This window comes from Puma concolor, chromosome B4 (genome assembly GCF_028749965.1).
Source record: "Puma concolor isolate L17-30 chromosome B4, mPumCon1.1.hap2, whole genome shotgun sequence".
NCBI classification, from domain to species: Eukaryota; Metazoa; Chordata; class Mammalia; order Carnivora; family Felidae; genus Puma; species Puma concolor.
The window spans coordinates 114,564,646-115,039,748 of record NC_141673.1 but is presented as its reverse complement, the minus strand read 5'-3'; the positions used below and the strand labels follow the sequence as shown (position 1 = coordinate 115,039,748).

The following is a 475,103-nucleotide window of genomic DNA, read 5'->3' as shown; positions in this document are numbered from 1 at the left end:
TTGAGAGTTCTTTTGAATTGATGCCTTTTTGCTAAAGACTTCCTGTTTAAACCAGATATTCTTATTTCTGCATACACTTTAGAAATAAATGGTATATATGCAAATTCGAGAGTCATAAATGAAAGGCACTGAGGCCTTTCCACCTGAAGTCTCAAAAATATTCAAGAGATAAGGGGATCTAATGCAGTATTGGAGTCTGAGATAACAGAGAAGCATGGGAATTCAGGAAGGACTGAAGTGGCCAAGTACTTACGTGTTTAGTTCAAATCTCTGTTCTACCACTGAACATCTGTGACTTCGGATGGGGTATTTTGTCTCTCCAAGCATTGGTTTCTTCGACTGTGTAATGGGGATGATAGTTCTTTCCTTGCTGGGACAGGATCGTGGTGGTGAGGGCCAAGCACATTTATCCTGCAGGCTCTTGAGTCTCATTGCCTAGCTTTCAATGTTGGCTTCACCACGTAACCGCCTCACAATGACCTTCATTCACCACATACCACTTCACATTGGCCTTTCTGTGCCTCAGTTTCCTTTCCTGCAGAATAAGCATGATAAAGGTATTCATTTTTAAGGGGGTGAATTGAGGGTTGAACGAGTTAATATCACTGAAATGCTTAGAAGATTACTTGGCACGTAGCATTAAACCAACACTGGCTACTCATTTGTTCAATATTATCATGATCTTTAAATTAACTAACGTGTATAAAGAAAATAAGTGTTCAGGGGCGCCTGGGTGGCGCAGTCGGTTAAGCGTCCGACTTCAGCCAGGTCACGATCTCGCAGTCCGTGAGTTCGAGCCCCGCGTCAGGCTCTGGGCTGATGGCTCAGAGCCTGGAGCCTGTTTCCGATTCTGTGTCTCCCTCTCTCTCTGCCCCTCCCCCGTTCATGCTCTGTCTCTCTCTGTCCCAAAAATAAATAAAAACGTTAAAAAAAAAATTTTTTTTAAAGAAAATAAGTGTTCAGTAAATGTGATAGAAGGGATTTAATCTGAATATGTTTTGTAGCAAGAGGTATATTCTACATGAACACCAGCTAAACTTTTCTGATTTGATATCATCATTAAGGGCAAATGACTCACATCACATGACAAGGTAACTAAGGCCTTATATGTGAAATATTGACAGACAGATGTCCATCTAAGTTCATATCATTTCTTTTTCAAGGAATAGAAAATAACCCCTTAGCATGATGGATCACACTGACAACACCAAAAACAAAATAGTCACTAAGAAACAGGCTTTAGTAAGGTAAGCCCTCCTCTCCAAGAAAAACAAGGAAAGAAAGAAGGAGGGAGAGAGAAAGAATGACAGCGAACAAATAGGACATAAAAATAAAATAAAAACAGTTTCATAAAAATATGATCACTATGTAGCTCAGACACTGAAGTCTAGATGGTATGCCAATTGAACTTAGAAACGAGTCAACATAGACTCAGTGCTGCCTAGGATAAAAGGTATTTTAGAACACCATCTCATTTCCAGGCAAATGACCATCTAAGTTTTCCTTTTGATAATTTCAAGAAATAAAGTAAGGACTTTCAATCCATTTACAAAGATAATATAGACACATTGAAAGTCAGTGTTGAAATGTGTCTTCAAGGTAATGATAACAATACAGTGGTTTCTGCTCTAATGTGTTATGTGTTTCCTTACAAAACTATGCTGTGCAAAATGGTGTACTGAAGTAACTGAGTTCCTGAAGAAATCAGGCTGGAGCAGGCCACTCCAAATTATGCGATTTTGTAACCAGAGCAGAATAAAAACAAAAATTGGTACTTGGAACAATAGCCCCTGGAGCCCAGTTGGGCAGCTCTGGGGGAGTCTAGAAAATGCCACATGGAGCAAGAGAGCCAGTACTGGGAACATTTCCATTAGAACAGAGCTGGCTGGGCAGCCACAGAGCAGGTGGGCAGGGGTTGTGGGCCGCCAAAAGGGGTATGCAAAGCACTTCTACCTCCCCCAAAGTGATAGCCACACGGGTGGGTCTTCACTTCTCTGGGAAGGGTGCCCCGGAGACCAGCCATGTTTATCTTCCTAAAAATACAGTTTATAGGTTCCTAGTGCTGGTGTGGCAGTCAAGCTGTTTTGTTTTTCCTCTTCTGGTGAAGGTTATCATTCTGTTGCTGCTATAGCAGTACCCCTTGCCCAGACAAAGATCATGAACCAACGCAATTTCCTGGTCCTGCTATTTCCTATTGTTCAGTTGCACGGAAGTCAATTTGCATGGTAGCTTATCCAATGTGACCAAAATGGTGTTAAGAAATCTTACGCGGGGCGCCTGGGTGGCTCAGTCGGTTAAGCGTCCGACTTCAGCTCAGGTCATGATCCTGCAGTAGTCCGTGGGTTCGAGCCCCACATCAGGCTATGTGCTGACAGCTTGGAGCCTGGAACCTGCTTTGGATTCTGTGTCTCCCTCTGTCTCTGCCCCTACCCTGCTTGCACTCTGTCGCTCTCTCTCTCCCTCTCTCTCCCCAAAATAAATAAACTTAAAAAAAATAAAAAATATTTAAAAAGCATGGAGGGCAGGGCGCCTGGGTGGCTCAGTCGGTTGAGCGTTCGGCTTCGGCTCAGGTCATGATCTTTCAGTCTGTGAGTTCCAGCCCCGCATCGGGGCTCTGTGCTGACAGGTCAAAGCCTGGAGCCTGCTTCGGATTTGTGTCCCCCTCTCACTCTGCTCCTCCCCCCACTCACACTCTCTGTCTCTCTCCCTCTCTCTCTCTCTCAAAAATAAACATTAAAAAAAAAAGAAGAAGAAGAAAGAAAGAAATTTTATGCATTTCCGGGCTCCTGAGTGGCTCAGTTGGTTAAATGCCTGACTCTTGATTTCGGCTCAGGACATGAGCCCACATTTCCATGAGTTTGAGCCCCACATCAGGCTCTGTGCTCACAGTGCAGAACCTGCTTGGGATTCTCTCTCTCTCTTTCTCTCTCTCTCTCTGTCTCTCTCTCCCTCTCCTTCTGCCTCTCTGTCTTTGTCTCTCTCTCAAAATAAATAAATAAACTTAACTAAAAAAAGAAATTGTATCCAGTTTTAGAAAAATTACAAAGCAATTACTAAGAAATATGTTGCTTTTGACCATCTGAAAGAGCCTGGGGATGAGTTTGAATTCAAGTGTTGGGGATCCTTTGGAGGACTGAGACATAAGCACAGCAGCGAGGTAGATAGTGGCAAAATGATAATAGTAAGGCTTTCTGCTTAGACAATGTCTAACATATTCTGGCATGTTCTGAACGCTTTTTGTGGATTAAGCCACCTAATCCACAGTTTTTACTACCTCACTTCTACAGATGAGGAAACCAAGGCACAGAAACGTTAAAATACCTGCCTACCGTCACGTAAGTGGTAAATTGGGATTTGAACCCAGGCCTTCCCCTCTGGAACCTGCACAGCCTTTCCAAAGGCTGCCCTTGCTTCTGCTATGGCTACCTCTGGAGCTGGGGCTTCTGCCTGAGGGCTTGTGGTGAACCCTGAATCAGGCAGGCCGAACTCTCCCGGGCGTGGGCACGAATCAAGCAGGAGCGGCTGTGAGGAAGTTTTTGTTACCTGAAGTATGAAGGAAGGAGGGGCACGCTGGACAAACACCAAAGCTTCCCAGCCCCCTACACTCAAGCGCTGTCACTCCGGCCACTTCTGCCCCTTACAGATGCCAGCCCCAAAACTCCTGTGTTTTTCCTGCTTTCATACCAGCCTTGGCTCCTGAGAGGAAGAGAATATAGCCTTATTATTATTATTATTTTATTTTTACTTTTTTTTAGTAGATCCTGGAAAAACAGTCTGACAGTTTTTCTAAAACATGAAGGATCTTTCTGAGGTTCTTTGGGAATCCTGAAATCTATCATAGGCATTGTCCCAATGTCCTTCTCTCCTGGAGAGGTGGGACAGGGGCGGGGCATGAAATGAATAAATAAACTGGAATAGGAAGAGGGACCGTTGAACAGAGAGACCAGCAGTGCTGAGGACCATCAGCCTTGGGACTGGAGCCGAAGGGGGTGGGGAGGGCCTCCCTTCCCCAGTGAACGAGGAACGTGCAGGTTAACATCAGGGCCTCAGCTCCAGTGATGTGCCGAGAAGCCTGATGGAGAAAAGTGCCCTGGGACGCTTTGGACTTAATATCCATGGGTCTCTGTTTGCCCTTTTTACCCTCAGCCTGTTTCCAGCTGTTTCCAACTTCAAAAGGATTAAAGGATTGTGGCTTACTTCAGGAGTTGGAGAGTAGGAGGGTATTTATGGCTGATCCCAAGGCTTAGGAGCCAGAGGAGGAAGGAAACCTTGATCCCAAGAAACAGGTGGGTACAGTGGAAATCAAAGCCATAGGACAAACCCAAGAATTCTTGGGGAAAAAAGAATTAATTGACCCAAGGCAAAGAAACAGCCCAGGGAATAGCCATCTGGAAGCTGAGCCCCTACAAGCAACCCCATTCCCATCCCTGGGAAGTCCCTTCTCCTAGAACCACTCACTAGGTACTAGGAGTGAGAGATCCCTGTCCCCACCATGTAGGAAGTGGGGGAAGACTAAAGGAGCCCCTAGAGCCTTTGCTCAGAGCTGGAGGGCACTTTCCTGAAGAAATATTAGGGTGTAGAAACACAGATAATGTAACAAAGTAGGAACATGGAGGTTGCCAATTTCGGCTCAATACAGTTAAATGATGAGGCAAATGAAAAAGACAAAGGATGTAACAGGAAAGACTGGGACTCAGATTTATTGGAGGTGATTCTTGAGTCACCAGGGATGATGTTTGGCTGTGACCCGGGGTTGGTGCCCAGAAAGTCTGAGCTTCTGGTGGTGAGGCCTAGGAATCTGCATTTTAGCAAACACTGTAAAACTTTAATATTCTTCTGCATGTCAATATTGGAGAACTACTGGTTTAGGTTTTATTATCTAGAAATTCAGGCACCTGGATAGTAAATGAGAACAAGGATCCAATTGTTTTCCAGAACTATGAAGTCTGAGCCTCCATGAACAGGCCATAGTGTTGTAATTGAAAAAAAAACAAAAAAACAAAAAAAACCTCACATGCAATGTCCCTAACACACATAATCATTACTTTACTGCAGGATGATTAGGCATAAATGTGAATCTGTTTACCATGTTACTTTAAAACATTTCAACTCAGGAGTGCCTGGGTGGCTCAGTCAGTGAAGCATCTAACTATTGATTTCAGCTCAGGTCATGATCTCACCATTCATGGGACAGAGCCTCATGTCAGGCTTCGTGCTGAGCATGGAGCCTGCTTGGGATCCTCTCTCTCCCTCTCTGACCCTCTCCCACTTGCGCTCTCTTTCTCTAAAACTAAAAAATAAAAAAATAAAAATTTAAAAACATTTCAGCCCAGCACTTCTGCAGTCAGTGGGAGACAGGCATGAGCTGGAACGGTGTTACACAGTGGAAGAACACCAACTCCTACTAGAATGGGATCTGGGTGGTTAGGTGGGCTCTTTCCTACAGTTGAGGTACCAGAGAAATGAGAAGTCATAACTAATCTCTTCCTTTCCTGGATAGGAGGCAGCACCGGTCACAATCTTGACTTTCCTGTTCCATGTGAATGTCCTCTTAACGTCCCTGCTCCCTGATTCCTTCCCAGAGGCTCAGCACACCCGTCACTGAACTTCCCAGGGCCCTGATTTTTCCTTCCCGTGGCTTGTCTGGACTGGGAAAGGTAGTGGGGCAGCCATCACGGGCAGTACATGAGAGAAGATATGGGCAGGAACTAGCAAATGTTCTTATGCACCGTGGCCAAGGGGAGCAAAATTAAATTCCAACATTGCCTGTGGTAACTTTGAAAGGCTGAGGTAATGTAGTTTGGAAGTGAAGCAGGTTTCTGGGGACAGACGTGACAACACTCAATCCAGCCCAGTTCAATTTCTTTGCGCTGAGGTAATTGGCAAGGCCTGGGAACTTCCTGGGACATTAGACTCCACCCCTGCCCATAAAGACCGTGTTTTTCAGAGAAGTCTGTAGGCCGTAGGGGAGCATCCTCAAATCTCTCAAAATCTTTATACTTAAGAAGAGCCATGCCCCCTAAACGCCTGGTGGAGAAGTTTGGAGAAAAAAAAATAATCTAAGTCCTTGTTCCTTCTCCACCCAGTTGTCAAGGAGCATAGGAGACCAGGAGGGCATAGGCTTTCAAAAGGCACACCTGTTTCTCTGTAGGTGGCCTTTGTTTTAGTGGGACTAAGTGGACGTGAAGATGTCATTTGAAGCAGGTCCTTTGCAGGGGTTTACGCACAGCCTGAAAAACTCCCAGAGACATCACATGAGTATGCTTAGCTCCTGTCGAGTGATACTCTATTGCTCTACAGGGGAAAAGAAAGGCCTTCAAGTACCCGTGGTTTCTAGCCAAGTACGAGCAATTTGGCAAGTTTACCGGGGCAGGCTGCTAGATAATTCTTCTGAAAGTTGTCCTGGAATGGTGACAGCTTTGACTCTAATGGCCTTATCCAAGAAATCCCCAGAAGTCCCACACCATTGTGAACTCCACATTCCTCTTTTTGGAGCAGATAAATGATCCTGTCAAGAATAGACCCCATGGCTGCAAGGAGAAGAGAACACAATTTTTAGTAGAAATTCAGTCATCACTTCACTCCTCTGCAAGAATGAAGGGGGGAAAAGGTGTTAGTGGCAAATAACCAAATATAATAGCTTCAGCTAGGTGAAACTCTTTATACATCTTGGAATTTTTGAAGCTAAGCTGTCTATGCCAAGATACACTTGGGCAATACAACCTGAGAAAACAAAGTTTTAAATAAAGCGTTCTGACATCTTTTTCTAATGACACATGCAATTTTGTAATATACCAAGCTTACGTCTTTCCTTCCAGCTTGGGAGAGTGCAACACCATATGTGTCTGGCCCCAAACCAGGAAGAAAGTTGGGCTTGGCCTCACCCTTAGATTCCCTGTAGCAGCTGATCCAGGAAGGCTGGATGCAGAGAGTTAATACATCACCCTCTTAAGCTGAGAGGTTTGAGGGACCGGGTCCCATTCCCTTGGTCTCTAAATTAGATACGACTTAGGCTGGAAATGGGCAATGCTGTTGCAAAGTCACTCTGGACTCGAATGAAGGTGGGATGAGTGATCCTTCATGCTTCAGAAGTTACTCAGGAAACCCAAAGTCACCTTTCGGTAGGGCGATCACAGCAAGATCTCCATTTTCTAGCTATGAGAGCCAAACTCAAAAGTTAATATGATTTTCTACAGTTTAAACATTCTAATTAAATACCTGAATTTCTTTTTTGGCAAAAAGAAAGCAGAACATTTATTTCAGTCATAGAAATAACCATATCTTTGGCTCGTATTAAAGACTGTTGGTCTCCCAAGCTCTGTTTGAAATTCACAACATGGGAATTTACAGAATTTTCATAAAAGCAATCGAAATTACAGCGTCTCCATGAACTCCCAGGGTGTACTTCTATTAACAAAAGATGTTTTGCTTTACTCACACCTGCTCAGTTCTCCGTGGGGGCTCAAGCGATACACATTCCAATCGAGCAGCGTCAATAAAATCAAATAAAAATTAAGTTCCAAGGAACGGAATGGAGATATGCGATATTACCACACAAAGTGCATTTGAAAAGAAGCTGAGCTATTGGAACTGGCTTTTTAAGTAGAAAATTGTTACAGGAAAATAGATTTTTCAACCATAAATCTTACAATTTTGACTGCGTTAAATTCTCTGACAACTTTAACACACCTTTCCTCTGTTTCTGCGTGTGCGTGTATATGGGGGGGGGCAGGGAAGGACACAGGGGCAGGGGAGGCTGGGAAGAGGTCAGAGAAAAGGATAAAAGAGCTAACAAAATAGGAATTTTGTATTCCTCTTTGCATGTGACTGGACAGAATTGGGGAACTTTGACAAAGCCTGACTAAATTAATGTGTTTATACTCATTAGATTAAGGTCTTATGAAAAGGAAACTCATGTTCTCTTTACACTAAGTCCATAACACCCCACTTCTCTTAAGAGGCCTTCTGTGTACTGGAAAATAAGGTGGGAACTTAATTCCCTCTAATTGCCAACACGCTCATGTTTTTACACAGTATCGATATCCCTAAGGTGGCGGTGGTGGTGTTCTGAGAGCCACAAAGCTCTCATGAAAGAACCCTCCATGTGCAGAGTATGACAGTAATAGTCACCCTCCCCTAACACCCTCCCCCCATGGACCACTAGAATTACAAGTAAAAGGCACTGTCCCTTGCCTGTAAAGAGATTACTCCTCTGGGGGAACAGAAACATGACAAATACACAACAGGAAAATGTTAGTTGTTGCGTGGGGAGTGTTTTGTCCTTTACAATTTTCTGGCTGCTTTTGAAAGATGGAGGCCCCTTCGAGGGGGCCCTTTGCAGAGCGAAGTGGTGGGTGTGGGGGTGGAGGAGCAGGAAAGAGCTGTGTTAGATGGTGGGGAGAAGAGGGGAATAGAGGGGACTCCTAGAAGCAGGAAAGGCTGGCTCCAATCTTTGAAGGGGAAGGAAGGAGAGCAGGCTGAGGTCCCCTGTGGCTGAAGAGAAGAGCTGGGAGGGGAACAGAGATGTGCAATGGGAACTTCAGTGATTTTTCATTCATCAGTGAATTCACTTGTTCCAACATCTTTCCCGAGCACTTGCTGTGGGCCAGGCTTTGTGCTACATGGTGGAGATGAAGCAGACCCAACCCTCGGGAAGCTTCAGTGAAGTATCTCACTTTTCACTGATCCCTTATGGAGCAAACTTTTCCCCTGGGGGAGGTAGGGAAGTGCTCTGAGACGTCGCCAAGACTGGCTCAGCATAAGGCCATGGGAAGCTGCTAGCGAGGACTGCCACACCGGCCTTACTCATATTTTTGGGGGGTGGAGGAAGGGTGTCCAAAAAGGAAAAAGCCAATGTGTTCCCTCTTACTTGTCATAACCGCCTTGGGAACCAAGAATTGTAAGCATCTAAGTGTAGGAGGAACACGCACAGCTATTCAGGAACGTGGAGGGAAGGGATAATTTGCCTTGGACTGGGTTATAGTCACGTCGCGATGTGTTAAGGTGGTTAGCTTGTTCTTTCACCTTGGTCTGGAGCAGACTTTGGAGTTGAAACCTCCACGGCAGCTGTTCTCAGTGGAGGTGCCCCGACAGCCTGGTATGTTGGAATGAGTTGTGAGAAGTGCAATAATTTCTTACTACTAATAAAGTTCCAAAAGTATGCAAAGGAAGCCACAAGAATTTTTTAAGTGAATATTATGAAAACTTGCATACTTAAAAACAGCCCCACCCCACCAAAACTCTCAATCTTCTCCATTGCTGTGACACATGTGACAGTTTGTTTTTACAGGCATGACCTATGCGTATGCCCCACTTGGTAGCTGGAGTCTACTCCTTTCTTTCCCATTCAAGAAGGAAATACAAGGGAAGGAGAGAGATATTATTATAGGCATTATTGTTTCTTTTTTAAAAAAAATATTCTGAGAGAGAGAGAGAGAGAGAGAGCGCACGTGGGTGGGGAGGGGCAGAGAGAGAGAGACAGAGAGAATCCCAAGCAGGCTTCGCACTGTCAGCACAGAGCCGACCTTGGGGCTTGATCCCATGAACCATGAGATCATGACCTGAGCAGAGATCAAGAGGTGAACGTTTAACCAACTGAGCCACCCAGGTGCCCCCTAGGCATTATTATTTCTTAAGGCTAATTCTGGGCTCAGTGGAAAGAGTACTGTGACTGATCGATGTTGTCAGCTGTGGATCTGGGAAAAGGGTGCAGCAGGACATTGGCAGGGAATTGCCATTTCTGAGTGAGAATATTTCTCTGAACCCCATGGTGTTTCAATTGATTAATTTGCCTTATGTTGTGGTCACCTATGTTGTCATCATGTGTACGGTTACATCTTACATAGTTTTGATTCACTCATATCATCCAGCTCAGCCAGGTCTTACACTACTGGGGACTCAAGATGCTGTTAGAATTCAGTTGACCTTGGGGCGCCTGGGTGGCGCAGTCGGTTAAGCGTCCGACTTCAGCCAGGTCACGATCTCGCGGTCCGTGAGTTCGAGCCCCGCGTCGGGCTCTGGGCTGATGGCTCAGAGCCTGGAGCCTGTTTCCGATTCTGTGTCTCCCTCTCTCTGCCCCTCCCCCGTTCATGCTCTGTCTCTCTCTCTGTCCCAAAAATAAATAAACGTTGAAAAAAAAAAAATTTAGAATTCAGTTGACCTTATACACCATTTAGCTGAGTGCCCCTAACCTGTGTTATTAAACAGCTTCACAAAGGTGACACGTGCACCTGTGTCCGTATAACACTCAATATAAAGTACACAGAATATTTTTCTCTTCAATTGTATTGATAAAATAAAATAAATTGTGACCAATACTAAAGATTGTATTCAACCAGAAATTCAGGGAACACATTATCAACTCTTTTTCAGAACCAATGCTTTTTCAGAACCATCAAGCCTTCATGTCTGCTTTATTGACTTGGTAAACATGGTCCAAAGGACAAAATGGAAGCTGGGGGAGCATCTCATGGTCCTCATGCTAAAGATCATTTGGATGGAGGAGACTGGGCCAAATTATATAAACTCAAGGCAGCCACTAAAAGTTGCTCTAAAAATAAATAAGTAAACAAACAAACAAATAAACAGCCTGCTCAGAGTATTTTGTTGATAGTGACGTCTTTGTGAAAAGACCAGGTAAAGAAAAAAAAAATCCAGTAATTGAAGGTTCTGGTAAGCCAGGGACAGATAATTCTAGGTTTTTCTATATCTAGCTGCCCAAACATGGGTAAGAGGTTAGAACTCTGAACCATCAAATATTTGGCATAATGTCCTTAGCTTGCAAATACTCAGCCTGCCTTAATTCACTCCCTTGCATTTCTGGCTCCTTAATGTTTCATTCTTCTAGCATTTGAAAACAGTCAGTCACTGCTTTGAATAAGGCAGCACCACCTGTCCAGCAAACTCACACCCACCTTGTAGAATCACATAAAGCAAGCAAATCAATAAAAATAATTACTATTACAAGATGTTTGAATGAAATTTTTTTTTGAGAGGTAACATAATGTAGGGGTTGGAAGCATGAAATCTGGAGCCAGATTATCTAGGTTCAAATTCCAACTCCAACATTTACAAACCGTGACCTTGGGCAAGCATTGAACCTCTGTGCTTCACCATTCTCATCTGTAAAAGCGGACAGGTTCAGAAAAGACCACATATGCTGGGATGTGGACAGGGTGTCTGGAAAGTAATTACAAGGCCTGGCTGGAACACCATGTCACCTGATAGAAAGTCATTAAAATCATCTTTATGTTGCCCTTTTCTAATCAATCAATTACAATTATTTTCTCTCTGAATATTGGGTTGACTCCCGTACATGCAAAGCTCTACTATGTATTGCTGTTCTCTAATTACACATGAGCGAGGTCTGGTGCTCACCATGTGCACACCTAGAGAAAATCAATTCTCAGGCACACGCGGCCTTTCTAGCTACATGATGCACATTTAGCTTTTCAGTGATGACCAAATTCTAAAGTCTTCATGGCAGCCCGTTCTTTCAAGGGGCTCAAAACTAATTTCTCACAGGATAAGAGGAGATGTGGGTCTGGGGTCTGTTGCTGAAGGCAGAGTGACCCTGGGGGCCAGGCACTCTGGCATGAGAGCACCTACCAGGGAGAGGGTGAAGCCTGGCTCAGAGCAGCCGTGAAGCCCTGTGAGAAAGGGACAAAAGAAAAATGGATCGAAGGAAGGAAGCCAGGGGTCGGCCTGATGGAAGCAGTGTGGGACCACAGGTCAAAGGAGCAGGAAACAGGTCTAGGGCCGTGACCTGGGACAATCAGGACCAGCTGGGGAGGGGAAGGGGTCAGCAAGATGGACTGAGGCAGAACCTTTAGGATGCAGTCCGGGAGCACATAGGAGATGCCGGGTGCCTTGGGAATCGGTGCCTACCTGCGATGTGGGAATGGGCCTGCTAGCTTAAAAGTTTGCAAATGACGTGAAGGTCCTCCGAGGTGCAGTATTTACGCCACGAATAGCCTAAAATTCCATTTCTTCAGAAACCTCACAGACCTTTTGAAGTTTGAGACTGAAGTGAGCAGGCCCAGGAGTTAAACTCTGACACCTTATCTTCTCCAGGCCTCATGCCTCAGTTGAGGATGCCTCTGGGGCAAAACTCTTTTAAAGTGAAATTATGTTCGGAGCACCTGGGTGGCTCATTTGGTTAAGTGTCCAACTCGGTTTCGGCTCAGGTCACGATATCACGGTTTGTGGGTTCGAGCCCCGCGTCAGGCTCTGCACTGACAGCTTGGAGCCTGCTTGGTGTTCTCTCCTTCTCTCCGCCCCTCCACCCCTCTCAACATAAATAAATAAACTTAAAAAAAAGAAATGAAATGAAATTATGTTCAGGAGATACATGAGCAACATTGGTGGGCATCACAGAGCTGAATGACCAAAGTTGAGTTTATAGCCAAGGATGCAGTTGTACAAAGCTGAAGTTGCACAGACCAGCCTCATGCCAATCCGGTGCCTTTATTCCTTTCCTCCCCCTTTTCCTCTTCTTGTGGCCAGCGCCATCCTGCCTTCCAAACCACTCACCGTATGAATAATAATAGCAACAGCTGCACCTATGTATGTATGGAATTGTAGCCTGTGCTGGCTCCTTTACACATAATAGATGATTTAATCCTTGCAGCAATCCCAAGAGTGTTATTGTTGTCCCCATCTTATGGATGAGGAAACTGAGACTCATGAAGATTAAGCAACATGCACAAGGTCACTTAACAGGCAATTGGCAGTTATGGGAATTAAATCCAAGTCTTTTTTTTTTTTTTTTAAAGTTTATTTCGGGGCGCTTGGGTGGCGCAGTTGGTTAAGCGTCCGGCTTCAGCCAGGTCACGATCTCGCGGTCCGTGAGTTCGAGCCCCGCGTCAGGCTCTGGGCTGATGGCTCAGAGCCTGGAGCCTGTTTCAGATTCTGTGTCTCCCTCCCTCTCTGCCCCTCCCCCGTTCATGCTCTGTCTCTCTCTGTCCCAAAAATAAATAAACGTTGAAAAAAAAATCTTTAAAAAAAATAAAGTTTATTTATATATTTTGAGAGAGAGAGAGAGAAAATGAGGTGAGGGTAGAGAGAGAAAGAGAGAGAATCCCAAGCAGGCTCCACACTGTCCGTGCGGAGCCCGCTATCGGGCTCCATCTCATGAACTGTGAGATCATGACCTGAGCCAAAATCAAGGGCAGGCTGCTTAACCAACTGAGCCACCCAGGCACTCCTGCAAGTCTGACACCAAAGCCCAAGCTTTTTACCACTCTTCTGAGGTTCCAATAAGAATGGATTACAGCTAAGGGCACCTGGGTGATTCAGTCAATTGACTGTCCAACTTCGGCTGACTTCATGATTTCATGGTTTGTGAATTTGAGCCCCATGTTGGGGAGCCTGCTTTGAATCCTCTGTCCCCCTCTCTGTGCCTCTCCTCTGCTTGTGCTCTCTCTGTCTCTCAAAAATAAATAAACATTAAAAAAAAAAGGAATGGATTACAGCTACTGATGGATTCATTACACCCAGTGAACATAAGTTTCAGGCAAGATGCTACTACTCTCAGGATTCACATGTGAAGATGTTTTATCTTCAACTGTAGAACAAAAGTTTGTGTCCCAAGTTAAAAGGAGGGAGGCGGCAGGAAGAAGGGGCTGGGTGATAGAACGGATGGAACTGTAGAAGGCCAGTTGGATCGATTATCTTTTTAGCATTGACTGGAGTAGGTGATCTGAAAAGATCCGCAGGCTCTGACCCACTTCTTCCAGAGATCCGGGCAGAGGACCAGCTCAGGGCTGCCCGGGCCCACTGCCAAAACTATTTTCAGAACTTGCACATATTTGGCCAACTTTCTTATCAACTTACCCTGTGGCCTGGAACCCCATGAGACCTAAGACAGATGCGTACTTGGACGCTTTTCCTCCCGCTGTCCATCCTCTGTCCTCCCTCTGAACCCTTCCCCTTCCTCCGGCCTTTTCCTCAACTGGCCCATGTGACGCTGCTGCTAACAATAACAGCAAACACTTCCATTACATTTACTATCCAAACACTCAACACATCTCAACTCCTTCGATTCTATTTTCCTAAGCGTTGTAGATTTTTCTTTTCCTTAATAATCCTCTCTTTGCTGTCATCCCAAAGTGCATTCTTAGGTTCCTTATGTCATTTCTTACTTCTGATGACAATGTTTTTGACAACAAAGCATGTCACTAGAATGAGTCCTTTGTCAACAGAGGAACGGTGTTAACCTCTCTCCCAAATTCTTCTGTCACCCCTGCTTTGCCCCTCCGCCCTCCCACTCACCTCTCAGGCACCCTGCTTTTACATGTGTCACATTTTCCAGGCCTTTCCAGGTGCTTGCCTGTGAATTAGCTTCTATTTTCTCCCACTACCTGCTTTTCCTCTCAACCACGTATTTGCAATATTGGGACCGTCCTTCAAAATTAGCTCCAAATGTGGCTCCTCCTATTTATTTATCTTTCAGGGATAAGGTCAGCAGCCCTGAAACCTGATGCTGGCCACAAACATGGTCTCCTCTCCCCACTCTCTGGCTCTGCTGTTGTCTAACATGTAAATTGGGAACGACCATAAGGCAGTCACAGTTGTACCCCACACCCTGCAACACCTCACACGGAGGAAGGTCCACGGGCCACATTGAGGCTGCTGCCTGTCTTCTCCACTTCCCTTCCACACCTTTGAGAGAAAAGAAAAGCACCCAACAGACTTCCACGGACCTTGCAGGGCCCAGGGATGAAACAAAGACAATACCTTTACCGCACACCGTAAGTCACTGTGAGATATGTGCCATCATTTTCCTGGTTTTGATAAGTAGGAGGTGCGCTGAAATTAGGGGTCATAAATTTGGGCGCTGAGAGGAGATGACTTAGATTTAATAGAACAAACTGCTACATGAAATCTGTCTTATTAAAGTTAATTAAAGGAAGTGGAAATGGTCATCTATTACCAGAATCTAGCTCTCTGAGGAAGAGCTTGTGAATACAAATTTACAAATGAATGTACAGATTTGGTTGTAGGTACACTACAATATGTGTGTAGATATACAGCGTGTGTCTGTATTTGTATACAAGGTCTTCTGATTCAAAACAATGAGACCCAAAAACATTTTTTTTGACTTGTTAATTTATTCCAAGAATATTATAAAGGTATAGAATCAAATAACACGTCATTGTGTCGTCAACGTATACTATTATTGTAAAGACTCAAAATGCTTTGGAAAAGGTAAAGTGGCTTTTGCGTATAGTCTGTCATGAGTTTTGTATTTACATCAAGCTCTTTATTTTTTGTCTTCAGGACTCACCAACTGAATGGATCCCGGCTTTCACTGCTTACTCCCACGGCTTTCAGAGAGATGGGGCCAAGACGTGGGTAGGACTCCTCCTAATAGTTTCTGCTCTTATAGAGGGCTAAGCTCCTGGGGTGCAGGAGCTCAAAAAAACAATTAAAGGTGAAGAGAGAAGGAAGAAAGGAGCTTCTTCAACCGAGTTGCCTAAACCAAAAATGTAGCCTTTGAGCCATACCGAAAAGTTTGCATATCAAATCACTATATATTCTAGCTTAGAATGTTAGCAAAAGGGTTGACATGGATCTTAATTGCTATGAGCTACATGAGAAAGCGTTTGTTTATTTGTTCATAAAATCAGGAGCGAAGGCGATGTCTTGAATGGAATGAGGGCACCGTCTGTGGATGTGGTAGGCGATAGCCATTTGTACCGCTACTTGTATTTTTACATTCTGGAGGTAGCAGCACAAACTGAGACGACCGGCTTGAAAAGCATTTTGCCAATGTGCCTTAGAGTCATAACGCTTTTATCCTGTCCTTTGACACAGAGTATTAGTCTTTTGAGAACTTATCCTAAGAGAATGGAAAACCAAATGCACGATTTCCATTGCATCTTTACTTTCGAAAGCAAAATCTTGGCCATAAACTAGAATGTTCAGGAATAAGGAAATGATTAAGTAAATGAGGTACAACCACCGTGTGAAAGACGGTGCAACCATTTAACATATAGGCTGTGTAGTCACACCCAAAATAAAGCTTTGAAGGTATGGGTTCCTTACTAAGCTACTGTCTCCTATCTGGGAACCCACTTTGCTCCGTGGTGCTGGGAGACGGAACTTTACAAACCCATTTCTGCTATGCCTGCTGGCTCCCTATTGGATCCCAATAGGGGGCCCTAGAGGGAGCATGAAGGCAAGAGTGGGGAGAAGGGCAGGAGGCTTCCCTAGTGCTTCCTGTCTCATCAGTTACCCCACCAGTGGCCCTGCACTCTGGACAGTGGCAGTTGATTTCACCAGTAGTTGGCTCTAGTTTCTGTTTGCCCACGCCCCATCATCCCTCCCTTCAGAACTATGAGCGGAGCCCTTGTGGGGTGCCCTCCCTGAGGTTTGTGTCCCAATTCTGCTGCCCCTCCCCCAAGCTTCTAGGTTCTGATTACCTTGACCCCTTCTCTTTGTTCCTCCAGCCCTAGGGGTAGTAGCTGCTTCTTGCACTGACCATGTCTGTTTTATTTCAGAGTCTCCTTTATGTGTCTTCAGTGCTCCAATACCTGTTTACCTAGTTTCTTATATTAATCCTTTGGGCTAAGTCATTAGTGTTGTTTCGACTTTCCTGACCAGTTAGAAAAGTCAGGAAATATAGTTGTATGTATACTGAATGAAACCATATGAAATTATGTAAAAACAAACATATAGGGAACATTATTGGAAATTTACCAAAATCCTAATGGTGGTTGTATTAGAGAGTTAGTCTTAGGAGTGATTTTTTTTTTTCTCCCTTCATCCCTGTTTTCTGGATTTCTTGGTAATGTAGTTACATTACTTTCATAGTAAAAGTATACATTTATATGTAAAAGAGGATTTCATTCCCAGTGAAAGAAAATGTAGCCTGAAGAGAGCTTGGCCTATAAAACCAGATGAATTATAATCTGAGTAATGGAAAGTGATTGCAAATGTGACCCCGATTCCACTGGGGTATCTTTTGAAAAAGAGGAGCAGTACGGGAAGACTAGAGTGAAGTCAGTGATATCACAGCTGTCTGAGAAGGGACAATGGTATATAATTCCTAAATAACAAAATGAGAAGGTTGATGTGACTCTCTAGCAAATTCTACAGCAGCCTACCACACAGAGGACTCAACACTGGGAGGAAGCCTGGATTTACAGAGATCAGATGATGCCAAATTCACTTCATTCCCTTCTTTGTTGATCCTGTATTTATTTATTTAGCTATTCATTCATTTGTAAACATTTATTACATACCTACTATGTTCTAGGAACTGTCTTGGCAATGAAGAGAGAAAGATTACCTACTAGAGAGACAGACAGGTATGTGACATTTAGATGCTGTTGACATATAGCCTAGGAAACAGATCAGTCTAATTTAAGCTTTTAATTTTGTCCAATAACATGCAAAACAGACATCTGTACTTCATACCTGAGCCTCACGCAGCCCTTTCTCCCACCCCCACTTCTGCAGGGGGGATTAGGTTACAGGGACTGGGGATGACTAGGGAGAGCGGTTGGGATACGGCAGAGATTGGCATGGGTGGGAGTAAGGGAAGGTTCAGGGGTGGGGTAGGGTTAGGCACCATCTGGCAGGCAAAACACATAAAACCAGGCGGCATATGTTTTTCACACTTGCTCATCACAGCAGGGGCCATCAATCATTCTAAATAAGATGTCTGCTCGTTCTCTTGATTTCACATGAATCTTGAATGGTCCACATATCAGATTCTCTTAATTCTCCCTTAAAGTTGCAGTGGTCAAATTCATTTACTCTCCAGTAATTAACAGATTTTGCTGTTTAGTAATGGGACTCACTCCACTTTCAATAAGGACATTCTTGCCTTTTTGGTTTTCTTTCTGATTTGGTTGTCCTCGTTGATTTAGTGTACATAGGACCTCAGAGTAGGGGGATATTTTGTCCATACTATGATCCTCTATTCTCAGCTCTACACTAAAAAATTACTAGCTTTTTTTTTTTTTTGTACTCTCTGTTGTATGCATACATCTTAGCTAATACTCTAAAACTCCATTATAATGATGGTTGAGAGGGAAAGGTTAAAACTTCTTAGAGGATAAGCCATATACAGAATTTCATCTCTCTTTATTATTTTTCCCTCCAATGATAAAAAAATCATACCCATAAAAATTACAAGCCATACGGAAATGAATGAAGTGGATGGTGAATGTTTCCCACCATTAGCAGTAGAGGGTGTGGGAGAGGGAATAAGGCAGAAAGTTTGGCTGAGCATGACACTTGGTAATTCATAGTGATTTTACTTTTTTGCAATGGCTAAATTGATAGGGCTACATCAAAATACTCTTCTCTAAGGCAGGCAAGATTCCCAAGCAAATCTTGGTAATAAAATGTGGTAGACTCCAGTGGAAGATCAAGAAGAAAGCGGTGAGCATCAGGGCAGAGTGACAGAGGAGAATGGGGTGGGTGTAAAGCTGAAGGTTGAGGCTAAATCATGGCTCCTTAGCATTAAACAACAAAACAACAACTAATTCACTTATACCCACACTGTATTTCAAAACATATAATGTGACCTATTAAAATGTGTGCAGTACAAGAAGAGAATGTAAAAATGAGTAAGTTGTGAGCATGGGGCAAAAGGATTAGGGTAGGTAGGAAAAATAAGATTAACCCATGAGTAACGTTGATCCAAAACAAATATGTGTTCAAGTAATATACATAAATATTTATAGGCGTTCCTGTGCATTTGCCAAAAAATAGACTACAAGTCCAGTTCCAAGTTTCAGGCACACATTTACAAAAACAGAGAACTCAGATCACATCATCAATTACTTAATTAATTTTCTTAATTATTTAATTAGTTAAATACACAAACCAATTGCCCAAGTAAAGCACAACTCCTCCCGGGATTGATACTTGAGGGAATTTTTTCCCCCATGGGTCTTCAAAAAGAAGGCCCTGAGTAATATGTGATAAGTCTCCCACTGCCTTTGAAAGTGAAAAAGGCAATGAGTGTTGTGAAGATGTTTCTTCTATCAGCTGTCAAGAGGGCTGCATCCACCCTTCTGGTCCCACAACCACGTTCACACCAAGACTGTCACCCCTTGAGCTGCTACCAATGCCAGTCAGTGACTGAGCACAGCAGAGAGGGGAGTTACTGTGATAGCCAGGGATCCTGCTCGCATGGAGTTTCCATTGTAGTGGCAAAAGGCAGTCTATAAACAAGAGGACAAACATGTAACTGAAGTGGTTTTCATATGGTAATTAATACTCTGAAGGAAACAAAACAGAGCGAGGTGATGAAGAAGAATGAGGGAAGACTACTTTAGATCAAGCAGTCAAGGGTGGCCTCATTTATTAAGCATGTAGCTAAATGTTGGAGGCCCGTGTGACGGAGTCATGGGGGACAAGGGGTTGGGTGTTCAAGGACTGAACGGGTTCGTGTGTGCCTACTGGAGAGAGCTCAGAACAGTTGGAAGGGCTCACATCAGCACTGTAGGCAGGGGTGAGGCAGGGGTTTCTGGGAAGGAGCTCAGATTTTATGCTAAGTGTGACAGGTAAATTAAAGGACTATTTCTAATTTTAGGGGCCTTACAGACCTCCTAAAACATATACATAGGATATAAAATCAAATTTTAAATGGAAATGCCTATGTGTTAGGCAATTTTCCATAAATATCATCCCTCTTTTTAACAAATAAAGTTTACTACTTTTGAAAACATGCAACATCTTTACTGCAAATAAAAGCGTTAAATATACAGAAAAATACAAAGAAGGTAAAATCATCTTAAATTGCACTACTTAGAAGAGACTATTGATAATATTGGATAAACATCCTCATGTTATTATTTAACATCCCTCAAGTTAATTTCATATTAATATAAATACATGTACGTGTATACTTGTATATATACTACATACATTTATCGCTAGACATTTTGTCACTCCTCAACATGTTTTGGACATATAAGATATTTAATTGATTCTAAAATGCCTTATTTTTATTAATTCTTTTTAATGTTTATTTATTTTTGAGAGACAGAGAGAGAGACAGAGTGCAAGTGGGAGAAGGGTAGAGAGAGAGGGAGACATAGAATCTGAAGCAGGCTCCAGGTTCTGAGCTGTCAGCACACAGCCCAACAAGGGGCTCGAATTCACAAACTGTGAGATCATGACCTGAGCCAAAGTCAGACACTTAACCAGCTGAGCCGCCCAGGCACCCCTCTTAAACACTTTTTTTAAAAAACAATTTGCACCCCTGGAATGGGGCTGCATCTGAACAAATCGTGATGCCTGGCCAGGCAGCCGTTGTAGACACATTCACAAAACCATCAAAACATTCGGAATGGGTGTTAATGGATTAGGAGAAAATTCATGAGCAAGAGGTGAGTTTTCTTTTAACTGTTGGGAGCAACATCATTGAGGGAGGAGTGTGGGAGTTTTGTTGGAAGTAAATATGAAGTGGTTTATCAATATTCCTCAAGCTCAAGTCCAAAATTGGCCAATTCTATGTAACTGCAAAGCCAACTGAGGACCCCAATGCCTTTCTCTCTTTCGTGCATTCTTAAGAAACTCAGCATCCAGACAGTCTTGATGGCTTCAAAACATACATGGACATTGACACGTCTGAGTTAATAAGCATTGAGAAGAGTTGGACTCTAAATATGAAGATGTTCCAGAAACATATTAATTTATCATGCTTATATATTTTTTTCAGGAATGCATTAAGAGTAATGTATAAAAATACGCCAAAGTGTAAAGGAGCTAATAAGTATAAAGTAAAAATTCTAGATAACAGGAGAGCACTGTCTTTTAATTGACAGCACTTATTTTTCTTAGTATCATAAAATAATGATGCATTTTGAAAATGATGGTATCTCAGATTTGATGAAATACAGTAGACTCTCCTTCTTCCATTTTAAGGTTGTTTCCTATTCCGCTGGGTGTTATATTCCATAATTGATGGGACCAGCCCTCTATTAATGGACATTTGGGTCACTCCAATTTTTCACCATGATAAACAATGCTGCAGCAAATATTCTTGTGCATACATCTTTCACACTTGCATGATTTTCTCTTTAGGGCAATAAACCAAAATTTTGATAAGTGTCAAGTAGCAGGGATATTAAAATGATACACCCTGACTGGTTGTGCCTGAGGTGCCAGGGAAGAGCAGACCCAGAACCTGAAGAGTCAGCGAGCTGTGGCAGGGGGCGGTTATCGCTTGTGAAAACCCAGGATGTGGACCAGGGCTTGCCCTGCCTGGAAGCCAGTCCGCTTCTTTTTGGAGCAGACTAGAGGGGGAAACTGCGGGCAGGAAAAAACTGCCTGGCCATTCATTCATTGCTACTCTGTGCCAGCTATTGTGACAAATGCTAAGTGACGAGACAGAAATGTTCCCTGCCCTGTGAGAGATGACTATACCGTGTAAGCCATGCTAAGAACTTTGAATTTGATCCTCCAAAGTATTTTGTTTGTTTGTTTGTTTTTAATCCCCAAATCCTTAAAAGACTTGAGGAAGAGAAATGTCACAATCAGATTGATTTAGTTTCTCTGAATCAAAATGCTTGACATTTGATATAGTTGAACAGGTGGCAGGAACGGGAGCCCACCATTGGGACCCATCTGTCTGAAGGCAGGGAATCTTCCTGGAGCTTTTGAACCAACTGTACTATATGGGGAAATGTTGCTGAGAACTTCAGAAAACAGAGGTGGGAGGTGAGGAGCTCCTTCTCTTTCACAATCCATCACGTTTGAGTGCAGCTGATCTGGATTTGGAAAGCTTGAAAAAGAAGCCTTCCAGATGGCACGCAGGACTGAGCCGCCGTGGCATTCCTTATATGTACTCCTTGGTTAACTTGGCCCTACCACCTCTTGTCCCTGCCTCTGTCTACACTGTTCTTCTTACTTGGGCAACTCTTCTTCCTCTTGGTCTGGCTAACTCAGGCTGATCTTGGAGTCTCAGGTATAATGCCATTTACTCCAAGAAACCACCTCCTAGGCTAGGCCAGGGGCTGGTACTATGTCTCTCTTGGCACAGTATGACCTCTATCACTGTTTACATAGCACACTTTAGAAAACTTGCCTCGAGGGCTGCCACCTCTGTAGTTGGACAGGTCATGCCTTGCAGTGGGGCACCCTTTATACTGTACTCTATGTGACAAATGTCCCCTGAAGTTGTCCAGTGCATACTCTGTGTGGCTGTACGTGTCTGCCCTGATTGCTTATTTTACTATAAGTCTTCCCCATTAGATTGTCAACTCCGGAAAGTCCTGGACCATGTCTTCTTGCTCGTGATTTTATTCCCCCCCCCCCCCCCCCAGCTAGTAACTATTAGTACTTAAGGTTTTCTTTTTTTTTCTTTTTTCTTTCTTTCTTTCTTTTGAGGGGGGAGAGAAGAGAGGAAGAGAGAAAGAGGAAGAGAGAGAAACCCAAGCAGGCTCCACACTGTCAGCGCACATCTTGATGCAGGGCTTGATCCCATGAACTGTGAGATCATGACCTGAGCTGAAATCAAGAGTCATGTGCTTAACCAACTGAGCCACTCAGGAGCCCCTATTTATTTATTTATTTATTTATTTGAGAGAGAGAGAGAGAGAAAGAGAGACAGAATCTTAAGCAGGCTCCACGCTCAGCACAAAGCCAGATACAGTTCAATCCCATGACCGTGGGATCATGACCTGAGCCAAAACCAAGAGTCTGACGCTCAACTGACTGAGCCACCCATGTGCCCCAGTACTTAATGTTTTCTAATGAAAATAACAAATCTATCCTTGTTAATGCATACAACCTTCCCATTTGGATTTATCATACCTAATTTTTTCCAAGGCATTGTGTTTGTAATTAGACCTAAATTGGTAAGATCCTCACCGGTGTCTTTCCATTTTTGTTTTATATCCTGCTTGCATTAACATGATCAGAATGTTTCCTTCCCTATTACTTAATAACTTTTATCAAAATACTCACTGGAAGGGCAAGGCTCACAATTGCACAAACATGAGCTAAGACCAGTTTTAAGGACTCAGCAATCCACTGAGAGAGGGTGAAAGGAGAAACTTCTCCCATAAGGGAGCTGACAGCCAGTCTAATGGAAAAAGTTCCACCCAACAACATAGGCCTCCCCCTCAGTGGCCCCCTGCCCTCCCCACCTACAAGAGAGTCTGGCAAATGAAATCTTTCTTTGGGCACGTTGCTGGTGATAAGCAAGAATAGACACTGAACAGGCAACCAGCGCTCATGACACAAACTCTAAAAGAAGTTTCTGTCAAATGCTGAAATTAAGGCAATTAAACACTTTCTACTCATCCAGCTCAGAATACCTACCTATAAAATAAAAGCTAGTCTGAGGGCTGGGTATCTATTGTGCTGGCCACTAGGGTTGAATAAAAGCAAATCATGCCTACACCTATTTTCCCAGAGGTCCGGCATATACATAATTTTGGAGAAAATTTCCATCTTGGTGAACACAACTATCTTGGAAACAGTGACACCAAAGGAGAAACTCCCCACTTCCCTCGTTGCTTCAGGAAGGACCCAGTTCCAGCTTTAGCAGTTATTCCCCAGAGATCCTTAAAGGCAAATGATATATGGGAACAGAAAAGATAATGTGCCCCGTTAAAAGGACAAGGTAAGAATTCAGAAAAATCCTGTCCTGCTTCCTCCTGTAACTCAAGCAAGCTACTTTCATAGTTAAAGCAAACTCCACTGTCACTCTCTTCCCCACTAAAAAAGTCCTGTATATGGAACACCCAGGAAGAGAAGGAGAAGAAGATGTGTTAAAAGAAACTTCCAAACATTGGTTTGGAGAAAGTGGCAAGATGCTCAATGGGTTAGATGGCACCTGGAAATATGGAACTATGATTTGCTGACTGAAAATGGATTTGTTGGCTAACAGCTAGAGGAGGAGTACGGAAACACAACAAATTCTTGGAGGGTTTCTTTCATGACTGGTCACTTTCCTGGCTATATAAAATAAACAGAATCAAACCCTTTGTAGTCAACCCATGTCTTCAAGAACTCAATCAATGAATAATGAAAAGTGTCTATACATTTGAAAGGTAAGAGGAATAATATGCAACTAAGAAACACACAACGAAAATGATCTGAAATGATAAATCTTTGGCAGAAAACATGCTAAAGAAGTGTGTAAAGGGGCGCCTGGGTGGCTCAGTCGGTTAAGCGGCCGACTTCGGCTCAGGTCATGATCTCGCGGTCCGTGAGTTCGAGCCCCGCGTCGGGCTCTGTGCTGACAGCTCAGAGCCTGGAGCCTATTGCAGATTCTGTGTCTCCCTCTCTCTCTGACCCTCCCCCGTTCATGCTCTATCTTTCTCTGTCTCAAAAATAAATAAACGTTAAAAAAAAAATTAAAAAAAAAAGAAGTGTGTAAATATGTCATTATTTGCCGTATAATTGAGGAATGTTTTCTTCTATCTGAAATTAAATTTTGCAATTTAAAACGATCTGATGAAAAGGCTATTTATTCAATAAGAAAGCTATTTCTTTACAACATTAATCATCTTAAACTCATGGTCTCTCCAGGGGGATAACCCCACTTTGCTTTTCCATTGATATTACCTTTAATAGGAAATAAATGACTATGCTAGAGTTGTATCCTCACTGATACTGTTAGATGGAACTTAGGAATATGACAGACTTTATGACTTCCCCATGGGCGTCATAATCACCAAACAATGGCATTTTCTTTGAGTGCGATGAAAACTACATTAATGAAAATAATCAGGCTGCAGTGTACCTCAGTGCTGATGGAATTCAAGGAAAAAGACTCATTTGTGAGTTGCTTACATAATTGGAAGATTCTGACTGATAGTCACTACCATAATGATGACAGACTTAATTTCCAGAATTTCACATAACAATTGTAACATGTTGAGAAAAATGAATAATCCTTACTCTTTTAGACACCCAGATATGCATTAAGTATTTTTAATAATACTCTGAAATCTAACACTATTTGAAGTTATCGATTGAGTCTTTGCTCTGGCAAAAACTGTGTCATCAGAGGAATTCTTTATGCATCTTTGCGCATAGTGAAATACACATTTGCTACATATTTCAGTATTTTCCCTTTCCTCCCATGACAGAGATGGCACACAGATGGCACCAGGACCTTGTCCTTCCATGGCAGACATCACTAATCCATCTCGCACACACGTTTGCTGAGCCCAGACCAGCTTACTCAGGATGCCACTTCTGTGAACTGCCCAGTTCGTGCTCGGATGAAACCCATTTGTGATTCCTATCCCAGAAAGTAGCTCTACATACCTGGTGTAAAAAACTAGCTAAGTTCCATATATGCAACTCTATACGAAATCCTTTTTTATTACTATCAAGAATAGGTTTCTCCACAGGCTATTGTGAAATCAGATGTGATGTAGACATAACTAAAACACCATCAATCTTTTAGGTTCACACATGTAGAAGATAAAAGATGATTAAAGCAACAGTCAGTCTACTAATTTAAAGTCTGGGTGATACTTTTTATAAATATATTTTTATATGACGGGGCAAACCTGTAAGTACAATAAGTTATTGATCAGTAAAATATTATTATCTGGGAGACTGATTACACTTCAACACTGCCCTTTTGCCACAGTGGTAGCTACCACAGCATCCAACACCTTCAAAGATTACCTAGGAAGTTTTCTTTATGTTCACACAAAACGTGAAATGATTTTGTTAATAAGGTAAGTCCAATCAGCAAAAACAGCTTCCGGTGCCATGCTTTGTAACGCCTTTGTCCTCAAGTCCATTCTCAAGCAGTCTTCCCCTGAAAGGGTAAGGTCCAGCTCTTAACATCCATCAGCCACAGTTGCCATGATCGTTATTTCTTTCCATCAAAATAGTTGAATCGAAAGACCAAGGTTACTGAAAGCTTACTCAGGCGGCAGGGAAATAAACCCAAATATGACAGGAAGATTTCTCAGCTGCTTCTCCCATCCTTCACCTGGGGGCCATTTGCTTCTCGTGATGTGAAAGAAGCTGGCAGGCAGGAGCCCTGCACAGCTGCCTGCTCCACCCGGCCTGCCAGGGGCAACCTGCCGTCTACCGTCCCACTGTGTCTTTTTCTCCTCACGATCTCTTCTCTCTTGAATCCCAGGAAGCAACGACATGGACAAGGGAGACATGTGTAAGCTTCAGAAAAGGACTTGTGTAAAACAGAAAGGCAAAAATCTATCATATCTATTGTACATGCTGGATATAAGCCGGCTCTTTAAGGTGAAAACAAAACACAAGACACCTGGGTAGCTCAGTTGGTTAAGCTTCCGACTCTTGATATCGGCTCCGGTCTTGATCTCACGGTTCTTGAGTTGGAGCCTTTCATGGGGCTCTGCGCTGACAGTGTGGAGCCTGCTTGGGAGTCTCTCTTTCTCTCCTTCTCTCTCTGCCCCTCTCTTGTTCGCTCTCTCTGTCTCTCAAAATAAATAAGTGAACTAAAGAAAAAACATTTAATTTAAAAAAAAGGTGAAAACAAAACACAAAGCTTCTTTCCAATTGCAGTCAAGTTGGGAGCTAATTCAAGTCGCTGAATTCTCTGCCTTTTCTACTACAGGAGCATAAAATCAACTCAGGGCAGAGGACCCTCCCTGCCCGCTGTCCCAGGTGTGTCACAAAACCAGCTGTCAGGCCAAGCTGATGGGAGGGTCAGCCCACCCACTCGCACTGGTGGGGGATTTAGCAGGATGTGGCATGCTTTCATACCTGTGAGATGGAGTGACAATGCTCTCACTGCTGGCCTCAAAGCACTAAGAGAGAGAAGAGGGAAAAGAAATGACCTAATGGATGTGTTAGTGCTGTGTCATTCTGAAGAGTCCCCAAGGAGCTTCAGCAGCATTGATATTTTTTATTATTGTCATCCTCATCATCTTGTGTTTGGTAGACGTCAGAAAAGGCAGTTCTCTGGATTCAAACAATATGAAAGAGACTTAGATAAGGTGCAATATTGTCAAATTCACCTTTTAGTTAATTTCCAACTATCGCCTACCCCTGGTTTTCAATGTTGGCTCAGCATTCAGAATCAATTGTAGGCTTGGGTGTGTTAAAAACATACATTAAAAAAAAAACAAACAAAAAAACAAAAACAAAAATGATGTCATGCACGAGCTTTATCCCAGGACTGGATGGGACCCAGTTGTTTTCTATTTTTAAAAATTCTCCCAGTAATTCTGATGCCTAGCCAAATGTGACAACCACATGCACATGCACATGGTGATCCAGGGCGACTGTAGCCCCTCACATTCCCCTGAGGCCCCAAATTTCTTCCAAGCACAAGTCTGGGTAGGATGGGCAGTGATGCCATAAGATTCCATTGGCAGAGAATTTTCTTCTTCTTTTTTTTATTTTTATTTTTTTAATGTATTTATTTTTGAGAGAGAGATTCAGAGACAGAGTGCAAACAGGGGCGGGGCAGAGAGAGAGAGAGAGAGAGAGAGAGAGAATCCAAAGCAGGCTCCAGGCTCTGAGCTGTCAGCACAGAGCCTGATGCAGGGCGTGAACTCACGATGGTGAGATCGTGACCTGAGCCGAAGTCGGATGCTAAACTGCACTGAGCCACCCAGGCGCCCCTCTTCTTCTTCTTTTTTAAAGTTTACTTATTTATTTTGAGAGAGAGCGGGAGAGAGAGACTCACAAGCAGCCTCTGCACTGCCAGCGTGGAGCCCCATGTAGGGCTCGAACTCATGAACCGCAAGATCATGACCTGAGTGGAAATTAAGAGTCAGACACTTAACCGACTGAGCCACCCAGGCATCCCAACAGAGACTTTCCTTCTGCCTTGGCCTCTCTCTCCTTCCATTCCTCACCTTCCCAGGAAAAAACGGTGAGCTGACTAATCCAAACATTTCTCCTGCTCCCCATCCCACCTCCTCTTTCTTTAATTAATTCTGATGATGAGTTGGAACAGGAGCCACCTGAAGTGAGATGTTGGCTCCATTTCTCAGCATCTAATATCTGACATAATCACAATGTATAGTGTAATGGCTAATGAAACCCTGAACAAAATTTATTATACTAAAAGATAGAAGCGTGCATTTAAAATAAGTGCCCGAGATTACATTTTGCTGAATTCCAATTTTAAACTCAGCATTGAATTTATGTGGGGTTTTTTTTTCCCCCAGGTAATGACTGCATTAGCAAAGGACGGATACTTTGATTCCTACTAATCCATTTCTCTTGGGTTAAAATACTTTATTTTAAATTGTTTCTCTCAAACTTACCCAGTCAGTGGCGTGTGTAATTGTGACAAGGTTAATTCTAATCAGCTCGATCCTAGACAAAGATTTTTGTGATTCTGTAAACACTTGCTTTTTTTTTTTTTTTATCTAAGAACTCAGTTTAAATTAAATTAATCTTTACAAACTTTTGCTATTAAAATCCTCTCAGGTTGGTACAGGTAAGACCATCAAACTGATTGCTGACATCTAGAATGTTGTTGTTCTTTTCATTTCCCTTAAGTTTTTCAGCACGTTCATACAGTAATATTTCCCAGCTGGTAAGGGACCCAGCTTCTGGAAGAGGAAAAAGCAAGAAACACAGCCTAGCTCCCCAGCTGCATGTGATTACGTTATTCCCAATTCACAGGAAATGAACAATCATTTAGTCTTGACAGGTACATCCAGAAACTCCTGTCTTCCTTTTCAACCTGAAAAAAAAAATAAATAAATAAAAATCAGGGTCTACAGAAGTTAAGCATTAGCCTTTAAAGTATGCTTCATATTTTTTGCCAATGTTATGAGGATATCTTGTGAAAGCTTTTGAAAACACTCTGGGAAAATGCTGCCAACAGCCTTAGAAACCTGGGAGGAAGAAAATAATCATCCAAAATACTTTCTGTTCATGAAGATATGTAACTTAGCGGTCCCTTGTGAGCTGGTGAAGTTTAGACATATGTGATGGTAATTGGGGTGCGACCCAAATGGCCTTTTTAGTAGACTATTAGACTTAACACAAAAGCAAAGATGTCAGCGGTAAATGGCCCTCTGAATCAGTTCTAGGATGAACTAAAAGCAATTACAAATAGGAAGGGTTTTTTCCCCCTTTATCCTGATGGATTTGTCCCTCAATTGAAAATATTTCCATTTTCTGAACACAGTTTTCCAATGGAGAAATGCAATCAACACGGCATAATACTCCCATTCGTCTTGCAGTTTAAAATTCACCAAGCACTTCCAGGGCCATTACTTACTCCTCCCCGCTGTCGCGTAATGGAGGCCGGCCTCCATTTTACAGATGACCAAGCAGAGACACCAGGGAGGCTCCGCAGGCTGCCTGGAGTCACATTTCCCCGGTGGGAGCCTCGGGACAGACAGCTGGGTCTTTTGGCTCCTAGGCCAATACTGTTTAGTCTATCTAGCTGAGGATTTTAAAACATTTACTTCAGCTTAACTCACTTTGCCCCCTATTATGGTCCATTTGTGTATGTCAGTCTTTATCTCTGGACCTGAGTCAAACTTCACCCCTTCTCCCACCTCCTCTTGTTTCAGAAGGAAAAAAAAAAAAAAAATCAAAGCCTAAATATGGAACACATGTGCTTCTCATCTGGGCTGTTTAGAGGGATTGGGGAAATGAGAACTGTCGTTGGCTCTTTGTCCTGATGTTTTGGCATGCCCTCACACCTGGGTCCCCCTGGCACCGCTACTGGCCCCAGTCTGAGCTGACCGCGCTCGGGATCAACGTCCGCGGTGCGCCTTTACTCAACTCTCAACATTTTGGCTTCTCTGTGTTTTGGAGGCTCGCTCTCCTGGTCCGTGAAAAACCTACTCTGGTCTCTATTTATGGTAGATTTGGAGGTGCGCGGTGCAAGGATAGTAGATGCCTTTCGCGTAAAGGCCTGGAATCCGCCGCCACCTCTCTGACTGGACTGCAGTGGGCAGCCATGACTCATGGTGAGGTCATGCATTCCCAGGCAAAGTTTATAGTAACCAGGAGGCTTAGCTATTTGCAGGTGCCCTACATACTGAGCATACTAATTCTAACTCACCTCCATGTTGCACTGGCATCTTTTGAAGTAGAACTTCATGGGGTGAACAGGAAGACTACAACATTTTTATTATAGTTGGCTTCCTTTGCTGAATTAGCGTTTATATTTTCCCAGTAGAAATCCCCAAATTGAAAATATAGAGGTGTCAGCTAACACCACTTTAGTTAAGGTTGTGTCAACATTTCCTATAAACCTTGTTTTTCTAGGGTTTATAACTAGACCATAAAAATTTGCTCAGCTCTGAAACTTGGCATAGAGAGTAAACCTGGGAGTGAATTTTGCAGAATCTGAAGAAGGAAAAATAAGTTCAGCTGTTTGGAACATGTGCCTGTTCTAAAATGGAACTGATTTTTAGATGCATTTTCTTTTTTGTGTGACTCAAATGGAACTTCGGTTTAAAAAAAAAAAAGAACTCAAGATTATTTCATTAATATGGGCTAATTGCACTTGTTAGTTTTGAGAGAAAAAGTTAATGATTGAGGTATTTAACTCAAACCCACTGACTGCATCTGCAGGTACAAGTTTTTGCAAAGCAGTTAGCTGTGCATAATAATGTGATGTGGCAAATCGTCTGCACACCTTTTAGTGCAGGAAGTGACCAATGCGCTTCGAAGGAAAGAATCCTTCTGATAAGAGGTTAATGGGCCATTTCAAAATGCTTACTCACTCAGGAGAGCATCCCTTTATTCATCTTTACTTAGTCTGTAGTTCACGTTTATCGGATGCCCCCAAAAAGCAGTTCATGTACCATTTGCATCAGGGAAAGAAACATCCAATCCCTCTGAACACCTAGTTTTTCCTGAAAGCGGAGCTGATACTCTGCATCCCTAGCAGCTCACTGCCCTTTTGCTGCCAGGATATCGGTAATTGGAGACCATTAGTCAACGTGTTGCTATATGCTTGTGATGCCCTGGGCTGCATTTGTCTGTCTGTCTCAGGCCATGAGCTCTGGAAAGATGGCCGCCACCACCCGTGACAGAAGCATCGTGGAGGAAAGGACAAAAGCGTTAGACTCAAAGCTAGCAGAACTGAGTTCTCGTGCCCCCTCTGGGCCCTTACTGACTCTGTGGACTCAGACTAGTCAGTCTGCCTGTCTGCCGATAACAACACCCTGCTAACCTAGTAGGCTTATTGAGAGAGTCCACTGAAAGCATTATATATATAGAAGCAGGTTTTAGACTGTAAAGGGCCATCCAAATGTGAGGGGATGGCACCTACCTCAGCATCTGATATCCAAGGAAGTCTACTTAAATATTGTTAGTAATGAGACTTGAAGCTGATTCATGTGGAAAGGCCCTGGGCTTCCCAGCATAAAAAGCCACAACATCATGACTCAACCTCGGCTTTATTCCTTCTAATTGCTCTTTTCTTTCTTTTTCTTTTTCTTTTTTTTAATTTTTCAATGTTTATTTTTGAGAGAGAGAGAGAGAGAGCGTGCGTATGCACAAGTTGGGGAGGGGCAGAGAGAGAGGGGACAGAGGATCTGAAGCAGATTCTGTGCCGACAGCAGAAAGCTCAACACGGGGCTCGAACCCACGTGCCGTGAGATCATGACCTGAGCCGAAGTCAGGCGCTTCACCCACTGAGCCACTCAGGTGCCCCGTTCTTTTTTTTACCTACCTGTCACTGATCACTGACCACTTTTCTGAATGGAGAATGTTCCAGAGTCTTGGCTAGGCATTTCACATGGACATCAACCCAGTCTGGCCCAACACCACCTTTGATGTCACCTCATTCTGCCACTGCTCATCCCACCCCCACCCTGCAAACGCAACGGCAGATCCTTTCGTTAGTGGCGCAGAAACAATTTTTGGTACCTTCATCCACTCCACCCGAGGGCTCCTTCCTCAAGGAGAAACATGCTACACGTCTCAGACACAAGTGATTTACGTTTGTTGTGGAGTTTTCTGGCAGGAGGATCCATGAAATGTCATTAGCACTGTCAGTCCTCAGAAGGGCCCACTTGGTTTAATGCTCTGTGGCCAGCATCTTAAAATTCTTAATCCATTTTATTTTTTTAAATTATTTTTATTTTTGCTAATCAAAACCTTTGTAGAAAATATCAGGAGGCTATCTTCTGAAGGCTCTTGGGCCTCAGAACTTAGGAAGCAGGGCCCCTACGCCCATGATCCGTTAAGAAAGGACTACAGCAAAGTTCCATGGCCAGGCCATCCTCTGCTTCTCGGATGCTATGCCGAGTTGCAGGTCCTGTGCTCATGTTTCTAGGTTGAGGCCTGGCCTGTGGACTCACAGGCAAGGTCTGCAGGCTCCAAGCTTGGCCTTCAGAGGTGGCCTCATGGGGCAAGTCTATTTTTTTTTTTTTAATGTTTATTTATTTTTGAGAGAGAGCATGAGTGGGAGAAGGCAGAGAGAGAAGGAGACACAGAATCCAAAGCAGGCTCCAGATGTGGGGCTCGAACTCATGAACCGTGAGCTCATGACCTGAGCCAAAGTCAGATGCCTAGCTCACTGAGCCACCTGTTACAGAATTTATAGGGACAAGTCCAAAATGAAGATGTGGGGACACTTGTTTAAAATGCATTACAGGGGCGCCTGGGTGGCGCAGTCGGTTAAGCGTCCGACTTCAGCCGGGTCACGATCTCGCGGTCCGTGAGTTCGAGCCCCGCATCAGGCTCTGGGCTGATGGCTCAGAGCCTGGAGCCTGTTTCTGATTCTGTGTCTCCCTCTCTCTCTGCCCCTCCCCCGTTCGTGCTCTGTCTCTCTCTGTCCCAAAAATAAAAATAAACGTTGAAAAAAAAAATAAAATGCATTACAAAGTTAGGGGCACCTGGATGGCTCAGTTGGTTAAGCATCCCACTTCAGCCTAGGTCACGATCTCATCGTTCCTGAGTTCGAGCCCCGCATCAGGCTCTGTGCTGCCGGCTCGGAGCCTGGAGCCTGTTTCAGACTCTGTGTCTCCCTCTCTCTCTCTGCCCCTCCCCGACTCATGCCCTGACCATTTCCCATCTAGCCCTACAAGCCTCAACCTGGAACAAGCCTAGGGCTGAAAGTTTTGAGGTCACCTTTTTCAGGCAGTGGAGGGGTTTAGAGTGAGTCTTGCTGTCCCCAACCGAGGCTGGAGGTTGGCCGTCTCCTGCCCTAGAGCCCCCCACCACACCCCATGCCTACAGCCTGTAGGACTAGGTTTCTGCTGCAGGTCTTGGCTGAAACGAGAACCCTCTCAGCTGTCTTGGCAGGAGCCAGACTCCCTGCCTAGCATTTACAGCTCCTCTTCCAGAAGCCTGGATGCTGATGTGGGCATTTGTAGTTTCCAGCACGAAAGGGGTGCTGGGTACCTTGGCGCAGCCACAGTCTGTAACCGAGGATGATCACTTCTGCATCCGTTTACCCAACCAAGCATAACCAGGCACTACGTGGGCACTGGGGACATGTCAGTAAGATAAAGATGTTCCTGCCCCCAGGGACGTTCACATTCTAGCGGGAGAAGTCAGACAGTGAACATAATCAATGATTATATTTGTGGGTTGAAAAATGAATGGTGCTCTGGAAAAGTAGGCAGCAGGGTCCGTTAAGGAAATGGGGGGTGGGGGTGGGGAGGACAGTTTGCATTAGGAAGGGAAAGTCTGATGCAAGATTTGAAGGGGTGGTGGATGTTAATTTCCGGGGGACAAGCATGCTGGGCACAGGGTGCAGCTAGTGCAAAAGGGGGGTGAGCATGGCTGAAGAGGGGGAGGCAGGAGGCCTTGTGGCTGGAGCCCTTGAGACGAGAGAGGTAGGAGGTGAGGCCAGGAGGGGAGACAGTGCCAAGGGCTGGGGTGTTGTCAAACCAGCTGGGAGCAGCAGAGTGACCAGATCTGTTCCAAAGGAATCTCCCTGGCTGCTGTTCCAGGGCAGACCATGGAAGGGCGAGTGTGGAAGCATTAAGACCTGTGCTCCTTTGAACATTGTAATTTGGGCTTGATACCCCCCCCCCTCCCCCCGCCTCTTCCCGCTCAGGGGGCCTTAGGGCTGGTTCTGCCCTGGCTCCACAGGGCTGCAGCCTCATCCCTTCCAGCTTCTTCCACACAGTCTGGTGGGGTGGAGCCCTCAGCTGCATCTGTAGGGAAAACCACCCAAAAAAGAGGAGACCCAGGGCCTGGCAGGGCATCCCCTCTGACTACAGATTTTAAAAAAAGAAAAGGTTAGCTCTTCTCCCGGGGACCGCCTACCTCCACCACCGTGGAGGCATGCAAGCTTCGTGCCACTGTGGACCCTGCAGGCCTGCAGTGCCTTCCCAGCCCTGTTTCCAGCAGCCCCACCCCTGCTCTCGGGCTCACCCAGAAGCTTGCTTTCAAGTGAGTCTCCGTGGACATTAAGTCAGTAAAACACCTTTGCAGCCAGTACGTGAGGCACCCTCTGAGGTCAGAAAGCTCGCCTGGCAACACAGGGAAGTGGATGGTGCCTAATGGGCAGAGGGAGCGGCACCCACGGGGCACACCTGGCCGGCAGGTCACTGGTAAGCGGGGACGGAGGTGGCATAAAGAAGTCCTGCCTGTCTCCTTTTGGTTCATCTCCCATCATCTTGGGTGTTTTTCCCCCAGTATGTTACTGCACATGTTAACGAAGATGAAACCTTTCACACACATCCCGGACTGGAATCAAGTAAACAAAGCGTCAACGTGAAAGCACTCTCCAAAAATCAGGTAGCATCATTATCGGGGAAAAGCAGACTCCAGCGGTCTCCCTTAGTGTTGGGAAATGTGCTGACTACCTTCCAAACAATTAAATCCCATCAAGCTGTTCAACTTATCCTGATCTAATAATCTGCCCAGACTCTCAAAGCACCACCTCGAGGGGGCTGCTAGGACTCGGGCTCAGCTACACGTAACACTTTCTCCAGGGAGACGGGGCTGGGTGGTGGAGCAGGCTGGACACTGGGCCAAAAGTCCGAGCACTCGCTGTGTTCTGTAACCAGGGACGAGTCACTTAACCTCTCACAGGCTCAGTTTCCTTACCTGTAAAATGTCCTACCTACCTCACAGGGTTTGGGTAGGGTCGTATGAAATAACGCATCCAAAAGTCCTGTATAGATGGGACAGTACAAGGCCATGCTGGTCAGACCCTTTAAAGACTAACCCACCTGCACGTGGAACCATAACTTTATGCTCATCAGCATCTTGTTCCCTCCAATTCCAAGATCCAAAGGCAGATTGAGTATCGATATTTTAGGGACTTCCCTGCCTTACCTCCTTTTGTTCTGTTTTTCGGGTGGTTTGTACGGTTAGAAAACAAAGAGGCCAGGTTGCTGGGTCATAGTGTGCATCGAGGCCTTTGAGTAACTTTAAATGTGAAACACCACGTCACAGGTCACTGCAGACCCACGCAGTAATGAACAGAGGCTACTGTGTCCCATAGATCAGCAGCAAGTGAGGAAAAGGAGAAAAAAACTCCAAGTTAAAACCTGAATCAATGGTGTTAGACAAGGGCTGCTCTGGGAGGTGATATGGGGTTCAATCATATAATAAGGGCTAGCCCACTAATTAGGGTTTAAAAACATTTTGCAGAGTAGCTTGTCCCCCACCCCCACCAGTTATGAGGTGTTTTCAGGGGCTGGGGATGTGGAGAATTGACACATGGTAGCATCTTGGGATAGTTCTTCCTCGTCGGCGATTGCCTTATCTACAAGCCCACCAGTATGGCATCACAGAACCGCTGGAGGTGGGAGTCTCTCAGGGGGGTGCTGGCCACCTTGCTGGCTGAGGGGAGCACCCTGTAAAAATACCGCACTCTGAAGGGCTCAACTCTTGTGAGCAGGTTAGGAGGACTTCAACGCTCTCAGAATATGCAGATGAGGAACAGAGAGGCATATTAGAAAGCATTTGCCGTGGAGCCCCATTGCCCTGGCTCCAGCCCTGATTCCAGCACATACTATAAAATTCTCGTGTTGAGGCACCTGGGGGGCTCAGTGGGTTAAGCGTTCAACTTCAGCTCAGGTCATGATCTCACGGTTTTTGAGTTCGAGCCCCATGTCGGGCTCTGTGCTGACAGCTCAGAGCCTGGAGCCTGCTTCGGATTCTGTGTCTCCAGCTCTCTCTGCCCCCTCCCCTGCTCTTGCTCTGTCTCTCTCTCTCTCTCTCTCTCAAGTTAAATAAACATTAGAAAAGAAAAAAAAAATCCTGTGTGATTGCTCAGGTTCCCCGATTCCTCACCTGTGAATAGGGCCTCAGCAGTGGGGTCCGGTGAGCTTTGAGAGGACATCGGGTGCAGGAGCTTCTGGCATAGGCACAGCCAACATATCTTGAGTGCTTCCCTTGTGCCAAGTACCGTGCTAATCACCTTCACATGGGTTATTTTATTCCGTTCTCCAATCACTCTGTGAGCTAGGTGCCAATCCTACCTTCATTCGTCAGAAGAACCTACTTTTAGAGTAGCCTAAATTGTCCCCGCTCTACATCTTTGGCCTACCGAAGTCCTGTTTTGGTTAATAAAAATCTTTCCTTTCAGTTAAGAATGCCCAAATGGAAATGTCTCTGTCTTCCTCGGCGTCCACGTGGCCATAAAAGGATATCCCCTGGATACAGAATTCAGGAGGGATTCCTCTCTTGGGTGTGTGATGTTATGTTCTGGCTCTGGAAACGAAGGAATGTTCACTTAGCTAATAAGTAACATAAGGTAAGTGCTTTACAGGTATTATACATAGATCATCAAAAACAACTTTCAAGACAGGCTGTTACCCACCATCTCCAATTACAGACGAGGAGACCAGGGCGCTGGAAGGTTAAAGTGATATGCCCAAAGTCACACAGCCGATTAATGGCAGAAATGGGGCTCAGGCCCAGGCAACTCTTCCTCACTGCCATTACCTGCCACCCTGGAGGGCACTCGACAGAGCATTTGCACTCCTTCCATCCCGCCTACCCTCCTAAGTGCCTGGGCCCCTGGCTACACTGGTACTAAGAGGCCCCAGAAAATGTGTCACGTACATGCATCAGAACCGCAGGCCAGATCCAAAATGCATGGGGCCTGCGTTATGGGGAACAGAGCAAAGAAAATTGAAAAAGGTGAACTTCCTACTTGTGACTTTTAACACAGGAGCAAAACCTGATTTGAAAATATTTTATTTTCCTAATACTTTGCTAGAAGTAGCCTATCTCTGAAGGCGGGGTTATATATATATATATACACACATATATATATATATATATATGTGTATATATATATATGTATATGTATATATATAATATAATATATTATATAATATATATAATATATAACATATTATATATAATATATTTGCAAGTATAATATATACTTGTATAATATATATACAAGTAATATATATATATATATATTACTTTGGGTTATAATAAAGAATATCTTGACTACAAATTTGGTCTTGAGACATCCTTTATTTATTTATTTATTTCTTATTTATTTTTGGGACAGAGAGAGACAGAGCATGAACGGGGGAGGGGCAGAGAGAGAGGGAGACACAGAATCGGAAACAGGCTCCAGGCTCCGAGCCATCAGCCCAGAGCCTGACGCGGGGCTCGAACTCACGGACCGCGAGATCGTGACCTGGCTGAAGTCGGACGCTTAACCGACTGCGCCACCCAGGCGCCCCTGAGACATCCTTTAAAATGAATGTCTGCTCAGATATCCAGAATCAAGACTTTAGTTTCTGGTAGAAAACTGGACACTCAGCTTCCCCTACTAAATTGACATCCTTTGTGCCAGCCTTTTAACACTCTCTGAGGGTCTAGTGGCCTAATAAAATCATCACTGTGATGATGTACTACATACTAATGGAAATCAAGGTGATTTTATTAAGAGACATTTTGCTTTATATAAGGAGTTAGATGGTACAAGTAATTTAAGATAACAAAGGTCTTCATTTTGTTGCAGAATTGGCTCGCACTGCTGATTCAGCTTTGGAACAGGTACATGTTGAACACGGAAGGCAGGCAGAGGGCATTTGAACGTCACCTAGAGCCCAGGTCCCTCTGAAGTCAATGGGAGTCCTGTCTGCCCCATCATTATGGTGTTAATGGCATTATTTTCTTTGGCCATTAGCGTGTGCTGCCCGTCACTGCAAAATGCTAATAACTGCAGCTCTCTGGGGTTCCCCTGAGTAAGGGGTCTGGGAAAATTTATCTCCAGTTTCCAAATCAGACTGTCCCAGGCCCCCTGTAGCAACTGTGTTTTTCCCGATGTTCTCTTACATGTCACAAGGTTCTCAGAAAAAGCATTGATTCCCAGGGCACTGAAGCAAAGGGAGGGTTTGCCTTCTGGAAAGATCCTGCTTGCTTGTGGAAAAGTCGTCCTCAGGCTATGACCAAGCCAGCGCTCGAGACTGTGTCAAACCAGAAGCCACGGGGAGTGTGGGGATGTGGGACGGGGATACCAGGCCTGGGAGAAGCAGCCAAGAGAACGAGGTTCACAGTTTACTGAGGTCTGATCCAGAAAGGGTCAGGCAGATGTGGAGGGAGCAGCGGCCAGTTTTCAGAGAGCAGGCCAGCAGTGGGTCATAGATCAGGGACTCACTGATGGCCACAGGATTTTATAGAGGGAGTCTGCTCACTGATCCTGCTGTTCACCCTTTTGTTATGTATCCTGCTTGGGGAGGGGAGGGGTGGGGGTGGGAAGCTGCCTTCTCCCAGGTACCACAGGGCTTGTGATATGTCCCCTCCTCTTGGGGGTGGGTCCTTACTCAGGGAGGCACTGATCACTGTGGCCTTTAGAAAACTACCTTTCACAGCTCTTATAGCCCTGGCACGAGGATCCCAGGCCTGGAAAGAATCTGGAGGGAAGATGGACACTTCCCTCTCTTCCTCTCGAGGTAAGAGCTAACCTTAGGACAGAACAGTCTTGAGAGGCCAGACAGGTAGATAAGTCAGGCCTGTCAGGAAGACAGCCCTCCTTTCCCAAACTTTACACATCAAGGGCTCCCAAGGCTCTGGGTTTTCAAGCTCAGGCCCTTGTCCCTCCTGTCCCTTCTGACCAGGTTCAAGAGGAACCCCAGAACCTAGTAAGTGGGGCTAGAGTTGGTTTTGCTGCCATAGCCAAGTAGCGTGAGCCGTCCTTGGCTTCCACGGACTTAGTCAAAATGGATTTCCATGCCTTGAACGTTCTGTGTAGCATTCCAAGTCACAGCCTCGGATCTGCCTTCTGGTTCAGTGACGTGCGCCTCAGCCACGTAGCAAATATTGTTTTACGAGTCCGTAATTAACGGCTGTCATTCTTATTTCTGTAGTTCCCTGTGTGGTGCTTTTACAAACCTTTGCAATTGCCTTTTTTAATGTATTCTTTCCTAATGGTTTCTACATCCTATCCTGTATTTTTAAAATGTTTATTTTATAGTCCCTTCCAAGTGTTCGATCTGTGTAGTTTTTGTTTCTCCCATACTGATCTGGCTCTGCGTGCAGGTGAGGTTTTCTGGTACAAGCTCATCTTCAGTAGAGGGCATCGTTCTGTGGGGGCCAGCCAATGTGCCACGGGCTGTGAGGTGTCTGCCCTAGTTCTGTGCAGGCATCCACGGAACATCAAGCACTCTTCAGTTTGGAGCATTTTGTCCCTCGGTCAGGGAGTCCCAATCCATGTGTATAACGTAAATTCAGATCCTACCCCAGAGCATGAAGTAAAAGGTTGGCTTTTAATTTTTTTCTTTTAATGTTTATTCATTTTTGAGAGATAAAGTGTGAGGGGGAGAGGCAGAGAGACACAGAGAGAGAGACAGACACACAGACAGAATCTGAAGCAGGCTCCAGGCCCCGAGCCGCCAGCACAGAGCCCGACGCGGGGCTCAAACCCATGAATTGTGAGACCATGACCTGAGCCAAAGTTGGACGCCCAACCGACTGAGCCACTCAGGCACCCCAAAGGGTGGCTTTTAATTTTATTCACTGTAGACATTTTCTCCAGCCTGGAGCCCTAGGTCTGGCAGAAAGCTTCCCGAATACCCATCTGGACCATGGGATGGAGTTTTCTTGACCCCGTCTCACAAACCAACAGCTCTTCAAGAGTTCTGGCTTTAGGCTAAAACCTCTCTTCTCACTCCTCTCCTTGATCGGACTCGAGGCCACGCTTCTTATCCATGCATGGGAATGAAAAGTCTAGCCTTTCACCTCCTGGGTCACTGTCGGTTCGGCTGAAGCTGGCCATTCTGATTTTAGTTCACTCGTTGCTTCGGTCATGCGAGAGTTTCCATTTCTTTCTTCTGAATTCAACTTGCATTAAAAAATGACAACGACACAGTTTTGTTTGTTTGTTTTTTCCATTCTATTAACTCTAGGATCACTCTGTGTCTCTAGAAGAAGGGCTGGCCGAGTTAACTCAGTCCAGCGTGTTGCCAGAAGTGAAGCCTCTGGGAGTTGAATTTCATCTCAGGTACCCAGTCGCTGAGTCTTGCTCTGAGCCGGCTAACACCCTGAAACTGCATTGATGCTGCCCATCGACGTCGAGCATCACTGCCTCTCACCCTCTGATGCTGAAATTGTCTCACAGATTAGATCTGTATCTCTGTAACCAAACCATGCCTACTTTTCCCTTCCCCTATGGACCCTTCTGGTGGCCAGCTAACTACCCTCTGGAGTGCCAGCCCCAGAGGATACATGTGAGGAAGGGACTTACTTGGTTGGCCAAAAGTTCTTCATTCCCTCTTCAGACAGACTGTTTGAGCAGCCTGACTAGACAAGAATCTTCCATCATGTGAAATCCTGTAACTTTGCAGGGCTCACAAAATCCCTCTAGGGATCTGAAGAAAACTGTGTATCTTGGGGCACCTGGGTGGTTCGATCGGTTGAGCGTCCAGTTCTTGATCTCGGCTCAGGTCATGATCTCACGGGTTCGTGAGTTCAAGTCTCACCTTTGGGCTCTGCGCTGACAGAGGGGATCCCTCCTTGGGATTCTGTCTCTCCCTCTCTCTGCTCCCTCCCCTCTTGCGCACTCTCTCTCTCTCTCAAAATAAATAAATAAGCTTAAAAAAAGGAATAAAAGAAAGAAAAAGAAAGAAAGAAAAAAGGAAGAAAGAAAGAAAGAAAGAAAAAAGGAAGAAAGAAAGAAAGAAAGAAAGAAAGAAAGAAAGAAAGAAAGAAAGAAAAAAGGAAGAAAGAAAGAAAGAAAGAAAGAAAGAAAGAAAGAAAGATGTTTATCTTGTCCCGAGGGACAAAAGTGCATCCACAGAAACTTCTGTATGAATTTCAGGGAGTCCTTAATCCCCCGATTCATGGTAAGAACTTCTGCTCTGGGGGCTGATTGTTCTTTGGCAAATTGGAAACCCTAGTTTGCTAGTTTTATTCAAATCAACTCTAGTGAAAAACATTGTTAAAACGAGACCCTATGACATAACAACAATCTTTCAATTTGTCACTCCCCTGATGCCATCTTTAAACAAAACACCGGCACTGAGAGTAATGTCGATAATTAGTGACAATCTCCTATAAAATCACTTCCTCAAAGTGCTTTTTATTAAATAAGTGAATTGTTACTGGAGCATAATTTCCTCAAACGCTGCTGACTCAAACCTCTGTCATCTGCAGGGCAGAAGCGGCTTCTTGAAATGAGACAGAACTAATGTGTCATGGTAGAAATAAAGCCGGAATCTAGATTTAATTTCCAGGTTTGGGGTCTGGCTTTGCCACTAACCATCAAGTGACTCTGGAGAATTCCCAGTCTTCTCAGCTTCCTTTTCCCTTATCTGTAAAGTGAGCAAGTTGGACTAGATCAGGGGCTGACAAGCTAAAACCCACCACTCGAATCTTGCCTGTTACCTGTTTTTGTAAATCAAAAGCTGTGTTAGAACAGACACACTCTTTTACTTCGGTATCATCTACAGCTGTTTTCATGCTACAGCGGCAGTTGAATAGTCATGACAGAGGCCACATGGCCCACAAAGCCTGAAATAGTTACTATCTGGCCCTTTACAGAAAAGTTTGCCCTTGGCCTAGATGATCTCTCTATTCCCCTCCACCTCAGGATGATCAGTGATTCTTGGAGCTAAAGAGAGTATCACCCAGGGCAATCTAAGGTTACATGCAGAATAAATCGCTTCTATTATTTTGTTGAAGCAGCTCCCTCAACAACTGTTACTTAGGGAAGCCTATTGGTCAAGTGGAACTACTTAAAACAATCAAACTTCACGTGTGCTTCTAACAGTTTCATAATCCAGACATTCAGTGATTCAGAAAGACTTTTCTCCAATGTATGCAAATCAGTGAGACTGTTAAAAATTACTCCCTCTGATAATACCCATTAATAAACACGATGAAGTTGGGGAAATACCTGACAATGATAGCCTCTCTAGGCTCCCTAGGGTAAAAGCCTCCCTTTTACCCAATTCAAAGCCTGTTTTGAACTGAGTGAGAGCATCAAAAACCAACTGAGAAACGTGCCCCTTCCACAAGTATGGTGCTAACGTGAGCATGAACTTGCAGGCTGGACATTCAGGAGAGTGATATATTTTTGTGATCTGTGTTGTCCAAGCCACGCTTTCCAAACATCACGGACCTGAGAAGTTACGGTGCCACAAGGACATGGCTGGTGTGGCAGCAGACTTCCCAGAGGTGAGGGTTTCCCACCAAGTCAGACTTCCAACAATCTCATTAGATTGGAATGAATGTATATTTTACGTTGACTTTTTTTATTCCTCTTCACTTAAGTCATCCAGGAAAAGATTATTTGAACTAAGTAGCAAGAAATGTTTTTTCTGAAATTAACATATTTGAAAGTGTTAAGCCTCTATATTAAGGGCTGAAAAATGATACTGGAGCCCAAATTCCAAGTCTAGAGAAGCAGGGAAAGTCTCCTACCATTGACGTAACTTAATTTATGCTCTCAGTCTACTCCAACCATTAGACTGCGAGTTCTCTTCCTAAAGCATCTTTGCACACAACCACTTTTTTGTTTGGGCGCAGTGAAAATAACATAGTGTGGGCTTTTTTGTAACTGACTTGGAAACGCACTTTCCAAACAGCTTTGAAAAACATCATCTGCCATTTTGTTCCAGTGGTGGCAATTGGAACAAATTGCCCCAAATGACAGGACACGTGTGATGACAAAAACCACGGTGTGTGAATCCCTCTCTACCTTCTCAAAAGCACAGGGGGTTTGGTCCCCAACCCAGCTGGTGTGGTTCCTTGGAGTCACAGCTACAGTTGGACATGTAAACACAAGATTCTCCAGAGGCGCCCAGACTGGATTGTGAGAACAGAAAGTCAAATTATTCCTGAGGAGCTTGACAAGCACTGGAGACTTCCCTGCACCTTGGGTATTAGGTGAACCAGGCACAAACTCCCAATTTTGGCAGTCTGGAGAGTTCTTGGTCAGCCCCATGATTGCTGATCTTGCTTGGGAACTTACCTTCTGCTTCCTGCTTGGTACCACAAGACATTTGATCTCACCACATACATCTTTCATTTGTGGTGTTTTTTTTTTTTTTTTTTTTTTTTTCTGGAAGATTCCAAGCATCATTTCATGCATCTTACACAGCACTCTTCTGCCTTCCTCCTGGCCCACTACTTTAATTCCTTTTCCCAGGAATCATAGTTCCCTCTCTCTCTCTCTCTTTCTCTTTTCCAAAAAGATCCTTGACCCTGACAATCTCTTAAACTGATTCCTGTTCTTCCTCATGGGTCGTGGCTCCATCTTTGCTCCCCTCCCCACATCCCACCTTGCCCTCGTTCTCACTGAAAAAAAAAATTCTCTCTCTTGCTATTTGGGAGCAAAAACAATTGGGGAATTGTCTAGAATGAGAGCTTTTGTTGCTCACAGATTTTTGGGGGGTGAGGCAAGCAGCTAGGCTGTGGGTCACAGAAGTGGAGTGGGATGGACACGTGACTTTGTGATAGCTTAGACTGTTCAGGACTTATTAGCTTTTAGAGTCAATCCAGGCAGGGACAAAAGAACAGAAAATGTGAGCAATCAGCATCAGGGTCCCGTTGCTTTGCCGCTTTTAAATTTCTTTACTTTCTCTAGTAAAGAAATTTTTGCATTGCCTTGTTTGGCGCTGAAACATCGGTCTTGCTCATAGCTCTGCTATGAAGTTCTTAGTTCCAACATCTATCTCTGTTCAAATCTTGGTTCTATATTTTGCTTTACTGTTTATGTTTTTGTATTCAACTTCCTGGTCTAAACTCCGTCAAGTTCACCTTCTGCCTAGTACAGTTGTAATACTTTCTAAATTAAGTGCTGGCAGTTCTCAGAATACAAACACCAAATTTATGAATGTCCCTTACATAAAAGAGCCTGCTCCCTCTTCCTTCTGTGTGGCATCATCCGAACTGTTGAAGGGAATTCTCCCTTCTCTGTGAAGTTCTGGCAGCAGGATGAGAGTTTCTCACATCCAGCTTTTTGAGTGGGGACTGATTTCCCCCAGGCACCATTGCACATGGTGGTCTACCTCCTAGATCAGCCCACAAAAGCCCCTTTAATCCATCATATAGCGGAGGAAGCCGGAGAAAAGACAACTGCTACAAAATGTTTTTTGCTGATGTGTAACATTTCACTGTCATTAGGGGTTAAATTTTCATAGCCACATGTATTACAATGTTTTTATGGGAAATGTTTGTTCCAGGTTCCCAAAACTGATTTACAAACAAACTCTTGGAAGAAAAATCCGATCTAAATTTAGCGCTCCCTAGATTAGTTTTCAGCACATATTCTTCCTTTTGTTTGCACAAGTCACCTGGGGACAGGTTTACTGAGGCCACCTCTGCAGGCAAACCAAAGCCGTGAGGTTGGCACCTGTCTAGTGTAAGCCACCCAGGTGTACAGGGGCCAAGGGAAAGGAGCCTCTGTAGCCAGAGAAAAGAGTTTCGGTTTCAACTTGGACTGAATTTTCTGGTCTACTATTACATCACTCTGCCTGTGTAGAACAAACATCAGACAGATTTTGTAAGTAAATTCTCCCCTCACACCTTCTCAACTGTTGGATTCGTTGTCAATGAGTCTTCCTTAAAAAAAAAAAATAGTATAGGGGCGCCTGGGTGGCTCAGTGAGTGTCCAACTTCGGCTCAGGTCATGTTCTCACAGTTCGTGAGTTTAAGACCTGCACTGCACTCGCTGCTGTCCGTGTAGAGCCCGCTTGGGACCCTCTGTCCCTCCTCTCTCTCTCTGCCCCTCCCCGGCTCACGCTCTCCCTCTCAAACATGAATAAACATTAAAAACAAAACCCAAATAGTATAAAACCTACACTTCCAAAATGGTACATCAGAGGGTTGTCCTTCACAATATGATGGAATTAACGCACGCTGGACTTACCCAGAACCCTTTGCTCTGGCAATATTCCTACAGCAGCCGTTTGACCGCATGAGAACATGGGTTTGGGGCCTTCCTTCTGGTTTCACCTGAAGGACGGAGCTGTTTCTTGCGTCTAATTAACCATAACTGAAAAGGCTTCCTTGTGAATGCTGTTCTCGGGACACAAGCCTGGCTTCTGGGCCAGGTGCTCTGGGGTCCTTCACTCATTGCCAAATCACCACAATAGTCAAGGTATGCCTTAAACAGACACTGTAGCTCTTTTGTTCACAAGGCTTGTAAGTGGCATTTTATTTAAGCAATAATGACTGGTAGAGAGGGCATTTCCTGATACTTAATGACCAACTGCAGGAATCGTGGGCCTGAGGCAATGCATATAATATGCTATTAAACTCTAAAATTTAAAAATGTAAAGAAAAAATAATTACCTTCTTATGCATGTTACCATGGATACTGAGTGTTGTTTATAGTTTTAGTCTTTTCCTAGAGGTTAAAGTCCAGTTGAGCAACCAATAAGAGAGGAGAACTTCAGTCTCAATTTTCACTCACTTTATAATGTTTGACATTACCTAGTTAGCACATGTTTCTTTAAGAAGGTGCACTCCACCCCTGAAATAGGATATGTAACATGTGATATGGATTGCCGTAATAAGTATTCATATTTTATTGAACAGTTTGGCAATCAGTATTTAAAATCAGCTAACGTTGTAGATAATCACGTTCTGTTTCCCTGGAGTGGCAGTAACTTTCAGACCATTCTTCATCCACCCCCAAAGAATGTGCCATTTTTCAGCCTTCAAACTGCATGCACATATTTTATGCATTAGTGCCAGAAACACTTTTTCAGTTGGATCTATTATTACAGTGCATAACTCAGAGATTAACATTTAATCATGAAGGAGAAAATACTCAGAGAAGCACCTAATACTCCATAATTTACATGGTAACTATTTGTTCTATGATTTTTTCCACTCTTAGAATACTTTTCTAACTCTTAGGGAAAGACAGGACTTAATTAAATCAATTTCCCGACTCTGCAGAAATACTGCTGCAAATGAATGCAACTAACTCATCAGTATCTATTCTAGGAATAAAAGAACTCTTAGGAAAATTTAGAGACTTAATTTCATCTACAACTCCAAACCTTCTCCCACAAATAAGTTTTCCACAGTTATTAGATTTATCTGCTTTTAGTTTTCTTTATTCTATCACAATCGAAGGGTAATATAACAAGCCTTTATCACATACTTAATACGGAAATAACAGTCATTTATATATTTATCCGTTCATTCATTTACTTACTTATCTATGAGGTATTTTTAGTGTACTGACCTTTATCATGAGCCAGATCATAGAAGCATGCGATTGAAAAAGCTCAGCTCCCCACTCTTTTATTTTTTTAGTTTATTTATTTTGAGAGAGAAGGCACGTGAGAGAGAGTGAGGAAGGTGCAGAGAGAGAGGGAGAGAGAGAGAATCCCAAGCAAGCTCCACGCTGTCAGCACAGAGCCTGATGTGGGGCTTGATCCCACAAACCATGAGATCATGACCTGAGCTGAAACCAACAGTCAGACGATTAGCCGACCGAGCCACACAGGCGCCCCTAAGCTCCCCACTCTCGATAAAATCTATCTGCTAAGGAGTCAGGCACGTAACATAAGTCACGGTGCTTGGCCAAGGGTGCCACACTTAGAGGTTTGACAAGAGGTGTTGGAGCACAAAGAAAGGTGAGGGCAACTTCTCAGATGAGGTGACATTTACTTTAGATGTGAACTGTAAAGCGCTATGCACAATTATAAAGTTATTATTATAATTTTATTTCCTTAACTACTCTCCTATAGGAATACAAAGATGGAAAATTCCTAAAGAATCTATAACTCAGCTGGGAGTCGAATATAAAAATTTGGTAGTGGGGAGCCTGTGTGGCTCAGTCAGTTAAGAGTCCGACTTTGGCTCAGGTCATGATCCCACAGCTTGTGAGTTCAAGCCCCGAATCGGGCTCTGTGCTGACAGCTCGGAGCCTGGAGCCTGCTTTGGATTCTGTGTCTCCCTCTCTCTCTCTGCCCCTCCCCTGCTCACACTGTCTCTCTCTCTCAAAAAATAAATAAACATTAAAAATTTTTTAAAAAATTTGATAGTGGTTATAAAGCCCATTTTAACACATTTCTTCTCCAGATTTCTCCCCAAATATCCCTATCTATAAACAGTGCTAGATTTACACAGAGAACTATGTTTTGACAGTAGAGGACCAGGAGTTTCTGGGCAACGGAGGTGGGTACCTTCTGCTGTGCTGACTTCCACACGGAAATGCAATGCACCGGGTGCTGCATTTCCTGCTTTGATAAAAGGATGAGGAAAATCCTGGCACTATTCTTTGGGTGATTTTTATCTACAGACATCCAAATCATGCTCAGTGCCAGTGTGGTTTATCTGCATTCTTAGAATCAGACTGTACAAGCTAAAAGCTTAAGCTGTGAGTAAGAGGGAAATAAAGGAATCAGAAGAGAATTCATTAGGGAAGGCTGCCCTAGACCCCTTGGGTTTGAGCAGGACCTTTCAGGATGTAATGAACATGCATTCACAGAGAAAGGCTAGCATGGACGAAAGGGGCCAGACAGCATCCAGCCAGTCCTTGGGGGTTACAGAAAGCAGATTAGTTCCCTGGAACAGAAGGGCTGGCAGCCTGGGGAGTAAAGAGAACTTAGATTAAAAAGATAAGGGCAGGAAGGGGAGCAGATGGTAAATGGTCCCGTCGTTAGCTTAAGGAGTATAGGTGGACTGGTAAATTCCTACTGTCCTCAGGACTCTGCACAGACCTCATCTCTGGATTGCTTTCTCTGATCTCCACCCCTCACCTCACAACACATACAATGTTGCACTGAAATGTTGTTTAAACATCAGTTTCTTCGCTTTCTCCACATCCCCAGCTCTTGCCTGTGAGGCAAGAGGCACTCGTTCTGTCTACTGTTTGCTCAGAGCCTACCACGGTGCCTGTCGGTGAGTGCTGGCCACGCCTGAGGCAGGATTCGCTTAGCCAGCAAAGACTGAGGGTAGGCCCTGAACCCACACTGTTCTAGCAGTCAAGGAAACGGTGGTGATAAAGAAAGACCGTGTCCCTGATCATGTGGCGCTTACACACAGTAGGCATCATTCTACACACACATTCTACACACAGTAGGATCCATTCTAGATTCTTACTGCCGAGCATACCTGAAGAAACTGAGGAAGATTCTTTTGGATCGAGTATGGGGAGGAGCCTGGAGTTCCAGTCAGAAACTTCATCAGGGGGACGCCACCTTATTGCACGTGTGAACGTATGAGGAGCTAGATCTGGAATGATGAGAGGGAGAAGCCCTGGGGAAAGATGGCCCTTCAGATGGCCAACTAGGGCCGAACACGTTGCCAATACTAGAAAATTTACCATTATTTTCAACAGCAGCTTTTTCAGTGGAAAAGTCAGGGGAAAGTGCAAATGTGTTCGAAAGGAAGAGGAAAAGTACCGCTCCAAGTGTTTTGAGATCAAAATGCACATTGATGAGGCAAACAGGAGGGCTAGGCTCAGTATTCTCATAATCCAGCTCCCCTGGTGCTGGCTAAATCAATCGGGAAGTCCACGGGAGGGAGACGACCTAACCTAATTGAGAAAGCACACAGACCCAAAAGATGTGAGCTCTGAATCACTCACCCCAACTGTCCTGCTCCCCTTGTCCCCTCACTGCTCCCACCCTCAGCAGTCCCCTGGACCCCGCGGGCCCTAGCTTCAAAGCTGGGAAGCATGAGGAGACTTGTGCTTACACTCCTTTTAACCAGGGACTTTTAGAGCTGATGGGATCATCCAGACCATGAAGGGAAGAGCTGGGGATGGCAGGAAGGAGGGCAGGAAAGGGGGATACAGGGCCCACCGCTTGCAATGACCTCACATGATGAATTAGCCTGTATGAGAAGCATGACAACCAATAGGAAAGCTAGTTCACTCGCCTCCTAAGAATCATACAAAAAGGGGAAAACATTGTCAGCTCTTTACTTAAGTCAAAAGAAGAGGCACATGTGTCCAACTTCCACGGCGTTGTTTATTGGAAAAATCTGCTTGTGAACATGGCCATTCAGGCTCATTATTACATGAGGAGTGTCAGCAAATGATCGTGTGTGTATTTTCTTTTCTTCTCTTTTTTCTCAAAGTTTTTTTTTTTTTTTTTAGTTTATTTATTTTGAGAGAGAGAGTGTGCATGCACGTGAGCAGGGGAGGGGCAGAGAGAGAGAGGGAGAGAGAATCCTAAGCAGGCTCCACGCTGTCAGTGCAGAACCCGATGTGGGGGCTTGAACTCAGGAATTGTGAGATCACGACCTGAGCCGAAATCAAGAGTCAGATGCTTAACTGACTGAGCCGCCCGGGGGCCCCACGTGCATTTTCTTTATACCTGTCCCCTTCCTGACACTCAATACATAGACTGTACAGAAGTTTCCGGGGAAGAGGGTATGTGGGCTTATCCTACTTGGCACAGTTAGAGTTCTAAGTTGGGTAAACTTGTTGAAGAGGCTTTCTGAACTACTTCCTCAGGTCAATAACTCTTGGTCATGAAAACACTCAGAGGAAGCACCTTGCTCTTTTCCCCGAGTTTAGCAAGATGTGACAAGACCTGCACTTAAAGTGGCAAAGAAGATAATAAACTCACTTCGATCACTTGTCCAGGCGTTAAATGAACACAGGAGCAAACAGGCAGGAGCTGGAGACACACTGCAAAACCTCCGCAGGGTGTAGAGAGCTGCTATTGGGTGAATCTAAACTCCTAATTCAGGAAAAGACTCACAGAGTTTCGTAAAAATGAATCATGTTTTTAAGTTTCTACAGTTGCCCCTGGAATGCGTACCTCAGCAGATATCTGAATTATTAAACGTTTGCTTTATCAGTGTGGTTTAGTTGCAAGAGCTGATTAGGCTGAAAAACAAACCATGCGTGCAAAGGAGGCACAGAACCTTAGGAGTCTAGAAATGAATCTATGAATCCACAAGTTCTCCTGAAATTTCTGTCCATGTATCAAAACTCTGAGGAATGTCTGCAACTACTTACTTTGTGGAAATGCATTCTCTCTTACAAAATGGCTAAAATCCCAACAGAGGACTGAAATCAGAGTTGGAAATCTGGCCTCTGAAGTGAGATATGCCCAGATTGAGCATACTTAGGAATTCTCACAAAAAGAGTTCAGTTTGCTACATATATGTGTATTTGATTCAAATCAATTGGCAACCAGCAAAAGAGACTCATAATTGTAGTCTGGCATTAATAAAATCAACTAGTTCGTATAACCAAAGTGTTTTCTCACCAGCCTTTGAATACAAATTATTTCATCTGGTAATAACCCAAGTTTTAATGGCTGTTATAGGTCGTGTTCCCAGGAAGCAGTTTATTGAGTGCTCTTGGGATCACCTGGGAAGCGGGAGGGGCAAAGTCAGATTAACAGAGGGAGAAGTTGAGACGTAACGCAGTCTTGGTGAAAGCATCAGCCAACCCACGTGAGGTAGCCTTTGAGAGCTGACCCAAGTTAGGGCAAGAGGTCATTCAGTGAAGGTTGTCCCTGGAAGACAGTGTGACCTTCAGATGACCAGAAAGTCTTCTTTACATGAGGCAAAACCCACAGGCTAACAGGTAAGGACCACCTTCTCAAAGAACTCCCCGCAGCTGGAGAATAAGACCTTCATTCCTGAATAGGAATCTATACAGTGCATCAAAGCATCACTACAGTCCACCTTTTACAACACTTGGATCTTCTTCTTCATATAGGTTCCAAGAAAAGCTCCTCTAAGATACCAGTGGGCTTCTGTTCCTAAGGGGACCTTAATGGAGGAAGGTTAGTGGAATAAATTATAGATTTGGTGCTATAGCTGATTTCAGGGTGCCTACTAACACTCATCTTCTCCTACCTGTTAGCCACTAAAGATGTTCCTCACTGTCAAACAGGCATGTCTGCTGATCTTGGGGCCTTTCCTAGTGTTGAGACCAATCCCTCATTCCTGAAGGGTCTGAGCTCCTAACCATTATGCCTATCTCAAGCTGTGGTAGATTTTCTTCCAAAGTTGGAGTAGGGAAACCATGAGGTACCTAAGCGGATCACCTAGGTTCTACATTATTCTTCCCTTCCCTGCACATAACAATATCTCCCTATCTCTTCCTTGTGATCAGGTTCAATGATCCCTTCCAAGACAGTGACTTCTCATATTTCCTGTTGGTTCCTTGGTGCAAGGAGCTAGAATTGCCCATGGATCAGCCATACTTAAAGTTCAAAGAGGCAACCACTGTGTCTCCTGTCAGAAGTATCCCCCCTTTAGGAACCAGGATCTCAAAATTCACAGGGCTCCATTTTGTGAGGATAAAAAGGCAAAATTCTTCAAGTAGGACACTGGGAGTGATGGTCAGAAGGACTGCTTCCACTTCGAATCCTTGGTTCCTGGACTCATGCGTTCTACCCATTGCGAACACAGTGCCATTTAAAGGTCTTTGATTTAAGGTCTACTCTGAATCCTGAAGAATGGTACTCCATCCTAAGAAGTATCACCTTTGAGCTGGCACATCAGTTAAGCTTTCAACAGGTCTGTCTATGCTATGCTCTCACTGGCTGGCAGCTTCTAGATGTATAGCATGAGATAGAACCAGTGGAGTCATGCTAAAAAATGTGTTCTTTGGTCTGATGTGATATTATATCGGATTCCATGACAGTAGATTTAACACTGTTTAAGTCTTGGATAGTGGTACTAGCTGAGGCCCTGAGAGCAGGAAAATATAAACCCATATCCAGTATATGTGTCCATTCATGTTCAAAGGAATTGCCATTTCTTCCAGGTTGGAAGATGTCCCATGTAGGCAGTCTGCCAGAGTGTCAGTTTGGTCCCCTTAAGGGACGGGGCTATATTGGGAGCTCAGCATCACTCTCTGCTACTGGAATGTTAGCCATTTGGCAGCAGCATTAGCTGGAAAAACTTTGGTAATTGGGAGTCCAGGCTAGTGGGCCCAGGCATAGGCTCTACCCCTGCCACCATGGCTCTTCTGTTCATGTGTCTATGGTGCCAATACTAGAAGTGGCTGATGACAGAGGCTGGGTGCCATTAACTGGTCAGTCATTTCATCTTCTTGTAGGCTTAGTGCCTCCCTCTTGGAGTTCCAACATGCAGTACAAAGATTCTCCCACAGTATGCCCTCTCAGGTCCATCCACATGTCTGCTCCAGACGTCCTGGTTGCCAGTCTGCCCATTTTCTCCTTCTAGGCCCTTGTCCATCTGGTCAAGCCATTTGCTATAGCCCATGAGTCTAACCTCAGGCCACTTCTCTTTCGACACAAAGCAAATGACCAGGGACACCACCTGAAGCTCTCCATCACCACTGTTGTTCAAGACTACCCTTGACTGGGGCTAGAGTGCAGTCACTGTCTTCACCTTGCACCCACAGACAGAGCTGGTCCACCCATGCAGCAAGCTTAAGCTCCTTCCTCTTCAGTCTACTGATCATAAAGGATCCTCCATATGGCCATAGGTGTGAACTGATGGGAAGGCGCTGGTCCAGTAACAGTGGGTGACATGAAACCCTCATGTCAGCTGGGCTGTGTGCCCTGGTCCTGCTTGTGCTTAATTCCAGAGGTACCAGTCCGGCCTTACACTGGATTGTTCCTTGGCCTACCCCATGACATGATGTGGTCGTTCTGACAGAGCCCAGTTGTGATGGGCTCGTTTGGCCATATGGTCAGGGGGTGTCCCATGGCTAGGAGCTCTGTCTCTACTGGGTCCCCACAGCATGTAAGAACTATTGTGAGAAAGTATAGAATTCCCTGCTGCCAACGGTACAGCCATCCTCCAGAAGCCTGGAGGTCTGCATTGTGATTTTCCCATTGGGGCTTGCCAATAACTCCACATGGCATTTCTTCCCAGCACTGATGCCTCTAACACCAGAAGCCCGAGTGGGAGGACTGCTTGCACCACAACCCAGACCCAATGCAGAACTCTTTCCTTTTCTGGTCCTTCCTCAAAGCTGTTGACCTCTGGATGGTATTCTGGTTGGAGCAGTTTTCCCAAGGGTGGAAAATGCTGCTTCCAGAACTCGAATGCACACTTCAGGTTTTACACTTCCATCTTATGGTGGAGAAGCAAGATGGAAAACCTGGTGTCTTACTTCGGATGTGATGTCCTGGCATGCCCCTGACCACTGCACCCATAAAAGCTGTACCACTATGGCAGGTGCCCAGCAGGATGCAGACATGAATCCAGAGGCTTATTATTAGTGATGAAACAAATTCAATAAATGGTCTCCAAATGGAGACAATAAAGTTTTTCCACTGCTACTTTCAAAAAGCTTTGTCACATGGTAAGGGTATTATATGTGCCTCTGGGCCATTTGAGCCCTGTGATTTTTTTTTTTTTTAAGTCCTACTCACGCTAATCTTTGCTTATTTTTACTCCTCAAATCCATAAATAGAGCAAGATAAAATGAACAAATAAAAAACTTAGGATGAAGTTAAAAATACAGATTGGAAAAATTAAACAGAGCCAGGTTAAAGTTAGCCGACGAAAGCACGGGGCCAAAGCTGCCGACCAGCTGCCAGATGCAGACGGCAAACTTCACCCTGGGTCCTGCTGTGCTGAAGTAAAGGCAGCCAGGATTCCTCACTCTCACTAAGTCCCACCGTATCCAAAGGAAGGAGAGAGGTAACCCCTTTAACCATCTCACAAAATAACTGGACGGAGATGCTCACAGTGAGAAGAGGGATGGGGTGGGATGAGAGGGCGTGAAGACCAGTGTAAACACTATCACTTCCTTTGGTAAAAAAACAAACAAACAAACAAACAAACAAAAAACCCCAAAAAACATAATGTCAAAATGACTTAGCCCGGGTCTCAGACGGCAGATCCTGAGACAATGGCTTAAGTGAAAATACTTGATTGTAGAGTGTGATCCAGAGAGTTGGAGTAAGGGACATGAAGAATGAAGCAGAAAAGGATGGAAAACCAATGCAAAGACGAGTCACAGCTCCTGGCAAACGGTTGCTGGCTCTGTGTGTCCTGCCTGAGTTGCAGGAAAGACATCTCGGGACGGTCCATCTTGGGGGAAGAAAGGAAAGCATTTATCCATTAGGGCTTCTGCTTCGTAGGTTTGCCCTGAAAACTTATGCCACTGTGTTTCGGGCTTAAGTCAGCACATGCGCCCCGAGTGGCTCAGAGCACCTCCGGGGCCAGTGGCAAATGTCCAGCAGAGGTGTGAGGCTGGGCAAGAGGCAAGGCCCTGTCAGGCTGCACCTACAGGAAGCTGCTCAGAGCCTGAATCAACAGCTGGAATAAAGGGCAGGGGGTGCCCAAAGGTGAGAAGTGGTACCCAAGAGGTGCACAGGGCACACTTCACGTCTAAAACTAGATGTTGCTTTTAAAGCTTCTTTTTAGAGAGAATCTTTTGATGTTCAGCACATTTCTGATCCCTCAGCAGTGACCCCCTGTAAGATTTAAGTGATATCAGCATATTTGGTCCAAGTACCATTCTGGGCATGGAGATTCGATCCACGAATAGAGGCAACCTTTAAGAAGTATGTCCTGGGATGCCTGGGATGGCTCAGTTGGCCGACTCTTGATTTTGGCTCAGGTCATAATCCTGACGTTCGTGAGACTGAGTCCTGAATCAGGCTCTGGGCCGAAAGTGCAGAGCCTGCTTGGGATTCTCTCTTTCCCTCTCTCTCTGCCCCTCCTCTGCTCACGCTTTTGCTCTCAAAATAAATAAATACGCATTTTAAGAAGTATGTCCTTTGTTACCTGCTTCAAAGTATAAAGCTTTCATGAATGCGTCAAAGATTATATCTGAAAACAGATTCACTCCAAACATCTAGTCTAGCAAACTCTACCCAAGTCAATGTTCTACACAGAAAATAAAGACTTGGAGTAAAACTGTCGATATTATACATACAGGTAAGAAATCATTTCTACGTTCGCTTTCAGAGTACCTTTGAATTTCCAGAAGCAGCTTTCTTTTATGCCGGGAAAGCATGAAAGTGCAATGTTTAACATTAAGCGCAATGTTAAAACAATGTGAATTTTCACACTGTGGTCTAACATACAGGCCCTGAAAATTTTTCCTCTCTGAGACGCCAATATCGATTTTTTCCGTGGTCAAAGTAAGCTCCAACAAACAAGACAGGAACGCATTCACTCTTTCATTGTAAGCAGATTTCTATTCAAAATAATATGGACTTCTGGATCACAATCCTGTTGCTGAGGAACTTAACGCTTGGCTATGAAGTCAGTCCTGGAAAATTGAAAGTAGGCAAAACTTTTGAATTTTGATGTACAGCTGCTACACTCCTCTCTGAGAATACAATATAATGAAATCACAACTTAAGTTTACTTAGAGGGAGAGCTCAGCAAATGCTGTTAAAGAACTGTAATCCTTCTGGCTGGAAAAGTAACGATGAACACCCAGAATGCCTCACTTGAGCTAAGAAGGCAGCGAGCAGAGAAAAATTCCTCCCTTAGGCCATAGTCCTCTGTGATCCTGCTCCACTAACAGGAGACTTAATTAGTTAAATTAACCTAGTAAAGGTTAGATATTTAATTTTTAATTTATTAATTATCAGCAGTTAAATAAAATTTATATCCATCAGGAAAAGTCTAAATGCGTATGAGAGCTTTTAAAACCTTAACAACATTGTAAATTAGGTACCACTATTTCTGGTCACAAACGGAAGTGTCTGAGGTACAGAGAGGCAAGAGACTGCCTCAAAATCACACAGCTACGATGTCATAGGGCTGCACTGTAGCTCAGACAGTCCTATGTCACCAATGCCTCTCCATCTCCGCCCTTGTTCTCTCGATAAGGTCAAAACACAAGGAACAAGTTTGTCCAAGGTGTAACAAAGGAACCAGTCGGAAGGAGACAGCCTTCATGCTGGCAAATCAATCTTGGTTAGCTCTCCCCACAGCAGCTCCTTCTACCTTCCAGGGCCTGGGAGAAGTCGGGGAAAATGGTGCAGCAAAGTTACCATTACCCTTCATCCACATCAGCCAGCTTCTAAACGTTACTAGACGCTCCTTGAAAACCAGCAATCTGGGTCAGGACGCTGTGCAGGAGCTCCTTAAAGGCTCTATGCAACCCTGTCTTCCCCAGACTTGCTTCATGATGGTATCTCTCTTGGGGCGGGGGGGCAGCAACCTCACACTGATTCTGTAGAAGAGAGTTTTGAAATCACTGCACTGCAGGGATACCACAAAATAATAAATTCTAAAAGGTCATTCTGTTTCCATGTTGTACCCGTGGGACTCAGAGTGGAGGAGGGCCCACAGTTTGCCCTCACCTCCAAAATAGAAAATGCATGAATGCTTTGTCCGTAACTTAAAAAAGCCTGATTACTCATGGGTTCACCAAATACTTAGGGAACGTGGTGGGGGCAGGCACTGTGTTGGATATGTATGTAGACTGTACCCATGAACAGGCCAGTTTCAGCCTCAAGAAGCTCACAGTTGGAAAGAGACGATAAACTTTGTCCAGCTGTGCATGTCTTGAGAAGTGCGACATGCCACAGGATCGCTTAATAGGACAACCTTATGTTGGTTGTACAGGCACCAAGGAAGTGACATTTCACCTGAGGCCTGAAGAATGGGCAGGAGGTAAACAGGGTTAGGGGGAAATCCACGCAGAGGGACTTGTGTGGATAAAGGGCCCTTCTCCTAGGAAGCTTCTGCTCACCCTTCCAGACTCAACTTAGACCTCCTTCTCTCTCTGGAGGCTCGATCGAGGAACCCAACTATTGCACTTAACACCCAGAGTCCTGGTTAGCTGTTTCCTTGCACCCGGCCCGCCTCACAGAGCGGCCACATCTGAGGACCCCCGGGTCTTGTTTCTTCATATCCCCAGCCGGTTGCCTGCTATCCCGCAATACAGAGGCACAATAAGACGCTTGTCAAAGAATGAAAGGGAAGAAAAGAGGAAAGTAATTCACTAATAATAACCTAGCTGTATGCACAGGTTCATTCTCCACCAAGTCTCGTTTTTTGTCATACACAAAGAGAAACCGTTATACTCAGGGCTCACAGGTCCACCTCCACTTCACACGTTAATTTAGTCTCCAAACATTTGTGTTAGGACCTGCAGCCACAATAACGCAGAAGATGCAGTGTCTGTGTTCCAGGAGCTTATGATTTAGTGGTGGAAACTCAGAAATGCAGGGCTTGCTTTCTTTCACCCACTGTGAAGCACAAAAGGCAGGACGAGTTCCGATGTCAACTGTCCACGCAGGATCTGGGCCTTGCCCACTGAAGGCTGGCTTTAAAGCTGCCAGCCCAGAGTCCTGCCCACGGAAGGGCTGAGCTGGATTTCTCACTCTAGTTGCAGTAAACTTTCCTGCCCCTTCACGTGTTCCTCCCAGCAAGGCTGAGACGACCCAAACTCCGGCTGCCCGAGGAGAGGGACCCCGGGGCCGCCCGACTCTTCGTCACCGAGCGGGATCGCCGCCCTCCAGGCCGCCCACCTCCAATGCTCCGGGCGGCGCAGCCCGCGCCTCTGCAGACCCGGGACGAAAGCGGGCGTCGGGCGCTCAGGGGGAGCAGCGCGCGCCTATCCGCCGGCCCGCCCCCACCCCCGCACGACGTCACCCGGATCACGTGAGTGACCGCCCCCCGCCCCCCGCCCCCGCCGGCTCAGCTGCTCTGCCCGGGAGCGGGGGGGGGGGGGGGAGTCGGGGACGGGCGGTGCGTCTGCTCGGCCCCTCCCCGACCCCTCCCCCGGAGCCGAGGCGAGGCGTTAAGCAGGGGGCTCCGGTGAAATTGGAACCAGTGTTCTAAATTAAGGGGAGCAGATGTCCCTGTTTTGCTCGGGAGGCCTGGGTGGCCTGCTGTTCAGACAGAAATCGTTGAGGCACTGACCTTCCGGGGCCGCTGTCAATCTCCGCGTGCAGATGGCCAGCCCGAAGCCCTGCCCGCTCCTCTGCATTGGAAATGCGGCAGCAGGGGGATCCGGGCAGCTTGAGAGAAAAGTCTGCGTGGGGGGGCGGGGGAGGAGGCCCGGGGGAGACAGAGGGCAGGAGAAAAAGGCCTGCTCCGCGCACAATGGAGCCCCCGTGGCGGCCCCTCGGAGGACAATGCGGTCCCCCGGGACCCGCGGTTGGCTGCGCCAGGCCGGCCGGCCCGCGCTCCAGCTGCCTCTTCAGAACAAGGCCGTGCAAATGTGCCCACTTGATTCTAAATCCTCTTAGGCGCTATCCATGTGAACGAGGGAAGGGGTGGCCTTAACAATCCTTTACAATCGGAGGCCTGGGAACCCCGGTGCTCGGCAAAATGTCTGCACCACGCATGCAAATGGAGTCCATCGCTTGGAGAGATCGGCAGAAAATCTCTCTGCCCGGTAGTCGGTGAACAAAACCAACCGCCTGCAGTAAACACTCATACATCTGCCCCTTCGATGTCACGCAGGGTCCTGAAAATTTTTCAGGGTGTTTCCCCCAGAAGAGACTTAAATGTTCAGAAAAGCCAGCTAAGCTGCGCAAAGTCATTAGTCACCCAGGTATTTACACTGTTTTTCCTATTTCCTTTCTCTCTTGGCCTCTGTGGTCAGTAGTATAAAATTCCTAGGAACTCCCACCTAAACACCAGCTTCCTGTTTATGCTCTCAGTGGCTTTAATGTTTAGCTGTTAAAAGCAGTTGACCAAAGCTCTATGCAAAGATCAGCAAAGGTTTGCAGGTGAATGGGGGGGGGGGGGGGGGGGAAGAAACCCCAAAGGAGTAGGTCAAAGGTCCAGGTTCATTTTTAATCACTCGTGTCAGAATCACAGGAGAAAAAAAGATAAAATTAAAGTGTAACTTAATGCCTACGATCTTGGTTCATTTCATTTGGCCCCTGTGTCTACAGCATGAACCTATAAAATATGATACGCTAGTCTAAAGGATGAACATTTTCATTTCTAGCCGTCAAAAAAGCCTTTTTTTCAATGTGGCATGAAATTCTTTTGTTTCAGAAGGTTACAGTTCACACATAGACACAATCTGTGTGCGCCTGTATGTGCCTTACACGTCGCCATGGCTGTTCTTGATGTTGCTGTGCAAAATGCTGCACTTAGGTAGCTATTTGAATTACAGCCTCCCTGACCTGGGAAAGAACCCTAGAGGGCACCTCACCTAGCTCTTGCCTGTTACAGAATTCCGTGCACAATTCCCAGGGAGTGATTAGCTATTTTGTGATAGAATCTCTGTAGAACTCCCTTCCTTAGAAGATAGCATCTCTCGGGGGCGCCTCTTGGGTGGCTCAGTCGGTTGGGCGTCTTAGGCTCAGGTCATGATCTCACTGTTCGTGAGTTTGAGCCCGGCATCAGGCTCCGTGCGGACAACTCGGAGCCTGGAGCCTGCTTCGGATTCTGTGTCTCCCTCTCTGTCTGCTCCCCCCTGCTTGCGCTCTGTCTCTCTTGTCTCTCAAAAATAAATAAAGATTAAAAACATTAAAAAAAAAAAAAAGAATATAGCATCTTTCCTTGACAACTTTTTTTTTTTTAATAAACTTTTCCCATATATAAAACTGGAGTCTGTCTTCATGGAGACTAACAGAGTCACGCAGAATCAATCTAGTCTCTCTTCCACATGATGCTACCCTTCAAATATTTGGAGGCAAGGCTCATGTCCCCTCAATCTTCTCCCAGAGAAAACATCTCCAGATCCTTTAGTAGTTTCCCCTGTGGGTCTGAGTCTCCTGCACTGTCTGTTTCAAGTTATCTAGTGACGCTCCGGTTAATCTAAGTCCCTTTGAAGCTGAAGATAGGGCTTCAATTCATGCTGCGAGTCGGCGCATGGGAGGAGTATGGCTCAAAACCCAACAGGGAGAATCGGTCCGACCGTGTCCCAAGTTGTTCCAACAAAAATAAACTTTGGTTTTCCACGTTAGTCTTTTTTGACTGTGTGTCAGTAATGCCAGACTCCGTGATGAAGCCGAGGCACAAAGGAGAAAGCCGTATTGTGTGCCAGCACTGGGCCCTACACGTTCTGCATCTTACCTTCACGAAAACACTCTGAGTAAGTACTACCGTCACTCCTCTTTTACAGAATCAGGGCTGAAATCATCCGCCCAAGATCACACAGCTAATAAATAGTAGAGTGAGGTCTCTGACCTGTGACTTGTGGACAAAGCTGCTGCCCTAGGGTCTTGTGGTCAAAACTGAGATCCTGCGTGTTTTCTTCAGCATGCTCTTAGGACATACAGCTTTAAGTCAAGGCCAGTTTGTATGCATCATCTTTATACAGCTACAAAAAATTCTGAGATACAAGAACTTTAGGCGGGAAAAAAAGGTTCTTTCTGGAAGCAAATGAAACAGAAATTCCAAGGTAATGCCCAAAGTCATCCCAAACATGCTTTTATTCCAGCGGTATTACTTAACGGCAAAGTGTTATATTACCCTTGAATTTCCTGCCTTAGGCTAAGAGTAGGCCAAGCCCTTGGCTAAATTGTTCCCTGTATTTGGACTATAGCACAACCAATGCCATTGCCCCTTACTCACGCCTGCTCTCCAGCATGTCAGTTGGTCAAGAAAGAGGGAAGAATATGTTTCCCGTGCACACACTGTAATTTTTTTCCAGGGTGGCTCAGCCTGCCAGAACAAAAGTAAAACCACAGAGAGAAGATTTAGATCAGCCTCTTGATCTGATCGCCCTGCTGCTATTTTACAGTTTTAGGAGGGGTTGAACATCAAGCACTTGAAACTGTCATCTACACATTCCTTCTCAGAATAAAGCAGCATTAGCATGTACACTGCCGAATTATTTTCTACCCCCAAATTTCGGAAACGCTTTCTCTCCGGGAAAATACTCTACAGAAGGCTCACTGAATTAACAGAGTTATTTCTAAGGAAGGCTCTTAACAGTCTGCAGTGAACTGTCATGTGCTGACATCCGGCCAGGTGGACTCTGAGCCTTAGCAGACATGTTGCTTAGCCGTTTAAATGTTTCTAATTTGTTTTTGATTATAAATAGTGCTTGAGACACCTTTTCCTTACTGCCTCATCTGAAGGACGCTCCACCATCACTGTCACATGAATCTGTGTCTTTTCCTCATAGTATTTACAGCAATCTAATGCTGTTCTTGCTTACATGTTTGTTACTGTTCTACCTTATCTAGATCACACTGTGCATAAGACAAGTACCTTCGTCTGTCTTGTTTATTACCAAGCATATATTTTTTTGAATAAATACGTCTTCGGGGTGCCTGGGTGGCTCCGTCCGTTAGGCATCCGACTTTGGCTCAGGTCATGATCTCGCCATTCATGAGTTCGAGCCCCGCATCGGGCTCTGGGCTGAGAGCCTGGAGCCTGCTTCAGGTTTTGTTTTCTTCTCTCTCTACCCCTCCCCCACTCACCATCTGTCTGTCTCTCTCTCAAAAATAAGTAAATATTAAAAAATTTTTTTAGGGGCGCCTGGGTGGCTTGATCGGTTAAGCGTCCGACTTCGCCTCAGGTCGTGATCTCACGGTCCGTGAGTTCAAGCCCCGCGTCGGGCTCTGTGCTGACAGCTCAGAGCCTGAAGCCTATTTCAGATTCTGTGTCTCCCTCTCTCTCTGCCCCTCCCCTGTTCATGCTCTGTCTCTCTCTGTCTCAAAAATAAATAAACGTTAAAAAAAATTTTTTTTTAATTTTTTTTAAATAAATACATTGTGTGTGTGTGTGTGTGTGTGTGTGTGTGTGTGTGTGTGTGTGTGTGTAGTTCTTGTACAATTCTTTTCTTAAATCCTTGGAGTAGTCAAATTCCTACCGACAGAAAGTAGATCATAGTTGCCAAGGGCAGGGGCAGGGAGAATGGAGAGTTAGTGTTTAATGGATACAGAGTTTCAATTGGGGAAGACAAAAAAATTTGCAGAGGATGTACAACAATGTGAATGTACTTAATGCCACTGAACTGTGCACTTAGAAATGGTTAAAATCATAAATATTAGAATGCGTATCTTTAAAAAAATTTTTTTGATGTTTATTCATTTTTGAAAGAGAGAGAGCACAAGCAGGGGTGGGACAGAGAGAGACGGGGACACAGAATCTGAAGCACGCTCCAGGCTCTGAGCTGTCAGTACAGAGCCCGACGCCAGGCTTGAACTCATGAACCATGAGATCATGACCTGAGCCGAAGTCAGAAACTCAACCGACTGAACCACCCAGGCGCCCCTAGAATGCATATCTTTTAACACAATAAAAATAGATTCTTTGAATTGGAAATCTTGGGCTAAGAGTGAGTATATATATTTTATAAGTTTTTAATGTTTATTTTTGAGAGAGAGAGAGCACGAACAAGGAAGGGGCAGAGAAAGAGGGAGACACAGAATCTGAAGCAGGCTCCAGGCTCAGAGCTGTCAGTATAGAGCCCGACATTGGGCTCTAACCCACAGCTGTGAGATCATTACGTGAGCTTAAGTCGGACGCTTAACCGACTGAGCCACCCAGGCGCCACATTAGTGTATATATTTTAAACTGGGGTATGTATTACTAAACTCCTCTCCAGAAATTATGCCAATTTTCATTCCGACCACTAGTGCTTAAGAATAGTCATTTCTCAGCACATGACCAATGCTGTTTTCTTTTTATTCTTTGTATTTGATGAGTACACACACACACACACACACACACACACACACTTTATTATTGTTTTATTTGTGTAACCATACTTATTATTAAGGGTTTAGTATATTTTCATACATTTGGTATTTCTTCTTTTGTGAAAAGCCTATGTGTATCCTTTCTCATTTTTACTGGGCTGTTTCCTTTGATTTATAGGAGTTCCTGTACAGTAAAGATAATAACTCTTAGTCTGTTATACAGTTTGCGATTAATTTTTCCCAGTTTACTCTTTCTCTGTAAATGTTATTTGTGAATTTTTGGTACGTGAAATTTAAAATTATATGCTGAATCAATATCATCTTGGGGTGAAAAAAAAACCCTTCCTCAGTCCAAGGATATAAAAATATCCATCCGTGTTTTTATGCCATACATTTGTGGCTTCGTTTTTTATACTTAGATATTTGCTGCATCCATGTGTTGATGGCAAGAGGCAAGATAAAGATCCGGCAAAATTGTTATTTAACTCATCAGTTATTTTATCATCATTTATTACATAATCCATGTTTTCTCTCAGTAATTTCAAATGACTTCTTTCTGTTGTAACAAATAACCGTAGTCTTAGATCTGTTTCATTGCTCTGCCTGTTTCACAGACCACGCTTTTTTATTTACAGTAAGTTACCAGTATATTTAGACGGTACCTATTGCCATGAATCCTAGATTAGGGACCAACCTCTATGTTTGGCAATTAATCCATTACTGGAAAAATTTTAAATTATGTCTAAATATGAATTGGAATGGTACAGTCTGATAGAGAATTTCCTCTGCTGGGAGTCAGCAAGGAAGAGAGAGTGTGCTCTCAGCAGACACTTAGAAGAACCAGTGATAGGAAGGAAAAGGCTTGGCTGGGATGCTTGGCACAGAGCCAGGGTCTGCCCTTACATCCCACTCATGTTCCCCAGCTAGATTAACTTACTTACCCGTGTGGCAGACAGAAAGCTGGTGGGCTTTGCCCTCTTGCTGTTGAGTCCTATCTCTGCCACTTCCTAGGTCTGTGGTCTTAGAGAAATTCCCTAAATGGTTTGTTTATTCCAAGGCTAACGCTAGTTACCTAACATGATAGGTAGAAAGCTTGAGCAATACACTTCAATGCACTCTAGAAGTGATAGCCTCTACGTATTTATTACCATTATTATTATTGCTACTACTACTACTACTACTACAGGGGAGGGATACTTTCATTCCACGCCTTCATGCTTCTCCCTATCCACCTGAATCCTGGCCTCGTTCCTTCCTCGCGAGACATCCTTCTCATCTTCACAAGAGCTGCTAATAGAACTCAGGCCGCCATCATCTGAAGATGCGCACTCAGGCCGTCTCTCTTCCGCTTGACCTCACTGCTGGCGTCATCAGTTAGGTCAGGGTGTGCTCTACAGACATTCTTAATTTGCTAGTCCCGCGATTCATTTTTTTGGTGGGGATTGGGGTGGTTAAGAGGTCTGTTTGGCCTGAAGTCTAAACCACAGATCCTACTTAACCAGTGAGCACTCTGCTGGGGGCAGTTGGGAGATAACCGTCAAGTGGTATTTTGATTGCCATTCTGTCATTATTCCTCGTGTGCTGTTACACACTTACCCCTTGTGTGTCATTACACACCCACCTCGTGGGACGAGGAGAGGCTGACAGAGACCTGGGGGCATTCCTAGTTCTCCAGCGACAATATGACCTTGGTCATCAAAGCTTCACCTTTCTGACCTCTAACCCCTGACAATTACCGGTCCCTTGTATGGGTCAATCACTCCCATGAGGAGGATACTCTGCACGGTACACATAGTTAGAGCTCAGGAAACATTAGTTATTATCACTGCTATTACTGTCAGTGGTGTCTCTATGGAAGGCAGGTACATGGCATCTTCTGTGAAACAAGGTACCTCCACGTCCAGTCTCCTTCTTCATACCCTTGGCCTTTGCTCACCTCTAGACCCTCTGTGCTCTGGGCCTGGGACTCCTTACCTGGCTCTCTCTTCACTGTCGACTCTCTGGATCCAGCCTACCCTCCACCTCAGCCCCTGCCTTTCCTTCTCAGGTTTGCCTGTGCCCTTCACATTCTGTCTCCATTTCTCAGGGTGGTGTTTTACCAGGCAACCTGCCAATGTGGACAAAAGAAAGCCTAGTGAGGCTTTAAGCGTCCTGGAGCAGAGCAGGAGGGAAGATGAGAGCTGCAAGATCAGCAGAGCATTCTGGGAAGGACAAGCAGGCTGTCAACCATGGGCCAGGGAGCCCTGGCCACCGTACAGCCTTCTCTTGTTACAGGAAGGTGGGGGCAAGATCATCCTCCAGTGTCCATTCATTCATTTGAGGACTGTTTGTCCAATGCCTGTGCCACATGCTGGGAATCAGGTGGGCAAAACGGACATGATTCTTATCCTCGAGGAACTTCCAGTCCAATGTGGGGGACAGACTATAAAACAAGTGACTAGAACCACCCAGTGTGGCAGGTGCTGTCCAGGCACAACAGGGCACTGAGATCAATGCTAAGGGCTGGTGTGGAGGTCCCTGCGGACCTGACTCAGGGAAGGCCTCTCTGAATCCCTAACGCAACTTTCAGCATGAACTTATTTTCTCATCCCAGAAGTATTTGGAAAGATTTCTACCAGCTCTTCCATTTGCGAGTATTCTAGTGACGAAAGGAAAAAAAAAAAAATCACAAGGTAGTGAGCTAGGGAAACCTAAAAAGTAGGATGCCAGTGTTCCCAGTCATTTCCCCCTCTTTGTGTGCCCTTTGACACCTTTTACTTGATTGCTTTTAGGCCTGGATTAATTTTTTCTGGCCAGAGGCCCATGCTAATTTGCATGGCTATTCTATATACGGGTCAGATCCGCAAAGACAGCAGGCCAGCCTGAATTCACAAACAGAGTCACATCCATCAAGTGGCCCAGAGCTCAATATAGTCACCATAGAAGAATGGAGGGTAATGAGAAATCCTACCACAGCCTGAAATCGTGACTCACCAGGGTTGCCCTGTGGTCAAGCTCATGGGTAAACCACTCCATCATCCTTATGTTCTGCTTGTCAAACACTTGTGGGATTCCATTTTGGGCTTTAGACATGTAATTACGGTTCCCATTGTTTCCAAAGCCAGAATTAAGCCTCAGATTATATAATTAATCGTAAGTTAGGTGGAGTGCCTACTTTCATTTTAGACTCTCATCTATGATGTTAATACAAATCCTTGTTTTGTTCAGTAAGACCATATATGCCTGAGCCATGCTAGTCGATAAAATACACATTAGTGTTGTCATATTTAGCTGTTCTTAAGAATAGGTAACTGGAAGGCTTACTTACAACTGGAGTTAAAATCCATTATGGGAAACTCCGTTCTTTCTCTGTCTTTGTTGACAGAATCAACAATTCTTTCGGTAACCAGAAGTGTGTGTTCATTTCTTCCCATATTCATTCATTCGATCAGTCAACACATACTATTTTAGGTCTATTATGAGGGAGGGAGCTGTGCTAAGTACAAAGTAAGAGGATAAGGTCTCTGGCCCCAAGATTGGACAACTGAGGTGGTGCCCACCTTGGGGTGAGCAGTGGCAGGTTGTATCTGAGTCTATTGTCGTCTGAGCCTGCCCACCCCACCCGAGACGCATCTGAGATTCTGATTTGCTAGGTCCTGAGTGAGGTCCTGGCATGCGGAGTTTGACAAAACTTCTAGGGTAATTCTGATTACACCCTTGGATTATGAAGCGTGGCTGCAGTGATCTCCCCAGAATCCGATAGAACTCCCCTCCTTTTGTGTTCTTCACCCAAACCAGAGAGTTATCCAAAGGCGGCCAGTGCCTGACTTGGACCACAAGAAAATCATGCCCGTGGCTGTGAGAATCTGCCGATTCCTGAAGGGTTGTTTCCAGTCACAGGGGCAGGCCTACTCTGGCCCCCAACCAACTCTGGCCATACGCCTCTCTGCTGTACTTGATCCTGGGCTGTTTTGGGCCCCCTGTGCTGAACTTTCCTGGGCACCCGACCTCTATACTTGGCTGTAAAATCCTGTCTTCTGGTGCTGACTTTGCAGTTACACCTCTCATGCCTGTCCAATTGCCCTCATTAGTCAAATGGAGACCCAGGGCACCCAGGCCACGGAGGGCAGACTCTTGGGCACCTGGACCGAGCAATTGCTTTCCTGGGGGCTGAGGTGTATGGAGCTGACCAAGCAGTCAGAAAAGAAGCCCTCAGGAAAGTGTTAAATCCCAAAGGGGCAGTTGGGCAGGAGGACTCAGCCACACAGAGGCTAGACAGGGAGGAAGAACTCAGCATGACACCCCCCAAGAAAAAGCGGGCTCTGGCAACAGGCAGAGCTCGAATGTGGGTGGGGTGGGAGGGGACACGTTCTTTTTATCAAGTGCCCACAGGTGTGGGAGGGGTGTGAGAGGACAGATAGAGGCCTGACCGGAAAGCAGGCCTCAGAAAGGACACAGCCCCACCTGCCACTGCAGAGGAGAGGCTTCCTCTCCTCCCCGGCTGCCTTCTTCCCCCTGCTCCCAGCCCAGGCCCCTCCTGCTCTGCCTATCCAGGACTAAGCAGGACTAAGCTCTGGTGACCCATAGACAGCCACAGACATCACAAAAATACTGTCTTTGAGTGATGGGCAATAGAGTTTATCAGGCAAAGGCCATTGCCAGCTGGTGAATTCTGGTTTGTCTTAATCTCTGTTGTCATGTCTGATCTGATATGGATATGACATTCTGCCTTGTGGGGCTGACATTGGGGACAAGTCGGAGACAGTATATTCCATGCACTGTAATTACGTTTAAATTTTGCACGTGGAACATTTGGCCCAACCCACCCTGGTTCAGGCGCCCTAAATCTCTTGAACTGATAAATAGAGTCAATTCATAACGCCTCACTTAAACTAATGAGCTTTGTAAGTACCGACAAAACCAAGAACATGAATTTGCTAGTTTTATTTTTCCTAGTTGTGGCTCTTTACTATATCTTGACTTTAACTTTTTGTTGTGTATCATGTGTTTGTTCATTCAGCTTTTAGCAAAGCCCTGTTAATGTGGGACCACCTGGCCCCAAACTACACCTCCTGTTCCATTTCCCATGCATCCCTGTCATGTCCCCCACCCCACCGCTCACACCCGCCGTCTTGCACACTCGACGTGTAAGCAAACAGACACAGTCTCTGTCCATGGCGTTGCTCAGTCAGGTGAGGGTGACAGCTATGCATCAATTGTCCCAAGGTGATGAAGGCTTTAGTAGCATTTGGCCCGGGTCTTGAAGGACACAGAGCAGGTCATCAAGGACGGTTCTGCAGAGGCAACAGGTGCCAAGGGACCAGGGAATGGTGTGGTCTGGAGAGGGTATGCCCCCACGACAGGGAGTACGCGGTAAGAGGGCAGCTGGAGAGGAGTGCTTTGGGCTGGTCCTGATCAGGACATTCTTGCCATTCTGCCTGCCAGATTAATGGGACCAGATTTCCAGTTCACATGTGTCCAGCCACCCTCATGGCTTACTGCTAAAATAGAAAACTCCGACCGTTGTTCTTGGGAGACAGGGAGGGAGTTGGTTTAGGGTGTTTATTTCTCTTCCTTTTGACGTTAAAGCAAACCACATTTAACTGCTGCCCGGGTCCCTGTTCAGGTGCGCGGCAGTCCTGGCAGCACCTGGGTCCCATCCCTGGCGTGGCCCGGCCACGACAGAGACTGATGGCGGAGGCCTCAGGAAGCTCTGCAGCCCAGGGCTAAAAATAGGTGAGCAAAGAAGCACAGACTCAGGGATAAATGCTCTTACCAGGCCCCAGGAAAGCCAGCTGTATCAAGTTCAGGCTTCCTCCTGGCCAAGCCACAGGGTCGTGAGAGACTTCCCATCTTGGCTTCTGGAGCTGGGAAAGGGGAGGAGGAAGTGGAGAGGCAGGATGTGGTGGTGGGGCTGTGCTGCCTGGAGAGTCAGAGCTCAGAGCAGAAATCCTCCTAAGGACTCTCTGAATGGTGCTAGTCAGTTTAAACACACACACACACACACACACACAAGCACAAATGCACAAAGCCCCCCCCCCCCCCCCAATCTCTTTGCTTTAGTCCCTTGTGGAAACTGGGATTTGGGATAGTTCTTATGTGGGTGGCCAGCTCATGGTTTTCAAGGTCTTCTGAGTATGTGTAGCCACCAGCAAAACCATGAAAAACATGATATTTGTCCTGATAAGGCCAGATGTGCCTCACGTTTATGGTCATGAATGAGGGACAAAACTCTGAGCAACAACTTATCAGGGGTGACTCGCAAAGAACCCGGCTGAATCAGGATGTGTGACTATAGCATGAGTCCCTTTTCTGACCCTTCATGCCAACCTGTCTGCTGAAGGTTGGGACAGTTTCCTTTCAGGGGACTTGGGTCTGAGGGGTTGGGAATGTGATAGGTTTCAATCCTGATTCAACATGTTCTAGGACAGAAAAAATACTTCCTCTTCGTTTTCGACGTCGTTCCAGAAGAAAATAGGAAAAAAAACACGCCCAGGAAGATGTAACATCACTGTCACCAGTAGATCCCCAGGGAACCACTTTAGTGGGCTTCCATTAGCAGGTGGATGCACTGTTTTCCATGTGTATTAAACACGAGAAGATTTGAGCACATTTCTGGTGAGTCACACTGAGGGGGATGACTATTTTTTTTAGACTCTGACAAAGATCGTGACCAAAATATCTAATGCAGCTATCATCAACATTTTGGGACTGGCACATTTAGAAATATTGAAAGGCTCTACCCTTTACCTTTTTATTTTTATTTTTTAAATTTACCTTAAGCAATGCACTTTATTTTCTTTTTTATCCTAGCTTTTTTGAGATGTAATTGACAAACTTCTACCCATTTAAATCCTCCTGCAATTTAGGGAAAAAAAAAAAGATCCTCTCAAAGAGGCTGCTCCCTAACTCTTTCCTGACTCTCAGAAGAGTCTTTCTTGAAAATATATTTTCCTGGGGTGCCCGGGCGGCTCAGTCAGTTAAGTGTCTGACTCTCGATTTCCTCTCAGGCCATGATCTCATGATTTATGAGTTCGATCCCTGCGTCGCGCTCTGCATCGGCAGTGTGGAGCCTGCTTGAGATTCTCTCTCTCTCTCTCTCTCTCTCTCTCTCTCTCCCTTCCCCTGCTCTCTCTCTCTAAAAATAAATAAGTAAACATTTAAAAAAAGAAAATATATCCTCCTTTATGTCTGTAAGATAGGATTGACACAAGAAAGGATGCATGAGGGCATTAGTATTTCCTGAGTGATTACTGGATTCCAGGTCAATGAATGGCCAGTGAATCAGAATTCTAAATGGGCAGGGCTCCTCCATCAGACTAGCACAGGAAGCCTGGAGGCAGGGTAGCATATGGTTAAGACTGTCACCTGAAGCCACACTGCCCAGGTTCACATTCTCGTTCTGCCTCCTCCAGGCAATGTGAATTTGGGCAGTTTTCTAAGTTCTTTGCAACTCAGTTTCTTCTTCTCTAACATGGAGGAAGTGAGTTTCTACTCTGCGAGTTTGTGTGGATTTAATGAGCTGACGTACAAGCACTTGGCACAGTGTCTGGCATACAGTAAGTGCTCAATACATGCTCCTTCTCCTCCAGTGATTATCATTTGCCACTGATAGATCTGAAATCACCTTTTATTAGCTGAACAGTGACTCATTTGGAAAGATTAGCCTGGCACAGGATGGTAACTGCTGCACAAGAACTATGACTTCTTTCAACACACACACACACACACACACACACACACACACACACACACACATACATTTGTTGTTGTTGTTGTTGTCAAGGCACAAAATACCCAATATAACTAGTAGCTTGCCTTTTGGTATCATAGAAACGTGTTTCTCCCGGCACTGTTGCATTTGCAGAGCTAAAGCCTCCCAAGTAGGAAAAAACCTCCACTCCCAGAGGGTAGTTAACTCACCATTTGGATCAGGCCATTACTTGATCCTTCTCCCTTTTATTTCAAAGACACTTTTTGCAGTTACTCAATTTACTTCTAAAGACCTGAAGTGTTATGGAATAAATTTGCTTACGGTGATGGATGGGCATTTTGACAACCCACAGCGTTGCTTCTAAAGCATTTTTATTACCACTTGATAGCACCAAACAGTGAAATAGCACAGGACACCAATCAACGAGGTGTATGTTCCTCCCTGCTTGCAGACAGATCAGGTGACCTGTTTAAAACGGCCCGGCAAACTGGTGACAGGCAAATTGGGATGCCACGGAGCCACACTCTTTTACACGGAGTTAAAATGAGGGAGCTGGTCATCTTCTGCCCATATGTCTTTAATTAGAAACAAAGGAAGTCAGGACTTTTTATCCACTTGAGAAAAACAGTGAAACTTTACAGCTAAATCGAAAATCCCTGTCAGCAAAAGTCTGTGCGATTGAGCTGCTGGAGGGTCCACACAGGGGTAAACATTTGCAACCTGGCTGTCCTGTCCAGTAAGGAGTAACAGTCACCAGAGAACATGAAGGGTAAGGAGTAATAACATGGCCCTGAAGCACTCGGGACAGTCATTGTCCTTTGGCTCTGTTCTCCTGAGGAGAAAATGACACCGCATGTTTTTTCCAATCCGGATGCAAAACCAAAACCTTGAGCGCAAATGTTCCCAGTCAAATGAAAACGTTCTGAGACCTCAGAAATGCTCACTCACCAAAGACCATTTTCCTGACTCGTAATTTGGTCAGTGACCACTGGTTTTAGAAAGGTTCCGGGTGGTCCAGTTTCCTCTGGGAACTCTGTAGGTTTCATGGTTTCAGTTTCCGGAGTTTTCTGCTTGCCTTGGAGTTCCACGGAAACCGACCTTGCTGAGGAAGTGAGTGCCAGCAATTCAGCTACAGAAGGTGGTTCAATGCTGAGGAAAAGAAAACCTAATTAGGATTCCTCCCCCTTTCTTGATACCCTTGGCTGGCCTGAGCATGGCCTGCGTGGTGCAGGTGGAGACTTTAAAGTTTTGACCCCTAGTACACTTGCAGAAGGAAGATGCTCAGCTTAAAATTTCAGAACATTTTATAATGATCTATACATTTTTACAAGTGCCTGTAGATCTCCTTCCACTTCTTTGGGGTGTCAGAACCGCTAAGCCTCAAGCATGGCCCTCCCTAAGGGCCGGAGGCCGTTGTGACTGGGGCTGTGTGAGTCTCTGATTCCCGTGTACTTTCATGCAGACCTCTAATTTGAAGTATGCAAACTAGGTTTTCCCCTTTCGGAACCATCCCATACAGTTTAGTTGAGGAGTGTGCACGTTTCACAGCAGGAGGAATAGGGGCCGTCCAAAAGGGATGGAAATCACTCAGATGAACAACTTGCATTTACTCTCCTCCTGGGGGAAAGTCAATGAAGAAACATCTGTTGTGAAAGTTCGAGCACCATCCAACTTTCTTAGTCCTCCTCCAACTTTCTTAGTCCTTGTTTTGTATAGCAAAGCACTAACTGAAGGCAAGGTGGGGTTGTTGTTTGTTGTTGTTGCTGTTGCTGTTGTGGTTGTTTAATGAACACCCAAGAGAGTCTAATATACAAAAAAAAAAAAAAAAAAAAAAAAAAAAAAAAGGCCCAGGGCACCGTTGTGGAGACAGAATATGAAAAGCAGGTCATTCGGCTTGTAGAAAGAGTCAGAGGAGGGTCCCTCTGACAGCAGACTTGGTTGGGGCTGGTCCGCAAGCTCTGCCCGCTGAGAGCTTACTCTGTAAGAACAAACAGAAAGCAATGGCCAGTTCTTTAAAGAGGCAGGACACTTCCCACACTTACCCACCTCTGTCAGATATCTCTCCTTCCAAAGGTGGGAAGATCATGTGTTTCTCGAAGCTAATCAAGAAGGGGACGGTTTGAGATGCCAAGTGGAGAGTCACCTCTCTAAGGTTCAGTCTTCACCGTCTGTTTGGCAGGGGGAGCCCACATGGATATCAGATGGGAATTTCTCCCTCCCCACTGCACGGCTATTGTGGGAAGATCAGGCAAGGCCAGATCCAGAGCTCTGTATCCAATTAGGGCAGATAGTTCATCAAATGCCAAACTACAAGTTGGTTTTCTTCTTTCCCTTCAGAGCTGCTTTTTCTAAATTCATTATGTCCCTAAGTTTGACATCAAGACCAATTAGAAGAGAATAAAGATAATTCCCTGGAGTGTGTGGGGCTAAACAGATAAAAACTGTCGCTCATAGATCACAGTAGAACTCTCTGGCCCGGGCAAGTCTCCTGCATCAGAACCACTTGGAGCTTATCTGTAGGATGCTTTGGCCTTCCAGCGCAGCTGAAAGAGCCTGCTGCAGTCTGTTTTGCAAAGGTTCCCAAAGTTTTGCACCTTGACTTGTCTCTTCTTGTCTCTTTAACCAGGCTGCTCCCAGAGTATAGTTTGGTTCCATGGGCCAAAGATGTTAGAAGCCCAGGCTGCTCAGATCTGTCACTCAGTCCTGCCTCCTTGCTTCTCAGGATGGAGGAATTCTGTACAAAGGGCTTATCTCTGCTGATCTTGGCACACTCTGATATCCTGTATGTGTGGGCCCCAGATGAGCCCCAACCATGGCCAGCTGGATGGATGTCACCAGGGAAACTTCTCATCACAGCAGGTCATTTCCTTTCTCAGGCCACAGTCACAAGAGCTATGTCGATTGAGGCTAGGGCTTTCCTTAGGCTAAACCTGAACTGGCTAGAGAGGGAAATCGTGCAGTTTATTGGAGATGTCTGTGATCCACAATGAGATAGATACCTCATATCTGTTGAGGGTGACCTTGGAATTATCTCTGCCTGTCTTCTGTTTCTGAAGGTCATGTACTGTGGTCCAAACCATGTGATTTACCCAAATTAGCACAGTTGAACTGTTCACATACAAATGTCTTTTCTAAAAATCAGCCTAATTCTCTCTCTCTCTTTCTCTCTCTCTCTCTCTCTCTCTCTCTCTCTCTCTCTCTCTCTCTAAGTAGGCTTCACACACCCAGTATGGAGCCCAATGCAGGGCGTGAACTCACAACCCTGAGATCAAGACCTGGGCTGAGATCGAGAGTCAGAGGCTTAACTGACTGAGCCACCCAGACACTCTAGAATCCGTCTATTTCTATCTTGTGCCTCTAAATATTGCCTGTTATGTGTGCCCAGGGTGTGGATACAGTCAGGCCAAACTTGAGTTTCCATCTGCATGAAGAGATGTTCCTCATATGCCCCCCTATGCCAGTTTGCTGCCTGAAATCCTTGAACAGGAAACTAAATCCTTAATTCTACCATCTGAGCTAAAGACTCTATGCCAATATGACAGCAGAAGATGCTCGCTGAAAATTTCCCACTAAGATTTCAATGACTCATACAGATTCTTACATGAGGGTCAGCTTTTTAGGCCATCAGTAGAGGGGATAGAAGGATGGTTGGGAGCAAACGGTCCTTAGGACCCTGAAAAAGGAAGAGGGCATCTGGAGGTGCATGAGAAGGGACAAAGGAGAAAATGAAGCCAATCTCACTGATTCCACAGCCTGCCTGTCTGTCAGTTGAAGATTCTCCTGTCATCAGCGAGCAGGCCTGTGTGCTAGGCCTTTCCAGAGGAGGAACGCTGCCTTTCTCTTGGATGCCAAGGCCAATAGCACATGAAGATGGGCTTTGTTCAATTCACCCTGAACTACACTGACACTCTCCCCCCACCCCCCACCCCCAGCAGCGTGGGAAGTGGCTGACTTGGTCTGAGGTCCAATTCTTACTCACCTGGTTGTAGCACAGGGACACAGTGCTCTGGTTTCCAAGCCTTGGCTCATGATGTGTCATCAAGGGCAGGCAGGAATCCATAGGCCCATGGCCAATGCGGGTCTCCAAATGGGGAGAACTGATATTAAAACAGACTCAAATATTTGGGCCATTCCAGCAGGTTTTACAAAAGGCTGAACTAACCTTAACACAGTCCATCCAGGAAGAGGAACTTCTTAGGAGAAGGAGCGCCGCAAGAAGACCAGTCTGACCCCCTTCCTCATCCCCTTCCCCATGATGCTTACTGTCCTTGCGTGACTTAACCAGGCAAGCTCTTTCACCAGTCTGTGCTTTGATGGCACCAGTGGGAAGGACACACGGAGGACCCACGTCTAACTTTTACTTATAATCATTTCTTAACCATTTTTGCCAGAAAGTCCTGGAATCACCAGTCGTATTCAAAATGTCGCACGTATTGCAGCATGGGGAATAAAGTCAATGGCCATTATAGCATGGTGCAGGTGGCAGATGGCAGCTATGTTTGTGGTGAGCGTAGCATGACGCAGAGAGATGTTCAAATCACCGCATTGTTCCTCTGAAACTCATGCAACCGCGTGTGTCCACTCTGCTTCAATGAAAAATAAGTAATTAATTACTTAACAAATGATTGTGCATATATACTCATATGATGAGTGCTGTCTGGTTTCACATCAGTGATTGCCTCACCGAATTGAAGCCACTTCCTCCCTTTAAAGAACTGGCAGACTTAAATCCACAATTACGATCCAAGTCCAAGAGTGTCTTCTTTTACTCTTTATCTTTTAAGAAAAATCATACAACATATGAAAAGTAAATGGAGAGATTACTCAATTGACTGGAATCATGTTTGAAACCATTCTGAACGTGTTTCTTAACATTTCCTGATTGATTGCCTGGGAAATAAATAACCCCAAGTGGTAGCTTTGTATTTATGTTTTGAAGTCAGCATATTTCCCTCGGTTGCTCTGTTTCTAACATAAATTCCCCAGAAAGTGCATCAAACATCAAAACAGCGTTTCCAGTATCTGCCCAACAACATTTGCATCTCAGCAAGAAAGTGTGTAACTAGTGGGTAAACTGCCTCTTTGTCAAACACAAATGTGGCAAATTCTAAGGTGGCTCCTTTTCGACTAAATTGTCTCAGCATGCAGAGCAGCGGGGAGAATGTGTGCTACAGGACACGGGCAAAAAAAAAAAAAAAAAAAAAAAATCTTAATATGATTTTTCCAGGAAGGCATTATATTAAGTTCCAGGGAGAAATGATGAGATGTTGGGGGTGAAATGGCACATTTTCTTTCAGAATCACCTACTCCATTTAAATGTGCGGGACTCTTCAGGACGTGTCCCCGACTTCCACTGAGCCGCATGCAGAGTCCGTCCCCCAGCCTCCCGTCCCTGCTCTTCCTGCCGAGGGCGGCAGGATGGTAATGAATTCTGCAACACGACTCGCTGCCCCGGATTTCCACCAGGCCTGACCTCCCCTAGGCTTACCCGGACTCCGCGTACATGCTTTTCAAGAGGCACAATTTTGTCTTGTCTGGAGCGCAATGTAATTAGAAAGCAATTTGGCCCACACACGCAGCTTCCATGGTCACTTGGCACGGCCTCAACCCGCCCCTGGCGGGACTGGTTTTGCTCTGCGTTGGCTGTCCTCCGAGATGTCTAGCAGCGCAGGGATCCTGGGCCTCGTTTGCTGGCCCCAGGGAGGGTGGGGTGCCGCCTGCCCCACGTGGGCTCCGGCGTGTTCCCAGGAGGCCCGGTCGCCTGCCACCAGCTGCCCACCCACTCCTGTCCGTGGACTTGTCCGCGGAGGGCACAGACCACCCGGTGGTGCATTCAAACCCCAAGTCCCCCTCAGTAAGTGGCTCTAACTCCCAGTTGCGCCCGCTCCAAATCGGGGGCCACTTTTAATTGGGCTCTCTCCGTCTCTCCCGCCCACTGGGTAGCCGTGCCCTCTACGTCTGACCTTCTTTCTGCTCTCAGTACCCTAACTCCGGCCTCTGACCCCAAACGCTGGACCAGCCTCCCGGCGGTTCATGTCCACACTCTATTCCACTTCCTCCAATCCTGGCATTACCCCCCTGGCCAGATTACTTTTCCAAATGCACAGCTTTGGTGGTGTTGTAATGTTATCCTCCTGCTCACAGACCTTCAATGGCTCCTTGAGGCCCACAGCTTCCTTAGCTGGGCGTTCTGGCTCACTGCCTGTTTATGTAAATAAAGTTTTATTGGAACACAGCCATACCCATTTGTTTACATAGTGTTTATGGCTGCAGTTATGCTGCAGTGGTAGAGCTGAAGCACTGTGACAGACACCACATGGCTAGCGCAACCTAAAACACTACTTGGCCCTTTAGAGAAAATGTTTGCTGATCCCCCCACTCTAAAATATGGGCCCAAATTTCTTTTCCAGTTTCATTTTCCTTGAGGTCCGGGCTTTCCTGCCTTAGTGCCCTGACTTATGCTAGTCTACTATGCTCGGGAAAATTTACCTCATCTCAAGTGGGCCCTACTTACAGACGCATTCCTGACTTCCGTTTCAATGTGATGTGTCCCTGCTTTGCTGTCCCCATCACACTTTGTCAGGGCACTTTGCACGTCTGACTTTTATTGTAAATATTAATGTGCACATATTCTTGCTTCCCCTCCCACCCCAGCTGAGTCTCCAAGCTCCCAAGAACAGGAACCATGTCTTAGCTATCTGGGGTACTTAGCCTGACTCCCCGCACACATTCAGTAGATATTTGGAAAACTTACTTGACTCAAAAACCAGGAGTTTTTCCTTCTAATGGGTTACAGAATAATAATCAACATCTCCCCCATCCCCAACTGGGGAAAGACAAGGTGGGAAAATGAGGCGGGAGCAGGTACAACCTATTCTTCCCCAGGAAGGTAAGATTTGTAGAGGAGGAGGTTGTAAGAGGTTTTTTTGTTTTGTTTGTCAGAAGTGATTGAGGAAGTACCCAGCCCCTGTAGGAGAGACTCCATAGGAAAGGGATAGAGTCAAATCAGAGGAATGCACCAAAGGAAGAGAGGCTTTGTCTCCTCACCCGTTAGGGAACCATTTCAAGGATGTCTTGGCCACTGGGCTGGCCAAAGGGCGTGGGTCAGCGGGTACATGGACTTTCACAGAGGGCCTTCAAGTCCCTGTGGGTGAAAGAATGTGGGGAAGGAGGCAAGACGAATTGGGTGGAGGGTCTTCACGAAAGGGGGTCTTGTGACCAGAATATTGGGACCAGAAGTGATGGGAATGGGGGAAGTTGGTTCTTTTAGAATGGACTTTGGGTTCGGAGGTGTAGTCATTTCCTGCGGCTACTGTAACAACTTGTCATAAACTAGGTGGCTTAACACAACACACATCTCTTCTCTCACAGCTCTGGAGGCCACAAGTCCAAAATCAGTTTCACTGGGCTCAAGCCAAGGCGTCCCTCCAGAGGCTCCATCTAGAAGAGCACGTTTCCCTGCCTCTTTCACCTTCTGGCGGCTGCTGGCATTCCTTGGCTCAAGGCAGCATCGTGCCAATATCTGCCTCTGTGGTCACCTCCCCTCTCCTCTTCTGTGTGTGTCACATCTCTCTCTCCCCTCTCTTGTCAGAACACTTAAGGCCCCCCTGGGACAATCCAGGTTAACCTCCCATCCCGAGCTCTTTAATTTAACCCCATTGCAAAACCCTGCTTTGCCTCAGAAGGTCACACTCACAGTTCCAGGGATTAGGATCTAGGTATCTCTGGGGCCAATATTTAGCCCATCATGGAAGGCTGCTAAAGAAAAGTAAGCGGCAGGAACTCACAGGGGGCAGGGGTGAGGGCAGGGATGCGAGTGCAGCAGGGAGGGGAGGGGGCTTCAGAAGTAGGAAGCACTGGGCTGGTTCAATGCGGAATGAGGGGAGTAAGAGGAATGGAGGTTACTGAATGTTTATGTTGTGCCCAGCAATGTTCTTAGGACAGGGACCCTGACATGCCTGAGAAGCACAGAAAAGACACTGGCTTTGAATGGAGGTGAGTCACTGGGAGCAAAACATGATGTCTTGTGGGGCAGAGACAGGTCCGAGTCTTGTGGGGATTGTAGCTTAGACGATCTTGAAAAGATTATTTTCTAAGAAAAAGGAATCCCAAGTTACAAATACCAAATTTTTTAGGGCAGTGAACTCTTATTTCGAATGAGAAAGCACAAGTCCACCTCGTGAAAAAGCCTGACAAATGCCACAAGCGGTCCAGGATCCAGGCAGTAACGGATTTTTGTGAGCTCTCCGGTGCCACTCTATGACACTTCCCTCCCCTCCCCCACAAAATTTTGCGGTCTGTGTACTTTTCCAACACCTCTTTATAAAACAACAATTTTGTGACATTTTCTACAGAGAGGAGAGAAAGAGAATTCCGTGGTTTCTTCCAGCATCGTTGATCGCAATGTGGTTTTCATAATTGATAGGTTAGAAAACTTCCTTTCATCTTCTCAACCATTACTGCTGATACAATTCCCCCTTTTTTGGATTGTCATCACACTTGGAAAAACCTCTTTCAAGTCTCTCCCACATACGAATCGTTAGAAACATATTCCCTCCCTGTGTATAGCACCATGATGGTCTCCCTGTAACTACAGGGATTTTGATCATTTCTATTTGGTGAAATTTTTGTTAAAAAGGAACAAAGTGACTCGGGCTCTCATAATTGTATATGCTGCATTATTGAGTATAAATCCTAACAGAAGAGGCCTTCGTGTTGGTTCGGCATTGATGAAAAGCAAAATTTCCACTTGCAATTTTACACATTTGATGTTTGAAAGAGTTTACCACAGGGGCGCCTGGGTGGCTCAGTCGGTTAAGCGTCCGGCTTCAGCTCAGGTCACGATCTCACGGTTTTGTGAGTTCGAGCCCCGCGTCGGGCTCTGTGCCGGCAGCTCGAAGCCTGGAGCCTGCTTTGGATTCTGTGTCTCCCTCTCTCTCTGCCTCTCCCCGCCCCTTCAAAATTAAATAAACATTTAAAAAATTTTTAAAAAGAATGTACCACAGACTAGTTTCTGGCTCTGTACATTTCAAACCTTTTTTCTTCTGCTAGGGAGTACAGGACCCTTTCATATGTCCTCTGGGTCATCATGTTGCTGAGTTTCCACCGTGGAGGGTAGGAATATTCCCAGAAAGATTTCCATACTGGGGTGACTAGTAGTAACTTAGCTATGTGCAAAAGAAACCACAATCAACATAAATAGAACCCTCTAAACCAATATTAAACATATCCCCAACTCAACTTCCCCCTAGCCAGCTCCCCAGAATGTTCATGGGCCCTCCAATGCCACCCAACACAGGGAAGGGATGTAGAATGGAAGTCGCAGGTTTTAGTTAAAATGTCTTACTTTCACAAATTAGAAAAAATGACCATGAGGTAAGGGTCCTTCCCGGGGCCTTCCAAGGAGTTGGTGCAAGCGAGTGGCTTTGAAGCTTCGTTAGCTTTCTTAGCTTCACGGCCAATTCACCTGTGGATCTAAGAGTCATTCGAGCAGGAGTCCTTTAGTGAGACTGCTCAGGAGAAAGGTCTAGGGACTGGGAGACGTACCTTGTGTTAATGAGGTCTCCAGATCTACCCGGTCCTCCAACCACTCAGGCATTCCCATGACATAACACAAGCCTGCTTCTACATTTTTTCTTTACTCTGGGTTTTAAAAAATCTTGCGGGTTCACTATGGAAAGCAATTTGGCAGTTTCTCGAAAAGCTAAACATAGAGTTACCATGTGACCCAGACATTCCACCCCTAGGTACATACCCGAAGGAATTGAAAGGAAAAACTCAAACAGATACTTGTGCATCACAGCATTATTCGCAAGATCTCAAAGATGGAAGGAACCCAGGGTCCGTCAGCAGATGAAGGGATAAACAAAATGTGGTGTGTGCATACAGCACATGGTTATGCAGCCACGGAAAGGGGTGACATTCTGGCACTCGCTGCAACACAGATAGACTCTGAAAACATTATGCCAAGTGAAATAAGCTGGACGGGAGGACAAATATCGTGCGATTCCACTTACACAATATATCTAGAATGTAGTGAGGCATAGGACAGATTAGAGTTTACTGGGGGAAGGGGGCATGAGGAATTACTGCTTAATGCTTAATGGGGAATTAATCACTTAAATCGTCCATTTGAGATGATGAAAACATTTTGGAAATGGTGACGATGGTTGCACAACATGGTGAATGTTATTAATGTCACTAAATCGCACACTTAAAAGTTATCAAAATGGTAAAGTTGTGCTATCTATAGTTTGCCACAAAATACCAAAAAATCGAAGTAATATGCGAGCATCAGAAAGGAATTCGTTCAGATCAGGTTATCCATGCATAAAAATGGCAGAATATTTTTACATGAAAATATTTACCTAAACTGGTTGCAATCTGGAACAAGAATTCTATAGCATTCACTTCACATTAAATACATTATATAAAAAAAATCTTGCAGGTTAATGAAAAACTGATATTCACCTGGTATATAGTCACCAACCCTCACTACACTTGTCAACAATCAACTACGGATCAATTCAGGGGCAGCGACCATGCAGGCTGCCAGAGGTGGTGGGGGTCCCGTTACGACTATTGTCTTCTAAAAAAAGAAAAACGTACTTGGGGGTGACTGGCCTGGGCTAGTTTCTTTCAGGCCCTGAAATCCCCAAGGTCTCTTTAAGCTGCCTCTTCGGCTATCTGTATAGACACTGACAGCCGGCTGGAGGTGAGAGACAACCAGACGACCTCCCGGAGCGTGAAAGCATTGATAAGGGGGGGATCATTAAGCGAACAGATGTATTACTAGCCGGGTGTGGTGTAAGTCACCTCTCCCAAAGCATTTACCATCCCCATCCCAGGCTCTGTTACCCACTCAGTTGTTTTAACCAGGATCTACACAGAGCCTGTATTAGGTAGCGTAAGGAAAGCTTGCTGTTGCAACAAACTCCAGAGTGGTTTGGTCCAGAAAGAGTTATATATTCTATTCAGGCGGAATCTGATGTGACTATTCCTACTTGGCAGGACAGGTGCCCCCTCCATCTCTTGGCCCAGCCATCAGCTAGCACTTTGGGGCTGTCCGCTAGATCCCGTCCGCTTGATTAGTAAATAGGGGAGGGAAACTGTGGAGCACAGCTGAGGGGCGTTTTTGTGGGCCAAGCCTGGAAGTGAGCGCGTCACTTCCGCCCACACTCCATTGGCCAGAACTCAGTCCTCTGGCCCCGCCTCACTGAAAAGCGGCCTGGGTTTGAGGAGTACGGGGCACTGTGTGTGCCACAGGGACTTTAAAAGCCACGTGATCAGATGCCTCTTCCCATCACTTCTACTATGTCATCTTCATTCTACCCTAAGACAGGAATAGTCTCACCCAAGGGGAGGGAATGGAAACACAGGAACCTTGAACTGAAGGCTCCAGCCTAGAAAAAGAAGCATTGCCTCTGGTCTGCACCCAGGAGCAGGCCCTTCCACCTTCCTAGCTGGATGCATGGGTACCTTCTCTCTTGACCTGCTCTGAGCTCCGGGGAAGACTAGGACAGCCACTTCTCAGAGGGAGACCCACTTGGAACATCTGGGATCCAGATGCTGCTGGCTTCTTTAATGGCTCTGAGTGCAGCGGAAGGTTTTTGTCTCTGAGACATCTTTTCTCCCCTTTTGCACTCTGAGGGCTGAATTCAATGGAGCCAGCCTTCTTTGACAGCTAACAGGGAATTCTCAGCGGAGGACAGTTGATTTTGGAACAATTCCTGCTGTCAGTCCTGTAAAGCCCAGGTTTCCGGATCTATAGGGCATGATGACAAACCCATCTGTTCTTACTGTTCGTCATTTGAGGGGCTTAATTGTAAAAAGTTTGTCTAAAGCTGAGATGGTGCCAGTAAAGGATGCATTTATTTGGCTAATCATCCTATTCCCTGCCCTCTTGTGTGACTTTGTGCACGGGCCCAAGCAATGCACGTTGCCCTGCAACGTGTGATATCGTGTGATATCAAGACACAGTCAGCGAGGAATACTTTTTGCTGGCACTCTGTGCAGACCTCCAGCCGTTCATCTGTCTTGGCGTTTTCTTTCTTATGAAAGTGATAATAGAGATGAGGTTTGCCTCTACTATGCGATCTCTTAATCCATAATGAAGGGCAATATTAAGAGTTGAGTAGATTCATAAGTGGTCAGCTCATACTGGGTTTTGAGGGAAAATGAAAGTGCATTGGGTGCAACTTGAGCTTTCCAAGGTCAAGCTCAGGAACTACCACACCTTTGAATTTTCTTCCCAACATGTTCTTTAGTCACACAGAGCCCTGAGCTGGATGGAATATGTGCTGACCCTAGCAGGAGGGTTTTTTTTTTTTTTTCTTTTTACATTTGTACAGAGCTCTATTACTAAATGTTCTTTATAAATAATTGTGAGAAGAGTACATATTTGTTATATTAACACAGTACATAAGAACAGTGAGGCTCAAAAATACATTTGCTTTAAGATTAGGGAATATAGCTCCCATGTGCTCAGGTGAGAGGGATAAGAAGACCTGTGTTCCGTTTTTTTGTTTCACTATTTCTGAACATTTGCCTATTCAGGTTTGCTTTCTCTGTACCACAATGGAGAAGGAAGGGATGTGCTTTGGGGGGATACTTTCAGATGCAAGAATAGTATGGGTGACCAGGGTGCCTGGCTGGCTCAGTCAGTTAAGCGTCCGACTTCAGCTCAGGTCATGATCTTGCAGTCCGTGAGTTGGAGCCCTGCGTCAGGCCCTGCGCTGACAGCTCAGAGCCTGGAACCTGCTTCGGATTCTGTGTCTCTGTCCCTCCTCCACTCATGCTCTGTCTCTCTCTCTGTCAAAAATAAACATTAAAAAAAAATGACTTAAAAGAGTAGTATAGGTGACCAAAAGTGGAGTTTACTTACTCACACAGCCAGCCAGACATCCTATAGGAAGAGTGGTGCTGAGGTTAGTTAATTTGATGGCACAAGGACATCTTTTTGCTTTGTAGTCCTCAGGTGTGCCCCCTCATAGCTACAAGATGGCTGCTGCAGCTCCAGACATCACATGCTCACACAAGTATGGCCAAATGCTACAATATCTTCTTTGAAGAAAGAAAGACCTTTCTTAGAATCCCCAGCAGACTTCACTTGTATCTCATTGGCCTAAAGGGAGTCAATTCTTATGCTTAATATAATCATTGGCAAAGGAGAATGGAATTACCGTAATTGATTTAGTCGAGTGGTACTCAAACTTTAGCACAAATCAGAATCTCCTGGGGGCCTGGTTAAAATACAGAGTGCTGGGGGCACCTGGGTGGCTCATTTGGTTAAGGATCTGACTTCGGCTCAGGTCATGATCTCACGGGTTTGTGAGTTTGAGCCCCACATCGGGGGGCTCTGTGCTGATAGCTCAGAACCTGGAGCCTGCTTCAGATTCTGTGTCTCCCTCTCCCTCTGCCCCTCCCCCACTTGCTCTCCCTCTCTCTCTCTCTCTCTCCCAAAAATAAACAAACATTAAAAAAAATACAGATTGCTCTGTTCCACCCCTTGAGTTTCTGATTTAATATATTGGGGATGGAGCCTAATGAACTGCATTTCTAAGTTGTCAGTTGTTCTCCTGTTGCTTGGCTAAGGATCACATTTGAGGACTACTGGTTTAGATGGATATATTTTTTTAATTTTTTTAATGTTTATTTATTTTTGAGAGAATTGGGGGGGGGGGGGTAGAGAGAGAGGGAGATGCAGAATCTGAAGCAGGCTCCAGGCTCTGAGCTGTCAGCACAGAGCCCAACGTGGGGCCCTAACCCACGAACTGGGAGATAATGACCTGAGCTGAAGTCAGACGCTTAACTGAGTTTGGATAGATCTTAATTCACTTTCTGGGGCTGGGGAAAAGTCACCTTCTCTGAATGGAGTGGAGGTGGGGGTAAATAGGACAAAACCTCAGGACAAAGTCCACAGGAGAAAGCGTGTTAGGTAGGCACCCAGCTCTGTCCACCTCATGTTTTCCTGTATTTACCCCTCCGTTTTCTGAGTACATACTTAGACTCTTTGGCTTTGGGGGGTGGGTATTGCAGATTGGATGACTTTATCCAAATATTTTCATTAGTTGAATTCCCATGGCAGAATTCCCCTTTGAGACTAACATAAATTCCAAGTCCATCAGTGCGAGCTGCTTACATTATGTAGAACTGACATTATTTTTTTCAGTATCTATTACCTTTTGCCCTTCCCTGTAAAACGTTATCAGTCTTCATGTTTGTTCAGTCATCCAAGTTATTAGATCCATCGTAAGTTCCTCACAACCCTTCTTAGCTCTTACCAACCTAAACACTCGAAATCATCAGCACATTTCCCACACTGCCATTCACTTCACCCTCTAGGTCATTAACAAGTATATTGAGCTAAATCACTGGAACTATTAACTTGAACTTCAGGCATTCACAGCATCCGAAATGACTATGTACCAAGCCTTAGATCAGTACATCAGTTTGCTATGTTAGAAGAGAGAAAACCAAGGGTGCCTGGGTGGCTCAGTTGGTTAAGTGTTACAACTTCGGCTCAGGTCATGATCTCACGGTTTGTGACTTTGAGCCCCGCATCGGGGGGGCTCTGTGCTGACAGCTCAGAACCTGGAGCCTGCTTCAGATTCTGTGTCTCCCTCTTTCTCTGCCCCTTGCCTACTTGTGCTCACTCTCTCTCTCTCTCAGAAATAAATAAAACATTAAAAACATTTTATTTTTTAATTTTTTTTTTCAACGCTTATTTATTTTTGGGACAGAGAGAGACAGAGCATGAACGGGGGAGGGGCAGAGAGAGAGGCAGACACAGAATCGGAAACAGGCTCCAGGCTCTGAGCCATCAGCCCAGAGCCTGACGCGGGGCTCGAACCCACGGACCGCGAGATCGTGACCTGGCTGAAGTCGGACGCTTAACCGACTGCGCCACCCAGGCGTCCCATTTTTTTTTTTTTTTGTTTAATTTTTTTTTTTTTCAACGCTTATTTATTTTTGGGACAGAGAGAGACAGAGCATGAACGGGGGAGGGGCAGAGAGAGAGGGAGACACAGAATCAGAAACAGGCTCCAGGCTCTGAGCCATAAAAACATTTTAAAGAAAAGAAAAAACCCACATTTTATTGTATTCTTTCCTTCCTGTACAGAGTTTGCACTAGAATTTGTATATATATATACATATATATATTCACACACACATATATTTTTATATATGTGTATATATATATGCTTATATATGTAAACTTACATAACACATATAAACATATATACATATATGTGTATATAGTCTAGAGTTTTTATGTATACATGTGTAAATATAAAGGATAAGCTTGAAAGTCCTGTTGAAAAGTTGGTGTACATGGCTTACCATGGAAGGATTTGGAGAAACCGAATTGAGATTTGTTTTGAGAGACACCTTTCAATCTCACACTTAAAGAGCTAGCTATTTTGTATCAGATTCCACCATTAGAGAGCCATCCTTTGGAGTAAATAAGCATTTCTTTTAAAATGAAAATGTCTTTTGAAAAGTTAAGGGAGGGGCTCCTGGGTGGCTCAGTTGGTTAAGTGTCTGACTTTGGCTCAGATCATAATCTCACGGTTCGTGAGTTCGAGCCCCGTGTCAGGCTCTGTGCTGAGAGCTCAGAGCCTGGAACCTGCTTCGAATTCTGTGACTCCCTCTCTCTTTGTCCCTCCCCTGCTCGTGTACTCTCTCTCTCTCTCTCTCTCTCTCTCTCTCTCTCTCTCTCTCAAATAAATAAATAAATAAGTAAACATTAAAAGAAAGAAAAAAGAAAAGTTAAGGGAGTTAGCCTTAGTCACATATACCCCCCCTGAGTGTGAATCCATTTCCAAATGCGATCTATACACTGAAGGGATGGAAACATGGAAGAAAGGAGTGGGTTAACCTGGGACTTTGGGGAAGTGAACCTCACTGGAGGAAATTTCCAGCAGGCCTTGGTCAGCTAAGGGGCTGGTAGTGGGAAGTGGGTGTGGGAGTTGTAAGGGAAAAGGCTTTAGAGGGTAGCACGTCTCTCGCAGTTTGAGCCAAGACAGCCCTGTTCAGTAACACAACGTACATCTTAATAAAGATTAATAACCATTCCTGGGGTGTTCCTATTATTAGGAAGGAAGGAATGTAATACCTGAACCCCAGAACAGCCTTTTACTTTCTCACCTCCTGGTCAAAAAATGTTGATGGTGCCATGTCTGTTTGCAAGGCCTCATCATCGTCCTTATCTCTACCAGAGGGCAACCCCACAGGGAACGAATCCCAGAGGAAGAAACTAAGGTATGAAGAATTTCAGGTGACTCACCAAAGGTCATATGGTTAATGTAGCTAAGATTCTTTCTGTTTCTGTCATAGCATTCTGTTTCATCTATGGGATAAGGACAGCTGTGGATGGTTATGCAGAATGTGCACTGCACAAAGACAGCTGGCTGATGGGTGATAGAGCAGCATGAGCCAAGGAGGTCTTTTTTTTAAGTAGCACAAAAGCTCTTAATGTACTAGTACAGGCCTTGCTTATTATTCATTATTATTTATTATTTTCCTACAAATGAGGTATAGACCTTAATAGACCTGAATTCTTAAGTAAACATTAGAGTTATTTATATACATATTTTATATATGAAATTGGTGCCTATAGGGCTGGTTCTAGGTATAAGGAGGTTGGGATTTCTCAGCATCTTCCTGAGTGGTCTTGCTGTCTCAAGTCTTGCCTCCTCTAATCCTTGAGCTCATTACTGCATTGCCTCAGCAAGACCTGTCCTGTTTCTCAACAGCCCTATTGAGATATAATGAATGAACAATAGGCTCAGTGTATTTAAAGTGTTCAGTTTGATAAATGTTGAAATATGTGCACACCCATGAAGCCATCACCACAAAGTGATCACCTGCAAAGCTTTCTTTCTGTCCCTTTATAATCACTCCTTCACACCTTCTCATCTCAAGGAAACACTGATCTGCTTTCTGTCACTATAGATCAGTTTACATTTTTACATTATCTAGAGTTTTAGGTAAATCAAATCATACAGCATGTGCAGGTTTTTGTTTGACTTCTTTCACCTGCATATTTATTTTGCACTTTATTCATGTTGTAGCATGTATCAATATATCATTCCTTTTTCATTGCTAGGTAGTATTCCACTGTATGGACATGCCACATTTTGTTTATCCATTTGCTTCATGATGAACACCTGGGTTGTTTTCAGTGTTGTTTTGTTTCCTCCTTCCTGCCTTCCTGCCTTCTGCTGTCTTTCTTTCTTTCTTTCTTTCTTTCTTTCTTTCTTTCTTTCTTTCTTTCTCTTTCTTTTCTTTATTTCTATTTCTCTTTCTCTCTTTCCTTCTCTCTCTTTCTCTCTCTTTATTTTTCTTTCTTGCTTTTCTTTCTTTCTGCCTTTCCTACCACCTTCCTTCCTTCCTTCCTTCTTCCTTATTTCCTTTCCCTCTCACTCTCTCTCTCACTAGTACAAATAAGGCTGCTGTAAATATTTGTACACAAGTCTTTGTATAGATGTAGACATTTATTTCACCTGAGTAATTATCTAGACATGGAATGGCTGGGAAATACGGTAAGTGCATGTTTAACTATTTAACTATGAAAAGTGCTAAACTGTTTCCCAAGTAATTGTACCATTTCATATTCCCACCAGCAATGTGTCAGAGTTCCATTTCCTTAATGTCCAGACCCACACTTAATATGGTCAATCTTTTTAACTTTAGACATTCTAATAGATGCACAATAATAGCTCATTGTGGTTTTACCTGCATTTTCCTAATGAACAATGATGTTGAATATTTTTTTAATGTGTTTATTTGCTCTCTGTATATCTTCTTTGTTCAAATCTTTGCTCACTTAAAAATGTTTATTTTCTTATTCGTGAGTTTTGGGAGTTGGTAACATATTGTGGATACCAGTTCTTTATCAGATATGTGACGCATAAACATTTTCTCCTACTCTGTGGCTTAACTTTTCTTTTTCTTACTAGTGCCATTTAAAGAGCATTTCTGAATTTTGATGCAGCCCAATTCATTTTTTTATGGTGTGTATTACTTTGGTGTTGAATGTAAGAAATCTTTGCCTAGCCTAAGGCCGCAAAGATTTTTCTCTTATGCTTTCTTCTAGAAATATCATACTTTTAGTTTTACATTTAGATTTCTGATCCATTTTGACTTACTTTTTGTCCATAGTACAAAGGTTGGACCAGAATTATTTTTTTGCATAAGGCTAGCCAACACTTTCATCACCATTAGATGAAAACATTAGACTTCCTTCCTTGAGTTATCTTTACACCTGTGCAAAAAGTTAATTAACTATATAGGTGTGAGTCTATCCTGGCCTGTCCTTCTTTTTTTTTTTTCCTATTAATTACTGAAGCATTGTAGTAAATATCAAAGTAAGGTAATGTAAAATCTCCCTATTTTCCAAAGTTGTTTTGGTTTTCCTAGGTCCTTCAGATTTCCCTATGAATTTTACAATCAACTTGTCGTTCTCTACAAAAAAAATCTACAAAATGGATTTGGACTGAGAATGCATTTTTTTTTTCTGTTGATGAATTGAGGAGAAATTTGATATATTAGCTATATTGAGTCATCTGATTCAGGACATCGGTCATCACTCCATTTATTTTGATCTCTCATTTTTCTCTGCAACGTTTTGTAGTTTGCTTTCTTTTTTTTTTTTTTTTTTCAGTTTATGTATTTATTCTGAGAGAGAGAGTGCGAGTCGGGAAGGGGCAGGGAGAGACAGAGAAAATCCCAAGCAGGCTCAATGCTGTCAATATGAAGCCTGACTCAGGGCTCAATCTCACAAACCATGAGATCATGACCTGAGCCAAAATCAAGAGTCAGATGCTCAACCAACTGAGCCACCCAGGAGCTCCACATTTTGTAATTTTAAATGTACAGATCTTATACATGTTTTGCCAGTTGTATCCCTAAATATTTTATATTTTTTATGCTTCTGTAAAAGGATTTTTTAAGAACTTCAATAGCTAATTGTTCATTGGTAGTGTATAGAGATAACTGATTTTTGTATATTGGTCTTAATATTCTTATTAACGTCTTCATATTTCTGGCATTCTTCCTTCATATAGCTCTCTCCTCTCCTGCTAAATCTAGCCACCTTGGCCTCCGCAGACTCTCTCTGTGTCTCTTCAACTCAGGGAGACGGCTGTATCTGCAAGGCTTACCCCTCTCCGCCCACTGCTTAGAAACTCTGCTGTGGGCTGGGCGACTGTAGGGCTCACCTGGTTTATTTCTCATCTCAAGGATCTCTCTCCTTTACTGCTTGAGGTCCAGTGTCTTTCAGATGCTTGTTTCATAGAGTGTTGTTCTTTTCAGTTATTTCAGACAGGTGGGTAAATTCAGTCCTTGTTTACTCCATCTCGGCTGCCCTATTTTAAAACCTTTGTTGTGAATGAAAACTTATCAGGTTCTGGCCCGGTGAGAACTTACTAGGTTCTTACCAGAAGACCTTTAGGCACTCTGCTCTGTTTTATTTAGAAATTAATCTAAGAATGCGGCCAGAGTTTGTGACTAAGAGTGTAAGAATTGAGTTTACACAGGCTGAAGTTTGATATTACTTCATTGTTATAGTGTCACCTTGAGCAAGTTACTTATCCCAGCCAGAGTCTCAGTTTCCTCATTTATAATTGGGAGAAATGACATTGGTGGTTAATTTTAGGTCAGCCTGGTTAGGCTGTGGTGCTCAGTTGTTTGGTCAAAATTAGCCTAGCTGTTGCTTTGAAGATATTTTGTAAATAGGATTAATATTTACAGTCAGTTGACTTTAAAGAGGGATTACCCTTGATCAATGTGGGTGGGCCTCATCCAATCAGTTGAAACAAGAACTGAGGTTTCTAAGAGAAGAGGAAATTCTGGCTCAAGGCTCTAACATAGAAGTCCTGCCTGGGTTTCTATCCTGCCAGCCTGCCCTGTGGAGTTTGGACTTGCCAGTCTCCACAATCACATGTGCCGGTTCCTTCAATAAATCTCCCCAAGCAGGGCATTGCTATGATCAGTTCTTTTGTTCTCTTTTGGTCTCTTTCTCATACTCCCCCTACCATGCATTTATTTTAAAAATAAATGCCGCAGATAAGTTAGATGTGCGGGATTTCACTTTCTCATTTAAAGAAGGTTAACTTCCATAAGCTGGAGTATACCAGGCAATCTTGTAGAATGAAATACATCTTCTCTTTAAGTATATTAATTTATATATTAAATAAACACACATATGCAGGCTCAGCAGTGGAGGCTGAGAGGGCAAATGACAGACCCTATTTTCCTACAAACTTCAAGTTTTTATACTTACTTGCTTTACAGAGCCACCCTAAAATTCCCCTCCATGACTTCTCCCTTCACAGAAGCAGCCCCTGGGGCAAATGAAGAATCTGGGGGTCACAGCCAGGAAACTGAAGTTGGGAGAACTCCAAGCAGTGGCAGATTGAGGTGGACTGGTAATGAAGGAGAGATCAAACCCCAAATTTTTGTACTGAACAATCCAGGGCAATCGATATATAGCTGCCTGACTTATATTCTGCCGAGGAAGATGTAAGAGCTTCCACTCTCCACTCTGGCACCTAGAGAATCAAGAGAGTAAAGGAGGAATCTTGTAAGCTATGAGAGCATCCTTTTGCTAAAAATATTTTAGTTTTTCTTCCGCTTACGGTATTATTTACACCTTCCGCGTACCATTAAAAACTGGTATTTCTGGCGATGTGTTTCACTAGGAAGCATCTAAGCAGAGATTATGGAGTGGGACTTCAGGCAGAAAGTCTGTGTGAATCTTCACCCTATCAACCCATTTGCTCGAGTAGATGTATGTATTAATTCAGTTATAGAAATAGCAACTTAAATAATGCATGAGCTCTAACCACTTTTTGTAGACAAAAGGATTTAAGCAACAGGAGAGAAGGCAATAGTATTCATTCTAGTAAACATGTATAATTTATAGCAAAGGGAAATAAATGGAGAATAATGATAGGAAAATATCATATTTAATATCTCCAGTGTTCTTTTTCTTTTTGCAGTGGATTTAGAAAATTGAAAAGTGTAAGCCAAAGCGGTCGAAGTTTTAAGTTCTATGGTATAATGACATGTGGCTATTTTAGTCACATAAAAGTTGAAATTTCTGGCTTTAGAAAAAGACAAGACAATGGGAATAAGAAGAGAGATACTCTTATAAGCCAAGGATGAATTTTAAAATGGTGTTTGATGTATCCCTTTCACTGTCATGATTTGATTCATGCTATGAAACTGGCACAAACAAATACTAAATGAGCCATTTTAGAACACATTTAAGATTGAAAGCTTTGGTAGAGAGGGAACTAGACTGTATATCATTGGTAAATCTCATTTCTCTGAAACTCCTGACTTTCTTTATACTTTTATTGGCTTTTTCTTGCCAGCTTTTAGTCTCCGTAGTTGAGTCATCCTGGCTGTTAGAAAGAAAGCCAACACTCATGCAAAACCATATGAGAGAAGACTAGATCAATTTTGAAATTATAAAGACTCCAGGAAACAGCAAAGTTAACACACCTGGTATAAAACATACTTGGAACACTTTCATATTTAATGAAAAATATATTCCACTGAGTATTAGCACCAAACAACATTACCTAGAAATCCATTAATAGTTTTGCAGCTTATTGGAAGATTGAGATTTTACTATTCCCACTCTAGTAGAGCATTATATGAAACTGCCTTTAAATCTCAAAAACTAACCCTGAACTCATGCCAAATTACCACTCGCCCCTGATGAATGGAATATACCATTAAATGAAAATATGAAAATTTAAAAAATATGTACAGAGACATTACAAGTTACTTACTTAAATCACCTAGTATAAGATGGATCTGTGACCAGAGCATTCCCTAAAGAGGAGAAAATATTTATTGAAAGGGGTAGCGGATCATGGGACACATAGTGGTTTGTAATATGTTCGGTAAATTGCTATGTTCTCGCTTTAGGGAGTCTGAATTCTGTTATTTCCTCTAAACTGAATCTTAGTTATTCAGCAAAGATACCACACTATGCTAAGAAATAACCTACTAAATAATGATAGAGACTTCGCCCCACCCCCGTCCTCCCTGTGAAACTTCTCTGGAATTTCCTGCTTCTTTTTGATGCAAGAGATTTCTTGCTTCTGTCCTTCTTCTAAGGCTGATTGGTTTGTATCATTTTTGAACGTGTATTTTTCTTTAAAAATATCAGTTCAAAAAATTCGCAGCCTTACATTGTCTCATAAAGATTATGCTATGATTAAACCCAGACCCAGATTGTAGATCTGCTTTCATTTTTTTCTGAAACGCAAACAAGAGAAATTTCAATGAAAACATTCCTTTTCCCACCAGAAACACTGGGCGCTGGTAATCCAGGTATCACCCTATCTGCAAATATGCATCCAACACGCAGGGCCTGCATGGAAGTATTTTAAAAGCTTAACCTAAGATTTTCATATTAAGGATGGAATGTAGTATCTTTTGATTCCTTAAATCCCTGCTTTGAAGAAAGGCACCTTTTAAAAATGTTCTGGGTAATGAGCCAGGGCTGCTAACAGGTATCCTGTTAAATAAATAATGAGCTCACCTGCTTCCCTTTCTCAGTCCTTCTTAAAAGTGGGGAGATAGCGCCCAAAGATGCACAAGAAAGGATGTTCACTGCAGCATTGTTTATAATAGCCACGAATTGCACACAACCCAACTGTCCATCAATAGAGGACTGATAGGGACACCTGGGTGGCTCAGTCTGTGAAGCGTCCAAGTTCAGCTCAAGTCATGATCTTGACGTTTGTGAGTTCAAGCCCCTTGTCAGGCTCTTTGCTGACAGCTCAGAGTCTGGTGCCTGCTTCGAATTCTGTGTCCTCTCTCTCTTTGTTCCTCTCCCACTGGCGTCCTGTCTCTCTCTCTCTCTCTCTCTCTCTCTGAAAAATAAACATAAAAAAAAGAGGGTGCTGATAAATAAGGTGGAGTATAGGAGGCAACACTAGAACAGAAGCCCCGAGACCAGCTGCCTGGTTATGGATTCCAGTACCACTGCTTACTAGTTCATGTGGCCTTGGCCAAACTATTTAAACATTAGTTTTCTCACCTGTAAAGTTATTCTTAAGGTTGAATTGAAGTATGAGATAATAGTTGCTCATATCCTTCACACCTACAACAGTGGCTGGCAAATAATAAATAAATACGTGACCCAGTAAATACGTGTTGAATAAATACAGAGGTTGCATGCAAAAGTGCCCAGCAGATAGCTGGCACTCAGATGGTAGTTATTATTATGGTATATCCATACAATAGGATATTAGGCAGTAATTTTAAAACTTTATGTATCAGTATGTAAACATAAATTTAAAAAAATTTTAAATAAGATATACATTTTTCAAAGTATAAGTTGTTTTATACTTGTATAAGTACTTGTATAAGTACAAGTTTTATAAGAAAATGGCTAAAATATGCAGACATGTACATATGTACTTTCATGGCATTCATGCACATAAGACCATCTCTGGAAGCATCCAGAGATGTTGGTATGCATATATTCCTTTGCATACTGCTTTGTACTCTTTGAATTTTGCCCACTCATAGCTGTGGCAGGTTGGTTTTTCTGGAAGCAGATTCTGAGCGAAGGCTAGTTCACAGGATGTTTACTACAAAGCGCTCTTGTAGGGGAGGAGGAGGAAGCAGAATTGGGCAGAGGCAGAAGTTGATCTGTGATTGATCCCAACAAAGACCTCAGTCAACCCTCTGAGGAACCCTGAAGCTGGGATGGCCCCTCAGAGTCTTCCAGATGGCCTTCATACCCTCGATTGATCAGTCACTGGATGCTGGCTAACCCTGGAAGAAAGTGGACCTTCAGTGAAGTGCCTTTTTTTCAACTGAAGCAAACTCCAAAGAGGGTTGACAGGGTTTTCTAGTACATTCTCAGCAGCTGGGGAAAAAAGTCCCTCTTTCTTGAAGAAGGATCAGGTAGCACATGCCTATATCCATGACATTATTTATCTTCTCAATAAATGAATGAAATAGCTATCAAGGATTTCATTTCCAGTCTCCATCATTAAACCCCTGAGCTAGCCCAACCATGAAGGGTAGGCAGTCTTGGTAGTGTGACTTGATGGGTGCTATTACACCACCCTGCCAAAAGTATGTGAAGTTTTAACACTTTGCTGAGGGATGGTTAAGCGGTGCTTCCTGGAGAAACTTATTTGTGTATGCTAACTGCCTTAACAGGTTACTCAGTAATTGTTTATTACCTATCAACAAATCAGGAGTACAGGAATTGGCCAGTAGAGAACTAGACATTGAAATTATCCAGTTTCCCTAGTTTAGGCTTTATAAATATTAGTAGGAGTTTAGGGTAAATTCTCTGGACAACCAGAGGAGCATATATATAATATAGAGCAGTGTTCTACAAAATGAGGTATGTGTATTCCAGAGGGGACAAAAGACATTCACTCGCCCTATCTTTATAGCAAGGACATTTACTATGGAAAAGAAATTTGACAGTTTTTATGCATACATGTTTTTGTCTTTATAAAAGGAAAAACAAGGAAAAATACCCAATATTTAATGAACATATGGAGATTGGGCCCTTAATCTGTGAGCCAGATTGCCTCATTTCAAGTACAGTAGAAGAGAGAACCCTAATTCAACAACACAACTGACAAGGACAAGGACACCCTCACTTCTAGCATCTTGTAAAATTTTGTAGTTAACTCATTATTGGTGAACTGGAATGGAAAATAATATTATTTTGTTTTAACTAAACAGATCTTCACATAATTAGTATGTGGTACTGACTATTGACAGTTTTGGTAACATGGTATCCTGGATTGTATCCTGGAACCAAAAAGGGACAATAATGGAAGAACTGGAGAAATTCTGATAAAGTCTATAGTTAATAATACTTTACTAATGCTCATTTCTTAGTGTTGATACATATGTTGTAGTTAGAAGAGGCTAACTTCAGGGGAAGCTGCATGAGCCTGTATGGGAATTCTTTGATCTATTTTAGCAATCTTTCTGTAAACCTAAAATATACTAAATATAATCTCAAATTAAAAGTATCTTTAAAAACTCTTTTTGACATATAGCTTTTTATATTCATTATTGTTAACAGTGAATGTTGACCTAAGTGTATAGTGTTTCTCTGCAATATTAGAAGATGATAGAACAAAATTATCATGACTAGCGAGTTATCTTAAATGAATAATCCAGAATATATATATATATATATATACACACACACACACACACACACACACACACATGCCCATGCCTCTGGTTTCATTTGAAGTATAAAGTTGCGTGATTCTCAATTCAGGATTTTATTTTTATTTTATCATTATTTTTGTTAATGTTCATTTATTTTTGAGAGGGAGACACAATGCGAGCAGGGGAGGGGCAGCCTCTAGGCTCAGAGCTATCGGCACAGAGCCTGTCACAAGGCTTGAACCCATGGACTGCAAGATCATGCCCTGAGCCAAAGTCGGATGCTCAACTGACTAAGCCAGCCAGGTGCCCCTCAATTCAGGATTTTAAGAACAATTTACTAAATTTTTACACATATTTAAAAGCTGCTTTTGAAATTTCTCTTACAGCAAATATACCATTGGAAAAACTGCAGGAGAGAAATAATTTACATAAGGCAATGGTGAAACATTTCAATGCTCTCTCTAGTTAGAAAACTCTTTAGAGGACAGAAAGTGTTAGTAAACGTGAAAAACCGCGGATGGTCGCTGAATGAATTGTCACTGAAGAATCAAAGTTGAGATGCTTCGGACACAACTCTGTCAATGGGCTGCTTGATTCCATTTCAATATTGGAATACATGCAGAAATGCTTCTACAAGGTCTGCCAAAGAAAAGATGTACGAGAAAAAGACTCATGCTCAACAATGAATGGTTTCTTTAATTAAGAAGAAATGGCGGGGGGGGGGCGGTCACCCGGGTGGCTTAGTCAATTAAGCTTCCAACTTCTGCTCAGGTCATGATCTCACAATTTCTGAGTTCAAGCCCCACGTCAGGTTCTGAGCTAATGGCGTGGAAGATTCTCTCTCTCTCCTCCCCCACCCCCGCCTCTCTGTCCCTTCCTGGCACTCTCTCTCTCTCTCTCTTTCTCTCTCTCAAAAATAAATAAATAAACTTAAAAAACTAGTTTCAAATTAAAAGAAGAGAAAACATGGGGCTATGGTGGTATCCCTACAAGTGTACTCCTTACAGGATGGCAGTTTGGAGAAAATTTAAAAGCAAAGAAATCGAAGAAAACACACAGACCTGTCCCTCCTATGACATTCATTGACTGCTTCAGTCACAAGGATTCCATTGCAGCAAAAACAGATGACCCAGAAATCCACAAAATGTTACAGGATGTCATCACTGTGACGAACTGGAAGGAAAATAGAAATGGGACCTTAATGAGATGGGGAAATGACCGCAAAAATCTTTTGGGCCCTTAGAGGGTTCTAAGTTATCTCGTGACAAAGCACTTAAGAACACTATTAAACTTGAAATGGTCATTATTCTTTTACAAATACAAATGTTCCAAATACACTGGCTTTTGAGTGAGTAATAAAAGTAATAATTTTTGAAAGAAACTCATACCATGGAGAGAGTATTTTGAAAACGAATGTTTAGAAAATACTTCCAATTTATGTGGCTTTTATTGGCAGAAACAAATATAAAAACTATTATCTGTACAACACAAAAAGAAACAGAATTTTCTACATGCCCCCAATTTTTCCAAGTGAAGAATTTTATCCAAATGCAGAATTTTGAATATTTGTTAGAAAATATTAAGAAATGCCACACTTTCCAGTTAATTTACAGCAACAACTATTGAACATTCAGAAAATTGGAAATATACTAGCCCATAACAAATCTTGGAATAAGTAGTGGATGGAATTTAAAAGATCAGTATCATAATTTAATAAATGTAGTTTAAAAAAAGGTACTTCTGGGGCGCCTGGGTGGCGCAGTCGGTTAAGCGTCCGGCTTCAGCCAGGTCACGATCTCGCGGTCCGTGAGTTCGAGCCCCGCGTCAGGCTCTGGGCTGACGGCTCAGAGCCTGGAGCCTGCTTCCGATTCTGTGTCTCCCTCTCTCTCTCTCTCTTCCCCTTCCCCGTTCATGCTCTGTCTCTCTCTGTCTCAAAAATAAATGAACGTTAGGGGCGCCTGGGTGGCGCAGTCGGTTGAGCGTCTGACTTCAGCCAGGTCACGATCTCACGGTCCCGTGAGTTCGAGCCCCGCGTCGGGCTCTGGGCTGATGGCTCGGAGCCTGGAGCCTGTTTCCGATTCTGTGTCTCCCTCTCTCTCTGCCCCTCCCCCGTTCATGCTCTGTCTCTCTCTGTCCCAAAAATAAATAAACGTTGAAAGAAAAAAAAAAATTAAAAAAAAAAATAAATAAAAGGTACTTCTTCCACCCGAATCTACATATCTTGGTGAAGCACATTTTCATTTATTATAACAAAGTAACAAAATGTAGTGAACTAAAAAAGCAACATCATGAATTATTTTTGACCTTGCTCTAGCACGTGTTAAACCAAGATTTCACTGATCAGATTTTTTAAAATGTTATTTCAACATTTTTCCTTTTAAAACATTCATGTTAAGTATTTTTAAATGTTTATAATATGTTAACATTAAAGTATAATGTAGTGTATAAGTAAATACAGATATAAATATTTAATTTTTTTAATTTTTTTTTTTTAACATTTATTTATTTTTGAGACAGAGAGAGACAGAGCATGAACGGGGGAGGGTCAGAGAGAAGGAGACACAGAATCTGAAACAGGCTCCAGGCTCCGAGCTGTCAGCACAGAGCCTGACGCGGGGCTCGAACTCACGGACCGGGAGATCGTGACCTGAGCCGAAGTCGGATGCTTAACCGACTGAGCCACCCAGGCGTCCCTTAGATATTTTTAAAGTATGTAGATATATTGGATGTACACGCTCGAAAGTTTTTTACTGATAGGGATGCATGATATAGAGTCTTGTACAGAGGAGGGCTAATCAGAAACGGCAAAGAAAATGGGTTGCTTTAGCCCTTTATAAAATCTGCCGGAGAAAACACTGTTCCCCGCAATACACGGTGTATATTGAGTGTACGTTGAACCTCTTGTGCTGAGCAAACAAAATTGGAAAGCTGTTTACATAAGCGTCTTTACAATTGCTCAGCAATGTCTTCCATTTGCCTTTGGTTAAAAGTAACATGGGAGGAACACAGTTCCAGAGATTCTGATTCAGCAGGAGGACAAGTGTAGGCCCATCCACAGGCACTATGGAGTGTTAAGAAATAAGACCTCATTTGGAAGATGAGGAAGACCGAGCGCTCGAGCGTTGAAGCGACTCGGCCAAGGGAACACAGGTAGCTCACTAACCGGGACTAGGACCTTCCCAGACTCTTTTCCCTATCCGGTGTTCCTTTGGGTATGTCCTGCTCCCGAAGTGAAAATCTGGTGCCTGCCCGGTTCAATATGAGCAGACGGGAGAAAAGCAACGGATCCAAAGTTTCAGCTCCAGTCACTCTCCACTTGCAAAATATCCTTTTGAGTTTTCTGGTGAGACTAATGGCCACATTGCTTTATAGAGCTAAAGACAAAACGTTATTGTCGGGTTTGTTAGTGTCACTGGGTTGCTAGGAGAGCGTCTGCAATGGAATTTAGCACGCAACACTAGCTTTATTTCCGCAGGACAACCCCGCCATGTGCAAAGGACGCTGCCTGTGTGTGAGGGGAGTGAAGCGAGGCGTGCCAAGGCCAAGACCAAAACACCACGTGAAAGAGCCGATTTCCTCCCAGACTTGGTGGGAGAAGACTCCAAGACCAGCACGGCAGTCCCCAAATCAAAATAGGACTCTCCTAATTTTTAAAAATAAGCATACAAGGGAGCCTGCGTAGTTCAGTGGGTTAAGCATCCGACTTTGGCTCAGGTGATCTCATGGTTCGTGAGTTCGAGCCCCACGTTGGGCTCTGGGCTGACAGCTCAGAGCCTGGAGCCTGCTTGGGATTCCGTGTCTCCCTCTCTGCCCCTCCCTCGCTTGCACTCTGTCACTCTCTCAAAAATAAGTAAACATTAAAAAAATTTTTTTAAATAAAAAAGATCGTGCTTCAAAAGTAAGTTAAAAAATAGACATACATTACAATTTCAAATGTTATTCTGTTTTTGATTTTATGATACCCAACCTGCTCATTTCTCCTTGACAATAGTTATACCAAACAGCTGTAAAATGGACCCAAAATATACATGGATACATTTCTTTGGATATAGGTAGCAACCTGGCCTCAGATTTGATTTGCTGGCCTTGGGAACCATCCGCAAGCAAGTGCGGGAGCGGGACGGTAGCTCAAGCACCTTGTTGATCAGATGGGTAAGTGCAGACGAGGGTAGCAGAGGTGGGTTACAGATGAACGGAACAGATGCTCGCGTGTGAGGTAGGTGACAATGTGCTAACTGTGTGTTGGAATCAAGAGCACATACCGTCTCTTCTAAGCACCAGAATTCCAAGCGCCACACACTTTCCTTACTTATTTACATCTCAGAAAATATGCCTCCAAGTGTAATGTGTGCATATATATACACATATTTTCAGAGTGAGAGAAAAACCGAAAGAATAAAGGGAGATTTGACTCACCAGCTAACATCTCTCAAATGTTTGAAAACTGCCGCTGGGAAGGCGGGATAGCTCTTGCCTAGAAAATATAATGTATTTTAATGTGAAAGTACTCCTTCACTTTTTTGAGGGGGAAGGAAACCTGTATTATAAAATCCCCCAAAGCAAACCGTGGTTGCTATTTCTGGAGTCTTCCTGCTGAGCGAAAACGTGAGGCCCTTTCCCCTGGGACCCCAGGCTAAAGGGCACAGCCAGGTGCTCCTACACCTGTTATTGAATTCTGAGCACAGGCCAGAGGAAGGGAAGGGCATTGATGTCGGTCAAGCAGACCCTATCCCTGGGTCGAAACAGAGAACAAAAAGCGGCCAGGAAGGATTGCGAGGTAGTCAGAATTAGAGGAAATCTTCCATTTCCAGTGCTGGGCGCGGGAGGTGAATGGTGGCGGCTCTCAGGACTCGGGCCCGCCCTGCTCAGTGGTGGAGCACAGCCTACGGCCCTGTGCCCAACAGCCGCCCCTCCTGTGGACCGTGCTGGGCTCCAGCTAACAAGCCGAGGAAGTGGGGAATATCTCCAGAACTTGGGTCCCCCCTCTTCAGAACCTCCCCACAGAGGGGAGGCCAGCTCCCAGGGGCTGAGGTGATCAATTTATGAATACACCTGTCCACCCAGTTGGAACAGAGCCTGAGAAGCTTTGGTTCACACTGCAGCCCTATCTCTATTTGAGGGATGAGAGCCTTTGCCCCCCATTAAAGGGGTTGGAAGGATGTGAGCAGTTTGTGAGTGGCCCTGAAGTCATGGTGCCAGGTTGTGTGGTGTGGTGTAGGGTGCCATGTTTTTTCCTGTTTTGGAAAGCGGAGGTGGTATGAGGACTAAAGAAGAAGAATATAATCCTCCGGGGGTTTGGAAATCCCTGGCAGGTGCCCCAAGTTGATGAGGGCACCCCAAGTGCCAAAGAGAGGGCTACTGGAAGAACCAATGTGTGGCCTCACCTAGATCCCAGAACTTGGGCTCATGAAGAAATGGGCTAGAAGCTCCCAGGGCAAATCCCGGGCCCCTGATGCAGACCTGCCCACGTCTCTGCTGTGGTCCTGCAGTGCTCCCCCCTCCCCCGCCACCAAGCTGTCCCCTGCCTCCTTCCAGGGAATCATGCCACAGGGGAGGGGCAGCTGGCAAGGCGCATGAGGGGATTTGTATTCGGCAATGAGAAACTGAAGGAATATTGGTGGCCAATCCCCAGAGGAAAAACACATGGAACGTATGCTATAAGAAAGGTCTCCCGTTTTCTCCAATATTGCTTGGCGAAGAGGAAGTCATTTCCCTTGCTCGCTGTAAGTAATTACCCCCTTAACAACAACCTATCAAATTAAGAGATTTCGTTCATGTAGCTCAGAGATTCAGGGAGCATGGTTTCCATTTATGATTGTTTTAGTAATTTCAAAGTGAGGTGTCTGCCAGACTAAAAGACACAACTCTACCTCTGTTGCCAGGGTTTTGTCATTGTGAAGCATGCTTCTTTAGACAATCTTTCTCATCTGTGGTCTTGACGGAGTCTCCAGATAGGTGCAGCTGGTCATGACCAGTGTGTCGTAGCTGGGGACAGACAAGTGAACCTGGGGAGTTTTCTGATCTGGTGCCTCAGGGGCACTTTCCTTCCAGCTCAGTTCAGATGATCATCACCATCAGGTGATTTTTCTCACCTCCTACTTTGTCCTCATCTTTTCTTTTTTTTTTTAATTTTTTTTTCAACATTTATTTATTTTTGGGACAGAGAGAGACAGAGCATGAACGGGGGAGGGGCAGAGAGAGAGGGAGATACAGAATCAGAAACAGGCTCCAGGCTCTGAGCCATCAGCCCAGAGCCCGACGCGGGGCTCGAACTCACGGACCGCGAGATCGTGACCTGGCTGAAGTCGGACGCTTAACCGACTGCGCCACCCAGGCGCCCCTGTCCTCATCTTTTCTAATACAAACTCAATTACGTCAAGATTTCATGACCCATAGGTCCACACCAGGGTCGGGGTGCCACTGAACAGGGATGGCCAGGAAAGATCCAGGCTCAGAAACTAGGTTAGCAGATCCTATAGCTCCTATGGGTCAGAGAGGCTGGCGGCAGGGGCCAGGGCCAGGGCTCTGGCATGGGAGAAGCAGAGCCCAGGAGAGTCGGCCTCCCGTGGGTAGTACAGGCCAGGAAAAGCAAGCCCCCCAGTCCAGCAAATCTGACAGCAGAGATGCAGCTGAGCAGAAAACACAGAGCTCAGAGTCATGAATAAGGAATGCCCTGGGCTGCCCTTGGATGAATGGACGAGGCCCCTGAGCCCGTCACTCTCACACACCTCCCTCGGTGGCTAAATCGAGTCCTAACTCAGAGGCTGGGCCCCTCCAGGAGCGCGGCAGCACCCACAGTCTGGAGCAGGGAGGCAGACACAGCTGAAGCCTGCGGTGGTTCAGAGGGTGCCACGCTGTTCCCCTTTGCTTTACGTGCAGGGCAGTTCTGTGGCCGTGCCCACAAGCATCCCCGTTTTCCCTTGACTATAGTGTCGCCTGCACCACAACGGGACACTCTACGTGGCCAGAGTGAAGACGGTGAAGAAGGGCTGTGGAGTGTAACCGGTGTGTGTGAGGAAGAAGTGTTCAGGTGGTAACAGAGAAGCTGGCAGTGGTGGGGAGCCATGAACTTTGGGGGAGACGGGAAACAGACCACGGGATTGAGAGCAGGAAAGTGGAGATGAGGCTTTCAGAAGGCGCTGGGATAAAGGTGGGCTTGCCATGGAAGGTAACCGGGGTTGGGTGTCAGCCACCACAGAAACTGGCCCGGAGGCCCTCAGGGCTGAGTTGGGGGCTGAGGGTGCCCAACATCCCCTTTCACCTGGAATTCATTCAAGGCACGGAGGTGAGGCCCAAACTGAGAAAACTGGGAAGAAAGAGACAGAAACAAAGCAGGACACGATGGCCTTTGGATCTATCCACGAAACTCCATGATGCCCCATGCTGGGTGCCAAGCATGACACCCAATCTGAGGACACCGACAGGTGTAAGCCTGGTCCCCACCCTCAAGGAGCTCTGAATGGTCGGGGGAAGAAAGGAGACGGGTCACACTGGCTAGGACAGACAAGCCAGGCTCCTCGGGGCGTTAATGAGAAGGCGAGTGTGCTCTTATCTTCAAGCTCCCTGTTGTGCATTTGGTAGAGATGTCCTTTCTCCATCCTGGGGAGAACTCAGGGCGCCGGGACTTTCCTGATCACATTTAGATGTTAAAAGTGCCACAGTCAGATCTCCAAACACCACTCATTTCAGTAATTAATATGGCTCATCAAGTGTAATAATCAGAAGCTTCACACTTCATTTAATAGTACAATTTCGCCTGACTCCTGTCCCCCTGCCTTGACCTCAGGCCAATGTCTGAAGGAGCAAGGGACCCCTCACCCCACCCACCCCTCCTGTGGATTTGACTCTCTCAGGGTTGGGAGTCGGGGAGAGGAGGAGGACGAGGAAAGTCGGGGAGCCAGGAGGTTCTTATAGGACTAGGACTACACGTGGCTGTGGATTTGCACTCTCTTGGCCCACAAGTGTTCCAGCCACTTCTTTCTTGCATGGTGACTCCATTGCTTTTCCAAGACCTTCCAAGTCCAAATTCCCAGTTCGGCCACAATCCTATCTCCACTGCAACCCCTTGAGGCTCTGAATGCATCTCGTCTGGCTGCTCATTTTCCACTTTTCTCAGCTCCTGGGAATCTGAAGTCACCTCCCCTGAGGGGCTCCTCCCTCTCTACGTGGCATGCAACCCTTTTCATACAACCCTCTGGAAACACTGAGTCCTCAGGGCCCCGACTCTGAGCACCGGCTGATCCTAAGGCAGTCACCTCTCCTTGCTTTGCCATCAGAGCAGCAGACCAGCCAGGCTCTCCCCTCTAGACTCCAGCCTGACTCCAGCCACCATGCCCCGCCCCCCAAGCTTCAGGGGAGGCTAGCCCTCCAAATACTTCCTCAAAGCCCCTGTACCTTGGTAGGAGGGAGGGCAGTCATCCCACTCTTCTGGGTGGGATGCGCAGCTTAGCTTCCTCTCACAAAATGCTCTACTGTAAACCTCAATTCTTTTCTCGGCCTCTCTGTCATCTTTTATAGTCTGGAGGTGGGTGGTGGCGGAGAGTAGAAAACTGGTTTCCATAAGCACTTTTGCAACTCCTATAGCTCATTTTGGAATGGTTCATCTATTGCTTTGGGGCCTCGGTTGAAACTGAGACTAAAACAGTTCCCATTTAGCCTCCTGGGTGATTAACAGAGGATATCCCCCCTCTCCCCACCCCAGGCACAGCGCATACGGAAGATGAGAGTATTTGTGCGGTGTGGTACGCCGGCTCCATGGATGTGCTGTTCACAGCTGGCGGGCACCAGCCAGGAGGAGCTCCAGCTGCCCTAGGCCCAACCGGGACACCTAGAGGCCTAAGCGCACAAATAGGCCCACAACCTATTGGCAACACAACACGTGCTACTAACGGGTCGGGAAGCCGTGCACTGGACGGGGTGCCAGGCCCTGAGTGGTGCAGAAGGAGCAAAATGATTCGTTCAAGCTGTAGCATGAAGCCACCAACGGGTGGTGGTGTCTCAGATGGGGTTTGAAGAATGAAGATGAGTTCTGTAGGCGGCCAAGTAGGGCAAGGGCATTCTGGGTGACTCGATCGTTTGGTGCAGCTGGAGAATTCAGGTGTGTGGCAGGTAGAGGTGATGAGGCCCTCCCTGGGCAGCGCTTTCTCTCACAGGTGTTCCCTACAGCAATGTTAATTTTACCTCAGCTTCATCTTGACTCCTCTCTCCTTCTTCCTCTTCCTCCTCCTCTTCCCCCTCTTCCTCCTTCCTCCTCTCCTCCTCCTTTTCCTCTTCCTCCTTCTCTCCCCCTTCTTCCTGTTCCTCCTCTTCCTCTCCTCCTTCCCCCTCCTCCTCCCTTCCTCTTCCTGCCCTCCTCTCCTCTTCCTCCTCCTCCCTTCCTCCTCCTCTCCTCTTCCTCCTCCTCCTTTTCTCCTCCCCCTCCTCCTCCCTTCCTCCTCCTCTTCCTTCCCCTCCTTCCCTTCCTCTTCCTCCTCCCCTCCTCTTCCTCCTCCTCCCCTCCTCTCCTCCTTCCCCCTCCTCACCCCTCTCCTCCTCCCCCTCCTCCTTACTTCACTTCTAATTATCAGGTTCTGCTGGTTTCACCTCCTAATTCTTCACATTATCTCCTCCCCCCTTCCCCACACTGCACCACAGTCATGTCCTTCGTCTTCTTTCTCCTAACATTGTAAAGGAGTGCCCCATCTGACCTCCCTTCCCCAGCTTCCCCTCTCCCAGTCCGTCTACTGCAGGCCAACCACAGTGACCTTAAAATATCCAGCCCAGCGTAACCCCCCCAACCATTTTACACCTCACTCAGTAAAACTCTCCTGCCTTGCCACAGCCCACCCTGGAGGCGCAGACTCTAGATGAGAACCCGCTGCCTGTGGGAACTTCCCTCTTCCTCTCCCCTCCATCTTCCCCACTCTGCTCCAGCCACACAGGCCTCCTGACTTCCTCAAACAGGCCAACATTCTCCTACCCCAGGGCCTTTGCCTTTGCTCTTCCCTCTTCTTGGAAAGCTCAGTCCTCGAACATTCGCAGCTTCCTGAAGTCTCACATACGACTCTATGAGAGACCATCTATAAGCAACAGCAACCTGCCCCCAACACTCCCTTACCCTGCTGTATCCTTCTCCAGAGCATTTACCCACCTCTTCACACGTGGCACATTTATTTGATAATTGCCCAAGTAGAATGTGCATTGGTCCGCTTTCCTGATGTGTCTCCTATGTCTGGCTGGTAGGAGGCCCTGGATGAGAGTCCTCAAATACATGGACCAATGAAGTGATGTGGGATGAGATGGGGATGTCTGACTCACTTCATACAAGGTTTCTTCACGCTGTGACAAGTCACCTCATTCGAAAACAAGTGTCAATTATTTATTGAAGATTGCGCGTGTGGCTCTGTGCTAGGTTACGTGACACGGATTATCTCTTCTCTGCAAGAATCTGGGAGGTAGGTACTATTTCTGGCCCCTCTTTTCGTACAATGTGGGTTCTTTTTTTAAATTTGTTTTATTTCTGGCCCCCCTTTTCATATAATGTGGGTTCATTTTTCTAAATTTGTTTTAATTTTTTACATTTATTTATTTTTGAGAGAGAGAGAGCGAGCACGAGCGGGAGAAGGGCAAGAGAGAGAGGGAGTCACAGTATCCGAAGCAGGCTCCAGGCTCTGAGCTGTCGCCACAGAGCCGGACGCGGGGCTGGAACTCGCAGACCGCGAGATCATGACCTGAGCCGAAGTCGGACGCTCAACGGACGAAGCCACCCCGGCGCCCCAATGTGGGTTCTTATAATGATACCTTAAAATATAACGAATGTATCATAATACATTAAAACATAATAATGTATACTTTAAATTGCATTTATTCCTGAAACTTGTTTCTTTCCTGACCTTTTTCTGTGTACACATAAAGGCACACAGAATGGACTAGGAATTTATGTGTGTTTTTACCTGCTTGTTTCGTTTTATCCTTTACGAAAATGAGATCCTACTATACATATATTGTTACACAGTGTGATGTGCCTCAGAGATTTTCTTTTTCATGAAAGTTAATAAAATATATCTCCTTTTTCTTGGCTTCGCATATACAGGGTACACCGTGGTGTGTTTAATGTGTTTCCTCCTGATTAACCGATTAACTGATTGATCTTTTTGTTTGTTTTAGTTCTACTATGTTAGAAAAAATCCTGCAATAACATCTGTGTCTTCCTGTATTGTTGATCAGGGCCTGGGTATGTTAGTGTACTGGGAGGGAGATTCCTAGATGTGAATGTGCTAGGTCAGCGATAGGCACATTTTATTTATCAGCCGTGAGCTGATGCTCCATCTATGGTCTCCGTGACAGATGTACCTGGTGCCCCCTCTTCCCCTCCACCTGCCATGGCCAAGCAGACGATGCCAACTCTGTCTGGGGCTTCCTGCAGCCACCAGAGCCCGCTCTGCCTGTGAATGAGTTGCGCAATGAGGGCCCCAGAGCAGACTTGAGTCAGTGACCCACAGGAGTTAGCGCACACACATCTGAGCTCCTTCGCCGCTGCTGGGTTAACTCCGAGGTGCGAGTTTGACACTGGATCACACAGTGTCCCTTTGCCTGCAGTGGTGACTTGATTGACAACATGCCCTTGATTGACGTCCTTTCCTTTCCTGTCTCGCTTCCTCGATCCCCTACTCGCGTTTCCAAGGTTCACCTCCCACATGGACCCTCACACTCAAAGCCTTGTCTCTGGGACTGCTTCTAGAGAGCCAAAACTAAGACACTCTTATTTCTTTTAGGAAAAAAAAAACATTTATTCTCTAAAGGTGATACATGAACATGGTACTTTTTTAGAGCATAAGAGATAGAAAATGAAAAGTAAACACCTTCTGACCTCCAGTCTCTCTACCCAAAGGTAACGCCTGCTGACAGTTTCCTGTATTTCCTTCCAGAAAAAGATATGATTATACAAACATATATAAATATACATATCCTTTATCCTGTTAAATCTCCCTGAATGGAAGAATTTTAAATACTGTGCTTGGCACCTTTTTTCTACTTAATGATCTATCCTGGAGAGCATTTATATTTGCAAAGACAGCTCTTTTACAGTCGAATGGCCTTATGTTGTGTGGCCCCACGGTAGGTTCCTAACCAGAACTCCTAACAGAGAACATTTATTGTTTCTAGTGTTTGCATTTATAACCATGCTGGGACAAACATTTTTGTACATATATTTTGGCTCGTTTTTCAAAATTTAGGTAAATTCACAACAAAACAAAAGATAACAGATGTTTACGTGCATTTTAACTTATTTTTCTCTCTTCAAATAGGCTGCGCTGGTTTGTGCTTCTACCGACAGTTACAAATGCCTGTTCTCCCATGTCTTCCCTGACACGGGGGTTATCAAACATTTTAATATTTACTAATCGGCTAAATGACAAAAGTATTTCATCGTTTCATTGTGATTTCTTTGAGCATCTGTTCATATGTCTACCAGCAGTGATGGTTCTTCAATGCCTTACCTGTTCATACCCTTGGCCCATTTTGCAATTGGATTTTATATCCTCTTCCTTTTGTTTTTTGTAAGAGTGTTTAATAGAGTCTGGCTAAGAACCTGTCAGATACGTCTCTTAAGTTTTCTTTCATTCTATGATTTTCCTGGAACTTTTTATAACGAAATATTTTCTGGATGGCTCAGTCGGTTAAGCGTCTGACTTCAGCTCAGGTCATGATCTCACAGTTTCTGAGTTCGAGCCCCGCATCGGGCTCTGTGCTGACAGCTTAGAGCCTGGAGCCTGCTTCGAATTCTTTGTCCCCCTCTCTCTCTGCTCCTCCCCCGCTCATGCTCTGTCTTTCTCTCTCTCTCCTTCAAGAATAAATAAAAACATTAAAAAAACAAAAAAATATAATGAAATATTTTCTTTTTCCTTTATTAAAAATATTTATTTATTTTTGAGAGAGAGAGAGAGAGAGAGAGAAAACATGAGTGGGGGAGGGGCAGTGAGAGAGGAGGACAGAGGATCTGAAGTGGCTCTGTGCTGACAGCAGAGACCCCAATATGGGGCTCAAATTCATGAACCACAATATCATGACCTGTGCTGAAGTCTAATACTTAACTGACTGAGCCACCCAGGTGCCCTATAATGAAATATTTTCTCATGCAGAGGTCTTAAATTATTAAATCAAGTCTGTTTCTTCCCCCCGCTCCCCCTCCCCCCATGGCTTCTGGATTCTATGTCATGCTTAAGAAATCTGTCTCAAGTTTATAAAAATATCCATCCATATACCTCCTAGTTCTTTAATGGTTTTATTTTTACTCTGAGATCAGTAATCCATCTGGAGGTTATTTTTTTCAATTCTTTTTTTATTTTAAGTAGGCTCCATGCCCATCTTGGTCCTTGAACTCATGACCCTGAGATTAAAAATTGCATGCTCTACTGGCTGAGCCACCCAGGTGCCCCAGGGGGTTATTTCTGTGAATGATGTTTGTTGTTGGAAGAAACTATAGAGAAATGAGAGTGAAACAAGAAGACAGGCCGAGTCCAGAATGCTTGGCTGGTGGTATTGGAAAGTGGCTGTTGACCAGAACTTTCTGAGGGCACTGCAGGGGGAGGGTGGTCCTCGATCCTTTCCTGGGGTTTGTGTTGGTGCTGTGCCAGAGGTAGCTTGTGTGCTGGCTCACAAGAGCCCCTTTATTATGTAAAGCCATTGTTACAAGCTAAATCCTATAACATTATAAACAAATTATATATTTTAACATACAAATGTTCAAAATCCATTGTTTCCTAATTATTTCACTATGTTTTACTATTACCCATGCTCATGAAATTATTTAGTTCTACTGAATCTATATGGTGGAAATACCACATAATGGTGATGTCATGTTGGTAGCTTGAATAAGACATTGGTGGGAGCATTTACACCATGGAAATTGGCAAATGCTACGAGTCAATTCCCTGCCCCCCCCTTCAGAATCCAGTAAAGCATCTAGCAGCACGACACTAACTTTGCCCATCTCCAGATATGTTTATTCGGAGAAGAGGCTGACATGTTAGAGAGGAAATTCAAGAATCACTTGGGGAGTCAGACTCGAGGACATCTCAATCTCTTCCAGTCCTGGCGTATGATGATTCTGGAACACTCATAATTACTCTCGATGGCTATATTGCTAAGGGGAATTCTGCTCAGAAAAATCTGTAAGGGATCTCATTTTGGTGTAATTCAGTCCTTCAATGGCTCTTGCACAAGATTTTCCCTGTAATGTCTCAGATTTAGATTCCAATGTGGCAACTCAGGGCAATAGACAGCATTATTTGTCATCATTCATCTGTTTTTCATTTGATATTAAGGGTTCCTCAAACACTGACTCTTTCTCTAAATGCTATCAAAGTAGCCACAATTTACTGACATTTTTGCTTACTCTCTTCCATGTGGCAGCTCATATTCTGTAGAAGTCAAGGGAAAGTTGGAGGACAGAGGGTCAGAAGATGAGTTTGGGATCTCACACCAACACTTGAAACCAGGGAAGCATTATTTATCCAAGTTTAAAGAAGGACCTTAGGAGCATCTGGGTGGCTCAGTCAGTTAAGCATCTGACTTCAGCTCAGGTCACGATCTCACAGTGAGTGAGTTTGAGCCCCACAAGCCCTGTGTGGGACTTTGTGCTGACAGCTCAGAGCCTGGAGCCTGCTTCAGATTCTGTGTCTCGCTCTCTCTCTGTGTCTCCCTTTCTCTCTCTTTCTGCCCCGCTTGAACTATGTCTCTCTCTCTCTCTCTCTTTCTCTCAAAAATAAAGATTTAAAAAAATTTTTTTTAAATAAATAAAGTACGGCCTTTGTTTTTTCTTCATAAATCAGTTTTTCAGAAGCCAAGAACATTTAAAAGATATATAATAATTACAAGAAAAATGTAATATTCAGGTAGCTGTTATACAATCTTATAAGAACTGTCTCATTTAAAGTTACTTTTTCCTGCTACAATATTTTCTTTTGAAAATAGCTTTTATAAGTGTTTGGCACACATGTAGAAATCCCTAATGAATCAATTTTAATAATAGTTTTACGCATTGTTCATCCTGAAACAAATCCATTGACCACATTTATAATGTTTGGCCGGGGTTGGGGGTGGGGGTGCTCTATTCACCACAAGTTTTCATTGTCTTTCACGTATATTTCTTAGTACTCATTTTGCCCACATTTCACAGATGGTCAGACTGGTCTATTCACTGTCCCCAAGGTAATTGCCAATTTTTCTCCTCTCCCTCTTCCTAACTGGGATTCTATCTTTCCTCTTTTACATGTAATCTTCTCAATTCTTCAAGATTCTCTGTATCTTTCCACAATTATTCCCAAGATCAGTGATGTAACACTCTTCCGGATTAAAACTACTATTTCCTGTGCCACATCATTTGGCATCCAATTATACCTTCCCCTGTGACTTACGTTGTTAGTCCATTTCTACTGCGTATAGTTTTACTTTAGCATTTAGACAAGAGGTTCTTATCCTAGGATGTATGGATCCCTTGGGACTTTAGGGAAACTGGGGGTGTCATGAAATTATAAGTAAATGTTGTGTATACTTACCCATGTGCCTTTTTAAGGGCAAAAATCCAGAGTTTTTATAAGATTATCAAAGGAATTTTGACCCAAGAGTTTAGTCTCCTGGAGGAAAGAAGCTATGAGATGCTTTATTGTATGCCTCATGATATTTTCAATAACTCTGCTAAGTAATTGAATGGGCACAAGATAAAGCTAATGCTTCACTTATTTGCTGTCAACTAATCCCTTTCTTTCTGAATGATGAAAGAATAATGAAAGATAACCTTCCTGTTTCCATCTCACAGTTGAGCATACATGAAAGTAATAGATGTTTAAAAGTTTTGAAAAGTTTAAAACAAGACCTTACACTTATGGTAGCTCACCTTGAGAAATGCAATAAAAGAATTCCACATTTCTGGAATTCTTGGTCATTTGATTACCTTTTATAAACCTTCTTCTGGAGAAGCAGAACTTGGAAAATGTCTTCTCCTTTGACTCCAACTTCCATTGCATCTATTTTCTTTTTTAATTTTTTTTAACATTTATTTATCTTTGAGAGATGGGGACAGAGTGTGAGTGGGGGAGGTGCCGAGAGAGAAGGAGACACAGAATCCTGAAGCAGGCTCCAGGTTCTGAGCTGTCAGCATAGAGCTCAACACGAGGCTCAAACCATGAACCATGAGATCATGACCTGAGCTGAAGTCAGACACGTAACTGACTGAGTCACCCAGGTGCCCCTGCATCTATTTTCAATACCACCTCTCACCCAAAAGCTTGCCAATGAAAATTGCTTTATCCTCTAGCCATTACCATCCATTCCTTGATGATTTAAATTTTCTGATTAACTATTATTTTGTTTAATACATTCTTATTATACTTCTTGTTAATTTCAATATTCTTGCAGATATTCTTTCCACTATCCAAACATTTCCCAAACCTTCTCTTGTCCAATGATCTTGTTCTTTACCCCAGTTAAGTCACTCACTCTCACAACCAGAGCTAAACTTTGTCTTTACCAATAACAACACTCCTTCTATGTAGGTAGAATAATAACCCCCCCCTCAAAGATGTCTACGTTCGAATCCTTAGAATCCATGGATGTGTTCCATTATGTGGCAAAGGGGAATTGAGATTGCAGATGGAATTAAGGTTACTAATCATCTGACCTTAAATACAGAGTGTCCTGGATTATCCAGGTGGGTCCGATGTACCAACAGAGGTCCTTCAATGTGAAAGAGGGAAGCAGAAGGGTAAATCAGAATGATACTATGTGACAAGAACTCGACCACTACTGTGGTGAAGGTGAAGGTGAAGGAAGGGGACCTCTGTGGGCTGGAAAGGGCCAAGAAACTGATACTAATACACTTTTCTTCCATTAGCAAATGAATTCACATTTGCCTCTGAGCAACCCACTCTCCTATCCTTACATTTTACTCCCTCTAGTACCCCAACTGCAACAAATTTTTTTTTGTAAACAGTAACACCTACAATCCATTGATCCAATTACAATCATACCATTTCTCAACCCACTCATGTTCTCTCTTCCTTCCTTATACAGCTCAGATCTCGTGACCTAAAATTATAATTACTTGCAACTCTCAGCTATGCACTCTGAACTCCCATGATCCCTCTTTGTCCTGCTCCCTTGAGAACAATCTTAACTCTAGTTGAATCCAACCTTTCACCCATTCATACTTGAACCTACTAGCTAAATGTGATTAGAGACCATGCAACCAATCTGGTTTCACTTCAAATTCAAGGCAGTAATTCAAATAGGATCTTTTTGTGCTTGGAAATCCCTATTAGATTCTGTTGACCCTTTACTCTCTTGTTATCTTAGGAGACTATTTCACAGTTTCTCTGCTTCCTGGAGATGTCCAAATTCTCTTTCTCTATGTCCATTCTCTGCTGATTTTGTGTGTGTGATCTTACTTCCTATTCCACTGAGATTGTAGATGGTCAGAAAAGGGCTCCTTCAAATCCCGACAAACCCATCTATCCAGCCATCCACCTACATTGCCTTCTCATAACTGTGAACCATCCAAGGTGATACCTATCCAAACTCTGATCCTCAAATGTAACAGAAAATCCATCCCACTTAAATCTCTACAGCTTCTGTTTCCTTTTGTTTCTATGCAATCACTTTTTCCACTCTCTACTGGATCACTCTCTACAGCATACAAACATCTTGCTATTCCTCCTATCTTAAAAGGACATTCCTAATAAAAGGTTTAAGAAGATGGCATAGGTAGATCTTGAACTTGCCATCTCCCATGGACACAGCTATGTATGGAATAATTTCCTCTGAAAAATACCTGAAAACTGGATGAGTGGAGCCTCTACAACAAAAGATAAGAGGGCAGCATCAAAGTGGATAGGAGAGGCAGAGACATGTTCTCACTAGGAAAAACTCCACCCTGGCACAGCAGTTCACAATTTGGAAAGATCTCAAAAGTGTAGAACTTTAACTTGAGAAGTAAATTGTACTCCACATCAGGCACCCTAACCTCTAGATTCTGTATAGGAGAGACAAGCTCCCCAAATGTCTGGCTTTGAAAACCAATGAGGATTGTGTCCAGAAAAACCATAGAACTGTAGGGAACAGAGAACCTGCTCTTAAAAGGGAACAGAGAACCTGCTTACATATAGACTAACTCACCCAGGGACCCAGTACAAAAACACCAGTTCAAAAGTTCCTGAACTGTGTATAAAGGAGACTCATTTACTAATCTTGGGGCATCTTCAGGAAGTTCTTGGGACTATCTCTGAGGACCAGAGACACTGGCATGTGCGATTTATGTGATCTTATTCTAATCTGCTAATGCCAGCTCTGATGGATACCGTTTAGGGACTTTCCCTGTTAATGCCAGAGGATATACCTTGTGGAGGGCCCTGCCTACCCCAATGTCACAGCTATATGTCATAGCCAGGTCAGGAGAGGACTCCATTCACCCTGTGCCACAGCTGCAGCCCCACCACACTAGGTGGGTAAATGCAGCTCACACAAGAGACACTCCTTGAGCACCTGGCTCTGGTGGCCAGAGGCAATAGCACTTCTGAACCCCATGGGACATCTCCTACACAAGGCCACTTCTTCAAGACTGGGAGAAGTAATTGATTTATCTAATACATAGAGACAAACACAGAGAGTCAAGCAAAATGAGGAGACAGAGGAATGTGCTCCAAATGAAAGAACAAGACAAAACCTCAGAAAAAGATTTTAATGAAACAGATAAGCACATCCCTGATAAAAAGTTCAAACTAATGGTCATAGAGATGTTCACTGAACTCAGGAGAAGAATGGATAAACATAGTGATAACTTCAACAAAGAGATGGGAAATACTTAACTGACTGAGCCACCCAGGTGCCCAAAGAGATGGGAAACATAAGAAAGTACCAACAGAGTTTACAAAGCTGAAGAATACAATACCTGGACTTAAAATACATAAGAAAGGTTCAACAGCAGACTAGATGAAGCAGAATAATGGATCAAATAAAAGACAATGAAAGACAAAACAATAGAACTCGCTTATACAAAGCATAAGATTTTTTTAAAGTGAAGATAACCTAAGGGACCTTTGGCACAATATCAAGTGAAATAACATTTGCATTATAGGATTCTAGGAGAAGAGAGAGAAAAGGTGCCAGAAAACTTATTTGAAGAAATAATGGCTGAAAACTTCCATACTGCGGAAGGAAATAGACATCCAGGTCCAGGAAGTCCAGAAGATTCCAAATAAAATGGACCCAAAGAAATCCACGTCAAGATACATTATAATTAAAATGGCAAAACTTAATGAGAGAACCTTAAAAACAGCAAGAGAAAAACACTTGTTATGTATAAGGGAAACTCTATAAGGATAAGAGCAGATTTTTCAGCAGAAACTTTGCAAGTCAGAAGAGAGTGGCATGACATACTCAAAGTGCTGAGAGGAAAAAAAAATCAGCCAAGAATTTTCTACCCTAAAAGAATATTATTCAGAGCTGGGAGGGAGATTAAAGGTTCTACAGATAAGCAAAAGCTAAAGGAGTCCATTACCACCAACCCAGACTTACAATAAAAAGACTTCTTTAAACTGAATAGAAAAATGACTAATGACAAGAAAACATGAAAGAAAAATCTCATTGAAAAAGGTAAATGTACAGATAGTAAAGATAGTGGATCACTTATAAAGCAAGAGGTGTGAAAGTTATAAGACAAAAGTAGAAAAATTAACTAGAACTACAATAATTAGTTAAGTGATGAATAAAATAAAAAGATATAAAATATGACATCAAAAATATAAATGTTGGGGTCAGGGCACCAGGGTGGCTTAGTTGGTTAAGCAGACAACTCTTGATTTCGGCTCAGGTCATGGTATCATGGTTCATGAGATTGAGCCAGGTTTTGTCCTGACAATGAGGAGCCTATTTGAGATTCTCTCTCCTACTCGATCTCTGTCCCTTCCTCACTCGTACACACACTCTATCTCAAAATAAATAAAATAAACATTTTTTAAAAAATAAGTAAAATCTGGGGGTGGGCAAAAATGTAAAGCTTTGGAATATGTTCAAATTTAAGTTCCTATCAATTTAAAACTGGATGTTTTATACAAAGGATATTATATGTGAACCTCATGGTAACTACAAAGCAAAAATGTATAGTGATTATATAAAACAAAATGGAAAAGTAATCTAAAGATTACTTTAGATACTAATACCAAAACCAGATGAGGAGGCCACAAGAAAACATATCTTTGATGAACATAGGTGTACAAATTCTTAACAAAACATAGCAAACTGAATTCAACAGTACATTTAAAGGATCAAGCAGCATGACCAAGTGGGATTTATTCCAAGGATGCAAGAACGGTTCAACATCCACGAATCAATCAATGTGATAGATCACATTAACAAAATGAAGGATAAATTTCATATAATCATCTCAGTAGATACAGAAAAAGCATTTGACAAAATTTGACCTCCATTTATGATGAAAATTCTCAAAAATTTGGTATAGAGGAAATGTACCTCAACATAATAAAGATCATGTATGAAAACCCACAGCTAACATCATACTCAGTGAGGATAAAATGAACATTTTTCTTCTAAGATCAGGAATAAGACAAGAATGTTCACCCTTGCCACTTTTATTTAATATAGTATTGAAGTCCTAGCCATAGCAACAAGGCAAGAAAAAGAAATAAAAGTCATCCAAATCGTAAACGAAAAAGTAAAATTGTCACTATTTCCAGATGATATGATACTATATATAGAAAACCCTAAAGGCTCCACCAAAAAACTGTTAGAACTAATAAACAAATTCAGTAAAGCTGCAGAATGCAAAATCAATCTACAAAATTTGTCGCATTTCTATAGAGGAATAACAAACTATCAGAAAGAAAAATTAAGAGAGAAATCCCATTTAAAATTACATTAAATAGAACAAAATACCTAGGAATACATTTAACAAAGAAGTGAGATACCTGTACCCTGAAAACTATAAGATACTGATGAAAGAAACTGAAGACACAAATAAATGGAAAGATATTCTGTGTTCATGGGTTGGGAGAATTAATATTGTTAAAATGTGTACCATACCAAAAGCAATCTACAGATACAATGCAAACCCCACAAATATTCCAAAGGCTTTTTTTTACAGAACTAGAACAAATAATTCTAAAACTTGTACAAAACCATGGAAGATGTCAAATAGCCAAAGCAATCTTGAGAAAGAACAAAGCAGTAGGTATCACACTCCCTGATTTCAAACTATACTACAAAGCCATAGTAATAAAAGATATGGTATTGGCAAAAAAACAGACACACAAATTAATGGAAAAGAATTGAGAACCCCAAAATAAACACACATATACGAATAATTTGTGACAGAGGCACATGAAAAGATGTTCAACATCACTAATTATTAGGGAAATGGAAATCAAAACCACAATGGAATATCACCTCACACCCATTAGAATGGTTGTTATCAAAAAGATAAGAAATGACAAGTATTGGAGAAGATGTGGAGAAAAGCAAATGCTCTTGCACTGTTTGTAGGAATATAAATTGGGCAGCAACTATGGAAAAGAGTATGGAGATTCCTCAAAAAATTAAGAATAGATCTACCATATGATCTAGCTGTTCCTCTTCTGGATATATATCTAAATAATATGAAAACACTAATTTGAAATGATATATGCATCCCTATGTTCATTGTAGCATTATTTACAATAGCCAAGATACAGAAACAATCTAACTGTTCATCAATGGATGAATGGATAAGGAGGTTGTGGTCTATACATATAATGGAATACTACTCAGCCATAAAGAAGAATAAAATCTTGCCATTTGCAACAACATGGATGGACCTTGAGGGTATTATGCTAAGTGAAATAAGTCAGACAGAGAAAGACAAATATCATATGATTTCATTCATATATGGAACCCAAAAACCAAAATGAAACAAGAAGCAAATGAACAAACAAGACAATACAAAAATAAACTCACAGATACAGAGAACAGATTGATAATTTCCAGACAGGAAAAGGAGCTGGGAGCTGAGGGAGATGGGTGAAGGTGGTCAATTGTATTGTAATGGATGGTAACTAGACTTTTGGTGGTGATCACTTTGTAGTGTATGCAGATGTCACATTATAATATTGTACAACTAAAATTTATGTAATCTTATATACAAACTTTACTTCACTAACAATTATTTCAAATAAAAGAAAAGAAAAGCACCCTCTTTTGGCCCTGTAACTCCCTTCTGTTACCACTCTATTCCTCTGCCCCCTGAAGGAGTGTCTACACTCCTCTTTTCCCATCTTCTCTTGAACTCACTCCAGTCAGGCTTTTTTCCTCACCTCCCTCCTGAAACTGCTCTTGATCATGTCACCAGGGCTTTCCCACAGCTCAATCCAGCAGTCAGGTTTTGGTCGTCATCTTACCTGACCCATCAGCAGCATTTGGCATCATCTTTTGCCTGAATTATTGAAAAACATTCCAAAATGGCCTCCCAGCTTCTACTTTCACTGCTCTTGGATCTGTGTTCTACTCAGCAGTCAACTGTTTCTGTTTTGTTTTGTTTTGTTTTTAGTAGATTGGGTCACGTCACTCTTCAGCTAACGCTTCTCAGCCCCAGTGCTTCTCATCTCAGGGCAAAAGCCAGAATCCTTACAAAGGCCCACACTGTGCTATATGGTCTGGCCCCATTACCTCCCTGCTCTCGTCTGCTGGCACTGTCTTTCCTGTGCCCTCTGCACCAGCTTCAGGGCCTCCTTGCTGCTCCTCAGACACACTAAACCTGTTCCTAACCCAGACATTCTGCCCCCGTAAACTCTGACCAGAACACTTTTCCCTCAGGTCAGAATGACCCACTCCTCCCTTCCTTCAGGCCTCTGCTCAAATGCTACCTTGTCACAGTGGCTGTCCCTAACCCAATCCAATATAGTATGCCCCCATCTTCTTTACCCTGCTGTCTATTGTTCCATGGAAGTTACCACTGACAATATGTGTGTGTAATTAAATTATATATAATAAAATATACTATTACATACTATATTAATATAATGTATAATAATTATACTGTATGTTGTGTAGTATATAATATATATGCATGTGTGTGTATATATATGTTTTCTTGCCCACTAATATACAAATGCCATCAGGACAGGGACTTTGTTTTGTTCTTTTCTATAACTCCAGCACTTAGATAAGCACCTTATGCGTAGTTGGATAAGTTTGTCGAATGAATGAAAAAAATGAATGGCTACATTTAAGTAAAATTGAGCACACTTTTGAACTGGAGGCAGCTTGGCTGTGGGTCTTTGTTGTTATTGTCCGGCAGTAGGGTGAGCAAGAGGAGCTTTTCCTATCTTCACATGCCCCAGCTTTAGCTCTTATCAAATATTGATGTTTGATCCTGAGAGTTAGTCTACCTAAATAATGTCTTTTGAACCTTGAGAGGCACCTTCTCCAGGGAAGTCTTGGAGTCCAGTGATGTCACCACTAGCTAGATTTCTTTGTTGTCTTCCCTTAAATGCACCCTTCTCAGGGGACGAGAGTGAAGAGTGGACGTTAATTATTGATGTCGGTGAGTGTTTTCTTTGATTCCCATGAAAATCAGTCTTTTAGGGAGAAACTTACCAAGGTAAAGAAGTATGGTATTTTACACTACAGGAGAGAACACCTCAACTCTAAAACACCATTTCAAAATGACATTTACCCAATAGTCGGTGTATAATGATAGGACTGACACAAAGCCATTCTACTTGTTAATTAACATGTGGAAATATACACTCCTAGAAAAACTGAGTCAGGTAAATTTTTCCCTCTTTTCTTTCTCTTTCTCTGTTCTTTAAGCCTCAACAACCCACGAGTTTATGAGGCATTTACAGCTGGGCTATTATAGCAGACTTCAGTTTTAACTACCCCTGATTTCCATCTTCTTATGAGAAAATGTTGCCATTTCATAAACAGGGCCATGAGCAGAAATAATTTTTTCCCTTTATTTTGAAGGGAAAGAAAATTTCTACAGGAAGTCGAGTGTTGAAAATATTGGACTTAGAGAATATTTTGGGGGGGAAATGATAGAATTTTGAGCAGACCAAACACTGCGACACTTTAATCATTAACTCCAAATGAAAGAGTAGACACAGCATATGTAACAATAGGGGATGGATACTGAGGTTTGCCAGAGCTTCAATAAGTTCATGACACATTTGGGGACCTGAAGTGATGGACGAGTTTCTGTAACTCTAAAGTGCATGAATGATGCTACATGATGGTAGACCAACAGTGGTGTGTGTTAAGAATTCCATTCATTGGGTATTAATAGAATCATGATTATAGCTGTCTTACCCTCTTGCTTATTTCACAATCTATTTCTGGACCTGCAGATTTGGAGTTTCACCAGATTTGCAATCCTGTCAGCGCTGACTTGAGTAATAGGAGCAAAGCGAGTTAACCCAAAAGATTTGACTGAGTAACAGATGAGGGGGTGGAAAAGAGTAACTAAGTCTAAGTCCATTGGAAGCCTACATGAAAGTGATTGGTGCACAGCAGAGAAAATTATTTGGGAGAGGTGTTAAGAATTGGAGAGTGGAGGTATGGCCTGGTAAGGGGATTCACAGGGAAGCGTATGGTAAAATGAGCGTTAATAAAAAAAATGCTTCATTCATTTATTCGTTCCCTCAACCAGCTTTAATTAGACCCCTACCTTGTGCTTGGTGTGGGTAGGGCAGCACTGTGTGGTAAAATTATCTTCTGGGCTAGAGATTTGAGAAGGCACACAAGGGTGGTAAGGATGTGGTTAAAAAGACTTAGGTTTGAATCCTGGTTTTACTTTTTAGCTGTATGACCTTGGATCAGTGGCTTAGCCTCTCTGAGTCTGTATAATAGGAATAACAACTCCGATGTGAAGAATAAGTTGAAAAGATACTTCGAAAGCATCTGACATGGTCATGGCCCATTAAAGGCATTCACTAATGTAGGTTTCTCCACGCTTCCCCCAGGAAAGGAAATGACTCCTGGCCATCACGGAGGAAGGGAAGAAGGTATCCTAAGAAGACAGGTTTGGCTCTGAAGAACTGGGGTTTCTGAATTCTGGGTAAGTACGTGTCTATAGTGGGAAAATACTCCATGTTTCCCACAAAATATGTTAGGTCACTGTTCAGGTTCAGGGCCTCTGACCTTACTGGTCTGTATTGAGACAGGACTCCTTCCCTTTGCTAGAGCTCATAACTGAAGAGAAAAAGGTTCGCGTTGTGACCAATAAAAATATCAGTTGGAAACACAGCCCTTTAAAATCACTTAGCATAATACTCTCCAGTTCCATCCACGTTGCTACAAAAGGCCAGATTTCATTCTTTTTCATTGCCAGGTAGTATTCCATTGTGTATATAAACCACAATTTCTTTATCCATTCATCAGTTGATGGACATTTAGGCTCTTTCCATAATTTGGCTATTGTTGAAAGTGCTGCTATAAACATTGGGGTACAAGTGCCCCTATGCATCAGCACTCCTGTATCCCTTGGGTAAATTCCTAGCAGTGCTATTGCTGGGTCGCAGGGTAGATCTGTTTTTAATTTTTTGAGGAACCAAAAAAAGTTGGGGGGGGGGGGGGAGCCAAACCATAAGAGACTCCTAAAAACTGAGAATAAACAGGGTTGGTGGGGGGTGAGAGGGAGGGGAAAGTGGGTGATGGGCATTGAAGAGGGCACCTGTTGGGATGAGCACTGGGTGTTGCATGGAAACCAATCTGACAATAAATTTCATATTAAAAAAAAGAAGAAGAAGTGGTATATATATACAGTGGAGTATTACTCGGCAATCAAAAAGAATGAAATCTTGCCATTTACAGGTACGTGGATGGAGCTGGAGGGTATTATGCTAGGTGAAACTAGTCAGAGAAAGACAAGTATCATATGACTTCACTCATATGTGGAACATAAGATACTAAACAGATGAACATAAGGGAAGGGAAGCAAAAATAATATAAAAACAGGGAGGGGGGCAAAACATAAGAGACTCTTAAATATAGAGAACAAACAGAGGGTTACTTGGGGGGTTGTGGGAGGGGGGATGGGCTAAGGGGCATTAAGGAATCTACTCCTGAAATCATTGTTGCACTATATGCTAACTAACTTGGATGTAAATTAAACAATAAATAAAATTTTTTTTAAAGGGCAGAAAAAAAATCAAATCACATGGAAGTGAGATGCTAGAGAAAGATGTGCTTCGGTCTTTTCTGAAAATCCACCCCCCCCTCCCCACACACACAGATTCGGCTGGCGTTTTGTGTGGGCACGGGGCGACTCCGTGTCTCAGCAGGAAGTCATTACCGGTGCTGGAGGCTTCCTAGCATCCTATCGCCCAGCACAAGATGTGCTGGTAACAGACACCCCAGGCGGATCCTACTGCCAGGGGCGCGGGCTGCCAGCAGCGCTATTAGCAAAGCATATGTCTACACTGCCCTCTTGCCCAGTTCCAAAAGCAGAATGCTTCTTAGTGGCTTCTGAGGCTGATCAAGCAAATGCTCTTTCATGTTCCTGCCAGAGCAAAGCCTCTGCCTTAAAGAGAAATCCAGACAGTACCTTGTTTGTGATTAGGGTGTCTATTGGACGGGATCTGCCTTCGTCCTTTGATCCTAAGAGTGAAAGGTGGCCTGTTACCTACCATCTCTGCAGCAGAGCAACGAGTACAGTGCTTGGATCATGAACTCTGGAGCCTGGTTTTCCCGTGCACTTGGACAAGTCATTCAGACTGTGTTCTCAGGCTGTCCATCTGTGAAATGGGGGAGAAATGCTTTATATATCATTGAACCGTGGTTAACATGTGAGGGTGAAAAGAAGAGTGCTCAGCACCTAATCGTGTTTTCTAAGTGTCAGCTCTTGTCAGGCAGGACTTCTGGCCCACTGGCTGGGCAGCTTGGAGGTTGCAGCCCGAGGAAAGGTGGCTGCTGTGCAGTGTCACAGGAAAGTCCCAAGCCAAAGGCAAAGTCAAGAGCACCCTGGTGGGTTTGCATTACCAGGTTGACCGCTATGAGCTTTGGGATCCAGGGCATGGTATTTAACCGAGCTTCAGCTTTTTTATCTGTAAATGGAGATGGTTATATTATTTAAATCATAAGATTGTTTAAAGGACTAATTTGAGAGAAAAGTGCTTCTAAGTCACTTAGCTTTGCGCCTGGGTGTGCACTCAATGAACGGTAGCCATTATTATCGTCATCATCCTCCTGTCCCACCTGGGAACCACTCCCTGCGTTAGAATCGACCTTGGGAAAGGAAACCTGTAGGCGGATGAGTGAGGGGGAACACCCATCCCTTTTCTATGAATACGTGATAGCAGGTTTGTACTTTAAGATGGTTGTTCCCATGTCAGGCTGAGGGGAAGACTCCGGAGTTGAAAGGGAAGAGCCCTGGGATTGGAGACAAAAGCCCCAACTTTGAATCTCAGCTCTTTACTTGCCAACTGTGCACCCCTAACCAACTCACAGCTTCTCTGTGCCTCCCTGACCTTCCCATAAAACCGGCTGCCATCTTCTGTGAGGACCAACCGGTGCAATGAAACTTGTCTGAATATGAACGTGAAGGCCCAAGCTGAGGCAGGCAAGGTTCTGACGTGGGGCAGTAACAAGACTCAGGAGGCCAGCAGAGGGTGGAGAGAGGCCAGCCCAGGCTCTGTGGCACCAGGGTGGCACCAGCGTGGTTGCCTGGAGGGAGACCCAAGGCCCAAGCTTCGGCCCAGGAAGGGGCGTGGAGAGCCTGTCCTGATGCACACCTCCAAACGTCACTGCACCATTCTCTTCCAGGAATCTTGTTCTTTGTCCAGAGAGGCTGAGGGTGGAGGAGGGGCCTCCTTTCTGAGCAGCTGTGGACACAGAACCCCACAGACGGGAGGGAAATCTCTGGGCAGGGTCCACAGAGAGCCCCTGGAAGAGAGAGACTCTTCCTTACTCCTTCCCGCCTCCTAGATTGTCAGTGGTCCTAATGATTGACTCGGTGACTGAATTCCCAAAGAGGACCATAAAGGCTCCCTTTACACCACTTTCTTGAAAGGTTAGAGGGAGAAAAGAAACCCTATGGTAATTGCCCCAAGACAATTAAAATGTGCTGCCCGCCCCCGAGCAGCTGTTGAAATGCCTCAGCTTCCCACATCCCAGGCCTGGCTGGCTGCCCCCAAAGCCGCATTCCTGGCGGCTCCAGGAGTCAAGAAAAATCCTCCAGAACAAGACGTACCTCGGTGTTCTCCAGTTACCAGCAGGTGGAAGGTGGGGCTGCTTCTGATGGAAATGGTTTTGACAGACCTCCAGAGTTCAAGGGTGTTTTCCACTCCACAGGCAGGGCTGCCTGTCGGCAGTTCTCCGGGCTCTTCTTTTGGAGACGTGCTTCCCTTTTTCATAAAGTCCTCGCTCTTTGGCCTTCAGAAGCCTTGGTCCACACCGTGTGCCTGGCACGGACAGTAGAGAGCCTCGTGTGTGCACATCCCTCTCCTCTCCTTCAGGCTGAAATGATTTCCAAAGGAAGCCAGCTGTCAGAGGGATTTCCCTTCCGGCAGACAGGCCCTGTGACCTTGTTTGCATCTTCTCAAAAAAAAGTGTACCCTCAGCACGAGGCACGTGGGTTTGCTTTACATTTTTCCCTGGCAAGTGCGGCCTTGAACTTGAATACTAAATTTATAAGTTTATAACTTAATTGTAAAGTTTAATTAATTTTAAATTTAAATAATTACACCTACAAGGCTATTTGCCCTGGCAAGTGAATGGGGTGTGACTCCTGTTTTGTTTCTTGGCCCCACACTCAGTCACCACTGGGGAGAAGGCTTTTAGAGCACTGATGATATTGATAGTGAATTACGGTCATTAGCAGGAAGGGCGGTTTAGTCACTAGACTACAAGGGCAGCGATTAGCAGGTTCCCATCAGCCTGCTTTACTACATGTGCAGCTTTTTCTGCGTCTTTATGAAGTATCAGGGACGGGGTCTCGTAGGAATTCTAAACTGGGCAAACCATTGATGTGGTGCAAATAGAGTTCTTACTCTCCTCCATTTAAAAACAAGTCATTCTTATGGTTTCTACAACTTAGCTTTCTATTTACCGTAGAAGCGTAAATTGCAAGCGCGCTGGTGCTTCTGGGCGCGCCTTCAGCCTCTGTCCGAGAGCCCGCCGCTGCCACGCAAGCCAGCAGTTCTGCCCGGCTGCCTGCGGCTCTCTGTCTCGTGGCCATCTCTTGGGCCCTGCTCAGGCCAGGCTGCAGGTGCCAGGGAGTTGATGCCTCCCACACCCCAGCAGCACCTGGCAAATGAGGACCGGGAGTTGAAGGGAATCATCGGAGACTTGTTCCCTTTCACTTCCTGCAGGCTCCCAGCTGGATCAGCCCGGTGCCTGCAGGGGTATCCTGCTCTCTTATGCACACAGACCAGCTTCCTTCCCTTCCCTCTCTCATTTCCTCCTGGGGTGACTCCTGGGAACATGTCACTAGCCTCAAATCCTTGTGTCAGGTGTGCTCCCAGGGGAGGGACTCTAAGCATGCTAGCCCACTGGGCAGGATAGGTTGGGGTGGGGGTTGGGGTGGAGGGAATACGAAGGACACTGAGAGCCGTAAATCCCTCCACAGGCTGGCCTGACCCACATTCTGCCACCCTGACCCTGGGTTCCCACGGCCCCCCTCCTCCTAGCTCTGGAAGAAGCGTCTTGGCAGTGTCCCCTGGTGTGGGGGTGGGGGGGATAGTTTTCCTTGCCTTTCCCCTCTGCCCACCCAAACCAGCTCCCACAGAGTGCAGCCACTGGGAAGACTCCTCCTGGAACGACTCACCTTTCTGTGCTAATGTTTGTTCCCTTCCCTCCTCCAACTCAGTTGCCAGGTTCTGGCAAGCTGGGGACCACATGTGTTTTTTGGTTTTGTTTTTGTTTTTTTTAGTTTAGTTAGTTTTTTTTATTTTTTTTTTATTTTTGTTTTGTTTGCTTGATTGTTTGGTTGTTTGGGTTTTAGTTAGGGCTTATTTTTTGTGTTTTTCATTTTGTTTTGTTTGCATATCCCATACCATGCCTAGCACAGTGCTGGTGTAGGCACATCATCAGTGTATTTATTCACTCAACATTTCAGCACATACACATATGTATTGAGTGTCCACTATATTCCAGGTTCTGGGGATATATTTCTGTCTCCCAGCTTAAATACTGGTGCAGGAGACAGGAACATGAGGAAGAATTCGCAGTTACAGAGGAAATAAAGCAGGGAAGGATTGCCACATCTCTGAGCAAAGACTAAAGGTAAAGAGGGGGCAGTCTGGACAGATATCTGGGGGAAAACTACTACTGGCAGCAAATGCTGAGACCCTGAGATAGGAACATGATTGATGCACTGAAGGGACAGCAAAGAGGGTGACGTGGAATAAGCAAGGAGGTTAGAGACACAGGGGCCAGACCCTCAGGACCTGTGGCTATCGTAAGGACGTGGGCTTTGGTTCTAAGTGAGATGAAGGCTTGAGAAGGTTTTGCTTAAAGAAGTGACATCATTTGACTCACATTTTAAAAGGCTCCTCTGACTGAACAGGCGGGAAGCAGTTTCAGGAGGTAAACTGTCCCCTCTAGGTGGGAGATGATGGCAGTTTGGCTGGGTACGTTTTGACAGTAGAGCCTATCAGATTTTCTGTTGGATTGGCTGTAGGGTGACTTAATGTTGATGCCTTGGGAGAAATGGTGCCAGTCACATTTTTCCACCATAAAGTTACTACTTTCCTCTTTGTGATTGATAAGCAATTTGTGGGGAGATATTTTTAGATTTTGTAAATATCCTCTGCCTCATTCCAGTTTCACCCAGTGCTTTAAGCATTCACTGATGATTCCGTTGCTTGAACCCATTATTGGTATGATAGTTATCAAATGGTAATTTTTCTAACCCCATGATCTAGTCGATGTTTGTGGATTGGCATGCAGGTACAATGAAGAGCTTCCCCCCTCCTTGAATATTTACTTACATGAACGTGGACTCACTCATTCTTCTTTTACTCGTTATTAATATCATTATATATTTTGATACTCAAAATGCCCCAGGTTTAGGCAGGTGGGAGCCACTGTAGTTTGACTGTGTCCTTCTAACATACTGCCATTCCTTGAGCGCTTGTTGACTTTCTGGCACAGTGAGAAGTTCCAGGCTTGTGGCTGTACCTTCCTTACCCTATTCCTGGAGGCAATCTTTCTCCCAGGAGCCCTGACTCCCTTTTAATTGAGAATGGTATCAAAAGACCAAGATCTGGACATCCACTGTATTTCCAAATTACGGTTTTCCAGTCCTCCTTGCTACTGGTCAAATACGAATTCTCCTAACTTTAACAGTTCAGCTTTACCCAAGTCCAAAGCGAACGGAAAGAAACAGGAAATGCTAGAAGCTGTCAACCTTAAGATGCTCTTCATGAGATACAAAGTGACGACAATCATAAAATCCTAAATTAAGTGTCTCTCCACACCTGAACACATTTTGTTATGCTCAGCAGGACACAGTGGAATTAACACGCTGTACTCATCCTAGAGAAGTTCAGTATCTAGACACAACAGAGTAAGTTTAAACATTTTTCTATGAGGGGGATCAAAATGTTCTTGGTTTTATTTTCTTCATGAAAATGTTACCTTAACAAACCTTTTCTATTTCAACCAGCCTTGCAAACATGTATAATAATTGGAAGAAATAGGCCCAAATGAGGCTGCTTATGCTCACTGATGCCTTCCTTTTCATGGTGACCATGTGGCCTCCTTTGAACCCTTAGCTCTCTCTTTGTAGGTACTAAGCATAGCAGAGGAGTCATACAAATAGCATTATCCTGTGCATGAGTCACTTCCACTGCTCCCTCAGCAGACCTCACGAACCCTGCTAAACTAGGCAAGGTCACGTTCATGTGCCCCCTTTTCCCAGAGGAGAAAGCGTCAGAGGGAGATGAAGTGACTTTTCTAGTTGTGTATATGGCAAACAGGGACCTGAGCACCCTTTCTGAGAAACATCTAGCTTGCTTTCCACAGTGGTTTCAACTGTGACTACATATTAGGATAAAAGGACTGGGGCCCAGAGATTTTGTGTCTATACGTGGGGCAGCAGGCCAGCCTTGGTAGGTTTTTATAATATCCCTGCCGTTCCGACGAGCAGCCAGGGATGAGAACCGCTGTGCTGCACCTTGTGGGATGCAGTCTCTCCGGCGGGTCAGGGGACCAGCAAGTTCGCACCTCATACACAGGATCTGCTGAACAAAGGGACTGACTCTGAAAGGGGCCAGGGCTGCGCGAGGCTCGACACCATGCTGGAGGGGTGCAAAAGGGACTCTGGGGATCGTGTCTGAGTGCCTGTGCTGGGCACTTAATCAGAGGCTTCACTCTCTCTCAGACAACGCCCAGGTGTTTGTTTAGAGCATTGGTGGTGGAGAGGTGAGGGGATGAGGTGCAGGGGGCATCACATCCTAGCCCTGGAGTTCCTTGATAAAGGAAAGATGTCGCATATGGAGGACGTGACTAGGGCAGTGACTAGGGCAGCATAGAGGTGTCTTGCTCTGCCCTTTCCTATTTTATTTATACTTAAAAAAAAATGTTTTTTTACATTTATTTATTTTTGAGAAAAAGAGAGAGACAGAGCACTAGTCAGGGAGGGATAGAAAGAGAGGGAGACACAGAATCCAAAGCAGGCTCCAGTCTCTGAGCTGTCAGCACAGAGCCCGACGCGGGGCTCGAACTCACAAACCGTGACATCATGACATCATGACATCAGACACTAACTGACTGGGCCACCCAAGTGCCCCTATTTATGCTTACTTTTTTAATGTTTATTTATTTTTGAGAGAGAGGGAGAGACAGAGTGTGAGCAGGGGAGGAGCAGAGAGAGAGGGAGACACAGAGTCCGAAGCAGGCTCCAGGCTCTGAGCCGTCAGCACAGAGCCCAGCGCAGGGCTTGAACTCATGAACTGCAAGATCATGACCTGAGCTGAAGTCGGACGCTTAAATTGACTGAGCCACCCAGGCGCCCCATGGCCTTCCCTATTTAAGGTTTCATTCTGCCTGACAGTGTAGGATTTTATTTCTCTACGCTACATGTGAAGAACATTCTAACTATAAAGAAGGAAGTAAAACAGAAATTGTTGCTTCTATTTCTATCCTCTTTCTCTGTCTTCTGTTACTATTTCTCAGGCCACAAGCGAGGGATCTGTCTCTCCTTTGTTCTTATTGTTCTTACAGCTGTCACTGCCTCTTCTCGCCTTTGGCATCTTCGCTGGCTCAACTTGGTTTGAACCTTTGCCCCTCTGTTCATACTTGGTCAACTTTCTCCACTTCCATCATCTTTGCATGCCCATTGAAAGCATGAACTCATAGATGAGCTACTTCTAGAATCATGGTTTCTTCTTTAGATGTTGTCTCTCTTTCCTCCCTCTTAGGTTCATTTGCGGTTGTAATGTAAACATTTGGTTTTGACTTCCCCTTTTGGGCCTTCTGGTCTTAGGATCTTGTGTCTTTGTTTTGAATCTTTCGACTTCACTTTCCCAAATCTTGGGCCCACTGGAGACTAGGACCCGTGAAGTGTGGTCCACCGGCCGAGTCTGGCCCAGATTAGACACAAGATTGGATTTGGCCAATGCCAAGTTTTGCTCAATTTGAGCTCCCTGTTTGCTCCCGTGTCTCCCTATCATCTTACACATCTGACTGCTTCCTGCATTTTAGCTCCCGGCGTCTGCAGGCATTTGAGTTTGCAAGCCCTGCCTCAGGCTGTGACTGGGGTTCTTTCCTCTGTAGTGATTTGCCTGATTCCCTGCCCCTGCTGCTGGCAGACTTCAGAGGCTGGAGCTCCCACCTGAAGTGGCTGCAGCCTTGGGCAGGGGAAGTTCAGGCAGCAACACACAAGGCACAAGCCCCCACCCCCAGTCAGGCCTGACTCCTCACTGCCCTGGAAACAAACTGCATCCAGGATCACGGGTGCATCGGCTCCTACCCGGCCCCTTTCTAGGAAGGTACTTGCTTTCTTGGCATCCCACATCAAGTCAGTTTATCCTGGCAGTGCCCGTTCCCTTGCTCAACTTTGCCTCGTGCCTGCATCTCAGTCCTGGAACCCATCTAAGTGTCCCTGCCTGTCTGGGACTGTGGCCAGTCTTCCTCTCTCCAGTCCTCAGGGTCGGGATGGAGCCTGGCTCGTGGATGGGCCCCACTAACATCATTTCATAAGATGCTCCCTGAGGCCCTGACTGCTCTGCTCCTTCTTCCGACAACCTCTTCCTGGGACTTCCTGGTGATCCAACCTTCCTCCAATTGTCAGCTCAGCCTCTCAGCCCCATCCCTTTTCCTGGAATGGCTTGCAAACCACATCCTGCTCTTGTCTATTACAAAATCGAAGATGACTGACCGCTTTTCTGCAAACTTCCCAAAATGTCTCCCTCATCAAATAATTATTTTTTGATGGTCACCATTCAGCTCTGAGCAATCATCTACCTCACCGCATCGGCCCACTTCCAGAGCTAGACTCATGTGCAGAAAGAGCTGCTCTCTACAACAAGCTCCTCAAATGTTTCCAGGTTTCATCAACAAATGGTTGCATGGCTTTTGGCACAATTTTGCTGTCTGGAACTCTGATTCTTTGAAAATTGGTTCTAATGGTTATGCCGAACTTATTTTCCGGAACGTTCAATTAACTAACCGATTTCTACCAACCATGCCTTAACCATTGCCTGTTGGCAAATTCCTCTGTTATCTTCGGCAGAGTTTACAAATGAGAGTATCCCAAAAGGAAACCTCTGGCATTGTTTCCTGGATGGAAGGTAGAGCTAACATCTGGAGCAGTATCACGTGCGCACGGAACTCAGTAAACCTCGGATGATGATGCCAGCAAGCCAAGAGGGAAAGTTCTGTAGAAGGCCTGGCCAAACGCACACACTTGCTCAGCCGTGAAAGCACCTTTCTAGGGCCACGACTTCAAGTTTACATTTCGGAGAGGACCAGCGCTCTGTGCCAAGAGCAGTAAAACTGACAAGTCCAAATGTGACATCTTTTAAGGTAAACCAGCCCTAAGTAGAGACCCTGCCCTCCTGGCCGCCGGCTGCTGCAGGACATCTTATTCACGGTGGAAGACGACAGTGCCTCAAAGACCGATAAAAAAAAGAGCACAAGTGGAGAGTTTTTCAGTGCCTTTAATCAAGGATATTTTCATTTCCTTCTTTGTTATTACTGCCTTGCAGTAAATCTGCTTAGTGCTAAGCCCTCGAAATGACACAGCATGTTTGAGAGCAACGGGGTGACGGTGCTTGAGGAAAATCGAACATCAGGATGCCTCCAGCTCCTGGTCCGGTGCTTACGGGTCATTACTCAGCTTCTGGGCAGGGCGGCCGCTTCCACGGGAGCGCCCTGTTCGCTGCGGCACCAGTCAGGGAGGGAGGACGCACGACGAGGCGGTGAGGCCTGAGCTTCTGAGCCAAGCAGTTCGTCAGGCCCATCGGCCTGGTGGTGCACAAGGAAAGGGCCCAGGAAATTAGCGCTACAGAAAATATCACCACCGATTGGGGCTAATGCCAAACTGATTAGTTTTTCCTTGGCCCAGTCTTTGCCTCCTGCCCTGGGGCGAGCTTGCAAGGCCCAGAACTCTTTTAGTGCCTGGATGCAAGGACATAAAAGAAAAAAGCAAAACAAAACAAGTAAATCAAAAAGCTTGGTCAGTGACACCGTACTCATCTTTTGAGGGTGGAGGAGGGTGAAGAGGGACTGGCGTCAGGGCCCTTCTCTGTCTTCAGAGTCCACTGAGTGGTCCCCTGGTATATGACAAAATGCCCGGCCTCCTGGCAGCGATGCCTTCACTTGCTTCACCAGGAGACACGTGCCAAAGCTCCCTGTCTCTACTGTTTATGGAGACATATGTGTCGAGAAACATCCATAAGAATGTACTTAGCAGTACTGCTCAAAGTAGCAAAAAAATAATTAGAAACGGCGCTAATAACCAACTGAGCCTTCCCGCCATGGACAGAAGGTGGGACAAGGGGATCCTTTCCCCCTTGAGATTCCAAACTGGACAGACTTGACCTTTCCTGCTTCAGTTTCTCCTGAAAGATGAGGAGAACAGCACTTGCGTCCCATGGTTGTGAAGATAAAAACAATGAATACTTATGAACGGAGATACAGGCTCAATAAACGTTTACTAGTAGTAGTAGCTGTGGTAGAGCATAATTCTCACATCTCAGTCATTCCTACCTACCTCTGGGCTGCCCGTGAATTAAATCCAATGTGGAAAATTCACTGACACCCCGGGCTACTCAGGGATCACTACCTTTGATTCTCAAGGGCAGGTATTTAGATGGAAAAAAAGCTAGGAAGGCATTTCCCCGGCAGAATAACATTGTAATCAGTTCCAAAGAAAAGAGAAAATGTAAGATGCCTGGGTGGCAAGCCCCGGAGTGTGTCACAATTTTACCTCATTTGAATGCACACATACACACATATAGCAGAGGAGACACCCAAGCCCAGAGCAAGCAAACATTTCATCTGTGGATGTGCTACAATCAAGATGTTAAATGAGATTTTTCTTTTTCAATCAGAGAATTTTCCGGAGACAAGCACTGAAACAATATTCAAAGCATTAGGTTGCATTTATCTAAGAGAACTTGTTCTCTTTGAACATCACCCATGGAGCACTGCAGAGAATAGGAGCTCATTGTAGCCCAGCTCATTTTTTTTTTTCCTTGGGTGAGCTAGAATGCAGAGCCAATCGGTCCCTTGAAATGAGGACACCACCCAGAGAAAAAGCCTGTGACAGCTCCAAAGGAAAGGAGCGGGGGTGGGGGGGGGGTGGGGACTAGTTCTGCACTTCTCTGTCAAAGCAGGAAGAGCCTCTGGTTTGTCTACTTAGAGTCCATCAGGAAGGCAGGGGTGAGAATCTCAGACTCCACGTTCTTTTTTTTTAAACTTTTAAAAAAGGTTTATTTTGAGAGAGAGAGAGAGAGAGAGAGCGAGCACGAGTGTCAGAGGGGCAGAGAGAGAGAGACGGAGAATCCCAAGCAGGTTCTATGCTATCAGCGCAGGACCTGATGCCGATGCCAGGCTTGAACTCATGAACCATGAGATCATGACCTGAGCCGAAATCAAGAGTCAGATGCTTAACCAACTGAGCCACCTGGGTGCCCCAAGACTCTACTTTCTAGAGAGAAAAACTGAAATAGCTTCAAAAGCTCCCACAAACTGTTGAATGGTTGGGGCAAGAATGTGCTTACTAGCAAGTCAGCCCCACAAGAAGAAGGTCTGGATGTACTGTGTTTGTAGGAACATCCCTGGTTACCTGAAGCCGTAGTTAGCACAAAATGAATGTCCACTATTTGTTGAAATGAATGTTTCACGTGGGGGTGGGGCTCTTTTTTTGTTTATCGAAGATTATATTTAAAAGAAGAGAGAAGACAAACTATATGTGAGAGACTATATTTGCCACACGTGATAAAGTTTTCTTATAAAGAACACATTAAAAATCTTCTATGAAGCACTATGAAAACAATAATAAAAAAAAAACAAATCAATAGAAAACTGAGCAAAACATATGAACAGGCATTTCCCAAAGAAATATACATGGCCAATCAGCACATGAAATAATGCTCAATTTTCAAGAATCAGAGAAATGCAAATCAAGACTACAAAGGACATATTGTTTTTACCCATTCAAGTGGCAACAATCATTAAGTCTAATAATACCAAATGTTGAAGACTGTGCAGTTAAGGGATATCTTATACACTGAACCTTAGAACAGAAATTGGTACAACCACTTTGAACCCCATTTTGGCATTATTTTGTAAAGTTGAATATTTATACATTATACAATTCAGCGATTCCATCCACTCCTAGGCAGGAATTCCCCCGAACTCTTGCACATATATGTTGAGAAACATACCAGAATGTGCTTAGCAGCACTGCTCAAAGTAACAAAAAAATAATTAGAATCAACACTAATAACCATTGACAAGAGAACAGATAAATAAACTGTGGTACTTTCAAACAATAGGATATTACACAGCAGCAACAATAAATGATATACACAACAACATAATTAGTGTTTATAACAATGTTGAGTAAAGAACAAGTCTCAGAGCTACATATCCTTTTTATGAAGTTCACAACAGCTGGAACCTAACAGTATATTGTTCAGATGTACAAAAGTATTTGATAAAACTACAAACTGAATTTCAAGGCAAGGAGGGGAGCCTGAGTGTCTCAGGTGGTTAAGCGTCCTACTTCTGCTGAGGCCATGAACTCACAGTTTGTAGGTTCAAGCCCCGTGTCTGGCTCTGTGCCGATAGCTCGGAGCCTGGAGCCTGCTACAGATTCTGTGTCTCTCTCTATCCCTGCCCCTCCCCCTGATCACACTCTGTTTCTCTCTCTCAAAAATAAGTAAACATTAAAAAAAAAAGAAAACAAATTAAAAAATAAATACAATTCAAGGCAAGGATAAAAAATTCAGAATAGTGAATATAAGGAGTGGGGATTTAAGATTTGGCAGTGAATTCAGGGGTGTCCAGAAGAATAAAAATTTAAAAAAAATATTTGAAAAGAATATCATTGACACAGGGGCACCTACCTGGATGGCTCAGTCGGTTAAGCCTCTGACTTTGTCTTAGATCATGATCTCACAGTTTGTGAGTGTGAGCCCCACATTGGATTCTCTGCTATTGGCACAGAGCCTGCTTCAGATCCTCTGTCTCCCTCTCTCTCTGTCCCTCCTGTACTCACGATCTCCCTCTCTCTCTAAAAAATAAATAAACATTAAAAAATTAAAAATAAAAGAATGCTATTAACATTAATTATGTCTTGTGCATTTCCATTTTAAAGAGCAGTATTATGAAATATTTATTTTTTCACTTTTCCTAACTGATTTCCTTCCAGACTTATAATCATAGACTAACTGTTTAGAAATAGATTCCTTGCAAAAGAGAATATTCCAATTCTGGAAAATAACTATCTAGGATGTATTGTTTTATCTTGCTTGACTTATGAATGCTGTTATTGATCGCTAAATGGAATTTCCAAACCAGTGACTTTTATAAAAATATGATATACTGTGGAAAGAAGTGGGAAATAAAGAGAAGAGGGAAGGAAAGGAAAGACAATTTACAGAACAAACTTGGACAGTAACTTTTATGGTCTTCATCCAGCCCTATAAATCAGCAAATCATTTTCCCACAGGCCAGACCGTCACAGTAGAATTTGGATTCATTCTGTTCATTTTGGAGATGGTTACAAGTGCTCGGACTGGTGCCATGTTATGCATTTGGAAGAATGATTGCATTAAAAAACCCATTCCAAGCTTCCCACTGTTCCAACAATGGAAAGAGTGAAGAATGTTTGGACTGATTTAAACTGTGAAGATGTAATTCCAATATCATTGAGGCTTTCTCCCACTCAGACATCTCCCCAACTAAGTCTCGGTCACATGCTTAATTAAGTTCTGATGTCAGGTAAGAAAGAATCATATCTTCCAACAGTAATTTGTAACACTGTTCACATAACTAAGCAGTGATCACATTAGAGCACTATTGAAACACTAGGCTTAGCACTTACCGGAAAATAATCAACCTCTGTAGAGTAGATTCTGAGGCTTTTGTTTCCAGAGGTCTGGCTGATAAGTACCCTGAATGACTCTCCTGACTAAAACTAGAATACCGGATTAAATGTTGAAACCTTCCCCAACCCCCACTAATTTAAACACATTACTGAGCAGGCACTAAATTGTTTTCATTTTAATTTCAGTGTAGTTAATATACAGTGTTAGTTTCAGTGATTCAATAATTCTATACATTACTCAATGCTCATCAAGGTAAGTGTACTCTTAATCTCCTTTGTCTATTTCACCCACCAGCCTCTCCTCTGGTAACCATTTGTTTGTTCTCTATAGTTGAGTCTGTTTTTTGGTTTGTCTCTTTTTTTCCCTTTATTCATTTGTTTTGTTTCTTAAATTCCACATATGAGTAAAATCATATGGTATTTGTCTTTCTCTGACTGACTTACTTTGCTTAGCATTATACTCTTCAGCTCTATCCATGTTGTTGCAAATGGCAAGATTTCACTCTTTTCTATGGCTGAAAAGAATATATATAGGCCACGTCTTCTTTATCCATTAATCTATTTTTTTTATTTTTTAACATTTATTTATTATTGAAAAACAGAGAGAGCATGAGCATGGGAAGAGCAGAGAGAAGGGGAGACACAGAATCTGAAGCAGGCTCCAGGCTCTGAGCTGTCAGCACAGAGCCTGACGTGGGGCTCAAACTCACAGACCACGAGATCATGACCTGAGCCAAAGTTGGATGCCTAATGACTGAGCTACCCAGGCGCCCCTATCCACTAATCTATTGATGGACACTTGGTCTGTTTCCTTAGTTTGGCTATTGTAAATAATGTTTCAGTAAACATAGGGATGCATGTATCCCTTTGAGTGAGTGTTTTTTATATTCTTTGGGTAGATATCCAGTAGTATGATTACTGGATTATAGGGTAGTTCTATTTTTAACTTTTTGAGGAACTTCCATACTGTCTTCCAAAATGGCTGCACCAGTTTGTGTTAAATTAAGAGATGTGCAGAGCCCCAGAGGAAGAGAAGATGGGCATCCTGGGACAGAGGCTAATGCCCATCCGATTTATTCCCTGAGGTATGTGGCCACCCCGGAGATGCTGAGTTTCTGCCTTGAAAATTGCATAGGGTTCAGAAGACAGAAGACAAAGCATAAGTCTGCCCAAGGGGAAATTTAATAGGAGAGCCCTAGTCACCTGGAATCCTCTAGTCTGCAGTCCTAAGTAAGCATGAACGGGAAGGAAACCCTGATATTCAGAAGGGGACGGAAAGGAAACCTGTCTCCACTTTGAATTGGATGTGGGGAAAAATAAACCCTCCTCTGCCCTCTGAGAATATGTAACCACTTGGACTTAAATATAAAACCAATCCCAAAGTTATTAAGTCTAGACTTCTCTTCTTTAAGAGTGAAAACTGTTAAATAGCAGAGTTTTGCAACCAAAAGGTGGATCATGCTGGCCAAAGTAGATCAAGGAAAAACATCAGAGTTTAAAAGGCAACTTTATAACTGTTAGTTGCTCCTCAAAACTCAAAATGTAATAAAAGACATGGCAGGGGGAATATAGTGAAAGGTCTTATAATAGTGTTGTATGATGACAGATGGTAGCTATGCTTGTGGTGAGCACAGCATAACCTATAGACTTGTGGAATCACTGTGTTGTCCATCTGAAACTAAATACCATTGTGTGTCAGCTAGACTTCAATTTTTAAAAAAAAACCAAAAAATTCAAAATGGGGCTTAATAGTACCCAAGTTCAAAGATTATCCGAATGTTGATTTGCAAATATGAATTCCAAGTCTCATATTTCTCTCTAAAATTGCCTATTAGTAGAGGAAAAGATGGAGAGAAGGAGACAGGTAGGGAGGAAGGAAGTAGGAGAGGGAAGGAGAGAAAGAGGAAGAGGGAGAAGGAGAGGAGAGAGGGAGAGAGAGCAAGAGAGGGAGATCTACAAGTAGATGTTCTTCAAATGTTCATGACCTTTAACTTTATCATGTGTGTGGTTCCAGGTGGTTTCTAAAACAGAGAGAGGCAATGACTGCTGAAAAATACAGGGCAACTGGCCCATCTCATAATGTGGCATTAAGTTGAAAAACAAGGGAGGTAGGGTTAAGCAATTCAGGTTTTGAGCAGCCTGAAGATGAAAAAGGTGGGCAGAAATCGGGTCAGGGGAGGAGGGGCGTGGTCCCTTTTGCATCCATCTCATGCCTGGAATGCCTTCCCCAACAGGAAGCCAAACTTAGAGACACCCTGTGAATTTGAACCCCGGTTCTGCCCTTTATTAGCTAGGGGAGGCTGCTGTACCTCTCTGTGTCTCAGTTTTGCCATTTGTCAATTTCTCATATGTAAATGTTTGATAAGGTAGCACCTATATCATCTGGATTTTTGTGGATTGAGAGAATAAATGCATATAAAACACTTAACACACTGCCAGGCACATTGTGAGCGCTCAGTAAAGATTAGCTATGTTAACTCTTTATACCCATTTTAGGAAATGTTTGGCATTCCCTTTGCTATTGTCTGAATGTTTGTGTCCCCTTCAGAATTCATAAGTTGAAATCCTAACCTCCAATGTGATGGTTTTAGGAGGTAGGGCCTTTCGGAAGTAAATAAGTCATGAGGATAGAGCCCTCATGAATGGGATTAGTGCTCTTATAAGAGACTCCAGAGAGCTCCCTGACTCCTCCTACCATGGAAAGACAAGAGTGAGAAGCTGGCAGTCTGTAATCTGGAAGAGGTCCTCACCAGATCCCAACCATGCTGGCCCCCTGATCTTGGACTTCCAGCCACCAGGAGAGAAAAAAATTTCTGTTGTTTGCAAGCCACCCAGTCTGTGGTATTTTGTTATAGCAGCTCAAACAGACTAAGACGCCCTTTAAAACCAACTCCATCTTTCCATAGCCTTCTGTGCTGGACTAGTACACAACCTGTTTGCAGTGATAATATTTCACGCTCCGTCAGCCTTTCCCTGCCTGTGGACCAAGTCCCTAACTATTGGGTATATGTAATGATTATTCTTTCAGATTCCCTCCCCAGAACCTGTCAGTCCTCAATTACAATTACCAAGGAAGCAGCATGCGATAACAAAAAGGAAAGGAAAGCAGATACAAGCCAAACACTTCCAGGCTGCAACATAATCCACACCATTAAGCGCTCCCGGTAAGTGAGCGTCTCAAGAAGTCCAGAAGGTAAAAGTCCAGAAGAGAGAGATTCTCCTTCTTATGCTGTATATACCAGCGATCTAAAGCTCATAGTTTAAATAATCATCTAAATTTAGAAAAGATACCCCATGTATGGCACCTTTGGGGTAAATACCTGCCAAGCATGCACTTTTATGGCTGCCTGAGAAACTCTTGAAAATCAGTCTATGCACATGTCTGGCACAATATTGACTTGTACTATACAAAGAATAACACCATAAGTAAAAGTAGCCTGGGAAAATGTCAATAATATATTCATGCTATCAATGATCAGCACATCTCATTGCTTTTGTTTAGGAGGCCAAAACTGGAAATTTTTTGCATTAATAAAAGCAGAAGAGTAACCATAGAAACATAGCAGTTATCAATTTCCATGGTAAAGAAAGCAACTCCTTCCATGGGATGCTTCGAGGTGCTCTAGGAAGCATTTCTGCCTGAAGATCTCTCTCCTAAGGGTCTGAACTATTTAAAGAAATGGGAATTCTCTAAAAATAATAGGCAACCTGTTTAATAACAATGGCAAATTTTGATTAAAAGTAAAAATATACTTCCTATAAAGAAATGCAAAGATGTGATGGCAACAGACCAAACCATCCATAGCAGGAAGGGAGAGCAGCAAAGGACAAAGTCAAGGTTCAGACTGCAAGAAAAACGAAAAGCTGACGTGTATTGAAAGCCCGCTCTTTGCCAGGCACTTGTTACGTACTTCATTTCCTTTAATCCTCATGACTATCCTATAAGTATATGTACTTACATATAAACACACGCACATGTAGTATCTCATTCTAGTTGCTAAAGTAATATGCATTCAGGATAGAAAAGTTGAAAAATACTGAAGAAGTTCCTGCAAGAAAGTAAACATCACTCATCATAGCATCCAAAGAGTTTGGTGTGTTTCTCTCTTTCTCTTTGCTTATTGTTTTACGAAATCAAGATTACAAGAGATTCCTATTTATCTTGCACATCGTCCTCCATCATTGGACATTCTTAGGAGGTAAGCTCTAGGAGGTTACGGAGTTTTGTTTGTTCATTGTTTTGTCACCAGTGCCTGGCATATAGTAAACAATAAATGCTTGTTGCATGTGTAAATGTGATGGCTACATCCTATTCAACATTCCTCTCTCATTTTAAAGATTTTGAATTTATTTGTATTTTGAATATACAAATCTCCGGTTCAAATTCCTGATTTTTTCCTGAAGGCCAACAGACACGACATGAAATTGCTAGGCTGAACGTAACAGACCTTTCTGAGTTCATTATCCTTATTGACAAATTTATTTCTAAAATATGTCAAGACACATCTGAAAGTCCCTATTTTGTTCCACCTTCATGGGCACTAAACGGCTTCTCTTTTTTAAAAAAAAATTTTAATGTTTATTTATTTTTGAGAGAGAGAGAGAGAGAGAGGGACAGTATGAGCAGGGGAGGTGCCCAGAGAGAGGGAGACACAGAATCTGAAGCAGGCTCCAGGCTCGGAGCTGTCAGCACAGAACCTGATGTAGGGCTCCAACTCACAGACTGTAAGATCATGACCTGAGCTGAAGTCTGACGCCCAACCGACTGAGCCACCCAGTGCCCCTAAATAGCTTCTGTTTAAACATTTCTCTAAATTTTACAGACAAAACAACTTCTTAATGTATATTTTCATTATTAATAAGCACTAACATTAACATGTTATCAATATAGTAGACTGTTTTCCTTATTATTAAAAATATTTCCCCATTAGTTATCTTCCTTTAATACAAGTTAGGTTGGTTTTTTTTCAGTACTAAGACTTTCAACTTCATGTCGTTAAATATATCAATTATCGTCCTTGAGTTTTTGTTTTTGTTTTTGTTTTCATTGCTTCCAATGAAAAAGTGCTTGGAAACTTGTCCAAGAAGAAATAAGAAAGAGTTCACTTTCATTTTTTTCTAGTTTTTCATGATTTCATTGTTACCTTTTATTTCATTCATACACGTGGAATTTATTTGGACTATGGCAAGAGACAAGTATATCTCAGCAAATAAAAATTTTCCTAGCATTATTTATTTAAAAAATATTTCTCTTCTGCTTTGATTTGTGCTGTCCATTTTCTTCAGATGCCATCAGCTAGGGTTATTTTAGTTTCTCTATTTATCCTCATGCCCTGTCTAATGTTTCTTTTTTTAATTAAAAACATTTTATTATAATATAGGCACATATTTTTAAAACTCAGATCATACAGGATTGTGTTAATAATGAAAAGGAACAGCCTTCCAGGGGCACCTGGGTGGCTCAATCGGTTAAGCCTCCAACTGTTGGTTTCAGCTCAGGTCATGATCTCACAGTTCATGAGTTTGATACCCACGTGGGGCTCTGTGCTGCCAGCGCGGAGTCTGCTCGGGCTTCTCTCTCTCCTTTTCTCTCTCTGCCCTTGCCCTGCTTGCTTACTTTCTCTCTCTGTCTCTCAAAATAAATAAATTAAAAAAAAAAAAAGGAACAGCCTTCCAATTTTCCCATTCCTGTGACAGTCTTACTTATCAGAGACAAACACTTTTCACCATTTCTGTTTTAATTTTCTCTGGTATTAACTCCATGTTGCTAAATAATAAAATATAGCCTTGGTTATTATCTATTGAATTTCTGCTAGGAATGATGAGGATTTAGCACATTTATACTATTTTATCTCCTTTCCCTCCCCTCTCAAATTTCATAGTTTTGTCATTGTTTTTATTTATTTTTTTCTTTTTTTCCACCTCCTCTCTTTTGGTTAGCTTTGTCAATTCAAACACTGCATCTAAACTACTTCCTGTTTCAACAAGTGTGTATTCTGTTTCTTGCTTTACAATAGGAGAATATTATTGCTTCTACCCTTTCATACAATTTCTAACACCTACCTTTGACAGATCTTACTTTTACATTGTCAAAGCCAATGTTTGTGTAGTTTGCCTCAAATGATAGTTAACATATTTCAAGGTTTGCCTATACGTTGATTCTAATATTGGAAATCAACAAACAGTATTTATGTATCATGGTTATATAATTATTCTTCATTCTAGGGCCAAATTCCCTCTCCCCTCTCCCAATATCACAGTGTCATTGCCTTAAGAGAGAAAATACATTCACCATGTATGATCAAATAGATTTTTTACTTCATTCTATATCAATTGCTCAAAATAATAATATATGTTTGGTAGAATTCATTTGTGATACCATATAGAAACAGGGGTTTGTTTGGGGGAAAGTTTTTAATTACAGATTCAATGTCTTTAGTAATTGCAGGACAACTCTAATTTTTCTGTTTCTTCTATAAACTCAAGAAGTTGTGTTTTTATAGAAATTTGTCTATTTTATCTCGGTTTTCATTTTTTTGGTTTAATTTTTTTCCACAACATCCTGAAATACTAATCTCACTTTTTGATATATCTTCAGTGATGTATCCTTTTATTCATTATAATAATGGCTAGTGTCTATTTTCCTAATCAATCTTGCTAGATACTTAACAATTTAATTAACTTTTTACAAAGTGAAGTTGCTGGATCCCAAGGTATAAAACCATTCTACTTTTACTGATATGCCAAACAGTTTCTCAAAGTGGTTTCTACCAATGTACACACCTGCCAGCAGTATATGAGATTTCCACTTGGTCTACATCTTGCCCAAACCTGGTATTGTCAGACCCTTTTATTTTAGTCATGCAGGTGGATGCGTAGTGGCATCTTCTGAATTTGAATTTGCATTTATCTGATAGCTAATAATTTTTAACACCTTGTCATATGTTTATTTGCTATTTAGATATCTTCTTTCGTGAAGTACCTGTCTGTATATGTTACCCATTTCTCTATTGGTTATCTCTCTTTCTTTCTAAGAGTACTTTACATAATTTCAAGTGTTTTTACACATTTACTTATGTGTCCTTTTTAAGTTATACGTAGTGCAAAAATCATCTCCCAAAGTTTGGCTTGCTTTTCCCTCTCTCAATATTGTTATTAGATCAATAGTTTCTTCATTTTGTGTCGTTCTGTTTGTCAATTGTGATATTTATTATGTCCCATTTACTTATCACGTTTGGTGTTTTTTAAAAGTCCTTCCCTACCCCCCAAAGCATGAAGGTATTTCCCTGTGATTTATTTCAGAAGTTTGTTGGTTTGCCTTTCACATTTAGGTATAAAATCCACCTAGAATTGATTTTGAGTGTGGTTTCTTTTTTTTTCAATATGGATATTCAATGGGTCCAGCTGGTACCACTAATTGGAAAGGCCATCTTTTTCACACTGCATTTCAGTGTCATCTTTCAAATGGCTATATATTTGGGTCTGTTTCTGTACTTTCCATTACATTTCATTTCTCAGTTTGTCCCTCCTTGTGCAAACGGCACGGTGACTTTTTCACTATATTCTCATAATTTGTTTTGACATATCAGAGTTAAACTCCTCAAATCAGCTTTTCTTCACGATTATCTTGGTTATTTCCATATAAAACTTTTAGAATAAGCTTGTTGATTTCCACACACACACACAAATGCCTACTGAAATTTTGATTGAGACTGTATTTATACTCTATACCCCAGCTGGTAGAGACTTGATATCTTAATAATTTTAGTCTTCAATCTATGGCCATGGTATCATAGATTTAGGTATTCTCCATAGATTTAGGTCTTAATTTACTTCCGTGATGTTTTTAACATTTTTGAACACTTTTCAATAGACCCATTCCTAGATATTTGATAATTTTGATGTTATCCTAAATGTTACATATATATTTTTTTCATTTTTATGGTTCTTTGTTGCTAGTACACAGAGATTAAAAAAAACATTTTTGTATTGATCTTTTATCTACTGTTCTCACTATGTTAACTTATAAATGATAATAGTAGCTTATTTTGAATTTTATACATATAATGACTGCTTTTTTCTTCCTTTTTAATCATTCTACTTTTTTCTTCCCTTATTGCACCAGTTAGGACCTCTGTTACTATGGTAAATAAAAATGATGATGTTAGTCATCTTTATCTCATTCCTGAACTAAGGAGGAAAAGTTTTGATACACCGAACTTAAGTATAATGCTTGGTCTCAGGTTTTTTTGTATGTATTTATTCATCTAATTAAGAAACTTTCCTTCTACATCCACTTTGCCAAATTCTTTCTTTTTAAATCATTGTTGGGGGTTGAATTTTATAAAATGCTTTTTCTGCATCTCTTGATGTGATAATAAAATTTTCTTCTTGGGGTGCCTGGGTGGCTCAGTCAGTTAAGCGGCCGACTTCAGCTCAGGTCATGATCTCGCGGTTTGTGAGTTCGAGCCCCGCGTCAGGCTTTGTGCCAACAGCTCAGAGCCTGGAGCCTGCTTTGGATTCAGTGTTTCCGTCTCTCTTTGCCCCTCCCCCACTTGTGCTCTGTTTCTATCAAAAATAAATAAAATGTAAAAAAATAAAATAAAAGCAAATTTCTTTTTTAACATGGCGAGTAGCATTTTGTTGATTTTTATAATGACAAGTCACCTTGCAGTCCTGGAATAAATCCAACCTTTTGTGTTTTTGTTTTTATAGATTGCTGAAGTAAATTTGCTAACATTTTACTTAGGATTATGTATCTATGTTCATGAGAAAAATGTAACCTACACCTCTCTTTCTGTGTTTTCTTCTTGCCATACTTTGATACCAAGATGATTCTGGCCTCATAAAAATGAGTTGGAAAGTACTATCTTTTTCTATTCTTGGTAATAATTTTTCTAAGACTAGTGTTATATCTGCCTTCAGGTTTGGAAATGTTCACAAATGAAGTCATTTGTACCTGGAGATTTGTAAGTGGAAAGATATTTAATTACAGATTTAAGTTTTAAATAGGTATTCAGATTTTCCATTTTTCTTTTTGTATCAGCAATGGTAAATTGTATTTTCTTAGGATCTAGTCCACTTCATCAAAATTTGTACATTTCTTACCTCAATGTATTTTCAATATTTCCTATTATCTTTTAGATGTCTGTGTGATTTGATGACTTCCTTTTTCTTTTTTTTTTTTTAACTCCTGATACTGATTATGTGGGCCCTTTTTATCTTTTTTCAGTCTTCAAAGAACTTAGGCTTTCAGAGAACCAAATTTCAGCCTTGTTGATTTTTCTCTATTGTATTTACATTTCCTATTTTATTAATGTCTGCTCTTATTTTAATTATTTATTTTCACCTATATGCTCAAGTTTAATTTGCTACGAGTTTTTTTCCCCCTAGTTTTTTGAGGTAAATAGTGAGGTCACTATTTTTAAAAACTTCTTTTTCACATATAGGTTTGATAGTTGTACATTTTTGTCCGGGCACAGCATTAGTGGCATTCATATTTTGACATGCCAGACTTTTTTTTCCATTCAGTGCAAAATGTCATTTTGTTCCATTGGGATTTCTTTTTTGACCCAAAGTTTATTTTTTAATGAATTGTTTAAATTCCAAATATTTGAGGATTTTCTAATGATTATTTTTTGTTTTAGTTTTAATGTAATTCTACTGAATAGAATAACATCATTTCAATCATTTGGAATTTGTTAAATATTATATGTTGTCAATATATACTTCAATTTTAAAAAAATACATGAAAACCTAAGAATACAAATTATTTTTAAAAAAGAAAGAAATGTTTTGTGAATTGTTTTATGGTGTAGCAAATAGTTAATTTTGATAAAATTTAGCAAATATAACCTGAAAAAAAAGTATGTTCTATTATTATTAGGTGCATTGCTAATTAGGTTAATTTTGTTATTCGTATTGCTTACATTTCCTAATCCTTTCTTCAGTTGTTTATAATTAATTATAAATTTAATTAAATATAAAATCTATTTACACATTAATCTACATTATTATATTTTGGTTTTTGAATTTCCATCTGATCTTTGTTTTAGATTTAGTACTCTTGTAAAATTTTCTCTTTATTTTAATATTTTTTAACATAGTAATCTCCATTATTTAAAAAAAAATTAATGTTTGTTTATTTTTGAGAGAGAGAGAGACAGAGTGCAAGTGGAGAAGGGGCAGAGAGAGAGGGAGATACAGACTCTGAAGCAGGGTCCAGGCTCTAAGCTGTCAGCACAGAGCCTGATGCGGGGCTTGAACCCATGATCTGTGAAATCATGACCTGAGCTGAAGTCAGACACTTAACTAACCGAGCCACCCAGGAACCCCAAGTAATCTCCATTATTTTTAAGTAAGTATCTGATAACTACAATGTCTGAGTCACATATGGGTCCTATTTCTTAGTATGCCTTATATTTTATTTAATGATAGACATCTTGATTTTTAAAAAAATGTATGGGTTTGGATACTATTATTTTTTCCCAAAGAGGCTTTTCTCTATCCTCTGTGAGGTATCTAGAATGTGATCAGATAAGTTCAATCCAGCCAGAAATTGAGGTGCCTGGAAATGGAGTTGCAATCTTTATAAGGCTCGGTTTACCTACAGGCTTGGTACAGACTCCCGTGATCCCAAGTGAAAGCCTGGCTGTTCACGGGGGCTTCTTCCCCTTTTAAAGGCAGACTCTGAAATCCAACTTTTGTTTCCCAAGCGCCATGAGAGTGCCAAAAATTCCGCTGTTTCAGTTGTTTCCGCTTAGTTACCTATACTTTGCCCTGAACAGCTTAAGATCCGTTACATCCTTTACAGAGACCAGTGATGCCAAATGTTGAGGAAATGTTGAGCTGTCTTCGATATCTGCTTTCTCTGGGATATTAGTCCTTCAAGTCCTGGCTGCTTCAGTGGGAGGAGTGGTCAGTTCCAGAAGCCAAAATTTACTCTATGGTTTAGAAAGAAAACCCAAAACTTTCAAGATGATTTTCCATTTATTAATGCTTTTCTTGTTCCGTCTTTACAGATTTCAGCAAACTCAAAGTCCTTTTTATTTAACATCATAATTTCTGTAACTTGGTTGCTTTAGTGTTTCTTTTAGAAAGCTTAGTACAGATTTATATCTTAGCCACAATGAATTTTACTGGACTATCAAACTAGTTAACTATGCTAACTTGAATTTAAAATTATTTTACTAAATTAAAAAACACTGATTATTTATGGCCAGTTCATTCCCTATTAATGCCCACTCAGTTAAATGGCTTTACAGGTGCTTGGTCATAAGATTAGAAACAAAAGCCTTGGAGTAGCTTTAGATTCACTCCAAGTCAATTGTTTTATGAGTTTTATACCATCTAAATTTATTTTGGAACACATTATTTATTTATTCTAAATTTATTAATTTTTATTGGGGGGGGGGAGTAGAGGAGGGGGAGAGAGAGAATCCCAAGCAGGATCTGAGCTGTCAGTGCAGAGCCCAACAGGAGACTCAATACCATGAACCAAGAGATCATGACCTAAGCTGAAATCAAGAGTCAGTCGTTTAACCAGCTGAGCCACCCTGGTGCCCTTGGAACAATTTTTTTCTTTAAATTAAACTTTAAAATAACCACTGGGGAAAAATAATTAATTTTATAGCAATCCCGTTTTGCAGATTAAAAACTCAAATCAAACCTTAGCAGTCAATCAGAGGCTTTGACCTTCCACATGAAAAGCTGATAATATTTGTTACAAATTGGACTATATAGAAGATTCAGGATTTTAAAAAATTAACACGTTCTGAAATGTAGCCCAGCAAGGAGGAAGCACACCAAAATATGAGCTAAGATTTTTTAGACCTCCAAGACATGAATATTAAAGCTTATTATAGAGCTCCCTTTTCTTTTTTAAATGTAAAGATTTAATCAACACTCTCAGTAAATTTCCATGTGTTATTTACCAACTGATAAGTCATAGACTGTTTGGTTCTTCTGTGTCCTATCATATAAAATGTTTGTTTTGTTTTGTTTTGTTTTGTTTTGTTTTTTGAGAGAAATTTGATAAAAATCAAATGTGGCTGGATAACAAGTGAATTCATTATATTGAAGGTGAATACATGCCTATATTTTAGAATAGATAATTTAAACCAAACATGACACCATGAAAATTAACATTTGTTTTTCCTCAATACTGGGACACAGAGTAGTATTCTCAGCTCTTATTTCCCAGTTACAATAACATGAATAGATATTGATGTAACCTATTATCTCAGCAATAACACATATTACAACCAGTGGTTATTTATTAGCAGTAAAATGTTTCTCCAGGGCTTAATTTAGAATGCTTGAAACGAGATAACAAAATCTCAGTCTTGGAAGTGATCTTCTATATAGTGATTGTTTAGGGAAATTTTCATTGCTTCACAGCAGTTAAAGATCCTTAATTGGCTAGTTTGTTGAAATGAAGGCATATGGTGCAATATCAAGGTCTTGGAAGGCTGATGTGAGTGAATGCATGCAGAACTAGAAGCCAGACTTCTACATGCAGATAGAAATGTTGGGCATGGATGAATTAATCTACCCAATTCTACTTTTCCGTGATCAGGGCACAGTCAAACATCACGTCTGGATAGGTGGAGCTTTGGTGGGCTTATGGTGCAAAATTTGGCTGATCCAGTGGGTTAGAGCAGGCTGTCAGAGAGCGTTTCAGCGCTGAGCAAGCTGATTCTACTTTAGGTTTGACAAGCAACAGAGGAGTCTTATTCCTGCAAGTTTTTGTGATAGCAAGGCAAGCTTCAAAAAGGCACCGTCAGGGGGGAGTCCAGGTGTGTGGGAGTAAGATAAGGATGCAGATCTGGAAGTTTTGAGTCACAGGTATGAACTGACCACAAAGCAAAGGTAAGAATCCCTTTACCAGATTCAGGAGTGCCAGGTCAGAGGGTGCTAGAGCAAGGCTGACTTGATGCTGAGCCCCCAAACCCATATACCTAAAGGCTTCCTATACCCTTCCTGACTAGGAATGGAATTGGTCTTAGAGACTGGGGCAGAGTCGAGTCTCCAGGTAGTCCACTCAGTGGTCTCAGCCATGGACAGGAGAGCTTTAAAAGAAGGGAATTGCTCCATGACTGCATCCTTCTTTACTCCAGGGGACTTGTTTCTGTGGAATTCTTTCTCCCTTTCCAAGATTCTTAATTTTGGAGATCAATCAAGATCTAAAGGCAATTCTTGCCTTGAGTACCAGGTTATTCCTGTGACCCCTAACAATGGTGCAACAGAGTTGGAGCGGGGGCCAGGCGTTCTCTTCCTGGCACGGCTGCAGTCGTGCCAGGGTTTTACAGATGGCCCAGGGCCCTGGGCCTTTCCCTCCTAGCTTCCTTTGAATCTGCTGACTGAGGACAGAGTAATGGCTGGAAGTGTCTATGACTCTACTAAAATCTTCATGCTTCCAAAAACACTAAGATAAATTTCCTTAATGGAACTGCTGGCTAGCAGAAAAAGATTCTATAGAATTCTTACTCGTACTTCTATCCAAAGCTTTTCTCTCCGATTCCAGATTCCAAGCTTTCAGTAGATTGCTTAATTATTTGGAAAGGTGCTGAGCCAGCAGGTGGCCATGCACAGCCTGGATCTAACCACGCTACAGCTGAGTGCTGTCTGTGTCCTACGCAAGTCTACATCTTAGTAGACTGGCCCCTTCAGGACCACTCACACGGCTAAACACATTCCCTCTTGTTCAGCCTCCTTAGTCCAAAATACCAGGATGGTGACTTGAAAAGAAAAGGCATAGACAAGCTAGGAGAGCCTGGGACCTGGTAAGTAGGCACACGTAACACAGATAAGCATGTTCTTGTGGACAGGTGAGTATGAGCTGAGGAGGATCAGCTGCAAGTGAAGAGAAATACAGTGAAAGAGCAGATCTAATATTCAGATTATGGACCCAAATAGTAGGCAGTCAAAAGGTGGACAGTGTAGGGGGAGAAGGATGGTCTTCAGGTTTCACAAACCCTAAGTGGAATTTAAATATGTCTATTGACTATCCATTCATTCATCCATCCAATACCTACCACAACCTACTATGTGTTCTGATGCTATACTGGAGGTGTGCCAAGCCCAAATTCTGTCAGCAGAGCCAAGGTTTCTAAATACAAGTCAGAATAGGATGAAATAAGGAAACTGCTATTTGTTAAACATAACATTAGGCACTTTCAAACTGAGTATTTAATTTAATTCTTGAAACATTCCTGTAGATATTATTACCCTTGATTCTGAAGAAGGGCAAAAAGAGCACATTTCATGGAAGGAGGATAGAGTAAAACCAGAGTGAAGTTGATCATCTGTGAAACCTACACGTAATATAACCTCTGAGTCTCTGCTTCCTTATCTGTAAAATAGACCTGTCTTTGAGGATAGTTGTAAGGAGGAAATTGCATTAAATGGCAAATACTAAAGTCCCCAGCATTTAACACCTGGCAACTGTGTAAGTGTGTGTCTTCTACATTCCCATCGGAAGTCTTACAGGAGGAGGTGCCCAAGAGACTGGCAGAACAGGGACTGAAGCCTGGCCAGGATCACACACAATTATCCCACCCTGGGAAAAGCAAGCATGGGTCATTCTTGCTGCAGGTAACATGCCTTAGAAATCCAGAGCTCAGCCACCAATCCAGGGGGCCTGGAAAACCAAGGCAGGAGTGAATTGAAAGCAGATTAGTCATTAGCAAAAGCAGGATCCCAGTCACTGGAACCAAGTTGCAATGATAGGGAAGAACTGGTCAGATGACTGGTCAGATGGCCCAGCATTTCAGCAGAACCTGGAGTATCAGCCCCTGAGAAGAAGGAAGTCAGAATTCATTGCTCCCATATGCCCATCTCCAGCAGTTAGGGCACTCAGTTCTTCCTTCTATGACTCAGCAACTACTCAGCTGTTTGATCTGCCTCCAGCCTTGTTTCTCAGACCCCAGGGACTGACTGTCTATGTTTGTGATGCTGTCTTCTCCCCGCTGATGTCAGCTAGGTTCACAGTAAGCTCACTCAATACTGAGTCATCCAAACTCAAAGGCCCCTAGGACTGCCTGATGAATCACCAGACCTCTGGAAGGCTGAGCTTACCAGTGGAAGAAGTGGTCCTAGATGGGGAAAGAAGTAACTGGAGATACAGAGTACCAGGCACTTCCTTCAGGGATCCCCTAACCACTGCAGAACATGGTGGGTGTATCTCAGTCTCCATCTCTGTTCTCAGTCTTTCTGTGTGTGTGTCTGTCACACACACATGTACACACACGATCTTGTCGTGGATATGGTGTGATGGGATGGTATCTAGGCCACACTACTGCATAGGAGAAACTCTTCTTGTCCTTGACTTCTGCATATTATGGTTGTTTCCTTCTCATGTATGCTTGAGGGGGACCCCAGCCTAAAGCTCAAAAATAGGACTCTCTCTAACTCTTGTTCACTAATTATGTCATAATTAAATAACGGGGGAGAAGGTTTGCATTGTTTATGTAATGTTTGTGTTGGCCTAATTTATGAAATAGACCTGGACTACATTACAGAACTGTCACATTTCTCTAGGTTTGGACTCCTACCTGGAATCCAGCCTGAGAAATTCTCTTTCTTGAACATCCACCAAGTTTGTGCTAATCTGTTATTTGAGCCCATGTCCACAAAACACCAGCAGAAAAGGTTTTTAGATATGGAATCAGAAAGGGTGTGAAGGTCATGAAAGGGGTGTGCCAATGACAAACAAGTATTTGAGTAAGTAGATCCAGGGAGAGAAATTATTAAAAAGTTATGAAAATGAGCACAGGACAATGTATGGAAGTGTTGATACACCTGAAACTAATAAAATACTGTATGTTAACTGGAATTAAAATGAAAATGAAAATGAAAAATTTTAAAAATAATAAATAAATACATAAATAAAAAGATATGTGTTTGTAAACATATGTGAAGAAGCCTATGGGAACAACTGTATGGTTAACTCATTGAAATTACGCTGTGAAAAAATCATCTTTCTAGAAAGATCTTCTTTCACTAAAATGAATTTGTAATTGTATGTGTAGAAGGCTATTGGGATAGCCATATGCTTAACTCATTAAAACTACACTGTGTATAAACTTAAAAAAAAGTTATGAAGAATTCCCTGTTTCATTTAGAACACCGTTTGCCATATCTCTGAATTTAGGTTCTTCTGCTTTATCATAGCTCAGATAAAACCCTTCTTTGATCACCTCTGTCATGGATATTTTTTCCTTTTACAAACTCCTACAGATCCCCTTAAATTTCTCTCTCATGGGGTGCCTGGGTGGCTCAGTCGGTTAAGTGTCCGACTTCAGCTTAGGTCATGAAGTGGGTTCGAGCCCCACGTCGGGCTCTGTGCTGACAGCTCAGAGCCTGGAGCCTGCTTCAGATTGTGTCTCCCCCTCTCTCTGCCCCTCCCCCACTCGTGTGCTCACTCTCTCTCAAAAATAAATTTTAAAAAACATAAAAAAAATTCAAAAAACTCCCCTTTATGATGCTCACTGCTTTGTACTGGGGCAGATCTAGTAAAAACTTCTGTAGGTCCTGAAGTTTAAGTAATTTCGGGGGAACCTCTTTAGGAAAAATAGTTGAAAGTGATTAATCAAAATTAGATATGAAAATGCATATTTATTTAGAATAAAGAAATCACAACCAAATCAAATTTTAACAAGTTAACAAATGTAATAATTATTATAAAATCTTGAAAAATAACATTTTCATTCAGTAACTGCCTATTGGAGTTACTTAATCATAGTATTTTCTGTAGAGAAAATGGAAATATAATTCAGTCTTTCTTCTGTAATGGCTGGTCACACTTTTTATTGCTGATAATTGGAATGAATAGAATGTACAACTTCACCTATAGATGGACTCACTCTTTATAGTGCTGCCACCAGGTTGTGCCTCATTTTGTGCAATTACCAACAAAAAGAAAAATTGGTGCACGTACAAGTGTGTAACTGCTTATGCTGTGTCGTTAAGAGTATTCCTGACCAGGCACTTTTGAGAACGACACCCTCCATTCACAGCTTTACATGTCTGATTAGAAGAATTCTCCACAGACTATTTTCTTGCCTCATGTACACTTCAAACCCTGGTGTCTCCTCCAGTACCCACCTACTTCCTGGGCTGAGTGCCACCTGGCATGTTCCTGTCACGGTAAAGCCTCTGTTCTATACCGTCAAGCCATGAACCCAACGAATCAGCACAGGGGTAGTAAGATGTTTCTAGAAATCACTCCTCCACGAGTGCAGCTGGCAATCAGGTCATTCTGAAATGAAGTATTTATGATCCCCTACGTATATTTCAATAAACTCAGCTAAACGTGTCCTTCGTACAATTCGTTTGCTGGGACTCAAAAATGTCCTTGGGCATTTCAACAGTAGGGGAAGTAAGACAGGAAAAAGACAGTTTAACTGAAGTTTTTTTTTTTTCTTAATTCTCACTTTTGCAAAGTTTACCAAAATGTATGAGCACATAAGTATGTTCATAGGGTTTCTCCTAGAGCATCAGAAGGGGCCCATGTAAGTGAGGGGCACTGACACTGGAGTTTCATTCACTTCATGCTATATCTGCCTCTGATTTAACTTTGCATTGTAGTAACTTATGTCCTCATCCAATTATACCTTCTACATTGGACAGCATTTTTACATTTCCAGGGTCTGATACAGCTCTTTTCAAACAGAAGCAACTCAGTGAATATTGTGGCATTAACTAAGTAATTCATATACATTAATGGGCAAGTTAGAAGAACCTGATCTCTCTCCCAACATGACTCGAGGGTACAGAGGAATATTCCAGGCTGTGCCCCCTCCGTGAGGAAGTCAGTCAGTAGCTTTGGTCTTGAGTTTCTCTAGAACCACAGGACTTCTTCCACCGTCTCCAGGAAGTCACTGGCTTCTTGGTGAGGATTTCTGGAAGGATCATAAGTACTTTAAATAATAAACTTTTTACTATAATTTAAAACTGATTACAGTAAGAGATTGGTTAGTTAAATTGTGATACATCTGAAAAACGGAATTGTATATTAAAACGGGTGACACAGAACTATGACTTTTGAAATGGTAAAAACATCCAGGGTATACTATTAAATGAGGAAAAAAAGCTCCACTACAAAATCACCAGTGGAAAGCTCTCCAAACAGCACCTTGTCCTTTACCTTGCCGGCTCAGGTAACCCCCACTATCACTCTTCTGCAACCTCAGAGAAATATCTATCCCCTCAGCTCTCACTTTCTCCCTTTCTCTACTGCCTTCCTATCCAGCTTGGATTCCAAGACCCGTTACTTCAACTATCCTCTTCATATACTCTACACTCCCTTAGCCCTGTAACTATGCTTCCCCCCCACGACCACAATATTTTTTCCTCTTCTATAAACTGCCATCTCATATAACTTTGCCTACTTTTAAAAATTAAGACTTCAGTCTTTTAGAGCAGTTCAATGTTCACAACAAAATTGAGGGGAAGCTACAGAGACTTCCCATATGCACCTGCACCCGCACATTCATTATCAGCATTCCTTCAAAAGTGGTACATTTGTTATGATTGAGAAACCTACACTGATAACCTACATTATCACCGAAGGTCCATGGTTCACATTATGGTTCTCGCTTGGTGGTGTACATCCCACAGGTTTGGACAAATATATAACGGCATGTACCTATGATTATGGTGCCATACAGAGTATTTTCACTGCCCTAAAAATCCTCAGTACTTGGCTTATTCATTCCTCACTGTCCCCCACCAAATACTTTGCCTATATTATTGAACTCTTTCTTTCTTTCTTTCTTTCTTTCTTTCTTTCTTTCTTTCCTTCTTTCTTTCATTTGTAGGAATCATTATATATTCTGGCAACTGATCTTTTGTCAACTATGTGCATTGTCAACATCTTCTTTCAGTCTGTGTTTTATCTTAACTTTATAGTATCTTTTTTATAAAGGAGTTTAATATTTTAAAGGAGTCAAATTTATCAATTCTGTCCTTGACTTTTGTATGTTGTTTAAGAACTCTCTTTCCATCTGCAAATTTTAATGACATTTTTAATACTATGTTCTGAATTTTTAGAATGCTGCTCTACACATTTAGTATTTAATTCAGCCTAGGGAATGAGCAAAGAATTAAGGTTTATCTTTTTCCATATTGATAACTAATTTCCCACCACCATTTTATTATGCCACTCGTCAGTAATACAGCTCCTGACAAATATTAAGCGTCACTGTATGCATGAGACTGAGCTCTGTATCCTATTCCATTGGGCATCTTGTCTATCCCTGTGCCAAAATTGTATTAATCAGTATAATTAAAAAAATGTTTCATGTTTATTTATTTTTGAGAGAGAGAGAGAGAGAGAGCACATGAGCAGAGGAGGGACAGAGAGAGAGAGATACAGAATCTGTCTGAGCTGTCAGCACAGAGACAGACACGGGGCTTGAACTCATAGACCATGAGATCATGACCTGAGCCGAAGCATTGAACCGACTGAACCACCCAGGTGCAGTATACTTAATCAGTATAATTTTGTCAAAAGCATTGATCTCTTTCCCAGCTTGTTCTTTAAATGTATTTTGGCTATTCTTGTTCTTTTCTCTACCATATGAACATTAAGGCCATTTATCAAGTTCTATATAAAACTGGGATGATATTTTAAATGGAATTGGATTCTACATTGAATTTATAAATTAATTTGTAAACAATTGCCTTCTTTATTATAATAAATCTCCCAATCCAAAAACATGTATTCCTCCAATTATTTGAGACTCTTCCATTTATTTGAGATTCCCATTACTTCAATGATGCTTTATTTTCTTTTTAATTGTCTTGTACATCTCTGTTGGATTTGTTCTTAGGTAAATTATAGTTTTTGTTGTCATTAGAAAAAATATGTTTTATGTGATGATTCTCTAATGGATTATTTGGAATGTTATTAATTATGCTAAGCTTATCCAAAAATTTGGACCAAGTTTCAAATTACTTTTAGAATTTTTATTGATTTACTATTAGAAATAATATTACATTTAGGTTTTATATGTGTATAAATACATTTCAGGTCTTTACAATTCTTGTACCTCATGTTTTTGTTCATCTATTGGATTGTCTAGAACAGCTAGTACACTCTTGAATAGAAGTGGTGACATGAAATATATTTATTTGGTCCCTGACATTAATGAAACCACATTTAAAGTTTCATCAATATGCATGATTATTGTACATTTTGAATATTAAGTTTTCTGCTCCTAGTTTGCTAAGATTTTTAAAAATCATCATGAATTGATTTTTTTAACATGTGCTTTTTCTGGAATTACTGAGATAATCATGGAGATTTTCTTAATCTCTTAATGTAGTTACATCAAAAAATTTTAGAATTCCTTCTGAAGTCACCCATCCATTTCTGAGATGAACCCAACTTAAACATAAATACTGCTGAAGTTGATTTGCTACTATTTTGTTTAGAATGTTTTCCTGCTGTGCTCATAAATGAAATGGATCTATAGTTTTCTTTTATTACATTTTCCCTGATCTCCACAGCACACTAGGTTTTAAAATGAGCTAAGTAGCTTTTCCTCTTCTCCAATTCCCTGAAATAATGTATGTAAGTTGCAGATTATCTGCACCTTAAAGATATAGCACTCTGCCATAAAATCATCAGTACCCGATGTCTCTTTGGTAGGGGAAGACAGTTTTGTTTACCAATTTAATCTTTTTTAATGACTATTAGACAATTCATGTTGTCCAATTTTTCATCTGGTTAATTTTTGTGATTCTTTTTAAAGAAAATTTTAATCTAAATATTTAAATTCAGAGCATAAATTTGTTCAGAGCAATCATTTATGTTTTTAAAAAATCTTGACCTGTCAGTAGTTTTTTCAAAACATCAGTTTCTGGTTCTGTTTATCTTCTCTACTGTTCCTTTGTGTTTTACTTAATTTTTATAAAATTATTTCTTTTCTTTTGTATTTCCTGGCTTCATTTTACAGCTTTCTTCTAGTGTCTTAACCCAATCACTGGCTTATTTTAAATATATACTTTTTTATAAAGTTATTTTTGTGCTATACCTTCACTGCTAAGTGTCATAGCTTTAGCAATTTATTATGTAGTACGTTCTTTCCTGTTTAGCACTAACTGTAATTTCTAGTGTGATTTCCTCTTCAGCTTATGTTATTTAAGTTTCCAAGCATATTTTCCCCATCTTTATATTGTTGACTTCTAATTTCATTCAGGTTAGAGAATTTCTCTATATCTTAACAATTCTTTAAAATTTTGGGGTGCCTGGGTGGCTCAGTCGGTTGAGCATCCGACTTTGGCTCAGGTCATGATCTCAAGGTCTGTGAGTTCGAGCCCCATGTCGGGCTCTGTGCTGACAGCTCAGAGCCTGGAGCCTGCTTCAGATTCGGTGTCTCTCTCTCTTTCGCTGTCCCTCCCCCGCTCATTCTCTCTCCCCGCCCCCCCGTCAAAAATAAACATTTAAAAAATTAAAAAAAATAAAATTACTGTTTCCTTTGTTATTTAGTACATAATTAATATGGAGAAATATTCTAAAGTTTGTGAAAAGAAAGTGTACTTTCTATGGAAGGATGTATATAGCACTCTATATAAAACTATCGGCTCAACCATATTAATTTTGTGTTTTATGATAGAAAAATGACTTGTCCACACTGTTTGTAAGCAAAGATACATTCTCTAGTATTATAGGTGAGAGCAAATCCTGAAGTGAATATGGAGGAAGTGAGGAAATAAGGTGCCAGAGCAGCTCTTACATGCAACTTTCAGGGTTTGTTATTTTATACTGTGGTTGCTTACACTTAACAATTCACCTAAACCTTATGTGGCGACTTCTAGTATAGCACTAAAAGAGAATTCCAAAACCCATCTGAAGAAAGAATGTGGTTTGAAGTTTCTCAATCTAAATGAGCCTTGGAAATGTATCTCTGTCTCTAATGCACAGGGTGCAAAACTTTATACAGCTTGTGTGGTGGGTGGAATGATGACCCCCTCAGAGATTCCACGTGCTAGTCCTGGAATCTCTGATTATGTTACCTTACATGGCAAAAGGGACTTTGCAGGCATGACTAAGTTAAGGATTTTGATATGGAGAGAAGATCCTGATTATCTGCACAGAACTAATGTAATCACAAGAGTTCTTAGAAGTGAAAAAGAAAGGGAAGATATGGGGTGCCTGGGTGGCTCAGTCAGTTAAGCGTCCAACTTCGGCTCAGGTCATGATCTCGGGTTTGTGAGTTCGAGCCCCACGTGGGGCTGTGTGCTGACAGCTCAGAGCCTGGAGCCTGCTTCGGATTCTGTGTCTCCCCCCTCTCTCTGACCCTCCCCTGCTCATGCTTTGTCTCTCTCTGTCTCAAAAACAAATAAAAACATTAAAAATAATAATAATAAAAAAGAAAGGCAAGATAGTCAGAGTTTTACAGATGTCAGGCAACTGGTTTCGAAGATGGAGGAAGGTGCCATGAACCAAGGCATGCATGTGGTCTCTAGAAGCCGCAAAGTGCAAAGAAATGGGTTTTCTCCTAGAGCCGCCAGAGGGAACACAGCCCTGCTGACACCTTGATTTTAGCCCAGTGGGAGCCATTTCAGTCAGAATTTTCCCCCCTTTTCATTCGTTTTGTAGGTTATTGCAATTTCATATTTTCCACCATATCTTCTATTTTCCTTACTAGTTTTTGTCAGCTGGATCTATTCATTTCTTATAAAGGTTTATTAAAATCTTCAACTAGGATTATAAATTTGTCAATTGATCCCTGTAATTATGTCAATTTTTGCTTTGCATCTTTTGATGCTAGGTCTCGAGTTAATTCGTGATTGGTTTGGTTTTTTGGTGGATTGTTCCTCTATTATTATGTAATCTCCCATTTACCCCTTTCAGTGCCTTTTGCCCTTAATTCAGTTTGACTTCTAGTAATGTAGGACTAGTGTAGCAGAATATGCACAACTTGCCCAACGCATGTCACTTCAGCGCTCACCTCTATGTGTAAAGACTGCTTGCTGTAAGAACCTGTGACTTTGTGCTCGAGGGCTTTTTTTTTTCTTAGCCTTGGTAGAACACTCTACTTATCCAAAAGGCAAGCCAGGAGAGCCAGAGAGTTAATGTCCCCAGGGTCACCACTCAACAATGATGGTCCAAGAGTTGGTCAATAAATACTCAAGCTTCCTTGCTCCTCAGGTGAATGTCTCTGAGGCACATTCTGCTCTGTCTTCCAAAGTTCCTCAGGGGACTGTTCTCCAGTTGCCCATAGTGGTAAGTGGCTGATAACACATCTTTGATCAATTGGCTTCTTCTCTTCCCTTTCTCATGTCACCACTTCCCTGCAGGTGTTTCCTGAGACACAGCACCCTCCCCTCCAAAATGAACTACCTGCACTTGAATCCTTGTGTCCAGGGGTGCCAGCTAGCTTCCCTTCGGTTAATATACTTGTAAGTATATATTTCCCCACCCTTTATCATAAGTCCTTTATGTGCTTTAAGGCTCTTCTCTTACGAGAAGTATATAGCTGGCTTAAAAAAAAAAGTCCAATCTGGAAATTTTTGACTGTTAAAACTTTGATCCAGAGGTCAACCAACTCCTTCCATTGGCCAAATCCAGCTGGCAATCTGTGTATGGCTTGCTAAGAATGGTTTTTTTAGGTCTTTAAAGGACTGAAGAAAGTATATGTGACCCACAACACCTAAAACATTTATTATTTGGTCCTTTGCAGAAAAAGGTTGCCAACTCCTGGTTAAATCCACTCTTAGCTATTGTGATTGTTGATATATAGCATATATTTCTAACATTCATAATTTTAACTTACTCTCATTTCCTTTGCAGGTTCCCTTTTCTCTGTCTTCTGTTGGATTGATAACGTTTTTGATCTTCCTGTTTCTCCCTTCTGCTTGTTCAGAAGCTATAGATTCTGGGGTACCTGAGTGGCTCAGTTGGTTAAGTGTCCGACTTCGGCTCAGGTCATGATCTCACGGTTCGTTAGTTCGAGCCCTGTGTCAGGATCTGTACTGACAGCTTGGAGCCTGGAGCTGCTTTGGATTCTGTGTCTCCTCTCTCTCTGCCGCTCCCCTGCTCACACTCTGTCTCTCTCTCTCTCAAAAATAAATAATAAACATTAAAAATTAAAAAAAAAGAAGCTATAGATTCTATTCTTTTGGTGATTACCACTAAACTTTAAAAATATATTCCTACCGGGGCGCCTGGGTGGCGCAGTCGGTTAAGCGTCCGACTTCAGCCAGGTCACGATCTCGCGGTCCTTGAGTTCGAGCCCCGCGTCGGGCTCTGGGCTGATGGCTCGGAGCCTGGAGCCTGCTTCCGATTCTGTGTCTCCCTCTCTCTCTCTGCCCCTCCCCCGTTCATGCTCTGTCTCTCTCTGTTCCAAAAAAAAAAAAAAAAAAAAAAAACCAAAAAAAAAAAAAAACGTTGAAAAAAAAATATATTCCTACCTATAATGTCTTTTTAAAGTTAAGTTGTTCAGCATTTTAACCTTCTCCCACTGAATACTTCATATTGTTGTTTAAAGCTTCAGTTTTTTATCGTTTATAACCCTAAAAACTTTTCTAGCAGTCAGTTGTTAATATACTATCTTTTATTTCTACCAACATCTGTGTTCATCATTATCCTGTGTTCTAAACCTTCCCTCTGGGTTCATTTCTTTTTTCTTTTTTTTTTTTTTTTTTTTTTTTTTTTTTTAATTTTTTTTTTTTTTTCAACGTTTATTTATTTTTGGGACAGAGAGAGACAGAGCATGAACGGGGAGGGGCAGAGAGAGAGGGAGACACAGAATCGGAAACAGGCTCCAGGCTCTGAGCCATCAGCCCAGAGCCCGACGCGGGGCTCGAACTCACGGACCGCGAGATCGTGACCTGGCTGAAGTCGGACGCCCAACCGACTGCGCCACCCAGGCGCCCCTCTTTTTTCTTTTTAAGTACATACTACGTTGAGAGTCTATTGGTTGGTTAATTGTCTAAATCTTTGTAATTAGAAAAGTGCCTATTTATCCATTTTAAATAGTTTTGCTGAAGATAAAATGCTAGATTGACAGTTAATTTCTCTCAGGGTCATGCAGACATTACTGTCTTCTCACAGCTATTGTAGTAATGACAGTCTTCTGTCAGTCTATCGAGTGCTCCTCTGCATGGAATCTTTTATCCCTGAAAGCTTTTAAGGCTTTTCTCTTTAGTCTTGATGTTCTTCAACTTCACTATGTTGTATACTCATTTTCATTTATCTCACCTGCTACTAGTGCACTCTGTATCTGAGCGTTTGTGCTGTCGTCCAATCCTGGAAAATCTCGGCTCCTCTTTCTACAAATGTTGCTTCTCTCTTCCCCTTTTCTTCACTCCTGTTAGGCAGATAGCGGAGGACTGTGTCACTCCTTATCAAAATCCCTACTATTGATCACGAGGTTGTACAAGTAATGCTTATCCATCATTCCAAATGGAAAATTAAGATAAAATATAAATAGCGAAGTGCTGAGCTCTTATTTTTGTAAAGCAAAATCCTAGTTCAGAAATGCATCGAGTCACGTTCTTTAAGCCACAGGCATTTAGACTACAGGATTATTGCAAAATCCTGCTTATTATACTGCAAGGCTAAAATTAAAATCACACACTGGATAAACTAAAAATCAGAAAGATTCATGAAAACTGAAATTTATAAGCGACAATGACATGACTGTCAAAGTCTATGATTTCAAAGTCGTTATGTGAATTCTCTAATAAGGTCATTAACAAACCTGTTGGTACATGTGTATGGTACGATAGCACGTATCTATTCCACTGTGTGTATGCATCTTATAATTCTCCAGTAAAATAACATCCTGCAGCAGCCCTTGCCTACTTAAGTTTTCTACATGATGATCATGTTTTCATAACCATTTTCTACACAATAATTATCACCATCTGATAGCTGTCTTCTTCTAAAATATCAACTCCTTGAAGTGGAGGCTTAGTTCTTTTCTGCCCATTACTGTATTACCTGGAACACATACTCCCTTGCGCACAGTTAACTTCATACTTGTTAAATGAACAGTAAGTTCATATATTTTTACATGGTCCAGATTTCGAGTCAAAATGAAGCAAGAGAATTTTGATACACATGTAAACTAGAGCCCTGTCAGTGTGCTGTAGGCCCAGCGGATCACAGAGATGAAGGAGGCAGGAAGAACTTTGGGCAATGCCAGTGCTCGGACCATGCCAACAGTGCGCTGGTTCTGGTCACAGCTGAGGTGAACCGTGGGAGGTCAGGAGAGTCAGAAAGCTTGGCCAAATGGCCGAGAGCTTATTAAGTCGCTCAGCGTCAAGCCTAGATGCCTAGATAGGAGTGTGTCAGCGTCCAGTAAATGGCTGTTCTCACGGAAACACAGTGTACAGGATGCACCCTTCGACAGATCCCACTCAGGTTCGAACACCTTAACGTGGCAGGAAAGGGCCGTCACAGTCATCACTCCACCTTCGTCTTACTCCCTGCTCCGCCCACTGAAAACTAATCACACTTCTCTGTGAATTGGATCTTCCTGTTTCTCACGGGCTTTGACCTCCACCTCTTCTCCTGCACTGAATAGTTTACCTTCCCCCCCGCCCCCCCCCCATGTCTCCTGCCTATCTCCTACTTTTCCTTTAGGTCTTTGCCTAAACATGGGAACTCACAGCAAGTGTTTTCTGCTCTCCAAGATCAGGTATACACGCTTGCCCCCTCCCCAAGTAGCATTTATCATACAGCTTCGAAATTGTTGCTCTTTATGGTTATCTCCCCAGTAGGGACTGGGTGACGCTCACAGATGTACCCCAGCACCTAGCACAACAACTGACCCATAGAGTGTAGTCAGTAAGTGGTTGCTGAATAAATGACAAGGAAGTGATCGCAGAATGAATAAATGTGGACAGTTCCAAGAAGCCAGATGAGCCGTAGGCAGCCAAAGCAGGCATGGTTGTATGGTTGGTTAAGTCTCAAACCCACCAAAGAAGAGTATATGTTTGGCTCAGGAGTCAAGGACTTTTGGAGGAGACTGGGGGGCCTCACAGTCTTAATCACAGCTGAGCTGTATTAAGCAAGGTTAGGTCAAAGGCAGCGTAAAACCATCAAGCAGCTGGAGCTTGGTCTATGGAAATTTCAGCCTTTCCTTTCTGATGCCTTTGCCAATTCCTGCCGTAGCAGTTTCTTATTTAAGCTGACTCCAGACACCAAATTCCCTCCTACTCTTTCTCCTTTCCACACTACTAGCTCTCTAGACATCTTATTTGTGAAATCTTAGGCACTGACTGATAAAGAATCAGTCATGAATATTTTAACTGCAGGATGTTCTCAGAAACCATGGCATCATGGCCCACAGGAAGCTACCCTCTCTGCTGCTAGTCAGATGGGCACAGGCCTCATCACTCCCTAAATGGAGGATCAGAGAACCCCTTAGAAAGACACAAAATCAGCCTGACAGAGGCACTGAGGTGTTGAAAAGAGGAAGCTCCTCCTCTAATTTCAGGGGGTTGGATCTGATCTTTAATGATGCACAAATCATATGTATACATTTTCTACCAATTGGAATCTATTCTTACTCTTGAGACAGCTGTTCTCTGGGCATTGGTCCCTATAATGGAAGGGAAACCTTGAGATATATCTTTTCAAACCTACATCCTCAGAAATCTATACTGACGTTATAATAAATGGACACGTTTCTCCTCCAAGAACCCCTCTGTGACAAAAGTATGTTTGGGTATAGCCTAATGCACTCATAATAAATATATACAGCCATGAAACAGGGCAAGAGTCCTGGTAGCCTGTTATTTACAGTAATTGTAGATTGTGAGTGGACATTTTAAAGAGAAGCTTACAAGTTAGTTGTACTTTCTGGTAGTAATTACCTCCCACAAACATGACTCACTTCGGCAGTTTAAATGCAAGAGTTGGGTGTCCCAAAATCAACAGTCTTATAAATAAATCTCTGAATCATGAACTGAATGCATAAATGTTTAAATATTTCTCCCTGATCTCAAAGACAGATTTAGATTTAAGATTTTATGCATTAAAATACTGTAAGGGGGAAAAAAGCACAAAGATTATAGAAGTCTTTGTGGACTGGGGTAAATCTTTTTGCACTTTGGAAGTCATCATCCTCTCAGGAAGACCAAAACTCCAGCAACCACAATGTTGGGTGTATGTTTTCTTCAATCCAGGAGGGAAGGCTGCTTTTTTGTGTGTGCTAACGTAGCCCATTTGTTTCACTCACAGGGTAGACTTTTATGGTAATACAGCAACCTTAATGCTGTTGGGTGGGACGGCCCAGGAGTCTCGGGGGTAATAGGACATGTAACTGAAGAAATGTGGCTGTGTTGACTAGGAATGGCGAAGAAAGAACAATCCATGCCAGAATGAGATATTCATTTTCTTGGAATGCTCACTCGAAGGCATTGTGTATCTCAATAAGCATTGGCTTTCCAATTCATGAAACATATTTTTTTACATTAAAAAAAGCACACTTTGAAAGTATTAACGGAAATTTAGGCACTGACATCATCCACCTACTTGATTCATTTTTTTGGCTAAGTCCTAAAGTTTTATTTGAAAATGTAACTATCTTAGAATTCTCTGTTCTTTTCTCATTATATGCATGTATTTAGCATGTAGTATTAATCACCCACGTGGGCCTAAGCGTAAAATCTGTAGTCTGAACTCTGTCATCTGACAGATGAGCTTGAGGTATGAACTCACATGTCAATATATATATACAGTTCTTTCCTCCTTGTTCAAGACTGCTATGTGGCAGCCACTGAATCCTACAGAATGTGCAGCATCAGAAGAGAACCACTTCTGCTGAAATTCTTTTCTTTCAATATGAAATTTATTGTCAAATTGGTTTCCACACTGGCAATGAGAAAGAATGAAATATGGCCTTTTGTAGCAATGTGGATGGAACTGGACAGCGTATGCTAAGTGAAATTCTTTCTCAGTGTTTGCCTGAACTTGATGTCTATTTTGTTCCTAGTTATTTTCATATCTCCAGCTGCTTCTGTTGCATTCCCATCTCTTAGGTTCAGAGAAATACAGGGTTCCTCTGTGGCCAGGGGGAAAGATCCCTGCCAGAATGCTGAACTTCTCATGAAGGTTACTGAATACGACAAAATGGACCAAGTATGCCAAATAATAATGTTGGTGCACACAAATGAATAGCCAGTGGCAACGGCATTTTGTGGAGAAATTTGATATCACATAATAACACTACTACATCTAGACATGGAAGAGGAGAGTAAAATACCTCCAAGGGGCATGCAGCAATTCTGTGGTTAGACAAGGAACAACCCAAAGCTCACAGCATCCCAGGATAATCCTCATGACAAAGAACTGGTATGGTTGCATGTATTCGGACTCCTGTGTACAGCTCAGCATCACAGGCCAGAAACTTACCACCTGGCTCTCATTAAAAGTCCTTTAAACAAGAGGGGGAAACCACCCACACAGTTTATTCTCTTGGATGCACAATGATCACCTTTAATTGACTCTTGGATTCATAACATGTCAAAAAATGGGGCAAATTCCCTTTATATATCCAAAGAGACGTTTACAGTACCTTGGAAATCTTTTCTGGCATAAGGAGAGTTTAAGTTTGAATGGAAAAAAGGGTAGTGTTTTGGAGGACATTCATCACATGCCCATTCTCAAATCATTTTTTAGCAAGAGTAATTTACTGCTAAGGACAGAGCTCTACGGGACCTTAACAGGCATCTGGGGAGAAGAGAGGTCGCCTTGAGGCAGATCATAAATTACTGGGGTGAGGGCAGAGGAAGCACACTGACCCTCCAATCCTAAGCTCCTTGGCCACAGAACAAGTGAGTTCTCATCCTCAAAGGCAGTAGCAAATCCTTTATGAATTTAAAAATAGTACCAAACTGTCTGCATTTTCTCTGTAGCTAAGGGAGGCTACCTCACAAGGACTTGTGATTACATCATTAATACACAAAAAAATGAATAAAACTGGACAGCGTTTGTTAATTTGATCCTGATGGAGACAAATCAAAGAGAATGTAAGAACATGACTTTAGGAATAAGTGGGGTAACTCTCTTTTGCAAATGTTACTGCTATGTTCCAAAATAGGAAAAGTGGATAATACAAAGATGTTAACTTACCCCCGATTTTCTTTCTCTCAGGATCTCCTCAGATGCTCCCAGCTTCACCTACTTGGGTCTAGCTTCACTGACTGTCCTGTGTTGGCTTTGCTTGGGCTCTCTCCAGGGCTTCTGTCTGATACCTGGGCATGACCACTGAGCGCTGCTGGGTTATGTTCTAGCCTGAAGCATGTGGAATAGACTCCCAGTTCAGTGTAGTGATATCTTAACCAATGAGATATGAGGGCTGGGATGCGAAATCTCTTCCCTTCTTCCCCCTGGATTGACTGGTTTGAGATACAACTTCCCAGAAGGTAGTACCACATGTGAGGTTGAACAGTTAGTTGCACAGAGCAGCAGCAGACTGGGTGACACCTTCTTGCATGGGCTCCCTCTCCTTCCTTGCACCATTCCCTTGTCCCTCACAATGTCCCTCAGAGTTGCACTCCGTAATATGCTTAAGTCCTTTGTCTTGGCTTCTACTTTCTGGAGAAGCCAGGCTTAGCCACACTTTTCCAGGGAAAATATTATTCTGCAGTTAATTTGGAAGAATAAGCCATCACAAATAGTGTTTAATTCCTTTATTAAATATAAACAGGATAAAGGAGCAGCCCAATCAAATATTAAAACATATTATAAATCTGCAATGATTAAATCAGTATGCTCCTCGTAGAAGGAGAGCTAGGCAGAAAACTCAATTATGTAGAGTAACTCAGAAATAGATGCCTACTGTGTGTCTGGCCCTACTCTATGCATCCTCAGTGAATGATCTCACTTAATCCTCACTACAGACCTGTGTAGTAGGTATCATTTATGTCATCAATTTCTAAATTAAAACAAACTCAAGGCCTAGAAACTGTCCCCCAGTCACCCAACGAGTATGTTGCAGAGACAGGGTTTGAACTTTTTAATAATAGAAAAATATATTTGGTAATATTTGGTGAAAAATAAGTATATACAATTATGTAGATAATCCATAGATGACAAAACATTAAAATGCATAGATTAAAAAGCTTAGAAAACTCAGAGTCCTAATTTTTGTTTTTTTTTTCTAGATTGGGGTTGAAGACAACATTTTTCTTTATAATTTTTTGTACTGTGGTCGACACAATCGTGTATGTTCACTAAACATTTCACCCTTGCTCTGGCACTCAGGAGAACTAAGGTTCCTGGCATCCAGTAGGTCATGTGACCCGTTCTGGCCAATGGGATACCAGCAGTAGGTGCGAGCTACTGCCAGGCCTGGCCCTGTCAGGCTGCACAGGCTAGCAGTCGGTTCCAAGATCCCAAAGGACTCCAGAGCCCCAGAAGGCAGTGGGGCCACTAGAGCAAAGAGGCTAGCTAGATCCCTAGTTACTGCTAGAAGAAGAGCAACCCAACCAGTAGGAACATGACATGAATGAGAAATCTTTTATTGTGTTTATTTCTCAGAGTGGTTACTGAGCTTTAGCGTTGTTTGTGTAGCAGTCATTTTAATTATCTTCACAAATATATGTACTCGGCATTTTTTAAAAAGTAAAAAGTAATTCAAACAAAATATAGCAGTTAGTTTTTTGCTTCAAGAATTCCAAACCTGGCCAGTGGTTTTTTTTCTTTTCTTAACTCACTTAATCCTCAACTATATTCCGGGAACTCCATTCAAGGCACTTATAGTGACAACAGCAGTAGCAACAACAATAATAAACTCACTTTAGGTGTAGAGCTTCATGAATTTTGGTAATTGAATATAGTCATGTAACTACAATCAAGATCTAGAATTCCATTACCCCAAAAAGCTCCCTTGTAGTGATCACCTCCCCTGGACTCTGTCCCCAGGCAACGATGGACCTACTACGCCACACTATATTTTGCCTTGCTCAGAGTTTCACACAGATGGAATCACACAGTACCTACATTTTTGTGATTAACTTCTTTCACTTAACCAAATGGTAAGTTTCAACTATGTTTCCTATATTAATATTTTGACCCCTTTATACTGAGTTATCCATTCTTCTTATCAGGAATGGAGTGCTCTAAGACTTAGTTGGGTACCTATTGCCCAGTTAGAGACTACGTTCCTCAGGTGTGGCTGCAAAACTAAATTCAGTCCAATGAAAGGTGGGCAGAAATAATGTATGCAACTGCCAGGTCACCTCCCTAATGGCAAGTTGCTCATCCTGAATTTTTCCTTTCTGCAGCTGGAAAATTTAATAACCAGAGCAACCTTGGAAGTCATGTGGTCATGGTGGCAGAACACCCCTATTGCCCTGAATCACTCACCTATGGATTGCTACAGGGGAAATAAATATATTTCCATCTTATGTAAGCCACTGTATTTTGGATCTCTTTGTTACAGCAGCCAAGTAATTAGCCTAACAAATGTGCTCCCCACGAATCAGGAGCTATATTTTATTTCTCTTCGTAACCTCATCATGATTTAGCTCAGTGGTTTATATTGAATAAGCGTTCAGTAGCTGTTTATTGGAATGAATATCAAATAAATGAGCAAATGAATTCCATATATGTGTAATGTTAGCACTGAGAAATATTTTAAAATTTAAAATCCCGCATAGCCTTTATTTTTTAAATGACATCAAATGAAATTATGTTCTGAAAGGTTTGGCCTTGACACATTACAATATGCCTAAAACTGAAGTTGGTAATGTAAAAAGTGCAGAAAATTAAATGACTCTCAAAAATGGTACCTACACAATAAGGCTTTGATTTTTTCAGTTTTTAAAGTATCATAGAATTATAAAATAATACAGATAAGGAGAAATTATTATGGATTAACCATCTCAAGAAACTTTACATCCAAATTTATACATTTTCTTTCCAAGAAGTTATCAATCTCCATCAGTTGAAACATTGTTATAACAATTAAGTGGAAATATGTTTCATAAGAGGTAATCAAAATGATTCTAAGGGCTTGATCCCCCCCACTGAAACAAACTTGATACCTTGCTGACAAAATCTGGTCAAAACGATTCATAAATCTATCCTGCATTCTTTGCAGAAATTAGCTGTGTGGGAAAATTATAATTGCTTTAAAAATGTTATTTAATTCATCTCTAGGTACTATGATTAACTTAAATAGGTAGGTCAATTTTTTTTACAGCATAAAAATCAACAGAATTTCATGTTGTTTCATAAATATGGTTTTTAAAAGGCTGTTTTGCTCTTCATGGCCAAACTATTTCTACTTCGATGTCATTCCTTCTGTTATTAAAGCTTCAGTGAAAAGCCCCCCTTTTATAGTATAGTATATACTATACTCTGTTAGTATAGAGTCTAGATGTCAATATAGAAAACCTGAGTTTCAGGGCTTACTATTGCCAAGTGTCAGTGTCTTGCTTATATCAGAGGAGCTAAGCCAGTCCAGCTACTAGAAAATCCTGCAAAGCGTTCCCACTTGCTCTCACTCCACTTGTCTCTAAGGGTACAATTTTTTCTTAAGGTCAAACCAGTTCTTAGCAACTGTAATTGTGTGTTCTCACCAGCAATTTACTTATTAAAATTAAGTACTTGTTAGAGTAAATTCTAACTCTAAAAAAATAGCAAATCAATCTCCTTCCCCAGTGAATGTTGTTTTAAATATAATGATTGATTAGCATCCTTTTAGTTTAATAAACTATAAATGGTATGTCCGCATTGCACTCACATTGATATCTCAAACTACTTACCATTCTTTCATTTAGGATAATGAAAAATCACTTAAGGCCATTTACATAGCTGGCATGTAAATTTAAAGTAGCTATTCATCACTAAAACATTACATGCAATTATTAAAATGCATTTCATTGTACAGGCATACATCACTTTATTGTGCTTCACAGATATTGTTTTGTTGTTGTTGTTTTATTTTTTTTACAAATTGAAGGTCTAGGGCAATCCTGAGTAGAGCAAGTCTACTGGTGCCATTTTTCCAATAACATTTGCTCACTTCATGTCTGTGTATCACATTTTGGTAGTTCCTGCAATATTTCAAGCTTTTTAATTATTATTAATTTGTTATGGTGATCTAGGATCAGTGATCTTTGATGTTAGTATTTTAGTTACTTTGGGGCATCACAAACGATGCCCATATAAAATGGCAAACTTAATGGATAACTATTGTGTGTTCTGACCACTCCACCCACCAGCCATTCCCCCCTCTCTTTCCCTCTCCTCAGGCCTCCTGATTCCTTGAGACACAATAATATTGAAATTAGACCAGTTAATAACCCTACAATGGCTTCTAAGTGTTCAAGTGATAGGAAGAGTCACATGTCTCTCAGTTTAAATCAAAAGCTAGAAATGATGAAGTTTAGTGAAAAAGGCATGTCAAAAACTGAGGTAGGCCAAAAGCTAGACCTCTGGCACCAGTTAGCCAAATTATGCATACAAAGGAAAAGTTCTTAAAGGAAATTAGAAGTGTTACTCCATTGAACACACGAGTGAATGATAAGAAAGTGAACTAGCTTGACTGGCTGATGGGGGAAAGTTTAAGTGGTCTGGATAGAAGATCAAACCAGCTACGACATTCAGTTGAGCCAGAGCCTAATACAGAGTAAGGCCCTAACTCTCTTCAATTCTAGGAAGGGTGAGAGAGGTGAGGAAGCTACAGAAGGTAAGTTTGAAGCTCGCAGAGGTTGGTTCATGATGTTTAAGGAAAGAAGCCATGTCCATAACATAGAAGTGCAAGGGAAAGCAGCAAGTGCTGATGCAGAAGCTGCATCAAGTTATCCAGAAGATCTAGCTAAGATAACTGATGAGGGTGGCTCCACTAAACATATTCTCAGTGTAGATTAGACAGCCTTCCTTTGGAAGAAGATGCCATGTAAGACTTTAACAGCTAGAGAGAAGTCAATGCTTGGCTTCAAAGCTTCAAAGGACAGGCTGACTCTCCTGTTAGGAGCTAATGCAGATGATTGAAGCCAATGTTCATTGACTATTGTGAAAATCCTAAAGCCCTTAAAGATTATGCTAAATCTACTCTGCCTGTGCTCTATATATGGAACAACAAATCCTGGATGACAGCACATCTGTTTACAACATGGTTTACTGAATATTTTAAGCCCGCTGTTGAGGCCTGCTGCTCAGAAAAAAAAGATTCCTTTCAAAATATTATTGCTCATTGACAATGCACCGGTCATCTAAGAGCTGTGATGGAGATACACAACAAGACTAATGTTGTTTTCATGCTTAGTACCACAACATCCATTCTGAAGTCCACGGATTAAGGAGTAATTCTGACTTTCAAGTCTTATTAAGAAATACATTTCATAAAGCTATAGCTGCCACGGTGATTCCTCTGATGGATCTGGGCAAAGTAAATTGAAAACTGAGTTATGGAAAGAAGACTTTCCTTCTGGAAAGGATTCATCATTCTAGATGTCATTAAGAACATTCATGGTTCATGCGAAAAGGTCAAATATCAACATAAACAGGAGTCTGGAAGAAGTTGATTCCAACCCTCATGGATGACATTGAGGGGTCCAAGACTTCAGTTGGAGGAAGTCACTGCAGATGGGGTGGAAATGCCAAGAGAACTAGAATTAGAAGTGGACTCTGAAGATGGGACTTAATGGCTGCCATCCCGTGATAAAACAGGATGAGCAAAGAAAGTGGTTTCTTGAGATGGCATCTACTCCTGGTAAAGACTGCCGAAATGACAACAAAGGTTTTAGAATATGATATAAATTTAGTTGATAAAGCAGCAGCAGGGTCTGAGAGAGTTGACTCCAATTTTGAAAGAAGTTTTACTGTGAGTAAAACACTATCAAGCAGTATCGCATGCTACCGAGGAATAGTTCGGGAAAGAAAGAGTCAATAACATGGCAAACTTCTTTGTTGTCTTATTTTAGGAACTTGTCATAGCCATCCTCACCTTCAGCAGCCAGCATCCTGATAGCAGCCACCAACCCTGAGGCAAGACCCTCCCCCAGCAAAAAGATGATGACTCTCTGAAAGCTCAGATGAAGGTAGCATTTTTAGCAATAAATTATTTTAAAATTTAGGTACATACATCGCCTTTTTAGACATACTACTATTGTACACTTAATAGACCATAGTATATTGTACACATAACTTTTATATGCACTGGGAAGCCAAAACATTCATTTGACACACGTTATTGGATATTCACTTTATTACAGAGGTCTGGAACAAAACCCGCCATATCTCTGAGGTATGCCTGTACTCAAAAATAGTTGTTCTAATGTGAATTTTAAGTAGGAAGTGAGCTAAATGTATTCCCCATGTAATTTCTCCTCAAAAGCCTTAACAAACTGTTATTTGCAGAAGAATTTCAACAAATAATGACTATTTGCCCTACAATTAAAAGTAGAATGGCTGTTTGACATTTAGAATTCAAAAACGGAAAGTTCTTTTATCCACCCTGCCTACCTTCGGGATTGCATTTTGCTTACTATTTGCCTGTGGGGGACTCAGCTGCTTTTCCAACTTTGGGTCACAGTGCCTTAAAAAACTATCATATAATTTGATAAATTACACGAAAAGGGGTTTGCCTAAGGACCTCCCTCTATTTGCCTTTGATTCTATTTGCCTCTTGGGTGGGAAAGAGGAAGAGGAGTAATTGTTGGAAGGGATGGGAATAGCAAACATATGCTGGCAAGGGAGATATATAAGGTCAAGGTGAAAGCATCCATCTCCTGCATCTTCTAAGGCAGTGCTACTCTTGAGCTGGCTGAGAGGGACACATTGTCCCAGGGGTAGTACACACCACCTGGAACTGACAAAAGGGATTAAGAATGATGATGGGTGGCCGTTGGCTCTCAGACTGTCATCTATGTATCTTTATAACAGCCAGATGCTTTCTTGGATTGATCAGATTGATTCCAGGCCCACAGAGCAAAAGAATCATAGAACAGAGTTATAGGATATGAAAAGTGGAAGAACTATGGATATGACTGCCCTGATATCCAGAAGCCCAGATATTTCCCATGACTTGCCTGAATAGCACATGGGGCAAACAGCTGAACTGGGAATCCCAGTGCAAAGACCCCCAGTCCATATCCCCATATGCTACACAATGTTCATACGGTGGGTCCAATATTTAGAGTCTGTCTTTCTTCTGCATTCATGCCTAAAGCAACAGGGCCAGTGGGGAAGTGAGAAGGAGTTGCCTCCTGGCTCAGGTCTTCTGAGAAAAGTTATTCTGGAGTTTAACATTCCAAGAGTGCCTGGGTGGCTCAGTCAGTTAAGCGTCCAACTGATCTCATGGTTCCTGAGATCCAGGCCCACGTCGGGCTCTGTGCTAACAATGTGGAACGTAGTTGGGACTCCTCTCTCCCTCTGTCTCTGCCTCACTCTCCCTCAAAATAAATAAATAAAACACTTAAAAAAGTCCACTCACTTCCCCTTCCCCAAATCTCCTACTCTCTTTTCTCTTTACTGCCTTTCATTTAGACAATCAAGTGTACAGAGCAGAGAAACCTTGGGGTCCATGAAAAGACAATGTAGAGATTATTGCCACTAAGGGGCTTCAGAATCATTCACTGAAGTATGCTACAATAACTCTGATAATAACATAAATTCATAAATCTAGGGGCACTTCATTCCCAAATCCCTCCTCTTAGGAAGGTAATTTATCACACCATCACTATGATAGATCTTCATAAATGGGGCACTTCAGGAGCTCCCTCCATTTTTTCCCATAATTCCCACAGCAGAGTGTTTTCTTGTTGAGACCTGCACTGGCCTTACTATCAATAGGCCTGCCCACATTTATCAGTTTGCAAATCATATGAAATGTATGTCTTTTCTTAATAAACATACATGGTAATCAGTCATATTAAACATGAGAGTGTCTTAAAAATGAAATTCTTTAATACCAGTGTTTCAATGACCACTCTATCTGGGTCATCTATAGTACTCCTCTCCCCTTACAAGATTTTTAGAAATAATTTTTGTCAGGGCACCTGGATGGCTCATAGGTTAAGCATCCAATTTTTGATTTCAACTCAGGTCATGATCTCATGATTCATGAGTTCAGGTCCACATCAGCCTCTATACTGACAGTGGAGGCTGCTTAGGATTCTCTGTCTCCCTCTCTTTCTGCCCTCCCCACGCATGCTCTCTCTTTAAATAAATACATAAGTAAACTTTATTTAAAAAAAGAAATAATTTTGGTCGATTGAATGTTTTCTCTGTGTAAGCATTATTTAAAATATCTTGCATGTTAGACTCATTTATATCTTGTAATAACTTCATGTAGGTTCTGATATTATCTCATGTTATAGATAAGGAGACTGAGTTACAGAGGTTAAGTACAATGATTTGTCAAGTGCCATACCTAGTAACTAACAGAGCCAGGATCTGAACAGGGGCAGCCTGACTTCACGTTTGTTTCCTGTTAACCATGTTATACTACCTCTCTTGAGGTCAGCTAGTATGCAATAGTTGTGTGTGTGCACGTGCGTGTGTGTGTGTGTAATATGATATAGTTGAAAAGAGCACAGATTTTAAAGTCAACACAATGCTGAGCTTAAACCCAGCTCCGCCTCTATATGCTATTTGCTTTAAACAACTTTTAAACGACTTAGTTTTCTCACCTATAAAATGAGAACAGAAATGACTACACTGCTGAGTTAAAGAATTAAATCTGAAATCTACAGATACGGTCTAGGTGTGTGTGACTCCTAGCAGATGCCCAGTGTAAGTTAGCACCTTCTCTTCCCTCTGTTTTGGACCCGATTATCTAATCTGGCTGATCTGGTCAGTCCATTCTTATTAATGTAAAGCTTAAGAAAAGAAGGGTTGGAGCACATTATGGAAATTATATACAGTACTTCCTTTCAGCTGATTCTTTGGCTTCCAGACTCTTAGGTGTTTCATTACTGTCAAAGCATGAAAACAATCCTTAGGAACTATATTTTCAATGAGAAAAAGATGAGGTAGGAGGAAACAGATTGACCAGTGTGTAAAATTTTGGTACACATTTTTGTTTCTTGTATTTATATAGTCTCAACATCTTATGTTGTTTGCCTAGGGCATTTTCCTTCCTAGGGCATATGCTCAGGATCACAAGAATAACACAGCTCATCACCTCCTTCAGTGTATGTTCTTTTTTGCATTTGTTAAAAATGTTAAGAGGTTTTGACTGGTAAGAAAGGCAATGGTCCTTTTCAAACCAATCTACTTTACATTATTTTTAGTTCAAATGTCTAATGCAAAGGACTTGTGCAAAGTGTGTCCAGGTTTATCAAAACAGAACATTTTTCAGTTCCAAAATTAGGAGTGAAACCTATTGTGGCCAGCACCAAGGTGCTCAACCTTGGCTGAGCACTCCACGCTCCTGGGCACAGGACAGGACAGGCTCTGTCAAGGTGAAGTTTGAGGTTATGGAAGGTGTTCAGCTCTCACAGCCCTTGGCCACAATGTGGGGATATTTCAGGAGAGCTTCAAGGGATTAAACCTTGTGTGACTGACTGGGAAAATGTACATATTGCCTGTACGATCACAAATAGAAACTTTTCTTAGGGAAAGTGTCATAAAGAACATGGATGGTCAATCTGTTTGCTTCTTCTAGAGAGGACACTCTGTCTCGCTTGTTTTAACATGTGGTGCATGTATCTGCTAGCAATCCTCTTAGTGCACTACCAACTGAAAATCATCAAAGCCTTGAGACCAAACCTAACCTTTCCATAATGTCATGGAATTGCATATGTGGAAAATGCATCATCCCAGTCCCTGCCTCCCTCCACACACTGAGTATTTAACATATTCGGGGCAGAGTATTGTCTATGTGCTTCTGCAGTGTCTTCAAGGAAATACTCTCTAATGTTTGGTGACCCAACATTGATCTTGCACATATTGTGTTTTAGGATGGGTGAGTGAATTGGATTCATAAGTAGAAAAAAAGGACATGGAAGGAAAGACAAGAACGCCTTTGCTGAAGTTGCACAATACAGAGAGCATGGATTTTAAAGACAGAGAAGGTGGTTTCAGCTCTGTTACTTGCTAGCTCTGTCACCTTTTACAAGTAATTTAACCTCTGAGCCTCCATTTCTTCATCTGTAAAATGGGGATAGTACTAGTCTTACATGAATTGGATTACACATAGTGATAAAGATCTATTATTACTGAGTACTGATCATATTCAGCATTTGGTCCCAGCACTTTATGTGTTATAACTCATTTAGCAATCAAAACAATTCTAAGGAACAGATTTTATTGCAATCTTGACTTTTCAATGAGGAACTGAAGCGCCATCATTGACAGAGTAGGCCATTACTATTAATAATCATGATGTCAATATTGTTGGGATTTAAAAGCATAACATCTAACAATAAAAGTAAGTAAAATCAACAGAAATTTCTTCACTTAAAAATATTATAGAAACAAAATTTATATAGGAAAAAACTGAATAGGGGTAAGATAAATCACTCTTTAGATTTACATTTGACTTCTTCCCCTTTTATCTCTTTTTCCAAAATGATAGGTCATCATGAAAATCATTTGCCATACATGAGCTTTATGGTCTAAACAGCTCTGTAAAGATGTGATTAGAAAGTGAAATTATTTCCAAGTCCTAGTGAGAAGAGAGAAAATGGATGGCGGAAAGTATAAACAAATAATTCTTCAAAATGTCCCCCAAATAAAAGATAAACATTTCCAAATTGAAAGGGGTAAGCACAATGAACAAGAAAACACCCACACCACATCACATCATCATGGAAATTTATGAATATCAGAAAGAAGAGGAGACCCTAAAATCTTCCCCAAAGGACAAATGAGCAAACAAACTTGCAAAGCGTCTGGTGTCAAACAGCATCAAACTCCCCAATGACACAGGAAACTAGACAACAATGGAGACACTTCTCCAAAAGTTTGAGGCAAAAATTATTTCTAACCTAAAAAATTATACTCAAATTATCAATTATTTCAGGTATTTTATGAAATTGAAAGGCTCAAGAAGTTTACCTCATATGTGTATTCTTTCTCAGGAAACTACTAGGGAATCTGCTCCACAAAAAAGAGGAAGTAAATGAAAACAAAGGAAAACTTGAGATACAGGAAATAGAGGATGTAGGAGACTAAGGAAATTCCCAAGAATTAGCGAAAGAATCTTCCAGAGTGAAGCTGTGCAACAGCCCTGGACAACAAGACCATATTTCAGCAAGATCATTAGCCATTGGAGAGAAATCTCCAGAGAGGGGAAAATGGAATTGATTGATTTGCCGTAAGTTATTTTTTAGTTGTTTGCCAGCTATGTTACAGCATTAGAGAAAAATATATAGTGATAGATACACAGAAACTAAGCAAATAGGAATACAAGCAAGGTAATTGTAATTCTAGGAAGAATAAAAAGTGCTATAAAAAAAGGAAACACAGTATACTACCTGAATAAGTTATATTAAAGATTTATGGAGTCTTATTAATGTAAATAATAACTGCTGACTTAGCCAAAAATTGAAATTTCACTATATAGGGAGGATAGGAGACGGGTTGTGGATGGGGAGAGGTAAATATAACTATATTTAGGTAGCCCCACGTACCAAAATATCAAGTTGACATTGTCTAGAAGTCATAACTAAGAAACTTGTATTCAAGTAAATTACTTACAATGTGGAGAAGCAGATAAAAGAATTGAATCTGGTTGCCCTTGTGTCATCATCGGTTTGAGAACTGAAGACAGATAGTGAGGGGAGTATTGTTTTCAACACAACTTTTAGTTTAGTTTTGTGTTTAATAAAACTAAATGTGTAATTGATACACATTCTATTAGTTCCACGTGTATGGACTTTAAGGTTTTTTAATTTCAAAATATGTAAGTATGCTCATGCACTACCTTACAGATGAAAAAATCAAAATAATACATTTAGAAAGGACTAATCTTGACTAGGTAGACTTCGTCAGTGATGCTGTTAGCTTTAAGAAGCTGCTTTAAAATTTTTTAATTAAATTTTTATTTAAGTTTATTTATTTAAAGGGAGGGGCAGAGAGAGGGGGAGAGAGAGAGAATCCCAAGCAGTTTCCCATGCTGTCAGCAGGAGCCTGACTCGGGGCTTGAACCCACAAACCACCCAAGAATCATAAGATCATGATGTGCGCTGAACTCTGACACTCAACCGACTGAGCCACCCAGGCGCCCCATTGGTTCTATTCTCTTTTTAAGGCATATAATTTCATGAGTCTCCTTTCTTAGGCTCAAAAGGAAAAAAAAAATTAAACCTCTCTAGGAATTAGTCCCAAATCAATTACCAATACATTTAAAATATGCTTTATTTGCATTAAAAAAAAAAAGAATAGAACACATTTTGACAGGGGAAAAGAACATTTCCAAAGAGGTTGAAAGCTCTTCCTCATGTGTGTAACATGGAATTCCCATGCTGGGGAGCTGTCTTTTCTGGAAGAGAAGAGCTGAATCCTCTCCCAAATGAATATCTGGGAAAAAGATCTCAGAAGTGTAGGGTTTTTTTTTTCCTTCCCTGATTGGAAACATGTTTGACTCTGAATTAACACTCCTTTCCTTCTTCTATCTATTTGTGCTACATAAATTTCCAAATGTTCTGAGTTTCTGGGCAAAGTGATATTAAAGCCTCATTTCCATGCATCCAATACATTGTGACATTTGAAAGCCTGTCCAACACTATAGAAACCATAGGTCACAGGTAGATTGTTCTAAAGCCAAAGTTGTCATTTTCATGCCACCATTGTTTACAGTACTAGAATTCTAAAGCCCCATAAACTGTGTGAAAAAAAAGGAAGAAAAATGCTTTATATTTTCTATAAGGGTGATGTAAATATGGTCTGCCTGTGTATTCGACAATTTATACAGTAATTTAATTTTTAATTATTTATAATTATATTCACAAGAATTTTAGGAATAAAGGTAGCCTGGTCTGGAGTATGCTTTTCCCCTTGAAGATCTGGGCCTGTCTTCTGAAGAGGAGTAGAAAGATAAATCTTTCCTAGAGCTCCTACTAGCTTCCTACACCCAACTTTTGTCTCATCATTGCTCTTTGTCTGCTGGCCAGCTGGCTCATAAGTTGTCTCTCTCAACACCCTTCTTAAGACTAATTACTGTGAAAGGTACCACATAAATTAATTTATTTTAGTTGAATATGACTGGAAATAAACATGAATATAGAAAGTACATGAAATGTTTTTCCTTTAGACAAAAACCATATGATCATTTCAATAGATAGAGAAAAAGCATCTGACAAATTACAACATCCATTCATGATAGAAACCCTCAACAAAGTAGGTTTAGAGGGATATTACCTCAACATAAAAAAAGCTATATATGAAAACCCACAACTAATATCCTCAATGGGGAAAAACTGAGAGCTTTTCCCATAAGGTCAGGAACAAGACAAGGATGTCTACTCTTAACCACTTTTATTCAACACAATACTGGAAGTCTTAGCCTCATATCAGAGAAAAACAACAACAAAAGAAATGAAAGGCATCCAAATTGGTAAGGAAGAATTAAAACTTTCACTATTTGCAGATGACATGATACTATACATAGAAAATTCAAAATATTCCACTAAAAGCTGCTAGAATTCGTAAATGAAATCAGTAAAGTCACAGGATACAAAATCAATGTACAGATATCTGTTGCGTTTCTATACACCAATAATGAAGCAGCAGAAATAGAAATTAAGAAAACAATCCCATTTACAATTACATGAAAAATAATAAGACACTTAAGAATAAACCTAACCAAAGAGGTGAAAGGACCTGTACTTTGAAAACTATAAAACACTGATGAAGGAAACTGAAGATGACACAAAGAAATGGAAAGATATTCCATGCTCATCGACTAGAAGAACAAATATTGTTAAAATGTATATATTACCCAAAGCAATTTACACATTTAATGCAGCCTCTATCAAAATACCACCAGAATTTTTCACAAACTAGAACAAACAATTCTAAAATGTGTATAGAACCACAAAAGGCCCTGAATAGCCAAAATAATCTTAAAAAAGGAAAGCAAAGCTGGAGACATCACAATTCCGGACTTCAAGTTATAATACAAAGTTGTAGTAATCAAGACTGTATGGTACTGGGACAAAAACAGACAGGTAGATCAATGGAACAGAATAGAGAACCCAGAAATAAACCCACAGCTATATGGTTAATTAATCTTTGACAAAGCAGAAAAGAACATCCAATGAGTAAAAGGCAGTCTCTTCAACAAATGATGTGGAGAAAACTGATAGCAACATGTAAAAGAAAGAAACTGGACCACTTTACCACACCATACACAAATTCAAAATGGATTCTAGACCTAAATGTGAGACATGACACCGTTAAAATCCTAGAAGAGAACACAGGCAGTAACTTCTTTGATATTGACCATAGCAATTTTTTTCCAGATAGGTCTCCTGAGGCAAGGGAAACAAAAGCAAAACAAAAACAAACACAAAACAAACAAAAAGCCCAAAAAACCTTCTGCACTACATCAAAAATAAAAAGCTCTTGCACAGAGAAGGAAACAATCAACAAAACTAAAAGGCAATCTATGAATAGATATTTGTAACTGACATAGATATGGAAAAGATATTTGCAACTGACATATCTGATAAAGGGTTAGTATTCAAAATATGCAAAGAACTTTTAAAACTCAACACCCAAAAAACAAATAATACAATTTAAAAATGGGCAGAAGATATGTCTAGACATTTCTCTAAAGAAATCATACAGATGACCAACAGACATATGAAAAGATGTTTATCATCACTTTCTATCAGGGAAATGCAAATCAAAATTACAATGAGATATCACCCCACACTTGTCAGAGTGCCTAAAATCAACAACAGAAGAAACAACAGGTGTTGCTGAGTCTGCAAAGAAAAAGGAACCCTCTTGTACTGTTGCTGGAAATGCAAATCAGTGCAGTCACTCTGGAAGACAGTATGGAGGTTCCTCAAAAAGTTAAGAATACAGGGAGCCTGGGTGGCTCAGTCTGTTAAGCGTCCAACTTTGGCTCAGGTCATGATCTCATTGTTCCCAAATTTGAGCCCCATGTCGGGCTCTATGCTGACAGCTCAGAGCCTGGAGCCTGCTTCAGATTGTGTCTCCATCTCTCTCTGCCCCTCCCCCACTCATGCTCTGTCTCTCTCTCTCCCAAAAATAAACATTTTTTAAAAAGTTAAGAATAGAACATTCCTACAATCCAGCAATTGCACTACTTGGATTTACCCAAAGAATACAAAAACACGAATTCAAAGGGATACATGCACCCCTATGCTTCTAGCAGCATTATTTACAATGGCCAAATTATGGAAGCACCCCAAATGTCCATCAACTGATGCATGGATAAAGAAGTTGTGGTACACATATATATGTCATATGTATATGACATATATATATATACATACATCATATATGAGTAATTATTCTTGTGTGTGTATACACACACACACACACACACACACACAAAGGAATATTACTCAGTCTTAAAAAAATAATGAAATATTTCCAGTTGCAAAGACATGGATGAAGCTGGAATGTATTATGCTAAGTGAAATAAGTCAGTCAGAGAAAGACAAATACCTATGATTTCACTCATATGTGGAATTTAAGGAACAAAGCAGATGAACATAAGGGGGGAAAAGAGAGGGAGGCAAACCATCAAACAGACTCTTAACTATAAGAACAAACTGAGGATTGCTGGAGGGGAGGTGGTTGGGAGGTGAGCTGGATGGGTGATCGGCATGAAGGAGGGCACTTGGGATGAACCCTGGGTGTTATATGTAAGCAATGAACCACTAAATTCTACTCCTGAAACTAATATTACACTATATGTTGACTGACTGGAATTTAAATAAAAGCGTGAAACTACAAAAAAAGTGGTATATATAAATATATACACACACAATGGAATATTATTCAGCCATAAAAAGAATTGAAATCTTGCCATTTGGAACAACACGGTTGGATCTAGAGGGTATAACTCTAAGTGAAATAAGTCTGTCAGAGAAAAACAAATACCATGTGGTTTCACTCATATGTGGAATATAAGAAATAAAACAAAGGAGGACAGGATAAAAAGAGACAGACAAATCAAGAACAGACTCTTAATTATAAAGAACAAACTGATGGTTCCCAGAGGGAAATAGTTGGGTGATGGGTGATTAAGGAGTGCACTTGTGGTGATGAGCACCGGGTGATATATGGAAGTGTTGAATCCCTATATTGTATATCTGAAACTAATAAAACAGTGTATGTTAAAAGAAAAAAAGGTTTTCCTTTAGATGGAAACCTATATACACTTACTGCATGGAATACATTTCCACATTAGAAAATCTCTGATTATAAGTCAAAAAGCTTGGATTAAATTTTGTAAATTTAGTTTAGCATGTAATCTATAGTGTTATGAATAAAACCCATGCCATATTCTTGCTGGGAGTTGGTTCTTACTAAAATAGCTAGTGTTCCTCATGTTCCTAGAGGATGTTCAGGCAATTTAGTCAATTTTATTTTTCCATGATGGAAAACTTCTCTAATAAAATGATAGAAAAAGCAAATTTATCCCCCAAATATTTGTTGAACACCATCTTCTGGGTGCTGAGGATTCAGCAGTAGGCCAAAGCATACAGAAAGCCCTGCATTAATAAAACCTACTTTGGGAAGGAGGAAGCCAGGGAAGGAAAGTCAATGTAAAAGTAGACTTCTTTTTACAGGAATGTGCTGGTCAGCTATATACAGATATTTGCTGTGCAAAATATTCTTGGATTTGGAAAACTTCAGGTTGGAGATTGGTTAATTTAAAATTCACTAATGTATAATGAAGAAATTATTCAGTAATTCAATTGTACTATAGATTTAGTTATGGAGGAAACATGTGGTGCTTACATTTCACTTCCTGTTCCATGGAGAGCCTACACTCTTATCTTATACCCTAATTCCTACATCACAACGTGGCTGTACTTCAGTGTGGCAAAATCTCTATTTCTGTAACATGTTTTTTATATACTTTCAGTGCTAATGTCTAACATTAATCAATGACTCTCAGCCTTAGGAAGTGTCATATTTTACATGAGAATTCTCCACTTATTTCCACATAGCAGCAGCAGCAACAACAATAATAACAAAAAGGACAAAATAGACCCAGAGTCATGATAATTACCAGATTTTAAAAGGGCGGTAGAGAGGTGGAAAGGAGTGAGCAAAGAATAACCTGAGTAATACAGCTGGTTTCTATACTGAGGTCTTTCTCTATCTCCCTCTGCTAGGCAGATGACAACAAGGACAGGAGAGTCAAAGGGTGGACAGTCAGGGAGTCATGGTCAGCATGGAAGAAATCCTGGCACCATGATTTGGGAATCAATGTTCCTTCTAAATTCTTCATTAAATGAGGAATGACAGCTAATGGAATAAGGTTAGGGTACTCTTAATCCAGGCAGAGAACAAAGGGAATTACTTATGACACAGCACTAAAATAAAAGGCCACTGGGTGAAGCACTGGTTCTTAACTTGAGTGTGAATCAACATCTCCATGAGGGCTTGTTAAACACAGATTGTTCCTGATAGAGTAGGTCTGGAATGGGACCTGAGGATTTATATTTTCAAGGGATAGTGATGCTAAGAGTCCAGGGATCACACTTTGACAACCATTTGGGCGATATATACCAAAAAAGATGCAGAAAGGGGAGGCATATGATAAGCAGAACTCTAAAATGGCCCCCATTATCTTTGTGCCCCTCCTGTTGAGTATAGGTGGAAGCTACACATGTGACAGAGTATCACTGTGATTAAGTTAGTAATAACTTAATTATGAGTGATCAATAGAGAGATTATCTTGGGTGGGTTTTACCTAATCAGGTAAGACTTTAAAGAACAATGAAGAGTCCGTGAAACATGTTCCAACTGGTCTGGAAAAAAACAACATCTGTATTCTGAACTGCCTATTGGGGCTACATGTCACCTATATTTAATTGACAAATATTTATTAACTGACTAGTATTTGTAAGACTCCAGTGGGGCCTGCTGTGAATTTTTTTTGAAAGTCACAGTTCTGTTCCTCAAACGGCTGACCATCTAATAAGAGGGAAAATACAAGAACACAAACAATTTTTCTTCAAGGCAGATTATAATAGAAGTCCTAAGAGAGACATAAGCAAAGTGTTAAAGCAGTTTAAAGGAAGAATAGGTCACATCTGGTTGGGAACAGAAATATTTACTAGAGAAAGAAGCATGGAAGAGAGTACTAAAAAATAAGTAAGAGTACCATAAGCAGAGATATTGGAAAAAGAAGAGCAAAGGGGTTGAATAAAATGGAAGGATTATTCCAAGGAGATAGACCAAATAAATAAAAGCTTCAAAAGCTTAGAGGTATAAAAAATACAGGGCACATTTGCAGAATTGCAGGTGGTCTGCTATGGGTACCATGTATGTACTAGCAAGGGAGGAGAGAAAAATGAGGCCAGAAAAGCAAGTTATAAAGGCTTCTAGATGTTAAAAAGGATCAGTAATAGGAAGAAGCAAAATGGGAGTCAGTGATCAGTGTCTATAGAAGTCAGTGGGACAGAACTGACTGATGACACAGTAAGTTGATGATTTACCAGCCTCAGATTCCATCTTTTCTGCTAACAGTTTCAAAATTGTTCCAGAACATTATATTACCCTGAGTTTAAATATAATATGTGTTTGGGAATAATAAGAGTAGAAGTGATATAAGGCACAGAATTCCATTATACTTAGAAAGATAACCTTCATGACAAATTGGAAATCTCTCATATATTTCTCTAGTGGTTTGTATATACTATAAACAGCTTATCCTAACTTTTATTACTCTTAACGCTAGCTAGGTATCTATATCCTAGTAGCTTATCCTTTGCCAACTTGGTCTTCATTTAGAGGAATTTTATCCCCTTGGCTTTTGCTTTCTAAGGACAGAAAATTCTCATTCTGCTTTTCTGAACTAGTCATTAGAAATGTAGCTATCCCTATGAGTCAGCAGAATTCCTTACCTTTCTGATACTGATCAGAAGTGTCCCTATTCCTAATCATAGGAGGTATCACATAGAAGAAAAAGATAACAAAATTTCATATGTTGAGTAACACTTCCTTCCTGGACCATACAGAGATTTTTCTCACATTATTTGTAATTTTAGCATTTATTTATTTTTGAGACAGAGTGTGAGTGGGGGAGGGACAGAGAGAGAGAGGGAGACACAGAATCCAAAGCAGCTTCCAGGCTCTGAGCTGTCAGCGCAGAGCCTGATGTGGGGCTCAAACCCACAAACCATGAGATAATGACCTAAGCTGAAGTGAGATGCTTAACCAACTGAGCCACCCATTATTTGTAATTTTAAAAAGAGTATTTAAAAGCTCTTGTTTGCATTACAAACATTAAAAATATTTTTTCTTTCAGAATTACTTCCAAATTACTTCTAAATTATATATAACGTCTCTGATATAAAGTGCTTAGTATTTAAATAATAGTGTTAGGGGCGCCTGGATGGCTCAGTTGATTGAGCATCTGACTCTTGATTTTGGCTCAGGTCATGATCCCAAGGTTGTGGGATCAAGCCCCGTGTTGGGACCTGTGCTGAGCATGGAGTCTGCTTAAGATTATTTCTCTCTCAAGACAGATACCATATGGTTTCACTCTTATGTGGATCCTGAGAAACTTAACAGAAACCCATGGGGGAGGGGAAGAAAAAAAAAAAGAGGTTAGAGTGGAAGAGAGCCAAAGCATAAGAGACTCTTAAAAACTGAAAACAAACTGAGGGTTGATGGGGGAGGGGAGGGAGGGGAGGGTGGGTGATGGGTATTGAGGAGGGCACCTTTTGGGATGAGCACTGGGTGTTGTATGGAAACCAATCTGACAATAAACTTCATATATTGAAAACAAAAGATTATTTCTCTCTCTCTCTATCCCTCTGCCCCTCTTCCCCACTCACTCACTATCTCTCTCTAAAATAAAAAAAATAGGGGGGCTGGATGGCTCAGTCAGTTAAGCATCCAATTCTTGATTTCAGTTCAGGTCATGATCTCATGGTTTGTGAGTTCGAGCCCCGCATCCAGCTCTGCGCTAACAGCACAGAGGCTGCTTGGGGTTCTTGCACCCTCTCACTCTTACTCTCTCCAAATAAATAAACATTTAAAGAAAATAAATACTAAATAAAATATAAAAACATTAAAATAATAGTGATAGTTGACCTCACTCAGTAACTCAGAAAATTTGGGGCTTTTAAAACATGGTTTAATTTGAAGGTTTAATGTGAAAAACAATCAACTTCCATTTTAGGGGATGTGCTTTGGAGTACACCAATGCTCCCACTGAGAAAAAAAAATAGAAAAGTAGAAAATGAGATGCACAAAGCATCTATTTAAATGCATCAATGACCTACCGAAGCAATGAGAAAGAAAGGAAGCCAAGACTCTGAAGATTCTGGAGAAGAGACAACCATGGAAAGAAAAGCTGAGAATCTGTAGCTGCTCTGTCCCTAGGGAAATATGCCAATGCTGGATCCTACAATGTGATGACTGGCTGCTAGGGAGAGATGCCGGCAGAGTTTTGGGTGGTCTTGCAGTAGCAGAGATACAAAATTAGGGACTTGTAGGGCTGGTACTCAATTGAACAGGATTGCTGAGAGTTTAGCTGAGCTACTCTATAGTATTGCTGCCTCAGCATACAATTTGTTTAGCCAAGTGGCCTGCAGGGGCCTTGAACTGACACAAGCCCCTCGTGTAAATGCATACCTTAGATAACAGCTCCTAGAATCACAAGCAAAGGTAAGGGCATGCTATGACTCCCCCATCAATCCTTGTGACCAGTAGTCTCCCCCCCACCCCACAACTCCCCAGGGTCATCTTCTTTGTGTACTCCATAGAGCTTACCAAAACCTCATTCTGTTTGGCTTTAACTGACCAATATGACCTTAGCTTGGGAACCCCAAAGCACTCTGCCACAGACCCTAATAAAGACATGTGCCCAGGTCCTGACATTTTCTTTGCCTGCACCTTGTCTTGACCTCTCTGTGTTGCCTTTTGTTGTGCCATGTACTTTCTCCAGGACTTGTGAATAATAAACTTATCTATTTCTTTTCTTTTCTTTTTTCTTTTTTTTTTTTTGAGAGAGAGAGTGCATGGGTGCATGTGTGCATGTGTGCATGTGTGCATAGGCATTGGGGAGGGGCAGGGTGAGAGGGAGAGAAAGAATCTCAAGCAGACTTCATGCCCAGCATGGAGCCCGACATGGGGCTTGATCTCACAACTGTGACAGCACCACCTGAAATGAAATTGGGAGTTGGAGGCTTAACCGACTGAGCCACCCAGATGCCCCTCAACTTCTTGATTTCTATTTCAACTTCTCTTATGGTCTTTTGTTGAACAATGGACTACAACCTGGCATCCTGTGTTCCATTTAACAAAGTCATAAGAGGGACAGATGAAGCACTAGAATTAGCACATGTATTTTCCCCCAAGATATCTGTTAAATTCTGAAGGTAAATGAGGTGGGAAACTAAGAACCTAAAACAAAGACCACAAAAATCGTATCTGGGTTTCTGACTGAGAAGGAAAAAAAAGTAATAAAATTAGGGACTAGATAGAAGGAGAGGCTCCAGTGAACACATCAGGCCTCCATCTGAAAACTCAAGAGAGCTATACCCTGGAGAGGTAAATGGAGCCTTACCTCCTGTGAACAATGCTTAGTCCTTAATTGGATTTAGGTGATCAGTCTTCACTCCTGCCTAGCAGAGGAAAAGATAAAACTGGAGAAAGATTACATGATCTGGTATCTTGATTTTTGAATACACAATGTCCAAAATTAATTAAAAAATTACTTAACATGCCAAGAAAAGGATCATATAAACAAAACTGAAGAGATTAGAAAGATCTCTATATGACTTGGTGATTGGACTTAGGAAACAACAACTTTGATATGACTATGATTCACATGTTCAATGAAATAGAAGAAAAAGACAGAATACATTAAAACACTGAAAAAGGTGAAATTAAGAACTCAACACATGGATTTAACAAAAAATTATATACAAGGGATTAAAAGGATAAGTAAATCCAAACACAGGTATTGTGAAATATCAATACTAAAAACCAGAGGAAAAAACGAGTGGGAGATACAAAAAAGAATATGAAATACATAGTGAAGCATAGTGAAAAGGTCTAACAAAATGTAATTAGAGTCTTGTGATAAGAGAGAATGAAACTGAAGACATTTTTGAAGAAACAGAGATGACTATTCCAAAAGATGAAAGACATCAAAATACAGATCAGTTAGCTCTGTAAACCTCAAGAAGAAAAATATATAAAGAAAGATGAGTATGCCAAGCACATCAGAATAAAACTTCTAAAAAAAAAAAAAGGACAAAAAGAAAATCTTCAAAGCAGCAAGAGAAAACTTTTCCTTTAAAGGACCCACAGACTTGTTGGTAACTTGTCAACAATAATGGAAACCATAAAACAATAGTTTTATGACATAACTAAGAGTACTCAAAGATCATAACTGCTAATCTAGAATTGTACTCCTCAAAGTCTTTCGAAAAAAGACAGTGATACACTTTTAAGAAAAACTGACACTGAGATAATTTGTTGCCAGTAGACCAAAAAAAAAAAAAAAAAAAAGGAAAATGATCACAGATAAACACACCAAACATCATAATGTCATTAAGAGTTAGAGAAAAAGTAAACATTTAATTGAATACCTACTATACAGAATGATGATAATAATGATGATGTCATCTTATATAGTTCAAACTATAGAAGAACTAAAATGCATATGAGAATAATAAAGAAGGCAGGTGGGGAGTAAATTGAATTAAAAACTTATTATATCTTAGCATTATCTGGGAAGTGTTAAAAGTAATTATTTATAATAGCTTGTTATAAATCAAGAACATAAATTATAATCTCAGTCACTAAAGAAAAGCTAAAGAATGACTAACAAGTAACATATAAAAATAAAATAATAGAAAGCTTTAATACAACAGTAGGCAAGAAGAGAGAAAAAAACCCATAAAACACATGAGTCAAATAGAAAACAACAGAAGATAGATTTTAAACCCAACAGTGTCAGCAATTACAATAAATGTAAGTGGGCTAAATATTCTAAGTAAAAGACTAAGACTGTTAGACCAGGTAAAAAGAAAAACAATTCAACTATACTCCAATTATAAGAGATGTTTTAAATATAAGAGCACACATTAAAGTAAACATATGAGAAAAGTTGCTTTAGTTATATTAACATCAAATGAGTAGATCTGGAAACAAGAAGCATTATCAAAGATAAAGAGGGACTTTTCATAACAAAAAAAGGATCAATCCCCAGAAAATATAAAAGTTCTAAATGTTTATTCATCAAAAGACAGACATTCAAAATATGTAATGCAGAAATTAGCAGTACTAAAAAAATGGTCCAAATTATAATCATAGCAGGAATATTTTAATATACTTATCTAAGTAGCCGACAGAGCAAGCAAGCCAAATCTTAGAAAGACTATAGAAAATCTGAACAGCACAATTAACAAATTGGTCTAATGTACCAAGAAGAAAAGAATTCACATTCTTCTCCAATGTATATGAAATATTTAACAAACTCTACTATATTCTGTGTCACAAAAATGTCTCAACAAATTTTAAAACACAACATCATTTACAGTAAGTATGTTTTGACCACAATGGAATTCAGCTAGAAACTGATGCTAATCTCAACTCTCTGCAAATAAAAACAACAACAACAACAACAAACATACACTATATACTCCATTAAACAGATGTGAAAAGTAGCATTTTAAGAGGTGCAATTTCTTTAAAAAAAGTATCAAACTCTTGAATTCAACATACTTGATATGTTTATAAATAAACATGGCATAAAATATAAGCTATAAAAGAATTCCTGGGAAAAAATTAAAACAAATATAAGATATTTTGACCTGAATTATAATGAAGAAATAATATATCAGAATTTATAGGATGTAGCTAAAACCTTAGTGAAAAACTATGTCCTTAAAAGCACTAATGAGAAAAGAAAAAAAATTCTGAAAAGTAATTTTGTAAGCCTTTATCTCAAAAGTTAGAAAAAGGGAAGTATATAGACCCTATGAAAAAAATAACACCATGGTAGAAATCAACTAAATAAAACTAATGAAAATCTATCAAGACCAATCATTGAAAAAAAAAAGCATACACAAACTACAACATCAGGAACCAAAAAATGGACATCACTACATTTTATAGTAAAGACTGTATTAAAGGACTAATTGGAATAATTTTACACCACAAAATTTGGCAGTTTGAACAAAATGAACAAATTCTTTAAAAACAGAATGTAACAAAGCTGACAAAAGAATAAATACAAAATCTGAATATTCATCCATGTGATTGCACATGCACACACATGTTAAATAATTAAATATATTATTGAACATCTTCACCTGATGTAAACTCCAAGCCCAGGTTGTTTCATTGGTGGTCTTCCACAAATTGTAGGAAAGAAATATCACTAATAAATCCTTTAAAGAACAGAAAAAGTCAGAATGAATCAACAACTCTTTTAATGAGACCACAATAATCTTTTTTTTTTTTTTTTTTGGTATACATTACAATTCAGGTAGCTGTTCTTTTAGATACTTTTTTCTTTTTTTTGGCAATCACACGATAACATTTAATTGCAAATAAGACATGATATGATATAATGACCAATATGTTCCAAAACAATTTCTGCTATTGTTGAGAGAATGGAAATAAGGCCAGAATAATCTTGATACCAAAATCTGACAAGGACACTACAAAAAAATTACAAATCAATGTCTTTCTTAAAGATAGATGCAAAATTGCTAGACCATATAATGGCAAATCAAATCCAGCTATGTATAAAAATAATAATAGTTTATTAAGAGAAATATAGCATTTGAAAATCAGTTAATGTAATTTGCCTCACTAACAGAGAAAAAAATGGGGAAAAATGATATGGTCATATCAATAGATCCAGAAAAAATATCTGATAATGTTGAGCAATACAAGGAAGTTCACTGTGTACCCAGAACAGGGGAAAGGTTTCTCTAAAAATGAAGAAGAAAATGGGAACAAATGACAGTATGGAATCCAGCTTCCAGAAGGGAATGTTCCAGACCCTGAGCACTGATTGGGCAATCCAGGAGAGGGACAGCAGGCACTGTAATGGTTGATTCCCCGACAGAAAAACACTTACTTGTAAAATTCAACACTCGGGGCACCAGGGTGGCTTAGTCAGTTGAGTGTCCGACTTGAGCTCAGGTCATGATCTCAAGGTCCGTGGGTTTGAGCCCCACACTGACAGCTCAGAGCCTGAAGCCTGCTTCAGATTCTGTCTCCCTCTCTCTCTGCCCCTCCCCTGGTCATGCCTGTCTCTGTCTCAAAAATGATAAACATTTAAAAAAAATTAAAAAAAAAAAATTCAACACTCATTTGTGATATAAACTTTTAGGAACAAGGAATAAAATAGAATTTTCATTAATCTGTGAATAAGTACAGTAAAACCTTGGGTTGTGAGTAACTTGCTCTGCAAGTGTTCTGCAAGATGAGAAAACATTTCTAACAAATTTTAACTTGATAAACAAGTGATGTCTTGCAATACAAGTAGTACATGACACCAAATGTCACATGATCACAACCAAACCAATGGTTCTTGAAATTTGCTTTGACATATGAGTGCTTTGGATTATAAGCAGGTTTCTGGAATGAATGATGATTACAAGCCAAGGTTTTACTGTATTTACAAAAATAAAACTTAGAGCAAGTATAATACTTAATGGTGAATTATTGAAAGCTCTCTCCCTGACACTGAGACAAGCATTTCCAATACTATCTTTTCTATTAAACACTGTATCAGAGATACTAGTTAGTATAATAAGGCAAGAAAAACTTAAAGATATTTGCAATACTACATCTGACTAATAACCAGAATAAAACAAGAACTCCTATGAATTAAAAATAACAAGGCAACTGGTAGAAACTTACTTAAACAATAAGATTTAGAATAATATACATAAAGGAAAAGAGAAATACAGACTTCAGGCTGGGTTTGATCCAGTGGCTCAAGAATGTCACCAAGGACCCAGTTTCTTTCAGTTTCACCACTCTACCTTCTGCAGTGTCAATTTCATCCAAAGGCTGGCTTTCACTGGAGTCAAAAGATAGTTGTCAACAGCTCTGGTAGCTACATGCTTTCTCAGTCAGAGACAGAGAGAGGATATTAAGATTGAGATTGTTCAAACATTTTAAGCAAGAGACCTGAGATTTACTCTGATTGGGCTGATTTGGAACACATGCTCACCTCTTATCAAAACCCAGAGAGTGTACTGCATTGATGGATTTAGCTCAATCATATATTCCATCCTTCGAATGTTTATTTATTTTTTGAGGGAGAGAGAGATAGAGCATGAGCAGTGGAAGGGCAGAGAGAGAGGGAGACACAGAATCGGAAGTAGGCCCCAGACTCTGAACTGTCAGCACAGAGCCCGACACAGGGCTCAAATTCACAGACCCACGAGATCACGACCTAAGCCAAAGTCGGATGCTTAGCCAACTGAGCCACCCAGGCGCCCCTCCATCCCTTGAATTCGGGGGTAAATTCAATGTCTCAGATCTATATGAATCCTCAGTGAGAAATAATTTTGGGGAATGGGATAATGCAAAGTTGCCCAAATTTCCTCTGTTCACAGTGCCTTCAGTGCCCCAGTAATTTTTTAATGGTGTCTCTAAGTCAAAAGAAATATCGAACAGGTCCCTTTTATTCCTTTAATTAAATAGTCAGACCCAAAAACTTAATAATAGTAGTCCATGTGACATCCAACTGCTACAGTGTTTCTCTAGAAAATATAAAGTATCTCACAGTGCTTCTGTGAGTTCTCCATGGCACCAAAGGACACAGTAGTGCAGTTGGGAACTATGATAATAACAGTTGATGGGGAGGCAACCACACATAACCACTGACTTTCTAAGTTAACAGTCATGATAAAAAACCAACCACCAATTGTTTTGGAACAAAGGATAGAAACTTTCACACAGGAGAAACTAAGGAAGCATACTTGGTGACACTACTTATCAACATCACATTTTTAATATCCATTATGTTTAGTGATATCACAGAATATTGAGAAGGGATGGAGCTTACAGAAGGGGCAAAAAGAGATGATAAAAATTCATCCCACCCTGTTCCCCACTGAGCAAGGATCTTTGGAAGACAATGAGAACTCCTGTGCTTGCCTTTGAAACTCCAAGTCCTGATAGAGTATCTGGCTCTCTTCTACACTGGCTGTATGCAAGTTGAGCTCTGAAACAAAACAATTAAACCACTTTGTAGATTTGTGATCAAATCAAAGAACTGGCTTAATGGCACATAAGGACTTTCAGATAACAAAATACAGAGACAAAAAGAGAGTATATTTAAAGTATTTTAAAGGCTATGAGTTTTAAAACTAAAATTAAACACTTACCTTTAGCTAACTAGCATGATACTTATTTCAGTGGGTCTTTCTGTCACTTGCTAATACAATATCCTAGGTCTCTAAAAACCCCAAGTGTTTCTGGGAGTTCCTAAGGACTGTTTCACATGAGCTCATTAACAAATCTAGTCAATTTTCATCAAAAAGTTAGAATAAATGAAGATAATTCATCATTGTATATCATTTTAATCCCTTTTTTCTTTATGTGTCTATAAATAGCCATGATTATTGGCAAAAGCTAAGTCATTCAGTCTTCTAGATTTCCTGTCTATACAGGCCTTCCAGGCCTATTAGATATGACCACATTTTATGTGCATGACTGAACAGTGTTGTCATCTCCTGCAGATTATCTACAGTATATGGCTGCATGGTTTTCCATTAAAAGAGACATTTAATTGTAAGATCACAGAATAGTTTCCCTCCCCAATACCTTATCACTACATCAACAGGACTCCAGTATAATAACAGTGGATTACAACTGAGAGAGCTGCAAGACACAGACTCTATTTAAGAAGGAGTTTGTAGGGAAACCTAAGGATGAGAAGAAAAAAACCACACACCCCCCAAAAATACCCACACACATGAAAACAAAAAAACCTAAAGGGAACTGAAGCCTCTGGCAGAGCTACAGCAAACACAGCCCAGCTCCTGGCCAGATTAACATAACACCAGAAAACATTAAACACAGCCCAGCTCCTGGCCAGATTAACATAACACCTCACACTAAAAGCCTGATTACCTCAATTCTTATCACCAAGCATATCAAATAAGCAAACTTACAAACCATCCTAAAGGCAAAAAGTTAAGACACCCATCTCACAAATACATACATAGAAACATCCACCTTTGTTCAGCTCCTCTTCCCAGTGGCAGGGAGAAATCAGATGACCAAATGTCACTGTGTGTCAAGTGGGTGGAGGCACAAAAGATGTGGAGCCTCAGGCTTCACAAATTTAGAACTGAATGAAACTCCAGTTCTAGTGAAATAATGAAGGGTAGGGGCTCTGAACACATATTACCTTGGTTTAAATACTGGTTCTGCTACATACTAGTGTCTACCTTGCTTAGCATTTGTACAGTTCCTATTGCCAATCTGCAAAATGGCGCTTACTGTAACATCTAATTTATAGAGTTGTTACAACAGGTAAATAAATAATATAAATTGGGCACTTACAAGTGCAACAAGCGCATAATAAGCACTCAAAAATAGCCATGATTATTGGCAAAAGCTAAGTCATTCAGTTACCTAGATTTCCACCATGTCTCCTGTTCTTTTAGTATAAACAATCTTGTATTACAATGAAGGAAGTTTTTATTTTGATGCATGGTACAGGTAAATAACAAAGAGCTAGGATACTAATTTCTGTCTGTAAAGAAGAAACTTTATTTGTTCCTTTCTAAATTCAACTATTTTTAGAACACATTAATAACAATAGCGTCCACTGCTTCATTTCTAAGAGGTTACAATGCCTTCATTTCCTGGTGTTAAACTAAGGATCACTATCAGCAGTAGGTACAGATTAAACGATCATCAATTCCCCATTAAAGAAAAACTCAATTCCTAGAACAGCACGACTCAAAAATGATAGCCTTTCAGAGTAAATGTGGCCTAATTGTGAGAAGACTATTTCTAATTTTAAGGAACTAAGTGAAATATCTTACTTGATTATTAGTATAATAAATTTGTGATTTAATTATATTGTATTACAATTTTTTTGTGTGAACAGAGGCTGTAATTTTAAGTTTTGTTTGTCCATTCTACATTTGACATTCAAGTGGTTCTTGTGACTTTGAACTTGGGGCAAGGGAAAATTATCTCCCGTTTGTCTTCCTTTACACTAAAAACTCACACCAATTAATATTTAATATATTCTACCTGCCTTAAAAGACCCATTGGTTCCCATTGTGGTGCTTTACTTAAAATGAGTTTTCTTGGGGCGCCTGGGTGGCGCAGTCGGTTAAGCATCCGACTTCAGCCAGGTCACGATCTCGCGGTCCGTGAGTTCGAGCCCCGCGTCGGGCTCTGGGCTGATGGCTCAGAGCCTGGAGCCTGTTTCCAATTCTGTGTCTCCCTCTCTCTCTGCCCCTCCCCCGTTCATGCTCTGTCTCTCTCTGTCCCAAAAATAAATAAAATGTTAAAAAAAATAAAAATAAAAAAAAAATAAAATGAGTTTTCTTGCTATGATGCTATATCCAATTTTCAATGAGTATTCACAAAAGTAAAGTATGTTTTATTTTCAATGTCAAAAAATATTTATGCTCCTGACTCAGCAATTCCTATACATACACTCTCTAAAATAGACACACACACACACACACACACACACACACACACACACACACACACCACACAATTTGTTATAACATTTTTATAATGACAGAAAATGGGAACAATCTACCTATTAGTAGGAGAAAGGCTAAATAATGAAATTTCTTTATGTTGGAGTATTATGCAACCATTAAAAGGAATTATTATCTATATTTAAAAATGATGTAGTTCTTGGGGCGCCTGGGTGGCGCAGTCGGTTGAGCGTCCGACTTCAGCCAGGTCACGATCTCGCGGTCCGTGAGTTCGAGCCCCGCGTCAGTCTCTGGGCTGATGGCTCGGAGCCTGGAGCCTGTTTCCGATTCTGTGTCTCCCTCTCTCTCTGCCCCTCCCCTGTTCATGCTCTGTCTCTCTCTGTCCCAAAAATAAATAAAAAAAAAGTTGAAAAAAAAATTAAAAAAAAAATGATGTAGTTCTTTACACACTGATATGCAAATATGTAAATATGCTGCAACTATATTGATGAAAAACAAAGTTTCAGAAGAGTATGCTCTTAAAGTCTGTAAAAAAAAAAAAACAAACAAAAAGCACATTGGCATACACATACAGAATTTATGGAAGGATGCAAAAAACAATCTTTATATGTGGAAGTAGGGATGAGGGAGTGAGGAGTAAAGGGGAATTTACTTTCCACCCTATGATATTTTAGTTTTAATAACTTACTGTTTACTTTATGAAAATAGATTAATCGAATGATTTCATATATATATTTTAGGTATAAACCACAAAAAATTGTAATTTATAAAATTTTACCTTTTTAAAAACTATGTAATTTTTACATGTTCTGATAAATGTAGGCATGGGCTAATGTCTGGAACTATAGAAAAATATTTTAATAAAATATTTGAAAAAGTATTTACTTTGTAGAGTATCTCTTAAAATTTCATTTGTTCTCATGCTTGCTACCTGAAAATATCCAGTCATTTTTCATGAGAAGATTATGATTTCCTGAGGTGCTACTATATACATTAGTTCACATAATGTATTTCCTATAAACTATAAGATACTGTACAGAAGTAAATGAATTGAAAAAACTGGTAAAAATGGAACCTACTAGTAAGAAATAGTTGCTATACTGCAATAGGGGGCATGGATGGAGGTAGAATGTATTATGCTAAGTGAAATAAGTCAGTCAGAGAAATATATACACCATATGATTTCATTCATATGTGGAACTTAAGAAACAAAATAAGTGAACATATGGGACAGGGAAAAAGAGAGAAAGAAAGAGGGAAATAAACTATAAGAGACCATGATAGAGAACAAACTGAGGGTTGATGGAGGGAGGTGGGTTGAGAATGGGCTAGATGGGTGATGTGTATTAAGGAGGGTACTTGTACTGAGCACTGGGTGTTATATATAAGTGACTAAATACTACTCCTGAAACCAATACTACACTATATGTTAACTAGAATTTAAATAAAAATTTGTAAAAAAATAAAAATCTTTTTAAAAATTAAGTATAAAAGACATATTAATGTAAAAATCATAAACTCAGTGAATTACCAAAGATGAACACCTTTTTTACCACACACAGGTCAAGAAATAGAACATTATTAGCACCCCAATATACCCCTCTTGGTCTCTCTCCATTTATAAATCCTCCCTCCCCCTAAAAGATGATCAATGTTCTCATTTTTATCACCATAGTTTCATCTATTTTTGAACTTTATATAAATGGAATGAATGATGAGTTTATTTTCATTGCTCGAATGGTGGACATTTTACAATGTTATTTACATAATGGTGGTATAAACATTCTTGTACAGGTCTTGTACATGTCTTTTGGTATTTGTGCACATATATATGCATTTTCTCCAAGGAATAGAATTACTGGTATGAATATGTTCAGTTTCGGTAAATAATACAAAATAGTTTTCTAAATTACAAGTACCAATTTACATCCCTACCAGCAATATGAGTACCCATGACTCCACATCCTCCCCATAAAGTACTGTCAGGCTTTTCTATTTTAGCGATTCTGATGGATTTGAAGTGCTGTCCCTTTGTAGTTTTAATTTCCATTCCCCTGAAGAGTAATGATGTCACCTTTTCATATAATTATTGGCCGACTGGATATCCTCTTCTGTGAAGTGTCTGTTCAAGTCTACAGCCCAGTTTTCTTTTGGTTATTTTTTTTCTTATTGACCTGTAAGAGTTCTTCACATATTTTGGCTGTGAGTTCTTTGTTGGTTATATAGGTTGCAAATATTGTCTTTTATTCTGTGGCTTTCATTTTTACTCTTAATGATTTGAGTGGTAGTTCTTAATTTTAATGTAATCTATTTAGTGTGATGTATCCTTCATTTTCTTTTTAGGTAGTTCTGTGTCCCCCTTAAGAAACCTTTGCCTATCCTAATGCTCTGAATATAATCCTTTATTTTCTGCAAGATTTAATGTTTAACATTTCATATTTATATCTACAATCTACTTGTAATGGATTTTTGTGTATGGTATTAAATAAGGGCCCTGTTTCATCTTTTATCATATGGATAGCCAATCGACTGATACTATTTGTTGAAAAGATGCCACCTGTCATAAACCAAGATTTACATACAAACCCAGATATGTATATGAATAAGTTTCGAAATCTCTTTTCTGGTCTATTGGTCTTTTTCTCAATCCTTTTGTTGACTCACACTCTTAATTACTTTGCTTTATAAAAAAAATCATGATATTTGATAAATAAATTTCTCCATACTTCCTTTCCTTCAAGATTCTTTACTATTCTTGTTTTTTTGCATTTCCATATAAATTTTAGAATCAGCTTCTCAGTTTTCATAAAAACCTGGAATTTTTATTTGGTTTGGTTGAATATATTCATCACATCAAATTCATTGAATTTAGAGAGAATGAACATCTTTACAATAGCAAATTTTCCAATGCATACATATTTATTAAGGTCTTTGATGCTTTTGATAATATTATATGGTTTTCTGGGTATGAAAAGCTTTTTATTAAGCTTTTATTAAGCTTATTGCTAGGCATTTGATGCTTTTTAAGACTATCCTATATGGTGCCTTTAATTTTTTTTTCTTTTTCTAAGTCCTATTTATTGCTGGTATGGACAAATACAACTGATTGGTGTATATTGTGTACTCAGCCTTCTTGCTAATTCTCTAAATCTGAAATTTTATCTGAAGTTTCTTTTGAATTTTCTTTGACCCAATCATATCACCTGTGGACAATGAACTTTATGTTCTACGGTCAGATCCTGTATGTTTCATGTCTTTTTCTTGCCTATTACATTGAATAGGACCATCATTATCATACTAATATCAGGCATTGATATATCACTCAGATCTTAGTGAGAAGTTTTTCACTATTTCAGTGATAAACACAATGTTTATGTTTTTGTATAGGTACTCTTTGTCAGATTAAGTGAACTTCCTTGTACTCCTAGGCTGAGGGTTCTTTTTATTGCTGTTGTTGTTTAAATGGATGTTGAATTTTATCAAATACTTTTCTGCATCTAGTCAAATATAATTTTTCTTCTTCAGTCTGTTAATCTGATTAATTCATTAACTGGTACTATAATGTTAGTAAGACTTGCATTCCCAGATTCATTCCACAGAAATGTCTTATTAACTATTAGACAAAGGCATCTGATAATCCTTGTTGCAAAATCACGTAAGCGTTCTCCAGTTTCTCTCTCTTAGATTCTGTTTCTCTCATTCACCACTGTATCCCTCCCTAACATCAGACTTGACACCAATGTGGTCATAGTAGACACTAGTACTTAAGAGGTACTGAGTAAACACTTGTTGGTATTAACTTAGATGCTTTTAGTTTAATTAGATAGTCTATATCATACATCACAGAACTGTTATATCTTCTTTTTAGTCCCATAATAGTTTAAATTAGATTTTAGGAAATAGCCTGGTAAAATGAAGTAATGTTTAGAATTCCTTTTAATACGGTCATTTAAAAATAAGTATATGATTTAGGTACTATGTATTTATGAGGATATTCTGATTAGGATTTCTGCAGAGTCCCTATTATTTAGATTTAGGAATAGGGTTTGGAATCTGACAGACCTTGCTTCCCAAACCCTGCTCTAGGGCAGAAACAAAGCTGGCATATTCAAGGAACATTGAGAAGGTAGATGTGGTTGAACAGAGTGAAGGATGAGGACTGTTAAAGAGTTGGGTGTGGGTAGATCTTGTAGACTTTGAAAACCATTGTAAGGACTCTGGATTTAATTTATTGAGAGGGGATGCCATTGGAGAGTTTGCGCAAAGCTTATGATCTGACTAGTGCTTTAACAGGATAACTCTGGCTGGTCTATTGAAACAAGCTGAAGGGCAACAAAGGCAGAAATACAGATACCCAGTAAGAGAGATTATAGAATAGTTCAAATAGCAATAATGGTGGCTGGGTCCAGATACTAGCAAGAAAACTGATGAAAAGTGGTCAAATTCTGCATGTATTTTAAAAGTAGAAGATATGAATTTTGTGAAAAAACTGAACAAAGGATTTAAGAAAAAGGGGAGTCATGATTAACTCCACAGTTTTCACCTGAGCCTTGAGAAGGATGGTGTTACTATTGTGTGAAATAAGAAGTTGAAATTGCAGATGAAGCAAGTTGGAGGGTTGTACCAGAAGTGCAGTGTGGGGAAGTTTAAGTTTGCAACGTCTTTTGGCCATCCCAATAGAGGCCAAATAAGCCTGGAGTTTATGGATTAGGTCCAGGCTGGAGCTATTTATTTGGGAGGCATTGGCATATAGTTGAGAATTAAAGCCAAGAAAGTGGATAAAATCATTTAGGAAAGGCAGGTAGACTGAGAGGGAAAGATATCTATGGACTGACCCTTGGCATTTTAATATTTAGAGATTTGGAAGAGGAGGGCATATAAGAAAGACTGAAAAAGATTAGCGTAAGAATTAGGGAAACAAGGCAAGTGTCCTACAGCTAAATGTAGGAAGTATTTCAAAGAGGACAGAGGATCAACTATGAGAATTTGCTATCACAAGGCTTATGAGGACTAAGAACAAACCATTGGGTCTAACAGTGTTATAGCGCACTGTATTACTGAAGGGAATATGGATGCAGAAGAAAAGAGATAATTTCAGTCCTTGAGTGGATGAGAAGCTGTGGGATTCAGTGTATAAGTCGAAGGGCTCACTTTGCCTTATTATCAATTAAAGAGAAAACCAGAAGAAAATCCAAAACTGCAAAAGTGGTAAGCTGTCTAAGCAATAAGGATATCTTAATAAACCTATAAAAATCTGGACGGAGGTTAAAATCTCCTCACCTGGGGAATTATTTCAATCTTTAGAGACACTCAATAAATAATACAGTGATTTTCATCTGGGAATGGGGTAGGGCACTCCTGTTGGATAATGTTAAATTTCATCCCATCATTCAACATGAAATTAAACTTACCACTCTCTAAATAGAGTGCATGTGCATGCATGTGTGTGCACATACACACATGCACACACAATCTAAGTATATTTTTGAACAAGGGGAAAACCCCTTTAGATTTCAAAGATAGTAATTTTTTATTGTCACTGTTTCATACAACAAAATGTGATAGGTTATTCTTTTGCAAGCTTAGTTAATGACTGACTAAAATGAGACCTGGCCATTAATGCTCCAGACATTCACTAATACACAATAAAAGACTAAACATTTAGCATTTCTACTTCTGTAATAACATGAGTATTGAGACTGGAAAATTCCACGGACCCGAAGTATACAATTTTGGCTTGATCCATAAATTATGTACAAAGTAGTAAAAAGCTGACTTTGAAATATTAATTTTTATAATACCCAGATTCTTTGAGATTTTTTTCAATCTTACAAAGTCATGAATTATTAAGAATGACTGTACAAGAGATATGATCTCACTTAAAAAATTCTACAGTTCATATCCTGAGTGAGCCTCACATTAAAAATAAGCCAACTAAAATTTTTGTGCATCCTTGGTTGCTTCCTCTGTTGGAGATTACCACAGTTGTTTCTGCCCTGGGAGATAAGGTGCGCTGAGCTGCTGGCTGGGGCAGAGAAAGAAACAGTGGAGCAAGGAGAAAAATGCCATGTCATTAAATGGCAAGCACTTACCTAGACAATGCAATGCCTAGATTTGGTAAACCCTTTACATACTAGTTAGTTTTCATAACAAAACCAAGTCACTTAATATAACTTCGATGTTTGTTTTTGAAGAATTGTAGTGTTCATCTCTGCCCCATACACTGTGCCCTCCACCCTTACCCCTACTAGTTAGTGACCTCGGTAAAATAATTTCCCTGAGCCTCTGTTTGCAAAGAATCTTCCTGACACTATGTTATTATGAGGATCAAGTGAGATTTTAAGTGGTAAAGAGCACAAAGTTCTTTGAACTATTATTACTGTAGTTTAATAATAATACATTAGTTTCCTACTTCTAATTTTCTTTCAAGGGTTGAAAAAAGGAGTCGGAAGTTCCTATATCCACGTGGTCTTGAACTTACCTGTCATTGATAAATGTTGTGCATAAAACTAAAAGAGCAAAAGGTACATGAAGCCAGAGGTCCCTCACCTAACCTGAACTTATAAATCCCTGCATATTCCTCAGGCCCCTGTGTAAACAGATGAGATGCACATATTCACTTGTGGGTAAAGAAACTATCCCTATTTTCTTAAACACACTACACATAGATCATCACATTATCATTAACAATGATGGAATGAATGTAATGTAAATGCTCTCTAATAGTGCACATATGTTCAACTATTTTGTTTTAAAACAGAAGTGAAATACTTTTTAACAAAATGAAAAACAAAAGTAAGGTAAATGAAGAGAACAGGTGTTAGGGATTCAATTAATGGGACACATCACAGATTTTGTTTATTATAGCACTCATAAAAAAAACTATATATTTCTTTTCTTAGAATTCCACAACTTGCTTTCTGCTATGACACCTGCTATGAACCAAACAGGAATTACTGAGTAATTAAACAGTCATTTACTGGACATATCCTAATGCTTAGCTCCACCAATGTCCTCAGTATACTCATGTATACCTTTCTGAGAACCCGTTACATAGTGCTGGAATTTTATTTTTGTAATTTAAAAGAGCAACCATGATCTCTCTGCATCTCCCTATTTCTCCAGAGCACTTAATCCTCTTCCGATAGATTATATAATTTGCTTATTTATTACATTTGTTGATTATTTGTCTCAATATACTAGACTATAAGTTTTGTCTCAATTTACTAGACTGTAAGTTTTGCCAGGGAAGTATTTTTGTCTGATTCCTTGATGTACCCCCAAGAATTTAGAACAATGCCTGGCACAGAGAAGCAGATCAATAAATATTTGTCAAATAAATGAATAAATGAATTCTTAAGTGGCTCTCTTCAAAAAGATTAGGCACCCTCCCTTGGTTACAGGCTAGGTTTACAGGGTTAAATGGCATGTTTTGACATCTTTGGCTTAATATTTAATCTGTTTTATCGTACTTAGACACACAGTTCTGTCTAGTTTTCTAAAAACAATCCAGCAGGGGCGCCTGGGTGGCGCAGTCGGTTAAGCGTCCGACTTCAGCCAGGTCACGATCTCGCGGTCCGTGAGTTCGAGCCCCGCGTCAGGCTCTGGGCTGATGGCTCAGAGCCTGGAGCCTGTTTCCGATTCTGTGTCTCCCTCTCTCTCTGCCCCTCCCCCGTTCATGCTCTGTCTCTCTCTGTCCCAAAAATAAATAAACGTTGAAAAAAAAAAATTTAAAAAAAATAAAAACAATCCAGCAATATTTTCCGTAATGATCTTACTGCATTGACCTTCCCCACCAATGAAAGAACAATAATTCTTATGCCTTAAGCCAATAGCCGGCTCCACCAGAAATTCCTTTTAAAACCCTATTATAATTTCTTTTGTTCTCATACCTTTGTTGATGACTTGAATGATTCTTAAAAGGTATTCTTTCTCTTGTTGGCATTTCTTTGTGGAAAATTATTACCTGTACCAATGCTTATATTCTTTCCCATTTTTTTCTTGGATGTTAGATTTCCTCCCAACTCTCATATCTTTTTATCATTAATAGCATTTTCTTCAGATATCCAGGTAGTATATTTTATTTAATTTCACTCTTTAAAATTCTCAATCACTGCATCTTGTGTGTGTTTCTGTGTAAGACTATCTTTATTCTTGTAGAATCAGTCATAGTTCTGAAACACAATTACTTTAAAACTTTTTTTAAAGTTTTAAAATTTTTTTACTTTACTTTTAAAACCTTTTTTGGGGGGGTAGGCTTCTGAGATTTCTTCTTATTCTACCTGTAGGTAGTTTGGGTTTGAAAAAAATAGATTACCATTTTTTTTTTTTTTTTTTTTTTTGAGATCTTGTCCTGCTACTTACATTTCCTTCCATGACAACTGGAACGACTTGTGATAGTTTTATAAAACTTTTCCTCCCCTTACCTTTATTTCAACCATTTACTAATTTTTCTATTGGGTAATCTAAAATGTGCATATTGAAGACATGATAGATACCCTGAGAGTTCTACAAGTTAATTGTGTATCTGCTTGGCAATTTATTATGGTCCAAGAAGAACTACTTTAGTTAGGACCTCTTGGTTTCATATACTACATTAATACAAGAACTTTAAAATTGTGTTTCAAAAGAATCCTTTTATTATGTTTATGGATAATGCTAACAACAATGTAATATTAGATTTTCTCCCAACTCTTAGTTTTCCCCACTAGAGGTATTCACTCTTCTGGATATATTCTTTCCTTTCCGCCTCCGTAACTCTAACGATGTATTGTCATGGGTCCTCACATCTATGAATAATGTTGATCCCTTTCTATTCCAGAGCTACTAAATTCTAATTCAGAATTTAAGTTGTCTTGGATGGTGGATATCTATAAACTTCAGCTATTTTCTTTTTTTTTTTTTTTTTTTTTTTTTTTTTTTTGCCTAGTCATGTTAAAGATGTTTGCTCCAAAAATCAATCTTTCCTTCCATAGCTCTCAGAATTCACGGGTATGAATATGAAAACACCATACATAATAGTGCTAAAATGTGCTCATCCCTGGTAGCTCATTTTAAAAGGGCTATCACTTTTTCAGCTCTTTTGTTTCCTATTGAGTTAAGTTCAGGTTATCAAAGTACGCGGAGGCAAACTGTGGTCTCTTTCCATACCAGCATCCCATCAGGATCCTCTTCTTATACCAGCCGTAGATGGTAGTTATCTATCATAAAAGACATTTTTTCCAGATATGCTCATCACAATAACAAGAATTATTAGCCATGGTCTATCATAAAAGAGTTTATAACAGAGAACAAGAGACAAGACATGGAGCCACTGATTATGAAAGAAAGATGATAAAACTTGTGGCGGGTGGTCTGAGATTAGGGAAATGGAAGATTAAAGGGCAGATGGAGAGGGGTGGTGAGTGGGAAGGAAGGAAAAGGATCTTCTGAAAGAGGCACAGAGGGAATGTTTTATGTCCGTGGAACAGAGAAAATGGAGTGTAGAAAGAATTATAAGCCATTCAAAATTTTGCACATGAGAACATTTAAAGAAACACTGAACATACAAAATATTCATTAAAGTATTTCTGCTCATAATTCTTTTTCTGAATATTAACCTTCTCTTTATGCTTTAAAATCTTGTCTTTGTACAGCCCTGGATATGATTTTATGTTTACTGAGTATAACAGAATTTACACATGGAATTTGTAGTTGTGTTCTGGATTTGAGTCCTAGTCTACATGATATGAAGTGTGTGACTGTAGCCTCTCTGAATCTGTTTCTATACAGGTGAGATGGAAATAATATCTATTGATGTCATAATGAAGGTCAAATAAAACCATATGTAGTAGATTATGAAGTCTCTACAAATGGTATATTCTCTATTAAAATTGGTAAGTGTGCATTAACATACATAGGATATATTCTTCCTTTTCCTTCTTTTTTATTCTAGAATCTAAACAGGGGATATGTGATTCACCATTTTATTGTGAGAAGAGCTTTCATTCTTTATCTGGAACATGACAGCAATCATTCTGTAGTTAGATCTAAATGACTGAATTGCAAGGTGAACCGTATTGGTGACTAACTCATTTTCCCTCACCTCCAGCACCCTTTTTTCCCAAGATCAAGCAATTTTCCTGTGTAATGAACTGTATCTGCTATCAAGTGGCCTGGAAATTAAGAGGTCCAAAGCATCTCCCAAGTCCTCGTTTCCTATTTGGTATCATGATGTTTTGCTGCTACATCACTGATCTGTTTCCCAAGGCTATACAAAGGAGAGATGCAAAATTGAATGGAACTACAGAACAATTTTATATATGGGGGAAAAGCTTCAATCAATTTTGAATTATTCAGGTGATAGTTTTCTAGCTAATGGGTTGTCAAATTCTTTGCATCAAATGCTTTTGTCGGGTTTGATAACCTTTTGGTCAGTTTGATGCTGACTACCACTGGAAGGAGAGCAGATGTAACAAGGACATGATATAAAACCAACCTCAACCACCAAAACTGGATTTTAGTAGTTTGATGTATGTCCATAACATATCCAAAGTCTGAAGAACATGAGTTCAATGGAGCACAAAAATATAAGTAAACTAGGTAATAAGATAAATCAAGTCATAGATTTTCTTCTACAGGCACAGAAAATAAAGTAAAACAGGAAATAACTATAATCAATTTATTCAGCCATCTCAAAAAAACTATTTTTCTCATGTAGTCAATGTTTTAAATTTTTCTTAGCAGACAATATCTCAGTAACTTCTTCTACTAGCCATTTCTGCTATTTAAAAAGTTGATGCTGAACATATTATGTTTTATATTCATATATTACTTTTTGGCATTTACTAAAAATGTTAACTGCTAGGTAATGAAAATACCTGCCAGAAAGTCTTCCATATTATTATGACACTGCGTGAAAAACAGTAACAGATATTTACCCGAGACTTTACAAATCAAAAGCACAGTATCAAACGGGTAGAATCAGGAAATAAGTTGAGCTACCAAAGAGAAAAGATATTTATTTAATGACAGTAATGAATTCAATGTACACAAAATGACTAGATTGCACAACTATTTACAATGTTAAATTAATGTAAATTGTTGTAATAGCAAAATGCATTGAATAATGTTGGTTCTAAATGTGCATGCTTTACATACTGTTTTAACTGGGAATAAATTTAGCTATAACTAAAATATGATTACTGAAGGTAAAACAACATAATTATCTAACTATATACAACAAAAATATAAAACAATACCAAATGTAGGAAAAAATAATTTCCCTCTTTGTGGACATTTTTATGATCTTTAGAAACACTCTATAATGTAACCTAGAAAGAAAAACATGATTAAACTCAATTGCATATGACAGTTAAGAGAACACGCTAGCCAAAATCTAGGCAGATAATTTCAAAGACAAAACTGGTCATAGAAATCAAAGCCAGTCCTTTGAAAAAACTCTAAGATAAGAAAGCAAATATTTTTCAAAACTGTATCAAGGTAAATTTAACATAATAGTCAAATATTTGATAAACCATGTCAGTCCAGACTTCTTTTTATTCTGCCTTTTTATCTGTTTTTAACACGGAGGGTGAACAAGAGAAAGAAGTAAAAATATAATCAACTCAATTCATCTTACTGAAATAAATCAGAGGCTTAATAAAATACCAAAGATCCAATTACTCAAAATTCATTCATATTTGACTCTAGGAAGAATTTTTATGTTGATATAGATTTGTATAGCAAACATTCAAAATCCTATGTCTTAACGTTTTTTTTTTTTTTTAAAACTTCCCCATACATTATCTCATGCTACATCACCAAAACCCTGTGAATATGTAGGGAATTCTGGTAGATGTGAACAAATTTGGTTAGGATCTACAGAGAAAGAACTCAGGCTCAGAGATGTTAGGTGATTTATCCAAGGTTATACCCATAGTAAAGAGCTGAGTGTGGATTCTCAAATCGTATTCATTTATTCATCCATCTATCCACCCATTCATTCATTCTTTTGCTAATATTGAAAGAGTTCTTCCATTCTCTAAATGACCTTTGCCAGTTGAAGGCAATCTTGATTGAGAACAGCAAGAAAAGCCACCTGAGATTAAGAATTTACCATAGAGGGGCACCTGGGTGGCTCAGTTGGTTAAGCGTCTGACTTCAGCTTAGATCATGATCTCGTGGTTTGTGAGTTCAAGCCCGGCATTGGGCTCTGTGCTGACAGCTCGGAGCCTATAGCCTGCTTCAAATTCTGTGTCTCCCCCTCTCTCTCTGCCCCTCCCCTGCTCATATTCTCTGTCTCTCAAAAAAATAAACATTAAAAATTTTTTTAAAAATTAAAGAACTTACCATAGAGAATTAGCACAATGGGAATTTGGCCAGAATTTCATGGTTTGGATGTGGATTAAAAGTAAAAATATTGGCTAACAGAGATTTGTAATTTTGCCAGACTATGCTCTGCCTCTGTTTGTTAGCAGGGCTAAGTGTTGACTATGGATCTATTTTACGTTTTGTTTATGGGTTTGCTTTTGTTTGTTTGTTTGTTTTTTTAGAAAAAGAGTGCATGAGCAGGGGAGGGGGCAGAGGAAGAGAAGCTCAAGCAGGGTCCATGCTCAGTGTGGAGCCTGATGGGGGGCTTGATCCCATGACCCTGGGATCATGACCTGAGCCAAAATCAAGAGTTACACACTCAAGTGACTGAGCCACCCAGGCACTCCTCTACTTTACAGTAAAGCTTTAAGTGGAATCATAATTTTGAGCATTTCAGTCTTTCTAGTTTTACAACTACCACCCCTTAGTGAATAAGCTTGCACCCAAAACAATTTTCAGACAGTATCTTTCAGGAGGACTACCCAGCCCTTTGGATCCATTATTAAAAACTACCATTATTAGTGTTTTTGAATAAATGCATTCATGATACAAAATTCAAAAAATATGAAGATATTCAGTATAAAGTCTCTCTCTCCTGTGCTTTAGTCTCCCAGAACTCCTCTCTAGAGGCAGACACTTGCTACCATGTGTCCTCTCACAGAAAGTCTATGCACTTACATTTGTATGGGTGTGCATAATTATAGGTGTGTGTGTGTGTGTGTGTGTGTGTGTGTGTAGTAAACAGTAGCAAACTATACACACTGTTCTTTACCTTGCTTTTTCATCTGACTTTACTTTTTATTTTTGAGAGTTTTTCAGATTAGCTGCTTCATTCTTAAATGACTGAATAGTATTCCTAGAATTCCTTTGAATTACTCTCCAATTTATTTTGTAGTCAAGTATACTTGCTCAAGAATTCCAAAATGGCTCACTTTTACTAGAATATAATAGGAATCCTTGCAGTTAACTGATTATTCCATAAGAGCTAAAAAGAATCTGAAACTTATAAAAGTTCTAAGTATGCTTATATTATTAGACATTTCTTAAGTTTAAAAATCCAGTGATAACTTTAATTAGAAGCTAAATGAAATACAAACTGTTCTTTCTCTAATAATTTTAATAAACACATATATTTTTTTGTGATAGTAGGCATAAAAGAGGTCACAAAATCCAGAGCTGAAATGATTTTTAATCCAGTATGGAATTTATTACACATTTATATATGTTCTTCACTAAGTCCATTTAGGTGTTTTCCTATGTACATAGTCTAAAACATTAGGTGATTTCATATATTTCCAATTGGTATAAATAAGCTACCCTTTTTTTCAAGTTTTATTTAAATTCCACTTAGTTAACATACAGTGCAACACTAGTTTCAGGTGTAGAATTTAGTGATTCATCACCCACATGCAACACCCAGTGCTCATCACAAGTGCGCTCCTTAATACCTATCACCTAATTAACCCATCCCCTCCCCACTGCCCCTCCAGTAATCCTTTTTATTCTCTAAAGAGTTTTTCTTGGTTTACCTCTCGTTTTTCCCCCATGTTCATCTGTTGTGTTTCTTAAATTGTACATATGAGTGAAATCATACGGTATTTGTCTTTCTCTGACTTATTTTGCTTAGCACAATGCTTGCTAGCTCCATCCACATCGTTGTAGATGACAAGGTTTCATTCTTTTTTACAGCTGAGTAATATTCTATTATATGTATATAAACACACACACACCACATATTCTTTATCCATTCATCAGTTGATAGACATTTGGGCTTTTTCCATAATTTGGCTATTGTTGATACTGCTTCTATAAGCATCAGGGTGCATGTGTCCCTTCCAATTAGTATTTTTGTATCCTTTGGGTAAATACCTACTAGTGCAATTGCTGGATCGTAGAGTGATTCTATTTTTAACTTTTTGAGGAAACTCCATACTGTTGGTGAAAATGCAAACTGGTGCAGCCACTCTGGAAAATAATTTCCAAAAAAATTATAATCATGGTGAGACAAACTCATATATTTCCAGTGGCATCATATATTGGTACAATCCTTTTCAAAAGTGTGCTGACAATAGGTTTAAAGAGATACAAATATATTTATTCCTGTTGACTAAATAATTTGTTTTGAGAATATTTTCTCAGGAAATAATAAAAACCCAAACAAAAACTATTTTACAACAGCATTATTTATAAAACAAAAAATGGAAGGATTTAAATGTTCAATAATATGTAACTGGTTTAGTAAATTATACCAATTTAAGGAATATTACAGTCAGGTAAAAAAAAAAAAAAAAACAAGTGTAAAGGTGCTGTGTCTATATAGGAAAAGGTGTGTGATGTGTTAACTGAAAAAGCATACTACTAAATTATATGTAGTTCTCATATGTATATGGCAAAATCTGGGCATGATTGTAGCTATATAAACTATACATGCAAAAAAAGATAGAATAGCAGTGTTGGGATAGGAATAGGGATGGCTGTTTTTCCTCTAAGTATTGTGTAACTTTAAAGAGGATGCATTTAAGTGTCTCCTCATACCTCTTCTGAGTCAATACCACCTTCGTGCACAGTGGTAGTCCTGTAAGTAAAAGATGTGTAAAGAGATGCAAAGGTAAGAAATGGAGAGGTTCTGTCTATATACCTAAAGGTGTTCCAACTCCTTACTTATGAGACCTGACTGCTTTCCTACTTTTGGATTCTATGAAAAAAATTTTGCAAACTTACATCCTTATTATAAACTATTTTTTTCTGCTTGGCAAGTTTGAACTGGTGTCTGTTACACACAAGTCAAGAAATAAAACTAAGGCAGTTTTTATATTTCTCTTAAAATCTTTAACTTGTATTTTTAAAAAGTTCTATATGGGGTGCCTGGTTGGCTCAGCTGGTTGAGCATCAGACTTTGGCTCAAGTCATGATCTCATGTTTCATGAGTTTCAGCCCCCCCTTTGGCTTGCTGCTGTCAGCACAAAGCCCGCTTCGGATCCTCTGTCCCCCTCTTTCTCAGCCCCTTCCCTACTCACGCTCTCTCTCACAAAAATAAAATACATAAAAAAAGTGCTATATGCCATTTAATTGCATTGCAAATAGTGTTACTTATCCTAGGGTAGTAAATTCACTTCTTGTGTAGATAATTCCTTACATAATGTAGCTAAGCCAACAGTATTTCTAGATGATATAATAAATATTCCAACTAATGTTAAATAACAACATGTTAATCTCATATCTTCTTTTGTCCTTTAATTAATCATTCCACCTATGCCTGAAGTGACATTTTCAGGGGTAAAATTCTCTTTTAGCCTTGTTGAACAGAAAGGCACTGTGTGGGTTATGCTCTTAATATCCGGCTCTGATCTTTGTCTAGGAATTTGCTTTTGCTGTATTCCCTATCATTTACTGTTTACCATGTGCCAGGCACCATGTAAAACACTTCACATACAATATCTTATTTGCTCTTTACAAAGTCCCTGTGCCAGAATGATTCACAAAGGCAGAAACTTTTGCTCTTTTCTATGGTTATTAAGTATGCTTCACGTGAGACAGGCACTGCTTTTGGTATCAGAAACACAAAGATGAAAATTTCAGGCTAGGAGACAGATGTAAAGCATAGTAAAAGTGGTAAATGCTACAGCAGTGGTGTAAACAAAGTACTCTGAAGGATGTGAGGAAATCACTAGTTATGTGAGGCAGGTTCTCTAATTCCCAAAAATTCTGACACAACTGGAGAAGTGCTTAGGTAATCTGAAATCCGGGAAAAGAAAACTACTCTGTCTTCTTGGAAATATATAAGGTAATTTGGAAGACAGCAGAATCTGAATGGGGAGGATGCTAACTTTTGAGTATTAGGCTGTAGTAAACATAATAGACCAAAAAATAGTATTAAAAGATACACTGGAGACTTTTCAATTATTCATTCATTTGCCATATAATTTTGAGAGCCTGGCATGTACTAAGATGGTTTTAGGAGCCAGAAAGACCACTACAAGAATGTCTAATCTGAAACAATTTATTACTATTATAAACATCAGAAATATTAACTATGCTTTATATTGCTTATAATTTAACATTATACTATTTGTTAATATAATCTGAAAATGTTATTCTTCATCTGTGCTTCATTTGGATAGCCACATCTTGTATCTTTATGGCTTTTATTTGCTGAATGGCTTTGATTCCTTTATAAATGATTATTCAAGAGGGAAAAAAAAAACTTTTGAAGTTCCCTTTATGATTGCTCTTCTACTCACTTTTCCTCTGCTCCTCTCACTATCCCCCTCCCCTCTAGAACACTTGTATAACGTGGACAGTCTTGACTTTTTAAAAACCCTTTCATGGATTACTACTGTTTTCAATAAAGGGTCCCCAGTCCTTAGAATCTTCTTGTGATCTGGTTCCTGTTTCCCCACCTCTGCAACCTTAAGTGGAATACGCATTCCTTTTATTTGATGCTCTTATTCTATTGGATCCTCTGCCCCCAAAATACCGCACACACTCTAACTTCTTTCTGCCTTTAACACTCTTCCCTCATTTCCTGACAAATTCTATCACTTCTCAGAAAAGATTTCCTTGACTCAAGGTTAGTTCAGATGCCTCTCCTATGTACACTATATCTCCTGGACATTTGTGTAACAGTCTCTTTGTCAATCTGTTTCTTCCACAAACCCGTGTGTTTCTTGAAGTCAGAAAGCGTATTAAGCATTTATAGCCCCATGCAGCATCTGTCACACAGAATATACACAAGAATATTAATTTAATGAATTAACTAATGAATAATTATTAAAAGTTCTATATGGCACAATGCTAAATGTTACATAAAAAGTAATGACCAATTAGTGTAAGGTTTTAAAAGCTGTTTATAAAGATGAACAAATAAATCAATAAAAACATTTATCAATCATGAAACTTAAAGCTTACATACTTTGGTAGGCAGAATAGTGGCCTCCAAAGATGTCTATGCCCTAATCCCCAGAACCTGTGAATATTTTTAGGTTATGTGGCAACTAAGGTTGTAGATGGAATTAAGCTTGCTGATCAGCTGATCTTGAAAAGGGAAGATGTCCAGAATTATCCAGGTGGATCTAATTTAATCACAAATGCCCTTAAAACCAGAAAAGGGTGGCAGAAATATAAAGAACTAGTGAGCTGACAGCATGAGGACTCTGGCCGAAGTTGCTGGCTTTGAAGACTGAGGCAGGGGCCACGAACCAAGGAATGTGGCTGGCCACTAGGAGGGGAAAAATTCTCCCCCGGAGTCTTCTGGAAGAACCTAATCCTACCAAAGTCTGGTGAGACACATTTTGACTTCAAGACTGTAAGATAACATATTTGTGTTATTCTGAGCCACCAAGTTTGTCGTAATTTTTTATAGTAACATTAGAAAACTCATACGGATACCTACATTAAACAGGATTAACTTTGACTACCTAAAACAGAAAACCTAGAGTCAGGCCCCTTCAATCTTGTTGCTCTGCCTTTCTTAATCTTTTTTTAATAAAAAATTTATTGTCAAATTGGTTTCCATACAACACCCAGTGCTCATCCCAACAGGTGACCTCCTCAATTCCCCTCACCCACCCCCCCATCAACCCTCAGTTTGTTCTCAGTTTTGAAGAGTCTCTTATGTTTTGGCTCCCTCCCTCTCTAACCTTTTTTTTTTTTTCCCCTCCCCCATGGTCTTCTGTTAAGTTTCTCAGGATCCACATAAAAGTGAAAACATACAGTATCTGTCTTTCTCTGTATGACTTATTTCACTTAGCATAACACTCTCCAGTTCCATCCATGTTGCTACAAATGGCCAGATTTCATTCTTTCTCATTGCCACATAGTATTCTATTGTGTATATAAACCACAATTTCTTTATCCACTTATCAGTTGTGGACATTTAGTCTCTTTCCATAAACATTGGGATACAAGAGCCCCTATGCATCAGCACTCCTGTATCCCTTGGGTAAATTCCTAGCAGTGCTATTGCTGGGTCATAGGGTAGATCTATTTTTAATTTTTTGAGGAACCTCCACACTGTTTTCCAGAGCGGCTGCACCAATTTGCATTCCCACCAACAGTGCAAGAGGGTTCCCGTTTCTCCACATCCTCGTCAGCATCTAGTCTCCCGATTTGTTCATTTTAGCCACTCTGACTGGCATGAGGTGGTATCTGAGTGTGGTTTTGATTTGTATTTCCCTGATAAGGAGCGACGTTGAGCATCTTTTCATGTGCCTGTTGGCCACCCGGATGTCTTCTTTAGAGAAGTGTCTATTCATGTTTTCTGCCCATTTCTTCACTGGATTATTTGTTTTTCGGGTGTGGAGTTTGGTGAGCTCTTTATAGATTTTGGATACTAGCCCTTTGTCAGATATGTCATTTGCAAATATCTTTTCCCATTCTGTTGGTTGCCTTTTAGTTTTGTTGGTTGTTTCCTTTGCTGTGCAGAAGCTTTTTTATCTTCATAAGGTCCCATTAGTTCATTTTTGCTTTTAATTCCCTTGCCTTTGGGGATGTGTCAAGTAAGAAGTTGCTGTGGCTGAGGTAAGGGAGGTTTTTTTCCTGCTAGGGTTTTGATGGTTTCCTGTATCACATTCAAGTCCTTTATCCATTTTGAGTTTATTTTTGTGAATGGTATAAGAAAGTGGTCTAGTTTCATTCTTCTGCATGTTGCTGTCCAGCTCTCCCAGCACCATTTGTTAAAGAGACTGTCTTTTTTCCATTGGATATTCTTTCCTGCTTTGTCAAAGATTAGTTGGCCATACTTTTTGTAGGTCTAATTCTGGGGTTTCTATTATATTCCATTGGTCTATGTGTCTGTTTTTGTGCCAATACCATGCTGTATACACTAACAATGAAGCAACAGAAAGGTAAAGAAACTGATCCCATTCACAATTGCACCAAGAATCATAAAATACCTAGAAATAAACCTAACCAAAGATGTAAAAGATCTGTATGCTGAAAACTATGCTGTACGCTGAAAGCTTATGAAGGAAATTGAAGAAGATATAAAGTAATGGAAAAACATTCTGTGTTCATGGACTGGAAGAATAAATATTGTTAAAATGTCAATACTACCCAAAGCTATCTACACATTCAATGCAATCCCAATCAAAATTGCACCAGCATTCTTCTTGAAGCTAGAACAAGCAATCCTAAAATTTGTATGGAACCACAAAAGACCCCGAAGAGCCAAAGTAATTTTGAAGAAGAAGACCAAAGCGGGAGGCATCACAATGCCTTTCTTAATCTTAAGGAGCTCTAGCCAGCAAGTCTGATTCCAACCAGCAAGAAGAGAAAGAATAGTGAAACACCTACTTTTATTTATTCAAAAATTTTTTATTAATGTTTTTTATTTATTTTTGAGAGAGACAGAATGTGAGCAGGGGAGGGGGAGAGAGAGAGAGAGGGAGATACAGAATCTGAAGCAGGCTCCAGGCTCTGAGCTGTCAGCACAGAGCCTGACACAGGGCTTGAACCCACGAACTGTGAGGTCATGACCTGAGCTAAAGTCAGATACTTAACTGACTGAGCCACCCAGGCACCCATCTGGGTGAATGAACCACCTCCATTTGAAGGACTTCCTCAACATTGCACACATTCACTTCCACTTAGATCTCACTGGCCAGAACTGACTAGCACAGTAGCACCTAGATACATGCAAAGACCATTCAAGTGGTCATGGGACAGCAGTGGAGGGTTCCATTGTTAAGAAGGAGAAGAAACATACTAGGGACAATCAGCTATCTCTACCTTACTATTGTGGTATTGATTTCTTTTCCCCTTTCATGTCTTAAATATATAAAAGTAGTCTCTCCTAGATTTTGGATTAGGGCAGGGGCTTTCACTCTACAAAGAATTACTGAGTAATTACTATGTAAGAGAACCTTCCATATTTCTAAGTATTTGTCAGATTTTGCATGTACACACAGTACAATATGAATATATATATAGTCTTGAATGACATAAGATACAATGCATTCAAGTTTTAGTGTTGTGATAAAAAGAAACAGAATTCTTGTTTGATAAAGGTTAAATACTGTGGGGTCTGGCAGGAAACAAATGGCACACTCAAAGGGTAGTTTGATGAAGAGAGTTTGATGAAGAAACTATTTACAGAGATGTGGGCAGGCTTTAGGGGAACCAATAAGGGATAAAGTCCCCCAAGGACTCGCAACAGGAGGGTACCATTACCATCCCTCAGCCTGAAGGGATCAAGGGAAGCAGTTTCTGGAACTTGGCAAGACCTGTCACCATGAAACAGGGTTGACTGATGGGATCCATGGCCTTACATAGAGGAATGAAGCTACTGCCAAAAGCCACAGACAGGAGGGAATGTGCGGGAAGGTGAAATAAATATCCTGACCTCTCTCTCTTTCCTTCCTGTGATCATTTGCCAAGGCCTCCAAATTAGCTGAAACCAAATAGAAACCAGAGGGCAAAGGATCTTGGGTGTTGTGGTCCATAAAAATCAGCCTCTAGGAATACAGAAAGGCAAAGACTGGGATTTGAGGGACACAGAAAAACCAGAATATGAAAAATCAAAGAATTTTACAATGTTGGGATGACTCAAACTTTGAACAAAGAGAGAAAGGGAATTGATCCAAATAGATTTGCATTAGACCTGGTAGAAAGAAAGATGAAGACAGTAATTAAAACATAAAACAGTGGAGGGGCGCCTGGGTGGCGCAGTCGGTTAAGCGGCCAACTTCAGCCAGGTCACGATCTCGCGGTCCGCGAGTTCGAGCCCCGCGTCGGGCTCTGGGCTGATGGCTCAGAGCCTGGAGCCTGTTTCCGATTCTGTGTCTCCCTCTCTCTCTGCCCCTCCCCCATTCATGCTCTGTCTCTCTCTGTCCCAAAAATAAATAAACGTTGAAAAAAAATTTAAAAAAAAAACATAAAACAGTGTAGAGGGGACACTGCCTGTGATCTATTTATGAAATTAGGATAAAGAGAGTGAGCTAGAAATCGAGGCATAAGAAGGAATGAGAAGGGTCTAACCAGAGATCTTCAAGTTGAGAATATATTTGAACACAGGGGGTTTCTTATTACCAACTTTTTCATGTGAGTTTAACATATTTGTGGGATATCTAAAACCTATTATTGATCACAAATATCTTAAACAAATACACTCCAAGGAATGAACAGTGGCAGTGATTGTAACTGAGGGTCTGTGGACTAAAGGTCAAAGAAATAGCTATACTTTGTAGCATAACCAATCAGTTGCTAAAAGAAATCAAGATGCCAGAGAAAATACATGGAAACAAAAGGGGAGGGGAACAGCAGTAGAAACCAGGTATCAGATCCCTGATATGGTAAACACTTAAAGTTCATTCAAGTCCAGAATATGCATGTTGCCCTCTCTCTAGTATAATTTATTACCTATAGTTGTCAAGTATAGAAAAAAAGTGCTATTCATTCACGTCTGTAAGTTATTTCAATAATATAATATATCTTCCATGAAGGTAGGCTTTGAAAGCAATCATTTTCATTATTGTAAGCTTATGGAAAGATTAGTTTTAGTTTTGAGATGTTCATTAGCATCCTTCAAACAACTTTTTCTACACTGATTTATACTTACATCTATTAGACACGTTCCTGAAAAAAATGCCCCCAAAATAAGCAGCTCTGTGTGTTAACATTTCATTGACATATATTAAAAATAGGAGCATTAGTCCCCAGAGAGAAAAACCATTTTATGTTGCAATATATAGTAAAACCACATGGAGGTTCGGGGAAAACATTTGTCCCTATTACTATGTCTTGGGAGAATTTATTAGAAAAGTTGGTGTGGGTCCTAAAGGCAGCTGTTGGTTCTGGATCACTCTGTAGTCATGTTTCCTTCCTGACTCAGCAACTGTAGAATTTGGTGGAACTGCAGCAGTTAAACCACCATTGGCCCCTTTTGTCTCATTGTGAACCCCATGTCCAGAGTCACTACTGAGCTAAGGATTGAGGAGTGACATTAGGGGGCTTCTAAATTCTGAATTTTGATGGGGAACAGGTATCAAATTTATTCTTTTTCCTTCAAAGCTCTAAGAGTAAAATAATATGTTAATATAATTAATGTAATGAATTTTCTTTTCATGAAACAACCAATTTATTTTGATGAAGATTATGGAATCTTATTATAAGCTATACTTCCCAAATGTGTTCAGGAAGTGAGGTATGTGAAAATCATATGCTCAGTATAGAATGCCATGAAATATCTACATTTGAAACTCAAAATAATTTTATTTCAAATTTTATCCTAACTTATACATGAATCTTACATGGAAAGCAAATAGCAGGTGCAAAGGGTTTATGAAAAATTTATAGAAAAAAAAACTCAGTATTAAAAATATTCTACCCATTTACATTTTCCTTATAAATTTAAAAAAGATTACAGTAATTCATTTTTAGCAGAATACCTCTTTCAGCATATGCAATCCCAGAGCAGTGTAGAAGCAGAGTATTAACATTTCATTGACACTAAAATTAGGAGTATATATTGAATATATACTGTATAGTGACACTACAATTACTAAAATCAACAATATAAGGTACATGTTAAACTCTTATTAGTATAATTCCCTATCATGTTTGATTTAAATGAACCTAAATTTACTTATTGAGGTATAATTGACTAAATAAAGTTAAATTTTAATAAAGTTATCACTTGTCTAAATTTATTCTAAAGATTTTCCCTAATTCTTTAGTTCTATTTAAGAGATAAGCAGCAACCATCGCGTAAACATCAGGTTTAAAGCAGCAGTTTACTCTGAGATTTACTTTTGCCTGTTTTTCAGTCTAGATTTCAATAATTTGGGGAACTTTACAGTTATTTGTGTTAATTAAAGTTAATATATTAATTAAATATTCAATTTGTAATATATGTATTAACATATATATTTAAATAATTACTACAGGACTTTACAAAACTGAAATTTTGTATTAGAAGACTTAGGACACCAATATTTCTTGTGCATATTTAAAACATAGGAGTGGGCAGAGTTAATCATTTGGAGAAAACGATTATGGAGTCACTAAAATCAAGATCAATTAGTTTCAAAATCAGGCAGGATATAAATGATACTAATCAGCTTTGCAGCCATGATTTCAACTGTTCCTAACAATTAATGTGGTGAAGGCAGATAAATGATCCTCACTTTATATAGGAAAGGTCAAGAATTTTAAGAAATACTTCCTTATTGAGCATCTACAATATAACCAGGTACTCCACTAGGTCCTGAGGGCACAGAAATGAACAACAAGAAATGTCTAGCCCAAGCTAACTAAACCAGGAACCATTAGAGTAAGGAAGACAATGACTTCCTATTTGATCTGTCCCTTTGTCTCTTTGATTTTAAGGTAAGGATGAATACTGAAAGAAGCTTAGTAGGGAGGTACAGGACAGACACTTCTGAAAAAGAAAAGGACGAGTTATACTTCCTAAGTTTAAGAGTAGGTAAAATGTGCGCTAGTTCAAACGTATTTTTTTTTTCCATTCTGGCTGGAAATTAGGGTAGCTGTAAAAAAAAATGGGGGGGGGTTGGGAGGGGAATGCTGGCAAATGACAAAGTCTGTAACTTGATTCAGAAGCCAATTGAAGAACATTATACAGCCTTTAGGAGGTAGGAAAAAGTTACTGCTTGAACCAAGCAAAACATGGACAATTCTGGGATGCACAAATTCAGTTAACATGGTATGAACGAAATCGAGGATTGCCTGTACTTAAAATGATCATTAAGAGTGATGATTCTAGTTTTGGCATTGGGCATGAATAGATGTACAGACATAATGTACAGCAAAGAATATTTACAGTCACATTCCATGCACTAATAAATAATGCATTCATTTCTCAAAATGCCAAAGAAAATGTGGGAGAGAAAATTTTCATCTATATTCAGGATTAAACTTTCTAATTTTAAATTACCAGACTTCAGATGTAAATTTATTTCAGTTGAAAGGTTTGAGGAGATTATTAATGGATCTTCTGAAATTCTGGAGTGTTTAAAAGATGATTTTAACATAATAAAGAATCTTGCCATAGGTATGGCAAAAATTATAGACATAAATTTATTGAGCACCTACTATGTGACAAGCAGTGTGCTGAGTGACTTACTATTTCTAATGCTGTGTGTCACGTTTCAGTTTTCTCAATTTCTCTAACAGTAACAGTACACTGTTAATTTATAACTAAATTATTTGAAACGTAGCTCATTTGTTCTATTCCAAAGACCTTTCCTCATCTGAACGGGGTTGGGGGAGGGGAGAGAAGGGAAAGCTAAATCCTACTGAAGACTTACTGTCTTGGTATTTGTGGCGTTATCTATATGGTCTTTCAGAAATCCCCAAACTTGTACAGAGACTTGAGATAAGATCAGCAATCTATCAGTTTCAAAGACCACATTTGTTAGCCGTGTTTCTTTCCTCAAGGTCCCATTCAGCGATAATTGCCCGTTTTGACGGTAAATCATGGCGCATTAGTACCTTAACTCTCCGTCTTTGCGCCTCCCATCTCGTCCATCTGCTCTCAGGGGAAAGCAGGGAGGAGGGCAGAGAGCGAGGCGGCGGGGGAGGCCGAGGTGACAGCAGGTGAGCCTGATGCGGATGAGGAAGTGAGACAGGGACCGTGTGGGTATTACTCATTCGGCTTCACCGCCGGTGTCGCCTGCAAACGGAACTTCTCGCCTCTCTTTCGGTCCAGCTGAAGTTCTATCTAACTGAAGTCACTTCCCATCCCGGTTCGCTTGGGGGAAAACCGTGCGTCCGTGTAGGGGAAGGGAGTCAGAACTGCGGGGCAGGTAGCCTCTCTCATGACGCTGCCTGTCCCCGTCAGAGGCCGGGCTTCCCAAGTCAGTCTCTACCGTTCCCCGAACCTGCCCTCCCTCTACTCTCGGGAACTTCCCGGGTAGCCCAGAACGCGACCCTCTCCTGAGCCCCAGGGTGTGCCGATGGGACAAACGCTGCGTGGGAGCGGAGCCCAACCTTGACGAAGAGGGAGGACAGGTTGCTCCGGTCACTGCGACGCGGCAGCTCGGAGGGTACAGGGTCCTGAGGGGAATCAGCCAGACCGGTCCGTGCCCCAGGCTGCCGCGGCGGGTGTGGTCAGTTCAGAGGCAGAACGCCGCTGAGCCTCCTACTTTACCTTTCTCACCCCCCCTGCTTGCCGCCCTTCTGACAACGTCCCCGCAGTTTCCTATCGTCCCCCTCCCCCATCCCACGACACCTGAGGGAAACTTTTCCCTCGCCCCTCAATTCAAACTCAGCTGCTCCTACGGTTGCCGCAAACCGTCCTCTCCCTAGCAACAAGGTTCCGGCCGTAGAGCGAGCGGCTCTAGGTGTAAGGAAGGTGATGTCGTAAAGCCTCGAGTGTCGTAAACCAGGTGCGGTGGGGAGGGGGGAGGGGTGGAGGCGGAGGGGTGGGGGGGAAGGGGGAGGGAGGGGGAGGAGGTGACTCGAGCATTTAGACACAAGCGAGAGGATCATGGCGGATGGCCCCAGGTGTAAGCGCAGAAAGCAGGCGAACCCGCGGCGCAATAACGGTGAGTGGCGGAGGGGACCGGGGAGCGGCGGAGTCAGGGGGAGCCGGGCAGCCGGGGCGCCCCCGGGGGTGAGGGGGGCGAGCCGGGCTGGGGGCGGCCGGGGCAGGGACGGGCAAAGTGGAGTGGGAAAGTAGAAAGTAGTGCTCTCTGCCCCCCTCCGCTGCTGCCGCTGCCGGAGCCGCGCCGCGGCCGCTCGCTCTCCCTGAACCGTTATGTCTCTTACCTGGTCTCTCTCCGCCTAGCGGCTCCTGCCGCCCCTGCCGCCTCCTTGGACCGTTAGCCGCCGCATCCCCGGCGCAGGGCGGGCGGCCGGGACGCGGCTGGCCACTTTTCTGGTCCCGGGTGGAGCGGCTGTTGCTTCTTTTCGCACTTTTCCCCACTCTTTTGCCCCTCGGCGTCTCCCCTCTCCCCCTCCTCTCAGCCCCCTCCGCGTTATTCTCCCTGTGCGCGGAGGCCCCCGGGAGCCGAGGAACAAACTTGTGGCCGGCGCTGACCGTGCAAAGTGGCTTCCGCGCGCCGCGGCCCCGGCCGGCGCCGTCGCTCGGGCCCCGAGGCTCGGGCCGGGCCGGGCTGCGGGCGCGCGGCGGGCGGCGGGCGGCGGCGGGACGCGGCGGCCGCGGGCTGCGTGTCGTCCGTGCGCGCGTGTGCGCGGGCGCCGGTGGTGCGCGCCGCGGGCGGACCGGGCTCGGCCGGCGGCGGTAAAGTTGTGACCGGCCGGCGAGGCGCGCTCGCGGAATGGGGATTAGCGGAGCGGAGGCGCGGGTCCCTAAGCGCCCCTCCTCCCCCGCGCCTACGGCCACCGTGCTCTGGGCCCCCGGCTGGGGACGCCAGCCGAGATAGCCCCGCCAGTGAGGTCCACATTCGGGGGGGAGCTGGTGGGGCGGCAGGGGAGACGGGGCAGGAGCGGGCACCTACTTGCTGCTGTGGGAGATCTGTGGATGGCGGCGAGCTGGGCAGCGGGTGTGTTTGTGGAGTTGTTACCTGGTCTTAGAGACAGGGAAGCACCACAGACAGATCCCCCTCCCTGGGGGAGACTCCTTCTCCGCGCTGGGATGGGGTTCTGTGCGTACGGCTCTTTTTTCTCTTTCGGTTTTTGGGGAAGTTGTTACCTGGGCCGGACGCACGGAGCGCTGAAGCCGGATAATGGAGCTTGGATGGCGCTCTCGGTCTCGGGTGGAAGGAGGGTGGGGGAGGGGGCAGACGGACCGACGGACGCACGGATCTGCTGCTTTCGCTGCAGCTGCAGTGTTTATTGATTTGTGCTCAAGTGCCGGGGCAATACACACCCCTCTGCCTGGCGTGAGAGTTAAAAAAAAAAAAAAAATAGAGACAGCAAGAGAGAGCGAGACCTGAACATGTGGTTGTTGTTGCACAGTCGCCTTTTCCAGTTTGGAGAGACGTTGTAAGTTGATTGTATTTCTGCTTATCTTGGGGGCGATTCTGTGCTTTCTCTCCCCCTTGTTCAGCAGCGAAATGTCTGCTGATTGTTATTGTCTGGACAGTTCCTGTGGCGAGAGGGTTGAGACTTCTCCGCCCGGGGGCGGCGGGAGCGCGGGGCGAGGTCCCCGCCCGCGCCGGCCCGGTACCTGTTTGTATAATAATGGGCGGCAACGGCCCTGCCGCTGGCTGCAGCCGAGTCTATATAAGGAATTACACGTACATTTCGGACCGAGGGGCTCGTTTTGGTTCCTACGTTATTTTTAAAACGAGTTTTTAACTGTAGGGAAATAAATGCGCCTATAATGGGATCGCTGTATCTTCCAGAAAATGAGGAAATATGTGTTTAAGTAAAAACTCTCGCGCGCTCCCCCCGCCCCACCCCCCGCTCCTGGGCTCCCTTTCTCCCTCCCCTCTGGGATGCGAAACGCGAGGTTTTGTAACCTTTCCTGGCAATTTTAGATTTTGTGTGGGATTTCCTGTCTAGAAGCAGATACGAAGATTTTAAGCTGTTTCAAGATGTTTCCTTCCAATCGTAAAAATATTTTTAATATATTTGAGCCGACATTAAAATCACTGCTTTCATGAATGATTTTAGTTATTTAAATAAAAATTTGCGTTTTCAAGACGTCTGTTAGTTATGATTGATAACTAATATTTGGTATCGTCATTGTGGAGAGATGACTTGTTACAGCAAGGAGTGGAGCATAGGCGATTGCAATTTTAATTTCCTGTTTTAGCGTCAAATAGTGTGCTATATCGAGCTGTTGCCACTGTTGCTGATGTGGCTTTATGAAAGGTAAGTTGGTTCGGAAAGGGCTGTTCGCTTTTTACCTTATTTAAAATGTTCATCGCCAGAGAAAGGGGCTTTTCTTGTTGCTGACGACATGTGTGTGACATGTGAGTCTGAACCACCCAGCGTCTGTGCAGCTGCTGTAAACATGTTTACCTGAACAGGAAAGAATGGATTTTTCTCCTAAAGATCTTGTGATATGAATATTACACTCTTAAGGCATATCAACAGATGACTTAAGGGGAAAAAAAGCTCTCCTGAAAGGTACTTGAAATCAACAGGAAAAAGAGGTTCTCGATCGCTGCAGCAAATGGCAACTTGTGCAGGTAGAAAAAAGATGGTGTTTAGTTTTCTCCTGCATGTATGTCAGCCCCCTCCTGTCTGCTGCTTTCATTCTCAAGGGAGGAATTTATTTACCACGCTTGCTGTCAGTGTTTTTCCTTTGTGTTTAATATTAGAAAAACAGATTTGGGCTGTTTAGCACAAAATGTCTTGTCTGCAGTATGCATTACTCTCAGAAAACAAAAGGTGTTTAAGATAGCACCGTACTACTACAGGTATCTTCCATTTTCATCACTTTTGGCTCTGTCCTTGTATTTCTTTTTGTTCTCAAATGCATTTCATCCATTGCTGGTGATTACAGCCATGCTATTTGATTAAGCCTTATAATTTGCAAATTAAAAATGAAGTTATATGCCATTGTGTTGTGAAATCTCAGAAAAGGTGCCGGTTGATATTTCTTAGCAACGCAGTCATGTAAGTTGCAGTTGTTTATTGAAGAGAATTGCATAGAAAAATGTTAACTCTTAAATCTTTTTAATGAGGGAATAAATGATGTGTACAGTGGGCGATAGTCATAAGGGTACTTTATGTTGTTATTTGTATGTAAATAATTTTTTTTCATTTAAAAAGACATGCAGATTTTACTGCTAAGCCTCCAGTAAAACATTTTAATTTCCTTTCTAGAATATATCTGCAGAGTAGGATATTAATGGGAGAACCAAGTAATGTAACTTGACAAGGGTAAACCAATTGAGCAAGGTTTGGCCAAAGCATCAATCTTTAGGTAGTAACTTTATGGTAATGATGTCAGTCATCTATAAAGGACTGGCATTAGAATTGGGTAAATCGATTTTTACCGTTTGTAATGTAATGCTTTGTTTGTTGTATTTAAAAATATGTCTTCTAATTTTCCACCTCTACTCTTGTGTGGTTTTTGTATGTATACATGTATGTATGCATTTTGGGGGGTGAGGAGAGAAATATGCTGTAGCTACTAATGACCACATGCTGATTAATTCACTTTAGATGCAATAGCAGGTACATATTTTTCTGTTATTTGCACCATTTCCACTTGCTGTCTTTGGAAACCGCCAGTAGAGGATGCTAACAAAAATGATTATTGGTGTAGTGGCACCATCAGTCTATCTCCTGTTGATTGGGACCTCTGCATTAATAGGGACCTTTGGTGCAATTCTGAGTCTTAGTGTTATTTAAAACTAGCCCTAGGTAAAGTAGGCGTAAGCATTTTCTAGTCTGCTAAGATGGAAAGAAGTAACAATGTTTTAACATGAATAATTTTATAAATTTGAGCTTTTTAAATACTGAGATTGATACTGCTATCAAGTTAGTCTTGTTTTAAACCAGTCTTTTACTGCTTTCCTTCTTTTTTTTTTTTAAGTTTTGTTGTATGTTGTTAGGTTCAGAAAATTATGTAATGATTGGCCCATATCTATTTTGCATATTTAGTATACTTTTTAGCCTCCTTTTTTATTCATTGTAAGATCCCTGAATACCTATATTTTAGATGTTAAAAGGTGTAAACCATTAAATATGGTAAAAATTGCAGTTGATTGATACTGTCTAATTATTTTCCCATAACTGATGTAGACTTAAATTATACATGGGTTGGCAGGCAACTACTAAAGAAGGTGTTAACCAGCATCAGTCAGATGTTAGTCATTTTTAGATTTTATCTAAAATCTTCTAGTTAAGAATCACAAGTAGAGCATAAATTTTACATTTACCAATTATAAATTAAGAAGCATAAGTTTGTTTTGATGTTTTAAATGCAGCAAAAATTGTAGTTTAATAATTATCATATACTTGTATTCAGCAATTCTTTTCGAATAACTGTGTATATTAGTATTACTACTTTCAAATACAAGTAATAAGATGAGACTTCATGTATTTAGTTACATTTTTTTTGGTGCGTGTCCATATAATTATGTTATTATAACTATAAACTTTTGGAAGCCTTTTGTTAGGTCAAATGTTACAAGTATTTATTTCCCTAATTATTTTTAATGGTGTTTCTATAAATGCACCAACAACAGTATCATAATGTAATAGTAATACTGTTTATCTTGAATTAAGTAGGAATTACCTGGCTTATCAGGTAAGCCTATGTGCATTTCCCATTTTAGAGCGTCATGGTTTTTCAGGAGAGAGACAGAGAGAGGGAGATTGAGAATGTATATAAATATAGTTTTACATTTCCTGACAGATGTTTCTTGAATTTGGTGTTCTCCTAATTCCTAGAGCTCAGTAGTAAATATGTGTAATTCACTTACTTCTTTTATAAACGGAGGAACTTTACCACAAAGCCATGACATACATAGTTGTGGCATGGAGCAAAAGTTAAAGTATCTTATAAATTGAAAGCATCAGTCACTTGTTAAGATGAGCCTTATGTAAAAGCATATGAAATATTTGGTAATTTTTTTCTTTCTCCAGTTCATAGTATTTTTGAAAGTCTGTACCCTCTGCAATTTTAGTAGCTTTGAAGCATGTGGTGAGAAATGAGAAAGTTCTACCAAACTGGGAATGATATTTTTAAAATAACAACATAATTATTTCTTATAATTGTGTTTTTATTGCTTTTTCCTCTTTTTTTTTTTTGCCTTCCCCTGCATAAATTACTTCTAAGCATGTGATTAGAGCCATATGTAAACACAGATGCAACATCATGTGGAATTATATTGTTAACTACTCTCAACTACCTGTATTGAATTGTAGTAGAGGAGAAGAAAAATCATGTAGATGCTGAAAGAAGATATGCACTAATATGTAAAAGTGTGATGAGAGGTTGTAGGACTTGATAAAATTATAGAATAGTATTTAGGTTTGGAAAATGTTTCTTAATCTTTGTAGCATGATCACGAATTCATGGGGAAATGTATGTTCCTTTCTAAAAAGATACAAGCTAAAGTAAAAGTTCATTGTTAAAAGAAAATTTTAAAAAATCTTAAACTAGAAAAGAACCATGGCCAGGAAATAAAATAGTTTTAAAAACACTTTTTAGAAGGCTACATTTTATATGTATCACTAGTAAAATATCTTAAACTAGATATGTTAAAAGAAAATTAATGGATATACACCTAATAGAACCAAGTTTTTAGTAACCCCAATTAAAATGTAACCTATTATATAGGCATTGTTTTATTTTTTTTAACTTTTTATCTTTATTTTTCATTTTTGAGAGACAGAGTGTGAGCGGTGGAAGGGCAGAGAGGGAGAGGGAGACACAGAATCTGAAGGAAGCTCCAGGTTCTGAGCTGTCAGCGCAGAGCCTGACGCGGGGCTCGAACTCACAAACCCCAAGTTCATGACCTGGGCGGAAGTCAGACGCTCAACCAGTTGAGCCACCCAGGTGCCCCAGGCATTGTTTTAGAAAATAATCTTTCCTTTGGATGGGATAGTGTTTTGAGAATTGTATTCCTGGAGGAAGCATTCTTAGCACATCAATTTTAACTAATAAAAATTTTCAGTATGGTTTGAGCATGTCTAGATTTTTTTACCTTGATGGAGGTGGGTTATGCTGCTTGTTATCATGGAACTGGGTTGGTTGAAAACATGGTAATATTCTAGAATACTTAAATAGGACAGTGATCTCTAAGAAGTAAAATCTGCCTTAAGATTGTTTTCAGAGAAAAATTTTTTTAATATTTAGAACTCACTATTACTTTTGTTAAAACATATTTTGAAGTATATCACTTAGGTGTATATAAATTGAAAGGTTCCAAAAGGTAGAGCAAAAGAAGCCAAGTTTAGGTCTACACTTGTATTATAGCTATGAAATGTTGTTAGATTATTTTTCATTCTCTAGGAAGTTATTTTTGTCTCATTTATTTCTTCAGACCTCTTCCTGTTATTTAATACATACCTTCTATATGGATAGGGATTGTGTGTATCTGTTCATATAGACAGTTCTCATAATCAACTTTATTTATTGAGACTTGATTCATGGAGTTTGAGTATAAACTATGGCTGCTGGTAGTATGGCAGCCTGGGAATAACTTCATCATCTTTTTTGCAGTAACAATTACATCTGTGCTGGAATTATTAGTAACAGATGTTTTGTGACCTCTTAATTCCCACTACCCCCTTCCCCATCCATATTTAAAATTAAATGTGAATGGGAGATAAATATGGGAATGATCTCAATTTCTCATATTTATTGTTGTATTCTAAGAATATTGCAGATCTTTTAAAATATTATAATTTCAAATTTTTAGGTATTGTAAATATCTTAATTTTGGCTTCCAGATATTTTTAATATTCTGATTTCAATGCTCTTTTTATAATATGTGGTACTATTATTTTTTAGATGGCTCAGTTATTATTCATGGTCACCAAACTATGCTAGTTTTCCTTATTCTTAAGGTGTTTATACCCACTTAATCCACAGTTCTAATTAAATGCTTGTTTTTTTTTTTGTTTTGTTTTGTTTTGTTAAATGCTCAGAGTATGACTAGTTTGTTAATTAAAAGTTCATTTTTCTCTAGGAATCTTACATGTTTAATACGGAAGAGACCTTTGGAGAACATACCATTTTCTTATCTGAAAACTTACAGATAAGCTGAAGTTTAGGGCCTTCAAGGAGAAACTCCATAAGAGACTTTAATTTATGTTTTAGAAGAGGTAATAGTGACATGTGGAATAGCATAGAGTAAAATACTTCAAGGAGTAGATTATCTGAACTTGGGCTGAAATTCTCTGTCTTAGATACTTGAAAAGGCTGTGATAGTCACTGTACCTCTTTAGTGTTTTCTCCTTTCCACCCTGAAAGAAGCTAAGTTGCTATTCACTTCTATTGCTAGATCACTTTTCTAAATCTTTTGATATTATTTTGTTTTTGTTGTTATTTTGGGGAGGGAAGAAACAGTTAAAATAATTTCATATGAATAAATATTAGTTAGGAAAATAAATAGTTTCAGAGATGGAGGGATTTGGAGAATCATTCAAATTTATTTTTGCAGATAAGAAAACTTTCAGGGAGGTAAAATGACTTTGCTAAGTTCCTGTTGCTAGTTAGGTTGGACTAGGCTATAGCTTTTCAGGTTCGTAGGTCAGTATTCCTTTTATTAGACCCTTTGAGCGTATTTATCTGTGATGGTAACAAGCAAAAACTAAATGCCATGAATTTTCAAATTTATCATGCTTAAAACCAAGATGTATTGTATGAAATGCTCAGTCATCCCAGAAAAAGGGAGTTCTCAACCATTTGCATAAATGTATCAACTTTAATAGTTGACATAACTATATCACTTACAATATTTCAGATACAGAGAGTTAGGTTAGTGTTGCTTAGAGGCATATGCTCATTATTTGGATTGTAACTTTTCCTCTTCACTCCCAGTCTCAACTCTTTCCCAACACTTGCCCCAAATCTGGTATGTTTTATATGTGTTCTTGGTTATGTCTCTATCCTTGTAAAATTATGTAGTAATTTGTGTGTTTTACATCTATATAATTTATTTTGGCATATATTTTACTTTCTTCACTAAATATTGATATCTGTCCATGTTTCTGTATGTACACCTAGTTCATTGCTTTTAAGTGTGTAGTATTTTATGGTTTGCATCTAGCACAGGTTATCAGTTCCCCTCGTGATGGATACCCAGGTTGTTTCCAACTCTTGAGTACAAGTAATTCATACATGTTGCTAATGGCTGTGGAAGAGTTTCTCTGGGGGTATATATCCAGGTGTGGTATTGCTGTGCTATAGCTTAGTCACATATTTAATACCACTAAATTATTCTGTATTATTTCTGAAATGACTACATCAATTTTTACCCTCACCAACAGTGTATAAAAAGTTTTACTTTTTCCCAGTTTTGCCAGCATTTGTTAATGTAGACATTCCTACATTTTTGCTAATTTAACTGTTGTTAAATAGAATCTTATGGTTGCTGTAATGTTTCTCTGTTTACCAGGGAGGTTGATCATTTCTTCATATCCTTGCTGATTGTTCAGGTTTCCCTTCTTATGTTTGGCTTATTCATTCATACACTTTGCCCTTTTTGGTTGGGTTTCCATTTTTCACTGGTTTCCCAGAGTTCTCTATTTGAGATAGTAATCCCTTGGTGGTTTTAGACATCCCAGTGTGTCAGTCATGTGTTGACTTTGTGGTACAGGAATCCTTAATTTTAATGTACCTAAAATTTTTTATTTTGTGAGTAGTGAAAAGTCCTTCCTTATCCACAAATTGCAAAGATATCTTCCTATGTTTTCTTCTAATAGTTCTGTAATTTTATCTTTTATGTTTAAGACTTTAATGCATCTGGAGTTCACCTTTCGTATATAACATTTCTTTCTTAAGAGCAGAGTGATTAAGGGTTTGGGTTATCCTGTAATTTACCAGCTGAATCATTTTGGCCAAGTTATTTTGTCTCCCTGTGCATGGGTATGGTAATCTCAGAGTGGGGTTGGTTAAATGAGTATAAAGCACTGTGTTTAGTATATCTTTCACATTCTATAAATGTTCATAAATGTTCATTTAAAATTTTACTTACATTATTAGTTAAGTTTGTTTTAATTATGTCTGCCATCAACTGACATCTTATTCTCTTGTCCAGTATTAACTCTAATATAACTTCAGTTTGAAAGGATGTGGTTATAAAATTTATTCGTTGTTTCTGTAGCTTTGACCTTAAACATCGCTCAGTTGTTCTAGCCTTAAGGACAAGGCTGTTTGTGAAATCAGTAGTAGAACAGTATCTTAATGCTATTTTGTGTTACATCTTTCAGCTTGAGGAAGGCTGCCTGGGACTCTTTAAGGGGCATTTTATTGAAGGAGACCTTATCATATTACTTTCATATATGACATTGACATGGACTTCAAGGATAATGTCCCTATGCTGTTCTCTTGCATAAAATGAAGAACCCAAGCCCAAGGAAGCTAAACTTTATATTCTGTATTTGAATACCCTTAAGAAGTATGGACTCCACAGATTTCAATACAGTCTCATTCATTTATTTAGAAATATATTTAAGAAGATGGTTGTATGTCTTCTTAACACATAGTATGTTCTTGTGGTATACATCAGAGCAATCCTAAGACAAAAGTTAAAATTGTACCATTTTGTGTGTATGTGTGAATAAACCTTATTGAAGTATAATTTACATACATCATCATGTATGTACATTTTGATGACCTTTCAGACACTTATATGCTAGTGTAACCACCACCACAATTAAGGTATAGAACATTTCCATCATCCCGGAAAGTTCTCTCGTACCTCATCTCAGTCATTCCTCCCCAAATCTAACCCAAGCAACCAATGATCTATTTTTGATGGATAGAGATTAAATTTACTGTTTCTAGAGTTTCATATATGTGGAATCATGCAGTATGTACTCTTTTTGTCTGCTTTCTGTTACTCACATGATGTTTTCAAGATTCATCCATGTTATTGCATGTATCAGTAGTTCATTCCTTTTGTATTGCCAAGTAGTAGTTCGTTACATGAATGTATTACCATTTGTGTATCCATTCATCGGTAATGGACAAAGTATTTGGGTTTTTGCTATAGAGTAAAGCTGCTGTGAACATTTGCACACACATTTTTGTGTGGATATATGCTTACATTTCTTTTGGGTAAATAAATACCCAAGAGTAGAATTGCTGGACCATATAATAAGTATATGTTTGATTTTATAAGAAACTGCCAAACTGGTTTATAAAGTGCTTGTAACATTTTATATTTTACACTGTATGAAAGTTCTAGTTGTTCCATCCTTACAAACATTTGTCCATATTTTTAATTTTAGCCTTTCTAGTAGTTGTGTCCTAGTATCCTTTTGGTTTTAATTTGGACTTCACTGATCTAATGATGTTTGAATATCATTTGAATATTTTCTTTTATGAAATGTCTATTCCATCATTGGCCTATTTTTAAGTGGGTTGCTTATCTTTTTATTATTAAGATGTAAGAGTTCTTTATATACTTTGGACCCAAGTTCTTTTTTGGATATAGGTATTTAAAATATTTTCTCCCTTTCTGTGGCTTATCTTTTGATTTTGATTTTCTTAATGGTATCTTTGAAGTGCAGACATTTAAAAAAAATTTTTTTGAAGGAGAGAGAAAGAGCATTAGCAGGGGAGGAGCAGAGAGAGAGGGAGACACAGAATCTGAAACAGGCTCCAGGCTCTAAGCTGTCAGCACAGAGCCCCATGTGGGGCTTGAACTCACAAACTGTGAGATCATGACCTGAGCTGAAGTCAGACACTTAACCAACTGAGCCACCCAGGCGCTCCGAGACATTTTAAATTTTGATGAAATCAAATTTATAACTTTATTCTTTTAAGCTTTGTGTTTTCTGTGTTTTTAGAAATCTTTGCCCGTTCCAAGATGTTTTTCCCTTGTGATTTTAGAAGTTTACAGATTTTTTAAAGCCATTTATTTATTTTGAGAGAGCAAGAGCACACACGTGCATACACACTGCGTGTACAAGAAGGGCAGGGGCAGAGAGAGAGGGAGAGAGAGAATCCCAAGCAGGCTCTGTGCTGTCAGCGCTGAGCCTGTCATGGGGCTCAGTTTCACAAAGCATGAGATCATGACCTGAGCCGAAATCGAGTCAGATGCTTACCCGATGAGCCACCTAGGAGCCCATAGAGGTTTATAGCTTTAATATTTAGGTCTACGATCCATTTGAGGTTAATTTTTGTCTTTTACCCTATTGTGATCTTTAGCTACAAGCCTGCCTGACATAGCCCTGAGTAGTTTGCAAAAGGCTAAAATTTGGTTTTACTAATCAAAATTTTGTGTGAAAATTTCTGTTTAAGTATTTTTAGAATATTTTTCAGGACTCAACTAGAACCAAAGCTCAAGATTGTAGAGGAATACAAATTCTGCTGTCCTGGTTTTATACATTTTTAAACTTAGAGCAATAGTGATGTGCTTAGTCAGTGTTTTCAGAATTTTTCATGTCCTTGACACATGTTTAATTCAACGAGATAAATTGAGTGAGGCTAGAGTTTCAGAGAAAGATGCCCAAAGAGTGTCTGTAGTTAAGCAAAGAGTGAATATTACCTTCATGGTCTCTTATTTCCTACACAGTTTTAATGAGTTTACCATTAATACCAATTCTTTTTTTTTACATTCCATAGCTTTTATCTTTACATGGGAATTTGTTCAAACCTGCCATTTATCTTGAGTCCAAGGTATATAATTTTATCCCTTTGAAATGAACATTTCTTTAACTGTCTCTGAGTTTCTTGTATAAGGATTCCACCCTACTGTGCTGCTGAAGCTGTAGTAAGTAGTAAAATCTCCAGTGACCTCTAAATCCTGCCAACCTGTATTTGTTATTGTTTTTTTTTTTAATTTTTTAAATGTTTTATTTATTTTTGAGACAGAGAGACAGAGCATAAGCAGGGGAGGGGCAGAGAAAGAGAGCGAGACACAGAATCCGAAGCAGGCTCCAGGCTCTGAGCTGTCAGCACAGAGCCCGACGTGGGGCTCGAACTCACGGACCGCGAGATCATGACCTGCGCCCAAGTCGGCCGCTTAACTGACTGAGCCACCCAGGCGCCCCACTGTATTTGTTATTGTTGAATCTCATGGAAGGTTTTGCTTCCTTAGCTTCTGTACTATTACTGTTTTCTTAAATTCTCATTTCTTTCCATTCTTCTCTTTTAAAGCCTCTTTCCCTTTGGCATTACCCAGGGCTGATTCTCTTCTACTCAGCCCACCCTACCTAAACGTCTGACCCAATTCTTTTAGTTTTAGCAACCACCTATATGCTGATATTTTCAAAATCTTTATCTTTTGCCAAGAACTACATTGAGTTCTAAATATGTCTACAGTTGTCTGTGTAACTTTTCCACCTTTATATCCTACGTGACTGTCAAATTTCACAAGTCCAAAGTTGAACTAATTTATTTCCTATCAAGTCTTGCTTTCCTTTTGCATTCACAAATTTGTTAGTGCCACTACCAATGTATTACATTCGACTTAAAGCCTAGGGTTAACCTTTCCTCTCATAACCTGGTAATCACCAGATCTGCCAGTTCTCTACCCTGAATATCTTTCAATACAGTCTTTTCCTCTCCATTTCTATTTCTGTTGCTTTAGGGTCCTCATTTCTCATGCAAACTCTTATACTAGGCTATTGTTTGTCTCTACTCTTCTTTGCCATGCAGGCTGCTGCCAAAGTTATCTTTGTAAAAACCAGCTGATTTAATCATTCTCCCTATCAGATGCCTTCCCTGGATCTTTATTAACTTACTAGATAAAACCAAGATTCTTTGCATGACATACAAAGCTCTGATTTATAATCCTGCCCCTGCTGTTTCTTCTGTCTGCTGACCATTTCCTTTCTTTGCTTTTTACTGATAGATTCCTATATCTACAGGCTGTTTTCCCCTTCATGCATTGAATATACTTTTGCTCCTTCTACCTGAAATCTATTTCCTTATTTACTGCCTCTTATTTTCTGGGATATTTGAAAGGTGGACAGTAATTCATCTCAGATATTTCTTCTTTAAAATGCTTTCCCTTGGGTGATGAGTATTGAGGAGGGCACTTGTTGGGATGAGCGTTGGGTGTTGTGTGTACACGATGAACCATGGGAATCTACCCCAGAAACCAAGAGCATACTTTACATACTGTATGTTAGCTAATTTGACAATAAATTATATTTAAAAAAATAAAAAATAAAATGCTTTCCCTAATCCCTTTCAGTCTACTCTTCCTAAATTGGTGATTTTCATTTAAGTTAAAATATTACTTCCTTCACCTTTTTTCCCCAATAAAAGGTAACTTATATACCAGATAAAGCTACTTTCCTCTACCTTGGCATAAATTATTATTATGCCCATTATCTTGGCATAAATGCTTGATCTTTTTTAGCTGCATATTTTACCCTTCATTTTGTTATGGCTAAGGAAAAAAAAATAGTTCCTTTGAAATTTGATGAGCTGATTGCAGATATATTTAATTATTCATATTTATCTTTTTCTTGTCCTAAAAAAATGTATATGTAACTGAAATAGCTCCCATGTAATTATTATTTTTAAGATAGCATTTTTCTGACTTTTCTATCTCTTTGTTATCACCTATTCCTATTCCTTGAAAATCCATCATCATTAACTTGTATCTTATTTTTGTTTTTAAGGGACTCACTTTTTTATACTCCATTTAGCTGTGTATCTGCCTTAAACATTCTAGATATTAATGACATAATTCCTTCTGATCTGGTTCTGTAGGTTCTGCATTTATGGAAAGAGCATTGAACTAGGAGATAGAAGTCTTAGATAGAAGTCTTAGTCTAATATTAAATCTGCCATTAACTGGCCTATGAAATTGGGAAAATAATTTAATTTATTTGGCCTAAGTTTGTTCATCTGTAAAATGAATATGATGGATTGCTGTGTGCTAGGCAATAAGACTCTGAAGATGAAAAATGCAGTTTCTTACCTTAAAATACTTAAAGTATACTAGGTGGGGGGGGGGAGAAGAAAACAAACCTTTAGAGTATAGTTTGGTATCTGATGTGATATTCTGTTGCATATGCATAGAGGGGATGGCCAAATCTTAAAGGATTCGTGTGGATTATCTTAGTGAAATGTGGAAAATAATACTCCAGATAGGGAAAACAGTATGTGCAAAAGCATATGACACACATACACATATATTGTCACATGCGAGTCACAGGTTTGGTTGAACTCTCTGGGGTGAGTAGAGAAATGGCTAAACATGAAGCTGGAGAATTAGTTAGGAAGCAAATGGAAAAAAAAACCCCAGCTTTATATTGCCATCATTGGATTCTGTCTTGGAAATGTTGAGGACTTGCCAAAGGTCTTGAAGCAGGGGATGACTTGATTATAATTATATAATTCATCATCTTATTTTCTTTATGTATTAAATTTTAAATGTTTAAAAATTCAAGAATATACATGCTTTACTAAAAGTAGGAAAAACTGTAGACGTATAAGCTGATTTGTTCTGCTTTCCTAAGTTTTTGCTTACATATACTATAATGATAATAGACGCACATAGTAATTGCTCTAAAATGGTGCTGCCACCACACTGCTTCTACCATTATCATCAGTATCATTGCAAAACTTTACTACAAGCAAAAGTGGCCTTGGTTAGAGTGGGTTCCTATTCTGAACTCTGCACTATTATAAGGAATTATGTTTTCACTTTTTTTTTCCTTTTTCCAAATCATTAAGTCACAGCTCATAGAGATGTGTTGTATACTTATAGTCCCATGGAATAAGACGGTATTACTGCCATTAAGTATGGCTCTCCATACATGTAAAATCCTTTGAGTTTATTAGTACTAGACAAGTTTCTGGGCTATTTCTGGCACTTAATGGTTCTGTGTAGAGCTCCATCTTATGGAACCTGTTATAGGTACTTTGATATCAGTTCTCTGTTACAGATATTTAATAAATACAGTTAGAAAATCTTTATCATTCTTTTGGCTGGCATGATCTCTGGTACCTGATTGCCTATGATAAAAGAGACTAATAAGTAAGCTGGCTATTACATTGTTTGCATTGAAATAACTAGGCATCTACAAAACTTCAGATTCCAAATAAAATAAAACTTTAGTTACCTGAATATTTCTCCTTGAAAATAACTGTAGGCCTGATACATATTTTTCTTGTTGAACAAAAGCATCCAAGCCTTTTTGGGAGTTACACTATATGTTACAAGATGCACAGATAAAAAGACCATGCTTTTTTCTTTAGACCAAGTGCTGCGGAAATACACTTTATCATATTTCAACCTCTAAGTTAATAATTTTTATGTAAAAGTGATCTTATTTATATACCAGTTTTCTAAATATTTTATATGTGACCTAATTTGTATCTTAAGGGGCTTTTGTGTTCTTTATGTTATGTACTAAATGTTTTTAATCAAAACTTTAAAACTTAACCTTATTTTACTAGTATTTATTTGTACTTTATATGCTTAACTTACATATTATGTGTTACAATAATAAAACTTAATGGTCATAAAATGCAATGTAATTTAAATTTCTGCCACATCAAGCTGATTTTTGGGGGCAGGGAGCATCATCCTTTTATTTTCATTATAGATAGATGTGGAGTTTTACTGTACCAACTTCAAAAATGGTTCAGAAAAGTAAGGCAGAGGCAGATTTTGAGTGTCTATTATATTAAGAGTCTAATATGTGGAGGAAGCAAGGTGTTAGGTATTTTAAGGTTTCATGGTCACACTAACGTCCATCTTGTTTGTGTTCACCTGAGTTGTCTAGAGGTTGGGGATTTCCATCTGCCCTAGTGTATTTGGTTGAGTCAGAAGTCAGGTAACAGTAGTGGTCATACTTCTGCCATTATGTTCTCTGAGTTTCTGATCACCATAGCCTCACAGATGAGGAAAGTGGTTACTGATGGAAGGTCTGAGATGTAAAGATAAAGAATATAGGAAGTGGTAAATATGGGTAGGTATAGAAAAACACTGTATAAAACCTGGAAGGAGGGTAAAAGTATTAATTAGCTGTAGATTTTGGTAAGCTGTGATTCATGTTAAAATTCTGATACAAGAAATGAAAATCTGGAAATAGTATGTATGCTTTTCAAACCAGTAGAGGAGGGAAATAGAATGAGAAAAAATGAAAAAGAAAGAAAAAAAAAAGACGGAAAAGGAGAAAAAAACATAGAAAAGAGACAAGTGAAAAGCACAAAATGAGATTAGTATTAGATGCAAATATATTAGTAATTCATACATAAAAACTGACAAAATACTCCAGTTAACAGAAGCTGATTGCCAGATTGGATACAATGACAAAATCTAGATGCATGCTACTTATAAAAAAAACACACCATTAAAAAGATATAGAAAACTTGAAAATAGAAAGGATGTAAAAAGATATACTTTACAATAAAGAAAGAGAGGTTGTGTTACATGGTTACATTAATATCATCTAAAGTTGGCTTTGTGGAAAAACTATCCTAGAGAGTAAGGGTCACTAAATAATGGTAAACGGAATGATAATTCTAAATTGGTATGTACCTGATAATATACTTAGAAAATACATTAAGCAAAAACATAGGACCATAGAAGCAATACGCAAATAATCAGCATTGTGAATTATTTAAAATCATCTTTCGGGGCACCTGGGTGGCGCAGTCGGTTAAGCGTCCGACTTCAGCCAGGTCACGATCTCGCGGTCTGTGAGTTCGAGCCCCGCGTCAGGCTCTGGGCTGATGGCTCAGAGCCTGGAGCCTGTTTCCGATTCTGTGTCTCCCTCTCTCTCTGCCCCTCCCCCGTTCATGCTCTGTCTCTCTCTGTCCCAAAAATAAATAAACGTTGAAAAAAAATTAAAAAAAATAATAAAATCATCTTTCTTAGTAAATATTGCAATAAGCAGAGAAAAATTAAAAATATGAACAATTTTAATAACAAGATTTAAAAGCTTGCTGTAATGGACATTTAGGGAACACTGCATCTCATAATATTTTTAAAAACTTTAAAAGCACGTAAGAGATATTTACAAAAATTGATAACATTCTGGTCAAATACAGCCAGTTTTTACAATTTCAGTGGATTGGCATTATACTTGTTTCTCTGTTTAAAATGACATTAACTGTAAGTTAACACCATAATTTTCTTGTATGTTTGGAAATTGAGATGTATTATTTACAGATAACTCTTGGGTTAAGGAAAAACTTTTAATGTATATTAGAAAATGTAATTTAACAGTAGTAAAATATTATATATCAGAACTTGTGTGATAAACTAAGCTGATACTTTATGGAAATGTATGACTTTAATGCTTACATTAAAGGAATAAATGCAGAAAAACAACTGCATTCTTAAAAATCAGAGGTGACTAAAAGAATACTCCCCTAATTGAAGCAAAAAGTAAATATAAATTAATGAAATAGAAAAAGTAAATCAGAGAGGAAACAATGAAGCTAAAAATAGATTATTTGAAAGGACTAAAAAAATTTAAAACTTGGCAAGATTAATCAAGGGAGAAGAAATCACAAAGCACTGTCTTGAATGAAAAAGGGGATGTTACTACAGATGTTTCATGAATAGTCATCTTTTTGCTAGTATAGTTGAAAGCTTATATCAGATAGACAAATGCCTAGAAAAACATAGCTCATATTAGCTCAAGAAGGAATAGACAATTGAATAGTCTTATAAAGGAAAAATATTCTCACAAAGAAAAATATTTTTTTTAATTTTTTTAATGTTTATTTTTGAGAGAGAGAGAGAGAGAGAGAGAGAGAGAGCAAGCAAGCAGGGGAGGGTCAGAGAGAGTGGGAGATACAGAATTTGAAGCAGGCTCCAGACTCTAAGCTGTCAGCACAGAGCCTGACCCAGAGCTCGAACTCACAAACTGCAAGATCATGACCTGAGCTGAAGTCGGATGCTCAACCAACTAAGCTGCCCAGGCACCCCGAAAAATATTTTTTAATTAAAAAAATTTTTTAATTTATTTATTTTGAGAGAGAGTGAGTGGGGGAGGGGTAGAGAGAGAGAACCCCAAGCAGGCTCTACACCGCCAGCACAGAGCCTGTTGTGGGGCTCAAACTCATGAACCGTGAGATCATGGCCTGAGCCAAAACCAAGAGTCTGACACCCAGGCGCCCCAAGAGAAATGCTTTAATAAGAAACTTTATCTTTAACGGCATTGGCATTGCCAGTCAGTGGAAACAGTTCTTTCAATAATTGAGGTAGTTGGTAAATTAAATGGCAAAAAATGAGTTGGGCCACTATCTCATATTATTTAGAAAAGTTAGTTGAACTGGATTATAGATATGAATCTATAGGTAAGGTAAATATACAGTTACGGTAAAACTAACACTTTCTAAAGATAATAGAGAATGTTTTCATGATTTTGAATAAGATAAAAATGCATAAAACACAGAATGCAAAAGATTGACAAATATAACTTCATCAAAATTAATAATTTATTTCCACCAATAGATACCACAGAGTGGGGATTAGTATTTAGTACATATAAACATCTTCCACACAGTAAAATAAAAATAATAACTTAATAGAAAACTGGGTAAAGGAGTTGAATGTGTACTTCATAAAAAAATAAACTCATTTGGCCAATAAACATAAGATAGTGAACCTCATTTGTAATCAGAGAAATGCAAAGTAAAACCACGGTGAAAAGGTTTCATGCCTCCTAGATTTTCAAAAATTCAAGGCCAAATGGTATTGCGGTTCACATGAGTATGGAGCAACTGGAACACTTAGGCAGTTCAGGTGGTAACATAAGTGGTACACCCAGCAGGAAAAAAATGGCATCGTTAAATAAAGTTGAAGATGCCCATACACTATGATCTATATCTCTGTTCCTAAATATGTCTTAGAGAAACCTTTATACAGATGATCAAGTGATGTATATAGTTGTTATATAGTTATATAGCACTGTTCATAATAATAAAACAACACCAAAAACAACTCAAATATCTATCAGTAGTAGGATGAGTAGTGGTATATTCATTCAATGGAATGTTGGACAATTCTGAAAATGAATGAATTCCAGCAACTTGCATCTGAGATCTCAGGAATATAACATTGGAAAAAATCATAGAAGAATATACAACATGGTTCCATTAATATAAAATTCAAGAACATCAAAAATGAAATAATAGATTAAGAATACAAATATAGTACAGCTCTAAAGGAAATTATAAAATTTAGGGATGAGTGAATAACATGAGTTTGGGGAGGAACACAATACATACAAGAGGTAAGAGTAATGATAATAATGATATTTACTGATAATAATTGAAAATAGTAACTGGAAAATAAAAGGTGAATAATTTGGGGGAGAATGCAGTATTTGCTGTATGTTTCCTAAAGACCTATATTTAACCTCTGTGAATTCTCAAATGTAGTCAATTTTGGGGCTGTTTTTTAATACTACTTTTGTATTTAATAGAGCATAATAATTTCTATCCCTGGTTGTGAGATACTCCATGATGTATTAGTTTGTTTCAAGGCGTATAGACAATTTTAATTTTTTTACATTTTTCTAAGCACTAAATGTATATGGTTTTGTACCTTCATAGATTTCCTATTTATTGGCCACATTTTAAGAAGTTTGAGAAGACTATTGCCTTACCTTATATTTTTCTAACTTAAAACATGTATGATACCTTTTATTCTTACAATGCATTTGTGGGCATAACATTTTGTTTCAGGATATTACCATTTTGTTTTATTTATCAAACATTTAATAGTGTTTCTATGTCAGTTGCTATTCAAAGCACTTTAAAAATATTAACTCATTTAATCTACATGAAAACCCTATGAGGAAAATACTGTTTCCTTATAGTATTGGTGCAGAAACTAAGGCATAGAGAGACCTGGTTGTCTCAGGTCACAAATGGAGCTTGTATTCAAATGTAGGCATCCTGGCTCCATACTGTGCATTTAACCTCTAAGCCGTAAAAGACAATATGAAGTAGATCTCTAAGGGGAATATGCCATCTTTTTTAATATTCTTTAATAAATAGGATACTATTTTTAAAGGTTGCTAGTATATTGTCATACAATGATGAAATGATTATGTAATTCCCTTTCTTTTATGCAAGAATGTAAAAAATAATATCCGCAATTGATATATTTTTCAACACTGTTTTAATTTTTACTCTTAAATGAAACTTATGTCCATATATTCATGGGATGAGAAAAGTATATAGGTAAGAGTACCTGTTAGTCTAATTGCAGATATAACCAGATACATAAATGGTGATACTGATCTCTCTTTCTTATTCTTAAGGTAAGTTCATGGAGTCATAATTTAAAATCAGAAAGTTTAGGGATGCCCGGGTGGCTGAGTCGATTAAGTGTCAGACTTCGGCTCAGGTTATGATCTCATAGTTCATGGGTTCGAGCCCCGTGTCAAATTCTGTGCTGACAGCTTAGAACCTGGAGCCTGTTTCAGATTGTGTCCCCCCCTCTCTCTGCCCCTCCCTTGCTTGTGCTTTGTCTCTTTCTCTCTCTCTCTCAAAAATAAACATTAATTAAAAAAAAAAATCAGAAAGTTTAACAGGAGCATGTATTCATTTAGGAAAGCAATGTTCAGGGATGTTGACATGATACTTTTGGAAAATTCCTATAGTAAAATAGACTGTGGGTAGAGAAAATTAGGCAATTGTGATTTATGAAGAAGCCCCAGGGGTAAAGAGAGAAGAATCAGACAAATCCTTTAGAGCTATGGCTCTTTACCATTGAGGGTCAGACTTTTTTGAGAATGTGATGTTAGCTTATAGAAATTTCTATATAAATTCAAGGGTTTTGTAACTACATGGAAGTCTTTCCATGGGTTAACTCCTATTCCTACTTGGAGCCTTTACTTTAGAGGTTCTTAAGAGAACTCACTCTATATAGCTATATGCTCATGATACATATTGTCTCTAAAAATTTCAGCTTTTTGTGTGTGGCTTTTTGTCAGCTACTTCAGATATCCTAACTTTCAGTGATGCATGGTTTTATCAGTCAAAACACATGACTGTTACTGATTTTTCCTTTAGAGCTGCAACTCCGTATAATGGCCTAAGTACACTTTCAGAGATTCTTCAAAGAGACAGTATTTCCTACTTAATTTACTTTAGTGGCCTGTTTTTATTTTGTAAGATTAAGCATATATGTAGCATATTTAAAGCAGTTATTTACATTTAAATAAGGAAAGCTCTTGCAGTTGAAGAAAGATACTTATTTTTTAAGAACACATATGAATGTATACCAGTTTATAGGTCTTTAGGTAATTTGAGATGCTCACAAAGAATTCTGGGTAATTATAACAATGTTCCATCCACATCTGGTATTTGTTTTGCCCACTTCTCTACCAGGAAGGCTATGTCATATAATATATCATATTTTAAATTATTTTATATTAATCCATCTCAACATAGGGAGTATATTATACCCTATTGCTTCATGAAATAGCCTTCAAGATTTTGGGCAATAACCTTCATGAAATGTTTCTCAGAAAGTGAGCAGTATTTCTTGATTATATCTTTTTATTTATTTGTGTGTGTTAATTTAAGGACTAGAGGAATTTGTATTAATTGTTTTTCCTTTAAAAATTGGGTCAAATGAGTCCTCTAGTATGGTCACATTATTTAATCTGTGGCTGCAAGTCTCCATGTTGTCACTCCCTTTCTCTACCAAGTACATCCTGCCTTTGGCACAAGATATCTTTCCGATATCAGAATACTTAGGAATACATTTTATAAGTTATTAACTTACTCTTTCAGTACACACTTGAGCCATTTGGAGGATAAACTATAGCAATTTAAAAAGTCTAGTTTTTGTTGGATGGAGCAGTAGCTAATCTTTGAGACCCAGTGATAACATTTTAGTAATAGCACTTAACAATCAGAAAAGATAAATAAATCACCTAACTTTTCATTTTCAGTTTTGTATAATTTTACATTTGGTACTTGATGACTTACTCTTGGCATGCGATAAGCTAGTATAACGCAACAAACATTTAATGATGGCCTACTGTGTTGTAGTCACTGTGCTAATTTCTAGGTATACAGCGTTGGATAAAACTGGGGTTCTGTACTTACAGAGCTCAGATATGGATGGAATCACAAAAACAGATACTGTAGTACAGTACAGTCACTGTAATGTAGAGAAGTGGGAAGAATGATCAAAGAAAGCATTAAGGGAAGAGATCATGTCTGAACTACATGTTAAAGGATCAGAGAAAGAGACAGAGAGGGAAAAACAGAGGTGAGGGAAATGCGAATGTGAGCAGAGGACCAACTAGGGGAGAACAAGAGCAAAGGCACATTGGTAAGAAACATCATGACATATTCTGGAAATATAAGCATATGTGTGTTGTAGGAGTATAGATAAGGGACAGAGAACAATGCGGGGCGCGGGGTGGGGGGCACCTGGGTGGCTCAGTGTTGAACGGTTGAGCGTCCAACTTCGGCTCAGGTCATGATCTCACGGTTCTTGGGCTTGAGCCCCATATTGGGCTCTGTGCTGACAGCTCAGAGCCTGGAGCCTGCTTCGGATTCTGTGTGTGTGTCTCTCTCTGCCCCCCCCACCTCACGTTCTCTCTCTCCTTCAAAAATAAGTAAACATTAAAAAAAGAATGATGGAGGGGCGCCTGGGTGGCTCAGTCAGTTAAGCGTCCGACTTCAGCTCAGGTCACGATCTCACGGTCCATGGGTTCAAGCCCCGCGTCGGGCTCTGGGCTGATGGCTCAGAGCCTGGAGCCTGCTTCCAATTCTGTGTCTCCCTCTCTTTCTACCCCTCCCCCGTTCATGCTCTGTCTCTCTCTGTCTCAAAAATTAATTTATTAATAAAAAAGTTTAAAAAAAAGTTAAAAAAAGAATGATAGAGAGATATGGAACCAGATTATGGAGGGATTTTTATGCCATGTTTAGGATCTTGAATTTCTGTCTCTTTCTAGGCTTTGGGAAGCCATTGAAGACTTTTAAGCAGGGACCTGATTTGGTTGTAGTTAGGTTTAATAGAATACTTTGGTAGCTGTTGTGAATGATAAAGTTAAGGGGAAAAGATTGGAGGCAGGGAAGGCATTTGTGAAATAGTTGGCTAAACAAGAGCTGATGGGGGCTTAAAGTGGGCTGTGTTGATAGAAATGGAGAAAAGGGAACAGATTTCGGACTCCTTTCATTTGTTGTTGGTAAATTGTAAATTCATTAGAACTTGGTACTTAGAAATGGCCAATGGGGGAGAAGTAGACAAGTTTAAGTCCAGAGTTCCTAGCTGGGGCAACTGCATGGATAATGATGATACCAAACAAAGAGAGAATACATGAGTAAGAATCAATTTAGAAGGTAAGGAGATTAGTGTAGGGTATTTTGAGATGGTAGTAAAATATCTAGTGTGGGAGGTCTAACAAGGCAATTGACCTTTTGAATCTGATGCTGTGGGATGTGACTGGGGACTCTGGGATAGAAACCATGGGACCATATATAGGAGAGTAAATGGGCTGAGAAGAAAATAAAAGAAGGCAAAAGACAAGATCTTGGGGAGCATAAAGGTTTCAGAGTCAATCAGAGAGAAAGAAGCCCTACAAAGGAAAGAAGGAGCTAACCAAAAACAGATGAAAGAATCATTGAGCCAGCTTGTAGATCTCAGCCAGCTGAGACTAGAAACTACACACTTTTAATGGAACAACTCAATATAGATGTGATTTGCTTAGATGCCGTCTATAGCCTAAATAAGTGATGGAGATCAGAATGTGGTATTAGTCTAAGACTGAGATTTTACCAGGCTGGTACAGTGAAAAGTTATGAGTTTAGGGAAATTAAGGTGTTGAATTTAGAGCAGTTTAGATGATAAGCTATGACAAATGTTGCATATTACGTGCTATGCATTATTCTTTATAAATATTAACTCATTTAATCCTTGCAACCAGCCTGGTAAAACCTCAGTCCTAGAATGTAAGTTCCATGAGGCCAGGAGGTTTATTTTGTAGTCTGTCTGTATTCTCAGTGCCTGTAATACAGAATGGGCTCAAATGCTTGCTGAATAAGCATAAAGAACATTATTATACAGACATGGAAACTGAGTAAGGAGAGGTTAATTAATTAATGCTATTTAGTGGCAGAGGTAGTAGGCAAGGGCATGAGTCTAGGAGAGGGAGCTGGTCAAAAACCTGAGGGATTCTAGGACTGAAGCACTCTATGGGGTATAGTAGAAATGAAGGCAGGGAGATATAGAAGAAGAGGAAGTCTTGTCAGAGAGTTCCATGTTGGCGTTTACAGTTTGTTGAGTTGGAGATTGTTCTGGGTGACGACAAAGGGTCAGGTCTTAGGAATAGAGTTGAGTAGAAGATGTTCATTGTTGAAGTTCTGTGGGTGTATTTGTAGATGTTGAAAGATTCTAAGAATACAATAGAGTTTGGGTAGAAAGGAAGATTATGATACAGTCTTTAATAAATAAAGAGGTGTTACATGGAGATGTGTAGATGAGGAACAATAGTGGAATAGATGAATGTCATTTGGATAATCTTATTGGAAAACTTTGAAAGTACTCAGAATATAAATACAAATGTTTAAAATTTTGCCTGGTATTGCAGCCACACTTCAGATTGAATTCTCTGTGTTACATTTGTCCTCTACAAAAAAATCTTCCACGCTTTTCTTAATAGAGTAGTGGAGCTAAATTTTTTAATTCATAGCAGCACGGCTTCACCGCTTTTTGTTTGGTAGCTGTTGAGTACACATCCCAAAGATGATAAAAACAAAATTCACTTGCTCTTCTAAATCTTCTGCACTGCCCAGTGCATTGTCATTTGTTCCCAGTTCTCTTGCTGACCCTTTTACCCTCCCCCGCCCCCAAGTCTCTTTTTGAATGCTTTTGTTTCTCTTGAGAGCTTTCTTTCTATATTACATTGTGGCAGAGAAAAAAGTAAAATTTATTTTAGCACTAAATTATGGTTAACATTTTAAGTTGAACATTTTCAGAATGTTTGAATCAACGTTTGAACAATCAATTCTGTTTCATTTTAAAAAGATTATTCAATCTCCTATTTCATTTACTTTAAAAGGCTCTAATTTTTTTTCATATATTCTGATAGCATTGTAATTTCTGTCCTTGAGTATTTTCCTTCAGAAAAACATAAAAACCCAGTATATAACAGTGTGTTAAACCAAAAATTTAATTATTTATATTAAAGCATAGACTTGGAATTAAAGAATTTTCATTTTGCCATTGTATAGTTGTACCTGCTGATCCTTTTGTGGGTATATGTATGTGTCTTTCCCACAAATAAGTATCACCCTCTGAATAGCTGTTAGGAAATTCACAGTTAATCAAATATCTTATAAAGTATGTTTGTACAATGAAAAGGTTGGAAGAGATGATTTCCAAGGTGCCTTTTAGAGCGGATATACTATGTTTTGTGGTTCTCCATGCTTTGCCCACTTCAGATCTTAGTAAGCAGCCACCGAAATACTGCTACATGACCTTTGACACAGAACCCATGAATGCATCAAGTATGATTTCACTTTCACCTCCTTCTTTGTAAACCTAAATGCTTGTCAAATCAGATGTGTGTTTAGATCTTTTTGTTGAATGTGTCTTGAGGAGGAGAACAAAGCTTGGGGTCAACCTGGCATAATCCCGTTTATCTTTTTCTGTTATAGAGATTTGTTGGGGGCTGGGGTGACAGTCCTTTCTGAGGAGAAGGTGCGAATGGAGGTGGACTTGCCGTCTTCATACTTTCCCTGCAGCCTCACTGGGCCCTATTGATTTCCTATTGATTTTTAATAAAAGCAGATTAGGTGGGTTCCTGGTTGGTACTTCTGGTTCCCATTTGATCCAAGTACCCTGTTATAGGCACATTAACTGACAAATTAAATCAAGGCACTGTATTTGGAAATATCTCACTTTTCCGTTATCAGTAAATAAGAGTAGATTGTCTCATAGTGGTTAATATCATAAGAGGTTTTTCATGTGTTCAAGTATGTGTATAGTATGTATTAATTATGCTTTTCTGTATAAATTTTGTCAACTCTAAAATAGAAAATGTGTACTTAAATATACTTAAGTAAATATTTAGTATTAAGTTAGTATTTCAGTTTTACAGTAATGAAAATTGAAAATTTGTGGATCTTATTCTTTTTAACTTTCTCAGGTTCTGATAATCTGTTTGAAAATTAAGAAAATGCTTAAGTTCACATGACTTTTAGTAGCAGAAGCTACTAAATCTTACTGGCTATAATTGATTAGGAGCCGTGAACAGTCATTAATTGTTAAAATATGAGAAGGTTGTAGGGAATCATATGACAAAAGAACCAGTTACCTTTACAGTTTGTTCTCTGTACCTCAGGCACTTTGTTTCAGAAGAAAAGCTCCATTCAGCGCCTGGCGTGAACAGACCCTTACCGCCTTTTAGATGAGGATTGTAGGAAATTTCTTGCTAACTTGGACATTTAGGCTTTTTCAGGGTTATTTGGAACATACTGAGCTGGAGTTATGGAATGGTTGAGAACTTAACTAATTTTTTTTTGGTTGTTTTACTGAATCAGTGCTTAGTGATTATATGGTCTTTTAACAGATTTAATAAAGAAATATAGAAACTTAATGAAAAGTATTACAGGAGTTGATGTCCAATAATTTTAATATTGTAGAACATAGAAAATCAAAGTATTTAAAGATCTGTCTAGACTTTACTCGAAGATAGAAGATTTTTCTACCAAAAGAAAGTGTTTGGATTTTAATAATTTGGTGGGTGGAGAAGTGAGTTGTGGAGGTGGTTAAGCCAAGATTAACCAGTAACATGCTAAATATACAAATCCACAAGCATTTCACTAAATGATTTAGGCATTTTTGTTGACTGGTCTTTTCATTTACAGGGCTTTGAAGTCACTCCATTTATCTATAAATTCATTTAGCTGAAGATTAAAGCAGACATTGTGATATATGAAAACAGTTTTGGAGGTTTGTATTATATAATGTAATAAGTTCCATTAAGGCTGTTTAAAATAGAAACATTAATTTTACCCTTGAGAATTGTTTCAGTTATAGGAAAGTAGACTGATAACCTAAAATTAATTTTTTCTCGGAGTTTGTCACATTCTTTAGCTAATATGGTGAATATAGACCCAGTGTGCTATAGGTTGTCCAGCTATACAAAACTACTTTCCAGAAGCCTTGATGTTTCCCAAAAATGTATAAAGACAAAACAAAACAAAATCTTAACACCTTATATGGGAGAGAAACCCTATTATGGGTAATGGCATTTATCTTGACTAAGCAGAAGACCTTAGTGACTAGTAGCCTACAAGGAGAGTGATCAAAGGTTTTTTAGCAGAGACAACCTTATTCATTTATAGGAATCATCATGTTATCAGGGAAATCAACTTCTCTAGATCTTCAGGAGGTTTTTGAAAATGCTGGGAAAGCCCAGAAAACTTTTCTGTGCAGGCTGTCGCAGAAAGGTGAGAATGTTTTCTTTTACTCCAAGGGCCTTGCCACTTTTGAAAAGGATTTGAAAAAGACTGAGAGAAATGAAATACAGATTTTTAAATTGGAAAGGGAGTTAAAGAAACCCATTTGGTCTGGTCATTTTATAGAAGGAACTGAGAAGCTCAGAAAGTTACGTGATTTGGTGTAGTTCACAGAGCTAGTTTGAGGTGGAAGGTACAATTTCCTTACTGGGTTTAGTTGTTTAAAAGTGGGAACAGTCATTGTTAAAATGTGAGGAGGTTACAGGGGACTATATGACAGAACTACTAGTTAACTTTACAGTTTGTTCACTCTACCTCAGCCACTTTATTTCAGAAGAAACACTGTTCAGTGACTTGTGTGAGAGACTCTGACCTTCCTACAAATAGGAATTATGGGAAATTTCTTGCCAACGTGGGTGTTTCAGCTACTTCAGGTTATTTTTAGGAACCAGACAATTTTTCAGAATCCTAGTTAGGGAGACTAAATAGAAAGAGAGTATAAGAGGGTTGTTGATATATGGAAACCTTAGACCCAAAATAAAGATAGAATGATGTGAGTTTCTTACTTAAAATGTGACTGAAACAGTGCCTTTTGAGATGTTTTACCATTTGTCCTTAATAATCTATCTTAAATTAAATGGGTTTGAGGATAACTATTTCTTTTGGCAAAAAGTAAACATATAAGTGGAACTTCCACATATCTGTTTTCCTTTTTCTCTTTTTGAGATAGATAAGGCATTTGAGTGTTTTTATCTAATATGTCTTGATAAATCAAGAACAGAGCACATACTGAAGAAAGTAGTGAAACAGTAACTAAAATAGAAAAAAATCCTGTTAGAAAAAAAATAAACATTTTTTACTGTCTCTTTAGCTGATTATAAAAGGAAGCTTTTACAAGCTTAATAACTTTTGTCAACATTCACATAAGTCCCATTTGTGTCCTGTTTCTGCCACATGTCATGCATGTTCAGTAATGTCAATTGTCAGGTCTTCTTTCACTATAGGTTACAGAATAAATAAGTGTGTTATCAGACTTTTGAGTCTTAAATAATATTAATATCCTTTGCACTTTTTTTTCTGCACTGTCTGGTTGATGATAGATGCACAGAATGGTTTTCTGTCCTCAGACTCTGCGTCTTCTAGTTCAGCCCCAAACTTGGGTTTAAGATTAGGCAAGATTTACACATTTTTAAGAGTGAGATTTTTGAAAGGCTTCTATTGAAGATCACTGGAAGCTTTGATAAAGGATATTTAGTGGTTAATAGAGGACTTTAAAAATACTACTCAAATCACTTGGAAGATAATCATTCCAATTCTCCTAAGTAAAATGAAGTTCAGCTTTAAGGAGGGTCCTGAGGTTTTATTTAGGTTCTAGGAAATTTATTTTCAGTCTGGAGTGATTATCAGTGCAGGTTTTTGTTCCCTATAAAGTTCTGGAGAAAGAAAATGAATTGTGCAATGCCAATTAGAAAAACAAGGCAGCTGGGGGTGTCTGGGTGGCTCAGCCGGTTAAGCATCCGACTTTGGCTCAGGTCATGATCTCGTGGTTCATGAGTTCGAGCCCCACATCGGGCTCTGTGCCGACAACTCAGAGCTTGGAGCCTGCTTCAGAATCTGTGACTCCCCCTTCTCTCTGTCCCCTCCCCAGCTCATGCTCTGTCTCTGTCTCTCAAAAAATAAATAAACGTTAAAAAAATTTTTAAAAATAAGGCAGCTGTATCTATTGGAGATCATTTTCTCTCCCTTACAATCTCTTCTTTAAAATAAAATTCCTCTCTTATTTTTGTCAGTCTTAATGTAATATAATGAATGTAAATGAAGAACTAAGGATTTGAGAAAATTTGTTTTGTGTACATTCATAAGTTTTTTAAGTTGTCTCCCTCTGCACATACACAGCACCACTTAACATAAGAAAGTTCCTTTTTTAACACTACTGTAAAATTTTAATAAACATTTCCAGTTGCTCCATTATAGTTCTTTTAATAGATATACCACCTCCTCTTATTATTGGCTACATATGTTATTAAATGTTTTTCTGATTATAAATACCCAACAAGAATATTTGTATATAAAGCTTATCTGACAGTTTATCCCAAGATAGAATCCCAGGAGTGGAATTATTGGGCAAACCCTGTTAAGCCTCACAGTACATATTGCTAAAGTGCTTTCCAAAAGGCCTTACGCATTTTATACTCTTCAGTATGAATTTCAGGATCCGTTTGGGAGGCTGGTGAAGACATGGAGCAGAGAGCACCAGATGGTGTCTGAAAACACGGTTTCTAATCTGTGCTGTGCCACAAACTAATTATGGGTATCTGGATTAATAACAGCACTTGTGTGGACCTCAGTTTCCTCACCGGAAATCTAGATGGATTTTAAGTACTCTCCCAGCTCTGATTCTCATTGGCTGGGGGGGGGGGGGGGGGGGGGGGAGGGAAGGGGGGAGGGGGCTTAAACAAGGATCAGTGCTTCTGTCTTACCAGATGATTTGTCTGAAAGGAAAGCAGAAGCAGGGAGAATCAGAGGCACCTGGACCACGGAGGGAGCTAGACCAAATGACAAGATATTAGGCTTACTATTTGGGTATTTTATCTGAAAATACTAGTCCAGTCAAATTATAGACACTTCTGTTGAGACTTAGCGATTTTCAAACAACTTTAAATAGAGAATGAAAGTATAAGGATTTGTGTGTAACTTTTCAAAAGAAGTTGCATTCTGTGTGGGGGTTATAGGTTACAAATGCCTCAGTCAAAGCCAAAAAGAGAGAGCAATGACGATTCAAACATTCACACAAAAGGCAAAGTGTTTTCATATTTCTAGAGTAAATTATTTTGTGATGAGAAAGGGGGCAAAAATTCTGCATCATCTCAAATATGTAAAGAGAAGGTGATGGGCATAGATTAAACCTGATTATTTCTCTTTTCAGGAAACAAGTACCTTATCTAACTGCCTTTATTCAAAGGCTTAATCTCTATTAATAATTTAGGCAACCAAACATCATTAATGGTTGTGAGGGAAATATGACTCTAACTCGGCTATGCTTATCAAGAACCAGACGACCTTCTAGAGATTTCTGTAAAACAGATCGCGATGACATTATCACCAATGGAGAAAGGTTTTCTTGAGCCAGTTTAAGATACTTAATTATTAAGCAGACACAAATAATAGTAGTAGTAAAAAGGTTGATAAGTGGGCATTTTTGCAATTGGGTTTCTAAATTAAGAGTAACAAAAAAATAGGGACGCCTGCGTGACTCAGCCTGTTAAGCATCTGACTTCGGCTCAGGTCATGGTCGTGGTTCTTGAGTTTGAGCCCCTCATCAGGCTCAGTGCTGACAGCTCGGAGCCTGGAGCCTGCTTCAGATTCTGTGTCTCCCTCTCTCTCTGCCCCTCCCCCACTCATGCTCTGTCTCTCTCAAAGATAAATATTTTTTAAAAAATAACAAAAACATAGTTTGTTAATTCCTAATATCCTCTGATGAAAGTTATTAGCTGATTTTTTTGGTCTTTTAAAAATTGACACTTCTTGTCTGATTTATAAAACTTATAAGTTAGAACTATAAATTACTCTGTAAAAATATAATTTACAAAGTTAAAAATGTTTGCAAGTAGAAAAAAAATCAAGCTTGGTAAGTAGTGATAGTTTTTAAACTTTATTACTCTTTGAGTTCACTTATTTAGAGTTCCCTGATAGATTGTTAGAGTTGGAAATAGTGAGTTCATTGCTTGACTGAATAAATAATTCATATGGCACAAAAGCGGCTTTTTCTTCCTCCCCAGTCCCTTTCTCCTCCATTATATTCACTTTCTCTCTTTTAAAAGGATCCTTTACAGCCAAAGAGTAACTTTGTGTGAATGTGCAAGGGCTTGGGCATTGCTGCAACCTTAATGTTCACTGAATATCTGAGGTCAACCTAAGAAAACGAAGAAATCTGTTTTAAATGTGTATTCTCCAGTAGCAACTGAAAAGATATGTAGTAGTTATAAATCATTAGACCTTACCCTTATGGTAAAGTTGCCTTGGGAGTTCCTTTTAGCAAAATACATTTTTCCTTTTGGATATAGTATTTTCCATAGTGTCTGCCTCAAAATAAAATTGAGTTTTAAAATTGAGTAAATCATTGAATTTCTTCTAGTTTTTCAGAAATCTTTTTAAGTAGATGAAATGACAGAGTTAGTTTGGTAAAACATGAGAGTTGTTTTTATTCTTTATGTGATGTTTTAGAATTCTTTATTTTGTAAGAATTATAAGATTACATTAAATATGTGAAATTCCATTTTTCTACCTTTTATTATAGCAGCAAAGTAGGAATTATGCCAGGTTATTTTCTCTCTGCTGTTTAAATCATAAGAGACTCTGTTTTATTGGATCAAAGCAATTGTCTATCTAAGTAATCTCCTTGTCAATGACACCACTGGAGATGATGGTTATCTTTCATAAATCAACTATATTCTTACTTTTTTGTAATAAATTAGCATCTGCTATCCCTAAGAGTATCTAAAAGAATTTTTTTTAATTTGTGTGTACTCAGCATATTTCATGGTATAACAGTACTTTCATATAATAGATGTTTAATGTAAGACAGTAGACTGTAATCCAGACCCTGCCAACTGGAAATATTTATGAATATTTGGTATTTTACTCCTTCTGTGGTGTGTTGCTATTTTAATTCTTCTTTGAAGAATTTTCTGAATAAGAAAGAATGTTTAGTATGATTTAGTGCTGTATATTTTATTGCATACTATTCATATGATGGTAGTCTATAATACATAGGCTAAGAAATTTAATCTGGATTATCTATTTTGATCTAACCAAACTCTGCCTTGTTACCTATTTGTCTTTCTTTTTTGAACTTAAAGTGATGCCTTCTTATTTTCTTATTTTAAGACTTAGTGATTTGTCAGTATTAACTTTATCCATAAATATTCCTTGTAATTTTATGACACATTGTGATTTTAAGCACTGAACCCTACTGGTTTTTTTTATTTAAACTAAGTGTAACCTTTTTTTTTTTTTTTAAGTTTATTTATTTTGAGAGAGCGAGAAAGTGGGCATGGGAGGGGCAGAGAGAGAGAGAGAGAGAGGGAGAGAGAGAATCCCTAGAAGGCTTTGCACGCCCTGTGTGGAGCCCAGTGTGGGGCTCGAACTCACAAACCCTGAGATCATGACCTGAGCTGAAATCAAGAGTCAGACACTTAACTGACTGAACCGCCTGGGTGCCCAAACCCTTAGTAATTCTTAAAGCTTAGGCTTTATTATGTTTTTTCACAATTCTTTTTCAGTCACAGAAACCAAGTATATTCTGGTTTTTATCGGCCATTTAAGTGCTGACACTGGTATTGTTGAAATACATTTCTAAGGGAAATAGTGTTTTACTTATCAGTTGCTTCATAACAAACCACTCTAAGGTTTAGTGGCTTAAACAACAGTTAATTTACTATTTCTCATCATTTTAAGGGTTGACTGGGTGAATCTTCTGCCTTGTGTGGCTTTCCTTGTAGTGCTAGGAAGGCAGGGCAGACTCAAACGGCCTCCTCACATGACTGGCAATGGATGCAGGTTGCTGGCCCCTGGCCCTTAGTTTTCGGTAAGGGTGCCTCTCTCTGATGTTAATTGGGCTCCCTCGCCTCAGGATAGCCAGATTCCAAGAAAAAATGTTCCAAAAGGCAAAGGCAGAAGCTGTAGCTCTTTGAAGGCCCAGATTCATGAGTGACCCAGAATCACTGTGCCCATTCTGTTGGTCAAAGCAGATCACAAGACCAGCCCATATCAAGAGGAGGGCAAATTGGTTTTATTTCTTGGCACAGGAAATCACACTATAAAAGAGAAAGTGGGATGGGACATACTGTTGTAGCCAACTTTGGAAACTCCAACTGTATTGAATTTTTTTCTGAATTTAGCTGTTGGCCATTACCACGTTTCACAAACTGGTATATTCAAGCACATGAGGATTTGTATGCTGACTTTATAATAGAGTCACTTAACGGCTATTATTTACTGTTTTCTCAACTCACATAGTAATGTTAACATCACAGGAAAATTTACCAGTTAAATGAGATGATTTGGAAGTACACAGCATAGCACTGGAAATTCAGTTACTCTTACCACACCTTTCCCCATGACCTTCATGTTTAAATAATGTATATATTTGTGATGATAGTACTTAAAGTATAATTTTAGTGATGAGTCATAATTTATCTAAAGTCTTATCAGCCTTATCAAGGTATATTGATGGTTCCACTTTGAGTAAAGTTTATAACAGCCACATAATTTATAGGTCTTCTAATTTAAGCATCTGTTTCATGCAAAATTCTTTATAAACTGTTTTGTATGGGCTGTTTACAATGTAATGAACTGCTGATTGGTAGAAATGTTTAAAGAAGTTTGCTGTTCTTATTTGCCATAGCTCTACATTCTATTCTACCTTACATTATGCAGGGAAGTCTTGTGACTTTTCCTAAGTGGTCTTTCTGGGTCATCTTCCAGAATTTATTTACAATCTAATATAAAAGTCCTTTGCCATAGGGATTAACAAACTGAATCAGAGAAAGAAGTCTGAAGAGATATATAATTTTCCAGTGGTCCTTTATAAGGAGGGCGTAGAGTTACTATACTTCCTTTGCTTAAGGAGCATGGTACTGATAGGCAAAAATTTGATTCTGTTTGAGTCACGTATTGTTTGTTTTAGTCTCAGTAGTCACCAGTACCACCAACCTGTCATATTGTCAGTACATGGTTTTGGTCACCAGGTAAGCAAGTCCTAGAAAACCGGTACTACTTGTATAAAATAAGTGAAAGCCCGTGTCCTATTTCACGCTTGAAGATCACATTGAAGAGGATATTGATTTGGCTTTAAACAATATCTGCAAAGACACAAATAAAATATCACATTAAATATAACAGACAATTGAAAGAATGGAGAAAGACATAAGGAAGAATTTTTGGACAGTAGTAATGATTACATATTAGAACAGGGTTTCCAGGGGAATATTTTAAATAATTAGACATATGACAGTGTTCCGGATTATGTGGGACATGCTAAAAGTGAGAACAGAGTGAAAGAAGTGGAGTCTGTTTTGGCAAGTCTGTCTACTAAAAGGGGAATATTTCATTTCCTCTAAAAAATTAATGACATTAGAATCTTGTTTCATCTTATTTTTATGCATAGATTTTATAGGTAATTTTTGGGAGAAGCTTTTATTAAGTTTTATGTAAAGCATTATTTTTTTGTACACAGCACACAATGGGCACCTATTTGTATGGCACATAATTTGTGGAACGTATTCATGCATATTACTATATTTTATTCAAATAAATCAGCAATTGTGAGAGACATCCTTTGATTTAATAACATTTTCCTCTCTTTTTGGAAAAAATGAGACACTTTTCTTGTGGGAGGAAGGAACATTCTATCTGAGGATTATTCTGAATTACTTTTAGCCACAAGCATTACAGCCACATGCTACTCTTGACCTCTAACACCTTTAGAATTGATAGCATACTTAAATTTATGGCTTGGTTTCCATTTCCTATTTAATTAAACTTGTAGCTTTTTTTTTTTTTTTTTTACTAATTATATTACATATTATTAGAAGTTAAGTAATTTCTCTTGAAAGTCATCCAGAAGATCTTGATGTTAGGTTAAAACTCCACTGTATATGGTTCTATCTGCAGATAACAGAGGTGACAAAAGGTATATTCTTGGTCATGTCTAAGTTCGCACTTGGGTAGGCAGTGACAAGGTATTATAACGTGTAATGACTGGCAGGTTTTTCTGATATTTACTCTAAGACTCCTCTTGATTTGAAAAATATTAAGGTGAAAAAGTGTACTAGACTATTTCATTTTCTCCCCCTCCCAACAACTGCATAAGGAAGACAGATCAGGTGTTCGATAGTGTTATTAAGGTATAGCATCCAAGTGTTTGAGACCTAAAGTCACACAGTAAGTAGTAGATACGGGACTAATAACCAGGTCTTCAAGACCTCCAGATAAGTGTATTATCTACTGTACTGTGCTGCCTTCTCAACAATAATTTAGTTATGGATTAACTTCAATTTTAAGAGATCCATTATTCAACAAATATTTATTAAATGCTAGTATTGTATGCCTGGAATTACATTAAATTATATTGCAAGACATTAAATAAAACAATTAAGGTCTGTGTTCTCATGAAACCAAAAACTTTGGAAAAAACTGAAATTAAATAATTACAACTAAGATGAACAGTAAGAGAGAATTTACAGGGTGATACTAGAGTACGTAATAGGCAAACCTAACTGCCTGGCATGGTGAGGTAGTATTAATGGGCAAATCAGGCAAGGACAAGAGAAGTAACTTTTAGGCTTAGTTGGGAAGAACCAGCATGAGTCAGAGAGCATTGCAGGTAGCAGAAATAGTGTCTGCAAAAGCAAAAGAATGGAAAGGATTCCAGTATTATCTGAGCATTGAGAAGAAGGAGAAATAAAGATGGAGAGGAATGTAGGAAACAGATGATATGATCTTAGTCTGTATCCTAAAGGATATTGGGAAGCCTTGGAAAGGTTTTAAGTAGAGGTGTAACGTGATTAAATTTTCATTTGAAAAACATGAATCTGACTGCAGTGAATATAGAAGCCTATTGTTACAAGCTGTTTGTGTACATGAGGTTGGAGATGATGGATACAGCAGTTGAGTTGGAGAGAAGGTGATAGACTTGAAATTTTTGAGGTAGACAAAGCCTAGGGATTTGACAGAAATACAAACCCAGTATTATTGTTATTCCATGCATAGGATGTGTGCAAAATACTCTCCAAAATCCCTTCAATAACTTGTGCTTGAATGTTAGGAAGTGACTATATTATATAATTTAGAAAGCATTATTCCTTAAGTAATTTGTGAATTGAGCTAATTCCTATTACTTGATTCCATTAAATAGCGTAGGGAGAATTTAGTTTCAAAAGAGAATTTGTCATCTTAATTTATATGGTAAAGCATATAAATAATTTTATGTACATATATAGTGCATGTTACCTTGTTCATACCACTCTTTAGTCAGTATCAGACTTGAAAGTTGACTGAATATTTAGGATTCTCCTATTCTTGATTGATTGGTTGAAACTTAGAAATTTAAACCATTTTGTTTCAAGGAACATTCTATTAAGAAACACTTTTTTCTTTATAAGTTATTGCTGGATCATTGGTTCCAGAAACGGGCTCCTAGTTAAATTAGAAGACTCAAGAGGAGAAAATTTTGGAAGCCTGCTTCCCTGAATACCTTATGAACTGCTTTATTTTCTTGGCCAACAGTATCTTTTGTGTACTTAGGGGTGTTATTATCTGCTGTATTAGGAGCAGCAAGTCAAATAATAAGGACTTCTGACTGTGAAGAATTAGGCCATTTAGGGACATATGGAGACTGGACTTGTAGAAAGTTTATGCTTATCTTAGTGGGGAGAGGGACAGCCAGTATTCTATTTTCACTTGATTGTGGCCATGTAAGAATTAATGCTGATTGTTGCCAAGTTTTTTAGTTTTTCAAAAGGATCCTAAAATACACATCTTTATGTGAATTAGTTGGTAACTAATTCAGCTGTTTTAAAAATACTCTGTGACTACTGTGCAAAATATGCCTGTGAAATATATTTGGCCCAAACATCTCTGTTTTATACCTTCTGCTTTATAGAGGTCTTCTATATTTGGGAAAAGATCAAAATTATTTCTAGGCAAAGGAAACATCAAAATTAGGAAGGAAAGAAAAAGAAGAAAAGAGGAAATGAGATATTATTTATAAGAAGTACAAAACTAATTATCTAGATGGTATTTAGTTTAAGTTCAAAGAAAAATTCACTGTCCCCAAAATAATTTTATAAGTTTCAGAGCATATTTCTAGCAAATTCAATGCTCTGAATATGCATGACTGGGAACTCAGAGTGGGATGGGAGTGTATAGGGTACAGGGAACCAATCAAATGTAGATGAAAGTCTAATGGTTCTCTCTTAAACAGTTAGGAGTAAAGTACAGCAAAAACAAGAGACCTGTGATATCAGAGAAATCACACTATAGCAATCTGAGTAGATCAGGGACTCATTGCAGTACTGTATTAAAAGCATAATTTGACTTTTGTATTAATGATCAAGAAGAGGCTCAGTTGTTTTTTACATTCTGATATTTTGAATACTGCCTTCCAATAACATATATAATATACAATTATTGTAGGCAATTAAGAAAATACAGAAAAATAATATATTTATATTATATCTTTATATATATATACATATATATATGTATATATATATATATATACATATATATATGTATATATATATATATATATATATATATATATATATATATATATAAATAATATATCTTTAAAAGCCAGGAATAGGTAAAAATAGGTTTTATAATTTTCTGAAAGTATTGAGAACTTGGCACCTATCGGTTTTCTAAAAGCTAATTCATTTCCAGATTCATCTGATTTTTGACTTAAAAGGATATTAATTAACTCATAAGAAAGCACCAGAAGTGAGTTATTGCAGCAGACATACATTGTTAGGTCAGTGGCTCAGTGATTTCTTAAAGGATTCAGTTTGGCTTTCTGTTCTACTTTTTCTACACAGTATTGGTTTATCCCAGTGTTGTAGTTACAGAATGGCTACCAATTGCAATCAGGATTATATGTTTCTTTCAGATCCAAAGAAGATAACTTCACTTTCAAAGACATTATAGCTTTTTTTCTTTCTCTTAAGCAGTTACCCTTTACCTTCACCCCTGCTTGCTTCTCATTGACCTAAATTTGTCTAATTCTAAAACACCTAAACTAATCATTGGCAAGGGAGAAGGGACTTACCATAATAATGGATTAGACTAATTGTGGGCTAGACTGGAGGCTCAGGGTCTGTCCGCTTCCCCTGAGGTCCACAGGTCTACTGGGGGAGACTTGGATACTGAATCAAATCGTGGATCATTAGGAAGGAAGCACTGGATAAACACTCAGTACTGTCGCTACAGGTGCATTAAGGAGCATGTACTGTCTGAACTCTTTGCTTACAGGAAGCACCAGCAGCTTTCCCTGTCACTCCCAGGAAGTATGAGGTGGTGTCTGGTGGGTCTGTTCTCTGTCTCCTGTTCCAGCACCCTCGTTAGCAGCACTTTGATAGCTACTGAGGAATTTTTTTCCAAAAATTTTCTCGACACTTAATAGACAACTCTGTAGAATGAACTGTGTGGGCCATGAATGGAACAAACTTAAGTTTATATAAATAGTTTCTTAAATAAGCTTTACTTTACAAAGGGTATATTCTCCTTCTGCTCTTCAGAAGATTTTTGTACCATGATCTCAGTAATAGTTTCATCCTTATTATATGGCTATAAAGGTGAAATATAACTCATGGGATTACTTACAAAGCAAAAATACTTGCAGTTTTAAAAATCTCTGTATAAAAAATGCTAATTGTATATTTTTAAGCACCCATCATTTGGACTAAAATATTTAATCAACTTAAACCATTTCTTTCAGTTTTCAGATTTTTAGATATTAGCCAAATATTGAGTATCTGGGTCACACTGTCATTACAAACAAATCTAGGCCAAAATGGTTTATGCTTCTCAGTTGCCAGCTTAGTTCCTCCGTTTCCCTTTCAACTAAACTTTACTTGTTTTTGCGGAGTACTGTGTTCTTTGTATGGAACTGATCCTCTTTTGTCTTTTTTCCCCCCTAAATCAGGGTAACAGAGCACATAAATAACTATGCTTTTGGCTGCTATGTTTCAGAATTGTTCCTGTACAAAGGGTCACACGTGCTAAATTATGTACTGCAGTGATAATTACTGTGTGAAACCTTGCTTAAGATGCTAGAGAAACTGGGTTTTGTTACAGGAGCTATAACATTTCTTAAAGAGTCAGCCTGTACACCGACTGGTATTGAGAGTATCAGAACTCCTAAAGACCCTCTGATAATTTTAAATGTGAATTTGTTCCACTTGCCATACTACATGGGGTAACGTTTTCTTCAAGTTAAAATGAGAAGTCTTCAGTGTAATGGTACAGAGAGAAGGGAAGAGAGAGGAAAAGTATATTGGAACAACAAATATTTCACCTGCATTTTTGAAGTAGTGAGGCTGTAAAAGTCTATTTTGAAAGGAGCATAGTTTATGGCAGTTTGTGTTAATACAGGGCCCGTAGTTTTCTGGTCATTAAGAACTTCATACTTTTTGGAATTTTTAATACTGTTTTTTCCTCCAAATTTATAATGCTTGATTTCACACTACTGTATCCTGTTTTGAAAATACAAAATGATAGCATGTATACTTCTTGAAGGTTTCTAGATAAAATAGTTTATCATCACTGGATATTCAATTAGTACATTTCCAGATAACAGATGCTTCCCTTCTTTGCTTGCTAAAATCTTTCATCTCAGCCATTCTTATTGTAAAGTGTCTTGGAAAGCCTTTATGTTTTAATGATTCTGAATTGTTGATGAATATTTGTTAATACGGTGTCTCCAGGGGCTACTGAGGTATGTCATAGGGCCATTTGTCCTTAACAGCGAACAGTTCTCCATAGTTATTGTTCTTTTGCGTATTGTTAAATGGTGTTTCTATTTTTCAAAGCTTGATATTAATTCATATGGCTACTAGCATGCAGAGAAGGTATTTGTGAATAAAGTAAGAGAAAGAAGGTTCTTAATGGGCTTGAAGAGCACTTCAGTGAGGGAAGTACTTGGATTTTATGATGTATTTTATCTCTCTGTCTCATGAACCTGCCCCTTTGTGCCCAACACCCCCCCCCCTTTTTTTTCCCAAAAAGCATGGTACTTGGCATGTGTTCCAGGTAGTTACTGTAAGAGAGATGGGCTTGGATTTTGAAGCTAGGCAGACACTGAAGACGATTATAACTGGATCATTTAATAGCACCAGAATCTTAGGTTCACAGGTGGAAAATAGGCAATAGGCATGTTATACTTATATCTGAGGGTTGTGAGGATTAAAAATAATGGATCTTAAATCTAGTGTAGGAGATATCTTAACAAATGCTAGTTCCCTGTATGTTTTAAAATTAATGTCCCACTTACTTTGGAAATGACATTTGCCTACTTCATTCAGTATGATACTATAATGATTAATGAGTCAATATCCCTAAAATACAGTAGCTTGTAATATCTCTTTAATCAGAAATAAATGATATCGGACAAGATTTTGTTGATTAATTTGGTTGATCATATGAATAAAATAAGGTGGAATATTTTTGAAGACTGAAATACAAATTCAGAGGCAAGAAAAATATTTTTTTAATAAAATGTAGGAGACATTTTTTTCAGCCAATAGGATGAATCATGTTGAAATATTTTGTTGATATCTCTCAAGAGTTGATACACTACTAGTGAGTGCTGTTTCTTTAATGCAGAGGTAGGTGTTATTCTAGAAACCATGTAGACGAGTTAAAAATCTCGCAGAGTTCTCAAGACCATTTTGTATTTACCCTATTGCAGCAAGTTCCAGTAACCTGAAACAATACTACATGGGTGCTCTAGTAAATCACATATTTATTGTTACAAAATTTTATAATTGTCCATAGCTTTTAATTAATCCATTTACAGATCAGCTTGTAAGGATATCATTTGCTTAGTAAGTACTCTAAATACACATCTAGTGCCATTGAGTTTTGATGGTATCAGAGGGAAAAAACAAAAAGCCATAGCCTCTGCCTTTAAGGAGCTGTCTCACAATAATATGAACACCTTGATTGAGAAGTTCCATAGATGCAATGTGATGAAATACTACAAAATTGCCTATTAAAAACTTCCCAGAAATACTGGGAAGGGAATGGTGAGTGGGCTGGAGGCAGGGTTTGAATGAGAATCAAAGATGTGATTTAAAATTTTTTTATGTTTAAGAATGATGTATGAAATTTAAAGGTGAGTTAAGTCTAAGAAAGCAAGGATTCTTACTTCCAAAGGAATTAAATGAGCTGTATTGAGATTTATTCATAAATACAGACATGTGATTGTTGTGGTAGTGGTAAGTTGGAATTAATTTGTTTAGCATCATTGCCTGTTCAAAAGAGTTTTGGTGAGTGATGAAAGAATTTAGGTGTTGCCTAAGGAGTGGTGAGTGATGAAAGAATTTAGGTTTTGCCTAAGGAGTACTCTAACTTTTGAGACCAACTGAACTAAAAAGATGTTGTGTTTCACTAGAAGCATCTTATGAATTATGACTGAATAGACAATGAAATCTCAGTTGAGTTAGTGGCCAGCTTTTTCCTTACAACTAAATAAATCTAAGCAGTATTTTGACTATTTCTTTTTATATTTCCCATTTACAAATATTCTGAACCTCTCTTTCTGACCATTTATATATAGTTGGCATTAGTTATATCACCTGAAACAGTCAAGATAAGACTTCTTATTTCTAATGCTATCCATGTAGCATGCTTAAATTGCTAGACAATTTATGAAAAACGGGTAAAAGAGGGTGCCAGGAAGTGAAAGAAAAATAGAAGTAATATCATGGCAAATTCTAGGAAATTGTATTTTTTTATAAAAAGATTTGATACATTTTATATATTCCTCAAACCCATGTTCTTAGTCTCTAAGAGTTTGGTGTAAAACTGAACGTATGCTATAAAGCGTAATAAAGAAAGTTCAGTTTAATCATACAGCTTTATTTCCCTAACTTTATGCACTGGTTCTTTGCATTTGCTGGGGATGATTATATGAGTGTTTGAGATGTAGTTTGGAGGTTAAAAAGTTGAAATCTTTCTAAGAAAATTACATCTTTTTCTAGATACAACAGTTTCTTTCCTTGAATATAGTAATAAAACCATTTGTTCTTTAGGGGTCTTGATTTTGCTATTGACTAGCTGTGTCACTTAGCACAAATAATGTCATATTACTGGAACTGTTTCCTCATTTATAAAATTAGGGATAATGTTAAAATCTAAAACTCTTACAGATTAGTAGGACGTATTTTATCTATGATAGATAGATAGATAGATAGATAGATAGATAGATAGATACGAACACATTGGCAGGTCCCTTGCTGTTCATTATTGCTGGAATGTGAAACTGGTTTTGTTGTGTCAGGATCATTATCGATAATGTTATTCACACCAAGCAAATCATTCTGTGCTTTTTTTGATTCATGATTTTATCAATCTCATGGTACTCTTCAGGATTATGTGTCTTGTATTAAAAATTAAGTTACTGCCATGATGATTAGCATTACTAGAGTGAGTGACATAAGCAAATTTAAAATTATTTCTCTTCTACTGAAGGCCCATTTAAAAAAAAAAAATATATATATATATATATCCATCCAATGTTCTGTAATTTCATTTGACTAAAGAATGTATCCTTGGTCTTATTCCAGAGTAAGGACAGGACTACTTCTGTAGCTGTATTCTGTAATTAATTTTTGCTTTGTGGGTTTCATTAGGCTAAATAAGAATAAAATGGTTGTATATTTTCTGCTTTAAAAATGTTCTTGCTATAAAGTCTTCTCAGATCAGCCTCACATATGACAAACTCATTCAAACAATTTAAGCTGCCCCAGTGTATTTGTTTTTTTCTTGAAAATCTTACCACTTATATGTCTTTCTGAGCTGTTTTTCTCCTTCCTCCACCCCCATGTTATGTTTTGGATTATAAACTTGCTGAGAAAGGAATTTCATCTTTTCTCTGTATCTCATAGTACCCAGGAAAGAATTCTGTTAGTCACTGAATAGTTTGCAAATGTTATTACTATTGAGGATTTTGGATTAAAATTATTGAATAAAACAGAATAAGCCTTTTCTAGGATATCAAATTGGGGGTCAGTGTGATTAACTCAAAGACATGGCAATTTTGTTAAGCTCTGGACTTTGTGCCAAAGTTACTTTCTCTTGATTTTACCATAAATTGATTATTCACCTTATATTCTCTCTTACATAATACTTTTGTATCAGGATATTGATAGCAGAAAGCCTGTCAGGGTGTAGGTTGGATAGATGTACATGTGTGTGTACACGTGTGCTCGTGTATGTGTATGAGAGAGAGTAGGCACATAGAATATGTGAGAATTGGGGTTACATGTTATGGTTAGCATTCTAATCTGAGTATTACATAACAATCTAATTATGTGTACTTAATTTTAGACTATTATACTTGACCTTCAGAAATAACTTTTAATCAGTGGTAAATGCAATACCTCAGGACATGTTTTTCCATTCCTTTCATGTTTTCCTTTTAGCTATATTCTGTTGTATATTTTCCAAACACTTAAATGGTCAAGGATAAAAAAATTATTAAAATGGGTCAGATTCTGTAACTAGGCAGAAATTATTGGAGCTCTGTACTATACCTTAATCACATATAGGAACAGTTTAATATGCCTAATATTTGAGAAGCATCAAAACAGACTGTGAAGCTCAACAACCATAAAGCTTCATGGTTGAAAATCATATATAATTGACAACGTTTACAAAGATTAGCTGTAATAATTAAGATGAAAAGAGCCTAAATTCGGTGCAGAAAAAGGGCTGAGTTGTTTTTGAACTATAATTAAAAGTTAGTATCCATACATTTTTGTCTTCTCAGTATAAACAATATTTGCAGGCAGAGCATGTCTTTTCAGTGTAACCTTTAACTTCTTATGGTACTACAAGTAGTTGATGATTTAGTAAATACTTTATGAATATAGATGATACTATCAAAATGTTTCCAAATATTACAGTTAATATTTGGAGTCAGTGTTTGACAGGGTTCAAGTTTGCAACAGTACAGTTTATAGATATATCATTGAATAAATGCCATCTTTATTGTGTGTTAATTTGGGTAATAAAATAATTGAGGGAACTTTGTTAGAAGAAATTAGAAGTTCACTTAAAACTGTTCTCGGATGATACTAGAATTTTAGAGGTTTTTTTTTTTTTCTTTTGTCCTAGCATTTCTTCTTAAACATAATGATTGCTTAAAAGGATAAATCAAAGTCACTCACTTTATTTTCCAGTTTAGAGTCATTGCTCATTATCAGTTGGTGGGTGTGGAAACAACTTAACGAAGTTTGGGTAATTTAGTTTCAGTTTAAATTCTCAACTGGCAATTGGCCGAAAACTCCCATCAGAAGACGTGAGCATCCAAATGTCATTTTGTGATTTGGCTACTGTCTGCTTGAATAGGAAGGCCCTATCAAGAAAAACTAATGGCGTGATTAACTATCAAAAGAAAGTCAATGGTAAGAGTTTTCATTTAAATTATAATGTGTCTGTGTGTCTGTGTGTGTGTGTGTGTGTGTGTGTAAAGCATACCATTTATTATTTGAATTAAAATTTTAGAACTTTAAAAATCTAGGACATAATGCGAAATGTTTGAATTTATATGTCTGTGACTTACATTTGTAACAAAATACATGCAAAGAATGGTTTTATAGAGATTTTATATGCTTAATGTTGATAAGAAGACTAATTAAAAGTGTAAAAAATAAGTTATATAATTCATAATTGTTTAACACATTCAGGGTTTTTTTGTAGAGAACTAGTTCTCTTTAAAAAAATAGCATATTATAAATACTGCTTGTATGAAGTTTTAACTTTTTTAAAAAATTTATACAAAACTGAATTTGTTAGTGTCATATATGCTTCTTACAAAAGTAAATGTCATAAGTTTTGCAATAAAATAGTATATTGATCTCTGTTTTGTTTTTTATGTCCATTATAAAGTGATGGGTGGGGAGAAAGAAAGTATATCATATAATGAAATCCTCTTAGTTTAGCATTAGGTTTTTAAAACTGTATCATTGCTACAACATCTCTGTGGAAAATACTAAATTATCAAGATAGATGTTTAAATGAAGTGGAGTATCTGTTCATAATACAGCACACTATCAAATTTTGGTGACAAAATTCTGACATCTCTCCCCTGCCTTATACACATTTGCATTGAGAATATAATTTAAGTTTGGCTATATTTTAGTATGCTTCAAGTGACTTTAAACGTAATCTTTTTATTCTCTTTGTATTTGTTTCCTAGATATCCCTTGATTTGGACATCTGTGTCCTCTCAGATTTGTGATTAGTCATGTTAACTTTGGACAGGAGTGAAAGTAGTAGCTTATAGAGGTTAAAATAAAAACATTTCTGTTTGTCAGAGCTTATTTCAGTATTCTCATGGACACAGATAACTGGAAATTGGGTGTTGAAGCTCAGATATTAATAATATATTGTGATTTTTGTTGTCACACTTACAATTTTTGAGATTGACATAGTTTGAGTAATTTGTCTTGCTCAATTAGAGGTGTCAAAATGATGGTAACTGAATGTGACCATATTTTTAACTATTTCCTAGAGCTTAATAATAAACATACAGGAATAGCACATGTGGCAAGCACCTAGCACAGCATCTGTCATTATGTAAGCGTTCAGATGTTGACAGTGAACTAAGATGGCAACATCTGTCCTTCAACCCATCTACCTAGTAATTCCAGTTTGTAGAGATTGTCTGTTATGTGCCATCCATTCAGCTAGGTGCCAGGGATAAAATGTCACAGTTAAAAACAGAGATTCTTTCTAACTGCTCTTGAACTTCCATGTAGATAGTAATTACAGTGTAGAAAAATTATGCAGACAAATATGAAATTGCAACTGGAACCAGTACTATGAAAGGGCAAAAGTCGCTATGAGAGTAAGAAGCAATATGGTGGGTGTGTAAAGCACAGAACCCATACATTTACTTTTTAAAGTGAATTGATAACTTGTTTTAACTTTTAAAGTTTCTAATTCTATTTAAATGGGTATCTTCTAAGCAAGTGTGCAGAAAGACTTTTTGGAGAAATACATGTTTTATGCTGCTAGTCTATTTTCTTAGATTTCCAAAGAACTTACAAGAAAATAACATCAAGAATTTAGTCAACGTAGCATTCTTATGTGAGAAATTCTTAGGGGATGTGTTATTTCAGGATTGAATAAAGTGAATGAGGACCCTGATTTCTTCAGCTGAATTTAAGTTAATTAAAGGATGTCAACCATAAAATAACTACTCTCCACTCTTAGCAACTGTTCCATTCTGTTATCAACCTAGTACAGGGATTTATTTATCACTCATTTACATCATTGAGTTGTTACATGTAGACATTTCTTAATGACAATATGATTTCCTTAATCAATTTTTATCCCTTTTTGAAAGAAAAGAATGTAAAATTTATGTTTCTTTTATAAATTTATTCTAACATATATTCATTAAATTTTTGCAAATAAAAAGGAAGAGTATTTGGATGCCTAATAAATGTTTACACTTTTTCTATGGGACACAGAATCTCATCTAAGGCAAAGACACAAGTGATGTTTGAAGAATTATGAAGTTAGTTTTTTTATATGTTAGATCTGTCAATATTTTTAGTTTTTTAAATGTTTATTTTGAGAAAGAGCATGCATGAGCAGGGGGAGGGGAGGGACAGAGAGAGAGGTGAGAGAATCCCAAGCAGGCTCCATGCTGTTGAGCAGGGAGCCCCACATCGGGCTCCATCTAACAAAGAACCTTCAGATCATGACCTAAGCTGAAATCAAGAATCATGCACTTAACCAGCTGAACCACTCAGGCGCCCCATCTGTCAACATTTTTAAAAACTCTCATTGAAGACAAGCTTTTCTTTATTCATCTGATAGTATAAACAAATTGAATGCAATCTAGTATGCAATGAAAATTCAAAAAGCTTAGTTTTACAATAGAAATGATCTTTGCCTCATTTACTACTAAAATGTGTAAGCTATTTAAAGTATTCAGTGAACATCTTTCTCAAATAGAAGAATCAAAATTAAGTCCATTGTTAACTTTTTACTTAAAATTATTATGTTGAATTTCATCTCTGCAATGATGTCTAAATTTATTTTTTCCTGGATGTATTCAAAAGAAGGTCGCCAACCTCAGTATTCTGATTTGAAGTTCCTAGCTCAAATACGTAGGCAATTCCACTTAACAATGCTAGAAGAAAGAAGTCCTCCAGGAGTGTCTTGAGGGAATTGTACCTTTCTGTGTAACATGCCTTACAGCGCTCATGACATTACATTTTTTTGACAGCTCTTTTTGCTTCTATGCAGTTAGCTTTGATTGGTCTATGATGTCAGCTGGATGAGCATTTAGCCATACAAAGATATTTTAAAAACATAGGTATACATCACAGAATGAAGATGATAAATTACATTTATTTTACTGAAATCAGTAAAAAAATAGCCCTTGTTTCTGAGCAAACAAAGGTCTACCAGTAGTTAATCAGTTTTTAATTCTATTAACAAACAATGCAGTATCTGCTTGAGCGCGTATGTCGTAATATGATGGCTTCTGTTTAGAATTTTGGAGCTACTACTGTCAGAAGAAATGGTGATTAACAATGGTATTGAATTGGAAGTTTGAGAAAGGAAAATTTTAATAAAAGTTATTGTTCATAGTAGTGAGAAGGAAAAGAACATTTTTCTTTTTTTTTTTTTTTCAACGTTTATTTATTTTTGGGACAGAGAGAGACAGAGCATGAACGGGGGGAGGGGCAGAGACAGAGGGAGACACAGAATCGGAAACAGGCTCCAGGCTCTGAGCCATCAGCCCAGAGCCCGACGCGGGGCTCGAACTCACGGATCGCGACATCGTGACCTGGCTGAAGTCGGACGCTTAACCGACTGCGCCACCCAGGCGCCCCGGAAAAGAACATTTTTCAATTCATTATATAAGGAAGAACCTTTTAAATGTGGAAAATAAAATGGAGTGCCTTCTAGAATTCATTCTTTTAAGAGTCTTTGACAGAAGTTTGTAAAGAAGGAATTCTTGCTGATAACAATTATAAGTATTATTTGGAGGAAATTTGTGGCACATCTTAAAAATTAATATAGTCATATAAGTATATAAAATATGTGAAATAGATGTCAATAGCAATATTAAGCTACTATTTATGGTGAGAGCTTTACTAAATAAACGAGATAAAAGAGCCAATCCAATTCATTCATTCTATAAATTCTTACTGGCAAATTGCTTTATGTCAGGCATGGCATTAGGCTTTGGAGATATAGTCATGAATAAGACAGATGGGACCCTATAGTTTATACTGTCAGGGAAGATAGATATTAAACAAGTAATGACAAAGTTTAGTGGCTTGTGACTTTATAAAAGCAAAGCAGGTCTTTCTTAAAGATACCTTGAGAATTGATTTCTAGTATGCTGATCATTTAATCAGCTTACTTCATGAAATAAAGTGATTCATTTTGACTTAAAAATTGAATAAAAATTCTTGGGAATCAGTCTTAGAAATTGGTAGAGACTGAAATAGTCTTGATTTTTATGTAGCTTACTTAAAACAAACTATGGAAAGACCTTCAAGTTTTTGAGTACCAAGAAATGTGAATATAAGCAGAATAAACTCATAATGCCTCATGTATGTCATATACTATAGATCATTTAATCAAATTATTAAAGCAGTTTTACATGAAAAAATGTCAAAGTTGTAATGGTTAAGATGCTACACTCTGGAGTCAGACTGGTTGGATTTAAATATTAACCCTAGCATTTACAAGCTTTGCAATTTTAGGAAACTTGTATAACTCCTCTGATCTTCAGTTTCCTCATCTGTAAAATGGGGACAATAAGAGTACATACCTTATAGAAAAATTAATCGTTTGATGTGTCTAGAGCAATGTCTGGCACATAGAAAGTACTTAAAGGCTCCACATGTTACAGTTAACAACAATAAGAACAATGATGAAATAATTTCCTCATATCAAAATGTCCTGCCTAATTTACCGTGTTGGGCCAACTGAAGTAATTTCAGAATGTTGGCTTAAATATATAGGTGTTACACTACAAAGAACTATTACCTTTATTACTGCTAAACAAAATGTCAGTGAGAGTCTCACCCAAGTTTTGGGCCCTCTTTAGCAGCAATACAGCAATTACTCAAAGGCCTCCATAAATTGCATCTCCAGGACCAAGGTTGTCTCAGCCTTTAATCCAAGACTCAGTCCATCCCAGGCATCATGGAACTGATCTTTCTTGTCTAAGAAAAGAAGTAACAAAGATTTTATTTATCCCATGGGAGATGAGTCTAAACCAGATTAGAGTAAGTTTGAGGAGGAAATGACTATGTTGATATTAAGTATTTTTTCCATGCAGATATCTAAAGAAAGAATTTCTTCCTACAATAGGTCTGCAGTATATTTGTGACATTTGTAACCTTAATCCTTGTAGCACTACTTGTTACTTTACTTACATTAGAAAACAAATTTTCTTTCATAAAATGGTCATATAATTCATTACTACTCCTATATATAATTTGTGAAAATATTTTTAAATTTATAAAAAAATATTTTTATGTCGACTTTCACTATGTCTTTTAGTTTGATATCCTAGAAAAATGTAAGAGTTAAGTAATTTTTGCTGAGTAATTCTAGTTGGAAAATGACTTCAGGGTGAAATTTAATATGACCTTTTGTTTGATCTATGATTCTGTGACTTAAGTCTACATAGGTAAAAGGAGAACTTGTATATTTGTCGATTGATTCAGTTATATAATAAGTGCAAGCAGGTACTCTAATGAATTGTTTTCATATTAAATATATGAGTTAAATCTAATGTATTTCATAACCGTCTTGTTTTTGTTTGTAATATGGGAATATTTTTCATTGTTAAGATGCTAAGTGAGAGAAAATTCTTTGAATGCTACAAGTGTGGTTTCCCATGACCATAGTTAGTTTAAATACGATCAGTCACGAAGTGTCTGTTGAAAACTTACTAGCTATCTACCACTTGCTAGTTGAGAATTGATACCATCGTGTTATGGTATCCAAAGAATTATGCCATCATTCTGTTTAGGCCCTAGGAAGACTAGGGCTATGAAAAGAATACTTAGACAAGAAGCAGAAAATCTGAGAACTACTTCCTGTTCTGCCACATATATCTTAGATATAAGAACCTATTAAAATTATGAGGACACTTAGCATCTCAGTCTCTTTGCTAAATATATGTCATGTATATATATGTGGGTGCGTATGCCTATATATGTATGTACACATCTGTATATATCCATCCCAAATTTTTGCACCAAATTGAAATGAAGAGCTAAGAATTCAATAAGTTTTTTAATGTCCCAATATAACAGAGTAAAAAATTCTGTTCTGCATAATATCTTACATGGTTCCTTCAAATGAAAATACAGTATTGATTTTTTGTATACTTTTTAGGATTTCTCAAATATTCTCACATAAATTGCATACTGTTCCAGAACTTCACAAGGGGAATGTAAAATTTCTTTAGTCTGCTTAATTTCAAACTGATTTCCTTGTGATTAATTTTTTCTAATAAAAAATTTTTAATGGATGCCAAATTATGTTTTTATATCTTTGACTCGTTTTTACAAAAAAAAAAAAAACAGTTTTAAATAGCTGTAGTGGTCATTCGCAGCTCTGACATTTGCAACATTATTAAGGCATGTCTAGTTCTATAGGATTATGAGTTCTCAGGTTAACTTTACTAATTCATTAAAAAGTATAATAAAGCATTTTAAGGGAAAAGAAATAAAGTATAATTTATGTGTACACATACAAACTTGTTTGCTTTACTAAATGATCTCACAGACTCACTTAAACATCATTCCCTCCTGCTAAAGAAGAGAGGACTGGTTGGGAATGGCTAATTGGAGCACCATGATACTATTTAGCTCTGCATTAGTGTTGTATAGGTCTGTGTCCTGACTGGTATTGAGTCAGGTGAATGTTGGTTAAAAAATGCCATATGTATATATACACGCATGCACACACACGCTAACCATAAGAAGTTGTTTGGTATATTTATTGAACTACTAGGTGCTACTATGGTCATAATTAGAATAATTTTTCATATAAAAAATCAAAGAATTAAAATTGATGCCATTTTAAACTTAATAGAAGACTTAACACCTATATTGTGAGCTACTTCATTTTAAATGTTAAAATGTTACAAGGATAACATTGAATGGAAACATTTTTTGGACAAGAATAACATTTAAATTTAAAAGTTACTTGGATGAGGGGTCTCTGGGTGGCTTAGTCGGTTAAGTGTCCAACTTCAGTTCAGGTTATGATCTCACTGTTCGTGAGTTGGAGCCCCACGTCAGGCTCTGTGCTGACAGCTCAGAGCCTGGAGCCTGCTTCAGATTCTGTGTCTCCCTCTCTCTCTGCCCATCCCCCTTCTGCTCTGTCTCTGTCTCTCTCTCTCTCAAAAATAAATAAACATAAAATAAAAAAAATAAAAAAGTTACTTGGAGAAAATATTAAAGCAATCATACGAAAGCAGACTAAAATTTATTAAAAAATAAAATTAACAGAAAAAACTTTTTTGGAGAATTTGCTTAACTGTGGTGTCATGTGGAAAAATGTCTTATATATCATTAAGCAATTGTTAAAAATGAAGTCAAGAGCCAGCCAATTTAATAACCTAATTGCTGTGAAAATAAGGCCACAAGTCACAGTCACATCTTAAGCTGTAGAATTCTTTCTGTAAAGGGAGATGAAGTGATGACTGCTGTTCCCTGATGGAAGTGTTCAACGTGGCATGCATAAGGGCTGTACAGAAGTCTTACAAGCTGAAATGTGTTTTTGCCACATTTTACCCAGTAGAAATTCATCTAAAGTTTTAAGAGAAGCATATAAATCCAAATATCCCTGGGGATGTTAAACTTTCATCTGTCACTTACTTGAATACCTGAGTACCTATTTACTAAATATTAAAATACTATGCTTTCACAGTTAGCACAGTGAGGCTGTAACACGCTACATCCTGTTACTTAGCTGAGACCAGTCAGTCTCATTCAGAGAAGGAAATATCAATTGGTTAAAGAAGGGGTCATTCCAATAATGGAACAGTGTTTAAAAATGCAGACCCAACTAATATGTACTATTAAAATAAGAAGGCAGCAGCTTGAGTTTTTTGAGATACAAAAGAGGTAAGAAGATACCAAAATAAAATAATTTACCTTGCATTCATTCAGTGTCTCCTACAAAATGTAAATCTTTTGTTTGTTTGGGGGGCACAAGTTATTTTACTTTTCTGGAATTTTGTTTCCGAAAGTATTGTTGGGCTAGAATTAAACATGTTTTTCTGTACAGATACTTATATATCTGTAACAATATGAACAAGTCAGATTAATTTTAATTGTTTCTTTTGAGTATAATTGACCTGCAATGTTACATTAGTTTCAAGTGTACAACATCCTGATTCAACAAGTTTATATACTATGCTGTGCTCACCTCAAGTGTAGCTACCCTCTGTCACCATGCAACACCATTACAATACCATCTACTATATATATTTTTTTAAGAAAAAAATTTTTGGTGACTCAATTGTCTGGGAAATGACCCTTTTTGGAAACCAGAGTGCTCATATTAGCTAAGGCAAACCCTTCCTGGTTGTCAGGTACTCAGAAAAACAAATTCAGTGAGTCAGAACTTATCTTGGCTGAGCGCCTATTGTGTTTAATGGTGGATTTTGTTTTCATTATATGTTATTTTATTGAATATATCAAAAGTTCTATCAGAAATATGCTATTCTGTCTCTCTTACTGATGAGGAAACTGAGGTTCAGAGAGGCTGAGTGACTTTCCCAAGGTTGCACAGCTAGTGTTTAAAGTGGTTTGTAGGCCAAGTAAGGCAAAGTATAGAAAGCATTCATTGCATTTTATAGTTAGAAGACCATTTGATGTTTCAGTGTAGAAGTGGGAGTAAAAGGCTGACTACTTTGGTTTAATGGTGGGTGAGGACCTAGAAAATGATTAAAACAGGTATGGGCAACATTTTGAAGAATTCTGGCTGAGACAGGAAGTAGAGGGCTCAAGTAGGTAATTTGGGATGCAAAGGAAAGGTGGAAGGTTTGGAAGACACAGCTGGGGAGTTTGCAGACGGGCAAATGGGAAAAATTAATTTTAAAATGAATCTTTTAAAATGTGGGCACATCTGTTGCAGGACAGGCTGTCCTGTCTTTTGCCTCCTTGCTTTGTATAGGTCATGAATGTTTGGTATGTGGAAAGGTAATAAATAATAGTTCTATTCTTACTTACACTAGAAAATATTTAGCTTACTAGGTGATGTTTCTGGGGGGCTGGATTTTAAGAACCTATTGTAAAAATTTTCAAGCATACACAAAAGAAGAGAGACTAGTGTAATAAATGCCCCCTATCTGTGGCCCAACTTTTTTTTTTTTATTTTTTTATTTTTTTTTAAATTTTTTTTTTCAACGTTTTTATTTATTTTTGGGACAGAGAGAGACAGAGCATGAACAGGGGAGGGGCAGAGAGAGAGGGAGACACAGAATCGGAAATAGGCTCCAGGCTCTGAGCCGTCAGCCCAGAGCCTGACGCGGGGCTCGAACTCCCGGACCGCGAGATCGTGACCTGGCTGAAGTCGGACGCTTAACCGACTGCGCCACCCAGGCGCCCCATCTGTACGTCTTCTTTGGGAAAATGTCTATTCAGATCCTCTGCCCATTGTTTAAATTGAATTGCTAGTGTTTTGCGATTGAGTTGTAGGAGTATTTTTTAAATTTTTTAATGTTCATTTTTGAGAGGCGGAGGGCGGGAGGGGCAGAGAGAGAGTGAGACACAGAATCCCAAGCAGGCTCCAGGCTCTGAGCCGGCAGCCCAGAGCCTGACGCGGGGCTCGAACTCACGGACCGCGAGATCGTGACCTGGCTGAAGTCGGACGCTTAACCGACTGCACCACCCAGGCGCCCCACTGTGGCCCAACTTTAACAATTAACCAAATTTTGCCACATTTGCTTCATCTACTTCCTCTTTTTTCCTTAACTGTTTTAAGATAGATCCTGTGTCTTAACTCTTTCTACTTCTACATTTTCCAGTATGCGCTTCTTTAAAGACATTTTTCTTACATAACCAGAATACGTTTCTGACATCAAACAAAATTAACAATAATTATTTATCACCTGATATTATCTCCCTATTCAGTTTCCTCCACTTGTGATTCAAAATGCCATATTACATTTGGGGTGCCAAATGCAAACAAGATCCAGATAGCATTTGGTTGGTAGGACTGCTCTGTAATTAAAATGCCTTTTCTTGGGGCGCCTGGGTGGCTCAGTCGGTTGAGAGTCCGACTTTGGCTCAGGTCATGATCTCACGGTCCGTGAGTTCGAGCCCCGCGTCGGGCTCTGTGCTGGCAGCTCAGAGCCTGCAGAGCCTGGAGCCTGCTTTGGATTCTGTGTCTCCCTCTCTCTCTGTCCCTCCGCTGCTCACTCTATGTCTCTCTTTCAAAATAAATAAACATTTAAAAAAATTAAAAAAAAGAATCATTTCAGATATAATTATTACAAATCATAAAAAAGATTATGTATATACTGTATAGACTGGATATGTTAATAGCTTTTAAAAGCTATCCTGTCAGTTCTTCTTCGGTCTCTTATGTTAAAAGAAAAAAAAACAGGGGCGCCTGGGTGGCGCAGTCGGTTAAGCCTCCGACTTCGGCTCAAGTCATGATCTCGCGGTCTGTGAGTTTGAGCCCCGCGTCGGGCTCTGTGCTGACAGCTCAGAGCCTGGAGCCTGTTTCCGATTCTGTGTCTCCCTCTCTCTCTCTGCCCCTCCCCCGTTCATGTTCTGTCTCTCTCTGTCTCAAAAATAAATAAACGTTAAAAAAAAATTTTTTTTTAAAATAAATAAAATGCCTTTTCTTCCCCACTACCTGTTTGCCTCCCTTTCCCCTTTAACCTCCCTCACCCATTTCCTTCTCTCCTTCTCTTCCCCTTCCTTTCCTGTCCATGACTTATTAAAGAAACTTTGTAAGCTTTCCCATATAATATCCCCATTCTTGATTTTTCTGTCAGCTTCCCCAGTTAACTTATTTCTCTAACCTCTAAATTGCCTTCAAATTAGCAGTTAGCTCAAAATACTTCATTAGATTCAGGCTCAGGTTTTATTTTGATGCTGGATGGAAGGTGGGCAGGAATACTTCAAACATGGGACTTTTTCTTCACACTGCATCACATCAGGGAGCACATAGTGTCTGTCACGCTCTTAGTGATGCTGAAATTGGTCAGTGGTAACAGCCCATTCTCTCCAATGAGAGGTTACCATCAACCTCTCCTCTCATTATTTCATCTCTTGCTGATTGTTCTGTGAATCAATTCTATCATTAGGGTTTGCAAGATAATGAATTTTTAATCTGCTACCCCTTCCACATTTATAGTGGAACTTCTATAAAGAAGAAATTTCTCTTGTGAACTGTGGCTTTTGTATTTCCTGACATAGTTCATCCCAGAAAGAAACCTGGGTCTTAAATGCCTAGTTTAATACCAAAGAGTAACTTTGGGTACAAGGAGCACATAGCACTTAAGTGCCCATGTAATTGTAGGATTTTTATAGAGCAAAAGTATTTCTTAACGTGATTTTCATGAACATTGTCATTATTAGGATAACACTGTATAATCAACATGTTCAGTGTTGGCCAGATTGGAATTGGGGACCTTTTGCTGGTCCTGTCTGGTCAGATACACTGCTTTGTGTTAATTCATGGATCATTAGTTGAACTTCAAGGAAAAGGAAGCTTTATTAAGTCAGCAAACTAAACAGTATCACCTAGCAGAATAGCAGCATAGGTGGGGATGATTTTATATTTCTACAGTCATAAATTCAAGAGTGAAACAGTCATCATTTTTATTATTAGTTTATTCAGCAATCACCATTAACTTCATTTTTACTTAACACTATCCATGGACAGAACCTGAAGAGGAAGAAATAAAACCAAAATACTTCATTTTTAGATGACATGATTGATTAGGAAAATCTATGGCCGTCAGCTTTGAAACCATTTATGAACGATAAAAATTTAATAAAGTATAGAATACACTGTATCTTTACATCAGTAATAATGAAAATAATGGGAAAAGACCCAACTCAGAATTGCAACAAACAAAATATAATACTTAGCAATAAATTTGAGAAAGATGTTAGACCTTTAGAAAGAAATCATTAACATATTAAAAACATTTAAGATGAAATAAATGGAGAGAAACTTTCTGAATCATGAGAATATTGGCAAATTGGCTATAATTTATAGGCTTCTGGGTTTGCTTCTGACTTTCAAGATTCCTAGTGATTTATTTTATAGTGATTCTACAGTGAGGGGAAGTCTCACCCCTACACCCCTACTATGTATCAGAAATCTTTTAAAGCAACAGTCTAAAACAGTGGAGTGATGCAGGGATGATAGGTAACTCAGGTATTACAAGAGACCTCTCTGCCCCCTAGAGATTTAAATATAAACTTTCCTTGACCCTGGCTTCCTGGTCAGTGAGAGTTAAGAGAAATGCCCTTCATCCGTGACTTACTCAAATTTCTGGGCCTGATCAATGCACCTCATGTCTCTTGCTTCTGCTTGGTATGCCACCCTGGTTTCTGCCAGCATCAATACAGTTGTGAAATCAACCCCTTTAACTGTTTCAGACATCTAGCAGCTTGTGAGTTTAGAAACTCTTGAGTAGGTGACAGAACCAACAGATTGTTTTTCTTAGTCTTTGAGCAAAACATTACTGTCCATAACCATGCCCTCCTAACTTAGACACTTTCCTAAATTAATTCAGTTGCTTTCTTAACAGGAATTCTGAAGATTAAGCCTTTCTTTCATTTTGTAAAACATGCATCACTGGAGCATTATTAGGAATCCACAATCAGTTCCATCTACATATAACAACTGAATATATGATAAAATATTCTTTCCTATTGGAGAAGCCACTTAAAGGATATTCACTCAATGGTATTAGATAGTAGTCTTCAGTGGTATAGCTGCAAAACTGATTAGACCAAAAAAAAAGAAAAAAATGTTTTCATCCATACTTTATACAGCCATTGGAATTAAAAAGCATAGAAAATACCTTTACATTTCTTATTTGATGCATTAGTGGAACTCACCAAGGTGCAAAGATATACTGGAATATCTAAAAAAATTGTAGGAAATCTCTACATCAAAAGTTATAAGGAAAATGACAATAGTTTTAACAATTTTATATTATTGCAGAATGTGCTAATTTAGACATCAAGATCCTAATATGTAAATGAGAAAAATATGCCAAGTTAAGAATATGAAAATAAATATGAATAATAAATGCAAGGAAAAATATCTACCCATATGCTTATCACTAAGTCACAAGTTAAAATGACTTTGCACGGTTTTTACTTTGTATTAAAGGAGCTAAAATTTTTAAAAAGAAATCTAATATTGGCAACATAAACAGTGATACCAGAGTCTTTTAGAAAATAATGCCAGGAGTATATGCTGAGAATCACAGCAATGTTCAGATTATTTCACTCAGTAGGAATTTAGGAAATAAATATTGTGCTAATTATAAATCATAGATATAGAGAAAAATGCTTTTAGGGACTAATTATAGAACATCAATGTAAAGTATCATGTTACCTTTAAGTAACTATTTTTGAAGACTCTAGAACAACTGTCCAATAGAACTTTCTGTGCTGATAAGTTGTATAATTTGCACTGTCCAATACGGTATCCATTAGCCACATGTAGCCACCGAGCACTTGAAATGTGACTAGGGCAACTGAGGAACTGAAATTTAAATTTTATTTAATATTAATTATGCTTAAATACTCACATAGGTTTAGTGGCCATGGTATTGGACAGTGAAGCTTTAGAAATATGGAGAAATGTTAGGTGAAAATAGTAAGTTTATGTGATGTAATTACAAACAGGTAAATACCTGTATGTACATAAAGAAAGTGATATTTACAATTAAAATATTTATGTTAGGATTGAAGGAAATGGGTGATTTTTTTTAAACGCTGATTAAAAGATCAGGTGAAAATAATAAAGCATTCCAGCACTGTGCTACTCAATATGGTAGCCACTAGCCTGATGTGGCAATTTTAATTTAAATTAAGTAAAATTAAGAAGCCAGTTCTTCAGTCACACTAGCCACATTTCAAGTGTTTGATAGCACACATGGCTAACGTTTACCACTTAGAGGAGATACAGAACATTTCTAGCATTGCAGAAAATTCTGTCCTATCGTTCTACAGAACTGATAAAAGGAACGTACCGGAACAAGTCATTGATTATTTATTAGTAATTTCCGTGGGCATAGATGAATTAAAACTGCTATCACTTTTTTTTCTTTTCAAAATTTTATTTAAATATAGTAAATATATAGTCTAATATTGGTTCCAGGAGTAGAATTTAGTGATTTACCACCTAATAGCACCCAGTGCTCATCATCATAAGTGCCCTCCTTAATGCCCATCACCCATTTAGCCCATTCCCCCACACCTGCCTCCTTCAGTCCTCAGTTTGTTCTCTAATTTTACTAGTCTGTATGGTTTGCTTCCCTCTCTCTTTTTTTTCCCCTTCCCATTTGTTCATCTGTTTTGTTTCTTAAATTCCACATACGAATGAAGACCGTACACCCGTAACTTTGATCAGTATTCGGTAAAGTATGGACTGAAAACCAGTCCTGATTATACCAGTCCATGATTAAATGCTTACTCTCAATTGTGTACTTGTTTAGAAACTTTTATAGCAATAATGTGATAGTTCTCTGTGATCCAAGAACATCACCTGTCTTAATCTCATTGAATGTTAGATTGATCTGGTTATCAGTGAAGCTGCCTGTAGAGTTCTGTGTAGTAAGATCCGAGTATTAGTTGTGAGCAGTAATCTATGGGCATGGGTCCACCCACAATGAGAATTAAAACAGTTCTTTACTACAGGCAGTCTGAGAAACATTGGTAAAGATGAAGCAGAGAAGGTGGGTTGCTCAGGGGAGTTTTGTAAAGAGCTTAAATTGGTTGTTAGTATAGTTTAATATACACTTGCAAGTGAGATTAAAAATTGAACACTACATCTCTGATTGTGATAAGCTTAGACTTCATCCTTCGTGCTAGTAGAAATAAGGCAAGTGATTCATTCTTCAACAGTGTAAATAAGGATTTTAAAGGAGTTCCTCCTAGTCAGTGCCTCTATTTGGGGAACTTGTTTCCTGTTTTCCTCCTGGGGGTGGTGGGGATTCAACCAGCTAGCACAATCTTTGCCTTTTGGCAAAATTTCCAACTTCATATTTTCCTTTACCCCTTCTAAACTCCTTTTGGCATATTGTTATGCTTAGTTCTTTGTAACTTTTTTCATCTCTTTCCCACAAAGTTAGTTTCAAAGGCTTACAAAATGTCCAAAACGAGAAAATTGTTTTAAACTAAGTGAACTTCTAAAGTTTTGTTTTAAAATTTCCTTTTTTCACACTTAAGCTTGATTGATTCCCTGACATAAGATATTAAACTGAATTATTTGTGAAATGTGGAAAGCTTTTTATTACTATAATTAAGGCATAATCTGTCAGCTAAAGCATTGTTTTAATGATACAGGGTAAGCATAATCCTGGATTTACTACCTGATTTCTTATTGTGGTTTTGGTTGTACACTAAATGGCTGCCTATTCCCTGAAATGAAGTGCCCCATATGGGCTGTCCAGTTTGTTTTGAGGACCAGTTCTACATTTGTAGAATTTGGGGTCAAATGGAATCAAGTACTCTGTGATAGTTGTTCGCCTGATTCCTAGTGACCTTGCATTTTGGAATAAAACACATATGCATACACAGTCCTTCATCGATACAATTGATTAATCTATTACTGATTTTAGCATTTCTTCCTTTTCTTCCTAATTTATCAGTTTGGAAAGAGTTAGAAAACACTTGAAGGAAATCAATCTCTGTTTTTAATAACAGTCTATAAGTTACAGAAAAAGAAAGTGTTCAGCATTTCTTGTTTAAATTTTGAGTTTTCTGAGACATATTTACTTAAAATATATATGACTATCATACTGAAAGAGTGGCATCTTCTGATTTCATTTTAATATTATGATAATGATTTGCTTTACTTAGGCACAATTATAGATATAGATAACCATATTATCGCTTGGGTTATCTTCAAAAGATTAAATAAATACATTAAGAAATATATTAATAATATATATTAATATTATTATTCCGTTTGATATTTGGCAATATATTTTTAAGGTACAGTGTGCGATTTCCTGATCTGAACAAAATATTCCATTTCTTTTTAGGAGTTTGGGTTATAGTAATCAATTTACAGCATTTTCTCCTAAATGTATTAAGGTGCAACATTTTAAAAACATTATGTTCTTAAGTTATTTGATATGTAATTAGGGGTTTATGTTGCTAATATTATTTTTATATAACACATTTCTGATTCTTCAGAATAGTTGTAGGCTTCTAATTGTTTTATGCAAGTTTCAACCTTGAGAATGTTGACTAATTGGTTAATATTCTTTCTATTCAAAAATTTTTAGCGCTTATTATGTTTTAGGAACTATTTAATAAGGTTCTTCAAATAATCAGTGTTTTTAAAAAAAAGCCAAACCCTTTTCCTCTGGGAGCTTACATTCTCGTAGATTGCTTCATATATGATTCTGTGGCATTTAATACCAAGGGCTAGTTTTCTGTTGTCAGGAAATGCATTATGTCATTATTAGGTAATATAGAGGTATAGAAGAAGGGTAAAATTCCTTCTAGTTTAATGAGTCTGATTCATTGTTCTTCAGTGAATTTAGTTTTATTTATTTTAATGGAACTTATATAACTATGATCATTTGGCAGCCCAGAATTTTTCTGTATTTTTCTCAACTTCCCAACTGGTAGTTCAGTACTGGGGTAGAAATTAAAGTACCCACTTAAGGTTTTGGGTTTATGGAGTGATGTTTGAAGCATGAAATATTCTTTAGGGAAGATACTCCTTTTTTTTGAAAGAAGGGAATGTGGTTTTGGAATACTCATGATTTTATCTCATTTATTTTTTTCAGAATCTCAATTTTGTAGCACAGGTAGATAAACTTGAACCAAATGGTATGATCTCAGTATAATATTTTACTCTTCTCTCCTCCTTCAGGAAAATCTTTAACTTCCACCACAAGAAGATTAAAAAGAGGTCCCTCCTGCACCAAGAAAGATCTGCAGATCTTTTTCAGTGTTCTTGGAGGTGTGGGGTGTGAGAACTTGATCAGTTTGTGCAACCACCTTGTTCTCTAAAGGTAAGCACTGTGTAGTGAGTGCACACTCATGGGCCCACGCTCCTAATGCAGGTCTGGTTTTGGAATGCTCCATTGAGGGTTTGAGGCCATCAGACTGCCTCGTAGAAGGATGGCCTAGGCAGCCACTTGTGGGCAAGACGTCACACACATCCATCAAGAGATGGTTTTCCTTGGTTAGAAGTAAAGCATGTCCTAGAGATGTATGGGTGTATTTTTTGTTTATTTTTTTAAAAAATCCCAATTACAGTAAAATTTGTGTCCAGTTCAGCCTGCATTTAAATCAGTTTAATAACTGCTGTGGTTGATCCCTCATCAAGAACTCTTCTTGGTTATCTTGAGATTTACATTTAAGAATTTTGAAGCAATGATAGCCTTTAAGCATTCTGGTGACTTAATAGATTAAATTGATAAAACCTGCCCTGAAGAGTTGCTTTTTCATGATCTTTTTGAAACGATCTCTTAACCTTTACTTCAGAGAAGGTCCTTTAATTTAAAAATTAAAATACAATTTTTAAATCTGTATTAAGCTTCAGAAAATATGGAAGCAAAGATCTTCTTAATCTTTAATAAGCATATGAACATAAAATTGCTGATCCTAATTGAAAAAAAAATTACTTTTAAAATCAGCTTTCTTCCTAGCTTGCACCTTTTTCCTGTCTTTAGGAAATGAAGGCATATACATTGGTTCCATGAGGGAAACCTCACAAAGGATAAATAAATTAATGTCTCACCTTTACTTCTAAACTCTAATACCAGAAAACTTTATTGGTCTATTGTACAATGTATTGATGCCTCTCAGAAAGACCAGTCCTAAATAAAATTGTCATTTGAATACCATGCATTGACTATGAAGGAGAACCAGAGAATGTCTATCTTCAAAATGTCAAGATTAAAGTAGGTTAATATTAAATAATAATTTTGGCTGTCACCAAGAGACTAAACGTCTAGCAAAACATTTCAGATTACAGTCACTGGATACTATGGTATCGACAGTGAGGATTTAAAGTGCTGGTGAAGACATTAATTGGTCCATATCTAGTTTTATTCATTATTTTTTCCTAAAGCTTTTAAAGTGATCTTGGAAGCCTTAGTTCTGAAAGATATGTACTATTCATGAAGCACTTAAGTTTGGGAAAAATCTGCTGATTTTTGTCTGGCAGCCTTCTCTTTGGTTTATGATAAATTTTATCGCCTTTTCAAAATACTTGTTCTTCCTATATATGAATAATAAAAGATATTAAGGAGGGAAACAACCTTTGTTTTTGCTGTTAGAATGGGGAAAAAAATGCAACAGAGACCTTTTTTGAAAAAGACTTGAGATCCAGTTTACTGTTTTATATGAAAATAGTTGAGGAATTAGAATTAGTCTTGCTTATTGTAACTATAGGCAACTTTAAAAGATTTAAATCTTCAAAGTAGATATGGGTTTTATAGTGAAGAAATATATATTACTATTTGGAGATAATCTCTCTATATAATTTTTTTTGAATTTTTATTTATGAGAGCATGTTAAATATTTTTAACCTTTAAAATAGCACGGAACAGAATAGACAAATGCATTAAGTCTGAGACAGTTGAGAAAAAAATTTGAATTAAAAGTCAAACAAACTGAAAATATAAGGTGGGATACAAGAATAAATAAACAGGTTACTATTTGTTACCTAAAATAAAACTTTATTAGAACTAAAAATTTTTAATCTAAAAAGCACCCTCTTCTTTTTAAAAGTGAGCTTTGTCTTAAACAATAGTACTGGCAATATATTTGTAAAAAGAAAAATTTATTTCAACATGTTAGAATTGGTGTTCAAATTTCAAACCAGTTATGTAGCAGGAATATATAAAATTGGGACCAATGAGGAACTTGTCTTCTGTATCTAAAGTATGAAAAATAGGATCTTTTCCTAACAACTCTTATTAATATCACCTCAATTCATATTAGGCAACAAAATAAACTGTTGTTCTTTGATTTTGATGATATATAGGAGTGAAAACCCAACCCAACATTATTGACACTAAGGAATTCTTCTACTGGAATTGGAACTAGAATTTGGGAGATTTTATTTGTATGTATACATACATATACTTACTCTTATACATACACACTAGTGTTTATTTCTCCTTTTGAATTCTGTAAGAATGATTTGTCAAGATAAGATTTCTGATTTGTCTTTCACTAGTATTTTGATGCCATGTTTTTGTTTGTTTTTAATTAAAGAGTAGTCCCTACTAGAAATTTGGTTTCTTTGGTATGATCATGCTCCCTGTCTAACAGCTAAAGGGAGGTGAGAGAGCCCTCCTTACCAATATTGATTTTCTAGACCAGCACTGTTCAATAAAAATATAAGCCACAAATACAAACTACATGTATAATTCTAAGGGTTTTTTGTAGTCGCATTAAAAAAGTAAAAAGAAACAGGCAAAATTAATTTTAATCACATTTAATTTAACCTAATATATCTAAAATATTCCTTCAACATGTCATCAGTATAAAAATTTGAGGTGTTTTACTTTTATTCAATTAAGTATTCAAAATCTGATGTGTATTTTACACTTACAGAAATTTTGTGTTGAACTAGGCACATTTCAAGTGCTCAATAGCCACATGTAGCTAGTAGCTACTGTATGAGGCAGTGCGGATCTACACCAAGAATGGATCTTCCGTTTTAGCATCATCCATGATGAATTCCATTGGGTAACTCCGAAAGCTCCCCTGGTTTAGAGTTTCCGGATTTAACAGAAGACCAAAAAAAAAAAAAAAAAAATCAAAAACAAAACAAGGTGCCTAGTTTAATTTAAATTTCAGGTAAATAACAAATAATTGTTTAGTGTAATTGTGACCCATGCTGTATTTTGGACATGCTTAGAAAAACATTGCTTATTTGAAACACAGATTTAACTGAGTGTCCCGTATTTTATCTGGCAATCCTACCCTGGTTTAACTGAATGGAAGACGTCATCAGGCTTCCTAGATACTTGTTGGACTAGAGGATAGAGAATCTCTTCCTCTGTGGAGAATTTTGATAACCCTCCAAAAATCAGTATGCAAACCAGAAACTATATATAGCCAATTCTTCCTCATTCTCTAAGATGTTTAAGACAGAAGATGGACTTGTATCACAGAGGCTCAATCATCATGTATTTAAATATTTTAAATCTAAATTATTACATTAAGTGTTAAGGTTTATAGTTACTTACTTGAGCTTCCAAAATAGAAACTATCTAAGAGCATATTACTAGTATCACATCTTATGAAAAACAGTTCGCCCTTGGTGACTGTCTCAGCAGTTTTCAGGGTCCTGGCTATTTCAAGTTATTTCCCTACTATTGGTAACCACTGCAGCTGTCACATTGTCTCAAGTTGGCAAGCACTGGCTCAAAATAGTAGGTTGCCAAGTGCCAGGATAAGTTTTACTTTACATTGCAAGTATTTAAGTACTTGTAATTCTGTGCTTTGGTGTTGATCATTAGACCCTGACCCAGTCAACATCCAGTCAGGTCTTAAACCATTATCTCTCATTCATACTAAGGTCTTTTACAGAGGAACAGCTTTCCATTCTTATTTTTTAACATTCAGTACCGTTTTGAAGCAAGTAACAACTTCTTTAGTAGTAAGTAGATCTTATCCCTCTTAACCTCTAGAAAGGAGACCATTTATAATTCGTGTTCTCTAAGGACAGTAATTACACCAGCTCCACACTCCCTCTCAGGGGAACACTTGCCTTCAGGAGGTGAATAACTTTAGGTGACAGGTCTGCTTCATTACCAGCCAGGCAGGTAAGATCCAACTGCCAGTGCGGTTTGGCAGTTTAACAGTTCAGTTTAAGCTATGGCGCATTCCAAATCCATTCATGCTTAGGAGAATGTACCCAAGAGTGTGGATATGTTTATAATTACTGCATTTCCTTCAGAGAACAAGAATTACAGGTAAGGCTTGGTGTTTTTTTGGTTTTGGTTTCTTTTTTTGCAGTGATCCAAAAATTATTTTTATGTAAGAAATTTAAGAATATGAAGGTATTACTCTTTCCTCAAAACAGTCACCAAAAAAAAATCTCAAACATAGCCTATATTATATAACAGTTTTCTTCCTCACTCTAAGAAGGAATTGAACCTGGAAAGGAGGGGAGGTAGGAGGAGACAACTTATTGTCATTTGAAAGCTGTGAATATCACACATTGCATGTCTAGAAATATCCTAGGTTTATGTAAGAATCTTATTTTGCCTAACTTTTAGTGTCTAAGGTATGAATTATTTTGTCAAATTAACACCTACATCTATATATAGCTCAGGTGTTCAGCCTTTCTGAGCTAATATCTTTACCAGCAGTGAGTAAATTAATGAATTGTGTTTGGGTTTTCACTTTTATTCTAAAGACTGACTTCTTTTGTTTAAAGGCTTTAACCTCATTTCTGAAACCAAAATTTAAAGCTGCAAAATACCTTAAAATCTAACGCCTTTTTTACCCCATGATGGATGAGCTTTAGAGGGTCTGTGAATCCCCTGAAATTAACAATAAAATTTTGTACGTATGTGTTTTTTGCTGGGAAGAGTGTACATAATTTTCATCATAATCTCGAAGGGCTTTGCAACACTGATCGAGTCTAACATCATCACTTTACTGATAAACTGAATTTCAAAGGATGTGAATTATTTGCCTTCTCATTTGAAATTTAATACTTGTAAAAAACTAAAGTTCATTTCTAGAAAACACTGTATTTGTTTTTAGAAGGAAAAAGCTTTAACTTGAATTAAGTAAACTTGAGAATACCAGCCTAAATGAGAGCAGGTAATTTGCCACTAGTTTCTTGCATTCTACCCTTTGACTGGAATCTTTATCAGTTGTATAAAAGTGGCCCCTCAGTAAAGTATGTGATAAATTCTTGAAAGGGAAAGAAAAAGTGAATTATCTATTATAATTTGAGATCCTATTTTTTTCTCTTTTCAAATTATTTGTTCAAAGAGAGTGATAACTAAAACTCAAGAAAATAGGTGAATAATGTGATTTTGAGAGTATTAAAGCAGTTAATTGCTTTTATAAACATCACATTGAGCTTTGTTGGGACTCCTGGTCCTGAAGCCTAGTTAGATTCTACAATAGACTATATACTTCAAGTGGGTTTTCAGTGATAGAGTATTTTAAGTTCATTCTTTTTTATCGAAGATATTTTTATTAATATACTAGTACTTTAGAAGTAGTAAGTAAGCAAGTTCCAAATTAATGAAGGAAACCACTACTTGTTTCTCAAAATAAAGGAAATGCCATTTTTTTACCTTTCTTTTTTTTCCTGATACTGGTCAGGAAAGTCTGCCTCATTCAAGATTTAATGAATTTATTTGAGAGATGATACACAGAAACCAGTTATTTCTCAAAAGGGGCAAAAAAGATTAAGACAACTTAGGTCACTACCTACATTTTTAATTTAAATTTAATGATACTTGAAGATTCTAAAATGCATAATATATAAAGCTCACAATAGAAAATGGCACAAATTTCTGAAATAGACTACAATTTTATCTCCCCCCCCCACCCCCCTTTGAGCATTGTCACTCAAGGTGATAATCACTTACGCTCTTCTGCCTTTGTGGAAGGTAACTTTTTAAGTGAGCCAGATTTTATCCAGGAAGAACAGTTCATATATGCCACCCAGTAGGCCACCTATGTTGCTTTCTATGGGTAATTCTAACAAACAAAAGTTATATTTTTACTTTTCATTCATCAAATATTTTGTGTTTAAAATAGAAAAGCTTAAATTCTTCTTAGGAACATTTACAAATATTTAGAAATAGTTTCTTTTTTTTTTTTATTTGAGGTAGACTGATTTTAAATATTGCCTTTGCATTCAAAGAAATTGGAACAATTAATTGACCTATTCACACAATTCATTACATCAGTGGTGGAGCTTTGGTTTACACAGCATATTAAAAATAATCCAACATCTGGGTGCCTGTGTGGCTCAGTTAAGCGTCCAACTTCAGCTCAGGTCATGATATCAATGGTTCATGAGTTCAAGCCCTGTGTCGGGCTCTGTGCTGACAACTCAGAGCCTGGAGCCTGGTTCAGATTTTGTATCTCCCTCTTTCTCTGCCCTTCCCCTGTTCACACTCTGTCTCTTTTTCTCTCAAAAATACATAAACATTAAAAAAAATTTAATCAACATCTGAACATAGATCAGTAGAAATTATTAATGATCAATTTTATTAACATAGATTATTTATTTATTTATTTATTTATTTATTTATTTATTTATAAAATAATAGTAGTTTCAAAGAAACCAGAACTGTTAAAAGTGACTTCTCTCTGTGTGCCTACATGCATGCTTATATCTTTCTGGGTATAAACAATTTAGCATTTAACTCTTTATTTTCAGTTCATATATCAAAAACTCTTAGCCGTTTCACTCTTTATACTGTAATACGTAGACTTTGAAACTTTGCCGCAACTGCCCTCCATGTTCTTATGTAGGAAATAAATGTATTCAATCAGTCATCAAATATATAGAGAACTTGAGAATAGAATGGTAAATAAAACATTGTCTGTGCTCATAGTATCTACAGTTTACTAAACATGTGTGATGGAGTGGTATAGAGGGAGGATAGAGGGGATTCTAACCTAATCCACGGCTCCCGAGAAGACTTCTTTGCCAAAATGAAATTTTAACTGAACCAGAGGCATTATTAGGAGTTAGTGAAAGAAAATGAGAAGGCAGAATAAGCATATGTGAAAGCCCTGAAGGAAAAAATAAACAAGACACACTGAAGACAAAAGACTTCTAGAGAGAGGGAGAGACGAGACTGTATAGAAAAGTATCTTTAAAGATACTTGGCCTTTGGGCTTTAGCAAGAGCAGTGGGAAGACATTGAACATCATATTTTATTTTTTCTAAAACTTATTATGAAAGCCTGATAACACAGCTTTTCATGAGCATAAGTGTATAACCTATGTGACCATCACCCAGAAGAAGAAACAGAACATCATCAGCATCCCAGAAATTCCCTTTCATCTTTCCTTCCAGTCAGTCTTGCCCCCCACCCACCGAGGACACCTCTCACCTGACTTCTTTAACTGCATAGATGCTATCGCTTATATTGTACTTTATGTAAATGGGGACTCGAGTATATGCTCATTTCATATGAATGAAAGAAGGAAGACACAACATTCTGATTTTGAGAGTCACCCATATTGTTGATTATGGTTGCTGATCAGTCTCATGGCTGTATGTTGTATCATATGAATGTACCATGAGATTTGTTATATCTGCCCAGTGCAGGATAGAAAAATGTGAAGTCAGCAAGTTTCACAGTTAAGTCCGGGGGAAAGATAATGGGGTTTGAGCTAGTGTGGTGACAAGTGAGGATGAATAGAAGTGGGCATGTTAGAGATTTATGAGTTAGAATTTATAGGGCATGGTGATTAATTAGATGAGGGGATGAGGAATACAAAGGCACCAAGGATGACCCATAGGTTTCTGGCTTGATCAGAAGTGGATGGTGGTACCCTTTAAGTCCAAACACTGGAAAGGGATGGATTGTTGTATGAGTTTTAGTGATAGAGGGGGATAATGAATTTAGCATCCAGTATGTTTGAGGTACCTGTGAAGCATTGCACAATTTGTGCAACTAAAGAACTGTTTACTAACTGAATGAATGCATGACTTGACATTCATTAATAACAGTGTGCTAACAGAGTTCTACCTGGGGAGGGTTGTAAACCTATCTCTTCTTCACCTATAAATCTCATCAGATGCTCTTCCTAATGTTTGTAGGAGTGGTTTCATCAAGTGTTATTCTTTTCATATATTTTCCTATATAGTGTATTTCCCCTAAAGTACTGCTGACTTAATATGCATGCAGAATCGCACCTTCCCATATACATCGTGATGCCTTCATACTTTAAAAAATGTGTTTCAGTCCTTACAGTCTTGGATTAGTGCACAATAGCCACACTGTAAAGTGAGTTTAATTATATGAAATGATCCACCTACTTACTTGGCAAGACTTAAAGTGACTGAAATAAATGTTCATTAAATTTTGGTAGGGGAAAGGAAAGAAACATAAGAATGAGGTAGAACCTGAAGCCTGAGTTGGAGCCTAGGCAGGGAACCATAGAGAGAACCCTGGGTGTTAGGGAGTAGGATAAAAGTCCCTGATCTTAAAGGGATGGAATCCCAATGGGGTCGGATAGGAACTATGAATGAGGAACTCTGCCTCCTTTAACAGTGCTGCCTGGGACTGTTTGCGCCCATGGGAAATTTTATGGGAAGAGGAATAATAGGTATGACACTGAATTAAGCAAATGCTGGCACTAGTGGAATACTTAATAGACTTGGTAGTTTACCCAGTTTACACCAGTCATTTATGATTTAGTGTTGTATTTAGCCCACAAAATTTGAACTAAAATCAAAGCATTTTATCATGTCCATGAAAAAAACCAGTAAGTAGTCATGGTCATGATTTTCAGTTTACAGAGTTTTACCTAGCTTTAGGTCCTGTCACTGACCAGGTAGTACAGTTCTTAAAATTAAATTCCTCCATTTCATTTCCTGGAGAGGGGGTGGGGGGGGGGGAGAGAGAGAGAGAGAGAGAGAGAGAGAGTGTGTGTGTGTGTGTGTGTGTGTGTATGTGTGTGTGTGTGTGTGTGTGTGTTTGGTTTGTTTGTTTTCAAATTTTTGCCAAATGAACATTTACATAGTGAAACCAAACCAGTACTTTCTGAAACCACTGAATTTAATTCACTCATTCAGCATACATTTATGAAGTATATTCCATATTTGTAATAGTTTCGTGGTCTAGGGTAATGATGCAAAGAAGTGTTTGTGCCTGTTTTTATTGGCACTGTAGTTGGGAGCCTCAGAACATACAAATCATTGTGATGATACAAATTATTATCAGATTACCTGAATAGTGTTGTAAAAGCAGTGAATTCAGGGGAAAGAAGATACAGGCTGTGATCTACTAGGAAAAGTGACAGAGGTGGTAGAATTTAATTTGGGTCCTGATGGGTAAGTAGGGTTTGAACAGGTATGGCAAAGAGCACTGTAGGGAAGGGTGCTGTCATGAGAAAAGTGCAGAAACAGATATGACACATATTGGGCCCAGTGAGAAACTGGTCAGACTGCAGGAGAAGAGAACACAAGCTGGTGTGTGGACAGAAAAGTTTCATTGAAACTTTATCAAGCATGGATTCTTGTCTTGATTTTTAGATTATGTAAGTATACTTTTATTTGTCATTATTTGGTAATTATTTAGTTTTCACTTGTCATCATGTGGTAATTACTTAGATTTTTATCTTTTTAGAAACCTCATGTGAGATTACCTGCAGGAGCAAAGTGATTGTGCTTTTAAAAAGTTGAGAGAATCTTGGGGCACCTGGGTGGCTCAGTGGGTTAAGGGGCCAACTTTGGCTCAGGTCATGATCTCGTGGTCCATGAGTTCGAGCCCCGCATTGGGCTCTGTGCTGACAGCCCGGAGCCCGGAGCCCGCTTCTATTTCTGTGTCTCCCTCTCTCTATGCCCCTCCCCCTTTCATGCTCTGTCTCTCTCTGCCTTTCAAAAATGAATAAATGTTAAAAAAAAAAAACTTAAGAGACTCTTCATCTGGGATCTATGGCTTGGCTTCAGGGAGTCTGGATCTTTCTAAAATTAAGACAGAATTTGGAGTATCCCTTTTCTGGAGGAAGGGTCCATTACCTTTATCAGAATCTGAAAGGGTCTGACAATAGAAAAGAATTTGCTCTCCTGACTTAAAATCTTTTTAATCTAACTGCTTTGTATATACATATTTTTAACATAAGAAATAACAATAGGGAAATGAAAACATTAAATGTTATTGGATATTTTTCTTTCACTGTTTGCTGGTACAGTATTTAAGAGATAAATAGTTTCAATTGGATTGCAAAGTTGGATTAAGTTGCAGAATTGGATTAAAAAGTGTATCACTTGGGGCGCCTGGGTGGCTCAGTCGGTTGGGCGGCCGACTTCGGCTCAGGTCACGATCTCACACTCCGTGAGTTTGAGCCCCGCGTCGGGCTCTGTGCTGACCGCTCAGAGCCTGGAGCCTGTTTCGGATTCTGTGTCTCCCTCTCTCTGACCCTCCCCCATTCATGCTCTGTCTCTCTCTGTCTCAAAAATAAATAAACGTTAAAAAAAAAATTTTAAAAAATAAAAAAATAAAAAAATAAAGTGTATCACTTGGATTGATTACATAATAGAGATGGTGGCTACTTTACATATTTCATGGTTTTCAGTAAAAGAACTAACTTGTTTTTTTAGATATAAGCATATTGCTAAGCCTGCTATTTCAAGAAAAACCTTCTTATTTTCGGAAAAAAATATATATATCTCCTTTCTACAGAATATAAAGCACTTTAAATAAATGTCCAACTTTAATCCTGAGATATGACTCACCTGGATCATATCTAATCTTTTGTACAGCAGTTTAAAGCAAGAATCAATGAATTATAACCCATGGGCCAAGTCTAGTCCTTGGCCTGTTTTTATATGGCCTGCAAGCTAAGAATTCTTCTTACATTTGAAAATCATTAACAAAAAGGATTGTGAAGGATTAGGATTGTGACAAAGAAGAAGACAACTCAACAGAGACTGTATGTAGCCCTCAAAGCCTAAGGTATTTACTATTTGGCCTTTGGTTTTCTTGCCAACCCTTGGTGTAAAAGTAGTTCCGTTTTTAAGCTCTTCCAAATACATGTGGATATTTTTGGAATTGGGCATATATTTGTGTAATTCAAGCAAAGTTGATTAGGTAAAATAATTTTATTTTTCATATAGGGTATTCAGCTAATAGTTCAGCTTACTGAATTCTGCAGTGAAAGTATATGAACAAAATGTGGATTTAGTAATCCATTTCAGAGGACTGTGTGAATATAAAAGGAGATTTTGTTCTTTGAATGAATAGTGCAGTAACCACTATACAGATCAGTTGATAGATATCAAAATACGATCTTTAACATAAAAATATAATCCTTACTTTTGAAGATACCACTTACCTAAAGCAAGTATATTGTAAAAAGGCAAAAGAAAATACACATTTAACTGATAAAGTGTTGAGCAAGGAGGTTGCTAAAAAATATATTATTCATTGGTTTATTCAATATTTATACTTATTTTTGGAACTGTTAAATATATTTTTGACTTTTTAATTATATTATTACTAATGTATGAGATACTGTGATTCTTTTAGATAAATATTGAAATATTATTAATGGAAAATTATTATATATCATAGTTAAATGAGTCTCAAAACAATAGGGCAATTCTGATTTCTTTCTCCTGCATTATTAATTTTTCCTTCACTACTAGATCTTTTTCATCAATATACAAATAATACTGGATTTTTTTCTCCCCATTTTTTAAAAAAGTTCTTGTTTCCACTTCTCTCTCTGTTACTGTGTACAGCTAATCTCTTTGAAAGAGTTGTCTGTGCTCTGAGTTCGTTTTCTGTAACCCCTGCCACTGTACCAAAATTGCCTGTTACTGACCCCTGTGCTGGTCACTTCTCTGTCCTCCTCTTACTCAACCTACCTGGCAGCAGCATTGAACACTTTATTTAGCTTTCAGTTTTTCCACTTTCCTAATTTTTCTTCCTACTTCTCTGGTTGCTACTTTCAGTCTCTTCTGCTGATCCCTACTTTCCAACCTCTAAATTGATAGAATTGGTAGTGCTCTCAGTTCCAGCCCTGCATCGGGCTCTGTGCTGACAGCTTAGAGCCTGGAGCCTGCTTCTGATTCTGTGTTCCTTCTCTCTGCTCTCCCAGGCTCATTCCCTCCCTCCCTCTCTCTCTCTCTCTCTCAAAAATAAATAAACATAAAAGAAATTTTGTAAATGACCATCCATTTGCTGATGAGCAGAACTCATTTAATGTTCTCAAAATGTAATGTAGTAAACTGAATGTCTTATCTTCTCTCCCCCACCAAAACTTCCTCCCAAGTTTTCCCCATCTCAGTAAATTGCAGTTGTGTTCTTTTGATCAACCTTGATGTCATCCTTGATTTGTAGCTTTCTTTCATCCATGTCTGATAAATCCGCACATCTCTGTCATCATATTCTCTTGTCTGTGCCCCTAATATATACTCCGAATTCAGTACTGATCACCATTTCCACTGCTATATCTATGATCAACGTCATCTTTACATCTTGTCCATATTCTTACAAAAGCCTCTTATGATTGGTCTTCCTGTCTTTGCCCTTGATTTACTTCAATCAGTTCTTAATACAGCAGGTAGAATAATTACATTAAAATATAGGTCTTATTATGTCACTCCTTGAGGGAAACCCTCCATCAACTTCTCATTTCGATCAATAAAAGCCAGAGTCCAAGAAATGGTCTACCATGGCTCTATCCTCCGGACCCCTGTTATTCCCAGATACCAGCTATTTTTCTCCCCCGACTCACTTTTCTCTAGTCGTATTTACCTCTTTGCTGTCCTTGGAATGTGTCAGGCAAGTTCTTGCTTTGGAATATTTGCACTGGCTATTTTCTCTGCCCGTAACACTTTTCCATGGCTCATTCCTTCATCAATTTGGGATTTTTATTTTCCTTAGGCTGTCCTTAGCCACTCAATCTAAAATTGCAAAATTCCCCCACTCCACCCTAATTCTCCTTCCTCCTTTTTTCTTTTCTTGTAAGCCTTATTGCCATCTACCATCCTCGTATTTTACTTACTTTTTCTATTATTTTCTTCCACATTTCTCTAAAATGAAAGGGCAAAGGTTGTGTTTGCTTTGTTCACTTCTCTGTCCTCAGCGCACAGAAATATAGTGCCTGGCTCATGTTATTCACTCAATTAATATTTGTTGAATGAATGAATGAATGTAGTAGAAAATAGTCAACACAAAAAATTTAAAAGTAATTCAGGGATTTTGAGAGCCCTTGGATCATTTAATAAGTGGTCAAACGTTTCAGTAGACAGCAAGCGTTAGAAATATGACCATGTATACTGATACTGTAACATACAGAACTTGCTTCTTTGAACAAATCCTTGTTCAAAGTATTTACCTATCTAACTTTATAAGTGTAGAATGCTAAAAAAAAATAAGTATTATTTGAGATTGAATACGGCCACTTGAGTATACTACAATGTGGAAATTTCTTAGAATCTTTCTGTTTTTAAAAGTATTGGTGATTTAGTGCAATGTAGGAGGTTTTTTTGTTTTTCTGTGTTTTTTTAGTTGTTAATTTAGTTTAGTTTTAGTTTAGTTTAGTTAGTTTAGTTTAGTTTAGTTAGTTTAGTTAGTTTAGTTTCTTTTAGTTGTTAATTCCAGTCCCTTGTTTTATAGGTTTGCAAGCTTCAAAAAGCTTAAGATGAATACTAATTTTTAAAAATATTTATTTATTTTTGAAAGAACACAAGCAGGGGAGGGGCCGAGAGAGGAGGGGACAGAGGATCCAAAGAGGACTCTGTGCCGACAGCAGTGAGCCCAATGTGGGGCTCAAACTCACAAACTGTGAGATCATGACCTGAGCCAAAGTTGCACAGTGAACTGACTGGGCCATTCAAGTGCCCCAAGGTTTTTCCTTTTTAAGATAACTTTTTAAAATAAACCATTATAAACCACCAAATAATTATTGTTTCCAAATGTCCATATTTTCTGTCTTGACTACATGCATAACTATTTTAAATAATTATAATCATAATATGTCTTTAATTTTGATTCTTAACTACGACATCCATTTTCTGTGTTTCACTATCGTCTCCATTTTTGTCTTTTTAAACAACTGATAACAGACCATATTGCTGATGTTCATTATAAATAAACTATTCTCCTTTTCAAGGTTGCCATCCAGCGTGGTAGTAAGAATGGAGAAGAAAGTACACATGTGAGCAGTAAAATTTGTTTTCCAATAAATATAATAAACATTTGTCCAAGATTTCTCTGAAGTATCTGGAGTAGCTAAAGAATAATGATCCTAAGAAAAGAATAGAGGATCAGGAAGAACTCTGTGAGTGCAAAGAGAGGGTATTCTTGCAGTTATGAACTCAGCACTGGACTGAGTGTCAGGAAAGTTTGATTAATCACATGGGACCCTGGACAGCCATTTATTTCTCAAGCTTTCAGTTCTCCCATCTGCAAACACGTACTGGACTACTAAGTGATTGCTGAAGTCTCTCCCAACTTTGGGACGATTGCTGTGCCTCTTGTTTCTTTTGAACTTCATTATTATTTCTTCTGATTGCTTTCTAGTGACCTTTCATAAAAGCTTTGGTTTATAATGAAAAGAGCATGAAATGCTCAATCCTGAGTCTGTTGGAGATTAAACTTTCCTGAATACTGAAACACTTGACTTGACACAGGAAGTGCAGAACTGCCATTTCATTTTATCTTTCTCAGCCAGAAGCAACTTCTCATAGATCAAAATTTAGAACAAGGAAGATTGGATTAAGGCCAGACTTAGAGAAAGCACTCTGGAATTTTCTTTAAGACATACTTTTGGGGCTCTTACTGTTATTCACTACCAGAAATCCCAGTAAATGAATCAGAAAAAAAGTAATGCAGTTAAATATAGCATCATGTAAGTACATATGTAAAATAAGTATAATAAGTATAAAATAGGGGAAGCAATTATCACATAGCAGAAAAGACCAGACTTCGGAATTAGTCTGCTTGGGTTCAGTTATCAGTGTTACTGTACTAGCTGTGTTGCCTTAGACAAGTTGAAATGAAAAGCTTGATTTTACAGGGTGATTTAGCTTCTTTCCATGTAAAATTGGAATAGTAACATTGAGTTTGCAGAGTTGTTATGAGGATTAGAGAGAATATTTATAAAGTACTAAGTATAGAGCCTGATACTCAGTAAACAGTGACCTTTATCAATTATCAGTAACAGCTATTGTTGTTATAGTATGTACTGATTAGTTAATACTTTTTCAAAATATTACCTGTATAAAATACTTACTCTGTATTCCTGTCCTGTAATTAGGATCATATGTGTTTGTGGGGGTGGGGGATGAGACCTTGGCATTTCTAATACTCAGTTTTTGGCAGCTTTAAATGACTTGTCAAAACTAAAGAATTATGTTAAAAGTTCTTATTCTACAGCTTTAGCATATTCAAGTCTCAGATGGAATAATGTTTATTTTTAAAGAAGTGTTTGTTTCCTTTAAATGCCTGCCTTGTAAGAACACTTGTTAGATTGAGACCATAGTTCAATAAAATCACTAGAAGTACACTTTTTAGGGGGTTTGGGACATACAATGCAAAATGTTTTGTGATAGGAATCAGGAAAGCTAATTTTCTTTTCCTTAAAGATAATGGGTTATATTTTATAATGCTATACAGACTATTGACACACTATATGCAGATTTATTATTTCTAATGCTAGAGCCAGATGAACTGCCCTGGGTATTTAACTGGAGGAACATTCTTGGGGTTCTCAATGGCCTCTTTCAGGAATTTTATTTGTTCAAGGATCTAAAAAAAGTAGATGTGCTTCATTGGCTTGATTTATACTTTTTTTAAAAAAGCTTATTTATTTTGAGAGAGAGAGAGCAGGGGAGGGGCACACAGAGAGAGAGAGAGAATCACAAGCAGGATCCACACTGTCAGTGCAGAGCCTGACTTGGGGCTTGATCCCATGACTGCGAGATCATGACCTGAGCCGAAATCAAGAGTCAGGGGCTTAACCAGCTGAACCACCCAAGTGCCCCTTGATTTATACTTTTTAAAGGAAGCCTAGAACGTTCTTTATTCAAATATATGTGGAAAAAGGAAAAGTTGTTAAGTGAGGGAACAGGGTTCATACAGACACATCATGAGCTTCAAAACTAAGAAGAGATGGATGAGAATGACTTTACGGTTTATCAAGAAAGATGTTAGTCAGGAAGGCAAAATAGGAAAAGGTGAAAAATCAGAAGAAAATTTTTAAAAGACCCTAAAACTTGGAATATATATTTTATGACAGGAGTAGAAAGATTATTTACCTTTAAGAGAAAAGACATGTCGAATACTAAAGAAGCATAGAGATGCAAATCTTTTTTTAAGTCAGTGTTTTTTATTTAATTTTTTTAAAATTTATGTTCAAATTGGTTAGCATATAGTGCAACAATGATTTCAGGAGTAGATTCCTTAATGCCACTTAGCCCATCCCCCTCCCACAACCCCTCCAGCAACCCTCTGTTCTCCATATTTAAGAGTCTCTTATGTTTTGTCCCCCCTCCCTGTTTTTATATTACTTTTGCTTCCCTTCCCTTATGTTCATCTGTTTTGTATCTTAAAGTCCTCATACGAGTGAAGTCATATGATATTTGTCTTTCTCTGACTAATTTTGCTTAGCATAATGCCCTCCAGTTCCATCCACGCAGTTGGAAATGGCAAGAGTTCATTCTTTTTGATTGCAGAGTAATACTCCATTGTGTGTGTGTGTGTGTGTGTGTATACACATATATATATACACACAAATATATATACACATATATATATTTATGTATGTGTATATATATATATATACACACACACACATATATATGTGTATATATATATATACACACATATATATATACACATATATATATATGTATGTATATATATATACACCACATCTTCTTTATCCATTCATCCATTGATGGACATTTGGGCTCTTTCCATACTTTGGCTATTGTTGATAGTGCTGCTATAAACATGGGGGTGCATGTGCCCCTTTGAAATGGCACACCTGTATCCCTTGGATAAATACCTAGTGGTACAATTGCTGGGTCATAGTTCTATTTTTACTTTTTGAGGAACCTCCATACTGTTTTCTAGAGTGGCCACACCAGTTTGCATGCCCACCAGCAGTGGAGCAATTACATGCCAATAAAATGACAATCTGGAAGAAATGGACAAATTCCTAGAAACATACTAACTACCAAAACTGAAACAGGAAGAAATAAGAAATTTGAACAGACCCATAACCAGTATAGAAATCGAATTAGTAATGAAAAATCTCCCAAAAAATAAGAGATGCAAATATTATTAATGCCAGATGGTATATTATCAGAGGACCTGTTTTATATTGGAATTGATGAAGCTGTCTTACTATAGCTTACTTCAGACCCAGTGTCCTTAAGGAGTGGGTAGTTTTCTCTCTTTTATGTTGCATTTTGTACCTGGTGTGAGCTCAGTAGTTGTTGTGTACTTATGATTTCTTAATTCCTAAGATGATTTATACAGTAATTACTTACAGCTTTTTTAGTGGTTCTTTTTAACCTGTTGTTGACCAAGACATTACATTTGATCATAATTTCTCTCTCATATGGTTTGATTTTATTATTGCTAAAAAGATTTAATATATTTGTAAAATTGATTTGTGTTTCTTATGAGCTTCACTTAAACTATTCATTTGGTCTAGAGATACTTTATAAGTAAAAAAATACGTGAAATTTGGACAGTTTTATTTCAAATACCTTCTGATACGTTTTGAAGACCTATTAAGCCACTGGTTCTTTTTTTTTTAATATGAAATTTATTGTCAAATTGGTTTCCATACAACACCCAGTCCTCATCCCAATAGGTGCCCTCCTCAATGCCCATCACCCACTTTCCCCTCCCTCCCACTCCCCATCAACCCTCAGTTTATTCTCAGTTTTTAAGAGTCTCTTAAGCCACTGGTTCTTAAGCTGAATCAGAATCATGTAGAGGACTTGTTTAAACAAAGATTGGTAGACCCTTTTCCCATTGTTTCTGATTTAGCAGGTCTGGGCAGGAGCCCCAGAATTTCCAAGAAATTTCTAACAAGTTCCCAGATGGAGCTGATGTTGTTATTCCAGGGACCATAATTTGTGAACCACTACATTTAATAACTAGGTAGCTTTATTTGACCCTTCCTCCAACCAATTAAAAATTAGTAATGTTTGAATTGCATGCATTAAAGGTAATATTGTGACTCTTTTTCACTGGGTTCTAGCATAGAGGCAAAAAATGACCTTGTTCCAGGCAGTTGGAACTAACTTCTATTTAAACTCAGAAATCACTCCTTTCTTTAGAGAAGAATTATTTGTGTAAAATTCGATGACTTTCCCTCCTATGTCTTGAATTTAAAAATAGAAATATTTGAGACAAATATGAAAAAAATTTTCAAAAATAAGAGACTTGATACTACTAATCTGCTAGCTAGACCTGACAAAATAAGAGAAACAAAATCTTATAGAATCTTGTTCACACTACTTCCTTTAAAAGATATCTGATATTGTGGGTATGCAAGATGGTTTATTAAATATATCACTTATATTTTATATTTAGCTTTTATAAACTTTATTTAAATGTTTCAAAAATACCTTAAAAGTAGGTATTTCTTAACATCTACATATAAAACATGATGTTAATAATATGGTAAAACTGTCATGTTTTTGCAGAAGCCTTATTTTTTGAAATAATAACACCTTTTAAAATAGATGGAGAAAATATGAAAGGCACATTGCTGCTGAAAATTCAACATAGTTTGTAAATGGATAAGCTGTGTAAGTGTTGACTATGAACAGACCGGCCTATATTTATTAAATTTTTGCTTAAGTTATAAAAGATTCACTGTATTATCTTTCTGGACATATGAAAGTAAATCATACTCTTTTTAAGATCAAGAACAATATGTTTGAAATAAATTAATGTATGATTGCAATTATATTTGAAGACTGTATCTTAAAATCAATCATTGCTTCTCTGATTGCTAGATATCCTTTTCTACAACCTTTTTGTTTTTTACTCTTCCTAAAGTTTGTTTCATTATAGTGATTCTCCTTCTTGTTTCAAAAAGAATAAATAAATGATTATTTGTTAATAAAAAATTCAAGCTTCTGCCTATCTGCCTTTGTACATTTTTTACTTACCCATGTATATACAGCACTTACCTGTACAAGCAAGTATTCATTTACTAAAAAGTTGCCCACTTTGTAGCCTTGAAGTCATGTTCAAAAATCTTCTAACTGATGATAGGGTAAAAGCCAAATGCATACCTCCTACTTGAGAGAATTTTTTATCTTAGTTAAAAAAAACACACACACAACATATTTGGTATATTTAAGTTTACTTCTCGCTTTCATGTGTTAGTTTGCACTTTGCGTTTGTATAATTTCCTAGCAAGTTGATCCTTTTGTGGGTTTATTATATACTGTTCTTATCCTATAAGGACTAGGTTACAATTAAAATAATTCAAAGACCATTGAGAGGTATTGTGCTAAACTAAGGACCTTGCCTTTTATCATACTCAGATGCATCTCTCCTTTTATTATTTCAATTTGAAGATAGTGGCATTATCAGAGAGGGAATGTGGTCTCTGCCAGTAAGCTGTGTAGTGGCTAAGAGGTGAAGGCAAATGTGGCTGACTTTAGAGGAACTAAGTCTCCCAACAAAAGAGTGGGTGAGGGTGTGAAACAAAGTAAAGGCCACAGGGAAAAGAGCAGGATAGCTTCATTGGCATGTGATTTGGGTAGTCACACAGGACTTCAGTTTAATGCTTTGCTATTACCATCTTTACATTTTTAATAATTTGCAAACAGGGGTCCTCCCTACATTTTCATTTCTCACTGGATCCAAATGATATAACTGTGCAGACAATAAACGACAGAGGAGAAAAGGAAGCAGAGATTTCTTCTGTCTCCTTGGTTCTTTATTCCTTTTCCCAGTATAGCCAGAGTGGGAATTATTTTTAAAGTATGACTTATAGACCATGAAATATTGTGGAATATTAGCCTAATTTGAAAGTGATTTTGTATGTATGCACGTATGTATTCACTTACCAAAGGATTAGGTAAGGGGAAATAGGAGTTTATTAAAATTTTTTATAAAAATATCAAAGAGGGGCACCTGGGTGGCTCAGTAGGTTAAGTGTCCAACTCATGATCTCAGCTCAAGTCTTGATCTTAGGGTCATGAGTTCAAGCCCCACATTGGGCTCCACACTGGGCGTGAAGCCTACTTAAAAAATATGTATGTGTGTGTGTGTGTGTGTGTGTGTGTGTGTGTGTGTGTGTGTGTGTGTATACATACCTGCACACACCTACCTAAAAAAAAAATGTGTACGTGTGTGTATGTATGTATATGTGTGTGCAGGTTTGTATATATCCAAGATATAATATAACTTCTAATAGAGACTTTATCAAGTAAATATATAGCATATATAGTTGGAGACATAAAAACAGATGGAAGTACAGGATTCTATTCCTGAATTAACCTACTACATGTTTATGCAAACCACAGTAGTGTTTTCTTCACCCATAGAGCCTGATGCTTTATATTCAGTATAGTACTTTATTATTTGGTCATTATGCCCCCCTAATATTGTTATTATATCTAACATGGTAATTGTTTCTTTACAATAACTGTGAAGTTTATTTTTAAAAAATTTTGGAAATTAAAATTTAGAAATTCAAAATCCCAAACAGATTTTAAGGAGTTTTTAAGGAGGCCTGTTGATTTCTTTCTTTTATTTAATGGTTACATGTACTCATTTATTGTTTCTATCACACCAAGATTCTTTTACCAGATCTCCTCCTTGCTTAGGTACCTTAATATCATTTGGTGCATAACAAAGCTAAAACAAAGCCAAACTTTTTTTACATTCTTTCACTTAAGAAAGAGTTCTTTTATTCTAATAAACTGTGAAAAAAATGGTTGGGGGAAGGGATTGCCTAAATTTAATTCTACTTCACAGATCTCATCCAAAAGTCATTATATTTAAATCACATGATCTAGAATGAGACTCTACCCTTTTAGGAGTAAAACTGTGAAAAAGATAGGAGTGTGGAGATATAACAACACCACTGGTTTCTTGGCTAATTTAGTGAAAGTTTGTGCCCACTTTTATAAATTACCTATCAATATAATAGAGATTGAACATTTTAAAACTAGAGAAGGGGGGAATACCAAAATTTCCATTATAAGATGACTACTGTGAAATTTCTGCTTTAAAATGGAAAAATTAGTTTCTTTAAGACACTTTCTTATATAAATTTAAGGATTCCTTGTCCTCAGTCGGAAATATTTTAACCTCCTGTATTTGTAAAGTATTTCGGAAGAGAGCTATCAGGAAGCACCAGGCTAAAGGTTTAAGCTGGAGTACCGTCAGCCTAGCAAGGGTATTGAAACCCTTCTATCTCCTGGAAGTATAACAGAGAACGCCAAAGCCAGCTGACTTACCCTATAGTTTCTCCTGTTGCAAGAGGACATTTTTAGAGAGTCATATAGTTAATATTTTTTAATAGCTATAGAGTCTAAGTTATGGATAAGAATGGTTTTTATTTCATATTTTTAAGAGAGATGCAAGCATGCAAGGAGGGAAGGGGCAGAGAGAGAGAGGAAGAGAGAGAATCCCAAGCAGGCTCCATGTGCCCAGCACAGAGCCCTGATGTGGGACTCCATCTTACCATCATAAGATCATAACCTGAGTCATAATCAAGAGTCAGTCGATTAACTGAGCCACAAGGATGCCCCTATTTCATTTATTTTTATCCAGAATTATAACATTGCATGGAACATAAACTATATTAGAAGCATTAGTTCTGCATCTAGTTTTGCATGACATTATGTAAGGTAATAACCATAAAAAAATGAAGTTAAATATAATGTCTACTTATCAGAAGCCTAAAATATACAATGTCAACACAGCCCCTTAGAAGACATGTAAGCAACTGGACAAATAGCATGAGGCAAAGAATATATTGATAACGTGGTAAATGCTTTTTGGACTTAACAGATAATAAACCCTTGTTTCTTCTGAAATAGTCTAGCAAAAAAAAAAAAATGCATCTTTTTCTTTAGCCTAAAAAAGCTTTACACAAGAGGTAGAATTTTCATTATGTGGATGATGGGAGAAATTACTTTTGACAAGCTGCAGTTTAAAAAAGGAAGGGAATGTGTGGTGCCAGATACAGAGTTAGGGAAGCCCTGACTTTAGGAATCAGAGGCTATAGTCTTGGGGGTGGTGTAGAAATAGAAAAACCTATTGGGCAAAAGGACTGAACATATTTATCCGAAGAAAGGAGAAAGGGACAAACAAGCATGAGGATAAAGCTGATGCAGAGTGAAGCCAGTGTGCTCAGTTGTTCACTGATAGGCATTTCAGTGGGCTTTTTTCTAGAATAAAGTTTGAAGGCGAAGAAATCTGGTCTCTTATTAAGGCTACCTATAAAACTTCTGATTCTATTCTACTTCTGGTTTGTATCTTTAAAATTGGGATTTGGTAGGGTGCCTCGGTGGTTCAGTCACTTAAGCCTTTGACTCTTGGTTTTGGTTCAGGTCATAATCTCACGGTTCATGGGTTTGAGCCCCACCTAGGGCTCTGCACTGGCAGTGTGGAGCCTGCTTGGGATTCTCTCTCTGTCCCCCTCTCTCTGCCCCTCCCCAGCTGGTTCATTCACTCCTTCTTTCAAAGCAAATAAAATAAACTTTAAAAGTTTTTAAAGAAAATTTAAAAATTAAAAAAAATAAATGAGATTTGGTTACATTTTAATTTTATAGATCGAACATTTTCACAATTTTATGGCAATTAAAATAAACTTGATGTTCATAAACATAAAAAGATAAAATATCTTCTTCCCTGTGCCAGTGTGTATTTCCAGCTGTCCCTAAAACAGCTCTTTTGGTTGTCTGCTGTTGCATGAAAGCTGGTCCATTGCCACATGCTCACCCCCTGAAATCTCCTGACAAAGCCCTACCCCCTCCCAAACTGCCTTTTGTGGCCGTCATTTTTATTTTCTCTTTTCTCTACCTTTCCATCCTAGATGTAATTTTTTTCAAGTGCATAATATCTCTGTGTCTCAGTTTTTTGATATGTAACCTGAGGCTAATAAATTTTATCACCACTTGCAAAATTACATGAGTCAATATTTGAAAGCACCCAGCGTAGTGCATGGCACATAACAGTTGAGCTTTAGTACAACAAATATTACTTGTTTTTCTCCTCTTCCCAACTGGTAATAATAACTCTACTGGAAGGGTAATACAGTAATTCAGGGAAAAATTTTCATGAACTGTGGTGTTTGCCCAAATTTTGGTTTGTATTTATACAGTGCATTATGTATAAATTTGTTCTCATTAGATAGGGCTATTGAGTGTTTCTACCTTAGTTGTTTTGTTGTCTTAAAAGGTTAATTGGGGCATAACCAAATATAGCATGGTCTTGCAAACAACTCATAAAATCATAATTATTTTAAAATAAGCTTGAAAATTAGAGGGGTTGCCGTATGAGACACACTTTACGTAGTTCTCAGTTTAGTTATGAAATTACTTGCTTCTCAAACTAAGGCAACCTCTCTCATTCCTTATGTGATTTGAGAGGTTGTGATTTAATGTTTTCACATTGCTACCTATAATAACTCATTTTAGATCATCTAATCATGATATCCTTGACATGTGTGGTGTTGTATCAGACACTTCATACTGTGTATACCAGGCCTTTACCTGTCAAAACTGTCTCCCTTCTGTGTTTCAAGACACCCCAGCAAAGTAAAATTCAGTCCTCGCTTGATATAAATAGTAGCATTGTTGACTGGATCTTTGGATATATTAAATAAGGAACACCACCAAAAGAATGATAGAAGCATTGTTCATACTTTGCGATGTTTAACCGTTCTTGAAAGATTGAAACTGAAACTTAACATTGAGTGGATGAACTTTATTCAAACAATAGTGTTGAGAAACAGGAATCCTAGGTTTCACCCAATCCAAGTGTTTAATCAGTTATATATTGTTTTTCATTCAAAATCATTTTACTACCCGCTTTGTCTACCTCCATCATCCTTATTTTACAAAGACCTTTGACCTGGTAGGCATTGCTGATAGTGAAATGCAATGTCCTGAAGTCTATCTATGTTTCCAATATAATTAACTGTTCAAAAGGGTGAACAAGATGTCTGTGAAAAAAATAGTATACTCCTATAAAAACAGATTTGTTTTGATTTTGCTCATTTAATTCTAGAAATCTAAATGTCAAAAATTCTTAAGAACCACTGGCATGATACATGTGTATAAAACAAATTACATTTCTGAGAAGTAATGCTAATAATGTTTCTATACGTTGTGTAAGTTAAGCAAGGATAACTTAATAATACTGACTGCTGTTGTTGCTGCTACTACTAATCCTGGTATATCTGTACCACTGCTAGTAGAGACAAAGGACTCTCTCATCATCCCCCAGGGAGGGAGTAGTCATTATGGGTGGTAGCATTACATCTCTTTTAAATAATGTCTTCTTGTGTATTGTTAATATTTCTCCTGTACTTAAAACTTTTTTTTAATTAAAAAAACACATCCTGTCTTTTTGGACTTGCTTGTATCATCAGTTATTTTCCATTTACATAATTCATGTCTGACATTAACAGAGCCATTTACTCGGTACCTTGACATACTTTGGCAATTTTGTAAGTACAGTTTGAGTGATTCTTAGTATAGAAAGGTGAAAAGTACATTTGAACGTAAAACCTGTATTTGAGATATTTGTTGCCTTTTTTCCCCTCCTGAAAGGTAATTTAAAAACACAATTGATTGGTTATTTTGTTGCAGAACCCTTTATAAATCATTATTAGCAATAAATGTTCATTTCTCTTCAACTGTGAACAGTAACAAAAAAGTTATTCAGAATTATTCAGTGTTTTAAGAGCCACCCAAGTTGACACTCAAAAATTTAAGAGTGCTTCAGAATATGAGATATCTAATTGTTAATCAGCGCTGGAATTATTTCTACAAATCTTAGAAGTAAATGCTAATGTCTTACTGGTTTTCTACTCTACCTAATTGCTGGTATAAAAATGTGTTGAAATGTTTGAAATTAAATCATCCGCTATAGTTTATGTCCTATGCAGAAGTGTGATTATCTGAGGAGTTTTTTTCCCCCCAGATTTTAAATATGAAGTATTGTTCACTGTTAACACATAGTTATAAAACAAAACGCATAGTTATAAAGACTACCTTGACTAAATACTCTTGTTTTTGATTGGCTGTAATTTAATATTTAATATATTTGGGGGAGGGGAGACAAATTTAGTTTTTAGGTATATTTATAAGTGATGTCTTAATATCTATCTTTTTGTGATGTAGACTTCTAAGCTGAAATTGGTATAATTAAATATGTTGAGCATTTTGATTTTTATATTTCACTACTATAATACAAAACGAAATAACCTATGCTATCACATGCAACCCCCACCGGAGAACAACTGCACACAGCTGGCCTTGTCCTTACTGCCCATGCATGCCTGTAGCTAGCCCCCACCACCACACACATACTGAGAACCAGCCTAAGGACACTCACCCTTGGACCTGGAGGCATTGCTGAGGACCCCACCAGCCCTCTCAGCCACTGCTAAACCCCTCAGTTGTTGCTACCCAGGACCATGCAAAGAATGATGTCATGGACCCTAGTTGCTATGCCACTGGATCCCTCCTGACACCTGGAGCTGCTGTCCACTCCTGCACTTGGTGCTCCATGAATAACAAGACCTGGTGCATCAGTGTACTTACACACACCCTTTAAATGTCACCCACGCACCTCCCCTCAGCTCCACCCTACAGGTGAAGGTCATTCCTTACGGAAGCCAGCTTCTAAAATCTGGAAGACATGACTACTTGTTCACATGCACAGACATCAGTGCAAGGAAACAGGGAACACCAAAAATCAGGAAACCATGGCACCAGCAAACAAACACAGTAAACTTCCAATAACCTACCCCCAAATAAATGGAAATCCATAAATTGCCTAAGAAAGAATTCAAAATAACTGTTCTAAAGATGCTCTGCGAGGGGCGCCTGGGTGGCGCAGTCGGTTAAGCGTCCGACTTCAACCAGGTCACGATCTTGCGGTCCGTGAGTTCGAGCCCCACGTCGGGCTCTGGGCTGATGGCTCAGAGCCTGGAGCCTGTTTCCGATTCTGTGTCTCCCTCTCTCTCTGCCCCTCCTCCGTTCATGCTCTGTCTCTCTCTGTCCCAAAAATAAATAAATAAATTAAAAAAAAAAAAAAAAAAAGATGCTCTGCGAGCCACAAGTGAAAACAGATAAGTAAACAATTTACTGAAATCAGGCAAATAACACAAAAACAAAAAGAAGTTCGACAAGGTAAGTATTAAAAAAAGAAATTCTGGAGCTCAAACATGCAATGCCAGGACTGGAAATACAATGTAGAGTTTCAGCAACAGACTTGATCAAGCAGAAGAAAGAATGAATTTAAAGACAGGTCATTTTGAATTGTCCAGTCAGAGGAAAACAAAGAATGAAAAAGAATGAAAAAAAGCCTACAGAATTTATCAAACACTATTAAATGAATCAGTATTATGGGAGACTTGGAAGAAGAAGAGACAGAGAAAGGTGAAGAGCTTATTTAAAGAAATAATGACAGAACTTTCCAAATCTGGGGAGGGAAATAGATACCCAGACTCATGGAGCCCATAGGACCCCAAATAGATTGAACATAAAGAGGTCTACACCAAGAAACACTAGACTTAAACTCAAAAAGTCAAAGACAAAGGGAGACTTTTGAGAGGAGCAAGAAAAAGTGACCCGTCAAATACAAGGGAGCCCCCATATGACTGTCAGTGGATTTCTTTTTTTTATCATTTTTTTTAATGTTTATTTTTGAGAGAGACAAGAGTGTGACTGGGGGAGGGGCAGAGAGAGAGGGAGACACAGAATCTGAAGCAGGCTCCAGGCTCTGAGCTGTCAGCACAGAGCTTGACACAGGGCTTGAACCCCTGAACCGCGAGATCATGACCTGAGCCAAGGTCGGATGCTTAGCCACCTGAGCCACCCAGGTGCCCCTCAATGAATTTCTTAATAAAAACCTTACAGGCCAGGAAAGAGTGGGATGTTATAATTCAAAGTACTAAAAGACAAAACTTCCAATCAAGGGTGTTGTACCCAGCAAAGTTTTAAAGTAAAGAGGAAATAAAGTCTTTTCCATACAAATAAAAACTGAAGACAGTTTATCACCCCTGGGCCTACTTTGCAAGAAATCCTTAAGGGAGTTCTTCAGGGGGAATTGGAACATGCTAATCAGCAATATTAAAATGTATTAAAGTATAAGTTTCACTAGGAAAGGTAAATATATAGGCAAATGCAGAATAACATAACACTCCAATGATGGTGTGCAAATTATCTGTAACTAATATAAAATTAAAAGTATTAAGAATAACTGTAATGACAAAAGTTGAATAACAGATTCACAGTATTAAAAGAAGTAAACTCTGACTTCAAGAACACATAGTTTGTGAGGGGTAAAATAAAGTTTTTGTATGCAGTTGAACTTAAATTGTTATCAAATTAAAATAGATAGTCATAAATAAAAGAAGCTTTATATGAACCTCATGGTAACCACAAAGGAAAAACTTACGGTAGGTGGGTAAAAGAGAAAGGAATCAAACCAGATCACTACAGAAAAAATTATAAAAGACGACAGAAGGAAGGGAATAAAAGTAACTGCAAAACGGAAAAACATTAACAAAATGGAGATAGTCAAGTCTTTATCAATAATTATTTGAAGTATAAATGAATTAAATTCCCCAATGAAAAGAGAGTGACTGACTGAATTTTTTTAAAAGAAATAAAAATTTAAAAACTAAATCTAGTGATAAGCTGACTACAAGATACTCACTTTAGGTATAAAAACACATAGGCTGAAAGCAAAGGGACAGAAAAGGATATTCTATGTAAACAGTAACCTAAAACACACCAGAGTTGGCAATATGTATATCAGACAAAACAGACTGTAAGTCAGAAATTTTCACTAGAGGCAAAGAAGGTCATTCTATAATGATAAAGGGAAGGTATAGCAGATAGATACACATCCAACATCAGAACCCCTAAATATATAAAAACAGATATTGACAGATCTGAAGGGAAAAATTGATATCAATAGAATAATAGTAGAGGACTTCAGTATTGCACTTTCAATAATGAAAGAATATCCAGGCAGAAAATCAATAAGGAACAACTGACTAAAACAACACTATAGCCCAAATGAATCTAACAGACATACACAAAACTTTCCACCAAATAGTAGCAGAATATACATTCTTCTCAAGGGCTCAAGGAACATTCTCCAGGATAGATCACATGTTAGGTACAAAACACATCTTAACAAATTAAAGAAAAATGAAATCATATCTTCTCAGACACACAGTGGAATGAATCTAGAAGTCAGTAACAAAAAATAGAAAAATTCACAATTAGAAACTGAACATACTCTTGAATAACCATTGAGTGAAAGAAAAAATATAAAGGGAATTTTAAAGCTAACTTGAGACAAAAAAAGAAAGTGAAAATACAATTTAACAAAACCTGGGATGCGACAAAAGCAATACTAAGAGGGAAGTTTATAGCAAAAAATGCCCACGATTAAAAAAGAAGAAAGATCCCAAACAACCTATCATTACATACAACTCAAGGAACTAAAGAAAAAACTGCACCCAAAATTAGCAAAGGAATGAAATAAATATTAGAGCAGAAATAGAGAATAGAAAAACACTACAATTTCAGCAAAACTGGGGCGCCTGGGTTACTCAGTAGGTTGAACATCCAACACTTGATTTCAGCTCAGGTCATGATCCCAGGATCCTAGAATTGAGTCTGCTTTGGGCTCTGCCCTGAGCTGGAGCCTGCTTAAGACTCTCTCTCTCTCTGCCCCTTTCCCCAAATCGTGCTCACTCTCTCCTGAAAAAAGAATCAACAAAACTAAGAATTGGTTTTTTGAAAAGATAAAGTTGACACACCTTTCGTTTAGGAGAGAGAAGACTCAAACTCAAAAGTGAAAGAGGAGACATTACAGCAAATGACACAGAAACAGAAAGGATCATAAGAGCCCATTAAGACAATTACATTACAACCTAGAATAAATCAATAAATTCCTAAAGACTACAGCCTACCAAGACTGAATCAAGAAGAAATGGAAAGTCTGCCTAGACCTATAACAAAGAGATTAAATAAGTAATAAAAAACCTTTCCACAAACACAGGCCCAGGACCAGATGGCTTCATTGGGGGAATTCTAACAGACATTCAAAGATGAACTAATATCAATCCTTCTTCAGCTCTTCCAAAAAAATAAAGTAGATGGAATACTTTTAAACTTATTTTGAGAGTAACTTTACCCTTATTCCAAAGCCAAAGACAATACAAGAAAAGAAAACTGCAGGTTAATATCTCTGATGAACATAGATGCAAAAATCCTCAATAAAATACTAGTAGCAACCTGTTAAAAGGATCATACAGCATAATCAAGTGGGATTTACTCTTAGGATGCAAGGATGATTCAACCTATGAAAATCAATCAGTGTAGTACGCTACATTAATAGAATGGAAGTCAGAAAAACCACGTGATAATCTCAATAGATGTAGAAAAAGCATTCATATCTTTTTTATAAATGTCTCAACAAAATAGACACAAAAGGAACATACTTAAATACGATAAAGACCACATATGAGAACTACACATCTGACATCATAATCAGAAAAAATTGGGAAGCTTTTTACTCTAAGATTCAGAAGAAGGTAAGGATGCCCTCTCTCACCACAACCAGCAACATAGTGTTAAAAATCCTATGGGAATGCACACTGGAACAATCACTATGGAAAACTATGGAGGTTTCTCAAAGAATTAGAATTAGGGCAATTTAATGGCCCAGCAATCCCACTTCTGGGTATATATCCAAAGGAAATAAAGTAAGGACTTTCAAGAGATATCATACTCCCGTGGTCAGCACTATTCACAATAGCCAAAATACGGAAACAACCTGAGCACCCATCGGTGGATAAATAAAGAAGATGTGATATGCGTGTGCATGCATGCACGCACACACACATGTGCACACAGTTGAATATTCAGCCATAAAAGAGAAGGAAATTCTGCCATTTGTGATAACATGGATGGACCTTGAAAGCATTATGTCAAGTGAAATGAGTCAGAAGAAGAAAAATACTGTATGATTTCACTTATACGTGGAATCTAAAAAATTAGAACTCATAGAAACAGTCAGTGGAAAAGTGGTTGGCAGGAGCTGAGGGATGGGGGAAATGGGCAGATATTGGTCAGAAGGTACAAACCTCCAGTTATATGATTAAGTTCTGGGGAGCTAAGAGACAGCATGGTGACTATAGTTAACAATACGGCATTATATAAAGTTGCTATGAGAGTAAATCTTAAATACCCTCCCCACAAAAAAGAAATGGTGATTTTGTGAGTTGCTAGAAATGTTAACTATACTGTGGTAATCATTTTGCAGTATACAAGTGTATCAAATCCACGCTGTGTACCTTAAACTTCCACAATGGCATATGTAAATTTTATCTTAATAAACCTGAAATTTAAAAAATCCTAACCGCATACATTAAAATTTTTTTTAGAAAAAAATTAGCGGTGCCTTGGTGGCTCATTTGGTTAAGCGTCGTACTTAGGCTCATGTCAGGATCTCACAGCTTGTGAATTCGAGCCCCGCGTCAGGCTGTGTGTTGACAGCTTAGATCCTGGAACCTACTTAGGATTCTGTCTGTCTGTCTGTCTCTCTCTCTCTCTGCGTCTCTCTCTCTCTCTCTCTCTCTCTCTCTGTCTCTCTCTCTCTGTCTACCTGTCTCTCAAAAATAAATAAACATTAAAAAAAAAAACCCTAGCCAGCATAATCAAGCAAGGAAGAGAAATAAAAGGCATTCAAACAAGAAGGGAAGAAGTAAAATTATTTCTCTTTGCAGATGAAATGATTTAGAAAACACTAAAGACCACACACACGCACACGCGCGCACACACACACACACACACACAGCCACTAGAACTACTAATTTAGCTAAGTTTCAGGATGTAAAATCAACATACAAAAATCAATTGCATTTCTATACACTAACAAGGAATTACCTGAAAAAGAAATTATGAAAACAATCCCATCCACATAAGCTGGGCGAAGAATAACATACTTAGTAATTAACCAAAGAGACAAAGACTTGTACATTGAAAATTATAAAGCATTGATGAAGGAAATTAAAAGACAACAACAAATGGAAATACATCCTACATTCATGGATTGGAAAAATTAATATTGTTAACGTTCATGCTACCCAAGTTGGTCAACAACTTCAATCCATATCAAAATTCCAAAGACATTTTTTATGGAAACAAAAAACAATCCTAAAATTTGAATGGAACCATGACCCCAAATATTCAAATGAATCTTGAGCAAGGAAAACAAAGCTAGTGTCATCACAATTCCTGATTTCAAATGACATTACAAAGTTATAGTAATCAGTACTGGCATTAAAACAGATATACAGACCAATGGAATGGAGAAAGAAAGAAACCTGTGCAGTTATAGTCAATTTATGTTTGACAAGGGTCCCTGTAACACACAATGGGAAATGACAATCTCTTCAACAAATGGGTGTTGGCAAAACTGGATATCCCCCTGCAAAAGAATTAAATTGGTCCCTATCTTACATCATCCACAAAAATCAACTCAAAATGGATTAAAACTTAAGCATAAGCTATCACAAGGTTTCAGAAGAGAAATAGGGGAAATACTTCTTTACATTGGTTTTAGCAATAATTTTCTGGAAATTACAGCAAAAGCATAGGCAACAAAAGCAAAAAAAAAAAATAGATAAATGGAATTACATCAAACTAAAAATCTTCTGCACAGCAAAGGGAAATAATCAACAGAGTAAAAAGGCATCCTACAAATGGGAAAAATGGTCACAAACTACATATCCAATAAGAGGTTAATATCTAAAATACGTAAGGAATTCATACAACTTAATAGCAAAATATCAATAACCCACTTGGAAATGGTCCAAAGAACTTAATAGGCACTTCTCAAAAGAAATTCAAATGGCTAAAAAGTATACAAAAAGGTGCTCATCATCTCTAATCATCAGGGAAATGCAAATCAAAACCAAGTAATTTCACATCACACCTGTCACAATGACTAATATCAAAAAGATGAGAAATAACAAGTATTGGCAAGGATGTGAAGAAAAGAGAATCCTTGTACAATGTTGGTTGGGAATGTAATTTAGTATATCCACTATGAAATATAGTATGGAGATTGCTCAAAAAATTAAAAATAGAACTACTCTATGATCTAGTAATCCCACTTCTGAGTATGTAACAAAAGAAATAGAATCAGGATCTCAAAGAGATCTCATGCATCCCCAAGTTTGGTGCAGCATTATTCACAGTGGTCAAGATATGGAAACAACCTAAATGTCCTTCAATGACCGAATAGATAAAGGAAACACGTACAAGCGCGCACACACACACAGAAACACAGTGGAATATTCAAGCATAAAAATAAGGAGATATTGCTACTTGGAACAGTATGGATGGAGCTGGAGGATATTATGCTAAGTGAAATAAGCAGGACACAGAAAGAGAAATACTGCATGATCTCACTTCTGTGAGGAATCTAAAATAGGCAAACTTAACAGAAGTAGAGAGGGGGTGCCTGGGTGGCTCAGTCAGTTAAGCATCTGACTTTGGCTCAGGTCATTATCTCACAGTTTGTGGGTTTGAGCTCTGCATGAGGCGCTGTGCTGACAGCTCAGAGCCTGGAACCTGCTTGGGATTCTGTGTCTCCCTCTCTCTCTGCCCCACCCCCCACGCCCCACCCCCCATGCCCCACCCCTGCTCATGCTCACTTGCTGTCTCTCAAAAATAAATAAACATCAAAAAAGTTTTTTAAGAAAGGTAGAGAGTAGAATGATTTGCAAAGGGCTGGGGGAATAGGGAAATGGGGTGATGTTGGTCAAAGGATACAAAGTTTTAGTTATGCAAAACAAATACATTCCAGAGATGTAATGTACAGAATGGTGATGATAGTTTTATGGTATTGTATACCTGAAATTTGCAAAGAAGATATATCTTAAATCTTCCCACGTACAAAATGGTAACTATATAGAGGTGATGATATGTTAATTAGCTTGATTATGGTGCTCTTCTCGCAATGTATACATATATAAAAGCATCAAGTTGAAAAAAATAAGTATGTATAATTTTATATGTCAAGGATATCTCAGAAGAGCTGTTAAAAATAAAAAAAATTTGGGAAAAATATTTTTTATTTAAGAAATCAAATTTTAAGTTCTTAGCTTTTATATGATGGTGTGGTAATATGTTTTTTCTAGTCTTGTCATAAGCTTGCAGCTATCTACATGATGGTAATGCACCAGATTGATTAAAATGGAAAACAAGAAATTGAAAAGACTGAATTTGAATCCTCAGTGAACTCTTTAGTCATTTTTCCTCTAAGATATTGAAATAAATTTTAAAATATGTTACTTGACTCAGGATTCGAAGCACCTTGTAAACTAGGAGATATTACAGGTGGACCTAAGTCTTATTTTTAGGGCACCAGAGAGAAATACAGAAGTACATAGAAAGAATGAATCCAGTGCGTGTTTTATAGTTAATCTGAGGACTCAACAATTTGGGTACGTATTTGCCAAATAAAATGATCTATGAAGCAAACATTTTCTTGATTGTATCATAACAGCCTGAAAGTTTATATTTGTGGCATTACTCTGATTAATGAAATCAGTTCCAGTGCAAACATTTGGGCTGTTAGATTTACAAAACCATTATTTGTCCAATTCTGCAGCTGCTACCCTAGTTCTGGCTCTCATCTTTTTACACCTGGTTTACTGTATCTTCCATGCTGGAATTCCTGCCGCAGTCTTGCCCTGCTCAAATTTATTCAAGCAATGCCTTTGTGTTTTCCAGTTCCAGTTAGGAGTTTTAATAATCCCTGACTGGTTACCAAATCAAAAGTAAACTCAACCTAGAATTTAAAGTTTTCCAAATCCTACTGACTCTTGCTCTTCAACACCGTTTCCTCATGGTAATATTTATCTTCTCAGCATGGTATCCCACTTCTTGTTTTTCTATCGCATCTTTCCTCTTTAAGGATATACTCCTCCCTTACAATGAAAAAAACCCAAAGTACCTTCTTAGGTTTGAGTGTTAGGCTGTTTTAGACATCTAATGTGGATCATCTTATATTCTGGATCTTGAAAATATCATCAGGAATATGAGTATTCTAGTTAATTAGTGGCTTATCATATTATTCATAAGTTAACAATGCTAAACACTCTTTATTCAGTCAAATTCACATTATAAGAAAATACAGTGCAATGTATTTAATGCTTCATTGATGATATAGTAGGCATTTCACTTAGAAATGTTGATGTGTATGACTGCTGGTTAGTAAAAATGTCTAGTTTTTACTGTCTTTTATACTTGCTGTTGCTTATTTATTTGAAGGTATTGTAAATATTTTAACATGTTTTATATTTTTAATCGGCAGTAAGTATCTCTATTCCCCACTCTGAACACGTAACATTATACTTTGTACATAATAGATTTTCCTAAAATACTTGATTCATTCTGTCAGAAAATATTTGTTGAAAATCTATATGCCAGGAGATAGGACTTTAGGACTATCACCATGGAAAGACAGTCTGTGCTCTTAAGAGACAGACAAGTAGACAGACATCCCTAATCTAGTGTAAATTCTCTAATAGAAGTAAATACACAGTTGCATGTTGTACCTTTTCAGTTTGGAGAGTGTGGAGCAAACTTTTCCAGTGTCAGTACCCAGGAGGGAATTAGGAAATTTAAGTCCCCCAAACTACACCAGGTGAAATTTGTCACCCAAGTAGTAATGTGTTTTTGTTATGCAAATACAGCTGTAAGGCAAATCTCCAGTTTTCTTCCCCTCCAGAGTGCCTCCACTAAATCTTCCCATATAAAAATTCTGGAGCCCCCTCTGAGATGAAGGAATAGCTAAGTTGGGTAAGTAGAAGTCCTCCTGAAGGAGACAAGGATAAAGCGTATTCCTGGAATGGGAATATAAACCAAGGCCCAGTGGTGAAAAGAGAGCAAGGCAGTTGGGGGGAGTAGTTCTCCAAGGCCAGAGTGTAGATTTGGTTGGAGGAGTTGGTGAAGGGGAAATGGTCACTGATGAGCTGCATAAGTAGGCAGGAGTCAGGTTGTGAAGGGTTTTAAGGCAGTGTGAAGAAGTGGGATTCTTATCATGAGAGCAGTGGGGAAATCGCTGAAAGGTTTTAAAAGCAAATGAAAAATGACATGATCTATTTAATTTTCAGAGTTGTGTTAAGCCCAATTAGGTTCTTTAGTTTGCATGCTTTTATTAATCAGATTTTTTTTAATGTTATTCTATACTTTCTCTCTAAAAATACTCTTTATAAAAAGCATTTGGATTCCTTAAATCAGTGATTTTAAAACTTTTGTTTTCCTAGCAGTGGAATTCTTAAGGATTTTAAAATTCTACACAGTTGGTCAGTATTAAAAAATAATAAAAGGAGAAGCACTTTGCTTTTAATTCTGGTACTGTTTAATGTTTACTTTGTTGTTTTTTATGGTAAGGAAATGGAGTCGTAGGGATGATAGTTGTCATGGCTGCTTGCCTGTATACTCCACTGAGGTTAGGGCTTGTATTCTAGAGTGACATTATTACTAGGTAGGGCTCCGTAGTTCTAACTGATGGTAGCAGCAGCTTTCATAATTCATAGTTGGTGGTCTCCTAGGCCTTTACTTTTATTTATTCAACAAATATGTATGAAGTATTCTTAGTACTAGTGATATTTCTTTGAGCAAAACAGACACAACTCCTGACCTCATGGTGCTTTAGTATAATGGAGGAGATGGATCTTAAGTAATGCTACAATGTAATTACACCTGATATAATAAATGCTGTGTAGAAGGGGTGATTTATATTGGGAGATCATTGAAAAAGTTATATTTAAATAGAGATTTAAGCTGGAATCTGAGGAGGTAGGCAAAGACAGAATGTTCTAGGCTGGGGTTATAAAATGCATGAATTCTCTGAGGTGGTAAGGTGAGTTGACAAGGGGTAAAGCTGGAGAGGGAGGCAGAGGCCAGATTATGGAAAGACAAGTTAAGGACTTTGACTTTTATCCTCAGTCTAATGAGAAACCATCAAAAGATTTTCAACGGGTAATGAAATTAGATGATTTGTCTTAAGAATATTACTCTGGCTGAGGTGGAGAAATGGGCTAAGAAGAGCTAGAATGGATACAGAGACATCAGTTAAGAAACTATTATAGGAGTCTTATTCTAGAGTCTGGCACACAGGCTATCAGTAGATATTTGTGGATTCGCTGGAGGACAACTATATCACTGCCTCTGTTATGACATCTCAAATCATCCATACTTTAACAGAGTTAAATTGAATATTTTCAAGAAATCACAGAGTAGTGCCCATTTGTGCTAATGTTTCCTCAAAAATTTCATATTTTTAAATTACTTTTTCACATTGACCAATGTGAAATTCATGTATTCAACAAATATCGAGTGCTTAGAATATGCTAGATATTAGCTGAGGGGCTGAGGACATAGAATCAATGAATAAGATAGGCGTGATATGATATCTGCCATCAAGTGGCTTCTAGTCTGGTTAATCAGATCTAAGCAAAGCAAGCAATATATTGACCTAATCCTGTGGCATGGAATTTGTCCATTTATCTCAACCTCAGGACCAGGAATGTCCTAGATGAACCATGTGACCCTTTCATCAATTAAACTACATCTTCTCCTTACCCCCTCTTGCTTCTAATTTATACAACTAGGTTTCTACTTTATCTTTGCTGCAAATTCAGCCCCTCATAAATCCTAACACATACGTCAGGGACCTGACAACCTAAAGATTGAATCCCAGTTCTCCTTTAGTCTTACAAAAGCTGGGACCTTGCTTAATGGATTACTCTTCTATTGCTGCATAACAGATCACCACAAATCTAGTGGTTTAAAGGACACATATTTATTATCTCACATTTTCTGTGGATCAGGAGTCCAGGCATAGCTTGGGCTAGCTGTGGACCAGCATAGCTCCACTCAATGCTGCAATCAAAGCATCAGGCAGACTGCGTTGTCATATGTGGCTCAGTCTCCTCTTCTAAGCTCATTTAGTTTACTGACAGAATTCATTTCCTTATGCTTGTAGGAAGGCTGCCCCTCTCTACAGGCAGTTCACAACATGGCTCTTTGCTTCTTCAAGAACAGCAGAAAAGAGAGAACCTCTGCTACTTGGAGTCTCTGAGCTCAGGGAGGCCTTAGGGTTCTTTTAGTTTTTGGCTGATTAAGCCAAGCCCACTCAGGAAATCTTTCTTGACAAACACAGAGTCAACTGATTAGAGACTGGCAGTACAGCTGCAAAGTCCCTTCACATCTGTCATATAACCTAACATTATAATGGGAGTGGTAGCCCATCATATTCACGGGTCCTCACGCATACCCAAGAGGAGGGAATTATTCTGCCTGTCTCATCGCCTCTTTTTAAAATCTCCTACATCTCTTGGCTTCCAGCAAGGTATCCTCTTCTTAGGCTCTCCATGTCTTTGATGGTTTCTTTTCCTCTCTGTCTCCATTTCATAAATGTTGAGGTTCCCCAGAACATCCCATTAACCATCCAATATGTTTCTTGACCCTATTATCTATTGTTTCCCACTGGCTGAGGGCCAGATTCCTACTAAGAATAAATCTAAGAGCAGATTATTTTTTTCTCCGGTCAGTGGCAGAAGCACAGATTAATCATGTAACGAATAAAATAAAAGCAATCTGTTATTCTGCCATCATTCTGGCATCCATTTGGGGAGAAAGGGGAAGTTCCTAGTTTAAGGGAACATGATTGGTATCAGTGCCATCTACTCAAGTTATTCATGGTTGGTGAAAAAACCCCTGAAGATGATTGGGAAAACTTCACCATATCAGGAGATAGGCAGTTGTGTCAGCTGATTCTAGAAGGTGTAGCTGCAGTAGCATTGGGGAGTACTGTCTTGTTATGCCAGGGTACCTTAGAAGAATATGGGTATGTTATGACATTCATTGAGAGGGACTAAATATGAATGAGTTGGGCAATAGCGTGTTATTAACCTATCAGTTATTTCAAAGTATATTGCTAAAAGCAAATACATCCTTTGACATTAGCCACAGTAACATTTTTCTAGATATGTCTCCTCTGGTAAGGGAAACAACAGCAAAATTAAACTATTAAGACTAGGGGCACCTGGGTGGCTCAGTCAGTTAAGCATGTGACTCTTGGTTTCGGCTCAGTTCACGATCTCTCTATTTCATGAGTTTGAGCCCCACGTCAGGCTCTGCGCTGTCAGCACAGAACTTGCTTGAGATACTCTTTCCCTCCCTCTTCTCTGCCCCGCACTCATGCAGTCTTTGTCTCTCTCTAATAAATAAACTTCAAAAAATTATGAAAAAATAAAAAAGAAACTACTAGGACTATGCCAAAATAAAAAGCTTTTCCATAGTGAAGAAAACTACCAGCAAAACAAAGAGGCAACCTACTGAACAGGAGAAGATATTTGCAGATAATATATTCAATAAGGAGTTGCTATTCAAAATTAATACAAAGAACTTACACAACTTAACACCAAAAAACAAATAACCCACTTAAAAATGGACAGAGGACCTGAACAGATGTTTTTTCCAAAGAAGCTATACAGATGGCCAACAGACACATGAAAAGATGTTCAACATCACTAATCATCAGGAAATTGCAAATTCAAACCACAATGATATATGACTTTACACCTCTCAGAATGGCTGAAATCAAAAACACAAGAAATAGCCAAGTGTTGCTGAGGGTGTGGAGAAAAAGGAATCCTCGTACACTGCTGATAGAAATGCAAATTGGTTCAGCCACTGTGGAAAACTATATGGAGGTTCCTCAAGAATTAAAAATGGAATTACTATATAATCCAATAATTCCACTACTGTGTATTTACCAAAACAAAAACTCTAATTCCAAAAAGATATATTTACCCCTATATTTATTGCAACATTATTTACAGTAGCCAAAATATGGAAGGAACCCAAATGTCCATTGATTAATAGATAAAGTAGATGTGGTATATGTATACAGGGCACTATTACTGAGCCATAAAAAAAGCATGAAATCTTAACCATTTGCAACAATACAGATGGACCTGGAGGGTATAATGCCAAGTGCAGTGAGTCAGTCAGAGAAAGACAAATACCATATGATTTTATTCATATGTGCAGTTTGAGAAACAACACAAGTGAACAAAGAAAAAAGACAAACAAAAAACCCAACTCGTAAATACAGAGAACACACTAGTGATTGCCAGAATGGAAGTGGGTCATGGGGATGGGTTTAAAATTTTTTTTTTAATAAACTCAACTCCCCGTATAGGGCCGAAACTCACAACCCTGAGGTCAAGAGTTACGTGGTCTACTGACTGAACCATCCAGGCACCACGGGGGAAAAAAAATTTAATAAAAAGATACGTTCATACATTCTTATAGTTTAAGTGTAGCAATTGCAACCGAATTTCACCTCTGTCCTCTAGCAAAATTGAGTATCTTGCATACAACTCAGTTACGACCTTCAGTCTTCTATAGTCTTCTTAATTTAGGAATAGCTTGGTGGAATTTACTTGGAAGAAGCAGTCCCTTTCCTCTTTCTGAAATTACCTTAGTCTCTATTCTTATCTGATTGGTTTCTTGTTAAAAACCAGCTTAGAAAAAAAAAAAGGTTAGACATTATTTCCCTACTAAAGCATTTTTATTTCTAGAAACCTGCTCCCTAGTGTCCATCCTTGAGAATGTTCTTTTCTCTATTCTCTACCAGATTTGTGTCAGTTACATATATCATGATGTATTACAACTTATTTACGTGTTTGTCCACCCTATTAGTGAGATCCTTGTGGATGGAAATTGATATATTCATTTTCTTAACTATAGTTCCTGACATGACAAATGCTCTATACATATTTTAAATAAATAATGGATAAATCATTGCACTAACCCAAATCATAATATTTTCACTCACTTGACTTCAAGTGACCAGATCTGATTCCCTCAGATACATACACTGACCCTGATACACATATTTTTACTTCACTCCATGGATATATAATGAAAGTACTGGCCATTCCTTCTGAAGCTACTTTGGCCTAGAATTCTCTGCCTTCCCATGCTCCCCCTGCCCCTGCCTCCCCTCCCCCCCACCATCATCATGTTTTAAAGTCATAAGACCAGACTTCCAAAAATATATTATGGCTGGGACAAAGTCTTTTTGTCGTGAAGCCCTGTAAGTCACTCCAGAAGTATAGGAAAACGAAGTGCTTAAAAAAAAAAAAAAAAAAGAAAAGGAAGTGCTTCGCATAGGGTGTAGCAAATAGCCAAGGATCTTATTAACATCTTCACATTTGAGTGGACTTCTGAGCCTCTGAAAAAGAATAGGAGCTATCATCCCAGCATCCTTAGGTTTGGGGATTAGGCCAAAGAAGACCTTCAGAAATCCCATATTTTGAAATGTACAACACATTCTTAAGGTTGTAGATGCTGAATAATTTTAAATATAATATTTGGACTAGGAAGGAGACTAATTTTATATTCAGACTTAACAGAGAGGTGAGTCAGAGATAGTATCTTCAGATTCTCATCTCCACTGAAGATCCTTGTATATTTGTTGGAAGCAGCATTAACAATGGCACAGTATAAATACAGAGAGCAAACCAAAGGTTGCTGGAGAGGAGGCGGGTAGGGGGATGGGTTAAATAGATGATGGGAATTAAGGAGGGCACTTTTGGGGATGCGCACTGGGTGTCATGTGTAAGAGATGAATCGATCACTGGATTCTACTCCTGAAGCCAAAACTACACTGTATGTTAACTAACTTGAATTTAAATAAATTTTGAAAATAGAAACACCAACATTCAGTCTTAGTCTTAGAATTACATTTATTTTTGAGTTGGGTTTAACAAAATTTCACCTTATTGTTGCCTCTTGTGTTGATGGACTATTCAAATGTGTTAATAACAACCTGAAAATGTTAAGTATGAATATACAGATAATAACACTTGTGCATAAACCTATATAAGTCAAAAAAAGATGGTACAATAGCATCATCAGTAATGTGGCCTTGGAAGAACATAATTTCCATATTAGAAATGTTTTTTAATATTAAAATTAATTCTGTAGGACTCTAGGAGTATAGAATTAAGAGAGTGTGATAGGGATAACAATGCTTCATTGATTTCCGAAACCTTTATGTAGCTCTTCTTCTGGAATATGGGCAGAAATTAGTTTCATGGTTTTCTCTGTGGGCTTCATTTTCTGTTGGTACGTACCTTGTCAGAAGGTATCTAACTGACTATAATTAACAGCTTTTGTTTAAAAAAGAATCTTTTGTGGATAGAAAACAATGCTCACAAGGTGACTAACTTTTTATTGTGCAAGAAATAATGTTTTTAAGCTACAGCTCTCAAACAACCAGGCAAAGGTAATAAATGATTCAGTAAATATTGGGACACGCATGTGAGTTTGTAAAAGATTGTAGAACATGGGCTCCTGGGTGGCTCAGTCAAGCATTCACCTCTTGATTTCAGCTGAGGTCATAATGTCAGTGTCATGAGATCAAGCCCCACATTGGGCTCCACGCTGGGTATGGAGCCTGCTTGAGATTTTCTCCCTCCCTCCATGCTTCTCCCACACACAAGTGCACACATGCTCGCTCTCTCTCTTTAAAAAAAAAATATATAGGGGCGCCTGGGTGGCGCAGTCGGTTAAGTGTCCGACTTCAGCCAGGTCACGCTCTCGCGGTCCGGGAGTTCGAGCCCCGCGTCAGGCTCTGGGCTGATGGCTCAGAGCCTGGAGCCTGTTTCCGATTCTGTGTCTCCCTCTCTCTCTGCCCCTCCCCCGTTCATGCTCTGTCTCTCTCTGTCCCAAAAATAAATAAACGTTGAAAAAAAAATTAAAAAAATATATATATATGTGTGTATATATATATGTATATGTGTATATATATATATATATATATATAGTAAAACATGTTAATATTATGCATGATTTTCCAATCTTATTTTGTTTTCAAGTTATTTTGATAACAAAGGTTTATGCAGTAGGCATGCTCCCACAAGGTTCTGTTACTATATCATGTGAACACATAAAGGTCAGTGTTTAAGAAACTAAGTAGTCACAGAATTCTCATTTATCTCTTCCCAAAATGTAATGTTTTATCTTTTGTTATCTAAAAATAGGCGTACTTGTAGGAATAAATGAAAAAATGGGGGAAAGTTGGTTATGTAGAAAGTCTGTTCATCCAGAAAACCTTAGGATTTTTAGTCTGAAAACTTAACAGGAAATCTTAAAATAGTCAATTAAAATCTGATTGTAGTTACTTGGTGTCAAGTGTTCTTCAGGCCCAGTCTTTTGATTCTGTTAGTTCTTAAATGAGGAATTTGGGTAGTGTGCCATTCTCATTTCAACATAATTTTTGAAGGTGCCATAATGGTAGCATACCACTCTGGAATCACCTCAATAATTTAGATTTTTCTTAGAGATTCTGTAATGATCAGTTATTATAAAGGACATGTTATACAAAACCACAGTGTTTTTGTTGTTAAATGGTTGTTGTGTTGTCTTCGTTTTATTTTGATTAGTTGGTTTTAGCTCATTCTTTTAGATCCTTGCCTCCTAAGTGGTACTTTATCCCCTTATTCTCAATTTTAATTTAATTTATTTTTTTTCTAAAAGATATTCTGCCACTCTGTTAAAACATTCTACAATTTCTTCTCTAACATGTTTATATAAATTCATATTGAAGAAATACATTCAGATTATCAGCTATATGGAGTAATTAATAGCCAGTGACATCATCATTGATACTATACATTTTCCTTGTAGAATGGTCTTTGCATCATGACTTCGCATAGCATTGTTTTAGGTAGATCAACCAATCGATTATTATATTTTATTTTTATTATACCATAAGTAATGCCTCATAATAAATGAGATTTATTGGGGAGAGTTTTTTTTTTCTTTTTAGGCTGCTGTGTTTAAATGGTGCTGCAATTTAGTTATTCCACTGAATCCTCATAGAGTGCATACCTGACATAGTTAATAAAAGACTTTGTTAGCTTTCTGTATATTGAACATTTGAGAAATACACAGTTGTGTTGTGCATTAGGATTTGAATTCCTTATGTACAAGAATATTTACTACCGTCTTTGTTTCATTTCAGAATGACCTTATTTAAAAATGTATGAGGCTATTTATAATCGACTCTGTGGCAGTGATTAAAGAGGTGTGAATAATAGGTTATTGGAACTTGACAGCTCCTGGTTTGCTAAACTAGTGTTAGAACATTTATGCTGCTCAGATGTACTTTATATTTCTAAGGTGGGAATTTCTCTTTTGACATGTGGGTTATTGGTATAATGTATTCCATAGGTTTTTATCTTTAAAGTGGTTACCAAGTCATAGTATTTTATTGATTTATTTTATGTTTTATATTTTCTTCAACTTAATGAACCAACATTTTATGCTTAATAATTATAACCTGAGTACGGGTTATATCAAAACATCCAATATAGACAGAGGATTGGTCCTTAAGCACAGCACTGGCCTACTATCTGAAGCTTTCCTATAAGATAAATGCAATGAAGATTTTATTTTTTAATGAAAAAAAAACCGTTTCTTACAGAAAATTTGAAAATGTTTAGTAGGTTGATATTCATCAGTTGTTACTTTGGGAAGAATGTCAATATATCTGAAGATATTTGGAATAGCACAATATATCCAAAAAAAAGTTGTATACTGAGTATTTCAGCAAACCTTTATTAATTCTAAATGCCAAGACCAGAAAAACATGAATTTGATTTAATTGGATTTGGATTAGACATTAAAAATATTTAAAAATAAAAACAAACGTAGGAAAGTATTTAAAAATTTTGAGTAAACCAATAATTAACTTAATGAATTTTCGCTGTTATCATAGATTCAGAGTGCTTTGTTATTTATCAGTGCACATTCTAAAATACACTAAAGATTTATTAGTAAAATCCATTTTAGTATTATAAGTCAGTTGTCCCTTACCAGCCAAGAGGTTAGGTTTCTAAAAAGAATGAGGTTGGCAAAACTGAAGCAGAGAAAGTTAAGCTTCATGGAAAACAATGGTTAGGGAATTAACAATAAAAGTTACTCTGTATATATGTCACAATAAGTCTGAGAAATCTTTAATCTAAAAAAAAAATTCAAAATAAGCCCCATCTCTTAGCATAACAAACTTCCTCCACTAAAAGCTCTTTACTTGACCCATTTTCTTCAGTTGTGATCTATAGCATGAGTCTCCCACAAATTTTGGATTCTGTAAATTGTACCCATTTGTAAAGTTTTTTTTAAACTATCTGGTTTGAAACTTACTTTTTCACTTTATTTTTCCCTTGTTTTATTTTTTCCCCAAGTCTGAAAAATTGTGAAGCAGCTTGTATTTTGATGGTACTTAAGGGCATATTTTTCGAGAATTGAACATCTTCCCATCTGTTGAGAAATGGGAATACAAGTGTTTACCAAAGGGTGGAAAAACTGGTTGAAGGTGCCATACAGAATTGTATGTGCATACATACATACAACCCAAAGGTTTTGTGAAAACTAAATGTGATGATGTATTCAAAAACATGCAGCAAGAGAATTACATTTATTCCTGGAATACCATGGTACTTTGGAGGGAACTCCAGAAACATTTTTAATCCTTACTTTCCTAATTACTTTCTGTGTGAATTTGAATGGTCTGCCTAATTTCTCTAAGCTTCATATCACTTTTTCTTAAAAAGTGATGATAGTACCAACTCTACCGGTCAGTCTTACAGTATTGTTCTGAGTAAACTCTGGTTGGAGTAGTTTGCAATTTGTAAACTGCAATAGCGTTGCAAAGTTTGAAGATGTTATTTTACTCCTTGTCAATTTGAAGATTCAAGTTGAACACAAAACATGTGACCAAGAGAAAGCATGACTGTCCACCCCTCCTCCCATCCAGGGTGACTCAGGTTGCCAGCTGTTCTAAGAGATACTTGGGAAAAACAGGATAATTTGGGGGAGATCCCTATGGATATTTATTTACTTCTATTCATTTTGGTCTTCTGAAACACTTTTCTTGAAACAGTTTTATGTCTGTAACTTCGCTCCAAAGTCTAGAATACTACAGTATTCTGATTATAGAGTCAGACTTTATAATTCTTCAGTAGTGCAGAGATCCCCCGTGTTGTTTAGGTTTTACAACTGGGGACGTCCTGTGTTCTGACTGTTCAAGTGCACAAGCTAATCCCACCCGTATCCTGTTTGTGAGTAATTGGATGGATGCCTGGAAATTCTAGCGCCAGATTATATAGCACCTTCTACAACAGAAGTCTCTAGTTTGAGAGTTTATTTACCTTTTCCCTAATCAAATACCTCTTGTAGGTGAGTCTCTTTGCTCAAAAAGACAAGACTATGTAATAAAAAAGATTCTTAGTTATGTTTTCACAGGCATGCTTTGAATAGCATTTCCAGGTGATCTGGAGAAGACATGTCTAAAGTACAAATACAGGGCTGTAGTCTTTCTATATAATTGAGGAAATAGGTTTTGAATTGTATACTTCTTCCTATAAAAATAGAAGAGATCTTTCTGGGAAGAGAAAGAATTTCGTAATACTTTTTATCTAAATCATTAAGAGTAGGAAAATACCATTTACATTATTGTAGTCTCTGTTGCTATTCCAGTCTCTTTACATAATGTCAAATATATGGTTAAAAAATAGATGCATATAGATGTGTGCAACCTTGTCTTGATTCAGAAAAGAATTCTATTGTTGTATCTCAAGAGGATATATGTAATAGTGCTGCCATTTACTACAGTGATTAAGGGCACAAGCTTTGGAATCAATATCCTGAGTATAAATGCTAAATCCATCACTTACTAAAGAATTCTAATGGGTATGGTAGAAATAAAACCTCTCTTATGTCTAATTGCTATATTCTCACCCATAATTAGTGTATTAATAAAGACTGATTTGGTTGTAAGCTTTAGAAACCCAACTCAATCAGTAGGCATAGCCTAAAAGGAGGAGAGTAAGCAATGGATTGATTTTATTGGCTCATGAGATGATAACTTCAAGTAATGATTGATGCAGGGGTTCAAAGATCCAATCTCAAACTTTCTTTTTTTAAATTTTTTTAAATGTTTATTTTATTTTTGAGAAAGAGAGAGAAAGCAGGGTAGGGGCAGAGAGAGAGGAAAACAGAGGATCTGAAGCAGGATCTGTTCTGACAGCAGAGAGCCTGATGCAGGGCTTGAACTCATGAACCATGAGCTTGTGACCTGAGCTGAAGTCAGATGCTTAACCGACTGAGCCACCCAGGTGCCCCTCAACCTTTCTTTCTTAGTCTGTCTTTCTGTCTTTAAGAAAGCACATGTGCTCACTCTGTCTCTTTCTCTACTTCTCTCTCCTCATCCCCCATCTGAGATACAAAGTACTTGAACTGGTTGTTTAAAAGTCTGTGACTCTGTCAGGAATACTATAGACAGAATTCTTACTGAGGGGAAGAGGAATCTCATAGCATTCTGAGATTCTGTTTTTGATGTTCTTAGATGCAATTGTGCATGTGATTTTGAAGTATAAATTTTTTAATTTTATTTATACATCTAAATGATATTTGAAATAATATACTAAAAATTTCTTACTATATCAGGTATAGATTACTAGAATGAATCAAGGTGAAATGCTTGTAAATATAGTTGTATCCTGGGGGAACTGTATGTATATGGCGTGTAAGGCATTTATTAATCACTTTCTGTGTTATCATTTACTCTGCTAAGCAGCTTATATAAATTACCTGATTCAGTCATTAAAATAATCTTATAAATGGTTATTATTAGCACGTTATATGTAAGGAAATCAAGACGTAGGAAAGAAACTTACCCAAGAACAACCAGCCATTGAGTGTTTGATACCTAATTTGAACTCGGATCAACCTGACTCCAAAGCCTCTATTACATGGTCAGATTATACCATTATGGCTTTTATTAATAAAATGCCTCCTTATGCAAGCCATATAAATACTACCTTTTAATATAGTATCTTAGATTGCTACTGACATGACTTGAACTTAACAAAAATTGTCTCTTTTTTCAGTTTAATAATTAGTCAAATGACTTTTTGCCTAAATTTTCTAATTTTTCAGTGTTAAAGTTTAACCAGTTTGAACCATAAATCTGATTTCACTTTTTAAAAAATTTCTACCACTGAAAATATAGTATAAAAATTTTACCCTTAGCTGTAGATTGTCTCTGGAAAATAAATTGCTTCATAGGCACACACCCCACTCTGTATGGAAAATAAAGCAGTTTATGAAAATATGTTAGCTCTTATTTAAATTATAAGTCTTTTTTGCTACAGAAACGTTGCTTAAACTGAACTTACATAGCAAGACAAAATTGAAAACAGAAGCTTTAGAAGTTAGCATAATGTAAAGTTTACACTCTATAAAAATGACTCTACTTAAGGGCGTCTGGGTAGCTCTTTCGGTTGAATGTCCAACTTCGGCTCAGGTCATGATCTTGCAGTTTGTGGGTTCAAACCCCACATCAGACTCTGTGCTGACACCTCAGAACCTGCAGCTTGCTTTGGATTCTATGTCTCCTTCTCTCTGCCCCTCTCCCTCTCAAACTCTGTCTCCCTCTCTCTCATAAATAAATAAACATTAATTTTTTAATTGCCTTATTTAAATAGCTATTGTTTTATTTGCTTTTATTGAAGAAATAAATTCCTATGATTCAGTTTATGGTACACATTCTTTTGCATGGAGTAGGGCTGCTTGTATAGGCTTATTAATACCTACTCCATGTTGTACAAATGGTTTATTAGTTTTGTGAATCATGTTTTTGCTTCTCTCATCCAAAAAGAATATTTAAGAAGAAATATTTTGTTCTTTTTCCAAAAAGAATCTGTAGGGTTCTGTGGAGAGGATGATACATAGTCTTAAATTAGCAGAGGGCTTGTGTGTATATACAGGCAGCTAATCTCTCACCTAGTTCCAGGTACATATCTTGGTTGTTGACTAGAAAAGTACCTGGCCAGAAGCCCACATATCTCTCCTCTTATTCTCCTCCCTATAAATGGGTCTTGCTTGCCAGGAGCATTGCTTTAAACTGCACTGGAAACAAGCAGCATTCATTATTCTATAAATCTCTAACTACTATATGAGGAGTAATAGAGAGCAACTGGAACCCTACAGGCCAGCCCTAGCTTTTTGGTATCCCAGCATCCTTTGTAATTCTGAGATGTAAAAATCTCAGAAGTGTATTTAAACAAAACTTAATTTAAATTTAAATTTTAACAAGCTTTTACCAATTCGTCTCACTACTTCAGTAAAAATAAAAATTGTCAAAATAATAGGTTAGAATGTCAAAATGTAGGTTAGAATCCTACAAAGCTATAATAGGAAATAAAATCAAGCTGTAAACCCCAGGTGATACTAATTCTTTTGAAACAAATGTAGTTATTGTTTACAGATTTAATATAACTTTTATTTATTTATTTATTTATTTATTTATTTATTTAGAGTCAGTGAGTGAGAGAGAGCACATGCAGGGGAAGGGCAGAGGAAGAGAAGGAGAGAGAGAGAATCCCAGCAGGCTCCATGCCCCGCCCAGAGCCTGATGCAGGGCCCAATGTCACAACCCTGAGATCATGACCTGACCTGAGTTGAAATCAAGAGTCATATGCTTAGCTGAGCCATCCAGGCAGGCACTTTTAAAACACTGCTTTCAATGTCATGTGTGGAAGTCTTTAGAAAACTTGAAAGTCATACTTAGTAGTCCATAATTATGAACTATAAGTCCTATGTAATATAACCAATAGATAATAAAAGGAAAATTGTCTTCAAGTCTCATTTATGAAAATGTGAACTGAAGCAATGTGTAAGCATTAAATTGTTGACAAATAGTTTATTATAAACACATATGAACAGAAAAAGTGGAGACCCAGAGCTTATAAATTTAGACCAAAATATAGTGAAATATGAAAGATAAGGGGCGCCTGGGTGGCGCAGTCGGTTAAGCGTCCGACTTCAGCCAGGTCACGATCTCGCGGTCCGTGAGTTCGAGCCCCGCGTCAGGCTCTGGGCTGATGGCTCGGAGCCTGGAGCCTGTTTCCGATTCTGTGTCTCCCTCTCTCTCTGCCCCTCCCCCGTTCATGCTCTGTCTCTCTCTGTCCCAAAAATAAATAAAAACATTGAAAAAAAAATTAAAAAAAAAAAAAAAGATAATAATCATAATTGCATGATGTCTCTCTCATGTAAAACCCTGAATAAATATTTATTGAGTTAATAAATATTCAGTTCAGCAAGCATCTTATTCAGAGTATTTATTTCTAGTAATATATATATAAAACATTTCCTGGGATTCAGTATGTCATATATACACGACAGTATCATTATCATATATAGATACAGACATCAGTGTTCTAGACTCTGCCTCCAAAAGGCACATGTTCTTAAAGAGTTAAAACAGGTATGATAAAATACTGTAGGATTATACCAGTGATAATTATTAAGATGCTAATTAACTGCCCCCCCCAAATATAATATAGACTAGCACTGTCCAGTAGGACTTTCTGTGGTAATAGAAATGTTCTATATCTATTATATCTCATAGCCACTAGCCACATGTGGTTACTGAGCACTAGAAATGTGTCTAGTATGAATGAGGACCCAAACTTTATATTTTATTTATAATTTTAATTAACTTCAATGTGAATAGACATGTGTAACTAGTGACCACCTTTTTAAACATCACAATTCTCAAAATTTTTTGATCTTAGGATCCCTTTACACTTTAAAAATGCTTGAAGACCCCAAAGTGCTTTTGATTTTGTGGGTTATGTTTATCAATATTTACTCTATTCACAATTAAAAATGAAAAATATTTAAAATATTAATTGATCTTCAGTAATAAAGGCAGCTGGGTTCTCATATTTGCTTCTGCACTCAATCTGTTGTAATTTGCTATGATTGAAATATATTAAAACTTGGCCTCACACAGACATGTACTTAGAATTAGCCTTTTCAGATAATTGTGGCTATTATTTGGTTACTGCACCAAAACTTATCAAGTAGCATGTTTTAAAGTTTAGTTGCGATGCAGAATTTGAAACCATATTTTGAATTTCATACTTACGTCTTGAACTTTAAATGGATCACTTTTACCCACTCATGAATTTGTATTTCCTGCATTAGCCATTTGGAATATATTGGTTCATTTAGTTGTATAGATCTTTCACATGTTGACACATTACATTTTACCATATCAAAAGAACCATCAATATTAGCATCACTTTCTTCAGAAAGGTCTTTAAAATTGGCAAACTGTGAAACTCATAGTGGCAGTTGTATGTTTTCCAGAATTCTAATTTATGCCTGAAAGCTCAAATTTTGCTATTGGCAACAAATTTGGTGTTTTGTTTCCCTTGAAGTGACAGACTTACTTGGTTTATTTTTTAGAAAAATGTCTGCCAAATACTCAAGTCTGAAAAATCATGGTTAGTTGTTGTTCTTTCAAGTAAAATTGGTGTACCATGAAAAAGGCAGCCAGTTCAGCTGGCATTTCAAAACAATTGTATGCTTTGCTACCCAGCAGAAGTGGTTTATGTGTACATCCCGTCATCTAACACAGAATACTAAAGACATGCACTAAGAGGCCATTATTTAGTAAAATAACTTTTACTACATCAGGGACATTCTTAAATGAAATTGGCAAATTTATTTGTTTATTTTTACTGGGAATGAATGTCAGTGAAGTATGCAGGGTATGGTTTGTCACCATGGCCTTGAATCATGCTAAGGCACCAACAGCTCTACCTACCATTGCCTTTGCATTGGTGCAAACATCAAGAGAGAAAAAGGCAAATAATATAATACCTTAGTATTAATGTAAAAACGATTTTGACCTTGCTGGTATAGACATGAAGGGAGGAGAGAAATTACTAGCTAGAATAAGTTGGGGAAGGCTTCATGATAGAGAGCAATGTAATATGCATGCTCTACTTCTCTTTTACCTGCTTTTCGTAGGAATATTGCTTAATTTATTTAATTATTAAAAATTGTTTAGGGGCGCCTGGGTGGCGCAGTCGGTTAAGCGCCTGACTTCAGCCAGGTCACGATCTTGCGGTCCGTGAGTTCGAGCCCCGCGTCGGGCTCTGGGCTGATGGCTCAGAGCCTGGAGCCTGTTTCCGATTCTGTGTCTCCCTCTCTCTCTGCCCCTCCCCCGTTCATGCTCTGTCTCTCTCTGTCCCAAAAATAAATAAACGTTGAAAAAAAAAATTAAAAAAAAAATTGTTTAACCGTGTTTGTATTTTACTTTTTAATGATTTATTGATTCAACAAGTATTTCATTGAGTACCTGTTTTGTATAAGTTATTTGTATTGTTGAGAAATGGGAAAAATATAGTGTTTAAGATAATGGTCATGCCAGTAAAAGCTGTCTACTGTGCTTCCTATTTATAAAGCCCTTGCTCTGGGCTAGGCACTGTGTTTATGTGCTTTTAAATGCATTAAATTAATCTTCATGGCAACCTCAGGAGGTAGATTTTTATAAAAGGTCAAGTGGGGTTTGTACCAGGCTCACCACAATTTTTTGTGTAAGTAGACAAATTAGTTAGTTTCATCGGGTTTCAGTTTTCTCAAGTGTAAAATGTGGAACTGAGATTAACCTTCAGATTCTTTCCGAGTTTAAAATTCATTAAGTTAATATACATTTTGTAGAAGAGTAATCCTTTACCAAAACATTATCAGAGTATTCCACACTTTATTAGGAATCATAAAAACAATTATAAAATCATTAGCATAAACCTTTGGAACCTTTTATTGTCCCTTTAACTTCAAAATTTATTGATTCAACACATCTTTCACAGCACATAATCCTTTATTGACATATTATCATAATGCTTCACACTTGGCCAAAGACTTAATGATAAGCATGTGAACATAATGAAGACATGATGGGATATGGGCATATTGCCCATAGAAAATTACACAGGAGCACAAAGTTTATTTAGGACAAGAGTCAGAAAAAGTCCAGAGGAGCATCATCAACACAAAAGTGTTTTAATGTGTTCATTAATTCAAAAAATATCTTAAGTTGCCTTTAATGTTTGGAACTTAGACTACTGGAGTGAGCAAAACAATGTCCTTGCCCTCATGGAACTTACATTTTAGTAGGGAACTATGGTAGGTAGAATGATGGCCTCCCAAAGATGTCCATGTCCTAATCCCTAGAATCTGTGAGTAGTTTATATTACATGACAAAGGAGAATTAAAGTAGTAGAGGAAATTAAGGCTGCTAATCAGCTAACCTTAAAATTGGGAGATGATTTTGTGTCATCTGGTTAGGCCCAATGTAGAGTCCTTGAAAGTGCCAGTCGGAGACAGAAGAAGGGTCAGTGTCAGAATAATGTGATGTGAGAAAAGTCTCAACTGGCCACTGCTGGCTTTGAAGGAGGAAGGAGGCCACATGCCAAGGAATGTGTTCAGTCTCTAGAAGCTGGACGAGGCAAGAAAACAGGCTTCCCTAGAGTTGCCAGAAAGAACACAGCTCTACCAGTACCTTGATTTTAGCCCAGTGAGGCTGGTCTTGGACTTCTGGCCTCAAGTACTGTAAAATAACAAGTATGTGTTATTTAAAGCCCCTTAAGTTTGTGGTAATTTGTTATACAGCAGCAATAAAAACTGATATAGAGAGAAAATACACAAGTACTAAGCAAGATAATTACAGATTAGATGCTTTGAAGAAAATAAATAGGATGATGAAAGAAAAGAAAAGATGGAGCAATTTTGATTAGGTAGACATGGAATGGTTCTTTGAAACTAGGACATTGGAATGTAGATATGAGGAAAAGAGGGAGCCAGCCCTTCAAAGACTGGAAACAACATTCCAGGCAGAGAAAAAGGCAAGCGTGAAGGCTAAGAGTAGAGTAAGGCTTGTCACCGGCAAAGACCGGAAAGATTATTTAGGGAGAATGTATAAGAAAGAGTAGGGATAAGAAGGTGAGGGCCCAAACATGATAGAACACTGAAAAACCACTGAAAGTTTTCAGGAAGTAGAGGGGCTTATTCTGCTTTATGGTTTGAAAAAGTCACCCTGGCTGCTATGTGGTAAGTGGAGACAAAGGGACCAATGAGGTGGGATTTGTGGTAGCCCAGAGTAGGGGAGATGACAGTTTGAAAGAGGTAATGGCATTGGAGATGAGGAACTACAACCAATAGGATTTGTTGACGGGTTGGATATGAATTTTGAAAGATGAGTAGAAATTTGGCAGTAGAGGAAAAAGGGGGAGGGCAGTTTGAAAGTATAGCAGTGTGTAAGGAATGGAATATATTGGGCAGAAGGGTAGGAGGTAGAGATAATTGAGGCCATGATGTTCACAGTCTAGAGACCCTTATTTGCTATGCATAGAAGCTTGGAATTCATGGTATATGCAATGGAGAGCCCTCAGAATTTTAAATCAAGGGAATAAAACAATCTCTGAAATGAGGCTTTATGGCTTTATGTACATTCCATTGCCATTCTGATGTAAAAAATGAATAATAAGGCTACTTACATTTTTATTTTCTTAGATTCTGAGTTCAGAAAGACTTGATTAAGTTCTTGTCAATAAAGTGTTAAATAATTCTCTCTTCTGTTTTGTTTTTGAGGGGTTTTTTTGCTCATTTGTTGGCTGTACTATTCTGTTTGCTTCAGAGAAGCAGGAGAAGTAGGTTCAGAGCAAGGTCTCTAGAGCCACGTGGCCTGGATTGGCATCCTGGCTCCAGTTCTAACTGGTCTACCTTTGGCAAGTTATATAACCTCTAAGTCCAGTTTCATTATCTGTAAAATGAGGATAATAATTCTTCATGTGTCTCTTGTAAGGATTAAGTGATTGAATGCATATAAAGCACTGAATACTTCATAAGTTCTTCATGGAGCAGGGCCGGAGCAGCGCACAAAGCTATATAAGCGGCATTGATTGATTGAACTTTTCTTTCTGCCAGTAGTAGGAATTTGATAAAACAGAATTTTGTTGAAATACTTTGGAAAATAACCTTTTCTCAGTTTGTTTCTATATATGCAATTAAAGTTTTCATTTATCTGTATTTTTCCAAGATATCCACTTTCACCACTAAGTCCATTTACTCTCTAAGATAAAATTTATATGAAAATGTGAGTGTAGGTGAGTTCACAAGGTCTTCTAGCTTACTGGATATTACTTATTTTCTGAATAGGTTGTATGCACAGAGAATTACCATTGTGACTGTTTCTCAGATAAATCAGGTAAACGAAAACACCAGGAATTCTTGGGTACTACAATTCAAATCAATTTAATTTTCCAACAACATATTTCAAATTAAAAAAAAAAAACAAAGTATTTAAAGTTTTATTTCTTTGGAACATTAGCAAGGCATAAAAGAAGAGATTAGACACTATGAGGTAGGGAATCCTGTAGTATTTATTTTCTACATCACTCTTAATTTAGCATTGAATTATTTATTGTCCCATTTCTCTCTATAATATTTAATGTACATTACTCATATTTTATAAATGGCACACGTATTTCAGAAGCAGAGACTGTAAGTATTATATGCCTTCATTCTACCTTCTGGAGCACTTAGGTCAGAGGAACTAAATTATTCATTCTAATGTGATAATTCACAAGCTTGTAACATGTGATGTTTAGAAGGTCTCAGTAAAACTAAACTTTGATTACCTATAAATGCTTCATTAGGAAATAACTTCCAATACAATTTTCATTAGTATGATCCTTATTCTTCCACATCTAGTCCATAGAGGAGAAGAGAGACTTTATTTACAAGGCTAGACTCTGGGAATTAGCACACCTGTGTTAAAATTTAGCCCTCCAGAAAGCTTTCCAAGAGGAGGTGCCCCAGATGGGTACCATTTAGCCTTACTTAGATTATTGTTTACTGCCACTCCCAAGGAGACAAGGGAGGAGTGGTCCTCAGACTGCATCCTTGGTGTTCATGGCCTGTTTCTTTTCACTTCCCCTATGATTTCCGTTCCCATTGTGGACACTAGTGTCTAGCACAGGGCCAACAGTTTTCAGTTATACACAGTATAGCTTAAAGGAATCTGAGAAACCCAAATGAAAGTAATTCAAATAAAATTCTTGTCTTCTTCCTTCATCTTATTTTTTATAACCAGTTCAGCTACAAATCAGTGAGTCTCAAAATCAGTCAGGGAAAAAGTGCTTTCTGAGGTTGGTAGATAACAAACTATTGTTTAAAACTTATTTGTAAATTAAGAAAAACTTAGAATCAAGGGGCGCCTGGGTGGCTCAGTTGGTTAAGCGTCCAACTTTGGCTCAGGTCATGATCTCACTGCTAATGAGTGTGAGCCCTGCGTCAGGCTCTGTGCTGGGAGCCTGGAGCCTGCTCCTGATTCTGTGTCTCCCTCTCTTTCTGCCCCTCCCCCACTTGTGCTCTGACTCTGTCTCTCTCTCCCTCTTTCCCAAATAAACATTTTTTTTTAATTAAAAAAAAAAAAACCTAGAATCAAGCCAACTTGTATAGCAGAAGCTATTATTTTTTTTTATTTATATATGAAATTTATTGTCAAATTGGTTTCCATACAACACCCAGTGCTCATCCCAAAAGGTGCCCTCCTCAATACCCATCACCCACCCTCTCCTCCCTCCCACCCCCCATCAACCCTTAGTTTGTTCTCAGTTCTCAACAGTCTCTTATGCTTTGGCTCTCTCCCACTCTAACCTCTTTTTTTTTTTTCCTTCCCCTCCCCCATGGGTTCCTGTTAAGTTTCTCAGGATCCACATAAGAGTGAAACCATATGGTATCTGTCTTTCTCTGTATGGCTTATTTCACTTAGCATCACACTCTCCAGTTCCATCCACGTTAGCAGAAGCTATTAAACATATGAGTGTATGTGTGGGGGGGTGTATGTTGCTAACCTGTCGTTGGGTGCTATTAGTTGCCTTTGACAAGAGAAAGTGTATGCCCTCCACCGTGCCGTCCTCCTGGGCATCTGTGCGGCACATGTGCAGCTGCCCTCAGCGCTGGCAAGAAGGAGCAGAATTCACTTACCTTGGTCTTCACTTAGCTCTTTTTTTTACAAGTATTACCTTCCTCTTCATTTTACATAGCTTCATACTTTATGAAGCTATGAGCAGAAAAGGTCAGTGGTATTCATATTTTAAAGCAGACCACTCTTTCATACATAAAAAATAGAGATTATTTTCTAACAGGAACTTAAAATAGTTTTATTTCAAAATCCACAAGATGTATGTTTACAACATAGTATTTATTTTCTTCCTAAATGTCATTTTAACCTTTGTTTTTAAAATTTCATTTTAGTGTGTTGATCGCTATTTCTAATTATGCCTCCTATCTATCTACTGTTACCAAAATTCAAATAACAAAAATATTAAGAAAATATTTCCCCCAATCCCAGTTCAGTTTTCTTAAGTTCACCACTGACAATGGTATACTGAATATCATTTCATGTTTTTCCTTGCATATTTAAAATTTATCTTTTAACTTTTTTAAGTATAATACATACAGTTAAAGAATATATAAGGAATAAAATAGAAAAAACAAGTCATTGTTTCATTACCTTATTTCTTCATTTGTATGTTCCAGACCCTATCATTCATTATTCAGGTGCATGTATGCATGCTATTATGTCTTCATTTTCTTCAAGAATGGAATCAAACTAGTTTGGAGGGCTCCTCTCTATATCAGTACAAAAGGATGGCTATTCGGTGGCTATTTAAGCTTTTGTAGTTAAAAATAAACTTGCAGATAAACATGTATCTGTATTTGCATACATGTGTAAATCAGTTTGTGAATGCCAAGAAATTTCTGGGTCAGCAGGTAAACATTTTACATTTTTATAAAAATTAATTAAAAATTAGTTTCAATACAACAACAAGTTAACACAACAGCATGTAAATGGGAACTCATTTTCTGAACCTTTGCATATACCCTGTGTTATTGGGAAATTTTTTTTGCTAATTTGTTAAACATTTATTGAGCAATTAGTACTTATGGACAGTGTTCGACATGCAGTGAACAAAACCAAAAATAATCCTGACTTCATGGAATCTATATTCTAGTGAGAGGAGACAATAAAAAATAATAAAATATTATGGCCATTGGTGATAAATATTTTAAAAAGAAAGAAATCACAGGAGAGAGTGGCATGTGCTCTTGGTTGAAGGAGGTCTATAAATTTATTTTTTTAAGTTTGTTTATTTTGAGAGAGAGTGCACATGCAAGTCGGGGGAGGGGCAGAGAGAGAAAGGGAGAGAGAGAGTCCCAAGCAGTTGCACTGTCAGCACAGAGCCCCGCATTGGCTTGATCCCACGAACCGTGAGATCGTGATTTGAGCCAAAATCAAGAGTCTGTCGCTCAACTAACTGAGCCACCCAGGCACCCCAGGAGGTCTATAAATTTAAATGGAGTGCACATAGAAGACCTCACTAATAAGCAGGTGAAATTGAGCCGTGCTCAAAGAACATTCCAGGTGGAATTACAAGAAGTACAAAAGCTTCAAGGCAAGAGGCCAGCATATGTGGACTGGAGTGAACAAGCATAAAGTAGAAGATGAGAGAGAATGAATGAGTGGGAGTTAGCTCACGAAGGGCCTTTGGATTACAGCAAGGTGGGATGCCATTAGATGGTTTGACCAGAGGAATAACAGGATTTCTCTAATGTTTAAAAGGATTGTGCTGGCTGCTGTATTGATAACTGTCCATAGGAAGGCAAAAGTGGAGGCAAGGAAACCTGACGAGAACCAATAACAGCACTCTCAGTGAAAGGTGGTGGCTTAGAGCAGGGAGGTGGCGAGGAGTTAGTGGTAAGGGACCAGATGCTGAATAAATTTTAAGGCATTTCTCTCTAGATGTGGGGTATGAGAAGAAGGGGGAAAAGGAGTCAAAAACTGACACTAAGAGTCTTAGTCTGAGCAACTGGAAGAGCAGAAGTGCCATTTACTGAAATAGAGAAAGCTGAGAGGGTCAAGGGCTCGGTTTGGGTATGGCAGGTTTGCCCAGACGTCCACGTGGAGATACCAGGTAGGCAGTTGGGCTTACGTATCTGGAGTGCAGGGAAGTTTGGGCTGGGATATAGAGCAGAGAGTCATTAAATGACATTTAGAGCCATGAGACAGATTGAGGTCCAGGAGGTGGAGGCAAGAAATGTAAAGGCAGCAGTCAGTAAGTTAGGAAAATCAAGGGAGTGGAGAGAGATTGTGTTGAAAAGGAGAGATTTTATGTCAAATGGTGCTCATAGGTCACATAAGATGAGGATTGATCATTGTCATTGCCTTTCACAACGTAAAGGTCCTTCACAATCATGACAGGAGCAGTTTTGTGACTGGAGTGGATTTAAGAGAGAATAGGAAGAAACAAATTGGAGTCCAGTGTAAAGTAACTTTTTCAAAAAGCTTTGTAGTAAAAGGGCCTGAGGTGTAGAACTTGGAAAAGTGAGATTTGATCAGAATGGGGGGGTTTAGCCAGAATAGGGATTTTTAAGTGTGAGAAAGGCAGGAGGAGAGAGTTTAAGAGTGTATGCAAGAAGTGACTATAACGGTATATTTTAATCCAAGTACGTATTTCTTTAATTAGTGAGGTTGAACATCTTACTACATGTTTATTGGCCGTTCATATTTTTGTGGGGGTGAATTTTCTTTGCATATTCTTACTGGATGTTTTATTTTTTTCCCCACGGATATGTAAGAATTCTCTGTATAATAAAAAAAATCAGCCTTTGGTAACATGTATTGCAAACATTTTTTACAGTTTGTCATTTGTCTTTTGACTTGAAATTTTTTCTATGTAGAGTCATGAGTTTTGTGTCATGCTAATAACAGCCTTACTTATTACAGGACTTGTAAAAGGATTTGCCTGTATTTTCTTCTATTACTTTTATGATTCCTTATTCTTTAATTAAAATCTTTGATACATGTAGATTTCATTTTGGTTAAAGTTGTGAGGTGGAATCTGATTAGCAAGACTACCGTAAGTCTGAGGGATCTATTTCTGGATTCTGTTTAAGTCCATTAATTTTCTGCCTATCCCTGTATTGGCACAAATCTGTTTCCATTTCTGTAGTTTCAAGATACATTTTCTCTCTGGTACGGCTTGTCCTGTTATCCTGCCACCACCATTATTGTCATTTCTCTGAATTTTCTTGAATATTCCTGGGCTTAATTTTTTAGGAAATAATAATAGTAACAATATGTATTGAGCACTTATGTGCAGTAGTACTGTATTAAGTTTTTTGAATATATAGTTATCTTTATCACTGTGACAACCCTACTTAGGGACACACTATTATTATCCCTACCTTAGAAAGAAGGAAACTGAGGCATGAGAAGATTCAGAAACATGCCCAAGGTGACATGGATAGTAATTGGTGAAGCTGTGATTTGTACCAGGCAGTCTCATTCCAGAGATTGTTTTCCTACTTCTCCCTGTAAATGTTGGACTCATTTGGTCTAAATCATTTAGAATTGAAAATGTTACTAGCTGGATCAGAATTGCATTGAATTTATAGATTATTTTAGGTAGAATTGATACCTTTATAATATAAAACCATTCTATCCAAATGCAAGGTATGTCTTTTTCATTTATTCAGATCTTCTTTTTTTAACTTTTAATTTAAATCCAGTTAGTTAACATAGAGTGTTGTATTAGTTTCAGGTGTATAATATAGTGATTCAGCACTTCCGTACATCACCCCGTACTCATCACAAGTGCACTCCTCAGTCCCCATCACCTATTTAATTCATTCCCCTACTGTCTCCCCTCTGGTAACCATCACATTATTCTATATAATTAAGAGTCTGTCTCTTGGTTTGCCTCTCTCTCTTTTTCCCTTTGCTTGTTTGTTTCTTAAATTCCACATATGAGTGAAATCATATAGTATTTGTCTTTCTCTATTTTGCTTAGCATAATACTTTCTAGCTCCATCTATGTTGTTGCAAATGGCAAAATTTCATTCTTTTTTATGGCTGAATAATCCATTGTGTGTATGTGTGAGTATACACGTGCGCGTGCACATGCACACACATACCACATCTTTTATCCATTCATCAGTCGTTGAACTCTTGGACTGCTTCCATAATTTGGCTATTGTAGGTAATACTGCTGTAAACATCAGGGTACATGTATCCCTTTGAATTTTTATAACCGTCAATAGAATGCTAAAATTTTCTTTATATAGTTCCTCCATGTTTCTTTTTTTTGCCTTCATGGGTCATCTTGTGAGTTATTATTAATAGGATTTTTCCTTCTGTTATGTTTTTAGCAAGATATTATTGGTTTATTGGACAGCTATTGATTTCTTCTGTCAACTTTGTAATTAGTCATTTACCAAATTTTCTATGCTATAGTTTTTTTCAGTGATTTTTCCAGAAACATCAAACTATCACCTACAAAGAAAACTTTTGCTTTCTTTTTTTGCACTATTTGTGCTTTTCTTTTTGTTCTTTTTGAAAATTAGCATATTATTTTAAAATGCTGTCAGTAATTATGACAATAACATCTTTATCTTACAAATGTCTCTGATACATAATCATTTATCATAATACTGACTTCACTTTGATTTTTATAAAAATGTATCAGCAAGGAATAGTGAATTTTATCAAATATCTTTCATGGTCTTATAGGGATCATATTGTTTATCCTTTACTATGTAAAGATAGTGAACTATCTTATATACTTCCTAATGTTGAATAATGCTTGCTTTATTTAACTTCTAATGTACCACTGGATTTAGTATTTTATTTAACATTTCTATATCAGGGATCACCAGTGAGACTGAGTCTATGAGAGAGAGAGAGAGAGAGAGAGAGAGAGAGAGAGAGAATGCATTCACATGCATGTATGTGTGCTCTTTCTCAGATTTTAGTTGACTGCTATTATGTTGGCTTCATAAAAAGAATTTAGGCTCTTTTCATTTTCCTCTCCTTGAGAAAAGCAACAGAATTATCAGTCCTTTTAGGAGCTGAAGAAATTCACCTGGGAAAACATCTGGCACTTTTTGGGTGGTTAGGAAGACTTTTGAGGTCTTCCTAAATTTATCTATGGTCTGTCTACCTTTGCCATCTCTTATATAATTGTATAAATTCTATAAAATAATAAATGTAGTTACAAACACTGAAATTTGCCTTGGAAGTTTTTCATTCCATTTCTTAAATGCATTTGCTTAGATTTGTACAAAATATTTGTAAATAAGTCTCTTAAATTCCTTTATAGCTATAATTACTTCTCTGCATTAATATTGAAACTTTGTGCCTCTCAATTTTGTTCTACGATTAAGGGGGCTAGTGATTACCAATTTTATTGATTCTTCAGAGATCTGGCTTTTGGATTGATTTATCAGTTATATATCTTCTCTACTGGTTGACTCAATAATTTCTGCATTGGTATTTTTATTCAGTCTTCACACCTCACTTGGGTTTTGTCATCCTGCCTGTATTTCATAAGTAATAAGTTATATAAATTAAAAAGCATTCTTTTTATAAATGCATATTTTACCTGTGAAGGAAATACTAGTTATTGATAATTTTTAGTAAATTATTTTAGTTACATACCTTTCACACACACACACACACACACACACACACACACACACAAAAGAACCACCTGTCCCTGGGACTGATTTTGGTTTGGTCTGCTAAGAACTTTGCTATTTAATTGTTTCATCTATCTCTTTGTGAGGTCTACTTACACTGGCTGAAATTAGCTCACTGAGTGAGTAGGAGCTTTGATAAGTCAGGGAAATAAGAAGGCAATTTGGGATGACTCTTTTGGGGGCATATAGACAGAGGACCATGGGAAAGAGGCCAGAATAAGAACTTAGCACCAGAGACAAATCCCAGGAATACTTAATATTAATGTGTAATAAGAGAGGAGAGAAAATAAGAACTAGGATTCTCTGCATGATGGCAGCCCTTTCCCCTGACTTTGCTTATCAGTTTTCATTCTATGAATAGCTTGTATCTGAAGGCATTGAAAACCACCAACCCTTTGCAGAGGTAAATGTCAGAATCACTGACTTTGGCTGGAGTTATGTTTTTAAAATATTTGGAGAGGCACCTGGGTGACTCATTTGGTTAAGCATCTGACTCCTGATTTTGGCTCAAGTCATGATTTCATGGTTTATGGGATTGAGCCCCTCATCAGGGCTCTGTGCTGACATCCTGGATCTTGCTTGGGATTCTCTCTCTCCCTCTCTCTCTCTCTCTGCCCCTCCCTTCCACTTCCTCCCTCCCTCTCTCTCAAAATAAACATTTAAAAAATAAATCAATAAAAGGCTTGTTACAGTTAGATAATGTACACATTATATATTACATGTTACATTAAATATGCATATTACATCATAACCTTTATTCTGTAGTAAAATACATACACATTAATATTATCTATAAGTTAGATCAAAAGCCAGATTAGCAAATATTTACAATATACCTGGGTATATAGTATTTATAGAAACATAGGTTCCTCTTTCCTGTTGTAACATTATTTGTAGTTTTCTTTGATGTTGTGGATTGTCAAATGACCTCTCTTTTTCATTTTGTGTGCTTATTTGCCAGTTCTTTGGTTATCCCCACAGCTTTGTCATTTTCCTGACTTATTTCTTCACTGAGAAAAAAATATGGCCCCACATTAAATTCAACAAATAATTCTCTACCTACTATGTGGAAAGTCATGTGCCAGGAATCTCTTCAGGATAAGAAAAACATGTTGAGTGGTCTCGTTACGGTTTTGTCCCAACTGATATTAGAGACTAATGGAAATACTTGTTCAGTGTCTCTACCTTCATATTTCATAGCATTCTTGCCTAAATCATATTGTTCTCAGCATAGTGCTAACATGTGAAATACTCTATTACTTAACTGTAATTGATTACTCTTGAAAACATGACTCCAAACATATGTATTTTTCTAGGTGTTTCTTTTTTTTGTCTTTTTTTTTTCAAGTTAGTTAACATACAGTATATTAGCTTCAGGAATAGAACCCAGTGATTCATCTCTTACATATAACGCCCAGTGCTCATCCCAACAAGTGCCCTCCTTAATGCCCGTCACCCATTTAACCCACCCCTCCAGCAACCGTCAGTCTGTTCTCTGTATTTAAGAGTCTCTTATGGTTTTCCTCCCTCTCTGTTTTTATCTTTTTTTAAAATATAATTTATTGTCAAATAGGCTAACACACAATGTGTAAAGCGTGCTCTTGGTTTGGGGGGTAGATTCCTGTGCTTTATCGCTTACATACAACACCCAGCGCTCATTCCAACAAGTGCCCTCCTCAATGCCCGTCACCCATTTTCTACGCCCCGCCCCCATCAACCCTGTTTGTTCTCTGTATTTAAGAGTCTCTTATGGTTTTCCTCCCTCCCTCTCTGTAACTTTTTTTTTCCCCTTCCCTTCCACCCTGTCTTCTGTTAAGTTTCTCAAGATCCACATACGAGTGAAAACATATGATATATTTCTCTGACTGACTTATTTCACTTAGCATAATACTTTACAGTTTCATCCGCATTGCTGCAAATGGCAGGATTGCATTCTTTCTTTTTGCCAAGTAGTGTTCCATTGTCTATATAAACCGATCTTCTTTATCCATTCATCAGTTGATGGACATTTAGGCTCTTTCCATAATTCGGCTATTATTGAAAGCGCTGCTATAAACATTGGGGTACGTGCCCCTATGAATCAACACTCCTGTATCCTTTGGATAAATTCCCAGTAGTGCTATTGCTGGGTCATAGGGTAGTTCAATTTTTAATTTTTTGAGGAATCTCTACACTATTTCTCCAGAGCGGCTGCACCAGTTTGCATTCCCACCAACAGTGCAAGAGGGTTCCTGTTGCTCCATATCCTTGCCAGCATCTGTTGTTTCCTGAGTTGTTCATTTTAGCCACTTGGACCAGTGTGAGGTGGTATCTCAGTGTGGTTTTGATTTGTTTTTCCCTGATGATGAGTGACATTGAGCATCTCTTCATGTGTCTGTTGGCCACCTGGATGTCTTCTTTGGAAAAGTGTCTTAATGTCCTCTGACCATTTCTTCACTGGATTGTTTTTCAGGTGTTTAATTTGGTCAGTTCTTTATAGATTTTGGATACTAACCCTTTATCCGATATGTCATTTACAAATATCTTTTCCCATTCCGTCGGTTGCCTTTTAGTTTTGCTGATTGTTTTCTTAGCAGTGCAGAAACTTTCCATCTTGATGAGGTCCCAATAGTTCAGTTTTGCTTTTAATTCCCTTGCCTTTAGAGATGTGTCAAGCAAGAAATTGCTACGGCTGAGGTCAAAGAAGTTGTTGCCTGTGTTCTCCTCTAGGGTTTTGATGGTTTCCTCTCTCACATTGAGGTCTTTCATCCATTTTGAGTTTATGTATGGTGTAAGAAAGTGGTCTAGTTTTATTCTTCTGCATGTTGCTGTCCAGTTCTCCCAGCACCATTTGCTAAAGAGACTTTTTTCCATTGGATACTCTTTCCTGGCTTGTCAAAGATTAGTTGGCCATACATTTGTGGGTCCAATTCTAGGGTCTCTATTCTATTCCATTGTTCTATGTGTCTGTTTTTGTGCCAATACCATACTGTCTTGATGATTACAGCTTTGTAGTAGAGAATGGAGTCTGGGATTGTGATACCTCCTGATTTGGTTTTCTTTTTCAAGATTACTCTGGCTTTTCAGGGTCTTTTGTGGTTCCATACAAATTTTAGGATTGTTTGTTCTAGCTTTAAGATTTCCAGTGCAACTTTGATTGGGATTGCATTGAATGTGTATATTGTATTGACATTTTAACAATATTTGTTCTTGGAATTTATGAGCATGGAATGTTTTTCCATTTCTTTGTGTCTTCTTCAATTTCCTTCATAAGTTTTCTATAGTTTTCAGCATACAGATCTTTTACATCTTTAGTTAGGTTTATTCCTAGGTATTTTATGGTTCTTGGTTCAATCGTGAATGGGATAACTTTCTTGATTTCTCTTTCTGTTGTTTCATTATTGGTGTGTAGAAATGCAACTGATTTCCATTCATTGATTTTGTACCCTGAGACTTTGCTGAATTTATGTATCAGTTCTAGCAGCCTTTTGGTGGAGTCTTTTGGGTTTTCCATGTAAAGTATCATGTTGTCTGTGAAAAGTGAAAGTTTGACTTCTTTGCCACTTTTAATGCCTTTTATTTCATTTTGTTGTCTGATTGCTGATGCTAGGACTTCCAACACTATGTTGAACAACAGTGGTAAGAGTGGACATCCCTGTCATGTTCCTGATCTTGGGGGAAGGCTCTCAGTATTTCCCCATTGAGGATGATATTAACTGTGGACTTTTCATAAATGGCTTTTATGATGTTTAGGTATGTTCCTCTATCCCTACTTTCTTGAGGATTTTTATAAAGAAAGGATGCTGTATTTTGTCAAATGCTTTTTCTGCATCTATTGACAGGATCATATGGTTCCTATCCTTTTTTTTATTAATGTGATGTGTTACATTGATTGATTTGTGAATATTGAACCAGGCTTGCAGCCCAGGAATGAATCCCACTTGATCATGGTGAATAATTCTTTTTATATGCTGTTGAATCTGATTTGCTAGTATCTTGTTGAGAATCTTTGCCTCCGTGTTCATCAGGGATATTGGCGTATAATTCTTTTTTTTGTGGGGTCTCTGTCTGGTTTGGGAATCAAGGTAATGCTGGCTTCATAAAATGAGTCTAGAAGTTTTCCTTCCCTTTCTATTTTTTGAAACAGCTTACGAAGGATAGGTATTAACTCTGTTTTAAATGTCTGGAAGAATTCCCGTGGGAAGCCATCTGGCCCAGGACTCTTATTTGTTGGGAGATTTTTGATAACTGATTCAATTTCTTCACTAGTTATGGGTATGTTCAAATTTTCTGTTTCTTCTCACTTGAGTTTTGGTAGTGTGTAGGTGTTTAGGAGTTTGTCCATTTCTTCCAGATTGTCCAGTTTGTTGGCATATAATTTTTCATAGTATTCTGTAATAATTGTTTGTATTTCTGAGGGATTGGTTGTGATAAGTCCCATTTTCATTCATGATTTTATCTATTTGGGTCCTCTTTTCTTTTTGAGAAGTCTGGTAGGGGTTTATCAACTTTGTTTATTTATTTATTTTTTTTTTCCGAAAAACCAGCTCTTAGTTTCATTGATCTGTTCTACTGTTTTTTGGGGGGGGAATTCTATATTGTTTATTTTCGCTCTGATCTTTATTATTTCCCTTCTTCTGTCCTTGGGATTTCTTTGCTATTCGGCTTCTAGTTCCTTTAGGTGTGCTGTTAGATTTTGTATTTGGGATTTTTCTTGTTTCTTGAAATAGGCCTGGATTGCAATGTATTTTCCTCTTAAGACTGCCTTTGCTGCATCCCAAAGGGTTTGGATTGTTATATTTTCATTCTCATTTGTTTCCATATATTTTTAAATTTATTCTTTAATTGCCCGGTTGACCCATTCATTCTTTAGTAGAATGTTCTTTAACTTCTATGCATTTGGAGGCTTTCCAACCATTTCCTATGGTTGATTTCAAGTTTCATAGCATTGTGATCTGAAAATGTGCATGGTACGATCTCCTTTCTTTTACATTTATTGAGAGCTGTTTTATGACCCAGTATATGGTCTGTCTTGGAGAATGTTCCTTGTGCACTTGAGAAGAATGTGTATTCTGCTGCTTTAGGACGAAAAGTTCTGAATATATCTGTTAAGTCCATCTGGTGCAGTGTATCATTCAGCGCCATTGTTTCTTTGTTGATTTTTTGCCTAGATGATTTGTCCATTGTTGTAAGTGGAGTATTAAAGTCCCCTGAAGTTACCACATTCTTACCAATACGATTGCTTATGTCTGTGATTAATTGTTTTATATATTTGGGTGCCTTCGAATTGGGTGCATGAACACTTATAATTGTTAGCCTTTCTTGATGGATAGACCCCGTAATTATGATATAATGCCCTTCTTCATCTCTTGTTACAACCTTTAGTTTAAAATCAAGTTTGTCTGGGGCGCCTGGGTGGCGCAGTCGGTTAAGTGTCTGGCTTCAGCCAGGTCACGATCTCGCGGTCTGTGAGTTCGAGCCCCGCGTCAGGCTCTGGGCTGATGGCTCAGAGCCTGGAGCCTATTTCCGATTCTATGTCTCCCTCTCTCTCTACCCCTCCCCCATTCATGCTCTGTCTCTCTCTGTCCCAAAAAAAAATAAATAAACGTTGAAAAAAAAAATTTTTAAATCAAGTTTGTCTGGTATAAGTATGACTACTCCATCTTTCTTTTGACTTCCAGTAGCATGATAGATGGGTCTCCATCCCCTCACTTTCAATCTGAAGGTGTCCTCAGGTCTACAATGGGTCTCTTGTAGACTGCAAATAGATGGGTCTTGGTTTTTTTAATCCATTCTGATAACCTATGTCTTTTGATTGGAGCATTTAGACCATTTACATTCAGTATTATTATTGAAAGCTATGAATTTAGAGTCATTGTGTTAGCTGTAGGTTTCATGCTTGTAGTGATGTCTCTTGTCCTTTGTGGTCTTTACACCATTCCACTCACAGAGTCTCCCTTATGATCTCTTGTAGGGCTGGTTTAGTGGTGATGAACTCCTTCAGTTTTTGTTTGTATGGGAAAACCTTTATCTCTTCTTCTATTTTGAATGACAAGCTTGCTGGATAAAGGATTCTTGGCTGCATATTTTTCCTATTCAGCACATTGAATATTTCCTGCCACTCCCTCTGGCCTGCCAAGTTTCAATATATAGGTCTGCTACTACCCTTATATGTCTACCCTTGTAGGTTAAGGCCCATTTGTCCCTAGCTGCTTTCAGAATTCTCTCTTTAGCTTTGTATCTTGCCAGATATGCCAGACATATCTTCTGATATGTCATGCAGAAGATCAATTCCTGTTATGTTTGAAGGGTGTTCTCTGTGCCTCCTGGATTTCAGTGTGTTTCCTTCCCCAGATAGGGGAAGTTCTCAGCTATGATTTTTTCAAGCACACCTGCGGCCCCTTTCTTCTTCTTCTTCTTCTGGAACTCCTGTGATACAGATGTTATTACGTTTCATTGAATCACTCAGCTCTCTCATTCTCCCCTCATGGTTTAGAATTTTTTTACTCTCTTTTTCTCGGCTTCCTCTTTTTCCATAATTTTATCTTCTAGTTCACTTATTCTCCCCCCGCCTCTTCAGTCTTCACTGTCACTGCCTCTAGTTTTTGCATCTCATTTGCAGCATTTTTTAATTCATTATGACTATTTTTTAGTTCCTTGATCTTTGTAGCAATAGATTCCCTGCGGTCTTCTATGCTTTTTTCAAGCCCAGTGATTAATCTTACGACTATTATTCTAAATTCTTGTTCAGTTATATTGTTTATATCTGTTTTGATCAATTCTTTAGCTTTCATTTCTTCCTGGAATTTATTTTGAGGAGAAATCTGGTTTGTTTTTTTTTTTTTTTTTTTCATTTTTGCTAGTTTTCTGTCCCTTATGTGCTTTAAAAGCTTGTTATGTGTCCTGCACCTGTGAACACTACTATATTAAAGGTGGGTCATAACTGTCCAGGGCCTGGCCCTTCAGGAGGTGCTTTTTGGAGTGTGTTATTTGCTCTCTGTTGTTATGAGTCTCTTTGCTTTTATCTCCCTAAATAGTGATGCTTTAGACCCTCCACCAGGTGTGCTTTGATTTGTTCATTGAAGTAGCCCTGGAAAACTGTTAAACAAACAAACAAACAAATAAAAATGAAGACAAAAACAAAAAACAACAAAGACAAGAAACAAAAACAAAAGCCACCAGCAGCAGCAAAACAACAGGGTGGGGGCAGTGTTGATGGAAAAAGCCTTATCCCCTACAAAGAGAGAAATGACAGGGATGCGGAAAAAGAAAAGAAAAGAAAATTGACCCGGCAGAGAAACTACGGCTTAAAACAGAGAGAGGAAAATAAAGAAGGAGATAGAGAATAAGTATAAAGAGAATAGATTAAATATGTCTGCTTAAACAAACCAAGAACCAGAATAACCAGACTCGAGGAGAGAAGAAATAAGAACGGAAAAGGAAGAGAAAAAATATGCATATATAATAATTGTCCAAGAATTAAATCAGGAAATGCAAAACCGCTGGGTGCCTGGGAACCGGTGGCAGCACTGGTCTGGAAGAGGGGCTGTATGGTTGGTTAGCGTCAATCTCGCTCTTGTAGTTAGCAGTTACCAGGCCTGGAGGGACGTGGATTGGTGTAGGTGGGTGCCGCCTCCACTGTGGGCCCACTGTTCCCTGAAGCCCACCTTGATGGTGATGGGGAGAAAAATGGCAACACCCCAGTCTCTCCTCCATGGACAGGGTGTCCCAAACCTCTCTGTTCAGACTGTCCTCACAGTGCCACGGGGGCAAACGAGGTGGTTTGTACTGCTCCACCAACTCCCGCACCTCCCTGGCACTCGGCTGGGATTTAAACCCCAATGTCTTAAAGGGTGCTACTCGAGCACCTTGGTTCCAGGGAAGTGCTGCTCCGCGCCACCGATATATGGCCTCTGGCTGGCGGGCACAGGCAGTCTTTGCCCTTTAGACGGTTATATACCTTCTTCCTCTAGTACTCCAGGGAGGGGATCGCTTTCTCCCACTGCGGACTGTGCCTCTGAACTAGTTACTGATCCCGGGGCTGGCTCCCCTCCTCCCCAGGTGCACGAACAGGACAGCTGACCTCCGTCCCGAGGTAGCCCCGCAGTTAGAGATTGGATCTTTGTCTGTCCTGCTCCCTGGTTTTTCTCTTGTCTCGATAAAGTCCTATACTTCCCCAGCATCTCTTTCATTTCCCTTTGTCTTTCCTCAGAAGGGGATCCCTCCAGTCCATGCCTATGCAGCGCATTTTATCTCTCCTAGTTCACAATCATGCACCTATGGCCTGCCAGGTTATCTTCATGGGTCCCTGGAGACCCCTGTTTCACTCTGCAGCCCGTACTCTTGGAATTCAAAGTCCTTTGGCCTCAACACTGCTGTGATGCAAGGACGAGGGAACTTCAGGTCCACCTACTTCTCCACCTTGTTGGATCTTCCTTTTTCTAGTTGTTTCTAAATTATGGCACTACGTTAGTCTGACATATATGGAACAATGTTAGAAGTACAGCAGTCTGTTATTTTTAAAATATTTGTCATGTCTTTTTCCTAAGACAGATTTTATCTTTCTTTTCTACCATGCAGATGAGTATGTGTTTGATCAGAATGAGACATAGCTAAGCCTGTATTAATGGCATAGTTTAAACAGAACTTTCTCTCCAGGGGGGAAAAAAAGCATTTTTATGCCTGAAAATATGTTGAAATATGGCCTTAGCCTGTGGCTTTCATCAACACATGCCACAATTATCACCTGACCAGAATCAAAGACCTGCAGGTTAAGTATGTCCCCTCCTCTTTTCTCTTTCCCTTCATCCCTCCCTCAGTGTCTTCCCCTGTGAGGCCCAACCTGCTGTTCAGAGCCACAGTAAACAGTGCTTGGCAGGGTTATTTCTAAAGCATTTAGATGATCTAGCTCTTACCTTAATGACTGAAGCTGAGATTGTATTGCTCTTTTTTGGAACTGTATTCATCTAATTTATTTAATTCTTTATTATAATTGTACATTACTTAAGAAACATGTTTACATGGGAGTTTAATTAGTGCAGTTGATATGGTACTATATGCAGGCAAGTGCTAACAATAGTATGTTATGTGAGAGTCTTTAAAGGTTTGTTGACTATAATGATGATACTACCCTATGGTGTACTGTCTGTTATATTGCAATGAGATTCTAATGGTTAAAATTTCTTATTCATTTGAAAATGTTTTAGTGGCATTTTGCTAAGTATAGAATGCCAGGGCCCCAGAATAGGCTAGACACAAAACTACAAATTTAAGAATATTTATCATTTGTGCAACAATTTTCAGTCAGGAGGCTTTATACATAGTAGTTAAAGTGTCTGAGCTGTGGAATCAGGCACACCAGGATTTGAGTCCAGCTGTATAACTTAATAGCTAAATAACCTCAAACAGGTTGTGCTACTCTGGGATGTTGTTGTTGTTGTTGTTGTTGTTGTTGTTGTTTTGGTCTATAAAAGGGAGAGATGTAACAATACCAACTTCTTAGGAATTGTAAAGATTGAGCATGAAGATGATGATGATGATGATGATGATGATGATGATGATAGCAGATACTTCTATAGTCTTTATTGTGTGCCAGACACTGATCTAAGCACAAAACATTTTTAAAAATTTTTTTTCAACGTTTATTCATTTTTGGGACAGAGAGAGACAGAGCATGAACGGGGGAGGAGCAGAGAGAGAGGGAGACACAGAATCGGAAACAGGCTCCAGGCTCTGAGCCATCAGCCCAGAGCCTGATGCGGGGCTCGAACTCACGGACCGCGAGATCGTGACCTGGCTGAAGTCGGACGCTTAACCGACTGCGCCACCCAGGCGCCCCCACAAAACATTTTTAAATCATTAGACCCTCACAACCACCTTATGCAGTGGATACTGTTATATCTGCATTAAATATTAGCAAGTAACACCAACAAGAACTACCACCAAGAGGTCACTGTGTCCTTGACCACATTCTAGTCACAACAGGAATGCATAGAAAATATTACCATTTTAATTTTTTTTAATTTTTATTTTTGAGAGAGAGAGAGTGTGAGCAGGGGAAAGTCAGAGAGAGAGAGAGAGAGAGAGAGAGAGAATCTGAAACAGGCTCCCAGCTCTGAGCTGTCAGCACAGAGCCTGAGGAGGGCCACGAACTCACAGACTGAGATCATGACCTGAGCTTAGTCAGATGGTTAACCTACTGAGCCACCCAGGAGCCCCCCCAAGTATTACCATTTTTCTATAGAAATTTAAATTCATATTGTATATTGTTAATTATATTGAAAGATTTTAAAATCTGTTTACCTTTTCCTATCCCTTTATCTTTGTTTTCTTGAAATGTTATTATTTTAACTACAACTCAGAACTAAAAGGTGATAATCACCTGTTTGTTAAGAATATGCCGCCACACTTCAGGGGCGCCTGAGTGGCTCAGTTTGTTAAATGTCCAACTTGGGCTCAGGTCATAATCTCGTGGTTTGTGAGTTCAAGCCCCGCGTGTCAGGCTCTGTGCTGACAGCTCGGAGCCTGGAGCCTGCTTTGGATTCTGTGACTCCCTTTCTCTCTCTGCCCCTCTCCCACTCATGCTCTGTCTCTCTGTCTCTCAAAAATAAATAAATAAAAACATTTTTAAAAAATTTTTGCAAAAAGACTATGCCAAACTTTAGATAAACTATATTTTATTATATTTTTTAGCCAAAGATTTAAAAGTATAGAGGAATGGAGATTGATGGACAGTTGAGGTAACGAACATTTTCATTGGCTACTAGGATTTATCAGGGTCTGCATTATTCTTTATGCTTTTTGTGCCGAGGCTCTATTTTTAAAATTAATTCTGTAGATCAACAAAAGGATGGATCCAGAAACAAAGGGAAGCTTGCCTATTTTCTAAGTTACACCAATCAGTATAAACCATTTTCACTGCTTTTTCTCTCAGCTAAGTGACTGTGAAGCAGAAGACAGTAAGAAGCCTTGGAAAATAGTTATTGGTCTTTTCTCCATCTTAGCCAATAAAATGTAGTGGTTTTTTTTTTTTTTTTTCAAATTCTGTGCCACATATTCAAAACATGCTTTGGGAAAATTCCCAAGATAAGTATAAACTACATGCAGTCTTTGTGGTTTGGGGTATTTGACTTACAATCTTCCATACCAAATGGCAGCTCATACTGGGGGGGGGGGGGGGGGCAAGAAGGAGTTTTGCTAGAGTCCTAGAAAGTGACAGGTGTTCTTGAAGAGTACTTAGGGCTACAGCCAACCCAGGCAGAATAAAACAGGGTGAAGAAACCCAAGTAAAAAGAACTTAGTGTGGCTCAGAGTAAAAGGAACTTAGTGAAACTATAAAGCATGCAAGCAAATATTTGAACAAAAATGCATACATGTCTTAAAGACTAATTATAGGGTAATTTTCAAGCCCTAAATCCTCTAAATGTAAATGTACGGTTGGACAATCTACAGCTAACAAAATTGTAATGATAGAACTGTACTACAGTATTAAAGCAAGAATAACACCAGTGGCCAACCAAAGACACTGAAGAATCACTAAACCTTCTCTTCACAAAACAGCATTTCAACTATCCATGTCCAAGCATAGTGACAGCTTTGGAACAGCCTTTAAGAATCATTCCCTTTATCCCCACATACAGTTGCACAATTTACTTTCCTCATTGTGTGGCTGGAGTACAAGGAATTCCCCATGTTTCCGTATCTATTTAATACGTTTTCCCTTTGACTCAGGACTTCCATCTCTACTAATATATCTGACAAATGAATTTAAGGAATGGCCAATGTAAAGATATATTTACAAGAAAGTGTATTATGACATTGTTGCTAATGCTTAATCATCACTTGGAAACATAAATTTTATCAGTATAGGTGATTGGTTAAATTCTGTCTGTACAATGAAATGAGAACAAGAGGAAAATGAGAAAGCCTCACATATACTTAAATAGAAGAATTCCCAAGATATGTTAAGTGACAATAAACGAGGTAGGGAACAGTATAATGTGATTCCATATGTGTGTATTTAAAGATGCATAACATACTTATATAGAGAATTTACATTAAATGCATATGTGTATAAGGTGAGGTCAGCATTTCAATTAAATAGGATAAAGTATATAAAGTGTGTATCATGCCTATTTCATGCATAGATAGATTAATAAAATTTGCTGTTACTGTTATCTTTACAGTGAGTCAAGGAAGGAAAATTTGGGGGAGGGAGCTTTTACTAGTTTTACATGTTTATGTTATCTGAATTCTTGTGAACTGAACAGGTATTACATTTATAATGAGATGAGAAAGTGGTTTGCTCTTGGGAAAAAGCTGGAAAAATGTGTTCACACTAAAGTATTAATAACACAACAAAACTTGATATATTTCTTCTGACAAGATACTGAAGAATTTCTAATGTGGGGGAAAGGGTAACTCTAGTACTCTTTGGAGCAGAGGTGTCTTCCTGAGATTTATAAAAGCAGTTTTGGAGATTTTTTCTTATTCATTCTCACCTTGATATATGTATCCACTTCTGATTGTATTTCTTTCTTCTTGTTATCAGGTGTGTGTGTGTGTGTATTTATATGAGAAGGGGGTATATATGCATATCATTTATACATTCAGGTTATTAACTTCTTTCAAGAATGGTTGGAAATTTTAAGGAAGAAATTGAAAGAATAACTGAAAGTAATTATTGCTTAGTTATCTAAACAAAGCAAAGATTTCTTTTTCTCCCTTCCAGTCTTTGCTTAGCAAATAAGAATCACCTTGCAAACAATTGAAAAGAGGCATTCCAGTGACCATACCCAATGTGGTACTAAATAATTTATCCCAGTAGAGTGATTATTACAAGGACTCTGAAGGAAAAATATTGACTATACTATATTATTTGTTTTAGAGAATTTTATTCTCAACTGTTACTTATGGTTCTGTGAGCTGTGGTCATTCCAAATACTTATCTTCATAATGCTGGTGTTAAATTTTACTGACATTCATTAAAGACATGGAAAGGGTGGCCATTTGAAAACTTTTGAATGTCAGTTATTTTTTTTCTAAAATTACAGACTTACATACAAACATTACTTGAATCATGCCTTATGCAGAATTTGGCTAAATTGATTTGGTAGATTCTTTCTGAATTCAGTATGGGATTAATATGAAATGCATAGGCCCAATTGACAGCTTAAACATATCTTTCTTATGGTAAATTTGGTGATGGACTATTGACTTATTAGAAAAGATGAACTCTTTTCTTAATTTTAATGCCTTAAAGATTTGAGGCCCGAATTGTACATAAGGCGTATCACATAGGATAAACTCATTATGGCAGGAGAGAATACTTGATGTAGTGTTAGAGCCCAGTATATAGAACTGTACTGCTAGAGTTCAAATCCTGGCCCTACTTCTTCCTGGCTATATGATCTTGGACAAGGTACCTACCTTCCTAGGTCTTGGTTTCTATTTCTGGTTTCAGGGTTATAAGTAGTAGACAGCAGGTAGATACTGTTTCATAGCGTTGCTAGAAGGTTGTAAGAATAAATGAGTTACTATTTATAGAACACTTAAACGAAGTCCTTTTTAAAATTTCTTTTTACTGAGGTATGAAAACTGATTTTTATGCTAGTTGGTTTTGATTATTTGTTTCTTGTTTGTATTACAGTTACAAATTATAACACTGTGGTAGAAACAAATTCAGATTCGGATGATGAAGACAAACTCCATATTGTGGAAGAAGAAAGTATCACAGATGCAGCAGACTGTGAGGGTGGCGTGCCGGGAGATGACCAGCCCACAGACCAGACAGTGTTACCAGGGAGCAGCGAGAGAGAAGGCGATGCTAAGAGCTGCTGGGACGATGACGGTGGGTTTAATGTTTTGTGTAATATTCTGGCCTCTTGAGTCTTTAAAAAATATATCTTAACTGAAAAGATAACTTTGATGAAAAGTTTGAAATGATCTCTGAATTTGTCTATTAAATTCAATATAAGGTATCCTCTTACTTACCAGAAAGAAGATCATGAAACAGAATAATAAAGCTATTCTGATTATTTGTACAATATAAATAATATATTGAGGTTTAGTAGTTTTTTTTAACCAGAATCCAGCTTTCCATATACTGTGGATATAATTGAACCTACCTTTAATTTCATATGGTGACTTCAAATGAAGAATCTACTTAGAAACCTACAGATTGTATTTTGGTACAGTAAAATTATAACATGACTCAACAAAAATCCACAAAACAGATAAATCATGGGAGTATTTTTAGTGTTTGAAAGCTTCTCACTCTCCCTCCTTCTCCCTGTTCTTTCCCCCTCTTCCATTTCCCCGTATGTATCAGAATCCTGTAAGTACTGTGATTCTTTGATTTGCTGTACATTTTTACTTAAGTAAAATTTTTACTTTTACTCTGCTAAAGCATGGGTGAGTGGAAGGATTAGTGACAGTCACTCTAAGAGAGAGAGTCTCTCTGCTTAACTTACATTGAATATTTAACATTCTTCCTCATCTGTCAAATGAAGAAAGTGGACTATATAGTCTTTTCTTTCAGATCTAAAATTCCTTCTCTCTACTTTTCCTAATAAGCTAATTAAATTATTTACCCTGTCTTGCCAGGATTTAAACAACAGTTGTATAAAAACAGAAGAATGTGGAAATGGCACATATTGTGAATTAGAGGGGTTGGAGATCAGGAATAGGGGCATTGGCAAAGGCAAAGAGCATGCAAGTGATCATATTCAAGGTCAGTCAGAGGAGAAGCCTCCCCGGCAAGGTTCACATTTGGGGAGGTCATCTAAATAAGATATTAAAACCCAGGCAAAGCATTCTGGAGAAATGAGTCAGATTTGCAGGTCAAAGAGTCTGGATACTCTGGTGGAAGCTTAGATAAAATATGGATCTAATAGTAGCACAGAGGACCAGTAGTTAAGATTTCCACAACAGGATATATTTATAGCTGACAAAGAATTTTTTTTTGAAGTTTACTTATTTTTGAGAGAGACAGAGATAGCATGAGTGGGGGAAGGACATGGAGAGAGAGAGGGAAAGAATCTGAAGCAGGCTCTGAACTGTCAGCACAGAGCCTGATGCAGGGCTCCAGAGCCTGATGCAGGGCTTGAACTCATGAAACCGTGAGATCATGACCTGAGCCAAAACCAAGAATCAGAGGCTTAATCAACTGAGCCACCCAGGGGCCCCAGGAACTTCTGAAATCATGTAACCAGCCCCCTCATTTTATAGCATTAAGCAGATTCTGCAAGAATAGGATTGCAAACTTGAATAAGACTGTGTCTGTATTGCTTATAGTTTAATGAGTGAGAAGGATAAATAAGTCACAAATTCATTACAGTTTGATGTAGGTATAAATTTAAAGTTCTGTGGAAACATTAAGCAGGAATGTTCAAATCAGAGGGAGGAAGATAAGTCCTAGAAGAATTTCTGAGTGAAGCAGTGCTGGTCTTGAGTTATAAAGGACAAGTAGAAGTTGATTTGGTAAAGGAGAAGGAAAAGAAGTGTTTCAAAACAGAAGAAACAATATACATGGAGCCATAAAGGTTTGAACAAGTAGTGTTTGCAGAAAGTGAGGTCAGAGGCATAAACAAAGACTGTGAAGGGTGATGTGTGCTAAGTCAAGGAATTTGAACTTTACCCTAGAAGCTAGCTATGAGAACATCATTGATACACAGTTTAGAAATAAGTCTGATAGCAATATGGAAAAGAATTTTGGAGGGAGAGAGTCTAGAGACCAGTAGCACCTTCAGTAAGGAGGCTATGAAAATGGAGGAAAGATGAGACTTTATAACTAAGGAAATGGCCCTTGGAATGAGAATGAAAGGGAGAGATTTAATAGGAATGTAGAAGGTATATAAGATTTGGCTTGTTCTGTGTGGAAGGTAACAGAAGGACTGACATCTCCTAGACTTCTAGAAAGTAAAACCCGGAGAAATTAAATTGCTGCCTTATTATCACACCTCATTAATAGCAAAGCTGTTACTTCTTGTTAAACTATCATACTGAGCTCAGAACTTCTGGGAGCAAGGATTTCTTACATGTTTTGTGTCTGGGGCCAGAATTGATCCATTGGTATAGTTGATCCAAAGTGTTAATATGGAAACAAGAAACAAAAAACAATGATTTTTCTGGAAAAGAGGGAGATAGAAGAATGAGATAGAGGGGGGGAAAGAAACATGAAAAATCAATGAAGAGGTTTTGTGTCTGAAAATGTGTTGGGATAAGTTATTTGAACTAACTCTCTCACTGAAAATAACTAATGGTGCTAGATTTAAAATGAATACGTAAATCTTCCTGAAAGCTTTAAAAGAGCTAACTGGATAGTGAGACATTAACAGATCAAAATCTATGTGAAAACAGGAACCCATAGAGGTAAGCAGAGCACTGCATAGAAGACTCCTTGGCCTCAAGGACATTTGCCTAACCAGGGTAATGTAAGATGTGGTTTTCAGGCTCTGAGAAGAAACAAAGCCTAGGACCACCTAAGAGTTTAATAGCCACGTTTAATAGCAGATCCTCCCCCAGGATGAATTATAGCAGATCCTCCCCCAGTATGAATTACATCTTGACAGTATGATGCACTATGGTGAGCTCAGAGTAAACCCTCCTTCCTCAGGAGTTAGCAAGCAAAACTGCCTTGGCCAGGGGTCGGGGGAATGCAGGATTGTCTCTGACAAGGAGTAACCCAGCTGTCCTACAATGATTTACAGCTTAAATTCACATTACTGTATAGCCTAATAAATCTCAAGCCATAACTGAATTTAAAGTAGATACTTTAAAGTATCTATGCTGATACTTCTAGGTGCCAAGAAGAAGCAAATTCAGATCTGTTGGAAGAACATACCTTTAAACTAGCACTATAGAAATCTTCCAAGTAAGTTACCAAGAAAACAGCAACATGAGTGATAATTATCAGAAACAAAAGGAAGCAGAAACTCACCCATAAAGACTGTAATTAGTAGTGAGTTATCTGAAAGAGATTATAAAATGATTGTCATTTTTCAAGAAAAAAATAGACAAATTTGAAATTACCTGCTCTGATAGAATAAAATATAACCAATAGATTTTAAGAAGAACCAAATGGAACTAAAAATGAAAAATTAGAATAATATAAATTCAGATTCAAAGCATGGATTTTAACAAAAAGTAAACAGAATTGAAGAAAGAATTAAGGAATTGGAAAATGGGGAAATTATACTACATACAACTCAGAAATAAAGATAGAAAAACACACACACACACAAACAGGATAAGAAACATGAAGAATAGAATGAGAAGGTCCAATATATATCTTAATTCTAGGAGAAGAGAGAATGAAATGGGAAGCAGCAATATTTGAAGAGATAATGGCTGAGACTTTTTCAGAGTTGGTGAAAGTCACAAGACCATAGACTCAAGAAGACCAGTAAATCTCAAGAAGTATAAATAAGTCTTGGGGCGCCTGGGTGGCGCAGTCGGTTAAGCGTCCGACTTCAGCCAGGTCACGATCTCGCGGTCCGTGAGTTCGAGCCCCGCGTCAGGCTCTGGGCTGATGGCTCAGAGCCTGGAGCCTGTTTCAGATTCTGTGTCTCCCTCTCTCTCTCTGCCCCTCCCCCGTTCATGCTCTGTCTCTCTCTGTCCCAAAAATAAATAAACGTTGAAAAAAAAATTTAAAAAAAAAAAAAAGAAGTATAAATAAGTCTACCCCCTATTCACATTATGGTGAAATTGCAGAACATGTAAGACAAAAGAACACTCTTAAAAGTAAATTTGAAAAAGTCACATCGTGTTTAAGAAAGTGGCAGTTAGGCTGACAGCTGAATTCCTAGTAACCACAACGGAAGCTGGGCAGTAAAATATGCCTGCCAATACTGAATTCTATACTTAGCAAAGATTTCTTTTATGAAAGGAGGTGAAATAAGGTAATGATTTCAGACAAGTTTGAAAACAGAAAATTTGTTATCAGTAGACCCTTATTAAGGCAAAGTTTAAAGAATGTATTTTAGACATGAGGAAACAAATCCTTGATAGATCTGAGATGTAAGAACAGAGATTACAAATATATGGAAAAAATAGATAGACGCATAGTATTTCCTATGAAAATGCTTTAAAAAGTGGATGTGACTAAATTTCAGATGACATCCACTTTTAATGCTTGAAAGCATTATTATAGATCATAGGATCACTTTATAATAATGAAAGATTAAGCGAAATCACTTAACAGATAAACATAGGGGAAGGGAAGGAAAAATAAGATAGAAACAGAGGGAGAGGAAAACCATAAAAGACTCTTAAATACAGAGAACATACTGAGGGTTGATGGGGATCGGGGGGTGGTGGAGTGGATTAAATGGGTGAACAGCATTAGGGAGGGCACTCTTTGGGATGAGCACTGGGTGTCATGTGTAAGAGATGAATCACTGGTTCTACTCCTGAATCCAAGACTACACTGTATGTTAACTAATTTGAAAATAAAAAATAATAATAAAGATTAAATTCCCTAATAAAATACTATTTTAAATGTGTTTGTACCTAATAATAAGCCCTCAAACATATAGAAAGGGAAAGAGACATTGTGGAAGATTTAACACCTCAGTTGGTCATTGATAGAATAATTACACAAAACCAGTGAGGATATAGAAGATATGAAAATATACATAAGGTGTATAAACAATGTACTTAGTAATTGCAAAATATTTTTCAACTATATGGAATATTCATAAAAAATTTTTAGAGGAAAACTTAGAACCTTAAGTAAATACTTTAGAAAAGGTTCTGGCTAAAAGTTAATGGGTTAGGCATCTATTTTTAAGAACTTAGAAAAAAGAACAGCTAAAAGATTTTCAAATGTAAAAACAAGAAAGTAATATAAAATTGAAAACAAACCTACAATGCAAATAGGCAAAACTCTGTTCTTTGAAAACTATTAACAAACCTTTGACAAAATTGACAAGAAAAAAAAGAGAATATACAAATAATCAAAATCAAGAATGAAAAACAGGACATAACTAAGATACTACAGACATTGACAAGGTAAAAGGGAGTATTGCAAACAACTGCATGCCAATAAATTTGAAAATATGGGCAAGATACTAGAAATTCTAACCAAAACTGGCTGGGGAACAATTGGAAAACTGTGTTATAAAACCTCTGAAGAAATTGAAATAATGGTCAAAAGTATTCCCACAAAGAGGGAGTAAAGATCTGGAACAACCAAAACTTGTCGTACATTGCTCATTGTAAGTGGTATGTCACTCTGGAACACAGTTTGGCACTTTATTATAAAATTAACCAACGTTGGGTTGTATGACCCAACGGTCCCACTCCTGAGTGTTTTTCCTAGGGAAATCAAGACAGGTTTACACAAAAACTTGTACACTGGTGCCTAAAGAAGCTCTGTTCAAAACTGCCAAAAACGGGAAACAACCCCTTGTCCTTCAGCAGGTGAAAAGATAAGGAAACTATTGTACGTCCATATAATAATGGTCTACTACTTAGCAATAAAAAAGGAACAAACTATTAATATAAGCAACAATTTGGAAGAATCTCTGAGTCATTATGCTGAGTGAAAGAAGCCAGTCTCAAAAGGTTACAGACTTGAAAAATGATTCCATCTATTTGACATTTTCAAAAAGACCAACTGTATGTTGGGTAACAAATCAGTGGTGCTAGGGGCTAGAGCATGGAGAGTGTGACTCTAAAGGGATAGTACTAGAGAATTTGGGGGGATGATGGAACAGTTCTGTATCCTGATTTTGGTGGTGGTTACATGAATCTATACATGTGTTAAAATTCATAGAACCATACACCAAAAGGAAAAAAAGATTAAAATTTTCTGTGTGATCATTTATATATGTGTGTATGTGTGTGTATTTGGATATATGATATATATTATGTATATATCATATATGTATATATTATAAAATTTATGTTTTTTTCTCTCCTGCAAAGAAAACTCTAGCCCAGGTGGCATCACTGGTAAGTTTTTCTAAACATTCAAGGGGACAGTAATTCCAGTTTTAGACCACTCTTCCAAAGCCTAGGGTAAATGGGAAGATTCCCCAACTCTTTAAATGAGGCTACCATAATCTTGATACCAAAATGAATTATAAGAAGGTAGAATTACAGACTCACTCAGTTGTATACAGGCACAGTAATTAAGCAAAATATTAGTTATACAATACATATGTATGTAAATGTGTGAGATGCAGTTCAAAAATACCACAGTGAACAGACTTAATGAGAACAATCAAATATTCTTCTCAACAGACAGAAAACAAAGTTAGTACGTATGAATTTAGTACGTACGAACAGATGTCATAAAAGATCGTGAACTAGGAAAAGAGGGTACTTCCTTGTTCTAATAAAGTATATTTCTATAAAATCTATCACAGACATTCTACTTAATGGCAAAATGTTGAAAACTTGTTTTGCAGTCAAGAACAAGGTAATGATTTCCACTATCACCACTCTTTCCACACTTTCCACCACATTTTCCATCAGCCTTATATGAGAATTGCTACCCAGTGCAATTAGATCAGAAAATAAATTAATAAAGATAAGGATTAGAAAGGCAAAAACACAAAACTTATTATTTACAGATGATATAACTGTGTATAAAAAAGAAATACAAATAGATTATTAGGACTAATAAGGGAATTTGATAAATTTTTAGATATCAACAATATACTGAATTCAAAGTCCTCTTTATACATCAGTAAGAACTATAAAATGAGAATGGTTGTGTTAAAACCACATATAAAAAATTATAAATTCTTATTAGAGGCATTAGCAAATATTTCAATAAATGGAGGTATAAATTCATGGGTTAGAAGACTCCACTTTTTTTTTAAGCTAAGATTTTTTTTGGATTTCACTAGTTTTTCCATTAACATCCTCTTGTTGTTCAGGATCCACTCCTGCCTAACTGCATAGTATTTAGTTATGTCTCTTCAGTCTCAGGAGACCAGCCTTTTACTGTTTCTCATGACCTTAAGGAGTACTGGTCAGGTGTTTGTAGCACGTTTCTCAATTTAGGTTTGTCTGATATTTTTCTCATGATTATACTGAGGGTGTGGGATTTTGGAAAGAATAACACAATGGTAAAATACCCTTTTCATCACTTCATATCAGTGAGCAAATGATAGCCACAAGCCATCTCTTTGATTTTTTTCCCTACTAATTTATAAACTTTATTTTTTGTTGTTTTCTTCTTTTTTTATTCAAGTATAATTAACATACAATGTTATATTACTTTGAAGTGTACAATATAATGATTCAGCAATTCATTCTGTTTCTCAAGACATTACTGTGACATTTAACCTGGCCTGTAAGAAAGAGCCAGGAGGCTCATGAGCAAAATGAAGGAGGGAGAGATTAGTAGAAATGAAGCCAGCAGATTAATGGAATGCCAGAACATTTAAAGGTCTTGTAAGCTATTAGGAATACTTTTATTTTTATTGAAATGTGAAGGCATTAGAAGAATTTGAATAGAGTAGTGGTATAATTTTATTTTTATTTTAGAAGTATGACTTTGGCTGCTGTATTGAGGATAAACTATAGAAGGCAAGGGTAGGAGAAGGAAGACCAGTAAGGAGGTTATCACCATAATCTAAATTGGCAGTTTAAATTAGGAAGGTAGAAGTAAAGATTGTGAGAATGTATCAAATTCTGGTTATATTTTGAGTCTATAGGACTTACTGATGGACTAGATCAGGATTGAGAAGGAAAGAGGAGCTTAAGGTGATTCTGTGGTTTCCTCCATTTGATGGTTATGTTTGGAGGGGATCTAATTATCAGACATTTATGACTCTTAATCTTGTTGGAACCAGTCCCTGTATCTGTTTTTTATTCTGATTCTGTCATTTGTCATGTCCATGTCCCTCCTGTCATTCAGAAATGTGTTTGAGTAGGGCCAAGAACATCCGTTGTGGCATGGCACTAACTTTCTTCTATTGTCACCATTCTATAAATCACCACTTTTTGAATAAATTTATTTGGTTATTTTTAATCCGTCAATGGTTTCAAAAATAAATATCATATGATATCATGTCTCCTAGTAATACTGTCAAAAATGGATATGAGGCCAGTTTATATGACTTTTTTTCAGTGAACCCATTCTGGATGTTCATGATCATTTTTTTTAAACACACACACACACACACAGCCTTTATAATCTATTCTAGGAAACATTTGTAGGCTAGAAATCAAATATCTCTGATCTATAGTTTACAAAAGGAAATCAGAGGTGGAAGGTGCAAATTCAATGACATTTGTTCATCTCTCCTAATCTTCCATGTTCCCTCAAAGATCATAACCAGGTCAGTGATTTATTTTCAAACGCTTTTATATTTTCTAAAAATATTTTATATGAGCCAGGAGACCAAGTGTATAATGACTTATCTATCATGAGTTTTGATTCTCTTTTGCTTCATGAACTTATATTTTCTGGAAGAGAAAATCACAACTAATTCTTGTAGTTCTTGGCTACCCCTGGGATTTGAGCCTAAATGCTTTTGCATGACAGCTACATATTGTCTTTCTAAACTTGATTTTGCACCACCCCCTTTGTCCACATTCATTCATTCCTTTGAATCTTTGTATATCCTGTTTTATCTGCCTGGCATTTCCTTCTCTTCCTTTTCTGTCACCTTTTCTGTCACCTTCCTTTTCTGTCACCTTCTCTTCCTTCTGTCCTTTTCTGTCTTCTCTTCCTTTCCTTCTATTGCCTGAACTCCATAGACATAGTAAAATTAGCTTTCCAAAAATTGTTCATAGATTTTACACATTGTATTGTGATTGATCACTCTGTTTCACTAAAATAATGATTGAGAGCAAGAACTGTATCTCATTGATCTCTGTCTTTTACTACTAATACTTAATCCATATTATATCCTTAAACAAATCTCCTACAAATGAGTGGATGAGTTAAGATGCTGTCCTTTTTTTTATTTTTAATCTTCATTAATTATACCATCAACTTCAACAAAACAGTTCTTCCCCTTCTTGATTTCCTTAGCATTTTGAGAGCTTCAATTTTTTTTCACATTTTTTATCTTCTTGACACTATTTGGGTCTTACATTGTCTAAACTCATATGTTCATCCTTGATTATGTGACATTCTTTCTGTTCTCTGTATACTTTATATTCTTTGTATGCTTTTAAAATATGAGATACTTGGAAATTCCATCTGTGTGACCCTTTTCTTTCTTAAGAAACATTTCTTATATAAAATATGGATATAGATTAAGTTTCTGTGGCCCTATATAAGGCATCCAGGAAGAAATAAAACATAATCACATAATCCTTTATCAATTAAAAAAAAACTATAGCGACTTCTTATAGAAAGATGGAGTAGATAATACTTTTTTCTATTCCTTCTATTAAGTACAGCCAAAATCTCAACATTACATATAAAACATAAGATTCTGAAAGGTAGATAGAAGAAGACAGACATGCTAGAGACCAAAGGACCCAAGGAACAATACTGCAGTGAGTTCCCAGGGTTTTCTTTTTATTTATGTACCCTCTTATACATCCCTCATAGATCAGCCTGGTGCTGGAGAAGCCAACACACAAAAACCTCAACACCTCCCAGTAATGGGACAGTGCCTTCTTTCTCACAGGAAACCTGCTAAAACAGAAGATTTAAATAATATTGCATATCTTTGTCTCCTTATATAATAACTTACATGTCCAAGTTTGATTCAAAAATCATTTGTCATACCCAGAACCAGAAAAACTTCAACTTAAGTAGAAAAAACAGTAAACATACACCAATACTGAGGTGACAAAGGTGTTAAATTACTTGACACAGATCATCATGGAGTGCAGGCTTGATCAAAATGTTTCAGCAAACAATTATGAACATGCTTCAACTAAAAAAATACAGTCTCAGAATAAAAAAATGAAGATGAGAGAAGAACTAAATGAAATAGAGACCAAAAGACAGTAGAAAAGATCAGTGAAACTAAGAGCTGGTTCCTTAAAAAGATTAACAAAATCAACAAGCCATTAGCTAGACTCACCAAGAAAAAAAAGAGGGCTCAAATAAATAAAATCAGAAAAGAAAGAAGTTACAACTAACACAAAGAACAACAAAGGGTCATAAGAGAATACCATGAACAATTAAATACAACAAACTGGACAACCTAGGAGATATGGAAAGCATATAATCTTCTAAGACTGAATCATAAAAAAAAAAAAATAGAAAACCTAAATAGACCAAACATTAGCAAGGAGATTCAATTAGTAATCAAAAAAACCCAATAAACAAAAGTTCAGGACCAGATGGTTTCACTGGTGAATTCTACCAAACATTCAAAAAGAGTTAATATCTTTCTCAAATTATTCCAAAAAATGGAAGAGGGGAATGCTTCCAAATTTATTTTACAAAGCCAGCATTACCCTGATACCAAAACCTGATGACACAACCACAAAGGAAAATTATAGGCCAATATCCCTGATGAACGTAGATACAGAAATCCTCAACAAAATATTAGCAAACCAAATTCAATAATTCATTAAATACTGGGATTTATTTCAGGACTGTGAGGATAGTTCAACATTCACAAACCACTGTGATATACCACATTAACAAAATGAAGAATAAAAATTCAATGATCATCTCAATAATGCAGAAAAAGAATTGAAAAAATTCAGTGCCTATTTATAATAAAAACTCAAAAAAAGTGGATGTAGACAGAGTATACTTCAACATGATGAAGGCTATATATGATGAGCCCACAGCTAACATCACACTCAGTGATAAAAAGCTAAAATCTTTTCCCTTAAGATCAGGATTAAGCCAAGGATGCCCACTTTCACCACTGTATTCAACATAGTATTGAAAGTCTTAGCCAGAGCAATTAGGCAGGAAAAAGAAATAAAAGGCACCCAAATGGAAAGGAAAAAGTGTAACTGTCACTATTTGCAGACTACATGATTTTATATATAGAAAACCCTAAAGATTCAACCAAAAAACTTTTAGAACTAATAAATTCAGTAACGTTGCAGGGTACAAAATAAACATACAAAAATCTGTTGCATTTTTATATACTAACAATGAACTATTAGAGAAATTAAGAAAATAGTCCCCTTTGCAGTTGCGTCCAAAAAAAAATACCTAGGAATAAATTTAACCAAGGAGGTGAAAGACTTGCATGCTGAAAACTAAAAGACATTAATAATAAAAGAAATTGAAGAAGACAACAATAAATGGGAAGCTATTTTGTGCTCATGAATTGGAAGAATTATTATCATTAAAATATCTAGAGGCCCAAAGCAATATACAGATTCAGTGCAATCCCTATCAAAGTTCTAATGAATTTTTCATAGAAATAGAACAAACCATCCTAAAATGTTTATGAAACCACAAAAGATCCCAGATAGCCTGAAAAAAGAAGAACAAAGCTAGAGGCATCATACTGCCTGATTTGAAACTATACTACAAAGCTTCAGGGATCAAAACAGTAAGGTATGGGTATGAAAAACATACTCATAGATCAGTGAGACAGAAGAGACAGCCCAGAAATAAACTCACAGATAGATGGTCATTCATTTACAAGAAAAGAGGCAATATTATACGGTGAGGAAAGGATAGTCTCTTCAATGAATGATGTGGGGAAAACTTGACAGGCACACACAAAATAATGAAACTGGACCACTATCTTAAAATGACACAAAAATTAACTCAAAATGGATTGAAGACTTGATGTAAGACCAGAAACCATAAAACTCCTAGAAGGAAACCTAGGTGGTAAGCTCCTTGACGTTAGTCTCAATAATATCTATTTGGATATGATTCTAGAAACATACTTTTGTGACAACAAAAGCAAAAATGAACAAGTGGGATTATATCAAACTAAAAAGTCTCTACACAGTGAAGAAAACCATCAACAAAATAAAAAAGGAACCTGCTGAATGGGATACGGTACTTGCAAATTATATATTCAATAAGGGGTTAATATCCAAAGTATATGAAGAACTCCTACAACTCAGTAGCAATAACAAAAAAGCAGTCCAATTAAAAATGGGCAGAGGATCTCAAGACGGGCCAATAGGCACATGAAAAGATGCTCAACAGTACTAAACATCATGGAAATGCAAATCAAAACCACAATAAAATATCACTTTATATACCTGTAAAAATAACTTATCAAAAAGACAAAAATGTTTGTGAAGGATGTGAAGAAAAGGGAGTCATTGTTGGTGAGAAGGTAATTTGGTGCAGCCACTATGGAAAACAGTATGGAGGTTCCTCAGAAACTTAAAAATAGAATTACCATAAAATCCAGTAATTCCACTTTTGGATATTTATCTGAAAAAAAAGGAAAACACTAATTTGAAAAGATTCATTGCAGCGTTATTTACAATAGTAAAGATACTGAAACAATCTAAATATCCATTGATAGATGAATGGATAAAGATGATGTGGTGTATCTATATGCAATAAAATACTACCCAACTATAAAAAAAAAGAATGACATCTTGCCATTTGTGACAACATGGATGAACCATCAGAGTATTATGCTAAGTGAAATAAGTCAGACCAAGAAAGACAAACACCATATGATTTCACTTACATCTGAAATCTAAAAAACAAAATGAACAAACAAAACTCACAGATATAAGAAAAGTTTGGTGGTTTCTAGAGTGGAGAACAATGGGGGTGTCATAATTGGTAAAAGAGATCAAGGGGTACAGACTTGCAGTTATAAAGTAAGTCATAGGGATATAAGATACAACATGGGAACTATAGTCAATGATGTATTATAAATTTGGAAGTTGCTAAGGAAGTAAGTCTAAAAGTTCTTACCAAAAGAAAAAAGTTACAAATTTGCGTGATGACACATGGTAATTAGACTTAATGTTGTGGTCATTTCTCAATGTGATGATCATAGGTATCAAAAATCATTTGTGTACCTAAAACTAATGTGTCACTGTACTTAAGAAACATGGAGAAAGATACAGTAATACAGTCTATTTGTTGAAATGGAAAACATAAACACCAAATAGGTAATTTAGTTAGAACTGAAAAATATAATAAATAAAAATTTTAAATTCTGTTTGCAGACTCAGCAGTATGGAGGACAGAGGAAAGAATCAGTGAAGTTGGAGATCGAATTTACCTAATATGAACAAAAGAAAGAAAATAGGCTGGAAAAACAGGACAGAATCTGAGCAACCTGTTTAGATATAAGTTTATGTCATCAGAATTCCGGGAGAAAAGAATGAGAATGGGGCTGAAAAAGTATTCAAAGAATTAATAACTGGGATTTCCAAAATTAGGCAAATGACATCAACCTACACCCCAAAACAGGATAAATCCAAAGAAATTCATGCCAAGACACATCATAGTCAAACTCCTAAAAGCTAAACACAAAGAAAAAATCTTGAAAGCAGAGAGAGAAGGGGTACCTTTATCTATAGAGGAAAAGTGATTTGAATGACAACAGTTTCTGATAAGAAACTATGAAAGCCAGGCAGAAATGTGATACTTCAAATGCTGAAAGAAAAGAATTGTCAACCTAGACCTCTATATCCAGAGAAAATATCCCTCAAAAATGGAGAAGAGATGATATTTTTAAATGAAGGAACACAAGGAGAATTTGTCACCAGCAAATCTGCCCTAAATGAATGGTTAAGAGAAGCTCTTTAAACAGAAAGGAAATGGTAAAGAAAGGAATCTTGGAATATCAGGAAGGAAGTAAGAACACGGAAAACGGTAAAAATGTGGGTATATACAATATAATTTGCTCCTAGGGCTTTCTTAATTATGTATGATGCTGAAACAAAATAGATTGTAAGTATAGGTATAAATAATTAATGAAACATGTAGTAAATATTAATACTTATAATTTACATAATAATTATAATTTGTTTTATGTGCAACCTACATAAAAAGCTATCTATAACCAAATTTTGTGGTAAAGTTGATACCCAAGTCATGGGATATTTAAAATTATACATTAATTCTTACTTCAACATAACTATTTTCGTATGAGCATTATTGTTCAACATGCATTATTTTAAAGAGAATATTCTCACACTGAAAACTACTTAAAACTCCTATAAAGAAAAGAAATACTCCAGTTGAAGATACATTTCTTTCATAAATAAACTACACTTCTAAACCTATGTAAGTGCTAATTTTAGGTTTTATCTCACCTAATTTGAAAAAATGAAAAGTTTATATGTGTCCTACCGTCTTCAGAGCAATCTTACATGTCCAAATAGAGCAAATCAGTAAACACAAAATTGTTCCTTTGATAAACAATTTTAACCAAAGTAAAAAATTGTTATCAGCCCACTGAAAATCACAAATCAAGATAAATCTGGCATTCTGTCAAAGTACCGTTTCCCATTGTGAGAGTTTAAAATGTCTTTGTGAACATGTGCACAACAGCTCTGCAACACTGCCCAGTGATGCAACCAAGACTTCTTGCTAGAATACTGATCCAAAATCCTCAGTAAATTAAATTAATGAATATCGAAGTTAGTAACTCTTAATAGTTCATTTAATTGGTTACCATTAAGTCATGCATTTATGCCTTAGTCATGCATTCAACTGAAAGTTTATGCAGTGGGGCTTCAGATCCAAAGAACTTCTCTACCCTTGAATTGTTTTATGAGCTCTGCAAGATGCTCCCCATGGCTGATTTTGAAAAATTAGTCTATCAAATTGTACATGGTTGACCAAACCAACCTGCTCCTGAAGCAGAAAGAGAAAACTTGAGGTACTAAGAGAGGAGCTTACTCTAAAGGGCAGTCAGCCTGTGTGGTAGATAGAGCCCTACTGTTTCAGTTGCTTTCAGGTTCTTTTCTTTCATGAGACCTGTCTGCACTGCTCTCTCTCCTTGTGTTCTTTCTTTAGCATTGCATTAATAAACTACTACACAATGTGAAAACTAAACAAAAACAAGGGGAAAAGGTAGGGTGTTTTGATCATATCACTATTAAGAACTTTAAGAAGACATCAATATGTAAAGTTTTCTGGTGCTGAAAAAAGAGACTAGCAGTGTTTTTTGCTTACAAAATAGAGTAGCTACAACTTAGGTTTTTGGAAGGCAAGTTCCTCAATGAAGTGTTTCCTTTCTAGTTACTCGAGGGTGACCAAGAAATAGTGAAGCAAAGGCCATTCACTGTCACTTAACTAATGGAAGCCACACCATTTATACCAGTGAGTTATTTTAAAGACCTTTATGGAAAGGGAGAAATAATAGAGAAGAAAGTGGTCAGTGACATTTAGCCATGCTAGAGACCAGCACATGAAACTGATATTCACACATCTGTGGCATAGTGTAAATCAACAATCTAAAGTATATTTGAAAATACAATATGCCATTAAAATGTTAATTATGTAAGAAGTACCTTTAAAAAGCTATTCTTAGCTGTGAATGAAATCTCGAGTTAGGATCATATTGAAGAAACACTATTTTTATTGTAGATATTAAATAAACTAGGACATGTTTACTTTCAAAAATAAAGCTAGGCTAATTAAGTCCTGTTGTCTTGCAAGACAATCAACTTTAAATTGTGTGTGCAGGGAAGATAGTATAACTTGGCAGTGCTCCAACATATCTACACTCATCTCATAAGAGCTTCTTGTGGTGCAGCCCAAAACTCTCATGCTTCTGTCAGTTGAACGTTTTTAAATATATATACTCTAATTTTGGAGACACCTGTTTTATAGTCCTCTCATAATTTTAGTTTTTCAAAAGTATATAAAACTAATCTGATAATATAAAATATTGTTTAGTATGTTAGTCATTCCTTAGTTTTTTAATTGGTGATCTGAAAGAATGATCCCAAGCAACAGTGACCTAAATATTTTTCTGACTTGAAGTTTCTTAAACTCTATAGAAATTTACGTGTTTACAAAAATGCCAAGCAATGAAAACTTCCTTGTAATAAAAATATTTAAAATCTTGATGTTACCCATAGCAAGAAGGCTTTCCTTGGCATACATAGGTTATAACACAACACTGTAAGTAATCTATGCAAAGAATACATCAATTACTATATAACTTAGCATTGAACCATGTTATACTTCTCTCTCAAGACTCAGTTTAACCTCCTCTTCAGAACCTTTTTCAACCAAAGGTACTGTGAGATGTAGAAAAAGCTCAGCACATGGTTCCTACTCTTCATCACACTACTGTGTCTCTTGAGTTCCACTTTTGCATCTATGATATGAAAAGACCAGCCCAGATGAACACAGAGGTATTTCTTTCGCTGTGCTTGTAAGAGAATCCAATTTCATTTGTACTAAATATGCACCTCTAATATCTAATTACCTCTAAATGTCCAACTATTAAGAGATGACACTAAGGAAGGAATTTGGACTTTTCCTACAATGCTGAACCTCAGTTGTACACTCTCTTCTCTTTAAAATCCCAAACAAATTTGCTTACCTAAATTACAGTGTTGTACACAGTTCTTTTTGCCATTAGCCTTATAGTATTTATTCAACATGTTTTTCCAAAGTTTCGTAGGCTATTTCTTGTCTTTCCCACCCCCTTCAGTGTGTTACATAATTCATTTCTAGTGCAGTTAGTTCTGTTTGTCATTGTTTATATTTCATTTTTCCGTTTTCCTTGTCTGCGTAGTATATAAATTATTTTTGTGTTTGTGTATGGGAAGCATTTTCATGGTTACATATGTAAGCTGTACTCCCCCAAGCCTACTATCCCACCCCATTTTCCCTCTAGTTAATAAATTTGTTTCTTACAAAGCTATGGTTTATTCTGAAACTACTTTTGTATATGCTCTAATTGAACAAATAAGTAAATATATTCAGGGTAATGAGCCCCAGATTTCTTACTATCAGAGAAAGAAGTTACAAATCAAGAAAAGTTAGAAGGCTAGAATAAATCCTATGGTTTTCTGTTGGGATCAGATGTGTCAGTATGAACTTAACGCAGTAAAATCTTGGTTTATGAGCATAATTCGTTCCAGAAACATGTTTGTAATCCAAAGCACTGTGTATCAAAGTAAATTTCCCCATAAGAATTAATGGAAACTCAGATAATTTATTCTACAACCCAAAAATATTCATATAAAGATGATTACTATACTGTAATACAATACAAAATAATAAAGAAATACATAAAGAAAAATAAACAAATTAACCCACACTTACCTTTGAAAACCTTCATGGCTAGTGTGAGTGAGATGAGAGAGGAGGGTTATTGTATAGGACAACTTTTACTATTACTAACAGAATCACTGTTCTCTTTTGACTCAGTGGAATCTTTTTCTGCATGGGAGCCATTGTATACGCTCGCACGGATGTTGACTATGGTACAGTATTAATAAACTCTAGTCCTATACTGTATTTAATGTAACTGGCGATAAGGCAGCAGAGGAAAGGGTCTATATCTGCAGGCAGCCTGACCTAGAATGAAGTGAAGCACTCCTGAGCTTACTCTTGTATGGAAAAGCAAAGAACTGTCTATAGGTGCTTTGAAGTGACAAAAAATACACTAGTGTCAGTTGTGGGCGCCTTTCCAATGTTCCGAAAAATCATTGATTTCTGCCAAACACCATGGCCTGCGACCAAACATCTGAGCATGGGAGACGATCACCCACAATCCCACAGAGAGAGGACCATGATGAGTTGTGATCATGTGATGTTCGGTGTCACATACTAGTGGTGTTGCAAGACATCACTTGTTTATCAAGTTAAAATTTATTAGAAATGTTTGTTCATCTTGTGGAACACTTGCAGAACAAGTAACTCGCAATCCAAGGTTTTACTGTATATATAAAGATAAGTAGATACAAAAATATAGATGGGATATATGAAAGTATTACGTACATATAAAGTATATACATACATATATTTCCTAGCTCTGTCTGCTGAGAATTCAGGAAACAAGATACCTGGTAGCAATGAGCATACCTAGGACCCAGGTCTAGGATTCAAATAACATTCTTCAATAAAAGGTACCAAGGCTGGGGCGCCTCGTTGGCTCAGTCAGTTAACCATCCGACTTCGGCGCAGGTCATGATCTCATGGTTCATGGGGTCGAGCCCCACGTCAGGCTCTGTGCTGACAGCTCAGAGTCTGGAGCCTACTTTGGATTCTGTGTCTCCCTCTCTCTCTGCCCCTCCCCCACTCATGCACGCATCCTTGCACTCTCTCTCTTTCTCTCTCTCTACCTCTCTGTCTCAAAAAATAAGTAAACATTAAAAGAAAAAGGTACTAAGACTCTTTGCATAAATGGCTGATTCTAGAACTGAGGTAGGGTAAATATAAGCTAAGCCTGGAACAACAAGCAAGAAAGTATTTTTTAAAAAGCATCCTGTCAAAAGGGCATAAGAGCCAACTTGAAAGAACTCCCATTGGCCAAATCTGGAATTTTAGCAGCATAATAAATAAATGATAGTATTGGATTATAAATAATCTGTAGAATAAAATGAATATCCATGCATCTGTACTGATATAAATACTTAAATACATACATGGGGGAGAATGGAAAGTTCTTCCTTATAGTAGAGTTTCAGTTATAAATTAAGAAGTAATTAGGGAAATGGAAAATTGCTGTAAGCAAACTCCATAGTATAATTGTTGCAGGCAAGAAACATCAATGAATGCTAAAATTAGTGGATGAAAGTATGTGGAACAAAAGGATATTTGCATAATATCAAAGTATTTCCTCACCAGATAATTATTAATCTTAAAAACATAATAACTAGCATAAAGAAACCTGACAGACACCTTCTTAACCAGGTGATTAAGGTTAATAGAAATAAGAGATAGTGACATTATATACCCCTGTAAGATATATTAACAAAGGCCTATCACTTAAGTGGTATTCCTGCTCAAAAGTATTTCCTCATCAAATCATTGGAAAGCATCAGGGAAATCAAATTGAGGGGCACTCTACAAAATAAGTGATCAGTACTCTTCAACAATGTTAAGGTAATGAAAAGGCAAAGACTAAAGCAACTTGCCAGACACTTGATTGGATTGTAAATTTTGGAGGAGACTATGGAGACCTGACAACTAAATGCACTGTGGGTCCAGAATTTGTTTCTGAACTAGAAAAGAGAAAGGGCATTAGTGGGAAAACTGGCAGAAGTCAAATAAGATCTGTATGTTACTTAATGGTTTTGTATTAACATTAATATAATGGTTTCCATAGTAGACCTGTGATTATGTAAGATGTTCTCCCTTAGGGAAGCTGGTTGAAGGGTATGCTGGAAGTCTGTGCTCGTTTTACAACTATTCTGTAAGTCTAAAACTATTTTATTTTTTTTAACGTTTATTTATTATTGAGAGATCGAGAGAGACAGAGCATGAGCATGGGGGGGAGGGGGGGCAGAGAGAGGGGAGACACAGAATCTGAAGCAGGCTCCAGGCTCTGAGCTGTCTGCACAGAGCCCAGCACAGGGCAAGAACTCACAAACCGCGACATCATGACCTGAGCCGAAGTCAGACGCTTAACCGACTGAGCCACCCAGACGCCCCAGTCTAAAACTATTTTAAATTTAAAAAGATTTTTTAAGTCCTGAATAAAAGGAAGTAAAACCCCCTTTTCTTGCGTTTCCTTAGTATATTTTTTAAAAAAAAGTTATTTTCAAAAATATTTGTCTTTATAAATAATAATAGAACAAAAGGAAGACTATTTAAATATGATAATTCAGTTTATGAAGTGCATCTGCTGTCAGATCTTTGGCTCATTCCCTGGCCTTTGTCCCATTCCTTACTTAGCCTGTCTAGTAGAATGCCTGAAGCTACTCCCTAAAAGACTCAGGCAAGGTCTTCATACCCCTCTTGGTCTTCTCCACACTGCAGGGTGCCAGCTTACCTTCCCACCATTTCAAAGCTGGTCCCAATACCTTGAACTTTGGGGACAAAGATAAATCAGGCTAATTTTGCCTTTCCTTAGGAGTTTTCAGATCTAGTTTAGGTTTTGAGAGACGTGCCTCTTTTTGGAAAAACTGTGGGACTGACAAGGCTGACACAGAAAACGAGCATTCAGTTGCAATTCCAACTCATACATATTAGCTAAGTAAAATAACACTGAGTGGGTGTACCTAGTGCCAACTGCTTTCCCATACATCATTTCTTTTCATTCTTACAACAATTCTGTAAGATTAGCTCCATTTTGTAGATAAGGAAACTGAGGCTCAGCAATATTAAATATCTGCCAAGATGACATATTAAATATGGAAAGCCAAGGTTCAAAACTAGGTCTCTTTGACTCCAAAGCATGCTATTGTTTTATTTACAGATTCAATAGAATCTGTAAATATAATATATACACGCACACACACACACACACACACATACACACACGTGTATGTGTGTGTGTGTGTATATACATTATACACACACCGAATCTAACATCCATACGTGAAATACATATAAAGAGCAATAGGGAGAGAATTTTTTCATTGTATCAGTGCCCATCCATATAGATGTTTCCTTTTGTGGTGCTTCTGTTAGCACTGAACTCTTCTATCTCATGCTCCCTTTTCTAATTGACCTCAAAATTTAAATCTTATTTTAAAATAAAATATATTTTTATATTTTGTAATTTTAAAATTAAATTTCTATTTTTATATTTCATATTTAATTTTTATATTTTAAAGTTGAAAACCTCAAATCTCTTATTTTCATGGGCAAGTCACATATCTCTCTGGATTGTAAACATCTTAACATAAGAATACCAGGTCGTGTATTCCTTTTGAATTTCCCACAGCCACCAGCAAGGCTAGGATGCCATAATTACTAACAGGATTAGTGTTTTTCAGATTCATAGTATCTAATAAAACTGAAAGAGAAAAAAAGGAAACAGTATTGAACTCTACATAGCAGTCTTCTTTGATAGTCAACAAATAGTTGTTATCCTCATTCTTCTCCTTGGTCTAAAATTATTTAACCACTTGATTATTGCTATCATAACAAATTACCACAACACTTAAGGGCTTAAATGACACAAATTTATCACACACAGCCCTGTAGGTCATAAGTCCATCACAGATCTCACTAGGCTAAAATCTAAGTGTTGACAGGGCTACATATCTTTCTAGAGATTCTAAGAGAAGATTCATTTCCTTGTTTATTTGGGCGTTGGCAAAATCCAATTTCTTTGGTTATGGGATCAAAGACTCCACAAAACAGTTTCATCCCAAGAGAACTTCTCCATGCTACTTGTTTTTAGTCATACCTCCCTCTCACCACAAACCCTGGTAACCATGATCTGTTCTCTGTCACTGTAGTTTTGCCTATTTGAGAATGTCATACAGATGAAATCATATAGTATGAAATATATTGTATCTGGCTTCTTTCACACAGCATGCCTTTAAGATTTGTTGAAGTTGTCCCATGGATCAATAGCTTGACTCTGTCAATGAGTAGTATTCCATTGTATGGATGTACCAATTTATTTATCCATTCACCCCCTGAAGGACATTTGGATTATTTACAGTTTATGGAGATTACTAATACAGCTACTATATACATTAGTGTATATGTGGTTAATTATGAACATGGTTTTTGGTTCTCTTAAGTAATCTAGAAGTAGTATTGTTGAGTCATACATTAAATGTGTGTTTAATGTTTTTGTTTTTGTTTTTGTTTTTTAATGCCAAACTGTTTTTCCAGAGTGACTGTTCTGACCCATCAGTACTGTATGAGAGATCCAATTTCTGCACAGCCTCACCACTATTTGATTTTATCAGTTATTTCTCACTTCAGCTATTCTAATAGATGTGTTTTTATACTAGGTGTTGTTTTCATTTCATTTTTCTAATGGCTATTGAAGCTGAACATCTTTTCATGTGCTTATTTGCCATCTGTACAGCCTCTTCCGTGTGGTGTCTGTTCATGTCTTTTGTGCATTTTCTAATCAGGTTATTTTATAAGTTTTGAGTGTTCATTGTAATTGTAGTAGATATTCTCCTAGTCTGTAGCTTGTCTCTTTATTTTCCGATCCTAAGCTTTCACAGAGCAAAAGTTTTAGACTTTGATGAGGTCAGTTTTATCATATTTACCTTTTAAATGGATCATGTTCTTGGTGTCATGTCCAAGAACTCTTTGTTTAACCCAATATCACCAGAATTTTCTCCTTTGAATGCTTTACTTTTTTATTAGATCTATGATCCATTTTGATTTAAAATCTTTGTAAGATACAAGGTTGAGGTGAGGTTCATTTTTTTGGATGACCAGTTGTTCCAATGCTGTTAAAAAGACTGTCCCCTCTCTATGGAGCTGCCTTTGCACCTTTGTCAGAAATTAGTTGTCAGTATTTGTGAGAGTCTGTTTCTGGACTCTATTCTGTTCTGTCGATCTGTGTGTCTATTCCTTTGCCAGTATCACAGCATCTTGATTACTATAATTTTGTAATAAGTCTTAGAATTAGATAATGTTCCTCCAACTTTAATTTTTTTAATTGTTTTCACTATTAAAGTTCCTTTGGCTTTTCATGTGGATTTTAGAGTAATCTTATCTGTGTTGTATACCTCCTGCTGGGATTTTGGTTTAAAATGTGTTAAATCTATAGATCAATTTGGGGAGAACTAACATCTTTATTATGTTAAGGAGTGTTCCAATGAATGAATGTGGTATATCTCTCCATTTTTTTAGATCTTTTCTGTGGGTTGGGGGTGGGGGCTTGTGAGAAAATCTATTTTTCCCCAGCTCCATTGAGATATATTGGACATTTAATATTGTATAAGTGTAAGATGTACAATGTGATTATTTGATATACTTTTATATTATGAAATTATTACTACAGTAAAGTTAATTAACACATTACTTCATACAGTTGCCAGTTTTTGGTATGTGGTGAGAACATTTAAGATGGACTCTTAGAAATTTCAGCATACAATGCAGTATTGTTAAATACATTCACCATGCTATACATTAGGTTCCCAGAACTTACTCATCTCATCATTGGAACTCGTACCTTTTGACTGGCATCTCTGACTTCTCCCACTTCCCCAACTCCTGGAAACCACCAATCTCCTCTCTATTTCTATGAGTTCAGTTTTTCCATTAATCTATACATCTGTTTTTATGCAAGTGCCATACTGTTTTGATTATTATAGCTTTGCAGTGTAGTTTGAAATCAGGAAGTGTGATGCCTCCAGCTTCGTTCTTTTTTCTCAAGATTGCTTTAGCTATACAGGGCCTTTTAAGATTGTTTTTTCCTATTCCTGTTTAAAAAGTCATTGGAATATTCATAGGGATTTCATTGACTCTATAGATGGCTCTGGGTAGTATGGGCATTTTAACAGTATTAATTGTTCCAGTTCATGAACACAGAATATCTTTCCATTTATTTGTATCACATTCGGTTTCCTTCATCAGTATCTTATAGTTTTCAGTGTATAGGTCTTTCACCCCTTGTTTAAATTTACTTCTAAGCATTTTATTCTTTTTGATGCTCTTGTAAATGAGATTGTTTTATTTCTCTTTCAGATAGTTCATTGTTAGTATATAGAATTGCAACTGATTTTTGTATGTTAATTTTTTTATGCTGCATAGCTCTTTGATTTCTCACATCAGTGTCTTTGTAGTTTCAAACACACAGATTGTATACATGTTTTATGAGATTTATAACCATGTATTTCTTCTCTAAAGGGAGAAACTTTCCGATTCTGTGTCTCCCTCTCTCTCTGCCCCTTCCCTGTTCATGCTCTGTCTCTCTCTATCCCAAAAATAAATAAACGTTGAAAACAAAAAAATTAAAAAAAAAAAAAAAAAGGGGGGTGCCTGGGTGGCGCAGTCGGTTAAGCGTCCGACTTCAGCCAGGTCACGATCTCGCGGTCCGTGAGTTTGAGCCCCGCGTCAGGCTCTAGGCTGATGGCTCAGAGCCTGGAGCCTGTTTCCGATTCTGTGTCTCCCTCTCTCTCTGCCCCTTCCCTGTTCATGCTCTGTCTCTTTCTGTCCCAAAAATAAATAAATGTTGAAAAAAAAAATTAAAGGGAGAAACTATTGTGAATATTTTTGTTTTAATTCAGTTTATATAAGTTCACTTATATAGCAAGCAATATTATTGAGTTTTGTGTGTGTGACCTTGTATCTTATGAACTCGCTAATTCTCAGATTTTTTTTGTAGATTCCTTCAGATTTCTATGTAGACAATTTTCTCAAATATAGGGACAGTTTTATCTCTTCCTTTCTAATCTGTATACCTTTATCCCTGTTTATTGACGTATTACAAGATGTCAGGGGTGGTAAAAGTAGACATCTTCCTTTTTCCCAATGTTAGAGGGAAAATATTGTCTTTTACCTTTAAGTATATTGTTAGCATTTGGTATGTTATAGATACCTTTTATCAAATTGGGTAAGTTTCTATTCCTAGTTGGCTGAGAGTTTTCATCATGAATAGATGTTGAATTTTTTCAAATGGTTTTTCTGTCAGTTGATGTGATCATGTGGTTTTGCTTCTTTAGTCTGTTAATAACAGTGAATGCATTAATGGATTTTCAAATACTCAACCAGCCTTGGATTCCCTGGAAAGCCCCACTTAGTCATTTGCTTTTAACATGTTGCTCAATTTGACTTGGTAATACTTTGTTGAAAACTTTTAAGTCAGTGTGCAAGAGGGATATTGGTTTATAGTTTTCTCTATTTTTTATACTATTTTTATATGGTTTTGGTATCAGGGAAATGCTAGCCTCATAAACTGAATTGAAAAGTGTTCCTTTCTTTTTATTTTCTTGAAAAGGTTGTTTAAAATTAGTTGTAGTTTTTCTGTAAATGTCTGCTAGAATTTACAATGGAAACCACCAGGGCCCAGAGTTTTGTTTTGTTTGGGGGGAAGGTTTTAAACTACAAATGCGACTTTTGAAGCAGTTATAGGAATATTCACATTAACTTTTTATCTTGGATAAGTTGTAATAGTTTCTAGTTTTTTGAGAAATTGGTATTTCAAAGTTTTCAAGTTTATTTGTGTAGAGATGTTTACTTTACAGGACTGTATTAATAAGGAAAATAGCTAACAATTAAATATAACTTACAGTGTGCCAGGTACAATACTAAGCACATACTAATCCTTACAGCTACCCTAAGAGGCACTATTATCCTCCAAATTTGTATTATATTATGTAAAATGATTATGGGAGCGCCTGGGTGGCTAAGTTAGTTGAGCATCTGACTCGATCTAGGCTCAAGGTCATGATCCCAAGGTTGCAGGATCAGGCCCCACATTGGGCTCTGTGATGAGCGTGGAGCTTGCTTAAGACTCTCCCTTTGACCCTCTCCTCTGCTCACTCTCTCTCTGTAATTTAATTAATTAATTAATTAAGTGATTATGTACTGCCTTACAAGTATCTTAATGGACATATAATTTTTTATTTTAAATGTAAGTAGTTGCACACAATCTAACTTCTGGCATATTAAAAATATTGACATTTTGACATTCTTATATGTGAGATCCATAGCAATTTAATCTTTCACTTTTAAAAAATAAAAAGAATAAGCTCTTCTTTAAGAGTCAAAATGTTGTAATGTTTACTCCTTGAACTCAGAGTATTCCCTTACTATCTTTTGAATATCTTCTAGCTCTATAATGATACTCCCTTTTCATTCCTGTTATTAGTTTGTGGCTTCCCTCTATTTATCACTCATACTAATGGATTATGCATTTTATTGATCTTTTCAAAGAACTAGCTTTCTTTTTCATTGTTTTTCTCTAATTTTTTTTTTGTCTTTAATTTTATTGATTTCTGCTCTTTATTCCTTCACTCTGCTTGCTCTGGACTTACTTTGCTCCTTTTTCCATTTTTTAACACAGAAGTTTAGAATTTTGATTTGAGAACTTTTTTATAAACATTTAATACTATAAATTGCCCCTTAAGCACTGCTTTACATACATCCCACAAATTGGGATGTGTTGTTTTTCATTTTCTGTTTGAGCTATGGATTCTTTAGAAACACAGTACTCAGTTCTCACAGTGTTTGGAGATTTTCTCATCTTTCTGCTATTAATAGCTATTGAATTTATTTTGGTCAGAGAACATACTTTGTATGATTTTATTTTTTTTAAGTTTGTTTTGTTATACGATCTTAAATATGGTCAGTTTTCATGAGTGTTTTACGTGCATTTAAAAAGAATGTGTAGGGACACCTGGGTGGTTCAGTTAGTTAAGCATCCAGCTCTTGACTTTGGCTCAGGTCATGATCTCATCGTTTGTGAGTTCAAGCCCCATATGGAGCTCTGCGCTGATAGTGCAAAGCCTGCTTGGGATTCTCTCTCTCTTCATTGCCCTTCTCTCTGTCTCAAAATAAATAAACTTTAAAAAATAATAAAAGTCAAAAAAATAAAATAAATAAATAAATAAATAAATAAATAAATAAATAGAATGTGTAGTCCTCTATTGTTGGATGCAATGTTATACAAATATCAGTTTGTGTATATCCTTGTGATTTTCTGTCAACTTGTCCTGTCAGTTAATATGAGAGGGGCATTGAATTCTCCCACTGTACACATGCATTTTTCTTCTCTACTTCTGTTGGTTACATATTTTGAAGCTCAGTTGTTAGATGCATACTCTTTTATAGATTGTTACGGCTTCTTGGTGAATTAACCCTCTTACTATATAACGTTTCTCTATATTTCTGGTAACTTTCTTAGCTCTAGAGTCTACTTTGTCTGATATAAAATAGTTACTCTAGCTTTCTTTTGATGAGTCTTTACATAGTATATCTTTTTCCTTTTTACTTCTTTACTTTTAACCTATCTATAACATTGTGTTTGAAATAATTTTTTTTTCTTAGAGTACTATAAATGGGGCTTGGTTTTTCTTTAAATCTCTTCTAACAATCTGTATCCCCTTATATTGCTTCATTTAGACCATTTACATGTAATGTAAGTTTTGATGGTTGGATATAGGTTTACGATTGTATTATTTGCTTTGTGTTTGTTCCCTCTTGTCCTTCTGTTTCTCCTTTCATGCCTTCTTTTGGATCATTTGAATATGTTTTAGTATTGTATTTTCATTTGTTTATTTCATTTTTACTATATCTTTTTGTATAGAATTTTTAGTAGTTGCTCTGTAGATGAGAATTTACATACTTTTCACAGTTTACTTAGAATAAGTATTTCACCACTTCAAGTAAAATGTACAGACTTTACATCCATATGGGTCCCATTACCTTCTCTCCTTTATATTGTAGTTGTCATATATACTACATCATTTCTTTTGTTCTCTTTCATTCATGACATTTCAAATTTTTCTCTAATATCATTTGCCCTTCTTTCTGAAGGTCTTCCTTAGCAGTTCTTTTATATCAGGTTTGCCGGCTGTGCACTCTATTCACTTTCCTACATCTGAGAATATCTTTATTTTACCTTTGTTTCAAAAGTATATGTTCCCTGGATACAGAATTTGGGGTTGACAGGTTTTTATCATTTAGCACTTGTTAAAAAATGTTCTTTTTCCTCATGAAGCCCTTTATTTCTAATGATAAATCTGCCTTCTTTTAAATTATTGTTCCCATATAGTTGTGTATCATTTTCTCTGTCTCTTTTCAGAATTTTTTTTATCTTTAGTTTTCAGAGTTTGATTAATGGTCTAGGCTTGGATTTGGGGGGCTTTATCCTATTTGAAATTAAGTTAACTTTTTTAATCTATTGGTGTGTTTTTTATTAAATTTGGAAAGTTTTTAGTTGCTACTTCGTGATATATTTTTTTCACACCATACTCTTTTTTTTCTCCTTCTGGAACTCCAATGACCAAATGTTAGATGTTTCATTATTGTCCCACACATCTCTGGGACTCATTTATTTTTTTTAATGTTTTCACTTTGTTGTCCAAATTGGGTAATTTCCATTTATGTACCATCAAATTCACTGATCTTTCCTCTTTCACCCCCATTTTGCTGTAGAGTCCATCTGGTGATTTTTGTAAAGAAATTTGTTACTGTATTTTTAGTTCTAAAATTTCCTTTGCGTTCTTATTTATATCTTCTGTTTGCTGATAAGAATTTGCCTAGACTTTTTGTCTTTCCATTATTTTCAAGTGTTCATCCTCAGCTCTTGGAGTACTTTCATAGTAGCTGATTAAAGTCTTTGATATTTTCAACATGTGTGTCTTTTCAGTATTGCCGTCTTAGAATTTGAGATTTTCCTGGTTCTTCATATGCCAGGTAATTTTGGATTGTATCGTAGACATTTTGAATATCATCTTATGAGACTCTTCGTCTTCTTTAAATCCTGTGGAGAATTTTGATATTTTGGGTTTAGCAGGCAACTTATCCAGTTGTATCAGGCTATAAGTTCCAAACAATTTTCTATGGGTTCCAATATCAATTCAGTTTTCAAAGCATTTGCAATGCTTTTTGGATCTGTGTGCCATACAGTGGCTATTCTGGGACATGACTAACGGTCTTATCCTTACTTTAGTTCTCAAAGCCTATGGTCAGATCCACACATGGGAAGTTCACAAGCAGCTTTATATGGTTAGTTTCCTGTACTGCTCCATTTCTATGATCTCCCGGGTACTTTGAGTTCCCTGAGACTTCCCTTTCCAGTTCTTTATCCAAAATTCTGGGACTTCTTGGCCATATTTTGCCACATACTTCCCATTATGCCTTGCAGGAAGAAGGGCTGCAAGAAGTTAGGGAGAAAGAACTTGATGGAAGTTTGTACCATCCTCTTGGAGCCACAGCTCCTCTGGACAAAAAGTTTCCCCTTCTTTGGAGTTTTAGGTACCTTTACATTCTTGCCATCATCATGATCTCCACTGCTACCTTGGGATGATATAGGGGCTGGGACACAAGAGAATCCAGGGGAAAAAATGGTTTTCCCCTTCTTTGAGTCCTTTCCTACTCCTTGAGCCTAAACTAGAGAGCTTTCCATAGAGTTTTTTCTGCTATGCCCGTGTCTACTTCTAGGTTTAGGCTGCCTTGAATCCAAGCCAGGGAGTAGGAAAGTGATTAAATAGTATTTTGAATTCTTGTCATGTCTTCTTCCCCAGTCTTCTTGGTATGATTTATGTTTTAGAGTCTTCAAATAACTCCTCCATGCATTCTCCCCAGGTTTTTTTCAGCTGTATTCAATGGGACACGCAGGGTGGTTTGTGTTTATTTCGTCTTAACCAAATTTGACCTTAGCTATATATATTTCTTTACTTTTGTTTAAGTTAACAGGTATTCATGGAGGCTGTGAATTACATTTATTGTGACTTTGATGGACAGTTATACCAAAAATATATGCATATATGTAGAAACTAGAGGATACATGTATGAAAGAAAAGTGAAGCTGTCTGGAAATACTCGGAAGAACCACACAGTAAAAAAAATCATTTCTGATTAAAGTTTAAACACTTTATGTTTAGCTTCAGGAATCTATTGGTGTTTACTTCACAGCACTGTCAGGGAAGACTTACAGAATGAGAGAAATGTGAACTTATCTTTAAAGAATCAGATTAGTAAAAGTTTTTCAGATGGAATAGATAACAGCATTCTAGGCAGAGGGGTCAGTCTGAGAAAAGGCAGGTATAAATGTGCATGGCATGTGTGGATGTGCGTTATAGAGGAAGAGATAAAAGCAGGAAAGGAAAATCTGGTTCAGTTACCTGCTTCTTGTGCCATGTTAGAAATTGCTATAAAATCTTCTCACAAACACATTTGAAATGGTTAGGAACACATTGGTATGAATTCAAAATGAAAGTTTTAGAATTTTGTACATGTGCTTAATAATCAGTCCTGTACTTTGAACTGGTCTATCCTGCCATTGACATTAAGTCTTCTGGATTTTTGGTTAACATGAATTGCATTTGCTATCCTTGCTTTTCCTTACTAACTAGGAATTACATCTTATGGCAAAATAAATATGTCCTATCTCTCTAAATTTGTGCTATCTGCCATTGACTTATTTTTCAGTTAAACTTTTTTTTACTGTTTTTTAATATTTGTTTATTTTGAGAGAGAGAGAGCGAGAGAGAGAATCCTAAGCAGGCTCCATGCTGTCAACACAGAGCCCAATGCAGAGCTTGATCTCATGAACCATAAGGTCATGACCTGAGCTGAAATCAAGAGTCAGACGCCCAACTAACTGAGCCACCCAGGCATCCTAAACTTCTAATTTTAAGATAATGATAGATCTGCAAATAATTCACAGATAGTTGTAGATTCACAAATAATTCACAGATCCTATATGCCCTTTACTCCTTTTCCCCCCAATGGTAACATCTTCTAAAACTGTAGTACTGTATCACAACCAGAATATTGACATTGATATGAACACGATACAGAACAATTCCATAGAGCTCCCTCATTGCCTTTTATACACCCGCCTTCCCCTACCCTCTGCCCCAACCCTAACCTCTCACAACCACAAATTTCTTCTCCATTTTTATAATTTTGTTATTTCAAGAATGTTACATAAATAGAATCATACAGCATGTAATCTTTTGAATTGGCTTTTTGACTTTCCATAATTTCTTGAGAGATTGATCTAAGTTGCTGCATGTATCAGTAAATTGTCCCTTTTGTTGCTGAGAAGTATTTCATGACCTATTTTTCAGCTATCTTTTGCCATTATTTGAAAAAACAAAGTCTTGTTACTCAGGAATTTTTCCTCATTTGTGTATTTGCTTTGGAATTTGGGCTAAAGCAAAAGCCTTAGGAGTATTCCAGTTTACTTTTCTAAATTGTATTTTGGTTCATCAGTCACAATGTGTTGACATTAGTAAGTCTTACAGGAGAGAAAATCTTGTGCACAAGGAAATTCTACTACTTTACTACCCTTATCTTTTCTAAACTATAAGTAAGATCAGAACACGTGAGGAAGAAGTATGCTTGAACAATATTTAGCTGTTCCCAGTACACCCTCGCGCTAGTCCATGGATGAAGCAGGAAGGAGCTCATTCCTAGCAGCCCTCTGTAGTGAAAGAAGTGTGTTCATGCTGCAGACCAGCAGTAGGATATTTTCTATTTTCATTAGGCAATATGATTCTAGTTCAAAATTCCAGCCCCAATAATGAGGGAAAGAATGGAGACTTCCAGTTTTTAAATCGCAGTAAATTGTAGGGGACCAGATTCTAAAGTATGTTAAATGTTCCTAAGGAGCCTTGATTTTATCCCAAGCAGAAATGAAAGAATGAAGAAGTGAATAAATCATTTACTTGAATTGCAGACATGTTTTTAATTAGCTATAATAACTATAAGTAGAAAAATTAGTAATGTCCAAAATATCATTTTAACTTTTAATATCATTGTCATCTCCTGTCTTAGTAAATAATAACTGTGGTTTGATTTTCATTTGAGGAGAAATAAAGGGCACATATAAATCTACAATAAAAAACTATATTACTATCATATAGTTATACAATTGTCATACTGTTTATTATTTTAATTTAAGTACCTGCTTCAGAGAGAGAAGAAAAAAAGATGTTAGAGATTTGCAAACACTGGTGTTTATCCTACTGCATTATAAACACTTTAGCAAAGGTTTTTAAATTGTCATTTTGCTGATGGCAAGTATAAAATGAAGATACAAGTTAATTGGAAGTTAATCTCATTATTACCTACTGTAGACAGTGTTTTTTATGCCGCTCTAAAGAGGTTTATGCATATTTTAACTATTTTTCACATAGCGATCATCTTTAAGTACTAATATAAAAGTTAATGAGTAAAGAAAATCTGCTGAATAAATCTATCTGATAAGCCAAGGCACTTACAGAAATACATGCTTTATGTGCGCTAAGATTTTTCTTGATTAGTGTTCCATTTCTCAATTCAATTATCAAACTTAGGGGAAGTCTAAATCAAGAGTTTTGACTGGCATATTCAATGGGATTTGATTGGGGTGCAGATAAGTACATGATGTGATGTTTTAGCATGCCTTTATTAGTATTCTGATCATAATTATGTGTACTCTGCTACCACTTTTTTTAAAAGCAATTTTTAACTCCATCATGTCTTCTATATATGCACATGTTCTTAATAAGCTATTAGAATCAATACAATGTACATGGATATACAAAAATGTACATTCTGCTTGTCAAAATAATATGCATATTTACTCTGCTCTTATTCTGTATAGAATACTACAGTCAGCTCACTATAAGCCTAGGTGGCAAAGGGAGATAAAGTAACATCTGAAAATGTTTACCAGTACTGTGATTATGATTTACCAGAGGTTAGAACAATGAATAGAGTGGCAGAGAAAGTACAGTGCCCTAGGCATTGACTCTGGACACAGTGAAGTTTAGTACAGTCTTCTCTCTAGTTGGCTGGGACTCTGGTTATACAGTGTAGCAGAAAGTACGTTCTGCAGCCATTCAGACCTGAATTAAAATTCCACCTCTACCATCTAATAGCAGTGTGTCCTTGGGCAAGTTATTTAACCTCTTCAAGCCTCAAGTTTCAGTTGTCTTTTTTTTTAACTTATAAAATAGGTAGTTATGAAGGTTAAAAGAAATAAGTTTATAAAGCATCTAGCACAGTGCCTAAAGCAGAAATCTGTGCTTTGCAGAAGAAACAAAAAAAGGAACCCCACTACCTACAGGTAGAACTCCTCTCCCAAAGAAACCTTAAAATCCCAGCATGCTTATAATACTAATGTATATATAATTCCTGGGTTGTATGTAAACATTCACTAATTTTGCTCTTTAATGTACCTTTGTGAGTGTGGTAAAACTGCCAGCTTAATTTCTTTTAAAAAGTTTACTTTTCAAGGACACATTACTTCTAAAAGGGAAAAAATCCAAATTGAATATAATCTAAAAGTTACTTTTCAGATTTCTAGATGTTAAAAATGTTTGTGACGCATGGATCTATTTTAATCTTTTGTACTTTGATTTTAGCAGGAAAGGAAGGACAAGAAATCCTGGGGCCTGAAGCTCAGGCAGATGAAGCGGGATGTGCAGGTACTCTCTTGTCATTTTCTTTCATACTGCAGCCTTTGAACAAAGTCTTTTGTGTCACTGGTTTTTGCATTTGTGAGTCGTGAATTTAGTCTGTTTCCTCCTCTTTCATCTTGACCTCCTTCAGTGTTTAAGTACCCAGGCATATAGGGCACTATATGTAGCATATTTTTCCATCCAAAAAATTAGTGTTTAAATGATGATTTGAACACATATCAAAAATGTTACCAAAGCTATAGAAACACAGATTTAACTATTTTGAGTTTCATTATTAGTTCCCAGGATCTGCATTGAGTTGCCCACAAGACAGAAAGCAGAAGGGAGAAGAATAAGCAAATGTCATGAGTTATCTATAAACCGGATGAGAATCATGAATATTGATGAGTTGAGTGAAAATGTGTCACAGAAAACAAGAGAATCAAAATGTTTTTCTTGTAACTTCTGTGATTGAAAAAGGCCAAGATGAAGTTAAATTATAGTAAACAAAGAAATTTGCTTCTAGATGACTAAAAATACATACACCCTGAGACTTAAGCCTATTCCTCTGTAATGGATTCAAATCGGATTTAAAAAGCAAAAGAGTACGGGTGCCTGGGTGGTTCAGTCAGTTAAGCGTCTGACTTCAGCTCAGGTCATGATCTCACAGTTTGCCAGTTCAAGCCCCATGTTGGGCTCTGTGCTGTCAGCTCAGAGCCTGGAGCCTGCTTTGGATTCTGTGTCTCCCCTCCCTCTCTGTCCCTTCCCCACCTCCTCTCTCTCTCTCTCTCTCTCTCTCTCTCTCAGAAGTAAACATTTTAAAAAATTTTTTAAAAGAAAATGCTATCTTAAAAAAGTACTGTACTTAAAAGTAGTATAATTGTATTTTGTATATTCCACCCTAAGTTAGAAATTTCTATCATATAATTTTAAATAAATTTTGTATTTTCTTTTTTTTGGTTTAACAATTCTAGTTTTGCAGTGCATTTTAGTAATATTCCGTAGAGTCCTATAAATTATCTTCCATTATGTAAGATGAGTGTATTTCATAATAATATGTCAAAAATAGATTTTCATCTATTATAATATTTCATCTAATATAAACGAGCACTGCCATACTTGGCAGTTCTGTAAAACCAAGAGTAAATCTTTGTGCTGTTATTAAAGATGCATTCCAAATTAATTAAATAATACTGGAGTATGTGATGATTTACAGTACTTGCTGCCTAAGATTTTGTATTCTGCCTTTAACTTGGTTGTGTTTAACTTGCATGAATAATGTATTCAATATGTATGTCATCAAGTATTTGTCATGCTAACGTACACATTATATAAAATATTTAAACTAGATATGTGTTTTTAGTAAATAGTATTAATGAACACAAAAGAATGCTGTTTATTACTCCTTTACTGAATGTTAAATGACTTCTATTACCAGAGTTAAGGGCATCTTTCCCCCTTTTAGGCAAAATGCTATCAAAACAAACATTCACAATTCCGAGCGTCAGTATTTCACCTCACACTTTGTTCTTCCCTACAAAAATAAATGAATTTTTTCAGTTGGAACTACTGAGTAGTATATAAATTCCCTTAATCCCCCTCCCCCTCTCTGCAAACTCACATCTGGAAGTTAAGGTAACCTTGTACTAACTTAAATTATTGCTGAAATGTACGGTCCCTCCACCCAGAGGAAGGTGATCCCTGCAGCTTTATTTCCCTGGAACGTGGGGAGTTAGGAGCAAGCAAACATTTAATAAAGCCCTGAAAAGTGTAGTTGTAAGGAAAGAAGGGTAAAAATTAGACATCTGAGACTTTTGAGCACTTAAACTTTAAAGTTATGTTTTGCCTTTGCTTTTGTTACTTCCTTGACTTCTAGGGAATAATGTGCTGACAAAGTAAACAAAAACATTGTACAGAGGTCATCATCATTAGTTCAGAACTTTGTCAGATCCTTTCTTCAGCTGACTTCCTTTTGCAATTCATGAAGTTAAGAGAACTGAAGTCTCAGTTTAGTATTCAGAGAGTGAGAAATTCACCCAAAACCTCCTTTGTTCCTTCTGAGCATCCCTTTTTTGTTTATATAGTTAATAGTTTTGCCAAGTTTGAAAAAAATGGAAGATAGGAAGAAGCCGAAGGATACTTTATTCCAATGGAAATTATTGATAGCTAAATAAAAAGGTTTAATCTTTATATTAAATATTTGCCCCTCTCTCCTTGCTCTAATTCATGATTATAATCACGAACTCTACACTGTAATTCTACACTTTGGCAAATGGTTATGGTCATATGGTCCTATGATCCAAAGTAATTCCATACTTTGACAGTCAGCTCTGAGTTTTGTCATATCTAAAGACAGCCAAATTATCATTATGTTTCTATATATTTACTCACCTGTCTACTATTTAAATCTGTAAGTTTATCAGTATTAAGACTAGAAATTTTGCTTTCAAACTGAGCTTTTTACAATGTACACTTCCCAACACTTAATAAATTTGTGTGTAAAACTGCAAAATTTCTGGTTTCAGCTTGAAATTGTTTTGGTTAGATGCAGGTTCACAGATACCGCATAGTTTAGTTGGAAAGACCAGAATTTGATACCACATCCCTAATACCAAATATTTGATCTAATGGTAACACTTTTTTACTATGTATCTAAGTTTTCTGATCCTAGTTATTTTCATTGGGAAAACTTTTAGTTGAGAAATTATAACGCTAACCTTACAGGACTGCTTTTAGAAAAATAGCTAACAATACATAGCACTTAACATGTGCAGATACAGTACTAAACACATACTATATTAATTTAATTCTCACGACCACCCTAAGAGGTACTATTACTGTCTCCCAAATTTTATATCATGTAGATTGATTATATACTGTCTCACATATTTCTTAATGTACATTTAAATTTTTTTCATTTTAAGTATAAGTAGTTACAATCTAATTTCTGGAATATTAAGAACATTTTTAATATCACTCTTCTATGTAAAATCCAAACAATTTAATACCTGCTAATCATTCAATTTTTAAAAATATGAGTAAGCTCTTCATTAAGAGTCAGAAATTTTATAGTGTTTACTCATGATATAGAATTTGATGTTAATGTAGTATGTATTTCCTATTTGAAGTTATTTTTGATCAGTTGTCATTTCTTTATAAGAAAAACATGCATATAACTTGAAGTTTAAGTTTCTTTTTAATTTCTAGGGATAAGACTCTTAAAAAAAATTTTTTTAGCATATGGATTTATCATATAATTATCAGTACTACACAGTTGACCACAGCATAAATACATTAGAAACTCTAATAAATAATTATTAAAGAAAAATGTACTGGAAATGAAATTAAAGGAGCCAAAGTATTCTTTGATGAGTTCATTTATCAACAGTTCAATGTTACTTATTTCCAGAGGAAAAAATGTTCAGCATTAATTCTTTTTCTATGGTTTGTTTCGCACTCAGATAACCTTATTCTCATAAATAAAGGGGTGCAGTACATTTTTGTGATAACTGATTTACTTGATTCTTTATACATCTTTAGAGTTATGTGCAAAGAGTTATGGTTACATACCAATAAAGTATTTTTAGTGTGGTTAACTGACAATTCTATTAAATGCTCCTTCAATTCTGTTGAAAGCAAAAATTCAAAGCTACCTAATTTGCTCAAGAATTTGTTTCCCAGTCATTAGAATCATCCACTCCCTGATTCTCTGGGACAAATACCAAAAAGGCTTTACCAACACTTACTGATCAAAGGACTGATGATATCTGTTCTTAGCTTTTGTTATTTTTCCCTCTCATTTAGAGGCACCTTGATTAATATATTCAGAAATGGTTGGGGAAATTGAATAATGTTAATTTCAGTACGTTTTGCCAGTACTTTTTTGTAAAAATCCTTTTATCTTACCACATGAGGTAACAATATTTTCATCAATGCCTTAGAGCTACAAACTTAGTTCATTCAGTTTCTGGAAATTTTGTACCTAATCACCTAACTAGCAAAGCCAGTTATCACTGTTATACCAATCAGTCAGATCAGACTTTCTGTCAGGAAAAAAAGTATGTTTTCACTTTTCTAATTCAAATAATTCTGCCAGTACACTATTTGAGAAATTTTATAAAATGTCTCCTATGAGGAACATATAAATTCTAAGTAATGAGAAACAGAGAAACATACAAAGTATAAACATATCTTTTAAAAATAGATTATTCACTAACTATAGAGAACAAACTGATGGTTACCAGAGGGGAGGTTGATGGGGGATGGGTTAAATAGGTGATGAGGATTAAGGAGTGCACTTATCATGATGAACACTGAGTAATGTATAGAAGTGTTGAATCACCATATTGTACAGCTGAAACTAACAACACTGTATGTTAACTAGACTGGAATTAAAATTAAAAACTTAATAATTTTCTTAAAAAAGTAGATTATTCAGTAGTGAGGTTATTTATATCTAATATAATTTCTATAAGTTATAAAACTTTTTGTCTCCAAATGAGTAGTACATTTAGAACCAGTCAGTATATAGGTAAGCTTATAACTTACTCAAGATGCAAGTTTCATGTATAAAATACAGACTGTATAATTCTGCAAAATGTATACGATTTAAAACTCATTCTAGCATCTAGCCTAGATGTGTGCACGCGCACACACACACGTACATAATAGGATATAGAAAAATAAACTTTGTATAAGTGAAGACTTTAATTGAAATAAATGTAATATAATTTAATAAAAATATTTTTAAGCATCTTGTAACCTATATGGAATCAATAAATCACATAAAACTTAAATTTCACTCATGAGTATAATCTAGTTTAACTTAAAAACTTGCAGTTACATTGAAAAGATTCAGTGACATGGACTTGTACTGAGTTAGCTGTTCAGAAATGCTTATTTTTCCAGCTGTTGACAGAATGTAGGAAAGATTTTTGAAAATACTCTTTGCTCTGACCAGGGTTCCTGAAGAGAAGTAAATTTTTTAATAATAGAGAATTGAACAGATGGGGTAATTAAAGGAAAACTACTCTCCATCCCTTTGGCCTTACTATTATATATTTGATTTCAGAGCTTCCTAACTAGAGCCAAAATATCCCTATTTCAGTCACCAGGCTTTACTCCCGATAGAAATCCATGTAAACAGGAAAAACTAGAAGGCCTGTGGTGGTTTTATTTTGCCTTGATTAATCAATAAAGTTTTCCCCAATCAGTATTTTGATTTTTTCCCTTTGGCAACCTGGAGGTTTTTATATTCCAAAGCAATGCACCATATTAATGTATTCAAATATGCTTTTTTCTCTTCTTCCTTTTAAGTTTAAGCAAAGGAGGGGGTGCCTGGGCGGCTCGATTGTTTAAACATCTGACTTTTGATTTCGGCTCAGGTCATGATCTCACATGGTTCGTGAGATAGAGCCCCACGTAGGGCCCCACATTGACAGTGCAGAGACTTCTTGGGATTCCCCCTCTCTCTGCCTCTCTCTCTTCCTCTTCCTTGCCCGCCCCCCTCAAAAATAAATGAATAAACATTTTTTAACAAGTTGAAGCAAAGGATACTATGAAAAGGGGATAGTGGAGGGAAGAACTTTCTGGATTGTAAGAAAAAATATACACAGAAGTTGAGGATTCAGAAACAAACTCCCTTAAAACCCACAGGACCAGCTTACCTCTTAAGCCTTCACTTACCCCTGAATGTAGTAACCCAGTGCTAACTAACTGATAGCTGTTGGCTGTATCAAAAAGGAGGGGAAAAAATGGTGGATCACCACGATTACTATGTCATTGGCTTTAAGGTTTTAAACAGCAGCTGCCATGAGGAGTTCAGTTGCTACCACTGTGCAGGACATGTAGCAAGACTCTTTCAACAAGTGTTAAACAAAAACATGCCCCTACCCCAGCATTTCAATTGGGCCCTATTTTAGTTTGCTGGGAAATGCTGTTTTACAAATTTAGAACTGACAGTTCAGCCTGAAGTGTATAAAGAAGTCAGCCATGAGACACCAGGGAAACCATACAACCCATTACAGTTACTACCACCATGGAGTAGACACTGTCCTCTGGAGCCAGTGGAGGAAATGGAGGAAAACCATGGCACAGCAATCCTGCTTTAGAAATTCAGCAACACTCTGGAGTACCGTCGCAAAGTTGAAAGCATTCCATTATCTCCTGAAATCTTTCTAACTGAAGAAAAAAAAATGCCTCTGCCCTAATCCCACTGTTAAACATTTATTAAGGCAGAAATAGAGAAAGAATAGCTTTGTATATACATATGAATACTAAAGGAAATAAGCAGTTTTAAGGATTTGACACTCATTGAGTCTTGCTAAAAAATTTTCTAACTACAGATAGCTATTAACACTGTTTTCTTTTTTTTGAATGTTTATTTTAGTTTTGACAGAGACAGAGCATGAGCACGGGAGGGGCAGAGAGAGAGGGAGACACAGAATCCGAAGCAGGCTCCAGGCTTTGAGCTGTCAGCACAGAGCCCAGCGCGGGGCTCGAACTCACAGACCACAAGATCATGACCTGAGCCGAAGTCGGACACTCAACCGACTGAGCCACCCAGGCGCCCCAATGTTTTCTAAGAAATCACATAACAGAACTGAACTCAGTGGTTTATACTGAGAATGATTCAGATTTAAGCTACAACTCTAACATCCAGTAGGTTGTTAGGAGGGACTAAGGTTTGAGAGCTCAGGTTTTCTCTTCCTTTTTGCCTTGCATGATCATTGAGAAGTTAAGAATTCAGTCAGCTATATTAGCTTTTCTGTGTCTTGTTTATCAGTAAGGTGGACTAGAAGTACAACTCTCAAGTTTAAAAGGGATAGTGTGAAAATTTCAAGACTTTTATTGTAACACTTTCTAAAAGACTTCTCAATAGAGGCACCTGGGTGGCTCAGTTGGTTAAGCACCTGACTCAGTTTCAGCTCAGGTCATGATCTTGCATTCAAGGGATTGAGCCCCACATCAGGCTCTGTGCTGACAGCATGGAGCCTGCTTGGGATTCATTCTCTCTCTCTCTCTCTCTCTCTCTCTCTCTCTCTCTCTCTCAAAATGAATAAATATTTTAAAAAACATGAAATACTTCCTAATCGAGGACAACAGAATGAATGAGTTTTGCTTTTAATTTTTGGTAAATATTTCCTACAAATTCGAGAACAGTAATGTATTCTCTTAAGGTAAATAATTTCTTATCTAGAAGAGCTTTGTAACAACTTGGCAGTGAATTGCTTTCTATAAAGTATGCATTTCTTTTAGTAAAAGATGATGAATGTGACTCAGATGCAGAAAATGAACAAAACCATGATCCTAATGTTGAAGAATTCCTGCAACAACAAGACACTGCTGTCATTTACCCTGAGGCACCTGAAGAGGACCAGAGGCAGGGCACACCAGAAGCCAGTGGTCATGATGAAAATGGTAAATGGAGCTTCACAGTTGTTTTCGCTTTCATCTTTAAAGGATTATTTCCATAATTCTACAATGGGAACCTACTCTACTCTAGGGAACACTTTTGAAAACTAGAATTTATTTATTGCAGGTGCCTACAGAAAATAATCTCTCTCTTTAATGACTGGAACGTTTTTATAGAAGTATAGTATTAAATAAGTGGCATCTCATGTATATAGTGATAACACCACTGTAGTGAAATGCTTAGAACAGTGCCTGGTTATTGATTTCCATTCACTCATATGGCAGCAAGTTAGAGGGAGCTTGAATGACCCTTAACTGCGTCTTGATTTTTTTTTTTCCCTCTATTCTAGCAAGCAAACCATGGGTATCTGGTTCAAAACATACTGATTTGGAGACAAATGGGGTTTTTTATCTCTGTTCTAATCTATTCATTCTGATACAAACAGCCAGTGTATAAAAAGTAGTAAAGTGCCAGGGCACCTGGGTTGCTCAGTCGGTGAAGCGTCGGACTTTGGCTCAGGTCATGATCCCATGGTTCATGAGCTCAAGCCCCATATCGGGCTCTCTGCTGTCTGCGTAGAGCCTGCTTCGAATCCTCTGTCCCTCTCTCCCTCTGATCCTCCCCCCCCCTTTCTTTCTCTCTCTCTCTCTCTCTCTCTCAAAAATAAATAAACATTTTAAGTGGCAAAATGCAATACTAATTATGTTCATACTCCCCTGGAAGGAAATAAGCTGTCATTCTTCCCTTCCATCCACTAGAAACAGATGCAAATAGCATGCAAATATTCCTATAAGAAATTTTATGTAAGATCTACACCAAGAACTAAGTTACTTGGAATGTTTAAGGATATTTAAAGTATTAAAATTCTAAATCTGGTTTGATTTTGGGAGGGTTCCCAGTTTGGAGGATAGATATAAGTTAATATTTAAATAATCACCTATTTAAAAAGACTTTTTTAGAGAATTTTTAGGCTTACAACAAAAGACAGAGGTACAGATATTTCCCATACACCCCTTGCCCCTACGGTATGCATAGCTTCTCCCATTATCAACATAACTGACCAGAATGGTACAGTTTTTACCAAGGATAAAACTGCATTAACACATCATAATCACCCAAAGTCCATAGTCTACCTTAAGATTCATTCTTGATGTACATTCTTTGGGTTTGGACAAATGTATAATGACATGTATCCATCATTGTAATACCTTTATAGAATATTTTTGGTGCCCTAAAAATCCTCCATGCTTTGCCTGTTCATCTTTCTCCACCTACCCTCACCCCTGGAAACTACTGATCTTTTTGTTTCCATAGTTTTGCCTTTTCCAGAATGTCATATAGTTGGACTTCTACATCATGCAGCTTTTTAAATGTTTTTTTTTTCACTTAGTAATACTCATGTAAGTACATGAAAATCCATGTATTTTCATGGCTTGATAGCTCATTTATTTTTAGTGCTGAATAATATTCCATTGTCTGGATGTACCACAGCTTATTTATCCATTCACCTACTGAAGGACACCTTGGTTACCTCCAAGTTTTGGCAATTATGAATAAAGTTGCTATACACATCTATGTGCAGATTTTTTGTAGACATAAGTTTTAAACTCCTTTGGGTAAATACCAAGAAGTGCATATGCTGGATCACGTGGTAAGATAAAAGTATGTTTAGTTTGGTAAGAAACTGCCAAACTGTCTTCCAAAGAGGCTTGTACCACTTGTACCACTTTGCATTCCCACCAGCAGTGTGAGTTTCGGTTCCTCCACATCCTCGCCAGCATTTTGTGGTGTCACTGTTTTGGATTTTGACCATTCTGATAGGTGTGTAGTGGTATCTTACTGTTTTAATTTGCGTTTCCCTGAAGACATATGATGTGGAGCATCTTTTCATACTTATTTTCCATCTGTATATCTTATTTGGTGAGGTGTCTGCTAAGGTCTTTGGACTGTTTCTTAATCAAGTTATTTGATTTTTTTTTTATCATTGAGTTTTAAGAGTCCTTTGTATACTTTGGATAATAGTCCTTTATCTGATGTGCCTTTTGCAAATATTTTTCCCAGTCTGTACCTTGTCTTCTAATTCTTTTGATACTATCTTTCACAGAACAGAAGTTTTTCATTTTAATGGAGCCCAGCTTGCCAATTCTTTCTTTCATGGATCGTGCCTTTGGTGTCGTATCTAAAAACAGCATTGTCATACCCATGATCATCTAGGTTTTCTCCTGTTGTCTTCTAGGAGCTTTATAGTTTTGCATTGTACAGTTAGGATTGTGGTCCATGTTGAGTTAATTTTTGTGAATAGTGTGAGGCCTTGTGTGTAGATTCACTTATGCATGTCCTGGATGTTTAGTTGTTCCATTACTATTTGTTGAAAACACTATCTTTACTCCATTATATTGTTTTTCCTCTTTTGTCAAAGACCAGTTGACTGTATTTATGAGGATATTTTTGGCTCTCTGTTCCCTTGGTCCCTTTCTGTATTCTCACACCAATACCACACTGTCTTGATTACTATGACTTTATAGTGAGTGTTGAAGTTAGGTACTATCAGTCCTCCAACTTTATTTTTCACCTTCCATATTGTGTTGGCTCTTCTGGGTCTTTTGCCTCTTCATATAAACACTAAAATGTTTGTCGGTGTCCATAAGATAACTCTCCAGATTTTGAATGGAATTGCATTGAATCAAGTTGGAAATATCAAGTTGGCAAGAACTGGCATCTTGACAGTATTAGTCTTCCTACCCTTAAACATTGAATGTCTCTCCACTTATTTAGTTCTTTGATTTTTTTTATCAGAGTTTTATAGTTTTCCTCATATAAATCTCATACATATTTTGTTAGATTTGTACCTAAGTATTTCAACTTTTTCGTGCTAAATAAATGTTATTGTGTCAATCACCTTTAAAATATTTGAAGGAAACTGAGAAGAATGGTATAGAAAACAAAACCGATTCCATTGCGGAGAGTCAACTGTACCTTCCTTAAATCAGGAATCAGCTAGGAAAAAGAGCAGAAATAGAAAATTCACCTCAGAATAGATACAATTTTCTGTAACCAAATCAATGACAAAGGAAATAGAAGTAGGGCACTCTAGAACCCATTCCTCCAGTGTGCCAAAAGGACACATTTTTCAAGACTATAGTTATTGCCCCTGGGGACACAGTGTCACAGCTTAATGAATAGTGTTCTATTGATCTGTTTGCATATTTGGAGAGTCTGGAGTTACAGGCATTATAATCCTATAGGGCCCTACCATTTCTACCTTCATTTCTCAGGGGTTTTTTTCCTTAAAATTTAACATTTCACCTGAAGAAGCAATAGGTTGCAATAAATATGAAAAGGAAATAAAGAGTTTTTAATGTATATGTATATATATGTAAATTTTTATGTAATAGTTTTTTTTAAAAAACCTCAGCAAAAGAAAATAATGAGAACTAATCTTCCATTGCACAGGTCAAATAAGGTGAAATGTTGTAAAGTCCATTGTTATTAATCAGCATGTTAAAAATCCCATAAAAGTTGGTGCCCTAACCATTTCTCAATTAGTAAAACATTTGAATTACAGAATATGTTTTTAATTCAGGTTTTCATTACTTTCAGGTGTACTGCTAATAAAGTATTTCACAGTAGATATTCTTTCACATCAGCACTATCTGATTATCCTCAGAAGACCTTAAGTTTTTAAAGGTTTAGTGGATTAAACACGCTCTCCTGCACTTCATAAATTCTGAAAGGGCAAACTTTGCTCCAGCAGGTTGAAGTATCACAAATTCTGAATCATTGGGGCGCAAATGAAGAAGATTTTTCAAAGTGTTTTATATCAAGTACTACTCTGTCTGAAGTGTTCGCTACCTAGCAAGGGAAGTTTAGGATACAAAAATTAAATCTTTTTTAAATAAGCATATTCTTAGTCACAGATACATAAGGAAATTATTCAAAAAAATAGACCTAGGTTGGATTTTTTTAGTTGTCTTGAATTGCTACCTTAAGTTTATTATAAGAATTCTAAAAAGAAAATTTTCTTCCTTACATGACAAGCCTGCATTGCTAACAAGTGATATTAAATATATGTATATATCTCCAGTATTTTTCAAAACTACAAACAAAAGTTTTTATTTAACTATCAAGCCTGTTCATTCTATAATTTGCTTAGTATGTCAAATATTCAGATTTACTTTTCACTGTTTTATGCTTGTACCTAAAAGAGTAAATTCATGTCTCCTATGTGTGAGAAATTCAGTAGATCCTGACTCATGAAAATAATAACTTGCTGGTAAAATATGAGCAACCTATAATTTTAAAAAATCATTAGTATCTTGTTTATTAATGATGAAGGCAGAGAAGAAAATAGAACATAATGAGAGCAGACAGCTGTATTACGCTATGGAGTATGAGCAGCTTAAGTAATGGAAATCACATTGTGGTTCTGGTGCCAATAATGAAGCACCTGCAGTGGCTGACTTGGACTTTTGCCATTGGAACCAGCTAACATCAATATTATGGCCTAGGTACTGTGGCAAGGAGAATGTCCCAAATGCTGATTTCCTGTTTGTCTGTACAAGTAGGAAATTCATACTAGACAAAACATAACATGATTTCCAAAACAATTTCATGCAGCTAATCTAATCCTCACAGAAGTAGGTCATTTTAGAGACATCACCAACAGAAGGGTCTCTGATTCCAGTTGCCTTGCTAGCTGATAATAAAGATACCATCATAAACTTGAGGGGTTTGGTTGTTTGATTTTATTCATATATTTGATACGTATTTCAACATAATTAACAAGCTGTGTGGGGTCAGGTGGTCAGTCTATTTGAAGGCTGGTTATTGAGCAAGACTTTTAATTTATATGGACATGAATTTCAATAAATGTAATATATGTTTATGAAGGATTTTGAGACTGTAATGAAATTTTCTTTGATAGTCTTTTCTCAATAAGAAATTCAAAATGAAGATAGAAATACTATTTACAATAAATTATCATTTAGGAAACTTTTTAAAGAAAGAAATATGGAAAACCACTCTTAGTTAAACAGTATTAATTGGCAAAATGGTACCATGTTTTAGGATTGTTAGGCTTAGATGTTTCCATATGTAAAAATATGGTTCATTCCATGAACTCCAGTTTTCCCATATTGCCTTTATTTTTTGAAACCATCCTCTATATTTATCCATATAAAATTCCACAGAAAATGTATCATTGTATTTCAGTAAGGAAAAGAACATGAAGAAGCATGCATGGGAGGTCCTTGGGGCCCAGGCCTAGATCTGGCTCCTGCTCCTCATTTCCCCCCAGTACACAGCTATTTTGGTTTGAACTCTGTCATATGGCCACACCTAACTGCAGGGGTGTCTTGGAAACATAGTCTAATTATGTACTACTTCCTATCTGATGATAATCATTTTATAGTGTCATTTCCAAATTTGAAAGAATGAGCATTAAATAAATAATGATGGCATTGTTACCAATAGAAAGATTCTATTATGATGTACAAGTCCCCTTTAGTATGTATACATTTACAAATATAACCTATATTCTGATTTTACCTTTGTTTTCTTTGTGTAATTAACCATACAAAAAGAAGGGAATATTTTCGGGTTAGCAAAAAGGGGACTTTGAAGTCGGACAGCACATGTTTGAATCCTGACTTTATCATTTCCTGGCCATGTGACTCTTAAGTTATTTTACCTTTCTGAGCCTCCAGTTTTCTCTTGTATTAAATAGACATGAATATCATTGTATTAAGGATCAATATAAAGTGGGTAGCATAATATCTGGCATGTAGCATAGAGACTCAATGGTAGGTACCTTTGGTAATACTTTTTGAATGTTTTAAAGTAGAAATATATGATCTTTCTTTTACAGGAACACCAGATGCATTTTCCCAGTTACTCACCTGCCCATATTGTGATAGAGGCTATAAACGCTTTACCTCTCTGAAAGAACACATTAAATATCGCCATGAAAAGAATGAAGATAACTTTAGTTGCTCCCTGTGCAGTTACACCTTTGCATACAGAACCCAACTTGAACGTCACATGACATCACATAAATCAGGAAGAGATCAAGTAAGTGAAATGACTGAGAGTTCGCTCTCAACCCTCCACAGAAGGCAACAGTTCCAATATACTTAAAAGAATGTACTAGACAGTGTCTTGTCTGCAGCCTTATACAAATTAAAGAGATTATTTGAATTATCTTGTCATTTCTGAGTTACAAAGCGCGTATAAACATTATTTTAGAAGTAAGTTTCTTTTCTTTTTTAGATAAGATCCCTTTCATCTCAATTTAATTGTTTTGCTTATACCATAACAAATATTTCCCTTAAGTTTAGAACTAGATTTCAAAATGCATTCTACTGAAATGCTCAGTGTAGGAAAGATAAATGTTGGTTTCATAAACCATATGACTAAGTACTAGCCAATTAAGAAGGGAAGCAAATAATAATAAAAACACTTTTCTGGGAACCAATGACTGCTTACTCTAAGTTATTGTGTTCTGTTTACACTAGTAAGGGAAGTGACTTCCTCTAAGAACCTAAAGTTTAGATTCTAACCATTTTTATTCTGAAGACTCCATTTTCATATGGTTTCTTCTCCTTCTGTGTTGCTTTGATTCAGTTTTTCATGTGTAAACCAAGACTGTTCTATAAATTACATTTGAACTGTTGGCTCTATACTTAAAGATTAAAGGCTAAGAAACTTTTGCCAGTTATCCTTCTTTTATAAGATCCTGAGAAGTGTCAACTCTACACAATCACATTAATATCAACATAATTCTAACTGTAAAAATCAAATATTCAACTGCACAGGATATTTGAAAGTTTTGTGTTGTGGTTGGGGCACATGTCCAGTTTCTTACATCAAAGGATTACGAATATCTATAAACCTGAATGCGTGAGAACTCTGCCCTCTGTGTGGACATAATAGAAGTCACATATCTCATAGAGAACAAATTAGACCCTTTCTAAGATGATGGCTAAACAAACAAAAAAAAAATACAGCAGAAACAGAATCATCGAGGACTAACCTGTCTTCTCAGGACTTTGGCAAGGATGCTCACAAAATCACAAAATAAGGGGGAGAGGATGGCAATCAGGAAGTATAGGACCAACCTTTCCTTAGTTAGGTTAATGGTTAAGTCCTTGAAGGAACACTTGAAATTGGGGAGAATACCAAGAGAAGGGAGAAATTGATACAGGGAAGGAACTACTGAAGACAAAGACCATCCATCTACATCTGCCCCATGTAAGTCTTATCAGGGACAATGCGGAAGAATGCCTTTTCCATCTGGGAGTCCTGACAGACAAGCCTTTGGGGAGCAGAGCCAAACTGCAAATGTTGCCCCCATATCCTCTCTATACCAAGGGCCCTTGCCAAAGAAAAGGATCTGCAAAGCACAGGTAGAACTATTGGTGAAAGCAAGAGATACCATTATAGAAACAAATCATAATATCTCTAAGCAACATAAAAGCCAATTTTGTGGTGATATTTCTGATGGGTTCAAACGTAATAGGTCTTATATATGAAGCATGTGGTCAGAGGAAGGTCAGAAAAGCACTGTGATTAATACAGGGACCAGTAATGTGAGGCAATATTACCGAGATATCTTGGATACAATTTAGGTTATGGGGCAGCAAACCTGAGTACAATGTCTATCTTGCTGCCTTTGAAAATCATACCATGACTTAAAAATAAGCATTTCCATGTCTTATTAATTTATTCATTAGATGCATATTTGTGTTTCTGTTACATGTCAGGCCCTGTTCTAGGTGTTAAAGGCACAATAGTGAAAAAGACAAGCAAAGATCCTGACAATAGGGAGCATATATTAGTAGGTGATATAAAATGTAAGGACAGATAGTATGAAGAAAAATAAGGTAGAGTAAGAGGATAAAAAGTGAAGAAAGTTGCTACTTTTTTAAGATAGGGAGAACTTTCTGAGAATAGGATATCTGAACTAAGACCTGAATGAAAGGATGGAGCCAGCCATGGAAAGATTGGGCGGCGGGGGGGGGGGGGGGGGGGGGGGGGGGTTCCAGTCAAAGGGAACAAAGGGAAACATAAAAAGACCTTGAGACAGAAGCCTGCCCAGCATCACCAAAGGACAGCAAGGAGGCCAGTGTGAATAAAAGGTTCTCGAGAAAGATAGGTGAGACCAGGGAGGCATTAGGGGCCAGATGATGTACCCCCTTCTATAGGCCATGATAGAGACTTTTGATTTTATTCTACAGAGTGACAGGAGGCCTTTGAAGGATATTGAGTTTTATCTTTATTTTTTTTATTTTTAAGGGAACAGTGGTTCTTGGGTGAAGAGTAGATCAAGAGAGACAAGAATGAAAGCAGGGAGATCATTTACAAGCAAGGAAACTATTTGGAGAATACTGCTATAATCCAGGCCAAAGGTGGTGGTGGCTTTGAACTCACTGGTGGTGACAGACATGACATAATGATGAATGTTAGATTCAGAGTGTATTCAGATGGCCTGCTGATGTATTGAGTAAGGGTGTAAAATGTAAAAGAAAGCAAGGAATCAAGGATTACTCTAAAGTTCAAAGCCTAAGCAATAATCAAATAAATGAGGGCATCATTTACAAAAACAAGAAACACCAGAGGAGGAGCTGATTCTCAGAAATTAAGGGTTCAGTAAATCATGTAAAGTTTCACATGCCCATTGCTTTCCAACTGGCAATATCAAGGACTCAGTTGGCCGTGAGAGCCTGGAGTTAAGAGGTGTAGAGATAAACTGTTGGGAGTTGTCACCATATGTGACAACTATGGGTTTGGATGAAGTAGGACCTGATACCTAGTAAGTACTTATTCTCTTTCCTTCCTGTATGAAAAACACAAGGGAGACTTTAGCGAGGGTGAGAGTGAAGCAAGTAGTACTTGAGTTGAGCTTTTGAAGTATGGGTAGAATCTTAATAGTCATAATTGTGGGGAAGTATAGCCAAGAAATAAGGAATAGTATAAACCAAAGGAAGGAGATAGAGAAGAGCAGTATATGTGCCAACACTGAAACTCCCTAAGTGACTGAGGGATGACCTTCTTCTAGAGAGCTGGTGTGGAATAAGCCTGGAAACTCAGGAGCTATAAACTTGGAATGTACAGACTCAGAATCTATATTCAGGTGTTAATGGGGAGCCTTTGGAGATTTATGAGCAATTTGTGGTTTATGAGGTTTATGATACAATTCAATTCAAGCAGCACTTTTGTATGATTAACGAACAAAAAATGCAGAAACAGACTCAAACACAGAGAACACACTGGTGGTTGCCAAAGGGGAGGGTGGGGGACAGGCACAATGGGTGAAGGGGAGTGGGAGACACAGACTTTCAGTTATGGAATGAACCAGGCATGGGGATGAAAGGTACAGCATAGAGAATATAGTCAATGGTATTGTAATAGCGTTGTGTGGTGATAGATGGTGGACTCTCGTGGTGAGCACAGCGTAACACATGGAGTTGTTGAATCACTGTGTTGTGTGCTGAAACTAATGTAACATTGTGTGTCAGCTATACTCCACTGAAAAACTTACTTAATTTAAATCATAAATAAATTTAATGATGGATCAATTAAATAAATAAAGTAATGGGACCTGGGGGAAAAAATCTAAAAGTGCAGAATATATTTGAAATATATAGTGGAAATTTGATCAACCAGACAGAAAGCTACTATAATAATCCATATCTGGATGAAAAGATGGAAGTATTTTTAAATCATCAGATGAAAGTACATTTTGGAAATATCAAGCGTCCAAGAGGATAAACTACTTGAAAAAGTCTGGCCTGCAGAAGAGATAATCTCTAGTTCCTAGTAAAATATATTATCTTATTTGTGCTAAATACTGTATTACTCAATAAAGTATGATTCTAATACTCTAAATGAGCAAGTGGAGATTTTTCTCTGTGTCAGAATTCTGTTCCCATTATCGCACTTCGTTTGGTAATATTCCAAGTGTTAAATTTTCATGACTGCCTCAGTTTGAGGCCTTTGAGAAGCAGAATTCACCAGAATAATACTTTTAGCAGATTGGCCGTTCTTTTATGTCCAAAGCTTTTTTGCCTTATAATTAAACTATCAATTCTTTCTTGCAGAGACATGTGACACAGTCTGGGGGTAATCGTAAATTCAAGTGCACTGAATGTGGAAAAGCTTTCAAATACAAACATCATCTAAAAGAGCACTTAAGAATCCACAGTGGTAAATATTTGTTTTCTTTCTACATCTTGAATATTATAGCATATGTGGTAATAAAGAAATCTGTCATAACATGTGGTCTAGACACATGATCAGGAACATCTTGCTTTTTCTTTTAGGGTAAAGACTTATCTGGAGAAATTTTCTATTTATAAGTGACATTTTTGGAGTCTTAATCTCTAACTGAAGCATGTTAAGCTAATGTAATATGACATACTCCAAATTTCCTAATCAGAATATAGCATGTTTTAACAAGAAGAACAGCCTCCTTTAGCTTTCTGATGGATGTTAATTTCATTGCCTCTTTTGCACAGTTAGCTAGGGAAGGACAAAGAAGATTCACAAGTCACAATTTGCACAAGAAAGTAAGATGGAGACATCCTTAACATGAGAGAAGTAGAAGTGGAAACTCCAGATAGAAAATGGTGTGTGGGGTGATGCGGAGCTAGCCAGACAAGGCAGCACTGAGACTTGAAAAGAAAAATGTGTTCACCTATTATTTCACCTTTCTATTCCATATCACTTTCTAAATTGTTACTTATAAAATGATACTACATGATAAAAAATATGTCTGTTTTAGAAACTTCTAAACATAAAGAACTGTATTTGCATTTCTTTAACGGCGCCACTTCAACAAAAGCTATAAAGAAAACTTGGTAGCATCCCACATGGCACTATGAAATCTGTTCATCTCCTGACTAATTTTGATATGTTATTTTAGATTTAAATAGTTTTAGTGAAAAATAACTGTTTTCTAATTAACGAGAAATTATGGATGTCTGCACATGGCTTATTTCGTGGAAATTATTGTATTGACATTTACATCTTACAGATATCCTACAAAAAAAGTACAGCGGGTGGCCCTGTGAGGGGTGATTGGTGATATCTGTGTTTTATTTTGGAACCGCATTTCTAGAAGTTTTACTGTCTTGCTCATTGAGGGCTAAATAATGTTAAAGTTACCACTTTTGTTGAAACCAAGATTGTTGCATAGACATTTAAATATTTTCACACTTTAATATTTCTGGAAATTAGAGGTTGTTGTCTTTTGCAGTTGCCACAAGATCCTATTTCATAGAGAAGCTCGCGGGCAATTGAAAAATTTCCATCAATAATACATTTTTAATGACCTATTATTTTCTTACCACAGATGATTTGAAGTTGTTGATAGAGATATAGCTAATTCAAGAGAGTTTTCTTAAATTTTGAGATCGGGGGTAAAGGAAGGAAAAAGTAAAATTTAGAGTAAGATTCACGTACAAATGAATGTCACATGGTCCTGTTGCACTTACATAGGAGGATTCACCAGACCTGCAGGTGATACAAAATTGGGAAGCATGGGTCACACCAGAGATTAAAATTGCAGGGCTAGAAACAGGAAGTTGATATTTAATCACAAAACTCTGCATTGACATTCAAAAAGCAGTCTTGATCAAGTAGAAAGTGGGGAACTACTACTGTCTGTACTGGAAAAATGTTAGGAGTCTGGATGGTCAAGAGCTTCCGATAAGCTTGTTAGCAGTGCGCTGCTGCTGCAGCTGAAGTAGCTAGTGAAAATTTAGGCCGCGTCACGGCTCACGGTGCACCCTCTGTGCTGTGCGCAGTCCATTCCTTACGTATTTATACCTGTCTTAATATGAGGCTTGTATGCCTTTAATACAGCAGGAAATTTTAATTTATAAAAATATATTAGGAAAGGAAAGTAAAGAAAGTAGCACAAGCATGACGTAAGCATGAAAACAAATGAACACCACGAAATGCCACGCACGTGCTGAAAGTGGACCACACATCAGACTCTAAGGTTTGGGAAATAAGAAAACTACGTCAGTAACTGAGACCCAGACAGTCCATAAGTAAAAGGAATCAGTGACTAGAAAAAGCATCACTCTTGCTGCTACTAAGTAAGTCCATAGGGAAAGCTGTTCCTTGGAGCATCATAGAGGGGAAAGGACAAAATACGTTTTATGTCATTTCCCCCAAATATCCTCAAAATAATACAGCAGAGAATTTGATAGGGTTTTCTTTTTAAAGCAAGACTGTCCAATAGGAGGCCAGTGATATTTCACCAAAATGCAGTTCAGGAAAACCATGTCTCCAGGGCAGCCACTTGGATACAATTCGAGTGTACAGCTTTCTGATGGTCTGGTTTATTCCAAGGGAAGGTAGCCAAGTGGGGCTATTCAATGTCCTCCCGGGACTGGTACCAATCTGTAAACATGTGGTGACTGGGTCTTGCAAAGGCAAATTACAGAAATTGAGAGCAAGCATTCAGAAACTATTGTACAAAGAAAATGCTGTGACAATTTTATTATATTTGATACAATATCAATCTGATATTAGATTGGAAATTTAAAACGAAAAAAAATGAAGAAAAAAAACCCCACCCTTCACCACAGATAGTTTTGAAAGCACTGTTTAGAGTATCTAGCAATGGATGAGCTTCATAGCCTTAAAGAAACCTCTGTAATTTTGTTCTCAGCTGTGTTTTTAATCAGGGCCTTCAAATTATACTCCCTAAAATTACCGGAATTGTTGCTCTCTTCTGATACCATTAAAATGAGCCCTCTTCAGAGTCATGTGTGTTGCCCATCATCTGAACTCTGCCTGTGGGAGCTGAGCTATGATGAGGGGCAGATCACCTCCCCTCCAGTCAGAGGTGTGGCAAAAGAGCGCCTGCTCCCAGCTCGTGATCCTCTCCAGAAAATAATTTAGGTTTTTTCGATAGCCCTAGACCTTTAGCCTGGAAAATTTTTACATCAGATGCAACCAAACACCCACTTCCGCCATTACAAAAAAGAAATCAGTATTCATGGGACATCTGACTTTTCACAGCACAACTTCCTGATGCCACCTCCAGGGTTTAACAGTTGCAGGACAGATTAATTAGGTGATATACTTTAGCTATAAACTGTAAAGCTAGGAAATTAGAAACAAGAGGTTTTCCAACAAACATAGTGGATTTGGCTTTACAACGTTTGTTCTGCACTTTATTTCTGGTGATGATACAATATCAGGTAACTCCCGACAATAATGATGATAACTAGTATTTATTGAATACTTAACTATTTACAGCCACATTCTAGTTATTTGGGTACATAAATGCATACAGTCCTCACCACGGCCTTATGAGATAGATGCTATTATTTCCCCTTTTTTTACTGATGAGAACATGGAGGTTCAGAGAGCTTAATTAACCTATCCAAAGTCACTCAGCCTCTTCATGGCAAAGCCGGAGCCCCAGTGTAGGTATCCTGACTCCAAAGTGGTTGCCTTAGCCACTGTGCTCCTCTGTCTCCCTGTTTGTAAAGATAAAAATAATCTATATTATAGATTCTTATGTTTTGAGTGTCTCTAGCAAGAGAGCAAGCATATAGCTTATCTAAAAATGTTATCCAATAATTTAAAATGTTATCCAATAATTTAAAATGTTAAAATGGAGATCTACTAAAACATATCCCTCATTTTACCCCCACTGGAAATTTTCCTGATACATTTTGAGTATTGAATCATATTTCAGGCATCCCTTTGGAAAGATATTGATAAATTGGAGAATTTCCAGAGATGAGTTAACAAGTGGGTAAGGGTTCCAAAAACCATGTCCTATGAGGAGTCTTTGAAGGACCGCGGTATATTTAATCCACACAAAGGAAGTTTAAGGATGCAGATGACAGCTCATCATCAGTTTGAAAATCTGGCTTTCAGAAGAAAAGTTAGACTTGTTCTGTGTGGCATCAGTGGGCAGGAAAGTAGGCTGTTATAACAAGGGAAATCTGGCTTAGTACTCAACCTAGCTCTCAGTAGAATTACCTTTTTTTTTTTTTTTAATTTTTTTATGTTTATTTATTTTTGAGAGAAACACAGAGACAGAGAACAGAGTGTGAGCTGGGGAGGGGAAGAGAGAGAGGGAGACACAGAATCCAAAGCAGGCTCCAGGCTCTGAGCTGTCAGCACAGAGCCTGACGTGGGGCTTGAACTCACGGACTGCAAGATCATGACCTGAGCCGAAGTCAGACACTTAACCAACTGAGCCACCCAGGCTCCCCAGAGTTACTTTTTAAAAGAATGACTAACATGTATTAAGACCACACAAAAAGTTTTGTTATATTATGTCATGTAACTGCTATAATAGTCCATTGAGGATGTATCTACATTTATTTACACGCCAAAACACTGAAGTTTGGAAAGATTTAGAGAATAGTAAGTGACAGAGCCAGGTTTTGAACCCAAATTCATGATCCTCAGCAGAACCAGACTAGACCATCTTTCATAGAGCTGTCCAGCAGGTAATAACTTTCTTTTAATAAAGGAGCTTAAGCAGGAGACTAGCCAAAGTCAAGGATGATATAAAATGAACTTTTTATTGCAAGGATATAAAATGAGCTCTTTTACCGAATAAGAGGGCCTCTTAGATCACTTCCAGTTCTAATATCTGATTCTTCAAGTAATTATACGTTGAGAAAATATAAGTCACTTTTTAAAAACTTTTCACTGAAATTACATTATTAGAAGAGTTTACACCGACTTTCCCACTGCTTCCGTTTTAATTCTTAAAAAGAACAGAGGAAAGAAAGAGCTTTATTTTGATACTGAGTAGATAAATTAGCATCACCGTATTTCATAATTCTGCAATTAGCCATTCATTCATCTTGAAAAGGTTTAGTGAGCATTTTTGTGACCTACACAAAGGATAAATGGCACAGAAGACTCAGGTTCCCACCTTATTGAGACTCACAGTCTGAAAACTATAAATTACAAATTAATGAACTATAAATTAAAGTGAAAATTAGGTTTGTATGAAAATATTCCATTTGGCTTCATGCTTTTCAAATTTTTCTACCAAAGTATCCCTAACAGCCAAGAAGAATAAATGCCTTGTACCCCCAAAGGTCTAGGGAAGCAACTTGATGAAGGCCTGTACAAGCAAGGTGCTTCTTTGACATTGTGGTTATTTTCCTAACAATTCACACAAATGTTTTATTATTCTCCATAGTGTAATCTGTGTTTTAATATTGCAATGTTTTAAATTACCATAACTGCTGTCACTAAAATTGAAACTATAAGAAAGTTTTGCGTACCCATTAGAACATTGCCTTATGTCTCCAGGAGTACATACCTCCTAGTTTAATAAGCCGTCGCTCCTAGCAGTACCTCATATCTAAAGTTTTCTTCCCATTGAGAAGATCTTTTCAAGGAAACCTTAAAACCTTGTGGATATGGGAAGTGTAGGTATTCGTATGATGTATACAGTCAAGGATAGATATTGGTACTTAAGTCTTATGGGAGATTTTACTTACTTTTCTTCTAATAATTTCTCCTATGGATGGTTAAGTATAGTGAAATAGAGAAAATAACATAGGGAGGTGAAATAAGATAACAAAAATGATTTGAAAGAATAGATGTACGTTTGACCCTTGAACGATGCAGGGGTTATGGGTGCTAGTGCCCCGTGCAGTCAGAAATCCACATACAACTTTTGACTTCCCAAAAACTTAATTACTAATAGCCTGCTTTTGACCAGAAGCCTTACCAACAGCATAAATAGTCAATTAATACATATTTTATATGTTATATGTATTATATACTGTATTCTTAGAATAAAGTAAGCTCCAGAAAAGAAAACGTTATTAAGAAAGTCATAAGGAAAATACATTTACAGTACTGTATTATATTTATTGAAAACCTTCCACGTGTAAGTCAACCTGTGCAGTTCAAATCCATGTTGTTCAAGAGTCAGCTGTAATTATTTGAGAATTATTTGAAGGTTTAAAAGTTAGCAGAAATATTACATACATATGCTGCAAAGATTCCCTGATTGGCCAGCACATGTACTTCAGACTAAGGTTTTATTAGTCTTCATAGCATTTATGTCAGTTCTGAACTGCAAATGACGATTCTGAATAAAATTGTATCACAAGATCCACAGTAACCTCTTTTTAAATTGATACTGCTTGCTTAAAGGAAAATGTGGACACATAAAAATGTATGTGTAATAATGCAGTGAATGTAATTTATTTTGTTTAGGAGAGAAGCCATATGAATGCCCAAACTGCAAGAAACGTTTTTCCCATTCTGGTTCCTATAGCTCACACATAAGCAGCAAGAAATGTATCAGCTTGATGCCTGTGAATGGGCGACCAAGAACAGGACTCAAGACGTCTCAGTGTTCCTCACCATCTCTTTCGGCCTCACCAGGCAGTCCCACACGACCACAGATAAGGCAAAAGATAGAGAATAAACCCCTTCAAGAGCAACTTTCTATAAACCAAATTAAAACTGAACCTGTGGATTATGAATTCAAACCCATTGTGGTTGCTTCAGGAATCAACTGTTCAACCCCTTTACAAAATGGGGTTTTTAGTGGTGGTGGCCCGTTACAGGCAACCAGTTCTCCTCAGGGTGTGGTGCAAGCTGTTGTTCTGCCAACAGTTGGTTTGGTGTCTCCCATAAGTATCAATTTAAGCGATATTCAGAATGTACTTAAAGTGGCAGTAGATGGTAATGTAATAAGGCAAGTTTTGGAGAATAATCAAGCCAATCTTGCATCCAAAGAACAAGAAACAATCAATGCTTCATCCATACAGCAAGGTGGCCATTCTGTTATTTCCGCCATCAGTCTTCCTTTGGTTGATCAAGATGGAACAACCAAAATTATCATTAACTACAGTCTTGAGCAGCCTAGCCAACTTCAAGTTGTTCCTCAGAACTTAAAAAAAGAAAATCCGGTCCCCACAAACAGTTGCAAAAGTGAAAAGTTACCCGAAGATCTAACTGTTAAATCTGAGAAGGACAAAAGCTTTGAAGGAGGAGTGAACGATAGCACTTGCCTTCTGTGTGACGAATGTCCAGGAGATATTAATGCACTTCCAGAATTAAAGCACTATGACCTAAAGCAGCCTGCTCAGCCCCCTCCACTCCCTGCACCAGAAGCTGAGAAGCCCGAGTCCTCTGTTTCATCAAGTGGAGATGGCAATTTGTCTCCCAGTCAGCCACCTTTAAAGAACCTTTTGTCTCTTCTAAAAGCGTATTATGCTTTGAATGCACAACCGAGTGCAGAAGAGCTCTCAAAAATTGCTGATTCAGTAAACCTACCACTGGATGTAGTAAAAAAGTGGTTTGAAAAGATGCAAGCTGGACAGATCTCAGTGCAGTCTTCTGAACCATCTTCTCCCGAACCAGGCAAAGTCAATATCCCTGCAAAGAACGATGAGCAGCCTCAATCTACAAATGCAAATGAACCCCCAGACAGCACAGCAAGTCTGCAAAGCCCCCTGAAGATGACTAACTCTCCAGTTTTACCAGCGGGATCAGCCATCAATGGTTCCAGAAGTAGTCCATCATCCCCCTCACCTCTAAACCTTTCCTCATCCAGAAATACACAGGGTTACTTGTACACAGCGGAAGGTGCACAGGAAGAACCACAAGTAGAACCTCTTGATCTTTCACTACCAAAGCAACAGGGAGAATTATTGGAAAGGTCAACTATCACTAGTGTTTACCAGAACAGTGTTTATTCTGTCCAGGAAGAACCCTTGAACTTATCTTGTGCAAAAAAGGAGCCACAAAAGGACAGTTGTGTTACAGACTCAGAACCAGTTGTAAATGTAATCCCACCAAGTGCCAACCCCATAAATATTGCTATACCTACAGTCACTGCCCAGTTACCCACAATCGTGGCCATTGCTGACCAGAACAGTGTTCCATGCTTGCGAGCACTAGCTGCCAATAAGCAGACTATTCTGATTCCCCAGGTGGCTTACACATACTCTACTACCGTCAGCCCTGCAGTCCAGGAACCACCCTTGAAAGTGATCCAGCCAAATGGGAATCAGGTAACCAAAAAAAAAAAAAAAAAAAAAAAAGTCCTCCCCATCCTGAAGTTGTTTGGTAAAATGCTAGTTTGACCTATTTCAGTAAAAGTTTTCCTTTTTTTTTTTAAGTTTATTTATTTTGAGAGAGAGAGCGCGTGCAAGTGGGGGAGGGGCAGAGAGAGTGTGAGAAAGAAAATCCCAAGCAGGCTCTGCGTTGCCAGCACAGAGCCTGAAGTGGGACTCGAACCCACAAAGCTAAGAGATCATGACCTGAGCCAAAACCAAGAGTCGGCTTAATTGACTGAGCCACCCAGGCACCCCTTCAGTGAAATTTTTCTAATAAAAATCAGTCTCTGTAGAGCCAAGCAGGTTGATACAGACTATCATTTTTGAAAAGAAATAGATGAATGTTTGCTTTAACTTTTGTAGCATCCCGTCTTCAGTGTTTTACTAATCCAAGGGATAGTTATCAACTACAGTTTTGTTATTCTACTCTGATAATGAGAATTCTCAGCTAAAAACTTGACTATTTGAAGGAAGAAAAGAAATACTGGAATACTCACTAATTGGATTCCTGGTTTTATAGTTATATTCCCAAATTAGTAACGGTTTCTGCCTTATGATAACTAACACATGAAACCATGTTGCCATTCATAGACATTTCACCCCAGCAGAACTTAGTTATTACTTTTTATGTGTTAACACCTATGTTTGTTAAAGGCTTTAATTAAATAAGAATTAAGTATACAAAGAGCCCATCTAGTGAATGTGCTGATCACTTTATGAGCTGTGAACTAAAACAGTATTCAGTCATAATTAATATATATGAGGAAGCATTGTTGTGAATCTATATATACATTTCCCTCCTTACTTTCCCCCCAAAATCCATGATGTGGTTTTAGATAGAACCATTTTGTGTGACTATTGTGTGGCTCGTTGTCCAGACTTTTTCTAGGTCACCAACCTTGATGTCCCCCCCCCCCAATTTTTTTCATCAATTTCTGATTGAATCAACCAAATACCAGGATACATTTGATCTTTTATCCAAATTCATGCTATAAGTAGGTGCAATGAACATAATTACAATATCCTGTTCAAATGTGTATTTGCTGCTTTTTTCCCCCTTAAATATTGCTACTGATTGGGTTTCCTGCCATTGTGATTACTCTTGAAAAAAATTCTCACATGACCAATGACTTCACCTAGATTCTTGGTGTATAAAACACTGTGTACACCTTTGAAGAATAAAGGGAGACCCACTAACCTTTCAGTTAATCATATGACCAGATCAAATAGCAATAAAAGTAGTCAGGTTACTTCAGCGCAAACCAGCAGCTCACAAATGACCCAAATGGCTGCACCTCTCCCACCTTGCAGAACTAGAAGAAATGTTGTAAAAACCTTTGAACTCTCAGAAAATTTGTGGGTTTAGAGACAATAGAACAGAAGACATTAGGAAAGATGGGAGGATCTTGAGGAACCCAATTCCTCTACCAATCATTGTTTACCTACATGAGCATCCTGCACAAAAGTACCTCCCTGAGACTGCTGAAATTATTTTATTCCACTGAAAGTCTGCAGATTTATTTTGACTAGCAAGTATTCTTGTTTGAAAATGCAGACTCTCCTGCACAGTTTTTCATCTTGTTCCTTAGAAAAGTAGTAGAGCAGACCTCTCTTTTCAAAAAAAAAAAAAAAAGAAAGAAAAAACCAGGGAGGTCAGTTCATAGAACTCTGAAATTCTGGAGGACACAATTCAAAGACCACTTTGTAAAAATAGAATCTTAACTTTTGCTCTGTAAAACCCAGAATGAAAACAAGGATGCAGTTGGAAATTAGTGATTATGTAGCAAACCCTTAAGTTAATATTTTTGGCAAATTTCTCATAAAGGTATTATTTATTTGGAACCAAATAAATTTGGTTACTATGCATTTTACATTCTTTCTTTTTGGTGTCCTTTCTTTTCATCAGTTGATCACTTGTTTTTGTCATCATTGTAACTATATTGCCCCCAACCTCCCTTTTGTCTATATGAACCCCCAGCTGTCACCGAGCCCCACCCTTGGAGCCCATCTGCAGTGATGAGTAGTATGCTTGCTTTGGTCAAATTATTAAAAGTATAAATCGGGGCACCTGGGTGGCCTAGTTGGTTAAACCTCGAATTCTTGCTTTTTGGTGCAGGTCATGTATCAAGGTCATAGAATCTAGCCCCATGTCTGGCTCCAGGCTGAGCATGGAGCCTGCTTAGGATTCTTGCCCCCCTCTTCTCTCTCCCCCACTCGTGAGGGAGATGCAATGCACTCTTGCTCTAAAGTAAAAAGATTTTTTTTTTAATTAAGTAGTTTCTTTTAACCTATGCTTTTATATAGGTCTCTTGTTTATCTTTTAAGTAGAAATTAAATTTTATCTTCTTTTCTTCCTTTAGGATGAAAGGCAAGACACTAGCTCAGAAGGAGTATCAAATGTAGAGGATCAGAATGACTCTGACTCTACACCACCCAAAAAGAAAATGCGGAAGACAGAAAATGGAATGTATGCTTGTGATTTGTGTGATAAGATATTCCAAAAGAGTAGCTCGTTATTGAGACATAAATATGAACACACAGGTATGTTGATGAACCTGATGACTTGAAAAGTGAATCTGCAGTGCTTTCCCCAAACTGAAGTGCCCCCAAAATCCTTGTGAGGATTGTTTCATGGCTGTGTTCTTATTTTGCAGGTAAAAGACCTCACGAGTGTGGAATCTGTAAAAAGGCATTTAAACACAAACATCATTTGATTGAACACATGCGATTGCATTCTGGAGAAAAGCCCTATCAATGTGACAAATGTGGCAAGCGTTTCTCACACTCTGGGTCTTACTCGCAACACATGAATCATCGCTACTCCTACTGCAAGAGAGAAGCGGAAGAGCGCGATAGCACCGAGCAGGAAGAGGCGGGACCGGAAGTCCTGAGGAGTGAGCACGTTGGTGCTCAGGCGTCCCCCTCACAGGCCGACTCAGATGAGAGAGAGAGTTTGACAAGGGAAGAGGATGAAGATAGTGACAAAGAGGAAGAGGAGGAGGAGGACAAAGAGATGGAAGAACTGCAGGAAGAAAAAGAATGTGAAAAACCACAAGGGGACGAGGAAGAGGAGGAGGAGGAAGACGAGATGGAGGAAGAAGAGGGAGAAGAGGCAGAGAATGAGGGAGAAGAGGCAAAAACTGAAGGTCTGATGAAGGATGATGAAGCTGTAAATCAAGCAAGCAGCTTAGAACAAAAAGTAAGCGAGAATAGTGAGCAGGTGTCAGAAGAAAAAACAAATGAAGCCTAATAGTTTTTCTAGAAGGAAAATAAATTCTAATTGGTAATGAAGTTTGTTCTATATTATACATGCTTTTCATGGAAACACAGTAACCTGTATACTGTGGTTTCTGTTCACTACTGTGTAAAGTAAAAATTTAAAAAAATACAAAATACAAAAAAAAAAAAAAAAAAAACACACAAAAAAAAATCCGGGTGTGCCTGATCTCAGACCTAGTAATTTTTCATGCATTTTTCAAAGTTAGGAACAAGTTTGTAACACGAAGCAGATTAGAAAACTTTAATGACTCGGAAAGCAAAGATTGAACAGGTTAAAGGAAACTGATTAATTAGGTAAGCATCTGGCATTGTTTCATTTTTGTCAGTATTATCACTCTTACGTTGGTTTATTCTTAAGCTGTACAATTGGGAGAAATTTTATAATTTTTTATTGGTAAACGTATGCTAAATCCGCTTCAGTATTTTATTATGTTTTTTAAAATGTGAGAACTTCTGCACTACAGAATTCCCTTCACAGAGAAGTATAATGCAGTTCCAAACCATGCTAGCTACCTTTTATAAATCCAATCTAGAAGGTAGTAATTTCTAATACTTAGATGTCATAGTGGAGTATTATCATTTAAAGTGTATTGTTAGCCTTAAGAAAGCAGCCGATAGAAGAACTGAAGTTTCTTACTCATGTGGTTTCAAATGGAGTTCAGAAGATTGCCATTGAGTTCTGATTGCAGGGACTAACAGTGTTAATGCTGGGAAGGGCAGCAGAGTCGTCAGAATCAGTGTCTGTAATCGTGTTTTGAATATGTGGTGACAAATATGAAGGATATGATATGAAGCTTTGTGTCTCCTTTGGCCTTAAGCAAGACCTGTGTGCTGTAAGTGCCATTTATCAGTATTTTCAAGGCTCTAACCCGCCTTCGTTCAGTGTGTGGCCTACAATAACTAGCATTTGTCGATTTGTTTGTTGTATCAAAATTCCAAATAAAACTTAAAACCACTGACTCTTGTCAGAGAAACCTAAACACTGGGACATTTCACCCTTTAATTCCTCAGCATCCATTTTGTGTTAATTGACTTTCAAAATTTCTCTACAGAAATGAAAGGGAAATTTTCTAATCTGCTCTATCCATGTACTTGCATTTCAGACATGGACATGCCATCATTGTTTGGCTCATAACTGTTTCCAAATGTTAGTTATTATGGACCCAGTTTATTAACAACATTAGCTGATTTTTACCTATCAGTATTATTTTATTTCTTTTAGTTTATAGATCTGTGCAACATTTTTGTACTGTACGTCTTCAAACCTGGCAGTATTAATACCCTTCTTACTGACATGTACTTTTAGTTTTAGAAAACTTTTATATTTATGTGTCTTATTTTTATATTTCTTTATTTATTACACAGTGTAGTGTATAATACTGTAGTTTGTATTAATACAATAATATATTTTAGTATGAAAATTTGGAAAGTTGATAAGATTTAAAGTAGAGATGCAATTGGTTCTCTTGCATTGAGATTTGATTTAACAGTGTTATGTTAACATTTATACTTGCCTTGGACTGTAGAACAGAATTTAAATGGGAATGTATTAGTTTTACAACTACAATCAAGTCATTTTACCTTTACCCAGTTTTTAATATAAAACTCTTAAATTTTGAAATTCACTGTGTGACTAATAGCATGATGCTCTGCAGTTTTATTAAGAGATTAGCCTAACCATAAAACTCTCATTTCCTTAGTAAGCCAAATTAGGATAACCTTATATAAACAGTGTTGGGAACAATGTTTAACATTTTGTGCCAATTTGTTCCTGTATTCATGTATGTAAGTTACAAATCTGATTCTTCATTTTTAAGTTCCTTGTTACACCATGGTCATTTTCTAGTTTTTTACCAGACTCCCCCATCTCACAATAAAATGCATCAACAAGCCTGACCTGCTGTCGTTCTTTTAATTATTATCAAGATTTTCTTTGGAAATCTCTCTGTGAAGTGGGGTATTACACTGTCATCCTGCACTTGATTTACCTTGGGCTGAATCTGGGTAAGAAACTAAATGTTTTAGACACTCACCACTAAATCGTGGGTTTCCCTTTGGCTAAGTGTTTCTGGGAAGGTCAGAGTTGGCAACTAAAGGCTTCCTCAGAGGTTGCTCCCTCTTCCTGAAACCCTTAACCACCACCACCCCCACTCTTGATCCCATGACATCTCACCCTCCGGTCACTGCAGGGAAGCCTGGGTTTAGATGCCTTTCCTCTGTACTCTCCTCGTCCCTTGTATCTTTCTTGCCATAGCTCTCGTGGTTATTTATATTCCTTCCCCACTAGGAAGAGGAACCGCATCTGCCAGAGTCACTCTCACATCCCCAATACCTAGCAGAGTGCCTGGCACTAATAGGTACAACAAATTCTGTTGAGTGAAAATACAATTTGCATGTTAACAGAGTTTGGCTATGTCTTTACTACTCTTTTGCTTCTAATCTAAGAACATGTATATTAAATAAGTCCAGAAATTTAGTATTTTTCTTACTCGGGTCCTATTAAACATTTGGCATCGTAAACAAACAGTAAATTATACCTTCTTTTTCTGTTGCCTGACCTGTTCTGATTTGAGTTCATTTCTAGGTGTCTTTCTGATGCTTACCTTCGTGGTACATGACATAAGCATTCAAGGCCTGTGGATATGACTGCTTCCAGCATGGGTGACATGACCAATCTGAGGAGACTCTATTTTAGGACCCACTTCCCTTTTCAGGGCCCCACATTCCTAAGTACTCATTAACATCATGATGCTTCATTTCTTGTCACTAAAAACAGCTATCCGATAAACAAATTGACCATATAGGATTAAGAAATAGCCCTTCTTAGGAGGCATTTGTACTGCAATCACTGTAATAAGAAGCTCAAAGAAGGCGGTGCTTGGTGCATACTGATAAATGGCTAACAGAGGAATCTAGGCATTATTAACATGTGAACACTTCCCACTATTTTCTCAAACCACATAACAATAGGGCCATATGTTGTTTACTTGTGCCATGCACAGGTGCTTCACTATCAAAATTAATTTTTACAAAATACACATAAAAATCATGTGCCCATGAACACACACACACACACACACACACACACACATACATATATGTATGTATTAAGTAGCAGAATAAGGATTTAAACACAGGCCTATCTGACTCTAAATCCATGTTCTTAACAAGCCTGTGTCGTATCTTGTGTAAGAATAGTTCACACTACATTTAAACTCAAACCTGGCCTTAAAAATTGTGAGAAGAAAATGTCAGCAAGACCAATATACATTTCAAAACATGATGAAAAAGAAAAGGAGGGGCATGAGATTTTTCAAATCTGTGTGCAAACTTAAAATTAGCCTTGAGAACATGAAATTGTAAACTTAGATTTCTCCTCTTAAGATCAAAGGGAGGGCACATTCGGACAATCACAATATGGACTTTGAACCTTACGAGACAGCAGAAGCTCCCCTCCTCTCATGGATAAATACATTCCATTCAACAGCAGAGCACACATTTTCCCCCAACGGCACATGGGATATTCATAAAGAGAAGCCATAATATGGGCCATAAACCAACTCTCAATTCAAAAGAATTGCAAATAAAATGTTTCCTTGGATTACAAAAAAATTAAACCAGGAATCTGTAACAGAAATATGTCTGGAAAATCCCCCCAAATTATTGGAAATCAGACCACACTTTTCCAAGTAACCCCTCAGCAAAAAAAAAAAAAAAAAAAAAAAAAAGAAACTAACAATTATAAAATAAGATGAACTAAATAAAAATGAAAATGCACTTTATCAAAACTTGTAGTGTGCAGCAAAGCAGTACCTATAAGAAAATGTATAGCATTAAATGCTTATATTTAAAAAGAATAGAGGACTTAAGTATCGAACTACCTTAAGAACTGGGAAATGAATAAAATTAAACCCAAGCCAAGCAGAAAGGAGGCATAAAGATATAAATAAACGGCATAGGAAGCAGAAAAATAATGAATCAATGAAAAAGAAAATAAATCAGTGAAATCAGAATCAGATTCTTTGAAAGGATTAATAAAATTGATAGACTTCTAGCCAGATCAAAGAAAAAAGAAGACAAAATTATATCAAGAATGAGAGAGAAAATAATCTTGCAGATCCTATAGAGTAAAAGGATAAAAAGGAAATACGAACTTTATCCCAATGAATTTGACAACTATGATGAAAATGACACATGTCTGGAAAGATCAAAAATAACAAAGCTCACTAAAGAAGAAATAGCCTGAACAGTCCAAAGTCGAAGAAGTTAAATTTCTAGTTAAAAATCTGCTCACAAACAAGACTCCGGGTCCAGATGGCTTCACTGGTGAATTCTACTGAACATCGAAAAACGATATTGTACCAGTTCTACATAAACCCATCCAGGAAAAAAAAGAGAGAGAGAGAGAAAGAAAACACTCCCCACCTAGTCTGTGAAGCCAGCATATACCTGATGCCAAAACCAAGAAATTACAAGACACAAAAACTGCACACCAACATCTCTCATGAATATAGATGCAGCAATCTCTAACAAAATATTAGGAAATCAATTTGAACAGTGTATCAATAGGAAAATAAATCATGACCAAGTGGGATTTATCCCAGAATTGCAAGGTTGATTGAATTGAATTCAAAATTCAATTAATGTAATTCATCATCTTCACAGAGCAAAAGGAAAGCCCATATAATCATCTTCATAGGTATAGAAGCATCTGACAAAGTTCAACACCAAGTCATAAAAATTCTCAGCAATCTAGGAACAGAAGGCAATTCCCTAAACCTGATGAAAGTCTCTTACAAAAAAACCTATAGTTAATGTCATACTCAATTATAAAAAATGCTTTCTCCTAAAATTATGAACAAGGCAAGAATGTCTTCTTCATGCTTTTATTAAACATTGCCCCAGAGGTCACACCCAGTGCAACGTGACAAGAAAAAGAAATGAAAGGCACGCAACACAGGTGGCAACAAGTGTAAAACTGTGTTTGCAGACAGCTTGGTTGTCTATGTGGAAAACAAAGAATTTACAAAACAACTAGAGAAGATGAAAGCAAGGTTATAGGATATAAGCTCGTTATACAAAACTCAATAATATTCTACATAATAATGATAAAAATGGAAATTTAAATTAAAAAAACAGTATCATCAAAAAAGGAAATATTTAGGGATAATTTAACAGAATTCACACACATAAAAAGCAAAACCTGTGCCCTGAAAACTATAAAACATTGCTGAAAGAAAAGATGCAAAGAAAATGAAGATGCAAAAAAGTTCCTTATTTATGAATCAGGAAACTGCAATATCATTATGCTGTCAGTCCTCCCCAAATTTATCTCATCAGTACAATTTTAGTAAAAGTCCTATCCACATAATTGTAGAAATTGACATGCAAAAGACTTCAAGTGGGCAAAACGATTTTGAAACGGAATAAAGTTGGAGGATTTATACTATCTGATTTCTAGAGTTACTATAAAGCTATAGTAGTCAATGCAGAGTTGTACTGGCATGAGAATAGACTATCAGGAAAACAGGATTAAGAGTTGAGAAAACATCCACACATTTACAGTCAATTGGTTGTTGCCAAAGATGCCAAGATAACCCATCTTTTCAAAATGTAGTGCTGGTAAATGGACTTGATCTTCATCTCCTACCATACAGAGAAATTGTTTCCAAATGGAATATAGACATAAATATGAGAGCTTAAGTTGTAAATCTTGAAGAAAAATTCTTTGTGACCTTGGGTTAAGAAAAAAATTCCTAGATAAGATACAAAAAGGATGAACAAATCATAAAGAAAAGGATTGACAAACTGAACTTCATAAAAATTTTAAAATTTGCTCTCCAAAAGATACTTTTAAGAAAATCAAAATGGAAAACCCTACTGAGAAAAAATATTTGCAAATATGTATCTTTATACTCAAGAGAAATGAAAACATACATCCAACACAAAAACCTGTATACATTGTTCATAGCAACATTATTTATAATAGCTAAAAACTGGAAACAGCCCTATTGTCAATCAACTGATGAATAGATAAATTCATGGTGTGTCCATACAACAAAATATTACTTGACAATAAAAGGAGTGAAGTATTGATGCATGCTACAACATGGATGCACCTTGAAAACTTCATGCGAATGAAAGAAGCTAGTTACAAAAAAACTACATCTTCTGTTATTCCACTATATGAAATGTCCAAAATAGGCAAATAAATTAGTGGTTGTCTAGGCTTGGGAGTGCAGAGAGATTGGGTAGTGACTGCTAGTGGGTGTGAGTTTCTTTTTGGGGTAATGAAAGTGTTCTAAATTAGATTGTGATGATATTTACACAAGTCTATGAATATACTAAAAATTATGGAATTGTATACTTTAAATGGGTATCTTTATGGTATGTGAATTATACCTCAACAAAACTTAAAAATATATGTATATAAGTTTTGAATATATAAAGAACTAGACAACTCAATAATGAGACAACCCAGTTTTTAAGTGAGCAAAATATTTGAGAAGATAATTCTACCAGAGAAGGTGTACAGATGGGAAATAAGCACATGAAACAATGATCAACATCATTAGTGATTAGAGAAGGGCAAATTAAAACCACAATGTGCTATCACTACACACCCAATAGAAGACTCTCAGTAATACTGAATGTTGACCAAGATATAGAGCAACCAGAATTTCCATGCATTGCTGGTGGTGATTTTTAAAAGTACAACCACTTTTGGGGCGCCTGGGTGTCTCAGTCGGTTAAGCGTCTGACTTCGGCTCAGGTCATGATCTCACCGTTCATGAGTTCAAGCCCCGCGTCAGGCTCTGTGCTGACAGCTTGGAGCCTGGAGCCTGCTTCAGATTCTGTGTCTCCCACTCTCTCTCTCTGTCCCCACTCATGCTCTGTCTCTCTTTCAAAAAAAAAAAAAAAATGTTAAAAAAATAAAACAACCACTTTTAAAAATAGTCTCTCAGTGTTTTATAAAGTTAAACACATACTTAACATACCCAGAAATCCCCTCCTTAGTATTTACCCAAGATAAATGAAAACATATGTTCAAAAACTTGTATTAAGATGTTCATAGCAGTTTTAGTCATAATAGCCACACTGACGATAACCCAAATGTCTATAAAACATTGAATTAGTAACAAACTAGTATTTTCACACAATGGAATACCACTGCGCAATAAATAACAACAAACACATGGCTGAGTCTAAAAGCAGATATGCTAAGTATAACATGATTGTGTGTTGGCTACACAGGTATATTTATAAAAATTGTAAAACTTATCCTTTCTGATGTCAACCTCAAATAACCTCCATTTCCTTTATTAGTTAAAAGATCAAAACAACAGGTAATAAGCATTGGCTTTGTGTTCTAAGTATAAATTTCGATTGTGTGGCCATTGTCTTTGTGCAGTAACTCAATATTTCCTTCTTCTTTTAACTTAAATTTAAGTTGGCTATCATGCAGTGTACTACTGGTTTCAGGAATAGAATCAAGTGATTCATCACTTACATACAACATCCAGTGCTCATCCCAACAAGTGCCCTCCTTAATACCCATCACCCATCTAGCCCATCCCCCATCCACCTCCCTCCATCAACCCTCAGTTTGTTCTCTAAGAGTCTCTTATGGCTTGTTTCTCTCTCTCTCTTTTTCCCCTTTCCCATATGTTCATCTGTTTTGTTTCTTAAATTCCACATATGATAAATTCCACATAAGAGTGAAATCATGGTGTTTGTCTTTCTCTGCCTTATTTCACTTAGCATAATACACTCTAGCTCCATCCATGTTGCTGCAAATGGCAAGATTTTATTCTTTTTGATGGCTAAGTAATACTATAACCTCTTACCCTATCACAGAAAGACCTTTGGTTTCTCCCAGTCATATAGACATATGTTTAACTCTCAGAATGTTAGGAATCACTTCTCAGATTCTTCATTTGTAAAATGTACTTAATATACTCTGTCATGGGGATTAAATGAGAAAATGTGTACAAGTGTTTTGAGCATGTGCTGCATATAGGAGACGCTGAATACGTAGATTTTCTCTTTTGACTATTCATCTTCACATGCTACCTATTAATCTTTCTTAAAAGGACAACACTGATTACCTGTTTGGCCCATTTGTGTTTAACCATATTGGCTGAATGAATGAATAAATAAGGGTGTAAGAAGAGGGAACGCAGTATAGCAGGGAGACGTTTCTCAAAGTGTGCTCTCTGGGATATTAATGAATGTGGTTTGGGGTGGGAGAGAATTCCATGATCAAATAAGTTTAGGACCTGCTGAGCTGAACAAAAATTAACAGATGTGTTTACTGTATGACTTCTCAGGGCATTTAAGATACTACTTCTGTGACTCCAAAAAGCAGAGTCTTTATGACAGAAGATTGGTGTTTTGAGATTGGGAAACATAATTATGTAGACCACATCAAGTTTCCAAAAGGCGTGGAACATATGAGCTGGTTCTAAAAGAATTGCAAGGATTTCCAGGCAGCATTTCATAAACTACAGAGGCAGGAAGGTAGAAGTCTCATTCAGGGAAGAGCATGAAGACTGTTTATCTCCAAGGTTCTTATAAGAGCCTGACGGGTGGCAGGGCCAGGAGAGGTCGTGGAGGAGTCGCACTTCAGACTATGGCATTTGGCCTTTACATATGATGCTGTGAAGATTTCTCTACCCAGAACCAATGGGATAAATGGTGACAAAGGGAATCATTGGTTTTAATTAGAAAGGCATGCTACATGTGTAATGATTTGCTAGGAAGAATTCCATATGCTGCAAAACCAAATGAAGCAATCTCAGGTTTTATAACCAAGGCGATTTGTTTGTCACATTACTAAATCCATAGTCATAATAAGGCTTCTGTTATGCTTAGTGTTCTAGTTTGCAGTGTCATGGGAAAGAATCTATTAAAACCCTATTAGGACGAGCAAATTATTTGGTATCAACTTCTTTCGAACAGAAGCCGTAAATCACATCCTCTCAATTTCTTGGCTCATTTTTGGCTCAGATTTGCAGCCTACACTCACATATTTGGCACAGCTGAAGTTTGTATCCTTTAAGCAAACCTGGAGCTTATTCACTTCAAGAGATACCAATCGTGGATATCATCTTTCAAACAAAAAGCTGGTGTATGGCATGAGGTACACAGAAGTGCCAATGTGCGCACACCACTTCCTGGATAAATCAAGGTACAGCATCATTATGCATTGCTGCTGAGTTTGTACTCTTGGGAAATGCTGCTGGTTGCAGACTGGAAAATTTCCTAACCAGCACCTTTTCACTCAAATTAAATGAAAGGCTATTTTATAAGTTGAAAATATATCAATCTTCAACACTGGGAAATGGGAAAGATTGAACAAATTTTAATCCAGATATAACGTGTTCCTTTGGATTATGTCATCCCAAAGAACCTTTTTTTCTCTTGTGATAAGAACTTTCAAGATTTACTCTCTTAACAAACTGATGGTTACCAGAAGGGAGGGAAGGGGGGAGATGGGGGAAATAAGTGATGGGGATTAAGGAGTGCACTTGTCGTGATGAGCACCGGGTGATGGATGGAATTATTGAATCACTATACTGTATACATGAAACTAATATAACACTGAATGTTAACTACAATGGAATTTTAAATTAAATTAAAAATAATTTTGTAGAAAAATAATAAAGTGTTTATTCATACACCCGCACAAAGATTTACTCTCTTAGCAACCTTCAGATATGCAATACAGTACTATTAACTATAATCATAATGTTGTACATTACATCTCCATGACATTTATTTTATAACTGGAAGTTTGTACCTTTTGACCCCCTTCACTCAAAGAATCATTTTAAGTTTAAAATATACTTTTATTTTAAACCACCATTTTGAGTTTTAGTTATTTCAAATCAATGTAGAACGATTTCAAACTCTTCTGAAGACAGTATTTGTTATGGCACTTGCAGTGAGAGAGAAGTATTTCCTGAGGGTATGTTCACTTATTAAAATCTGTCTCTGTAGTTCCTCTCGGGATGCAAATAAGATTTATATCTCTCAATTTGTCTTTTGTTTTTTTCCAACTGTATTTCATACCTGTTTTAGTTTATAACCTAGTGCGCATTCTCAACACTACTCTGTCTAAATATACAGCCAACCTCACTGTGTCAGACTTGAGTATAGGAATCCCTGGATATATTTATTTTTCTTTCTCTTCATTCAGTCACACTGGCTCCCTGCCCAAGGACCTTTGTTCATGCTGTATCCCCTTTATAAAATGCTATTCTTTCTCCTCCTCCCCAGGTTAAGTCTTATCATTTACAAAGAAAAATCTTCCTTTACTGTCATAACTGAGTAGTGCCCCTTGCATCACCTCTCATAGCCTTTCCCTGCTCCTTAAAACTCACCACATCTGTAATTTTTGTTTTCATGTGATTATTTAATAGTAGCCTGATTTCCCTTAGACCCTAGTCTCCCTGAGATAAGAGATCTGGTCTGTCTCTTCTGTCACATATTACATGAAATTGCATTTAAATTATATACTTTAAAACCTTTAATGTGACTCCCAAGAATTTATCTGGTTTGGAAAAGTCCCAAAGAAAATTGAAAAGAGAACAAGAACTATCCATAAGTGGGAAAGGTTTTACTGATTTTTTTTTAATTTTTTTTTTAATTTTTTTTTCAACGTTTTTATTTATTTTTGGGACAGAGAGAGACAGAGCATGAATGGGGGAGGGGCAGAGAGAGAGGGAGACACAGAATCGGAAACAGGCTTCAGGCTCTGAGCCATCAGCCCAGAGCCTGACGCGGGGCTCGAACCCATGGACCGCGAGATCGTGACCTGGCTGAAGTCGGACGCTTAACCGACTGCGCCACCCAGGCGCCCCTGGTTTTGCTGATTTTTAAAGAAAATTGGATCTGCTTTGGCTGGTGCAAACAAATTAGAAGATGAGTCTGTCTAATCAGGTACGCATACCTCTGGCACAACCATCCAAGATAAAAAGAGATGAGGTAAATCAAATCCTGAATTAAAGGAGGATTAACTATGACACAACAGAAATATAACAGAAGCAAAATTATTAAGAATCCAGCCTTAACAAATGTAGAAAATCTAGACAAAATGAATAAATTCTGGAAAAATATAAATTACCAAAAAAATGGCACAAGAAGAAATATTGAGTAGACCAATAATTATTAGGGAAATTAAATGAAAGATTCCAAAAAGTGCCCAGACCCAGAGGGTATGGCTATGGATTGAATTTTTGTATCCTCCCAAAATTCCTATGTTGAAGCCTAACCCCCTGTGTGATGGTATTTGGAGGTGGGGCCTTTGGAGAGTGATTAAGTCATGAGGGTGGAGCCTTCATGTTGGGATTAGTATCCTTATAAAAGAGACCCCCCCCAGAGAGCTCCCTTACTCTCTTCATGCCATGTGAGAGTACAACATGAAAATCATTGTCCATGAACCAGCAAGCAGACCTTCATCAGACAGTGAATCTATTGGCACCTTGATCCTGGGCTTCACAGCCTCCAGCACTGTAACAAATAAACATTTGTTGTTTATGCCACCCAGTCTATGGTATTGTAGCTATAGCAGCCTGAACTAGGCAGGTATTATGAGTGCATTCTATCAAAGGAATAGATCATCCCTCTTGTAGGCTTGATTTTGAAATTGGATAAGGAAAGCACAAGAAAAGAAACAGCTGTTTCCATTCATGAACCCTGAACAAAATATTAGCCAACAAAGTCCAATGGGTGTTGTCAATGTGGCAGCATCAAAAAAAGTTTATCTTGGAAATTTAAGCATGAGTTAGCATCAGAAAAGCAGTCACATTAAGAACTGAGGTACTAAGGACTAAAAACAAAAATATATTGTAACAATATGTGTAGAAAAGTACGAGGTAACATTCAACACCTGTTAATGATTATTTTTAAACAATTCAAAAAACTATGAACATAAAAATACTTCCTTATTTTGACAAAATCTAAACAGAAAAAAAATATTTAGTCAACAAAAGCATCTCACTTCATCCTTACTACTTAATATAAATCCTGGGGTACTGGCAATCATTCTGAGACCAAAAAAAAAAAAGGAAATATGAGCTAAAAGAATTCAGAGAGAAGAAATAACACTATCTTTATTATATAGATTATATAGATTATCCAACAGGACCATTAGATGAATCATAAGAGCATTTATCAATATTGCAAGGTAAAATATCAACTCACAAAAATTAATATTGTTTTTTACTTATGGTAGCCAACTTAGAAATAAGGTAGAAAATAAGGTAGAATTCACAATAGTTAGAAAGACTATAATGTACCTAGGAATTAAAATAGTAAATAACGTTAAAAAAATATTAATTGATACAAAAGAAAATCCAAGTAAATGGTGAGATATACCATGTTCATGGATGGATGAGTTAACGTTAAAATCAATTATTCTCTAATTAATCTATAAATTGAATGCCTAATGAAATTCCAACTGGATTATTTGAGGGGTTCAAAGATTCTACTATAAAACATTTACAGAAATATTAAAGCGTGCAGTTAGAAAAGTCAGTCTTGAAAAAGAAGAACAAATCGTTGAGGAATCCATCCTATTAGACATTGACACAATCTAAAACAACAGCTATAAGACTTTGGTGGTGGTACAGGTACATGCCAATAGACAAAGGGACCATGAAAGATGGTTCAGAAACAAATGTAATTGATCCTTATTAATTGTGGATTCCATATTTATAAATTTTCCTACTCACTAAAATTTATTTATAACCCCAAAATCAATTTTCACAATGCGGTCATTTGGGAACATACTCAGAGTGGTGAAAAGTTTGAGTCACTAGATGTACGTGTTCCTAGCTGAGGCAAACAAGGCAACACTCTGTCTTCTTGTTTCATATTGTAAACAAACATTTTTGTGGTTTATTCAGTGCCACATTTTTCACATTTCTGTGTATTTTTGGTGATTTCAGTGTTTAAAATGGTCCCCATAGTGCTGTCTAGTGTTCCTAAGAAAGTTGTGATATGCCTTACGAAAAAAAAATACATCTTTTTGGTAATTTTTTTTCAGATACGTGTGAAGGTGCTGTTGTTGGCCATGATGAGTTCAATGTTAAAGGTCCAACAATACAATACAACCACAAAAAGGACAAGGAAATTTGTTAATCTGTACACCAGGCTGCTCAGGAAAGCGTTAAAGTAACATCCAGAGTGTATGATTAAGCTATGGAAGAAGGGAAGGCAGCCACATTTCTGGACTCATGCGATGACGACCCATAAAGAAAGCATAGTAGACAGCACTGTTGTGAGGCTAAAAGCCAAAGAAATTTACTATCACATTACCCAGAGGCAGGGAATGCTAAATCCTTCTTGGTTGGTTCTGGCTGGCTCACAAGTTTCAAAAAGCAATACCGAGTGAAAAATGTTAAACTTGCAGGAGGGGAGGTTCTGTAGACCAAGAGGCTGCAGAAGAATTTTAAAAATACCTGCAAAGTGTTATGCTGGAAAAGAGTTGTATGTGGAAGAGCAGGTTCTCAATGCTGATGAAACTGTCCTGTTTTACAAGGATTTGGTAAATGAACCTATAGAATGTGAGAGGCCTCCAAAGCCTCTGGCTTTAAATATTCAAAGACAGTGAATTTAATTATTTGTGAGAGTATATGTTAAACAAGGTGTCTTTAAACAGAAAGACTTAGGGGAACCTGGGTGGCTCAGTCATGATCTCACGGTTCAGGAGTTCGAGCCCCGCATCGGGCTCTGTGCTGACACCTCAGAGCCTGGAGCCTGCTTCAGATTCTGTGTCTCCCTCACTCTCTGTCCCTCCCCTGCTCATGCTGTCTCTCTCTCAAGAATAAATAAACATTAAAAAAGATTTTGTTTAAACAGAAACACTTACAGTATAAGATTCTGTGTTGATTGGTTGATGAAAACCTTGTGATCAGAGGCTCAAAGAAACTTGACCTTGAATTTCCCCTAGGAACAGTGGTTCCCTGGCTCACCAATTTTGTATTAATTTAGCACTATTCACTAATTTGGCAGTAGAAGAAACTACAGCAGATTAATTAAACAGGGAGGCCATTAGGCTGAGGTGGATGTAATGCGCTGGCACCTACTTAGGCAAACCAAAACCTAAGCCCATAAATACTTCAAGGTCATGAAATTGAAATGCTAAGGACAACCAATCACAAAGAGTGAACTAGGCTTTAAGCTATAGCCAATCAAATATTTTCCATTCTTTGCTTCTGAACCTATGCCCTTCCCCTGGCTCCTATCAGCAGAGTGCCCCTACTCCCTCTGGCCTGGTGCTGCCCTATTAAAATCAATTTTTGCTCAAATAAACTTAGCCTTTTTATATGCCTTTATCTTTTAACAGTGCGTATGTGTGCACATTCAATATCAAGTTGACACCACAAGTTAATGGGAAGAGGGAAGATTAGTAGGTGGTGCTGAGAAAATTGGGTCACCAAATGGAAAAATAAAACTAAACTCCTATTTATATCATGCGTAAAAATTGATCCAGGGGAATTAAAGACCATTGAATTTTGTGGGAAAACTATAAGGCTAGTGGAAGAAAATGCAGGAAAATGTCTCTGATATAGGGGCAGAAAAGAACTTAAACAGGACCCCAAAAGAGTAAAACATAAAGTAATAAATTGAAATATTCAACTATATAGAAGTAAAGATTTCTTTATCATAAAAGACATCCTAATCAGAGTTAATTAACGTATAACAGACTAGGAAAAGATATTTTCTCTATCTAAAACTGATAGGAGATTAATATCCAGAATATGTAAGAAATCCCTGGAAATCAACAAGGAAAAAACAACAGAAAAATCCTATAGAAAAGTTTGGAAATGACTATGAATGGGCACTTTACAAACAGGAAATTCAAATGACTAGGAAAAATATGAAGAGATGCACAAACACACACAAAAATGCAAATGTAAACAAAAAGATAGCATTCATCTGATGAGGAGGATAAAGTCAATTAAAGTGGATCAAATCAAATGATAGAATGTGGAAAAAAAACACAAAAAATAAAAACAGGAACCCTCCTATATAGCTGATGGGATAGGAAAGGAGACCAGCCATCCTACCAATGCGTAGTGAAGTTAAGTATGCCCATATTACTGACCCAGCAGTGCAACCCCTGAGTGTAAAACGCAGAGAAATTCTCACAGGGGTCTTTCCTGGTGGCGGGGAAGAAGCAGTTCTCAGCGTTGTTTGTGATACCAGGAATCTCAGAAATCTGTGTCGATCACTATGAGAATAAGTGAAATACTTTCTGTTTAATGCTGGGCATCAGAAGCCACAAAACTGATCTGCCTACAGCAACAGGAGGAGGACTTAAAAATAGTGTTGAGGGGCGCCTGGGTGGCGCAGTCGGTTAAGCGTCCGACTTCAGCCAGGTCACGATCTCGCGGTCCGTGAGTTCGAGCCCCGCCTCAGGCTCTGGGCTGATGGCTCAGAGCCTGGAGCCTGTTTCCGATTCTGTGTCTCCCTCTCTCTCTGCCCCTCCCCCGTTCATGCTCTGTCTCTCTCTGTCCCAAAAATAAATAAACGTTGAAAAAAAAAAAATTTTTTTTTAAAAACAGTGTTGAGCAGAAAAAAAAAAAGAAGAAAAAAAAAGAAATAGAACCAGAAATACACACAATTTCATAGATTTTATAAAGATGCATACATAAGGGTGCCTCGGTGGCTCAGTAGGTTAAGCATCTGACTCTTGATTTCAGCTCAGGTCATGATCCACCATCATGAGCTGGGAATGGAACCTGTTTGGGATTCTCTCTCTCCCTCTCCTTCACCCCTTCCCAACTCAGGCACACACTCACGTGCTCTCTCTCTCAAAAAATAAATAAATGAAAATTTAAAGATGCCTATATAGAGTGGCCATGAAATCTGAAAACATGAATAATAATTTCTTTTTCTGCAAATTGAACCCCCTTGATTATTTTTCCTGGAGTATAATAAAGCACAAGTTCATTTAGTATAAATAAGTCATTATAAGTATAAGTATAAATAAGTCATCAGAGCCAGCACATGATGGACACAGGTGCAGAGACTGATAAAATGCCACGGGCATTCCTTGAGATTTTGTATTGAACTATAAATTTGCTAAGGAGGGGTAACAGACTGAAGCATACCATGTAGTTTTGATATCAATAAATCATTTATTATGTGAGTTTAATTATGTGTCTAGACTTTATAGACACACTGTGTGTTTATGGGCATGTCAAATATAGTAGAGTGCATGCCTATGACGAATGCAAGGTTAGGAGGTAGGATTGTGAATGAAGGAAGAGAAAAGTCAAGCAATAGGCTTTGCATGGATTGATGATAAAAGCATGCCCTAAACTGAGTGCGATCGATTCAACCTTTTGTACGGGAGGCTGGAGCCCAGCTGCAGCCGGGTCTGACAGATGTGCTGAGTGGCCTTGCCCGATCATTAAGGGACACAAATTAGAGCCCTTTGGTCTACATTTTTTGTTCTTTGTGTGTTTGTTTTGTTTATGTTTTTGCTTTTGTTTGGTTTGTTTTTAAATGATTGTTACTGTAGACAATTTTTGTTAAAAGAAAGTTGATCCTCTGTCTCTCTCTTTCATGCATCTCTCTCTCTCAAAAATAAATAAGCATTAAAAAAATAAAAATAAAAAAGACCAATTCAAAAAAAAAACCGGATAAATTGGATTTCATCAAAATGAAAACTTTTGCTCTTTAAAAGACATCACTAAGAAAATACGAAGACAAGACACAAACTGGGACAAAAGACTTGCAAATCATGTATCTGATAAAGGACCAGTGCAGAAAATATCGGAAGAACTCGAAACTCACAAAACAACCCAATTTAAAAGTATAGACAATGTCTCTGAACAGATCCTTTACCAGAGGAAGAAGATGGCGAATGAACACATGCAAACATGATTAACATCACTGGTCATTAGGCAGATACAAATTAAAACCATGACAAAACGCTGAAATACCCCTGCACACTTATTTAGAATGAAGGGGGGGAACCCAGAACTTGACAACACCAAGTGGTGGCAAGGACAGGGAGCAGCTGGAAATCTCGCACGGCTGTGGGTGTGCAAGAATGGTACTTTGGAAAATAGTTTGGTGGTTTCTCATTAAGTGACACATACTCTTGCCGGTAACACCAGTGTTCTCATTCCCAGGCATTTACTCAAACGAAATGAAAACCCGTGTTCACACAAAATCCTATATGCAAGTGTTTCTAGAGGCTTTGTTGGTGATTGCCAAAAAACTGGAAACAATCCAAGTGTCTCTCAGTCGTGGAAAAGAGAAACAAACTGTGGTTCATCCGTTCAGTGAAATAGTAATCAACAAGAAAAGGGAACAACATAAATGAGTCTCAAATGCATTCCGCTAACTGAAAGAGGCCAGACTCAAAAGCCGATGATTCCATTTATATGATCTCCTGGAGGAGACAACGCTGTAGGAACAGAAAGCGAATCAGTAGTTTCTGGGAGCTGGTGGTGGGGAGAAGGGACTCAGGGAAATTTTGAGGTCCAGGAGGTGGAGGAGGGGGTGATGGAATGTTCTATATCTTGATTGAGATGGTGGTTACACAACTATACACGTTACGCCAAAGCTCACAGAACTGCCCACTAAATGGGTTCATTTTACTGTATGTGAATTGAACCTCAGTTTAAAAAAAAAGTAGGGGCGCCTGGGTGGCTCAGTCGGTTGGGCATCCGACTTTGGCTCAGGTCATGATCTCGCGGTTTGTGAGTTTGAGCCCCACATCGGGCTCTGTGCTGATGGCTCGGAGCCTGGAGCCTGCTTCAGATTCTGTGTCTCCCTCTCTCTCTGATCCTCCCCCGTTCATGCTCTGTAGATGCTTAGTAGAAAAAATCATCGGCTTGAAGGGTTGTCAAATCCTGAGGCACCAAAGGGCACACCCATGTCCCCAGCAGGTCTGACTGCTGCCCTGCGCCTTCTAGCGTCCACTTCTGTGCCTGCTGAGTCCTGTTCCTCCCTGGAGCATGCGTCAAAGATGGCCGTGAGAATCTGTCCCCTTGTCTCCATAGCCCCTTCAGCCCAATCCCTAACATGCGCACACACGCACACACTCACAAGAGACTGCCCTTTCTCTCTCCTCCCTCCCCCCTTCTCTGTCACCCCAGCTTTCTCCAGCAAGTCTCCAGCTCCCACCCTGCCTCAGAGGGAATCAGCACCCAGCTCCTGAAGAAAGCTTGGGGACCAAGGCCACTATTAGTACTGTGCCCGGCCACCTTGTGGGTCAGTCAAGCTTCCGTGGGCCGACCCAAGACCCTAAATTACCAGCGAGCAGACCATTGTTTATGCCGGGAAACAACCAAATGAATAAAGACTGTTCAGAGCACACCCTGGGTCTAAGCTGAGGACTGTGTGTGCAGTTTCCTTGGAACAACTTAGTCCCTTTGGGGTTTCAAACCCGGCCAGGGATGTAGGCAGGTCTAGGTGAGGGAGTCATCCCCTCCGGCGTCTGCTGGGCCCCAGGAGAGACACCCAACCCTGAGCGTCTGCCCAGACAGCCCGAGAAGCTGATGGAGCTTAAGGCCCTTTCCTTCTGCTCCTCCAGCCCTGGGGCAGCGCCCATCTCCTCCCTGGGGTGTCCAGCACCCTGGGGCCTTCCCACACTCACCGTGCACACCTCTCTCAGGAGAGTCTCATGCAAACTCTCCCATGCCAAGCGGCAGAGCCTCATGAGAGTGGAGCGAGGTCTTTTCCTGGGACCTTCTCTTTACTAGGGAAAGAAGCCTTCTCTCAGGTCAAAGCCTCTCAGGTCACAACTGCAGGGGATGGGATTTTGGGGAGAGGAGGCGGGGGAGGCTTCTGATGGGCAAAGGTGTCTTCCCTTGGAGAGTGGCTTCTCTCGTATGTTCTAAATCTGGAGTTAAGGATTGTGTTTCAGCCCGCTGCCATAGCTCTGTCACAGGACCCTCACCACCACCCTGCTGAGCCGCAGCGCAGTGTGAAGGACAAATGGCCCGGATGTCACTGCCCGGCTTCAGCTGCTCAGAGGTTCCCCGGGGACTTCAGGACGAAGTGCTAACTTTTGATGCCCCTCTCTGCCCCCCACTTCCTCCCACCCCGGTGGAAGCTCCCCATTCCTCAATGGCTCCTCTGTCCCAGGTGGGGCTCACTGAGTGGCTCCCTCCTGCTCCACCCCAGGAAGTGGGCACAACACCCCCAGGCCGGGGGTCCCTCCACTGAACTGCCAGCTCTGAGGGGCACGTGGAAACAGTGCCACAAACCAGTGTCCTTGGATGAAAGGACCTCCTCACCGAACTGGTCTTAAAAAATAGGTCAGGGGACGCCCGGGTGGCTCAGTGGGTTGAGCTTCACACTTGGGCTCAGGTCATGAACTCACAGTTTGTGAGTTCGAGCCCCGCATCCCGCTCGCTGATGTCAGTGTGGAGCCCGCTTTGAATCCTCTGTCCCCCTCTCTCTCTGCCCCTTTCTCTCTTTCTCTCTCTCTCTCCCAAAAATAAATAAACCTTTTTTTAAAAACTAGGTCAGGCTTGCCTGCCTGTGATGACTTATGAGTAGCCTACCTAAGGGCAGGGGGAACAGCAGAGAGACTCATGAAGGCTGAACTCGGTGCAGGCCAAACCATGAGCAGCAGATGGCCCCTCGTGATCCGGTTTGGAGGAACAAGTGACCTTTTAATCTCGAGTTTGTGGACACCACAGTGGAGAATCCCAAGAAACTTCCTTTCCCCTCAGATTCTCATTTAGCAGCGCAATCCTGGGCATTTCATCCTCGTGACTGCAAACTGTTTGGGGAGGAAATCCAGAGTGCACACCTTGCTGAAAAGAAGGTCTACAGCCCTCAGGAGGGTCTGTCGGTGGGAGAGGGTTGGAGGGGTCCCGGGACATCGACGAGGGAGATACGACCACACTTAGGGTAATAAGGGCTTCACTCGTGGTGCAGCAGGTGTCCAGCTTGTTGTGGGTGGCCCGTGTCACAAGATGACTCCGGTATGTCTATGTTTGAGCTGACTCTGCCTGGCCCCCCATGGTGGGGCATTTAGGCCAGGGCCTCAAGACTTCCCACCTGGGACAGGGCTCCTCAGTTCAAATCTCAGAGGCTTTGGGGCATACTGCTGTCCCTAGAAGCCCAGTCCGCTAAGATGGCCGAGGCTGGATCATGGTGCGATGTGGTCCACTCGACGCCAGAGGTTAGGGCAAGTCCAAGGAGGATATGGATGAGGAGGCACCGAGATTTGAAACTTCAAGGTGGGCACCCAGTAGGATCAGCATGACCTTCAATAAGCCACTTAACCTCTCTAGACCTCGGTGTCCTCGTTTGTATTCTGCATGGGGAAGATGACAGTCTGTATGAGGAAATGAGAAAATGTATATGAAAGCAAGTGAAATCAGTAGTATGACAGAAATATAAAGTACTTTTTGAGGTCCCTTCCAGTCCTAAGCTTTATGTTTCTGTGAAATCCAGACTCAGAAAGGCCTGTGACTTGATGACTTGGCAGAGGAGGTGTGGGCAGCATGGCAGGAGGAAGGAGCTGGGTGTCGACAGGCCATCTTCCCAAGGACGCAAGCACATGGCCATCACGAGGGGTGATGTGGCCCCATGGAGAAATGTGAGCACATCATGAAAATGACATGTGCGGTCCTCAGCATCTGAGACACCTCTTTGAGGACCTGGGGATATTTTCCTATTGACTGGTTCACCCCTAAGACCTGAATCCATCATTGACCTTTCTAGCACAGCAACATCAGAAACCAGTACATTGTGACTGCTGGCTGCCATGAAGAGCCACAGGGTGGCCACCATGTTTGGAGCACAGGAACACATCAGACACTCTGCGTGTCCGTCTCTCACAGCAAGACCTTCACAAAGGCCACCGACCTCCAAAACTTCCCAGCACTGAGGGAGGAAGCATCGCCATGGAGAGCCCGAGGACAGACAAGCCAAGAATGGGAGGCTCTGAGGAGGCCATCGCAGTGGTGTGTCTGAGCTCCAGCTGAGGTGGCATGGCCATCGGTCCCTCCAGCCAGGTTGTGGTTGTAAGGAGCCCGATCCAGGCAAACTCTGCTTCGAAGGACACTTTTACATCTTCAACAGCTATTCCCTCGGTGAAGACAGCAGTGAGTGGTTTCAAGTGGAAAAGAGGGACCTAAAAAGTGTTGAGGCTGAGGGTGTGGTCAACGAGGGAAGTCAGTGAGGCTCTGGACACCTGCCCATATCCCACATGCCAGGGCTGCGTGGGCGGGAAGGCCCGAAAGATGCTTAGCCCCCTGGAAAGAAGCTCTCCATCTTGTTTTTGTTTACATGGGCCTTTTCCCTCGAACTCTTTGAAAGAGTGGACTGAGTTCGTCCAGATTTTGACCTTTTGCGGCACATATCATAAGTTTGGTTTGTATCTCATATCTTTATGTTGAAAAGAACCGTGTGGTTATTCTTTTTTGTTCACTTTTTTCCAGCCGTGTCCCTGAGGGCTGCCTACTTTGACGGAGCCGCTGGAGGACAAAGACTAAAAGGGGAACTTGGCTGCCTGGGTTTATTTCTCCATTTCTTTCAGTCATTTCCCCTCTGGGGCAAACCTAGAAAATGGAGTGGCTGTAGCTGGTTCGGGAGCAGAGATGCCAGGGGCCCCAGGGGGTTTGTGAGCCTCTGATCTCTCAGCCTCCCTCCCTCAGTTCTGAGATTTATCCAGAAAAAGCGCTTTCCTGTCCATCTGTGGAATGATTATATAAATGTAACATTTCATCTACATCAGCTCCTGGAGGCTTTGGCATCAGATTGACTTTAATGCTGAAGGAACAGAACGCAATCCATTTAGGGGACCAGGAACATCTCAAAAATGTCCTTTCTTCCCGTTCCAGCTGCGCCATGATGACATTTACACAAAATGAGATAAGATAATAACATTTTTTGAGAACCCTGATTCTCCGGCTCTGTGCCACAGAATGAAATTAGCTCAATTTAATTACACATAACAAATGGCTGTGTTCATCTCCGTGGTGTGCAGCAATCCCCAGAGTCCTCTGTGGGCTTCCTGCCTCCACCCACCCCCATAAGACCATCTGGGGGGGCCCCGACACGTCTCTCTCAGGGCCATCCCCAAAAGGGAGCAAGCTGTGATCCAGGCGTCCTCTGCTATTTATCTTAGTAACTGTTGCTAGGACCAGCCAGCAGATTGCAATCCCCTGGAGCAGAACTGGGGCTACAGAAATAGGGTGCAGGGCTCCCGGCCCACTGCCCCAGAGCACATGGGGCTTCCATTGGGCACAGCTGCTCACCTAGTACAATGCACAGCCTTCTCATCCCTCATGGCCAAGTCGTGGGGCAAACACTCAGCTAATGCCCCCATGTCCTCCAAAAGCCTGCCCCAGGGGCTGATAGGGTGCCTCGTGGACCCCTTCTCCTTGAGCTGCAGCCCCTCTTGGATCCCCTATCACAAAAAACATTGGGTTCTTGGGCACAATCATTCCTGACCTGTGACCTGTCTGTGAGCTCAGGGTCTCCTTACATTTGCCCAGCAATATTTATCTAGCACTTTCTGGGCCAGCCCCTGATAGGTGCTAGGGATTCAGAAATATGAAGACATCATCACTGTCCTTTAAGGAGCTCAGACTCCAATCCCTTATAACAATCTCTTGCTGCTCTTGCCCCACAACAATCGAGGGCTACCCTGGAGGATTTTGTTTCCCTCCTCTTCCAAATTCAGAATATCCCAAATATAAGAGCTTTCTGAGCTGCTGAGCAAAACATACAAGGCAGCCTCTGGCCTTGTATGCACAAAGTCAGCACTTCCCAAAATGTGAGAAAAACAACAGCTAAATATAAGCTCCCGAGTAACAAAGGGTAGGTTGATGGGAATGAGGTGTCCCCATGCAGCATAAGTCACTGGCAGATAAAAGGGTGAGACCCAAGAGCTTTGAGGCTGGTTCCCAGTCCTGGCCCTGCAGGCTGGGCTGGACAGACCGGCACACCCAGGCCGAGCAAAGCTGACGACCAGTTAGAGCCGACAGGCCTAAGTGAGGAAGGCAGTTTCTGGAATTGAAGTTATTTAGTTATAACTTTGATTTGTCTGTGCCCAATGACAGAAGTTTTTTTTACTAGATGACCCAAGATACACAGGATCCCTAGACAGGAAAGAAACTGCCCTCCTCTCTCCAACTGCATGGATCATTCTCTCTCTCTTTGGCTGTGAGTAAAACTGTTTGGATAATGGTCAGGTCATTCCATATGTCTGGGACACAGCTGTAAGTGTGGGGGAGGTGGCGTGGGGGTGCGTTGCATCCTTCCAGGAGGTAGAGACCTTGGGAGTGGAGATTCCAGGAATCCAGGAAGCTAAGTGATTTCTGAAGGGGGTGTGGCTGCCTGCCAGTAGCCGACCTGAGATTCTTATGCACCAACCCTCCTCATCGCGGGCCGAACACCCCCAACAGCAAAACAGGATGCCCGGCAAAGTGCTGAGCATGGACAAGTGTTAGCCTGTCGTCCCCAACATCCTTCCCCTTACTCTGCTGAGACAGAAGGAATATAGGTGGGGGGTGAGCTCTAGGCTTGTGTGAAAGGGAAACAGGGCCCCCCCGGCACTGGAGGGGAAGGCAAGGGTTTGGGGGGCGGGGTGAGTCGATTCTGGGCTCAGCACTCCATTTTGTCACTCCCCTAGCTATCAGGCTTTAGTCCTTAGTCCCCAATCTGTGAATGGGGCTGAAATCTCCAGACATGTCAGCCTTCTCCCTGCCTTGGCCAATTGGGAGATGGATAATGCCTGTCATCCTGTCCGGCTGGGCACCGTCCCCCCCCCCCCACCCCCAGTGTCTAGCATGCTGGGAAGATGGAGGAGGAAGAGGGGAGCAGGAGGGAGCAGGCCCTGTTTCTCCACCCCCAGCCACCCCAACCCTGCAAAGCTCTCCTCCACTTGCCACCACCCTTGCCGGCCCACAAATCATAAGCCAGGGTGGTGACCCCATGAGCTCTCCAGGCTGCACACTGGGACCAGCAAGGACAACCCAAGCCAAAAAGCTCAGAGATAAAGCCAAGTGCGGGAATGTGGGTGATGGGAACAGTTCGGGGGTCCTGGTAGTGGGTACTAGTCCCCAGACCCTCCTTCAGTCTTCCTCAGTGAACTTGGCCAAGCCATGCTCTCCCTGAGCCTCAGTTTCCTTGTCTGGACCATGGGGAGTTGGCCTTGGGGACATGGCCCATGAAAATGGCTCTGTGAGTCAGGGCTGTAGGCTTAGCGTTCTGTCTGCCTGGCCACAGGGCTGGGAGGGTTCACGTCCCTTGTAGGGTGCCCAGACCCATTCTCCTCACCTGTGAATCCTCTTTACAGTCCTCCTCAGGGCAGGGTGGCTTGCTGTGAGGCAGGCACTGTGATTCCACCTGCTTCTCAGCAGAAGCAGAGGTGCCCTCGCCCCTTTCTCTCCAAGAGCAGGTGGAATGAAGCACATTCTCTGCTACTAGACCAGGGAAAAAACCAGTATCTGGAAATCACGCTGTCTGCTCTATACCTTCTCCCCCTTTCTCCTCTTCCTTCCAGCAGCAAAGGGGAGTGCTATCAAGGGCCTGTCATTCTCATTTGTGACTGGTTATAACAATCCATAGTGACCAGGTAGAATCTATTGCAATTTTAATTGTACATATCCTTTAATCAAGTATCTTACAAAAACAAATACCTAAATATATGTGCACAAGGTTGTTTCTTGAAACATTATTTATAGTGACAATAAAAGGAAACAACATGTATATTCTATTGGAGAGTGGTGGAAGAAATTATAGTGACCCCAACTAAGAAATCTAAATTATGAGATATGCAGTTATTAAAATACACAGGTTAAAGCCACATATAGTAAATAGATGCATTATAAATTAGAAATAAGCAAATTGTAGCAAAAGTATTAAAAGTGAGGGTGCGCCTGGGTAATTCAGCCGGTTAAGCGTTCAACTCTGGATTTCAGCTCAGGTCACGTTCTCACGGTTGGTGAGATCAAGCCCCAAGTAGGGCTCTGCGCTGACAGTGTGGAACTTGAGTGGGGTTCTTTCTTTCCCTCTCTCTCTGCCCCTCCCCCACCTGGACTCTATTTCTCTCTCTAAATAAACATTTTTTAAAAAATAAAAACTAAAAATTAGAAGTGGGCAGAGACCCAGAAAGCTTTGCACGAAAGAAAGGCACACATCAAAATGTTACTATTAACAGGAACTATTAGTTTCAGGTTGTGGGAGTGGGGAGAGGGTGGTGCATAGAAGTTTTTCTTTACGTATCTTTGGATCACTTAATTTGTTATTAGCAAGTATTTTCAATTTAAAAAAATGATGTAGTACTAAGTTTTATGGGAAAAAATGAGGCTGATTGCTGTCCCCTCAATCATCATTGACTCTTTCTTCCACAATAATAGATCTGTCAATATTCAGCTGGGTTTGTGGTCACTTTTCTCTGCCTTCCTGTAGCCAGGGACTGCTGGCCAATGGAGTGTGAAGAAGGGATGTTTGGAACCTCTGGGACAACATCCCTTAAAGAAAGGGTCATGCCTCTCCTTCCTGTGTCCTGCATCCTGCTCTGGGGGCATTGACTCATTCTGGACCTGGAGGCATCCACAACCATGCCCTTGGGATGGCTGAGTAGGCAGCCTGGAGAGCCTGATTTGGAGACCATACATACTGCCCTCATGTGCCTTCATGCAGACTTTTACATCAGAGGGAAAGAAACTTGATCTTGTTTAAGCCATTGTTATTTGAGATCTCTTTTACACACAGGCAAATAAATCCTCCCTAATATAAGAAATGGGAGGGATGCCTGGGTGGCTCAGTGGGTTAAGTGTCCAACTTCAGCTCAGGTCGTGATCTCATGGTTCATGGATTCAAGCCCCGCGTCGGACTCTGTGCTGACAGCTCGGAGCCTGAAGCCTGCTTTGGATTTTGTGTCTCCTTCTCTCTCTGCCCCTCCCCAACTCATTCTCTCTCTCTCTGAAAGATAACTAAACATTACCAAAAAATTCTTTAAAAAATTAAATGGGAAAATTGGACTCCTATCCTTATCATTAGTGATTCTGCCGTGATGCCCACTCGGGAACACATGGGAACACATCCAGGAACTTGACACACTGGCAGAGAACAGGCCATGTTCTACAGGTGAGAGAGAAGCCTGAAGCCCAGAGCTGCTCAGAGATTCACTAAAGGGTCACACAGCTAGCAGTGGGGCACATGGGCCCAGGATGCAGGATTCTCTCTGCTGGAATACTAGTTGGCCCAGAGCTGTGCTGCCTTCAGTTCCCACTACCACAGGACCTTCCAGGAGGACAAGCCTGGTGACCTCAGGGATGTCTGGGGGCCAAAAAGGGGCCCTGCAAGAGAGGCAGTCCTGGGCATGGATGGGCTGCTCGGTCCTCCCAGTGCGAGTCTAGGTGGGGTGGCAACTCTTTTATGCCTCCCTTCCCTTGCTTCTCTGGGCAAAGTGCAGTATTTTACCATTAATAGTTCAGTGCCTTGACCTTGGAGGTCAGACCTTCTGGAAGGAAAGGCAGTCCTGCAGTGAGTTTTGACAAAAACAGCTTTAGCTCCTCTCTTGGCTGTAATTCACCCCTGCCATGGGGAAGTCTGGGGGAAGACATGGACTCTTTCCCAAGGAAAGCTGCTAACTTGGATGCTGCAGGCAAAATATTGCTCCCGGCTCAACAGCAACAGTGTGGGGCCCTCTGCACTATGTGGTTTCTGGATGACAGTGAAAGAAGGGAGGGGAAGCATTCTCATCCATCAAACAAACCAAGACCCAGAACCCAGAATCACCCTCCCTCATCTGTCTTAGTCAAGGAATGTGACCTCTTAACTCCAATTGCCAGCACTTTCTGACTAACTTGGGTTTTGGGGTCAAGCTTCAAGATTCTCTGGAAAGAATCTGATTAATCTAATGCCATTTGGGACCCCCAAGTCCTACATCCACCCCACATGGACTGTGGGGCTGCTTGTTGAGGGCTTTCCAAGAGAAGAAAGATAAAATGTTAGATTCGATTATGGCAGACAGCCCAAGGCTCTCTCCTGGCTCTCCATGAAGAACACACACAGGTCCTTCCCTCTTCTGTGACCACTGGCAGCCTTGCTGAGGGCCCTGGAGAGGCACAGTGGGATTTGGGTCTGTCCTTCCAGCCTAGAGTAAAATTTTGATCATTTGTATCCAACTTATTTGACATTTGTGACTATTAAGAGAGGCGTAATGCTATTTATCATTGGGACATATCTATCTCTTGAAACACAAAATAATAATTTAAAGAAGATATGATGATGTTTACTCTACTTTAAAAAAACTAAAATCTTCAAGCTCCCATTTGAATATCAGCAAGTACTATGCTAATTACAAAGTGTGCTTACCTAATTATAAAAGCAAGTCTAACAAGAATTCATTAAATGTTGCATCTTGTTTTAATTGATTGAACATATTAAGACAGAACTTAAGAAATTTTTTTATTTGGTTTTATCACTGATTCAAGACAGAAATTAAGATGTTCCTCACTAACATCACTCCTAGAGACTCCATTGGAAAACTGGTGCCAGAGTATGTTTGTGGATGAGAAGGGAGGACCACATCTGGACTTCCATTACATCCCATTCTACAGGAACTGCTGTTCTGACCCCTACCCATCAATGCAGTTTGTCTTTCTGTGTGTTTATGCACTTGAATTTTAGATAGATCAGATCACAGTTAGAAAGCAAAAACCATGAGAACATGGCCCATTGCAAACCACCTGCTCAGGGTTCTTGGGTTCCAAGGTAAACCTGGAAAGTATAATCAGATTTCTTTAAGGACATTCCATTTCTCAGCTATTTTGTATTAGCTGAACGCTTTCTGTATTGGTTCCCTACATTTTACACTAAATGACCATAAATTTAATGGCTTAAAACCACAGGCATTTGTTATCTCAGTTTCTGTTGGTTCTGACTCTGGACTGAGTCCTCTGTTTCACCAGGCTGCAGTCAAAGTGGTGGCTGAGCCACATTCTCATCTGAAGGCTCAACTGGGGAAGACTCTGCTTCTAAGATCATTCAGGTTGTTGGCAGAAAGCATTTCCTGTGACTGTATAGCCAACAGTTATGTGCTGGCTGTTGGCTGGAGGTCACCCTTGGGTCCTAGAGGCTGCCCACAGTTCCTTGACATGTGAGCTTCTCCAAAATGACTACAACATTCATTAAGCTCATAAGGAGAGTGTCTAGCCCCAGTTTGCTAAGAGACAGTCTTATATAATCTGATCTAATCATGGAAGTGGCAGTCCATTACCTTTGTCATATTCTATCAGAAGCACAGGTACCACTTACACTTATAGGAAGATTATTCAAGGTCAGGGACACCAGGAAGCAAGAATCGCAAAGGCCACCCTAAAGTCTCCACCAGACAGTATTTAGAATTTGTTTTTGAGCAATGTCTGCAGAAATAATCCTGTAGCAGTTTGGAGAAAGATTACACTAGGAAAAAAAAGGGTCAGGGTCCAGTGAGATGACATTAGTAATCCATAGCCCATGGGCTAAGCAGTAGTCTGCAAGACCCCAGAACTCACTTCCTTCCCAGCCCTGCCCAGGACTATTTGGTTTAAATGAAGATGACTGGCTTGGGTGTATTGTGTTGTTGTTTGTATTCGTCTCAAGGTATTTTCTAATTTCCTTTGTGATTTCTTTTTTGATCCACTGATAGTTTAAGAGTGTGTTATTCAATTTCCATATATTTGCAGATTTGTCTATTTGCCTTCTGTAATTGAGTTTTAGTTCTATTTAATTATGAGCAGAAAAGATACTTTGCATGATTTCAATTTTTTTTTAATTTATTGATACTTGTTTTGTCATTTCACATATGGTCTATCCTGGAGAATGTTTCATGTATACTTAAGAAAAATGTGTATTCTGCTGTTACTAGGTGGAGTGCTTTATATATACCTGTTAGATCTGGTTGGTTAATTTTGTTATTTAAGTCCTATATTTTCTTGTTGATCTTCTGTCTGGTTGCTCCTTCCATTATTGAAAATAGGATATTAAAAATCTACTGTTACTGCAGAGCTTTCTGTTTCTTTTTTTTTTTTTTTCAACGTTTATTTATTTTTGGGACAGAGAGAGACAGAGCATGAACGGGGGAGGGGCAGAGAGAGAGGGAGACACAGAATCGGAAACAGGCTCCAGGCTCTGAGCCATCAGCCCAGAGCCCGACGCGGGGCTCGAACTCACGGACCGCGAGATCGTGACCTGGCTGAAGTCGGACGCTTAACCGACTGCGCCACCCAGGCGCCCCAGAGCTTTCTGTTTCTATCTTCAGTCTGTCAATGTTTGCCTTATATATTTTGGGACTTTGATGCTTGGTTCACATATATTTATAATTGCATATCATCTTTGTGAATTGACTTTTTTGTCTCTTACAATAGTGTTTGGCTTCACATTTACTTTGTATAATAAGAGTATAGCCACCCCAGCTCTCTTCTGTTTACTATTTGCATGGGATATTTTTCCCATTTTTTCATTTTCAACCCGTTTTTTCCTTTAAATATAAAATGATACTTCGTAGATTGCATATTGTTCATGTCTATTTTGAACAATCTGACAACTAATTTTTTATAAAAAAAGTATCTTTAATTTTAATGTGTTATCACATTTCCAATAATTATATTTTATTTTCTTTCCTTAGGGTCTTTACAATGTGAGAGTGGGGACATATTGTAATAGATGTATGACAGATTTTCACCCAGTCCTTCTTTATTGTGTAACATAATATATGCATTTCATTGGAGAGTTTTATCCATTTACACTTAAAGTACTGACAAGGAAATACTTCTGCCATTTTGCTTTCCCCTCCCCCTGCCCCCCCAGATGCCTTATTGGTCTTCTCTTCTGTTAAGGCCTTTTGTGTTTACTTGACTGGTTTTTGTAATGACATGTTTCAAATCGCTTCTCATTTCATTTGTGTATGTTTATATTTTATTTGTAGTTACCTTGGGAATTATTTATGGCATACTATAGTTATAACAATCTAATTTGAATTGATGTCAATTTCAATCACATACAAAACTACTCCTATACAGCCTCATCATTCCTCTTTATGTTATTGATGTCACAAATTACACCTTTATACATTGTGTCCCTGTTCTTAATAATAGTAATTCACAACAGCCACACTTTCAGTTTCATGGAGGAAGATTTTATTAATGATAAGGGAAAGGGAATATAAGGAATTAAACAATTGTAGTAAACATAAATAAGGAGAAGGAGAAGAACAGAGGGCTTAATACAAAAATCGAGTACTGACAACATCCAGCTTTCTGGCTGGAAAGGCCCCGCAGTGAACAGCCTGGTTGGAGTCCCTATTGAGGGTTCTGGGAGGAGTGTCCTTCTCTCAGGTAAGACTTCCAACTAGCTATTCCTGCCAGGGCAATTCATATACTACCCATGTGTGATTTATGGTTTGTCATTAAGTTTGCCTAAGTGCAGTCCCAAGCAAACTGTTTTTGTTTTTGTTTTTTCTATTTCTCTTATCATATCTCACAATCTTAGAAGCCTGGGAGTTTCCATATTTCTCTCCCCTCCCTGATCCATTCCAGGGGGCCAGCCTGGTTTGGCTCAAGGTAAGGCAAGTTAATCCTTCTTGGCAACAGGAACAGAAGGGCCAGTTTTGATCCTGAGGCCAGATATGCAGTACAAGTCAACTAAGCACCTCCATGATTATATATGTGCGGCTCTGGGCAGAAATGCATGAAAAGTCACATAAACAACTTCTATACAGATCAGTCCTTAATAACCAATTTATAATTATTTTTATGCACTTGTCTTTTAGATAGAATAGAAAATTCAAAGTAGAGTTACAAACCAAAACTGCAATAATACTGGATTTTATATTTGTCCATATGTTTCCCTTTACTAGAGATCTTATCACATGAAACTACTGTCTAAAATCTTTCACTTCAATCTGAAGAACCCCTTTTAGAATTTCTTGGAGAGCAAGTGTAATAGTGATAACTCTCAGTTTTTATCTTAATTTCTTATTTTTTGCATTTTATTTTTTTTTAACGTTTATTTATTTTTGAGACAGAGAGAGACAGAGCATGAGCAGGGAAGGGGCAGAGAGAGAGGGAGACACAGAATGTGAAGCAGGCTCCAGGCCCTGAGCTGTCAGCACAGAACCCAACGCGGGGCTCGAACTCACGAACCGTGAGATCATGACCTGAGCCGAAGTCGGACGCTTAACTGACTGAGCCACCCAGGCACCCCTATTTCTTATTTTTTGAAGGACAGTTTTACCAGATAAAGAAATTTTGGATGACAGGTGTTTGTCTTTTAGTACTTCAAACAACTCATACCATTGCTTTCTGATCTCCATGGCTTCTGGTGAGAAATCACCTGAGAATCCCTTATATGTGACATGTTACATTTCTCTTGCTATTTTCAAGATTTTCCTCTTTGTCTTTGGCTGTTGATAGTTTGATTATATGCCTCCTTAGGTTTATCCTATTTGGAGCTTATTGAGTGTCTTGGATTTGTAGATTCATGTCTTTTCTCAAATTTGAGAAATTTTTGGTCATCATTTCTCCATACAATTATTCTACCTCTTTTGTTCTCTTCTCCTTCTGGAACTCCCATAATGCATAAGTTTGTCCACTTAATGGTGTTCCATAAGTCCTTTATGATCTGTTCACTTTTCTTCATTCTTTTTTATCCCTGCTCCTTAGATTCAATACTTTCAATTATCTTATCTTAAAGTTCACTGATTCTTTCTTCTGCTTGCTCCAATTTGATGCTGAACCACTCTAATGAACTTTTATTTTAGTTATTGTGCTTTTCAGCTCCATAATTTCTGTTTAGTTGTATTTTATAATTTCTCTTTGTTGATATTCTAATTTTTTCATATATTTTTTTCTTGATTTCATTTAGCTTTTTGTCCATGTTTTCCCTTAGCATTTTATGTACATCTAATATAGTTGGCTTAAAGCCTTTTTCTAGTAATTCTGATGTGTGGGTTTCCTCAGGGAGAGCTTCTGTCAATTAATTTTATTCCTTTGAATGAAACATATGTTCCTGTTTCTTTATATGCCTTAGGAATCTTTTGGTTGAAAATTAGCCATTTGACTATCATAAACTGGTAACTCTGGAAATCAGATTCTCCTTCTCCTCCTATCCCAGAGTTTGCTAGTTTTCTTTCTTTCTTTCTTTCTTTCTTTCTTTCTTTCTTTCTTGTCTTTTTTTTTTTCTGGTGGTGGTTGTTGTTGAAGGCTGCAGCAATACATTTGTTTCAAAACTTTTCCAAGCTGTTTTTGCAAAGATGATATATCTTGTCATGTGTAATCACTGACGTTTCTATTCCTTTAGCTTGTGTTTAGGTAGTGTTTGGATAGAGGTTTCCTGAAATGCTAGGAACTAAAACACACACACACACACACACACACACACACACACACACACACCAAAATGAGAGAACACCCACTACTTGCAGTCTTTGTGGAATGGTTTGGTCCTAAGTTGGTCCTAGTGTCCTCCCTTCACCATTTAGGTAGGCTTGCTGTGAGTCTAGGGATTAGTTCAATGTGGAAGATTAAGTTCACAGGATTTTTCTTAGCATGCATCTTCCCTGGCATAAACATGTATTTATAAATTCCCCTGTATACATGGCTACTTTTAAATGCCCTAATTCCCCCAAACATCTCACCTCAGTTTATCTTCCCAGCCTTAGATGGTCTGCTGCATGTTTCCACTCAGAATATCATACTCCAGATGTCTGTAGGTTTGTAGCCACCTTGTAGCTTTTACAAGCAGTGCCCGTTGCTTTTCCTACTTGCATTCCAAGTTCTGTGGAACAGGGCTATTGCCTAGCATTAGTCCTTCAGGTATCCCCAGACTATTTAGAACAGACATACACAGTAATTAGAAAATAAGATTCTGCTCTGCTTCCTCTGGTGGGGAGAACTGGGAGTTAGGCTGCCACCTGCTTAAAACCAAAATCACCACTGTTCTGGGAAGGGTGAGGTGGGCTGAAGCAAGCGTGAGTAAAAACACTGCAAAATTTCCTACCATTTTGAACATGTTTTTTTTTGTGATTGGGCGTTATTTGGTTGCTATCAGACTTTGATCATTTTCCAGAGTTCCTACAAAGTTGTTTAAGATAGCTTGGGTTTTTGTTTTGTTTTTTTTTTTAATGTTTTTTAAATAAAATGAGGACTAGGAGTTTTCTAGTATTCTACTTTTCTGGTATCAGTCTCTGCTGCATGACTCTGGACACAGACGCTGAGGACCTAAATTAGGCAGGATAGCTATCATGCAAATTGAAAGGAAGGGCTAAGTTCAATATTGAATTTAACAAATACTTATTAAGCACTTACTATATGCAAGGCACTATTGCAGGTGCTGGCACCTAGAGCAGCAATGAAAAAAAAATGAAATATTTTTATACATTTATTAGTTCATATAATAAACATTTATTGAATTCCATCCATACCCCAAGCATGATAATACAGTGATAAATAATGCAAGCACTATCCATGCTCCCACAGAACTTACAATTTAAGTAGAGATTTGTTCATGCTAAACCACTGAAGTGTAAAAATTAGACATATTACTGCCAAATGACTAGAGAAGAGAAAGTACAGGGAAATTTGTCTTTAAAAATACAGGAAAGGAAGAAGGGTGAGAACAGAATGAGGAAATTAGTAGAGAAATAGCACTGTAGTGAGATGCAGGCAACTAAATAAAGAGGCAATGGCAATTCCATGTGGTAAGTGACATGATGGGGAAAAATAAAGGTGTTATGGGAGTCTAAAGGCCAGGAGCAAGGAAGGATTTTCAGGGGCAAGTATAACTAACTAGACAAGTCCTTAAATATGAACAAGAGGCAATCACATGAGAAGTGGTAAAGCTGTCCTGGCAGATAAAAAAATATGTGCAAAGACAAAGGATCAAGAGAAACTGTGGTAAGCTGTAATCATCAAGACAGCATGGTACTGGCACAAAAACAGACACATAGACCAATGGAATAGAATAGAAACCCCAGAACTAGACCCACAAACGTATGGCCAACTAATCTTTGACAAAACAGGAAAGAACATCCAATGGAAAAAAGACAGTCTCTCTAACAAATGGTGCTGGGAGAACTGGACAGCAACATGCAGAAGATTGAAACTAGACCACTTTCTCACACCATTCACAAAAATAAACTCAAAATGGATAAAGGACCTGAATGTGAGACAGGAAACCATCAAAACCCTAGAGGAGAAAGCAGGAAAAGACCTCTCTGACCTCAGCCGCAACAATTTCTTACTTGACACATCTCCAAAGGCAAGGGAATTAAAAGCAAAAATGAACTAATGGGACCTTATGAAGATAAAAAGCTTCTGCACAGCAAAGAAAACAACCAACAAAACTAAAAGGCAACCAACGGAATGGGAAAAGATATTTGCAAATGACATATCGGACAAAGGGCTAGTATCCAAAATCTATAAAGAGCTCACCAAACTCCACACCCGAAAAACAAATAATCCAGTGAAGAAATGGGCAGAAAACATGAATAGACACTTCTCTAAAGAAGACATCCGGGTGGCCAACAGGCACATGAAAAGATGCTCAACGTCGCTCCTTATCAGGGAAATACAAATCAAAACCACACTCAGATATCACCTCACGCCAGTCAGAGTGGCCAAAATGAACAAATCAGGAGACTATAGATGCTGGAGAGGATGTGGAGAAACAGGAACCCTCTTGCACTGTTGGTGGGAATGCAAATTGGTGCAGCCACTCTAGAAAACAGTGTGGAGGTTCCTCAAAAAATTAAAAATAGACCTACCCTATGACCCAGCAATAGCACTGCTAGGAATTTACCCAAGGGATACAGGAGTTCTGATGCATAGGGGCACTTGTACCCCAATGTTTATAGCAGCACTCTCAACAATAGCCAAATTATGGAAAGAGCCTAAATGTCCATCAACTGATGAATGGATAAAGAAATTGTGGTTTATATACACAATGGAGTACTACGTGGTAATGAGAAAGAATGAAATATGGCCCTTTGTAGCAACATGGATGGAACTGGAGAGTGTGATGCTAAGTGAAATAAGCCATACAGAGAAAGACAGATACCATATGGTTTCACTCTTATGTGGATCCTGAGAAACTTAACAGAAACTCACGGGGGAAGGGAAGGAAAAAAAAAAAAAGAGGTTAGAGTGGAAGAGTCAAAGCAGAAGAGACTCTTAAAAACTGAGAACAAACTGAGGGCTGATGGGGAGTAGGAGGGAGGGGAGGGTGGGTGATGGGTATTGAGGAGGGTACCTTTTGGGATGAGCACTGAGTGTTGTATCGAAACCAATTTGACAATAAACTTCATATATTGAAAAAAAAAAAAGAGATACTGTGGTATATTCAAGTAACTAAAAGAAGCCCATTTGGGCCAGCCATTTGAGGTTGTAGGTAGTAAGAGATGAGCCAGGAAATATGAGTAGGACCAAGGTCATGCAGGATATTGTAAGTCATATAAAGCAGTTTGAAATTATCATAAGAGCAATGGAAAACCACTGAAGGGTTAATAAGGGAAGTGATGTTAAAGATGGGGACTTAGAAAGATTACTTTGGCTGTCTTGCAGGTAATACACTAAAGAGGTTTGTTAGGAGCTATTGCAGTAATAAAGAGGATAGATGGTGGTGACGTCAACTTGGGTAGTGAGAGGGAAAATGGAAAAAGTAAATGGAGTGATTAGGAGATTGAATACATGTTTTGGAGACTGAATTGACTGAATCGGAATTGGAAAAAAAGAAAGGGGACAAGCATGACTCCCAGGTTCCTAGCTTAAGCAACCGGTGGACGGAGGAGCTACTTACTGAAATAGTCTTCGAAGATGTTGGTGTCCTGCCCGGATCACTTTACAGGCCACTAAACCCATCTGCCAAATACCAGAAAATGGCCCTCAGCCACATAGAATCCAGTAGCTGCCTCAGGCAGGAGGTCACACCCCCAGACCTGCAACTAATGACCAACAGGTATAGAGGTACAAAAGGCTGGCTCTTTTGTTTCAAGGTGGGACTAGTTCTGTGGGACCCTTCATGCTCCAGGGATACCTGAGAAATGAAGCCATAACTAGACCCCAGCTCTATGCTTAGGTCCTTCCTCTGGTCTGTCCTATATCTCTTACTTCCTTTCTCCTAAGAGCACTCCTTCAGTAAATCACAGTCGCCCAAATCCCTATCTCAAACTCTGCTTTTAGGAAACTCACCCTAGATAGTTGGTACAAAGAATACTCTTCAGAGCAAATTATAAAGATGAGATTCTGGAGTTGATCACTTGCCAACTAGCTGGCAATGAGGACCTCATTGTTGGTGGTAAGAGCAGCAGATTTGAAAGACCTGGCCTGATGTAGCAGTACCTTTGCTGAGGGTTTCACCTGTGGCAAGCTGAAAGGGATACAAATTGAAGGAGATGCACTGGTTTGTGCAATATCTCTGGTGCCTGAGAGGTATGGGACAGATAATAATTAAAGGGCTGTGGAATTGGTGGTTATTGCTGATCAACATTAATGGATTAAAGAGAGAAAATGACAGGTTCAGGCAATCAATTACCAATTCAAAGCAACATGTGAGAGACAGAGGCTTCCTTGGCAATGTTAAACAAACAAACTAATAAACTAATAAAAAAATATCTCCTTTACTCAGAAACTAATCCAGCTGTAATCCAAATTCTCAAGACTTTAAGTAAAGCAGATCTCTTACATCCATCAGGGCCTGATACAGATTGGAAGGGACTGAGTGGGACTGAGATGTGGACTGGGTGTTTCTGGGTAAATGTGCTAGAGAACCTTCCAGTTGCCGGATTCCTCTGAACTTTTTCAATGGATAGAAGTGTCTCACTCTGAGGAGAGCAGCTTTCCCTTAACTGAACATTTTGCAGAAGCCTCAAATGAGGCAAATGCCCATCATATCATGCTTATTCTCTTAGCATATTCCTTCCTCCCTTTCTGCCTGGCCACCAGACCAATGACTAGGGCTACGTTCAGGGTGACTAAGTGCTGGGCCTGCTAAGGGAAAAAAAGAATTATAGAACCAAAAGAATTGTATACCAAGGTCGCTGTGGGATTGGGCTAACGTGTACTGGCAGGAACTAGAGGTATATGACTGAGATGCATCTCAACAGTGCTGAATCAAGAAGGGAAAACTCTAAATAAAGGCAACTTTATTGCTATGGAAATATTCTCTGTAACATGGATGTAACATCACAGCAAGGGTTTAAGGGCAGATAAATGAAGGAAGTCCTGATATGTTACTGGAATGGCTCTTAGGAGCTTAGAAAAGGCAATGCCAGAATCCTCATGACCAACCACAGAGGAAGGGATCAAAAGGCCATAGAAGTAGATGTACTAGAACAAGTCTGCAGACTAGAAAACCCACCAGCTGACTTTGTCCCTCAGAAGGTCTCAGAGGACAAGCATCTGCCAAAGTGCTAAGAAAAGCACTGTTGAGAGGGGTGCCATCACCATGAAGAAACTTTAGTTAGTATTGACTTCCTCTGCAGTCCAATGCTGGTGTAGACATGTGGTTACAGGCTGGGATTTTCATTTAAGTTTTTACTTCAATTCCGGTAGAGTTAACATATGGCATTATATTAGTTTCAGGTGTACAATATAGCGATTCCACAATTCCATCCATCACCCAGTGCTCATCACGACAAGTGTACTCCTTAATCCCCATCTCCTATTTCCCCCATCTCCCTCAGCTACTTCCCCACAGACTGGGGTTTTTGGTAGTAATGAGTATGATATTAGATTCCAGAATAACCGAGGCCAATGGCAGCACTAAGCCATCAGAAGTAATATAGATATTCTTATTGTAACGGCAGCAAGTATGGAAGGGCAACCAGAGATCCCAATCTGTAGTGAGCTATGGGAATGACTAACAAAACATGATGTTCCCAGAGGCAAGATAGATGAACAACCAACAAAGGTATTACCTAATGTATATATAAGCAAAAGAGATCAAAAATAGCTAAGCAGAAGATCGTTGACGGCCCCAGGGAAAAATCACAATCTTTTCCCCAGTTTTCAGATCTGAGCCATTTTTCAGACCTATATCCATCAGCTAAAGGAAAGTCTGGGTCAGCAGTGTCTTTCCTCCAAAGGGACCTATGGCCATTTACCCAGATAACTATACAGTGGGGAAAGCGGAATACCCAGACATTTTGAAAACAGTTGGGTACAGGATCTGAGTTGATGCAGATACCCTGGGTCCCCACATGCCATTATGGTCCCCTGCTACAACAGTGTTACATGAGGGCCTAGTAATAAAGAGGCTGTTGGCCCACAACTGCCTCATGACAGGTCCACAAATCTTGTTTCCCGGTTTCCCAAATGTATAATGGGGGTGGATGTTAGCAGTTGACACAATTGCTAACAGTTCTGGAAACAACAGAATTGGTTTCTTGATCTGTAGAGTAAGTTTTATTATAGTAAGAAAACCCAGATATAAGCCAATAAATGTGACCCCACTGCTCAGCCAAAATAGTAAATTTTAAGAATCTCATCCTGAGAGGAATGGCAGAGAATGACACTATGTTCAAAAACTTAATGAACTGGTCTTTTGAAGGGGATGGTCCCCATTATATCTCTATTTAACTCACTATCTGGTCTCTACAAAAACTGGATGTATGATAACAGCTGACAATGGACCACCTCACACTGAGCTACTAAGTAGTAGCTCCAACTGCAGCAGCTGTGTGGTATTTTTTCCAGAACAAATTAACACAGCCTTTGGTACATGGGATATAGTTACTGGTCTGGTAAATGTATTATTTACAGTACCCTTGAAGGAGGAGAATCAGAAACAGTTTACATTCACACAGGCTGAAAAACAGTATACATTTACAGGCTTAGTTAGTCTACAGGAACCTGGGCCATCTGAATCTTCCATAGAACCTTGTGTTTATCCACCATATTGATAATTCCTAGAGATCTGGAGAAAGGCCATGCATTCTGTAGCAATGACCTCTACGTCATTTGAAAAACAGCTTCTGACATACTATATTTCAGAGATTGAGCATCTGCTGGGGCGCCTGAGTGACTCAGTCAGTTGAGCGTCTGACTTCAGCTCAGGTCATGATCTCACAACTCTTGAGTTCCAGCCCCTCATCGGGCTCTGTGCTGACAGTGCAGAACCTGGAGCCTGCTTCAGATTCTGTGTCTCCCTCTCTCTCTGCCCCTCCCCTGCTCATGTGCTCGCACTCTCTCTCTCTCTCTGTCTCTCAAAATAAATAAACATTAAATAAAAAAAATTACACAGATTGAGCATCTGGTGATGAGCCATCAAGTGGCTACATAGCCTGAATTAGGTACTTTTTTTAATGTTTATTTATTTTTGAAGAGAGAGGGAAACAGAAACAGAAACATTGCTGTAACAATATCTCTCCTTTGCTTCACATCTATGACCTAATGAAGGAAGAAAAAGTCTAATCTTGCCTCATGAAATGTTGTCTCAAAGTGGAAGCACCTCCATGGTATAATTCATCCTTCAGAGTTCCCTGTAGGATGAAACTAGACTCCAGTTGAGATCACATCCATGCTTAGCTCTTTCCCCTGCCCTATCCTGCTTTCTTCCTTCACTTTCTCTTTCCTGGGAATGTTCCCTCAATAAATCTCATGCACCTATATCCCTGTCTCGGATTCGGCTTCTAGGGAACCCAGAGACAGAAATAGAAGGGAATGAGCTCAGTTTACAACTGAGTAGAAGTGCCTATGACACATTCAAATAAAATTAATAATCATCTGAATCATAGTGAGGATTTATGGAACTCTTACCAAGTTCTACAGCCCTGAGTCTAAGCTTGACTTGCTAATTTTTCCCAAAATACTATAAGATAATTATTATTATACCTATTTTAAAGATGAGGAAAGAAAGGCACAGAGAGATTAAAGAAGTAACTTATCAAAGATCACTGTATTGGTCAGGGCTCTCCACAAAAATGGACAGGAGATAGATAGATAGATAGATAGATAGATAGATAGATAGATAGATAATTTATTATAAGCAATTGGTTCATACAATTATGAGGGCTGAGAACTCCCAAGATCTGCAGTCAGCAAGGTGGAGATCCAAGAGATCTAATGTATAGTTCTAGTCTGAGTCTGAAGGTCTGAGACCCAGGAGAGCCAATGGTACGAGTTCCTATCTGAAAGCTGGCAGACTCAAGATCTGAGAAAAGCTGATGTTTCAAGTGGAATCCAAAAGCAAGGAAAAAATGATGTCACAGCTCATCAGTCAGGGAGGAGGAGTTCTCTCTTACACACAGGCAATCAGTCTCTTTGTTCTCTTCAGGTCCTTAAGTGATCAGATGAGGCTCACCCACATTAGGAAGGGCAGTCTGCTTTACTCAGTGTATTCAAATGTTAACCTCACCCAGAAATAGCCTCACAGACACACCCAGAATAATGTTTGATAAAATATCTGGGCACCCTGTGGCCCAGCCAAGTTGACACATAAAAATAACCATCATAGTGACCCAGCTGGTAAATAGTGGATCAGGATGTGAACTCCATTGTCAGATGGATATGAAGATTTTGAAGTAAGGGGAAATATCTGGGCTAGAAAGAGACAGAGACTGGGGAGTGACCAGCATGTTGATGATAACTGAAGCCACAGGAGTAAATGAAATAACCAGGGAGGTCACGTGGTTTAAAAAGAGAAGACAGCCTAAAACAAAAACCTAAGGATTCTCAGCATTCAAGAGATGGACTGAGCCAAAGACACCAGGGAAGAATGGCCAGAAAGATGCAAGGGAATTCAGGGGAGACACTAAAGGGAAAGGATGTTGGGGGGGGGGGGGGCGGTGAAAGGGCAAAGTGACCTAATGACCCTGGCAAGCATCAATCCAGGGGCACTGTAGGCCAGACTGCAGTCATTGAGGACTCAAAGAGAAGAGGATAAATCCAACTAGTAGATGCGTATAAGTTTTTAAAGGAGTGTGTCTCTGAGGAGAGGTGAGAGAAAACTTGGAGCTGAAGGGAGATGTTGGGAAAGGCTTGTCAGCTTGTTTTTAGGATGGACAGACTTCGGCATTTGGGGTCAGTGGGACTTGGGAGCAGCCAGGCTACCAGTCGTTTAGTGTAGGGAATCTCTCAGACATGGGATAAGCCCAGGATTTGAGTCTGAGTCCTGCTCTACCATTCCCCCGTAGGCAGATGCTTTTGCCTTTCCAGGCGTCATTTGTAGAATAGCCTATTTCAAAATACTGTTGCAGGTAAGCCAGAAGTCATGTGAAGACCCTCTGCCAATAATAATCATTATTTCCAAATAAGAAAGGCAAAGGAAGACACCTCCAAGCTTTTGAAGCCCAAGAGTCTTTGTGGACAACTGACTCAAGGAAATCCTGAAGCAGGAAAAGCTTTGGAGAAGAGACAAGACTGGTTTGTGCAGGCTGATACTGAGGTCATGGCAGGAAATCAAAAGTGGAAATACTTAGCAGATATGGGGAGACAGAGACCAGACGCAGGAGAATAGTCGGAGATGGTGAGAGAGTGCTGGCGTTCCTCAGCCCAGAGGTGAGCATGAGTCAACATGGGGTTGTGTAATGCTTGGCAAAGTCTCACAAGAACAACCATAACTGCTGTGCATTTAGCAATTACTTTGTGTCAGGCGCTTTTCCTATATCTTCCGATGCCACGATTATCTGCAGTTTACAGGTGAGAAAATGGAGGCCAGAGAGGTCACCCAACTAATAAATGATTCAAACACAGTCACTCTGGCTCCCAAACCTACATTCTTTCCACTCCCTCATGCTGCTCCAAAGCACGGTATCTTAGGGGACAAAAGGAAACAGCTCACTGGGCCGAGGAATGTTGAGAGGGTGTGATGTATGGAGGCCCAGAAAGGGTAGAGTTTCAGGACTGTGGAACGGGCAGACAGTGCCACATACTGCAGACAAGGAGGATGAGCTGAGAAGCACTACTGATTTGGTGAGCAGACGCTTCCCAGAAGGGCAGATGGCTGAGGGCAGGGACTCTGTCAGGAGAAACCAAGGTGCCCACATAGAGCAGGACTGCTCTGGTGATCCCGCAGTGGTGTTGGTGGAGAAACTCCTACAGCAGGCAATTCAGCCATTGTCTGATGGCCACTTCGTGTGGCTAAGCAGGGAAGGAAAAGTCAAAGCACTCGGCCTCACACAGCTCACAACTTAATTAGGGACACTGGCTTTCAAACATGACAACCAGAGACCATACAGCCTGGAGGGAGTATGCGTCTATCCCAAGATGCCACCCATTGCCATGACTTCTGTCAGCTTCTGGGGGCGGGGGGTGGGACATGAGCTCCTGAGAGAGAGCTGGGCCAGCCGTCTGTATGGCATCTGTGTGTGATGGCAGTGGAAGCCCAGAGGGATGCTGACCTCCCCAACAGCGTGTGCTGCTGGAGTAGAAAACAGAGTACAGGACAGATCGCTAAGTAGCACCCGCATGTCCGGGACAGGCAGAAACAAGTGGACCCCTAATGACACTGAGAAAGTGGCCAGAGGGGAAGGAGGACAGGCAAGACCCTAGGTAGGGAAGATATGAACTGAGGCTGAATCCCTCATTTGAGTGTCCCCTTTCAGCCAGAGCCAAGAGGGGCCACTTCCTCTCTCTACACCTGCCTTGGCGGCTCATTGCTCTCCTAGTCTGTCCAGCCAATTCAGCAGTATTTCCTCTTTCCCGCCTCATTTTCTAAATTTGCAGGCCAGTAAGTGTCATCCTTGTGAGAGAAACAAGAGTCTGGACTCTTCTCTCCTGTTGCACTTCCGCCTTCCAACTGCCTCTCACCTGTTGCAGGTCAAAAGAGGACACACAGAATTCCTCTGCTGGACGGCCTCGGCCTCAGTTGCCTCTGCCAGAGAATCTTCCAGCTGCCACAGTGCTGAAATGCCAGCATTCTCATCAGTTCCTCCGGTGAAGAATTATTCTCCCCTCTGGTTTCTGTCTTAAAATGTAAATGTACCTGGAAAAGTAACAGATTTGGTCTCTAACACTCTAGAGCAAGTCCTTGAGAAGACCTCTTTGACATGCCTTAGAGGATTCAATACTTTGGGAGCCCTGGGCAGCTGAAGTTGGCACCGAGAGATGGCTTAGGGAACAGAGAGGGAAGGTGGAGGGGCTGGGGAAAATCGGAGCCCATTACGCAATTTTATCCTGCATTAACCTCATCCCTTGGCCTGGGTTCAGGGCAAGTTGTAATAATTCATTTGTGGCTGAGGCTGTAGACGCTTCGGCCATATCCCCTTGGCCTACCTCAGAACTCACCTGCAGACATTTTCCAAACAACAGTGGGGAAGGTTGGGTGATCTGGAGAGTTAATGTCCTGCAGAAATAAATGGGGATCCATTCCGAGGAGTGTTCTATGTGCTCTCTCAGAGGGTCCCCAGCCTGACTGGGCCCCCCCAGTTGCCCACAGCAGTAACCCCTTCATTAGTGCACTTTTAATTGCTCACCTTTCAGTGTGCTTCTGGGATCACCTCTGGAAAAAAAACTATTCACACCCAATAGATATAATAAATATTCACACGCCATACTATTCTTGTTTCAGATTTTGCTTTGGCGGGAATAGGAACCAAGACACCATATTATAAAGGAACTCACCCTGTTGTTCCTAGTACCAATGGAGGAGAAAAAAAGCCCACTTGCCTCTGAAACAACCCAGAGACCCAGAATTTAGAAATGTACATCAAAATCTCAAATGCCCCTATTCTTTGACCCAGTGACTCTAGAAGTTTCACTTAACTTAAAATAACTAACAGACTATATGCAAAAATGTATGTGTGAGGATGTTTATTCCCACAAAGAAGAGTAAAAATTGGGAAGCAACTTAAACTTCCAGCAGTAGCAAATGCTTAATAAGTTATGATAATCCTATGTTGCCATTAGAAATAATAAATCGATTTTTCTTCCCACTTTCCCTGTCTGTGGTAAGTTAAGTGACAAAGCATCATGTGCAGAGTAATCCACTTTTGTAAATACTACATTCACGTGCGAACACGCGTGCAGGAAGAATCTGGAAGGATGACAACAAAATGTTAATAGTGGCTATCTTTGGGTGTAAGAATTGGGGATTGTGGATCATTTTCATTTCCTTCTTTATACATTTATTGATGGGTTAAAAAATGTTTTTTTCTTTTTACCACTAAAACAACTTTTAAAACTCCAAAAAAAAAAATTGTAAAAAATAAACTAATGGCCTCGGCCACATAGAACTTGAATTCAGCCGCGAGCCAGAACAGAAGGGAACGGTCCCACTTAGCCAGAGCCAGGACACTGCTCTAAGCAAGTCAGCAACTACATCTGCTCACTGGCGGCCCCGGGAAGCACGGCGTGTCACGTGTCCAGCATGTGCGGCCCCACCTGACTCAGAGGAAACACGCGCAGCCCGGCATCCACGCTTGGGGTCGCCCCTCAGGCCCGGTCGTACCCCGCCCCGTCCGCCCTCTGCAGACTCCCCCTCGGGCCTAGAGCCCCAGCTGGCACTCAGCAGGTCCCTTTCCAATTTGCTGCACTTTCGGGAGTTCGTTATTCCCACGGGAAGCGAGGACCTCGTTGCCATGGTGATGTGAGCTTTCCAACCCCAAGACCCGCCCGGGAGGCGCAATCCTTCCTTGCGCGGCCCCGCCTGAACTCCCGGGCTAAGGGCGGCCTCGGTGGGCCCGCCCTGCCCTGTGGGAGAAGGGTTTTAGGCTCCAGATTCTTTGGGCTGGAGGGAAGGGGGGACATTAATTAAGAACCCAAGGGAAGAAGGTAGGGGAAGGAAGACGAATGGATAAGAAGGTTGTTTTTTTTTTACAAGCCACTCTGCCCTTTCCTCCCACCCACCGGGACTCTTCAGTCAAAGGCGGTCTCTCTGGATGAGGAGCATTTGGGTGGGGACGTCGGACACTCTGCTTTCCTCTCAACGTCTTCCAGGAACCCCGGGGCATTTTTTAAAGGTTCTGGAACGTAGCTCACTGGAATGAAGCTTTAACCTCTCCTGCCCCTCCAGCCTGGGACTGAAAAGAAGCGGGAGAGCGAGCGGGTCGGAGCGACCAGCCGAGCCCGGTAACGGTGGGTGGAAGGGAGGGCGACGCCTTCTGCGCCCTGCGCTGCGCCGCCCAACCTGGGACCCGGATCACCGCGCAGGGAGCGGCCGGGGTCAGGTAGGAGGCACGCGGCCCACCGGGACCACCGTCGTTCCCCGCCCCCTGCCCCCACGCCCAGCGGGAGGTGGTGCGCCGAGCCGGCCGGGGTGGGGGCGGTCACGCGCGCCGCCCCGGTGCTGGGGCCACGCCCCGTCGCCCTGACCACGCCCGCTTAACGCCCACTGGCTGCCTGGGTACCTCCCTCCGTGGCGGCGTGGAACTCGCAGACCTTAGCTCTCAGAAAGAATCTTGTCTCCTGTTACTCACCCCAGGGTGGCTGCCCGGGGAAAAGCTCCAAGCATATCACTGACTGGCCTGGAAACCCTTCATCTCTGCTCCATCAGCAGCAGCTCTTTGATTAATTGAGTCTCCTGGCGTTGGAGCCTCCAACCATTGCCACGCTGTAAATCCCTGGGTGCCTGCTGGCTCAGATCTGGAGCACGTGTACACCCAGGCGCACCCCCTCTCCTCAGCCCTCTTCCCTCTTCCTGCTGCCTCCCTATCCCTGACGCTGTAAGACAGGGTTGCAAGGAAGCTTAGGTTTTTCCAAGAGTCTTTTTCCCTCCAGCCTCTTTTCGCACCGACCTACTACAAAACCTGACATTTTCCTTCAACCACGCCCTCCCTCCTCTCAGTATCCACACATACACACAGGCCTGTTCCCTTCCCCTCCATCAGTCCAGTGAGAAGTCAGTTCACCCACAGCAAGAGCACAGACAGTCGACAGCTGCCCACACAGCCCAGGAGGGCTGCACACCCAGCAGCACGCCCATGTGGAAATAGTGCTTTTGACAACCCCAGGCATCGTATTTCATGAGTGAGCCAAATGTAGAAAGGATTAGCTGTTTCACCCAATAAGCCCACATCTGTAGTTACATTCTGATGGGGATAAAATTACTCTGGTTATTAATCCTTCTGCTTTAGGGTATAAGCTGATCACCAGCTGGGCTCAGGAAAAAAAAAAATCTATCCCAGCTCCCGCCAGCCTTCTTCCCCACCTTCACCTGCCCCATCTTCTGTGCTGCATTGTACACATATAGGTCTGTATACCAAGTTGAAGGCCACCAACTGAGGCATCTCTAAGACAGTACAAACCCAGTCTGTCCTGTAGAGGACACGCATTCAGTCACGTACGTATTGAGAATCTACTTTATGCAAGACATCATCGGGCTTCACTGTGGCAAGAAACAAAGATGATTCCTGCATGGCCCGTGTCTTTTTCATGCTGAAAAAAGCTGAAGTGGGCGGTCACAAACTGCCTGTGGTTTCTGGGACTTCCTGCCTTGAGGCACCCTGGGTGTATCAAATGGCCTAGGGGAATCCAGTTCAGTATGGGCAGTATTTTCTAAGCCATCTGCCAACAAAGAATGTAACCATTTTCTCTAGCCTTTGCTTATGTGGCTTCCCCTACAGGGAACCAGCAGGACAGGGTAGCTTTGTTTCTATCACTGATCCTTTCTCCTTGGACCCCAGATCTGCAGGCACTGGTGACTTCCAGGAGTCTCCATTCACACCAAGAAGAGAGAAGCAGTTTGAGAGCCAAAGTTTACTCCTTCCAGATCATCAGGCCTACAGCACCACACACAAAGAAGTGACATTACTGAGAGACCACTTGCCCTAGTCACTTCAGACCTGACCAAGTATGAGCTGACTAAGATCGAAATTGGGACCTCTCAATAGTGAAAAGAGGTGCCATTGATAATTACATGGAACTTTCCTCAGCAAACCACAATGTGCCCACCTTACCTGAAGGGTCATTTCCATTTGCAAGGGCCATGATAAGACGTGCTACTGAAACACAACAGTTGGTTAGCTCCTCCCTGAATCTTTAAGCCCTTTTAAGAATTTTAGATGTGCATCCTGAGAGAATTTCTGTTTTCTACGGACATTTTCCTAGCATCTTTTTGCTGTAGAGAACTAGCAAACTCCTCCAAGGGAAACTGGATTAAAATGCATTTTAAGCCACTCCTGTTTTTAATACTGTTCAGTTCTCATTGCTATGTTGAATTAAATACTCCCTTTTAAAATGAAAAACAAACATCAGTCCCGGTCTGTATACCAAGTTGTGTGGACACTTACTCTTGTGTGGACACTTACTTCAGCCGTTCCCCTCTCCTCCACTGGTTTGCCTCCTTTCCTGATGCATCTATATTGCTGCTCTCCAACCCTGGATCAGCCCAACTATCTGCTTTTATTGGTGCCATCTATGTTTAGGATGCTGGGAGATAATGGAGGTTGTCATCAATAATGTCCATTAAGTGAAAAAATCAGTATTGATGCCATGACACAACGATGCTTCCTACCCTTGAATGCATGTCCCAGTTGCTCAGTCGCTCTGCTGGCTTTCTCATTTTGCATTGTAATGTTCCAAGCCCTCAGTAACTCAAATCTCCATCGACCCCCTAACTCTTTGCAGTGGCCCTAACTTCTCCAAGAACAAAAAACAAAACAAAATAAGCTTGAGATATGAGCTTCTCAAATTTTCTAAACTCTCTTCCAACCTCCAAACTACACACATTAATGAACACCCCTCTTCATTGAAAACTGCTCTCCTTTCCATTCCATCTGCATGACCCCCATAGGTGCTGTCATGTACTTACGTAGGACCTCCTCCCCACAGCCTCGATACAAAATTTTGGACCCTTAGTTGGGCTCCTAAAGACTCAGCTGGATCAGTGAGAACCTTTCCATGGAATTTTGGGTTTGGGGTGAAGAGGGTCAGTCCAGTCTGTCTCCCGTGGCTGCAGCTGTCTGCTTTGTTTCCCCATCAGACTGAAGAAGATGAGGACCTACAGGGAATATAAATGTGCTCATCTCCATATTAAAAAACTAAATAATAAAGACTTTCTTTCATCTCTGCTCCTCCTCAAGTTTCCAGCCCCTTCCCTTCTACCTTCATCTTCTTACCTCCTACAATACCCAATCTACTGCTATAGTCTGGCTCCCTCTCATCTTCCCTCGGTTGACCTAAATAAAAAGGTAAACTAAGGCAAGCTCAAATCACTAGAATTTAGGTTTGGGAATAACAGCACAACCAAAATTCAGAAAATGCATTCCTTAGCAAGCTACAGTCAAGTCCATTGAGGGTTTGGGGCAGGCTATATTTATGGGCAAGGAGTGCAAAGAGGGGGAAGTCCAGCCAAAGTCCAAGTATAGGAAGTTCATGGACTTGAAGATAGGAAGGGATTCTTGACAGATGTTCTTGCTGAGGAGATGAGGCTCACTCTTCTGTAAATCAAGCATTTACAGAAAATCAGTATCTTGGTTCTGAAATTCCATTCTTCTGAGGGCAAATGCATGGGATTCTCTATTTCATATCCTGTGGTTCCATTTTAGATTGAAATCCTTTTATACCTCTTTCCTCATGAGCGGTATATTGCAAACTATGCCCACTTCCTTGCATCCATGCCACTTAACCCACAGCATCTGGCATCAGCAACCCCTCTCTCTACCTTGAATCTTGCACTTACCTTGCACTTACCTGGTTTTTCTCCTGGTCCTTGCTCTAACACAAAGAAATTTGACCTGAAGATGCTGTACCAGAATCTAAATGTACTAAGGATCTAAAGCTCTAGGTTTTTCCAAGCTTCTCACCCCATAGAAATGCAATCGGCCTGTTCCCGCTCCCCTGGTGCACACGGACTGTAGTGGAACAAGATGATGGAGAGCTGGGCTAGGGGTGGAAGAGGGTGCTAGGGATATATTCCCTAAGCACTGACGTTTTAATGACATTTAAGTTTTGTATTTTCACTTCATGTTAATCAGTGCTTGATTGTGCATTTTAATTTACCATTCCGTTGGCACCAAGGGATCACCCACTTTTAGCGCAATGTTTTCAGGATGCAATGAATTCTCAGTGTCTCAGAGAATTTCTACTCCTAAAGTGAGTCTCTCTGCTCCTCACATTGAGAAGTACTGACTCAAGGAACAAGCTTCTTTAAAATGTGAGTGCTATCACCCAGCAGCATCAAAGGGCGAGACAGAAATGTAACACCTGAGTCTTGCCCTCAAAAACTCATAGGCTCATTAGGAAATGGACACAGGAACACTTAAATTAAATACACACATGAAGTAACAATGTGGGACATGTCACAAAGTGGTATGTTATTAAGTGATGTGGCAAGAAAGCTTTCCCTGTATGGGAATGACCATGGAGGCTTCCCGGTTTGGGAGGGTTGGGCCATAATTTAAACAGGGCTGTAGATGAAAAGTAAAAAGTTATGTAGACAGAGAAGAAAAGAAATATTCTGGCACAAAGGAAGTTCATGAGAAAACAAAGTCCTGAGCTTGGGATTGAGATCAGAGCCAACTGAATGGAGGGTTCTTATGGGGACAAAGTGGACAATATGGGTTACCCTCTATCAAACTCAGCACATACGCAAGACATCAACACAGCAAGGACACCAACTTTTGCTTAAGAATCTGTTGCTTGCTATTTTTTAAAAAGCATCAAGAAAACATTATGGAGAAAATTAGAGTTGTGTTCCTTGTACTTATTCTATGGTTTTTAATATCGTATATTCACTTCTATGGAGAGTAGAAATGAGACACCACGATCATGACAGTGCTTCTTCCTCTAAAGGTCTAATGCAGCTTGTTAGAAGAAAATCAAGTTGGGGCCACCTTCTGGGAGACTTGAATTCCAAGTGAGGCAGTCAGACTCTTCAGGGCTTCAAGGACAATGACAACCTCACATTCTCTGGGTCTCTGAGGTTACACCCCTAAGTCTAATCCTGGGCTTCAGATCCTTTGCTGCGGCATACAGCTACAAGGTCACACTCATGAGAGTCTTCTTTATTACAGTGACTTATGCCTCTTTGTTTCGTTGCCATTGTTGATTGGCACTGGTTGGAAGAAATAATATCCTCTTGAATGCAAAGCCTCCCTTGCAGAATATCCCCTAAAACAATTGGTGATGTTTATTGCTTTTATCAACTTGACAGTCTGGAGACAATATTGATGATATTTATACAACTTTTTCATTCCTCCAGGTTAGTGGGACACCACTTTGTTGCCGTCACCTCTACCCACATCGTGCTTGGGACAGCAAGGGTATGGCAGTGCAATGCCGTAAATCCCAAATATCTGTGAGATGAGTAAATGAGTGAATAAGTGAATAATTAAAGAAGATCTGTGCTAAGAAAAGGCATCCCAAGGTTGGCATTGTGAGGGCAGCTGGAGCAGACAGTGGCTAAGGCCGCCTCTGAGCTTAACATCTCTCCTTCCACTGGACGCAGGTCAGGGAGGACGTCCAGTTCGCCAGTCATCTGTCAAAAGAGATCCCCTTTCGGTCCTTTCCCTCGAGCTCTCTGAGAAACATCACACCACCTCCATGGTGGTGGATCTCTGCTCCTCCAAACCTCAGGGAAGATAGTTCTCTCCAGTAGCCAACTCAGCTCCCTCTAACCGCAGTTTCAGTGAGTCCGTCTGCCTGCTTTGTCAATGCCAACGGCTCTTCTCAGGGTCAGGGTAAAACATCGTGAAAGCCAGCCCGGGATGAAAGTCCACAGAAGGACTTGGTGGGGAGGAGGGGAGAGGCATGTGCAGAAACACCGTTGAAGGTGATGGGGATCTGCGAGAGGCAGAGAGGGGCCCCGGGGATTCACGCGGGAAGAGTAATTACATGCAACACAACAGCTCTCCGGGCCAGCATCACTGCCCAGAGCGTGGCCCTGAACGAAGGTGGATTGCTTCAATTATCTGGGCATCTTGATGAATGGGCCCTGCACACGCTCTGGGGAAGATGGAAGGAAACTAGCCACAGATTAATCACTCGTGGCATCACTGAATGCACGGTGTTTAGAGCCTGTGAGCGCCACGGGCACAACAGGTTCACAAAAGCAGAGAGGGAAACGGAAAGCAGTCAGGCCGTGATTAGAAAAAAAAAGGGGAGGAAGCAAATATAACATTAAGACTCCTCTTTTGGGGGCTAATTTGCATAAAGATAGTGGCAATTGAAGTAGCCCAAGTAGGACTGGACAGTGGAGTATAGTCCTGGAATTGCCTGGCCTAAAGTGCAGCCAGGAGCTGGGGCCCTAAAGGTAACCCTGAACCAGAGAAGGAGGGTCTCAGACACCAAAGGAGGGAGAGGCGAGGGAAGGAGACAAGAACTGCTGACACCAACCCAGGAAAGGTTTCCAGAGAAGATGAAGCCATGTGCCGTTCCAGCCTCTTCTAGGACTTTCACAGTATGCACCATTAGTGGGGTCTCAGTGCTTCTTTGCCCCAGATTACTATGGGGTATGTGTGTATTTAAATAAAGAGAATTATTTTTCCTTTGAGAAATATCTGATTGTGTGTGTCCAGCATTCAACATATGGTATATCATAAATGTTTGTTGAATGATTGAATAAAAATAGCATTTGTTACACTTCTTCTGTGTCAGACAATATGCTAAGTGCTTTACACAAATAAATTTAATGTAATTCACACAATCTTCCTATGAGGTGTTTTTCAATTCCTCTTTTGGGGATTGAAAAAAAAAAAAAAACCTGACGCTCAAATAAGTGAAGTAACTTGTTTAGCTAGTGATGGTATGTTGGATGGAAGAAAAGAAAGGCGAGTGGGGCACATGTGAGACGAGGGGAGATTCAGAGAGAGAGCCGGGGTGGGGGTGGGGAGGAGAGGGAGAGGGAGGGTGGAAGGGACATCTCCCGAAAGGCTTCTTTTGAAAATCATCTGACTTAACCAAAATGTGCCTGGCACGCGGATCCACTTTAATTCGTCTTTAGCATCAGGTGTTGAGTCCTGTGAAGAGCTGTGAAAACTAGCACTGCCTCACGTGGGACTGAAAGAAAATAAACCGACAGGGCAGGATTTTCAATGAACTTACAACCTACGAAAGAAGCGACCCCAGCTCTTTGGGCCTCTGACTCCTGAAGCCTTTGGCTACTGCACACAGACAACAGGACAGAGGGGGACCGGTGTGTCCTTTGTCCAGCATCCTGGTTGTCGAGACATGATTCTGTGAACCTCACAAGGTTCTATTCAGGATAATAACAATAAGAACTGTTGAGTGACTGAAGGGAGACGTGAATAAGAAAAGTCAGATGACCTCACAAATGTGCACACTAAACGATCTGCCTCAGGTGCAGGGAGACAGGACACGATTTGGACTCTGAGCTACCTAGCAGCCTAAGCAATGAAGGAAATAATGAATTGCCATGATATCCATGGGACAAAAATAAACCATGGTTTAGAGCACCATGTGGTATTACTATCAGTGGGTTTCGTGTTTATGTCCCTGGACTCCACACTGAACATTCCAAACCTACAGCAGCAGTAGTCTCTGAGGGTAGGACCGCAAAGGCATCACAAGGCCCTGCTGCATGGAAAGGGCCATCCTGCCTCCTATCGTTGCTGCCACTTCCTTGGAGCCAAACCCCAGAGTAAGAGGAGCCTCAGTGGGCTTCAATGCTGCCCAGGGACACCGCTCTTGGGAGCTTTGTTCCCAACTGGAAGCTGCAGCTGTCCTGAGCCTGAGTTTCCAGCCTCCAGCCAGGGATGGAGTGTTCAGTAACCTGGGAGAAAGCCCCGACATCCAGGGAATAACCCAAAGGGAACAGGTAGAAAATGGTGAATGCCTCTGAGGTATTGGAAAATGCAAATCACAGGACAGGACGGGAGCCATCAAAGGCTGTCCTGTCAGCTCACTTCAGGAGGCCGGGACAAGAAAGGGAATCCCTCAGGGCCGGTTCCAATGTCAGATCATGGCCCTGGTGGGGGTCCTACAGATGCTACAAGTCAGATTGTAACTTTGATTCAATTACCATGGGCTGAACACTCTTTATACACCTGGGACTGCTGGGGGAGCCACGTGTTCCAGCTCAATGCATCCCCGCTCTCAACTCCGAGGCGGGCATTTTTATGATTCACGTTTTCAGAGTAGGAAACTGAGGCTCAGAGAGGCAGAGGCCTGAGAAACTCACACCCACTGGTATGTCACTGCGGCTCCTGCTGCTGCTTCTCTAAGGCCACTTATCAGAACTCTCCATTTCCCGGGCTGGTAAGGACAAGCTCAGCTGTGACTGCGTGTACAGTCCTCTTCCAGTGCACAACAAGCCTTGACAAGTCATAAACGGACCTTTTGAACAATACATGAAAGTGCAAGTAACTTTGCTCCCTTTTGCATTCTCTTCTTCCTTCCAGCCCAAGTATTTTATAAAGTGTGCACCATGTCTCCTTCCCAGGCACGAGGGTCTAGGAGGTGAGCGCCACACAGGCCCTGTGCTCGAGAGCTCACACTCCACTGAGGAGACAGACGAGCAGTTGGGGATTTCCACACACCAACAGGAAGGGCTAGCACGGGGTGCCGTGAGGCCACAGAGGAAGCCCCCCGCCCCCATGGGTACACAGGTTCCACCTGCCCGAGAAGTTAGATGTGAAGAAGGCGGAGGTGAGGGATCATACAGATGCCGAGGTTGTGAGACAGGCCCTGGCAAGGGAGTTGGTACAGAAGTCACCAGAGGCCTGGGTAGGGGCTCAGGGATGCTGGCTGGTTCCCAGCCGAGCACAATTTTGTCTAGAGATAAAATGTCTGTAGGCATTTTTGGCTGATGCAACTGGGTATGTGTTGAGGGAAGTGGGGGAGGTCGGGGCGGGTGCTACTGGCATCTACCAAGAGGCCAGAGATGCTGCTAACAACCCTACAGTGTACAGGACACTCCCACAACAAAGGATGATCCAGCCCAGAATGTCCAGAATTGAGGACCCTTGCCCTGCAGTCAAGAGGAGCCACTGGAGGCTCTGGGCAGGGCCGGGAAATGATCAGAGCTGTGTTCTTAGCTCTCTTGTCCAGGTTGAAGAAGTTAGGCAACTGACCTTTTTGTTTTTTGTTTTGTTTTGTTTTGTTTTAAGCGGAATGCAGCTCAGAGATTGCCTGTTGGACGCAGAGAGCTGACAGTCTAGAACGGAGAGTCCATCCTGAAAGAACACAGTACCGTGAGAGCCGCAGAACGTCTATTTCTTCATCTGTAAAATGGGGTGTGAGATTTACTGAATTTTATTTTATTTAATACATTTTTATTGAATAAATTTTATTTAATACTGTTCTTGATTTATTCCTGTGTTGCCATGATGATCAAATACAATAGTATTTATGAAAGGCTTTGTGAAGTGAAAAGAAATGTGGGTGACAGATATTTTTGTACTATAAAAAGCACCTTTTAACAATTACACAACTATTGTATGCTAATTATATTAAAGTGGAAAATATAATTAAGTGAAAAGAGGACAGTAAAGTTCACCCATCATTTCACTATCCAGAAATAGCATTTTAACATTTAAGTGTATATTTTTAGCATCCTAAACTTGCATGTGTATGTGTGTGTGTGTCATTTATTCAGTAAAAACTGAGATCATGGGGCACCTGGGTGGCTCAGCCAGTTAAGCATCCAATTCTTGAGCTCAGCTCTCGTCTTGATCTCAGGGTTGTGAGATCAAGGCCAGCATTAGGCTTCATACCCAGCATGGAAAAAAAAAAAAAAAAAAGATATATGCACCTTTATAGGGGCATGTGGGAGGCTCAATCACTTGAGCGTCTGACTCTTGACTTTGGTTTAGGTCATGATCTCATGGTTGTGTAAGAGCCCTGCATCAGGCTATGTGCTGGCAGTGCAGCCTGCTCAAGATTCCCACTCTCTGCCCCTCCCCCGCATGCATATGTGTGCACACACACACCTTCTCTGAATTTCTCTCTCAAAATAAATTAATTAATTTAAAAAAACCTGGACTCATGCTTTCCCCACAAATATGCATTACAAATAGCATCCTATATCAATAGCATAGTTTCTCTGCTATTATTTTGACAAATGATGTGCTCTGTTCTTCGATAGTTGTGTATTTCAAAGTTTCTGCATTTACAAACAACATTTCCTGGGATTTGCATCTCCTTAAATTTAATTCAGTGAAATGAAAGGGTGATGCTGAGAAACGCACAGCATAGCCAGCCCCACCCCCATCTGTGCCCTTACTACTGCTGATGGGGACATTGTAGGGTGGGATCCTAGAGTTTCAGGCAAATGAGAAGCAGTAAGTACTTCCCTCAGGGATGGAAGAGGTGGGTGCACCTTTGTCAGGATAACTTTGCTTCCTGCTCAGGACTGGGGGGAGGTGGACAGGTGGCCCACCCTGAGAGGCACCTGGTGCATTTCAAAAGGGCCACAAATGTCCCCTAAAATCTGTCCCAGTAGTCCCAGCTAAGGCCACTTCTCCAGAGCCCACGCAACCAGGCTCTGGAGACCTCTGAGCCTGTAACTTGCTTTACTCCAACAATTGATCCATTGACTTAGAAACTACAACAACAGTAGTAATCTGTGGCACCCTTCACCCAGAAGGGGCTGAGCCAGCCCAGCAATGGTCGTGGATGCGCACTGACTCATCCACTCTTGACACAGTTTCCTTTGCAGCAAATGGCACAGGGTCAAAAGATGGCAGCCCTTCACTGAGAAGGGCACTTTCGGGATGAGCACTGGGTGTTGAATGTAAGTGATGAATCACGGGAATCTACCCCCAAAACCAAGAGCACACTGTATGTACACTGTATGTTAGCTGACTTGACAATAAATTTCATATGTATGTATAAATATAAATATAATATATATATATATATATATATATATATATATATATATATATATATATAAAGATGGCGGCCCTTGTCTATGGTGCTGGACTAACGTAATGCAAAACTGGTGGTTCATCTCTCCCAGAGACAAATTCAAACTGTGAAAAGGCTATACTGCAGAGAACTGAAAACACAGAAATCACCTAATATCCAAAACAAAGCATGGGACTCTTGTCCATTGTCCATCCATTTCCTGGAATATTAATCTCTCATGTTCACTGATAACTGTCAAGACTATACAACAACATCTAAAATT

General features: G+C 39.1%; 2 protein-coding genes and 5 long non-coding RNA genes across 18 annotated transcripts; 4 read left to right on the top strand and 3 right to left on the bottom strand.

The window, feature by feature from the left end:
* Positions 1 to 24,893: 24,893 nt before the first annotated feature.
* On the bottom strand, positions 24,894 to 58,753 carry LOC147579436 (uncharacterized). Of its 3 annotated transcripts, XR_015253941.1 has the most exons (5): positions 58,036 to 58,753; positions 28,343 to 28,624; positions 27,614 to 27,682; positions 26,686 to 26,883; positions 24,894 to 26,417 (listed from the first exon to the last, which is right to left on the bottom strand). It is a non-coding gene; the product is annotated as an uncharacterized LOC147579436 (long non-coding RNA). The 3 variants fall into 3 exon arrangements; XR_015253942.1 differs by lacking the exon at positions 27,614 to 27,682 and having other exon boundaries at positions 58,036 to 58,752; XR_015253943.1 differs by lacking the exon at positions 27,614 to 27,682 and having other exon boundaries at positions 28,546 to 28,624; positions 58,036 to 58,745.
* Positions 57,233 to 68,732, top strand: LOC147579435 (uncharacterized). The gene is made up of 4 exons (XR_015253944.1): positions 57,233 to 57,774; positions 60,042 to 60,169; positions 60,731 to 62,609; positions 64,816 to 68,732. It is a non-coding gene; the product is annotated as an uncharacterized LOC147579435 (long non-coding RNA).
* A 19,098-nt stretch (positions 68,733 to 87,830) lies between these two features.
* LOC147579434 (uncharacterized) lies at positions 87,831 to 221,328 on the bottom strand. 3 transcript variants are annotated; one of them, XM_086714633.1, is made up of 5 exons: positions 220,982 to 221,328; positions 123,824 to 124,089; positions 122,262 to 122,369; positions 100,024 to 100,081; positions 87,831 to 90,977 (listed from the first exon to the last, which is right to left on the bottom strand). In XM_086714633.1, exons 3-5 carry the CDS (start codon positions 122,341 to 122,343, stop codon positions 90,728 to 90,730), a joined length of 390 nt encoding a protein of 129 aa, XP_086570759.1. In that variant the 5' UTR covers positions 122,344 to 122,369; positions 123,824 to 124,089; positions 220,982 to 221,328; the 3' UTR covers positions 87,831 to 90,727. The 3 variants fall into 3 exon arrangements, 2 of the variants coding, with proteins under 2 accessions (XP_086570759.1, XP_086570758.1); XM_086714632.1 differs by lacking the exons at positions 122,262 to 122,369; positions 123,824 to 124,089; positions 220,982 to 221,328 and adding an exon at positions 104,002 to 104,274; XR_015253938.1 differs by lacking the exons at positions 87,831 to 90,977; positions 122,262 to 122,369; positions 123,824 to 124,089; positions 220,982 to 221,328 and adding exons at positions 95,712 to 96,780; positions 104,002 to 104,274.
* On the top strand, positions 220,657 to 421,049 carry ZEB1 (zinc finger E-box binding homeobox 1). 8 transcript variants are annotated; one of them, XM_086714631.1, is made up of 9 exons: positions 220,657 to 220,758; positions 357,247 to 357,447; positions 390,354 to 390,413; positions 397,668 to 397,805; positions 403,667 to 403,869; positions 407,898 to 408,003; positions 414,022 to 415,829; positions 418,235 to 418,415; positions 418,529 to 421,049. In XM_086714631.1, the coding sequence occupies exons 1-9, from the start codon at positions 220,701 to 220,703 to the stop codon at positions 419,122 to 419,124; spliced, it is 3,351 nt and encodes a 1,116-aa protein (XP_086570757.1). In that variant the 5' UTR covers positions 220,657 to 220,700; the 3' UTR covers positions 419,125 to 421,049. The 8 variants fall into 8 exon arrangements, 4 of the variants coding, with proteins under 4 accessions (XP_086570757.1, XP_086570755.1, XP_086570756.1 ...); XM_086714629.1 differs by having other exon boundaries at positions 397,644 to 397,805; XM_086714630.1 differs by having other exon boundaries at positions 390,351 to 390,413.
* LOC147579432 (uncharacterized) lies at positions 253,468 to 286,019 on the bottom strand. Its single transcript, XR_015253939.1, has 3 exons — positions 285,915 to 286,019; positions 270,021 to 270,160; positions 253,468 to 255,034 (listed from the first exon to the last, which is right to left on the bottom strand). It is a non-coding gene; the product is annotated as an uncharacterized LOC147579432 (long non-coding RNA).
* LOC147579433 (uncharacterized) lies at positions 265,370 to 272,393 on the top strand. The gene is made up of 2 exons (XR_015253940.1): positions 265,370 to 268,570; positions 268,807 to 272,393. It is a non-coding gene; the product is annotated as an uncharacterized LOC147579433 (long non-coding RNA).
* A 42,516-nt stretch (positions 421,050 to 463,565) lies between the features above and the next one.
* LOC147579431 (uncharacterized) lies at positions 463,566 to 470,596 on the top strand. Its single transcript, XR_015253932.1, has 2 exons — positions 463,566 to 464,241; positions 469,215 to 470,596. It is a non-coding gene; the product is annotated as an uncharacterized LOC147579431 (long non-coding RNA).
* Positions 470,597 to 475,103: the final 4,507 nt, after the last annotated feature.

Excerpts from the sequence above, each read along its gene's own strand:
- ZEB1 (XM_086714628.1), top strand. The coding sequence starts at position 220,701 with ATGGCGGATGGCCCCAGGTGTAAGCGCAGAAAGCAGGCGAACCCGCGG. Across the intron at positions 220,759-357,246 it reads GAACCCGCGGCGCAATAACG|TTACAAATTATAACACTGTG; the intron begins GTGAGTGGCGGA and ends TTTGTATTACAG. Across the intron at positions 403,870-407,897 it reads ATAAATCAGGAAGAGATCAA|AGACATGTGACACAGTCTGG; the intron begins GTAAGTGAAATG and ends TCTTTCTTGCAG.
- LOC147579434 (XM_086714632.1), bottom strand. The coding sequence starts at position 104,167 with ATGGAAACCAGTTTTCTACTCTCCGCCACCACCCACCTCCAGACTATA. Across the intron at positions 100,082-104,001 it reads CTGCCCTCCCTCCTACCAAG|GCAAGAGCTATCCCGCCTTC; the intron begins GTACAGGGGCTT and ends TATATTTTCTAG. Across the intron at positions 90,978-100,023 it reads CATTTGAGAGATGTTAGCTG|GTGCCAGAGTGGAGAGTGGA; the intron begins GTGAGTCAAATC and ends TTGATTCTCTAG.